Genomic DNA, 576,716 nt, shown 5'->3' on the forward strand with positions numbered 1-576,716 from the left:
GAGGGATGGAAGAAGAGAATGTGACATCTAGAGTGGCATCTGGGATACAGGGCTCAGTACTTCATGGCATGGTCCATGAGGACATTCAGGGAATTCAAAGAATTGTTCTGGTTGAAAAACACCTCTAACAATGTAAAGCTCAGCTACTAACCCCACACTGCCAAGTCCACCACTAACCATGTCCCCAGGTGCCACATTCACTTGTGTTTTTAAGCACTTGCAGCAGCCAAGCAATTCCAGAATTTCTGTCACTACTGGCTCAACAAGGGGCATTACCTACTGTGGTCAGGAGAAACCACAAATTAACCACTTGCTGTTTGGAGCATCTACAACCACCAGTGCCTCAGCTCTGCTACAACAGATGTTTCACTGCACCCCAGCAGAGCTGGAATCTGATGGCAGACTGGACATGAATTTATAAAGGATTTCCTCATCTTATGGAAAAGCTCAATAGATGAGAATAATTTTTTTTTTCTGACACCCCTGCTAAAAGTTATTATAGTTCTTACATCACTGAAAAGATGTTTTTTTAAATCTACACATAATATTCTGTGTTCCATTTCTGGTTTCCATTCTGTTAAATTCTCTATGAGTTTTCCAAATGGAGAAGTACTATTTTATTGATAGCAGTATCAGTGATCTATGATAAAGCTTTAGTAATATTATAGTCATTTGACCTAGCCTACATATATGACACAAAAAACTTAGGCACAAAAACTGTACACTCTTTTCTGTGCTTTTTCTGTCCAAATTTTAAAAAGTTATTTAGCTAGTCATTTCTTTGCTGTGAATTTTTACCTCAGGAAATTATAGAGGCATTAAATTTCTGAGTGAAGTAACAAAAGAAAAAACTCTAGGAACAATTTTCTATTCAATGACTCAAATGATTGCAATTAACAGCTTTCACATTTTCATGAGTTTAAGAAAGAATTTGACCTTCTTAACAAAGAATCAGAAACTGAGTACTCTTTCTCTTAATCGCTCTCTGAAGCTGAGCTAATTTAATTCCTGGATGATGCTGATTTCTTTGCTATAGCAGAAATTTGACCTTATAGCTTATAAAAATTGGTTTTTGGTATAAGTGCATTGGAGATGTTTTTATACAGTATTAATTGATGCTTATTACAAGCTGGATGGCTGATCATTTAAAGCTGTGGTGTCAGGCAGGCCTTGCTTGTGGGTCTTTGCAACATGACAGCAAGTACAAAGACTATTAAAATCTCTTTGTGAAAACACACAAAAATCAATCCTCTTCCAGAAGGAGGTGCCCTCCAGCACAATCAATACAAACTGGTACAACAATATCTTATGGTGCTTGTCAGCTGCTTTAAACCTTTTTGCTCAGCAGAGCTCACAAAGTGCTGCTGCGTTTCATCTCTGCTGGATTGTGCCAAATGAAGATATATTTCTAAATGAGTTTCAGGGGCAAATGCTGCCATCAGTTACCCCTGTGCAGATGGCTTTAAATTTGGCAAGGTTGTAGAAGACTGATCTCAACTTAGATTTCATCCACTAGAGTTAAAGAAGATGAATTTGTTTACTGCCTTGAGACTTTTCTTTCCTCTGCTTTAGTTATATTACTGGTTTTTGATGGAAATTTTTGCTCTACATTTTGATTCTTGCATGCTGGAGAGGCCAGAACACAAAAGAAATCTGAGTCATGACAATCTACAGGTTCTTTCACCTTCCTTCCATTTAATCAATGGTATTAGCTCTAATTACAAGGCAACTGGTGGAAATTAACATCTTCAAGATCTGTGCGCCTTGATCAGGTGGAGATCTACAAACTTCTTTAACTTTGCTTTGTCTCTTTGAGGTTGTGCATTTGTCACACCTCTAACATATGGCTGTGAAAATCCCAGGATTTCTGCAAAGACTTTCTTGCAGTCAAATATTTTCCCCAGATCACTATGAACCCATGGCCTGATAAGTGGAACTGTTTGGTTCCTACTGCCTATCACTTACTTCAATCAGTTTTATCTTCTGATACATATCCCTTGAAAATAAGCACCACGAAAACCAGAGTGATAAAGAGCTCTGGCTTAACATAATGTTGCTAGACACAGTAAAACACTCCATCAGCCCAGGACAACATAGCCTGCACACACATTCAATACAAAAAGGCTTGTGCAGTGAAAAATTCAACAGTATTTTCTGCTCTTGTGCTGTATTTCTTTATGTAATGAGACATCAAACACCACGACTGAAACCAAATCCCCTAAAATCTTGTCCAAACAAGCCCAGTCAAATCAAAATCCCTTTTATGGAAATTAACCTTCTGTGAGAAGAACAGAAAACTCAACCAAATAGGCAGCTGCATGACATTGTGAATTAGTACATTAGCCTTTCAGCCTTGGGAGAACAGAGTTAGTGCATTAGGCACAAAAGCAAACAATTTTTGAGGTCTCATATGAGTCATGCTCATGATGTACTTTTGATAGCTCATGTTCAAAGAAAGGTCACTGTGATTTGAATGGATGGCACAATAGATCTTTAGCCCCTGTTATTATTAGCTACTTATTTAATTTATTAAAAGTAACAGTGAAAAACAAAGAACCATCCTCCTTGATGAATAAAGAATATGGAGATGAAACAGATCCTGGTTTGTGAGTCAGGGAATGGTAGTAAAAATGTTAGTTTTTCAGTATTGCTCTGTCATTCCTTTGACAATGCAAAATTCATTAGGCATAGATGGAATTGCAGGAGGATAGAAAAACCTCCTAGTAAGTCCAGAGTGTAGTTGATACACAAACGCTTTGATTGATCTTTTCTCTCATTGAGATTACAAAAATCTCCAACTTTATTCCATACTTTTCAGTTGAGTGGAGCTGCCATCATGGGTTGTGGTTAGCAGGAGATGCCTGTGCTGACAGCACTCCTGCAGAAATCAGGGATTGGCCCTTGTTTTTTGAAGCTGCTGGGGTCCATCTGTGCTGGGCACATTTTAAACACCACCTCCTAAGGGCACTGGAGCAGGCAATTCGCAAATGGCAGAAGCAGGTGAGGAAAAGGCCGGCTTGGTTGAACAGGGATCTTCTTTGGAAATAGGGCAAAAAAGGAAGGTGCATGTGCAGTGGAAGCAAGGTCAAATGACACGGGAAGAATAGAGAGATGCAGCTTTCTACTTGAGGGAGAAAATTTGTGTGGCCAAAGCTCAGCTGGAGTTCAAGCTGGCCAGAGGACAATCAAAGGAGTCTTTTGAAATATATTGATGGCAATAGGCAGTGTAAAAATAATATCATCCCATTACAGGATGATGGTCACCTCAAAAACAGGAACAGGACAAGGCAGAGCTGTGTAATGCACTCTCTGTGTTTGAAATTGGTCTGTCCATGTTTCAGCAAGGAAGATGTATTTAATACTGTATAATATCCTTCTAGACTAGTGGTCTTATTTTAGTGGGCAATGCTAGAATAGTTCATACTCTAAGACAAAATATTACAGATACTTGCCTTTTTAAATGTTTTTTCTGCCACAGTACTCCCAGTAAGAGATGTCAACCTGTCTGAGTATGTCGTTATGTCTGCCTTAGTTTCCTGAAAATGGGATTTTCACAATGAAGGAGTATGAAACAGAGAAGAACCTAAGCAAATGGAAATGCATGGGATAAAAAGAAAAAAGGATTTTTTCTCATCTGAAGAGGTGAAAAAGCAGATTGCAGTGTTCTAGTGCTGACAGAGATACAGAACAAAAATAAGTAATACTCTGTTATTGCTAAAAAACAGAGGAAGAAAAACTCTTGGATTTGCATGGAGAAGATAGAAAACAACTGGATGCCACAGCCCAATTCTTTACGTTTTTATCTTCATTTGCATTTGTGCTGATTGGTTTGACCTTGCTCAATTCACACCCTCTACACAAGAATAAATGTATAAAGAAGGGGCAGAGGCAGAATGAATCAGTCTTCTCATAGCAGGCATACACAAAAAATCCAATAAGGCATATAAGATTAGCTTCATCCATATGAAAATGAGGTGCAGTAGGGAAATCTTAGGCCCAGCCCTATTGAATTAAACAGACTTCTGAGTTCTTGTTTTAACTAAACTGTACAGAAAAATGCATAGAGCCTCTGGAAATGCCGGAGAACTTACCACACCATTGAGTGGAGCTCTGCTGCCAGAAAATGTTGAAAAAAACCAATGCTTCTGCTTGTGTTTGGCCTTTGAACTCCGTTCCTTCACAGTTTAGAGTTTCACCTGTGCAGAGAATGTTCATGCATTCAGGAAACCATACATCATTTACAGGTATAAAAAAGGCAGAGGGACCTAAAGTCTGTAGACCTCAAGGCAGACTCAGAGAAAACACCTGAACTGTGTACATTAAAACATTGTGACTAAATAGTCTTCTCTTTAACTTATTTTGACAGAGCTGATTAAATTTCAATCCTAAACTCTCTGCTACCAGCTGTAATTATTATACTTAACCTTCAACTCACTAATTATTTTTCTTTTTCTTGAAGTTTTGTGAAGTCATTCTGTTTTACAGTTCTCAGTGGAAGGTGAACATTTTTCTATTGTTATGCAGAAACCTGCAAAAAATAATTGGGTTATCTTATGCCAGTAATAGGAATCTGTTAAATGTCACTCCTCTCAGAACTGCTCAGTCCCTTTCTAATTTCCACAGTTATTTTGAAACTGGACACAGGAAAAACAAAAGTTTAAAAGTTTTCTATTTGTAAACTTTGAATATATATCAGTGCTGTCCTTCCTATAGCCTTTTCTTACAGATCTGACTATATTTTGAGGCCTGAGTATATTTTAAGTCCTCCTTGATCCCCTTCCATATCTTGTCTGGCCATTTCACCAAAAATTGGCCTGTGTGCTTCCTTTCCAGGGCAATTAGACTGGCTACTTTCCTAGGCTTTTATTAGAAGATTTTATGTACTGGTAAGAATTTAATGCAGCATTTTTGTCTTAATTCTGACAGACCAGAATAAATACCTTATGGGGATCACACTAAGTTGTATCTTACAGCTTCAGGATGGCAGAATCATTAATGACATTCCTTAATAGAAGCACTTATATATTAATAATGTATACATTAATTACATGGCTATTATATAAAGTGCCTATAGAGTCTATGTACATGAATAGTATCCATGTAGTAAATCACAAAGCTATATGTCAACTGTAATTATCCATTCATTTTTAACTTCCTTTTTCCTGCTCCATTGGGCAATCTCATATTCCAGCAATCTAGAAAAGTTAGTCTTCCTTTCTTTTATTTTCTGATAAAGTTTTCCTTCCTTTCTCACAAAATCTAAAGTTAGGGCAAAATAGGAAACACCAATTTCTATCTTATAAACATCTGAAATAATTGACAACTTTTGTTGAAAGAAGTGGTTTGAATATGTGTGTGAGCACATAAATATTAGCTATGCTACTTCTCTGAGATGCTCTATTTGGACCTCGCTTTCAAAATTCTTTGTCAGGACTTAAGATTTTCCATGACAGTCATTAACTTTATAAGCAGAAAAATGACGAAACCTGTGCCACTATTTAAAATTTTCTAAACACTTGAAGAATAGTTTTCTCTTTCTCCTTATTTTTTTTTTTTTTTCTTTTTTTTTTTTAGCATATGAGGTTCAGGGGAAAAAATAGCTTGGGATTGTTGCTATAAAAGCTTTCTTTATTTGGGCAGGGGGAAAGCTGTAAAATCTACTTCTGTCTCCAGAAACAAACAGCATGGAAGTAACAAGCAGCTTGGGCACAGTAATACAACTCCTTCATATCCATGTCAATAAAAACCCTATACCACATTGCTCTATGATTATTCTATAATTATGACATAGCAACAGCTGTATTCAGTAGAGTGGGTTAGAGGCTTTAGCTTTAAATCTCAATTTTACCTTTCAACAACAAGGATAAAGGAAAAGAGTAGGAATCTTGATAGCTATTGAGTTTTAAAGGGGAAGCTTATTTTTCCTTCAAAAGCTGGGTCATGAGAAAAGGAAGTTACCCTATACCTGTTTAAACATTTAAACCTGAGGTACTGGAGAGGCTTGCTTTTCTTGGTGTCCTTTTTTGTTATGTATATAGGCTCTTCCAATGGCCTTTTCTTTAACAATAATGTTACCATCCACTAACTGATTCAATTTTTTTTCTCTTGTCAATCTAGAGGTTCATTTTCTTACGTGATGATGTTTTCTTTAGCACATCTTGTTGAACAGTCCGGATTTTTATAAGCAAATTTGAGACCATTTCTTGTAGTTAAAAAATTCATTGGCTTGAGTTACTTACATGTCCTAGGTGTGCAGTCCAACAGAAGCTGAACTCATCTGCTGTCCCAGAATCAAAGGTCTCTTAGCAAGCCATTCTAAGCAAAGTTTTGTTTCTCATTAATTACAGTTTACAGCTTGCAATTGCCAATTTGCACCAGGACTGAAAGTTTTAATCTTTTGTCCTTATAATTAATGGTTTTAGGATTCTTTCCTTGCTCTTCTCTACTGGATACAGCTATGACAGCCTGTTCTCCTAATGTATGGAGCTACTGTCTGTCCCATTTAGGGCTGGTATGAGAATTCAGCTCACACTTGCAATGATATTTTAGACTGATACCATTTTGGGACAATGAGTCAGCAGGTCACACTTCTCTGGCTAAATCCTCTTATATAAATTTTCAGAAATACTGACTTCCCGTTATAGTTTATGCACATGGTCACCCCCAAGTAACACAAATCAGCCAAATAAAACTGCCTTTAGTCTTCCAAAAATATTACTAACTGAAGACATCACATATACAGTATTTCCAGAGTTTTTTTGTATTATTTTACGTGAGAAATTTTGGTCTCTTGCTGTCTGTGTTTGTCATAAGCATCCCATCAAAATCCAAACCTTCTTGTCATGATAAATTTGGTCTTGGATCCACACCTGCTTTCAGAGAGTCAGATGCACTGCTCTGTTGATAAAATTGATATAAATGCATGAAGTCACCTGAGGTTTTAAGGAAGAGTCCAAGTCTGATGAAATTAAAATATGTACTGCTTAATGTTATCTGTGGAGGCTGGAACTCAGAGCATTATGGAATATGGAACTGATAAATTTAGAGGCAATATGAGAATGGAAGGACATTTATAAGCGTGTTTTTCTCTCTTGCCTTACTTTTGGGGGTTATAACTTCTTAGCCCTATTTCAACCCTTTATGTTACTATATAGCCTTAGCTTCCTATATGCAAAAATGTCCTGCAGCGAGCAAATATTATGGTGAAAATTAGGTGTTAGTGGTAGTGATATAAAATGAGTATTACTCACTAATTCGTCAAATTTTATTCTTAATTTTTTTTCATTTCTTCTTTGTTGAAAGACATACAGTTCCCAGCTAAACATAAATGCAGCAATATTTGTCTTTCCCCTTTAAAAAGAACTCCAACCCCAACGTCAGCAGTTTTGTCATCATGCACAGGCCTTTGCAATTTAGCATAAGAAATCCAAACTACTTAAGTGAGTTGTGTTGCCTCCTTTTCAGTTCAGTTAGAGGACCGAAACAAAATGCCATACACAGAACTACCTTGTGCCAATAGAAATTTGTGACTTCATTTCAAATACTCATGTCCAGTTATACCCAAGTCATCTGTAGCCAAAGGTATATTCCTTTGCTGGTCTAGCCTTTCTTGCTAAATCTGCAATATACCTGATTTTCCCTAATATAGAGAATGGCTGGAAGCTTAGTACAGTCCTTAAGACTTAAGTGGTCACAAGGTCTTTGTGACAAGTGGGGCAGGCAGCCTGACCCTGCAGATTCCAGATACCTTTGTAGAGACTAGTGCTGAGCCACTGGGAGCAGAGACTCCAGCACACAGAGTCTGCCAGCATTGGTCAGGAAAGTTAATTGCAAGGATTAGAGGTGTGTATAGAGCTCCATCAGAGAGCTTTATACAAAAGCATAATGACTTGCCTACATCAGTAGAATTCAGAAGACATGTACTTTTGCTTAATTTCATGTTTTATTGTTGGTCTCATGCTACGCCCCAGGTCTTGATCATTTGCATAACTTTCTGAATAATGCAACAAGTAAAAAAGTCCTGTGTATATACTATGCTAGACAGGCATACACATTACCAAATACAGGCTCTGTTAACATAAAGCTACATAGCTGATTTCGAGCAAACCAAACTGAGTTATACCAACCCACAATCTGCCCCATTATCCTGAAAGGTATTCTTCTTTTGTGTTTGTGGGTTTTGTTGGGTTTTTTTAGTATAGTGGGATGAAATAGACATTACATTTACAGCCCCAAACACTCTCTGCATATTCTAGAATCTTGTTTTTAACAACTACCAAATACTATGCAGATGATTTTACTAAATAATCAACAATCACTCCGAAGTCAGAACTGGTATTCCTGTCCTTGGGGATATGCTACCAGGGACATACACATCCCCAGCGCAGCTCTGAGCCTAACACATTTGGCCCACTGACCACAAAGTGCACTGCCTCCAATTACCTTTTCTCTCTTGCTCTTATCTCAGTGTACTGACTCTGCACTTATCTTAGTCCCTTCCTTTTATCTAAAACACTGCAATCTTCCAAGTCCCTTAATGCAGTTCATGGTTTGACTCCTGCTGTTCTCATCTAATATTATCATCCCTTTCTGTGTTTTACTTTCTCTCTTCCTTTTCCTGAAGCACTCCCACAAGCACCAGGGTCTTAAAAAATCACTGCTGTTTACAGAGTTTATTACTTTCCATAATTTCTTATGATTCTCCTGCAGCATGTCATTCAAATAATTATCTTTGTGATTTATTGTATTGGTCATATAACCTCCTTCTTCCTGTACTAATCAGCTCTGGAGTAGCTGTTTGGTAGAGCCAGATTGCCCCTGACAGACTTTTTCCCATCTCTGTGCTTCCTCACTCAGGCATGCTGGGATAGTGCTCTATCTGGTCTTCTACATACACACTGAGTTCCTTGCCAGGGCAGACTCACCCTGGCTGGCCAGGAATAAGCCTAAACTGCAGATTTCAGCAAATGTCTCAAGCTGAGGAGCTGGTGCCTCTGCAAAAAATCTCTCTCTGCCTCTGTTTAGGTGGTGTAGCCATATGGCACTGCCCATGCAAGATTTTTGACTGAAAGCCACCATAGAAAGCCTTTTGCAGTACATCTAAAATACTCAACACCCTGTACCTGAGCTTCTACAAAGTGCCACTGTACTGATGAGCAGCTTGTTCACTAAAATAGGTGAGAGAAGAATTGGCTTGAACTATCTTCAGACAAATCAGCTGGGTCCTGTCACTGAAGGGAGGGGAAAAGAAAATGGCGAAATTTCCTCAACTCTTTCCTTTCTAGAGCAGCAGCAAGGAAATACCATAGCCTCTACTGTAAATTACACAGCAAAAATGCTATTTTGGACACCAATTCTCTACCTGGTTACTTGAAAAGTAACTGTGAAACGTAATACATGTAGACATTCCTTCTGAAACAAAGCCAGTTGTAGATACCCAAAAGCTACCAAACCACCCTCACCCCCCAAATCCAGCCAGTGGCTGTAATTTCCTCTCTACCACAAAACTAAAAAGCATTTATATGGGTATATGTGCCTACAGAGCTTTGTAAGAGCAAAGACAAAGACACAGAGTTATGGCTTACCAGATCCAAATGCTTGATTGTAACCCTGCCTCAGGGTTACCTTCCTGTAACTCATTTAAAAGCTCATTTAAAATGAACAAAATTTCAAGGTACAGTGAGTATTTTTGAGGTCAGCCCAATGAAACTATGTAATAAGGACAATACAGCAGTATTAAAGACATGATACATTGCTAGAGTAAATACTACTATAGCTTTGGAGAGCCTGATGTATGGATAACTTCTTGGAGTTTATTTACCCTTTCTTGCGGTGATGCGTGCTGTGGCATTTTCACACAAAAAAAGTTCTTTGGGAAAATGTCAACAAGATACTTCATAGACATTTTCAGACTATTACATAAGAAGATGGCACAGATATTTCCTTCCCACAGAAATTAAATTGGTGTTCAGGGAGAAAACCAATATTTCAACCTCCTGAAGATTGAAGTTAACTTTACCTACCAATTGTGAAAGCTGGGGGGTAAGGGACAGCACTTGGCTGATGCCTTTTTGGTGTCTCAGACAGACAGATCTGGGTAATTCTGCAGTTTAAAAATGCTACTGCCCCTAGCTTTCCATCCTGCTGCTCTGCCAGAGATTACTGCTCTTGTAGCAGAAGAAACAAAAGACAGTGCACTGTTGTCCCCTCTTCTGTAAGAGCACAGGGAGGGCAGGGCTCAGTGCTGTATTGCAGATACTCTAGTTCTCAGCCTGGTAGCTTAGCAAAATGCAGTGGACTTTGAACTGGGGTTTCTGATGCAGAGGCACCTGCTCTCAGCTGCTACCTCCTTTCCAAGCAGAGTAGGCTCTGATATAAAACCAAACCAAACCAACAAAATCAGGAAAAAAAAAACCAACAAAAAAATAAAACAAAATAAACCACAACAAAAACCAAAACAAAACACCACAAAAAACAACCAAAAACTCAAACACACAACAGAAAAACCCTCAGATAAGCAGAGAACTGAGAAATTAATTTCCTAGGCTCTTATTACTAGATGCTAGGCTCTTATGTTAGAGGAATATTCCAAAGTGATGATTCTTAGAGTATAACATACCATATTAATTAAGACTCCCAAAAAATCTTTGAAGGAGACTATTTAGAAAAGTCCTCAGTACTATTAATGTGAGCACTGAATAGGGCTGTTTATGGGTGCTATTACCTGTAATACATGAACTGAAGCTAATGCTCTTCAGAGGAGAAAGTAGAGCCATTAACAACTCAAAGATTTCCTCATAATACCTTTTGTACACATTGATCTGTTTCCTGCTATTAAAAACCAACCAAACAAAAAAACCACAAAGAAGGCAAAAATATTTAATAGATGATATTGTCCTGTGAAAATGGACTTGAAGCCCTACCCAGTCAGATGTCAAGGGCAATAAAACTCTAAGCATTAATCCCTGGGGAATAGTCCCATGTTGCAGAGAATCCCAAAGATGAAAAGATTCTGAGTAAAGGCCTCTTTCCAGGGAATTTCTGGAGAAAAGCATTTATGTATCTAATTTCCCCTAGTAACCTCACCAGACCACGGTCAGGACAGCAAGCAGATTTGGTCTGAGAAGCAGATGAAATTTGCTCTTTCAGTGAATGTAATGTTAAGGTTGTTAATGTAAGAAAGTTAGACTGCTGTAACCTTGGAGAGAAAAGGGCAGACTCTGCCATGGAAGTTGGATCCCTAAAGAAAAAGAAACTGTCCTAAACTTGTAATGTTAACGCTCTCAAATGGATTCTGAGGGAATCTGCCAAGTCCTTCACTAACTTCACCTGTGTTCAGCTATTGGTGCAGGTGATCTGGGATGGCACATGAAAGCTGAGCCCCTTCAGCTGTTCCACAGTGCTGGGTCTTTCCAGTGATGCCTCCTGACTTCGTTTCACAGCAGCTCTGCCCTGTCTGCCCCACTGCTCTGCCCAGCACAGAGACAGACCAGCAAACAGGGACAAGCTCATTCTATTACAGCTCCCACGAAAAACAGGTGAAAGCTGCATATTCCCTCCACTTGTGGTGCAGCTTGAAAGCAAAACTAAAATACCCCCAAAGCAACCAAAGGAAAACCCAGCCCCCTTACCCCAAACATCCCACATTCAAATCCAGTAAGGTATTAAAATGAAAATGTCTAAGTGTTCTTAGTAGGAATCAATCCCAAAATATACATAGACCATCCTCCTCCCTTTTGTCAGTCAAATACAATGCTTTGGTAATCTAACTCCTGACTATAACTCATATATACATTCATGTGAATTGTACATACACCACCTGTATTTTCCCCGATCTTTTTTTTTTTTTTTTGTGGTTACCCTTTGAAACAAGCCATTCTAGGCAACAGGGACAGACCATCCTCTCCTCTCCCAAAAGAGTAACCTTTCTGTAGGGGCCTCTCCAATCCAAATGGTTAGGAATCCAATACACAACAATCTTGCAGAAATCAGCTGCCAGATTTATTATTCTACCTGATAACCCCCAAACAAAATAAAACAAAAAAAAAAACCCAACCCCAAACAAACAAAAAAGTGGAATAAAAATAGACTTTAAATAAACCTCTTAGGTACATTTTAAAAAGGGTTAATCAGTTCAGTGAAAGACCTTTTTGTCTTCTGCTGAGAGATCATGTAATGTTGGTCTGACTGCTTGTTTTGTTCAGTGAGTCACTACCGTATACAGATATATATATATTTTTTCTTCTTAAATATTACACATTCAGTGCAATTTTAAAATCTTTTTTTTTCCTTTTTTTGTCCAACCCCTTTCCCAAATACCCACATCCTGCCACAGCCAAGAGGCGCTCTGTGCTGACATTAAAGAACCAAAACCAATCCAAGAACTTTTCATCAAAGCATGTTTCATTTGAACCTTATTTCAATGGAAACCACATTTTTTTAAACAATATTACTGAACATTTTCCCTTTCCTTTTTGCTAGTTCTGCAATTTTAGACTTCTTTTTCTCAGCTGATCACCAAGTATTTAAGTGCCATTGAGACCTATGAATGACAGAATTAGGTGGCATATTAAGGCATATATCATAAAATATGTTGTCTCATGGATCTGGGTAAATTAAATACCTGCCCAAATGCTTTTTATGCACCTGTGGTTTCTAGTGACCACTACTTCTTTATTTTGATTAAATGTGTATTAAAATATTCATAACTTAAGTAGTGTCTTAACTGATAAAGGATGGAAGATTAACCCACCACCTAGGACTGTCTTTGAAATCCATCCATTATGATGAAAGTTATTCTTGTCTTTTTATGGTTATGTATTTATTTTTCTCCCACTTCTTGACAATCTAGGAAAACGAGGTACTTCATATAACAACTATTTAAATTTCACTGGGCAAAAAATTACATCCAATTCTTAGCTTCCTCTCTATCCCTCCAACTTATGAATTATTGTATTTCAAAAAAGGTGCTCATAAATATTTTAAACTTTTGGGGTTTTGCCGCTTTTTGTTTTACATACAGAATAGCACGTGTGGTTTGTGTCCAAGGTAACCCCTCTCAAAACATAAAACAATTTGAAAAAATAACAAAACAACCAAAAAACCCCTCAAAATTTAAATTGTCTTCCGAGCATATCCGATCACATTTACATTTAGTGTCCAAAAGAAGTTGATTGGTAACACCAGTGCCAGCACTACAACGTCATACAGCAACTTCATGGTATTCTTTGACAGTTCATCTCTGTTCCACCGAAAATTACAAAAGGTTCTGCAGAGCTTTCCTTAGCAAGCTGAAGCTTACTAGTCATTTGTGGATGCGCATAAAAGCTGCTTATAGCACAGCTATGGCGTAAGCTATTTTCTAAGCAATAAATGGTTCAAGTCATCTATTTTGTCCTGAAATGCTACCTGTAGTTACAGCATTGCTTATAAATGGTCATAGTAAATTCAGCATCAAAGAGAATATTACAGAAAAAGACAGCAGCAGAAGCATTAGCATTATCTAGTATTTATATATGTTATCAACATAACACAGCAGTAAAAGGTTTAAATGCATATTAATGGGTACCGTGTCTAAAAATTACTAAAGTACCTATTTAGTGTATTGGATATTTTTCTCAAGGAGTGCTTGCTGTGTCTAAACAGCATAATTAGATATGTGACTTAGTACAGTTAATTCCTATTGATTAAATAACTTATTTATGTACCAAAGGAAATGGAAGGATACAAAATGTTTTCTCCCTCCTGATCATGATCCTGTATTTAATGCTGACATGATCACCAGAAAGCCTACTCCATGTAATTACTACCCTCAAATGGATTTTGAAAATCAGCGCCATAGCATGGGCCATATATGTATAGCAATGTGGCACCAGATACAGCATGCAGCTTGCAGTCTGAAGTCAGGGATTTCACTGCTTGGTCACTGTACTTATGGCCAGTCTGTCATTAAATAAGATTTTTTTTTTAAGTCATACACAAAAAAAAAAAAAAAAAGAAAAAAACAGAAAAAGAAAGAAAAAGAAAGGAAAAAAAATAGCAAAACTATCTGGTTGTTCACAGAGGCAAGGTACAAGTTCTGCCACTGGAAACTTCAAAATTAAATGCTGTGGTATATGCTTTGCTTCTCTTTTATTACTACAGAAAGACAATTAGGAATGGCAAGAAACAAATGCCCTAGGCATGCTGTGCTGATATCATCATCAAAAGTGGTTATTTTGCACAATGAGAATTAACTGTACTACGGATACCCAGAGAAAATGTACAATATCTTATGCCGATATGAAACAAAACAGACATGATATAGCTTTTTTTGTACTTAAAACCTGTATGTTCCCTTCCCAAACTTAAGTAAAAAGCAAACCCACCCTTTTCCTCCTTTTACACAGAATAACATTTAGGTTCCAACCCTCCCCTTTCAAATAAAGTGCGCTGTCCATGGCAGACCATAGGAGTAATGCAACAGGAAAAGCCCCTTTTTAGTGTACTATTTAAAAAACAAACTGAAGTCGATTCAGCTTTCCTCTGGGTCTTGGGAAAGAGGAGAAGCTTAAGGGAGGGGGAAACACCCCTTCAGTGTCACTGTTGTTAATAGACATAGCCTTCGTTGTAGGGGTGGGTGTTGCAGCAGCCCCCGTCCTGCATGTAGACCATGCTCTCGTCGAAGTGGGACAGAGGCACAGTGTCCTCCTCATTGATGTGGCGCTCCATGTCAGTCTTCAGCAAGGGGCGCTGGTTGTCGGGAAAAGCCATGGAGAAAAGCGCTTCAGGGTCACAAACAAACTTGTAGACGTATCTTTCCCCAGCCACCTTAGGACAACAGAAGGGGAAAAAAAGGTGCAGTGTAAGGCCCTGTGTTTCACAGCTCCAAGTTCAACAGTCTTGCAAAGAACTCACCTTTGTTACACAATTAATAACGAGACAGCAGAACTGGTGAGGTAACAACCTAGCAAAGACAAGTGGGACCTGCCAAAGCAGACTGTGCAGAATGCTCTTGATTTTGCCACTCATGACATCCTGTTGGAAGATGAACTAAGTATTCTGCTTCTAAACATTTGTTTGCAACCGCTTCCTATACTTAACCACAAATGGAACTGTTCTTATTGGAAAATGTAAACAAATTGTCACTACAGTGGCAAAATAAAATTACACACTCTGTGTGCGAAGTGGAAAAAAGAATCACATTGCACTGCAGAGATCTGGATTTCACTTTACACAGATTGATTCATGCTTACGTATAAAAGCACTTTAGTTATAGTGCCTGCTGATTGTACAGGGACAGTGTAAGCAAATACGTAGGCTAATATGTACTTAGCAATTGCTCATGCAAAGCTGGGACATTTGGATTTGCTTATGGAGGGGCAATTTGTCCAAAGATCCTAAAGTTTTCCCTTAATCAGAAACAGCTTTAAATGTCTAGGCTTCAATTTCCTAAAAGCTAGAGAATGATAAAAACAACATAAAATTGCTGTCTTATTACAAGCAACAAACAGAAGTCAATATAGTGTCTTCTCAAGTAGCTTATTTTAAAAATTGTGCTTAAAAATATGCATTAGATTGCATGCTCACAATTTATTAAAATGATTTTAAAATAAAATCATATTGTCTGCTTCTTGCAACTCCAGCTACCATAGCAATGAAGTGAGTTAGTGAAGAGAGAAAAAGTGTTGCAAACTTAACAACTCTCTTCCTATGGGTGCAAAATAGTTTGAAGCACCTCCTTAAACTTTCAGCTTATTTATTCTACAAATAGAATTTGGTACGGACTGTATCTGCAGCAGAATTTTAAAAATCAAATTAATGTCAGCAAGTTTGATAGACTAGAAGTTGCACTCAGAAATCAGGCTTTTGCATAACCTGCTATCATTGTTGATTTAAAAAAAAGGGAGGGAAAATATGCATACAAACTTTGCCATAAAGAAACCTGCTTTGCATCTACTACGCCCATTAGCTTTTAACATAAACGAACTGGCCAGACAGAGTGATCCCAGGAAAAATACAAAGCATTGCTATGTCAGAAAAATAAGCATACAAGCTAGCTTTCAAAACATGTGTTAAACCCATTCTTGTAGATAATAAAGTAGTAGTTTAGGATGTAGCAAGCTAGCTGTCCAAAGCACTTGTAAGCTATACACATTAAATGGATGTGTGGGTTGGGGCAGCATTATCAGCCTTCTGGTATTTCTATCCCCACCTTTTCAACTTGCTTCACTCTGCTACTTTTTTTGCCTCTGCTGCCTTTGAAGTGTGCTGGCAGCACAGTTGCCTATGCTGCTGAGCTGTAACCTGCAACAAGGAACTCCTCTGCCTGAAGCACCAGTCAGCAAAACCAAACACTTCTGGTTCTCTCTGATCAGACCTAGTCTCAAATCCACTTTACAAAGACTCTGTGCACTGTTACATGACACACAAAAATGAATGAGGTGCTGAGCTACTGAAGAACTGTAAGCCAATACTAGCCCAGATTGTTGTACCAGTTGACAACTGGTAGTGAAAAAGGAGTGCACTACAACAATCCTATAATCTAAGAAAGAGAACTTTTCAGACTTCACAAAACCTACCAGAAACGTTGCCCGGTAACCTGAGCTAAGAGCACTGTTTCCATTCATGGAATTGGCATATGACAAGTTTAAACATGTTCATCATCACTGGTCACAAGACCAATATGAAAAGACATGGAATAAGTTTTGCAGTCCAAGGTGTTTATTATGATCTTTGATCACACCTGGCAGTTTTGTAGATACAGCAGACTGGCCTCTCCAATTGATTTCTCAGTCAATCTACACGGTACTGCACAGCAAGATTTAAAAATCAGCAGGCCACAGTAGGAGGATGGCTTGAATACTGTCAGCAAGACTAGCCCGTAATAGATAAATTATTGTTATACATTTCTCTTAATTCAGTCTATTATAAATATTAAAATCCATTCAAAACCACTATTACTACAACACTATTGGTAAAAATATTAAAGTACTTCGTATGTTAATAGGCATAATTATTCTCCCCTATCTTGCACTTACTAAAGTACCCAAGCACTGGGCAGATAATTTAGATCTGCAAAACATTAATCATACTGTACTCTACCATTTGCCTTTTCCAGCTGCCAGGAAGCTCTTTTGGATGTTTTTGAATGTTACTTCTTTCCTTATAATCATGAAATGCATTGTGTGAACTGAAACCACAGATGTTTTTTACATAGAAAAAAAAATCTTAATGCATATGCTGTACATAGTAGGTTCAAAAGCTTAGTGTTTGCCAAAACAGATGAAAAAAACTACCTTAACCATGTAATTACAAGAACTCCTTGTAAACTGACCTATGGATTAACATGCAAGACTCTGGTGAAATGTAATACAAAATTAGCTACTCACCTTTTGCATGATTCCCTTTTCATAATAATAGCGAAGCGATCGGCTAAGTTTATCATAGTTCATAGCTGGCCTGTTTTTCTGAATCCCCCAGCGACGTGCCACCTGCCACAAAAATGGATTAGCAATGATTTGTTACATGCATTTAACAAGCAGATCTTATCATCAGATACTTTATTTGGGGATGCAGGAGGGAAAACCCTGCAGGTGCAACAAATAGGAAAAGGTTGCTATGACCTGAATTTCCCATGTACTGCTATGAATTTTAATTGCATCTGCATCATCATTAAACTTGTAACAGACTTATTGGACAATGTGGTGGATGGTTAGGGTTTTTCTTTGCTTTTTAATAAAGAAAACCAATGAAAAAATAAAGCCATATAAAGAGATGATGGACAAAAAATATTTAGTAAGTTCTACCAGAAAACTTTTACAAAACCTTTCTTCAGTTTGATACTATGGATAATTGTACCATGTCTATCTTTTCCTTGCTGTCAGGAAAAAAAGTAAGTTATTTTAAAAACACATGCATACATACTTAGTTCATGAACTAATACAGACTGTACTTGGAATGACAGCTGTGTTGCAATTATTAGGAGATACAAGTCAAAAGACAACTCCCAGCCATAAACATTACTTCAGTAAAAAAAATTAATTATCTAAGGAGGCAGAATAATCGCTTGGAAGAACTATATGGTGGTATGAAGAATGGAACAGAAATTTCATAGTTTCAGCTCTATAATTTCCCCTTAAAAATAACAATAAAAAGTGAATTGCAAGTAACTCATGAAACGATTCCATAGAGAACAATATACCTTCTGCTCTGACTTATGTTTTCTACTTGACTTTATGCTTCCTGTTTTACTGCTAAAGATAGTTTTGGACAAAGCGACCCTTTGTTTAAAGAGCTTAACTTCTTATTCCTTGCCTGAAATTTAATCGGCTATTGGTGACATTTCAATTACTGTCTGTAAAAATGACTGTAATATCACCTGAGGGAAAAAAAGGCAGAGCTGATGAACTCTTTAAAGCACATTTTATAAAAATGATTGAGAGGTGCATATGCATACAGCTCTGGAAAAAGGACAGAGTAGCCAAGCAGCTTCTCTGCAGACTGCTCTGCGAAACTTCCCATAGGTGTCTGGAGCTTTTTGATGCAAGCCATGGCAACACGCAGCACTAAGAAAAATCTATGATTTTGGTGTCCACCTGGACTATAATTTCTAAAATTTCTTTTGAAAGCATTATTTTCTTTCAGTGGTGCAGCTTTTCAGGGTTATGTAAATTATCACAGTTCTGCTAACTTCAGCTACATTTCAGCTGTACTGAAACACACCTCCAATCACGTACATTTATTCCAGCTGCAGATTTGGCCCAGATGTCTAACTTTGATTCACCTATTCATTTTTGTAACACATGAGCACATCATTCCTTTTTTATCCCTTCCAAGGCTTTTTTCTGCATTAATCGGAGTCCTAAATGTCCCCAACATAACAGGCTTGCAAAATAAATAATTACACAACAAAGATAAACAACAAGTAATGGTGAAGAATATGTTACATTTGTGGTATTTTGAGACTCCTAAACAAGCAGTCAGGTCCAGTTCCCATCCCTGAACTGCACAGCATTTACCTAGTCCTGCTCTGCGGAAGGGATTCCACTCTTCTACCCTACCTTCCTGCTGAAGGTTGTTGTCCCTGTGACAAGCCTGCATAAATAGACCTATGCCCAATTCTCAGGCTCCACAGTTCACAGTCACTTAATTCCTGAATGAACTATGGCACTCCAGGAGCTGATACATATTCATTTTTGTTGTCACTCTCTAAGAGGGCGTAAACCTCCAATAAGGAATGGATGGAAAGGTCATGTCACTGACATCCTAGCTTGCCACAGCAGAACCAACAAGCTCTTTGATTTCCCTTCAATTTATACTAGGCAACCAACAGAATTGTGTAACTTCCCATAGGCTATTCTTATTTTAATTGACTGTTTCTGTCAGATTCATGACATTGATTAAGAAAACAACTTAAAGTCCTTTGTACTTCTAGGAACACACAGAGTGAGGCAACCTTCAAGCCTCCTCCAGATCTTGGATGCAATGCTGCTCAAAAAGCAACTTCTGCATAGCCAGACATGCAGATGATCTGTTTGAGTGAAATTAGAATATCCAATTCTTCAGGGAATTACACAATAAGGAAAACAGGGGTTTGTTACTTTCCTTTCCTTAGCTAATAAATCTATAAAGTTTTTGCACCATCTGCTGGAAACCATTTCTCAATAAAATGCTTCAATCTTTAAAAAAATTGGGCATACCTCAAAGACAAGACAAAACTGAGAGAGTAAAAATATGAGACTAGGGTAGGGGGAAAAAATCATGTGCAACATTCACCAAAACCAAACAAAAAACTTTCCAAAGATTTTGCTCTGTTCTTAGACAGGTTACACAACTAAGGAATCCATGTAGCCGGCTAAGGCTGCAGGCTTGCCCTCAAAGTTTCAGGGTCATATTGACTAGAACTATTCTGAGTTCAAGTCCTCAGATACACAATGCCAGGATCTGCCATGGTAACTATCACTAGAGCAGGGGATGCTCAGACAACGAGAGCCAGCACCTGGGTCCTTGCAGCAACCTGCTCCTCAGCTAGACCACGTCAGGAAGGAAAGGGACATCAGTCCTGAGACCATCCCCAGCTGCTCCAACTTCTCCACAGATTAGCAGACAATGTAAGTAACATGCAAGAAAGCTTTCAGACTCCTAATGCCAGTAGATGGATGGCAAACAGCAGAAATAGCTGGTGGAATGCAGAAGCAGCCATAAACCCCCAAGCCTTCCCACTCAGCTCTAACTCAGAGGGGATCCTGTCAGAAAATTTGATGTAGTCCTCTCTATTAGAAAACCATATTCAAGGGGCAAGAAAAGTAAAGCAGAATGATACTGCCTTTTGACAACCCTAATTAAATCCTCCACTTAAATTTTACAACAAAATTCACATACACCTGATCTTCCAACAATTTCCATGACAGTTTAGAATGCAGGCTATGTTACATAACACTACCTAGTCCAAAACAGTTTACATAATAAAACATTCAATTTATTCCTGTTTATCACACAAGTGAACTAAGACACGCTTCAGCAAATGTTCATGAATATAAGTAATTTTATCTACCCCATGGTACAGAAGAGCCATGCATGTGCATGAGTGTCTGCAAGCCTAGGATCTAAGCCTGTACTAAACAATCTAATGATTCAATCTAATGAATCCAATATTTGGTGTTGAAAGACTAATAAAGGACAAGTTTTCAAAGGATTTTGGGATACAGTTACATCCATAAAGTGATTCTGAAATATGCAGACACCACAATTAATGTGAACTATTTACTAACTCTAGTACTTGCAACACTTTTATTGTTTTGTGGGACCAGGAGTCAAATCTATGCTTAGCCACACCTCTGTCCTAACTGAAGCACTTCTCTTGCCAGTCCTTTCTGTCACCCTTCTAAAGCACTACTGAAGCAAAATCCTGAAGGAAAACAAGGCCTAATTCCAAAGCAGCACAGTTAAGTTTGCAGGATGGGGCAGTGGATGTGAGGGCATGCTGTCTGTCTAACTCACCTCCTCTGGCTCAATCAGCTTGAACTCCATGCCTCGGCCAGTCCATGCTATGAAGTGAGAGTTTGATGGGTCGTCCAGAAGAGCTACCAAGAACTGCCAGAGCTGAAGCGAGCCTCGCCGCTGGTACGTGGGTCCCTCGCGGTACATGCCTGGCTCCTGTTTGACATCTCCTGCACACAACAGCAGCAATGTTAGAGGAGCAATGCCCTGGAACACCATCACTCACTTTGTCAGACACGTTGGCAAAGCAATCATTAGGGGTAACAAAACAAAGGGAAGAATCAGCCACCCTCAAATGCAACATTCCCCTGTTTGCTGGGGACTTACAATAACATATTAATATACTAAAAAGCATTTAAATTCATTCATGATGTATGGAAGTCTCACTAAGTCATGTAGGTCTGATAAATGCAAATCTCTTGCAAACCATTTTGTAATATCTTCTCTTTGAAAGCACATTAACTATTTTTGAGCAGCTCTGAAATGTGCAGAACTGTGTTTGTGTACTATACTTTGCACAGGCCCCAGTTTTGGTAAAGTAATGTAGGCTTCATAAAGGTGCAAAACCCTATTGAGTGAAACTTCTCTTGCATGCAAATGCTTCTAAGGAAATTTTGACATAGTATTTGACTTAGACTTAAACAGCATGTCCTTTATGTATAGGCATGTAAATCCTTCAGATACACGAGTTCCTCTGTGGCATACTGGACTTGCATATGAGCAAAATTACTTTTACTCATATCTACATATTAAATCAGTATTCTCTTTGAAAAGCAACAAGTTAATTTTTCTAAAATTTTAAGTCTAGAAAAACATTTTTAAAAATATCAGTAACATTCGACTAGCTGTTCCACAAATTGCCAATGAGAAAACCATCCTGTTACATCCATACTGTCTTAGTTGTTTTTAAATCATATTTATACTGAACAACTCATGCAAACAACAACAACTGAAAGGTCTGATGCTGAAGCAGACAGTATTTTTTTCTCCACACAATGACTGCAATCCTACATATACTGGTAAATTCCTCATTTCAACTATCAGAACAGCAAAAGCCTCCAACAGTGTGACCTGTTTAATAAGGAAAGTCAGGAATTTAAATTCAGCCACAACATTAGGATGCTTTGACAGCCATTACAGAATGGCTCTGCATAGTGAAAGGCAGAATAATAATATTAAAAATGGAGCACTTCCTTTTGTAATCAGGAAAGAAAATTGACTCAATAGCTGTGGAAAACAAATAAATCAGCACAAGGCTTTTTGGTTTATGTGAGGTTCAAGTTCCAGTCCTGAAAGTCCTTTTTTTTCAAGGGCAGGTTTTTCCCTTGTAATGATAGCTGTGCAATGTGCAAATAGCAAGCACAGTATTACACAGGATCAAATTCTTTCCTTGTGCTGATCTTTGATTTCAAATGAAGCAGCTGAGAATCTACTTCTGAAACATCATGGCTAGTCCTGGGCTTATCCAACTTTTCCTTTACTGGCAAGAATATGATGACACATCTGCTATTTTTCCCTCAAAATATCATGCTGCAAGCATAAACACACCTATTTGCATCAAGAGTTCAATCTTCTAGAGTACAAGGTGTTCTCTCAATGGACAGTAATAGAAACTAGCAGCAGACTGCTTGCTGTGCAGGCACAAAAATACTTCTTAACATTTAATTCTTTTAGTGTACTTGTATTTTTTTTTTAATTTTCATTCTCTTTCCTGTATAATACCCAAATTAACCAAAAGGTTTTTTAAGGAAGACATAGACAAATGCTACTGTTAATGACTCTTAACTTCTTGTAGTACAGGATCTGATCCCATTCCCATAAATGTACATATAAATCTGACACTGGTGCTTAGATCAGATCCACAATCATTTTTGGGGAACAAAAAAAAAATACCTGACACAATGTGCTTTAAAAAGAAATGTTAAAAAAATCCAAACAAGCTCACATTACAAAGCCACAGTATAAAGCAGACTTTCAATAAAACACTCTGTGACTGTGTCAATGCAGTGACAATGCAATACTGCATTGAGCAGCCTTCAGTTAGGTCTAATGTAGTTTAAAACTCTTTTATCTATTTCTTAGCAACATAAAAATACATGTGATACTCTGAAGAATGTGCAGTTCTCTGGGTTACTTTCATTTCAGAGTCTCCAGATTTTCAGCAAATACAACAAATGCTGCTAAACATGCAATAGTTTTGTAATCCATAAGTGAGTCTCAGGACAAAACAAACAAAATAAAGTAGGAGAAAAACACCAATTCGACAGCCCTACTTTTAGCTGTGGTCAAAGATTTGTTCACAAGTTTATCAGGAAATATCTAATCTTTCCTGCTGAAATAAATAAAGCCAGACATACACACACTAACACAAAAGCTATACTAACAACACTACACTAGCATGCATCCACTAATATAATGCCATTCTAGCAAATTTAAGTAATTGGTCTCTAAATTACTTCCCAAAGTTGCAGACTAACAGAGTCACTGGCAAGAAATACAGTGTCCATCTACTTTGCTTCTAATGAAATAAATCTGAAATCAACTGAGTTACACCAGGAAACTGATTTTACATCAGAGTAACTGAGGATAATTTGGACCATTCATTTTAATTGACCTCAGAATTCCTCTTTAAAAATTCTGCTGTAATTGGTAGTTTTGTGAACAGGTCATTGATTTGTTATCAATCCCACTGAAAAATAAGCCACTAGTACATTCAACCTAGTGCAAATACATTGGCATAAACACAATAAATGCCCTATATACTCACTTCTCACTATTCATCACTTTGTAGACAGCAAGACAAGAGGCTTAATCCTCAGTAAAACCAAAGCTGCTGCTTTCTCCACTGTTTTGTTAATTATAAGTACAGCTTTCATTACATCTCAAGCAACAATATGTGATGATCAGTGCAATGGAAATCCTCTTATGACTTCTCAACAGTACAAAACTGAGCTCCTTTGCCACGAGTCTGGATGCAGCATCTTTCACTGGCAAAAGTCAAATGACATCCTCTTGAAGAGGAGACTTTGGTTTCAAGAGACAAAGGTCAGCTTTGGTTGGGTGCACCACAAGTGGTGTGTTAAGGAATCCTAAATTGGAACGTTACTGGGCTTTTTTGATCAGCAACAGAGAAAAGTCCCTCATCTCTTTTTCATCTCCCTGCACAGGAAAAAGAGATGTGTCATACATACCGTCAAACTTCTCTGGAACAACACAAGTGTCATCATAAAACTGCCTAGGTCCCTTTTCATACATACAGCCTGTAAGTTGAAAAGAGAGAGGTATTTATATAAAAGATGCATGGAGAAAAAAAGAGATTGCAGGCTTAATGCCAGAGGGAACGCTAAGTTATACAGGAATCAGATTAATATCCCACATCCTTTAGACACCGCCCAATCCCAACATTTTGGCCTAAGTACAAGGGTGTTTAATTAACATATGCATTCCCAAAAGACTGTTAATCTCCACCTGCTAAAATGAAAAAGCACCCATATTTCTCTATGAATTATTACAAAATGTTTGCTCATTTCCTGTTTGAACTAGCATGGCTTTGACATTTAACCATCAGTTCCTGCAGATCTTCTCCCTGAAAGTCTAAGAAGTACCACTCAGCATTTCCTCCTCACACCCACACAGGTCACCCTCACACGCTGCTCTTGATGTTCCTTCCAATTAAGATGATTTTGTAAAATTTTATTTTGTCATTAAAAGACACTGTCTAGCAGCCTTCCTAGCACACCATTCTGTACACATTCCTGCTATTTCCTATTATGCTCATGTTGTGCCTAACCAGAACTGTATTGCATATCGATATCAGTTTCACCAGTGCTACTGAGTGAGACAAAACATCTCCTCTCCTGCTGCCCTTTGACCCTCCTTTTGACTGCCTAAGCATTGCAGAAGGCTTTTTGCCTTAAGGTTACAGTGCTTGGTTGGGCTGGTTTCCCACTGGGAAGCTGAGGAGGAGGCCCACCTCAAAATCCTTTCTTCCAATATATTGTTTCCCTGTTCCACAGGCCTGATCTACATTCATGTATTAAAAAAACATTTTGTTTAATGTGCCCAGATAACCAAACAATTCAAACTGCTTTGTGACTGCCCTGTTCTGCCCGTTATTTACTGCTCTATCTTTGTGCCATAAAGTTATCTATTAACTTTGTTCCATATCTTTACTGAAAATATTGAATAGCAACACTCCTGATATCAATTCCTACAGAACTATAATCCTTTCAGAGATGATTGCCTGCTGACAGCCTGTTTTAGATCTGTCAGTTGGCCAGGTCTTAATGTATTTAATGTGTACTTTATTGATATTGCTTTGTGCTAACTTCTTAATCAGAATGTAACACAGAGGCAAATTGAATGCCATAAAAAGTCAAACTATACGATACAAGCATCTTTATCAATCAAACTTTTATTTTCAGCAAAGAACAGAATCAGATTTGACATGACCTTTATTCTGTAAAATGATGTTGATTGATTTCCAAATACAGAAAACAAATATTTAGCTAACATCACTGCTTTTTTACGTCATTCATGAAAATTCTGCCACCTCCAACTCCTTATAAGACCATAATATGGATAAGATGGGTTTTCCCCTATCTGTGCTATGATTAAAACTAAAACTCTTTTGCCCTTATCCCTGCAGTTTGTTTATATTTTTCCTGATGTCTCTCACCTCCCTTACCAAACTTCTATACTACATATAATTTCATATAACAAGACTTGAAATTTCCATCTCCTGTTTTACCTTCCTTTTTAAGCACTATCTCTTTTTTTCTGTCTTTATTTCAACCCAGAAGCAGATGGGATTTTAGCCAGATGTGTTATCTTTTTGCTTCTATCTTTACACTAGCAAATGAAGTCTTCCTGGAAGACTTTGATTCATACGTCTATCTGGATTCTCATCAATCTCAAAACCAGATTCCTCATGTTTCTGAAATTTGCCCACTGGAAGAAAAATAAACCCTAAACAAACAAGCAGAAAATAATATATTGCTAAGACAGATAAACTAAAACAGAACAGTCAAGGCTACAACCTCTCTTTCACAGTCATCTTAGTTCTGTTGGACTTCTTATTTCTAGTACATATAAAGTTCTGTTACTCAGAATTCTTAATTTTGACAATTATGTAAGCTCTGTCCTACTGAAATCATTGGGAATTCTGGTACATCTCAATTTGGGCATAAAGTGCATCAAAACATTGCAAAAGTAATAACAAAAGGAAAAACCCAAAACCTTCACTGAATTTGAAGTATAAAATGGATTACTTAACACAGTTAACTGAGCCTGTCATGCTAACAGCCTGGAAAATATCACTTGAGCAGAATGGGTGAAACAGACAAATTTTTAAGTGTGTCCTCCTTTCAACTGCTAGAGGCCTTGAAAAGCAGAATGAGTTAAGTTCATAATATAATTGCTTCTATCCTGATCAACCCATGGCACTAAAAGAAACTACAAAAATTCAGTGCATTAGAAACTCAACACTGAAAAGGGAAAGAAGGATGATGCAAGTCTTCCCAGAACCAGAATTAAACTAGTGAGCCCCAGGTACCCCCAGGCTTTTAATTTTTTTTTACATTTCTGTCATACAAAAGTAATAGATAATAGAAAACTTAACTTCTGTTCTGTTTGGGTGAGCCAGGAAGCCTTCTTGCCTCATGTAAATGGAATGGCAGCTAGGCACTTCTGAAAGGAGAAGATGACAATGCAAGTCAAAAGACTGTCAGGAATTAAAAGTGTGCAGGTTATCAATGGGACAAGCTGCAAGCACAACAGCAACAGAAAAGGATGCAGCTTATAGTGAGAGGGAACCTGTCAACACACAGCATTTCACAGCAGCACACACCACACATGGCCAAGGAGAAAGTCATGAAGTGAGGCTCACAGATCCCACCTACCACAGGCACCTGAACTCCAAACCTCTTGTAATCAACTCTGCTAAAAGCTGACTGCCATGGCAATTACGCTTTGGACCATTCACCAAATAACCCACACCAGTGACCATGAATATTTTAAACCCTCTGCTTGTATATCTATCTTTGTATCTAATTCAACCCAAAGTTTTTAATCAATTGTGCTTAAAGACTGCCAGTCACGCTTATAAACACTACATTTACACAAGGAATGTCAAAGTGAATTTAGAGTAGGATAATGCTTTTTAGACTCTGACTAAGGACTTGAAGGGTTAATGAAATTTTCTGCAGTTGCTAAGCATTTTATCTAGAAATTTAGGTCTATCTATATCACTCTCCACTTCTATGTGTTTAAAACAAAAATGACACCTTAAAAAAATACTGTGCATATTCTAAATAATACTGATATTTATTTGCTATTCTCCACCTCTACTCAAATCTGCAGGAAGAATGAGAAAAGCCAAATAGGACTAATGAAAAACGTATTCTTTAAGCGTCTTTCTTTTTCTTCCCCATGTCTTGCACTGTCCCCAAGTAGTCACATCCTGTGCACAGGGATTTGCAAACAGAAACACACCGTAAATGTTTGCCCTTCTAGACCATGTTTAACCTACTTTTTGGATATCAAAAGTCTTGCTCAACAAAGTCTATTTGATCTTGTGATGAACTCCTACCCTAAGCTATGCAATCTGTTACCAGTAACTTGTAACTCTTTAAGAGATGCAAACAGAGGTCGAAAGAGCAGACATTATTTTTCCAACACCGCCTACAGACTCTTTCAGACTGTGATTCCAAATTTCACTGTTCACTGACTAGTGATGAGTATCAAAGATTTGGCAGGATAAGAAAATGAGGTTTTACACTGACTTCACAAACAAGTGAAACACAGGGCAGTAATAATAATAAGTTTCCTCTAACAGTCCATGGTCCCTCTTGCACATCTGTGCCAAACTCTTCATTACCTCCTCTCTTGATAAAACACTGGGTGCCTGCCTCCTCAGGCCTAGAGAATCTCTAATGTCTCAGGCAGCTATTCTGAGCAGCCACAGGAATCGGTGACTCAATGATCACCCCAGTCAAGTATAGCTCTGCAGGCTAGAAGTCAAGGCTACAAGCAGTGCTTCACCTGCAAGGAATCATTCATGTTAGCAAGTAGATTGAATTCTAAGGAGAATGGAAAAATCTACGTAAAAAAGAGGAAGCTGTAGAACTGAAACAGATGCTATTTTCTATTTTAGGTAAAGCTTCTCTAGTATTGGCAGCAAAGCCCTTTTTGACTCATGAACTCCGCTCCTGCAAAGTGATAGAGCAGAGTATACTGAATAAAGAATTACGCATCCATCCACAAAGTTGTCTTCTTAGCCAAGTTGGGGTTTCATCTCCCATGCTCCTAAGTCAATTATAATTAACATCTGGAGTCTCTTTAAGGCAAGCATTGTTTGTACCAACATTACTTAATCTTCTGGTTAGCTTGTGCTTAAACAGTCCACAGAGGACCAAAAAAATACAGCAACGAAGAGTTTATTTCTCGTAAAGTAACTAGAGTCTTGTTATCCTAAAGTGCTATCAGTTAATTTATGACTATCAGAGTGGGTCAGACTCTAATCAAATTGTAGAAACATTTCCAAAGTGATTATTCAATCAAATGACTAACATGGTTAATTAGGAGCCATAAACATTGCTCTGAAGTTCATCAAAGTAATGACTTGCCCAGAAAAATTACTGCTAATTAAATTGCCTGCTGCTTTCATTTCTACCTTATCTAATAAAAAGTCCAACCAATGAAATTTAGTATTGCAGTTTTAAATTGTACTAAATGCTTGACTAAGACCCAGAAGTATTTTTACATGCTAAGCGGAGCTACTTCAAAAGAAAACATTTTAGTGCAGAAATTACAGAGCAATTATATGTTTCCTTCTTCTTAAACCATTGTTTCAAGACAACAAATAAGACAGAAGCAAGCATGAAATACTTCCAGGGCAAGATCTAAGAGATGACTGATTGATCATCTATTTACAAGTTTTGGTCTTTGAAGAAAAATGTGCCTGGATTTAGACACACAACAAGCTTATTTCAGACTGTTAATGAAGTAATTCACATTGTAAGGTTACATCAGCTCAAGAACAGTAGAGCTCCTTAAAAGAAAATAAAAACAACAAAACAAAAAGCTATCTAAAAATATGGAAATGTAACAAAATTGCTTATCTTTTATTGTTCTTTTGGAAAACTTAGGGGCCATTCTTAATTGCTCTTCTTATTAACAGAAACATAGCAATCATCTTAAAACAATGAATATGGTTTTATATCCTAGACCATGAAACCATTCTTTTCACAATAGGTGCTGTTTCAAACAGTACACATAATCTAGACACTGCAAAAATGCCTTCTCATCCAGGACCGTCACAGAGAAAAATAATGGAAATAAGCTCTGCTATGCCTCCTTCAAAATACATCCAAGCAGAAAAAGCCCAAACAGACTTTCTCAGGACAAGAAAAATCTGCTATTGAACTTAGCAGGCACGGATTCAAAGTTTCATTATCAGGTAAGACACGAGTGGTCCCTTGGTAAGGTAGTTCCTATTAATTATCATGTCAGAATTTAAGGGGTTCGGTTGTCTCAGCCCTGTATAACTCAGAGCAGGTAAAGAATCTTTAAATCCTCTCTTCTGATTGATTTTCAGATATAAGGATGAGATTTTGTTCCCACAATCCCACCCTGCACAGAAAAAAAACCAAAATTTCAGCCTGTGTCCCTAGGCAGAGTAGACACAGGGAAGATGGAGCTCCTGCAGGCAAAGGGATGAAATGACAAAACTCTGTTCTGTATTTTATAGGAGGAAGTGACTGACTGTCTTCTTCTGAATGAAGCAGAGCAAATCAGGAACTGGAAACCTGAACCAGGATTTCTTCTTCAGCTGTTCCTGTTTCTGACTTTGCACAGCCTCTCTAACTGAAGGGCAGGTTGTTATGTTATTACACTCTAACTCCTTTTTTAATTCTTTCTGAATTACTTTTCAGCTCACTTTATCGACATCAGCTGAAGATCTGGAGGCCCAGGGCACAGCCCATGTGCTGGTGACAAAGCACAGTGCCATACAGAGGAGTGGCATTGCACATGTACACGTGCAGAGGGGGAGATGTGGAGATGGAGCCTTAGAAGGCACAGGCCACCTGAAACAGGGTGGGATGAGAAAGGAACTGCCTGCCTGGCCTCACCCTCCATGTGGCAGCTCAGGTGAAAACTGCACTGCACTGGCAGGCAGCTGCCTTAGTCAGGGAGCTTGTTAACAAGTCACCCAAATTCACCAAATACTCAACTCACAGTGAAACATGCCTACTTCCCTAAAGGTTTAAAACCAAGTGATAATAAGACTGTAACCTTCTTAATATTTTCCTGCCCACTTTTCCACTTACAATTTATTACCAAGTAATAGCATATTAACAGCAGATTCCATAAGGAACTGTTTCAAAAGGACCTGGTCCCCAAAACATTGAAGGGACTTCACTGCAAACCTTGCACTTTCGCTTATACCATGTCCTTCTAAATTGTCCTTTTGGTCTGAAAAGTAATTATCTGAATTTTGGCCCCTATTTCATTAATTCAGAGTTTGTGTGTCTATACAGATAGGCTTAAATGTGCCACTTTGCCTTCCCAGAGACAAGAAATGCAGCACCTGCAGATTCTCTCCCATTGTACTACTGGGTACAGGACATGCACAAGTCCTCTGGGTAGCTGGGACAAACCTGGAGTCACTCCCATGTGCCAGCCTGACCCTGTGAACACACCAGCCCTTCTTTTGGTGCCTTTCAGAGCTTCCCTTGCACAGTACAAGCACTTCTCTGCTACATGAGCAGGTGGTTGGTGTACTGGGAGAGATTTTTACCAAGTGCAGAGACAAAAGTAGCCTTTTAAAAATAAAATGTTCAAACTAGAACACATCATACTTTTGGCATTAAACTTAAAACATCCCAATATCACTGCAAATAACTTTTCTGTTCATGGATTTCCAAGAGCACTGACAAACTGTTTACAAAGGAGCACTTCATCCACCACTGAAACACATTCAGCCTCCTGGTGAAAAGCAGCTGTTTACAACATCACTGAGAAAGTTCTGACCAGCTCAAGGGTGAAGATAATAGTGAAATCACCAGAAAAAAGGACCTTTTTAGGTAAGAATGGCAGTTCTTCAAACAAGATCGCAACAAATCACTCAGGTAGCACCAGGAGTCACTAAGAAAAATGCATGATTTGTGTTTTGCAGGGAAAAGTAACAAATTATTCTTTCGGATTTTTAAACCTGCAGAACACATTTATATTCAAACTCATATCTCCCCAAAAGGAGATATTCAGGTAAAAATACTGGAACTAATTACAAGAATTGCTTGAGAAATTGACCCACCACTCAAATGCTGGTGGATCAAGTTTTAGTTCAACCACCTTTAAAAGCTTTATCCCCTCACAAGCTATGTAATGAACAGAGACCTACAAACTGGTAAAGTCCTGGCAATACAAAAGTTAGCACTATTTTTTTCAGTAGCAGATTCAGCATGAAAAAAAATGTAGGTGAAATGCACTGAAATTACATGGGTGAAAACAAATAAAAATTCTCTAAAAATCAATTTAAAAATCAGACAATCTTTTCCCAAATCTTTATGTAATTTAGAAACATTCTGAATGAAGGTTTTATGCATTTTCTCAGTCACCAGCCTTTGTGCCAGCAATCTAGGAAAAAAAACAAACTTACAAGAATGTGCACTCATAGATACGCATACGCTTCCTTCTAAAAATAGCTGATTAAAATTGTTAAAGTTTAATTTCTTACACCTCATTTCACAAAAACTTGTCAGAGAATTATGTTTGGCCTCACCGGCTCATGTCTAAGTGGAAATATTACACAGATACAGAAAAAACCTTAAGCAAACATCTTCCTTTCCACAACTTTGGTTTTTAGATCTATGACAACATCCAATGCATTTTGTGAGACCAGATGTCAACAGCCTGTCTAGGCGATGTGTAACTTTTTGTACAGCAGAACAGGAAAACAAAGGCTCATACATTCAGCTCTGAATTGAAATTCCACATGGAGCTGATCTTTTGAGCATACTTTAAAATCATGTATTTGCTTTTATTAACCTCAGTAACTGTAAAATGTGTCTTAAACATTGCTCTCCTTTGAATTCAACAAAAGACAGCAGTATTTTCTCTCTTCCTCGCTCCTTTTGTTGGTAATCTTGCTGCAAAAATGTCTGTGTTGCTTTTTCTCCCCCGCCCCATTCCCTGCCTGTAAAATCGAAGTTGGACAAACACTGCACGGCTGAAGTGACATATTTGAATGGAATTCAGACCAACCAGTTCCTGTTTATGTTTCTGATTTGAGAATGTAGCCTTCTCATTCACTATACATTAGAAACACACCAAGGCCATAAATGGTGTCAGGTTGCAGGCAGGCAGGGCCAAGAAGCATTAATCATTACTTTAAGGCAACTGGCAAAAGCAGCAGCTGAGGGAACACTACACCCTTCAGCTCCGCATAAATGGACATTCCAGGGTTTGGTGTGTGTGGGTTGGCTTTTTTTTTTTTTTTTCCCTTCAGCATCCATTTTATGAATGAAACTTCAGGCTGCACAGAGTCCATTCATATAAAAGCTATGCTCACAGGGCTCAGTCTCTTGGGATCAATTGGTCTTGAGCAAGGCTGATGTGATTGGTTTAAGGCAGGCTTCAGCCTTCCATTACTGATTTAAAATGCAGCCTGTGTCCATTTGACCTGCCTTAATGCACAAAGAGTAAATCCAGACTGCGCTCTCAATCCTCAAATCAAATCATTAGCCAGTGCCACTTACTGTAACTGTAGATTTAGAGGATATTTATCCATTTCTTTGAAAAACAGGGACTGCAGGACAATTTTTCAGATCGTATTGTCTGCCTTGAAAACAAAAATACATATATGGTCTCCTGCCTATGTACTCACATTAACTTGGTAATCAGGCTTTCCTTTGTTCACAAAAGTAACATTGCAAAATGAAATCATTTCTAACTACAGATTTATTTCAGGCAGAAATAGTGAATAGAGGAAATCAGCTAGATTGACAGCAAGTGAAAAGTTAAATTTCTGCCCTTCACAGCAAACTTCTGAAGTCCAGGTTTCCCAAGTTTCCCTGTCAGATGCTCTTATTTTCTGCCGCCACACAGTCCAACAGCAGATTTGTCTTTTAAAAGCAAGTACAAAGTCCAGTGCAGCTTAACTATTGAACAAAATTCATACTCATTCACTGAAGCAACACAGCAAAGACAAGTTCCCAAAACACAAGGATGAAATATTTTAAACCACAGGGAAAACTGCAAAACCAAAATTGAGGTGGGGAGAGTTCTTAAACTTCCTAACACAAGAGCAAACCCTGTTCCTTCTCTCCTCCTGCATTTATGCCATCTGGACTTTCATTGAGAACAATTGTACTTTTGTGTATAAGAATTTCTTTAAGGCCATAAGGAGATGCAGTTTCGAGATGTGTGTGCTAAGCACCATACCCAGGAAAAGGATGGAGTCAGTTTTGTTTCACAAACCATTTTATAAAAATGTGTTCAAAACAGCCTGATTAAAAAAAAAGAAAAAAACAAAAGAAAAAAGGAAACTTGGAGAGAATTTGAGGAAAAGATGCAGCAGCTGGAAGACTTTTGAAGCAAGATACAAAATCTTGAGTCACACTGACAGAGCACACACACAATCCATCTACAGTGATTTAGAGGTGGTACATTAATACCAATAAATTGTTTTCCATGAAATGTAGCTATGAGCAAGGGAATGCAACCAATCAAAGAGAAAATTTAGGCTTATGATCAAGAAATATTTCTTAACAGTGAAGTCTATTTGTCTGTGAAATAATCTCCCAGGGGGAAAAAATAGAAGTAATAATGCTTAGCAATCACACAGAAATTTATATTTTCAGAGCATGGTACAAAAATTAGCCAATATAATCAAAAACAGTAGTGGAAGCACCATGACTTGTGCCACTTTAAATGCTGCACTGGTCAATGCATTTAATGCAGTACTAGAGAATATCCTGTAAAAAGCAAACCAGCACTGCCTCCAATTGACTTTTTCTCTTCACACTAGCATCTCCAAATATCTAAATTTTTCCTTCAGAAATACAATAGAATAACAAACTGTTTAAAAAAGAAATTGGAGGGAGGTGGGGGGAGGAGGAATCAACCTGCAAATAAATATAACCCGAAGAAATATTTTTCCCCCTTGAAATTTCAATTCAACACTTTCTCTTACGCTATTCTGCAAAATCCCAAATTTAAGAATACATTGGCTGACACCTAGGAAAGAATGTGCTACTAGGGGTCTTTTTCCACCTAAATAACCACTGACTTGCTTTTCAAAAAACACCTCATCAGGTATTTGAGAGAATTCTTGCATTTTAATCCGTTTCCAATCATTAGGTAAATACATTTATAACATGGATGGCAGAACGCTACCAACATTCTATTCCTTCAGAGAGCAAAGTTAGGAGGTTAGTAAACTGTCATAATTAACAACCTCCTGCACAAACTTTATACAATTCCTTTGCTGCAAATATCATACAGCTTTTTGCTCCATCACTCTTGTCTTGAAAGCACAGGTCAAAACTCTTTGTGGGAAGGAGAGCCATGCTGCAAACAGCTTAGCAGGAGGAGCTCCTGCTTCATTTGTTACAGGGGATGGAAGTTGTCTATGTACTGAGGCAGAAGTTTTTGAGAAAAGAAAAGATAATACAGCTGAATGGTCAACTTTAAGTCCCAGTAAAGCCATTCTGGCTCCAACAAGGTTTTTCAAAGTAGCCACATTGCTTCTGCCAGATTTTTGGTATTACGTATTTTTATATTGCTTATACTGAGACCCTTATCTGATGTTCCCATAATTCTTCATCTAGAAACACAAAGAAAGTCCCTAGGAGCTAGGATTTGAACATATGTTGTACATAATGTCATTTTAAAAATCACCCAGTTCTAATTGGGTATCCAAACAAACAGGTTTATGTATCTGATTTGTCTCTCGGCCTCCGTTCATTTCTCTTACCAGAGGGGCAGTTCCCCATCCATTCTCACTTGCAAACACAAAGTATTTGCTTGTGAGGCTTCAGGAATTAAAAGGATGAGCAACTCAGAAAGAAAGACATGGAGGCTAATAATTCTGTCTGGAGAGTTCATTCTTTAAGTGATGTGACTAGTGTCTCGGAAGTGACAGGGAGAGAATCCAAATTTTCTAAAGTCCATTCAAGCGTATTAATTGTAAGGCTACCCTGAAATGAAACTGTGAGAACAGCTCTGCTAATGCCTGTAACACATTCAGGAAGTATGGAATCTATCTAAATTTCAACAGAAAAATTCCTGGCAATCAGTAAGTAGTACATGCAAGCAACAGTTCCTCCTCTATTCATCTCCCTTACCACTCTGTGACAGTTTTCAGACAGAAAATTTCAGTTTCCAAAGACATGATTATAAAAATTTCTCAACCAAAATAACTGTTTCAATTTTGCAAAATAACTATTTTCAATTGGGCAAAACCAAATATGGACAATTGGGCAAAACCAAATACAAGATTTAATAATTGTCGCTTTAAAACTTGATTTTTAGTATTAATTGATATACACACAGCTAGAGTCATACCTTACTATATTTGCAAATACACTACATCATGTAAGAAGGGTTAAACCTGTGAAGGTCCTGCTCAAAAACAAAGCACAGAAGAGACAAGCTATATCAAGTTTGGCCTTTATGTTTAAGTACCTGGATACATTACTGAACTCTAGCAGTGCTAACTGTACAGGAATACCCACTATTAGGCCTTGTAAACAAAGGTCCTAGGAAGCCTTTTGGAGTATATTCATTAATTATGCAAAATCTCAAAGCTCTGTATGTCCCTGGCTGCACATCTGTGACTAAGGTTGCTAGATTTACCATCAAGTACTAAATACATCTGACTGTCAGACATGGGAAAAAAAAAATCCATGACAGAAAATGTCTGATTGAACCAATATGATGCACTGTGACTTCTAGAAGCGTGGATGGATAAGGAAGAGACTCTACTCTGTTGACATTTTTCTTTTTCCATTATCTCAAACATCTCCATTATCTCTATTCTGCAGTAGAAATTGCATACCTGCAATTACAATTACAACTAATTGATCTGCCATTTCCCATGTCATAATTAATGTCATGTTTTAATAGAGTTGTAATCATTCTATAATATGCTTTTCATTCATCAGCTTCCCACAAAGTATAAAAGAATAGTGCACAAAAGCGATGAACTTTTACGAGTCCCTTTCAAAAACATCCCAAAAGGAATATCTCAGTGCATTACAATGAACTTTTTGAATGTGTTTCTATATTCTTATCTGAGCTGCAATAAAATACAATGAAAAAAAAGACTTTTTACTCTGGCATTCCTTCTTCCCTGAACATCCATAGGTGAAAAATGAAATCAATGATTCAGTGACAAATACATTATGTTTCCTAAGGGGTTATTTAATGTACTCTTAGCAAGGATGGAAAATGATGGTTTCTGGAGAACAGATGGTAACAAGACAAAATATCAACAGACCACAGTTGTTGACTGCAATTTATGGAGTGTACAGATGTGTCAACTTAAATGCAGTGATTCTGAGGCCAATAAAAGTACTTCCTGATACCAACAGATTAATTTTTCATGACCACTGGTTACACAGCTATTACATTTTTAAAAACTAATCATTCATCTACAAAAGAAGCAACAATTTTGCTTGGAGATAATTATTATAAAGTGGAATGTTGTTCTTGCTGGCACAAAATAAATAGACATGACAGGACTGGATACAAGTTTGTACATCTTCATTTCAGAATAAAATTTCCTGCTTTCTTCCATACAGAATATTCCAAAGAAAGATGAATGTTAGCAGCCAGTCCAGATTTAAAGCAACAGTATGCAATAAGGAGATCCCACTTCTGAGCCAAATAAGAAGCATATTTACAAAAGGATCCTTTTTTGACCTTTAATTTAGGAAGATGAATAATGGTGCTTGTGAAGGTTTCAAGGGACTGGCAGTGCCTGAAGCTGCAGTCCCCCATTTATTATCCACTGCCACATGAACTACACAGTCTCTCCCATATGCTCTAGGACCAAAGATACATAACTCCACAAAGCCACAGATCTCAGAACCCTCATCAATGAATGGGTTGAGTTCTGGATCTGATCCTTGTAATTCAATTTCACTTTCATCTTGTCTTATGTTTCAGCTTGGAGAAATATTTCACCCCTGGTCCCCTCCCTGTTAAGGGCTAACTCAAATTTTCCTAACTTTGGTTTTTTGCTTGTTAAGAATAAGAAAGGAAAACTTGCCAAATTCCCCCATTCTAACATCAAGATCAACTCTACAACAAGCACTTTACATTAATGAAACCACAAAATACCCCACCAGATAAACAGTGTTAAGTTAGCTACAGAAAGAAAATAAAAAAACTGTTCTGCACTATATCAAATTGCAAGATAGTCTTGCATGAGCTGAAATTTCAAAGGACACTTCAACTCAGCTGTCATATAGCCTTTGGAAAATAAACTGCAAAAGCATCTGGCTACAGACTGAACTAGAAGGAAAGCCCTGGGAGTACAGCAGCATCAAGAAGAAGGGGGAGTCAGACAGAGCCATCCATTCCCCCTGCCCAAGTCATCATGGATGTGTACGAAAGCAATGTACTCTCCTCCAGAAGCACAGCTGGGACATGCTGAAATCCCTCCCTTTCAACAGTGGAGCATGCACAAAGCAGGACCAAGGCAGACACTGAAGAGGAGCTGCAGAAATCACTTACACTAAAACTGAGCAACAATTTGATTGCATTATCTTGGCTCCATACCAATCAACTGTTTAACCCCACCTAGAGCAATCCTTATGTTTTAATCTCAGCTTCTTTTCGTACCACCTTTCCAAAATTTCTTCTTTGTAGCTTCCTTCGCCTTGTTACTTAGTACTCATTACTAAATTTCTTTTTTGACTTCTTAATTTTCTCATTATTTTTCCAAGTATAATAGAAATATTATGTTGAAATTTTGTCAAACATTTACAGTATTATTCCCTTGATTTTTCTATCCTTCCTATTGCTTCTCTTTTCTATTTTGATCAGAAGCTATTGAGAGCACATTCTGCCACCACCTCCTCTGTTTTGTACTGTCTGTAGAACAATAAGGTTCCATTCCAGTTGCCCTATAAGCACAATCATAATAAACATTATTAATAGCAACAGTGTATTCTCTACATCAGCAACCTGGCATCTCAGATTGTGTACCTCCACAAACACAGCAGTATGCACAAACTGAGGAGCTGACACCAATTTGGCCGATTCTTCTCCCTCATCGGTTTTATAGCTGTATAAACCCCACTTCAGTGGAGTTACTCCTGATTTAAAGTAATGCAAGCAAGAGAAGAAAGAGTTCTCTATTTCTGGCACACAAATGGAAGAACTCATAAAATGGAGCACACAAATTCAGAGGTCAAAGATGAGATAGTACAGAACAAGTTCCCTCTTAACAAAGCAAATTTGCACCCATTACTTTCTTCCTCGACTTCTTTAATGTTTCTGGACAGAGATTTCTAGAAAATTAAGCCCTTTAAAGAGCAAGAGCAAGCACGAGCCACACTGTATTATGTAGTAATCTTAATACTTTGTAAGCTGTCTCAGACATAATTTGTGAGATATAAGTGTCAAAAGAGCAAGTTTCAATTCATACAATGAAAACATCAATAGCACTGGCTTGGAGTCACATATTGTTTTGCTCTGCAGAACTAAAGGAGAATCTCACCTACCTGAATCATATGCAAAATCCCTAGGTTCCTGTTTAATCATCAGAGGAGGGGGGAAATTTTGACTGGCTGCGCTGCCAACCATAGCGTTGTGTTCATAAACTGGATCATGGTACTCCTGCTTAAAACCTTGAGGTGGGAAAGGGATGTTTGGTTCAGACATCTGGCGCTGATATATTGGACGTCCTTCCCTTGGCATTGCAGGCAAAGGTGGGAAAGAATTGCAAGGTTCAGAGAGCTGGCGGCGAAATCTAGAACACAAATTAGAGAGGTCATGTAAAGGACTCCAGCTACGTTCCATTTCCCAAAGATCTTCAGAAGTCGTTATTAGTGGCTGTATCACTTTCTCAATAACCAACATTTTGCTTATGATCATGCCAAGTGCTCCCATCAGGGTCACTGTCACTGTACAACAGCGGCAAGCAAAGAAACAAAAATCCCACCTATTACACCTATTAATACCAGCTCTAAGACCTGTCCCCACCACATCCTCTTTGCTTTCAATATCTTCCCTCAACAGAAGAGGCAAACAGGAAATGCACCAGCTCCAAAACAGTAGAAAGACTGACATTCTACCACAGTGACATGAAGGAGGCGTAGTTAGAGTTCTCTGCTCTTTCACAAACGTTAGCAACATCTTGCTCCTACTCTAATATACTCTCACCCATCTTACTGCTACACAGAAATCATTCTGACCACAAGAAACACATTTTTTATAGAGTGTTGTCTGCTCTAACATTTGGAAACATTCCAGGGTAAAAGTCCACTGTTCTGTCCTCTCAGGGGTAGTGTTGTGAGAGATCGATTCACAAGGATGTCACTGCACTCCAGCTGTAACAGGAAGGGAATGTCAGCACCCCCGTAAAAGGAGAGGGTGCAAATTTTTGCTAGGACAATTAATTACCTTCCTGCTTTTATTTTTCCCCGTGGTTATTTCTACATGAAAGTTGTAATCTGTACAAGCCACACTGCCATTTGGTATTCCCAAATGCTCTTCAGTAGGCAAAAAAGAAGAGAATTCATTTCAAATTATCTTGTTTTACATGAAATGCTACTCTCAAGAGCCTATGCTTGTTTTCTCTTAGATAAAACCTATCTAACTGAACTAAAAGGCTTGAATGTAATTACTTGGACATCTGCAGGTTCAGAATCATACAGAAGAATACCAGGATGCTTTTTTCCCACTGGACCCTGATGAACTGCATGATGTCTTCCAGTTATCTCCTGCAGATTACCACAGTAGTAATCACCACAGCAGTAATATTGTGTCCACACTAACCAACAGCAAATGCAATACTCTTGCAACAAACTGTTTACTAGTCCTGTTAGCACTTATTACAAACAAGACACTTAAAAAAAAAAAACCAAAAAATTTGTGCCTTTCTTTGGAAGCTTCTTACTGTCACACAAAAGAAAAATGGAGACCTAATCATTCCTGAGCTTCTTGTACTTCGGGTCTGAACCAGCTTCGGTTCACTCAAGCAAAAGACTTTCTTTTGGAGAAAACTGTGTGAGTGAAGTATACAATGCAGGAGTTTGATTGCACAAGCAATAAACCCTTGACTATCAACTCATAGGTAGTACATATTTCTACAACAATTTAAACTCTATTACCATCTGTCATAATACTGCTGTAACTTGTTCTGACAAATATTTACTATCATAGCATAATTATAAATACTGTGGAAACTACAGCGATAGAAACTATTACCATGCAGTAGTGGAGACAAAATGAATTTTTCCAATGCTGCTGTAAATACTATAATTTTTGCAGTAGAAAGAGTACTGTGCTGTAACATTGGGGTTTGCAATTCCACCTACACCTGCAGAAAATAAACTTAGAAACTCAAATGTATTATGAAACAGTTAGGCTGACTGGCACTGCATTCATTTCCTTTTTTTCCTTTTTTCATTAGCCAAAAAAAGAAGCAGAAATTATCATTAAGAACTGTCAAGGAGTGAATCAGAAAATTGCAACTTGAAGATAAAATAAGAAACAGGCTCACTCACAAAGCCTCAAAGGAAGTTAATAATACTTGTTGTACTGGAAGCTTTGTATGGAATCAAGCCATTTGTTTATACAAGTGGATTTGTTTCCTGTTGGTACTTGTTAGGACCACTTATCGTTCATATACTCATGCCCTGTATGAAGATGTATGGGCTGTATGTACTAGATACTAATGCTATCTTGTGCCACCAATGCATGTTCCAAAAACACTGTGCCTTGAGTTATAAATGCATATATGAACTCACATAGGCAGGTCATTTGTTTAAGTGACATTTTCTGAATACATAGTAGTATCTCACCTTGTAAATCACAAAAATTTGAATTTCAGAAAAATATGAAGTACATGTTTGCTTCATACACAAGATTCAAAATAAATAAGAAAATGGGGAAAAAAATATCTCCCACTACAGTTCCACCTTTCTTTAAAAATGGAGAAAAATGAGATGATTTTTTTTTCTTCCTTGTGTCAGCTATTTTGGACTTTACTAGAACACATGATGTTCTATAACAGAAGGGAAGCATTAGTGCAAAATGCCCTAAAGAACATGGATATCAGAGATGGGGAGGGAGCAGAAATTATGTAAAGAACCTACAAAGCTTGCACAGAGCAAGGACTCCAATAGTTGTGGGTACAGAAACTATACTAGGATGTATGCAAATGTCTATAAATACTGAAGTTAGGGTTGACATACAGGTTCAGTGCTCTCTTTACAAGTAGCTTTATAACAAAATATTTTTTTTCATCTGAAAAATCTTACTACTGTTCTCTGCACATCAGCCATTTAGCTTCAGCTGATTTCAGTCTCCTGGCAGCTTGACTTTGGTGTATGTACAGGAAAACATTTATCCACCCTCCTGTAATCCAAACCACTGCCTGCCTTCACTGGGGGCCTTTGTGGCTAGACCACAGTCCACAGCTGGGGAGGAGATGGGGACTATGACAGGTGAAGGGGACAATTCAGTGTTTCTTGATGGCCAGAAGGGCTTGTAGAGAACCTTGGTGGTATTTAAAGCTATCTCAGCAGAGCACAAAACAGCAATATTAACGTTAGCAACCTCCTTCAAAAGTGATCTGCACAAATCCCTGGAGATAACAGCCTTTATTAGAGCAGAAACATGCAAATCACACTCCCAACAACTGTTTTTCTATTCAGGTCTTTCTTAACTTGATAATGGTTAAGAGGTAAAACAAGTTTCTGAACATATATCTCTTTACACACCATTGGAATTTTAAATGTTTGAGAGCAATGAAAACTCAGCATACAAAAACAGGTTCATGCAATAAAGGCTAGGGTAAATAGAATTCCACAAACAAGTGCTTGGACTGAAAAAACAGGGAAATCCACTGAACATATCTGTTGCAAAACTGAGCTAAGACAGTTGTCTGGGGATTTCTAAGATATCAAAACAAAACAGGGTGACTTAAGGACAGTTTAAGCTTTAATTCTAGTCTCTAACTCTTGTGGCTTTTACTCAGACTAATGTTATTTAAGCACAGTTTATGTTGGCATCTTTTTTTGAAATGCTACATTACAGAAGGGCTTGGAAAAATGATCCACCCTCCTAAAGAATATTCTGAAGAAGGAACACTGTAACATAGCCACTTATCCCTTAGATATGTGAACTGCTTAGCGAGAGGCCAGATATTTATAGTTAGGAACATGCTTGCTAGTGACTTCATCACCTTGAAGGGCTTTCTAGCCTCAAGTGAATCACAGAACTACAGAAGAGCCCAGGTTGGAAGAGACCTTGAAAGACTGTTGGGACCAACCTTTCGTGGGAAAGAGAGGCTAGATGAGATTATCCAGCATACTGTAACCACCCTCACAAGACAGAACCAACATGTAATTTAAATTCTGTCACTGCCAATATGAACTCATACACTAGTGCACCAAGCTGGGTGCCAGCCTTTCATAAGCACACACATTTCTGACACTACCAACCTTGCTGGTTTCCACCTCAATCCCCCAACCTAAAAGGGAAGAGTGGTGGGCAGAAAGCCAGTACTACCCTATATAAGAGCCACAACAGAAACACCTTCTGCATGGATCCTTCCCATGTTTTGTGTTTTACCTGTGATCCATAGGGAAGCTGTTGTCTGGAATGGACTGGGATGGAGGGAGGTGGGTAGGGAAAACGCGGTCAGGTTTAGGAGTCTGAGCGGAGTTTGGGGAGGCATGGTGCAGCGGCGACACGGGAGTGCTGGATGGCGTCGGTGGGTTGGAGGGCCTCATTCCCACTTGTGGTTTCTGATCATAGGCACTATTAGTAAAGCAAGGGAAAAGCAAGGTAGGTTATTTTTTCCAAAGAAAGAAGAAAAACCAAAACCATAGCATCTACATCCAGAAAAAAAGTCACCACAAGTGCCCCATTTAGAAGCTTTTGATAATAGTTAACTTATGAATCAGTTTGGGGCAGAAGAATTCTCAACTTTACACTAGGAAGAGCAATGAAGAAGTCATGTTAGAGGCAAGTGATTCAGCACAGCATTTGCTTCTCTGAGACACAGAAATGTATTTTTAAAGGACTCAGTCTTACAGTCACATTCTAACAGGAGGTATACAAAATACATAAAATTAGAAGCACCTGGACTAGAGCACAAAGAGCTGACAGTGCCTGTCAAGGCTCTTTTTCTTTTGCACAAACCACAAAGTGAGACAGTAAAACAATACAGCCAGAGGGAAGTGATCTGACCCAGAAAAACAATGGTATGCGGGCTTAGCTACCCATACTAGGATGTCAGCAGCCTCTCCTGACAGGTTTTTTTACCCCTCTCTCTCTCTCAAACTGCTGGTCCTACAAATACACAGATGCTATTTTCAAGGGTGTCTCACATCAGGAAAGGACTTGAGAACACTTTGATCATCCCTGTTTCTAACCAGGAGAAATGCAGACATTAGGAATATAGTAAGCACAAGCTTGCATGCTTTTCTACATCAGGTCCCTTAGCACCCATCAAATCCATCAACGGATTCATTTGATTTTTGAAACCAAAATCATTCCTTATAACTGGCAAAATAAAAAAAGCCTTTTCCTTTTTTTACCCCATTCATATCCAAAAAGTTAAATGCTATAATGCTTTAAGTGCTAACAGTTTTCATACTACATTGATGAGAATCAAAGCTAGATGAAAGATTCTAAAATAGACTGAAATGTCAATAAGAAATCCTTCACTGCTGATACTAAAGGAAGGAGTGACATGTAAGTGCAACCAAAAGAAAGTCAATAAGGAAGAGGTATCAAGCCCCTCCACCACCCACAAATAAATAAAGCTTTTATTATCTATGCCTATAAAAGAAGACAACTTGCTTTTGAATGCAACTAATGAAACACTGTTTTAAAAGGTAATCACCCAGGAATATACAGATACAACATCTGCACAATTTGTCAAATACCTAATGTGTTGCTCAGACCTGCCAATCCCTTGCCTGTTACACAGATCTCTCTTTCCTAATGCACATAATGCATTTTGAAAGTACTTTCAACACAGCTCACAGAAAACAAGATATTCCTTTCTTCTATTTCATGCTTGTACCCTGGGTTTTTAAACTCTGGCTAGCTCCCATGGAGGAGGAATAGAGGATGTGCATTTTGATGAAAAACACTGCTTTAAAATTATTATGTAAGTGTTTGACACAACTGTAAACAAATCCATCAGTGTTCATCAGCTAAATGCATTATCTCATCAGTCTCTTATCTGCTGAAGAGGTAACTTTTCTAAGACCTCTCTTATGGTTTTATTACTCTTTCGTCAGTCCTCATTTAAGCCAGCAGTTCTCACTGCAAATATGCTCCTAATTACTTTACCTGACATTGTACAGGCACTTTTCCCCATAACTGAACTTGAATGGTTGCTCTTGACTGCAAGCGGAGCCAAGTTCTGAACATGGGCTATGGGGTTCCTTCTTGATTTTCACAGGGAGACCATGAAAAGCCACTGGAAAGAGAAGGAGAATGCAATTAAAACCCAAGTACAATATCAACAATTAGCTTTCCCAAGTAAGCTCGACACTGCTAATTAAACACATGATTAATTAAACAATTCTAATAATAAAAACAATATAGGAAATAAATATTTCAAATATTTCTTTGAGTGTCAACTGAAAAATAGACACCAGAGATCCTTCACATTGGCTATTATCACTTCTATTGTTTAATAGAATGGTGGCCAGCATCCCATCTCATTAGCAGGAAAATAACAGCCCACTTATATTTGGCTTAACTACTGTAAATGTTGTCAGAGGCAAAATACTTCCCAGGCACCAAATGTTTCTAAGTAATATCAGAGGTTGCTTTTAGTTATAAATGCAATAGTAGTCCACTTCAAAGAGTATCACACAAACAACTCCAAAATAAATTTAAGATATATCAGCCTCAAGTGTATGATCAGTAATGTTTTCATCCCACAGAATGCTTGAAAATTTGCAGTGAAACCCCTTGAAACTGGATGATTATATGCACTTTTAATTATAAATAACATAATTTAAAAATCAGAATAAATGGTTTAAGTAATTTTTCTTAAAAATAAACAAGATAAAATCCTGGCCTGATGAAATTCAATAGTAGATGTGATATAGACACAAACAAAAAAAAAGTCATACTTTTTAAAAGCTAAAAAAAACCCCAGAGGGGGTGTGACAGAAATGCAGTATTAATTAGAAGCACAAGGTGGTCTGTACTAAGGGAAAGGCCAAAAGTAAAGTCAAGGTTAACCAGCAAATTAGTTTACACCAGAGAACTTTCCTTATTTCATATCCAATCTTAACCAAAATTAAAGCAGAAGAAAATTCAAAGTTCACCTGACACTCACAGACCTAAGTAAGTGGCTAGAAGGACAAAGGACTAAAAGACAGGTATGTAACAGCTTGAAAACACACCTTTCAAGTTTTAAATAAAATGAGGTTGTTAATGCATTTTTGAACTCCAAGATGCCTAGAATTCAGAGATAATTTTATCACTTTGATGTTGTCACCAAAACACCATAGTATGAACATCACATTCCAGCCTGACATAGACACTTGTATCTCCATAAAAATCCACGTACATGCAGCAGTTCCTGTTAGGGAATCTCAGCAAAAAGCCAGGCTATCATTGTATACCATCAAGTAGCATCTTACCCCTTCTCTTGCACCTGAACTTGGGAAAGAAGATTTGTTAGACACATATCTTCTGATAATAATGAATCTGCATACACATGCCAGGGTTCAGTGGGGAGATAAATGAAATGCTAAGAAGTGAGCATCAGAACCACATAACTCTGGCATCTGAGAGTAAGGTCTGGATTCCAGACTTTTGCATTGGGTTTTCTCATGGTTAGGCAATGTTCAGAGAACTCTTTCACAAATAGATCCTCTCATACGCTATTACATGACAGCTTCTACTACTGCCTTTCAGTTGAGTCATCTGCAACATAACACTATTCTATTTTGACACGTATTTTCACAAAACTCACAAGAGTTAGCAGAAAACTCCTATTCAGCTATTATATTTTGTGGACAATACCAGTTATGTGGAAAGATTAGAAAGGAGAAGCAGACAATAAAACATATAGAAATGCATATGCACAGCACAACAACTTAGGAAATGGAGATGGAAAATGTGAACATCACAAGAAGAAAAGAATTCTTCCTGAATAAAACTGTTTGAACTTGCACTAAAAAAAAGCCCACATAGACTTCTTGAAAAATGATTCTCAGACTTAATAACATGGCAAAATGCAGCTCAGTCAGTTTTCCAAAGCAATCACAAAGCAGGCTGATATCCAGTAGTTTGTTTCAGGATGCTTCTAGTGAACTTTTACTGCTGACTCTCCTTTGTATGTCTGGTCAAATAATGCATGCATATACATTTAATATATATGATGGGCCCCACAACTCTGGGATGCTGGCTCCAAAGCTAAGGTAGGCAATCACTTTAACTTGAATCAAAAAATTAAAACACAACTGCAACAAGACTCTTTTTTAAAGCCAGTATCACATATTTGCACAAAGGCCACATGCTGCTCTATATTTTTTTTTTTTTTTTTTTACTTTGCTACTTCCTTGGAGTTAATCTGTTATGAAAAATTACTTCCCTTATTTATTTTTAAATAACGGGAGTACAGAGACTCCCACACTACAGCCCTGTGCGGAGAACTGGCTGGGTATTTCATCACAGCGCCGAGAGCCTGAACGTCTGCTAACAGGCAGTTTTCCAGCTCACTGGCACAAGCACAAGTGAAAGCAGCACATTCATTTTGTGCAATTTGCTTTACCTTCCCACATGGAGTTGGTGCATGTAAAAGGCTGTTAAGTACTAAATTATTCCTTATCAAATCACCATCATCTGGAGTCATGATCAACACTAATTAAATTACTTTCACTGAACACGGCTCCAGCCTGCTGCCTCAACTGCGAGGTACATTTTATTTTGCTTACTGTACAGTCCTAGCAAGGTACAGGGCACACTGCTAGAAGGCATCTGTGCTGTAGTTTTAATTAAAGTTTACCTCACCTTCCTACCAGCTTTATAAGCTAGGGTAAAGTGTATCAAATCAAGTAGGTTAACACCTTCACTTCATTTAGAGAAAGCATTACAGACCAAAGTGATTTTATATTAGATCTTTATCTTAACTACAGCCAGAAAGATAATGTAGCTGTAAAATTTAAAGCCTTCCTCGGGCAGTCCCCTGACACAGTCACCATGCTAAGCTTTATCTGTAACTCCACTTTTAGAGGTAGAAAGGAAAAAAGATAGGCTGATAAAAATACTTACTGCTTTTTGGGGGCCTTTCTTGAAGGCTACTTGCTCTTTCAGGACATGTCTTAAGTGTGGCTGAAGATGACAGACTTCTTTTAACAATACAATTTCAAACATTCAAAACAGTTTTCATACCATCACTGAAACCCTCTGCCCGTCACTTCTGATTTTAGTGTGACACTCATTCTATAGTGCACCTATTAAAAGAGAATTTAAACATACCACTCTTTTGCTAAACTGGATTTTATATTATGTTCTCAATCTTCTTTCTTTTGAGGAGAGCAGGGTTGCTTATTTATACAATCTAATTTTAGTGCAGCATACCAGCTACCAACACATTCATATTAACAAAATGACATTTTAAACAACCATCTCCTTACCACTTCTTTCTTCCTGATGGTAAATTCATTTTACTTAACCCAAGAACAAGAGTCTCAACCCTATTAAAGTAAGGGGCTCTCTGCCTTAATAATGGTCTTATTAAACAGTGACCAAGGGCCAAGATTTCATCCCGAGTGATTACTTACAGATAACTACCTCCGAACTTGAAAGGCAAACAATCTTACAGCGTGTATTTAGATGGATGGCTTCAACACCTCATCTCAACTACCACGCAAAGTCAGGCTTATCGGTATCAGAAACAGACCCTTGCCCCACAGACCCTGTCTGGAGCATCTCCAAAGCCAACACAGAGATATAAGACAAGCATGACTGCTGCCATTTGTAGCAAACTGATGAAGGTATAATAAATTACTGTATGCATATTCTCTGTGCATAAACATGTCTATTTATATCTGCAGAGTAAAAGGGCTTGCATATTATACATAATGTGCTGCTGTACAGAACTAGATTTTATACAAAGCCATAATGATTTCCCCACAAAGTAAGCTCACATGTAACATGCAAAAACATGGGGTGGAACCTGCCATCCATCCTTCAGAAGTGCTGCTCTACTTTGCTATCTGTCAACAGCCTAATCCCTGAACATTTTGTTCATAATAACACCCAAAGAATGAAGAACCACACCTCTCAAATGAAGAACAATTTTATCAAGAACTCTGAAGTCAAAGGAGGAATTGGTTTGTCTCAGAGGAGTCTGATATGCACACTTTCTAGCCTGAGAAACAGGAAGTGTACCACCTCTGTACAAACAGAACTGAATCTACTTCTTTTGAGAAGGGCCTGACATGCACAGCATTAAGCAATGGCTTAAAATATTTTTCAATTCAAGAGATGACTATTCAAGATGAAGAAGAAATTAGGAATATGTTATATGAAATGGCAAGTCATTTCTCCTTTGAACAAAAAGTAACATTTTAACTTTCAAACTTCAGATTCCTGCCCAGAACACATGATAAAATCTTGTTTCTGAGAAAGAATGGTTTTAAACATACTTTAAAAAGCCACGAAATATAACTGGCAATTCAGTGATGTTGGCTAATGGCAGGCAATGCTTACACTACTGACCAAAGAGACAAAGATGTCCTATCCACACTTGTGGGTCAAGAACATTTACTATATGGTATAAAATCAATTGACAGCAGTTGATTTTGTACCACACTTGCTCCTGATAGTGAACTCTGATGTCACCTAATTAATACTATATTCACATGTATTATGTTTGAGGACTTTGAGTACCTGAAGAGAAAAGAAAGTAACAGTAAGTCATGGCCTTAACACGCTGTTTCTGAGTTGTTTTTCAAATTTATGCTCTCAAATCATTCTCTAAACACAATTCTGTAAATAAACTCACTAATTTTTATCATCAATTAAGGCAAAATGGTTAATATGCAATATAAGTTTTGAGAGATTTCTTGAACATACTTGAATATAGGAGACTTGACTCAACAGCAAGATGAAAAGACAGAAGACATAAAAATACTTAAGTTGATACCACTACAACTCCAGGTACTAGACTGACTGAGGTGAACCAAGATAATACTTGGTAAAATTTCAAATGCAAGAAGGAAAGGCCCCTGTACTGATAAAGGCAACAGTGTCACACTCTAAATCTATCTCTCGATACATACAGCAATGCAGCAGGCACTTCAGATACATCAGAGTCTCTCCAAGATTCTTTTCCAGTACATTTACTTCTGCCAAGCCCTCCCCTTCCCCCAACACACAAAAATCCATTACTAAAGGGTCTAATCTCAGCTATCAGCACAGAGTGCCTTTTATGGAGCCATTAAACCATTTCTCTTGTTTACAGTGCCTGAAGAAAGATGTGAATTATGTCTGTGACAAAACAGGCGATAACATTTCTAAACTGCTATCAAAATGCAAACTGAAATACACTTAAGGACAGGGACCCTAATTCATGTTTTTGCCATTTTCCTCGCTCACTATAACTTAACAGCACTCACCTGATGATTCAAACAAATTATTTATGCTATAAGTACAACAGGTAGGCATTAGTTAAAAAAAAAAAATCTGCTTTTAAACAGTTTATTGAACAGTTCATCAAAGAGCATAAAATGCTAGTTATGTCTTAGGTGATAGCAGTGACCTAGCTGCTCTTATCAGAAAACATTTTTAAAAAACCCAAGCACAACACTGTGTGTTCACAAGTCCTAAAAATGCCTTATTTTTGTTACAGTCACCTTAACATTTGAATCATACATTCAGTATAGGTATTTGCTTACCTTAAGAATGAGCTATGAAACTAAATACCTTCTCTATAGCTTTCTAGGTGGGAGTGCCAGGCTTTAGATATATTTTCCAAAGAGGTTTCAAAAGTGTGCATTCAACTCATGAAACAACAGCCTTCTGCATTTTGGAAGGCATGTATTGATTATTTATTTCTAGATGATTATGATTTGAGCTTTAGAGCTTTGCAGACAGCTGCACTCTGAATTTCAACAATAAGAATCAGATTAAAGACGTCAGGATGCCAAAGCAGCGTGCTCTTTCAATTTCATTGTACTATATATTTTGATTATTTAGTTTTACTGGTAACTTTGAGATGCTCAGGAGTCATCAGAAGCAGGCACTCGACATAGCTGACCATTCATTCATACTCCAGAGGTTATTGTGCTGCAGCTGGATGAGGTATGCAGCCTCGTATACTAACAGAACCTGAAATAAAAATATCATGTAGGAGAGGTGACACATGAAGAGAGCTGGGACAGTAAAGGCTGGTAATCAAGAATTGCCATCTAAACTGTTCCCAAAGATTTTGAATAAAAAGCCTATAAATACCTACAATTGCTACAGCTGAAGACAGAAGTGACTGCAAGCATGGACGACTGAGGCAAGATCTGCAGTTGTTTTCACGCTAGGTAATCTCTTGCAAAAAAACGTTTTGTTTCTGACCACTGCAAGAGCTGCAGAAATGAGCAAGACTTGAAGGCTGTGGACTGATTTAAAAGTGGCTGAAGAGATTACATCTACACAGACTCCACCAGGTTCTTCAACCATTTATCTATCAAAGTCACCTCTATCAGATCTTAGCTGAGCTCCAGTCAACTGGATTTCATTTAGGTCCTGCTCTCTGCCAGATATTGGAAGAAGTTGGTGACAAATTGGATATCTGACACACAGATATGCATCATCACTGTGGTTTCAGAGACTATCCTGGCAGTTTATAGAAAAGCTGAACATAGACAAGAGACCTGAACTTTCACTACCTTACAAATTTCACTACCTTCCTTTCCTGCTAGCAAGGGAAGGGAGGGTGGGGATGGGAGGAATCTATGCATTCTTGTCAAGTATCTTTTTGAAGAAATACATGATCTTGATATTATTCTCCATTTTACAGTTGCATCTAGAAAACTAGAACGCCTTCAAGATCTAGAATTTAGACCTAAAGAGAGCTGGGCTCCATCTAGACTCACCAAGTAGTGATCGCTCACCTGAAACAGTCTGCATGTGTGTTTGGGTATTGCTGTGTGCACACACAGTCAAATGAAAGTAAGTATACTGAATATGCAAGCATGCCTCTGCAATGATACGTTACATATGGCCAAAATATGTGTAATACTGTAATAAAGAGCAGAAGGATTTTTTCCTCTTCAAATGGATATGTATAACTGGGGAGAAAATGGGTAAGCAGCATGCAGAAGAAAGTAGCAACTTGTAAATGTGTGAAAAAGCATTCAATAAAAAGCTAGTTCTTTCTTATGTAGTAACCTAACTCTAAGTCCAAAAAAGAAAATCTCTGGACAGCCCTTAACACAGAGAATGCTCTGCCACCCCTTGTCTCAGTGCTCTTTCCCAGAAAGTGGGACTTCATCACTGGGCAGCACTTGGCAAAGCCGTTATATATGATTCCATCAATTCAGTCTTCGCCTTGGCTTCAGATCAGATCCTTCCAGCTCCTACCAGCTCAAAAGATAGAAACAGCATGGGACCTCATTTTTTGGAAGCTAGTTCTGAACGATGAGCCCAAGCACCAGCTTTCAAAGCCAACTGGCAAGAATAGAATACGTGGGCAAGATGGATCTATTTGAGAACCTTGTTTAACAAAAAGAAAATACCAGCTTTGAAGTAATCTGTCACCTTTACTGGAAAATATGCAACTACAAATGCACTTTAATAACAGTTAGAACTCATGCTGCAAAATGAAACAAATTGCTTATTTTCTCTTCCAAACTAAAGCCTACAATATTGTACATGTCAATTAATGGTCTACTTGAATCGCATGAATGCTACGCAATAGTATAGCCTTTACAATCCTTAGGGGGTGGGAAAGGATGTGGGGGGAAGGTAAAGAATAAAAGACAGCCCAAAATTGTGGGATTTTTTCCTCAAAGCCTACATGGAATGTTCTCAGATGACATGGTATGAGAATAGAAAAAAAAAATTATTTTGAATTTGACTTAGGAAAAAGTAGCTAGTAGGTGAAAACAAACTGCAGCAAAAGCTGGAATTTATTTTTGTTTACAAACAAGGAGTTGCAAGATGGAAAATAACAGCCCATTTTCCTACAATTGATATTGGAAAATTCTGGACATTAAGATCTACAGTAATGGATCCATCTTAGCCAGCACTGTTTGCTAAAATAACTTGCTCTTGCTTTGGAGTCAGGGTTTTTTATTTCCTAATTTTTTAAGCAAAAAGCATTACAGATTAATGACTAAAAGACAAAAAGAATGCATCGATGAAACTCAATTCTAAATTAATTGAATCACCTGTTCATCTCTAGATTATGTTAATTCTCTATATTCAACATAGTTTTCCCTATCCTGACTATGATCTGGATTTAACATGAAGTCTTTGAGATTAGCACCTGAGGCCAAAAATAGTGTTGAAATAGAAAACAGAGAAGAATTCGCTGCAACTGTAGGGCACCAAGTCTGCATCAGTATCCATCAGGCAGATTTATACAAGGGCATTTATACCCAGGGAAAAGGTGACCAACGAAACATCACGAAAATATAGGCATATGCCATTTCCCTGCAGGACATCTTATTTGACAATTAAACATTATGGTCCTGCCCCTGTTCAGCAAAGAAATTCTTCTAGGACCTTCTTCACAAAGGAAAGTAAGTGTCATTCTTTAACTGGAATTTTCTACAGTTTGTGTGCTAAGACACTAAAAAATTCTGCCAGTGTAGCTATTTCTGGGCAGCTAACCCAAGACCCTCTTGCCATGACAGATGTAGCCTCTCCTGAGAGGTGGAGGGGTTCCCAGTTAGTGTGGGAGAGGAAGCACAATATTAGAGGTTGTACGCATTCTGCTTAATAATTGGTTCACTTCTATAAATCCTCACTTTTAGTGCAAGATATCCCTGATTTGCTTATCTGTGGAGATGCAATTTCTGAAATGCTCATTAGTTACTGAGGGTACACCTGCAGCCTTCTGACACTGGAAGTCCTGAAGGCACCACTGAGATAATTCATATATTTGTAGCCACTTCACTTCTCATTTCAAAGGACCATGTCAGTCAAAAATTTCATAGTATATTCACTGAGTATATTCAGTATAACAGCAAGTAAAAAGCCCACCCAAAAGGGTAAGCCACTGGGCTGGGGAGTAGGGGGAGTAAGTTTCAGAAAATATCAATAAAAGATAACCTACTCGCTAAAATGCAAATGTAGAGCAATTCCAAGGCAAACTTTTCTAGAGGCTTCTAGTAAATACCTAGGTAAGGCACTAATAGGTCCTTTGTCACAAACTGACAGTGTATTTGGGCAGCTGCTACCTGGCTGAACTGCCATACAGTATTAGAAAACTGTCTCTACTCTTCTACCCTCAAGCATGGAACATTTTGGCACAATTGTGGTTAGTTGATCCCTCTTTGCCTCTATCCCCAAAAGATTTTCACTTTCCCATTAAGAATTGTCTGGAAAGTATTTTCAGGCAGCAGGAGCTGCAGTTACCAACACAGTTTCTCAACCTCCAAAAGAAACAATCCCACAGAAATGCTGTCACAGGCACTGTTTTATTCCGATTTATGTCCCCTTCCTGCAGTGCTCTCCTTCCTTTCCAGACAATTTACCTGTCCAGCTGTAGGAGACTCACAGCTGCAGGCAGTCGAGTGGAAAGTGCTGCCAGAGGGTCTCTGCCTCCTAGCAAGTACCTCCAGGGTAAGAGTGAACCTGCTGACAAATACCGGCGGCACTGGATTACTGGGAAGAATACAAGGAAATTTGCAGAACATTGGTGGGAGGGAGAAGGGAAGGATTAAGCTAGGAGGAGTGAACTGGCTCACTTTGATGTCTGAGGAGAGCAGGTGAGGCAGGACTAAGAGCTCTCCCTGCCCCCAAAATAAACAGAGGCTTAGGGCTCTCTGGAGGAGGAAGCGGTAACCTAATAAAATTAAACCAGCTGGGTTCTGTAGCAATTGAACTAAAACACGTGGATAGCTGAAGATGATTATAGGGAGGGAAAAAAAATTCCGAAGACTTTTTAATCCCTCTACATTGCATCTGCTACCTCCACAGAGAAACAGGGCTGCTCTTCACCTGCATTTGCTTTGTTAAAATCCAGGGAGGAGATCAGGGCATTTTTTCCTACCGTTACTGATAATGTATCTGGCTTCAAAGGCTCCCAGGCAGGGTGCAAAAAGAGGCAATCCACCTTTAGAGCTTCTGCTAAAGAGGAAGTTCTTAATGTAAAATCAAGCCTGGGAGAAAACTTAAATTGTATTCCTACCTGGGAATTATCAATAAAGTTAAATGCAAAGAGAAGAGCTGGCCACTATATCAGGGTCTGTGTGCTTTTCTGAGGACAGGATCTCCATTTGCAGCAATTTTCAAAATTTAATTTAAATTGTGAGAGGTAATGGCTAAGCATTGCGTAGTTTCCATTACTAAAATATCCAATAATATACCAGCATTTTACACATACACACACATGCACATTTTCCACTTCAGGTAACTATGCAGTTTGACATTTCAGGTCTGGATTTAAATAGTTTTATAGAAACAAAATTATGAAGAAAACTCTGGAAACTATAACAAGCATTTTTACCAAACATAACAATAAACTCTAAAATGAAAAATTTTGTATTTTCTATTTATTGTTTTAAAGGTATCATCACCTTGATATTTAGGAAAGATGCCCACAGCAGAAAACAAACGGAACTGATTCTGCCTCATTTCGCCTCTTACGGAAAAGTTTCAAGTTACATCAATATAATTATTATCTTTGTTGTTCTTTTCTGATGTATTCATGCAAAGAGCTAACAGCCATCTATAAATGAGAGGGCCACCAATCTTGTTCTTGCAGCTGGACAAAACGTGAAAGAAGCTGGATTTAATAGCTGGTTCTGCCATAATCCAAACAACCAGTGTCAGAAGGTTGATTCTAGTTTGAAGTAGCTCAGCCTCAGGAGCCTACCCTTAGAGACCCATAACCAACGTGTCAGTTTGTGTCCCTATAAAAACAGGAATATCCTCATAATAAAAGATTATCCTCAAGGATAATCATGCCTGTCAGATAGCTACTCAAGTATATGCAAAAGTAAGAGAAAACAATAAATAATGAAATGGACTCCACACTGAGTGCTCTCTAGCATGATTTAAAGGACTAATTTAAAAGATTATTTACAATTTGTTTTTATTTTAGCGGCTCTCAATGTTAGGCACTAACACTGAACAAAACTGTGTTTTGAGATTATTTTTAATTCAATTTTGCCTTTAACAATAAGTATATATTCATAAAACAACACTAAGTCAGGGTAGCTAATGGGATGTTTGTTTACTTCATGTGGAGAAAGGGACTGTCACCACTCTAAATACATGTGTCCTCCATGCTTCAATGTTCAATTTTCACAAATGTTCACCAGTAATAACTCTAACAAGATCACTTTTACAAATCATTCAAGCAAGGCTGAAATCGAATTCTCTACTTCACTACTGCAAAACCTGCAGTCTCCAGTGGAAAAGGTGCGGGCCACTGAAATAAGTCAACAGTAAAATTCAGCTCACAATTTTTATCACTGATTCAACAGGGAAACAAAGAAGCCATTGTCAGAAGTGGTTACGTCTGGGAACATAAAGTCAAGACTATATTTAAGTAGGCCGATTTTCAAAGACTCTTAGCAAAGTGCTCTTTCTGGAGCCAGTGGAAGTGTGACCACCTGCAACCAGGTGCTCATGCTCAGCACAGATATTTAAGGCTTCTGCTGCTACTTAAAGCATTCCTAATGTATGTGAGACTCGCTGAACATACATTACACTTGCTGATGCTTTCTGAAGCCAAGCATTCCTAAAGTTTTATGATTATTTTATAAGTACATACAATCAGTTAGACTGACAATTACATGATGTATTTCCTGTATGCATGTATACATATACATATATTCACACACACACACTGACTATATAGACTTGTATTAATCCAGCTCCCAAATTCTAATGCAAAATGCTTGAAACTTTTTGTCTTTACAGAATACTGACACTTTAAAAAGTCCTTGCTGTCTCCATTTCTCGTATTGCTTTGGCCATGTGAAATTTTTTTAACAGATTGTTAGTAAGGAAACATTGCATTCAGTTACAGCATGAAGACAGAGTATTAAAAAAGAATTAAACTGTTTACCTTTTCTAGGTATACATTATAAGCAGAAAGGAAACAACCTTTGAGCAAAGAGGATCAAATTAGCAAGACTGGGAATTGTTTTTGCACATGTAATTTTTCAAATGTCCTTGATGACGACTCATAATATATAAATTCAAAGACAAAAACCTGGCCAGTCAGTAACCTTCCTATTCGGTGACTGCAGGACTCGGCAGTAAATGTCACTGCTAGAAAATATTTCACTACATTAACTTACTGGCAACCACATTTGCTGAATAAGTTCATAAACAGCCACAGGAAAAAAGACAACCAGAAATAAAGCTGCTAATGATTCACTCTTTTCTAACATGCATAATCCTCAGCTTATAGAAGAAATAGATATGTAAGAATTAAGATATCCTTTACCAAGACAGTTCACTTCTCCATTCACCCCATCAAGGTCATACTAGAATCCAGGAACTGGTAAGAGTAATGTATTGAAGACAAAGAGAATGAAGAATAAGTGAAAGGAAAAGAAAAGAGTCCTTCTCAGGGAAAAGACAAGCACATGCCTTGATAAAATAATCAGTTTTCCATTTACAAGTTTAAACTAGGTTTAGACCATTCCTAAAGAAAAAACACTGATGACTTCTAAATTTCAAAAGAATTAATAAATATAATCATTTTTGCATATTTATCAGCTTATAAATGGCTTCACTGTAACTACTTCCTAGTACTGAAATGCACCAAAACAAAAGGACTTAGAACCTGAAACAAGGGCTATTTTTCCTGTAAGCTTACAGAGGGCTAACTCTGTCCTACATGACACAAATGTGTGTTAAGCATGTCAGTGCTTAACTGACATCTCGAGGAGTTTCACTCTCTCCTCTTTTTTTTAACTGGTATATCCCCTGAAAACTTCACAGCACTCTGTAGGAGAGCCTGATTTCTATCTCCAGTTGCTGAGGCAGCAAGCAGAAATAAAAAGATAAAAAAATTATACAGACTGCAAACACATTTTATGTAAAGAAACATATGTGATATATAGAAGTGGATGAACTCAGCTTGCAGACTGCCTCCTTATTTTAGACCATTCCAGAGCTTATAGATTTTCAAATCAGTATTTACACTGCTCTTGAAATACAAAACTCATTTTGCAAAAACACTGCATGGAAAGGAGCTTTAGGAGAATAAGGGTTTTGTATCAAAGTAGAATCACAAAGACCCTTCAGTCTGCCTTGCTTGGTTTCAGTGTGAAAATACAGCTAAAAGAAGTTTATGCACATTTTAATACAACTGGAAGTGAAAAAATATTCTAATACATACACATACTCCTGATGAAATTAACAACTATCTGGTTTGTAACAGAAACAATGGCAGTGTTAAGAAAATACTGCCGTGACCACAAGTTACAATGTGAGGATCACTTGTATTTCCACAGACGAGACCTCCACAGAAGAAAGGAGGGGAGGCTCCCTCAGAGAGGAAATAGAAGGTTTTTTCAAATCTGAGAATTCAACATTTTGAATAAAATATGTTTAATGTTTTTGTTTTCATGTAAACAGCCGTTAGGAAGTGACCTGACAGCCTTAAGAAATTACCATTTGAAAGGAAAAAGGTCTACATGCTTCATCTTTGATCTAGGAGACAGATTTATCACAGGACAGGATGACTGAAGTTTATTCATTAGCTGATAACCTTCACATGCAACCCAAGCCTTTTATCTGCAATAAAGCAGCAAACAAGGACAGGGCTCTAAGGAAAGGAAACTAACTCAGCTCGGATGAGCAGGGACATGGCAGTGGAAGGGCAGTGGGCAGACAGGGGCACAAAACCCCGCAGGAAGAGCCCTGTCCAGCTGCCTGGGCTCCCCCATGCCCCACACTGCTGGAGACCATCAGCTTCAGATTGGTCCTGAGCAGTTAAACCGGTCTGCATGAGGTGTCTGCTGTCTCTGTGGATGCCCAGAGGTAGCTTTCCATTAGCAATAAAATTCACATCACAGCCTGCTGGGCACTCTGAAAGAAAGCTTCCGCTTTAGAAGTTTTAAAAATCAAAAGCTATGTTCTTGATGGGGGTCTTCTAATTTGTTTCACAGGGCTACTACCACCACAAGTATTTACATAACCTGTGAGACATTACCAGTACTGCAATCCCAGAGAATCTCAAATCTTTGCACCTTCAAAGCTGGAAATTTAGTATAAAAATACAAGCAGATAAGCAAATAAACAGAAATTGCTTATTAAAATCAAAGCAAGCCCACAAATTCTCTACTATTAAGATCACAAATTAAAGGCATTACGGTCCACACTCTCCCTCATGGTAAAACTTTTTCAATAATCAAATCTTGCAATTATGGTCACAACTATATGGCAGATATTTAAATATTTCCAAAAGCCTTCTAGAGGAAAAAGAAGAAAACCAAAACCCTTATTAGCACAGGCTAATGCCCATCAATGAGCTACAAAATGAGTTTTCTGAAAGACACCAAATCCTAATTTCTTTTGAATGTGAATTAAGAAAAAAAAAATAGGAAAAGAAAAAGAAAGTTAACAGGTGGTAACAGTTTCAGTCCGGCTTTAAACAAAGGAAACAAGTGCTCAGGGATACAATGAAAGAAGCAAGGCTATCTAAGGCAACTAGGAAGGGAGATAAGGTGGTCAGCATCGACTCCTCAGTCTGACCTCTCCAGCTCTTACAACAGCAATTGCACTGGACTGTCTTTGTAAAATGCTTTTGAGATCTCCAGATAAGTGATCATTAAGAAAGCTGTGTATCTCACAGCAGAGTGATCCATGCATTTCTGTACCTACTTCAAACCAGAAACAAAGATGTTAAGCAACATGCCCAAGGTCATGCAAAGCTAAAGGCAGGAACAAACCGCAGAGCCTCGACTCTCACAGCCCTTAAGAAAGAATCCATCACAGTCGGGCATGGACTAAAAGAAGTAAGCAAATGTCTCTCTATTTGACAACATCTGACCTATGGAAGGAAGTAGTTTCAAGACAAGTGGCAAGAAACAAAACACAGCTGCAGCAAAAGCCCTACCAGGGAATAGCTCAGCACCAGGAATAAGTAGCACCACCTTGCAGGATATTTGTCACACTGCCTGCTGTAGCACTACACTTGCAGAGCTACACTCAAAGAAAAGGTTATTCCAGACACACAGACTCTAAATAAAGGCATAATAAAATAAAATAAAATAAATCTCAAAAAAGAAACTCTGAAAAGATGCTGGTGTGTGCAACTTGCCACAACCAAAACGCTACCAACTGTAATTTCTAGAACATTGTGCACTACCAAGACATGACTACCAGCTGCCTATGAAGTGAATCATCACATTAAAAAATGACATTTTTTCTAGTCCACAAAAATCTCTTCTAGAAGCTGCAAAATTAAACTATTCTGCATGAAAACCAAAACTAATTCCAGTAAATATACCTCATTTTGACTTCAGTAGACCTTTCACTGTATTCTGTACACTGTATTCTATTCAATACACCTAGTATTCTGGTGTTTTCTACTTTTATTGTGTGGGGTTTCTTCTCCAAAATATGTCAAAAGAAGGGAAAATTAACCTCTGTCAATTTCTCACCAGCTCTTGCCATACTAAAGCAAGCAGAAAATGCTCTTCTAATTCTGAAATTCACTTTTGAAATTTAAATCACAAAAAGAAACAGAATGAAAATAAACCAAAAGAAGCATTTTTAATATGGTAATGTAAAAAATAATTCCTTTGTATGCTGCAAATATATAAATAAGTATTAAAGCTATTCCTCATTTAAACTGCATTTGGAATATCCTACACCATTAGTTAAAATGACAGAAGAATACAGCTACCTGAAGCCTATGTAAAGAATCTCTCTTTAACAGGCTTTTAAAGATGGAAGCAGAGCATCTAAAAAGCACATCCCTGAATAATTTAAGATTCCTGGCATCTACATTGAAAGCGCCCCTTTACTAAACCTGGAGGAACAAAAAAAGAGGTAAGAGAAAGAATAAAGGTCATAAAAGATCAGTGACAAAATCACTGCTAAAAAAAGTACTTTTTCCTATCTTAAAATTTAATCAGACGTGGAGAAGCATGGATTTTTACAGCCAGCCCTTCCCATTTACTGTCAACAGATGTGGTCTAACACTAACATTTACCCCTTGGCAGTGGTAAGGTAAGGCTGTGATGATCTCGGAAACAATACAGGAACAAAATAAACAAGAAGGAAGGAAACTGATCAAGAAGGTGAAGCACAAGACAAATCCTCATTAACTGAAACTCCATAGCAAATAAAAGCCAAAATCTAGAATTTATCATTAATTTTAAATACATAACTAACGCTTCAGGGCAAAAGAAAAAAAAAGAAAACTCTGAAAAAGTAGATCCATGCAAATACATATTACTAAAACAAAATAAACCATTAAGACACCAGGCAATCAAGTTTGGTGCCGAGTAATCCCCATTCATAACCAACTGTACCAAGGTCGCGTTACAATTCAGTGTTTTGTTGACAATACCAAGTTTTCTTTGCCAACTACATCTTTTAAACATCAGCAAATCCTACCTACTTCCTCTTGTGTCTGTCACAGAAACCATCCAAACAATGGGAGCAAGTAATCTTCACCTCAACAGCTATTGACTTCGAGCAAACTCAATACTTTATTCATTTTTGCTCCTGGAGTGGCAAGTCCTTGCTGTTCTACGGTATCTGAAAACCTTGCCACTGATTACAACCAGTTCAGGATCTGGCTCCTCCTCAGTATATGAAAATGGACTTGAAACAATAGGAGACCTTATCTGAGGAAGTTAACACAGGTCACCCTTCTCCAAATGTGAATACTGACTCTACATGGAGGGAAAACCAGCTTAATTAGGTTTTATGAATTGGATAAGAATTAGGAAAAAGTGTCACATGAAGTATGTTGATTAAAAAGCACACCAAAACATTCACCTTTTTAGAGCAAACAGATTTTTACATCTTTGCTTTACACAACTTTTCATGTTATTGTTAAAGAATAGTCATTAGGAAGTTACTTGAATGTTCAGCAAACAAGTGATCCGCATTATAGAAGCAGATTCAGAAAGAGACAAAACCAACCTGCCTAAAACAGAATTTTTGGGAAAAAGCCTGTAGAAGATTCCTCACTCTTTCTCTGTGGAACTTTTATTTCTTGTGAGAATGAAATTGAAAAACTAAGAAAATGACATATTTAATATGCAATTCAATATTTTTCCAGTATAATTTCAAACAAAAAAAAACCTTTTTTATACACATTGTTGCCTCTTAGAACTCAAGAATTTCAGTGCTCAAGAAGTAGAAAGGTACAAGAAACCAAACTGCATTTTGTTTTTCAAATTTCAGCCAAACAAGCTAGTTGTTATCTACTCTAAATTCCACTCACTCTAAATAAAATTACAAAAAGGTTCTTTGTGATAGATATGCCAAGTTAAAAATATTTAATAAAAGAGTAAGAGAAGATGGGACTATGATGACAAAAATTAAGGTTTGAAAGTGCAGTAAATAAGAATTACTAAGATTCTTATGGTAGGAAGGGCCTCTTTCCAGAAGACATAAAGGAGTAACAAAACAAATTTTACTTTTAAACAGCTTAAAGTTTGACATGCTGGATCCTTAGCAAATAGAAATGTGCATAATTCCAATAATGTCAATAATACCACATGAAGTTATGCTGGCTGTTGATCTCACCCATAATATCTAAAGCCCACACCTAACTATAAATACACATATTATGTTTGCTTTTCAAAAACTGATTGAAGTTTAATAGCAAGTCATAATTGAAATATTCATGGTCCCAAGCTAGCTTTGAAGTTAAATCCCTGAGTGGACAAAGTGGACTGTATATCTAATCTAAACTAAATGTTTCCCCTAGTTACTAATACCAGTGCAGTTTCACTAGTTAAAATCATTATTACAGAAAATAAAGGCAAAAGCCAAAGCACTTCAAGGGGCATTTAATCCTGCTCAGTGCTAGGACACAGCACATGATCTTGGCATAGCAGCTCCTCCACTATCTTCCACGTCTTGTTTCAAGAGCTGATTTCTTCAGACCACCAAGCTGGTGATTTCTAGGCAAAAAAATTTTAACCCCACTCTTCCAAAACTGCCACTGTTAGTGAAGCTTCTTAAGTCTCCTTTTAATGTTTCAATTTAACATCACAACTTTAAAGCCGAGACAGATCTGTGCTGTTAAATTGAAAGCCCCTTTCTCAAGCAATGAAGCTATAAATAAAATGTCATTATTTTTTCTACCTGGACTGCAGATTGTAACTGTTTCACTGGAACACTTCAGTTTTCTTTACACACTTATACACACCCCTATCTATATCCAGCTCCATAAATGAAATTTCTGTAGCAAAGCACAGTTTAGTTTAGATGCCTTAACTCATGTGGCTGTGACCCCCTTCATCGGTATACACTTGTGTCCTTCTTCATTTTTGCCTCAATTAAATGTATTAAACACTAAATCTATGACAGCTTGTCCATTCTCTCCCACGTAAAAATAAAATAAATAAAATAAAATAAATTTAAGTAGATTTTTAAAAAAGGAAATCAAGCGCTTCTGCCAGACTGCTGCCAGTAATGGGCTCAGTACTGCACAGTTATAGACTATATAGAGCAAGTCATTATAATGGAGTTTGAAGGCAGGCTTGGATCTAAAGAAAACAGTCACAATTGTGCTACTTCTGCAGCAGTAATTTCCCCATGGCTTTGGTTATGTTGATCTCCGTTCCTGTTTTGCAGAGCCCACAGCTACGTACATTATATCCAAGTATATGTCTGAAACTCCATAACCTTTGCCAGAGTAACTCTCCAGGAAGCTCTCCTGACCTTTACTTAAGATAAAGAAACCAACTGAAATGAAGAAATAAATGTTCCTGTGATAATACTGTGTAAGCTGTGGCTAAGGAACTTTGAAACACAACAGCATTAATAAAATAGCCATATTAGGAGAATTTCTTTATCACCAAAAGCAGTGGCCAGCTTCAATAGGGCTTTTCATAGTCCACAAATTATTTTCCAAGAATCATTGACTTGTTGTGTAACGATAATTGTGGGTTAATAGAAGCCCCAGTTGAACTTTGTACTCTTACACAAAGGCATATGCATGAATGACTATATTTGGACACAGTTCCATATGCAAAGTAACATATCTGATTTTCAATGTATAGATTGTTCTCTCTTTTGTATTATAATTTAATTTAAAAAAAAAAAGTCTTTGAAGACAGAGGTAAAAAAAAAAGACACCTCTCTTATGAAAGGCAATTTTCAAAGTTTAAAAGTGACCACGATTGTTGGTTAGCATATGTACAGGAACTCTGAGAGAAAAACTAATTTAAATTGTTGCTGTGCAGGGATACTATCCTGCACAGCAACAATTCCAGGGGATTAAAAAAAAAGTGTGGGCTTTTTTTTGCCTCACAAAATGCTGTTATGAATACTCTCAATGAATTCTTCTTAAAACAGCTGCTTAATTACTGGAAAAATAATCTAAAAGATTTATAGGAAAATTCAGTAAGTGTGATTTTTTTTTTGGTTTAAAGACAATTTAAATGCAATTCTTCCTAATCTCTCTATATTAATCTTAATATTTCAGTATATGAATGCCGTGTTTAACAGCTATCTGGTTTAGTGAACTGCAGTAATTCACTCCAATAGGATAAACTATTTAAGTTATTTAGCAAAATGGAAAAGCTACCATGTGTTTTGCTACAATCAGCAGACACTTTTTAGAACAGATCTCTGATGATGGGGAGAAGCCTTGCCATGAAGAACAGAACTACAAAAAGAAGCTCCAAGAAGCCTGTGACTGTCAGACGTTTCTCATGCTATGCCCTTGCAATCACCCAATACCACAGAACATCAGGTACAGCAAAATGGAGCCAGCATTTAACAGAATAGGAGCATTTTAATACGTAAAGGCAAGACTTGAGGAGTACAGGCTGATAAAAATAAGTTTAGACTCTTGTTAAGTAAGCAGAAAACAATGCAAAGCACCCAGCTTAACATAACTCCTGTTTTCACCGATTAACTCAAAGGAAAATATTGTTTGAGCAAGAAAATGCCACATGCTAAGACAAATTTAGAATGCTTCAGCTGTGGCTGTATTTGACTGATTACATGGAGAATTTTATTTATTTGTTCATACACAAAATGTGTCGAGCAGCCTGACTTCTGCTCAGCAGAGAGGCATCCTCCGTCCCACAGTATCTGATCTGTACCGGCTAAAAAGCTCCTCTGCACACTCTACAGACAAAGAAACTCCTTCCACCTCCACAACCTAAGTTTTTCCATGCTTCCCTGGGGCTGTGGGTGGAAATGACAGGGAAGGGCCTCAGTGCTAAAGGTTATACCTTCAGCCCAAAGAAGTTCTTTTGGCTGCACATCAAAATGCCACTTGCTTTATCTACTCATCACACTGATGTCATTGATCAGCAAAAGGAGCTATCACATGACCACAGATGACAAAATAAATAACAAGTATGAAGATGCAGATATAAACATACAAATATGTATATTTCAAGAAAGTGATGATTTGTAGTATACTTACAACTTTCAGCCTGATAGTCTGGCACAAACTGCTCATCATTGTCAGGTACCTGAGCTGAAGAAAGGAAAACAAAAACAAAACAAACAAAAACCAAGAATTAAAATAAGCTATTAAAGCATAAATAAAGACTCTTGTGCTTAATTTAAAGCACAGTCAAATTTAAAATTATGATTTTTTGTTTCTTCATTGTTGGGTATGAAAATCAGGCAAGCGCATCATTTTAATATCAGATAAGCCCTGGGGTGAAGCTGTGTGGTGCAGCGTGAGTCCAGAGAAGTCCTGGCACAGAACAATGTGAATGGGAGGATGTGGGGACTCATTGGCCCTGCCTCACTCCCTGTATCAGGATCTGGACCCACCAAGCCACTGGTAAAACTCATCAGTGCTTATTTTCAAAATATCTGCACATCAAGTCCACATAAAACCAAATCCCACTGATTAACACCAATGCTTCTTTAACCTGAAACTACCACACCTTTGGCTTACTTAAAAGTGATTCCAATTGTTCATGGCAGTCAGCCAACACAGTAGGGATTTTCTGTTATTATTTTAAATATTCAAAAAGAACTATTTTACCAGACCACAGAATTCCTGGTTCAATGACAACATTTCAGATATCAAAAAAGATTTACTTAAAACAAAAATCACGATTAACATCCATTTGCCTTTTGTAAGATCGTCTTTGCTTTTAGGAAACTGCCATCACAAACCTGAGCTATTAAATACAATCATTTCACGGTCTGCTGATAGATAATTTTGCTCCTCTGGTACCACATTTCCTTTTCGTTGTATATCTAAGACATTATCCATCTCTCAAACTGTGTGGTAAACTCATTTAAACCATTTAAGCTGAAATAGCACTAAACGTTTATTATAGATGAATACATTCAAATAACTGCAGAACATTACACAGAAGCGGCGTCCTCGGAGCATGACTGTTTCTGGTACACCAAGAGAGATCCCGCTTATCTTCGCTTAACTTTGTCATCTTTTCCTCAGCATCCACACTAACCGGAATCACCGCAGCAAAGCTGCGTAAAATTCCCGTTTAAAAATACTTTCCACAGTTCTTGTCCAAACACAAGCAAATAATTCATACAATCTTAATTAAAAGTTAACATCTGCCATGATCTGGTTACCCAATAAGATTGGAAAGGTAAATGCTGCTTATATAATCTTTTATCGAAACTGTGATTATCAAATGTTCTCAAATACATTAATTGATAAAATGTGACTTTCGTGCCCTTCAGAACATTTTCTAGTATAGGAAATGCATATTCCCCATTATATATGTGCAATTTCTACTAGTTTTTATATAATTTGTTTGAATTAAAAATATATATTTAATTAAAATTACTCACAATTATTTTGAATGTGCATTACAGTGCTCTTCATGGACCAGATCTCCACTCCTTTACTCAGGAAATATTTCTAATGACTTAACTGGAAGTTTTTTTCCTGGGTAAAGAGTTCAGAATCAGGCTCATAATACTGAAAAATTATTTGCTCTGGGTTTTAAAATAAAATTAAAATCCTACTGTCTTAATTGCAGCAAATACCCCTTAAAAACAAATGACCTTGGAAATGTGCAAATACAGATTTGAAAAGAAGTGTGAGATAAATACACTAAGTGTAATTAGCCTTACTTTGAAAAAAAAAAGCATAGCTACTGTTGCTTTGTTGTTCGGGTTTCTAATTAAAAAAAAAAACTGAACAAAATCAAACCTGACAGTAACTCATCCTTTTATAATAAACCAATACCTCTGAGGACATATTGGCTCCTCAAAGTTTGAAGTTGTATAAAACGCTACCAACCCAAATATACCCAGTATTTTGATGTGTTCAATTTCTCTTTCTTCTAGAGAAACCACGCAAGTTTTACCAAGAAAGAACTCAGGGACAGAATGAGCCCAAATACTCACACTCCACAATTTCTGACATTTCATGCAATTCACTACACGTGAATGTTTGGCATTTTCCTTACAAAAATGCTAACTATTTGATTGTCACAGAAATATCTGATTATGAAATCAAGGTCTTCTACTAGAAATTAGTACCTAAGATTTCTAATAAGTCCACTTGTTTTTGAAGCATCTGTGAGTACATTCAGAGTTAAAGTAATTGAATTAAGTAACTTGTTTACAGAAGACACATCCCCCACATTTTTCTTAAGCCACACATCATTTTCAAATGCAGCAGGAAGACTAGCAGAATTAATTTTTTAACATGCACCTGCATTTCATATATACATGTATATGTAGAGATATATATATAAATTTGTGAATCTAGGATATCTTTAAAAGCCTCAAAGAAAACAAAACTGCTTTCTGTTTAAATAAAGAGGCTACATTTAGTGGCTGCAGAACAGGGATAGAAATCTCATATAACTTTCCAGAGAGCATTCTCTGTGCACTGGACAGCTTCACCAGTGCTTCATTCTGGTTTTATCAGTTTAATTTGACTTAGTCCAGAAAAAAATCTGTTGTAGAGATTTATGTATATATCAGTAAGTAAGGTCCTTTTTTTTCTCAGCCATAGTACTCTATGAAAAAAATAAAATATATCTGGTTGAACTGTCCTAGAAACTACTACATTACTGCCATTACCACTGATTTGCTCTTGTTTATGGAGTAAACATGAATAATGTACTTTTTTCATGGATCCCCAAAATTTATGAAGGTGTATTTAAGAGAGATGGAGCACATCATTTTATCGGCACTCTAGAAACAGGTGGAGACTATGCTGTCAAAATTTACTTTAAATGCAATATTAACATAGCCTTAAAAGCCTCTGTAGAGAAAGGAACAATGCAAGTTAAAGAGTATTTAAAACCCTACCAAATATAAACATAACAAATAACAGCAACCAAAACATTCAAACTAGGAACATGCATTTCCAACTGGAATGCAAATTTAGTAGCATCAGTACCTTAGAAATGAACCCAATAAGCCTATATGGAGAAATTAAAAGGACCTGCTAACTGGTGGAAATGAGTACTTATTTCTTTCACTTAATCTGATATTATTCCTAAAGAAGCAAAACTGAAATTGCATATGCTCATACTGCTGAAATGCAAGCACTCATCGTCATACAGAGACTCCTTCCACCAGCATCTCGCTGTGAGATGCTGCATCATTGGGATACACAATCCCATCGCTGAAGCAGAGGAGGGCTTTTGTACCTGGATTTTGGATAATCACAGGTAGATTTTGCAGCAAATTAAATAGGCAGGTAAAGACACCTCAACGTGAATGTCTGAAAGGAAAATGTAACTTGCAGCATCACAACTGTCTACACATTTATATACATGGCCATTCATTTCCTCTTTTATTCATAAATACTGCAACTTAGCAAGGCCACCATAAAAGCTTCTGTTAACATACACAAGTCACAATGCAGAAATCAGCAAAACTTTTTTTTTTACTTTGCCATTTAGAAGGAAATTGAAAAAAGATATGTGAAATGATCACCCATCTGAATGAGAACATTTCCTTGAGCTACTTAATTATGGGGGTCTGAGAAGGCAAGTATATTCCAAAAGACTGATAAAAGGTTTTGAAGGATATTAAGCACGTGGCTTTTACTGCTTATAGCAGAAGCAGCTACATGAGTTCATTCCACATTCAGAGCCATCAAGCCTCAGACTCCTGAAGCAGACAACATCTGCAGCATAAGCTATCCAACTCAGCCTAGAATATTACCACAAGTTTTTTTTTTCCTTCTGACTATAGCTATAACGTCTCAAGAGGATTTGAAAAGCATGCAGAAATTTAAATGACGATCTTGAAGATGTTATCAGTTTAGGTTTTACAGTTTCACTACCTACTGAGATATGCAAACATTCACAGCACAAAAATACTTAATGCTTGTTTGTAGTTTTTAAAGCTTTAAACACTCTTTGAAAGGCTGAACTGACGGCTCATTTTGCAAAGGGAAAGCAATTTGGAGGAAAAAAAAAGTTTAGAACTTGGGCCTGTTAGCTTGCTTTCATCGCAAGTAAACAAAAAGTTCCCATTAACAAGCATCCAGGACAAAAGGAGTTAATATTTAATTAAAACCAGCTCTATCCACTGTAACAATGACCTGGAGCCAAACAAGGCAGAAGATGTATGAGTCATTCTTTCTGCCAGTGAATGAGACAGCTGATCTCCGAAGCAATTCCTCAAGACAAGCAGTCAGAACTGGAGTTCTGCCTCCATTCACAAAAACACAGTCCAGCATGAACCATGTGGCCCCAACCACAAGCTTTTCATGTCACACCCTTCCAGAAAGCTACAGCAAAGTAAACTTGAACTTTAGGCATAAACACAGTGATTTCACTGCTTTGTCTCAAGATGCAGCACAGACCTGCTGAGGAACGTTATTTAATAAATGAAAAGTTAAGCAAACTATAAAGGGTTTAAACTTAACTCTTCCTTCTCCCACTCAAAAACTGCTTCCAAAAGCTCAGCTGCACTCCAGAGAAAGGTGTTCTTGTTTAAAAAAAAAAAAAAACCAAACTGGAAATGGTCCAGAAAAACAAGAAGCTGAAAATGCTTCACTTAAAACTTTATTTTGGGTAGCAGAACACTTCCTGCGGTACTGTGTGCTCTGACCTCATGCTTCACTTTTAGAGCTAAGCGCAATTAGTTTTAAAATATCCATCATTTATTCAAAGTGGCAAAAGAAATTGAAATTGACAGGAAATTCTATATGAGCAGTAGCATTTTGGCCTTAGCTAAAATAAGACTTTGGGCCTCAACAGTAATGGATCTATTGAGTTTTCTTTGATTCATTGTCAGTTCTGAATATCTGAAAGATTGGCTAAATTGTAAGTATTCCTGCAAGAGCTGGGGGGGGGGGGGGGGGGGTGTTGGTGGCTGTACTTTTTCCACGGGAACAACTGTTTCTAACAAAGAAGCATTGGGAAGGTAAAACAGTGATAAATTTCAAGATGGCAAAAAAAAATTATTACCCATAAGCACTGGATTTGCTGTCAAAACAACCCCAAACCCTTTTTACATAACGTGAGATGCTCACACTAATAAACTTAAATGCACTTCAAAACTAGTTCCAGATCTCAAAATTCTTCCTTATGTGAATAAACCCAAGGAATATGAGGATGGGTTTGCAGAATCTGCTCTTCATTTGCTGCTATACTAAAAATGAGAAAAAAAGTTAGTTTTAAAAGGAGTTCTCACATTTAGTATTCTGCTGCATGCCTCATGGTTAGCAAAACCCTGTCCGCATTTAAAAATTATGATTTTGAGTAAAATTATTTACTTTACTAGCAAACAAGAAAAACATGAAAAAGTTTATTACTACACAGACTTTCAGACTTGTAGATTTTTGGTGGGTTTATTTCTTTTGGATTTTTATTTTAGTAACATCCCTTGACTTCCTTTTTGCCTAATCTAACTGTTCTTTTTTTGTGCAGATATTTATGATCACGAGCTGAATTAGAAAATCAAATCTATCAGATCACTAGAGTCCACAAAAAAAAAAAAAAAAAAAAGAGAGAATAAGATATTCTCTGTATTACAAACTGAAAGTGTTTTCACTTCTTTTAAGAGTGTTTGTTCCTGACAGGCAGATTTCAGTCATGGAGGTACTAAATTATAATTTCTTGACTCTTATTGCTCCTATAAAAATGTGGACAGGTCTTGAATGTGGCTACATACCATCTGCCTTACACTGGCTAAATTTTACAACTTTTTGGCAGAAAAAAGCTAGTTAGCCAGATTAAACAAAGCCACTCTAACTAGACTAATATTTGAAGATCCAGTACTTTCCTTTAATAAAAGCAATCCTTCAAGACCTAGAAACTATTTCCTTTCACACCTCCTCATTCAAGAAACAAACTACAAGTCAACACTTGCTTAGACATCACTGCAACACTGGTGGGACCTTCACATTAGGAGAACAGAGGGAAGAAACTTATTTCCTCAAGTTCATTCCAAAGTTGGCCAATAATTATTTGAGAGAAATTACTTACTTTCAGATACTAAGAAGGGGTTTCTGAATACCACTAGCTGAAGAAGCCATCCCCTCAATTTAGCAGAGTTGCGGTAGAGGCACGAACCCGTTACCTGTAGCAGTTATTTCAGACCCCTTTCTGTTTACTTAATCTTCTTGTATATTTTTCAAATCACACAAAGAATGTTATATTTTAGTTTTTAGTATATTGCCATCTGAGAAGCTTATTAGCTTGCTCCAAGAAGCAGATCTAGTACATAAATTTATTATTTGTCTTCGCTTGGGATGCCTTTTATGTATCTTAAACAAGCTGTAGGAGAAATTAGTGTCTAAATAATATTTCAAAAAAATTTGAGTTCTTTGTTAATCTAGTATTCCCCAAAACCAAATGCTTTCAGCATAGAAAGGAGACACTCACTCACTCACTAACAATTTGCTCTCTCTACATTTTGTTCCACAAGTAGGTAGAGCTGCCATGACAAGATAACATTAGATTAATATTTTAACCACTTTTTTTCAAGTCACTGAACAATTGCTACCTGACAGAACCAATCTGATTCCAAACACATGGAATCAATAAAGTCATTTTATAGTATTATCATGTCAAAATGTTGCCACTGAGTTATTTAAATAGACAAGATAAAACCCAAATAATATTTGTCTTGGTTAGCAATAGGCAAGTTTAACTATTTCAAGGTTGAACATTGAAAAAATTATTAAAGGCTTCCCATTTTCAATTTCTAGCATGAGAAAACTTATACTCTATCTTCTGTCTTGCATAACAATTGACACAGGGCAATCTTAGAGTTGTTTTACATCAAAATAATTTAGATTCTTTCTTACATATATAATACAACACAGAATAAGAAGTAAAACTCATTTCCATAAAAATCTACTATGCAGTTAGTGGAATACATTTGTGAGCTCTCTGTAAGTAGTATTCAGCTTGTTAATTATGTAGTAATAAAATATTAAACAGGTTACACAAATTGTTTACATTTGAATTAATTCTTTAATACAAGTGAACCTCCCACCATTTTCAAGAGGAAAAGAATACATATCTTTTCTGTTTACTTGTTTACCACCAACTTGTCACAGGTGATACTAACTGTAAAAATCTTCAGGCTAAAATATGTGATGCAGTAAGGACAGCTTCAAGAAAAGCAAAACAAAGAAAAATCCACAAGCATTATTTTTGTGTGTCATAAAATGCAACTCACTTTCTTCTCCTAACAAATAAGTAGATTTTTGACCTGGTTACACCCCAGTGGGGATCTGAACTTGTGGGAGAAACCTGGTCAGCTGCCACTGCTTTTCTTAAAAAGGGTCAAGATGTTTTAAAATTTCATGGTCATTTCCCTGGCTCCAGAGCATTATGAAAAGAAATATGTAAACAGTACTGATGCTGCCAAATTGGCAGACTTCTAGCCTAGGAAGGTCCAGAAGAACATAAATGGACACATCTAGCAATGGGTAAACAAGTCTGATTTCAAAATCTGTTTCCTGGCTAAGCTCATCCATATAGACACTTGAGCAGAGCTACAATGTCCTCAAACACTACCATATTATAAAGACTAACAGAAGTTGTTAAGGGTGCTTTTTTATTTTTTTCCATAAAACTTTGGGATGAAGCTAACAGTTCAATATTTGATGTTGCCATCTTAACTTTTTATTTCAGTTTTAGTTTAGCCTTATGAAAAGCTGTACAAAGTTTGTTCCATGAAACAGCTCAAACCACGGCATGGCCCGAAACAGAGATTTCTTAAAGTATTTCTAGAACACTGCAAAACCTGTAATATTTAGTTGAAATATAGTGTGGACAAATAGTGTTAGTTAGGTTTATTTCTTTCTGCAATGTAAAAAAAAAAGGAACTTTTTTTTCATTTTTAACTATTTCCCAGATTATTTTATCTGCCTTTATAAAGGTTATTCAACCTAGCTGACATGGGACTAGATACCTTCTCTCTCAAAACCTATCTAAAGTTATTCAGTGAAATACTCTCTGATAAAGAGGTTAAAAGGCTCTCAAACAAACGATTCTAGTCTAAAATAAGCAGTGCCTTCAGAAAAAAAAATTGCCATTACATTAATTTATGTATCTATGGAAATGATCAAATTTCGGTTTTAAATTCTGCATTATTTTTCCAACTTCCATTATTATCTGCACATGCATTATGAATCTGCCTGCATTGTTTCTGACTTAAGATCAAAGAAACTTAATCATTTTTCAGAAACAAAAACATCCATGCCAGTGAAACAATCAAACTGAAAGTTAACCTCTAAATTAAAATATAGTATCTTTTGAGTAGCATTTTAACACGTTTCTGATTGCTGACATGAATGAGATGATACAATGTAAAGAGCTCCTTAGGAAAATCACCACAGGGAGACAGCTACAGCTGACCATTATACTACAAAAATGATCTTAGTTCAGGACAGCCTGTTTTCAATTATTAGGGAAGAATTTTATTTGTTCATAAAAATATATCCTCTGTTCCATTAATTTCAAGAGTGGTTTTTGATTATACACAGAATAACCCCATACTAAAACTAATACTAGCAGAATAAAAATGTCATCAAAATAAACAATATCCCACAACTTACTAACAGGTAAAGAAACCACACAAAAAGCTGTTAAAACAGAATCAGGGTATAAACAAGTAGTCAGCAATATGTCCCTTTTTATGAAGACAAGCAGTAAGCATTTCGCCCCAACATCCCTCCTTTAAAACAAACACAAAACAAAACAAAAAAAAAATCAAAACCCCAAAAAACCCCAACAACAACAACAACAAAAACCAACCAAAAAAAAAAATCAAAAAAAACTAAACACAGACCATCTCTTCTATAAACAGCTGCACAGATAGAGTATAAGTCCTGTACAGGAAAAAACTTAAACATTTGTGAATACTCACATTCATTTAAATCAGGATGAATCTGGAGAGATTATTTTAACTTGCATCAAATTTATGTCTATTTCAGATACAGAAGTTTACATAAAAAATTACCAGAAATATTGAGAAGAGATAATGCACAAAAATCTTTATGCTTCAAATAAACAGTACTGCAAATATCAAAGAAAAAAAATCGGAAAATGTTGCTGAAAACAAATAGACTTGAACAAGCAAAAAGGTACCTTGCAACTTGTTAAAGTTCTAATGCAGCAGCTCATTTTTGTTACTGTTAAATGAATATCTCAACAACTACTCGAAATTCAGATTTGTACATTATTGTTCTTAAATCTTGTCTCTTCACTAGAATGTGCTCTGCAAGATTATTTGAAATACTTAAAAGAGCATGCATGTGTAAAACAGACCGATGTTAGTTTTCTAATCACCCGGTACAGAATCTCACAACTACAAATACAAAGACAAAAATAACATGCAAAATATTTAAAGGTTTCTGAAAAAAAAAAAGAAAGAAAAAGTACTGGTTAAGCATTTCATACACACCTAATGTTCTGTGTTGTGAACAAGGTGGAAAGAAGACACTTGCACTTAAATCTTGAAGCATCCCGTCCCGATGAACCCAGAGAAACTAATTTCTGCCATCAGAAAAGTACTCCACCAGAACACCAAATAATTATATGTGCTGCTGAAAAGGAAACAGCAAGCCCAGTTCTGGCTGTATGTAGTCTCTCGAGGTACAATAATATAAACCTGATCAATTGCAATTAAAATCTGAACAGAGGCTTAGAACTTGAAGTCTTGGTGCATTAGTTCTTGCCAAAAGCAGATGTGATTGTGAGCTGGAAGCAATTTCTCCTGGTAATTTGTGATGACACTGGGTAGAGCAGCCCCAGAGTCCCCAAAGACAAACTCATCAGAGGCTCTAATGTATGCATGACACATGAGGTGGCTCTTTTAGAGCTCAATTAATTGGGCTGAACATTAAGACAGCAAGTTCAGGACTTTTTTTTCCCCTCCAGAGTTGTTTTTCCTCTTTTTACAAGCAGTTTTTTCCCTTACCTTCTGCAAGCCATGTCTCCTGTAATTGGCTCAGATCTTGAAAGAGTTCTGCAAAAAGATAAAGACATGGATAAAATTTTATCTCTTCAAAAGATTAAAATAGGTTCAAAAATATATTTTTCCTTAAGAGCAATATACATTAATTCTGGTTTGGCAGTCAAGTGCACAGAAAAAGCAGGCATTCTGAGGCATCAGTTACTGATTTTTCTACACCTATTAATAAAAACCCAAGCACTTACTGTATTTTCAGCTCCTGAAATAATAACCAGAATCTTAACAGAGCTCTGTAGTATAAAAGGCTCATTCAGCAACACATAGAAAAGTTAAAAATCGTAGTATTTCTTACAGGTGAACAATTTCTTCTTATACAATTCAGGCCTCCTCCTGTAATATCTGCCCCAGATAAAGCTTGCTTGGACCTCCACAGTTCTGCCTGAGCAACAACTGAGAATTTTTAATAGTAGGGTCATAACTATCATATAAAAATTCTGAAGCCGTGACCTGAGATGCTGCAATAGCAAAGAGAAATGGGAAATCTTTTGTACTTCCCCTAATGTTTTACTTCATATGACATGAGAACCACCACTATTTCCTCTATGCTGTACTCACTGTACTTCTTTAAAACTAAAACCTCCTTCTTCATGGACTGAATTTTGCAGCAGCTTATCTTTTGCAATGCACTGAAATCAGTTACTTATAATGGGTGTAAAGCAGAGAAGCATTCAGCTTACTTGCAAGCCTCAGAAACTCAGTTACGAAAATTCTGTTTGCTAAGACTAAGTAGGATATTTGAACTAACAAATGGTTTATTTTTAATTTACTGTATTTTGAGAGAGACTTCCTTTTTTATGAATGCTGACAGATAACTATTTACATATACTTAAATGACAGAGGCTATTCATTTATCCTGTGGACTGATACCCCACATGCACACTGGGAAATGATTTAACTGAAAATCAGAAAGTTGCTTTTTTTTGAATCTACTTTTCCAGGCAAGTATGGACTTTGAAAGTGTGTCAGTGTGTTCTTACCCTGATAAGATTTACATAGGGGTAAGTTATAGGCCTCTACATATCTTCCTGTAGGTCTCATGTACTTTCAGGGCTGCAGGCGTAGCATAATACAGACCTTGTAACCTAAAGAAGTGTTAACAGCTACAGTTCTCAAGCTACAGTCCTGGGTGGCTACTGATGGGACTAAGTTACAAACCTCTGGGCCTCCAAAACTTTCTCCACTGTAGGTTCTCTTAATCGAAATTCCCTGGATTTTTAACCCTGTTAGTGTTATACAACAAGAGAAACAGGCCAGCAGGCACCAGAACCCTGACTATACAGTAAAGCTGGTGAAAATCAAATCTCCACACCCACATTCTCTCACTCCTGCTACCACTAGTGAAGACATACCAGGGAAAAGGACATTAAAAGATGGGAGGGATGAAGAATGCCCTAAATATGAAGAGGCTTGATGGTGAAAACCCAGGTGCCATGACTTGTGTCAGATGCCGCAAAGGCTTGTCCTCAGTGCATGACATCCGTGTGCCACATGTGCACAAAATGCAACAGGGTAAGTCAAGGAAAGACTTTCAACTTTATAAATTTATTGCCTTTGCCAGTTTGTTTTGCATTAGTAAATGTAGTTTTCTTGTCTTGTTTATTCAGATTGATCTAGATATATTTATCTCCAAAATAAATAAATAAAGAGCTCTCAAAAAGCTTCTCTGCATTAGTAAGAAAAGGGGGGGGGGTGGGGGGGAAACAACAAGCCCTCACCTTCTGAATCATGAGCCAGGTCTCTGTTAATGAATTTTCTTTTCCTGACATTTGTCGGTCTCTCATTACAGTTTCTCCCACGCGGATTCTATAAACAGGAAAGATCAGTTACTTTAGAAATCTGAGGTTTGAGATTTGGTTGGGTTTGTTTTGGGCTTTTTTTAATTAATCAGGAATATGCAAACTTGGCATAAATTCTTTATATTTTCAAACAGGGACTTCTTGCCAGCCTTCAATTTCAAACAAAAGATATTGCTGAGCACCTAATATCCTCCCAAAGAGTCCTATATCTAAATGCAACACATTTCTATCTATCTATGTAGACATCTATTTGTACAATACATATATAATGTGCTCAAGCAGCAACACAATGCCAATCGTATTTTTAGCATCTAAAGTATACAAACCTACACAATAGCCCATAAATCCCCATAGCATAAGCTATGCAGGAGAACCCAGACATGAAATTATAATAGACTGCTTTGTTTCCCTGTGTTACTTATAAAATTGTTAGCAAAGTCCTGAAAGAAAAAAAAAAAAAAAAAAACAGAGAGGGGAAAAAAAAGGTTAATGTTTGCCTCAACTTCATTCTTTTGAACGTTGCAGGCAAACGCAGCCAGAAACTTTGAATGCAGCTGCTGCTGCTCTCGCCTCCCTCATCCGCTAATCATGTGCATGATTTTTTAATCATCCCAAAACTGTCTTTAAAAGAACACGATGCTTTATTGCAATAACTAAGAAGATAGGCTCATCTTGCAAGCAAAGCTCCCAGATGAAGAGTCACCCCTACAGCCGTAACAAAGCAGAGACTGTGTCTGTAAAACTCCCCCACAGAAATAAGTCGGAGTCAAGTTTATAAACACCAACTTTGAACTGATCACTCACATTGGTGACCATGTAAGGCACTTGCTGGTCATAAAATCCATCCATTCTGCAGCTCTTCCACGAGTCTTAGCTCAGTGTTTTTTATTTACTGGGCATTTGATCTGGAGATTTCCTCGGGATCTGGACACCAATCAGCCTAGAGGGGAATACAAGATGGCTTTTAGATTTAAAAAAAAAAAAAAAAAAAAAAAAAAAAAAAGAGGCAGCATGAATGAACTGCTTGCATTTGCATACCTAATTAACCTCAAAGAGTCCCATTCATAAAAACAACCCTCCCTTCTCTGCCTTCACCTGGGTTACACGCTCCTGCCAGCAAAACGCGGAGGAGCAAAAGCACTCGGCGGCGGCGGCGGCCGGCGGAGCGAGAGGCAGGGCTTTATTTACACTGCGCGCCGCGCCCGCGGGCGATCCGCGCCGGCGGCAGCCCCGGCTCTCGCAAGCGTGTGCTCAACTCGTAATGGCGAACGCGGGGCTCGCCGCGCACCTCGCGGCGGCGGCGGCGGCGCCCGGCGGCCACGCACTCACCGCCCTCACACACACACACAGACAGACACACAGACACACACAGACACGGCCCCCCCGCCCCGCGCACCAGCCACCTTCTCCCACAGGATCGCTCCCGCAGCCCCACCGCCGCCGCGCAATCCTGCGGGGCGGCGGGCAAAGTTGCGGGGGAAGACCCACCTGAAGGCCACGCGCGGCGATCGGCTGCAAAAAAATTCCCTCCAAATTTAATAAAAACATTAATTATTCCCCGGCACTTCCCCCTTGGAAGCCGCGAGCGCCACTGACAGAGCTCAATCCCGTGGTTTTTCCTCTCCTCCTCCTCCAGGGGCCCCCGAGCCGCGCCGGCGGATCCCCGCCGCCCATTGGCTCCCCGCGCCCCCCGCCGGATCGCCGATCGCCGCGGCCCGCCCGCCCCGGCCCCGGCCCCGGCCCCGGCCCCGCCGCCCCGCCCGGCCCCGCGGGGGGCGACTCCCGCCGCGGCCCCGGCCCGCGGGGCAGCGCCTCGGAAGTGGCGCTCGGGGGCCCGCCGGTAGCCCGGGATCCTGCCGCGGCACGCCGTGTCCCCTACGCCTCCCCGGGGTGGCAGGGCAACCCCTTCCATTCACAAAAATTTAAATTATTTAAAGAAAAAGTTTCGCCTGCCTGACTCCGTAAAGCGAAACGCACCCCCCACGCACACGCGCGCCCTTTCTGGCGGCGCAGCTGCCCCGCAAAGCGCCGCGGGCGCCCGGAGGTGAGCGCGGCCAGAGACACTTGGTACCGTTTTGTCCGGAGCTGGTGGCATCCCGGGGCTCATGGTTGCTCTCGGTTTGGCTTTTTTTGTTGGGCGTTTTTGGTTGGCGGGTTTGGGGTGGGTTTTTTTTGGTTCTTCCTTTTTTTTTTTTTTTTCATTTAATCATAGAAAGCAATTTTTATTTCTACGAGGATGACATAATTTCTAGGTTTTGTGGACAGACTTTGGCAGCACCCATACACCGGACCTAGGGGAATTTTTTGGTGTAGTGGTGCCAGGACCTACCAAGGTCAGGACTTCTGAGAACTTCTCTAAGAAAGCAAGCTTTCTGTTCTTTGGACAGAGTGGCTGTTGGAAGGCTGTGTCCAAAAACTCTTGCCTTTCTGAACAGCCAAGATGCACCAAAGCAGATTTGTCTGGTTTTGTAACAGCTATATTTGTCCTCCCTTTGAGCAGTAAATCCCAGGTATCGCAGCAATCAGGTGGTAAATTTAGGTATTCATGACGCTGTCTTGCTGTGAGATACAAAGTTTCAGGTTTCTATGATCTGATGTAGTTCAGCATTTAACAAGTAAAGCCCCAAAGCCAGCAAGCCCAGCTTCTCCCTCGGCCGTTTCTGAGGGCTCACTTTATAGCTGACAGTGTAAAGCCAACTAAAGAAACCTGCTTTTGCATAATTTCCCTCTGGTGGTTTTAACAATATTCAGGTCACTTCTTCTGTACTACTTTGTTTCAAAAACTATGGCTGTTTCATTACACTCTATTCTGGAGCATATTACTCTCTGCCACAACACTTTGATTGTCCTCCTTTCTGATCTCACCATCTATACTCACCTGTCCAGTCCAGCTGAGGAAGAGAGAGGCACCATGTTCCCACCACTCCTGTCCTTCCCATATGGCCTTCACAGGGAAAACATCCACCACCAGCAGCTTGTTTTTTGTGTTCTTGTTCCTTCTGTTTTCACACACCCATCCCAGCATACCTGCAATTACAAGAGAGTAATGTTATTCTAAATGTAAAAACCTATGATAATTTTATTCTGTTCTTGACCAAGTCTCTCAGTTGTTCCTGTAAGCCACTTTTGTGATACAATAATTGCTAATTCTACCCCCCACCATGGGCAGCTCTCACTACACCAGATTGCTCAAAGACGCATCCAGCCCAGCCTTGAGCACTGCCAGGGATGGGGCGTTCACAGCTTCTCTAACGAGGCCGTCATTTTCTTATTTATACCCACACTCAAACTGGAGCAGCTGCTGGGCTTATGGGAAGGCTGTGGCTACACATACGACCCTGGGAAGCAAGTGACCAATTTAACCCCTGGACCAGCAGAGCCAGTGAAGCGACTGCCTCCAGCTGACCACCCCACCCCACTGGATGGATACCCTGAGCCACTCATCAACCAGCTCCCAAAGCACTGGACTTTACCACATATTCTTCCAAAGCAAAATCAGTAATGGATTTTCTTGTCTTTAAACAGTGCACTAAAAATCGTTGGTGCGTCAGTCGGCCAAGGCAATTAAACCAACATCAAGTGAAGTTTCCAAAGTTACCTCAGAGCCATCACGTATTAGGAATGGCCCATGAAATAATCACCCAAAATCACCCATGAAATTCACATGGGTTGGGTCCCACCTTGTACTTCCCTACACCACAACCTGCACCTTACAAAGTCTGGCACAGCACCGTGGCCACCTTCCAGCACACACGACCACCTCCCCTCCATGTGCACAATTTTGGCATCCTGCTTTACTGAGCTGTAGGAGGTCAACTCTCTGCAAACAGCCGAGCTCTCTGTGGTCCCGGCTGGGCTGTAACTCCGAGAGAAGCTGTGCAATAAATGCATCCTGGCAGGAGAAGCACTGTACTGCTTGCTGTTCCTCCTCATGCCACACATCTCTTCCCTCCTCCCTCTCTCTGGCCCTGTTACACATGCTAGGGAGGAAAGGAAGAGTAAAGCTGTTTTGAAGCCCTCTTTATCCTCATCTTTGTTCATCCACTGTGCTGAGTGGTACTCAGGAAAACTTCATTAACTATTAAGAGGAGGATGCTGTAGACGTAGTTCTATGTGCTGAATTGCAATTTGTATCATCATCAGTCATAACTGTCTCATATGTTAACTGGTGAAGGCATAGTAATTACTTTGTAATTTTACATGCTTGTTCAAAATTCTTGCAACTTCTGGGGTTTTTATAAAGTTTTTGTGTTTTAACTGCTCTTTTTGGAAAGAGTAGTTAAAACATAATTACTTTAAATAGTACTGTATTATTAAATATCTTTTCCTTTTAAATAATCCTTTTAGAAAATGAAAAATTAACTTCAAAATCACTTCCATTTTTAGTTGAAAAGGTGGAACAGTTTTTTACCCAATTGAAAATATCCAAAAAATGTGCTGAATTTATTTTGCTATAAGAAATTATTTTTAAATCAACTTTTCTAATAATACTGCTTTAGAAATAAGATACTAGCTCCCTTTTACAAACAGACATGTTCAAGTAATCTATAAAGCGTCACTATATATTGAAAATTATATATTATTTCCATTTCTTAATGGCAATACATATTTCACACATTTATTTGAAAGTGGACAAGGAAATATATATTTTCTGTTCAATTTGACACACTATGGATTCACAAATAATTGCTGTAATGTAAAACATAGAAGTAAATCAAAACAGAGCAAAGAGAAGATTCGATAAATACTGGTTTCTTCTGGAAAATGTAGAAAGAGCTTAAGCACATTTTCAAATCAAGAAATGAATCATCATAATACAATATGATAAAATCCAAGTTCAATAATAATTTTTAAAAAAGAATAAAAATTAAAGATCATAAATTTACTTGATAAGAAGACAGGGGAATACATTCAAAAATACTTTATGATGAAAAAGAAACCCTTTTGGACACCCTCATCAAATTATGCTTATACTGAAAAAATCCTTCAGAAAAGGGACAGTCACAATTGGAGCATAATATGCAGGTACATTTCAAAGCTACATTTAAAAAACCTAATTTTTTTAAATACTAGGTTTTGGAAATTGTTTTCCTTTATCCATTCCTTCCAGGCATTTCCCAGTAAAACTCTGATGTCACTGATGAGCCTGACAGACAACAAAAAGGATGCCCTCCATCCAAACTGTTGAGCAGCAACTTTTAAAACATAGTATATAGAAGACTCATTAAAATAACAACTGCATATGTGACTGACTACAGCAAATCCATGAAAACCTAATGAGATTTCTGTCTGGTAAATTAACCCTTGACCACATTTTAACCTCTTGACGCTGACTCTTTAAGAAGATTAACAGTGCTTATTTTATCATGATGTGTCATAGTGTCATATAACAAAATAGTATATAACATCAAAATTTAAAAGAAAAAAACAGAGAAATTAATAGGGCAGATACTTGCCCAACATTATGGCTTTCTGTAAAGCCTTTGTTTCAAATGCAGCATCAAGGAGTAAACCTTAAATCAGGAAAAAGGAATGTACCAGTAGGAAGAAATAAAATGGTGATTATATTCATGTGTGAAACTATGAGATGTGGAATTAAAAGTACATGCAAACAAGTATCTTCAATGAAAAAAGAAAACAACAGTGTTGTTTTCTGTTTGACTATATGAATTACCAGCACATTGCATACATCATTGTCATTTAGACCTAGAATTGCAAACCTAGAGGCCTCCATAACCAACTGCATTTCAATGTCTGTTTAACTGATAATGCAGTGTAGGGCAATTTTCAGAAAACATTTATGTACTAGAAAATTATGCTACACAGGAAAACAAAAATTAGAATATTTCACAATGAGTGCAAGAAATTAAAATTCCAGACAAACCTTTTATTGCAATGTGTGCCAACCATACCCTGGGCTTCCAGAAGAAGTGTGACCAGGAGATCAAAGGAGATTCTTCCCCTCTCCTCTCTTCAGGGCAGACCTCACCTGGAATACTGCATCTAGCTCCTAAGCCCCCAAAATAAAAAAGATGTAGACTTGTTGGAGAGGGCCACTAAATTGATCATAGCATTTGGGAACCTGTCATATGAAGACAGACTGAGAGAATTGGGGTTGTTCCACCTGGAGAAGAGAAGGCTCCAGGGAGAGAGACCTTATAGCACCTTCCAGAACATAAAGAGGCCTACAAGAGAGATGGAGAGGAAGCTTTTATGAGGGCATACAGTGACAGCACAAGGTGGGAGCAGTTTTAAACTGAAAGAGGGCTGCTTTAGATTAGATTTCAGGGAGGAACTGCTTACTATGAGGGTGATGAGGCACTAGAACGGTTTTGCAAAGAAGTGATCCTATCCTATCCCTGGAAGTGGCCAAGACCAGGCTGGGTGGAATTCTGAGTAATCTGGTCTAGCGGAAGGTGTCCTTGTCCACGGCAAGGGGGCTGGAACTAGATGACCTTTAAGGCCTGGTCCAAGCCAAACCATTCTGTGATTCCCTGAAAGATGAAAAGTAAGTTAAGTTTAAAAATATTTTCAGCCTTCATCATAACCAAGACTTCAAAGTATAAAAGCTTTAGAGAGGAAAAGGCTTGGCAACTCACTTAGAGCACTGGCCCAGTTGTTGGAGCAGAGTAACCTCAGTATTGTTCTGGATCTCCTAATGGTCTTCTGGGTAATTCCTACACAGCACCCCCTGTCATCTCACTGGGGGTTTTGTCCCTATAAAGCGAGATATTGAGCATTGAGTTCTTGAGAAGTACTGGTGACAATAATAGTCTATTACTATTGATTGTGGAGATACTAGCTGCATCTAGCTTCTTGGATTTTCCTAATCTAGTTCCTTCTGAACCTTTGAGGAGCAAAAATGCTACACATATGTATTAATTTCAATGACAATTACTACACAACAGGAGTGAATAATCTAGAACTGTGAATCCATGATCAGGATAAATTCTCAGCTCTCTATGCCAACACAACCAAAGCATCAGGCAGTGCTCTAGTGCAAAATACTACAGAAAACTCGAAAGAATTCTTCACTGAGTTGTATAAATCTTAATCCCATCACAATAATACTCATTTCCTTACCAACTGAGAAAATCAAAATAAAATAAAAATGATACTAGTCCAGGACCTAATATAGCAGTGTATGAGTCACTGGAAGAACAAACCAAGTTAAAACATTAAATGTAAATTGCAATAGGTTCTTGCAGGGTCAGTGGAGTTTCCAGATTTCTCTCCTTGCAATTAAATTAATTAAATGGCCAGCCATGATAAAGTGATAATCAAGTAGCCTAGAAGTCACTTGAATATCAGGCCAGCAAAAGAATTTGTGCATAATCTCACAGATGGCTTGAATTTGCATGTCCTCCTGTACAGGTACCAAGAGAGAATCATGCAAACACTTCAGAATCCTTCACATACTTTGTGAGATTTCTGCCCCACTGTAGTTCATAGAGTTTGGAGAAAACCGCAAATCTCTTGATGCAATTATAGTCTAAGGCAAACATGAAGCAAGGAACAGGAAGAGAAATGCTTTAAGATTGTGTTTACTAAGTTTGCTGGAAAATCTCTCATTTATAAGTTGTTTAGTGCACATTAAATGGTTTTGGTCATTCTTTAAGCCCTCCTGAAACCCAGAAGACACAAAGATGACACAATGTGCCCTTTCAGAATTACAGACTCTCCCTCAAGATCACTATTAGACATGCTCAGAGCTCGAGCACAGATATTAACAAAGCAGCAAGGGAAAAAGCAATGCCATTTATTAAATGACTGGCTATAATGACAAAAAAATCAAACAAGCTTGTGGATTCAAATAAGGGCCTTAAGCCTATTTCCTCTTTTTCTAGCAACTGCATCACCTGAGTTAGTAAAACATATGACCTCTCTCTACAATTATTAATTTATGAATTTTGATAGTTACAGTAATATTTAAAACTATTACTATTGGCAGGCAATGGCTATATTTATATTATATTGTATATATGTACATTTTAAATAGTAAACATGCATAATCATTAGAACCTTAGGATCTAGCCATCCACTTCCACCTGTGTACCACCCCTAAGCCCAGATAGTTGTGCACAACACCTGAGTATTCCAAGACAAGCAATAGAAGAGTCAAAGAAAAGGGACAAAATCTAAACACAGCTCCATGCACATAAAATGACAAGATACTGAAAGCAGATGTTGATTACTAAGAGAAAAAAAATTAAAAGACAGAGAATAGTATTTCTTAGGGTTTTTTCAGAAGCAAAGACTTAGTAAAATGATAAAAAGACCTAAATAAACCAAGACATTAGTTGAAAAGCACACTGTAAATGTTGTTCCAGAAGCAAACCCTGCCCCAGTCTCCAGTTAATTAGGAAGTGGCTTTGCAATTAAGAGGCTGAGGCATGCATGTGTTGCCACTGGTGTTCAGGAGAGGAATTAAATTTTTTGTGCCCATTTGCAGTAGGGCATGTATTTTGTTGTAGAGTAGATAATGTAAGAGAACAGTCTATGTTAACTTCTAGGAAGATAATGAGATCATATGCATTATGTTCTCACTTTTGCCATATTTAATATGTTCTCTATTTTTAGTTGCTGAAAATGCCAGCCTTCGTAGCCAGGCTTTATTGTTCCTGTGAAGGTGCTGAGCAAAGATGGTGGTCTCTGTCCTAGAGAGCAGAGGTGTTTGCTCATCAAAACAGAAATGAAAATGTGTTCTCCCTCACAGCCAAACCCAGTATCCTTGAGAGGCAGAGGTAACAAAACAGACAGTAGCTATGTTTCACTTCTATCTGTGACTAGCAGATGCATTTTAAATTAGAAGTTTTAAAGCAGCATTTGAAAAAATACAATGTATGAGGTTCTTGAGCTTTCCATGAGAACTTTTCCCATCCAAAGCAAAAAAGCAAAAAGTAAGAAGAAAATGTGGGGCACTGCTGGCTGTCATTACTGTTTTTATGGCTATCACAGCTATTAGAGAGCTACCCAGATCAACCAATCTCACCCTCAGGATAAACTGTATTGCAAAGAGCCAAAGATGGGGTGCATCTATGAAAGGTGGTTGAGGAGAGCATGGAAATCAGGAAAGGACAGCAATAAAGACAAGGAGCTAATCCTTGGCAGCACTACATGGCGCACACAGGCAGAGATGCCAAAAGAGAAAATGAAGTTCAGATAAAAGAAAGCTGTCGGTAGACTGGGAAAAGCCAATGTTTGCAAGGTTTAAACTGAGGACTAAACAGCTATGTTGAGTCATGTGGTAGGGAAATTCTTCCCTGGGAGGAAATGTGAGGTAGGAAAAAAAATAAACAGAAAATGGAGACTAAAACTATATGTACAGCTGTAATAGGATATACAGGAACTATAGATCAGAGTCCCACCAGACAAATTGTGCAAGTCTCTGTCGAAATAATAAATGCCACAAAGGAGATATCATTTGAACCCTTAGAATTATAAAATGCAAAATATTTAGAAGCAGGAAGTGATCTTTTCATTTGGTGAATTTAATGTGCTTAAAAACTTGTATTTGCACATCCCAAAATCTGTTCACAAGATTGGAAACAATAATTATACCTGTTTTTCAAAAAAGGAAAATTAGGCTCTTGTGAGTATACTAAGGAGCAATAATAGGGACAAATATTGCATGCTGGGAGGATTTCAGTAATATTCCAGGACTTTATTTCTTCTTTGACCTAGCTATATTGGGTCACCAAACTCAGCTCTGATGTTAGAGGCTTCTTCCACATAGAGTGCACAAGGTTCCCATTATTCACAATTCTGCAATTCATTAGTTTTCAGTATTTGAAAAAGAGGGGAGAAGGGAAGAACATGCAATCTTTGAATGTTAGGATTTTCATTTTCGAAAGTACTGTATTTTAATAAGGCATGAAGTTACTGGCTCTTATTGGATTTTATTTTGTCGTAAAGATTTTTTTTTTCCTATTTTGAAGAGTAATATTTTAAAAAGTCCCACATTCAATCAATCAGTCAATCAATCAATCAATCAAACAAAAAAGGAATTGAAAGCAGGAGGTGGAATTCAAGCCCTGATATATGTGACAAGGGCCAAATGTGCTCTAATTCCATCTGCAACTGCTGCTATTACTGCTACAGGTTCACCATAGGGAAGCAAGCAAGGTAAAATGACTGCAGGTTAAAGGAAGCTGCCCAGCTCTTGCTCTCTGAAATATATTGCTATGAATTCACACAATTCTAGCCTTTTCAGGACTGTAGAAGCATAGAAGTATGTTGTATGAAAGTTCTCCAGTCACTTTCCATTAATGCATATTAAAAGAAAAATCAGTTCTATAGCTAAAATAAGACATCTTCTGAGAACTGTGTGCTGCCTTAATAAGCAAACAGCACGTGTACTGTCCCAAAGAGCAAGAAGGATTCCTGTAGCATAGTAACATTCTATAGTCTTATCTTCATTTCTAATACACTGCAGGCTGAAAAAAATTATTGCAAATCTGAAAAACACTTTTTACATAAGAAACCCTCATAAACCATTCTGCTCCATCTATTTCCTTGTGCACATCATTCTGCCTAATAATTCTGATCATAAAAGGTGTAATGTAGAGCAGAGATTTTGAAGACAAAGTCTGTACAACATTCTATACTCTTTTAAAGAAGGAGAAGGTGGTAGAGATATTGAAAAATCTTTAACTGATCTTATTTACTCTTCACTGTACCTTTTTAGTTAGTCTCTGTATTCCTTAGGTTTGCATAGTATTAAATTCGGTGGTACTACTCCACATACAAGTTTGGAAACATCACAGACCAAGGTTTAAAAGTAACTGAAGGGTTTTTTGTGAGGGTCAGAGTGTCTTCAGGAAAGAAAGGTACTATTGTGAAAAAGATCCGCAGAAGCAGCTGCTTTTAAAATGTCATGCATAGGCACAGCAAAGGTTGCATAAAGTCCATGACTTTTGCAAAAGAGTGTTAAAATAACGTAAAATAATAATAAAAACAACAACCACCAGTTCAACAAATGCCACTCAGCCTGAATGGAAATTTCCAATCGGGCAGAATTTCAGCAATGGAATGGCAGAACAGAGGCCAAAGGAACTGACATTCATTTGCTTGTGTTTCAAAATCAAATCTAGCTTGAGAAAGAGGGAAGGATAAGAAATAGACGCCTCTAAGAAAACAGCAATATAAAAGCTACAGGTTATGTTTGATAGGACAGAGAGTATTTAATTACATTATACCATAAACCTAAGATATAAATGACAGAAATCATATTTGGCTTTTAAACATAACAGGCTTGACTGACATTCCTTTTTCCAGTTTTGGTTTGGGTTCATCTTTATTTTTTTGTAATTTTAATTTAGGTTTTTATTTATTTTATTTATTGTACTTCTAAGTTTAGGTCTCTTTCAGTATTAAGTGCTATGCTTATTTTTCTTTTTAAATTTAGAGGCCTGTACTACAGTTTGGACTGGAGATTAAGTAAATTCCTGATAAATCATGCTCTAACAGGAAATGTTGGAATCCCATTCTGAACAGGGACAGACTACATTTAAAAAAAAAGAATTAAAAATCTTCTCTTTCACTTAGAGTCCAGTGCAGATACAAACAGAAGCTCAGAATATCATAAAATTCCTCCGATCATAGATTTACCTCAGAAAAATCCAAAAATATAAGGCTCCTTATATCTAAGATTACAATCTCTGCAATCTGGTACTTCATTCAGGATGCTCCTGTTGCAAAATCTGTTGAATCTTTATATTATCATCTCTATGCTTTTGATGATAGCCTAAGGGAGAAAGATGTTTTCCTTCACATTTTTCAAAGGAAAGCTAAAATTTACTAAGCACAGTCCCTTGATTCACTGTGACTTTTTTCCCCCTTCGGACAAGGAAGATACAAATGAAAACATACTTGAGCTATGGAACTTTCTTGCTTGCTTTCTTCTAACGTAGATTTGTTTTACCAACTCTGATTATTAATTTAATTGTGTAAATCCAATTCATTGCACAAAAAATGTACCAAGTTTTTTTGGGGGTAGCACTTTACTACAAGTCAAAGAAAAACCTTCCAAGGAGGGCTTCTAAGTTGATATAATAGGTTTTTTTGTCTTATTGTCTGGCCTGGATGTCATTTTTATCCTCCAGGTCTCCTAACAGGGTGTCAAAATATTAATTTCAAAAACTAAAAGGTACCGGATGAAAATTACCTTTGTCTCCCTGAGAAGTCCATGTCATGACCATAAACATGCCATCTCTGGTACACGTTCCTTGGATAATATAGATGAAAAGGAGAATATACACAAAGAAGCACCTATGCACTCAGCCAGACCTAAAATCACTTAAAAGCTAAATATTCCACTCATAGCTTTACCTTAGGATAGTAAAAGGGGTGTACATTACATATATTGGTTAGTTTGATAGAATATCCTTGAGCAATGTTCAAAAACAAGCAATAAGGAAATTGTTACAGCCATGCATAACACAATTCATACACAAGGATTCTACATTTGTATACATAAAGTCAAATTACTTAAAAATACCATAAACAAATTACAATGGTAAAAAGAGAAAATATTCAAGTATTTTGGCTGAATCACACAGTAAAAATACAGATGTCCATAAAATTCATCTCTATATCCTAGAGTTTAATATTCCATCCATGCCAGCAAATGCAAAAAAGGGAGAAAACTAAACCTCAAAGCTGAGAGCTTGAAAAATTTAAAAAAATGTAATTAGACATGATTTTTTCTAAAAAAGAAGGTGTTACCCTCTAAGGTACTTGCTAAGTAGCAATGTCAGGAATGCTGGCCTAATTTCCAGTAGTAAATAGTGAAGTAACAGAGGATGATTGAACTTGTGCTTCTCTGATTGTTTTAGCTGCCATCCTTACTAGAAAAGAGCAACTGTAGGCTGCACAGATACTTTTTAGAGCTCAGGTCATCAAAAAAAGTGAGTTGGTCTCTGTAAAATTCCTTCAATAGCTTTAGCAAAGTGATGTGATTTCACCATGTATCAACTAATGGTTGCTTCCTAGTGGCTTGTGATTCTCCAGAGGGCTCCTGATGATACAGAAATAGTTTCTGCATAAACTAGCATAGATTCTTCAGTAGTCTTTCCATGCCACTTTGCTGCAACAGTGTAGCAAGTAAAGACTATTAGAGGTAATTTACTGAAACTTCTAAGGGTTTCTAGTTTATCCTATGGCTCTTTCTAGCAATAGTTCTTTTATTGCATGTGATGCTGTCAGCCAAGTGTGACTTAGTGGATTGTGCAGCCTATCAAATTTTGCAAGCTCATTTAGAAAGCCCTTATGGAGCTTAAATTCAGAGTTTTCTCCTGAAAGCACAAGCATGTCCCTAAACAGAGCTAAGAGAGACCAAATACTTCTGGCATTTTCTTTAAAAAGCCCCAAACAAACGAAAACACATCATCTTGTAGGGAACTAAGCACTTCAGGAAAATGCTGGAATGTCAACTCAAAGAAGTACCCACACTGTGCCTTTTAAAAGTAGCAGTTTATAGTATGTTTAATATAGCAGAGAAATCTGTGCTGCCAGTACTGGCTGACAAGCATCCCTCAGCTTTTCCAAGAGGAACATGTCTATGGGAAGAGTGCAGTTGACTCTTGATGAGCATTTGAGCTTGGACTTCTGAGCAAAGACTGTCAACATGAAAAGTATTCTTGCCAACCATAGTGGTGCTTTTGCAAGACCACTAAACACAGTTTCTTTTTTCTGTCTGAATATAGCATTTCTTATATTTTTGCTTGCTTTCCATATGGATATCATCTGGTGTTCTGAATGCTTAATAGTGTAATATAACAGGAGCATGTTCAGAAGACCTCTCTTATCTGTAGCGACATCTCCAGAAGCAACTCTTGTGAAAATATTACCCATCACATTAGAGTGAAACACCAAATATAACTCACCTCATCATGAATACAAAATCACATTCATCCTATTTATCACTGTTAAGATAAATTAGTGAATTAGAAGAAGGAAAAAAAAAAACTTTCCTGCTTACTTAGGCTAATGATGATAGTGTCATATTATACTTATTAATAGCAGGGGTTTTAATAGTGAAATAGTAATCATTATTGTAAAAGAGAAAGCTATCCTAAGTGTTAAACATCAAACAAGCCACATCTAACACCCCTGAAGACGAGATCTGGAACACTGCAAGATCTCATCAACTCACTCAATAGTCATCAGCTGAGTGATTTTTACCATGACAAGGGAGGATGGTCTCAGTTATCTTTTTTTATATGCTTTTTTTTACATAAGAAATAAATTTTAAGAAATTGTTAAGAAATTAAAAATTTAAGGGAATAAAAAGGCTAAGAACCTAGGTCAAATTTTGTGAGTAACTATTGGAGCAGACCACATTTCACTAATTCTAAATCAAAATTTGCCTTGTCAATAAAAATTTGACACAGAAGTTCCCATTGTATTTTATTTATTGATACTAGTCTAACTAGCCTAACTCATATAATTTTTCTTGTTCTGACTAAAATTTCCATAGGGATGGCAATTATGCAGAATGAGCTCAGGAATATCATCTGGTATGGCAACTAAAGTGCTGTCCTGGGTAATGTTTGCTGCGGGTAACACTAGTGGGGTCTAGAGGTCTTTTTATGGCACTAGGAAAGCACATAGTGTTATTTAATTTTGTACCAAAGAACAGAAGGCAAACCTTTACATTATGTACAGCCTTTATGTTCACTGAAACTGGAGAGAGGAAAAACAGAGGGAAGGGGAGATGTTGAATATCGCCTGGGAGGTCTCATCTGCAGGAGTTACACAGAGGTGGGCAAAAAAAAACAAACATGTGCAGTAAAAAATAAAATCATCACATCAACACTAGATAAACAGAAGAAATGGGCACAGGCAAAATAACAGATAATGTGCATTTTTACAGTCTGAAATTTTGTGTAAGACTTTCATATAAGACTTCAGAATATCAGTGAAAAGTTTTGTAAAACGTTGATGGAGATGTCAGGAAAAACTTTATCTCGCATTTTAAGTCAAAGTGAATTTTGCTAGATCTGAATTCACACAGCACACACTATTGATGGGATGGTAGCAACGACTGTATTTAGAGTTCAGCCAGCTTTGGCTTGGTAAGTTGTGTTAATCGTGAGTTCCAGTTCACCTATTTGACACAGTATTTTGAGTAGGTGTATTTGCTTTACTGCAGCCATACAGAATGTGTCTGAAGATACAGAGACAGAAAGCAGCAGAGTACATTGTGTTCTTCTTGACATGGTGCCCAGAGAGGCTACCTGGAACAGAGGCTAGTCAGTGTTAAAGGAATAAAGTAGGTATTTCTTAGAAAGGCCTTCAAAGGATACACCTTGGGCAGTACAAGAGCCTGTCCATAGCTACACCCAAGATGGACCTAAGAGGGACAACTGGTCACGAATTTTGACACTTTTATAAGCTTTGCTCCATTTACATACTGGAGTTAATTGTCCAATTACAGCTTCAGGTTAACTCCCATCCTCCCAGACTGCTCTCCTCAATTTGCTGCTGCTTACAGTGTTTGGGCCTGAAGCTGCACCAGTGTCCTTGGTTGTTGGGCTGGAAAAGGATCTTTTTGTCCAACTAAGCTGTGAAGAGAAGTTGTGACCCCTTTATATGAGGTTCTGAGTTATACTAAAGTAGTACAGAATCTGGAAATTATGAAAGCTTAAACTTAAGGCATCAACCAGACTGCCAGAACTTTTCCATACTTCCCAGAAACAACACCCACACAAGGAACATAACCCAGCACACTAGGGACAGAAGCTGGGACCTCATCCCTGCAAGTAAGAGTCTTCATAGATTCACAGTTTAAGTGCTTCTGAGAACATAGTTTAGCTCTTTGGTGTACCACAAGTATGCAGCCGTTTTGTTAAAAAGTCCCAGCTGTATAGTAATCAGCACACATTTTTAATCCATCCATTCTCTGTTATGAAATGCCAATAGAGCATAATAGAGAATTTTAACAAGCATCTACTGCCTGCAGTTATAATCTTCACTTCAGCCAGTTTCTCATTTCTGTAGGTGGTGAACCAGTACACCACACAGATTCAGCAAGACTGTAAGTTAGAGAGTGATTTACTGGGACAAATGACATAAAAGTAGGAGGATTATAAGAATGTCACTCTTGCCCAGTAAAACCATTCAGAATTACACACTGTCCTTGTTGCATAACATGATAACAATTAGGGTGCTAGGCAGCATACCTTTCCCTGCCCTTCAACATCACAGCCAGGTTCAGCTGTGAGAACAGAGATCAGTCCTTGGTAGCACCACACAGACATTCGGTGTGGAGGGGTTGTTGAGTTTTTTGGTTTTTTTTCAATAGAAAAGCCTGGGAGAAGGCTTCAGCATATTCTATTTTTTTAAAAGAAGCACTTTTAAAAGCACTTCTAAGCCTTTTTACTTTTAAAAAAGTAATATTCTTAAGCAGTAGAACAATTTTTTAACAGCACAGGCAGCTGTAAAATGGAATCTGACAAAATGGTCTGTTATTTATCTGCACAATGTCATTCCAATTTTGCCAATATCTTAAGGCTAACTTCCTGCAACTTTTCAATGAACTGAGTGCTTTTCATTTCTCCTCTTTGAAAATTAAAATCTTTACATTTATAAACATGGAGATGTCTGTAATAAGCAATATTATTTAAATTAGAACCTCGAAATTCTATGCTGAACCCCAGAAGGCTTTGCTAGCCTTATTATATAATTATGCCTGATGACTTGCCTTTGGGGAAGGACAAATCTCTCCTTTCACCTGGAAGGTTTCCCTGCCCAGTATCCAGCAGTCATGCCAAAGCACACGAGTGTCCCTTTTCCAAACTACGTGGCTGTTAATAGTCTGTAACATAGAGGCTACAGAGAAACAAGACAGATAAGAGCCTGCAAGGGAAATTCTCAGTCATGAAATCACACATATGGCTGGTTGTTCTTCTGAAATCTCTGAAGAAACATGCAGTTTTTTAGACATATGGACATGAAATGGATCATTCTGTCTGTACTAGCGACATCACATTATCTGTCTGTAGTGGTTTTGGTTAGGCAATTTAAGATTTGCCCAATTTTGAGCTGTCCTCATTATTCACCTAGATACATTGTGCAACCCATCCTCTGCCAAAAAGATGCAATGTGAAAATAATTATGTATGAAGATATTGACAAAACATTAGAATAATTCATTAATGAAAACTGACCATTGTGACTTCAAACATTTTGTAAGAGAAGTAGCATATTTAATAATAATAATAGTAATTACAATAGTAATCCTAAATTTAGTCCATTTATAGTGCTTTTAGTAATCTGCAAAGCAATTGTCATAATTTTTAAATTCTCATTATTCATAAAAGAAAAATTCCTGAGTAAATTATTCCACTTCAGTCCTGCCTATGCAATTCTAACCAAACCAGATTTAGTTTCTGTGACCAAAAATTACAGCTCACTCTATTTAAAAATATTTTAGGGACCAGATAGTCAACAAAGAAATAGAAAATTATTAAAATATTTCTGAAAGCTAGTACAAACAGAAATTGAAAATTTTAAGTACAATCAGTACTTACACCTCAGTAAGTACACCTCATATATTGGTATATAAATTACGAGTTTTTGAAATTTCATCACAAAACACATAAATTAATATAAGTGTATCTGCCTACAGTCTCTGAATTTTAGTCTAAAAATGAAGCTCAGAAGTATTTGTACATAATTTGAGAAATTTATTTAGATTTGTATTTTTGTAAAATAAGTGTTTTACTTAGAGCATGCATTCTTACAAACTAAAAAATTTATTTAAGCCTTATGTTTTTGAAAGGAAAACTCCTATTCAGAGTTAAAATTTTGATTTTGACAGATATAAAAATGCCTAAAGATGGACAACTGACTCCCAACCCATATTGAAATCAATAGTGGCTATGCATTACCAACATATTCAGAAGTCTAAAGACAAATCGAAAACTCATAATAAATGTCCACAGTTTGAAAGAAAACTATTATCCATTTATGTGAATGAGATTGTGTTCCCTGTTTGGGAAATTTAATCCACATCTGTTCAAGCATGTAAAAATGCCACTACTTCATAGACCCTTCCACATAAAAACCTCATTATACAGGAGCAGTGCTGTATGCTAAGTTCCCTAATGCAAAAAAAACCCCAAAAAAACTAAAAAACCCCACCCCAACTAAACAATAACAACAAAAGTAATTCACAGCATGCCACAGACTAAACACCATTTTCTGTTTTGACATTTGTCTCCATGAATGAATTAAAGGATTTTTCCACCCAAATTTCTAAGGATTTTGAGAAATATTTTTAGAAATAAATTACATGGAAGGAGAAGTACCATTTTTACTTCATGTTGTTATGTCTATCAAGTTTTAAATACTGATGTTTTTAGGGATTGCTAATTATTGCTAAAGCTTTTCAGCTTTTCACTTTTTTCTATTCTTTTGATTTGACTGCACTTCAACTAGAAGAGTACTTCCTTGGGAGTTCATGTGTGACATACAACCATAAATATCTGGCATCTTTTTCAAAGCCTAAGTTGTGGTGCATATTCTAAACTGTACAAGCATATAAGCTTCATCTCAAGAATCTTAAAAGTGCTTAAAAATCAATAATTGAGTGTTTTGTAAGAGCATCATCAACTCTCTAGTGATGACTTAAGAGGACTTTGAAAAAAGGTCATTGTGTAATACTTGAGAAAGTGTAACTCCTCTCACCTTCAGCATTAAAACACCTCTTCATCTTAAAAATAATTGCATAATAATGCACATGAAGCAAATAGTTTACTTCCACGTAAAGATATTGCATACTGAATAGTGTCCATTGTTGGATAACAAAAATTTCATTGCAGACACTAAATACACAGACAAATGGAAACATTTGATGTATTGTTTGTGGAAACAATGTAATCCCCATCTATATCAAGTCTAATTCTCTAAAAGACTACAGTGCTCAAAAATTCAGTGCACTGTAGACAACAAGGGCCTTCAAATACATTAAAGATTTTGCACTTCAGACTACTTCAATTTGTTTTAGCTTTAAGAAGGTTTACTGAACTGCATATCACTTCCATGTCACTGCTTTGGCAGAAAAACATAGCTGATGGACACAAATGAAGCTTTGCTGCAGTCACTGTTCAGCCGCTCTATTCGTTCAATTCAATATATTCACCTGTATCTGTATTAACTTGGTGGAAACATTTCTCTTCATTTCAGGAGGGTTTAATCACATGAAATCCCACTTTTTTACACCCTTCCACTACATCTTCTCTAAAGAATATTTATCCTAATGTCACATATAAAACGGTGTGAATTAATAAGAGTAAAACTTGCCTCCATAACTGAATTTTAAATTTGTAGTATTGGGTAGGTGCTTGTTTTAAGCTTAATTGGAATGGAAGCTATATTTCCCTGGAAATATTTAACATTAATAGTAGGTTAGCAGTTTGGCATAAAGGATTACCTACTTAAGTCTCACATGGTGCTTAATTGTGTTTTTTTCCCTTAACCATAAAATCTAGAAAAGAAACATAAGCCCAAGAAGAGAGCATAAGCATTAGTTTTGCTTATTCAACTATCTTGGCTTGTGTCATATCATAAACATGTTTCCAGAAATTCTTGACAATTCATATAAACCAGTCACAATAAGAAGCTTCGTACTGTTTCACTGGGAAGATGCACACTGTGACAGAGACATTTTTAAGAATCCAATTTACTACTGTTTCCCTGAAGAACAGGGCTAAAATGAAGGGATGCCAGGCAACTTTGAGAAGCTTTCAGATAATCTCAGGGTCTGAGGCACCAGAAGGGTTTGATCATCTCAAGATGCACTCCCTCCAATTGGCTTCAAAGCCTTATGACCCTCTGTTTCACTAGACATGTTCACAGGAAATTGTTGTGGATATGCAGAGGAAAGTGAATCGAGTTCCATTGCAACAATATTGTGGTATCATGAAAAAAGCATAGATGTTGCAGACCTATATATTCTTATCCCAGGTGTGTCTCCCTGTTGCAAACTAATATCACTACACCTTACACCATGTCAATACACTTCATTGAAAATTCCAAGGTCTGTGCTCTCAATGTTCCATTTTCCTGCTTTACAGCAGTTATTCTGAAGAAAGGCTTCATAAAACATGAAATATTGTGGCACACAAGTAAATGGAATGGAGTTGATTTCTGTATAGATAATAGCAATTAATGATAAGAAATGTGCTACAGTAATTTTTAAAGCAAATGTGCTTTATTAGTTAACATTTGAAAGTTCAGTAATTCAATTCAGAAGAATAAGTTTTCCTGGAAGGTAATGTTGTTTTAGAACAATCAAACACCTGTAAAATGCCTGTTTAAGGAAATAGGACTCACCAATTGTAAATGACTGTAAATGACAAATCTACAAGAATTTCTTTGATTCTTTACAGGATCTGCAACAGGATGCACTCAGTTTTCAGGTACGTTACTGTCTGATGGCAATAAGGGCTTCTAAAGTTGCCCCTGCTTGCAAAAATAAAATCTTAACTACTGAAATTTTATTGCTAATGCAAATATTATTAATTATATACTGCTACTGTACACATATGATGCAAGAAATTTCTAGCTCAGGCAAAATCTTAATACACATCTGATTTTCTAATTGGAGAAACACTTAACTCTATATTTCAGGATTAAAAATGTCAGTCTTAGATACTCAAAGTATAAGAGACAAGAATAACAAAGAATGCCAAAATAAAAGAACATCATAAAATACTCAGAAGTTTTTGTTCTATTGTCTTTTAAATTAATGTTTCCCTTTTCAGAACAGAAATTGCTTTGAGCATTTTTCATGTAAAATGCTTATCACAGCATCCATGTATAAAAAATTGATGGTATGAAAGATTCTTAAGAAGTGTTTTTCACATGAATGGTTTATAAAATCTAAAGCTGATTTCAGCTGAGATTTTTCTTCTATTTTCAAGGCCCTGTAGCTAGCTGAGAAAAACTGTTCTTGTCTTTTTACCCCTTTCCAGTTTTCATAGGGTTACTCTACAATACAATACTGCTGAGTTCAAGACATTCATATTAATGCTAGAGAGAACAAATGTCTGTGTGACATATGTCCATGTGAGAAGGACTAAAACTTGTGATATTGTAAGGGCCTCAAGTGCAGCTTAAAGAAAACACTTCCTCTCAGGGGTGGTGGAGGTTATGTAAGTCCTGTCAAGGGTATCTAATGCCAACTGCATGGCACAAGGCTGCTGTAGGGTGAGACTTGAGGGATTACTCAGGACAGCAAAGCTGACTAGACTACTGAAAATGCTGGACAGATTTATCAACATAAAAACTCAGTAAGAATTGCAGAGCCCCTGCCACAGGTGTTGGTTAACTTTTCTTGTTTTCTCTGAACAGAAGATAACTGCTTCCTTTTCTTACCCGGTCAGATTTAAGTAACAAAGGAATCAATATATAAACACTTAGGAGAGACCAGATGGTGAATGATAAATGGCAAGGATCAATTTAATAAAACCTATCAGGCCACAGTAAACCAAGCCATCTCTGAAAAAAATTAAAAGAGATGGTTTGCTGGGTAAAGTGATTGTAATTGTTTTAATAGATTTTTAGTAATGATTTTCATGTAGTCTGTCCTGGAACCTTTACAGAAGAAACCAAAAAACAGGGCAGGAACACACCTCAGGAGTCTGTGTAGTGCATCCTGTATTCCAAGTAACCAGTGGCACAAACCCCGCACCTAACATATTTGTCTAACCAGTTTCTAAAAACCTCTAGCAACAGAGAATCCAGCCTTCCTAGGCAAACTACTCCACTGCTTAACTGTCCCTTAGGGAAAGATTGTTGTTCTTGATGGTCAAATTAATCACATTACTTCTTGCCCTATCCAGAGACGTCTCTCTTTGGGCATTAAGTTTTTATGTATAGAAGCCCTAATATTTCTTCAGAATTTTCTGTTTTCCATAATAAACTACCTCAAATATTTCATCTTTGCACACAACTCATCCTCTGGCCCACAGATTAAAGGCAATTGGATAGAACATGAGGGGAGATACTGCAGATAGAAATACAAAATAATAATTTCTCCAATATTAAAATGAACATTCTACAGTTAGGTTTTGAGAATAATAATGAAAGCACACCATAGTTATATAAGCATAAGTTCTTCCATGAAGGGAAATGCCAACTCACCTAACAATTTTACAACTTCCATCATATTCTCTTGTCATTTCTGCAGGGATCATCTCCTAACTGCAGAAATGGAAGTTCAAAATCAGGTGTAATGACAGTAACTTTTTTCCCACATAGAAGTATTTATACCTCCCTACATTCAAATGAAGATCAGCGTTAGCTGCGTATGGGATTTAAAGTATTACACAGACATAAGGTATGTTCTAAACTCTTTTTTTAGAAGACTTTAGAGCATACAATATTTGAGTTGTTATAATGGCAAGGAATCAGAGGTTATTGCATTTCTTATCTATTTTAAAAAATACAGCTTGAATTCATATTGTGAATATTCCAATCTAATACACTTCCTTTGACTTCTCAACCATTGTGATGTCAATAGAAAAAGCTTACGTGTCATTTGACTACTATAAAAAAAAGGAAAAAGACAACATTTTAGACCCACTCCATGTTTAAAATATAAATGTCTGGTGTATTTATATAGGCTGGTAACAGTCTATAGAACAGTCTATAGAAACAACAGGAATGGAGAAGTTCAGTATGGAAACTCTGTCTTTTCAATGGATTCTGTCAGTTATGAACAGAATATATATATAGCTGGTGCTGACTTTATTCCAAAAAGAGGCAGTGTTTTGCTTCTGTAGTAGAAACTGAGTGGTAGATTGTGATATGTACTACACACACACAAAAGAATTACATGAAGGCAGGAGGTAAGCAAAAACATCCTTCTGCACTCCAAAGCAGCTTCCTACATCTTTGTTAGGACTTTCCAAGAGTAAAGGAAGAGTAAGAGCTTCACAACCTAACTCACCCATCCAATTAGAGTCTGTTTGCTCCCAGGGTATTGCACATAATTCATCTCAGCCAACAGAATTGTTGTACAAAATTTCTGCAAATTATGTCAACTTACTTTGTGCAAAAGAGAAGAAATTCTGCTTAAGGCACAGACACATTCAAGAATTTTACCATGTCAATGACCAAGTTGGCTATAACCAATTTTATGTAAGAATTTCACATTACCTTTGAAATACTGAAATACTGAAATACCATTTAGCAAATTAAGTCTGAAATTCTTCACTTTCCTTAGATTGAGACCTTTAATTCAATTTTACTTCAGGGTGTTTTGGTAGTTAATTAAATGCAATGTGGTGATGCAGAGCTCAATGGAGGTCTTTTCTTCAGATAGAGAATCTGTCTCTCAGATATTAACAGCTTCTTCAATATGCAGAATTTGGGGGTGGTGTGACAACATACATGGAGACAGAGGTATGGCTGCAACCTGAACTTTGGTATAGATCTGTCTGCTTCCTACCTTATCATTAGTTTTCATGTCTCTTCACTGCTTCTTGTATCTCACTTGACTCTTACTTTCTTTAGATTGATGGAGACTTGAAAGCCAAAAACCACTGTGAGGGCAGGAAATGCAAAGTATGGTCGCTCTCTGCATCCTATTATGAAATAAAATTGCTCAGTATCCTTTGTGCAACATGAGGATTCATTTATTGATTCAGAGTACCATCATGATACCAGAAAATTGTGTAATATATTGCTGCCTTTCAACAACAGAAAGCAGGGGGAAGGGAGAAAATGGAGAGAAAGATAAATGATAAACCAAAGGACTTGTTTCGTCAAGCAAACATCATAATCCTGTGGACAGACTCTGAAATTATACAACTAGCAAGTTAATTATTTTTATAATTAGAATCACTGAGTGGTCTGATTTGGAAGGGATCTTAAAGGTAATCTTGTTCCAAGGGACACCTTCCTCTAGACTATGTTGCTCAAATCTCTATCCAGCCTGGCCTTGAATGCTTCCACAACTTTCCTGATCAGTCTGTTCCAGTGCCTCCTCACTTTCCTAGTAAAGAATTTCTTCTAATTATCTAATCTAAATGTACCCTAAATAATTTAAAGCCATTACTCTTTGTCCTATTACTATATGCTCTTGTAAAAAATCCCTCAGCAGCTATCTTCTGGGCTTTCTTCAGGTAGTTAAAGACTGCAATAAAGTCTCTCTTGGAACCTTCTCTTGTCCAGGCTGAACTGTCCAATTCTCTCTGCTTTGAAGATGTTTTCCATGCCTCTAATCAACCTTGTGGCATTCTTCTGGGTCTGCTCCAACAGTTCAATGTCCTTCCTGTGCTGAGGACCCCAGAGCTGGACACAGCTCTCCAGCTGGGTTGTCATGAGAGTGAAGTAGAGGGGCAGAATGCTCTCCCCTCGCCCTGCTGGCCACACTGCTTTTAATGCAGTCCAAGACACCCCTGGCTCTCTGGGCACACACTGCCAGCCTCTCATCCAACAGCCCCCCCAGGACATTTTTGGCAGGACTGTTCTTCATCCATTCATCCCTTGGACTGTGCTGATACTGGGGATTGCCCCTTACTCTTGACTTTTCTGAATTTCATGTGGTTACCTTGGACTCCCCTATCAAGCTGGTCAAGGTCCCTCCTCTTTTTCCCCCAGTCCCATCTTGCAGCCCATTCACTAGAGAGGTGTGGAAAGAGACTGCCATAGAAGACTGAGACAAAACTGCTGCTGAGCATCTCAGCCTTCTCCTCATTTGTTACCAGTCTGCCAGCATTGCTCATCAGGGGGGTGCTGCTCTCTTTAACCTTCCTTTTCTGGCTGACATACCCACAGAAGCACTTCTTGTTATTCTTTACATACCTTGCCAAGTTCAGCTCCAACTCCACCTTGGTTCTGCCTTTTATGTGCTAGAATATGGCCATTTCTGTGTTTCCTAAACTAGTCTTTTGGGTAGGTAAGTTACTTCTGTCTTTGAAAAAAGATCCCTCATATTCAAGAAAATGAACATGAATATCTTTCATTGAACAACCTCTAGGCCCAAGTAAAAAAGATGTACAGAAAAACCTTATCAATAATCATTGACAATGATCTGCAAAACAAAAGCTAACTCATCATAGTCTTCAATGGCCCTTTCCAAATGTTGGAAATACTTTCCTTTTAACACAACAGTTATCATCTGTCTAAATTACCTTTCTCTCAAGGCTTCCCCGCTGCCAAGAGACCCCTGAAGTCCCCTGAGTGTTATGTAAACAGAAAATGGTAATGAATAGGACTCCATTTCTACATATCTAGGAAGACGTCAATAGTTAATGACTAAATGATATTTGGGTATTCTAATTATGTAGGTTCAAGGAATGTTCAGATTTAACACACTCCTTTCCTACTAAAAAAGGGTGAGTTTATGTGCTTTTCCCCACTATTCCCAGGAATGATACCTTGTATCTTAGGGATCCTGTGCCTGAGTCAAATATCATGATAATTTTTAATGAACTAAATAATTATAAAGATACCTACAACATGAGCTTAAGCTATACATTTTACAGGACCTAAATTAAAGTTTTATCTTAGTGCTGGTGTACAAGCAGCTTCCAGGACCTTTCTACACTTGAAAACACTCTTACACAAGTCATTCACACCTCCCTGATGGAACTGTAAAGAGCAGCAGTCAAGGAGGCTGCTCAGGCACAAAACAACACTAACTCATATTCTGCTGTCCAGAACTGGCTGCGAAGGAAGTCAAAACAGGTGAGCAAGAGAGGTTTCTGAAAACATTTCAGAGATGGACTGAAAGACTGTTCTGCACTACATTTGTTATGCTTCTAACTTTCCAGGAAAAACATAAATGAGCTCTAGCAATGTTACATTTAGTACCTATTGCAGACAGAGGATAAATAAAGATTCTTCAATAGTTTTGGCAGACAAATTAAATGGCTGTGAACCCATAAGGAGAGGGAGAAAAATCCAGTGTGTTAATAAAGCTCTCAAGTGTGACCTTCTAACGCAGGGGGACAAATGAGGAATTCTCTTTCTTGCCTAGATTTTCAAACATGTGAAGTTCAGATTTTTTTTTCTTTAGTTGTCTAACTCGCACTCAGATCTACAAAGAAATCGATAATATGCCTGTTAAGTGTCAGAAAAAAAAATCACAAAAAAACCCCCATGTCCAGTACTACAAGTAAAGAAAAAAATTTAAATTCAAACCACAGAAATAGAAAAAAGGAGTTCTATGCGATCTGAAACCACCTCAGAAGATGACTTCTGCTGTTAGCCTGCTTTTGTATTTACCAAGTTCATAATCTGTTAAAGCATGGCTTGGCATGTGTATCTAGTTCTATGGTACCATGTGTAACATTTGGAAGTTTTAAAGAAAATTCCTCTGATGCAAAGTATAACTCACCATAAATGCCTAGCAAACAAACATCTATTTTGCTTTTCAATGGGACTAAATCAAATATTATATGGAACTAAGCAAGAATCTTTAGGACAAGATAATTCTGCTGACATAACTCTTCTTTAGCATTTCTAATAATAAAATCCCACATAACTCTTAGGTTTCCCAAAGGGTAAGAAGATACCTGCTATCCAGTGAACAACTTGGCTCTAATTCCTACAGGATGCTTAAATATTCTCTTTAGCCTTCAGAGTTTTCTGTTGTCTTTTCCTTCAACCTATAAATTTATCCAGACATTCATTGTAGCCTTACCTAATACTCAACCATTATTGACCGTCTGCCTGAGGTTTTATCGATGAGCAATATTTATTCACCAAAAAGTATAGTGATGAAGCAATAGTTACAAACCTCTGCATGTTCTGTTCCTGCATCTAGAAGAGGGAAAATGTACTGGGAAAAACCTCAATCTTTTGTGTTTCTGGAAGAAAGCCTCAATCTTTATTCATTCCCACAGCAGTAATAAGGAAAAAAATAGCTTTGAAAGCAATTGTTCCTGTTTTTAAAGTTACGGAACTTGTCATCATTCACACAGCCTAAAGAGCAACTTCAAGATTATGAGTCCTGAGCTTGTCAATTGGAATTGCACACCTAATTTGCACAGCTTCCTCTCCCCAATGAACAGAGAATGAGAGAAGTACTGCTTTATGCAGATCTGTCCATATTTAAGTATAAATTGTTTATAGGTATTAAAGAAAATTTTGACTGTGTCATATAATGTAAGAAAGACAATAAAGGAACTGATCAGCAAACACAAGAAGTTATTTCCACTTGGTAACACTTGTTAGGTCAGTTGTCTTTTTCTAAGCAGAGGGCATTTGACCCTTCCAGTGAATAGAATTCACTAAATTGCTTCCTGTTTCAGAATCTGTGAAACCACAGGGTGAACATCCTCAGGAAACCCAGGTAGGTTGACTGTGGCCAAAGCAGCTGCTTCAGGAGCTGCTTGTGCTAGCAGAAACTTGATTTGCAACAGGGTAAAGGTTGAAAGCTCAAAGATCATGACATACACACGAAATAACAGCGCAGGCAATGACTCTTCTGCTTTTGCAAAACTCATATGAACAAAAAGGTACCTGAATTCCTCTTCTGTACCACAGTGAAGAAAGAAAGCTCAAGGAGAAAATATTTATCTTTGAACAGAAAAAAAACGTGAAATAGAAAAGCAATCATGCTTGCTTGTTGCTAAATTTCTAAATCAACAGAGTAAATCTCACACAAGTAGTGCACATACAAGTGGCAAGGTTTACAAGATAAAGCAGAAAAAACCCACAGGCTTTTATGAAACAGAAGTTTCATACAGCAGGTATTTCTGAGGTTTAAGCAATTTCTATTTGGTATCAAATGCTGACTATTAGGTAATAATAATCAAAACATACATGGAATTAAAAAAAATGGAGTTCAATTATGTCTCAGTCTGATGGCAAGTAAGTTAAAAGCTTGAGTCTAAGTGATGTCTTCTGATTTCTACTTGGTAAACTCTGTTAGCCACATCCTCCAGTCCTGTACAGGCATCCCACTGCTGAATAGTGCTCAAGCTCACAAAAACATTGCCAACATAAAAAAAGTGTTGTAGACATACCCATGTAGTTCCTGTATTCTTTTTTTTTAAGGTGGGTGTTATTTTTTAAGTGTAAACTTCATATAGAACTTATTTAAATGTTTAGATGCACCAACAACTGAAATATTAGGAGACACCAATACTTCTAAAATGGAATACACACATAGAGGAATTTAGTTTAGTTTTATTTCAGTAATTCCATCAACAGCTATACTATCAAATTTCATATACTATGAAATAAGTACCCATTTTTTCTTTACTCATTTTCTTTCAAATTAATTTTTCTAGCTTATTATGCAGAGGCTATATATGGGACAGTCTCAGTACTGAGGACAAGTACTTAAAAAATATCAAGGAGCAAACGAAAGATATTTTTTAATTCTATTATTTATCTAGTAAGATAGCACAACTTTATTTTATCCATGGATTTAGTGGATTTTTTTGCTTACTTTAAAAGTTTAATTTTTATTACATTTTAATGTCTTCTCTAGCAATAGTAACATGGTGCCTGACAATAGTAGTCAACTATTTGTGGTAGGTTTGTAGCTAAGACTAACAACTTGAACCTTAGTACCAATAACTATTGTGCCTGCTCTAGCAATGAAATTTGCCAAATGTTGTCAAAAACTTTAAAGCAGATTCTGTTACATACATGAAGTTTCTGGGACCATTGCTTTCTTGTGCTATAGGAATAGGAGTTACATTTATGTGGCTCTTATAATCAGAACAACTTTTTTTTAATAAATAGTTTTGTTATGTAAAGTCTGTAAATATTGTCAACTTTGTTGACAATATCACAGTTCAGCTAGAAATCTTGTGCCTGGAATTTTCATTGACATCTATTTGCACTTAAACATACTGCAAGAAAAACCTTAGAAAAACATATTTTCCTTTTAGTAAAAAAAATTGTCTTTCCCTGCATTGCTAGCAACACAAGCTCTTCTCCAAATAATGCCACAGACAAACAAAGCAAGAGATATTCTGGTTTAAGGAACCTTGGCTGCTCTATGTATTACATTTAACCAACACTTGCAACAGATGCACTGATGTAAGAAGTGGAACTGAGCTGTGTGAAAAGGGTGCTTACTGTGCTGAGACACACAGGGATCTTACACCCTCAACCACGCCAGGTCTGTCATATTTTCCTTAACATGAGCAGGCCCACTAGAGCAGGTATCGAAGTCCCCTGCTGTGCTGTCCAAGAGCATGTTCTCACCCTGTCTAAGGAGATCAGTAAAAGACACAATCACATCATCAACTTCTGTTCTTAGAAACACTCATCTGGCTGGCAGAATTCCTGAACTAAAGCAGATCACAAAAGATCTCAGTCCTGTGTGACATACACACAAGGAGTGTGTAAGCTGTGTCTGAGCAGTCCAACAATTTGACTGAAGAGGCCATCTTGATGCACAGAAGAAAATATTAAGTCCTGCACACAGTGCAAATGCCCTACTTTATGCTTGTTTCAAAACAAAGAACCAACCAGATCCAACTCATCCCTAGGTAAAAATGTTTATCTTTCCAGTAACTATATGAAACATTTAATTCTGTGTATTCAGCATAATTAGGATTCAACCACATTAAATAAAAAAGGTATAGTTTGGGAGATCTTTCTTCCTTCTGATCTACAAAGTAGGAGCTATAGTCTCAGAAGGGTTGTTGTTCTCAGCATGATGACAAATCTCACCCTAAATTTAGAGAATCTGTATTTAAAGTCTGAAACCTAAGGAATCTGAAGTTTTCAGTTAGAAGTTCGTTTCTGCATAGCATTTTGCACTCAAATGTACTTGACTCAAACTAAAATAGATGCCACACAGTCAGACAGGAACCCAAAGTCTTCCTTGGTTATCATTTTCACTAAGAAAGGGAAGTAAAAATTAAACTTGACTCATTATTCCATTGATGTAGAAAGCAGGAAGGAAGCCAGTTGATGCCACTGCAAAGTGATAAAAACAGTAAAGTAGTCTGTCAGTCTCTACCAATTAAATGAATAGGTACATTCAGGGTAAATAAACATGTGTGATAAACCTGCTGAGTTGTAAAAGAGCATTCATACATTGTACAAAGCTGCTTTAGAAATTTAAGTATCCAGTGTGTTCTTATAAAAGCTCTAAAATACCAATAATTTTTAATATAGCAAAATCTATTAAAAAAACTCTGAAAAGAGGCATCAGAAATTATCATTAAGATGTGTAACTTTTCTGAATGGTTTAATTCAAAGTTGACATACAACTCTATAAGTTCCATGAGCTTATTTTAACCAGCGATATATGTGCTCAAACTGAAAGCTAATGATGATCATAAGGCTTTTAATTCCTATTTGTAGACAAATCATTTAGTTGGAGACCACAAGGTAACACAGAATTAAGAAAAGTGAGAGGTTTAGTTGGATTGCAAAGCAAATTAACAATGATAAGGGTTCTAAAACAAGTTTAATTGGTATTTCATTCTAATTTCACTTGAAGGTAAAATACTTAAATTCTGTTATCAGTACTGTTATCAACTTATTATCCATCATTAACTCCAGGTTAAAGCTGCTGGATGCATTCTGTTACAATTTCTGAATCTTTTCTTGTCTAAGACAGTAGGTTGCACTATTAGATACCTTGATGCATATACTAGAGTGCAATAAACTCAAATACACATTTCTCTCTCTTTCTCTAGTAAAACCCACAAATTTTTTAAAAAGTTAGAATAACCCAAAAACCCCAACCCCCCAGACCACCCAGTCTGCCAGCAATACAGTATTTGGATTAAAAACCAGTTTCTTGAATGCAAAAAAATGTCAAGGTGGAAACCGTCTACTAGAATTAGAACACTAGAGAATTTTTAAAGAACCAATAATCAATGATCTTTTCCTGAACTGCTGAATGAATATAAACCAGATGAATTTAGATTAGTTGGCTGTTAGGAAAAAACCCTGAAAATATAAATTCCTTTGCACAGATAAGGCTTTGTAATAGATATGAGTCAGCTACAGTAGTTTGCCTCAGTAACAGCAGCCATTATTTCTATATGTGATGTCCACAATCAAGATATCAAAGGAAAGCCTTAAAAATATCCCAAAAATTAAGTCTTTAAGGATACGCAAAAGAATGAGAATCTCTGTTACTGCTTATGAGCTCCTGCTTTATGGATTATCAGAAGACTTTGCTTTCACAGGTTGGTCTAGTTTGTCATTTTTTCACAAGCCCTAAATGCATACACGGAAGAGGATAGAAAACAAACACTACTACAAATTATGAAGTCAATAAAACAAAAAATACCAGTTACAGGCAGATAAAAAACCAAAAAACCCCAAACAGCAAAAAAAAAAAAAAAAAAAAACCAAACCCCCTAAACCAATCAACCAAAAAAAAACCCACAAAGACCAAGCAAAAAAACAAAAATCAAGCAACAAAAAATCAAACAACAGAAAACTAAACAGAAAAACCAAACAAAAAACCAAGCAAAGAAACAAACAAAAACAACTAGAAGGAAAAAAAGAGTACAAAATGTTCTCTGTCTTTTATTTTAATGTTCTCATTTTTCTACGTCTAGGAAAGGAACAAATCAAGATCAAAAGTACACTGTGTTCTAAATTAAGACAGAGATGAGTGAAAATGTGTTTTTATTGTGTGTTAAATGTGTTGAAGGAAAAGTTAGAGAAAGAATGGAGGTCAGATTAGGAAACCGAAAATTCAATAATAGATGTTAGATTAGATTGAGTAACAAAATATCTGAAGCACTGATGTATTAAAAACCCAACCAAGCAACAGAGAAATGTAATGCAAATTTATTTGCTGCTCATAACATAATGTAATTTGAACAGATAAGCCCATTCTGCTGGAATGCCAGAAAATAGGGTACAAACACTACCTGGCTGAGCAAATCTGTGTCTTATCAGAGCCACACTGCAGCTCCCAGCAGCTCTGGGGCCTGTCCTCTCCCCGAGCCCAGGGTGTGACCAGTCAAACTACTCATTATTCACAGAGGGAAAAGCTGCCTTTATGACTGTTCTCCCTGCAAACCCCCCTCACACATGCCACACACCCCCCTCCCAAACAAAAGAGCATGAGCATACACGTATCTCAAGGAACAAACAGTAAATAGAGAAATGCTTCTCTTGTGCTTGCTGCTGAAGGACTCCTGGTTTTGCTCCTGAGCTGACAGAACCTCAAGGCAAACCACAAGTTATTTGTTTTCACAGGTGCTTTTCCTATCCTTCCTGGATTCTCATTGGCTAATAACAAATGCAAGGAAGGCCAAGACCACTGACTATTTATTCCAGAGAGGTAAATCCTCACTGTCTTTTTAGCTTATCCAGGGAAATAGTGCTCGCCTCCCTCAGCAGCTTTCAGTTTGTTACTCCTGTGACAAAAAGCTGGGAAAGGAACAAATGAAGTAAAGAAAAGGAATGACTCTCATGTCACATCTCCCTGCCTTGAGTAGTGGGCCAAGTACATGAGAGAGAAATCTGCTTGTTCAAAGGAGTGATGTAATATTTTCCTTCCACATTGACTGAGGGAGCAGGGAGAAAAATGATGGGTTGCAGCTTGTCTAATTTGTTATGACTTGAGTTGCTTGTCAAAATGCAACTTGTATCAAGAAAAGAAACTGGAAAAAAACCCAAACAACTAAAACCCACTTATACTGAAGAGAATCAAATTCCATTATCTATTTTATGCCAGAGGTCCAAAAGTTCTCTTGGAGCACTGCTCCTTTTTAGGATGTGTGTTTGTGCAGCATGCAGCGTACAGTAGACAAGAGCTTGAGTGAAAAACAAGGCTCAACTCTCACCCAGTGGCCAAAGAAAACTCTCAAAATTCAAGGCAGAAACAATACTGAGTAATATAATAAACAAAAATCAATATATTTCTTGAAAATTTGATTGAGGAGTAATCTGCAGCTGATCCTGGAACAGAATGAATGGAATAAGTAGCAGATAATTCTAAGGATGAATGTTTTTATCAGTAGTGTAATGTTCAATTAAAAAAATAGAGAACATAGAAACCCCTTACTGCTTCCAAAATTATAATACTTTTCTTTTATTGGATTGTTACATTTTAAGAGATACATCTATTGGCTCAAATACTACCCAGAAATCTCCAGGAAGACTTTTTTTCTCATTAAAAATAGATATTTTTTCACTTTCCAATTTTTCTAGATTTATATTCTTAAATCACTGCAACTCCTTTTAAACTGTAAGGCTCCTTATATTAATCAGCAAAATTAAATAATATTTTGAAGAAACACAAAACATAACTTATTTTTCTGGTCCTGTAATCAACTAATACAGCTTTGCATGAAGAAGAGAGGCATCTTTGATGAAAAAAAAATAAAATTAGTTAAATGTTACTACCAATCAGTTGGGGGTGAGAGATGAAATGAACATTTTATATAGGACCAAAATTACTGAGGTGCACTTATTCCAGAAAGATATTCTTAGCCTGAGGAGTGAAGATTCCAGCACCTGGAACTCATTTGCAGTGATTAAATATCTGTATTGTTACACAAAAGTGAAATCCAATTCCATGAACTTATGAAAAATATTCATAAACCCTTATATTTATTTTTTGAAAGACGAGGAAGCAGAGTGCTCAAAGACTTAGAGACTGAAAGTGATGAAAACACGAAAGGTAATCTCTAAGTTTTATTGCCAGATGTTTCTGAATTAAAGGGTTCCAGACAGTATACCAGACAAGCAGCCATAGAAATGAGACCAAGAATAGTTGAGTAGTTTGTTGCTATTCTTACAGATTCTAAGCCTCAATTTTCCCTCTGATTTTTGCCTTATTGCGCTGGTAAATCACTTGTTTAATTTTTTAATGATGTGAGCTTTCAAACGAGTCAGAATTTTCCCCTGAAGACTCTTGTGCACCTTCTGTGGAGCTTTCCTTCTAGTTTTCTCACCATTTTTTTCTTCAGGTTTCAGAAAACTAAATCACCCCTTTGTTATATACTCCAAAATTTGCCTGAATTTCTGATTGAATCAACATGTATTCCAATTCAAAATCAGAAACAGGCTGGAATAACTCACCACTGTCATAAGAGTTAGTAAATAGAAGATGTAGGTCAAAGACAGCATTGAGGTAAAAATATTAAATTAGTCTAATTATAAATTTACATACAGACTTCTGCAGTTGTTCATCAACCTATAAATATCCAGGGTCCCAGCTTCATTTGACTGATGTTAGATGAACAGAGCCCACCTTTCTATATGTGTCTATGAACCCCACTTGATCTGCTTTAATGAAAAATAGTTCCTTTTCTCAGCTGCATAATGTATGGTCCTATTCATCCTAAGTAGCTATCCCATGCAAATGAAGGGGAGAAGAGTAAAAAAGATGTTTTTTTAAATCTTGGTTGAAATGCAAGGAAATTTCTTTCCAGACAAAGCGCTCAGGTGTCTTTTAAACAAAAATAAAATTGAGCAGCAACTCACCAATACATAAGCCCTAGACATTGAAAACTGTTTCAAGGATTGTTAAGAAGACACCATTTGATGATGATGAAATTCATGAGACTTGCTGTCTTGAGTGGACCTCTGAACTTCTGCATGGATGATAACTACTGTCTCATACATAGGAGCAAGCAAATAAAAATAGCTAATTAAGCTATTTCCTACAGAGAAGGGGAGAAAGAATTATTGCTATTTTGTCTGTAGTAGCTGAGTACCTTCTGATCACTTACAAAAATTTGGGTCGTGAAATTTTTCTAAAAAAAAATAACCCCATTACAGAAAAAGACCCCAAAGACACATTGTACTCTCACAATGGGGATAAATCCATTGTCTTTAAAGAAATCATTCACATGCATGTCATCTGTTTAAATCATCTACCAAGCTACTGTCTCCTTTGCTAGCAACCAGCTTGCACAAATTTTAGCAAGCTGAGGATATAGTTAGCATTTTGTTTGAAGTATTTAGGAGAAAAGACAATTCCCAAAGATCTGAGCTGGCTGAAAAAGAACTAGAATTTTCCACTTCAGTGCAGGCAAGTGACAAGGATACTGTCATATAAGGACTTTCCTTTTATGAGTCCAATAATCCTGAGTTCCAATACACGTAAATACCATATATTATATACACCACATATACAAGTTCTGTATGTTTAGAGGCTCACAAGTAGATCTTGCAGTCATTAAGATTTGTGGTCAGCTTTTGCTCTTAAACCACTACTGGTCTATGCGATGTAATTGAGTAACTTTGCCTTTTTGCTACACAAGATCACTCAGATATTTTTTAAGACGTTTAGCAACTTCTTGGTGAAATCTTTGAGCAACAGAATAGGTAAGAGGAAAAAAACACATGATTATTAAACCACCATTTTCTGGTTTCTTCAAAGTTCAGTTATTCTGATGTACATGGCTGTATGAAAGTCTTTTTGTTCCTTCAAGACAGAACAAACATTTTCTCTCATTTTGTGAAACGTAACCTAAAGTAATTCTTTTTCTTTCATTGTGGAGATAAAGAATAAATTTCAGTAAATCAAAACGATGTCTTAACAGCTTATGTTTTCATTATGTAAGAGAGGGTATTATGTCTCAAGATACAGTACAGTCATATGGCTACACATACATACATAAAATACAAAAGCTTTACCTGCATATTACAGTTTGTTGACTGGAACCTCAGATAGTGCAAGCTTGATGCCTTGAGAAGGTTGGCCAAGAACAGAGGCTAGACAGAGCTAAGAGAATAAAGTGGGTATTTCTTCAAAGGCCTCAATGGATACACCTTGGGCAGTACAAGAGCCTGGTCAGGGCTGCACCCAAGGTAAACCCAAAATGGTCACAAAAATGAACAAGCAGTCACAAGGTCTTATACTTTTATAAGTTTTGTTTCATTTGCATATTGGAGTTAATTGTCCAATCATAGCTCTAGGTTATGAAATTCCATCCGACTTGTTTTCCTCTCTTTATTGAGAGATACTATTATTGTTGTTTATATTTTTGGCCTGGAGTTTGTAACAGTTGTCCTTGGACAAGCTGGAAAAGGATTGTTTTGTCTACCTGCTCTCAGAAGAGAGCTTGCTAACACTTAATATGAAGCTCAGAGTTACACACTGAAGCAGCACAAAATCTGAAAAAATATAAAAGCTAAAACTTAGGGCATCAGGCTAAGCTGGAGCAAGTGTCCAACTGCAATGCCACATCTTGGTTTCTGTGTTGTCATTGTCCCCGTGCTCGCTGGGGCACCTAGTGCATCCTCCAAGACAAGACACTATTGTATTATTTCCTGGTCTCGCATTAGTTATGTGTAGGTCCTTTTGGCAGAGAGCTAAAGCTTCACTGGAGAGTTATCAACACTCAGAACATTTAGACTGCATTATACTACAAACTCAGGGCATGCAGACCACAGAAAAACTGTGCTTTAACCTGCATTTCAGACAGCAAAGTTTTGAATATGGGAATGCACAGATGGTTTAAAGCAAGCCCCCAATCTGAGTAAGCTATTTTTCTGAGAAGGTGACAAACATAAACAAACAAACAGCACAAGAATTTGTGCTCTACATTTTAGTGACAAAAAATAAGTTATAGACATGGTTATAATTTCTGACTACATTCACAAGCCCACTTTGACATGATAGAAGCTGACACCATGACTGGAGGGATGCAATGGACAGACAACATACTGTTTGATAGGAAATGGACAAAGCCTTCTTGAAAAACCTGGAAGAAGGCTTGTAGCTGCAAACCCAGTTTGTCAAGGAAAACTTGAATCATAAAGCTTGATATCTGCTGGAGTAGGGAAATTTCAGAACACAAACACACAAAATTTATGGAGTACATCAGGGAAAATTTTTTGTGCAAGCAATGAAGATGCCGGGAGGCTAATTCCTTCTTGGCATAGCTACTACTCAGAAATAAGAACTGGATGGGAATGCAATGGTTAAGGATAACCTTGGCAGAACCGAGAAGGAGACAGAGTTTAAAATCCTGAGAGACATGAGGAAGTCAAATAGTCAAGTAAAACTTCTAGGCAGAATCACATGAGCAACTGACTTGAAGGAGGCCAGGTGAGCTGGTTGACCTTCAGCAACAGAAGAAGAAAAAGAGTTGTCCATTCCAATGTGCCAATAGGTCAAGCACAGGAAGACAGCTTGCCTGAATAGGAAACTTCTGTGTGAGCTCAAATGCTAAAAGGAATTGCACAGAAATTGGAAGCAATGTTGAACTACCCAAAAATATTTCTTGGGCATTCAGTTGTAAAATTAGTAAAACCAAAGCTCAGCTGTCAGGAGGTACAACAGAAGCAGTTAAGAACTTATTCTTATCTCAGAACACTACGTGTAGACCCATTGTTGAATGGGCCAGGGAACTTAATGACAGAAGACAAGAAAAGGATGAGGAACATGATGTCTGCTAAGCTTTGCTGTAACTTGTAAAGGCTTCTTTTCAGTCAGCCCCTAATAGTGGGGAACAACACTGGGCCATGTATTATTTGTGTTAATATGAAGCATGGAAGACACAAAGTAAATTCAACATGCAGATCCATGGAATCAGACTGATCCTCAGAGGCAGCTAAGGGAGCCAGCAAGTCTTGCTGAGACACACTTCTTCAGTCACTGAATAGACTGGCACGTGTGGGAGCTCTCTGAGGAGCACTGACAGGCAGATGTCACGCCTGTTTTCAGGAAGGGCAGATCTGGGTCACTGCAGATTGATCAGTTTAACCAGGAGAGAAGAGAACAGGCAATAGACTGCAGGAAGGGAATTTCCAGTTAGAACTAGGAAGAGATCTTCCCCAGGAATGTGGTCAGATACTGTAGCAGACACAAACCAGAATCTCTACCCTTGGACATACTCAAAACTCAACAAGGCCTTTGTCTAACCTCAGAGGCATTAGGCCTGCAAGACTGGTTTAAGCAAGAGGCTAAGACCTGGTGATCTTGAGAGGTATAAATCTAAATTATATTGTGATTCTAACTTGTGTTTCTGTACAAGAATATTTCAAAAGAATTCACAAGGACTAATTACTAGCTAGTAATAAAATTAAATGAAATACAATAAAAATGAAAATGGAAGTTTCCAGGAGAGTTTAGCAATAAGAAATTTCTTTTTGAGAAGATCATAAATCCTAAAAATGCTAAATGGAAAACCTTTTGAATAAAATTGAAAGATTGAAATACAGTGCTACTACCTCTTAAAAAAAATTGTCTTCCCGATGCTGCAGCAGAATTCCCATGGCATTCTACATGTTGGTGAACTAGAAAACTTAGTAAGAGTAACCCTAGCCTTTCAGAAAGTAAGGACACTTCTGTCCTTAATAAGACAGTAACTGGTGGCTTTCAACAATTTTTGTATCTATGAAAAATAAATGTGGACCTCTCATGCAATGGTACAAAGGAATGTGAGATCTGGATGCTAATTAATTTGGATGCCTTTGAAAATGTCGCCAATTTTTCAAGCTTTTTTTTGTTGTTGTTTTTGTGTTGGTTAGTTGGAGTTTTTTTGCCAGTACCAAAGGGCATTTCACAATGGGGAAAAAAGTATCCCTAATTCTGTTGCCAAACTGTTGCAAGTGACTGCTTCATCTGTCATTTGCTCTATCAGTTGGCATTCCTGCAGATAAAAGAAATCTTGGTGCCAATGAGATGAGTAAGAAATTGGGTCCAATATAGTATGCTAGCAGACTGATTTTTCTCTTTTACACGCCTTCATATTGAGTGGGATGTGACTGCCAAATGAGATCCAGAAGAAATAGTGGATTTGAATGTTAGCAGAGATGGGGAGGCTGGACGGATGGGGGAGGAGAGACAATTAACATTATCATTAAAGCTGCCTGCAGTTGTAACTACATTTCAGTTTCAATATACATCTCAAGGATTTCTGGCATTTTAAACTGTCCCTCTCTCTCATTTGCTTTGCATCCTTAATGCAAATTAAGGCAATATCAATACAATAATGATTAATTTAAATGGAGGAAAATTTGGATTTAAAGACCAAACCAATAGTTCTATTCATTGAAACTGCACCTCTTAATTAGCTGTTACATTTAATTTATAACTACTACACTGATAGCAGTCTCTGGCTCATAAATATGCCTATATATATAGCTATATATTTCTATTTCATAAAAGATTATTCTTTAGCTAAATGGTGTCAGCTGGAACAAGAGTCAATAATCAGCAAGTCTCCTGTGAAATGCTGACAAACAACTCACTAAAAAAGCTGAAGTAACCGTTCCACAAGCAATACTTGCCCACTTCACACACTGCGGTTCCTAAGGCATCATGAAGGACAACGGCATCAAATGCATGTAAGAAATCTATGTATCAACAGCTACATGAAATATACTGCTTAAGAATCTCATCCTATGCACCAGAGGACTTTAACTGAGGCTGAGCACATGCAACCTAAGTGTCTAATGCATCACAGCCAGTTTGCCCCTCTCCTGCATATCTCTGCACTCTTCCTTGACAGTTCTGGAGGAAATGGAGGGTTCTGAGAGTTGGAGGCTTGGTACCAAGCACCTTCTTAGCCTGCCACAAAATCCTTCATTTCTTCAGTTGTCAAATTCAAATTCAGTGAAACCCTTCAATTCAGAGAAAAATCCAAGTCCTTGTCCCTAGGCAGTTATTCCCCATGAAACAGTCTATCTACTCATTCCTTCCCCAAAAATACACCCTGGGCTTGCTCCAAAGTATGTTCAAAGTATACCAGGTACCACAGTAGAGAGAGCTCTTAAAAACTGGAGAGTGAGGGCACGAATCCCTTAATGCAGACATATTTTTAGGCTGGTACCTGCAGTGGAAGTGCCCTTAGCTCCATCTTACTTGTTAGGAGAGTAGCACAGACACCCTGTCCCTACAGCTTCATTTACCAAAAACCTTGGCCTCTTTTTCTTTTTTCTTTCCCCCTCCCTTCGTCTGGTTGAATTCTTCCTCCAAATTTGCAAATCGTTTCAGGCTTCAGAAACGAACCTCTTGCCAAATCACATAGATGTACAAAACAGCCACTCAGGCCCATTGAAAAGGCCCACCCCATTGGTATTCACTGGGAATAGCACATGTCCTTTCACTGAGCTGGGACATTGTTGGTCTAGCCTGGTCTTTCAGCTGGTAATAAATCAACTCCACTGATTCCGAGACAACTGCTCCTATTTACCTCAACCATGAACCTGTCCCCAGTGCCGAAACGTCGATCTGATGAGTTAGTATCTATTTCCCTAAAATTCCTTCCGGGCATTGGTTGATTTTCTCTTCACTCTTTAAACTGCTGTGAGAAGTCTTTAGGTAATGTTAAACATTGGAGACTAATTTTAACTGTGAGTGTAGCAATCCTTTATATCAGCTTTGGTGGGCAAAGGAAACATCGATCATTCAGAAGGAAAAGCTGGTGCATAAATAATGACAAATAATAAATATGTCTGATGGGCCAAGTTTTTCATAAGTGCTAGCAGTACTAAGACTATTCTGTTGTAATAAACTGAATACAGTCAAATGCTTAACATCTTCCCATTCTTTACAACAATTCTGCAGATACTTGAATTTTCTGGTCAATATTGGATACTATAATAAAATTATATAATATTTCAAATATTGGATACAGTTTTCAGATACAGCTCCTTTCTTATTTCATCTTAAAGGAGATGTCCCTTAGAGTGATTTGGTTGGTCTGCAAATGTCAGACAGAACATATATTTATCCTTTTCCAGAAAATGAGGGATAGGAGCTGATCTCCTTCAGCAAATCTTTTAATGAGGTCAGTTATCTTGCGATGTGATAATGATTATACAGATATCAAGTTCAATTTTTAAAAGAGTAAGCTTTTCTTGTTCTGCTTAAGTTTTTGCTTTTTTGCCCCAGCATTAATGGCTGCTTTTTTCTTTTCCTTATTTTTTTTGTCTTGTCAGTAGCATTTGGGATGTTTAGCTTCAAAAAGAACTAGGCATTATAGAGATTTGTATATTTTGGATAAAATACTGGAAGTGTTCAACTACTCAATGCTTCTACAAATTCCTTTAACTTGACTTAGACTATATGACAGTAACAAGAATAGAAAGAATTCTTTAAAATTGATGTGCACAACTGCATATCAGTGACAAGCATTTTGATTTCTGTGGATTTTTTTTTCTTCTAGTATTTGTGATTATGATCTAATTTTGTAAGTCACATGCACTACTTCTACCTATTACAGACAAATCACAGTATGTCCAAATAAAATTAAGTCATTCTCTAGGATTAGCTTTCAGAGTCATTCCCACTGTTAAATTCTTTAAAGCAATAAAACAACCGGCACTTTTGAGATAAGTTTTGCATGCTAAAAGCTTAACCCTGGTGTCTTTTGTCAGGTAAAATTCTCTGCATTTGGAGTTAGAATTTTACCATACTAAGGACTACAAGACTGAAGAACTGATACCTCTCCTTAACCTACTGTTATGAGAGTCCTTTGGAGTTTCTGTGCTAATCTAACATTTCTTTTGTTAAACTATAGAGCAGTGAGAGGGGATTTTATGCTTTGCGTTATATTGTGAAAACATTAGCAAATGAAATAAATGTGAATTTGGCTTTTTGGCACTTAGAATTATTCACTTTGAACTGTAAATTATTTATGGTATTCAAAGAGACACTTTGTAAATAACAGGAAAGCCTCAGAAATCAAATGCAGATTGTGGTATTTAGTCTTGTCTTGCCATCATTAACCATTTCAGTTACACAACATGTTTCAATAAATCAAGCACATCTTTTAGACATCTCTCCTAAAGGAATTAGAAAGCAGCAGAAATAAATGAAGCTGTCTACAAGTGACAGCTACAAAGGGAAACCCAGAGAAGGAGTGGAAAAAAAGGTGCTCCTGTGAGCAGATGATAAAGCAGATGCTGTAAAACAACAGGGGGATTGCACCACTTCTTCTCCAGAACTGATGATGGTTTGATAAACAGCTAGTCATGCTCCTGGAAAACCCTGTCCATCAGTGCATATCAGTACAAATTAATGGTGACATGTCCTGATTAAACTTGCTGTGCTGTGAAATGCAATGCATTATCTGCACGGCAGTAAGTGAACAAATGCTCTCAGGGAGTGAAAGAACAAGCAAAGTCACACATCTCAGGTTAGGTCCCGAGTCATAGCTGCCTGTGGTGAGGTGTTCAATTGACAAAACCAGTCTTGACTTGTGGGGCTTGCAGGCTATAGTTTTTGTTCTGTTCATTGAAAAGAGTTGTCTTTATAATGCCCTTTCTGCAAACTATAAGTGAGTTTTGAAAATCTTCAGTCAAGCTCTTGAATCTCTTCCTCAAGCAGACCTTAAATAGGCTTGCACCCTATGTACATTAACAAGATGTCCCCCTTTGGAATAAATTGAAAACTTCAACTATAGTAGTGGTGAGACCACAATATTGCCCAACATGAACTGATAAGAGCAAAAAAGTTCTCAATTGAGAGAGTTCCCAATGACAATTTGGGAGCTCTCTCAAAAGTTGATTTTCTAGAGTAAAAAGCAAACAATTTTATATTTCTAATGCAAAAAAAAAAAAAAAGGTTTCATTTGGATTTTTCTTGTCTAACAGAGAATGAAAACCTTTTTGTAAGAGCCAGTTATTTATTTATTTATTTTAAAAATGGAAGTCACACATTTAACACCACTTCACTCTCTTTACTAAAGCACTTCTGACATAACTGATAAATACTTCTCTATGGTATTAAGAAAGTTTTGCCTCTTGAAGACAGGTTTGCTGAATTAAAGATCTCTTCCAAAACAGGTAGCTTGTCCTGGGGATGGGAGCCAGACTTTGCAATTCATACTGCTGCTGAAAGGAAGGACCACTCAGGCAGTCAGAACACCATTGTCAGTACAGCTAGCAGAACCTGGAATTTCTTCCCACATCTGTAAAATACATCGATGGCTGTAGAGTCAAACCACATGAGGCAGCCTTAAACACTTCTCTTCAAGAACAATTCCTTATCCTGATACTACTTTAACCAACCTTCCAGGCTGGGTTCTAATCTCATGTGAAATCTAGAACAATTTAGATGATTGTTGTGAATTTGCATTACAATGAATGAGATTCCAGCCCAAATATTGGCATTTCTGCAAAGGAAATGCACAAGGCAGCAATAGAGATAGTTCCTCTGTACTTTCATTCAGGGAACAGACTGCAACAAATAAAAAAAATATATCTTGGGAATCTTGGGAGAACTAAAACATTTAATCCTTTTAGTACTTAGCTTTCTCTGTGCATACTACCTGGTCAGCAAATGGATTGAATGAAAAGCATATCTTCCCTGACCAAAAAAAAAAATATTGTCAAGAAATACTATACAGTAAATTCTTTGACATTTCAGTTCCTATGTTAAGAAGGTCTGAAGATCTAGGAGAATAATTAGCTGTACAGGGAACACAGAAGCAAGGTGTGCAGCTAGAGACAGTGATGAAAACACCCTGAAAAGATTTGTCCAAGAAAGCACAAAATATCAGGAGTAACCTTTTAAGTACTCTTAAATACTTTCCCTAAGTTTTATTAAAAGGTGTCAGGCCAGTGGGCCACACGAGAGAGGGGATGGGGTCACCAATATGATGTGGATTTAAGAGAGTGCTTGCCTCATAAAGGAGACTGGGAAGGCTGCAGAAGCCCAGGCTACTGAAAAGGCAGCTGATCATGGAGGCTGTAGCCAGTGTGTGCCTCTCACCTGCCCACAGGGGCTGTGGCAAAGCCTGGTACAGGGAGTGCCCTCAGCTCACAGGCAGCCTCTAAAACAGAAAAATGAAAGGCAATGCAACTTTTATTCCCCCCTCCTTTCTCTCACCTGGACTTCAACCTACTTATTTTATTTCTGAAACAGAGGTTTTAATTAAAGCTCCCTTCTATACAATGCACTGAACTTCACCTCTGTTGCAAATAACACATTAATTTCCTCTGACTCTGAGTAATCTTACTTTCTCTCTTTTATCCCTGAAAACATCTTGCCTGGGTGAATACCAAGGGGAAATAACAGGTGGGGGGAACAAAACTGAAGTTGCTTACTGGAAGTTATGACAAACTCTGCATTTTGTTATTTCTCTTCATTTTTAATACGTATGCTTCTCTATTCTTGCAACTTCCCCCACTGAAGTTATGGAATGAGCTTTAGCAATGCAGCTTCTCACTGGAGGAATGGAAATGAAACAAGTCACAGAAGGTAGATAGATAAAATAAATAAAGCCTACTGAGAGAGGAGTATGTGATCCATTCCCTCACTACAGTGCCACCTGCCTAGGGAGGCACTTTAGGCCAGGAATCTCTTTGTGACCTCAGGTAGTCAGACTTAGCCTTCAAGCTCTAACCTTGCATGCCCATATCACAATTAGGGTATTTTATCTGAGAATTCAAGTCAAAAATCCAGACTAAATACTTTTGCATCTTTCTTGCTGATCCTGGGTCAGGTCACTGGCAAATCAATCAAATGTTAAAAAATTTCATAAGGCCAGCTTCCCTGGGATAGGCAGGAGAGAAAGGAAGCATGCAACCTTGGTCTATTCATCATCTTCTAAAAAGTCTCCAGTGTTGCTGAGTCTGGGATCACATGTGTCCATCACACCTTTTTTTTTTTTTTTTTTTTTAGGCAGGGGGGCATTTGGGATTTTAAAGAAGCACACCAACAGGGCACTTATGAGACAAAGATTTTACAGTTTCTTCTATTTTTGAGGAGAATGCAGTGGGAAGAAGTGAAATCTGCACATAACCCAGTTATATGGTGATTGTTGGTTTTGACCAACAGAAGAGAGAATGAATGACAAAAGTTTCTGAACAGTAAGCTAAAACTGCAACAGAGTAAATCTTCTAGCTGGGTTCATGTTTCCTGCAGATCATGTACAGATGGGACATGCAATGTAATCATCAGTGGGCTATAAATCCATCTGCCAACATAAAATTGCATAGATATATCTCTGTTGGCCTAGCATTTAAATGATGCAGTAGTGGAGCAGAACTCCTATTGTGAGGGATGCTCTCACACCACAGAACACGGAGTTCCCTTCCCCCATCCCTAAAAGCAAACTTGTAATTTAAAAGCTGTTAAGTACAGATACATCAGAATATGAAAGACAACAGGTTCTCATTTCTGTGGTAATAGTTACAAGGTGGTCTTTTTTGTACATAGTTGGAGGAAGGATTTGAAGGAAGGTAATGGAGTAGGTTTGTAGACATTTCCATAGGAATTTTGATTGTGTATTAAATATGCTAAAATTGCCAAAATATTTGCTTTAAAATCTATAACTACTGGCTGAAGAATATTGCTGTGGTTTGACCAGATGCAGATCATATGAATAAGCATTTGCCTTTCTATCAAAGGAATTTTATGAAATGAGACATCTCAGCATCATTAAAAGTTTTTAGGCATAGACATAAAAATACTTACTCTCAAGGTAGATGTAAGCCAATAAAGGCCTCATAAGTAAAGACAAATAAATAACTTGTGCCTAATGTAACCAGAAAGGAAGGGAAGTGGGGGTAGGGTGTCAGGGAAGAAAACATTCTGAGAATGGTTCCTGACAGAAGATAAGATTGTGAACTGACAGACCAGGAATCCTTTAGAGATGAACTCTGAATGGATCTGAATAGCAAAGAAAATTTACAAGGGCTGTGACTCAGATCAAAATAACAAGTACTTCTAATTAGAAGTGTATGAACAAAGCAAAGGAACTAGCAGATGGAAAACAAAGTGATGGGAAAACAAACAAAAACTTCAAAGATTCAGGAGAATTAAGACAATCAGTTATTATTTTATGACTGAAGATTAAGATAGAACAGTGATGAGCCAGAAGGCAAAGAACTGCTAAGTAGCAGTCCAGCTTAAAGCATGGCAATATCTGAATGCAGCTAAGAAAAAATGGAAATCAAATAAATAAGGACAAGAACCTTGTACCTTCTCTATGTTGAATATTGTCACATGACAATTAAATTATTGCTTCAGATAAGATTCTCAGCCTTTCTTTATCACTAGATTGGAGCAATGAGTTAACTAAAAGTCTTTTTATAGTTCTACATGCAACAATTTCTTAAGGAATAAGACAAGCAGTTTTTAGAAAATTCAATTTTTTTAGTTATGAATAAAAAGTGCCACAAAATGTTTCTATTTGATGTTTTAATATGCTGCTTTATACTGACTGTTGATTAACATTTTAATAACACTGAAAAAATGAGCTATGAGATTGGCTTTATATATAAGACAGAGCAAGCTTGAAGGTGTGCAGTGGGTGCCAAAAAAATTACAAAACATAAGTCAGAGTACACAGACATTAGCTGATACTGCAAACAATAAGCAGTATGTAAATGTACGGGGTTGAAGATGTACTCTTTGCACACTATTTGCATACTTTAGACCTATGACATCCTAATCAAGGTTTACACACATAACCAGCTTCCAGAAAAAAAAAAAATTAAATGTTTTTATATAGCACCTAGCCCTGGCTATTTAAGCACTGGCAAAGGCCTGACTCACTACTGCGTCACTGCTGTTTTAAGCATGAAATACAAGACGCCAAACAGCAGCAGCTACTTTAGGCAGAAATAATTAGGAGTGGGCTGTGTTATGCTGCACATAGACCTGGTTTTTGCAGCGCTGTGTCAGGCCCTCTTAAGGCAACAGCACAGAATTTGTTACCAAGTCAATATTCTGTTGAAGTCCTAAAAGCTGGGTTCAAAGCAACTATTTATTCATTCATACTCAAGTTCGGTATTACATTACCCCAGCAGGGTGATTCAAACATTAAGGGTAGATTTTTAAGGCTCTGAATAGTGAGAAGAGGCACAGTTACACATAGAATCCATAAAATTTACATGTGAATTGGCAGATACAAAATAAAACAGTGATGTGTGAACTCCACCTAGTTGGAGCTTGAAAATTCTCATGCCTTTGGGATTCAGAGGGTGGAGTTTAAGACAGGTCCTTAACTGAGCAGGACTCTCTTATAACACTGCTTATAGCGCTTACAGTGCTTGTTAGAAAACCGGAGTCTGATTTGTTCCTTAACCTGAGAAATTAAAAATTTCCATTTCTCAGCCTAGTGCCTAACCACCAACCTACAGAACTGTGTGGATGAAAACATATTCTAATACAGCATGTTGAAGCTAATGCTTTTGGAGACGGAAATACAGGATTGCTAAGGACGTAGAAAAGTGAGAAAGGAAAACATGAGCACTATGCTGACAGGAAGAGACCTGGTGACCTCATTTCGATGCTAATAGTGTGGGGAAACTTGGCAGGTGCAACCTTCAGTAGGTCTTACAGATGTGTGAATGCACATAACTTCTCAGTCTCTTACTTGAACTTCTTGCAGACATTTTAACTGGGGCAGGAAAGATGTTCCTAGCACTACCACAAGACAGCAGGGATAAAACACAGGCTCTGTGTTTGCAATGGCAAACCAAGAATTTCAGTGGAGTTGGGACTTCACATCCACATCCTTAACTTCAGTTTAAATTGTCTCAACTAAGGCTATATTTCAATCATAATCTCCAAAACAATAACTGAATATCTCATTGACATTAGGACTTTAAATGGTGTTAAATTGGTGTAGCAGAAATAGCATGGTACACGTGTAAGGGGAACCAGATCTGCCAAAATATTCTCAATCCTCCTTTACCAAATTGTGTGCATATATATTCTGATAAGGATCATATCATAGGAACTCTCCAAATTCATTCGTGAACAAACTAGAATGAAACAATATATGACATTGTAATTTGGCTAGAAGTTCTCTGTGTTGCAAACTTCTACTGAGAACAGGTAGAATTAGCATTATGTGATTTTTTTTCTGCAAATCCCTTTACTGTCCTGTGATGTTGGACCAGAAGGTATCTTGGGCTCCTTAAAACTTTTTCTAATTGCACTTATTAAAATCTGCTTTTATGCTGTGCTATTGCACTGTGCTTTGTGGAGGAAACACATAGTAGAAACAGTTAAAAATTACCATTTGTGCTATATCTGAGATAAGAAAACAGCAGAAATATTGCGCAGACATGAGCGTTAGCAGTGGCAAGTTACAGACGTATTTAATACCTACTTGTACTCTTGCATTTTTAGACAGAAGTCACCCTAGAAACGAAGAAAGGGAGTTTAACTCTTTTCTGAACGTTTCAAATGGTGTCTGTGTGAGTCTGACTCCAGGAACAGAGCACTGCTCTCTGTTGTCAGCTCAGCTTTTCTAGTGATATCTGAATGCTTTCACTAGCTCTCCTGGTAACACATATTTCTACATACATACCAAAAAGAAACGATTGGCATCTGCCGTAAGATTTTTTTTTTGCCTAAGATTCAGCAGGCAAGCCAAGGAAAAACTATAAATCATTTCACACAGACTAATATCTCAACTCCTTGACAGAGAAAGTTGTTATATCTTAAAAAGTGACAGGACTCCCATCAGAAGGGAACCTTATCTTGTGCCAAAGAAATGTAACATTTTCTTAAAGCCCCATTAACCTCATGCAAGTCCACTAACACTATTTTATGATCTTGGAACACACTAACCTGGTGTTCCAAGATAATAAAAATACGACTGATGATTGTCACAGCAAGAATTTTAACATAGTATCAATTGGGTTAGACATTGGGTATACAGTACTTAGTGATAAAGGTACAGTGACCAAAAAGAAGATAGCAAAACTTCAGACAGTGTATATGTTTTGGGTAACTTTGATGTAAAAAGAGTTCAGATTGTCCATCACAGAGTAGTAGCTGAGAATTCACCCAAAACACTGAGAGACATTAAAGACTGCAGGATTTTGAGAATTACAGGACATACATATGCCTTATCAATGTGATTGAATGGTTATTTTCAATTAAGTTACAGTGTCTTCTTAGAATAGAAACAAGCATTATACCTGCCTTGTCAATAACTTGTTTTACAATGCCTACTCTAAAATATTCTTCTGTGATTCACTTATTTTATAATAATTAGGATAACTTAATAATGCAATTTCCCTTCTTTGTTCAGTTACCAGCTAGACTTGTTCTGACAAATTAATCTGAAAAAAGAGAAACAATGAAAAAGCAACTCCTTGAATGTAACACTTAGGAGATATGTACCTATTGGAATACCAAAAGTGCAGGTATTTTAACTAAATAATAGAATTTGATGAACAGACTTTTACTCTGCTGTCAACTGTAAAGACACAAAGGTTGAAAATTTCATTGCAGAATCTTGAACAAATACAATAACTAAATTTTTTTCTTAAAGGAAATAATAACTATATTTGTAGTGAATTAAAAAGAGCATCATTTTATTCACATTTTTCTTTTTAAAGTGAAAAGTCAGTTATACTACAATGCTAATCACTACAGTAATGAACCAGAAAGAATGAATCAAACGAAACTCCACATTTCCTTTAAACATTCAAGGACCAAATGTTTTGACATTTAAAAAGTAACTTATTTTGCTCTGAAATATGAATCGAGTGAAAAAGCAGATTGATTAGGGAAGGTAGGTTCCTCCACACAATTGAATGAATTTTGATGAAACAGAGGTTAAGGAATTTTTGACCAGCACTACTGACAAAGTATGAAGGCCTGAATTTGCATCTCAGTCCAAGCTTAGACTTTGTAAATCAGGCAGCTGGACCAAATCTTTCAAAGCTTCTTGTAATCTATATGTATTGAAACATTAAAAGAAAGATTTAGCTAGTTTTCAAGAAAAAAAATAATTCAAATGACACAGCAAAAAAAACAACAAGAAAACCCCATCAGTATTCAGATTATAGTCAAAGAAAACAGTGATCGATATCAATGAGGTAAAAGCTCCTTAATCTATAGGCATATATTGTCATAACAAGGTCATACTACTGATAAGAAAAACCCAACGCACCCATTTCCCCCCTGAAATTCACTAAAGCTACCTAAATTAACAAGTTCTTTCTTTTTTTCCTTGAATAATAGGACTGAATTGAAACATATGGAAGTAAAGTTCAATTTAGATGAAATAGATCTTCCTTCATTTGCTTGCTTACATATGTGCGTATGATAAACATATTTTATATCTGTCTAAGGATGATAGAGTTCTTAGAGTTCAAAGTTTGAGTTCTTATCATTCTGGGATAAAAAGAGAGTTCTAGAACACATTCATATTTACTCAAAAACCCAACAAAAGAAGAAACCATCACACTAACAAATCCTACACCACATCCTTTGCAAAAGCTCATCTCATGGCTGGGCTGAAGTTACAATGACAATGCTCACATTGCAATGTCCACCTCACCAAGGGACAGAGCTATCATCAATCTCTCTCTGCAGGTACAAATAATTTATAGAATAGTTGTTATCCTGTGGTTTGAGTGCCTGAGATTTTTTTTGCATACTTAATCTAAATAGAATGACAGCCCTGAAGATTGACAATCTCTTATTAGCCAGCATAACTTGGCTCATAAAGATGGTTTTCACCAAAAGAGTAAGAAGTGCTCACTTCCCTGTCCAAAAAAGCAGCTCATTAATGCAAATTTCTGTGTTCCTTCACAGCATGCAAGTATTACTCTAGGTAAAAAACAACCAACCAAAAGTTTATTTCAAAGAGATCCATCAGCAGCTAAGTATTTTGGTATCAACACTAGTATAAAAATTGACCCAAAAACTTCAAAATCTTCCTCTCTCGCTCAGACCCAGTACATTATTTTCCATGTTTATTAGAGTGCGTACCTCACATGAATCTGTTTCTTTACCATCTTACTATCTTCTCAACCCCCTTATTATAAATAACAAGGCCCAATGATTATCACTTACTCTTTGTATGAGTCACATTTAAAGAGAGCCCTGAGGTGCTTCTAAGGGAGTCTCTTTGTATCATGAATCAGAAGGGAAAGAAAGCAGCCTCTGAATACCACCATACCCAGACTCTAGATGCCTAGAAGTATCGTTGCCTATTAATAGTTTCAAGCTGTCAGGCAGTTTCACATAATGGAAGTCAATGGTCATAGAGAAGTTTCTCTTCTTCAGAGGTATTTGTAAAATTAAGAGAACCTGAAAATGGAAAAGCTCCATACACATACAGGCAAAACAGAAAAGGTGAAACCCCCTTATTTCAAGGCCAACTGACAATCCATAATCTGAACAAAAACAAGGAGTAGGAGCCATCAGGCTCCTCATGGCACAAGCCTAGGCTGGGCAGACATCAGCAAACCCTGGCAGACTTGAGGACAGTTTCCACCTCAGTCATTGCTGCACAGCACAACCTCAGAGCCTCACATGCCACATATTTTAAGCTATTACTTTATTTCTCATTAACAGCTTCCAGGTCTCGCCCATGTTTTATTCATTTTCCAGCCAGGGCTACAGTAAGGCTTTTACTCACCTCAGCAGGACCACAAGAAGTTTCCTTCCTTCTGGACAGAGAGAAAACAGAATGCTTTCAGACCTGATGGAGTTGGAGACAAGCAGCAATTAGCTGGCAACAGGCTGACACGTTCTTCACCGCTCTTGCATAAAACATTGAGCTGTGCTCCTCTAGCCCACCTCAGCTTTCTAAATTTATTATTTATTTTCAGGCTAACCACTTAGTAGCCTGACAAACTGCTGTTTTGCAAAGGCAAATTTTCTTCATTTTTTTTTTTTTTTTTAGGATATGAAAGAAAAAGATAAAGTTCTGGGAAGTCCTTTACCTCCTTTTGACAATCCTTCAGCTCTCCTTTGCTTGCAAGCCCTTCTCCCTTCCCCTGAAGGGCTTGGTAGTATTGTCTACTTCAGCCCAAATTTCTCAGGGTCCTTCTGCATTCAAAGCAAGGAAATACTACTTCACTCCTTCAGCCATAAATGGAAGAGCTCTTTGGATAAAGGTAATTAACCCATTTATCTAGCTCATTGCTGCTCATTAGCCCTGAGTGCCTTCATCTGGCCTCCCAGGTAACCATTTCTGTGGATGCCACTGCGCTGTGCTTCACTTTGAGCACCTGTTTTTTTGTTCCATAGCAGAGCTCTCTCTGATCTTCTTCTACTTCCTTGTCTAGAGATAATTCTTCCTGGTTTTTTTTTTTTTGTTTTTTTTTTTTTTGTTTTTTTTTTCATTTTGTAGCCATTCTCCCTAGTCACTCCTACAGAGAGGTGAGGGACACCTCTTGGAAGTGTCTGCTTCCCAGAAAGTCTTGGTCTTGCTATGGTCTGCCTCAAAGTTACAAGCCTCAGAAGCCTTTTGGGGTCAAAGGCAGTACAATACCACTAGTACCCTAAATCACTAATAATCACTAAAATGCTGTAATCTTGGCAAACAAAGAGTAACCTAAAGATTTGAAAAAATAAAAAAGGTATTTTTCTGCCTTTCATACCATAGCTGACTATATTCTTTTTTACAGTGATATTCTGGAACATGCTGAAATCTGTAACTTTATTTACCTTAAATAATATTGGATATTAGCTAGTCATTGTTTTGATGTACATGCAATCCTAGAGAAGATTAAGATAAGATAAGAGTGAGCAAATGTACCTACAAGTACTGGAAACAGTAATTCTCTATTGTCTCTGCAAGAAATTCTTCCACTTGTTTTTAACAGGAACTCAAGTGAAATGAGAGAGACTCCAAACAGTATCAGAAGTTGAAATTTTTTCCTGAGACATCATGTTCTTTTGTCAGCACATTGTCCAGTTAACACAATGATCAAAAATTTGCAAATCTAGTGTCACATTTAATACCTATATATTTTAATTGTCACTTACATTGCAAATGTCATTAATGAAGCCTTAAGGAATGCCTCATTGTATGAGTAGGTTTGCAGATACCCTCTTCAGTCGTCCTAAGAACAGTGCTTCTATTTCAGCTGTATGGAAATACACGCACATATTCTTTGTTTCACTTCTTACACCAGTGAATAATTTCACATTAGTTCTGTGCATACTGAAGTGAAGAAAAGAATCTTCACTTTTTAAGTTCTCTTTCATTACATCAACCATTTTCTATTCATATTATGTTTCATGTACTCTTAAGTTTTTCTCTTCACCACCAATTCTTTTGACCTGAGAATGGTTTTAAATTATTAGAGGCCATGCTAAAAAAACCCCAAACAACTAAGATTAATAGAAAGACAGCCTCTGCTGTGAAAACCGTTAATTCAGTATAATGGATGCTCTGTTGTAATTTGTTACAGCAAGAATTTATATACACTGACCAGCAGATCTGATTTACTTTTTATATGTCTATTCAGAATTGTATGTAATTGTATAATTCTGATGGCATGGACTCCTCAATCCCTCTTTATTTATATAAAAAAAGCATGTTGTCACCAACTTGCTGTCACAGACTGACGCATTTAAAATTGCATACATTATTTAGTAATAGCTTATGTATAATTTTATTTGTTTTCAGAGTTACAATGTTCATGAGATAATCATAGAGAACACATTATATATTATTGTTAAACACATTTTTGCCACAAAAAGTTGAGAGCATTGGTAGAAAATCCTATGTCAAGTTATGTGAAAATATTTATCACCTGTAACCATAATTTCATAAAACCAATATACACTTTACGTAATATTATATCAGCAAATTCCTTCATTTTGCAAATAACCTTTGCTCTATACTTATGCATGTTTGTAGTTCAGTGCATCAACTGCTTCTGTGTGTGTGTGTGTCTGCAATGCACAGGAAAAATACTAGTTTACTCCTATGGTAACTGTAAATGTCAACACCACTGGACCCAAGAATGGTGAATACAAGATCTTAATTTTAGCGAATAATCACCTTCATATTTTTCTACCTAATGCTGAACAAAACATTAATTGGCATTTACCTCCTAATGTTTACAGAACATAGACTGTATATTTCAAAGACATAATCCTTACCAACTATATACTGACTTTTATTTTAATGTCTATTATATAAATTAGGACTCTGTTGAATTCTTATACTGAGGAACAAATGATAGTAACTTTATTTAAATACATGCACAGTACCGTGCACTACAGCATGACGAAGTATTATTTTTAAAATGGATGAATGAATCAATAGAAAAATAGATTTAATAAATAATTAACATTTTAAAGTCTGGATAAAAATGGGAAATCATGCATTTCAAGCAAAATTTTATTTTTTCTTGTTTTTTATGAAATCTCTGAGAACTTAAGACATGCAGAGCTGAGAAGCAGCTCACTCTGAACAAAGAACAATGTAAAGACTGCACAAAAAGTTTTGTTTGAGATTGTTTATATGCAAGACTGAAAAAATTTGCCATTCTTCGACTTCCCTTCAACATTAGACAGTGCTGTGCAAACCTCAGACAAATCCCTGTATTATGATTTCTAAGCTGTTAGGAAGTCTCTCAGAGAGCTAAGAAAGTTAAAACCTGAGCAACTGCCTCACCAAAATTTATGACAAGAAATGTCTGGATTTCAGAGAGCAAACTACAAAAGGGTAATAGACAACAGGTCATCATTTCCTTGAGAGATTAACTTAGGGGATGAGTAATTACGGATAGCATAAATTTATAAATTATAATGACAGAAGAAAATATGTTTAATTTTCTAATATTTAGAGTTCGTATCGATGTCTCAATATTTAGCATATGTTACTATGTCAATCAACTCATGAAACAATGAAAAGGGAGTATTTACTTGAAATTAATTTAATGTTTTTCCCTACCCAAACATTTGTCTGGACATTGACAATGCAATCAAAAGAACTGTAAATTTTCAGAAGTGAGTCTACTCCAGTGAGTTTGATTAATTATGCATTAACCCATTTCTCTGAAGCATCCTTCACGAAATCTTTGGTGGGAAATGCACTTTAATTAGGCATGAGCTTTGGTTATTTGTGTGCATATGCACTATGCTATTGGTCTATGTGGAGAATGATTTAAAGTTTGCCATGTTACAGAGATGTATTGCTCATGAAAATAATTCTAGGGTTTCAACAAACACTGATGGCTAGTTTTGCAATTATTATTATCTTCACTCAGCATGATCTTAGTCCCATAGTTTTTGCTCAAACTTTCATCAACTTTTATTCTTAACAAAAGCTTACTCTAACTTACACAAGAACAATCATGATCATTTATACTGTGCATATTGTTAGATGTTTTCAGCAGGTACAGTTACACATGTACATAGGAGTTATCAGAATAACTTACAGGATTTTAATACTTAGTTGAATAAAAATATTCTCAGGGTAGAAAGAAATTATAAACTAAAAATAATGGTTAAGGAGACTTGCTATGATTCTACTCTGAAACAGGTCAGATTGACTATTCAGGTAAAGATGTTTGATTGAAGAGATATTATTGAACTTATGGCATATGGTTATTGTAGTAGAAAAAGCTGAAACAGAAAAGAGAAAAAATCAAATTATCCATGACATTCTCTTCCCATATTCCATGGCAGAATTAGACCACAGATTAGTAAATGGCAATGCATGCAACAAAAAATATGCTGTATCACTGTATGTAAACATCTGCTTTCATCATGCAAAATGCCTACAAAACTGTGACAACATCTTTTTCTAGTAGCACAGTTTTACATCAGCTCAGCTACAGAACAGTTAAACCAAAATCCAAGATTTTGCAAATAGAAGATATTCTAAAATTCTTGAAAGATTTCCAGCATAAATATTCCAAAGCCCAACAAAGCTAATTGGTTTTTTTGTTGTTGTTGTTGGTTTTTTTTATTAACTAAACTACATAGGCTTATTCCTTGCTGTGGTTCCTTGTTCTTTTGATGATAGAAGAGAAAAGACCAGTTTTTGGAGGCGGTCCCATCAACATGGGGGCTTGGTTCTTGTGAGTAATTTTTATCTGAGGAAGAAAGAAGAAAAACAGAGTTATGCCTTGAGCTAGTTCAGTTCCAGCTATCTGAGATGCCTGATTTATCTTTATATATAAACTTCCAGACCTGCATTGTTTAACCAAGCTGAAAGGAAAATACCTGGGTTTTTTATGAATAATGTTCCATATGCAGTAGATCAATCTATGTGTAATAGTTTTTCTGCAAATAATTTAAATTATTTGCAAAAAAATATATTAATAAACACATGCAATAAAATACATGCCAATATACAATCTTACTTTTTGAGTGTGGGATTTATTGCTTGCTGTTGAGGAAGAATTTAAAAGTTGGAAAGAACATACATGCTGACAGACCAAGCTGTTGCCTATTATTAAGATATAAGCTATGTCTTTACATGCTTTATTTATACATCTAATCAAGCTGTACTCTTTTACCACAGGACAGTACTTAATTTCAAAACAGCCATGGTGAACAAAAGTATAAAGTTAATACACATGAAAAGGTCCAAAAAGATGAACTAGCATTCTAATTTGTTAATTAATTGTTAATAGAAAAGACTCAAATATTGAAAAGACTATTTAAAACACTTTGTAATACTGCTCTAAAGCCACCCGTTTTGATTTCTTTGATATAGAACTACGAATCACCTTAAATGAGACAACCTTAAAGTAGATTATGTCTGCAATTTTCTCTAATTCAAGTCTAAATTAGAGAAGACATTTTATGAATGTATGCTATGCTCAAAGCTAATTGAAAGCAATTATCAAAGTGGCATTTTGTCTGTGACTTTAAGATACATTGTAAGATAATAAATGATTCTCATTATGTAATAAAAAGGTCACATCTTGCCTTTGGGCTAGTGACGTTAGGAGTTTTTCAAAAGCAATCCGAGACATTTTCTTTAGTGAACTACGACTAATACAAGAACCATCACTTATTAAATATCAGTTGTCACCTGCATAGTACCCACATCAGAGATGGGTATCTCTTTCAAAAAGAAACACCACCTCATTAAAAACTGGAAAAATATATCTCTTAAAGTGCATACCTGACATTTTCAAGTTAAAATGAATATCCTTCACTTGTCATTCACTAATAGTAAATGAAACAAAAAATGTATGTCACGTGGAGAGGCTCATTAAAACATAGATCAGGACATTTCTTGGGGTGGAAATTTACTTTACAATGTAAGAAGACAGAAACATAAAAATCTCAAAAGACTCTGTGTCTTGGTTTAACTCTATTAGAGCCTTTACTTTACTCTCCAAATGCTCATTTTCATGCCACCTTAGTTCATTAACTTCAAATTTCATGTGGGACCTCTTTTTGTCAAAACTATTCATTAGTATCGAATATAGCATATGGGGGGTTCTTGGCAATGTAGATTACTTTCACAAGGATAATAACTCTGGCTTTCAAAGACTGGCACCAATATATTTTCTCACAATAAATTCTGCTTCAGGCATCACTTGGAAGCCAAATCTGTAGTTGGGGTAAACTGGCATTATTCCATTGATGTCAGTACCAGCTGATGATCTGGTCCTGGAAAATTGCCTATTTTTGTAACTTCCACATGCTTCCTAAGACGTATTTTGGGGATCAGGAGCAGTGATGATATCAACCTGATCCTGAGGATCATGACATGAAATAACCTACAGCTGGTGTGAGTGAATTTTTCAAGTCATAAAGGGTAAAATCTTGCTTATTGCAAGATTTGGCCATGATGTAGCAGTAGGAATGCCTTTAAGTTTCCTTTGTGAGGTAAAACATAGTAATTCCATCCTAAAGTGAATAAAAGAGCAAAGCTCAAAAGATGGCTTTAGTAGGAAGGGGTGAGGTAATCCTGAGACCCCGTACAGATTGCATGTCGGGTTGGGGCTGTTCAGTGCTCCTCAGGATGAATGCAATTACATACTGAGTAAATGTTTATCATTTGTAATGTTCTTTCTTGGCGTGAGCCATCTGTTTCAGAGACCACAACCTCTTCAGTATGTTACTTCCTATCAGCTGAGATCAGCTAACATGCCTGAACATGATTAACCACTACCATGCGTGGGGATCAGTCCTATATGACTCTCTCCAAGAAACATTTTCAGCTGTTATGAATAAGCACAATTCCAATGGTGTAAAATATTTCGCATTCTGAAAATGCCACAATAAAGTGTAAATTTAAAGTATATTTTTTCACTTAGTCATGATAGTGTCTATTAACATCGCATTGGTTAACAATGATAAACATCAATTCCTCACTTTCCTATCCTAAAAAATTAAATAAATGGAAACATCTTATTTTTGGCTGATGAAAAAAGATCAGTATGTTTCTGAACCATTGCAGTACTTTGCCTGAAGAAGGCTAATTTTGTCTTTCTCAATACTCTCAGGCACTGCAATTCTGCCCTGGTCTCTCACTTCTGCTTCTGTTCTCATACTGGCAGCACTGCCAGAGCTGGAGCTGTGAGTTTGGGTGACAAGTGACAGTGCTCACTTCAAGATGGGAATAAGCACTGAGGATCTCAGACAGAGAAATAGTGTTGTAGGTCAAAGTAGGGCCTAACATTGAAATTGCTCTGTGGGAGGACAAAAAGAGAGCAAGAGAAAGAAAGAGAGAGATATCTTTACTTAGAAGCAACAGAGACTTTGTTAAGTTAAAAATTCCTGCTTACAGCTCTATAGAGATTCTGTGTGTGTGTGTGTGTACAGGGAAGGGTCTAAAGACTAATATTTACCTTTCAGTTTCTCTTCCATTCAGCAAGCATCTTCATGTCTTTTTTAGTAGAAACAAAATTATATAAGTTTTAAAAAAGACCCTTCTTTAAAATTTTTAATGTTTCCTAGATTTACCTGTGAGTTACATATACAACATGCACATGAGGAAAAGAGATTGCACAGACAAAAATCCAGAAAGCTAAAATCCTAAACTAATGTATTTTTAGGAGTTGATAATATATACTTATAGAAATTACTACGCAATTCTGGAAAACAATTTTTGAGATCACTTACTCAATTTATTGAAAAGATGTAATAACTTGAGGGTAATATAAAGAACATTTTAAACATTAATTGAGTGCCTGAACTGCTGCTGGAAGAAAAACAAAAAAAACCTAGGCAAACACACAACCACCCCAAAAAATCCTAGCCAACCAAAAAAAACCCTCAAAACAACAATTTCCCCCAAACATCAACAAAACCCCCAAAAAACAACAACAACAAAAAACCACAACAAAAAACCAAACCCGAGCCAAACAAAAAATACCAACAAACCAAAAATACCAACAAAAATACCAACAAACAAACAAAAATCCCCAAACAAACAAGAAATTATTTTACATACTTGGCATAAATTTATATTTAAAAATAGACAAAATCAGAAAATAATAGAATTCCATTTTGGGGGTAAGTCTGTAGACACCTGAATTGCTAGGATACCATGGATTTTTGTTGGAAGCCCGCTCCACAACCTTCTAGGCTAAACTTAAAATGTTGAAGCCAATGACAAACCTCTTATTCACTAACTGAAGCCAAGATTTTATCCCATGAGGGTTGGTATATACAGTAAATATTTATCTAGCAGAAAAATCTTGCATTTGCAGAAATTACCTTTCCAGTATTAGAAAGTATGTCCATTGATTGTATTCGTGGCAATAAACACCAGGTCAAATTGAAAGATCATAATTCTAAAAAGAAGAGATGATAATATCTCCCTATATGTCATAGAAAATTTTGTGATAAGCCTGAATTTTTGATACTAAAAATAATTCAAAATGCATAAACCAGGTCTTTATTTGTTTTAGGAGCAGTCAGAGTTTCAAAATTGCCTTGAAGCCACATAAATATCCACTATATGAAATGCAGTCAGCATAAAAAATTTTAGCATGATAACAGTATCTTTTAGGTCAGTCAGTTTTACTTTCATGTTCCTTTTTCTGCCCTATATGCTGGTTAACTTTATGCTTCAAAGAATGCCTAAACATTTACTATTTACTATTTCAGAAGACATAGTGCTATAAATGCAGGTTTTAAAGTATTGCACTAGCTGACAACAGTAAACTGGAAAGAGCTAATCAGCTCTGCTTATATTTCAATTAAGGTTAAAGAACATATTACTGTATTTTAAAGACAGAGGGAAAAAACTTCCAGAAAAAAACCCAGCCTTATCCAACTGGATCTTTTAGTTTATGGTCACTATTTTACATGTTCTCAGCAGGGTTTAGATGTTGGTTGTTTTGAGGGTAAGTGGGTTTTCTCATAGTCTAGATACCCAAATGCTGCTCCTCTTACAGGAAATGGAGAGATGCAACTCCTCTATATCACAGGAGTGCCAAATAATTTTATCTTCCTTAGGTGATCAAGAGCGTATGGGGAATCGTGTTATGAATCAGAGTGATAGAATGTAGGCACTGCTGAGAAAAATTAACCTGTGACTTGCATCATGTGGCATTTCGGGCAAAATCTCTCAGATCTAGACTAGTTGTTTTAAAAGCGTTATGCAACACATCTTAAATAAATTTCTAAACAATATTATTGTGCAAGGTGCAATCAAATCTAATCAGTTTGGCATTAATTAAGCTCTAATAATATACTCTAGTCTCTCTCCTAAGTAGTGTGATCCGTTTCCCCTTCACACAGGTAGATTGGAAAACGTTACAGTGTCATCATAATTTTTAAACATACTGAGAAAATGACAGAGCTGCAAAATTAAAATAAATGATTAATGGCATTTTTTTCATGTTTTGTACTAATAGGTATCACTGAGGTTTTAAATTAATAAAGCTGTCAGCTCAGGGTTGTTACAAATCCAGTGCAGAACTAAAATGGAAATTATGTATTCCACAGATACCTAAAGATGACACTCTGGAATATTTTAAATTTTAATTAGTAGGTGCAATTGTTTTTCCCCCTCCTCCCTAAAACCACTGCAAATTAATTGGCAATTAGTCACAACTAATTCTTTTCTTAACAATCTGAACTGGAAAGAAAGGTGCACTACATGCTAGAGTATTTGTCTGGGGTGCAGAAAGCACACATGCAGTAAATTGCTTTGTCAATTACAAAAACTACTGTTGTGAAATTAAGAAAAAAAATATGCATACATAAACAAAAATAATTAAAGTGCAGTGTACCTGTGACCACAAAAAATAATGCCCAGCTGCAAAATAAAATGTTAAAAACTCAATAAATCAATCTGGCCTTGGAACAGAATGCACACTGCTACTCAAAAGGGAAAAAAAGTGCAGCATTTTCGTATATCATCAAAAATCTTCTCTAGTGATTTCCATTTTTGGGTTAACTATGTAGCAATTGGCTAACATTCTATTGAAATCAGCCACCATATCTAGGACCCAGCTCCTGTTTGCTCTCAAGTGGCAGATGCAGTAGGTCAAATTCTCTCATTATAAAGGACTGATAAGAAAATACTGGTACAACCAGAGACATGGAAAAAAGATGCTTTACAGACAGAGTCTAGAATATAGCTGCAGCTGCTTCATGTGATGTGTGAGGTATTGGAGACAATGGATCTATATAAAAGCAAATCTGTAACTCTCTTTTAGTTTTCTCACCTAGCTCTGGCACACAGTGATTATTAACAAAAGCTTGGTTGGGTTTGGTTTAAGTTCTTGTTTCTATATTTAACTACAGGAGAGTAGGATCCCTGTGCCCTGGCTCATCACCTCTCTGGGGACTAAAGGAAAAACTAGAGAGAAATCACTCATTCAAAACTAATTTTTAAGGTACATTCAAATGAGAGTGTTTTGAAATACTAATTTTGTGTAACATTATTCCATTACTTAGTGAAAGTATCAGTAAATGATCAGGAAACAATGCTGAAAATACTGTGTCTCAGATACCTGTGAAACTATGTTTCTGGTAATCCATTAGGTGAGCTCTGACTGTGGGTTTTTATTTTTGTTTCTTTATTTAAGCAATATTCTTGCATCTTCTATAGACATTTCTTTCTTCTACTTTTAATCTAGTGTTTCTAGAAGCTTGACACTCTTTCAGATATCATGCCAAGCAAGTCAGGAATAGATGAAAGAACATAAATTGCAGTTATTTCTAATTAGGATGGAACATTGTTATAGATTTTTTCAAAACATTGCTAATAATTTATGTAGCTAAATTGAAAGATTACTTTTCTTAAAAAAACCCTGATGGCTAAAGCTAGAAGTTTATTGAATTAACTTGAGAGTCTTTGAAGTTTCATTACTATTAATGACCTGTTTGGAGATCAGGTGAAACCATAGATATCTTTCATGTTGCTATATTTGTCTGGGAGAGCTCTGATAGAATTTCTTCCTCAGCTAATCAGACAAGATGTTTAACATAATATTAACATTATCATCTTTCCTTCTCCCAAAGAGTCTTCTATAAAAAAACAGTGAAAACAATACAATTTGATGCTCAGATGCTTCATCTTGTAATACCAGAGCAGACTGACATTGTTAGATGCTGCATTCTGCATGTGTTCAACATACTAAATAATTCTGGATGACAGATTTTTACACCGAGCCACTCACACCTCTAAGAATGCACAGAACCTACATGAGTGTGTACCTGCTCTCCTGTATGGATGATAGGTGCATAAGCAATATATCATAAAATATTTAAAAGAAACACACAACTATTTGTTTACTCCTAAAATTGACCACAGAAAGGAAAAATCACAGATCACAGCTTCTGGAGAACTACTGCATTATCTACCACATTCCACAATATTTTCTCAGAGCTCACAGCATCATTTTGGAGGAGCATGGCCTCCATATGCATGAGAAAGGACAGTCTCAGCAACTCATGATGTTTGTGTGAAAGTTTTTTCCCAGTCAGAAAGGAGAAGCCACAAAGAGAAACATATTGATTCCTTCAACAGGAAGTAAACTTCCAAGCCTGCATGTGCAGGCTGTATCCTACACATAATAGGGATTTGAGGCCAAACTTGTTTTCCTAAATGGGCATAATAGAAAAGCAGGAGAATTTTGATAAGGTTGAACTTAATTTCTTGAAAAATCATTTGGAAAATACTCTCATTTATATCAAAACCTGAAGCAATGTAGAAAAGTACTTTTGAGCTTAAGAACTTGCAAGCTGGGTAAGAGTTGTTTCAATACATGCTGATTCTATGAACTTCTTTCTCACTTAGTCTCTATAATATTTATAGATCAGTCCTTAACACTACTGAAATTCCTAAGATACCAAAATAAAGTGTGTTATTTCAACTTCATAAAAGACAGTTGAAGGGGGAAAGATAGCAGGTTTTGTTTTTTGCTGTTTGGTTTTTTTTTTTGTGTTTTTTTTTTTAACAATAGCTTTCTGGCTGGAACACAAAAGAATCAAAACCCGAGGCTCAGCTGCTGTGTCTCACTGATGTGTGCAACCTAACAAGGTGCAGACTTCTCTCTCCTAAAACTAGTGAGATGGTATATCCAAACACAGCTTTTTTTCCTTCAAACAACATAGCTAGTAAACTAATAAGTGCCTTGCCTCAGCATCCTAATGAGAAAAGAGGTAGCCTGGGAATGTCTCCCCATGTCTCTGCACAATGCAGGAACGGCAGCATCTTTATATACAGGCCTCAATTTCTTATAATGACTAGAGAAAGAAACTTCCTAAGAGGCAAAAGGAAAGGAAAGCCAAATTATCACAAGTGTCTAGGGAACTTTATAGAGAGTTTTTTATCTGGCCACGATGATTTATTTTTTCATTTAAAAATGTGTCACTATACATTTTATTTCATTTTGGGAGAAAATGACAGTTTTTTCTCTAAAAAAGACAAACCTAATGATTTTTATATTGGCCTCCTTATTAGTTTTCTGAAATTTGAGCCCTTGCTGGCTCAAATGACTGATTACATAGCTGACTAAGCCTAAAGAATTACTTTTATTTTCTGGAGGTTTGGTATAGACTCTGGTTTGGATACACATCACAGATATCACCCTGGTATTTCCATGATCGCGTACGCTTTTGGCTTCCAAACAAAGATCACTGTGAAGTACAAACTCAGATATCAAATCTTGATCTTTGGTTGAGAGAAACCTAATATCTACCTATGTCTAAGGACATAGGTGGATATTATCTTCCTATTATCTAAGGAAGAATTCCTAGCTACTTTGCAGAGAACTTAAAGAAAAAACTCTACTGTAGTTAGACTTCGTGGGGAGGAAAGAGGTTGGACCATATATGTTTTTTACTTTGTAGGATGTAGGAAACAGAGTGTGGCACATCATACAAAGATGCAAGGAGCTATTACACTAAATACTGAAGCTCCTCAGCACAAAAAAAAAAAACAAAAAAACCAAAAATGAATAAAATAACAAAAATTAATATTTCTATATCTAATTCATGGAAGTGCATTAATATTTCTATATCTAATTCATGGAATGCAAATAGTTCATGTATTTTTTCCTCAAAGACTAAACAAGTACATTCAACAGCATGGTTTTCTTACACAGCACCAAGTATATTTTTAAGCAATGGTAAAGCAAAAGGAATAGGTTCCTCAGAAGAGTATATGCCATTTCTATCCCATTTAAAACTGGACAGCAGTAATTGTCAATAGTAATTTACTGTTTCCTCAGGGCAGTAATTGAAATGTAAGAATTGTCTTTCTTCCCAGGTTTGTTCTCAATTGCACAGGCAGCTTCTGCTAGCATTATCAATCAGATAACAGGGATTCTGCACAGACCAAGCATCAGGACAGAAAAAAAAATAGCACATGTTATTGCCAGCAACCTTCCATAAGTTCTCTTCTGTAATCTGGCAACTGAAAAATTCCATGTCTTTTTCCTGAACAACTGCTGGGTTCAGTACTATTGCTCTGCACTGAGCCATCATTGTAGAAGAGGTAAAGATAATGATATCTCTTAACTCCAAAAGGTTTTCTGCAACAAATCTCATAAAACCCCCACTGTTCTGCCTTCACACAGTATGTGTTTCTATGGTTCTCCTCACATTGCAGAATCTGAGCACTTCCCTAGAGAATGAGACCTCAGCATCCTTCCCTCTGTTCAGCTGTACTCTATGGTGTATCTGGTAAGCATGAACTACCACAACCCTCTTCTGCCATCCTAACCCATATATTGTCAGTTGCACACCTATTAGCACCTTCCTGAACATTGCCACTTTTATTTTTTGTGTATAACTTTTAATTCTACCAGAGACATAAAGCTCATGAAAGGAATTCAGTACCCTTTTCTTGAAAATTGCTCCCATTTGTAGGATGGGATAGTACTGTAACATAGTAGTAGTAGTACTGTAACATAGGATAGAACTGTAACAAGGATTTCTTCCTTGTTACAGTACTATTTTGTTATATTTACAAGCTGCAAGGCTATAGCAATTCATCTACTTAAAAGTACAGGTCCTCTTTAGGTAACCAAAATTAGTAGAACTTAATAAGAAAATATATTAATATGATTACACAGGACAATAAACAACTTTGATTTCATCAGCCTCCTCTCTGAAGGCCTGGTTAGCCTCTATAATTTATTGGAGAGAGATGAAAACAGAGAGTTCTTACAGATACACCTTTTCTTGCATTGTCACTCAAAGAACCTTCTCTGAGAAAGTTCTTATCCTAGCCTAGGCTATCCTAACCTATGCAAATTGATGTTTGTATGCCCTCACTTCCAATGTGTGGGTTCTTGTTTCAATGAAACAAGAAACTAATTAATTTCCTTTATTTACCCCTTAAACTGTAAGGACTTAAAAAAAATATTAGTCCTATTGTATAATTGAAGCAGAACAGTTAAGACTTCAGCTTTATTTAAAACTTTCTTGATATGAACTCTCAAAAACACAATAGAAAAGCTTTCTAAATTTTTAAGACTAACATTAGTTACTCTCTACATTTTAGCATCAAAACAAAGATTGAATTTTCCTCAGCAATAGAGAGCCAAAATCTGATACACCATCATAAATAAATTGCCATATTGGGTAAAGGAATACTGAAACTGCACTCTTCAAGTATTTTCCAAACTTCTGAAATAGATGTCTTTTTATTCCACTCTAACCTGTGTTTGAATTCAGACTGACAAATTGAAAATGCAGGGAGTACTGAAGTATATAAAAACAGTTGGTGAAGGTGTTATTTAAGAAAACTGAGTTAATACTGATGAAAAAAGTTGTCTTCTAAACATAAGAGAAATATTTCTACCATTGAAAAGAAGAGAAAGAAAAATAATCAGTTGCAGTTACCGTGCAAGGAGTTTGCATCCAAGGTTCTCCATCTATCTGCATAGGCAGAGACTTGCTGGTCCTAAAGGTACAAATTTCATAATATAAGAAAAAGAAACTAGAAAAATTGATAAATGTATTTATGAAAAAGGCACATATGTGATGGCATACAGATATAACCCTGATTCACCCTAAACTCCTTTGGAATTTCCATTATGACTCAATATGCTTACAAATGTAACACAGTCAACTTAAAAAGCTTAGTCTGATTTTCAACATACAAAGCAAAAACATGGCAAATATTAATGCATCTTGCTAGTAATACACTACTCTTTCATGGAAGAAGAGTCTGTAATTTGTGAAATAATGAGTGAATGACACAATAACAATAATAGTATATAGTATATATATTATTCTACTATAAAGGAAATGAGAAATAAATTTCAGGTCTGTCATCACCACTTACTACAATCACTGTGTCTGAGTTAGACAGAACACTCACAGAGAATGAAGTTTGCACTATATTCAGAGTCTTTAGCATGCCATGTTATAAATTTAAATTGTTAGCAAAGGGACACTGATTTCAACAGAAAGATACAGACAGTATTCCCTCTCCAGTTCTGGGTGTCACGTTAAGAAAAGTGTAGCAAAATGAGAACAGAAAAAAAAAATTACTACATTTATGGTCATTTCCAACCCTGTATTTTTGTATAATAACAGTTTGCACACAAGATTATTAGCAATAGCATGGAGGGGATAAATCTAATAATGGAAAAATTAGTGACTCATGCTGGTCAATGGAAATTCTGGTTTGGATGTTTTTTGAAAACAAACTAACATTTCATGGAATTATCCCTTATCACCTATGGCCATAAATGAAGGAAGAATTTTTAATGAGCTCTCAGTTTATAGTTCAGGAAGGGTTCCTACTTATTTTTTTATTGTTGCTCTTCTGTTTTAGGCTCATAAGTGCAGAGCTTATGGGTTTAATAAATTTTGGAAAATTCTTACTGAGGAATTCTTGACTGAAAAAGAGATGGTCAATTCCTTTTCAGTCCTTATTTAATCCAAAAGATAGAATAATTACTTTTTCCTTGTGTTCTAATTCAAGTTTACTCTATTGTGAATGTTCTTATCTTAGAAATGATAAAACACAATGAAATTAGAGTATTCTACCATCATCGGCTCACACACACCAACAGATTTAATAATAGTGGCTTGTCAGAATTCAGTAAATAACAAATAAATTAAAAACAGACCACTTTGACTTCCACAGATCAAAAAGTGCTTTACAATTACTAATTACACACTACTATTCCCTGGTGTGGTATGCATTATAAATGGGTTAAAAATGTGACAAAGTAATGCTAAATTACTTTTGGCTTGAAATTGCATGGAGTATATGTCAACAATAAGCCCCAAGATGTTCATGCCTTATTCCTTCTGCTCCAAATGCTTGACAATACTTCTTCATTGGACAAAATGGCGCTTGAATACAACATGTGAAGATTGAATGGAAACAACCTCTTTTTAGTTTTTTGACACATTTAAAGAAAGGAAGATGTATGGGCATAGAATGTAGATGGAATAGATTAATTCCATATACAAAAATGATACTTTCACAAGAAATAATAATTATAATTATGACTGTTAAACTACAAAAGAAAGTCAATACATAAAACTCTTCAGTTTCACTCCAACACTGCAGTGTAAATTAAAGCTGCTGATACCTAATGACAACAGATGAGCACTGGGCAAGCCGTCTTCCAGCACTTTTCAGACCTGTGTATATCTGTCCCATCTCCATGGCTCCTTCCAGACCCACCACTTCCATAAGCTGGTCACTTAGATCTGCAAAAGTTGAAAAAAATCCAGATTTTGGCTTGTCAGCACTTTGAAAGCAGTCATATTGACCAATGAGAACCGTCAGAAGACAAGCTGACAATAAAAGATGTGGAGAACAGAACAGGCAAAATTATTATTCCTAAGGAGAATTACAGCTTTAAGTTGGACACAACTGGGCCCTGCTGTCTCACAATTCTACAATATCCTAACCAAAATTATTCTGAAATAGAATAATTATATCCATGGTTACATGAAGACGAAAGAAATAATTTCATTATATGAGAAAATAGAAGATATTCCTTCATTTTGATTACTTGACACACAAAGAATGAGATGTTTACAGTGCAGAAATTTATGCTTTTTATTTTTTCAACAGATATTTAAAATCTGTAAAGAAAAAGTCAGTGCTCCAGACCCTATTGGATCCTCTTCTATACAGTACTTCCCAGACAATGTGTACAACTCTAATTCAGTCTTTACATGCATGCATCATTATGATGAGATTTTGCATTGGATCAGCGTCTTAATTAGTACAGAGATGCAATGCAAAAAGGCAGAAAAAAACATTAACTATCCACCTAGTCTTCCAAATTTGTCATGCTTGTTTGCACTCAGTTATATGTTGTTTGTTTCACACTTCTTTTTGACTAAACAGTACTCTGGCATTAAACTTCAAAAACTATTTAAATGAAAATTAGTTTACTTGTCTTCAAGGAGTAAGAAAAGTTTTGTGTAGAATTTCAGGTACAAACAGATACCTAAGGAGTAATAAGCAGTCTGCCTTGAGAAGCAACCAAGCAAGGTAATGAAATATTATCCAGAGTCAACTAGGGGGTTTTGCATGAAATCATTTGTATTCTCCTGCATAAATACATGGTGCCATGACCAAAAGGACAAGAAAAAAAACATTTCTTTTCTAGCTGTATAATATGTGTATTTTATAAATTGGCTGTTAACATCAATGTTTCCAAAAGGTACATTGTTCAGTGAAGCAAAGCATTGAGATAAAATGTTAGAGTATATCATCACACTGAAAAAAACAAAGAAAGGAGACCACATTACTCTGTGTATTTTAAACCCCTCAACCCTTAATGAAGGTAAAATTTCATGCTAAAAATCGTATCTATGAGACTATTCCAAAGTTTCAATGGGAGTCTTCTCTGTTCACTTCTTTGGGCTTTCAATGAAGGTAATTAACTGAAAGAAGTACTCTGATGAGGGAAAAAAATCTATTAAAAGCAAATAGGGTTTATGATCTGGATTATTCTGTTTCCAGCAGAAAATCTGATACTATCCAAAGCCTTCATTTTTCTTCTTATACTTTCTTAATATTTTCTGCTTTATTCATTTTTTCATCACAGTGAAATCAGTTCCATATACTACTAATGAAGAAAAAAATAAACAATGTTCTTTCCATTAAGGGAAAACAATAAGACAGTCAAAAGTTTAAAATGTACAATACCATTAATTCTAGCTATATATTTTTATAGCTTGCATCCACGTAACACATGTAAGCCTAATTTTGTATGTCTGGCTTTCCATTGCATTTTTTTTTCTTAAAACGTTTCCCATAAGTAACATTTAAACTTAAGTGAGATTTAAATAAATGCTGCTTTTCTTGGTAGACACAGAGACTTAACTGGGAAAGAACTACTCATTTTCAAAAATTTATATATTATAAAGGCACATAGAACTTTTTAGATGTAGTAAATCATTAAAATGTTTAGCCAAAGAAAACATCAAATTCCTATTCACTCGGCCATTAGAAAATTATTATTTTTTAAAATGGAAGAATAATTAAGAACAGATTTTTATTTCTGACAGCTCCGGCAATATGTGCAATATTCAGAATAGTGACATTTTCAGGGATATATATTTGATTCATAATTTTTCAGGACCTGTGAGATTAGTGCCAGTAGCAGCAGGGTAACTAAGGGCCAAATCCTGCCCTGTGATCTATACTGTACTTCTCATTAAATGTGGTATATTAAACATTGGAAGACGGAACTGAACAATACTCTCATCTACCAAAAAAGTGAAGCCGTTCAAAAACTTCACATGTGCAGCGGCACATTCCCAAAGTGGAGTTATTTTAGGCCAAATATGAATATTTTTAGAATCAAGCTTAAATTAGACATTACTTTCCTTAAGAAGCAGTAAAAACTAAAGCAAATATAACATGCAATTATTGACTGCATTAGTTCACACTCCTGCCCTTGCTGATATATTTGACCTGATGCTTTTGCACAGTCATATCCATTTCAGCAAATCCTTGAGATATATTGGCTTTGATAAGAACTCGAGTGAAAAGTGGAAAAGGGAGTGTATCTATTTTAGTCCCACTCTTCAAGGATGTTACATGGCTATTGGTGCACTGGTTGAATATAAAGAGTCAAGACATAAACAACGGGATGATATTTCTTCTTAAAGGTCTCCACCAAAGACTTAGAAAGAGACTAAGTAAGCTCTGTTAAAGGAGATCTGATCTTCTATTAAATTAACAGATAGGAAAAGGGAAGTCATTCTTCACTCTGGTGGAAGTTTATCACTGATTTTTCAGAAAGATCAATGCAGGCCTCTGTACTGTGCAACATACACCCCAAAATAATCTGGAAATAGAAGTAGACAGTGAGTAATGAAGATTCAATGAAGGAAAAACAAAACCCAATTATAAAAAAAGTTTAGGAATTTTACAGTTCTGAGTAATGGGGTTTTACAAAGGCAGAAAGTTCAATACATGTTCAATATATGTGACTTAATGTCCATGAGGAGAAAGAGCACTCACTACAGATATGTAGACTGTTATATACATATATATATAACATTTGGAAATAAATATGGTGTGTATGTCTCCATGTGTATATGCTTATTTTGCTGGACTATAATTGATACTGTCATACTGGAATGAACATTGTGGAGTTACTGTGGCAAGTTCTATGAAAATATCAGCTCATGCTCAATTTATGATCACCAAATACTGCAACTGGTACATCCATAAGATATGGAATTTGTAGTTCCAGTTCACTCAGCAATTCAGAGGAAGAAAAATAACTGGAAATGACAGAGGAACAAATGTGGTAACAAATATGGAGCAACTTCTGTATGAAAATAAATACTTCAGGAAGTGAGGAGATGAATGGAGGAAAGATGACAAAATACCAAGTGCACTGGAGTAGGTGAAGACAGTAATGTAATTCAGTATTTCACAAATGCAAGAACTGAGTTTTATAGTACTTCTAAAAAAGCAGGAAATCCTTTTTACATAATACCTTGTTATGCCATGAGGCCACACTAAACTGAAATTACTTAAATCAAAAATGATACATATTCGGTAGGATAGCTTGACAAAAAAAAATCACAGTAAGTTTGCTCTCTCATGCTTTATTTCTAATACAGGTTGGTGTTAGAGGTAAGATACTGAGCTACACCAACTTGTGGCTTGATCTAGTATCACTATTCTTGCTGACTTCTTATGCATCTTATAAAGCGTAGCAGAGAATAATGAATGCAGCCACTCACTAAACATCACTTGTCACTTAAAACAGTTTATAATGTGTACTTTTCTGTGACATGTATCCCTATTGTGTTGGAGAGCTCACTGTGAAAGTCACTCCTTTTGATCCTCAAATTATATTCTTGTGTCTCCGTGTCTCTAACAACTATAAAGCAAAATATGTTTTTCTTTTAAGGGATGCATGTCTTGTGTTTTTTCTGCATTCTACTGATTTTATTTCAAAGAGAAATTGATTTATTAAAAATATGGATATTGATCTAGTACCGATATCCAACTGTGACGGACAAAGACTCTCTAACAGTTTAAAGTTAGAAAGTCTATGTTTATTGCAATGCTGGGCAGCATGAGGGATAGCTCCCAAATACACACCGTGATTTACAGGGGATTACAGAGTCCTTTTATCCATACAAGTATTGAATGCCCAAAATACAAATACGTATTCACAACTTTGGTACATCCCATTCCCCAGCTTCGTATGGTAATTAGTCCAAAAGCTATTAAGCATCCATAGTTTGTTCCTTGAAATGGGTTGGTGGTCCCTTTCATGGGGAGAGATCCCATCATGAGGAAGTAAATTAGGTCTTCCTCGTTCTGACCTTTCTACCTTCTCAATGCAACTATGACAAATGAACCCTTGGTAGAACTCCCAGTCCCCGTCTTCAATTGGTTTCAGAACAGAGGAGGCCTACAATTGTCTTATGTTCCTAAAAGCTATTTATCAGTTTCTATATTCTTCATTATAAAGCCAGCTAACCAAACATTATGTTGACAAGAGATCAATTACTAGTTAATTACTAACTCTTAACTTCATCAAGGCCTACCCATTCATTTTAATTAACTCCAACAAAGCTTATCTCTAACAAAAATCTTAGCTCCTCTAAAATCTCTGAATTCCTTAAAGTTTATGTCTCAAAATAATTGGTGATTTAAGTGATAAAGTTCTTAAATTCTTCAATATGTTTCACCTATTATAATTAGTCTTAGTTTAGGTTTAGGAAACGAAATGTTAGATTTTCAAGATGAATTTCACAGCTAAGAGTGAACAAAAGCAACTATCAGATACTGCACAGTTTTTCCTTCTAACCAGTTCATTTAGTTGCCTAAGGGAGAGCTGAGGTCTCATAGGTAAGCTATCCCAGAGAGCATCTCAGTCCATTAGGAAAGTGTTTTCTGGCTGGTGCCTTGGGGTTCCCCAGGCCGTTTGTTCTACTTTGAGCCCTGTGAAAGAGCTGAAGACTCTCGCTTGTTTTCTATGTGAATGCGCCATTAGAGTGTGTGGGAATGTTTTCACAGCACCATGTCTCTCCTGTCTCTTCCACAAACCAAAGTACTTCACGTGTCTCCTCCTATTAGCCCTGTCAGTAAACAAAGCCAGCTCTCCCAGGGGAGCAGTGCTGTCAGCAGACGGTGATGAGCATGCAGAGGGGCAGCTGACCCCTTGCACTCATTCCTGATGGGGAGATAAAGTCACCAGGGAGCTGACTGCCCATTTCTTCCCACAAGGCAGCAGGAGAAGAGAAGTTCAAACAGAAACTTGCACAAGTGGCAGACAAAACATTGTATGTGACTGTAAGCCCTTTACAGCCCTTCCCAAGGCCCAGAGAAACACACTTGGAGACTTTAAAGTTTCCTAATGAGTTTACGTTATCCATTATCTTGGCATTAGCTGAATGCTTCAATATTCAGAGTGAACACACAAGAGAAAAACACATTTGGAATTCATCTATGAAGATAAAGCAAGGAAAACAAAATGGGGTAGGGGGTGGGTGGGAAGAAACATGGTGTGATTAGAAAAACTGATTTACATAGAGAAGTTTCCCTCTGTAATGGAACTGGTTCTGATATCCAATCTATCTTTGCAATATATAAATATTGCTGTCCTGGCAAGAGATTGAATGACTCTATTATAACTTGGGGTTACTGCACTCACTCAGGCACATTTGCATAAAAACACTGTTGGTCAGTGGTAAATCTGTCTCTGGCAGCAGTTTGTCTTCGAAGAGAAGGGGCTCCATAGCTTACTAAATGTAATCAAACCCTAGTAATCATCACTCTGGAAATTTTTTGGTTCCAGTTAAAATACTGGATAAGAATTCGAAAGCTGGTATGATGCCAGAGGATCCTTGAAAAACTCCCAAGCTCAGTGCTCTGCACCACATGAATGCTTCAGTATCTTCCTAGAACACAGCATGTATTAAATCTCCAGTTACCCATTATGCAGGAATGTGAGGTTGCTTCCATATGCAGTGATAGGGACTGTTGTAAAAAAATGCTAGAAATGTGTTTACTGTCATAATATTTTCCTGATTTCAAATGAACACCTTTTTCTAAATTCCTGGTTACAAAAAATTAGTAAATCTTGTGCAATCTGTACATCCTGGGTTTTGTTATGTCTTCCTTTAGAGAAGCTACCTGAAGTAACATTTGCCTCAACATTTGTAATTGTTTATATCAGAGTTGTATCCCAAGGCCCAGATGATGTCAATGCTCTGTTTTGTTACTGATTCACAGACATATACAAAAGACAGCTTTCCTCTCCAAGAATTTATAGACAAATAAAACAGACAAAGCATTGGGGAAAAATAATATTATTATGTCCATTTTACAAAGTGAAAATTGTACACAGACATGTTTAGGTCCTGGAAAATATTTGTTTGCATATTCAGCTGAATATATTGTGTGTAGACCCAGAAGAGTCATAATATTATTTCTACCACATAAAGTTAAGCACAAGAGACTTCAGAACTGACCTGGCCAAGATCACATGTGAAGCTTGGAGCAGACACAGGAAATAAATCAGCAAATCCTGAATTTTAACATTCTGTTATCAGAAGTCTGTTCTCTCACTTAATGTTGACTTCAAGGATATATATCAAGTCCTATACCTATGGTAAGTGACCCTGTTTTGAGTATTTCATGTTGCTGAGTTTGCTTCTAAACATTAAAATCTCAGGTGGATCTATACATCCATTTCATGCCAGTATTGATTCTCTAGCTTTTATTCTTGTCTTCATATTTTGTTTTCCTAATATTAAAACAAAACAAGCTAAACCTTCCTCTTAGTTTGAAGGAAGATATATCACTGATGTAATTCTCACCCTGGAGAGATACTCAGATGTGGTGATAATAAATTAGGCATATATTTTATGTACATAAAAACACACAAAAATGCAAACACATTTTATACCTCTGTGGACACACACAAATGATATATATTACCTACATTTAAACGTATGTGAGAAATTCAGTAGAATTTTGCTCCACCATCAGAATTGATGGTGCACTTAATAGCCCTAACGGGATAATGGGGTAAGATGCAAAAGTGCTAGTTTTGTCACTTAAAATGAATGCAATCAATAAAATCCTCTCTCTGCTGAATTTAGTGGCATAATTCTTACTCAGTAAGTTTCAGTGGAACTCGAATTTCACCCAGTATCTTATCTTGCACCAGTCTAGCACACAGGCTCTATCCTCAGATGGAATCATTTAACAGACACAGCTCAGCCTACTACTGTGTAATGGATTTTTTTCTGTGTACACAATCATCTCCCAATTCTCATTAATCACAGAATGATGAGTTTCTCCCCAAAAAACAGAAGGATAAACAAGGAAGAATCAGTCCTTACAATTAAATATTTTATGAAACTTTTTAATGTGCACAGAAGACCTTTGTAAAACTTTTCCTAAAGTGAACTTTTTTCCCCCAGCTTAGTAAGGGAAAGGAGAGTTCTTCATAAGAACTTTTCTGATTAATGGTAAAAGAAGGAAAAAAAATCCAGCAACCAAAACCAACCCACCCCAGAGCATTCAAATAAAATCACTTCCACTCAGAAACTATTCCCAAATATCAGTGTTAAGATGTTCAAAATTTGAAACAAGAGATCTCATCTTCCAGTTTGGGAGATTTTTATGTATAAGTATTTTATGGTAAAGGTTGGCAGACAAAATGTATTCTTTTTTATTGGATTTATGTTTTTAATAGTTTGAGGTACAATTGCACTGAACATGCTTCCACACCAAAAAGCTCCCCATTATTTTAATCTGTATTCTTTTAAAAGTTATTTGTTCAAAAGGATTTCACTGTGTTACTCTTATACCCCCTTCATCCAAGAGAACAAAAGCCATTCTATGAAAGGAGTCTAAACTTGGACAAACCGTAAAAAAAAAAGAAAAAAGCAAAGTTCCTCTCTGTTTTTATCAAATTTGATTGCTGCAGCTGTTCCCAGTTTCTGTATTTTAAAAATAGCCTTATTCAGTGCCTTGTTGGCTAAAGGCCAGAGTACCATTAGAACATGCTGTACGGAAAACCTCTATTCAGTTACAGATACAGAAATATACTTAAGATCAGTGGGGGTCATCTGCAGCAAACACTTGTATGGGGGAAAATGGAATTTTAATGTGCTTGGACTGCTCACCACTTTTAACAGATATTTAAGAACTTCAAACCGGATATCTTCCTATTTGTACTGGTGCTATCATATTACTGAGCACCAGGTATGATACAATATGAGCAAGATCATTTCAACTAACAAAAATAGATCTAATTCTCAAATTACTCCTTAGTAGTTCTGGCATTCACTTTAAATGGCTCCTAGTAATACTGGATATTTGATTAGCCTATAAAAATGCCACAGACTAGAAAAGAAAAATACAGTAATATTTATGGAAATGTAGAAATCTGATCAATGAAAACCAGCTTTGAATTGTACATTTCTAGGAGAACTAGTACTAACATGGGATAAATGTTTCCTTTTTGCAGGGTTACAAACTGTATTAACAGCATTATCCCTATATTTGTCGACCAGAGTTTTTTTGTCATCTGCCAGAAAGAAATGTTCACTCCATTTCATGAGTATTAAAACTATTTTTGATTAAGATGGTAGAGTCTTAGTTCCAGGAGTTCAGAAAACCCCAAAGATGATCTTCATTTTTCTTGTTCTTTATGCGAACCAATTCCATTTTCTTCCTCTATTATGATTGTATTCCACGGTGTTTGGAGATGACACTATGCAGAGTGGATACCAGTTTTAGCAAAAGCGTTATTTACTTATTAACCAAGAACCTAACTCAGGAAAGTATTCTGAACATCAATAAGATGTCTCATAGATTACTTCTCATCATTTATGATGGGGTAAAATGCCTGCCTTAAAACATTTAAAGTTATGTATTTCTACTGCACCTGGGGAAGAGCCTTCAACATGGTAAAGATATCCAAGGTGGTTGCTTGGATAGGTACTAACAGGAAAGAAATCAGTGAAGGCATCAATAAAGTCTATTGAGCTTGCTGAGACTCCAACTTTTTCGTGGTGGGTTTGCCTTTTAACTTTCTTTGCCCTCACTCTCAATACCTGGGTTATTTTAATTGAATAAATACCACAATCATACTTTGGATTGCAGTTTCAATTACATTGTTCAGACCCCCTCTTTGTACAGAAGGAGCATTGGACAACTGAAGTCGAATCCAGTGAACCCTGGGGCAGGCATTTGTAACACTTTTGTCAATCAGACAATCTTCCTAAACCTCCTGCAACCTGCAAAGTTAAAGAAGCTTTGATTTAGTTTCCCACCAAACTAAAAGTATTTGGTGCTGTCTGAGGTGGCCTAGGATCTCTAGGACAAGCCTGACAAAGCTTGACAAGCCTGACAAAGGAGCAACAGAAGAAGCAGATGAAAGGATGGTATCTTGAGAGGAACTGTAATGGTGTGAAGAAGTTATATATGGAGAATTGAAGAAAGGCTTAGTTTTCTCCTGACAGGTATTCAGAGAGAGAGTTTAAGAGGTCTGATTTTCTGGAGAAGCATATTTTTCTCTCTTGCACCAAGAGAATTTTGGGAGACAAGTTAGCACACTTGGACAACTTAGGAGTTCTGCTAAATCTACCACTCAAAATTACCATGTGTTGGCTTCTTTGTAGAGGTTAAGGCCTGAAGAAGTGATGTAACTTCTGCTTACTCATTGTTTGATGTGCAACAAGTTTGCTTGATAGCTCTAGGACTAAGCTCCAAGTATGTGAGCAGATTTTCCCAGGGCTTTTTCTTGCATTTCTTCTGTTCTTATTAATTGTCATTGCAGGATCTGGTCTCTGCTATCTAACCTAGCTACATACAGAGAATTGCTGTTATTTTTCTTCCTATCTGAACTACATACATTGCTAAATATTCAGTATTTTTTATACTGTTACTGGTTTACAAGAAGACATATCTGGGATACACTGAAACCTTTGCTATTGCAGAAAGCAAATGGGAAAGTTACCTCTAATAGTGATGCAAGAAAATGTCTTCGATGTGCTTTACATGGAATGAAAATTCAAAGGACCACAAAGAAAGCAAATATAAATTTCTTATTACACCTTTCAGTATTTTAAATATTAATGGCTGACATATAGCTATTTTTCAATATCTTTTCTCAACAGTTATTTACAACACATGCAGGAAGAAAAGGTGTTTCCATAACCATGATCAAGTACAGAACAGTTCCAAATTTCTTCTCAAGCACAAAAAGACCAAAGTCAGCCACAAGTATCACAGCAATAAGACCCAAGTTATTTTTAGTGATCTAGTCCTGAACAGTGTCTCTCAGAAAAAAACCCAACTTTATTTCATTCTGAACAAAAGAAGACTACTTACAAACAAAATTTGGCCTGGGTAATTTTTTTAAAAAAACTTATTCTGTCACAAACTGAAACCACAATGTTTCACTAAAAAATTATCACAATGTATCACTAAAAAAATAGCACACACTATTCAGTTGTAGCACCATTCATGATGCTTCAGGTATCTGAGAAATACAGAAGCAAAGTTCTTGTCCAGAGCTAACTCCTCCCTCAATCCTGTACTGAAAAGGTCTACTGAAATGTAGAGCCTAACTGAATTTGTCTTTAGAGGGATTAGAAATGGTAAGAAAGATCCATTTTCAAGGACTGTAATGCAAAATAGAAGACCTATAAAATGAACAAAATTATTCTCATCTAATTTTGATTGGGTTTTTTTCGCTCTTGTGTTTTTTTTTTTTTTCTGATGAGAAGAGAAGTACATGAGAAACAAATGAGATCAGTGTTGTCTCTGAGACACATTTTTAAAGGACCTTAACACTGGTGTCTGCCCAACAAACTATTTGAGCATTAATACTCAGTACCATCCAAAGGACAACATGCATGTTTCAAGCATGACTGTTAGGTGCTCTGTTTATACAGACCTATTGCTATGGTAACTACTTTATGGTACATGCTTTCAGAATACTAATTATAAAGCATTATAAATAAGGTTGTGTACAACAAGCAAGTTTACATTTACATATTTCCAGCATCTGAAAATTCAGCCTTACATGTATAATATGATGAAAAATTTTTTTCAAAAGCAATCACACATTATTATAATTCGTGCATTGTGATGTTAGCTTCAGCTTCTTTTCCATAACACTACTTTGCACTAGGATCAGCAGCACAAGGGGAATGCAGTATACTGAGGGAATTAAAGAAAGCTGGAGATGCAGGTGCACTAATAAATGGGTGGCCTTTGGAGCACAGTATTTATGTCAAGCTAAACAGAAACCTAAATGTTACACATAAGAAGTGGTACAACAAGAACATCTGTGTTGGGGAACTGAACTGGCATGGCTAACACCTCCAGTGCCAGGTGCAAAGGACATTTCAGTACAGCTTGAGTGATTTTGACTGTTAGCATCTGTATTTATGAGATTATCTCTTTTTTTCCCCTCCATATTCCACTGGAGTATTTGTATTATACATCTGGCTTTAGATTCTAGCATAGCAAAAGACAGGTTTCAGTTCTTCAATTTCTGGATCTTAGCCACAGATTTATTTTTTTTTTCAGTCTTGCTTTTCATAGAACGCCAGAGTCACTAGCAATTTCTAAATGTATGGTTGAGGAAAATGAGAATTTTTCCCCAGGAAAGAAGGACACATTAAAGGAAAAAACTGTATATTTGATCTATTCAAAGTTGATGAAAAAATGCCTGTAGAAAAAGCTTTTCCTTTCTGAAGTACTAAAGCTGGATTGCAATTTCTCATTTTAATGTCTATTCTTCTGGGAAATTCTAGATTTTCATGTAAAGTCACTTTTTAAAGCCAATCCTCACAATAGTATGAAAATTTTTATTTCAAGTGACATAGCTGATTCATAGAAATATTGGTAATATTTGGTAGAAGACTTAAAACTAAGAAACAAGACAGCTGATTGAAATGATTGGTAGGAAATGCAAAACTAGTTACTTGTGATGTATTAATTGAAGTCCAAATCTAATAATCTTTGAAATATTTGAGATTCCAACAGAGTCCATTGAGATCATGACCTACTGTATTAAGTGGCTCAGGCTTAATCTTTTATTTCTTAATTAGGCAAAGATTTCAGGAATCAATTGTTTAAACCTGAAAACCTATAAAACCAGCAGTGGTAATGTTAGTTCAGGTGGAAGTTGATGGCCCATTCACCATTACCATGACACCAACAAAATCTGAAACTCTTCCCAAGAACGGACTGTAAAAGGCGGGGCGGGGGGGAGGGGAGGGGGAAAGGGGGAAAAAAAAGGAAATATTAGAATAGTGCTTGTGTTCTGAAGAATATACTCATGTTGGTGCACTGTTAGTGAGTCTGAACCACAGCTCTCCATGTTTCACTTGTCCAGCATAACAATCCCTACATTCCCATTCAAGACAGGAGCAAAACATCGTCAATAGTAAAAGAGGACATAATGAGCTTTGAAGGAATTTCTTCAAAAAACTGTTTCTTTCTCCTGGCAATTTCAAATCACCTCTTTCCATCCTCAGCCACTTTTAAAACCCCTTAAACATGTCTAATAAATAATATAAAAAGGGAAAGGACAAATTATTTAAGTCTACACTTCCCTGGGAATTGGGAGTTTGTTTCAACACATTGTAAATTATCTTTCCTAACTTTTAATAAAGTGTGACAAAAATGCAATAAATACAAATAAATCCACAGGGAAGAGAAGCAAAAAAAATTACAAAAGCTTGATGGGAAAAAAAAAACCCAAAACCAAAAAGCTATAACGAATTTGCAATCCCTAGTCACTCATCTTTTCTTGTTACTTCAGTTCTAATGCCAAATTCCCTCATTATATTTTTGACCTGATACGAAACACCATCTGGCAAAAGCATGTTGCAATTCTAAATAAATGAAATAATTGGATGGTTGCTTTAAAATATCTTTCATAAATAAGTACTATTATACATTAGCAAAACTCACTTTATTGCCTTTCTGAGCTCTGATGCTGTGCTGTGACTTTGTGTCTGCCTAGAGGACCTGCAGTTCCCGAGCAGTCTCGCATTTAGTGTTAGACTGTCATGAGCCTGATGAGCTTCCACAGTCACAAAGTATCAGATGCATATGTCCATATGTTTGATTTGTATTTCTTGTATACATTATTACCATTATTATTGCTACTACTGTTAGACAAGGGTAACACCACAGACTCATCAGAATCATTGCCCTGAGGATGAGATCACAGCCTGAGGGTCCTGATGGATCTGCAGCAGCAGATTACAAACCATATGGCTGACGTGGTTATCTTATAATAAACCAAATGGCTGCGGGTATTTAGGAGCCATTTCAAAAGTGGATCAGATGTCACTGTCATAAGATATCTCAATCACACATCAAAATGTCTTCAGAATAATTTTGGTCAGTGAATTACTTTCAATCTACCACCATAAATGTTTTAAGGTCTGAAGAGATCATCCTATTGAGTCCTACAGATGCATTTCTGCATCCACACAGACCCTTTTGCTAGTCTGGGGGATCTTCTGCAGAGTACACACCTTCCTAGGCATACATCATGGGAGGAATCAGGTCAGAAGAGACAGAGAAGTCATTGATTAATTGAATATATGTTACTACATTGCTCCTCGGCAAGTTATGATAAGCATGGAGTGACAGTGAAAAATAAAATATTTGTTAGTGATGAAAAGTGGTGTACAAAACAGCAGTTGGTCATGAGCAAACATTTTGCAGCTATAAAGACCCAGCTGCTTTGGCTGACTAAAATGAAAAGAATAATGCTTTAGGGGTTGTGAAAGATGATCTCACAACTGATGGATTATATAGAAAAAAGAGAATTCTGTTTAAAGTGTTTGTACTCATAGTCCTTTTTTTCTTAACAAATCTAATTTCTTTGAGTCAAGAATCCTAGGTAAGTATGGCATGAACTAAATGAAAACATGTTCACAGCTGTTGAAACCAGTTTATTCTGTATGCCTGCTTTGTCTTTCATTAAATATTCATTTATTGATATTAGACTTATGAAAAATTTAGCATAATTTTAATCCTCCCCAAATGAATAGGAGAAAATAAAGGAAAAGTGAGTTCATCCAGGTTTATAGGTATGTGTGATACAAATTGTGAGATTTCCAGAAAATGACAACAAAATCAGGAATCCAGGAGAAAAAAAAAATGTCGTATGCATCACCTAAATATTTAACTACAATATCAGCTTATGTTAATCATATTTCAGGGGTTGGGTTAAACATGCTGTAATTGTGCCATCAATCCACATGAATCAAACCTTTATTTAATAAGTGTAAAAGCTGCCATTTGCTACTTTTAAGGTATCTAATTTCTCACGGCCTTTACCCAATAATGGTCACTAGAGTTACAAAATGCTAAAAATAACTATGCTTTTGAAAATCTTGTTTGAGTTTTTACTGCAGAAGCTGAAACATCTGTAACGGTATGGCAGTTATCAGCTTCTTGTAAATTCTGGCAATGTTCATTTGAAAAGGCTTTAAAAGTACAAGTAAAAACATTAGTGTTTTGACTACTTGCAGGAAACTGGTACATATACAATTAATATAAAGGGAACTGCCAAGTCAATCTGAGCTTAAAAATCAGGAACTTGTGTTATTTTTATTTGATTTATTTTTGAATTTGTAAAAATTCCCAAGCTGTCGCAAAACCTAATACCAATTGAACATTCCAGGTACTCTATTTTAATTAATAGAAACATATTGTAAAATTCAACAGATATACAAAATAATAAACAAGCAGAAGCAGAAACATCCTTATCCAGTTTATCATATGAAAAAAACCCATTCCTCATCCTGATTTATGCAAGGAAAAAATCAAACAAAACCAAACTCTAAAAACAAGTGTTCTCTCAATAGCAAGCACAGAGAAAGTTCAACAAAAGTTTGACTCAACCCATATTCAGATATAACGAGAACTGGACCCGGTCCTAAATCTATTGAATAAAGGGAGAAGTATCCTCTCAGAATGAAATGAAATTAATCAATGCTCTTTTGGCTATAGCATGAAAAACAAACAAAAACAACAAGGAAGATAAAAGGAAAGCAGTGAGGGACAACCGAGTTAATGGCTAAGTTTTGAGTTATTTTTTCTCCGTCATATGTTTTCTTCCAAAATATCCCAGAAAATTATATTGCCAATGCTAATTCCCAGTGCTTAAACAGTTCTTTATTTCATCAAAGCACATCATACACACTGAAGTTCATGGCACTTATCATGGAAAATAAAATGTACAACACTACATGAAGTCCAGAAAACTATGGCCTTTGCAAGAGGTTTGAATTAAGTTCGACTGTCTGAATATTGACCTTTTCTATATTTTGCATTCTAACTCAAAAACTAACTACCCTTTGTTGCTCTTTTAACTTTTTATGTTAAAAAATGTTTTATGTGTACATAAAACATAAAACCAGAGTAAATTTAGAGAATTTTCCACATGCATGTACAATAAACTTTTAATAGAAGTTTTATGTTTATCTAATCCTGCTACCTTAATTTCTTTTTAATTAAATTTTCAATCTTTCAATTGGAAAAAGCTGTTTAAAAATTTAAGTAAAGCTTTATCAAACTGAGAGTACATTTTGCTGAACCCTCACTACGCTCATTTTGCTGTTGCAGTATTTCATCTGTAAAGGCTAAGATAGATTGCCTATTGCTTTTTGTATGTCACAAACTAGGACCACATTTTGACATTGTATCACAGGAGTCATGACTACTGCTAATATTATGAAGTACAGATCTTTATTTGGGATCTGCTCCAAAGCCTGCCAGTTCTGGGGGAATAAAATAACCACCATGTGTTTGGTATCTTAACTTCCTAAATGGATGCAATATCAGATGAGTTGTGTAAGAAATTACTGCTTAAACACTTTCATTTTATTTTTATCTATATATTAATCACAGAGTGACAAAGACACAGGGAGAAAAGTCAGGGAGTTTGAATTTCATTCAGCTCACCCACGTAACTGCTATGTATGAAAGTCACCGCATCTCATTTACAGCCCTGGTCCAATTGTACCTCTCGAATCAAAAGAACTATTTAGAGTTATTATATCTCTGGATTCTTCTGGATGATGGGAATGGGAAAACCTTAATTTATATACATTCTCACAAAACTTTTCATACTCTGGTTTCATATGTGAAATCAAAGATCAGTCATGATCACCAACAAAACACTGAGCATACTGTGAGCTCTCCAGGGCATGCACTGTTTTTTTTGTGTGTTTGTTCCCTGTAACTCCACTATCTGATTAGGCTCCTTAGGAGGTACTGGAATATACATAAATAATAAGCAGGAGGAGACAATTAAAAAAAAAAGAAATAATTGCTACTATTAATCTATGAGATTAAGATGTAAACTACCCACTTTGCATTGCACTGCTGACTCCCAGGGGAGGTCTGGCAAAGAGAGTATGCAATTCGCCCCCATCACTGAGCAGTGCTGCCTCCCCAGTGCAGCAGAAATTCCACCCCAGCACAGACTGATGATTCACTTGGTGTTTTCCTTGGCTAACTTGAGAAGTGTTCCTCTCTTCAGGTCAGTCACTCAGCCCTCTTGCAAATGTCAGCTTACTGCTCACAACTATTTTTCCATTCACGGGGGTTTTAATACGCATGAATGAGGACAGTTATGAAGGAAATTCACAGTGAAACGGAAAGCCCTGAAACGCAGTTACTAATTGGGCATCCAGGCTTCACATCTTTTTCAAGCCGACCAGCTCTTGCTCATTTGAACAATGCCAATGATCTCTTTCTAGGCTGACCATCATAAAGCCACTTGTACACAGTAGCATGGCTTTTCTCTGAGCTTGTGAGTGTGCCTGCAGCTCAATGGGACTATTCACATGAACAGATGTTACTCAATGTGAACACTGGTTGCAGAATTAAGCCTGTCCTTGCTCTTCCTCTTGCTACAAACATCAGCTGCTCAGACATCTAGGCTGTTTTTTTAAAATGGCTTTTTGCCATACAAAATGGCAACTTTTTAAACTAAAAAATCAGAAATAAAGAAAACCTCTATATTCCATTAGCACTCATATTGACTAACGTTTATATATTTCTCCATATAGTTTCTTGTATGGATGATGATAAGAAAAAGTCCATTTAGTTGTTCATCACAATATTTTTTGGCTTTCACAGATAAACAAAAATGTCTGTCTTCCACTTGAAAAGATATACTTGAATAGAGATGAAAGGATGTCAGACCAATATTGAATTTTTATTTTCATACCATGCAACAAAAGCTGATGAGTCTACAGATTGTGTTTGGCTTGATAAAATTTTTTTCATCCCAACACAATTTTTCTCTATACCGAATTGTCTATTTCAACAGCATATAGAACAGTCTTAGCCATGGGGAATAAACCTCTAAGAATTATTAGACAGACACATCACTTAATGTTTACAAAACTTTAACATTAAATATCTTGTAATATTTCTTTATCTAATTATGCTTCTCAGTTATAACTAAATTGTGACTATTACAACCTAAATTCACTTTTGGTGTAAGAAAGATACTCCAACTTAAAACCTGAAATTATGGGTGTTAACATTTGCTTGTGGAAATAAATTACAAATTTGAAAACTGACAATAATAGTAATAATAATGCTTTCCATACTTTTGATTTAAAAATCGAAGGCATTTAGCTTTTTTACTTTTGGGTGATGGCCAAAAGTGATCCTTGATATTAGTACCCTTTCAAACATTTATATTTTTAAATCTCTCCAAATTGATTCTGTGCTGAAAGCACAGCTGAGGCTCACAAATAAGTTAGAAAAGGTATAAAAAGATCCTTTGAAAGTGAGAAAGAAAAATACCTGAAAAGCACAAGCTTCACAAATAGCAACTATACAACCAGGTTTAAAGACCAAATGAGGCTTGTGGGGCTTGTTTTTGTTTGTGTAGTCTTTCCTTTTCTGTGTTAAATAAAAACCTTCCGTTATTTTTCTTTGTTGCAAACTGTGAACCCAGTAGCCTAGGAATAAAGATCTGGGAGGAAAACTTCATGGGAAGTACATTTCAGATACAGCTGGACCAGGTGGTCCAATCTGCCAGTTTACAACTAATTGGCAAACCATTTGCTCTTCTTCAGACCCCTGGTACATCACCTGTTCTAATGCCTTGTCAGAATTATGGCAAGTGGATCCACAATCTATTCTGACAGTTATTTAAGAACCCTTGACTGAACATCATCTGTGCCTGCTGATTTATGTATATATTTAGGGGTCTTTAGGTATTCCCTTATTTCAATATTGCTCATTTTAAATTATACTCATTAAGTGTTAACTCACTTTCTTCTATCTTCTCATACTGAAAAAGAAAACACCCTGAAGACAGAGTGAAGAAGGAGAAAAAATCCCTGCCAACCCCTCAAAACAAATAATGATTAATATTTCCAAAAAACTGCAGGTTCTCTGCTTCTTCTTATTGAGTACCAAAACATGCTAAATGGATGCAGATACCTGGTTATCCCACCTAACAGAGAAAAGTGATATTCCTGTTTAGCAAGTACAGCCACATTTATCAACAAATGAAGGAATTTGGAGCACTTGCTCTCCTGTTCCCTTCTCCCTTCACGCCCACAAATTACTCTCAAGGGAAACAAACCAAAGAGTACCACTATGTTCTGAAGTACCAGACACGCAACTGCAGCCACAAATTCACACAGCAAAAAAACAGGCTAAAAAGATTCGGAAAGTAAAATAAATTTCTCCCAATCCAAACACTTAATACCAATGACCACCTCCTATGGTACAGGACACATCATCTCTGTTTTTAAGCCTATTAGTTAGCTTAGATTCCTTATATCATCACCTTTCACTGCTGGAAAGTGTATTTTCTGGCCAAGTATCTTCCATTAGCAAAATCCATAGTGTATATTTACTAGTCTTTTCCTTTATTTCTTATTCCTTAATTCCTTCATTCTCTCAGTTTATGGAGAACCACACTGGTACTCCTAGTACCAGAACTACCATCTGTTATGACTTTATTATTGTATCACTCATTCTATGCCATCTTCCATGTCCTGCCACCTCTTACTAACACTGCTTACTAGATACTGGCATGATGATTCTCTTAATGTCACGGTATCTCCTTTTAAAATGCAGCATATTTTAATTTTTTACTGGTTTATTCACTATGGTCACAGGTTGCAATCCACTGAATCTAAGTGCCAGCACCTCTGTTCAGAGGACACTGAAGGAGGAAGGAGCTGAGCATATCCAACCCTTCTATAGACACACCAATTCCCAGTCTCATCAAGAAAGAGGCTTACTCCCTTAAGTCTCTCTTCATTGACTATATAAGGAAGAAGCAAGTGTCAAAGACTCCCTTCCACTTGGGACCTGATTCTTTAACCATATTACAAGGTTAACAATATTACAACTGATGGACCAAGGTTGTCTTTTATTAGGAAAGAAATTATCTTTCTGAATAAAAGACAACCTTGGTCCATAGCCACAGCAGCAGTAGTGACTGCTTAGCTCCCAGTAGCAGGATAGCCTTAGGGTTTAAGCCTACAGAAGAGTGCCTAACAGTTTTCACAGCACATCAGAGGCCCATAAATGTGTAAGAAGAACAAAAATTTTCATGGGATTATGAGGAAAGCAAGAAAAAGGATTCCTGAGAACAGGAAACATGTATTCAGCATGTGAGAGTGAAGCATCCAGTTATCTTTCCTGGATGAGGCCCCTAACTAGCAGTCCATAGTGAAAAGGCAAAGGACCAGGAAGTTATCTGTACTCCTGACTAGCATGGCACCTGGGTATCTCCCTGTCTGAACTGAGTCACAACAAAGCCTGAGCTAGGAAATACACTTCTGTCACAGACATCTTTTATGAAAAAATCCTTTCCTTAGGATTTTTTCTCCTGAGAAGCTGAGAGGCCTCAGGAACAATATGTAAACAATGGTTATCTGCTGTTGTGGAATGCAACAGGCGGATCTTTGATTGGCCCATGTTGGTTGTTTCTAATTAATGGCCAATCACAGCCCAGCTGGCTCGGACAGAGAGTCCAAGCCACAAGCCTTTGTTATCATTTTTCCTTATTCTATTCTTAGCTAGCCTTCTGATGAAATAATTTCTTCTATTCTTTCAGTATAGTTTTAATGTAATATATATCATAAAATAAAAAATCAAGCCTTCTGAAACATGGAGTCAAATCCTCATCTCTTGCCTCAACCTGAGACCCCTGTGAACACCATCACACACTTCCATCTCCCCAGACCAATGCTTGAAGTCACAGCTGTTACCAGTATCCAACCAAGCAGGAAGCTAGTGTCAGACAACTGAGCAGTGCCTAATGCATTTCGTTGCCTGCAAGGTTTACACAGCACTAGAATTTAAAAGTACTGGGCCTTTCTCTGTGGTGTAGCTGTATTTCAGGCACTTCAATCACAGGTTAAGCTGTATTTAGATTCATGGGATCCCATCTATTCATTAATACTAATATTTTGATATTAAAATTGATTCCACAGAACTGATTGGACTACTTTCTCCTGCTGATCTTACCAACTGCTATGATGCACAGAGAAGTGTTATGCCTAACTTCTTGAAAACCAAAATTTATCTTGAAAATGAAACCATTATTAAATTAAATGCAATTAAATTATCAAAGTTTACATTTTTACTAAGTGAGCAGTAAGATGTGATTTTAAATATGTCGTTTGTCCTTGAAACTCCTGAATGTCATGTTTTGGCCTAAGGAATTTCTGTAGCTAGATCATGAACTTGTGGTAGAGTGATGAAAACACTGAATTGTTCTGTAACAGTATAATAGTCTACTGATCTGAAGGAACACTGCATCTCAAGCTGGAAACAAGCCCACACCTTCAGCAAATACTGAATGAAAACAATAAATTATATTGATTCAAGGGAGACAAAGGATCCTGCTGGAAAATAGTATCTAATGGTAGTAGGAAGCAAACCATTTTTTATGTAATTTCAAACTAGTAACATAGAAATGACAAGTTTTATCCTGCTCCTGTGTGTAATATGTACTGTTTTCTAATACTGTGCTTTGGGCCCGCCCAATAAGAGCTAAAGTTCTATCTCAATACATGCTATGATAGCATCAAATTCTTTTCTCTCCAAATTGACCTGCATCATGTGCTAAAGACAAAAAACCCATGTGTAAATCCATACTTAAAATACCTATCATAATAAATAAATAAATAAAATCACTAAGACCCACAGCAATACATTCCAAGCTACAGCATACAGACCTCTCCTTTTGGAGAACAGACATTTTACAGGGATAGCAACCTGGTTGAAGGAAGCTTTTGCAATAAATAGTTTCACAGGGGAAAAAACTGGAGAAATTTTCCCCTCAAAGAAAAGTGATGTAAAAGAGGGGAGAGACAAGTAAAAGCATAAATACTTATGCTTTGCTTGCATCAAGAAAACCATTTGAGAAAAAGAAATAAACAAGCTCTGATCTCTTGACTGATCTGGGGAAACAATTCAATTAAAATAATCAACATGCCAGATCTCCCTTCCTGATTTGCTTAAGTAAGCTTGCATTTGCAATTGTAGAATTAGATTGTGCATATATTTGTGAGTGCTTCCCCCCCTCCCCTCCTTCCCCAGGGAAAAATCAAACTTACAAGGGGTTGTTTAACAAATGTTACAGGGGATTAAAAGACCTTGGGTTCTCAGAATTTCGGCTACACTAGGTGTAGGATTTGTATATATTAAAAGAGGGATCTGGCTCAGATTTAACTTGGTTATTGCTTTGTAAGCTCAACTAACCAAACTTTACCTGGGTCATATGTCGTTTTGGTCTGGAACTGTGCATTTGCTCCACAGCAGCAATAATTTTTATTAGTTTCTATTCTACCCAAAATAAAAAGATGAAACACCCATTTTTATGGTATCACTTTTTGAAATGTCTGCACAAATTAGATGCATTTAACTCAACTAACAAACAAAAAAATCCCCTCCAAACAACAAGAATGACATATGGCATTGTTGTTATCTTTACCACTCTAAAATCTTCAACATTAGTTACATTCCAAAAGAGTGATAAAGTGTTACAGATAAAGATCTGTAACATAAATGAAGATTATACTCGAGGTAAACGACACATTTCCAGTTTGGAAATAGGAAAAGAACCTGTTTCTTAGTGCTGCAACAGACCAAGTAACAGGAAAATCAGTGATGGATTCAGTGAAGCACTCTGAAAACGATGACAGCATCTCTGTTGCTCTCTAAGACTATTCCCACACAGAACACAGCACTTGGCTGAAAAGACCTACAGTCCATGGACTCAGCAGGAATAAGGTACCTGTAATATTTTTATAGTATGCTATGTTAAATTTCACCTACAATAAATTCTTAAGTTAGTGTAACGGTATTTCTCAAGGAATAATAGAAGGCTAAAAAGAAGGCTAAAAGAGCTTAGATACTGATAACCACACAAGTGAAAGTAACACTCAAATTTCTGGAATAGGAATTCACAGGATTCACACTGCTTGTATTTATACCTTTGCTACACAAAACATATTTTTAGTAGTTCGTATTTCTGGAAAATGTTATGAAAACTTTTCTTCTTGACATTTATTGAAACTTAATACTTGAAATAATTTCCCTTACTGCTCTAGTTCTCATATTATAACATTATAATTTCTATAAAATTATCAATAAATTATTTTATAATCATTACTTTATAATGATTTTTCATTCCTCCTATGCACCCAAAGAAAGAGATCTTTTCCTGACAACTTATTTATATTAAGGGAACACAATCAAATAAAAAAAAAAGAACAGTAGCTAATTAAAAACATTTTCCTAAGTAATTTTTCACACAACACTAACATTCAGAACTATTTGGCCTTTATATTGAGGATTTCGAACTTCAGTATTTGAATTAAGATTAACTGAATCATTGGTGAATAAAATCACAAACCTTCACATAGTATCAGATTTTAGATTGCTTTCTAACATATGAAACCATGCTGCAGTGAGAACAAGCAAAGATTTCAGCAAAGAATAAAGCACTAAAACTCAGTATGAACAATATCAGTCAAAAATAAACTCACAGTTTAAAAATGTATTGCAACAGTCCTTGGCAATAACAGTTGTGAATACTGTTAGATGTTAATGGGAAAAAAAGTGACTGTATTTACACTTCCAGATGTCTGAAAATAATTTTCAAGAAGAGATGAATATTGCCATTTCATCTCCTATCTCTGTAATTATGAATAAATATCTATCTTCTCAATAAAAATCCAGAAAACACCAGAGTTCGTGTGGTAAACTTTGTACAGGCACTGGGGGGATTCATGGCTTCCCACCTGGTGCAGATCTGAGTTTCCTGAGCACTGCTACAGAGCACTGCCAGGAGACAGGAGTGCATTCAGAGGGGCTACTTTAGCACAGATTTCACTGATCTCTGTCAGAGAAGCATGTAATAAATGATCATAAAAGCTGTTCTGTGAGATCGGGTAGAGAAACAATAAGGCATTCTATTCGGATTTCTTGGATTTGGGAATGCTATTGATGTCTTCTTTAAAATACTACCCTAATTATGGATCAAATTTTTAATTTTTTGAAGGCAAAATTAAGACTGAATTGATTTTAGAAACAAATTTAATGGAAGAAAATTTATATTTTCTTTACATATTATATGTGCTCATCCCATTGCTCATATGGGATGAGCACATTCCCTCTCATGAAACTATTTTAATGAAGACATATAAGCCATCAATTTACTTCTCCTTCAGTTTGCTGAACTTAACCACACCTTAACAGCTAGGGAATCCTGGCTTACTCTTTGCCTCTTCTACAGGTTCTGGGAACCTCCATAAAAACCTGTTCCTGTATTACCTTTAGTATTATAACCAGGAAGCAGACCTTTTTATGAATATGCTCATAAGTATAATGTTTCAAATTCCAGGTGAGCAGCACAACACTAGAAGGAAAAAACGAAACAAACCCCAAGTCTCAAAAATTCAGTTGAATGTATTAAAAGAAAGGAAGTGTTCCCAGGTTAACATATTTACTAGTGAGGGTATAGAACTTGGCACTTAGAACTATTTGTATCTGACCAGAACAGGTGGATAAGTATATCTGTGTGCATTTACAGTTTATTTCAGTGACTTCATTCTAGAACAGTCCAACACACAAATCCTGTCATGCAACTCTGCTTCGGAAGTTTTCATTTGGAAGTCCAATATCCAAATGTTTCCCCTTTAAACATCAGCTACACCCGCAGATATCTTTTTGAAGTTTCAAAAAATGAAACAAACAAGAAACAATAAAAGAAAACATAAAAATCCACCCAAACAAGCTTTCAAATATGATGTACATTAGTCTGATAGAGCAAAAACATGTAGATATGGGTATGTGTATTTCTGTAAGTGTATTTGCATGAAGGGAGAAAGAAGGCAGAGAGGCAAAAGGACTTACCTAGCTCTCACTGCAGAATTTCTAGTTTTAAAAGCTTAGAGTCTGTATTATGTCATAAGTCTCTGGGCTTCACTAATTCCATGACTGCAGGCTTCTTTGTGATTTTGATTTTGCAATTGAAACTGATTGGCTGGCAGACAAAGGGACAGAAACAGCTGCAGCTGGTATTATTGATTATTTCCTCAATTTAAAGGAAGCAAATGAGGAGGCTAACAACATTGAAAGACAAAGGCAAAGTTGTTGCTCTAGAGCTCTGGCAAAGCCAGTCACTGTCCCCTGCCACATGAGCTGAATTAATTCACAAAATGCAACTATTATCATTTTAATACCACAGATTGTTGTAGAAGTGATAAGAACCTGCCTGTTATGATAGTGAATTTTTAAATCTCATTATTTTTTTAGTAAAAACTGAAATCTCTAATATGGAAAGACACTAAATTTAATATAAACATTCTGGAAACTGCTTTTGGGCTATGATCAGTAACACAAATGACTTCCTAGAAATACACTGAGATTATAATAGTTAATGCCTGTTCTGAGAGGTCCTGCCCTCTGAATGAGAATTGTGACTTCCTAAAGAAAACAGAAAATAACCCTTAAAAACCAGAAGATACATCAGTGATCCACAATAGAAAAAAAAATTATAATTGAATTAGGGCAGGAAATGTGTAAATGTAGAAAACAAATGACACAAATTTTGTTTTGCTCCTCTTCTCTGCCCTTGTCAATGCATTGACTTGACATTAGCCACTCTTCTTATGCAGGGCTTCAGCTTGAGGGAAGTAAAGCAGAATTGAAGAAAAACTATTAAAGAAATCACAGAATCACAGAATAATTGAGGTAGAAGGACCCACAAAGGTCTTTGAGTGCAGCTCCCAGCCCTCAGGAGTACAGGATACCCCCAAAAGTCCCACACTGTGTCCAAGAGCATTGTCCAAACACTTCCTGGACTCTGTCAGGCTTGGTGCAGTGATCACTTCCCTGGGGAGCCTGTTCCAGTGCCCAAACACCATCTGGATGAAGAACCTTTTTCCAATATCCAACCCAAACATCCTCTGACACAACTCCAGGCCATTCCCTTTGGTCCTGTCACTGTCACCACATAGGAGAGATCCGTGTCTGCCCCTCCTCTTCCCCTCAAAGGAAGTTGTAACTGCAATGAGGTCTTCCCTCAGCCTCCTCTTCTCCAGAACAGACCAAGTGACCTCAGCCCCTCCTCATGTGGCTTCCCCTCCAGACACTTCATCATCTTCATTTCCCTCCTTTGGACACTCTCTAACAGTTTAATGCCTTTTTTTATGTTGTGGCACCCAAAACTGCCCCCAGCACTTAAGGTGAGGCCGCCCCAGTGCAGAGCAGGACAATCCCCTCCCTTGCCTGGCTGTGATGCTGTCCCTGATGCCCCTCAGGATACAGGTGGCCCTCCTGGCTGCCAGGGCTCTGCTGACTCATGTTCAACTCACCATTGACAAAGATTTCCAGATCCCTTTCCACAGCGCTGCTTTCCAGCATCTCATTTCCAGTCTGTCTGCACATCCAGGGCTGCCCCAAGACAGGTGCAGAATCCAGCACTTTCCCTTGTTGAACTTTATAAGGTTGGTGACTGACAAGCCCTATAATTGCTGAGGTCTCTCTGCAGGGCCTCCTTGCCCTCTAGGGTCATCCCAGTTTTGTATTGTCTGTGAATTTGCTTAGCATCCCTTCCAGTCCCACATCCAAGTCATTTAAATAGATGTTGAAAAGCTCAGGGCCTAAAATGGAGCACTGTGGTATAAAGAGCAGCTTGGATATACACTCCAGGTGTAAAATTAGATTTTTCCTCACACAGCTCTGGATGGTGAGGTTACTGAATGGAGGTTTCTCAGCCTACAGAGCCTTACCTTAGGAAGCAGGCTCTGCACTGTTCAGATGCAGTTTTCAAGCAACAACAGCAGGAGCAATTTGATGCTCCCTTGCAATCAACATTTTTATAACAAATCTTAAAAATTACTGCTATAGATGTTTGTAAAGACCCACAGACAAAAAAAACCCCAAACCAACAAAACAGACTTGCAGGAGCCCCTATGTCACTCATTCTCACAGCTTTACTGTATCAAATCCTCCCTCACCTCCCTGAGCAGCCTATTCTAACTTCTTGCTCTCATTAAGATTACAAAGATTTTCTAGTCTAGCTGAATTTCTTGACAGAATTTAAGCCCCTTACTCGTTGTTCTGTTCTCTGTGTACACATAAAACAGATGATCCCCTTCTGCTTTAAGGAGCTGAAAGCCATCCTCGTGTTCTCAGGCTTTCCAAACCAAGCAAGGATCTTTTAAAGAAATGCCCTCTAGGATCTGAGACCATGCTTAAGTTATCATAAGGACTGGATCTGTGCATTACTGGATCATCTAAGTAGAAATATAATCTGCACGTGTAGATCTCAACCCTTCTGTTGAGAACATACAGTATGATGCCTCCTGCTACACCCATGGATCAACTGCGTTCTCTGCATTTTGTCTTACCCTCCTCTTGCCTTCCACTCAAAGTATTCTGTCTAATGCTAAACTAAACAAGGTCAGGTTTTGTGGCCCTGGGGCTAACTGGCACAAAATGGCTTCCTCCCATACAGTTATATCTCTCTTCTCAGATAACAGTATAGCTTTGTCAGTACTGCCTATTGGGAACAGTCCCTGGCCTGCACCCAGACATTACCATGGAAAGTTAGTTTCCATCAGGCAGCAGTCTTGGTAATAAGCATGTGCCAGGACTTGATGTTTTTCCCTGTTTAATTTACAGCCATAAGTGTAGCTAAGGATGTTGACTCTATCATGTTAGAGGAGAAGTTTATGGCCAATAACACTTTGGGATATGGTGTTCACTTCCTGAGATTAACTAGTACCTTAGAAAAAGCCTCCAGAAAAAGTCCTTATGCCACTTCCAGGCTCACAGCTTTACTTTGTAAATTCTGTAACACCAAGCTATTTACATCTCCCCACTTCCTAGGTATCATTTTTAAGGTAGTCTAAGTAGAAACCTCTATATGGGTCTATAGCCATGCAAAGTCCCCTTGTTAGACACACCATGAGAGAACGCGCACCCTTTGTTCAAATACTGAGAAGTCTTCATAAACCATGGCCAAAATTACCTGCTGAAATTCATCAGAGCAAAGTACATAGTCCTGCACTTGGGAAGGAACAACCCCAGGCACCAGTACACGTGGGGCCCACCCAGCTGAAAGCAGCTTGTCAGAAAAGCACCTGGGAGTCCTCATGGACTCCAAGTTAAATATGAGCCAGGAATGTGGCCTTGCTGCAAAGATGGCCAGTGCTATCCTGGACTCCCTTAGGCATAACAACACCAGCAGATGCAGAGAGGTGATCCAGCCCCCGTACTCAGCACTGGTGAGGCTGTGCCTGGAGTGCTGGGTCCAGTTCTGGGCTCCTCGTTGCAAGAGAGACATGAGAGAGGAGAGGATCCAGTGCTGGAGAGGATCCAGTGCAGGGCCATCCAGGTGATTAAGCTACTAGAACATCTCTCCTATGAGGAAAGGCTGAGAGACTCTGGCCTGGGGATGAGATAGCACCAGGGGCTCTTGTTATGCGTACAAATACTTGAAAGGAGGGAGCAAGGAAGATTGAGCCAGGCTCTTTCCAGACACTGGATATGTGTCTTTGTGCAAATTTCTTTTCCAATGTACAGGATGAATCATACTGTCAAATGGTGTGTCCAGGAATTGCTAATTACTTAACTACTATGAACAGACTCATTTGCCATACATTTTTTTTCCTCATACTAGGGTAATAGTTTAAGAAATATATTAAAAACTTGAGAATGCAGACCTTTTTTTCTTTCAAATAGAAAAATTCTTTAAGCGAGATCACAAAGCCAAATTCTGAATACAGTATCCCTTGCCTGTCTCCGCACAGTTAAAATTGTGACAGTACTTTCCTTTTCTTTTTCATTCCACAATGTTTCAGAATATTTATGCCACTGTAAAAGAGCTGTATAATTTCCATAATAAGAAAAGTTGTTATAATTACCAGAAAATATTAAGAAAGCATCAGACACCTGGGGAATTTCTGATTCAGATTTTGCACTTTCTTTATAATCACAAAAGATACTTTTTGTGCTTAAGAAAAATAATCAAAGGAAAGCCACTGACTAAAAGAGAACACATACCTGCTGATCAGTAATCAGGAAAGGAAATAAACTACAAAACTCACCCCTGTAGAAAACCAGTGGATGTTGGGTAGCTGAAGTTCTACTGCTCCATTCTAATGCCTCTGAATTGGCAGCATGCTCTAACTGGAATAGGAAGCAGGATGTGTGCTCAAAAACTTCCATACTGTCCCATTAAGAAAGCTGAAGAAAATTACTGAAATTGGCAACTTAGTCATTGTATTGATGGACAGACCCAAGATAATAAAAATCAGCATGCCTAAAAACAGATTTGCTATTAGCCTGCTTAATTTATCCAAGTTCTGTCAATCTCCAGGGTATAAATGTCAAAACCTGCAGACAGCACAAGGCTGAGATTACCTATGCTCTGTTAATCTGAGGGTTTATATGATCACACAGGAGTCAAGCACCTGGGCTAAGCTAAGTCAGCTACCAAGCCAAGTTCTACTAATTTTTTTTTGTGGAGAAAACAGTGATCCCAAAAGCAATGTGTTCCAAAATCCTTGAGAAAATTTGTGAAGATTCACGAGGGTTGTGCCATGCAAGTAGCAAGGGATATGCAATGATAGCACAGAATGACCAGGCAAATTGAAGGAAAAGGCAGAGAGATTGTTGCAAAGATGCAAACAGATGGAGAACTTCAAAGAGGTACCAAGAGATACCCACCAGCAATTGACAGCCTGGCTATTGCAAAACCCACTCCTCAAATGAGCAAGTTTCACATTCAAAGAGTAGAAAGATTTTTATAAATTCTTTTGTTGAATTAAGCAGCCACAGGAAAAACTGTGTCCTTGCATTTCTGTTTACATAAGTACATACTGTGTTCATGCAAATCTGCAAATGGCCGTAACTGGCCCTCTGAAACACAGGAAACAAGCCAGGTTTATGAAAATGCCTTTTGGTCATCTGCCAAGTAGAAATGGTCTGAGATAATGGTGTTTGAAAATGCCACAAAGCTCTGTATATCTCATGCCATCCTGTGTAGGAATCTGTTACTATGAGCAGTAAATTGAAAGGCACACAAGTAATATTCCTGCCATAAGTTCTCAAAAGTGTGTATAACCTCTTTGAAAGCACATGTAATGGTGAAATAGGAAAGACCACAGAGGATTTTTTCCTAGCTCATACAGAGACTAAAAGAGAGGCCAGAAGACCTAGAGGTTTCCTGTGATCAGCTGACTACATGTGTTTTCCTGCTGCTCTCTCTATGCCATCTGGAAGTACTGGGAGAGCCCAGTCCAGCACTGACCCATATCCTCAGCCTTCACAGACATCTTGCCTTCTTGTATTCTTCTTAAAAGTAAGAAGGTCCATAACAAGATAAAACTGAATGACTGAAGTAATTATCTAGATTGTAGTTCTGGTTTAGCACCTTCTTCATGCAACAGCAAAATCTCCAACGGTTAAACTGGAACAGAATGGGATATGTGCATGTGTGAGTGTACATTCCTTTGTCTAACGCTGCTTTCACCTCTCCTGAAAAGACCTAATCTATTCTTGCATATTTAAAGAGGTATTTATTAATTTTCAGCTTCCTGCAGATAATTTGACTTCCCTATGCAGCCATAAAATTTTATGACAGTAAACATAAGAGATGTGCCTAAATTGCACAGAAATGTTTCTAGACTGCCTGTATTATTTTTCTTTTATAGTGTCAGTCCCATTAAATTTACACTGGTGCTAATTTTACAAAAACTTGGTGTCAATATTATTAAGGTGTCCAATATGCTGAGTCGATTAATTTTAGTGATGGTCCTGAATGAGTGTGCTCTGCACTTTTCAGTCTGAAATGTACATATGTGGAAAACTACAGCAAGTGCTGCTATGCTTTTCCAATTCTAATTATGACAGTAAGGGATCATTAAAATGTGATTTTAATTGTTCAGGTCTCAATGTGCCCATCAAAACACAATTCCTTAAAAAAGAAGAGTTTATTTCTTAACATGGTGAAAAATCTACTCTGAGTAAAAGATAAATACACATTTAATAAATATTATGCTTTATTAAAAAAATAGCTGAATATGATATTGCTGAGGGTAGATTTATCAATCAGCTTCTAGACCTTCCCGGTGCAAAAGCAGAGTACTCTACTCATGAGATTTACAGAAAGAGCTACAAACTATTCCAGAATTAGCATGGCACAGGTTTCTATAAACTAGAGAGAAGATGAAGTTTATGAAAACCAGATACACAATACAATAGTATATCTCTTGATGAGGGAATATTTCTGCAGTCATGCTTTGTGCCTACTTAGATGAACTTTCCCTGCCTGGAAGTCCTTAGCTGAAAGAAACAACATAAGGCTTAACAGTTTGAGCACTTCAATCCACATTTTCCTTACACTGAAATGACTTAAAGCAAGATATTTCTTCTTGCTCCTTGTGTTAGGGGTTAGTGTGACTTTCAATCCCCTCTGCCTGAGACAGTCACAGAATGGTATGCAGGTACACAGCTTAAGCTCTCCTGAACCCTACAGAACTCAAAGCACTGCAAGTGAGCCCTATCAGTTTGTTTAAATTCAACGTTACAAAACTAACATGGTAGAAATAACACACACCTCAGTTCTTCAATGCCAGAGTGTTATTTTTCTGCATATTTTCTGTGTGTTTTTCCTTTGCCTGCCTTTTCTTTCTGTGTCTTCCCTTTGTTTTCCTTCATGTTTTGGTGATGGTACTAAATTGGAATTAAGCGATGCTTTACTTATTAAAACATAAGATAATGGTTTTTACTTTGACTACAGACATGATTCTTGTAAGATATTTTTCTTTGTCTGAAGAGAATATTTTTATTTGTCAGAGTTCACAAAGCAGAACCTTGTTTGGTCTAGTAATAACATAGGACTACATATCTGATGAATGGCTAATTTTGAACCCTGACCAAAAAAGTTCAGTAACTGCATAAGTAGATTCATATGTAGATTTCATAATTTTTTTTCCAAATTTTTGCCCAAAGCAGAAAGGTCCTTCTGAAATTCGGATTATACCACAGTGAAGAGAGATGTGCCATGTCACTGGCACAGTATTTTCTCAGAAAAATTACTAAATATTCCCAAATATTATTTTCCTATCTTTTATCCTGCTTGTCCTTATTCATTTTGCATTCATTTTTGGCTTGCATCTGTTTACATACTAGTCTATTATTCATCTACAGTGTAAATGGTGCAGCAGCCACTGCATACTTTTCATATAGCACTTGTAGCTTCTGTTTCCAACTTGCTGAGTTCTTTTAAACTTATGTAAGCAATCAAGCCAAGAGTATGAGAGCACAAAATAAAGTGGAACTGTGGAGCTTGAACCCCAAGCTTTTTAGGTTTAGGCAAGGTTATTGCTAATGCCAGAGAAGAGTAATGCTCAAAACTGTTAGCCAGAAAGTTTTAGGCTCAAAAGTATGATAAATGAGAAATGCCTGGGATCCAAGACATAGAAATCATAACAGATTTCTGATATCAAAGAATATAAAATACCTTACAGGCTATCTGGCTTTTCTCTATAAAGGCAACAAATCAGAGATCCTCCAAACAGGACAACAAATTTTTTGAGCATCACATTATAGATGCTGTCCTTTTTTACCTTTTTACCTGCAATGTTTCATGTAAAAAGATGATTTTAGGGAAGTTTATGTAAATGTCACAAAGTTCAAAAGAGATGCTTCAGCCTCTCTGTTGTAAATCTTTTTCATAAGAACATCAGCATAATTTTGTCCTACTTTCTCTATCATCATCAGTTCTTATCTTAGCTTTTCCTCCAAATACAGGACTTCCTAACTAGGCTGATACACTGTTTTATAATGCAAGAAAATGGGAACATTCAATGATAACTAAAAGAAGACAAAATAATTTTAAAAAGTATCAGCTTCCTTTTGAAATAAATTTATGAAATAAACTTTTGAACCTACAGCAGAAAATGCTACCAGAGGAGTAAGTAAAGGAGGATTCTGAAACAAACTCAAATAAGTAAGATAAACAGATATATTAATGGAGCTATGATTACAGTTTCAGGGCGAATAGAAACTTTGTAACTCAAGGCATATCAGGCACCCATAATTTGCCTGATGTAAGGAAGTAAACCCCTTTCAGGTACTGACACTTATCTTGTGGGAATTCTTGCCATCTCTGTTAGGCAGCCAGCAAAGGTGTTCAGAGGAAGAAGAATTGGATCAAGGAGTAAGTAACACAGTTTGATTACATAGCAGTTATTCTTCTACTTTTCATCTAAAAAAAAATCCCTATTGTGCTAAAATGCTCTTAGAAAAAAAATTGAGCTGAGTGTGCATATATTTATTTATTAAATTGGACACCCTATTGCATAAGCCACTTCTCTAGTCTCAGAAAATGTTAAAGGAAAAATAAACTTGCTAATTGTCTGAGAAAACGACCACATGGCAGCACATACACAAAACTCACAAAGGATGAGAAATCATAACCATATATTCGAGAAAGAGTATCAAATGCTCTTCTTCATGAGCAATATAAAATAAGGAAAGAAAGGAAATAAAAATAAAATGCTGTGTGCCACAATATTGTAGTAACAACAGCTGTAAAATAACTAGACAGAAAAATATAACAAATTGCAGTGGATTATTGAACATTTGTAATTTGTACATTTCCACACACATTTTCCTAGAAGTCTAAGTATGAGGTAAATCTACATTCTTCAATTCAGAGTAGGCAAGAAACTAAATAGATTTTGTTTAATTCAGTCAATGACCTGCCTGCAGGCTGACATAATTTTCCTTCACTATTACTAGTCTCTGGTGGATACAAATTTTGACTTCATCTTCTACAAAATGATATTTCTGCAAATTACCAAGCAATCTAGATTCGGATATTAGGCTAAATAAATCCTCTAAGCCAAAACAATTGCAAGAAATGGTTCTTATGCTGCAGTGGTCTCTAGACTATGTTAGAGAAGAGAGAATTCAGGCTACATGCTTATCCTTCCACAATACAGGTTATTGGCTGCAATGTCTGACTGCATTTGAAGAGTTGGATTCTGTCCTCACAGGACCAACGTTCAAATCTGCAGCATCCAAGATTTCTGTTTAAGCGTGGATTATTTTTTCAAAATAGGCAGAAACCTACCAAGCTTTCATTCTATGCAATATAAGCCAGGCTTTCACCAGAACTCCAGATCCACTGATATCTTAAAATGTGAAATAAACTTCTAAGAAATAACTTATTCATAACTTACTAACAGAATGGAGGAAAACTACTCTCCATAAAATGAAGTTGGTGACCTCAGAAGAATGCTAATACCTAAAATATAACTACTCCTATTATGACTTCCCAAATCAATAATAATAATATTTGAATATGAAGTTAGACCATCTAAATTCAATAGAAATGTCATAGACAGTAAATTTTAAGGAGACCTCATACCCAAAGAAATGAAAGCTCTTCAATAAACAGAAGAAAAAGAAAAACTCTTCTGGCTCCATCCCAAGAACACCTAATCTATCTCCAGTGCAGAACACACATCCTCAGTTGTTCAAGAAATCATCTGTCTGCCCCCTCATATGAATGAGAGTTTCTTAAAAACACAAACATACAGCTTGGACGAAGAGTCCTTTTATTCAGGTTTAGGTGCTGATGAAAGAAGTGTTTCCAAGCATTTCTTTGTGCTCAAAAAGGTTAAAAATATTCTTTCATGTTTCAGGGCTTCTTTTTTTGGGTTTTTTTTTTTTGTTTTTTTTGTTCCACCCCCCCCTCTTTTTTTTTTTTTAATAAAATGAAAGATATTTTTACTGTGTCACATGATTCCATGATTTGGGGACTGAAGAAAAACACCAAATGTCTTGAGAGCTGGCAGCTCTGAGAGTGTTACAAAACAAGCCTCTGAGCCAAGCAGACTGAGAGATGTTGGCCTCACACAGTTGCTATAGTGTAACGATAAATGTTTAAGTTAAATGCCTATAGCACTGGGAAGCTGCCTCTGCCTTTATGTTTATGTAGAAACTCGATTAGGATAATAGCAGATGCCACTGTATGCAGAGCTCTCAGGAGAAAACACTGCTGGCTCCCCCAGGGCGGCCACGGCGCGGCTCCGGCTCTGCTGGCCCCCAGCAGCATCTCTGGGCAAGCAGAGAGGTGAAGGCAGAAGGCATGTGTTATTCTGACAAATATGCACCAGTGCCAGCAGAGCTCAGAGCTGTCTCAGGAGAGCAGGCTCACACTCAGTGGGGCAGAGGGAGCGGCTCTCTTCCCTTCTGAACGATGAATTGTACGGAGACCATGCAACCGTGCGGCGCGTTACGCTCAGTTTTGTTCCAGTGGTTCCCACATATATGATATGGAATGATTCCTTAACATTCAAATTGCAAATGCCTTTCCCCACTAACTTTGTTTCTCCTCCAGAGGAAAGGGCAGGAGAATGAAATAACAAAGAAAATGGATTAAATAAAAGCTATTTACTTCCTGAGCTTGCTGGCTTTTCTTTGTTACTTACTGAACAATTGTACTGAAATAAGTAAAACTACTCAAGCCCATTAACAGAAGAGAATTTGGGTAATTCCCTCATTTGTTTGATCTAAAAGATTGCTCTGCTGTGCAAATGAGGTCTCAAAGCATGTTAGCAAAGATAAAAACCACAAAAATGTCAGCTAAAAAAATGCAAAGGTGACCTGTGTTGGGTCCAAATCCAAAGTGAGACGAGACTGAAAACCTAGTAGTCAACTTACAGTTCCAATATGTAGGCAAGAATGTTCCCAGTGTTTTTGAAAAAAAAATAAAAACCACTGAAATTTTCTTATAATTCTTACAAAACATGTTCTCAACAAATCGATATATTTTGCTTTAATAACATTGAAACAATTTATTTTGATTCTTGCAAGTCTATTGCATTATATAAATAATAAATTCCATCAATTATATGTTTTGGGTTTTTTAAAATTTCATTGTAAGTACCATAAATAGATTTCAACATTATTAAAACACAGTAAGAGAATAAAAATTATTACATTTATTTTTAAAATTGAAAATCTTATTTAAATGGTTTTCATAATACATATTGAAATTTTCATGTTTTATGACAATAATGGATCTCTAACTACAAAGTTTATTCAACATTTAAATTACATTAACTAACTGATGAGGTCGTACACCTGAGAAACTGATGCAAGTAGTTATGAGAATGTTTAGTACCTATGCAAATCCAGTGAACATAAATTGAAAATAATACAGCAGGGGACTGTTCTTAAAGCTATGGACACAGACAACTATTTAACCCAATCAAGATCTATATAGGGTGGAATCTGGTTAAAAATTGAAATTATACTAACACTGGCTTTTATTTTAACAAATGTATCTGGTTGGAAAAAAAATTTTGAAAGTACTTTAAGAACTTAGAAAACAGCAGCTCAGAGTTATTATCTAAAAATATACACACAATTTCAGGGAACAAAACCTGTTGAAGTAGAGGGGGTGGAGAGGGGGCAGGTGGGCAAGAGCAAGTTCACCTTCATTTTAGTTTCTTTTAGGCATTTAACAGGTATGACAGAATGGTAGGTAACAGTTTACTCCAGGTCCTCTCTCTAACAAAGGGAGAGAATGGGTAGTCCCAGATGGTGATTCTGTATGAGTCTCAAAGTGCTTAAATACTTATGAGTTCTTACTTCCCAAGTTTCCCCTAAGTGAACCTGAAATCACAACACACACATAGGAAACTCATCCCACCCAATGAGAAAATATGCAATCAGTAAAAGGTACTGCTCATTACACCTCAAATCAACTTTTATACAAAACAGGTAAGAAATGAGAATCCTGGCATTAATTTAAAGAGGATTTTTGAAGAAAGCACAGCTGAAGGGCACATAGATTTTGAAAGTCGGCCATGAAGTTGCACACATTTCCAGTCCAAAATGAATTTTTACTTATCTATGTTTTCAGCAAAATCCCTCATCCCTTTGCATGCTGTAATTGACAGCAGTGACAGAAACATCTATGGGATAACAAATGCTACACATTAATCTAGTAAAAGAACAGAAAAATATGAGCAATAGAGAGACTGACTTTAGTAAAGACAGGAAATGGCTGGAGACTGAGCCACTGAATGACAGGTACAAAGCTCTAATGGAAATAAGATGTGCAATAAGGATGGTTTTTAAAGCAGTTAAATGACTGCCTGTTAGCACCCATAGTGCTGTGAAAAAACTGGTTAATGTTCCATGGTGTGGTCATCGGTAGTGCCAAACAAGGCTCTACAGGTTGCATTGCAATAAATGTCAATTCTAGCAAGCAGGGTTTTTTTGGAAAAGAAAAGAAAGACAAGGCTAACATACTATTTGTTCACAGCATCAAGGAACAGTGGGATATCAAATAGAGAAAATGTTTGTTGATTCATGATTCAAAGACAAAATTGAAACTATGCAGATGGAGGTCACTGGGAATTGTTCTAATTAGCAAAGTGCAACAAGATAGATCATCTGTTTCTGCTTCCTCTCCCGAGTGTCCAAATATATCTCATCAAGAACAGCTGCCAGAAAATAAATAAATAAACCATGTGAGATGAAAGTGTCATAAAACTAGCAAGTGCAAGCCACAGCTTCTTTAGGATCTGGAGCTCCACTTTGCGCTGAATTTCTACCAAAAAAAGTCATCAACATACCTCTGTTTCAATACAGATGCTTATTGGAATATTCCTACATTTTTTCTCCAGCTCTTGTTAAATTAATCATCAAATCTACACAGATATATGCTCTCATTTAGCTTGTAGAGATTTATGAAAGCAACATACCTCTCCAAGGAATTGTGATAATTGTGATACACCTACAATAGCAACTCCACCACTGCCTTACTCTTTACCTGACATTGATGCTACTTGAAACCAAAAATAACTGTTAAAAACACTTTAACGTGCTGCACACTATTCTCTACTACCTTTATGATGCAATCATAATTCAAAACATTTCACATTGTATATGTCACCATTATGAATGCATTGATTTTGAAACATCTCATAACATAGAAACATGGTTTATTATGGAAGACAGAGTTAAAAAAAAGAAAACCTAGAGTTTACTTAGGGAAAAAATCCTAAATAAATAATTCATACTTGGATGAACTGAATTCCAGTCTTTTAGAAGGTGCCAACAGATGGTTTACATTTATAGAAAGTGCATTTGCTGACTTTTAAAACAGAAATTAAAATTCATAAACTATATCATTAGTTCCCTTTTGAAGCACCATTATGTTTATGGTGAAGATCTGAATCTTCCCAGGTGAAGAGTCTTTGAATCATAATTTTGTTACAGAAAAAGTGCAACATGTTACTTTTTAGCTACTGCTTTACGTTTGTATGTTCAAAGTTAAACTAATCTAATGATCAGTGAAAGGGCAAACAAAAACGTGGAATCTGAACTAGACTGATGTTTTCAGCTATTACAAATTTCAAAGCAGTTTTTAGAATTTTCCTATTCCTTAGGAACTGTATTGTCAGTCCTCATGTTGGAAGTCCTCATAAAAATCTGAATTCAGTTTATAATACCTTGTTTACAAATAACACCATATCCAACACAAAAAGCAGTGAGTTTGCAGCTGATGTAAGAGGAGGCATGGAGTTCTTGGTTAATTTTAGTAATTCCATAGTGTAAGCACAACCAATATAATAGCCTGGTATTATTGAAGCACTTAATTTTTGTTAGACAAAAAGCTAGCACCTAGCAGGGTTATGATTAAGGCTTACTTTATACCTATAAAGTATACAGTGATTAGCTTTCATTAAGTATTTTCATACATCTTTTTCTTTCTTCCAGAGTTGATTTACAGTTTAATATCTTTTTTTTTTTTTTTTTTTTTTTTTTTTTAATGAAGGAAAGTAACACTAACAGGTATGGAAGAATCCTACTAGATGAGAGGGGTTTCTTCCTTACTGTTACAGGGTCAGGCCTAGGACAAAGGAACCTTCTTTTTCAGTAGGAGGCTGTTGAATTTTAAAATAATTGAATAAATCAGTCATTTCAAAAGAAAGATTGCAAAGGAAGAAGTATTAAGACAATATTGTCTGCATATCTAGTCCACAACTCAAAGGCCTTTATACATCTGGTAGCATTATATATCAAATCACAGTGATGCACCAGAACAGCCAACCAGGAGCTGTGGGCAGGTATGAAAAGGCATCCGACATTTACATTTACACCTAAACAAAGTATCTCAATGAGGAGATGAGCATCCCTACAACCACCATTTCCAAAATGTAATTACCAGGAGGAGGCAATAAACAGTGCACAGCAGACTAACACCAGTACCTAATTTAGGGCAGTGGACATTCCCCTTGTTCCTAGAAACCATCTCCTAAAATTCCCCTTGTTCCTAGAAACTATCTCCTAAAATACCTACAATCTAATGTTTTGCATAACACTTAGTTACCTCTTAATTCTACCCTCAGGTGAACAAAGTTCAATATTCTTTACACCAAAGTTTTGAAAGAAGATTAACTGTGGTTATTTCTCACCTGAATTATCATGGCCACAAAACACTATTCAACACCTGGCCTGGGGGTGTGCTGGGCACTATATAAATAGGAATAAATGCTTGGTCTGGTCACTTCCTCATGTGGTCAGATTGTGTTTTTCTGTTTCATGCATGTGCACCTTGCTGACAGAGAAAACTCTAATGGGCAGGTGGTGTTTTTCATAGTCCTTCTCACTGGTGATCCTGACCTAGCCAACCTAATGAAAGCATTTCTCAGGCAATGCAAAAACTGAAAATTCTTGAAATTCTTAACTAAACAGATTCATGTTTTAAGCAATTTTTACATAACAAATCATACCATATCACTTATAAAATTGAGTGGATTCACATTCAAATGCTCACAGGTATGGATCAATTCCCAAATGTTGCTCATTTTCTGCACAAGACAAAGGTGAAGCTAGTGCCAACAAGAACAACAATAAAACCCAAACAAAAACTCTGAGAACAAAATAAAAAAACCCAACCCAAACACTAAGAACCTGAAATTTGTTAGTTTTAGCTTTTTCCATTGGGCACCAGATCTATCAAAAATTCACATCCCTATAGATCTTTACAGCTTTTTTTTTTTTTACACAGTAGCACTGGCAAACTGGGGTAACCAGTAAATTGACCTAAAATCAAACATTGCAAAAATCTAAATATTTTATCTATTCACTTCACTACATATTTGATACTGAAATAAGGACAGTAGAAAAGCCAAAGTGATTGATATTAAGGCAAGTTTCTTCCTGATACCTAACAAAACCACATTACTTTCCTAAAAAAATTCTTTACCAAAATGGAAGACTACTGGAATGCAAAAATTAGGAAATAATCTCTCTAAATGGTTGGTGAATGGACAAAAGAATCAGGTCCTATCTTGGGGAGAAGGGGGCTTGTCTTCCAAATTTCCTGAAATTTATCTTCTACACATTTAGTGCTCCCTCCCCACCTCTTCCCCAGTCCCCCATGTCTATAAAATGTTCCATCATATTAAATCAGATGGAAAATGTAGTCTGAAGATGAAAAGCAAGGGAGATTCCTGAGCAGTACTCCAACAAAAACAAGGAAATGTCACTACCTCTAGATCACTGAATGTTATGTATATAAGAGAAATCCAACAAGACTCTGGGCTACAATTCTGTGAATTATTTAGATTTTTTGGATATACAGAGAATCATTCTAGTTACTGCAGAACTTGAGGCAGTTAAATCAGACTGATATGGAGGTACAATATGAAATACAGACTAAAAAGGTAAATAGATCAGCAGTGTCTTATGAATTAATTTGAATTGGAGGGGTGATCCGTGCTTTGTGACAGAAGATTTTCCTCTGAGAGTATGAAACATGACTGATTCTGTCAAAATGTGACCTGAATTTCGATAGTTCTTATAATCATGCTATATTTACCTTCAGTAAGAAGCCCCAGGAGTCCATGGGGCCATGTAAAACCCACGTACTGCACTTGGGTTTGGATGGAGTCCTTCACTCTCCATCCTTCCACACAATATTCAAACAAACACATTTTCCTCAGCTTTCATTTTATTGTGGAGAGGGAATACAGTTTTTATATCCTGAGAATTAGGGGTCTATCATTTAATCAACAATAACAGACCAAAATAATCATTGCTGTTACTTTAAATTGCTATGATGTGAAAGAAAGCTAATTTTTATGACCAGCTTAGAGACTGGTGAAAGTATAGCCTGTAGGAAAAGAGTTTTCTTAAGACTTGTTTTGGTACTTAAAGCCAAAGGCAATGTATTCAATTACTGGAAATAGTTATTTCCAGTATATTTCATAGCTACTACTATTGCATATGGTTTATACACTGGAGTCTTTGTAAACTAATAAAAATGAGATGCTATCATGAAAATGGGAATAGACTGTAGCCCTTGATAGAAAATAATGGAGAGGCTTGCAGTTCAAATACTCGGATACAAAAGTTCATTCACAAGGCCTTCAGAAAACCATAGTTTTTAGTTTTAGTCTATAAATATCTTCCAGGATTAATAACATATACAAAACTAACAGTGTATAATGTACTGTTTCAGTAATCTGTTCATTTTAGGTGGTTCTCAAGTATATGTTTTGCACAGAAAGAGTACTTTCCACTTGTCCTTCCTCTCAAGACACACTGGTCTGAAAACATCTGGAAAGTTAAGTCAGATATGGAAGGAATTTATATTGGGGTACACCTGAAATGTTAGGCTACCATGTGCAGGCTGTTCTGTACATAAATGACTTAGCTGGCTTGCTTTCATGGTGGCATAAGCTGTTTTTCTTCTATTCAGGTCAGAATGTGAATGCTTCCAAAGCTCTGGAGTATTTCACTGGGTTAGATTCAGGTCCATTATTAATATCTAATTTCCTGACTGATATTAGGAGCCTCATTAATAGTCTGAAATTTGACCATTAATATCACATGCTAGTTGTTAAAGAACTGAAAGTTTCTAAACCTTAAGATATTCTTACTCCTTAAAATACAAGATGTGTAGTTATATATCTAGCATCTAAGTTTCCCGGGACTCAAGAAAAAAAATAGGTAAACTAAAGAAAACAGCCTATTCATTGTTTGCTCCAACAGAGGCTTATTCAAAAGAAGAGATAATACTTTGATTATGTTTATTGAAAAACACCTGTAAATCACCGTGTTGGAAACCTGCTTGTTGCTAAAAAGGTTATGAATAGCATAAATAATTTCATGTAGGATCTGCCTTATGTAGCTGCTTATTATGTTTTATACTTTTTCACTTAATAAGAGGACAAAACAATGAATGCTGTAGAATGATTCAATTTGCTAGCACTCAAATGCAAGCTCTTAGTTTCCCCTACTCCAAACATTTTAGGGCTTATGGCCTCTTGAAAAAGGTGAGTCTAGACTTCCAGATGCAGACAAATAACCTTCCAAATATTTTATTTTCCTTCTATTAATCATATTGAAAAACGTATCTCTACTGAATAAATAAATAGTCACTTATTTAATTTTATTTCTACTTGAACTCATTTGGAATGTTGAATGCTTCACAAGTATATTGAGTCTTATGTTTTTAAATATTTCACATGCTATTTTGCACAAATTATTTATTAACATTGATGTAGACAAGAGAGGAGGAAACTCATGTTCACTTCCACCTTCACATAATGCTTTTCTCGCTATCACAATTGAGCCTAAAACATATTTCTTTTCCCAAGTCATACTAGCATTTCTACATCTATATATCCATACCTGTAGGAACAAAAATCCCAGTGACTTCGACTAGATATACCTTGGAGATACTTGCCTTTTTCTGTTACAAAAAGAAAAATCTTTACAAAGGATCACAGACATTCCCTGCTTTTGGAAACAGAAGACAATCTCTTGATCTTTCTGCAGGAGAAACATATCTTTAAAAACAGAGCCATCAAAACCTCTCAGTCATTACCAAGGGGCTCTGTGGCATATTGATCCCCAGAAGAGTGAAGGTGTGAGCTCATGTTCCACCTTGGAACATGAGCTACTGAAGCTACTGCTGCTTCAGTACCCCCCTGCTCCTTGTGGCCTGTCTTCAGTGTAGGGGGGGGTACAAACAGTTGTGAGGGCAGAAATTTCTGGGACAGCTGCTGGAGAGCTCTGCATCTGTCATGCCCTGATTCAACCAAGTCTCTCACCTGGCTTGCATCATATTGACTCCCACACACAGAAATAACTCAGAACGATTTTAGCATCTGGAGGCTTTATTGGCATTCCTGTCACAGAATGGTCACAGAAATGTAAATGAAATATTGACACATTAAGGAAACCATTAGACAGTAGGAAGAAGGATTACCACAGAAAAGCCCTTCAGGTTTACCTTATGCCCCTTTTAGACTGTCCTGTCACAGCTGCATTGGTGAGTGGGCTATTGGGACATCTTTTTTTTCATCAACTACACCTTAGCAAATATTTCTGAAGGCAATATTCCTGTGAATAATTAGCTTCAGTTATTCATGACCATGACTGAGTCTGAATAACAGACATGACTACAATCTGATTCATCTGATCTACTTCAAATACCTACTTCAGAGCACAAAAGGAACCATGCCCTGGTTAGGCAGACAGCTATGGTGCAGCTACTGCTGAAAGGCAAATGTGATGAACAGCAGAACTGATTTCTAGGTCAAGATTTGCAAGACCTAGACAACTGGGCAATTAAGACAGTCTACTTGCCTTCTTTAGTTTCAACTTCTACTTTTTTTGGGAGGGTGTCTTTATCTACCTAGGTCTTACCCAGAATATGAAAAGTAATTAGGAAGAGACCTTTGCTTGTTCTTGAAGGCAGGTGGTAGGAAAGAACTGTGAATCACATACAACAGAAAAGTCTAGGTATTTTCTACTTGCTTTCTAAAAGAACTACATGGCATTCCCTATAAAAATGAATGGAAATAAATGGGTTTGGATTTATTTCTAATAATAAGGCATGCAGTAATAAGGCATACCATCAGTGCAAATTAGGAGCTATTCCTTTTATGACGGATCTTTAGAAACAGGGATAAATCTATTTACTTTTTATTTCCTCAGTCATTTATTTAATATTTTGATTCATACACATTTAAGTATACATATACAGTGAATGCTCCATCTTCAAACATTAGGATCTATTTCTGTGCAAAGAGGGGATAACTTCTGAGAAATTCACAGTTAAGATATTGAAAAAATTTTGTAAGAGTTAAGCATAAACCTGAATTTGTATCCTAATTTTGGGTCAAATTCTCAAATATATCTTGATTTTGAACTTGATTCAAAGTTCATCGACAAACTAATTTTAAGTGGACTGTGCAGGTTTTTAATCATAAAGTAGTCAGTAATCCAAGAAATTAAGAAGACTACAAAAGGTTGAACAATTCTTTAGACTTATTATGGCTAAATTAAATTTAGAACAGAAGATAATTTGAAAACGTATTTAAAATCTCATGGAAGATTATCCTTATGTTTCTCTGAAGAAGATATGATACACACAGCAGAATTTTGCCTATAGAAACAGCTGTACTGTTGTTCTACATGCTATTGGAAAGAAAAGTCTGTGTTAAGACTGCTTCTAAAACATCTTAGAAACTTTGGGTAGATCTTTCTAACAAAAAAAAAAAAGACAGTTTGGGGTTTTTTAAAGCATTTTCTGTAAGCAGTTTGCAGATATTTTATGCTGAGTTTTCTGAGGAAGCTGTGTGCGTTTTCAAACAGTTGTTCAGAGACCTCTCTGCAGTTACCAGCAGGATTGGCTCTTACCACTGTCATTCCCTTAACAATGTCTACTGACATTCCACTTTTGTCTTCAAACCAGATGTCATCCATTACGGAGAACATTCTCTCTACAGGTGCATTAGTGTCTCTGCATGCCAAAACAAATTCAGCAAGGAGCAGGAGATTCTAGAATGTATGGTATTTTTTCTAAATTATTTACAATTTTCACCCATCTTTCAGTGAGCTTTCTGCACCCAAAACCCCGTGACTGAGGGAAGAGGAGAAACCTCCATTTGAAGGCAGACTTTCATTTCAGAATGCATAAAGACTCCATTATTTAAAAATAAAATAAAAATGAATTTACCCTCCCTGTGGTTTTGGGACTATGTTCTGCATGCTATTAAGAAGATGGAGGAATTTGGTTTAAGAAGAAACTCAGATTTGAATACCAGTGACCTAGTAAACAAAAGTTTTAGAGACATGTCTAGCACTGAAGGGGAAAAATACTCTTTTGATGAATAGGCTTCCATAAATCTGTGTAACTAAGTTAGTCCAAGTAAATTGTGGTACTCAATTTGCAATTCTGAAACCTAGAGGATTTAAGCCTCCATTACATTAACTGAGGCTGCACTGCAAGTCAGAAGTGAGTCCACTGAAATACTCTTTTATCAGTGCCTTAACACTGGACTGTCTTAACGAGCATAGCTACAGTCATAACTGCATGAAAGGCAATGGGACTGGGACCTAAATTTTCATGTCAAATGAGATTTGCTCCTGTATTATACTGTTCATGTTTCTCACCTAACATCTTCCACTTACTCTGGTCTTATCTTGGGGAGGTTAGTGCAGAGTAAGCTGGGATCTAGACTTAAACTGCAATTCCTTTTTAGACATTTGTAGTTTATACTAAAAATGCTATTGTGTGGGATAATGTAGGAGCACTTCCAGTGCTGTTAAATCATACATTCAGCAATTCTTCCTGAGTAGAGGCCTATATATTCGGTGCTAATTACTGCTGACACTGCATGGATGCAGTTGCTGATGGCTGTGATATTAGTGTAAACAGAGTCTGTAATTAAAAGACCATGACTCTTCCTATACAAACATTTCTTCCTGAGTATCTCAAGCAGTGACGCATATTTCAAAACCTACTCAGTATGTCAGGGAAAAATTGAAGGAACACCTCAGGTGAAAGCACACAGTTTTTAGATGCTCCTAACTTACAAATGACAACAGTATTTCTAACTTGAGTTTATGAAATTTTAGAGTAAATAATGTATTGTCTCTCTTACAAATCCCTAACCTCTTTCCTTTTGCTATTCTTCCTTGTAATGGGTGGCAAAAATTGATAAGGCCACTACTATCAGGCAGTTAGAACCTATGTGTAATATCCCATATCCTTGAGATTTTTTTTCTCCAAAGAAACATAATTCTTTTTTTTTCTCTTTTTTTAATCTGCAAGTTTACATCATGTAATTTTCTGTGACTGAAAGAGCCAAAAAGTAGACCCTCCTTATTGAAACCCAAGCTTTTCAAAAGACCTTGAAAATTTCATATAGACTACATGTGGGCCAAAATAAATGAGGCTTTCTGTGAAGCAGGGAAGTGGGACAGCAAGTACTTTACTAAATTCCAGATACTACTGAACCATCACATCACTCTTCCTTATGGTAGGAAAGAATTCTCATTTTTTTATTCTTTCTTGCAGGAGACTGAGGTGGCTTGCAATGTTTTATTATTGTAGGGGAAAGTGATACTATTCTTTATAATAAGTACAAATTAATCTCCTCTCATAAGGGGATTTATTCTATGCCATTCAGATGTATAACTTCTATCTCTGGACTAGGAAAAATCATGCAAGAAGTTGCAGGAATGTACATGGTTCTCAGTGAGGGGAAAAGGTGAGAGTGCTCTGGGAGCCTTTCCTGCTCACAGCCTGTTAGGTTGGAAGGTTATTATTATTCTCAGAACCAGGGGATGTGGACATCTGTCAGCTTTTTTCCCTCACATGTGCAGCAACTGTGTGTGGTCCTCTAAATGAAACTATTAGCTATGCAGTTCTCTATTCATGTACCAATTCTGAGCGTGCTGAATTTGTGCCAATTAGAAAGTATTGTCTCATGGGTGGGTGAAATGGGGATACACAAATATCATATTAAAGTAAACAATTGCTTTAAAATAACTTTTTCTTAACTTTCTCTCCAAATTTTAAATCTATTCAGTTAAAATGATAATATATACTAAATTAACAGGTTTGTTTTTAAAAAGCAAGCTTGTTTTACAGCAGCATGCTGAACCGGATGATAATCACTGTAAGAACAGCTGCTGGGGGAGACCAGGGAAGTCAAAGAACAGAAAAAGTAACCACTGCCATAAGAAGCTGGGTGATCTCTAGATGCAGTTGGTTTAATTCACAATGTCTACATTACTAAGAAGATTGCATTAATAAAGACTGCTGGGAACCAAGGTTTACATTCAAATTTGTTGCACACATAAGGATGGGCTACTATATTCATTAGTAAGTATCCTGTGATTGCACAGGTGTTTACTAAATACTTGGGAAATGTTCAGCTGATGCACAACAAACACCCATATGCTTCATAACACTGAATTAAGAGATTTACTTTGTTTACTGGGTTAATTAACTTTTCAGATTAGGGCAGCCTTCAAGATTACATTGAAAACAGAGCCACTGTAAACACACATACTTTACAGCATAAATCCTACAGCAGGACTATCCTCATGGAAAGCCATCACAACAACCATGTCTAGGCTGTATGTAATGCCTTTCTGGGGTCTCAACATACAGTATGAACCATTTTCTATTAAGGGGAAGGAAGACACACTGATCTGACTTCCCTGCCAAAATAACTCAGGTAGGCCACTTCACATCCTCTGCCATTTTTTGTTGCTAGAGATGTAACAGTGTCATCTACCATGCTGTACAAGTAATATATGTTAGTTAAATGGATTTTTCTTTTTCAATTATCTAGCAACATTTTGTCAATTATCTAGCTGCTCACATTGGCAAGACTTGTCATAAACTTCATAGATCTGTCAGATTCCTATAATGATGGAACATATGTTAAGAAGAGCCCCAAATCCCTTAAAAAAAAAAAAAAAAAGGAAAATCAAACATGTGGCCTAGACCAAAAGATATTTAATGCATGTACAATGAAAGGAATCTAGTGATTTTTGAATTCACTGGTCACAATGTCACTCTCTCTTTCATGTTCTTGCAAGTAGTTCCTCTACTTTTAAAGCTAAAAGGCCATCTTCTCTCCTATTAGCTTTTGTTTTAACACAGTCCTTTCATTTCCCCAGCAGAACACATCTTTTTCCATGATCCAACTGCCAAGAGAAATTTTCTTTAACTACCTGTCTCTCAAGGCCACCCCAAACCTTGATATTATCCTCAAGAGATGTCTGACAATCTGGGGATTTTTTTCAGATTTTGATAAGACATACTATTCGACACAGTTTTCAAGATATTCAAAATAGATTTTATAAAATCTTCTAGTTAACCTGTAAAAAAATAACTTCTGAATGCTAAAGCACTAAATAGACATTACCAATTTGGCAGAGGTAGTCTTAACACAGTTTTGGAGGAAGAGAATATGCCATTAAGAATACTAGTTTCCTCATAAGTTTTATAAAATAGCTCTTCTTCTATTTGTTCACTAATAAAAAGACTCATACTTAGAAATGTGAGCTACCAGAAGGCAGAAAACCTCATAAATATAGTAATAATTTTATACTGGTGATATCCTTTGACTCTGGCTGAATCAAAGCAATGTGAAAATGAACTTTTATATTACCTTTAATCATTCAAACAACCAATTGCCATCTCACCTAAAAAACCTCTACCATACAAAATGAAATGAAACTAGATAAATATGGTCAAAGCCCTCGTCATCTCTGTCTTTTCTGGTACTGACAACAAATTACCATGAATTTTCTGGCATATGACTACTTCATAATTCAATGTAGAATACAAGACACAACATGTTAAAATAATTTAGCAAAGCAGACAATACTTCATGAACTCATGAGTAAGAAGTGATAAAAAAATTGTAACTGTACCAATGCAGTTAGGTAGATGATGTCAAATGCTCATACTCAGACAGAATACGTCTGAGGTAGCAAGAACACGTCTGAAAAGAGACATTCTGTTCATCACACAGATCTTGGCAACCAGCCTCAGCAGCTCAAAACAGAGGGTCAATAGAAGCTGCTTTAGACTCCTTTCCCAAGGAGATACAGCATGGTCAAAGAGAGATGCTCAGGTGAGAAAGCCCTGTCAGTCATCCACCTGCATTCACTCTTTTCCACAGGATAATTTTAACTATGAGGTAAATAAAATGAAAAGAAATACAACAATTTATCTAGCTGGGATAAAAAATGTGGCCTTTTCATATGTTGTACTGCAATATTTTTTGCTTGTTCGTTTTTATTAAATTGACTTTTTAATATATACCAAAATCATAACTCTGAGACAATCCTATTGTAAGAGAATGAAATGCATTAGTAGGGGTCACCACTCAACACAAAAATTAGCAGATGATCTTAGTTTTGCATACTCTAAATACACATGTTTTAAAATTTTTATCACAACAAGCAATGTTAGAATTTATGTTCAGTGTTATTTCTTTCAAGAAGGAGAAGTTATTTCATAGAGGTCTGATCAAAGTGACCTCTTCATTCTTTATATTCAAACAATTCTTTTGGTACAACATAACCAGGAAATTAACACTTTGGAAAATTGAAAAACATATCTATTGCAGCCACATATCATGATTTCTTCCCTCCAGTAGATGTCTGTAATGAAGAAATTTTTCTTTGCTTTTTATGTTAATACTGGTCTGACACTTACTTTAAAATACAGGTTATTGCAAAGTAATTGAAGAGTGCGCTGTCTTACTTTGTTAGCATTTACACCCAGTTAGAGCTTGGTGCTCATCAGACAAAGTTTTACAAACCTGGACACATCTATAAATAAACAGCGACATCATCACAGTGATATTTGAAGTAAGTCTTTGTGTCTCACTATAGAAAAGGCTCCATAGGCTGAAAATATTAAAAGTAAGCATGTATCACCTCATGAACGGATATCTAAATAACTATCCCTGTATATTTTGGCAATTCTACAGCTGAAAAGCATTGTCAGTATATATGAGACTAACCATAAAGATTTTTACCTGTAGAAAATGATAGTTTAATAAATTGTTTCAGACAGAGCTAGATTAATCAACTCCATCACCCCAATTAATTATACAGCAATTATTTTCTGATGTTTTAAATGTCTTCTGATTACGTCTTGCTCAGTAATTCTCAAGGTGCCTACATCTTAATATTATTTCCGATGTTATAACAGAAATTGCTGATTGTTTCTTACTAGCATAACTTTTTCAAGCTCTAAAGACTTAATCATCCATTTTATCTGTTCTTAGGTAATGGTTCTAAACATCTCCTAAGCTGGCAAAGAATATTTTTAATGGAATAAATATAAAAACTCGAGTCATGAATAATTTTTTTCCACATAGCCTAGAGAAAATGGCCACCTATGAGAAATGTTTTACTATCATATAAAGGTTATATAAATACAAGGCCACTCTATAAAGCTTTTTGCCATTATTTCTACAGCTCTGTGAGCCATTTGGGATCCAGAAGTCCTAAATTTTCAACTAATTTTTCATATGAAAATAGAGTTGAAATAAAAAAAATTATGAAGTAGGAGGTCAATAAGGAGAAACCAAAAACTTTAGAAGGATAATAGAAAAATAACATCCCCAACTATATCTAGAGTCCAGATAAATTGTGGGGGGTGGGGTGGGGGGGGCAGGGCTTTCTAGAAGATACTATTGCCTCTATTTGGTTTTCAGCACGAACTTACAATTTAACATGGGCCTCCTTGTTGACCATCAAGGGGTTAAGCAGGTCTGTAAAGAAGAGATGCACATAGTAGGACTCCACCTGAAGCAGCCAAAAAGGATCATTTACAAACTTTCGAGGAAAAGGCAGGGAATGGTGATCAAAAATAATTCCAGTGTACTCTTTTCCAGTAGGGGCGAGAGTTCCTCTGTGTTTTCACTTGACAGTGCTGATTTTGCCCATGGGTGGTTATTCTGAGGCCCTTTCCAAAAGTAAGTCCCCAGTAGACAACTCTTATTTCTGAGACTGAACAAGGAGCCTCTAGGATAGGACTACAGGGTCAGCTAAGCCTATGACTGAGTGAATAAGACAGATGAAAATAAAACTAATTACATACTGACTGCCAGATACATACAGTATAAAATTGTACTTCTTAACCTTGCATTCAGCAACCAAGCCCTTAGATTTTAGCAAATGAACTTTAGATCATAAATTCTTAGATTTTTTAGAGTGCAAGGTCTAGACAAGCCCCTGAGCAACCTGATCCAATTAGACCTGCTTTGAGCAGAGAGGGTTGGTCTAGATGACCTTTGGAGGTCTCTTCCAACCTAAATTATCTTTGGGCCTCTGATTCTTCAAGCAGGAAATGTCCATTTGATCTGTGTTTATAAAGCACCTAGTGTCCAAGACCTTTGGGTGTTACCACAGAAAAAATAAATAATAATCACTAACTGCCAATTTGCTCATACACTTGATATAAAGTATTACAAGGAATGGTTTGGTCAGCTTCAGATTATTTACTGGATTCTGAAATTACTGGGGTTTTTGTAAGGATATCACTTTTTTCCCTAACTATAATAGACACAAAAGAAAGAAAAACATAGAAGATACAAAAATATCATCTGAAATCCATTGCAAATCCATCGCTGCTCTAGTTCATGTTTTGAAAAAAGGTTTCTTACTGGTTGGCAGCTGAATCCCCTGAAAACCATAAGCCAGCCATTCTGGTAAGATGAAGTTATTTAATTAGTGTCCAGAGTTTTCTTTATATAGTAACACACATAGAAAGTATTTACAAGTTCCACTGAGGATGTGCAAACCAGAATAAGAAAATTCAGCTCAAGCCCATAATTTTACTATTTCTACAGTGCTAACAACTATTGAAAGTTATTCTAAGTGTAAAGATGTGTCTGAATACTGACAAGGAGGATGATGGGACAATGCCTGAGCCCCGCACAGTGGATCTTTAAAATTGTTCAATTAGCCTCATGCAGATTTCTACAGCATGGAAAGCAATGCCAAGGGGAAAACAAAGCCAACATGGGGACTTTAAGCTATGCCTTCTCAATATCAGGGAAAGAAGCACAGCCAGAAAATGTATTACCTGCAGGAACCACCCACTGGGGCTATAGATAGGTAGCACAATTTAGTGCTATCAAAAATCACAACATATACAATAAGTGGTGAAATTTGTACCTACTTGGATTTTGCAATTAAGTATATACCTCTGCTTCACTGCTATTTTTCTGATGTCAGATTTCAAGGACTTTTGATGGTAATAAAAACCCTCCCACTGACACATATGAAAGATAAGCAGTGTGTTTGTAACCCTGTCACCTGGAAATAGTAGGTCCAGAAATAGTTGGCGCTAAACTTTAAATAAAATGATAGAACTCTTTCAACCTTTCTACTCTCACTGTGTAAATGCGAAAGCAGTGTAAATCTTGTTGACAGTTATTGCCATATCTATTGGCACACACTCAGCAGCAGTTTGAGAAGTGTTGTGCAGCATGGCTAGTGCCCATTACCTGTCTCCCCATATTTTCTTACAATTTATTTTCACCCCAGCAGGCAGCACCTCACAATGCCATTAATTTGTTGGGCAGCTCATTCTTTCCAACACAAACTATTTTACAATGTGCTCTTATAAACAACCTGGTGGTTCACTGGCAATGCTCAACAGTGTCAGGAGGGAGGTTATGATTTAAAGGCAGCAGGTAAAAAATTGAGCAGGTCACAGAGATGACATTGTTTGACCAAACCTCCTCTCCTCTAATTTTAGTATCGTCAGCACAAGTGCACAGAATCACCATATTCACACTTGGTTTCCACACTATGTGACTGAAACAATGCCACTATCAAACAGCTCTTTTTGTTGGTGCTTTTCCTGTACAGCATTCTGCTAATAGTATATTTGCTAGATGACTAGTTACAAGAAAACAAATGGAAAAAGAAGGAGAAAGAGGAAATCTTTAAATTGATTTTAACAGCAAGTATGGAAAACCCCACCCAAAGCCCTATCTCCTTGCAGAGTAATTAAGCACTAGTAAAATACTTGCGTGACTCCAATATATATTTATAGGTACTTGTATTTGACTGCTTTGGTTAATACAAGCCTTTGCAGAGTGAAGGAGAAAACCCCACCACTAAGAGAAAAAATTCAGTCTTTTTAATATAGCAAACTGAATCTCACACTTCTGTCATATTACACTCTAAACACTAATTTCCTCTTGTAAATTCTACTTCTACCTCTAGTAAGTAATGCAAGTGTACATACACACAACCTGAGACCTTACCAGGTTCTTAATATCAATATTTTTAAAATATTTTACATATATTTTTATCAGTAATATTAATGTGTGCATTAACTGAAGCTGTCTCTCCTGTTGTTACTCAAAATAAAATTGCTGTCAATCTGACACCTTTTGCAGACACTCAAGGAACTTGAAATTTTCTATTAACAAGTAATAGAAAACTAAAACGGATCAGAGGATATGATTATGTGTTACAGCAGCCAAAAACGATCTGCTAGGCTATTCTATTTTTATTTCTGTATCTTTAATCTAAAAGATTCCGGCACCTGGGGCAGGGTTAAATGAGCAAACAATCTGAGTAATATGCTATCAGTATTCCTAGGGAATGCTTGTCTGCCATTACACAAATTGAGTACTGCAAAATATTGAAGCTTTTCATACAAAGGTCACAATATAAAAACAGATCTTTGGCATCAAAAATTTCCTACTGTTAATCTAAGGCATAAATGCAACTATGCAAGTATCAATCACAAGTAAAGAGAGCCTGAAGGGGTTAAGCCTGTGTAGGTCTTAAATTCATGGAACCTTTCTACTTAATTTTAAACATTTTCCATGTGCTTGCAATGTTTTCTAATAACAGGCCAATTCCTTCACTCACACAGGAATCTAAATTACAATAATCATATGCATTCCTCCCCCCAAGAAAGGAAACACCTGTTGTAGTTGGTTAATTGCTGACTTTTTGTAAGCTTTCAAAAGAAAACTAACATATACAAATAATTTATACCTGAAAAACCTCAGAAGCAGAGAAGCACATGAATTTTAAAACTGATATGAAACTCATGTGTTGAGGTAGTAACAGATGTTTTCACTTTGTTAATTAAAGAAAAACTCTGTATCATAGTATCATAATAGAATATGGTTATTTTATAACTAAGATGGGGCTACTTTCTGTTCCCTTTCACTTCTGCAATAATTGTTATTCATGACAATATACAGCATGAGAAAATAAAAATTAAGCCCTAATAAGAATGACATTTAAAAAAAGAGTATGTGTACCTAAATCAATATACAATGTAGAAGATATATTTAATGAGGATTTTAAGACATTCATTCACTTGTTTCTATGGAATTCTTGGTGAATTTGAAAAAAAGGCACATATTTACACTACTACAAACCTCAAAGGGTCATTTAAATCTATCTTTTTTAAAAATACCTACACATGCAGCCATATTAGTAGTGCTAGCTTTAATCAGAGACTTGCTAATTATTTCCAGCCTTATTCTAATATACAAAAAAATGTGAAATTCTGCCCTAAGCTATGGTACTTTATTTTCATTCACATAAATCCAGTCATTTCAGTGGAATTACACTCAAAAGGAGCAAAAGGAGTTATGCCTTGTGCTAATGCTTTTATATAAATATCTAAATTTGAGGCATGACATAGTACTTTTAAATAAAAACTACTCATCTGCTATATCTGCTGTTATGCCACTAAGCTGGACAGGTTGGTTGAAACATGGTAGCAAAAGTATAGTCAGAGCAAGATCAACATGGAGGAAAGACTACAAGAAAAAGTTCAGGAAAAACAAACTTATACTTCTCCTGCCACATACAAATGAGATAGTTAGAGCTTCACATCCTGCAAGGTGTATTTTCAAATGACAGCCAAGTCTTTCCAGAGATAAATAGCAGGATAACCACTGCCTTCTGTATTAGAAATGGAAAAACAACTATAAAAAGGAAAAAAACCTGGGTAAGCTGATCAGGTTTTGCTAAAATAAGAAATGGTGTGTATTACTAAGTCTGCAACAGATAAGGGGAAAAAACTCCAACAAAATATCTTGATATTGCGTTCATGTCCCTTATCATTTATGTCTTAACTAATGGCTGTCATACAGGTAAGTGTTCATTTACCCAGGTTAATGAGGTGCAAGGCTTAGGAAGGGCTCCCAGCAAAGCCAAGTTAAGCACTGGGAATACTGTGGAACAGGTCATCTGAACCTTCCACAGACACCTGTGCCACAGCCCCTGCAGAAGGAGCACATTAGGGCACATCCTTCGTTCCAGGTCAGCCGGACCCGGGCCAAATTCACCTTGAATGCTGCAGGGGAGCCTGAGCTGCTCTAAGCAGCTGGCCCAGTATGAGAATGCACATCAGCAAGGTGATGTTTCCCCTCTAGCAGCTGAAGTGAGCCCCAGCAGAATAATGTAGTAATGCTGATAGCAGAGAACTTGGTTTGATTATTTGGATGCCACATTATTGGTGTATCCTGAAACAATAAGTAACTTCCTACTTCTTGTTGCTACTTAACATGCCATCCCTCCCACCCTCACCTTTTTTTTGTCTGTAGGAACCAATTTACTGTGATTTTTTTTTTTACAATAGCTAATTTCACCTACTGCATTTAATGTCATAGGAGTTATACATGTAAAGCCCTGTACTTAGAGATAAGATAGTCCTTTATGCCATTTTAATCAATCTTTGTCATGGGTATGTTACTTAATAGCTCTGTCTTCCTATAGAAAATGAGCAACTTAAGGGAAATGAAACTTTTCAAAGATACATTTTCCTTCTGGCAGACTGTGAAATACACCATAATTATCCTCTTTCGATGAATAACGTTTGAAAGAAAATGAACATTCTGTGCACCAAAAAGTATAATACAATGACAATCTCAACTGTCTTGTAAATAAAAGGAAATTGTTTTTCTACTATGATCTATACTGCACAGAAATATATATACATGCTTGATAAATATAAAAACAAATCAGACTATCAAGCTATTTTTTAAGGTCCTATTAATTTCTAATAACAATAAACTCAGTATTTCACAGCCAAAAGGCATTGTATGTATATTTCTGAAAGATTAAAACTGTGTTATGAATTATGGGCTCCATCTGCACACTGATGGAACTACTTGTATGAGTAAAGCTTGGACAGAGCACAGCCTCTTTCAAACAGAAGAGAGAGAAAGATAATGGCCCCCTAAAGCTTAATTGCTGGCGTTGGGGGTATAGGGGTTAGTGGGGGTGGAAGAGAAAACAGGAAAAGGCCTTTTCAATAGCATAATAAAATCATGACATGCCAGCCCACATTCCATTCAATAGCATAATAAAGTCATGACATTCCAGCCCCTATTTTCATATTAGGAAAACTGTACTATCCTTAACAGCTTGGTAAATGCTTGAACAGAGACCTTACAAACTAATCGTGCTATGCACAATTTAACTGAACAGTTAAACAAAATGCCATTTAGCCCTTTTTGATATCTGAATATGTCATTCCAGAGTATGAAGCAAAAATAAGAAGCCAAGGTCACACAATTTTCACATTAGCTAATATGAAGCAAAAAAATTTCAATACTAACATTTCCCTCAGTCAGCCAAAATCCAAGTTTTGAGTTAGGAAAATTACAGCTAAATTTGTTACTTTAGGAAAACTGTGATGTCTATGTCTTACATTCTTTGGTTTTTAATTTTTTTTTCCTTCTCTCTTTCCCTCTCTCCCCCCCCTCCCCAATCTCCTCCCCAAAGCACTGCCTCCAGAGATTAGATGCTACTTCTTAGTGGTAACACATCACAGTTCAAGTATTTGATGAACTGTCACCACAAGCGGAACATACAGAAATTCATCTCACCATCTAGTTGGCAGGAAGGAAGGGGTCCAACCCAACCTATTCCTTAGGTTCCTACTTAACTGGAAAGAGAGTCACCTGCAGTGAGCATTTTATTCTGCCTACCTGAGATACTTACTTGAATGCAGGATAAACACTCTTTGCCTGAGGTGACTCTACCTACTGGCTATAGGGTTGGTATTTTAGACACTGAAGTTAATGCCACACTAACTTTACTAGCCTCCACAATTATTTCATTTACTGTAAACAACACACACTCCCAAAATAGTTACAAAAAATTCGACACAGAAATATGTTTCCTTTAGTTAAGTTTCAGAATAGATGTGGAACATGAGTGGACAAGAAAAAGAAATGCTGTTTGAATAAATTTATAATTTTTTTCTAATGCTTAGACTAATGTTTAAAGTTGAATATCTTAATATAGACTAGCTATGAAATAGCTCTAATTAGCTTTTTTTTCTCTGTGGTAAGGTGCTAATGTCTATGTTGTAAAAAGCTGTCTAAACAAGATACCAAGTAAGGGCTATTACCTTATGTAGCCATGACATTGTCAATAACATTTAATAAAAATATTATTATAGAGAGTTCATTATGCATGCCTTACCACGTCAAAAATCCCTAAATGTCTACCAATAATGAGTATACACTGTGTATATTTAGTGTGTATATTACACAGACTGTGTATATAGTATACAGTTTCAACTTTTTCAACAAGGAAAGGTCACCTAGCCAGAGTACAGGTTATGGAAGATCTCCATAAATTAAATTAGGCAGCTAGCTCATGAAGTTATAAGCTGTTTAGGGAACATGTCAGGAATCCCCTATCTATAGGGAAGAGTCTCTCTCCCTGTAGAGTGGAATTTGACACCTAATAAGAAAGGTATTTTCTATTCTCTTAATATTTATGGATATTTTGAAGTGTTTTAAGGCCTTCACAGTCTCTGCATGTCTTGAACTGCTTTTAACTGCAGTGAAGTGCCTGCATACACATTATTCCATTTCCAAAGCTTCTGCATTTCCATTCAGAAAGTCATAATGCAGTTATTAAAAGAGATTTCCACACAGAGTTATTGAATCATATTGGTAAGCTCGGTTTATGCCTAGGTGCTGTGATATGAATGCACATTGTCTTGAATTCATCTAATAGTCTGTGGAGTGACAGCTCCTTGTAGCTCTTAACAAGGTGCACAGATCAACTTGGTAAGGACTTGGTTAAGTATCAGTGCCTGGTGATGTACAAAATAAATATGAAAAAATATTTCACTGAAATATTTATAGTCTAAAGGTTTCATAATATGTATTGTCTTCAAGCATGAGTCCACTGAGCTGAGTGGAACCACTCGTGCAAAAACAAGTTACATATATTTCTGCCATTAAATCTGAAGAGACTTTAAAAGAGATTTCATTTTGGAATAGGGCTCTAACAGAACTTCAACAATGAAATCAAAGCATAACAACTTCCACCCCAAGGGAAACTTGACTTAACAAAAAGTTTACTGGAGAGATTAAAAAAAACCCCAAACCCTCCTTTTTGTCACAAAAGGTTTCAAAATTTTATTTAGAATTTCTGTGAGGAAGAAAACAGTTTAACACTTGACATAAGGGGTATATATTTTTCATGCAAGACATGTTGTCATAATTTAACTTGTTTTAGATGCAATTTGCAACCAAGTAGTGTACTTATTTGCATTTATGTTTCTCAACTCATAGTTTTGTTTCTATGCAATATGTTAATCTTTTCAAACTACTGACTTTTGGCATTTATCAATATCTGTGAATATCCAAAAAGAAGTCCTACCTAAATAATGGGTAGTTCACAGTAATATCTAAAATCTGTAAATGGCCTCTGGATAGATGCATCACAGATATGTACATACTAGAAGATTTTTAATAAAACAACATTTGGAAACATTGCTAGTGTGAGATTCATAATGTCAAAACACTAAGTCATCTACTTTCACAAACTGTCACATATACCTGTAGTTGTATTTTTTCCAAATGCATTAACATTTTACAATAGAAATTGTACTGATAAATTAGAAATTAAAATTAAATTAAATCATAAAACTCACATGAGTTTTACCCTAATAAAATGTGATGAAAGACCCTCTCTACTTCTGCATAGGAGCTGAAATGAAATCTGTAGTACTTTTTCCACTAACAGGGATTATGATAGTACTTAATATGCTACAGCTAAATATGTTTGTTTTTTTCCAATTAGTAATAAGCTAATCAGACAAATACATTTTCATACATGTTTTATATTAAAATATTACTAGTTAGAAATGCAATACACAGGCACACATATGCTATGACTGCTGAATGTTTTTCTTTAGCATACATGCACAAACCCCTAATAAGATAAGCAGGGAATGTTTTTTAAGTAGTGCATATTTTAAACCACTCAATTTCAATACATGGTTTTTCAGACAACATGCACATAATCACATTGTTTCCTAAGCAGACACCCATTTGATTACTTAAAGTGCAAATTGTGGTCTGGCTATGGTGTGTGCAGAGGAGGATAATGGGAAGGGCAAGGAAAAGACAAGCCTTTTTACATCAACAGGTGGCAACGCTAAGCAGGAAAGAAAAGAAAGAGGGGAGTGGGCTCAGAGAAATATACCTTCCCTGCATTGTGCAGATACCTAAGAAAGAAAAAAGATTTGGCAGAAATTTGACCCTCTTTCTTGCAGTGATGATCATGTTGTATGTACATGGCTTGCACACAAGAGCATGGGAAGATAGCAGCAGGACCTCATGGAGGTTTCTTGGGCAGTTTGAGAAGTTCTCCTTGGGACTGCTCAACATGCTCCAGGGCAACAAACTACCCTGAGTGAGGAGACAGCTTCCAATCATCCATGCAAGTACCCCACCTAAGCGTTCAGAGTCCTAACCTTCAATTCATGTATTTATGGTCAAGTTATCAAACGAGAAAAGCAGAGACAAGAATACAGATTGATACACAGTTGTACTGTAATTGAAAAAGTCTAAAAGTAAATGTGCATACTATTTAGAAGCCCCATAAAAAAACTTAGATGTAAAAAAACCAAATAAAATTCAAAACCAAAATCTGATATATATATATTTATACATACACATATATAGGTATCCATAGAAAAACATGAGGATTGATTGCTCTCTCCTAGGAAGTGCAGTGCTTAGTTGTCAAGTGATTAGATGCTTTATTTGGACATAAAAATAACTACAAGGATGTTTATTCAGAATAAGTTAATAAACAGAAGTTAACAAGCAAGTATGTATTTATCATGGTTCTCAACACAGCCATACCTATCTCTGCACCAGGTATTAATAGCTTACAAAATGTTTTTTTCAAACTAAAGAGTACAATGTGCCAAAAATACACAGAGCCTAAGAAAATAATTAGCTAGTGAAAAAATCGTAACGTTTTCAAGTGAAAGTCAGTTCTTTCCCCAGTGAGTAGATTCAGATTTATCAAAACTATTTGAGAAGCGTAGACATAAAATTGATTGAATTCCATTATTCAGCAATAATCTTGAATTCTGAGTTGAAGAAGCACATTCAGACTAAAAATCTATCTTAGCTAGTAGAAATTAGTGACTGTTCTTCGCAGTTTAAGATAGGAGTGGGCCCATTAAGCTAATCAGTTGGTTCTGACATGTTCACCTTCATTTCTGAGTTTTCACTACCTTCATTTTTGAGTTTTACTTTGGGTTGTTTTAACCTGGTTTCATGGACTAAATATGCACTTGCTGTAGAGCATGTAGCTCTATCCATCCCCACACACCTCACACCTTTAAAAGGAATCCACTTTACATGCTCAAGACTGCTCAGTGTTGCAAATTGGAACTAAATAAATATGGACCACTCTGAAAGCCAAGAAGGATTTCACTCCTGCTCAGCACTGGAATGCTAGTGAAGCTGCAAACAATAATACTATCTCATAGTACTCAGTGATGTGAGAGGTGATCTAGTTTTGGATATTGAGAAGTCAACCTCTGCTTTAAAACTGCCTTTGGATAAAGCTACTTCCATCCACAGTGCAAACAAAGTGATTAGGAACTAAGAATGAGAACAGTTTTTTTAAAGTAAGGTGCTTAATGTCTGCATTATGAACACTTCCACAGATAACATGGGAAATTCTATTCGGTCTTTAATATTTTTATTGTAATTTTATTTTATCCTGTCCAGGAAAATGGAAATTGAGTGTTGCAATGCCCTTTTAATACATCAATTATAGTCAGTAGATTGAAATCACTGTTAAATATATATCAAAGATGCACATAATTTGAATAATTAAAGGAAGTGATAATGTCTGTTTCAGTACTATCAAGAGGATAAATGTCCTGTCTCCTTGTGTTCAGGAGCAAAACAAAAGGAAAAAATTTGGTGAGCCCTTTACCCAGCAGCCTCCATCTCTTTCTTGAACATCAGGGCATAACACAGAATTGTAGCACACTAAGCAGAAGCTTAGTGCCTGGTGAGACTTTGGCTGACAAGAGTGTATCACTAAGTCATACTGAGATACTGAGAGCATACGTAAAATTGCTAGAGCTCACAGAAATTGAATGCTAGTACTTACTGCAGTCTCTAAGTCATAAAAAACTACTTTATTCCTAAACTTTTGTCATCCAGATAATTTAGCAGAATTAAAACTAATAATGAACAATGTTATAATAGTGACTTAAAAATTACTGCTGATGAAATATAAAAATAGGATATTCAAAACTAGGAAAGGGATCCCAACAGAATAAGACAGTTAAGTCCTGATCTTTATAAAGTCTGAATAATGAGAAGCAAGAAGCTACTCTGAAGCAAAAGATAATCCTTTTTGTAGGATAAAAAGAGAAAAACAAACAAACACAACCCAAACTGTTCATTCCTTTGGTATCAAGAGAATGATGGCTTATAATCAGGCTTGTGACGTGCAGTCAAGTGTTACAATGCATAGTATTCAGATTCTCAGAGAAGAACAGCAATTGTTATTTATTATTGGTTTTGTCAAGAGTTATGTTTAATAGTAAAATTTATTGAGTAAGTGCATCTAATGACCGGGAAAGTATACGAACCCTGAAAAAAATGATCATGCCTGTGCAAGCCAACTACAGCATATGTATTCAAGGATTCATACAGCATTACAACGTAGTAACATAAAATGTATAGATAGCTTGCTCTTTTTACTCTGAAGTGATTTCCCTCGCCCCTGCTGAAAGCTTGTTAGAATCAGGGCACAACTATCCACAGGTAACTTAATGTCAGTTTCTTAACTGACATTAAGAAATACTGTAAATGCTCGGGAAGCACCTTCCAACTCCAAAATCTCCAACTACTCCTAGACTGAATGTCCCAGTAGCCAGCAGTGCCACATGGTGCGATTAGTCTACTTAACAGGTAGTATCTGAGGCAGGTTTGCAAGTATACAGACTGCAATTGGCAGTACATCTTTGTTTGTGCCCTTCTGGCGGTGTTTCCCACCAGAAAAGCTAAATGCACAGGAAAGGAAATACCTAAGAACTGTCTGTCCTTTTCCTTGACAAGGTCAATTATATAACCAAGTTGACATTATGGAGCCAGATAGCCTATATCAATCTGTAAGCTTACCTTGGCACACAAACTTCAATTCCTTGGCATCTATAACGGTGGTTCTTTTATCTGACCTCTTCTTTTCTGTCCGACGGTGGCTTCGTCTTTTCTTTGTCTCTCCCCAAAGATTCGATCCACCATGCATGCTTGGGATGTTTAGAATGGCAATTCCTTCCAGAGAGATATTGATTAAGTCCAGCTGAATTCCATCACACTGATTAGAAAGGAAGGGAAAAAAAGGAAAAAAGGAAAAAAAGAGAAAGCAGGAAGAGAGAAAGAAAAATCTGAATGCTCTTTTTCTCAGATATTTTTCTTCAGCACTTTATCATTCTTAACACTGCTAATAGTTTATTCAATGTTTACACCTAAGAGATATACTTGTATCTGAAAAGGAGGTATGAGATAAGAACAGATCATTAATCAGAAGGTAAAATAAGATTGCTGTTCAGCTTTTGATTGCCTAAGTGTGGGACCATTTGGTACTGTCTTGTTATCTGATACCTATTCACTGACCCAAGTGAAATATATTTCTAGCTTCACTACAGATATTAGCAGAAAAACATTTATACTACCAAAATTTCTTTATCAATAACTGAAATTTTTCTTGCCTTTTCCGCCTAAATTTTCTGCCTTATGATTTTGCAGGGATACTTGTAATTCTTGCAACTGAGTTCCTTCCCCAACAGATGGAATACAAAGTCCCTGCAGGCAGAGAATACACAGACTTATGGAAAAGGGTCTAAGAAAGCCCCAGGAGCACAGAACAGCACACAGGTATTCGTTTCAATCCAAAGGCACAACAAGCATATCAGCATAGGGCTATGGCAGACTAGTGGCTCCTAGCAATAACCAAAATTCAGTAGAAATGGGTACAACAATTCCTGATGCAGCTGCAGCAATCCTTACCCCAGAACCTTCACGAACCAGTTCTCTAAAATATGCATCACTACTAAGGGAAAACACAGGATGTGGAGCTAAAGAAGAGGCATCAGTGATCTGAAACCTTTCCAAGGCTTACTGGACACACAGAAGTAATCTTAGTCTATGGGATAGTCCCTTCAGCAATGGAATTATACCCACCTTGTGACACTAGTGTGTATTTCTCATGCTTCCTATAGCAAACCTGGACTTTAAGACGTTTTATACAAGTATATTTCTATGCTAAATCTGGCTTCCAATTATAAAGGGACCATATTTTTCACTTCTGGAGAATGGCTCAGGGATCTTAACATATCAGCCTGCCCAGCATTAAACTGCAGTATTTTCTCAGGTGGTTGAACCCCAACATTTGCAAATACAGTTCACCTGAGATACACTGGATGAGATGAACCTAGCTTGATAGACCTAGCCTTCACTGGCTATAATTTACTCAAGCTTAGTCCTCCTCTCTGCCAACATTAGGAAGTTCTTAACTCATATAAAATGTAGCAAAATACTGAAGAACCTCCACAGGAGAAAATAAACCACAACTTCACATTACTACAGTGGAACCTGCAGGTGGAAAGCAAAGCACCCAGTTCTACTCATTAGTTCATTGAACCAGCCAGAGTTGCCCAGGATTCATGTACTGGCACCCTGGCTAGAGATGGATTAGCTTCATTCCTCACAACACAGATAGAGCATATAGATATCCTGACAAGTCACATGGACCACAGCGTAGAGCAGCATATTTTTAAAACATTTGATCCTACTCCTGCAATGTTCTGCAGGCTTGTAGAGGATTCAGTCATCCATTTCAAATTCATTAAGGGTATTATTTTGCAATTCCAACACACAATAATAAAAAAAATCAGGGAGAAAACGGGAAAAATAATTAAGCATGCCTCAGTAGTAGTCCACTGACATCTTGCAGCTTGCTGCTCTGTGGGTCACTGGCACTTCTTCCTCTCTGCCTAAAACTTTATTGCAGCTTTGAAGAAGAAAAGCCAAGTACAACGCAAGAATAACTGCGAATAATTGTTTATTCTGAAACTTTCTGAGATCATAAAACAGAACTGTATTATAATGCACACACATCTTAATTCTTCTAAGAAGAGCACAAATCTGGAGAGAGAACAATTTCAATACTTAGATTTCCATTTCATATTTGCTCTTCAAGAATCAAATTTTAAACCTGTGGATTACATTTATACAGGGAAAACGTTAAAGTCAAAAGGCATATCTGAAAGTGAATTGGCAGTTGTGGCAACTACTATAATTCAAAGTATAACTTTTTAATAACACTTTTCTTACAAGAATAAAGGCCTAGGCTTTCACTGTTATTTTTGGAAGCAAATTTGTGGTTTTCCCCAGTATTTTATATGTATTAAATACTAAGATGATTTATTTTGCTAAAAATTCTGCTCATGTGTATGCTCACTTACTGCTATACATTCTAGATAAACAGATATTAATTTCATAATTAAAAGTAATCTTGTGTAAATACCCTGCAGGCCTCAATGAATCAAACACATACTGTGTGTCAGGCCTCCCACTGTCTTCAAGTGGAATGTACTGGCTGGATAATTAGATAGTACATATTTTTTAACCTTATTTGCATGCATATTATATCTTTTGCACACTGACAAGCAGCAGTAACAACAAAAGTCAGATTACCACAGGGAATTCCCACAAAGAAGTCTTCATTTCTTATAATTTGCAGCCTAAATTAAAATAATTTGATCTTTGACAAGGATGAAATGTCAAGCAGAAGGGGGTCCTCTACAAGCCACGGCCTGTGGCTTCTGAAATCTGCCTAATTTATGTCAGTCACTTCTTAATACATATTTAAGTATTACACGAGAAAGATGATAAATATGCAATCTGACACCTTTGGTATTTCCCTGCTGTTAATTTATAAAGGTCTGGCGTCCCCCAAACTGACTGGAATTATTTAAATAAAAGAAGAATTGTGAAATAGGATGGTGCGGAGTCTAGCTTCCATTTTCACTCAATATTGAGCACAGCAGGTAGTACACTAAGACAATTATGTGATGAGGCCTCAGAGTCCCCCAGTGATGAGCAACTTTCTGAATTAGGAAAGAAGCATTTCTTTTGTTCATAAACAGAAAAAAAGTTTGCCCTACAGGTAGCTCTGCATAGTTCTAACACATTCATATACTACAAAAACAAAACACACGTGTTCTGCTCCTTTTCTTTTTCCTCTTTGTTTCAAATAATGTAATGATGCTGTTAAAAACAAAAGCCTACTTTTAAAATGTGGAGTATGCCTACCTAGACAAAAAAGAAACACTAGCTCTTCTAACTCTTTTTTGCCTTCTTTTCTGGCCTCATTCACTTCTTAGGTATTATTGTTTATATCTTATTTTTCGTATTGATTATTTTCAGATCATCTATCTTTTGAGAAAATACATATCTATGCCTGAAAAGAACTGATATTAAGGCTTTGCTGTGAAACTAAGAGCATTATCAGGCAAGTGTACAGGAATGTTTTAAACTCCTTTCTATTACCCATTAACACCAGGTGGTATAGAAGGCTTACACTGCTCCCACTATGCTTTTACAGCATTGCAGGTATGGTCCATGCCACTTTTACACCACATCTATACCTACTCTCATTAAGTATCTTTCACAGAGCTTTCTTTTTTTTTTTCTGAAGTGGAAATGAACTGCAAGTTCTCTAAATTGTAAAATCTTCAGCCTTGTTGACTGACACATTATTACTGAAAATGAATACTTAATTTTGTCCTAGTTTTTGTTTGTTTGTTTCATTTTGGTTTCTTTCCCTTTAGAACCTCTCCTCAACTTCTTACATCTGATTTTGAAAACAAAAATACATCTTATTCTGGATAACATAAGAATGTGGTGTCCAACTTTGTTCTGCATCTCACACAGAAAAAAACATACAGAACATGAGTAAAGAATGTATGTCAGAAAAACCAAGCTTAATTAGGTTAGAAATCAAATACAAGGCTAAACAAATATTTGCCCAGAGAACATTGAATCACTGTCTAACAACTCAGAGATACAGATCCTTAATCTTCTCAGGCTTTGTTCATTCAAAATTTGGCTGTAGAGCAAGCACATTCTTTGTGCATTTCATGTGGAGTGAAATGTGGTCTCATGCACCAACCTCCCATTTACAATGACATCCCCAAGGGGCATCAGGTTAAAAATCAAACTAAAATGCTGAAATATTCAAACAAGAAACATTAGATACAAGCATACGAGCAAGCATTGTAATTTAGTCATTGTAAATAAATACACAAATAGCCACCTCCTAATAGTTCTTGTAAACCTTGGAAACTATGCTTTTTGTTTCTAATTGTATGACTAATGGTAATGACTAGGGTAGATGAAGTGAGTATTAACAAAAGTGCCTCATACTGGCAATGTAACACTTTTTTGGTAATAATAGTTATTGACACGAATACGTAATAATTTCACAACTGACAGCAGCACCACCACAAACTTGTATACCTACTTGTTTGCTTTGTGATGTTAACATCTAATCATTCTTTGAATGGTTAAAATAAAAAAGTTCACATGTTAATATGTATCAGGATACATATGACTTTCTCTAGATATCAGTATTTTATTGGGAAAGCCTGCTCTTCAACTTGTATTTAATCAAAAGGTACATTTAACTTGCAGTTTATTCAAATCTAATCAAACCAGGTAAGCATTTCTTCCAGTAACTAAGAAAATATTTTTCATGCTGCATTTCCTTAAACTCACGCATGTGAAGCACTCTCTTGGGAAGCAAGGGTGATTTTTTTGTTCAGTTTTTTTTCTTTAGGCTTTTGGTGGAGTTTTGTTTTATTTTTATTATATTTTAATCCAACACGTGAGGAGCAGGTTTTCACTTCAAAGAGAAACGTAACAGCATAACAGGCAAGTGTGGCACTGCTGGTCTTACAGTTTCAGTCTCAGTATTCTCTACTACTGTTCTGCTATCAGGTACATGGTTCCTTCAGATCATTTTAGAATTCACCCTTCAGGAGGCTTTGACTGGACACTCATAGCTCCCACCAGACCTCTCTGAGTGCCTCATGCTACTATACAAATACCCCCCAACACATGCAGTTTCTCATTACTACTGGAAAGGAAAAGCACCATAATCCTCTTGAGAAATTATTTCATTATTTAACCTAAATTCTCAGGTTTTTATCTTCACTCATTTCTCATTTTTCATGTACTTATTCATAAACATCAGATGCCCAAACAGTTTACGTAATTCAGCCACTTATTCTAGCAGCCATCAAAGTGGCAGTGGCACATTATTTTAAATTCCCATTTTGTCTGTAAGTATCCTGTATCTTTTTAGTTAATGTTCAATGTATAATGGAAAGATGACCCCTTGTGCAGAGAGAAAAGCTATTTAATGAAGGGGAATAATTCAAAAAATACATATATTCTTTAACCTTTATTCAGGAAAGTACGTACAATTTTAGGGAATTGAGTTTTAAAGGTTATAAAACCTTGAGACCTAGAAATAATAAGATTATTTTTTTTTATTTTAATCCTGCAGCAGCTCTCACTCCCTCCAACAGTCTTTCATTTTTCCACCTGACCTAGCCACACTCCCTATTGATTTCTAATGTTATACTTCACCTCTTGACCTTGTCTACTGTATTAAGACTTCACTAATCATCAAACTGAACTTTGTTCCAGTGTGCAGGGCTGCACTACAAATAGACATGATAAAAATAATATTTTGGAATATAGGGTCGAAAGGATGTGCACTGCTTTGCCTTGTTGGATTCAGGCACTCTGCGCCCTTGCTCCCTGCATTTCAGCCAAACTAGTGACATTTCAAGGATAAAGGCAACAATTAGTTTCTTACTTCTATTTCTACAGATTCATGCAGCTTCTTACAGGTGGCTGAGAAAGTTTCCGAAGTGCCAAATTCAAAATACCAAAATTTGTTCTTCATTCTGAAACAAGAAAAAAAAAAAGAAAAGAAAAAAAGAAAGATCTTATTCACTATCAATATGTGACAAAAGTGATCATCCTGTCTTCCACTATAAGTAATGGCAAAGGCTTGGGAACATGTGACATCCCATTTGAAATAGATGAGCTCATAATTTTCAAAGCTTAAATGTTGGTGTCAAGTTGTATGATATCCCCTAAAGGGATAACAGGAATATGTTGAACTGACAGGTTCAAATGTACCTTTGACTTTTCTTTTTCAGTGACTATCAGAATATTTTTTGTCACTTAACCAGTGACATGCCTCAGAAAAAGGTATCGATTTTTATCTCATGTCTTACACCTACTATATGAGTTCTGATTCCCAGTTAACATCTTTATCCTGCAGAGTAGTAGAATGTGCAAGCAGGGCAATCCCATCATGAACAAGAGCCAAGAAAAAATGTAGTTTGCCTTAAGCTAGTTAAAAGTAAAGGCAAATGCCTATTGTAGATGACGACAGATGAAATACTAGAAGGAAATAAAAATTCCAGATCTAACAATCTTTAGATATTTTGCAGAAGGAGAGCTGTATTACCAGGTAATTCACTCATAGACACATTTAAAATGGGCAATGAGACCTGCATCTTGAAGTTCATTAAGAGGTTCCAGAGGAAAATAAAACTGGATTAAATGCCAGTAAATTGCTTAGTTTATCATGACAGCAGGCACAATTTACACTCTTTTCTTTTTAAATACATAAAGACTGAACTTCTGTTTTAGCAGATTTATTGCATACTGTTAAATACAATCAGGACGCCAACAGCACCATTTCAAACAAGCATGTGTACTTTTTGTGAACTCCCATGAGTAATTATTATTCTGTAACAAAAAAAAAGAAGCTAAACAACCACAACAAAAGATACTGAATTAGAATTCATTATTCCCACTTATGAATCAGATATGAACACAGTTTCTCCACTTGTATAAACTGTTCTCTGACACAGGCACAGTATATTGTGCTTCTAACTTGAAAACAAGAGTCTGCATGAGCTAGAAGAATGAAACAAAAATGTAGATGACTGTAAAACATGTAAAAAGTACAAATCCTACTTTTAATTACTTCAAATTACATGTAAGAGACTACTTAATTGCTGTTAAAATCTACTTAATGACTCTTAAAATCATGAAGTAAGCAGAGGTATTGCAGTACTGGCCATTTCCAAAAACCTGTTTGTATAAGAGCCAGCAACTCCTGGGTGCAGCATCAGAAGGATGTAAAGATGTCCAACCTGGCAGCCTACACAGAGTTGGGAAGAGAAGAGAGCAATAAGGAAATGACATGCTTCCGATGGAAAAAATTACAGGAATTTCCAAAGGTTTTTACACAGACAATCTGAAAATATTTGGAAACTATTTTTGAGAACTTTCTCTCAGATAAATGGCATCTTCTCAAAGGAGCTCTAACAACCAGAAGGGCTCTGGCCTGATTCAGGTCCAGATTTCTCAAGTCTATGAATGGAAGTGATCCAACTATGTTCCTCCTTTACCTGCATTTAGCTAGCACACTGCCATACCAACCTGGGATCAAGTGATTTATTTATACCAACATATATGAAGAAATTTAGAAACCTTTTGTTTCCAAAGAAATGTGAACTAAGTCTTGAATTTCCATTGGGTGCCTTTGGAAAATATGGATGCCTCTATTTTCCCACTACTTTCTACATAGGGATGATCAATAACAAAAACAAACAAACAAAAAACCTGCAACCAACCAACCAAAAAATAAACAACCCCCTCATACCAAACTAAAAGCCCAAACCAAACAAACAAGCCACCAAAAAAAACCTCACCAAAATCCCCAAACAAAAAACCTCAAAAAACCAAGACCAACAAAACCTTGATGTAAATATTCATAACATTACTTTGTAATGTCTTTTGATCCTATTATTAAGATAAAAAAGCCTATATATCTTCTCTTTATAATCTTTCTTTTTCCTATTCAGTTACTTTTACCCCAAATGAAGAATCTTTTCTTCTTCCTTATTTAAAAGACTGCTTTAAATTGACTCACTTATTAGCACTCTATATAAAAAACTCTTTGACTTACACAAAGTTAAAAGAGACATATATTTTTTGAGTCATTCAGAACATACTGTGCAAATTCAGGTATTTTGAGCTCAGCCACACAAAAACCCAGCACTGTCAATGCACTCAAGGATTACTAGAAAATTTACATCTATAAATCTAAATTTTGTAGAATCTTATAACTGAAGATTAAGTAAATATTTCAGATGAGATTTTGATTTCTGGTAATTTAAATATAACCTATAAGAGTCTATCAAGCCAAAAACTGTTTGGTGAGCCTGTTCTCCATTCTCTAGTCGACTGTCTGTTTTTAAGCATAGAGAGATAACTTACTTGACAGCTTTTCAAATGCAAAGATAGATGTAGATACAAATAATTTTGTGCTTCATTTTCAAATAATGTACCAATTTCCTTTACAAGCCATGAAATAGATTAAATTTTGTGGTTTTATTCAAATGCACTGTATCTTTTATTGAACAGAGGATTGTATTACTTTTCATAGAGATACAAAATGGAGTTAAACAAAGAACTCCAGAGAAATTATACTGAATTTTTTTTAGCAAGACAAGTCTTATTATTCTAGTAAATATTACAATTTTTCTAATAATTAAAAACCCCCAACCTCTAGTTCATATCTTCCACTTGCATTCCTCTTTCAAAGAGGTAAAGCTCATCTGCTTATCAATATAGCAGCAAAAAGAAGATTAATGAACTATTCTCATGGTCACTCTAATTTCTTCCACAATTAAAGTAAATTTTAGATTGCTAAACAAATACATATTTAATGACAATTTTGCCACATTAAAACTGTATGAAACTGAATCACAGGCTGCTGTCATGTATATTTTCTCTCTCCCAGAGGAAATGATTTAGATTTTCCTCAGCTTTTAAAAGGAGATAACCAAAAATAAGTTCGAAGTCTGCTCCTTCTTTCCAACACTGGTTTTGCTGGAATAGGAAAGGGAATAGATTATTCTACAAGAAAGAATTTGGTTTTTTGGGGTTTTTTCACATGCTTTGATCTAAACTTTGAAAGACTTTAAATTTAAATAAAACGTCAATCATGATTAAAGCCTGACCTATCTTGCTATTGTATTACAGTATGTCAAAATATACAGCCTACAGGTGTAGGAAGGACAAAACAAAACTGTACTTCAAGAACCTAAACACCTTCTATGCTGCCAGTGTTCCACATTTTCAAGTATTGGTCAATGTTCTGATAAGTGGAATGATCATTAACAGTGATGAAATAAATTTGCACAACAGCTGTGGGAGACTGAAATGTTAATGGTTAATGACTCATGCAATTGGCCATTTGCAAAAGCAGCAGGTGCTTTGCTGAGGCCAGGTTTGCATCCCCCAACCAAAGGGCAGGAGGAGAGGTTTTGGGTGTGTAGTGGTGAAACCTAAGAACAGCACAGGTGCAGAGGGGGTGAGCACTAGAGGAGGACCACAACAAACCCTTCTGTTTAGCAACAAGCTGGGGTTTGAGCCAAGTAAGGGAAGAGGCTGGTAAGAAGATCTTGCTGTATGGGATAATGCTTTTTATCATGCCCATGTCCTCAGTTACATAACTTGCTCAGACATAAAACTCTGGTCATGGTGAAGTACCAGGACAGTCCTGAAGGTATTTGTTCCTTCTGGAATAACTGGCTAAACCAAGTGGATGTGAGAAGGAGCTGTAATGTCTTAGAAGATATCATAAACCATCAAATATCCCCAAAGTGCCCCCAGACTCCTTTCTTGGGCCTTCCACCAGAGGACTGAACATGATCCACAGTGTTTCCACAGACAGTGTCAAACTCCCACCCCAGGAGAGGTACCTTATGTTCCTACCTGAAACTGAGCATGTATCAACCCACTGAACTATAAGTTTCAGGGGCTTCCTCACCCCTGACAGATCAAGACTGTGGACATCACTTCAATAAAGCAACAATCAAATCTCATCACTGGATCCATGGGTGGTAGTATCCATGAATACATAAACAATGGTCATTCCATGTCATTTCACTCTGATCTAACCAAGGGATCTGTTAACAAGAACCTCAGTTATTCTCACCTTCAGGGGTAGGTCCTAATAACATTATAAAAGGGCTAATACTGCCATTCCTTACAGTATTTCTATGCTGTGGATAAATATCAGACTTAGAAACTTAGATATGTTTCTTGGGAAAGTTCAGACTAATATTTGGTAATCAAGGCAAAATAATCAAAATAGTCTGTGATATGGGTTTGCTCCATTATCAGTTAATCAGAAACCCCCCCTACTGCTAAAACTATTTTATATAACCTTTCTGATTAAGCAATTACAAGGCATGTCATTGAAAAATTGTCCTGTATCTAAATATGGAAATAGTAAATACTTTATTCAACACCTGAAGAGCATCTATACTTCACTGCAGTATGAACACTCTGTCAGAACATGTGGAACAATAGATCAGTTATGGGCTGCTAATAAAAGGTCACAATAAAAGGAGTACCTTTAACTTCAGTAACAAATTCTTATTCTGGCATTTACGGTCTTCACTTGGGGCAAGGGCTTATTGCTACATTTGCAAGTTTGTCACGCTTTCTACCACATCCTATTTACACTTCTTATATTTACTGTTTATATTTATTTTATTTATTTGCACTTTATGCAGTGTCAAGCTTCAATGACTTCAGCTAAAATTTCTGCATCAGAAAATTTCTTTTATTTTTGTAAAATGTCAGCTGAAATACTTTGACCATTTTTGAAAACAACTGGATTAAAAACATGTATAATTGCTTATATTAGGAGTGTTTGATAACGAAACACTTTGAACTGTTTTAATAGAGCTACACTTTCTGAGCAGAGATTTAAAACTTAGCATGAGAACGGCCTTGCATCAAGAATATCCCTCTAGCCATCTGCATGAAAATAAATACAGAATTTAATCATATTATGACCACTTGGAAATAGACTCTGGGAAGGCTTATTTTGCTATATTCTTTGGCAGAGAAACAACTAATTTTTGTCTCCAGTTCTGTCAACTTTTATCCTTTAATCTATACTAGAGATTTTTTTACCCAGGAAAGTACTAGAATTCTTCAGTCTTCCAAGGTAAATTCCTTGAAAAGTCCACTGCCAGGAAGTAACCTCTAATACAAATCTGTGTAAGAATGTCTGCTCATGGACAAGCAAAACTTTAATTCCTCCAGAAAGTATATTTTTCCTCAAAATATAATCTCTTAGCTCGGCTTTCCAAAAATACCTTTTTAAAGACTATTCCACCTTTGTTGCAAAAGTACTGTTTCTTTGTCAGTGAGTGTCAAGAGTTGATTCTCAATCTCTATCATAAACTCATAGAATTTTCAGCATAAAGCTCCCATTCTAAGAGCAGCATTCATGAACAACAATGTACAGAATGTAATGAATTTAAAAAAGAAAATTCTATGGCAGAAAAAAAAAAGTAGCAAAGAAACCATAAAGAGTAGATGCTTATCATCTCATCCACCACAAGTTTCGAAGGTGCTCAGAGACACAGACTCATGTTATGTATTTAAAAGGAACAGGTCTCTTTACCTTCCTTTTCTCCCTTGTTCACTCTTTTGTTCCAAGCAAATGTGGAATAATGTGTAGAACCACCTCTGCAGGGAACCAAAAATACCAGAAAAGTGTGCTGAAATGGAGGTATATTTCCACAGAGGAGAAACTGTGAGCAGTACAAAGGGAAAAAAGGAGAGGAATGAGGAAAAGATAGGAACTTAATTTTGAAATGCAGCACTGAAAAAGGTATGATGATAAAGTACAGAAGAGAAGAAAAAAAATAATCCTAAAGGAGACCTACATAAAAACACATATTTCTTAAGGTTGACAATACAGATAATAAGGTCTAAAAATGAAACTAGGAGTATAAGAAACGTCATGATGGACAGAAAAGCTGAACATCTCTTCCAATATTTTGTCACTGACATTGGTTATTACTACCAGACACGACAGAGGATAGTATAAATTCCATGTAGTATACAGCTGGGAATAATCTAGCTCTATTATTATTTATAATTCTATCAAATTGAAAACCACTACATTCAGATTAGACACAAAGAAGTATTCTTTTATGATGAGGGTGGTGAGACACTATAACAGGATGCACAGAGAAGCTGTGGATCCCCCATTCCTGGCAGTGTTCAAGGCCTGGTTGGATGGGGCTTTGAGCAACTGGTCTAGTAGAAGGTGTCCCTGCCCATGGCAGTGGGGTCAGAACAAGAAGATCTTTAAAGGTCCCTTCCAACCCAAAACATTCTATGATTTTCATTCAATTTGTGAATACTTACACCAGAAAGAAAACTGAAAGTGATTCCCAATGTATGGGGGGAAAAAAAGTCTCTTTGGGAAAAACAAGCTCACTAAAGTGTGTCTGAAGTTGCTGATGTTGGTTTAATGAGTCCCAGCCTGCAAGACATACATCCAAGAACAAGTGACAGACTCACTCTTCTCTGAGCTGAGCTGGCTGAATGGCAGGGCCCAGACACTGATGGTGAATGGTGCCACATTCAGCCAACATCCCATCATTAGTGATGTTCCCCAGGGATCAGTGTTGGGCCTAGTCCCACCTATTACCTTTATTGATTTGGATGAGAGGCTTGAGAATACCATTAGCAAATCAGCAGACAACACCAAGCTGGGTTGCTGTTCTGATCTGCTGGAGTGCAGGAAGGCTCTACAGAGGGACCTGGACAGACTGGACTGATGGGCCAAGACCAACAGTGTGAGGCTCAACAAGACCAAGAGCCAGGTCCTTCACTTTGGCCACAACAACCCCATGCAGTGCAACAGCCTGGGGGCAGAATTGCCAGAAAATGGCCCAGCAGAAAAGGACCTGGGGCTGCTGGTCAACAGTTGCTGAACAAGTGTGGCTGAATGCAGCCGCTGAATGCAGTGTGCCCAGGTGGCCAAGAAGGCCAAAGGCATCTTGCCTGTATCAGGAACAACGTGGCCAACAGGAGCAGGGATGAAATTCTTGCCCTGTACTCAGTACTGGTGAGACCACACCTCAGATGCTGTGTCCAGCTCTGGGCCCCTCAAGTCAGGAAGGACATTGAGGAGCAAGTCCAGGGAAAGGCAACAAAGCTATGAAGGGTTTGGAACACAAGTTGTGAGAGGAGTAGCTGAGGGAGCTGGGGTTGTTTAGCGTGGAGCAAAGAAGGCTTAGGGGAGACCTTATTGCTTTCCACACTGCCTGAAAGGAGGGTGTAGCTGGGGGGTGGGGGAAAGGGGGTTCAGTGTCTTTTCCCAGGCAACAAGTAACAGGACAAGAGGACCTCTGTCAAGCTGTTGGACATTAGGGAGAATTTCTTCACAGAATGGGTGATTAAGGAATGACTGGACATGGCATTTAGTACCATGTCCTAGCTTGGTCATAAGTTGGACTTGATAATCTGATTATCTCAGAGGTATTTTACAAACTAATTCATTCTGTGAAGTAAAAATTTATGGCATATTATATATCATAGAGATTGCACTTTGTATTTCTGGTGATAGAAATATCTGTATACATTGGATATTATTGAATTACATACTCAATACAATGAGTATGTATAAAATGAATAAAATTTCAGTTGCTAAAAGATATTCAATGTTTTCTAAAATTCAATATAATATTTTTACCAGGTCTCTCACAGTAGTTTTAAACAGACAACATATTTTCCATCTTTTCTCACAGTTCATAAATCTATTATCTAGGTAATTTTATACTTAGGTAAAAATGATTTCATTGCAGCACATAATATATATTAATAAGAATGTATGACTTTTTCTAATGTTCTTTTCTTTCTACTTCTGTCTTAACAATCATATAATTCCTGTTCTTCTTTATAATGAATCATACGCAAAGGTAAGGAAATAGCCAGTGGAGATGCACATCCATAAGAGATTTATGTGTGACTGGCATGATTTTAATAGAGACATCTTTGTCAATTTTTTTCCTTTTTCCATTATCAACTGTACTTCTGGCAAATCTAAGTGTTAATCTCCTATGGCACAGAGCATAAGCAGAGGCCATACAGATAACTGTAGAAAAGCTAAAATCATCATAGACCAGTTCTAGTTTTACACAATAAATAACATTTTCACATATCATAAAATTATACTACCCATGGTTGAAAAGCTACCCCATAAGTACTTATACCACTAAGTAATACTGTGAGATCATTTTCCCTAACATTTGTCAGTTCTACTGCTGCAAAGCTGAATTTGACTCCTTTTTCTGTTATGCTTTATAACAGTTTTGCACTGTATAACAGTTTTGTCCATGCAGCTGGGCTGCAACCTCCACTGCCCACCTGCCTGTCCCCATTTTTCCAGTTCTTTGCCCAATTTTCTCAAAACTCTCTGCAGCTCCTTCCAGCTGTAATTTCATCCCTTGCCCTTGTCTATTCAGTTCTGGTCCTGTCTTCAACTCTGCTCTCATATCTGGCCAAGAAACCATTCCTGGACACCTTGCTCTGACCATTTTCAGTAGTAAACTAATTCATGAAAAGTTGCAAAAGGGTCTTGCAATACTTAGTGATTGGGGTATAAAAATGTAATGACATTTAATGTGGATAAATTTCAAGGGATGCATAGAGAAAAATAGCAAAATAATTCTAATTTTATGAACAGGAATTAATTCTCAGTGATAAAGTCTAGGTTTACAAATAGCTGAATTAAACTTTCATCTCCACAGGGGCATTAATGGAGGGGGAGAAAGGAAACCACTTCTTGTCTTGGGCTACAACTATCCATTTGGATTGAAATATTTGTACAGACACTTCTGAATACCAGTCAATTCACACACTTCAGACAGGTACTGATGTTCCCAAATATCATCTGTTTTCTGTATATTTGCAGACAAAATGTGCAATGAATTCACTGGAGGCCTGTGCACTGTTTCCTGATTTTGTTGAGCTTCAGATCAGAATGTAATTTGTTCAGGTTTCTGAGAGAAACAGTAGACCAACCAGAAGTGCTCACTCTGCTAGGGTTACCACAAAAAACCAAAAAAACCAAACCAAAACAAAACAAAAAACCACAAGAGCAACACCAGGTTGATAATCATACACACAAGCCCCAATCTTAAGTGCTATGAAACCTGTTGTTGTTTTATTATGATGCCTTTCTTGCATACTCTCCTTACACTTTAGACTCCAGCAGAGAACCTTATATTAACATCCATATGAAGGAATATTTTATCCTAAAATACAAGTAAAAATTTCTATATTGAAATATAAACAACACACCCTAAAAATTTTAAGATCTTTGGAGCGTGTGCTAGGTGCTATAATACAGGAGGAACTTTTGAGTTGTGCCTTAGGTTGCTTTGTGGCAATATGCAACAAGAGGTTAATGAGGAAAATAAAAAGTATTCTCTCCAGAGACACAGAAAAGTGGCTTACTCAACTGAGACTAATTACTGGAAGTTAACCTACAGCAACTGTTATGAAACCTAGATATTATAAAAAATTGTGATACCTGACTGACATAGTTTACAAGATATTTCTTCATGAAAGATGGTACTGTTTCTGGTCTGTGACAGTAATATCTGTTTTAAATACGGATTTCTGATGCTTGTTTTTGAATATATTGTTTTAACAAACTGATTGGTATACCCAAAATATAATCAAGTTTCTCAAAATATTCACCTAAAAAAATGTCTATAATGTCTCCATTATAGCTGTGATTTAATCTGTCATTTTGCTCCCCTAAATAAACATTTCTTTTACATTTCTTAAATCCTTCATGTCCATTCACCATCATGAAGATTTCTGCTCTTAACATTTTACGTATTTTTATGCTTATATTTCTCTTCAGTTTCTTTCCCATATTCTTCAGTCTTGGGAGCAGATGCTGAGGCACCAATGACTCATTAATCTCAAGAGGTTTTTTATCATGAACAAAAATAAAGTCTATGAACATTTCCACATTTACCAGCCTTGGTCATACTAGAGAATCAACAAAGCTCATTGAACAAAAGTAAAAAAAAAGGCAAAAAACCCCACAAAAAAAGCCCTCTCTGTATGTATTACACTATCTCAGAGCAAGAACACAGACCTCCACATTTTATCTTTTTATTACATCAGAGGAAAAAAACAATATTCCTTTCCCTCGCCCACTCATATGGATATGTAAAAACAGACATGACACTAGGTACACTAAGTAGTGCATGTAAGATATTTCAGAGGTTCAGGGACAGGTTTGAAGGAGGAACTCCTCATTGGGTGCTTCATATGCAAGATGGTAATTTTGTTTTAGAAAACTAGCAAACTAATAATCATACAAACCAGTGCTGTTTCCCTGTAAAGCAGAGGATGGTATGTAATTAAATAATCTTTTTCTCTAGCCGATACTTTAACTCACTGAAAAACTAAAGTATCTCAATACTTCCTATTTGATTCCTGCCAAAAAAAATCCTTCCATTACCATAAAACACTTGAAGCACCATGCTTTATACCATTCCCAAGTAGGACACAATGAGAAGACTAGGTAAAAAGAAAAAGAAGTAAACCATCAAATGTGGTAAGGCAAACAATGAGCACCTCTTCTGTGACCACACAGGAGAAAGACTGTGTAGTTCTTTTTCTCCTTATTATTCCTCCAGAAATATTTAAACCTTACAGGTTTAAACCTTTACAGATCGAACTCTGCCTCTCTGACTGAGATTCAGAGGAGTTAAAAATTTATTTTTCTACTAAAGAGCTGGTTTATGAGTTTAGGAAGCCTTACCCATTTCAAGTATCATCTGATTCCACCCCTATGAGAACTTCACCTCTAAGGAGGAGGTGGCTTGCCTGGGATTTAGTTTAACACCACACTTCAGCATGTCAATGCATTTGTCTGCCTGTGAAGTAGGAAGAAACTATTTCCCTCCAAGACAAGACATCTACTCAATGAAACTGAAGTTGTGATTTACCAGGCCTAAGTCAGCAGAATTTCTCTCCAGGCTTCCATGAGAGAAATAACTGCTTCTCCACTGACTATAGTGAAAGCACTGACATCTAGTTCATATGTGGGTAGACACTTCTGAGTCCTAGATTAAGGTCTCTAATCTGAAACTGAAAACCTATCTTGTTTCAAAACACTAAATCTAGATAAAGACAGGCCTCCCAAGCCCTTCAACATAAAGGAAGTCTCATTATTTCTCACTTTACTTGCTGAAAGAGAATTTACCCAACATATCCTTGCAAGTATTTAGATGCATCTAAGTACTCTTATAGCTATGGATTTTCCTAGCTAAGCACAGAGGAATCCAAGATCTGAACCCAACCCACCTGTGTTCCCTGTAGCATATTCAATTAAAAAACTAACACAAGCTGTGCCTTATCTCTAGTCTTACCTTCAAGGAATTTTAAAATAGGCATAGAACCTGTCTTTCTTTTGGGGAAATGCATGGACACTCTGCTACCTGCTTTGCTGGATCTCAGGTGCAAGAGACAACAGGCAGGTGAAACATGTGGAACAAGCTTCATTCTCTTTGTGGAAAAAAAAGTTCATAGTTGTTAAATAACTGTACATTACTTTCTATTTTGTAGAGTAGGATGGAATGAGTTTTGCTTTTAAAAGGCCACTGATATTTTAAAAACCTGAAAATATTATGATTAATGCTATATTTGTGAGTCTATATTTTTAGGCAACTTTTTTCCCCTAAAGATTGAACGCAGTCATCAGCTGTGGTTAAAAATGCTGTTCTGTAAATGTGCAGAGACTTCAGAATGCATTTTTAGTGTGACAGAAGGTCTTTACTTAGTAGAAATCAGGACTTAGCATTGAAAATGCACATGGTAGCTGTATAAATAATAAATTCTACTACTATAATTACTTACCATCTTATCCTTCACAATAAAAATTTAGAAAACTTTCTACATTGAACAGCACCTTAAAGGACAAGGCAGGTTGCCAGGCAGAGAGTAAAGCTGAAAGAGTATAGTGGTTTTGTTCCTCTGTACAAAGCAGTGTAACCAAGGATTGTTCCTCCAAAAACTCTTTTGGATTATCAGCAAATAACATTTCCATACCCAGCATGTAATCATTTCATCTATTTTATGTTCATGGTAAGACCACTTATTCTTTACTCCTATGCTCTACTAAAATTCAAAATACATGTAAACAAGCAGAAATCAATTAATTTTTCTAAAGCATATTTAAAATAAATCTGTAAAATATTTCTTTATATGCTTGTCATGGAATGTCCTTGTGATTATATACATTTCACTTTGAAGAAGTCTATACAGACCCTTTTGACAGGAATATACACAAAGCTCACTTTGAAAATCTGCCTTTCTAATTTCTTATAGTCATATGCTACAAGAGTCATAAATTTAGCGCCAAGGTCTACTAGGATTCTTTTCTGCACTAAGAGAATTGGTGAGGAATCAACCTTTATGGGTGATAATTCTAAGCTCTCAAGCCTAGTAATTAGACCTGTGCTTCTGCCTAAATTATATTTGTCTAGTTCAGTGCCTTTGATTTTACTTTTTACACTACAGCTCCATATTGCATTTCTAATCATTACTTCACCCCAGCTTTTAAAAATCTCTCACAGCTCCATGCTACCAGCTGTTGTTTTCTTTCCTAATGCACTTCACTTGCAAAGAAGAAAAAAAAATCTAAACCCAACAAAAACCTCCCAGATTTAGATATCTTTGAACCTCATCCTTACTCACTGCTTTTCATCTTCTGAAAAAAATGGAAGTAATAATTTTGTGCTTTAAATTCAGTAATACTTTAGGACTTAAACTTGTTAAGGAAATTGAATACAGGGAATGACAATACTGTCATTTGGGGGCATTGATCTGATTTCTTCAAATTTGCATAATTTGGAGTCTATTTCAGTATAAAATTTCATAATTTTAGGTGAGATATACTTTTCTAGCTAACTAGGTAAGCCAGATCAACTGACTCTTAAATGAAAGTTAAAATATATCTAATCTATAATTCATTCTAGTTCAATCATTCTATAGATTTAATTCAAAAAGTTAACAACAAAAACCAACTGCCAATGACAAAATAAACAGAAAAGCTTATATTAAATAGGCATATTTTTTAAATCATTTCATGTTATTTGACATACAGAAAACATCAGCTGCACAGCTTTTTTTGAACCATAAATACTCAATAACTAATTTCATATTATCAGCACACAAAATGCTGTAAAAATCACAGTTTGCTGTAGTTACAGGAGAACTGTAGCTAAAACTTTCACTGACACTTGTATAAAGTCACAGAAGCTAGCTTGGAGGCTTGTCTTTCTTTCAAAAAAATGAATTTTAAGAGTGCATTAAAGCCTAAAAGCCTAGTATCTCAGGTCTGCAAAATGTATTCTGCCATAAACTTTTTAAGGCTGAGGAAAAGTAAAGGGCAAGTGAAATTTTTCAAATCTTAACAAACAAAAAAGCCTAAAGAAATCATATATGAAGAAGCCTGTAAAATTTTCTGCTTAGGACTTCACAAAACCATGTACTAAATTCTTACATTAGAGCTTAGTGTGCTGACTACAAAACACATACTTAAAATAAAAAATAAGTTCTATCAAACTTTTTTGGTTTTTCAACAGGGAACACACATTAATCCACCATTTTTCATTTTTGTGTATATTGCAGAACTAGGATGAAGTACACACTGAAATTCTTAGCTTTTCCATAGTTCCTGGGCATCAGTTCACAAGCTCAGAGGCAGTAAAAATTATTATCTTGGTGCGAAGTCCTAATGACCTTTACCTCACAATAATGCTATTTTTCTGTTGCTCAGGGATTTTCCCAGAGAATGGGAAGATACTTGAATATTTCTTCCCCTCAGTTTTCAGCTGTGTAGCACGGTGTGAAGGCTGGATCAGATGTCTCAGCATAGAGTTAAGGACTTAGCTGGTAGGAGACGTGGCATAAAACTCATGTAGCATTTGAAATGTAACTTCCAGATTTAAAAGATGCCTATTTCCACATTTCTGTGAGATGCCTAGAGCTGACTGTAATTCTAGTTTTCAAGTAACAGGAACATGTTTCTGTGTTACAATATAAGCAGCCTATTAACCAAGTCTAACTCCCTTCAGAGAAGGGGAAGGAGGAGGAAAAAAGCCAAGCCTATTTAGTTATAACAGTACTGTTTCCAATAAACAGAGACTATTCTGTTAAAGCAGAACCAAGCAATGCTTTCTAAGGAAAGGTCTTATCTTTGCAAGTGGACTTCAAAAAGATGTCCCTGCACAATTTTACTAAGTAGTAGCTATAAACCGATTGTTTGGAATTAATATAAAATTGTGGCTTTACCTCTAAACAGGAGTATTATCAACATACCAGCTCTGCTCTTGTAAGTTGCATGAGAACATTTCAAAGAATGTTTTTGGCAAGACATTTTGTACAATTACAGCCCTAATACACTTGACAAACATCTGTATAAACCTATGACTTTTTCCAGACAGGTAAATAGGAAATAAAAATCATATAATTTTCTTTAGATGTGTCTCTATATGTGGCAGTATGCTCAGGAGCATTTTTTAAGCTTTCCTGACTTTGAAAATACTTAATCCCAGCATCCTAGCTTGCTTTTTCTCTGAGTTGTTTCTTAGAGCTAGAGCTCAATTTGCTCTGAGTATGAAGTATCATGGGCAATTGTCACATGATAAATTACTGTTTTCATCCATCAAATATTAAAGCTGCTCACACTGACCTTGAGCACCACTTACACTGCCAGAGCCATGGCCCTTTTCTAAGTCAGCAGGGTACAGCTGGCACAAATTCAGCCAAGCAATCAGATTCATACCCCTTCACAAAAGTTAAGTCTTTTAAAAATGCTGTGTCTCACACAGCACAACCAGAGGCTTGACCACGCTTGAGAAAGGTGCCCAACACCTGACTGCTCCTATCAAGGAGTATTACCTGCTCACATTGATTTGCAGCAAAGTATTTCTCAGTAAGCATTTCCACTTAACATTTACTCTCATGGAACCTGTGTAGTGGGAGATATTTACGAGTTGCTTTCAGCTTAAAAATAAATCACCTATAATTCCTCTAAGCGAAATCAATCAAAAGTCTTTAAAAAATGGACTGGTTGTTTGGTCGATTCTGGCAGAAAAGTAAACAGCACTTCAGCTTTTCTCCACCATTAAGGTCTAAATGGCCTAGAAAGTAAATCAATATCTCCAGTCAGCCCTCTGGCTATTGTTTAGCCAGTAGATATGGATTTTCTCTAGCTTACTGCACTCCTTTGGGACTAACCTGTAATCCTCAGAGAGTAATAATAAGTTCATTATCTAGTTCAGCTCTCTGTTGTACATTTAAATGGACCACATCCATCAGCAGCACTTGTTAAAGGACAATGACATCCCATTCACCCTATTTCACAATGAAATACTTGCAATACCTGATGGAGAAAATTATTATAAAAAACCTGATTTGTTGTCAGGTTATTAAAAATGAAATATCACAAAGGAGTTAAACAGTAAATAAGGATTTTTCCCTATGTAACACTGTTTCTTTGTTAATGAGTTAAATTGTGGTAAAGTTTATTTGTGTCATACATCATGCAATCTTTCATTATTCATATCAATCTGTTTCAAATATTTCTGGTTAAATACCACTACAAAGCAGGCAGCTGTCAGAACCAATCAGTACTTTTTTATCATTCTTGAGCTACCAGATGTTTGCTGGACTAAAAGGATTTTCCCTCCCTCTACCTAGAAGTGCACAAGAAATCTCTCTCATTTTTAAACACTGAAGTTTTAAAAGGCTCCACTCTCTGATCACAGGACCACACTCTGCTCTCAGCCAGAAAGAGTTACAGCCTCAGATCCTAGCACTCTATTTTACTGTGTATGCACATTTTGTCTGATAAACATATACATTCCATCACAGCATGACAAATATAACATTAATTTTACAGCTTCTACATGGAAAATTAAAAAAAAAAAAAGCTAGCAACTATGCTGTAGATTATCTGAGTATTAAAAAACCCACTTACTACCTACTAGCTTCTATGACTAGTTCTGTACTGTAAATTATGCACATGAAGAGTGTTATCTGCTGGGGAATGTGCTGCTTTTTATCTAAGGCCTCATACTCAGGAATATTTGTAAAAATCACAGCCTCAACAGTCACAAGTTCTTTTCTCTAATTCAAGAATTATTAGGAAGAATGCAACAAAAAAAAAGGATGGGAACTACTGTTCAGTCAAGGGGTTTGAAGAGCAATAGCTTCTATAACACTTTTTATACCATGCTTTTTTTCTTTCAGAATTGCCTATCTGGATTTCAACCTCATTTAGGTGAGTGACAGTCTTCAAATCAAAAGGAGAGCTGACAGAGTCCTAAATAAAGATTAAGGAATTGATCTTTAAAATGGATCTTCTAAATTTGGAGGTTAAGTTCAAACAGCAGTGCTATACAGAAGGACAAATGAAACTTTATGACTTTGGAAATTCCCAAGATGCAGCTTTAGTTTTCAGTGAGCTGCTGTTGGTACTGGGATCACCACTAGGTGACAGCTGGGGAGCACCCAGAGTTCCCAAGCTCTGGGGACAGCTCTGCTCTGTTCTAAAGCAATTCACTTGGTTTGGTGAAATTTTTAAACCACTCCACACAGCACTATAGTGAAAATCAATAGAACTTAAGTTCGTAAGTACACGTTACTTTGAAAATATCTGTTAATATCGTGTGAAATAATGCTTATACACTGTAAAAATGGAGCTTTAAGGTCTTCTGAATGTCACTAATCTTTGGCAGAGAAAAAGGTCTGGTGGAAAGACAAGTCAGAGATCAAAGCCATAGAATGGAGTAGCCTGCAAAAGCATCCCAGAAGATGTCCTTCCAGAATTCTTCACAAATGTTGGTTCTTGTACTCACTCTTTTAGTATGCAAGTAATAAATCATAAAGAAATATCTCTATTTTTCATAGGACTTGGGGATTATCCTCAAGTGATGCAACTGATATTCTAGGAGCATTTATTTGTTTGCACTTGGTATTGTTAGTGTGGGATTCTGTTCCCCTCGTTCTGTTTGTTCTCATGGAACTGTAATGGCATTGACTTGTGAGACAATGCTTTCACCAGCTCATTATGTTGACTGATAAGCATTTGTGTTCTTCATTCTTAGATCAGATCTACCTACTTGCAGCTTCTGTACCTTTGAATACCTTCATCTACTAAAACAAACAAAACTTAAAATTTTTACAAATGAGTAAGATCTCATGCAGATACTTGCTATGGTCATCTCATAATTTCATCTTCTTTTTATGATGGATGACTAGTATTCAACTGTTTTGTGTGTTTTCCTTTAACAATTTCTTTCTTTAAGTAATTTTGCAGCTTTTTCAGAAACCTTTACAATTTCAATAGTCTTTTAAAGACTGGGCATTAGGATTGCATAAAACAGCACTATTCTCATGAACACCACATGAATTTTAAAGAATCACCTTCCTACATCTCACTGCCCTGTTCATAAAGCCAAAGCCCTTATCTCATCTTCAAATTACAGAATCACTCTCAAAAGCTCCTGTTCAGCTCATTATCAGGCATGACTGTCTAGTACTTTGCTAAGTCATTGTTCTCTAAAATAAAAGTTCATCATTCTCCATATGACCTACCTCTGTGTTTTCTAGATATTTGACCCTCCATTTAGCTATTTTTAAAACAATTTACCCACACAACTGCTGACATTTCTCCAGTATTACTTAACATTCTCTTTTCATGTTTTCTTACAGCTTTCTCACAAAGACATTATGCTCCACTGTAAGAAATAACTAAAATCTGAATAAACTGGGTATAAAATTATGTAATAGCAATTATTTCTATGAATTAGCTTGTGTAGACTTGTACTGAATAACACACCTATAAGAAAGTATTGGAAACAAAATAAAATTAATTTTGTCTTTCATCTAGCATATTACAGACTCCTTCCAGTCAATATACTTTTAATCTCCTGTTATGTTAAAAACTGAAACATAAATCCTGTTTAAGAAACTAAAACCTTTAAGATATCTCTTAGATATAGTATCTTCTGTGTTCAGTTCTATATCCTTATCTCACACTTATTTAATGCTCTACAAAAAATCTAAATCCTCTACAAAATCTGCATTATTTTGTTCAATTTTAATACTTTCATATCCTAATAACTAGTATGCGAACTTACACCCTAACATCTTGTATCTGGAATGAAATCGGACCTTGCTAATTCAAAAATCAAATTTGCGCGTTTCAATGAGGTCAGGGTCTCAGACTTGATCTTTCATGGCACTAGCATAATGCACTCTTGAATCTGATTTTAGCATTCTTCTTCCCTTTGTATAATGCATATTTGTAAAACCCTTTTTTCCTTTGGATTTAGCCAGAGAGCAAATGAAAAAATAAATTAATTTGGTTATTTTTAAATGTTAAGAAAATGATCTCTGTATAAACATTCTCTTAGTTCTTCACTTACCTGTTCCAGCAGTCATTCAGGTCTACAGCAGAATGTTTTACCCAAATTCCAAGACTCCGGAATGCAACATCTTTTCAAAACTTCACTGGTGAGGTGTCACAAGACACCCAAAATTACCCATAGTTAAAAGTTCAAATAAAGGATTGACTGTTCAGAGCTGATCAGCATTTTCAGTTGATCAACATATGAATGGAAATTTTGTGTTACAGATAAAAGAGAAAATCACGACTCTCACCAATGAACAGAAAGCACCATGGCATCAATAGAACAGGAGCATTACGAGAGCTAAAAGTTTTCAGAAGCAGTGACAACAAATCATCCTGATGGAAATTGTTTAAAAGTAGACATTTTTCCTACTGCAAAGACTCAAGGTAGCCCAACTTCAAGATGCACCTGTTTTTCTTTGCTGCACATAGAGAATTTGAGAGAGTGGCATTTATTCTATGAGACCAGCAGTGTGCTCCTAGGGGGCTGGCTAGAGCTGCACAGCCAATCCTGACAGCCTTAAAGCACTGAGGGACATGTAGCCAAGAGAGGTGATTTTAACATGGGGGAAAATGGGAAGCATGCTATTTATCTTGACAGACTTCCTAATTTGCTAACATTGCTCCTCTGAAACAATTTCTCAATTACATGACATGGCCTTGGAATAAGGTGCTTGTGCAGGTCATGTGGCAGGCTTTTGCTTTCAAGTGACTAAAGTTTTCATAGCTGGGAACATGACTTTCTTTTGGCATTAAAGGCTCTGCTGAATGCAATGCAGTGTCCTGGCCACATACTCCCCCTGGGACGCTGTGTGTCAAAATTTGAGTAGCCATGGGCTCCCGACACAAGGAGTTCTGCTTTATGTTACCTGAATGAAGGCCAATCAAATAAACATAAAGAGCTGGTAAGGAGCAATGAGAGGAGAGGATCCAAGTAACCTCATTGGTGAAGAAGAGAGCACAGGCAGTCCTGCTATCAAAGGAGAAAAAGTTCAGAGTGTCCAGCAGAAGCCATCAAGCTGGCTGGGGCTGGTGTATTTGTTCTTTGTGAACAGATATAGAAGGTGCTGGGCTTGGTTCAGCCTGGAGAAGAGGCAGGGAAACAAACAACAGCCTGCTGGTGCCCACAGAACTGATCCAGGCTCCTCACAATGGTGTAGGACGCAAAGAAAAAGAGGGCATAAATTGAAAGAAGATCTGATAGGACACACGATTTTTTTTTCAATAGACAGGCATAAGAACAGTTTGCCTACAAAGGTTGTACAGCCTCCATCCTCTTAGATTTTCAAGGCCAGACTGCAAAAACCTGAGAAAACTGGTTGCCTTGCAGCTGACTTGTCCTGTGCCCCTAGGATCTGGGCACAGACATGGGAGAGACCTGAAGTCCAGGATATTTAACAGCTCTGTCACTATGAGCAGAATTGGGAATCAAGACAGCAAGGCCCTTTGTATATCTAAAAAACTACACACATGCCTAAGAGAATCCATCAGTGTTAGACAAGAGTAGAATCAGCCACTTGGGGAAAACAGAATTACCAGGAGGTATCAATGACCTTCAACCTCTACAGGTCGTACAACAGGAAAAACTAACAACACGATAACCATCCAATATTACAGAAAACAATCTGCTAATCAACGTGTTATTGATCCCTTGTTTTTGTCAAGGTCATTTAACGTTCTAAAAAATGATCTCACACTAAATCTTTATAGAAAAAGTGGGCTAATTTGATTTACAAAGTAAAGTGCTATTAATTATGGAAGACAGTCAATAAAAAAGCTGATTCCTCTAAACACAAGGCAGATCTTATGGCCTATGATTTATGATGATGATTATAATGGCAAAATATTTGCAGTTCTCACTATCATCTAACTTGGATTAGCTGCAAACAAAAGACTCAGATAAGATATAATCAAGCACCAATACAAAGAGCAGAAGGAAAAGAACAACCCTTAGAGCAGGAAAAGCAAACATTTGGATTAAGAGCAGTATGAATAAAACTATAAAGTGACCTACTGTTCCTTTTCCAACATAGGCACACAAACCTCTGCTTTTTTACTATCAGAGCCAGACTTCTGTCTTGCTGCTGCTGTTTCCTTTGAATTACAGTCCCTAAATGTCTATGTTACGTAACCAGACATCTCAAGGGTGCGCAGCATTCATCTAAAAGGACGTACTCATTGCAAATTTTCCCATTCTGGATTATTAGTATGTCAATAAAACCTGGCAGCTTCTCTGACAACTAAGACAGGCCTTAGATTTTCCTAAAAATGCCTAATGGGACATAAAAATATTCCAAGGCCTGATTCCTTTTTAACAAAGGCATATTATTTAAACCTTAATTTAAAGATTAGAAACAGAGATTTTAATTTATAATATTTAACACTAATATGTTATAAAACAGAAATAAAAATATAAAAGGTAAACCTAGAAAGAAGAACAAGAAAAAAAAATGATTTACAGAAGAAAGTCAATTTTAGATTAAAGAGTAGAAAAATGAAGAACTTGGAAAATTCATATGCAGGTATCGCCATGTATGGCAGTTTTCCTTCCTCATGGTTTTTAGTTTGTGAAGTGAAAATGGGATAATTCACACTTCAAATAATTGTTTCAAGCTGCCAATAGACAATGAGATAAATAGTATTGCTTATACCAGGCCAGGTTTTCAAACTTTTTCTCATAGCCACAAGATTTAAAGTATATTTCGGTTATTGACATAATCAAAGGGCTTCAAAAGTCAACATCCATAGCTCGCTCTTTTAATATATGTGTCTTAATTCAGCCTGGATTTTACAGCCATTTCTTTAATAAAGCTATTTATCCTGCAGGGTTTAGAGAAAAGAAAAGCACATTTTGAAAGAACTTGTTGAACGCTGGAAAAATAGTCTGAACTAAACCTATGCCTATCGCTAAAAGCTTTCTTCATGTTTGCTTTGTTTTCATGTGAAGAACATGGCACTTAATTTTGACAATCTGTCATTTTTCTAGCACGTTCAGAAAGGTTGGACAGAGCAGTACTTTTATGTTTTCCATCAAAAACCTTACAATGCAGAACTGCTTGTGTTCTATTAGAGTCCTTGTCAAGCTCAGTGAGCTGTCTAGGCTGAGGGAGGACTATGTCATATTGTTCCAAGCTCACGTGTCAGCAAAGAGAGATATAGATCTAGCGGTTTCTATCAGCATTAATGCTTGCTTGTGCATTCCTATACAGCAGACATCTCTGTTTGCAAGCTGCAGCTGGATAGTGCTGTAGTGCCAGTATGAACTATCTATAAAAGCCTCCATGTTCAAGGCAAGGAGGGCCTACCTGGCATATTCTCCACCAGCCTGCTCTCCTGGAGCAGCTGTTTGTGCCTGCAAAAGCACAGGGACAAACATGGGGTACAATACTGAAAAGTCCAAACACTGTAAATTGACAGAGAGTTGTGAAATCACTTGTGGAATGTTATTCATCAGCTCTAATTTTTAAGTCAAACAGAAAACAGTATTTTTCCATAGATTCAATTTTCTTTTGGTTCTTCAGTAGTTACGAATGTCAGATAATTTCTGAAGATTTCCCAATACATGTATCTGCAGTTTGTTTGAAACTTTATAAAGTTTTAAAGTTGCAAAGCGTCTCCTTTGGGAAATTACTTTCTAAGTCTCTCTCAAGGTCTGAAAATTACTTAAAAAAAGCAAAATAAACAAAGAAAAACAAAATACACTTTACTGTTTCATTAAAAAAAAAGTTTAAAAATCACTCATTATAGACAGCACAAGAGGGACCTAGGACATCCAAAGATATTCCTCTATTATTAGCAAGAAACCTGAAAGTATGTAATGATTTTGCATTATATATCTAAATAAATACGAGAAGTTATTTTCTGGCAAATATGTAACCTCTTTTGGCTTCCTACCAGAAATAACATTAATTTGAAATTCATGCATCATTCTTTCGGGTGTTAAACCTCTGCACAAATGATACTTTAAGCAAACTTAAAAACAGAAAGATGACACAACTTCCCAATTTAAATCTTTGTGAACTAGTGCTCTGAAGTTACCTACCATTCTTTGATGTCTTCTTGAAGTGCAAAATAATCAGTTCAAATTAATTATACAAAATTACAGAAGATATAATGTTAAAGATGAATTGATGTAACTTACATCAATCAAACTGCCATATGTTCCTAAGATCTAAGTGACTTCTAACTGCACAATAGTCTGTTTTTACATCAATAGCATCTCTTACATGCGAGCTCAATCCCAAACTCAAGCCCAGACCTGCCTTGTTTCCAAACTGTTGCACAAAGACTTCTGTGGGAGAGCTCAAGGGAAAACTGTGGCCGTTTCCTGTTTCTGAACTCACAAATAACTCACCCAGATGCCTCCCCAGAAGGGCTGAGATTTGACTAAACTTATAGGAGCACAGAGTAATAGAAGAATGTGTAGAGGAAAAGTACAGACTAGCTCATGGCAGAGTAGAATGTGTATACAGTATAGTCCAAGATGGCAAACTAGCACTGCTAGTGCACATCAGCTCCCCAGGGCTGCGTGGCAAAGCTGTGCACACATCAGGGTTGCCTGATACATCATTTAGTCTGTTGTTACTTCCTCAAAGCATACCAGAAGTTTGAAGTCCCTCTCAAATCGGAGCAGTACTCAGCCATGCTCTGCATCCCATAGGCTGGAAACAATTTCATAACTACCTAGGTATACACCTTCAAACAAATGCAGTGACTTTGAGCATAATTTATGAGCATAATTTTAAGAATGCATTTTCCAAATTCGAAGTGCAACTGACTAGATAGTCACATCAGCAAAAAATTTTTCATTTTTATAGGAACATTCTTGTTGTCATTATTATTATTTCTACAGCAATGCGAAACCCCTGTCATGGAACAAGACACCATTGTGCCAGAAACACAAAACAAAAAGATCATCTATGAATCAGAAATGCCTTACATTTAATGGAAATGTAGGGTTTGGTTATCTTCCACATTATTGATCAGATAAGAGGTTTCTATTCTCTGGAAGGATAAAAGATTTTTTGAGAGAATACCAATTTTATTATTTCTTATTTAATAGTGCATACCAATTTGAAACAGCAGTACTGCCAACTTTAATATTAAAAAAAAACATGCACTGGGGCTCAAAAAGCATGAGATTGGAAAAAAAATGCATTTGGGTGTTTTATATTTGTCCTTCACTACTTTGCCTAAGGGAACATTCAAACCATAACATTAAAAATTCTCTACCACAAAAAGACAAAACCTTCACATTTGAAACTGAAAGTAAACTTTTCTGATAAGGAATTTAGGATTGAGAGCAGAAATTCAAACATACCAACATTTTAAATGAAAAAAGTAATACTATTTGCCAATGCCATAATCAAAAAGCCTGTGTTCAATGAGTCACTTTTAACTCAAGGACAGTCTTGTAAAGTCCTTGGGTAAGATTTCCTATTTGAATAGGGAGCTTTTGCAAGGAGCAGGTCAAGGTTCATACTAAAAAAAAAAGGGGAAGAACACCAAGGACTAAGGATGAAAACAATATTTTGTGGTACTTGAGAGGATAGCACTCTCCTCCAATCTGCATTTATTTCTCTGTTTATTTTTAAATGGTTGGACATGACTGTCTAATGGAAAATGCTGTTTAGAAAAGAGATTTAGGAAGTCAAGGTGAAGGAAGCAGAGGAAGATTAGAAAAGAAGATACAGCATCTGGACAGATTCAAACCACACCTGCAAGGATAAAATGCCAGTCAGGTACTATTTTGATAAAAACAAAGGAAAGAGGTGGTATTTCTTTTCACAATCAAAGATTAGGTAGAGACATAGCCAGTCAAGACAAAAAGCCAATATTAGTTTTCTGTGCCTCATGTCTAGGAACACAGTGCAATGTGTTTCATTATTTGCCTAAATTATCCATGAAAAACAACCTACAGTTTTTTAACATCAATGCCAAACATCCCAGAGAGGGAACACACCTTGGATATCAGCCAAAAACCCAGAATTTTAGCCAAAAATTATCTATAGTGACCATCATCCATGTTTGAAGCTCCATTCACTGCAGTGGAGGGAGGGAGGAAGGGAAAGAGGGACAGAAGGAAGGCAAGAAGGAAGGCAGGAAGGTGGCAAAGAAGGAAAGATATTCTGAGGCCTTTTGCTATACCTAACCTCAAGATTATTTTTCTTTCTTTTTAACATGAGTTTTATGAGTAAAATTATTGTTTTGTAGATAAGGTTCATTCACTAGCAATGATATATTGCTAAAAAGGTAGAATAAAGGAGAGAATTTTGACTAGTTGAAACAGCTTCAAAAACCAGTCAGCTTTTGAAATTTCCTGAGATTCTGCCCCATTAGATATTCCTAAAATGTTATGATTTGCCGTACAGTTCCTGTATGTCAAAAAAAGGGAAAAAAGCATCATCAGATTACAGCAGGGACTTACACCAAGGATCTGTGGATGAAAATAAGGAGACACCCAACAGCTCAACAGCAAACAAAATCAGAAGCATGCTATGATGTTATGCTGCATGCACTGCCTGGCATTCATTCAGCTCACTGTAGCCGAAAAATAGCTGTGAGCATCTATGTTCCATTAACACTATGTTAATTATTATCATTGTCTCATCAGTAGTTTGTTTACGACAGCTCTGGGTGACAAGGATACTGAGATGCTCTGTTAAAGCCATCACCTGATGAGATTTTTATTGGCATAAGATCTTTCTTTCCCTTAGTCAGCTACATACAAAAATCACTGTTTCATTAAATGTAAATACTATTGCCTGCCTTTGGCTTTTTATAATAACCCTGATCTGGCACTGCATTAACTCATTTCTTCACTAAGTGAGGATAAGCTAATCTGTATCTTTTCTGAAGAAATTCATGTTACAATAGTAAACCATCAAATGGACATGTTGAAGCTTGCTTAATAGATCTTTTGATTCTGATTCTCCCATATATGAATGATATAAAATGAAACACTATGATCTAAGTAAAAGCAAATTACATAGGAAGGTTAGTAGTAAAAGAGAAAGGGAGCAAATGCTTAATTATTCTTCAGTTGCATTACTGAATACTTAGGCGTTCAGTTTAGATTATTAGTTTTAAGTCTTTGCTTATGAAAATAATCTGGAACTTTTCCTACTTTCCTTCCTTAATTGTCCATTCTAACATCCCATCCAAAACAGAGTATGTTCTAGCAAGGTAAATGATCCAGAGCCAATGTATAAAGGGGACTAATTCTTTTGTTTTCCTGATGTTTCAGTAAGTGCCATGGATTTTACTGAGACCTTTTATACTTCACTAAAATCTGTTTAAACAGATCTTAGACACACTAATTTTAGAAGGGTGAAGGCCACCTCACACGAGTTACTGGGCACAATATACTTCAGCATTGAGACAAATGTACTATAGTAGATATCATGAATCAATCTATTCTATCTTTAGTTTCAATCTTCCTCTTTGACAGACACAATACATGATGGATTTAAAATAATTGGTCCTTCTTCTCCCAACTATTTTTTGAAGTTGAAAACTTGATACCTTTAGAAAAAAATTAATTCAATTAGTATTTGAGGTTGTGAATAACAACATGAACAAATGCTGCTTTATTAAATTGTATTGTACTAACTGCTGGGCTATTTCCATACTTCATCTTATTATCTTTCACATTTATCTAACAGTTTTTCTTCTGGCAATTTTAATTATCTTTGTTATTAAAGAGTTACATTATGTTATGCCAAACTGGGAACTGGCATAACTGTGGGAAAAACATCATGTAACTCTACTTAAGAAAAAATTCTTTTATGAAATATTCTTCCAACCTGATTTTTATTTCTCATTTTGTAATGTCTGTCTTCATAGAACCATTTAGGTTGAGAAAGAACTTTAAGTTTGTTGAGTCCAGTTGTTAACCCAGCACTGCCAAGCCACCACATGTTTTACCTACTTCCAGTGATGGTGACTGCCCCAGTTCCCTGGGCAGCCTGTTCCAATATTTGACATCCCTTTCCATGAAGAATTTTTTCCTAATCCAATCAAAACCTTCCCTGACACATCTTGAAGCCATTTCCTATTGTCCTTTGCCTTGCAATTTGAGAGAAGAAATTGACCCCAACTGGGTCACAACCTCCTTACATGTAGTTTTAGAGAGCAATGAGGTTCCTTCTGAGCCTCCTTTTCTCCAGACTAAAGAATCCCATATCCCTCAGCCACTCCTCTTTAGTGTTGTGTTCCAGACCCATCACCAACTTTGCCCTTCTCTGGACATGCTCTGGCACCTCATTGTCTTTTGTGAAGTGGCCCAAAACAGCAGAGACAGCACCCAAGGTGTGGCCTCACCAGTGCTGAGCACAGGGTGACAATCACTGCCCTGGTCCTGCTGGCCTCACTGCTGCTGATACAGACCAGGATACTATCGGCCTTCTTGGCCACCTGGGCATACTGACAGCTCATGTTCAGCTGGCAGTGATCCAAACCCCCCAGTCCTTTTCCCTCTGGGCAGCTTTTCAGCCACTTCTCCCTATTCCTGAGGCATTACATGGGGTTTTTGTGATCCAAGTGCAGGACCCAGCACCTGGCCTTGGTGAACCTCATACAATCAGCCTCAGCCTATCAATCCAGCCTGTCCAGACCCCTCTGCAGAGGCTTCCTACCCTCCAGCAGATCAACACTTCCACTCAACTTGGTGCTGTCTGCAAAGTGACTGAGGGTGCACTTGATCCCCTACTCCAGAGCACTGTCATTCTGCTACATTACTAACATTACTAACTTACTCTGATATGAACTTCATTTTATTAGTGCTTGGCTATTAAGTGAAATCATCCTGGGTCATCATTCAGCCCAACATGTATTTTCCTTCATATCTCTTGGGCTAGCATTTCAAATGTACATAATGTCAAGCCAGTCTATCTGCAGCTGATAGTGTTACTTACCATCATTCAAAAGTTGACCTCAACAAGTCTTTCCATAGTGGAACAGCTTGACAAGCTATGTATGAGATTAAACAATAATATTTTTGCATCACACAGTTGTTTACCTTTCCAGTGTTTACCATTCTAATGATCATACTTGATTCACATTAGAAGAAATTCTCATATTAATTACTGAAGGAGCCTTATTTTTTGAAAATATACTGTAAATATCAGATCAGTCCTTACCATATAGTCACATAATATAGTCATAAACACAAAGATCATAAAAAAGAAGTCTGAAAGTACCAGAGTTTGTTTAATGCAACAGATTTTAATATGCCTTAATTGCAGCATATCCTTTAAATGGTTGTGGACCATTAGCATGGAAGTTAGTAAGAAACAATGAGTAAATAAACAAAAGATTCAGAGTAAAAATGTTCAAAATATTAAGCTTTAAAATGGTGAATAAAGATAAGGACTAATTACATCCAAAGGGGAAAAAAAAAAAAAAAGAGACATTACAGTGGAGCTGAATGTATAATAGAATTACTTGCCTTCTCCACATGCATATTTCCAGATACTGGACTTTGAGACTAACAGTACTCAGGTCAACCATTTTCAAAGGAGGAGACAGATATGCACCTAATTTCATATATTACTGGTTTTGCTCACATTAGTGATGCTTCAAATTTTGTCTTTTCTTTAGCTCTAAGAGATTTGTTTATGATCCAAGTAGTTTGTCAACTAATCTAAAAAAATATATTTCACACCATGGCCTCAAGGATTTTTGTCACAATTTGCTTGGCTAAAATTAATTTAATTATCAAGTAGCTACTTCAGTGAAGGCAAGACCACACCTAAGGAAAACAGTTCATGTAAAAATAGCCAATAATTTCCAAAAAGAATTCCCAAGTGCTTGAAATGATTTTTCACCTTTGCATCCAGAATAAAAACAAACAAGGAGAAATATTTTTTTTCATACTGATAGTCCAGGGGATGTGCCTATGTCACCATTTGGTACATAACAAAGCTTATCACCATAAATTTTCTCAACTAGGATACAAGGCTTTGCTGTTACGAATATGTATTTTTATTTAGTTTACTTTTGCAAATAAAAAAGTAGATACCAACACTAGATTTCAATGGAATGCATACAACCATGACTTCTAATGAGACAGAGCTAGGAAGGAGGCAAGGAAATGAAAGAAGCAAGAAAGGTCTGAAGATGCATTGGACCAACAACTTGGCCTAGAACTGATTAAGTTCTGGGACAGATCTTAGGATCTCCAGGGTCCCTCCGCTGATGGAGCCAGAACTTCATGGCTCACTCCCCATGAATTTTCTCTCTTTGGATGGAATTGGAAAAGTATCTACTGAATCTAAACATACACTTCAAAAAGGGGAAAGTCTGCTTAGCTTTGAACTATGATTAAAGGGTACAAGTCAATCGGACAACAGAGTAAGATTTTGTGTGTCTTTTGGTATGCTTGTAATAAAAACATACCTTTCTATCATCCTTTAATCCATTTATTACTTACCCAGAGGACTTTCCTAGCCTTTTATGATGTCAAGTTTCAGTAAAGAATGACTTTTTATGACCCTATTATAAACCCATAAAAATGAAGTTTTACAATGGAAAAACTAACAGATGTTTATTTCTAGCTTTAAAAGAAGAAGTTTTGGACTCCAGAGTGAACATTGTTTTTATTTAAAAATAGTCAGTCTTCCCAGCTCTTTGGCATTTTGTCCTGGAACTCTGTATTCTGTTTCCTACAGTTTCTGCAGCTAGATCTATTACTCTTACAGCAGCATTATTTGTCCAGGTACACTGCAGTCTGCCTTTCCTTTATCAATAAATTCTTTCTCTTAGCTCTTCAAAATATGTTCTACATTTAAACTCGGCATTAAAAATTGGGCTAGGAATAAAATTGATTACAGAATTTAATAATGAAAAATATGTATTTATATTTGAGTTTTAAATGCAAATGCAGGAATGAATGACTTAAAGCTTAAAAATTGATTTTTAAATGGGTTCTGAGAGGCAAAGAATTTTTAAACTGTATTAATTGATTTGTTATTTTGTGAAAAAAAATGAAACAGGACAAATCCATTGTTAAAAATAGGTCAGTGTTTTCAATGACAATTGCATAAAATCATCTGAAGGGATACTAACCCCTCATTGCATTACTGTGTTAGTGCCTATAGAAAAAAAGATTGAGCGATCACCTAATTTTGAAATTTAGCAACATCATTAATATCTAAGAAATCCAAAACTAAGCATCAACTTCTACATATTACATCATTATTAATTCTTAAATAAATCTCTGATTTGGCTGAATTTGCAGGAATTTGAAAGACATATTTTCACCACAGTAAACAATAAGGTTGGGCTCTAAACAGTTATGAAGTAAACATACATAGACCTATAAAGCTGGTACTTTGCCTGTCAAATCACGTTCAAAACCCTGCCTTGAATTCTGTATAATGCTGAGATGTCTGGGAATAGATGAGCACCTATAAGACTTAAAACACAGACAAATCCAACAGGGTAGCATATCTGGTGCATACAGTACAAGGAAAATTGATGGTGTACTACAGCACAAGCCCAGCATTACTCATTTGCAGATGTATTTTAAACAGTCATTTCCTATAATCTCTCTGTATTTCCTCCCTTGTTTTGCTGACTTTCTCTATAATGACGAGATTAAAAGGAATGCACTTTGTCAACAGCAAAGAAAATGGGCCTAACTCATTCTCTACAAATGCAAAAACTTCTTACAATTTTGAAAAATCCTTTTTCCATAGGTTTTTTTTTTTGATACACTGTAAAATGCCTCTATAACAGAAGTCTGAAATTATCTATCTGCTTAAAACAGATTGATTAGGTCTAATCACAATTGTGAAAGTTTACACAGAAAACATTTATAGTTTTACTATTATACAACCCTGATGTACAGTGTCTGATCTGTCTATTCTGTTAAATTACTATTATTTATAAGGTTTCTCAGAATTGAATCTACCCAATTTTGGTGATGCTCTCTTGAAAATTTGAAGGGTGATTCGAAACATACCAAGTTGCAGGCAAGGAGGAAAACAGGGGGCACTGCAAAACTACACAGAATTCTTAGTTTGATAAACAGATCCTATCCATACCTATCTACTCAACTGTATTAAAAGAACACTATACATAGGAGTATATAGGAGTATATGAGGAGAACAAAATATTACAGAATAGATTACATGAAGTACAACCCAAACTTTTTTGATAATCACTATCATTTTCATCAGAACTTTCCTGAAAGCCATGAATATTTGAATCTTCAAGTATGAAACAGAATTGCACTCACTCCATTGATGCATGTACTTATAATCTTTTATATATATATATATATTTATATATATATATACACACATATATACACATATATACATATATATATGTATAATTGATATGCATTTCTATAGATCACTTAAATATTATAAAAAGAATATCACTGAAACAGGTATTTTTCAGACCAGCCACACAATTTATTTGGTTTGATTCTATCAAAGTAGATGATGATCTGGGGCATCAAAGGATATCCTTTGATCAAAGGATAAAAGAATACAAATTCCTTATGATGACAAATGTCAAAGGAAACAAGGAGTAACTTAGGAAATCACTGAAATCTTTCAGTTAGGACATTAAACATATTTAGGAGGAAAAGAGTTATGTTGTAAGATAGTGTCTTATAAAATGGTTAGTAAATTAAATTAGAACTAAACTAAATCAAATTGAGAAAATTCTATTTTATATCATAGGATGTTAGGATTATTTCTTCCTTCTCTTTCATGCAATGTTATTTCCTTTTTAATGTACCCATGGATCTACTTATTTTATAAAAGTTTTAGGTGCCCCCCCATTCAGAAAGGTACTTCAGGTTAAATGCACACTATAGACAGGCTCATGTGCCCATGTGAGAGGTTCCATAGGTATGCCTGGAACAAAAGAAGCCCTCCAAGGAACACCCAGTGCACACACTGATGTACACCTATCTAGACATGAAGGACGATAGGCCCAGGCACAAATGAAGGCTTAACAAGATAAAAAAAATTAAGAAGGAGGAAATGTTGCCATGTTTTTTATTAATCAATTATGACCCACACTAGGTGAATGATTAATTGATGAAGTTTACTCCTTCAAATGATATTAAAATCTAACAAAATTTATAGATTAACTTAAATGGCATAACATCAAATATTTCCTATAGGGGCTTTGGAAATAACCTGCATTGTGCTCTTTCCATCCTAAGGTTATCCTGAGGGCATTTTTATATGACAGTTACTAGAAAGGAACACAAACAGCTGCATCCTAGGTTGTGCTGAGAGGAAAGGAGAGCCAGCAGAACTTTAATAGGTGAGATAATGGGGAGCATGGCCAAAAAATTTAGAAATACTGAAAATGGTCACTCCTGAGTAGGCATGCACGACAATGGAGCTCAGTGAGAGGGATAAGTTAGGAGTCAGAGACCAGACAACATCAGGATAGATGTCATGCACGTTAAGAGAAAGAGATCTGAAGCATTAACATCCTGATTTTTTTTCTATACAATTATCAGTTGCAATTACACATCAAAAGAAACAAATCTACCCCCAGTTGCGATGGATGAACATCTGCACTTTCCAGACGTTCTTTTCCACAGGATTTCTTTGCAATAGCATAGAACAACCAATCAGTCATTTAATGACAGCATTATAACCCATTATGTTCAAGAGTCAATTACTCTAAAACCTTACAGTTTTATCACATACAATATGTCTAAATTGGATGCAATACTTTGGATCAATCAAACTCAAAATTTTACTTGAATCTGACTGTAAAAGGCTACAAATGATTTATACTGGGGAGTGGGGACAAGGAAGAACAGTCAAAATTACCAAACACCAAATAGTTGATGAGCCCTTAAAGAATTAACTGCTTCTTTCATTGATACATGACCTGTACACAAACAAGATAATTGCAGTTTAAAGAAAGTGTCTGGCACTTTTTCCATTTGTAACAAAGCCCAGAAATCAGCAAATACTGATTGGATAATCGCAAACACAGAGCTCAGAGCAGCATGTGGAACTAAGACCATATGTGAAAATGGGATTGTCACAGCAAGGACACTGAGGGTCACAGGACATACATCTGTAGGAAATCAGTCTTCATTAGTGTGGCTGCTCATGGAACAGTTTGTTAGTATTTTGGTAATGTATGGATGTGCAATCATTAATAATATAGAACTATAAGTTATTTTTCAGAAGTGGAATACAATATATGTTTAGTCTGCCCAAGGGATGAAGAAATGCACATCAGATGTATTATTTACAAATGTTATATTTTGCAGCATCTTGACATTTGCCTGTTAGTAAAGGCTAGAGCTGATATATCTTGGTGGAAAATAAAAAAAAATAAATCCTGGGCTACTGGAAAAGAGGCTATGCTCCATCTGACAGTCAAAACAGTTACAAATTCATTACTGGAAAATAAGATCTTCACTTAAGAGAGCATTACTCCATCAAAATCAATAGTGTTGATTGACTGCAACAGGGGAAGTGTCAGAAACATACATCAAAACATCTTTATCATTTTTTTTTTTTTTAATTTTTGTTAAGTAATAATCCATATATCAAATCAGTTCCACAAATAGTTCTGTGTGTCTTTAATGGAAAAACCTGAATTTCAGTCAAATTACATGTAAGGAGGCATTTCTTAAAGCATGGGCCAAAAGATGGGCCAAAGTACAAACATTTAGGTTTTCAGCAGCAGTAGGCAGGTGCTGTAAGCAGCACCAGAGGATGGGAAAGGACACTTGGATATTGAAACAGCATGAAAGAAGCTGGGTTTATGAACACGTGATCAAATATGAAAAGCCATCTGTTTCAGACAAGTTAAGAGTACAATATAAAATACATGGCAAAATATTCTACAAATTCAGAAAGCACAGGTGATGTTCTATCATTAGGCTAGCTTGGATTCTAGAAAATTGAAACTGACAATATTTTAAGACATTAAATTAAATTCAGTTATGGTTCTGTTTAATAGCATTTAATAAAATCATGCTGCCTTTCTCATCATGAAAAGTTTTCCACTGCCTTCAGTTTTGAGCGTGTCATCACTTAACAAAATAAAAAGCTTCAATAAAAGACTCTTTCAAATTTCTTCAAGAAAACTCAACTTCTACCGTAAGACTGAAACATTTGCATAAATTCTAAGTAACAATATAGATGGAACCTTGATTTAACTACTTTAAAAATTAAAAAGATATTTTTGAACATAGTAATCTGAGATATAAGGACATTATTTTTAAGATATGTTTATAACAAACAAAGAGGTTTCTTCTTTTATGAAAATTGTTTTGTCTCCTTGAGACACTTGTAACCCTGCTCAGATGAAGAGTTGCTTCTTCTCTCTCTTTTTTAACTATGGATTGGCCATAAATCAATAAATAGATTAGATATTTGCCAGCACTCCAGATACCACTAAGTTACCTGAAGCACCACTCTTGTTCACATAATCAAGACAGTTACCAATGTGGGAAATTTTATTCTACACCAGCTGGGATTTTCTTACTACCTTAGTCCAGGGTCTGCCTTGTGGGTTCACTTGGAATTGTTTGGATTTTTTATCCTCAGTTTTCTGTTGTGTGTTTTTTTTTAAATTCCTCATATTGCAGGTATGTAGGGGCTGCTGGTGTCTTTGATCATATCTCTATTCTTTCCCTTACACAATATGATTTTATGTTTATCATTATTTTATCATTAATTTCTGGTAGCAGGTAGACAAGTATACAAGGGTATGGGGATCTGATGATCCATGTTCATTTTGGAGTAATTTTAATGCACCATCATCTTTGACAGCAAAAACTTCAATTTCGTGTCCCAGATGCTTACTTGAGTTCTTATCTTCACAGAGAAGAAAAATACAGGGCAAAACTTCCCTTCTAGATTTTTACCTCTGCTTTCTGTACTAGAAGGTGCCACCAGACTATAATGCTTAATAGCTCTTCATCTCCATCTTAAATCCCTTTGCTTAAATGCTATGTCATTCCGTGGATTGGCAATTCAAAGTCAGGAGGGTTTGAACTACTCCCTCAGGTTATTCTTTCTGTCTATTTTATTAAAAAATATGTTTTTGTTACTAGAGTAAAAAGAAATTGAAAGTTAATAGAGTTGACTCTTCTATCCACAATAAAGCTCTGGATGGATAGTTAATGAGAATGTGTATATCTGGGATAATCAAACAAAGCAGATCCCTAACCAACATAGGTTAGTGAGACAGGAAATCCTACATTTCTTACTCAGACACAATTTCCATAAAAGCAGAAATTTTTGTTATATTGTAATGTAGTCAATTCACATTCTGTGTCAAAGGTTACAAGATGCACATTCCTTCTGGCTCTGTATGATCAACTCTCTCCTGTCACTTTCAGTATCAAAGCTCACATTGCAGCTTCAGTGTCTTCATTAGGATTCCTACTCTATGTTTACAAGGAATTAGCTTTCTCTAGTCAAATAAGTATTAAATTCTCTTAATAACATGAATAAATTCTGTTAATAATGTTAATGGCTATAGGAAAGATGGGCAACCCAGATGAAAGATTTGTCTGACACCAAAATAGTGCACATGGTAAATTGTCATTTATACTAAATGGGATAAGATGGTCAGTAAGAGTATTTAAAAAACCACACTCAAAAATCAAGTCACAAAGTACCATATTAAAAAAAAAAAAAGAAAAAATAAAAGAAGGAAAAAAATACCCCTCAAAGCTGGTCCTACAACAAAATATTTACTGCATTTACATGGCTTTTCTGGTACAGCTTAAAATTTTTGTTGATAAATACATTACAAATTTAATTCATTATATCTTCATTATATTTTCAAATTCCTTTATGACTCTCTGCAAGGCATAAAGGAACATACTGATCCCATATAAAAAGCAGAGTTGTGGCATCACTACTACACACTGTGCAAATCCAAAGGGATGCTCTTGTCCCTGTGACTGCCTGGCAGTCTTTGCTTGCTTTAGCATCATCTGAAGGTGAACTGCTGTGGCATTAATTGCAATAAATATGCACTTTCTCCTGCTCTAAGAAACATTTACTCTGCATTTCAGACTGGGGATTGTGAAGGATAAAGTTGAGCCCGTGCATCTGCTGTTTGCTGAGTGCTCACTCAATACCCCAATCCTGCTGTCCCATATAATTATTCTGTGGTATGTGAGTGAGGAGAAAGACCTGATATTATGCATTGCTGGTTTTCTTCTCCAGACAAGTAATTCTTACCATTTCTGGAATTGTTGTCTGTTTATCTCCTACTTTGCCATGAAAACAAAAGAAACGCTTTTACAACAGCATAAAATTGAAACTATGTACAACTTGAATTAAAAATTGCACTAAACAAAACTTGTCAAATTTCTTATTAGGAAATATTTTTTTATTTACCAAATGTGATTGCACATACAAGCTTTATTTAACTAGTTTATTATTTTGATTGCATATCTCCAAAATATGTTTTCAACTAACATAATTGTGTTAATTTGCATTTTGAAAGGGCACCTTTGCAAAACTGAGCATTTTATCAGGGTTATTCCTGCTGAATCAAATGAAATTCACACACAGAGTTGTAATAATTACCTGCAATATTTAGCATTTACTAGGGAAAGAGAAAAACCAAAATGTTCAAATATCCTTACCATAATACAGTTTTTAAAATTGGATATAAAATGGATTTTCATTGAAATAAACATAAGAAGAAATGATTTCTGGTTGTCAGAAAATTCTTAAAAGCAAGATCTGAACAAACATAATGTGATAGAGACAGAACCCTTTCCTTTATTCTACAGATAGCAACAAATCAAGTGTCTAGTTAACAGCTGATCAAGCAGTGGCTGTTCAACAGAAAGTTTAACAGTGCTTTGCAGAGCCCTTGCCTTGATTTTACTCACAGGTGATCTTGTACCCTTTTACTTAAATCAGTGGCCAAGCCTATATTTGTTGCATTTTTTTCCAGGAGGGCTTTTTTTGCAGGTGAGTACATAAAGGCTTCCTTTCTTTCAATGGAAATGCATTTAATGCAATTTTTTTTTTCTTTTTCAAATTAGGAAGGCAAGGCAAACATCAAGGCAAGCTGATTTTTCACCAGTAAAATTCAGATTTTAGATTATATAACTTTCAATTACGAGAAAATAGAATAAACAGTTAAATTGAAGTGGCTTTTGAACATACCCAACTGTCCTAGGGTGACAACAACTCTGAAAGACTTCTTATGAGTGACTGCAGCCAGCTAACCCACTATCCACAATCTTGTTCCCCCTGAGCTTCAGGCACTCATGAAAAGAGCAAACATCACATTGTGTGTATGATCTCTTCTTATGTCTTGTTCATACATATGCCTCTGTGTAAGAGAACCACATCACTTACTCTCCTTATTGGGTCTCTAGACTACAGAACTGAGGCAGGAGAAGAATGCGGTATAGGGGGTAATATTGGTATATCTCCTCATTTGTTAGCCTCTACAAAAGAGAGAAGGGGCATGCTTAAACTAGAAATAATATTGCAGGCACTCATCCAATAATATGCAGATTATTTAATCTGTTATACACAAAAATGGAATGAAATATCCAGATTAACAGCACCGAAAGATCCCTTTGGATATATTCACAGGTGACTAGTTTAATTATGTGGAATCTCATAAATTAATTACATTATTCCAAACCTGATGAGTTGTGTCACAGTAATGCTGATATAGTCAAGATTAAAAAAATGAGGATGTAACAGCCTGCCTTGTTATCACTGTGTGTGTTGTCACAGCTTCGCAGTGAACTGTGACTGAGATGTATTAGCAGGTCAAAAGGGCAAAGCTTTTCAATTTTTAAAAATTCTAGAAAATGGATGACATTCAAAGAAAAGCTTAGTCTTAGTGGGGAACCAAACAAAGTGGTGTTTTTTAAAATGTATTTTTAAAGAGGGGTAAAAGCAAACAAAAAAAATTGCAGATGCTGTTATTAAAAGGCTCTACTCCGTGCCAGGCTTCTTCTATATGTTTATTGTGTACAATTTACCGGTTAAATCCCCTATAAAGCTCACACAATGACTTGGATAAAACCAGAAAGAAACTGTTATGTTTCTTTCTTCCTAGAGTGGCAGAGTTTGGGCCACAAAGGTGAGATTTCAATGAATTACATTCGTAAGTGCCTATCAATTATTGATAACAGTATAGTTAGATGCATTATTTTATCTCAAATTATAGCCTTGCAATTGAGTATTCACAGGAGCTCTCTCCAGCAGCTTTATGCAAGTGTTGGCAGCTGAATGAGGTTGGACCTGACTACACCTTCTTTAAAGAAACAGATAATTAAGTGTCTCCCAATCACTCATCCTCTCCTTTTTTCCTCCCCTCTCCTTTTCAAAAGTTTAACACTTGAATGTTTTAAAAATCTGAGTAATAAGAAAAAGAGTGTGATGACCTGCTAAATTTTCTAACCTTTATAACTCTCACAGACATTTTTAGCATTAAATGTCCCACAATAATTTTGCTAATGTTCAATATTTTTCCATTTAGGAAAGTCCAGTCTGCTTGCCCCCTGCGGCAATATGAAGACTTGGGTTAGTAATGTAATCAATAAACACTGCAATAATTAGTCAGATTTTTTTTAGTCACTCAAATAATCAGTCATTTTCTTGCAAAGGGCAAAAGGGACAAAGCTCACTACATATTTCTGCTTCATAAAATCTTTCTTCGAATTACATCCCATTTTTGCTAATGCAAATGTTTCTAGCATACATAAAAAAGATGACATATCCTTTGACAGTTAATGCCTTGGGCTGAATTCCAGGGGATATCACTTTGGTCCTAGGCTCCCTGGAAAATCTTTATGTATCTTTACACACCTGTTTCGCTATCCTTGAAGGCTTCATCTGAGCTCTTATCTATTCATGGACTCTGAGAGAGCAATTATAAACACATACAGAGCTAATGATGTAGATATAATTGAAATTTAAATTCTCTTCCTTAATTTTCCAATTATTTCTAGGGTGTTAAAGTACAAATTATTATTTTAAAGACAAACCCAGGCCTCTTAAGTCAACATTAAAACAAGAGATCAGGCAGGACATCATGGATCTGTAAGCACTTCCTCTTTTAATTTGGAGTTGAAGCTGGGTACTTTATAAGCCATCTACTTTCAACATGGCAATATTTCCTATGTAAGGAAGGCCAGTACACAGAGCTGTAACAAGATTTCTACATTTACTCCCACCTATAGGTCCTTTTTCAAACAGTGAAAATCTTGCCATATATAGAGAAGCTTTCAGCCTGTAAACTGATGAGAGACCATCATAATTCTTCATTAACATTTCAGTTATGGCATTTTACAGGTGGCCTTGTGTTAAGAATCCATTGGAGAGAATTTGACGTGATAAACCTGCTGTCTTTAGGCTGTTTGCTTACCTATAAAAGGCAAAAGTCTTAAAAGTTTGCCATTCACCTCACCAGGCTATGGATTCTGGAAACCAAGGATAAAACATATGCTCAGAACATCCCACCTACATCACCTTTTCCTTTACCACCATGTAAAACAAAGGGATTATACCTAATAACTGCTACCTTGAAGACCTGCATAGTTCTATGACTTTTAAAAAATTTAATTTTTTTTGGGATGCCTTATGAGCATGCCTTTTTCTACCAAAAATATCTAGAACTGTTATGTAAAATGTTATTCGAAGTAGCTATTTACCATGATGATTGTTGGGAATTATCTATTTAGAAAGGGAGAAGTAGGGTCAGTTGTTTGTAAATTGTTGGTCTATAGGCCTATAGAGCTGATCTTGATCAACTTCTGGGTAAGAGTACTGGTTAATCTTTGTCATATGATTTACTTTACATGGTAAGAAAATTTTGTTAATTTCCAACAATGATAAAAAAATACATAATAATATTAAAAATATATTTTATAAATCCCTTCATTATTGAGTCTACAATATTAATCTACTGCTGTTAAATCAGTCAGTATTGCATCCCTTTTTGTAAATGACTGAATATTTTTCCTTTTTTGTATGTATATTTAGCACTACAAAAAAATATTCTTTCACTTCTTTCATAATGGTAATAAAAAGAACCTGATTACTTTTTACTTGTCCATAAAACATGTCCCCACAACAACCTGAAGTTGATTAGGTCAGTATATCAAATATACATATGGAACTGTGCACACAAAGTAAGGCTTATTGGAATGTATGTACAAATTAGATGGTTGCAATATTTAATAATGTAACACTACTTTCTACATTCAGTTGTTTGAAATGGAAGTGATTTCTAGCCAGAACATGCTGGGTTTTTAGTGTTTAAATCAGCCCTCCTTTATCAACACACTGATCATAACTGCTGTAATGAAACATCTTGGACCTTGAAAGTTTGCACCCACTGATGAAATACTAAGAAAACAGTTTTTATTCTTTAGCATAGGATTAATTTCAAGGCTGTTGCCAACAAAAACAAAACATACACTTTCCCTTCTTCCCTAGAATAAGACTTCATTGAACTACAGGAAAAAAAATCTTAATCTTACTAAAAGTATAGGAATTGGAACACTTAAAGACACTTAAATGATCTTAGGCCGTGCACTTTTCACCTTGGGCTTAGGCCAGGAAGTTAGTTTTAAGAAGTACTGAATACTACACAAATCCTAAGCAAAGGAAATTGGCTTCAATGTTTTAAAACATAAGGTCAGTGAATATTACACTGATTCAATGTGATAGACACAAGACCTGATTGTTTAGATGTGAACCACTCATTTCACGTTCATTGCTATTTCTCCACTGCCTTTATTGGAGTCTAGAATCACCAAAAAAATCACTCGGAGAGCACCCTACCTCAACAGCAACTGCATTTAGTTTTGCTTAAAATAGAGAATTAATCACTGCCAGTGTATTTTTTTTTCTCTGACAGTGCTTAAAGTTTGCAGTGAAATTAGAAAAGGATTGTTAATTTACACATACAAGATAATTTTATGTGACTTAAGAAAGATTAAATGGAACAATCAGGAGTGACAGTGGAAGAAATTAAATCAGGATATGAATGAGCACTGTTTTATACTGTAGGTGTTCCTGCAAAACCTAATGCTAGTACTTAAACTCACCAGTTAATCACTTCCCATACTCTTTTTCAAATACTAACCTTTTAAAAAGTTGAATTAGCTTAAGAATAACTTGATATATTATTAGGACTCATTTAAAAAGTCCATACTGAAAAAGAATGGCTCTCTTTTTAAACAGTTTTTAATTATTATGAGGCTTATATGAAGAGGAAAATATATTTTAACAAGCATCCACACAAGTGGTCTGATTATGTTATTCTAATCTGCAAACCTAATTATCACCTTCTTATGGAGTACAAGGAACAGCTTTAGAAGAAAATTAATGTATCCTATCAGTGGGACAGTTTGTCACTTTATTAAATAATCATCTTCTTCGCAAATAAAATTGTTAGAAGCTTCATTGTATTAAGGAAAAAAATAAAACCCCTCACACCATTACATATTAAAATTAACTTCCCACCGTTTCTTTAATGGTCTATTAAGCCTTCACTGTGGTGGATTATGAAGTACAAATGAGGGTAGCAACTGTTTCTAAAATGGTAAGAAACAAATATATTCTACGTGCATTTTTTATCAAGGTGAGCTATTATATCTTAGCAAACATTTAAACTATTTTCACTAGTTTCCAACATAGAAAGTGTATATTAAACCCAAAGTAGATAATGTAATTTATTTTTTCTCTTTTTGATCTTGATCATAGGCAGTGGGACAAAACTAATATCTCTCTATGTCTAGCTCTTTTTCTGTAAAACTGAAAATTAATATTCTATATTGCAAGCCAGAAGATAAAACCAAGACAAACAAAATCTGAAGGGCTACCAAAGATGCCCCTGGAATAAATCTTTAGACTGACCTATGCCAAAAAAATAGAAATTTTGACAGAAATACTTAATACATCATTATTTAAAATATCAATCTACCTAAGACTGAAATTTGACCTCCATATAATCAAAGAATTTCTATGAAGTAGTTGCAGAACGTCACAGCTTGTAAATACATACAGGAAACCATCTTGTAAACCAATACAGGGTCATATTGTTGGCCCTATATGAAGAAATCCTATCGGGCTCCCCAGTAAATAATGACTTTATTTCACTGGCCATTGCAGTAAAAAAATATAGTGCAGGTTGTTACCTTTGGGTTTTTCCCCTCTGAGGATACATATAATGACTTCCATGTAGAGCTAAACTAGATTATTTTTAGCTATTTTTGATTAGGCTGTATTATGCAGTGAAACCAAAAAAAGACCCTACACATAATGAAGCCAATTTTAATGGAATTTTCATCTAGAAAGAGTTGTTAGCTAACAGATGGAATATCAGCTTAAAGCTACATATTAAAGCATACTTAACTACCCTTTATTAATTGTCTCTGGTGAGTCAACGTACATCACCTGTGACTTAGGAGACACAGTCTGTGTATACCATATTTGCATTGAAGGCATAAATTAATAACCAACATCTCAGGTAACTGCTCTTACCTCTGCAATTCTAGCCACAGTTTTCATTGTTACCTGCTGGAGTTGTCACCCTGGTAGCAGGACAGCACAATCATCGTCCAAGTCCCTCGGATGAGCCTATACTGTTCAGGTGCTCTGCTTCCTTTAAATAAACATTCACCATTTAACAAACAGAGAAGCAAAACCCCAAGCTGTCTGGCACAAGGCAACTTGTACTTTACTTAAGCAGCACAGAGGGAGAAGGTGAGTCTTAATCAGGGGTTATGGCTGGGACTGTCCCATTTAAGCAAGCACTGTAGCTCTCAGTGTAGCAGCAACTGCAAGAGAGGCAAAGCTCTCTTTCTGTCATGAAGGAAAGTTCTTATTTTTTTCACATCAGGGAAACTACTTCCTGCTCATCACTATCTCCCAGGAATATTTACTAATTCCATGCTTTTTCTTCTTTCCAGAAAGCAGGATACTTTGCTCTCATGGGCAATCTAGAATTTCATAAGATTAAGAATATAAAGATACTGATTTTCCTTAAGTATTATCTGATACAGTTAAAAGTTCACATCCTGTGGCTTGTGGGTAAGATATGTCCAGCCCTAAAAATTGTTCAATATTCTGTGATATTACACATGGGACATTATCATTAGTCTGTAAAATAAGACAATCAGTCTGAAATAGTGGAGGTTACTTAATTTTAATGTACAAGACAGTACCTCATTTAATGAAACAAATCTGAAGTCATTGTTTTTATAGTAAACTCTGTCTCTCTGCATTTTTTAGCTTACAACTGTGAAGACCAAAAGCATGTCTTTGGACAAAAGATGAAAAATATAAAAACTCAGATCAGGATTTCAGTGATACAGTCTGACATTGCCAGGCAACAAGTCTCTCCTTATTTCCAAATCTAAATTCTTGGATAACAGAACAAGATAATATTCAGAGTTAGATATGTCAGAGTGCTTTCAAAAAAAACTAAAACCATAAAAGTAAGTAATTCTAGAAAAGCTGGATAGCAGTTAGTCTGCAGTGGCATTGATACTTTGCTTCATGCTTCTGAACAGACTTCCATGAAGAAAATTCCTTCTCTATATGCTTTCAAAAGGGATTGTGCTTCCAGAAGCTCTCACAGACTTCTCACTGTGCATCAAAATCTTGGCACAGAAACTGAATATATCCTTTTCCAAGCTACAGATTTTAGTGTGGTACTAGTTCAGAGCATTAAATGGCCATACTTATGGTTTTATTGCTTAAATTTACATTGTCGAAGAGTTTTCTGGTAGAAGCGTACACCACATGTAACTTTATACCTTACTTCACAAAGAACAAAAGTGTTACAAAGAAGATGGACAACATACTATACAGGTCTCAGAAAAGACTAATACACAAAACAAAGCAGCATTTAAGACTTCAGGTAAGAGGCATGGCTGAAAAGCACTTTCCTCTTGTTCTATCAGCTTCTCCCTTTCCCTTTTTATTAAAATACTAAACCATGAGCATTAAGTAGCTCTTAATTTAGCTTTATAATAAAAATGGAAATCCTTCTTAACCAAGAGTACAGTTTTGCTGTACTTGATTATTTTATAAGGTGAAGGAACAAAGTTAAGTCAAGAAAGGCAAGGAAAAAAAGGAGTCAAATCAGAAAGAGAAACAAGAGAAGTCTTAAGACACCAGAGGAAGGAAAAGATGAGTGTGCCTTATAGCAAGAACAAATTTCTAAGTTAAAACTTAATCTCAAAGACTTTCTTCACTAGAGACAGCTAAAATACATTTTTAAAGGAGTAAGAAGCTGGTATAACAGGGAACCAGGCAACACTAGCTTATGATCCAGTGTACTCAACCAGTGCATACATTTTATCCAATACTTCTCACATCTCCATTTCGTAATGGAGCATCCTTCCAGAATGGCAGAGCTAGTGCCAACTCAGATGGCTCTGGAAGCACAAGCAAAACAGCCATAGTGATATTGCCTTGTTCTTTAGCAGTTTAAATCCACCCTAAACATCAGGAGAACAAGTGGTCTTGTGCTTCATGCAGACCTTGCAGTGCCATCCAGATTAGAAGTTCATTACACAGGTCAACTGTGACTGTCATTTTGAGAAATTGTCAGAATTAGTGAAGGTTCAGAGTAGCCCTGAAAGGCATCTTCTTTCTGTATCTCTAAGCAGTTCTGTCTTTGGTAGTGTTTGCTGTGTCTAATATGTCTCTCTGACAGAGACTGTTCTGCACCATGCCTATATTCCCTCATTCTACAGTTTTAGTGTCATTGCACGTTGTAGGTTGTCAAGCAAACTACCCAGTCTGACCATTCATGAATCTCCCTGGCAGTCACATTCCCAACACCAGATACTGCCACTGCTGGGACCAAAGCCCCTTCAGAGAGGGTAAATCCAGTAGGCTGACAGGTTCCTACTTCTCTCCATACCCCACACACACGTGGTCAGACCAGGTTTCCTCACCAGTTCAGCTCTAGGTTTCTCACAGCAGAAACTCAGATGTCTTATTCTATAATGCAATTTATTTACAGTGCTGTAACAGAGAGACAACTCAGGCAGGTTCCCCCGAGGAGGGACCCCCAACAAAGGACCCCCAGGCTTTTATACCCTCTCAATTCAAGCACATGCAAATCTCTTCTTTCTGAATCTCTGTTTACTACTGTCTACTGCTTTGTCTGTCTCCAAGTGTCCACTCACCTAGCTAGCACCACAGCTCTTCATGGCAGTTCATGGCTTACTGTCTCCTGCTGCTGCTCTCCTATTCTAGATTTAACAAATGCACTTAGGAATCCCTCATTCTGCCATGCAGATGCTGGTATATAACACATAAACCATCACCTTTGCAGCAGAGGTGTCCAGGTTCCAGGATACTTATTTTGCTTATGTGACTAAAGTAGTGGATAAATATTTCAAGTAATTTGAGCAATATAGTAAAAACTCAGAATTTCACCAGACTTTAAATAATACAACACTGCATCTTCACGTGGCAACCTCATGACAGAGTCAAATTCCCAACTGTTTGCTTGTTATCTGTGTTTCTGTTGTAGTTGAGAACTACGGACTTCGAATTTTTGTTGTCGTCCTGCTCCTATTTTGTTGTTTAGTCACTAAAACACTTTCTGAGTGAGTGTATCTGATTATTCCTTGTCAGAAGGGGGATTTGAGTCCCAGCTCCCTCTGCCTGGCTGACTGCCTTATGATGCCAGTGGAAAAACAGCCCCATGGCTGCAGTGTCCTGGCTGCTGTGCAGCTCTCCTGCTGCAAGGCTTTTTTGGATAAGCCAGACTTAGGTCAATCCTCTCAGGTTTCATTTGAAAAGCCCAGAAAAACTTAGCAATTAAATTTACGTTCCTGAATCACTTTCAGTGAAGATTTACACTACAATTCTCTAAGAAATGAAAGCAGCTAAACATATTGAAGATTTCATTCAGTGTGAATAGTCAGCTGGCCCATATCAGCAAGAAGAACATATTTCTTTGATTAACACTTTTTTCTTTCTTTGAACATCAACAAAATCTTGATAAAAACCCTAGATTGACAACTTAACACAGCCTTCAGGGCTCTGCTATCAAAATCCAAAACACTTAGGAAACTTCTGCTACTTCTGCTGTTACTATAGTTATTAATATATCACCATAACTATAGTTATTAATATATCACCATAACTATAAGGAAAAATCCAAGAAGAATTTTAGCTCATAAAAAAAAAATCAATTCTGCCCTTGTTTTTTATATATTGTGAGCACAGATATGCTAACTACAGAGAAAGTTCTCCAGCTGGCCATTATACTCCCAAATCACAAAGTTACTGTTCCAAAGAGCATTCGATGCCTTTAGACATCTTCATAATTGGCTCAGAAATAGCATGCTGCAAGAAAGGTTAGCAGACCTTGCTGTCCCTCATATGGACAAATCTTTATTAAAAACAGTGTAACTGAAAGGTTCTCAAGAATCAGGAAACCACATTACTTGCAGCTGCTCCCTAAGTCTAATTTAAACCAAAAAAAAAAAAAAAAGGCAAAACTAACAACTTCTTCCTCTTACTATTAAATTAAAATTCTAGATAGCTTTTACCACATCTACCTATGTCATGTGGATTTAAATGATACTCTGGTCCTGAATTTTAGCTCATCGGGGAAAAAATAACCTAAGTTCAATGTTAGTTTTTAAATTAATATTAATTTCTCAACCTAAGGAACAGTATTAATTTTTGCCATAACTAAGCTGACTTACAGGGATTGAAACTGGATTTAACTCAAAACTTTCCAATCCTAATGAATTCCTAGTATCTACTAGACAACAGCTTTTATGTCCAATGATTTTCTCCTTTTCCTATTGTGGTCCATTTTATGCCATGGCATGCAAACACAGCATCATCACAGAAACATCAAGATCATTCTCACAATTCCTGATCAGTAAAGAATTCAGAATTTTGTAACTCCTGATCTTTAAAACTTTGAGAAACAATACCAAAATGACACTGTTCCCTACATATTTCTTTGCCCATCTTGTATCCTGTCTTGGCAGTTTCCCCATAAAGTACTCCTTTAAAAATAGTCCATCAAGTACTGGAAGGAGGCAGGGGTATAGTGATCCCTTAGCCAACAATCTGCAACATGCCTTGTTGATCTGGACTCTTTCCCCCAAACCAGAACTAAACATAAGAAAGCTCAAGGCAGGTAATATATATACAATGTGGATTTCCTGAAGGGAAAATAGAGGGCTAATTGAACATGAACTATTTCAGTTTTAGCAATCTGGCAAAATTTTTTAAATTCCCACAATTTCTCTGTGTGACAAAGGGAAGAGTTGAGAGTAGGATCCTAGTGTCAATGTCGACAATGAGAGAGAAAATGACCATCCATTAATATTCTGCTTCAGAAGCAGCTGTAGATCAATAGTTGCCAATCGTTCAGCAACAGAATTGTAAGAGAAGCCAGACAGGAATTCCTTCAGTGACCTGACAGCACACAGAAATATCCTAATACGAGTAAGACTGTCTTAGGAATGGCAAGAACAGAAGAAATGATATTATTTAATTTCAAAGACATACATGACCAAAATAGTATTCCCAAAACACATCAGAACTTAGGCAGTCTATGAAGTATCATGAGGGAAAGACAGACAATAGAACTTAAAACCACATTTATCTCTTAGATATACTTGGCTTCAATAGCAGTAGTGTCAAAAATCAGAAAAAGCAACAGCCATTCCCTTTAAATCACCAAATAAGCCAATACATTTTCTCAGGTGTTTTTTGGTTTGTACTTTTTTTCTAAAAATGTATTTAAAAATTTGTGTCACAAAGACACACATACATAGACAAAGATATTGAAAAAAATTAATATTTTGGCTATCATTACATAACCAAAAATATAAAAAAAGAAAATGCAAATATGAAAGAATAGAAAATATAAGTTAGGTTATATCAATGCTAAAGACGTCTTCAATATTAAGACAAATACCTCTCAATTTTGATTGTATAATTGTGTCATTATCAGGGGAAATAAAAAGAAGCAGTAGTCGGTATTATTTTACAAGTAAAACCAAACTCCAAAATGATTCTGAAGGCAATGATAGCAACAATGCAGTTATAACAAAGACACTATTGTACAGTTGCATCCATCATTCAATTTTCACAGAAATGCATTACATGAATTGCTCTATGATATATAAACCAAATATTTTCAAAATATTTTCTTTGAAAAAATATATCCTATGTTAATAAAATGAAGATATAAATCAGAAGAGAATAAGAACATTAACTGAGAGAGATCTACTTGACTATCTTATTTTCCAAGATACACAAACTATATTTTACTTCATATTATAAACTGGAAATACCTCTAGCTTTGCACATTTCTTAGAAAGGGCTATGCAACTTATTACAATAAAAATAAGGCACTTGGACTTAGATCAGAAAACAGACAGATTACTTAAATGAAAACACAAAGACATGGGCCAGGAAAACTACATTCAAATGGGATAAAGAGGGTAATGGAAAATGTTATCTCAAGTGATGGAGATGTTGACAGAGGTTCTTTATTTGATACACTAAGTACTTAAAATCACTTCAGTTATACAATCAATGAAGATAAGAACCTTGGTTACTTAATCAGGAACTGACATATTGGTTGAAAGCATTACTTTTAAGGTAATTAAAAATGAATTTTGAACAGTAGTACTAAGATAGGGTTAGGAGGACTGGCTAAATTACTCAAAATTTTCTTTCCTATTACCTAAGTTTATCTAATATGATATAAACCAACTCACAATTGCAGAGTGTAGAGTTGAAACCTGGAGTATATCAGTCACAAGATCCAGGATCTGAAGCAAATCTAGGACCCATTTTCTTGTGAGTTTAAGAACAAGAGAAGTAAAAGCACATGCCGTATATTGTGTCAGTCTGTGGTGAACTAAAGGAGTATTTGGGTTCTCCTCATTATGTACGGGAACTGTAGTAGGGGCTTAATTACCAGAATTAAAGGATTAAAAAAAGCACCATAAAGCACCCACAGTTCAATCTAAATGTTTTCATTTTTCTGATTAAATTTTAATTTCTTTGTACTAAAGAGTAATGTATTTATGTTTAATAAATAGGGAGTGTAAAAATTATCCCTTAACAATTCATTTTGTTGCTTTTAATGGACTGGATATTGTCAATCATATTATATGTAATTGCATTGTGGCCACTTAGCAATCTTAACTGAATTTTGAAAGGAGGTTTTGTTGGGTTTGTGACATATATTAGAAAGGGCTGCTGCTCAACTCTTTATAAAACCCAGCATCTGTTGTAAACATGAATTATAGCCACATCAAACTTATGTAAAGATTAGCGATTTACTTCTGTGATTTGAAAATTAATTCATTCAAAATGAAGCTTGAAGCTGCAAATCCATGTTAGTGTTCATTAGTTCTGATTATAAGCCTCTCAAAAAAAACCCCCAAAAAAGCAGTATTTGATAAAACCCAATTTTATTACAAAGTAATATTTTTTGTTAAATTATTTAGTGTGTTCATGAAAAAACAAGAACAATAACCTTATTGATTGGTATAGAATTACTTGACCATACTTCATCAACACTTTTACTTGTACTGTGTGAACAAACAGCAAGCAGTAGCTTAGCAGTTTTGTTACAGTTTTTGCATATCTACTATAGACTTCTCTCACATCTGAATTTACAATTTAAGGAAGTTAGAAAAATTTTTCTACCACTGTGTTTTTCACTCTTATTTCAAATGGCATGACTATACTGTGGAAGAGACCAAGAATTAATTCCTACAGAGTTATATTTGCCTTTAAGACATTGTAATAAAAGGCTATCACTTTAATTAATTAAGGAATGTGTAAAACATCCACTGGGCACTTCAATACATAGAAAAGGTTCAATGACCTGCACTCAGTAAGGAAACATCATCTGCAATAAATTTCTTAACTAGACTGATGCAAGTTGAAGAAAATTAGATTTTATTGACCTTGGACTGTAGTATATGTATAGACATTTTGTGAATCAACAGTTTGTTACTTCCACAATGCATGCTGGGCCAATCCCTCTGTATGATTCTGTTCCATAAACAGTCCTGTCTCCTAAAAATGCTATGATTTTAACCCTTTAACATTAACCCTGATACACTTAACAATTTCTAAAGAAACTGTTTTTTAAAAAGCTGGATATCACTACCTATTTCATAAACATATAACTTTCTTTGAAGAAAAAAAAAGACAACGTTCCCATATCTTGTAAGAGTATATATGCCAGACATTTGTTTTTAAAAGTGCAGAATGGTGATGCCCTCAAATGGAAGTGCCCAACAAAGCCTGAACCCAGTTTAGTCCTGCAGTAGTGAATTTGATAGCTGCAGACCCTGAGAATACAAAAATTAATTCATTGCTCTGCTTATGTTCTGATACAGCACACTGCTTTCAGAGATGTACTTTGAAATCCCAGGGGATGCCTAGGACATACGGATTCCTGCTTAACATACATTTTATACATCTCACTGCCTCTAGTCATTATAAGTCTGAACCTAAGGTTCCCCAACACCACCAGCCTCCCAGACAGCTGCTAGAGAAAAATGTTTAACAGAGTAAGAAGTCTCTCAAGCAGAGGGCCTTAGCCCATTAGAACTTTCTAGAGAAATGATAAAAACATGAAATCTTGTATCAGAGAGAGGTACAGATACTGCAGATGCAAACTTCTGTGATTTTGCTCTATAGACAGCAGACATAGATAGGCTAAACCAGCTTTATGCTCCAACTGTCTTCCTTTGTCACAACTCAAGCACACATTACATGTTTCTGGTATTATTACTAAAGGTAGGCTACTACATGTTTGAAGTCTGACAAAAGAACAAGCCAGTTGTTTTTTTATTTCTTTCTCTGTTATAAGCATTATAACCAAGAGCTAGGCAGAGTATGTTGCCTAACTATGAGACATCTCTCGCCTGTGGGAAAATACTTTTTGCTCTCTTGCAAATATTTTCACCTTGCTTTGCTTCTGATGAATACAATTGCAGTAATGCTGCCTGAGTTCAGAGGTACTGTTCCCTGGAGCCTTATCCTTTTTTGAAAAGGAACCCGTGGGTTGAATGGGACAGGTAACAGATGTCTGCAATCTGGTCTCTCCATGGGGCCAAGGACTTCTTTCTAAACACTTTCATATCAGTCACAACCAGGAAGGGGAGAGAGGTTGAAGGAGAGGCTGAAATGTCTGCAATTAAAGTTAGGAATTTTGTGTTGATGCTTAGTATATTCACTGAAAAGATGTGGTTGTTACTCAATCTAAGAGACTCCATCACCCAAAATGAAAAACTGGACGAATAATGAAAATATCAAAACAGTTTTTTTCTATCCAAAATGCAACAGTTTGCTCAATTCTAAGCTAAAATAAGACAACTTAAACCAAAGTGGAGTACAACTGAGCATAGATCATTTAATTTACCCCATCATAATTGATTTTGCTGTTTCTTTAAACTGATTTTTTCACTTTCAGTCACAAAACTTGAACTTGCCTTCAATTCCAGTACTAAAGTGGAATAATCTAAAGTGGAATAATTCTGTTCTTTTTTTTTTTTTTTTTGCTGTCAGGAAGGACTAGACATTCCTTACAATAAAGCCTTTGAATACAGTAACAGTGTAGGCATGACAGAATTTTTTTTCCTTTTTTCTTTGGATGTAACTAAAGATATGATGCTATAAGTACTTTGTATAGTGCAGTACCCAAGTCAGGACACCCAAAATAATGCTAAAGATTCAATGATCTGCCATTTCTCCTACCTTTTCTTACTGTGGCCTTTCCTTATTCTCGTGGAGAACACTTGCACAATGTAAATCAGTACTTCTATTACTTAAAAACTTTCTTAGAGATTAAATGTATAGGTATCAGCACAAATGAAAAGCATAATTAAAAAGTTGAAAGGGAGTCTCAGAAGTATATTGTCAGGAATATGATATAAATGAAGTTATTAGGAGCTTTTTCTGCTTTAGGTTTTCTTCATAAAAGATAGAAATTGATATTTGGAAACTTCAAAGACAATGTACTTAAACTGCAAATATAATTTATAAATCCAACTTTAGTTTACTGAGACTAAGAAATATCTTTAATGCTATGGGATGCCAAATCATCAAATTAGTGCACCTAATTGAACTAAATATGATTTTAGAAACGCTAACATCAACCTGAATTATTTTTTTGTTGAAAGTATTCTTTGTTTCCTTGTGTATATTCCAGTCACATAACTCATACATCTGTTATTCCCAGCATCGAGCCTATGATGTTTACACAGATCTCCCTGTAGGGCATTTTGGCCTAACTGAATCATTATTTCAACAGAATGTCCTAGTTTAACGATACTTTTACTTGAAATACTGCCTTTTGCAAGTTTTATCCCCACTGGCACTAACTCAGGCCTTCCACACTTACATTGGAAAATCTGACCCTACTCCTAAGCAGAAGATGCTGGGAAGCAAACTGATTTCTCCAGCACAAGGTTGTGAGCACGTCAGACCTGTAGAGTGGGTTAACGTGACCGATTTTGGGGTTTAGGAACCTTATAAACACCTTTATGGTTTATAAATCTTAATGCAACATCAGTCCTGGTTTCTGATAAAGTGCCTTTATGATCAAAATATATAACTAAAATGGCATATTAAGATCCATTATTTTGATAGAGCTCAGGATGCTACTACTCATTTCCATTCTTTACTATTTGACCACCACCAGAATTCTTCTCTTCCAGACCTGGGTTTAGGAACAAGTAATGTGTTTTTTAAAATCACTGGTAGACATTTATGCTGAGCCTTATTTGGAAAACTATATGGAGCCATTCCATATCACAGCTTACAAGTATAACGTTTTCAAGATATTAAGGCATGTATAAATTAATTTTTCATTTAAAATTAAGCTTCTGAAAACAGAAGGTCTTTTTCACAAAGGAACTTGATTTAAATTTTTTGAGAAACTCAAATAACCAGGTGCTTCATTACAAAGAAAATCATTGATAATGTGGATTTTTAGTACAGGAATATTTATACGTACTTAAACTTAGATTTTCCAAAGACTTATGTCTTACTATATCTAGACAATTTAGAAATCTAAAAATAAATTTATTACTTTTTATTTTTACTAAGTCAGTAATACTAAGTGCTGGTGTACAAAATCTGTGAACACTGTGGAATTCCAAAATATGACACAGTTCCCAAGAACTAATGATCTAGTTCCAAAGAAAGCCACAACATTGGCTAGTAGTCATTAAAAAAAGCCTTTCTAAGTCTTGAAATATTCTTTCATCTTCATTTTGAGAAGATAAACAAGTAGAAGAAGATTTTGCTTCTACACAAGTAGAATGTGTCAGGAGTTTTCCTATTAGTTCACCCTATTTACGCATAAAACTTGAGATCAGAGTGGCAAGGAATATCCTCAGGAATTTGAGGATCATTAACAGGATTAAATGTGAAAGATTCCCTAACTCCAAAGTTTATCTAACTTACTTCACTAAAGCAAATACAACAGCTGTGTATTTCAAAAGACTTCTGCACACAATATAAACTTAAAGTTTCTCTTCAGTAAGGAAAATTTTTAAATTTTTGCATGTTCATTTTTCAGAGTAGAACCTCAGTGGAAGGACCTGCTCTGAATAATAGCTGTGAAAGTTAAAATGCTGGAAAATTAGGCAAGAGGAAACTAACATAAAAGCAAAAAGAATTATTTTTTAAAATCACAAGAGATATGCCCATGTGACTGTAGGATTTTCAAATGAGTAATGTAGGGTTTTCAAAGGAGCAGGTGCTGTTAACTATGGAGTCCACTATGAATCAGACTTGAGTTGGACTTGCTGAGCCTAAATAATTTAGATTGCATAGAAAATTCTACATTCTGATGAATTAAGATCTGAGGCTTAGCAGACAACTAAAAAAGGGGTTTCTTTTCATATCCCCCAGGAAAATTCTGCTGCAACATGCTATCGACTTATTTCAACACGCAAATAAGTGGTAATGAAAAAAGTGTTTGTGAACAAACATCATCTGGAACACTCTATTGAACAAACATAGAAAACCCCTTTTTTCCCTCACTATAAAAAAGAAAACACATTTTAAAGTATCAGTTTCTATTATACTTTGCTCAAGTTTTTGTACTGTTTTTTAGAAAGGTATAACCTTTCTGAATAATTTTTATATATCTAGAGAATCTTCGCTTTTTTCAAGCTCTTTCATTATCTCCGTACCAAAGTACGTAGGGACTGGGACTATATATTTTTGTAACTAATTTCCTTAAGATAATGTTAGAAATATCAGGTTCCTTAAAATATAGATGAATTTCAAGGTGAGTCTGCTAGCAGATGTTATTAATGGCATATGATTTATTGTGACATGAAATCTGATCTGAAACTCATGTTATTAGCTGAGCTTTTTATAAATTATAATTGCCAGCTGCTGAAAATATGCAGAAAGACCACTGATAAACTAGCTTCATCTTCAGGGCCTAGAATATCATCATTTGCTAAAAGTCCAATATCTCTAGTCCTGCTGGGAGGGTACAGTACATTGGGATGCATAGATTAGGCTTGAGTTCAGATCTTATCATAGTGTAATTCTTTCAGAATGAGAAGCACCAGAGCTAGGAAAAGGAGGTCATAGAAAACAAATATGTACTACTATGTGACTTAAAAAGAAACAGACACCTGGGTTCACAGTATGCCATTGTACAGATGCTAAGCAAATTGAGTATTTGCGAAAAAGAAACCCCCATTCTCACTATTAGCTATAAAATACATACTTTGAACAAAAAAAACAGTAAGCAAGATAATTTGAAAACATATTTAAACATAATTCTATACAGCTCTTAGATGAGAAAACAAACAGCGTATTTTATCATCTACGGTCTAGGAAGATTTGCATCTACAGGAGACTTTCCAGGTCACCCTCATGGAAAACTAAACACTCTATGGTTAGGTTCACAGTGACAAAACATTTGTGTTAATAATTATTTCTAGACATTCTCTGTTTATTCCAAATAATATTGTATCTTACTTTTCTCTCCCCATGTGTCCTTAAATGTTAATTAAAGTTTCTGAAATGTTGCTTTTACCCACCAAAACTTATTTGCTAAATTACCTAAATAAGAAGAAATAAACATAAACATTGCATTATGAATGTTATCTACTCAACAAACCAAATATTGAATTTACAGTAAACATAATGCATTTTTAATCTCCAGAAAAGCTCTGCAACAGCACTCAAGATTCAGAGAGCAACACAAGAAACAGATGCAAAGTCTCATTCCTGCCTTTTTTTAGAGAAGCAAGTTGTTTAGTGATAAAAGCAGTTCTGTGTAAAATGGCATTCACTTGCCCTTACTAAGAGTATACATGGAAGAGCCCTCTGTCAATGTACCAGTGCGAGTGTGGGAATGAAACATAAGGATCACCATCTGCAGCTGCCTAAGAAGTGTTCTTCAGTGCCTAATGGCAAAGTGTCAGCTCAGGGATCCTCACAAACACGTTTCATCTTGTCCATGCTAGCCTTACAAGACAAACATTTCAGCTGTGAGAAGAGTTTACTTATAATGCTATTCATTTCAGTTGAAATACCAGATATCAAAAAAGTTACATTACAAGTAGTCTGGAAGCATATGCTTAATATAAAATGAACCAATTTCCTCTCTTTTATAAGCATCAGTATTTTAAAAGATGTGCAAAACTTAACCCCTCAAAGAACAAAATATTTTTCTATGCATATATTTTCAGATTCTTACCTACTGTTGAACTTCTCTGGATGTTTTTCTCTCATGATATGGAATCTGTGGGCAATTGAAGCATCCTAACAGGACAAAAAAAAAAGAATCATAAATCCTTTGGAAAATTGCAAAACAGAAGACCCAACCTGTACACAATGCACATCGCTTGTAAGGTGTTTTGTGAACTGTCATTTTCAACAACAGCAATACTCTTATCACTTAGAAAGCTTACAGGTACATTGTTCCCAGAATGGGATGTATCTGAACTTAATAATTTATTATTCTTGTTGCAGTCTCCATTACTTCTTTTTACAGATCAGACATGATAGTTTTGTGTAGGGAAAGTGTCTTCAAATTTTATACAGCGAAGAATATCCAGATACGGTAAAGGTTTACTGTAAGACCACTGATACAGTTCTGTCTTCCAAAAAGACCAAATAAACTATTTGAAATCTATTTCTTTAGCAAAATTGAGTGACAGATTCACCAAAGTTACTTTACATGCTATACAAGTTGATATTTCATATGGAATTCAATAGCTTTCTCTAAAACTGGGTAGCAAATAGGAATAATTGCTAGAAGACTCTCCATTTGCTGTATGACGGGATGTGAAATCCTGTGGGGAAATACTGCTTAGTATAAAAAAGATATTTTTAAATTCAATATTTTTATCAATATTCTAAAATTAACTAAATTATGCTAATAATATATTCAAATAACATGTATGTCAAATGAAATAGCCAAATTATATATTTATATGTGTATAACATTTAGAAGAGGATCAATCCATTGTGCTGGTGGGAGTTGTTGAAAATAGAATATTTGTAACTGATGCATTAGATTGGTTTTCAAAGCATTTTTTAATCTCCTTTGTACGTATGAAGAGAATTTTTTCATCAATTCAGATCATGTAATTTTTATTTCTCATACTAATTGTTAAAACTTTACAAACTGGGAATTAATCATTTACTTTTCAACGTTTGTATTAAATTAATTGTGAGAGTATGAAATCTACCAATTCTTGAGTCTTGCAGCAGATAGTAAACAGAGAAATCCATTTGGATCATGTCTTTGTAGTTATGTCTTAAAATTCTGGGTGCATATGAATATAAATATAAGAAGAGTTAATCCGGTTAGTAAGAAATTTCAATGGATTCCAGTTTCCATGCAAATAACATTTGAGGAAAACTACAAATAAAACTGTCACTATAACCAACTATCATCCATATATGAACTTCCCCACCTTTTATTTACCAACTTAAAAGATTATGGAACTATAAAGACTAAAAATTTGAGAGAAATACTAAATTCAATATAATCCTACATCTAGCAACATTTTAAATTATTTTCAAACAATGGGAATTAGAACTTGGAGGAAAAGCCCCTCAAATTAAATATTTAAATTATTTTCTAACTATTCTAAACATGACTAAAACTTTTGTTCAAAATAATTTTTTATTTAAACAAATCAGTGTTAATCTAATTCACAAATAAGGAAGGATTTAATGCAGATATAAAGGTACCCACTAATATAAACCATGGCTTCAACATTTTGTGTTTTAATAAGTTTTGTATTTACTAGAATCTTAAGCAGGGCATGCACCAGAGAACTGACTGGTCATCATCTTCAATGTTTGGTTTACTAACTTATGAGTGCTTTGAAAAGATAAATGTTGAACTTTACTACCATTACCTTCAAAGGTAAAATTGTTTAGATAGATTGACAACATATAAATAAACTTTTACAATTATGAATAAAAAGCAATGCATAATTTATAAAATTTTACATACACTATCTACTTAAGGGTGTACCACAGTATAGAATTTTTAGGCAAAACTTGTGATCACTGATCAAATTACATCAGTTAGAAGCAACATTAAATGTATTGACTCCATCAAAGTACTCAATTTTTTTAATGAACTTGTTATGTGGTTTCTAAAGATGTACATAGTTTGCTGCTGTATGCACATTGCATAATTATTAATGTATTTTTCTATTTAAGAATGGAATTGTCATTCAACATTTCACAGTTCTGCAAGGAAATGACAGGAAAATTCCCAAGTGAATGGTGTTAGTCAACGCCTTATAGTTGTCAATGCCTTATTGTTCTGTCCTGTTATCCAAGCTGTCATCTGAAACTTACAGTGCTGTATTCTCAAACTGCACTCATTTTTAATTTAAATTTATTTTTATGTGCAATTTTATAAGGCAAATATCCACAAGTATCCAGGTGATCCCACAGTTCTTGGAGACGGATGAAATAAAGCTGGCAGTAAACCCTGAGACAGCACACTTCTAAACAATGGCTGCTAGCTGCACTAAAATAATAACTCTGTTAACTTTAGAAAGACCCATCATTCATACACTATCCTGCATTAGATGCACCAGCATTAGAAAAGTATATTTGTACAGAAAAATATATTTGTTAGCTAGTTTCATATGAAAAAGAAATGAAAGGACTATTGTAGTTAACTGTTCGTTTTCTACACACTGAAGCATAAGACAGACCCAAGACAAAATGAATAAAGGAGTAGAAGCATTTTTGAGAGAAACTAGGAAACACTAATCAAGGAGTAACTGTCTAATGAATGAAATGAAAAGGCTAATGTGCTTACTCACGCAGAAGAAACGCAAGGCACAAACAAGCTAGGGATCAATGCCCACTGCAGATGGCAAACAGGCAGTTGTTTCCATGCAAGGTTGATTTGATCAAAATTTTCCCTTCCCTGAACATTGTCTGACTACAAAATGAATCAACTGACTTAATGAACAGAGAGGTAAAAAAATAATACACCCAGCTAATTTTGACAGGCAAAGCACAAGACAGGAACACATCAGGTCAATTTCACTAAAAGAAATTGCTGAAGAGCTGCTTTTGTTGATGGAAACTGTAAACCAGAAAAGTAACTACACACAGATAAGCTCAAAAGTAGGGGAGCTGCTACAGCTTCCTTCAGCTTATACTGTCCAACTGTTCTTTCGAATCCAAAGTAGAGTCCTTAGATTCCCCAGCACCAAGGACCTCTTCTCAATCATAACTCCCCACTATAAAAACCAGCCCATGCTGGCTCTGCATTAGGACAACAAACCTCTGCTTTAGGGGAAAAAAAGATAAGAGAGGAAAAAAACTAAACCAAAACAAAGAAAAAGCACCACTCAAGAAACTACACTGACTTTTCTGTTTTTCAGGTGTCTGTATTCTTGTACTTGTTAAGAAAGTACCACATTGACTGGTGTAAGTAAATTAAAAGCAATGGGAAGAATTGAAAGTAACAGGAACTTGATAGTGAGTAGGAATGTAAGTACTGACTCCTAAGAGCTGCTGGAATTATCAGATACCATCCCTGAATCTTGAGGAACAACCATTAGAAATTTCCTGGCTGAGGAGAGCAAAGAACCCTTAGTTGTGAGATTTTGACTACATTTGTAGCACAATTGATTTTAGCAGACTTTGTTCATCTATTTCAAGTAGGGGAACCAGCCCAACTTGTTTATACACACAACTGTTCTTGGACCAATGGAAAAATGATTTATTTTTTGTGTCAAAAGCTATACTAAAATCATCTAATTAACTAGACAGAAACAGAGTAATGGTAACCCAAATATAGTTTGCAAAATATGCCGACCTTTCCTGGTACCTAATATTGCGAATGGCCAGAAATACATGAGAAATTATTTTTGTATTTTACTGTAAAACTGATATGAAAAGAAAACCCAGGATTCAGTAAAGCAAACTCCCATGCTTCATGATATTACCTAGCAAAGAGAATAGGATTTTTAAAGAACAATCATTTGACAGTCAGATATTGGTATATAATTTATATAATCTCTCAGATTTACATTTTAATTTTTATTAGTAAACTGATTTGCATTCTGGCCTGAATTACAATTTTCCAGCATTACTATATCTGAACCAGTTTTACAAGTAACACACCATAAGTAAATGCAAACACACCCAAATATGGCAAAAAAAATATTATTAATAATAATAATCTGAAGAGAAGCAATATTGTCAAGCCTTTTGCAAGAAGAAAGGAGGAGTAAGGTCTTATGGCATAACTTGAAAATGAAACAATCTCCTTTCACCCACATTTCACTCACAGAGCTTATTTTATACCTCTAATTATAATATTTTTCACCAAACCATCCAAGAATTAGGATTTTTTTTCCAGGAGCAGTTTTGCATCAGAATCATTCTTGGGCACAAGGTAATGCTGAACACAGGGCATCTACAGCAGAACTAAGCAGCCAATTAGGTAATTTTGTGTTTCTGAGACTATTATATGAATACTTGAGTTGTACAGTACTATTCTAAAATTCTGCATTTCTTTTTTAATATATACAATATTTTTAGTCATTCAAATGTCACATGACAATAGCCTACATGATAATTTTTCTTAACTAAATTCATAGTACCAATCAAATCTGAATGAAACTGCCACATTGTGTGCACTTTTATATTCCTTTCTTGTTTAGATGGTTTCCTACTACTGTAGCATTTAGAAACAAGATGAAAGAATGGTTATTTGAAGAACAGAAAATGCAGTTTATCTCAGTTTAAATTCTACAAAAGTGAACAGACTCTTAAAAAATGTATCTTTACATCATACAAGTATTCAACCAGGACATTTATGTGGTGAACACGCAGACATATACACATATATATGCACCCTTACATTTGAACCTGTTCAGGCTCTGAAGCAGCTGGGCTATCCTTATACCTCACTCAGGTTTGTTTTAAATCCTGACAGTGAAGATAAGATAGAGAACAGACAGAGCATATCTGAATCTACTCCTAGGAAATGGAAAAAATATTTTAATTGAACTAGGACATTTCTCAAAGTGACCTGCCAAGAAGAAAAGAAGCTTAAGTTGCTACACCTCTTTAATACCTTATGATTGACTTACACACATATATATTCATCTTTTTAATGGGTATTAGCATTACCGGAAAGCAATCTGAAGCAGTCTTTTCAGAGGAGTAACCTTATACATTGTGAATAACCTTATAGAAAGATTAATGCATTTAATATATGTCTGTCTATAAGTTTGCTGTGATTAAAATTTCCATTAAATAATAATTTTTATGCTGCTGAACAAACAAATGACCAGTGTGCATCTTCTTTGGATACAAATGGTCTGATTATTTTTTTTTTCCTAAGATGCTTCTTTAATTAAGGCTTAATGGATCCACAAGGCTAGGAAGCTTAAGGGATAATTCAGCAACCTGTAATCTTTGGATCAGAATGCAAATCTAACCTGAACAACCAGTTAGCTCACATCAGTTATTAATATGGTATAGTACAGATGTACAAAAAATATCACTGAAAATAGATGAAAGTTTTCTGTGATGGCTTAAAATTAATTTCTAGATAACTATTTACTAGAAATTATTTTCTAGATAAACAAACATCCTCACAATTCTGCATTCTACTTTCTGTACATATATATAAAATACAAAAAACAGAGGTACACCCTTCATTTTAGTATTTCCTAACCCATAATAAAAATCTTAGATAAACAAATCATATTGAACCATTGAATGACCAAGTCTAGAAAAACGCAGTCAAGAAGCTTAAGGTTTTGCCTTGTTTGAAACAAGCTGTCAGTTCACATTTGACTCCCAGGTTTTAGACTAAATTACATTAATTAACCTGAGAAGGAAAAGGGATTAAAAAAATTCATTAATACATTAGTTTTTGGTGAAAAATTAGTTACTATAATTGTATTTCTACTGATATTTTGAGCCTGTATAGATGAGAAAGATGGTAGTTTGAAAACATCAGAGCAAGAAGAGATTACAAGTAGTTCTTAAAACAGCTTTACTAAAGGATACCGGTAAATCACTTTGTTAAGAAAAAAACCTGAGAACAAAAATCTGAGAAATTTGTGTTCCTGGCTTTTCAAAAAGAGCACAGAAACTGTGAAGATAATGCTATTTATTTTGTCTGTGATATACTCTAATGGTCAAGTTTAAATATATTTCAGCAGTACATGTATTGCTAAGGCAAGTGACAGTTCACACTATAAATACTCATTCAAACAGGCAGTATCTCAAAACCCAAGACATCAGAACCAGAGTATTTATAAATGATAGACAAAAGAACAGAGGATGGTCTATCTGGAAATAGTAATGAAAAATTTGAAACAGGCCTACAAAGATAAGCATATTTCATCTTTTCATTTGAAGTCAGAATTCTGTGAAGTTTCTGATGATTCTACATAGACACAAAATGGAATCCATTTTGCCAAAAAACCCCGTGTTTGTGCAAAAAACCTCAGCCACTCTTATGTTCTGTCTGTGCATAAATCTATAAACTGTGGGCATGTACAGCCATTGACGCCTTTGGTATTTACTATCGATCAGTTTATATGGGGTGACCACACGTTCCAGCCGTGCAGGGACCAGCCCTGTAAGATAACCCTCTGCACCAGTATCTCAAGGAATTTCTTTGAGGAGCTATTTTGAGTTTTAGAAACTGACAATACATTCCTATGTACCTATATTTTTAAGTCATTAATCAAGTGCAAGACTGGGAGGCAAGACAAGCTATTACCTGACCAGATGTATCATGAGCCCCACGACTCAATGCAATGCAGAGGACATGTACCCTGTAAGATGATCTCTGCTGAGGATACACTGTGCTACATCTTCCCTTCTTTATATTTGGTCACCCTAAATTTACTGTAACTAGAGAAGGGTTCTTCTAGGTCCATGCTAAGTGTTTATGTGGTCACTAAAAAGAGAAGGAGAAAAGTGATCACATGGCAATTAGCCAACATAGCCATATAGACAGTGTATTAAGTATCTTGTATATTAAAAAGATCTCTGTGGTAAACCTTTAGTAGCATTTCTGATAACTGCTGATCGAGAACTATGTTGAAATAGTCCCAAATTATCCTGCAAAATGAGTTTGAGCAGAACACAATGAAGGACACAGCTTAGGCTGAAAGTCAATACAGGCAACACTGTGCAATGCAATTGGTCCTTACTTTAGATGTTCTTCAGAGAAACACAGAAATGGCTCACAGGTGTCTTCAATAAAAAGCACAGAAACAAAGTTTACATTAAAAGCCCATCTATCTTGAAACAAACACAAACTTTCCTGCCCAGCACTTCTGCAGTTCTTAGGAGAGAGAAGTGAATAATTAGCTCAATTACTAAGCTTTTTTTGGATGAAATACTAATAAGCGTCATCATATTAAAAGTTAGAGAAAAAAGCAAATTTGGGATAAAGATTAACTGCTTGTGTAGTGTCTTGAAAAATTATACTCTAATATGATTTTTCAAACACTCTCATAATTTAAAAAAACCCAAACCACCCCCCCAAAATCTCTCCAAAACCCCCAAACAAAAATAAATCCCTTTGAGTATTTTAATTCTGAACACTGATTATGTTTGCATTAGAGTAGTATCCCCAGGGGCTGAATGTACGCCCTTAATCTCAGTGCCTAAACTGTCAGGGTGATTTCCCTATCCTCCCAGTACGCTTAAGAGTTAGAAGAAAGCTCTTTGGAAAGACTCTCCAAAAAGGCATGTGGACATGTTTCTGCTCTGAACTGTTATTTCAAGATCTTTTGTTATTGATCACACATGAAACTGAGCACACCTAGCTTCTCACATTTAAGAAGGTATGCCTGAAATGCAACAGTTTGAGCAGTCCTCTGAAATCCTCGATGGGGTTCAAGCCAAAGCTTGTATCACCACCCATTTTATACACTCATTTGCTTGATAGGGATCAAATAATAAATGTTCACCTGACTTCTCCCTAGCGACTTCCCATAACATGTTAGTCAAAGCCTTGGCAACAGAGTCTTATAATTTTAATACATATTTATGCTATTCATTTGTTTCCATAGCAGATATTTATTTTTATAAGAAATATGCAAACCACTAAAACATCTCTCATTGATTTACACTCTGAAAGAATATTTTTCTCTTAATTGAAAAAGGTCACTGTTTTCCTCATTCATTATGTTTTCTATTTGAAATTTAAATTTTTGCATTACAATATTATTTATTATCTTTCCTATTGGACAAACAAATATTAATTTATAAAAAACACCTCTAACATACTCATAAATTAGGGCTCGATGTTGGATTATTTATCTACAGACATTCACTTTCTCTCTCTGCTGATTTACGACACACTTTTTAAGATCCTCTCCCTTACATCTTTCATATAGCCTGTTTGTTCTGTCTCAAAGGTCCAGAAGTAACTTTCTTAACTTTTGTTTAATATCTGCATTTGCTCCTGTGTGGCATCAATCAAAATAATTTCTGAATCCTTCTCTTTTATTTTCTTGCTAAGGTGTACACGGTTTCTAAGTCCTCCCTCTGTGGAGGCTCGAGCTTACTCCCTCCTTTCTCCTCTAACAATACAGGTCTTGAACCTGTAAGCACCCGAGATCCAGTTCAGACCCTAAGGATTTGTCAGTGTGATGTAGCTGTGGGAAGGCAACAGTACCGAAATGGCAGAAGAGTTATATATCAAACTGAGACAATATTTAACAGTAAGTCTGAAAATAACTGGCCAACTAAGAAGCTTCCAAGAAAGAGCTAGATTCACATGAGCTACTTATGCCAAGTTTACTCCCACCACAGTGGTTTCTTTGAAAAGGTACTGCAGAAATAAAATTAAATTGAATTAAATTGCTTGTAACAACATTAGACGGAAGAGATTACACCCTAGGAGATCATCTTGATGACATACTGGTTTTACTGCTAATGTTAATCAAATTTTTAACTTAAAAGGTGAATGTGTATTTGTTTCCATACACAGTGTAAGTGGTCAGATTCTTTTTTGAAGTGCAAAACCCAACCACATGCTACATGTAAATGACCAATATTTTCATTAAAAAGGGGTTAATAATCTCTGAAATATATCAATCCAATGACAATATAAGTAGTTAATATGAACAGTTTTATTTTACTTGCTCCCAGGTTAAATAAAACTTAGGCTTTGGAGAAAGAGCAATCTAAAACATGAAATAAGACTAAAAAATGGAACTATATGCCATTTTACTGAGCATTCAAGGACTCAAAAAGTTATTCTCTATTAATAACAGGAACCTGCCCTAAAAAACAACCTAAACATGCTACAGCTTAGAGAACGAAAAACCTTTTCTGGACTTAATATTTGGATATATGGAAAAGCGTTAAAATATGTCAAAATACAAACATGTGTTGTAGAAGATGAATTCAAATTTCAAAAAAAATTAATTCACATATATTTTCCTTCCAAAACAAATCAAGCTCTTTGTACAGCTGCTTTAAATAAGTAATTTAGATATGCAAAATATTTTACAGTGATGATCTACCCAGAGCACAACATACAAAGGTTATGCAGTAACTATTTTTGTAGACTCTGGGCATTAAAAGGCTTTGAGGTTAAATATATTTATTTACTCCATAGTAAATAAAGAGGTAATAAATAGAGAGGTTCTGTTATGTGCAATAAAGGGAATAAGTTACAGACTCTTATCAGAATACTGATACTTAGGGACAACAAAAACCTTGTTCTTTCTTGTAATAAAGAAACTAATAATTGAAAATGGTAAACTTTTTTTTCAACAAAATAAACATGGAGTTGTTGAAAATGGTAGACCAAAAATGGTTTCTGCTGAAAAGGGAAAAACAACCCACCAACACCCAACAACCCAGCACCCAAAACTACAAATTATGCATTTCACTCTTGGTTTATGTAAAACTGTTTACTATTAAGCAATCCTACAGCAAAATAAAAAAATACCATTCTTGATATGGTCAGAAACCCAGGAAAGTGCACTAAAGCCCTTTGCCATAATTTATCATGTACAGAATTTTGAACCCAAGAAATAGTAATGTCCAAACTGCTTTCAAAGTACTGAAGTAATCCTTCACAGAGGGTCAAAGAAATGCTTTTTCTGCCTTTTCACATTCCAAGGATTCAAATGTGCAGAAGACTAGTGAAAATGTCTAGAGTAGCATAGTGAAACTGAGAAATTCCTTAAATTTTTCTATCAAAAAAATTCCCCCAAGAGTACACTTGCATAATGCTTTTTGCCTAACCATCTGGACAGACTCAGTGCGTCATGGTTGTTTAGCAACTTAGGGCTTTCATGGTGGCTTTGAATATATTATACCAGTATCCTATTCTCAGCCTCAAATTGTTTGGGAGGATTCTGTATCTGCATAAAAACTCTTTGCATAAGACCCATTTACTCAGGATTTCCAACATATAGGAGGTTTTCTAGAAGGCTAAGTTATTTACACTAAATACTAGGGTATAATTCCCCAAATTAATGATCTACTGTGCAAAGTTGATCAAACTAAGGGTGCAGACACCTGCAGTGCAGAGGCAGGATGAGCAAGAGTAAGTTCAGGAGACAACTAAAGCATACAAAGTTAGGTCCACAAATTTTCACTGCAAACAACATGAATGGGGCAGTTTCTCTGAACTTTAGGGCAGACAGTTATGCTATGAATAGATTTTACAGATGGAGAACCCCATCGTTTTTTGACAATAAATCAATTTGCTTCATGAGAAAGAAAATGCAAAAAAAAAAAAAAAAATCTTTGGTCTCATGAAAGCATAGTCAATCACCTTTCCATTTTTTTACCTTAAAAAACAACAATGCAGTAGGCTGAAAGCTGCTCCTAGATTTTTATAAATTTGCAAATCAAAGAGCACCTGTTTGTAAAGTGCTGCTTTGCTCAACTACTTAAATAATGTAATCAATACTAAATGACAAGCTAGAATTCCCAAATTTGCAGCACAGTAAGCAGACACTTGTCTTGCTGATATTTGTAACAAGTAATCCTTATAGTGTTAGCCAAGACAAATGTTGTTAATATTAACTTTTACTCAAGCATAAATATCACATCCATATGACATCAGCTATTTTCTCAGAGTAAGATTATCTTAATGTTTGCAACTATTTTGTATAATAATAACATTAATAAGGGCAATGTAAACCAGTTAAATCCTACTTTTACTATTGGGTATTTTTTTGCTAATGAACAATCAAAACCTATAATAAACATATGCAATTTAAAGATCAGTGCAAACAATATGTTTCCAAACATTTGCATTACTTTTAGTTTCAGTTATGTGCATTGTATTCAAAGGCACTTCCTAGCCAGAAGAAATGTACTATTGAGACACTGTTTTAAGGATGACAGATGTAACACACATTTCAGAATCACAATCACAGACTACTCTGAATTTGCAGGGATCTACAAGGATCATCAAGTCCAGCTCTTAAGTGAATGACCTATTCAGGAATAGAACCACAACAACCTTGGCATTATTAGCACCATGCTCTAAGCAACTGAGCTAATCCCAGTTTCCTTCTGATAAAATGAAAACTGCCATTCAAACTGCCATTACTTTCCAAATAAATTAATCTATGTCAATGTTCCTCAAAGAGGCACTTCATAATGGCCTTTATGTATACATTATCTATGACAACAATTCTGTTTCTGGAATAAAAAGCATTTTTTTCCTTAGCTTTCTTTTAGTAAAAATACTTACACTGTTCAAAATTATTGAAGTATCATCTACATCAATTCAGTGTTATTGCACAAATTGTAAATTATGCTTTCAGAATTATGGATGGAATTTTAAAAGGCTTCAATTTTTATAGTCTTTTGAAAGGACAAAGAAATGTATAAAAAACCCAAGATTACAATTTCAGCATTTAAAATCTACACAAAATAATTCAAACAAATGTTATGACATTTAAGATAATGAAACCCTTCATTTATGCCAATGTGTCCTATTTCACATGTAAGGAGTCAGAACAGATGTCCAAATATTGTAACGCCAGAGAAAAGTTAGGGCATATCTTGATTAACACTCTCAGAACAGTCCGTGGTGTCTCTTTAAAACTGGCATGAGTTACTTGAAAATATCTATTCAAAATCCATTCTAGGAAACACAGCTAGACAAAGTGTTCCCAAGACAAAAGGAAAACAATAAAGCTCTGTATAAGCCTTTTAGCAATGTAAGCTGCATATTATCGACAGACCATTCATTGCAATCAACAAATGATTAATTGCAAATTTGTTGCTAAATTGACCACGAAAAAGACAAGCTTCAGGGTACTGTTAAAGAGGAAAAACTTATGTTAAAAATGATTGGAGACTTTTTGTAGTGAATTAATTCTAATCAATACTCTTGTTGACTGCACAGTGGAATAATGACTTCCTTAAATAGCATATGTACCCATTATTGTAGACATTCAAATTAATATTTAACCTAATGCCTTCCTTTTTTTTCCCTCCTTTTGAAACAGCATTTTCTAATTTCACCTGTAAGAACAAGAGTCTACGATAAACAAATTTTTTGCAAAGTCTAATATCATCATCTTGGGAGGCATAATACACAGGCAAAAGAATTTAGAATACAAAAGTAATTATGTTTATTTAGAGTATTTACATGAAAGCCTTTTTAACTACAACTGGCATGGATGAAATAATAGGTGCCTTTAAGCATATCAACTTTACAAACTTCTGAACAACTATGCAATGATTTTGTTCGGTGCAAAAGTATTATTTCAGTGTTTACTGGATGTCCCTTTTTCCTCCTTTTGTGGATGCAATCATATACCTGAAACTTAAACCTTTAACGATAATTTCATTCCTGTGATGGTCAATGTATTATCACAAAATAGGTATGAGGTACTGGGAGGGGTACTTTTGTTATACCAATAGTATTTTGAAAAGTGGTTTTTGTTCTTGCATTTGACCAAAAGTCTGGTTTCAAATTTTTCTTCAAGACAACAAATTTCCATGAATTTACAAGCACTGCAATTGACAAAGTAATACTTTAATTATTTAAATGCATTCACAGCTAATGACCAAATTACAGTTTTGACAATGAATGGATTGAATCATATGTTTAAATGTATCTCATTAATGAAAATCTTTTGGAAATAAAGTTTCTTATAAATGTGGTTTCAATTGAACTGCACAGCTGAACTATTATATTCTTTTATATTCTTGGGGCATTGGTTGTTTTTTTGTTTGTTTGGGCTTTTGGTTGGTTGGTTGGTCATGTTTTTGTATGATGGGAGAAGACCATATCAGGCACTAGAAATCTTCTAATCTTCAACTACCCCTGTAGTTTATATTAAAAAAAAATCCAAACAAAACATGTATATCTATATATTTATAACTATCTATATCAAGGAAGCTAACCTGAAAATATGGAAATTCCTCTGACTCCAAAGGAAATGATAAGATTATCCAAAAAGCACAAATGGACTATCCAAGGATACAGTTCAGAGCTGAAAGTGAAGCTGTTGACCAACTGAAACAATTTTTTAAATGTCTAGTAGGCCTCATTAAGTTTTCTGCTTTAAATATCTCTGTAATTTTGTCTTCTTTGAGGCACTTAAATGACATAAGGAATCCACAATAACTAGCTTTCATAGTCTTAGACACAGAGTAGAACCCAAATCCCAAATCTCTACCCAAACCTCAATATAGTAAGTTACTTCCAGACTAGCCTCAAAATCCCATGATTCAAGTATATCTGGCCATACCACTATGTCCTCTTCACTGGAGCACTCAGGAAAGTTCCTCCACTGGCTTGGCAGCCGGAGACCTGCAAGGAGGTACTTGCATCTATCCTTAAGAAACCTTAGCAGAGCTTATACAATAACTCCACCTAGTCCAGTTGGGCTTAAAAGTGGATTCTTAATGCAAAATTTAGGAAGGTAAGAGTGAAGTGGTACTCACCTAGTGTACTCTCTCAGGCCCCCCAAATTTCTTTCTGCTAAAAAGCTGGGCTGATAGGAAACTCCTGAATTTCAACAAAAGCAAATGCAAAGATTTGCATCTGAGTGGAATAAGGCTGCCATACAAGGTGGCGCTGAGTATCAAGAAGATCTGCAGAAAAGGACACAGCAAAGAAAGCAAACAGTATCCTCTGCTCCATCAGAAAGACTGTATCCACCATCCATGCCACAGCAGTGGTCCTTCCTCTCTGTTCACCACTTGGGACGCCACATTTGGAACACTCTTTAGGTCTTGGGCTTCCCAATACTGCTAAGACATGGAGAGACCATATCTGTAAAGATCTGAAGGGAAGGTGTAAAGAGGATGGATCTAGGCTCTTCCTCGTGGTGCCAAGCAATAGGACAAGAGGCACCGGGCAGAAAGTGATGCACAGGAAGTTCCACCTGAGTATGAGGAAGAACTTCTTTACTGTGAAGGTAAGCTTCTTTACTGTGACCTTGCACTGCATGTAAGCACCCAAATAATCTTCTTAAATCATGGGGCCCAAAACTGCATACAGTACTCAAGTGAATCTGCATCTATCTAAAAGCAGGTCTGTAGTTTCACAGGTCTTCCTTCATTCCCTTCTTGTAAACTACCATTTGCTTGCCTTGTATTTTTGGCTTTTCTTTTCTTTTTTTTTAGCAGAAGATAATTGTGTGCTGTATGTACAAGCCAGTTTTAAGGCTTTTGTATCATTCTGTGCTGAAAAAAAATATCCACAGTCAGCAGTAGAAAGATTCCTCAGTGATATTGTCTCTAGCAGCTAAATACTATTAATTATAACAGGTTTTGAGGTTTTGGGTGTTTTTCACAAACCTGTATTGTCCCAGAGTAGCAGACTTTATTCACTGCTAACAATAAGTGAAGCTAATAATGTGTTCTCAAAACATTAATACAAAAGACAACAAAATGTTGTTTTCTTAACTAAGAAATGAGGAATTATAGGATAGATCTGTGTTTATAGCCAAAAGTGCAAATGTTCTGTCTAGTTTTCATTAATGAGATACACGAGATACCATAAAACGGCACGAAAAACCCCAACATCTGTATGACAAAATAGCCTCCACTTGGTATAATAATGCTAATAATGCTTTTAAACTTTGACTTACACTGTGTCTTCATAAAGAATATTTTTTGCAGGTTTTTTTTTTTTTTTTTTGGTGTCAACTTGGTGGTTTTGGTCATTTGTAATTCTGATACGTTAACCAAAAAAACTGACATGCTATGCGAATTGAGTAGCCTCTTTGGATTCCAGCTGGCTTGGCTGTATGCCTTTCTAATGGTAATGAAGTCACACAGCTGCTAGGACAATCAGCTGGAGTTCAGATCAGTAGCTAAATGGATATCCAGACTGGCTTCTTATCAGGACTCATTAAAGTGCAGTGTTAACAAACTGTAGGGTTACATAGGTTTACATGGTTACAGCAAAGTGCCTTTTAAAAATGAACTTGTTGGAGCTGAAAAAAAATCTCTCCTTTTTCTGCTTATAAATGTTACTTTGTACTGGTCAACTCAAGAAAGGTTCAACCCTACTCCCGGTGAAGTGAAAGGAAAATTCCCATTCATTTGCATGGAAGTAAAACAAATCAGTTCTCAATGTTTCAGCGATTTTTGAAGAATACTGCTATTCAAATTCCTTCAGAATGCCTCAGCTAAAGGGTCATTCGGTATTCAGCTATGTCCAATTTTCAACTTAGAATGCAGTGCACACTAGACCTGTGAGAATTTATCAGCTTTTACTTTGCCCATCAAATTGCTAGCATTTTTATGCCACATGAAAGTGTGAAGTTCCACCATTCTCACAAGAAAACAATGAAAAACCAAGGAGATGTAAAATCTTACTTTTTAGACTAATGGTACTGCTGTAGTATACAGGTATCTCCTGCCAGTTCTGTAGCTTATTCTGGGATCACAGTGCAGCCAGTGCAGGCTGGGGGGATGGTTGTACCACCACAAAGCTTCAGTGTGAACCAATAGATTTCAGTATTAACATCTTTCCTACAGATAAATGGGAAAGTACCAAATGTGTCAACTCTTACAAAATCATTACTGGTATCTTTCTCACCTCTACAGTTTTTGTCATCCGTTTTTATTGAACAAAATTTGAATTAAAAACCCTTTTTAGAACATGGAACACACAATGCTTGCTTGACATACTAAAATGGGATAAAAGGCTGCATCAATGTACTGTGAATGTGCAGTAACAGATCTTCTAAAGCATTCTCTACATTCTTCAAAACTGATACAGTCCTTAGACAACATTTCAGCTGTTATGAGTAATGGAACCAAATGGTTTGAATCATGGCAACAAATATCAATTGCTCTACGAGTGAAAATTTCAGTGAGAAATAACAGCAGTCAAAAAACAACCTCTTTTAAATTAATGAGAAAAGAAATTTTTTTACAGATACTCAGGTGATTAGGATTCTGGTCATCAGCTTTATGCATCACCTCACAACACATGAGCTGCATAATATAAAATTTGTAATGAACTTGAAAGTACCTTGTAAGTTCTTCTAAATAAGGACTTTATCTTATCTTTATAGTGGTTTGTGCAAACAAGAAAATACCCATCCAAATTACAAGCAAACTACATCCTGCACTCCAAACAGTTCTGACTTTTGATCTCTTTGCTTTCCTTTTTGAGGTTTACCCAGCCCCTTCCCATTGGGTTTTCTCCAGGAATCAAAACCTAGTCAGTATTACTTATGTGAAACTAGGATGAAGGGCTTTGGCAACATTTCCAGATTATAATCAGCAAAATATCATATCTCCCACTAACCAATATATGGAAACTCACCCACATAAATGATATCATCCTGATTCAACTAAGCATGCTCAAACTGAGCAGTGACATTCATGCACAGGGAGAAGTCCACAGAAGGAAAAAAAACAATACTCCTACAGTTAATTACACTCAAGACAAACAGGCAAATAATTGCTTTACACTTGCACATACTCTGAATTCTACATTGTATGTCTTGTTAGAAACAAAAATATTATTCTAGTTTTCATTTTAAAATTATTTTAGTGGCTATGAAAACTGGCAGGATGACAGCATTTTTTACATAAAGTCCTATATTTATCCACTGAGCTTAGGTTTTCTTGCCAATATCCTTTGGCTTTTACCTACAGGAGCTGCTTCTGCTGGCAAGCAGTAAGTTCACTTCCATGGTTCACAGTTGAGGCTGTCAACAAATGTGCCAATTGTATAACATGGATATCTATTCAATAGAGAGGACTCAGCAGAATTATTCTATAGGTTATATAAATGTCACTTGATGATAACTTTTAGTTATTTAATCCTGTAATTTGTTAGTCCTCTCAGAAACTTATTCCACAAATCAACCAACTGACTACAAGTAGCCACTGTCAGATGACTTGCCTTGGCCCACTAGCAAGCAAACTTAAATATAATATACAACTCTATACTTATATCAGTGCAAATATTCCTATTAACTTCTGTCAGTTTTTGATTACCTCTTTCCAACTTGTAATGAATGAATATTTTTCAGATGGAAAACAAAGAGAAACATTAAATTCAATTCACATGTACTTTGCTTTCCCTTCTGAGGAAAGTGTTTAGAAAAGGTAGCTTCAGCAGTAAAAATAGTTAGGAGGAGCATATAATCTTTTTCTGTTTCTAATCACTGCAGTATACAGGTATGTCCACAGGATATAACAAAGTGCTAAAGTGGTGTCCAAAAGAGAGAGACTTCGTAGAAAATAGGAACTACTTGCAGTGTTTTGCAGTGTAACCATCTAGAGCAATTGTTCTTGGCACAGGTCTAACCAATTTGTGAGCAGGCAAAATGCCATCTGAACAGATGGCATGAGGTACACAGCCAAATAGCCATGTATGTGCATCGGCTGTGGGTAGCAATGGCATGATTCCCAGCCATGAAGGTCTAAACAGTTGTCCATCCTGATCTTAAAACCTCATGTTTATAGAGAATTGTCATCAATAATCCAGCTTTGTACTAAATTATCCTTGAAATAAAAAATGTTCCTGGAGATGAAAATGACAGATAGTTGAGTTTCAGGAGAACTCTATTAATTTCTTTATTGCTTCATTTAGCAACTTTTAAAAAAGAAAACAAATGCACAGTGATGAAAACGGGCTCCAGTTTCCCAGACCCTTTTTACTTGTTGCTTGCTGCTGTGGTAATAGTGTGCAGTAAAGTTCTTGATCTGAGAAGCAGAAAATTAGCTTTGGGTGAGAGAATTTGGGTACGGGAATGCCTGTGCTGCGAAACTGCACATGGATTGTATCAGCATCGTACTCCTTTTTCTTGTTCCTAGATTATATAACTGCCCCAAAAAATAAAATAACAAAATATTTTTCTGCTGTGGAGGTTCTCAGGACATACTCAAAGCATCATGAACACCCCTGTGGCTAGGAACACTCAACTGTGCCTGGAGCTTTACAAACCTCATCTTTCCATAATCATGGAACTACAAAACAGCTCTAATTCCACTTTGTCTGGAATTTTTACAAACAGTGTACCTCAGCTATTTCTGAAGAACCAAAGCAAATTTCAGTTCAGTTCTTCAGTCCTTTAGTGCAGCTAATAATTATTAACCAGCTATTTTTATCCAACAGAATTATTTAATTTTCTGCTTACAAACTGCCCAAGAAAGATTAGGTTATCTTTGTGATCATTAGTTACTTGAAATGATTTTACATGTCCTTTCAGTGCTTGGCTCTCATCTTTAAATCTCCACAGATTTTCATTATGTATGTTTAGCATAGGGCTCAGTACACAAAGGTTAAAATGTTTCTGTCTCTGTCAGGATGAACTGAAATTCTACAATTCAGATTTTGATACAAACAACTGCATTTTCAAGTTCAAAATGAAAATTCTGTCAAATAAATTCTGCTTTTCTTAAAAATGTTCCCTGCTAGTAAACGTACCTCCATTATATAAACATTATAATATAAACATTACCTTGTTATTTCATTCATCATTTTTATCTTTCTAAATTTTGGGGGGAAAAAACTCACAAGAGACAGACTCAGTTCTGTAAGCAGAACTGACCATCTGAAAAAAAATAAAACATGCTTACTTATTTTTTTAAATATGATCCATACTAAACTTTAATCCTATGATACATATTGAATGTTATATTCAAACAACAATATTTGATTCTATATTAGCATCAATCCAATTGTCCAAGATTTTTTTGCTCACTTACCATGCAATAGTATCAATTTTTAGAGAAAATGTTGCCAGATGCAATTTAATTAGTTTTACTAAATGATCCATCCTTACAAATTCACTGGTACAGAGAAGTGGATTCTCTGTGGTAACTTGGGCTGATTCAATAGTCCACCTACCAGTGCTCGATAAAATGCACAAAAGACTATCAGCTATAGTCTTTTAGGACATGTCTTGATGGATGCCTTTTGCATATGCCAAATAATCTGGCAGGTAAGAAGACGAATTTGGTGCTTTGAAACAAAACAAAGAACAACAACAAAAGGCCTACTACAGATTTCAATAGGTTCAGGAAATAGACTATAAACATATTACAGATTCCAGATTATCAAGATTTATATATAAGGAATCACAGAGAATTGTAGGAATATTTGAGGTGGAAAAGCTGTGTTACTTTTAGCAGTTTCTTATCGTTAGACTTGCACAAGGAACTGACCAAAAGAGAGCAGTTTGCTTGAAATGGAAAACAAAATTCAGGGGGAAAAAAAGGAGCATGTAATCAGAAACAAAGCTGTGATCGTCAAGGACCTGCTAAAATAGCTCTTTGCTTTTGCAGTATGTCTTGAACATATTGAACATTTCAACCTTACAGAGAGAACCTGTCAAATCTTAGAAGGATCTAGCAGTACAACTATATGTAAAATAGGCTAGCAGAGAAGAAGTTTACATGAGCAAAACATATTTTTGACTCAAGAGCTGAAAGTTTTCAGTAGTTTTCAGTAAATGATAAATATATGGTTTGTTAAACCTCTTCTTCACATTGTATCTTGAAAAAAGGTTTGGCTCAGCAGGTGGCATCAAAACCACAAATATTGCCTGCATTGTTAAACTGATCAGTCACACAAAGGAGAATAAATTCCATATCCATGCAGATGACAGGGATGTTGCGTGTTAAGCAGAGGGATAAATATTTGGTGATGGCATCCATCTGCCCTCTATAATACTTACCATAGCTGGGCAAGTAAAAGCCTTTCACATTTCCTGTTTGTCTAGGGCATCTGTAACAACAGCAGATAAAGTAAATGGTTCAGGAATCCAAAAGAAGGCCCATTTCTCCTAAACTCGCCCTATTTAGACATGGAAGCCATGATGGATTTGACATTATGAGATGACAGTGGAATGTTCTGTATAGGAGGATACTGAAAACCAGATTCATGAATGACATCCATCTTTTCAGGCTAACCAAGCTGCAAACAGCACTGATTAAAATGGGAAAGAAAAAAATTCAGAATGAGGACCCACAAGAAACCTCCAAATGACAGCTACTTAAAAATGTTGGTCAAAATGCTAGGACTATTCAAAAAGACATAGACATTTTGGAGATCAACTGGTGAAGAAAAGGAACTATGAAGATGTCAAGAAAGAACTTAAACAGTCATTCCTCAAGATGGCAAGAGCTGGAAGGTTGAACACATTAAAATAAAAATCAAAAGCACTAATTATCAGAGATTATTATGCCAGTGAGGTACTCAACAAAACAGATTAAAAATGGTGTGGATGACTGAATATTAATAAAGTGTTTTTCAAGCAGCAGAACTTACGACGACTTTTTTTACTGATATGTCTGTCTCTTATGTTTACAAACCAACCTGTTATATTTACATATCTCTAACAACCAAGACAACTTTGATGGACAAGAAACTGTGCCATCTTCTAGCTTTCAAAACTAAATGCATAATAGTTAATGCACTATTTCTATGAATTAGACTGACAGCTCAATTCTGTCTCTACTTTTCCTTCAAAAGCAGCCTCTCTCCTACAACAGCTACCAATTTTCATAAATTATGGGGAACTTCATGTGTCTTTCACTTCTCTTAGAAATCAGCCTGATGCTGACATAGATCCACAATATGTTCATGGTACATTTTATTTCATTGGGATCATGTCTAAAATTAATGAAGCGACAAAGATGGCTGAGGACAAAAAAAGAAGGAAGAAGTTCAGGAGTTGTTTCTCAGAGTATCTCTTGAGCTTATCCACAGGTAGAGAATGATGTATGGCACTATTCTTTTCCAGTGGTGAAACTCAATGTGGATAAAAATATAAGGAATTGGAAACGAAAACCCAAAAAAGAAATCCAGTCTTCCTGTAATAATAAGGAACCTTTCTAACCTTTGCGTTTCAGTATGGCACTGGGCAAAACCACATTCATACCAAGCCTTAAAACCAAACCAGTAGCTTCTACAAGAAGTGGATGATAAATTTCTATGCTGAAATCCAGATGTGTTTACATTGAAGGGCAGGGTGTTTTATGGTCATTTAGCACATTCTGGGAGTTAGAAAGTACTAGTGTGTCTTTGTGACCTTGCTCAAGTCACTTACAGGGAAACTGTCAACTAAAAAAAGTAATTCATACACTTCTCCCTCAAAATGACTTAGCTCCTGTTATTACGATTTGTCTGGTACTAGTATGCATAAATCTACTACCATTAGGACATAAATGAAAAATAATGTTCTCCATTTTCCATTTTGCTAATATAGTGAACTTCAGAAGTCTTTTCCTGCATCTTAGTATTTACACGTGTAATTTCTGTTCTTAAGCGTGAGTGTGTTAAGACAGCAATGGAGGATAGTAACATGAATAAATACATTAAAAAATGAAAAGCATTTATCTTGCATAATCCTTAAAATTACAGTAGGAGATTTAAGTAGAGGCATAATGATTGAGACCACATTAACATCAGTATTTCAAATTGCCCAGATTTGGATTTAACTGCACACTCTTTCTCTTCTGAATCTAACTGAATCTAACAAGGGAACAATTACATACCTCAAAGAGGTATAATAGGACAATGTTAAATGATTTAACATCACAGAGGGAAAAGTAAGAAAAATACTATTCTGCTAGAATCCCTACATAAAGACAATAAGGTTTAGGTAGTCTGAAGAGCAGGACATCATCTCATCTTTATTACAAAGTGACTTACTTTATTTATGCCAACTGGGAAATTTTACAACATTTAATGTTTGGTTCACATCAAGAAAGCAGTGTATGAACTTCAGTTCACTGATGGAAAATGTGACAGTACATTGCAACTTCAATTTTCAAGTGATTAAAAAAATAATAATAATTGAAAAAAAGGATATCTTGCAGGACTGTAAATCACACCTTTCTAGGGACTTTGGCAAATACTAGGCAAAAAATGTGCTTGTGAAATAGATCCAAATTGGAATCTAGTATTTGAATCAGCCTAAAATATAGTCAGAGATATCCTCTACACCACAGCCAGGCATAATTTGGTTTTTATAATTTTCTTCACTGACACTGCTCAGACTCACTTTGGAAACACATGTGCAAAGCATGGCAATAAAAGGGTTATTCAAGTACCTTAAGCATCTGCTTTTGTGATTAGTATTTGAAAGGAGATGAGTGCTTCACTTGCAAGGCACAAAATGACATGGATTATAACAGGTACTGTTAATGACAGTATATGAATGTTTAATAATGCAGAGTGATTAAGACTGGGTCTGTACTTTATTATTCTATCTTCTACATATGTCAGAATGGCTTGAATACCTTTTGGCATGATATTTAATTAAAGTAAAAGTTAATTTTTCTCATTCACTTCAGGTATAAGAGTTATTACTTATTATTATGCTGGGTTTCCTACGATGACTTTCTTTCTTTAATTGAATGGTTACAGTGGGAAGTAATACAACCTTGAGTTCTTTGTTTTGTCTACAAAAATGTAAAATATCATATTAATTGACTGAACATTGTTTAATATATCTATTTTAGAGGAGCGCTTCAACCCCCCCAGTGTTGCAAAGAACTAGATTTGCAAAAGCTCACAAGTGAGACATGCATTTTCAATGGATGTGGCCCTCATAAAATGACTTAAAGACCTTTCATCCTGTACCTCTTTCTTTCAGCTTCTTTGAAAAATCACAGAAGATGCATTTAATCCCTTTAATAAAAAACAAAAAAAAAAACAAACAAAAAAAACAAACAAAAAAAAAAAAAAAACCAAAAAAAAAACAAAACATAAACCACTCCAAAAAAAATCTGGAAGCAAGTATTTTGTCCATGTCATGCCTAACGCAAGTGACAGTAGCAAAGCTGCAAAAGGGACCATCTTAATACACAGTAAATCAATTCTCCTTCTAATCCCATCTTGTCATGTTCACACAACAATAGTGTTGCTAAAAACCCAAATATATAAGCAGAGAGAAAAAAACCAATTTGATTTGAAGTCACTCTTTGAACTGAGGAAGGCTGACACAGATTGGTGCATCTGCCTTCTGTACTTCTAGAAGTCCCTAGCAGAACAGCACTTTCTAGAGACAGTAAAATTAGATACATAACCTTAAATAGAAAGCACTTCTGCAGGAAGCCAACATAACAACTCAAAGAAACAAAGTTTTTGTAGACCATCACCTCATGTTACCTGTTTTTCTTCAAACAAATTCACTATAGAACATGATTTCCTGGAGATTTAGGTACTTTCAAGTACTTGTTCTCAGGCCCTGCGTTCTGTAAAATGGGAGTACAATTTTCTTATATTAAACCTCACTGTAAAATTATATTAATTTGCAACCATTTCTACTGCAAAGAGAGTGATATAAAAGTCTATAAATAAACAACAGTGTAAATCCCATTTATTCAGTGAATACTTGCCCACACTAGATTGCAACTCTGCTTCAAAAAATATGTTTGGAGGCTTCGAGAATAAAAGTCCATATGTTTATCTCCTGTATAAGAATGTGAAGAGAGGGATAAATTAGTTTAATAAATTCAAAGTGGTCCAAAAGACTGATTTAAATGATGTATAGTCCCCTGGTCTATGTAGTTGAAGGTGATGCAGCATGGGTAGATTCAAGTAAGGAAGAAACAAATCCTTGCCAGGTAATGTATATAATTTTAATCTTAAATGTATCTGTAACTTATCACCTGCTATTTTGGAGGCTTAAGCAAGATGTCTTTCCTAGGTATTGTGACATCCCATATCCGCACTTTTGTTTTTATATTTTTTTAAAGAAACCTTCTTTTGCTTCTGATACTCTCTGCTCCCAACTACTCACTTGCTCCTGCTGTCTCCTCAAGCTCTCCCCCTGCACCCAGGTTTCTCAGAGTGATGATATAAGCAAGGCGGTCAATTCAGCTTTTAGGAACACTGTGCAGAAATAACAGGAGTGAAAAATTATGGAGAAGGACCAACAAAGCAAGAAAACTGAGGGAAGGTTCATTTGCTTTCCACCATTCATGACATTTTTGATTTTGTAGGTCTGTTTCTAGCACTGAGTCAAATTTCACATGGCTGAACAGAGATTATAAACCTTTGCTGAAAGTCACCTTGCCTAGCTGAGTAGTGCTACTGCATTTAAAAGAAATTGCTACTGACTTATATTAATCTGCTGTTCAAATAAACACAGCATCTTCAGGAAGATGCTATTTCTTAGCACTTTTATTTTTCTGTAAAAATAAATTTACAATACCAATAGATTTGCACATAGAGTTTCAGCAAGGCTATATTTATACTTTTCAAGCAAAAGGAAAAGAAATGAAGATGAGTTGAAGTTCTTACAGTCCTTGGACCTTTTACATATGTGACTTATTATTTTACAGATCCACTAGCAATTCATCTTCAGTTGAAATTTTAATGCAACACAACATAGTACTATAAAGAAATGGAAACCTCCTACATTCCTGTTTTCATAAAGAAATCAGTTGCTAAAGTTATAATTTTTGTTACAGTTTAATGTTTTTTCATTTGCCCACAAGAGACAAACCAGATTCTGATACTTGACCTCATGCACAGCAATACAAGTAAAACATATCTTGTCAACACTTCTATATTTTAAGTAATTATATGCATCTCTACCTGTAATGATATTTCTATAAAATTCACAATAATGAAGACAGAAATATGAACTTCAAAGAGGAGAAGAAAGATATGTAGCTAAATTTCTTAAAAGCTTCATAATACAAGAAAAGGTTTGTTTTTACCAGAATGTTTCCGTTCTACTTTAAAATCTGAAGCAGATGAAAAAATCCAGATCAAGAAGGTTAGAATAATAATACTTAATAGAAAGCAGTCCCCAGACAGCCCCCAGGGACATAGATCACTTTTCTTTCAACACTGTGTCTCTAGACATGGCTAAACTCTTCTAGTAGACCTATGAAAAATCAAATATTGATATAGACTTTCTATCTGAGCTGGTTCACTACTATTTCTTTCCGCCATCTACTCAGTCCCACAAAGGGAAAAAAAACCAAAAAAAACCCAAACAAAAACCCTGCACCAAATACTGCCTGCCACCAATCTGAGAAGTCTCTAGAAGCCAATTTATTTTGAATTTTAATAGTATATCTTTTAATTTAGATGTTATTTCATTTGCTCCCTGTAGGAAATGAAGGCATGAATGAAATAAGGAAGTGGACACAGTCGCATATTTGTTGTCTTGTATTTTTAATCTGTTAACTTTTTAAGCAGCTGATTTACAAAAGTAAAGGTTTAATTCCTATGTCATCTGCTGAAAAGGATGGTGCTTTATAAAGACTTTTTTGATAAACCCAAAAAACCCAACACACACCCCCCACTTTTCCTAAGTGCTAAACCCTTCACAAAATATATAGGACAGATGAATAAACAGGCATTAAACATAAATTTCAACTGAAAAATCAGGTCTAATGATAGTAAGTATAATTGTGCCAAAAAACCAAAAACTGCAGGCACATGAGCACTACAGTCCTATGAAGTTTATGCTTTTGTAGGCATCCTTCAGACTACAACTACAGAGAATGAAAGTACTTACTTGGCTTTGCTCCTACTGTCTATAACTCACATCCACCCCAGTTCTCAAGGCATCCTTGTCTTGTGGAACCTGAATTATGCAGCTCTAAGCAGATAGTTATGCATTCAACTATTTTACCCAATCGGAACATTCTAATTTCCAAAAGCATTTTATAACCAGATTAAACCATGCTGACATTTATTTACAAATTATAGTGTTTCCATGTATCATAACCCTTATAATCATGAACAGCTTTAGAAGAATTCTCTGTGGAAGACAGCTTTGATAGAAAATCGTTTCTGTACTCCCAGTTAATTACTGATTTTTTTCCACCAATTACAAATTTGAACTCAATCCCACAGATTTATAATTTACAATCAGTAGCCAATGCATACAAATTACTCTTGCTTCTCTTTTAAACATGACTAAAAGTTCAATTTATTAAATGCTAAATCATATGAATTATCCACCGTAAAATGCTGTGTAGTTAAACCTTCTCTGGCTACTGGACATCACAGAATAGTTATTTATTTTAACTAATCAATCTTAAAAGCTACTAAAGGCTTTTCTACACTCAGCATATGTGTTTGCACTCTAACCTACTAGATTAGTATTGCCAATTTAGCCTCTTAATCAATTTAAATATATATATATATTTAAAAGCACTAGGATAAATAATAGAAGTAAAACAAAATTTGTAGCTTGAAAATGAATGATTAACCTGCTAAAAAATCCCCTCAGCCAGCAAGGCAGAGAGAAACATTAATTTCAACTTCCTGCTCTAGTAATTCAGTCACTGACTCATAGTAGACTGAGGTTTCAAAATTTACCTCAGTTACAAGGAAACTGCACTTCTCTGCAATTTATTTCACTCCTTTACTCCCTTTCCCACCTGACCCATCAGGTATATGGGAGAAGGCTCCATACTGAATTATTTGAAAATAAGTAAATAGGGACAAAGCATCATTTCTTGCAGCTATGCTCACAGAGACAGAGCACACACAGAAGAATGTGCCCCAAGTTCAACAGTGCCAATGAGTCCAGAATTCATGTATTTTCCCGAAAGCCTCTTCAGCAGAGGTTATGAAAGCTTACATCAGCAGATGTTAGAAACATTATCAATGGAATCTCTTTTCTGATGAATACATCAGTGAATGAAGCTTTAACATAAAGAAATAATGACCAGGGAAAACTAAATTCATAACATCCAGCTTAGGACAACTACATATACAGCATTTTGATAGTTTGCTTTTTTGCCAACTAATGCACAAGAGGATATAATGAATGAAAAAATTAAAAAACTTTTGATTAGGTTTGGTAGAGTGCTTTCAGGCAATTGCAAAGGGAAGAAGCATGAGACATCATATAGACGAAGCATCTTTACATGTCACCAAAAAAGTACTGCAAGAGATGACAAGAATAAAATTAACTTTAGCTCTGCATACTACAGATTTGCCCTCTAAGCTATCAACAAATAGATGGCTACCTAATCTATACGATAATAACAAGCATCCAGTTCTGTAACTTTAAACTGTGTGACTTAGATTAAAATGGGCTACTGATTAAAGGAGAACTTTAACAAACATAAATTCTTCTTTATCTGCATTCTTTTTATAATGAAGACTGTCCGAAAAATATCTGAGGAACAAATTCAGATTGGCAATCCTTTCAAGAATTATCTTACTGCAATGCTTTCCTTACCCTTTCTGGAGAAGAGCTGTTCACTTTTCAGTTCAGGCTATCATCAGTGGTATGGTAGAAGGTGCTGTTGAGGAGCTGCTGCTGCTACTCAAAACATTCATATCCAATTGGTAACTTGATCAATTTTTCTGATCCTTACAAAGGAATTTCCTCTACTTAGTTTTCTGCTTTCAATTACACTAGATTGTGTTTGCAACAAAAGATACAAACACTTTGCAGTCTAGTTTATCATAAGAACAACTTTAAGGAGACAATTCTTTGACTTCTGAAGTAAAACAATAGATTGTAAAAGCTTTCACAGAGATAACAAAAGTTATCAGAACAAAAGTATACTCTGAACAAAAGCATCCATACATTTTATTAAATATAAAGCAAATGTGAAGCTACTGTAGTGAAAAAAACTTTATACATGTTAGGTATATGTCTGATATGTATTTCCAGAAGAATTCTTTTACTCCAAAATATAAGCATGCAACCCTTAACAAAAAAAACCCAAACCAAACAAAAAAGAGTAAAACAAACCAAATAAAAACCCCAAAACAAACAAACAAAAAACCCAAACCAAAACAGTAATGTTGTAACATTTGAAAAACCTCTCAAAAGCATTTTCCAATGATTTTGCTGTATCTTTTTGACTACACAATCCCCGTATGCATTAAGTGAACAGCACTTTTATCCCTACAATCATACCAAAAATAAATCTTCATTTTAGTGAAATTCTGGTTTTGACATGAATTAGGTATACAATGCATCGCTTATCATATATTCATACTTTTTTTTCCTTAAACATCCTTGAAATAAATGTTTCTCAACTCATCATTACAAAACAGAGGTTTAATCCTGAGATTGCACTGAATAAACAAACACATTTTGGTCTAGATAGCCTTAAATTAACATGCCTAATGGTAAGAATTCAGGAAAGTAATTTTGTACATACAAACAAATAATCAAGACTGTAAAATATGCATTATTGCTAAAAAGAGATACAGAATCTCCTGAAAAACTGGTAAATTTGTTACTGCTGTTTCCTTTAAATCTTTATACCACTTGGTTTCCCCCCTGCCTCCTCTATCAGGATTTCATTGCCACAGGAAACCACCAGAAATATAAATGAGTCTGTAAGTAGTCAAAATGCTACCTCAGATGTTTGTACTAAATGGTGTTTGTTGTTTCTCTTTGATTTTTTTTATTTTTATTTTTAATAAAACAATAATAATGGTTATGGGAGCACTAATGGATTCCTTGACCAATCCTTTTACCTAAAATCTCAAAGGCTCTGTGTGGACTCTTATTGAAGTCTACAGGAACATTCTCTTTCACTTTAATAGGGCTAAAGTGCATTATAGCATTTAGCAAGTATTAGACTCTTTGTCTCACAAGGGGACTCGGTACACTGAACAGTGTCTTAAGTTTTCCTAGTGTTTTTTTAATCATCACTCTGCTACATTTTGCTCAGCTTCATCTCCACTCACCCAATGTGATTATTTCTATTTTAGCCTCCTCCTATCACCAAATCTCCAAAACACTGGAATAAAACTCCTTCATACTAATGTTTGTGAATTTCAGGAGGCAAACTAGGGGCTGGCTTGAGTTTGAAGCCTCCTCTATAACCATGACACAAAACTGGCTTCACCAGTTCAGTCCCAGTCTGCTAAAAATATCCCCAGTAACTGGACAGATGGCTCTGCAGTTTTATTCTCTTACACCTATGATTATTCTCAAGCTATCTGATGTCACCTCACTGAAAAAATGGAATCTGCAAGGTACAAGTATGTCAAAGAGAGGAAGTTACATCCATAGCAAACCTGAAGATCTGTACAGCTGAAGCTGAAGGGATCCACACCTGAGGCAGACAGCGTGGAACAGGGGGCAGGGGAGGGGCCTCCCGCTCACACTGGCAGCACCACCAACAGAAATGTACTTCCTGAGAGCCAAGCACAGCTAACAAGAATCTTGAACAGGAATGTACCTCCTGAGAGCCAAGCACAGCTAACAAGAGTACCTCAGACTCAACTCACAGCCAAGTGGAGACCCTACAGGACAGTATTTTCTTTTTGTTCTCTGGGGGATGGAAATCACAGTTTCACAAATCAAACAAGACAAGATACCTTAACTGGATAAAATTATACAAAAACAACAAAACCAAATCAAGCCCCAAACCTTTCTATCACACAAGTAACACATCTTTCTTCAGTGAAACAGAACTTCTACTTCTTGAGCTGTGGAAAACTGGAACTGGAGAGAGAGCACAGCCAAACCAAGAACAGGCAGAAGAAATGCTTCTTACTGACAGTGTAGAAGAAACTTTAAGGGAAAGATAAGTTTAAAATCAGTTTTGTATTGTTAGTCTGTTATTTTCTTCTTTGCTTTGTAGAAGAAGTCAGCACTAAAATTGCTGATTGTTGCTGATACTTGTGGGTTTAGACTAAAACAACAAATTCTTTCTCCTATCATCACACCAATTTTTAAATTTGATCTTCTAAAACACTGATGTAAAGCTCTTATATTTCCTCTTGAAACTAGCCAGAGCTCAGTTACCAACAGAGAATTATACAAGTCAAATTCAGTAGTTCAGCATCCCTGATCACAGATCTCAACTACTTCTAATATCCAGATTTCAACATTAAACAGTTCTCTTTAAAACAACTATCTTCAGTTTACTAACCATTATTAGTGTCAGCCTCATACACAGCCATTTTCTCATTGACATCATAATATCTTGCTGCCATGGTTTGCAAACAGCAATGGTTTAGCTGGTAAATGACAGAACTATGAATTTTGCAGGTATATGTTGTTCCAAATGCAAACCCCTGAGTTAAGCAGTTTGACATGGACCCTCTAGAGTCCCCAGGCTCCTGAACCTACCTGCATAGAGATTAATTCTAAAAGATTAGTTCTATTTGGTTTAAAATGTTGGTGCGAACAGAGAAAGCAGTATTACTTGACCTACAAAAATTCTGCCTTTAGCAGCCAAAAATACTGATTGCCTCCCAAAAGTTGTTCCTGTTTCCCTGTGCCAGGCCACAGTTATTTATTATTTGTATTAACACAGCATTTAAGAATTGTTGTCATGAACCCAAGGACAAAGAAGAGCTATACAAATACAGAATAAAAGGTCACTTCTTGTCATGAGTGTCCTGAATTGGAGGCATGAAAAGCTTTATCTAAAACATCACTTCCTTTGGATTTATCAGCTCTGTTAAATCTGACATTTGATATTTATTTACATCATAGTTCACACTAAATTCTACGTCAGCTTAAATATGAAAGAGTATTCTAGAAAAAAGGAGCAAGTTCTTGATTTAAAAATTCAGAAGTCATTCAAGTATGAAACATAACATAAAAAATAACAATAAAACACATTTCAATACTATCTTTAGTAATAAAGATCTCTCCCAACTTCTGTACCATCTTGTCTGACTAAAGAAACTATTCCACCCCTAATCCCCATAAATGAGTAAGCCTTGAGGGGTTTACTTGCTACATTTACCTTCCTTATTCCTTTGTTAGAGTCACACACCCATTTTCCTCTCAGTCTGGCTCATATTACTATTCAATGTAGATGTGTCAAGAAAGGTATATTTCACTTGCATCCTCTGACTATTTCTTCTGGCTTAAATAACATTCCAGCTCACTACAATATTTTCAAGAGTGTTACAAGTCACAGAGCACAGGTCTACCACAGACATATAAATCATGGACTCTAAAAAGTTATCATTGCTAATACATCTTCTCAAATTCACAATATTTAGTTTATCTTCAATAGAGACCAGAGACAGCTTATTAATTACAGAGTTCCAAACTTGGCATTTAGAGTGCTCTCACCCTTTCCTCACAGCACTTGTCAGTTTTGGGCTCTTGCCATCACCACTATACTATAGAAAATCAGTAAATCAGAATTCATTATATGATTCAATCAGTTTTCCAAGTACCTAATTTACCCAAGAAGAATTTCATGGCCTCTGAAATTATTTTCATAATCCTTTTTAGCCCATGTTTCCCTTTCTACTCCTTGTGTAATAAAACACAACCTTTTGAGATGTAAAAAAAAAAAAGTAAACCTAGAGATGTAGCTCAGGTACATAAGGTGTTACCCAATCCTGCCAGAGACATATAAAACTTCTAATTTTACACATGAAACCCTCAGGAAAACATATGGGCAGTGTATTACGTGAGATCAGCTGTGATTATTATGTCCTCTCCTTCAGCATGAATTGCTAAAAAAATTACTGAGGATATGATTTCAATTTCATAAGATGGATGGATATTTCTTTATATTTCATAACTTTAATTTTTATATTCTTCCCTTTACATCAACAAATGCACTCCATGATCACAGTTAATCACATGCAGATTCACTAAGCTGATGATCAGTGCCCTTAATAAATAAACAAATGCTTATTTAACACAAGGGTTGTGTTGCATTTGGTGGCTGTCTTTTTTACTTTTCTTCCTAAAACCAGCAAATACACACCAATTCTACACTGATGTGTACCAGTGAGGCACCAGCTCTGCACTTTGATAATTATCCTTTTCTACTTTTCAATTGCTATGCATGTCCTTACTACTGAAGTTCAAGTTGGTGTCAAACCACTGTACATGGTGCTTAAGGGATACAGCCAAATCAGAAAAACGTGGAGATTTCTTGATCATTTGGCCTCTGAGTTGTTGTATTCCGACATCAGTAGCTACAGAAATCCATTAATGTTAGCCTGAAATGTTAAATATACACACACACACACACATATTTCTTATAAAGTCTAGTCCTATGAGCTTTCATGCATATGGCTGAGCCTTTTTTCTTCCCATTATTTGAATCTCCTGAGGTTATGGGAACTAACCTGACAATGTTTAAAAGCAGCTCATGTCAGTCAATCAGTTTATCTCGAGAGACAGCTGTGAAACTTGATTTGGATTCAACAAATATTGTATGCCATGTGGATAGATGCCTAAAAATCAGCTAGAATAGGCTACTTAATTAAAGCCATATGTTCCCATCAGTTACGCACCGCACACGGAAGCAGCTGGTCACAAGTTATACAACTTACATGCAAAGTGCTAGTAAACCCTTTATGTGGGAGATTAATGTCTAGATGGCATTCTGACAGCGCTGGCTAGTACCCTTTCATACTTGGATGTACTTCATTCAGGTTCAGTGTTGTTCTGTACTTAGATGCTTGCCAAAACATTATTTAAAACTTGATCCAGTGCAAGAATAAAACAGTCTCAAAATTTTGGTGGGCTTATTTTGAAATGCAATATGGAAAACCCACAAATTAATGTTAAATTAGCCCCAACAGCTAGAATTACCTGCAGAGGTTTACTCAGTAGAGACTGATGACCAGAACAACTGGAATTTAAACATGTGATTCTTCAAGGATTCTATGGGACTGTGTGTTTTTATCAGACCTATGAAATCAGAAAGACCTTGATAATGGGTCTCAAAATTTCACAATTAAATCCCTATATAGAGAGAAAAACCACTGACTGAGGACTATGGTAGTGATTTATACCTTGGTAGTGACTGCTAATTAGTTAATGCCATAATTCTTACTGGCAGGCACTTGCCAATGGTAATGGTGATGAAAAAAAAGTACAGTTTTACTTGCAGTGAGACTCTTTAATCCAGTCAGTATATAAGATGTCTTATGTCACTGCAAATTTAAAAGCACAGTTAAAAAGAACCCGGCCAGGTAAAGGGACAAGACTTTAGTTCATTAGAAAGTCTGGATGGAGTAAACATTCCCCTTGCTTTTCTAGGAAATATTGACTTCATCTGGCTAGCTTTGCAAGAGCAAATATAGGTACATAGAAAGCAGAACTGTGCTAATACAGGTTTTGAGTTTGTTTTCCCTTTTAACAAAATATGTACAATCTGGCTCAAACAAAGTATTGTGAAAAACCCTTACAAACCAAAGGAAGTCCTGCATGATTCCCCAAAGGAATGTGTTTGGAAGCAGTAGCTTATAAAGAGTTCAACAGTGCAAATCCACAGGCAAATTTCATGATGAAATTATAAGCTATTTTACCCCTTGTGGCATCAAAACACCACTTTCCAGAAGGGCTGGAGTTTGACCCATACTTAGAAAACAAACCCTGGTTCTCATTTCTATCATATTTTGGGCCTCTCACTTCCAGGAATGGTAATAGCTGCACAAAGCAGAACATAAGATTTCAACCACCTGGCTAGAAAAGCAGTCTAGGGAGGAATGTATTGACTCTCTCTGATGGGACCATAAGCTGAAGACATTCCAGTCCTTTAGCCCACGTATGGTATAAATAATACTGCATAATGATGCTATTCTGGGCACATGTGATAATGATGCTATGTATTTATCTAAGAGAAGATAAACTTTCATTCCTGTTCTAAACCATGACAAACTAAGGTACAACTTCATCATCAGCTTTTACACATATGAAGACTGTGCCTTCATAGCCAAATGTTTGTGATATTAAATTTCCTGAATCCCAGAAAGGTTAAGATATGTATTGCTTTGGGCACAGCACTGGGAATAAAAGGGCTATTAACCATTAACCCCATTAACCATTTCACTAAATATGCACTGAAATGAGACATCTTTATATAGTGACTGAATTACAAAGAGCCTCATTGCAAGTAAACTTTAGTCTGCTTTTATTTTTTCATTGTAATTACCATGCATTCTGCATCCATTTGAGACACTAGCTACCAGTTTGACCTTGCAGTCTGGTAGCTGTTAAGTACTTCAACTAATAATACCCATTTTTGCTTCTGCTACTGAGAGCTAAATCAAGAATGGAAAGATAAGACTCCTATATCCACTTGGTGTTTGTAACTGGTCAGCTGTTCAATATACATGTTTTATATATCCAAGTTAGCAGAAAACACAGATTTTTGTAGCCATCTAGAGGGGTTTTACATCCCACCCCTCAGGAGTACATGTCTATATATTTTCAAGAAGAATATAAGGCCCAGTATGCAATCTTCTAGCTTGACCTGACCAGCAAAGCTATGTAATACATTCTGGAGCTAGAGATTACTCAGTAGCACTTTCATAACTGTTTGCAGTCTGCATATGAAATTTTATGCAAATTAATGGTAGGCAGGGGCTTCCAGAAAGTCACATCTTGAGGAATTATGTATTAATTTACCAGTTTTCTTCTATCACCCAAATAGAAGAATTTACTGTTATTTTACATGGTTTAGATTTAGAAACCTTATTTTTTTAGTCTAACTTGAAAAAACATCTTTAACTGCAAGGCTTAGTTGTTCTTGGCAGCTGACCATAAATTATCAGAACAAGCAACCAATAAATATACATGTTAAGACTCAATGACTGCAGCCATGAAAACACTCATTGGAATATTTATACTCTGTGAAACAAGGGAATTATAGAAGCTGTCACTCTTTTTGACAGAAAAAAGACACCATTCATGCTGTTTAACTTCAAATATAGTTAAAAAGGAATGGTACACAAAATGATAGAGATCCACACAGTTTAAGCAATGAGCCAAGGGTGAGGAAGACCTTATAATTATTCTATGCTGCTTTTCAGCTGTACTTCACATATGTACATGCTCTTTTTCTGCACCATTTTCAATTATTTTTTTCTGTGAACTACAAAATTATTCTTGCCATTAACCCCACTTCTAAATTGTCATATGAATCAATTGGGTCTTTTAAATTCAGTAGCCTTTAAATAGCTTCAGTGAAGCCTCATATGGCACATATCAACTGCAATCACTTTTTGAGATTTTAAACAGAAGAGGGAGTAAAGGCTGAGGAGATTGACTGAAATGATGTGATGAAGGAAGACATTTAAAGAACAGAATGTTTTTTAGCGAAGTATTTGCGTTGACAATACTTTGGGAACATTATGAACCATTCTACGAAGAAATATTTAATATGGTTCAAATCAAGCAGGCCAGCTTGTTAAACATGAAACTGTTATATATTTTAGTTTTGAAAGAAATGGGAAATTTGCCCACTACTTTTCCACACATTTTCCTTTACATAAAATATTCTTCCTCATGATAACAGGCAGATAAGAAGTCCACAGTATTACATATCAAATGAAAGCTTATTTAATAAGTACTGTGGTCATTGAGACACTATAGTCTGATACCCTTAAATTTTATTATTATGCTCTTTGCATTACTTTGCTACTCTGCTGCTTTCAAAAAATCATGCTTATTTTCATTTCAATATTTACTCTGTTGAAATTTCTTTTGCTACACGTGTGCAGCACTATACCATTACGTACATTAGAGCAGCAAATGACTGTGGACAGGAAAAGGAAGCAAGAAGTCAAGAGGAGCTCTCGCAAGCTGGAATGGGAAGAACTAACTCCAGCACACCCAGCAACAGCCTCCCTGTGTGCTGCTGCTTCCCTTTCTTCTTTCCTTTGGAACTGGAATTCCTGGTATAATTACAGTTATGTGGGAAATGTCCCACTGACCAAGGATTCCCTGCATATATAGAGTTTATTATGATTCCTGTCTAAATAGGAAATAACATTGAACACTACCATTCCTAAACACTGTCTTCCTGAGCTATAATTTTTTTTTTCCCAGAACTGGTACCATCCTGAGCTGAAAATTCAAGTGATGAAAGCAAGCAGATTATTATGTCCCTGACTAATCTCCTTCAGTTCTAAGTTTCAGTGGCTCATGTCCAACCTTGGTTTGTCTAGTTTCAGCTTATATCTTGAGGAACTTCACTATCTTAATAGATTGCTGACTACCATGTATTTTTTTCCCATTAAGGTACATTTAGACTGATCAAGCTGTCTCTTCCCTGTCTTTTGCAATAAAGCTCTTAAACCTTCTGAACCACTCTTGTCACACTTTTCTGAAATTCCTTGAATCTTTCAATAGCCTTTTTGAAATATGGATGTCACAGCTGCACAAATTTACCAAGACTGCATCCAAGGCATGTTATGTTTACTCAGTCTTCCCCTCAGAAGAAATTCAAGGATCATATTTGTCCTTCTAGCAAGAACTTATATTTAAGTGATTACTAAACATTGAAAATTAGTGTTTCTGTGTTGCTGCTCTGTGGTATGCAATCTTCTGCCTGTAAGTCCTGTGCTTCACAGCTAGCTATCTGAAAGGGTTAAAAAATCCCCTAGGACTGGTTAACAAGATTAGCTATTATCACCTAGGAATGAGAAGAAAGACTGAGGTTGATCCAGATAACATGCTTGTTAAATAATTTATTCCTGAAATGTGCCCTTGCTATTTCCAATATTTGGTATCTGAGAAGCCCTGCTAACCTTTCTGATAGGCTGAAATGTACACTAATCAATGACAGTGAATTTGATCTCCAAGAATGTATTCTGTACCCTAGCATTAAGTTAATCACAGTGTTGTGCAATGAAACAGAGTTTGTCTGAAACCATTATTTCTGTTCTAAGATTTTGTATTTTGCAGTCTGATAATCTGAAACAATTTTCAGAGGTATTCCAGAATCAGCCTGGTCTGAAAATTAGAGTACTGGATCAAAAAGAAAATGTGTGGGACTCTGTGATCTGGTGATAAAGAATTTGAAAAGAGATACTAAGGGATTACAGATGTGAAATCTGATGATTTGTCTAAATTAATTTAGACAAAATTGATGCACTCATTTGTGTGGTTGCTTTTAAAGTGGTTAAAGAGTGGTCAAAATTGATTTAGTTTAATTGGGTTAAGCTAAAACTGTTTCAGCCACTTTTAAACTGCTTCAATGTCCACACAAAGCAGTTGAACCTACTTAGCTAAATGGAATTAGAAACTGATTTTGTTACACAGGAACAATTCCTATCACACAGATAAGTAACAGAGTTAAAAAGAGAGTGGTGAAGATGAGGTTGTAATAAGTGGGCATTACAGGATAAATGAATCAACCTTAAAGAGGGAAAAAAAGTGTGATGGGGTGAATACAAATGAAGATATGAGTAAACAGATAGATGGAGGAAGTAGAAAAGAAGGCCAAACACATATTGGGGAAAGAAGAGCAGTTTGACTTTAAACTTACTAGAGAACAAACAAGAACAGAAATAGTTAAGATAAAATAAAGATTTTATAAACCATAGTGGTAAGAGCAGCCACCTATATCTTGGTCTGGCAAAGCTGCTATTGATTTTTGCCTGAGTAGAGACTCAGCTTCTTATTTGGCTCTAAAAGTGAAATTTGTTAATTCTTGCTATGTACCCTCTCAATGAACTATTGTAAGAAAACATGGTTATTATGATCTTTTGCTAAGATGCCAGGTGGTAGCACTTAAAACCTCTTGCTATGGGAGTAGAAAGGGGATTTATTTTCATTATTCATGAGAGCCATTTTTAAGGGATAACTAGTAACATGAATATAGTTGCAAATCAAGTGATAACAAGTGTACTTACTTCTGGGGTTGCAAAATAAAATGAGGTGAGGTAGTTACTTAAAATTTTGACAATTTGTTATGAAATGTAGGTATAATGTGGCAACAAAAAGGTACAAGAACCCAATTTCATTAGCCCCATGACTTTCTAACATTTTGTTTGCATAAACACATGTTGGTGCCATATAAGTAAAGCTGTTATCTAATATTGTGCACACAAAGATTAAGTGCTGCTTTACATTGTAAGCTTCATTTTATATCTGATCTGAAAATTCAGAAATATTGATCCTCATGATTATTTGCTATTCATGTAATTTTCTGGTATGAATTTTCCCTTGAAATTCTGGAAAACAGAAGAAAAAAAACCCAAAACAAATCAACCAAAAAAAAGAAAATAAAACCAAACCAAAAATACAAACCACAAAAAACCCCAACCAAAAAAACCCCACAAACAAAAAATAAACACAAACCCTAAGAAAACAAAAAACAATAATGCACAACAACATGAAAAAAATTTGGCAGCAGTATAATGAAATTAGAAATTTTCACAATTAAATATTAAAATTAGATAGATAAATCTCACTAGACAGAAATGACCCAAAGCTTTTCAGAATTCTTGAAAATAAAAATTTCCTCTTGAGACAGTGGTAGCCTATCTCAAACAGATAAATCTAGACTAAGTAACAATATGGCTGAAAACAGTATTTTAAAAATACAACCACAACTAATTTACTATCTTTTCATTTCACCTCCAAAACCTTTATAACCTAGAAAATTAGAAATCCCAAGTATAATATTCCTTCTTTACTCATCAAGAAATAATTTAAGGAATTTATTTTCATCAGGTTGTGAAGATACTGTGAGAGTAGAAGGATTACATAGGTGTACATTATGTAACGAAGTAATTTAAGCTTTAGGTCAAAATTTATAATTATAAGGCATTTTCAAATATCTGGACTTGGCATAACGTAAGGAAGAACCATATTAAGCATTATGTCAGTTAATCTATAAACACAGGGAAAAAAAAAGGTGCAACAAAGGAAAAAAGTGGTGCTGTAAGTGAGCATCCCAAGCTACCTCTGACCCGATCTGGTGTGTGCACACAGAACAGCATTACATGAAGAAGGCTGCTCTGATTCTGGGCTCACACTCAGGCAGCACTCACAATCTGTATCCTTACCCATGTAATGGACAATCCACAGAACAGATTTCTTGAAGATGAACAAAAGTACACAAAAGTACAAGAATAGCATTACTATTTTATCTGTGCTTTATAGTGTAAATTTAAAACATACAAAGAAAGTTATGGGATGCCCCATGAACACCCTATCCCTGGAAGTGTTCAAGGTCAATTTGGATGGACCTTGGGAAACTTGATTTTTTTCATAGGCTTTTGCCCTCTGAAGCTACAACAAAATGTAGTAGACTAGGATTTTGGCTAGTAAAACAATTGAAAAAATAAAGGTATGAAACAGGAATTTTAAGGATCTGTCTACTTGTCTGCACATTTCTTTGGCAGCTAACATACAGATTACATAAATGCTACCTTTTTCACATGAGTATAGAAATCACCATAAACTCAAATGTTAAAGAGATCATATGTTAAGCAAGGGAGAAAATTTCAGTCTTTTCCCATGCATTTTCTCTGGGTGATGAATTAAGTTATATTGCAAGATTAAGCTTCAAACATTAACTCACACAATTAGTCAGAAATAATTAGACAATCAGGTGAGAGTATTAGATGTCATTCACGGAGCTTTTTCATCTTATGACCTGTACAGATTTTCATAAGGTGAAGGCCAAAATGGGCTACAGCATTTTTATTTGACTAGCATTTATGAATTCATGTATCATTATATAAATATTACCTTTGATTGAGATCTCATTAAAGGTCTCTCTGTCTCATATCAAAATGTCAATAACACTCCTAAGAAGGGAAATGTCATTTAACTAAGGCTGTGCTTATTAATAAGTTCAAAAATTATCATGGAAAATTACTTTTTTCTTATTAGACTCCCATTTTAATTTTTTTAATTCATATTTTTTTTCAGAGTTATTTTGCTAAGAAAGCAGAAAACAGTCAGTATTTAAACAGATACTTATCTTCCTGAGGAACTATCACAGAACCCTCCCACCACAGTGATTCTTTTTGGCTTAACACAGCATTTTTTTCTAGACACTGGCACAGCCTTTATTCCTATCAGTTTCACAACATAATCAGTGCAGAACAGAATAAATATCATCACCATACCAAAACTATCACTGAAATCAAGAGAGGAAAGTAGAAACCCAGAGTGAAAAGGCATTTTCATTATTACCCAACTTCTACCTCAGCATCAATGCTTATGACAGTGCTTATATTCCCCTCCTTTAAGATTCTTCAGCCACTGCTGTTTCAAAAGTAAGCACACTTCCTTCCTTGTAATCCTAGCAGAAGGCAATGTGGTTGGATATTTCAGCTAGGTGATAAATCAGTTTTGTGTGTTGGGTTACAGACAATGTTTTCAAACAAGGAGACACATCAGTGAACAGCTGACATCACCCCCCTTGACATGGAGTTTCCTCAAAGGGGAAGAATGGCAAGAGAAATTCTTTTCCTCACCAACTATGGGATTTTACAAATGCAAGGCAGCGGATCTTTTCCCTGCCACTCTCTGTGGGAATCAAAATGCTGCAGTAATTTGGACAAGCCCTCTATGCATCAGAATTGCATTCCCAGACTATGTGCTTTACACAGTTTGGTTTTTTTTTTCTCCATTTGGCCAAGATTGGCAGGGCTGCATTCATTTAATCTGTGCATCTTGCTATTCCTAGGTACTAGCTGCATAAAAGTCCAGAAAATCCCAATTTACATCTGCTTCTCCAGATAATATTAAGACTTGTCCCATTTATTTTCTTTAACATTCTGGATTACCAGATCTGAATGCAAAAATAATTCTAAGAAAGAAGCAATGCAATACTATGCAATACAGATTAATTATTTTTTTAAATATGGGATAAACATGGCAAAGATGTTAAGACAACAGCTCTAGACAGAAACTGTGAATGGCTAATACCATGAGCAGCTCTGAAGTGACTGGTGCCAATTGATGCTTCTTTCATACCACAGAATCATCTAAGAGGGAAAAGACCTCTAAGATCATAAAGTCCAATCCACTGCCATAATCACTCCTAAATCACATCCCTAAAAGTGTCACAACCACACTTTTTTTACCACTTCCAGGCACGGTGATTCCACCATTTCCCTGGGCAGCCTGTTTCAATGCCTGCCTATAGCTCACTTAACTGAGTGAAGAAATTTTTCCTAATATCTGATCTAAACCTACCCTGGTGCAACATGAAGTATAAAATATAACATCATGTGTTACAGAGCACAGTGAAAAGGGAAACATGAAAAGCCAGGGCAGAAAAGTGAGGAGTGCATATGTGAACACCCAAGACAATTCAGCAGCTGAGGAGCCCTTCCTTTGTCGGTGTAGGGACTGCAATGGCTGCATGAACAGTCTTTCCACTGCAGGAGTACTGAATGTAACGCCAAGGACAGCCCTGCACACAGAAACCTCATTACCTGGATGGTACCACAAGCTGCCCTGGACAGGTGCTCTGTCTACTAGACACAGTTATTGGAGAGTGCGCATGTGGCATGGTGGTGCTGAAGTAAGGTGCAGCTGCAAGGGGGTGCACACTGTACCACAGCACACTGTGGTGTCCATGTGCCTCCAGGGACCTAGGTGGGAATCACTGCCTGGTGAGACTGCTTGGCAGGATGCTCTGGAAAGCTCTTGCTCCTGAGTGCCACATCAGTCCATTCAGCCTTGGTGACATCACCAGTAACTTAAAATGACAGCATAAGAGCAACAATTTTGACCCATTTTTTGGCATTTTATAAGCTTAAGTAGTCTTGGGATCGTCACAGAAATAAAGAATATGCTATGTTAGACCCTCAGAGTTCCAGTTTAAGTGAAGAAACTGTAAAATCACAAATAGTGAATAGAGAGTTCCTTTTGTGCTGTGTCTGTAGAGGCTCTTTAGTACAAATTGTTCCAGTAAGGACATGGAATAACTTATGTTCAGCAATTTGCTTCTAGTTCCACCTGGTTCAGATGGCAACACAAGACTAAGTGTTTCTTGGCTAAATCCACCCACTTTCAGTTTAGTTAAATCATGTTTCTTTTGGGATTTTGCCATCAAAATGTAGAAAACATGCAGATCTGGAGATATAAAGAATATTTTTGTACCACAGTTATATCAATTAAGCTACCAACTCTCTAGATATGTAAATAATGCTAAATGACAAACAACTCTAGGTCTCTGAGATTTTCATATATTTCCTCCCTGGATAACCTATATCATAAATTCAACAGTGCATATAATTTAAATTTATGATACACTATTGCTATTTTAACATATTTTGGGGCATGAGGTCTGCTCATATACATATGTATATATGCAAGTCTCCCCAAACCATAAACTGCTTCCTAAACAGCATTTGTTGAGTATCTTAAAAAAGAATCTCTATCTGGCCTCAACACTGACTGCAGTTATATACTATACATATGATTGTATGGTGGATGACGAAGTAACAATTCCCTGTGCCTATTTAACATCCACTTCACACATCAAATTCCTCCTTTAAATCTACAGAAGTGCCCACAGTAAATCAAAGATTTCTGTAGTTAATTTGTTCTCTTTATCCCTCTGTCAGTGTCCAAAATACTTTTCTTACTGATCTTTCTAACTCATAGCATCAAGAACACAGCAGTTATGACTACATAAAACACACCAAATAGCAACATATCCTATTCATTATGCACCCAAAGGATCAGTATCTCTGATGGATTTCTAGTGCTAACAGCAATTTTGCATGTAATCAACAGGTGGACTGTTCTTTTAAACTAAGACAATCAGAATTATGAGACAGAGAGAAAAAACTTCCAATGGCCAATCACACTCCTAATTTCCTAATCAATAAGTAATTCTAAGCAATTATTAAGAATTTATTTCTTAAATGTATATAATTAAATACCTATAAATTTAACTTGATCTAAAATGCTTATAAATTGGATTTCCCTCTTGGTTACCTGTAATAGATTGGGTTTTATATTGTGTTCTCAGAAATAACAGTACTTCACATCCTCAATGGCCACTTGAGTCAGCATGATTATGATTTCTTTGGTCCCTCTCAGCTACACACGCACAGTCTGAAAAGACTCTGTAGGGATCTGGCAGACCTGTGAAAGTAAAGTTCTGGGACAGGATCTTTAATGGCATGGCAAAGAGGTAAATGATGTTGTCAGGGAGAAGTTGGTAAAGCAACTAATTTACATAAACTTGTTTACATCTATCAGGATTAACTCTCACATGAAAACAGAATGATTACAATTTAAATCTGAGCTATTTTTCACATGGCTCTACCTGTGTACACAGAGACGTATGTCTTGCAACTTGGCCAGGTGAAGATATCAGGGTACACATAGCCCACCTTAAGTTCTGTACAGATTGCATATCTCATAAACCTTTCCCAGATTCAACTTAGTTCCATCAGCTAGCATCACATGTCTTAAAAATCTTTGCCTTTTTAATTCAAGCCATTTCCTCAGTTCTTCTTCCTACTTTAAGCTCTGAATTAGCCTTATGACCAACTTTAAAGTTTATTCACCTTACTCCTGACTTCAACATTAAGTCTTGTTGGCTTCTACCTTTCCTTGATACACTCCTGTCATCACTAATAAGCAGAATTACAAAATCTAGACAAGAACTAAAATTTCAATGTTATTTGAATATAGATGCTTCTTAGTGAAAAAAATCCCACATCATATTTTCCTGACATTTTCCTTGACATTTCTTTTAAGAACAAGTAGGAATAACAGCATTAATAAGATGAACATACATCACAATTATATTATGATAATATGAACAAAATACTATAATGAACTCTTAATCATTACTTAGTATATTACAAATTTCATATGGAGAAAATAATAACTTACATATATAATGAATAATATTGTAGTAGCACTAATACAGTTATGAGTTAATTACACACTGTGTAGCTGATTTAGTTACATTTAGCTAAGGAGCTGTTCCAAGCTCACTGCAGATTAATTATGTCTTTAGGTACATACTCTCATTTAAAACTGTCACTTGTAACCATAGCTGTTGATGAGGCTGCTCTGTAGACCCTTCCTTTATGAAAACAAATGCATCACACTTCCAAAACAAAAAAGCAACAAAAAACCCCCAGCAAAATCTGTGAACGAGACTCAAAATCTCCACTAGCTAGGGTACGCAATGACAGAAGACCTGAGGACTGTAAGTTTCATTTTACTGCATTTCTTCCCGAAAAATATCTCTTGTAGTATCTCCTTAGTAAGGTTATGCCTCATTGCAGTTTACTTAATAACTAGCTTTCACAAATTTGACAGATGAAATTTAACATCTCAATTCTAGAAATTGTTCTATTTTACCAATCCTATATATATTAAAAAGAAGGATATAGGCAACTGCCAAAGACTCTCCCTATGATTTTTCTCAAAGGTTTTACTGACTAAGGAAACAAGTCACTTTCTGGGCCTTTGATTCCATGCCAGAAGAATAATTTTCTGACAGGAATGGGTAGTAAGTATTAGCAAGTGCATGAGATACTCATAAATCTAAAACAAGAGAGCCTTTCTTAGTTCTAAGTTTTCAGCCTAGTTCTCACCACATCATGAAAAGTTAAATGAATCTCAAATACCTAAAATGACAGAAGAAAAAACAATCTACATGGGAAACTAGAAGGGGAGGATGATAAATCAAAGTTAGACACACTGTATACCTGTTTGACTCTTCCAGGTTCACTGGGAAAGTGTAGAGAAGCAATTACATTTATTAGCAAAACATTGCTACTTCCTGTGATTCTCTCTGAAACAAGGACTGGTGCATGTCAGCCAGATATCTTTGAAAGATAACATATTTAGTGTGGCCAGCATGGTCCTTCCATATTATGAGGACACAGCAGCTAAACCAATGACCAGTCATTTAGGTCACTTTAGGACAAGCATGTTTAGGACAGTTCATAGCAGGGGAACAGACTATATCCAGTTTGAATTAAGATTCCCAAACTACATGTTTTGCAGACAGAAGGGACTCAGCATCAATTGCTACACTCCTACTGAGCAAAATTACTTGCTACTTTAAATATAGCTCACAGAACTGTATTTTCACTGAACCTGACAAAATCCACAGTGAATTCAGCACAAACCTAGGCATTCTTACTGCACTGTAATGGAAATCACACACACAAGTCTAAATAAACTTTTTTGATATATGTAAATATTTTCAGAAAGTTACAGCATATGCTGGCATAAAATTACACTTTAGCATTAAAATAAAAATAAAAAAATGACCAACCAAATAGGAAGAACAATTTCAATTCTTGGAATTTCTTTGCACTTAAAAGAAATGGTATACCTCAGGCAATCATTCTTCTTTTGTAGTAGTAAGACTCATAACACATTAGTGTAAGCTACTAAACTTTAGTTCTCTGCACAGAAGTACCTCCCATATCCAGTGCAGTGCAGTAAAACGCTCAGCTAGGGTGCCCCAATGTACGTTATGAATGGTAGAATAATATGATGGCAGGGATTTAGAAGGTAAAATAAATCCACCCTGGCAGAAAGAAACTACCTAACAGGGAACACTACCAGCAATGTTGCAGTAAGACTTAAGACTAAGATAAACTTAAGACTAAGTGTATCTCAGTTATGGAATTTGCATTCTCCATGTCCAGGGAAATACTGCAGCACATTAGTGAGATGAAACCTGCAAAGAGCCTCCTATAGCTTCTTATTTTTGAATTATTCTACAGATCCAGCTTTCCACGGCATGCAGTATAGGCTTTCTGCCATATGCAAAAACCAACCACCTGCAACAAAAAACCCTGCATCATCATATTTGCCATATATTATATCCAAAAATTTCTGCAGAAGAATTCCAATATTTCAGCAATAAAGCTGAAAAGAGTAAAGAAGATTCAAACATGCAAGTAGCAAAACCTGTAAGAATAAATAATTTGCAATAATTAGCAATGTGAGGAAATTAAGTTAATAGACTGAACTATCAATGATTCCAATATAACAGTATTTCAAATCTGGGATTAAAGTGTTCTGAACATGCTCCTTCTGAATAAGAGCAGGGTTCTCCCCACAGATTCAGCAAGCATTTTTATAGATTTGGCTATGTGACTGAGACTATGAGAAGCCCAGTATCAATTAGGGATCTTGTAATATTACATTTGAATCCACACATGGGTGAATTATTCATTTTCTTAACCCTTTTTGCAGGAAAAAAAGTGTTTTGGATTACAAAGTGTTTTGGAATACTGTTTACTACGAAGTGTTCTTTCCCTCCTAGGTACAGAAATAATGCAATATATCACAGCATTCCATTAGCACATTCAAAGTGACGATTAGGATTCACAAAATCACTTAGGCATGTGTTTATGTTCATATTAGTTCAGCAAACCACTAAACATCATTTTCAGTTATGTATATCTAAAAATCCCACCTGAATAATTAATCAGTTTACACCAAATGCCCAGAATTCAATATATGCATTTGTCCAGTCATATTAGCAAAAATGCAAAAAATGCTTAAAAAATTACCCAAGTATTTAACTGCTTCATTAGATCAGGAAAGTTTAAACACATACTTAAATGTCACATTGCATCAGTGTTAAGATGTGCATGCACTTAAATTCTGCACTGAATCAGCAAATGTCCTCAGGATATTTTCCTATGCAGAAAATTAATTCCTATTTACCACCATGAATAGCAAAATGCTAAGAGGCTTTAAAATTTCAAAATATGGGGCCAACATAAAACTTAAAATCATTCACAGCAGTAAATATTATATATGATAATAAACACCTTTTTTTTTGTAATAAACTCTAAAATACTTTTTTTGTAAATACTCTAAAATAACATAAATAATAAAATAACATGAAAAAAAAAAGATTATGTGATCCCATATTCAGTTAGAGGTGCCTAAGACTCTGATATTTGAGACTTAAAATTCTGGTAGTCAACGTTTCTGTTGATGCTAATGAATGTCCTTTCTTGAGAAAACAAAAACTACGGCTTCTGTGTAAGATATTTCTTACTTTTTTTCCCCAGTCTTGCAAAAAAAAAAAAAAAAGAAGGTATAATGGAAGTCTAGGTTGATGACTTAGACTATAGTGATGGGGAAGCAGATTCATAACAAGCTCAAATTTATGATTATGAGAATTAAGAAGTCATATTTTTCCCTACTGGCAGAATTAGAGGCTCTTAGTGACAGGTTAAGGTTGAAAAATATTAAATCATGAGCCCCCAAATATCTATTTGATAGTGCATTTGGATAGTAACATACTAGGTGTCATAAAAGTCCACTTGTCTTTGTCATAGACCTTTACTACTTTATGATAATAATTCTTCAGAGAACACATCTTGATCGGAGTATTACTTACTAGTGTTAGTGAAATTTCCCTTCTATGTGATAATTGCTATTTTTTTATTAATCCAGCGTATAATACTGCCTTGTTTCTCAAAGAACTTACAGAACATTTCCAGGCACATTCAACTATCTTTACTGCCTTAACTTAAACACTTGCAAAAAATATTTTTGCTGTAGATCATCCAAGTGAGAATATCACCATATTGCAATGAAATCAATTACCACATGTTGTAAAGACTGAATGAAAGACTGAGGTGTTCTACTTCCCTAAGTTCTGTTTTAGCCATAAAAAATTTTACCTATTGATTTTAGAAAAGAGTAATGTAAGTTTCTGAATTTCCATGTACAAGTTAATCAAATGGACAAAAACAACAGATGGAACAGGAATCTGGATATCCCAGTTCTCTTCCAGGTTACTGTCTTAATTGCTGTCCTAGAGCATTTTTTTTCCTCCAATATGTTCTTGTGTATGTGTTTGCACATGTAGTCAAAATTTCAGCTGAAGGGAAGCTGGAAGATCCTTATTTAAATCCTTATTTAAATCAGTCCGTAACTAGACAGATAAGATGTTTTCCATATCCTAAATACCTCGTGCAAATGAAATAATCTGAATAAGATCAGCTGTAGCTTTAAGCTTCCTAAGGAACTTGATTCTGCTGACAACTACTCTTCAGGGTATGTAGATAAAAGAGCACTAACAGCAAAGATCCTAAGTAGGCTTACCCTAAAGCATGTATTCAGGTGATCAGTGTAGATAAGGGAGAAGCAATTCTGGATCTACAAAGAATGTAAGCCTCTAAGGGACTGCTGGTTTCCTAAAGGGCAGCAACCCTTGCAGTCCTCCTAGCCAGAACACTAGGCAATCACTTAAGTGTGAACAGAGACTGTATGTATGTTCTTTACATATGTAACATACCTACAACTTGGTCAAAAACAAAAGTTCAAAAATTTTAATGGAATCTGGCCCAAGAGGAAGAAAGTAGAGATGAATATCAGAGAGTTACTTAATCAGTCATTCATACAGAACACTTCAAGTTGAACACAAGGATATATAATTGCTAATATAATCTTCAGAATTGTCTTTTTTAAGTACCAATAAGTACCATATCATTTGGTTTATTCTTACACCTTGAATACTACCCCAAACACCAGTGAGAACTGTTTTCATTTTAGAATGATATTCACTGCTTTGACATAGGAAAGGCTGCACTGTGCCACACTTTATCTAGTATAATTTTCCTTGAAGTCTAGCTCAGTAATATTTCTTTATATACAAACTTGTACTAAAAGACAATGCAGATGTTTGGAAGTTCAGTTTATGATGCTCCAACAGTCTACCTACAGAACCGCAACAGGCTTAGCTGCATATGCTCTGCAATAGTCTATGCAATTACAAAAATTCAACAGTGATAGTTCAACAGCATTGGTAACATTTTATCTCCTATTAACATCAGACAAATTTATGATTTATTTAAAAGGTAAAAAGAAGAAAGAAAACAGAAGGAAAACGTTTATGGTTAAAGATCTTCAGTACTGATTCATGCTGACCTAATTATGGCTCCATAAAGTCTAAACTCTCAGCTAATTCAGTGGCAGAACAGTAAATTCAAAATTATGCTTGCTTTTGGAAAACCTACTTTAGGACTCACATCCTAACATCTATTCATAATTTCTTTCAGCATTATTACCCACAAAATGGAAAACAATAAAAAGAGCTATTAGTAACTAACAAGAAAGTCAATGGGAAATAGATGAGTTGTTTAGTTTAAAAATTGTTACCTTTTTTGAGATAAGCCATTGTCTGAATCCAATAATTGTTTTTTATTTAATATTTTCAAGTAGTTTACATAAAAAGGTAAAAAATCAGGGTCCAGCAATGCTGGTTCTCAGGTGACTATGATTATGCCTTTAGTTTGGCCTACAGCTATTTGCTTCAATCAAGAGAAGCCTCTGAAAAGCTCATCCATCTTTAAGAATAAGAATTATTAATTGTGAGATATCAAAAAGCAATGAGATGCTTTTTAAAAGAATTTCACCATAGATTTTGCATGATTTCATGTCTCTTGAATACCCACCTGGAAGAGAAAGCACAGAAAGGAGAGATATTGTGCTCTCTCACACACATTCCTACCCCTAAGTATGTAAGATGTCTTCTTCCCCCTTCCACGTGCTCCTTTCAACAAAGCATTTAGTGGAAGCCAAGATTTCTAATGTTTAATCAAAATGGAACATTTAATGATGCATTTCTTCCATTATCAAAACATCTATTTTGTCTCACTTTGAGACAATCATTTGAGAAGCACTAAAAATAAGCAATATAGCTTCCCTACATATTTGACATTCTTCACAAACTTCCCAATAAAAGATAAACAGCCTTGACAGTCACTCCCTTTTCAGTGACTAGTATCAACAATACAGTATTGCTTGACAACTAAGCTACTTATCCCTAAGTTTAAAAGAACTCTTTCTTCACACCTTAGCACTATGTAAAGTTCCTGGCCATGCCATTATGGAGTTTCCTAACAGCGCACATGGAAGTCCTTCTCAAGGTAACAATGTTCTCAAGTTGCTTTCCTGTTTTGGTTTTATGAGAGAGTCTGCCTCATTGTCTGTTGGCCACTCATCTTCCATGGCCGCTGCCCAGGTCTCAATCAGCACATGATTATTTCACCATCTTCCATGTTTATTTTGTTTTGTGTGTACTTCAATTGAGTATATTTATTGTGAAAAGAATATAGGCCCATCCATTTCATAATTAACAATGTGCACTTATGCTTTACTATGACTGCATCACTGAAGAAAATGGCTCAATCTAGGCACAACCTGAGAGTAGACTTCAGAAAAATCGTTTGCAAAGAGAGGGTTTACTTTTTAGGGTATCATTATCCACTTTTTTCTTCTTGTTCTTTGAGTAATGCATAGAGTTATGAGTATATGGTGATTCAGTTTGAGGATTATTTTGTTTGCTTGGGTGTTGTTTTGAGGCTTTTTTGGAGGGGGTAATTTCAAGCATTGAACTGAAGAATTACTACTGATTTTGTGAAAATACTTCCCTGTTCTAAGACAGGATTAGATTAGGGAAGTGTCGGCTTTTTGGTTTTTTGCTTTTGTTTTTTTTTTTTTTACAGGCTTGAGATACAGATACAAAAAATAGCTCAGATAAAATAAACGAGGTGTGTTACAAACACAAGCTTGATCTGAAGCACCTGTCCACATATATATGTTGAGCCACCATTAATGGTATGCAGCTGCATGCTTGAAGAAAGCAGCGAAAGTTAAACTGTTTTATCCACAGGAAAAGGTTAACTGTGACAAATAATATGTCCAATGAAATACTCTGTCTACACACACACACACACACACACACACACTCCCTCTGATTATAGCAACAGCAAGTTGGCAAAATGAAGTGACAAGACTGAAATTCCAGTACTGCAGCAACTGCAGAAATGCATTGCAAGCCCAAGAATAGAGTATGTGATAACAAAACAATACTGACATTACTGAACTCTGATGATCACTGGGATATCAACCTAGTGTATGAATGTATGACTATTAAAACTGGTTGGGTAGATTACAGGGGAAATAACTTTTATTTTCTCTAAAGTACATCAGTAAGTGAACTTTCCACTGTTGCACAGTTGGCCTGATGTTTCCCATCTCTGTCATGCCTCCTCATTTGTCCTCTAATACTACCAGCTATGTTTTTCCAGCTCCCCAAAACTGTGACTTTCCAAGGCAAGCTTTCATTTTCAGATTACTCTACTATATTCTTGACCAGATTTTTTTGGTTTGGTTTTCCTTGGGGTGATGGTATCTTTAGTTTTTTTTAAATAAATATGATTTGACTATAATGCACGTTTTTCTTGGATATTTAGCTCATATCAGTGACTCCAGTATTATTAGGAAGCAGATGGAACTTCTCTTCTGGTATCTTGCCATCCTGACAGAATGATGGATGTGAGCAATTGAAAAATCTTTATCTTATTCTACATTGCTCTTAGATGTTTTCTAGCTCCTGCTTTGAAACTGACACATGGCTTGGCGTCCGCTTTTTATGGTCCTTCCGTGCTTTGTGTTTCCATCAGGTTGAACATTACCCACATTCATTCACAGCTGGTTACACATAAATCTCTGTTTCTTACCTTTTTCTCTGTACTTAGACATAGTACAGTACTTATGTACATATCAGAACTTTGAGATTGCCACAGGAAAAAAAGGGCTTGTTTGGCTTGAACATACTAATCAAACCTTTCACATACACATGCTACAGTCTCCAGCATTCCTATCAAGTTAGTGTATCATTTTCCTTCCAAGGGGTAAATTGCTTTTGGACTGGAACCTATGATAAAACAACTAGATTTGGAGATGAGGAGAGAGCAAGGGATGTTATGCTCAACTTCAACAAAGTTTTGAACACTAGCTACCCCAGCATTCTTTTATCTAGCTTGGGATATTATGGTCTTGATTGCTGGAGAGATTTAAAAAAAAAAGACTGACTAGATAAGGTAATTAACAGGTAAGAGGGCAGCTCCAGAGAGGTCTAATAGGAGACTGCAAGTACCTATGAGGAGGTATCAAGAGGACAAAGCCAGACTCTTCACAGTGGCACATATGACAGGAGGATGGGCGACAGATAATTTATGTCAAAATGAGAGATTCAGACAGGATGTAGGGAAAAAAAAAAAACAAAAAAACCAAACCATTTTCATCATAAGAACAGTCAAGCACCACAACAAGTTGCCCAAAGAGATTGTGCCATTCTTGGGGGCATTTAAAATCTAAATGGATAATGCCCCAAGCAATATGATCTGCTCTACAGCTGACCCTGTTTAGAACTAATAACTTCCTGCAATCCCTTCCAACCTGAATTATGGTTCTAAAACATCAAGAGTTCCATGTCAAGCACAATTTTATTCAGTTTTACTTTCCCTTCCTTTCTATGCATACATTTAGATTGTTTGTTATTAACCACAATTTCTGCCATACCATTACAAAGTTCATACAGCAAGTTCCATTCATGTTGGATTAGAGACTGTTCTTATTATTTGGCAAGAATCTATGAGGCAATGTGCAATATGTTGTAGGTCACCATTAGTTTTCAAAGTGCCTTGGAAAAACAGTAAAAATTAAGAGAGTGTAATTCAATCAAGTGTAGGTTTCTGCATGTAGGGAGGAAGAATCACCCAGGATAAACCCAAATGAGATATAAAGTAATGACTCTTCAGAATAGTATCAGAAATTAACAACAAATCACAAATCAAAAACAAATAAAGAAATTCTGCTAATATTAAGAAGTATCGATACTACATAGAAAACTACAGAGAAACGCAAACCAGAGATGCAGTTCCTCAGACATGAAGAGCTGCTTAAAATCCTTTTCCTTCTAATTCATTCAAACTGTGAATTTGAAGTGAACTTCACTTCCCTACAAGGCAGAACCAAGAAGACACCAAGAAGAGGCTTTCTTTTTTGTATTATTGTTTTATTATTTAAAACCGCCCTGAAGAAATAAAGAATGCAACAGTTCCTTTAAGCAGTTTTGACTATGTAAATTCTAATGGAAAATATTACTTAAGAGGTCTTATTAAGTGATTTGTTTTTCCTTTATATTTTTATAGGACCTTCAAACTGACAATATAAATTTAGTATTATAGCTGCTCATAAACCATTACTAACAACACAAATATCTTCTTTATAAATGGGAAGGTAGAAGGTCCTGAAAAATAATTCAGGTTTGAATGTGAGGAAGTAAATTTATGCAAATTGCTGTCAGTCATCTATGTATTCATTTCACTAGCAAAACAACATTATAAATGATCTCTAGCCAACAGTTCTTCATTTGAAGGCATGTGATGCAAATATTTATTCAAAACAGAAAAAGAAAATCACTTAAGGATAAGCATAAGTCTTACCACGCCAATAGAAAAGTAGTTATTGATGATGTTGTAAGGCACTGGGTCTCCCTTCTCATCTTTATCATTGGGTATTACTTCGAATTTCCACCTGTCCAGTAAAATCTCTGAGCTGTTCTCAATGTCTTTTAAGATCTTCATCAAATTCTCACCTTCATACCCTAGCAAAACATAAAAACAGTTATTTAATCAAGCATAATAAACTTTCATTGCTTTTTTTTCTCTTTCTAGATGATTGAACAGGATTCTGCGCAAACTGATCTAATTGAAGATGCCCCTGCTCATTGCAGGGAGGGTTGGACTAGTTAACTAACCTTTAAAGATCCCTTCCAACCCACAATAGTCTATGATTCTGTGACTGGAAAAATGAAAGCAATTCATACAAGACCTTAAAAGCAGGATTGTGCATGAAGTATTGACAATTTTCCAGCACTTGTCATTAAAAGAAGCACAAATACAAAGCTAATTAAGCATGTAAATTTAGAGTAATTCTACAGATTTCAGTGGACATCAAATTTGTGACGAAGAAAACAATTAGATCTTCAAAATTTGCGAATCTCTTGAACTTTCCAAATGATCCATAAAGCTAAGGTTGTACTTTGCAAAATGTTCTTGATGAGAAATTAATCTTAATATTGAAATTCCTTTGATTTCAAAATTTTTGGAAAAGAGACATGTTGCTATTTTGCCTGGCAAGACACTGAAAGGTTAAAAGCTATCTACTAATTTTCATTGATTGTTTCAATCCTGTTTAGCATAACAAATCCAGAATTTCAAATCCATATCTGATAGCTTTATAAGCAAAAGTAACATTTTTGATTATCTCAACAACTTCTTCATGAGCCTCATCCTGCTTTGTAGAGAGAACTTACTCTTAGTTGCAAGTAAGCATTCACATGTGATTCACTAAAATGAGTAGAAAATTGGTTTATGCCCTCATGAGTATATACAACACACACATGTGTGCATGAAGAAAAACTGTGTGAGTTTTACTAAGTGACATTATCAAGTCTGAATATTATTCAAAACAAACAACTTAGGAATAGATAGCTAAGATCTGGGGATTCAAAGCTGAAAAAACAAGATTTCCTATTCAAGCAGTATATACTGCCGGTGTTATTAACAGCTTTAGCAGGGCAAGCCACTCAAAGCCTTCTTGCTCAAAACCCATTGCTGATGTATTTGTTTATGGCTGCCTAGCACACTTTTGCTAGTTACTGCTAACCACCACATGACAGCAGCATGTACAATTCTGTTTCTCTGCATCTTTGACATCATTCACCAGCAATTTAGTTTCTGGAATCCCTGTCTCCTCTCCCATCTATGGAAATTCCAGAAAATCTGTACTATGGTATTGTTCACCACAAAGCAACTTGGCAAAGAATGATGAATCACAGAATATTTCCCTATTGTTTTTCCTACTTTAGTCCAAATAGAATCACTTAAGTTACAGAACAAAAATAAAAGTGAAGGTAGGGACAGGTCCCAGCTAATGTAATTAAATGTTCTCATGGTTGACCCTACTTAAACAGCAGACTGCACTAGTGACTTCCTATGACCTCTTTCAGTTATTCTATGGATCTATGAACAATTCAGTAATTAAGCAAGGCTGATTTGAATAGGTTTTGTCTCATTTGTTCTCCATTTTTCCCCTAACACTATGAGAATGCAAACAATCAACAGTTGTGACAGATAAAATAAAGGAGGTTTTCAAATGATTTGACAGAACATTATGGTTAACAAAGTGCTATAGCATGAAAACTACTGAGAATTTGCTAAAGACTATCTGGCAACAAAGCAGACATTTGGAAAGGGAACTGATGAGACAGGAGAAGTAAGATATCTGCGAAGGCTGAGAAGCTCCAAATAAAACAACCAAGTTCCAAATGCAAAACATCTCAACTGAAACAACCAAGACCTGAAATAGACCTGGCTATGAGCCCATAAAATGAGGTGTTTTCACCACAGACTGAATCTTTTCTAAGATTTTCTTCCTTGTGTCTCTTTCAAGTTATCCTGTAATATGGATTCTGAATGGAGTTTTTCAGAGGAGCTGAGAGTAAGTCTCCATACATCCAGGAAAGGATGCAAAGGGTATTAAAGGTTAGATTTCTAAATATTCTTCTTTCAGCATTCTTTGCCTTCTCATTTTCTGATAAATAGTACCACAGCACATTGTCTGGAATCCTCTGTAGGAAAACAGAAAGGGAGTGGATCAAAGGAACTAGTCCGAGGCTAAGACATGCTTTTCATTTAATATTTTTAAAGATTAAAAAAGATTAAACTACTCCTAACCCATTATTAGGTATTTTCAGTAACCCTTTCAGAACAGTCCCAATTAAACCCGTTTAAGACTGCTCCCTTTATAAGTTACTGATCAAAGCAATAACTTGAATCCAGACGGTAAAAAGCCAACCAAACAGCTATACACTATTCTCATTACACCTTGGAACGTTTTTGGTGTCAGCAGAAGCTACAAACAAGGTATGAAGTGTGATTGCAACCTTTAATATCTTACATATGTATACAACAATTACAAACAGATCATTCCAAAAATAGAGAAAGTGATAATGGCTCTTTATGAAAACAAATCCAAATGTAAATGTTGATATAATTTTTTTTTAAATTTTAATTCAATAACAAATTGCATTTTGATTTGTGTTTACCTCCTCCCCATCTCAGACACCTTGCTAAATCATTGCCAGTCCCAAGAGGCAGGATAGCAACAGGAGGATGCTTAATCAAGTTGGCTTTCTCTGTGAATAAAGAAGGAAAAAAACATAACTAAGGAACAAAAATTATCTAATTGCATGGTATTATATAACTGTGTTAGGTTTTGTTTCAGTGAAAGACTTGCTTTGCATATGAAATTATGCTGCCTGCTCCACAATGGGGATTTCACCAAGTCAGTCCACTTTGTAGTCCCTTCTCCACTGGATATTCAACTCTTAATCCTAATTTACTAATTTATTATCATAAAGATTTTGTAATCCTAATTGACTCCTTTGTTATCATTAGGACTTTGTAAATCATAGATATGACAAACATTCATGAACAATGATACTCAAGATCTTTCCAAGAGTGAATATGGTGTTCTTGTTCTAGTTCTCAGCTCTGCCATTCCCAGCTGTGAATACAGAAGAGTGATAGTTAAGGGCATCAATAATGAGGTGAACCTTCTACTTTGTCACCTGGGTGACCAAATTTGTACGAAACTGTGTATTCACGCGGATTTGGGTCTATACCTGAGCTCCACTACCAAGAAGTCATTGGAACTAACACAAGACTTTAGATGGGTTTGCCCATCAGGAAATTAAACCTCCAAAGAGAGCACTGAAGTGTGTGATCAAGTCTTTAGGTAGCAATTTTCTATTTATTAAACAATGCTTTGAAATGAATGAATTTATAGCATCTTTTCAGTCTTTACTGGTACTTTTGTAGCATTGTAAGCCCAAGGATCTTTTCAAAATCCGATGAGAAAACCCTTGTCAAGAAACACAGCCTCTCTGAAAGCTGGAACATATATATTTCAAATATATAATTTGTCAAATTTCCCATTTAATGTGCATGAATAGCATGTCTATTTTAAAAGTTATATTTAATTAATCAATTATTTTGTTTATAGAATTATACACAATTATCAGCAATGATCAGCAGGAGTTTATCTATACAATGGATGTAGCAGGGAAATCAATATTTATCAATATTTTAGAAAGATTTACCATTCACATAACCAGTTTAATGGAAATCTTTCAGAGAATGTAATACTTAATAGAGTGATTAAAGAAAAATTTTTAAAGTTTCAAATTGATGAGAATTATTTTTTTCCTTTTATTTATTTTTTCTTTCTTTTCTTTTTTTTAACTTTCTTTTTTCTTGCTGTGTTCTCAGCTAAAGCTCTTTGTATATCAGGAGATCAGGGAAGACCAAATTAGAAAGTGTTGAGAAACAGGTGTACCCTTACACTTTATATGCTAAAGTGCTTTTGCCTCCTAAAAGGCAGCATTGAAAATATATTTTCTGCACCTATGAAAAAAGATGGTTCCTGGATTCCTGAAGTAATTTCTTAGTTCTATACCACAAAAATGGTGCAGAACATAGTATGTTACTGGAAGAGAAAATAACTGCATGACATTTTATACCTCATGAAAAAGGTGACGACACAATAAACAGCTGCAAAACTTTGTTGCATCCAAGTTTAGGCAATGCACTTGATGTTTCTGTACATTAATTTATGACTCTGAAAGCTATTTGAGAGCTACTTGCAGTAGCTTGCATTTGCAAAAGACTTTTTCCAACCAAGATTGGAAATATTCCTTTGCTATCATTCCTTCATGACATCAAGTTTACTTTTCAATGAACTTTTCTGCTCCCCCACAAAGCACACACTTTTAAACACTTTAGTTAAAACTTGAGTCTTTTGACCTCTCTTGATCCACTTCCTAATTTCCAGTGTAACACATGCCCACTATTTTTCTCTGCAGCCTAACACCAAATAAATGATCATGTGATGTGGAAGACATTCTCAAAGACATAATCTTTGAGAAGATTAAGTATATTAAGTCTGTAATAACTAGACTTGTGGGCCTTCCTTATGATTTTTAAAGAGGACTTTGCAGACAACTGAATGAAAGAACTCCAAAACTGAATTAGCTTTTAATACATTATCTTCATTTTGGGATAATACAGTAAAAACAAAAATTTGGTAACCAAAAAAAGCAAGTGACCTAAATTAAATTTTCTTAAAATTAGCAAATTAGGTTTGATTCAGTTGGGGAATAGTCTTTAAACTGAAACTGAAATAGATTAATTCAGATTTCTTGCTTACAGGAAATCCAGAAACGCTGAACTTGTCTAGAGATTTTAAATAACTTTCGTTATTTGAGTACCCTTAAAAATAATCATGTCCCAAACTAACACATTCAAAAAATTTAAATGAACAAGCTGTTGTTTGAAATAGCTGAATCCATGCATTGGTACATAAGGAAGACCATTAAAATGAAATCCATGAGGCAAACAAAACTGTGTGAAGGCTACAGATTACCTATGCAATCCAAAATCCAGCCCACTGTTCCATCTCCACCACATGCTAGTACTCTGAACTCAGCAACATCTCGGAAAAAATTTAACCTAAAAAGAGTAAATGAAGATACCTAATTATGATCAATATAATCGTGCATTATGTAAACATGTTATGGCTTAAGACATTTTGTTTAATAGAAAATAGCAAATGATCACTTTAAATAAAAGTCACTTCTGCTTATGTATTCATTTTTAGACAGACAAAATCCAACATTATTATTAATTATTCTCAGTATTATCTGAAAAACTTCAAAGAAAATTACTGATTCAAGGGTTAATATGGTACACTAACACTAGAAAAAGTTTGGACCCGATGGTTGGGCCAATCTTTGTCTGACTTCAAATCTTGTTTGAAACTATTGTCAAAAAGCATTCTCTGTTCACTTAGTTGCAAATGTACTAGGTTTCTCAAAACAGAAAAGTCTGAATTCTAAATGTATTAGCCGTAACATTTATTTGTGAAGTTCTTTCTATAAAGCTATATGAAAACTTCATACTTCTGGTAGAACACTGGTACATATTAAGCTGAACATTCAGTGGCTGGTAAAAACAACTTCGCCTCATGGTTTAATACAAAATGAGAAAGCATCAGATTGAAGATCCTCATTCCATCATCCTAAAAACTGTATTTTAAAAGTAAAATATCTTTGGCAATATTTGCCTGGCTATTTCTGCTTCCATATCCATCAAGTGAGTACCACCACCTCCTCACCCATTTCCTTCTATAACAACGTTGCATAATGTTGGAAAGTGAGGATATTTAAAACAACACTAAGGTTCAGTATTTTATATTGAAAGCATCACTTCATGACAGCTTTTGACACATGCTGAAATCAGTCCTTACACATAAACAGTCACTAGACAAAAAAGTTCCAGTAATGTTGTCATATTACTAGGTATGCATGTGTATGTTCATTCACATAAATGATATTCATTAGTGTTATAGATATCTTAATGGATATTCTATATTCCAGTCACCAGAACTGATATCCAGTTTGCAATCTCCTAATAAATGCACAACTAATATATTTTAAACAAATTCCGGAATACAAATAAATATAGACAATAGCTTGCAGGTGTTTAATTCCAACTGTTTCCCATATGAAATTGTAATGCTGCAGGGAGAATTAGTTTCTGTCCTTAGGAAGTTTTATAATTCTTTTAGACCTCTTGATAAAATCAAGAACACATGAAAAATTACAGAGTAAAAAAGCAAGAATGGGAGAAGGAAATGAAAAACACAATGCACAAAGAAGTTATGTAATATGTAGAATAATAGAAAGGACAACTTCTTGTTTTATTAGTTTTTGACCAGAATTTCAATTTTAGCCAAGTTGCATAGAATTAAGCTCATCACATGTCCCACCCCCTGTAATTTTCTTTGCTCAGAAGAGCTCTTAAGCAATTTCAAGTGGAAATATAACGCCTGAAGGATGCCTACTTGCCCTGTATTAAAGGCTGCCTTGCCCTTCTCACCCCTTTTATGTTCTTCTTCACACATCTGCAGGAGAAGTGCTGTAGGATCTCCTGTGACCCAAAACATCATGTGCCAGATCTGACTGGGCTCACGTGGGGAACACATCTAATAAGAGCATGTGCTGAAAGATCCTCTGCTGGGAGTCCTCTCCCAGCACTGCAAGGGCAGGCATTGAGATGTGCCCTGGCCCACAGGTGTGCATGCCCATCCCGGCCCATGGCCTGGCACAGAGACAAACACCTCCTGCCACCAGTATTCCCACTGCAAGCCAATGTGCTGGGTTGGCAGAGAGTCACCAGGTGTAATTACATTCCTTCCTACACTGAGAGTGTTCCAGCTTAATTTAAAGTCAAATTATAGCCCAGAGGTGATGGCAGGGTACTCATTGCTAAGTATTTAAGCATTTCTACTTCACAGAAAAGAAAGTCTGGAAAGAACCAACCAAACAACTAAAACAGCACCAAAAGCACAGGGTTGATTTTAGCATTGCTCCAGACTGGGAGAATATAGACTTAAACCTCTGTCTCTTTTTATAAACAAGCTTCTTCACCATATGGATATCAAAGATCCTTTTGTTTTGACTGTATAGCTAATCTTCATCCAAAAAGTGTAACTTCTAAAAAAGTGGGGGACTGAAAAATCTGGTGAAACCATATTGTCAAAAACCTTTTCAATAAGCTGCATTTGTATTTCTCTTGGGACTTTTTATATTCACAGACAGTGAATTTTCCAAGAAAAGTGTAGCACTAAATTCACATAACCTTTTCTTTATATAATTTAAAATATAAAAATTATACACACATTATATAAAAATCTATCACACAAAATACATAAAAATAATGCATGTTACAGTGTATATTTGCATGCATAAATGCAGCGTATATAAATATACTATAGCAGATATAAATATTTATAAAATCAAATTAATTTATAAAATTAAATATAGTTATATAATTATATATGTAAATAAATCTTATTCATTGAATTAGAATGTGCAGCCTACATTAGGAGTTGGGAAGGGAACACAGTTTTCTGTTTTATAAGGTATCATTTAGACTCAGCAAGTGATACAATTGTACAAAAATAATTTGACACATTTCTTTAGAGATCTTTAGGGAGAAAGTCAGTAGTGCTTACCAAGAAAATGGTACTCAATTAGTGTTTTAATATCACCTGTTAATTTTTATCTACCGTTTTTCTCATGGTTTGTAAAGAATTTTAAAAAAAACTGCTGGAGAAGAAGTTAGTAACTAAGTGATTTAAAGTGAAACTAAAAAAAAATTGAAGTCGTTGTAAAGATTTTGTGCAATGTCAGACTAAGTTAAAAAACCAGAATAGAAAATTTTATCCTATTTTGTCAGAAAAATTTGAAACACTGAGAGTGATCACCACCAGTCTAATTTTATTTTATTTTGCAAGAAACAAGGATTCAAAGGCAATTACTGAGTTTCTGCTGATAAATTAGTAATTTCCACCTGAAAGAGGGCAACTATTTCAGCTACCTAAATTACTCTAATTCAGTTTTTCATCATTACCTCATCAAGTCCATAGGAATGCAGGGGATCTACTTATGAATAAAACACCAATGCTAGAGGATGTCACTATTTGATTTTGAATCATGCAGTTAATTGATTTATGCACAGGTGGCAAACACATACACATTCTTATAGAACTGTTCAGATAAAAATCTAAAGTATTTATTTTTATCTAATTAATTTAGTTTATAAGAGTAAAACTGAAGTTTTACTCACAGTAATGAAAAGATAAATTGCAGTATTTTCCATTTAGTTACCTGTACATGACTACTGCTCTTATACCCAAAATCTGTACTCAGCCATACAAGGTGGCATAACAATGCATGAAATCATTCAGCATTCTTCATTCACAGTGGAAGCAAAATTTAAGATTGCCTACAGCACAAAAAAATAATCCACTAGTGGATCCCAGCAGAGGTTTCAGGTGCCAACACCACAGATGTCATGGAAGCAAAAATATTGTTAAACAGCTGCTTAAAATATATCTCGAAATTCAGGATTTAAGTATCATATGTGAATTCTAAGTACTACTGGTTTGTGGTGTACAAAAATAATTTTTATCATTAGATTACAACCAACCCACCATTGCTAGCTTTGCCATTCTTTGGCAAAAATGTAAATCTTCCAAGAAAATATGGACCAGATCCAATATTTGGTTTGAAAGAAAATAACTATGCGGTTATTATCTTCTAAAAAATTCTTGGTGTATACACCTTCCTCTGGGTATTCCAAATATCCAACAAAGAAATGCTCGAGCAATCAATTCAAATAATTAAGGAAAATAGTGTAATTTTCAAAACAGGCCTACTGCCTTGTGAAGGTAAAAAAGCCCAGATGCTGTAGATTCCCAACTGAATTACCGTGTAAGTTGCAGGGATTCTGCTTTGGTGTCTTGGGCATCTTTTAAGTGGGCAGAATTTAAGATTTAGTAAGGCCTGTTGAAGCAAACTTGTAGCTAGAATTCAAAAAATAGATGTTCTCCAAATTAAATGCTTATGGAAGTTAAAAAGAAATACAACTTTTGTGGATATAATTTCTATAATAGAGTATAAAAATAGTATAAATTAGACATTTTAAATAATAGAACTTTAGGGAACAGAGGCCTTTTCAGAGAGACAAAGACTTTGTGAAACACTGACCTCTCTACAGAGTCCTGTGGCTCTGTGGCTCGACTGCTATTCATCCTGCTATTATTTACCTCTCTGTGAGGTGAACAATAACTGAATTTCAGATTCTTCAAGATCATTAAATCCACAATAACAGTTGTTGTCAAAAGTAGAAGACTCCTACAGAGATGTAACAACCAAACAGGGAAACTCCTTTCATGGCAAAAAACACAGGTGCCAGGCACAAATTACACAATGCATCAGCCCAGCAATTTTCTCGTCACTGTGTTAACTGTGGCAGTCTGTAACTGTGGAGTACCTTTTATGCCTGTGTTCAGCTGCAGAGCTTACAAGGTTTTTCCAGCTCACCCATATCCCTCTACTGCCAATTAAAGAATGTCTAAACCATTAATTATTGTACCCATGTTTAAAGTGTGCTTTTGCCCTTTGGCTTAGAGCTTCTTGATTTTCAGGCCTCGCAGCAGGTCTCCATTGCTGGAAAGGAATCAGTGCAAGAGTCGCTGCCATGAGGTTTATTTGCATCATGAACATCTTTTTATACAGACTATGTACATCACGTATTTTGACATAAACTGCTCCAAAAACCCTAGCTCAGACAGGAAAAGAAGCTGCAAGAGATGTCATTGCTGCTGTTCCTGCACTTCCCCATGTACCACCCCATCTATTATGAAAGTAGGCAACACATGTACTTCAGTAATTGTACATTGAGGTTGTGCTACTAAAATTTGTTGTCATTTGCTCAAAATATTTTTCTGTTGTCCTGCTGTATGCCAGCATAGTTATAGAAAAATATAGAATAAATGGTATTAAGAAAGGTGGAGCTTTTTTGTTGTTTTAGGGGGTTGTGTTTTGGTTTGGGGGTGTTTTTGTTGCTATTTTGAACTCCTTTCTTCCAAAACATTTCGCTGCAAGAACATGATTATCCCACTAAAGAGGTAGAACAATAGACATAGCAATTGAGCTGCTGACCATTTAAAAAAACCCAAACCAGTTTCAGCACCCCTAAGATTTGCAATTTTCTTACTCTCCTAGTTCATTTTTCCCTCTCTCTGCCCATTGAAAAGGGAATACATAGATTTTTAGAAATTTATGTACTCCCTTTAAAAATAACTGGAAATAACAATTCATGTCAGCCACAGATGTTTGGAACACAAGTTACAAAACTTGTGAATGTTATCTTCTTGCTTGATGATGGCAACCCATGAGAAAAATACCATCAAAAATTAACAAGATTAACTTATGGATTAAAGCAGACAGGTTGGCTTTAACAAAAAAAAAAGGCAAATTCTCAGTTAATACTACAGATATTCTCTAGGTTAAGTAAACATGGCTGAAAATAGTAATCAAAAGAAAAAAAAAACCACATCTCAAAATAGGCTCAACTAAAATGTACCAAAGTAATCATAAATGCTTTAAAATAAATATACAGTATGCTTATCCCTTTCTACTAAATAACTTACTGGGATGAAAAAATACATTTCTGCTTTTCTCTGCACTGTACAGTACCCAAATCTGTTCCATTTTGACCTAAATTTCACATGTATTATGAGAAAATCAAATAAACATAAAATTTGGATTGAAAATCCAGTATAACTGGCATTACAGAGATGGATGAATGAGTGGACAGATGGATGAATGGGCAGGTTTTATTAGGCAACTCAGCCCTCACAGAAAACAAGTAATGGTAAATGAAACACCAGAGTTTATTCAACTTCTCACTTAAGGGCCAAATTATATGCAGCCTACAAAGTATTTCCAGGGGCAAGAAGTGATGGCAGGAGACAAACTGGAAATTTAGGATTATCATTTCAGTGAAATGAATTTAAAATATACCAAAACAAGCAGCGCCTGTTTGAAAATTAATTAGAATTTTCTTCAAAGTGATTCTGAGCTAAAACGACTTCGGTTACTAATAGAAAGTGAAATTGAAAACATTTTCTGAAAAACACTGTCCTGGTTCAAAAGACAAATGTTTAAATTGCTTCACTGCTCGGTTTCAGCTTGAACTTAACACTGCCCTCTTGTGCCTCTGCCTTAAAATGCATTTTCCTTTACAGCAAGATCCATGAAAACTAAGTCACTCATGCACAGAAATGGAGCCAGATTTTTTTTTTTTATTTCAAAGAAATGACAATGAACAAAAATATTTCAGGGTTTTTTTTTTAATCATCCTCTCAATTTCTAGCATGGCCTTTCTATTACACAGTGTGTAAAGCAATATTAGTTACTAGTTTTGTCTCAGTTAATTCTTCTAGTCTACTTATTCTTTGAACTAAGAGTACTTACATTTTTCATACATGCTAAAAATAGTATAAAAACAAATTTCATTCGAGTACTAAAAACAGCACTAGCATTCAGATACAAGACACATGCATGAAAGAAATCATGCATGTCATTATCTCCATTTTTTGGGCTGGTTTTGCACCATTCAGCAGGTTAACATTAGCTATATTGCAGTGCACGATATCTTAACTTCTGAAAGCCTTGAGCCCAATATGCTTTTCACTTTTATCAATGTTGCATTTCACTTTCATCAATGTTACACACATGTAAAGGTCTAAACAAATAAAAAATGCAAAGATTTAAAAGAAAAGTATTCAAACAACAGTGTAAACTTAATGTCAGTGAACATATGCCTCCTTCTGCAACTCTTTTCACTGATGTAAAATTTCATGTATCAGTGACAAAAGTAAATAGCTCCATTACATACAAAAAAACACACAGAGCAGATATTTAGTGTTGCTCTAATTTTCTTATACCAAAGCAACCACTACTTAAAAAGGAGAGAATATCAGGTGGCAGAGGTTGGTGTTTGATACACTGTAATTCTCCCATCCTCACAGGAATGCAAATTAAGAAGAATCACGGAGGAAGCACACTAAGCAAAGGACTGCAATGCCAGCTGGTTCAGAGAGCACTTTGGCCCATGTTACAAGTCACTGCCAGCACAATCCAGCCTGGCCAGTCCTTTTCCAGCCACTACATTTCCAAGATCATGTAACTGGTAAGAAGCATGCAGTCACCAATACACATTACAGACACCCATGCATGTGCACATGTGTGTTTAGGTATGTAAAAGAAATGGATGTCTTGCTGGTCAGTCTTGGAGGCTGCTGACATCTGCAACACAAGTAACCCCCAAGAACTCAGGTTGCTGAAATAGCAGTTAAAGCTGCAAATAGAATTAGGTTTATCCCACAGTTCTTACAGAATAATACATGGTTTTCAGCAAAATATCTGAGATATAGCTTTACTTGTAGAGGTAAGCAAATAATACCTATACATTTCTGCAGCCATTCAGAGAACTGCAGTGTTGATACGTTCCAAACATGCTATATGTACTTCAGTCTGTTCATTTGATTATACAGTATTTTATTAAATGAGTTCCTGGTAATAATATTAACTGTAGACTTACCCTGGCATTGGTCCATTTCCAGAAAGACTATAAACTTGACGAGGATTTAAAAGGTACTGAAATTTTCTATAAATTCTGAAGAGGTAAAAGAGACAAGGAGAAAATATTTACTTACATGTTTGTAATTTTTAAAAAACCTTTCATATGGAAGAATCAAAGAAGAGCATATTACAACTATTTGAACTGCAGGATCTCATTTATATAAAAAATCAAATACTTGAACACAGCAATTATAATTCATACATAGAGTGTATTGTGGGATATAAAGTTGAGACAGAAGTACTACAAGCTATTTACATTCCAAATGCTGTGTATAGACAGAAACAAAATATGATAAAAAGCTATAATTACACAACAAAAGGTGAATCAAAAAAGCATTTCGGAAAGCATATTGATTTGTATTAAAGTAACTCCATGGCAAAGGAGAGATTTCTTCCTGAAATTTATTGCAAACACAGAACTACAAATATAATTAATTGCAAAAGCTAATTGGCTTTGCCACCCACCAAAAATGTCCACATAGACTGGAAAACATTCTGATAAAGAAAACCTGTGGTCAACTACATTTCCTCAGGATTACATTTGAATGGGAAGAAAATGAAAAAGACTGAAGCAGTTTTACTAAATTACAGTTATTTTTAAATTATCTGAATAATAGGAAGCAATTTATTGATACAGCATGACAAACATTGCCCTGTCCCACATGGGACCCCATTTGCTGTCCTACCCTGAGCAATTATTTCTTCTGAAGTTTAAATTCAGAAATTTGAGTTTACTTGCCCTGAAAGTATGACAGAGATTTTGTTTCTTCATTATAAGTATTAGAAATGTAATTTCCTAAGTTGACTGGAATGCAGTAGTGATTCTTTTCTCACACAGAACCAAGCAAGCACACAAAAGAGTTGGAGCTCACAATAAATAAATATACATGTGGGATGTTGGCATTAGTTTAAATTATAAACCCCTGTTTCTTGGTTTTAATTTTAATGTTTCTGTCCTTAAGCTAATTAATATTTTAATGTTTTTAAGAAAGCATTTATTTTTTCATTGAAATATTGCTTCTTTTCTTTATAATCTCTTAAGTAAAATAGAAACATAATAAGAGCTGAATTCTAGGTTAAAATGTCCACATTTTCAAATACAGCACAATAAAACTGTCTAGACACAATCTATGCACACATTCAGGGATTTTTTTTTTCTTCTTTTTTTTCTTAATAGAAATGCATAATTTATCAGGGTAGCTAGAAAGCAAGTGTGTAAAAAATACTGAATACAAACAAATTCATAATTATCTGTAAAATTGCCCAATTGGAGTATTTTCTTAACTTCACAATTATTTATTGATGTCAGTTTTTATCAAGCATTTTATTCAAGCACACTCACACAATATATTCCTGATGCTATTCCTGACAGAAAAATTCATTATGAAATGACTAGTTTCATTTCACAAGTATGCAAACATCATTGTTGATGGCTGTGATGATGATTAAATTAGACGTTTGACAATGGATTTACACCACAATATACATATTCCCATTTCACAAATGTAAAAAGGAGTTTTTTAGTTAGTATGTGTGATTTGCTTCTCAGAGATGTGTAGAATTTAATCTGGTCAAAGGTGATGCTAATTTCACTTGTGTAGCTGACCATAAGCAGTCAATGGACAGTATTTCTATGAAGTCCCAAAGGTCTAAGAGTTATTTTTCTAGATTTTGGTGCTACAAAACACACTAGCCATTACCTACACTCACAGTGCTGCTCTCAGGTAACAGTGAAATGCTATAAAAGCCTTCTTAATAAAGAGGAGGTCTGGTTTTTCTGCTTAGAACCCTGAAGTCCAACTGCAACAATGAAGAGATGATGCTGAATTGTACTTGACTCAGTGCATACCATTCATGGCTACCAGCTGAACATCAATACCTGCTAATCACTCCATGACTCACTGCAACTGACACATCAAGCTTTAAGTTGTTAAACACATTTATGCATTCTAGTCTGTGTAAAATTCATAAATTGATGGCTCATTTCTATTCATACATTCTCAAAAAAAAAATTAAAAACTGTTTATAAATGTTTCTCTCACACTGAGCTGTACACAGACCTAACAGGGTGACACAGGGAAGCCAAAGAAAAGGGGCAGTAACTCAACTTTCCAGGTTTACATCTAGAGTACCAAACAGTGACACTGACTTGGCTCTGAATGCCTTGCTTCCACATGTGGGGAAGGAAGTGGATGTGGTTTCCTTGTGACTGAAGATTTGTGCTGAGAAGGCCATGAGGTGGTGTGGTGGGAAATGCCCCAAAAGACATTTTTGTGATGAAATGCAATTTCATGAATGAAGCCAGTTTATGAAATTATCACTTGTCAACAAACAGCTATGTTTCTGTAACTACTTTTGGGGTTATTCTGTGATCCAGAAACTAAAAAAGGTTCAATTTAAAACAGAAATGCACAAAGAAGTTTCTTCATTATAATTTTTCTTTATATTTAAATCATGCCCATGATCTCATATAAACCTCAAAATACTTGCTATAATAACTGAGGAGGAAGAAAATTATCTCAGGAGTGGCCAAAGGAGCTGGCATCATCTTTAAACAGCTCAGCTGCTGAAGAAAATACTTCTGAGTGCACCTAGAGCTGGGATTAGATTAAGCTGTCTTCTGGAGAAGAGAGAAAATAAATGGCCAGAAACTAGCTGGCAATGCAAAACTGGCAATAAAGTTGACTACACTGTGGAAAAGAAGCTGGCCATGGCAATGCCTTCTGCCACAACTGGGGATGCAAATTCAGTCCTCTAGGGGCTATTAAAGATGTGGTTAATATGGGCTTCATTTAACCCTGATGTCAGACAAGGAAGAACCCTCCAAAAAGACTCCTCTCCAAAATTAAAAAAAAAATGCTAGTTATCCTCTTTTCCAGACATACCATATTTGAAAAAGAACATTTGAAACTGCTTTTACATTTTGTCTCAATGCTACATAAAAGCTCAGAAAGGCAGATTAGTTGGAAAGAAGGAGGGAAGAACTACTATGAACCCAAGTTATTTGAAAACAGCAAAGGTTAAAAATACCATCAACCTGTATTGCACAGACACTGAACGTGGAGTCAGCAGGAAACATGAGTGTACGGAAGCTGATCTCCAGTGCATCCAACAGCACATTTGTCAAGGAAACAATTGTGTAAACTCACCCTCTGGTCAGGCAAATAAACTGGAAAATGGGGAAGTGAAAATCAAAGTAATGAGTATGGCAAAACAACAGCATGATTTAGAAGGACTCTTATGTGAGAAACATTACCCTTAACAACAGCCTTTAAAAGCACTACATGCTTGTATATTCTTTCTGTTGAAATAAACTATTTTGTGAATGGTGTACTATATATACACATTTTATACACAGATTATTGAAAACTGTTGCCTTGACTAGTCCAATCAGAAACGCAGACATCCCAAACCAATACCCCTAGAATGAAATGGATGTTCTGCCTTTTTTTTTTTTTTTGGATGAAATTAACTGCACCTGCCCATTTCCTGCACAACACTGAAAATATGTTATGGTGTGATATGGCCTGAGGAATTCACTTGCCTGGGTTTGATGAACGCCTATTCAGTCTCATGCTCAGTTAGAATCAGTTTCTAGTATAGGAAAGCCTTAAATTAATCAACTTTAATTCTATTTTTCTACTTTCTCCTTAATAAAAATTGACTCATATTTTTATTCTATTATAAACATATGTATTGTCTATTAAAAAAAATAATTCAAGTCCAAATAACTGCAAATACACTGGAGTGTCACATGATGGGCCATTATTAAGCTCCTAATTGAGAAGAAAATATAACAGGGCTATTGTCATAATTCTTTATTTTGCAATTATATCTGAAAGTCATTGCCCTGATCCTTAAAACAGAAACCTATTCAGAAAGAATACATTTATCACTACACATTCTGAAAAACTGAATTTCTAACATAATGAAAGTTTCAAAATGTATCGATAAGGTATAGTTGCAGAGAACATATTTTTGTGTTCTGAATGCACTTTTTCTACATATCTGTTTGTTTCTCCCCCCCCACCATTTGAACATTTAAAAACTAAAACTAAACAACCAAACATCTTTCACCTTTAAGTGATCTTCAGTTTTGCATTTGAGAGATTTGAGAAAAATTACAAAATAGAAGAGGAAATGACCATGTACTACTGGGGGTGTGCATATATTCAACTGGTTTTCAGCTGTATGCATAAACTCTCTCCAAGAATAACACAATAAAATGGGCTGGGTTACCATATGGTAAGGCATAAAATCTTGTATGGGGAACCGTGGGAATGCAGGAGTCTTGACAATCTGCAATAATCTTTCCATGTTCAATGAAAATCTATCAGAAATCTTGTCTTCATTCACTGTTACCTCTCAAATACAGAGAATCCTAAGTAAAGACTGAGGCATAGTTTTCAGTAGAAGATTTTATTAATCTGAATGAATCAAGATAATGAAATTCCGTTCTACAAAAATGAAGGTTGTAAGTTTGCTTTGCTTTTTTTTTTTTTTTTTTCCCTCACTGCTGGGGAAAACCTTACTTTGTTACAGGTATCCTCTAGTCCCGCCCTCTAAGCACCTGACCAGATAAAAAAGTTGCAATAATCAAAAATCCTGACTTGAATGCCATTTACTTTAAAGTTGGACTTGATGATCCTTGTGGGTCCCTTCCAACTGTGATGAAATCTGTCAATCACCATAACTGTGTATTTTGCAAAGTAATTTGTGTCTTGAAATGTCCTGTGATTTTACTTTCCACAAAATATAACTGCCACAAAATTGGAGGGTAGGGAATATATGGGCATTTCTTTATGGTTAGTGACTGTAAAGCAGACAGATAAAACCCAGGAAAACAAAAAAATTCAATAATATTTCTCCTGAGAATGTTTTCATCACTTAGATTGAATATTCAAACTAATAGGCACTCTTAGCATCCTTATTTTATACTTCTGCTCCTAGCATTGATATGAAACATTGACACCTCAAAAATGGACTGCAAACCTCTTCTCAACAAATAGTCCATATGTGGACTTTCTTCAACCTTTTTAATCTGGCTTTAGATCTAACTGTGAGATATTATCTCCTAATGGTGAATGACTTGAGACATGTTTACATGACTAGACAGTTGACCTTTTGATGTGCTTCTCTTAGAAGAGCTATACTGAGTGCAACCTTGACACATTAGTATGTAATTTAACATTTTGTGTACATATGGTATCAAAGCCAATCTAAGAGGTTCTAAAAATTCACTATACTCAGCTGCTGGTGCTTGCCCCCATCCTATACACTTAATTGTGTAATGACACTTGTGGATAATGGTGCTAGTGAATGAAGTGTGTATAGGGCATCCATTTTTAAAATTCAAATAATTCCTGTGATCTGTTTGGCCCCAGTAACAGTTTCATTGACATAAACTGAGAAGTGTTAGACTGTAATACATGAAGGGGAATAGGAGCTTGAGATGGGGATCAGATTTTAAACTTGCTTCTACCCTGGTGAGTAACATTAAATGACATCCCTGCTGCATTAAGCCCATTCAAATAATAACACTTGAGACCAATTATGAGCTGGGAACTGAAAACTGTGAAACAGCATTTCATTAAATTGTTTCTAGGCTATAACTAACTGTGTGAGTGCAGCTCTCTAACCTGCCTCTCACCTACATAATTGCAGACCGGATAGCTGATCTACTCACTTCATATTGGTACTATAAAAAGTCAAGCTGAGTGCTAGTGCAGATTACCTTCCACCAGACCCCTGACTGCACAGCAGACCAGGGCTGCCTCACACTGCTACCATGGCTGAAACATGAAAACTCAGCTCACACTGGTTTGTTCAAATTACAAAGTCATGTTCTTGAAACTGCTTAGAACTAATCTTTTAGATCATTAACTGCCTTTGACACACCTACCTAATATCTAGGTATACCAGTCTAGGGATTACATAATCAGCTCTCCAGTGATAGCCAGTTCTCTCAGAGGCCTTCAAACACAGTTTTGGTTAATGCTCCTTAGCTTTACGAATTACCCTAACAACTACTCTGCAGGATTTTGTCCCCTTTGACAGTTTACTTTTAGGGGCACAGGAAGAGGTGATCTAAGGGTGGAGAAAGTAGGGAAAGCTGACCCATTGGAGTTTACTTGCTTGGTTCCAGGCTTTAGAATCACACAGCATCCCTCCTTTTTTGCTTCCCGTTACCATATCACCAGTATCCACAGGTGTCACCTCCAGCTGGATCCTCGCCAAAAGACGATAATCTTTTTCAAGATGTGAAGTTACAGCACTGACATGGTGAACTAGGCTATAAGAATTTAGGGATTCATGGGATGGTTAAAAATGGCCACGTTGTTAGCATATGGAATCCTGAAACATGCTCTGAAAAGTCTGTATAGGAGGCACCTAATTTAGCATTCCTGCCTGAGTAGGAGGAGAATGCTCCTTACTACTTTATCAGGCCTCTGATACATTAACACTTAAACTAATAAACTCAGACATTTTAATTTAAATCAGTGTAATTACTGACATATGTAAAATTAATATGTCTCTAATTTGTGTGATTGGACTGTAATAATTCAACTGGATTTTTAGAATGCTTCCTATTTACAGAAATCAAAAGGTTTCTTTGAAGAAAATCTTATGAAGAGGCTTGAGAGCCTGTACTACTAAGTCTATAAAAAGCAAATCATACATTAAAAAAATGGAATACTGCTTCTAATTTAAACTACTGACCTGCCTGTATAATCATTACACAGATTAAAAGAAAACTGTTAGCACTTTAAAGTTTTAATACCAGATATGGCAACTCACATATTCACACAAATCACAACAAACCCATGCACTGAATATAGCTACTTTTTTTTGATTGAAAACAACACTATCATATAGAATTAACTCTTGTTTTTAACTGGAGAATTTATAGGTACAGAGATATAGGATGTTCAACTGTGAGGAATAACAACATAAAAGGTTGAATTTTTTCCACATAGACAAACTTCTAAAATTCATTTTAAAACATTTCACAGACCAGAATCAAGAAAGAGAGAAAAAAAAAGAAAAAGAAAAAAACCCTTACCTTTCTCCTTGTTTCCCACCACTTTTAGGATTGACAAAAACTAAAAGTGGATGAGTGCCTGGAACTGGAGTGATCTAAAAGAAGGGAATAACACAGCCACTCATTAATGCTGTGTGTTGCATTCATTTTTTCCTATAGTAGACAGAAAACAAAAAGCTTAATGCAAACTCTATGTTATGCTATGTAATCCAACTGGAAGCAATACCATAATTTGCAATAATCCTCATTTCATTAATTTGCCAGAAATTGCAAGTGACTTCTCTTTTAACGCTGTCTTTTTAACAGCTGTGTTGCCATTTTAACAATAATGCCACTGAAATATTAAGGTATATACACACATAACCTATCTTTCTATATATAGATATATACTTGTTAGTGTATATATATATATACACACATACATCCATCAGTAGAGAAGAAAAGTTTAAATGCAAATAATGCATTAATAACTCTGACAGTAAGTTCCTTTAATAAAAGGAAAAGAAAAAAGCTAAACCTGTATTTTGGAGTGAGAAATGACACTATATTATATACTATGAAGGTCAACCATAGCTATAATGGAAAATTGAATTTAACAGATTTTTTTTTAAATTATGACAATGAATATCTACAATGTTTGATATATCATGAAATCACACACTTTTTAAAACATGGCAACCATAACATTAAGGAATTCCTTTAAACACCTGAGAAAGCTGAAAAACTTAAGAAGGTAGAGGAGGAACCATAAGGAAGAAAGGCAAGTCTGAGGAAAAGAATGCTGATGAGAAGGAAGGAAACAATGACTTATAGCATTATTGTTTTTTTTACATTATTTTGTGTACGGAAAATTTTATACATTCATATTAATATTTAGCTTTACAAATTAACACCATCATTCTAAGTAATAGGGTTAGTCTGTATTTTCAGATACTCTGAGATGTGTGTGTTCATTGCCTTTACTCCAAAGACTTGAACATAAAAAAACTACATCAGAAGATCTCTAATACAGGTCTTTAAACCATGAAGCTAGACTATTCATATTTAGAAGCATTGCTTTTATACATATATAAATTCCAAAATGTTTGTAAGTATATTTAGAGTTCAAAGTCAACATCTCCAAAGTCATACAACTTCCGAGATGAAGCTTGGACCATCTGCATTTCAAAATGATGCATTGAAAGGCCTTGCTCAAAGTCCTTATTCATAATTCCTGAAATAACAAAATTTGAAAATTTCATAAAGTGTAATTTAAGGCAGAACCTGAGAACCTTCATAGCTAAGGAGTTTTATAGACATACTAGAGATATAGGCATATAATCCTACAACGCATCTAAAAGCACTTTTCTTTTAGTAGGAAATGTTAGGCAGTAGTGTGTCAACTCTATTCATGATTTCACAAAAAAAAGAATCAAATCTGTTCCAATACATACAAAAAATAATGGAAAAGTCCACAAATTCAGTGATATTAAGCTTATCATGAAACCAACTCAGTACCACCTGGCACAGTAAAGTGCTGTGTATTGAAACATACATCAAATTGCAGAATACAGTGAAGTTTGTCATATATTTAATTTTTACCTACTGTTTTAATCAATTTTAGTTATTTAGCCAATTCCCATGGTGTTTATTCCGGTGAACTAAGTGTAAACCAATGGTGCCCATTGTGACAGAGATGGAATACCTACTGAAATCCCTTAGGACGCAGGTTAATTAATGAGACTCATCCTAAGGTTATACATGATCTATTACTTCCTCTAATTAGAAATAATAATCCTGATCATTATGCTGGTTAGCTAGAAAGAAGCAAGATGAATGTGCTTAACTATGATTAATTGTCTTTAAGTTGTACGGACCTCCACTGCCACTAAGTTATCTGCTCCCTCTGTCTGATGGAAGGAAGGTTTGGGCTTGATCTTTTTCTCAACAAAAGCTAAGTGATGGAATTTTCTATTTTAAACCTTTTCTTTCAAGACTCAATGAGATTATTTCAAGTAGAAGTGTTTGGCTCATGAAAAAAAAAAAATCTAATAACTAATAACTAGTCTGTATCCCACTTGGTTCCAAAATAAATTTTAATTAAATTTTTACAGCTTTTCCAAATTACTTTTCCAGACAACACACGGTATTTTTATATAATGAAATGCAACTAAAGACTTAGACTAAATTAGTGAACATTTTCAAGCCCTAATCTAGTATGACTTAAAGGCAATCTTTATGATGTTATAGTACAAGTAACTTAAAGTAAAAAGAAAAAACAAAAAGAAAAAAGTGGTGGAGCACTTATATATAGTTTCTCCCATATTGAAAACAGAGGTCTAACAGCAGTAGTATCAAGCTCTTTGCTTTTTTACCTTGTATCTTTAATCATAAACAAATGCAATAATAATTAACACTGATTAAGTTTTCTGAAATAAAACCCTTGCTCACTGAAGACTTTGTTAAAATGAGACCATGCCAGCAGAATCAGAGTATTAGACACAGAGTAGCTTGCCAGATATGGGAGAATTAGAGTAGTATACTTTGATCAGATACAGAATGTTTTCTCCAGACCATCTTTGGGCAAAATACTAATATTAATTGCCAGTTATATTTATAGCATCTTACATATTTGTGAGAAGAGCTGGAATATTACACAATCTGTGAGGAAAAAAAGCCCTAACATTCTCATTGATCCCATCATTTCAGTAGGATAGCCCTAAAGGTCCACTCAGGCTTTACAATAATTACATTCACAAGAAGTTATCATTTTTAATGCCAATCAAAAATTAAATATTTTATGCTAAGGTGGATTCCTGCCACTAAAAACCAATTAAATCCATCTGTGAAAACAAAGACCACAGTATAATCAGCAAATTAGGGCCATAACTGCAGAATTATTTCTAATGCTATCACCATGGTATCATGTCATGGACTACCTTACAAATGTGTCATTACGGAACACCGAGCACTTCAAAAAACACCTCAAATGTATTCAGTAATAATGCTATCATCTTTTGTCCCCACTCTCTTTTTCTCAATCTCTAGCAGTCATAAAGAAAAGCAAGGATGAAATGCAGGCTTTTGATTCATCTTGGAAAGACAAGAGAGAACACAAGTTTTGGAACACACTTCGGGGAAAAAAAAACTTCGGGGAAATCTTATGACCTGAAAGCAGAACATAAAATAATTTAAAGTTTTGTGTTGAAGAGCCAATGGTGCTAAAAGCTGCTGTTTTGAGTAGACCAAGTATTATATCCGAGGCACAGTATCACATGAGTGGGAAATAGAGACAAAAACCAGCAGAAAATAAACTATGAGCATAAGTAATCTAATGCTCAGAGTAAACCAAAAATTCATGATACACGGTGCTGCAATCAAAAGGAGATGCCAAAGATGCTCCTCTAGAACACTTTTTCTCACTGGAATTGCAGGGATATCACTCAGAAGTTAGAAAATACTGTGTGCACAAACTTATTAATCACACTGTGACTGATTAGACAGAACTTGAGCTTTCTTTCAATTAAGACTCCAGCATTTTTTGCTTCATATTTTGTCACAGATGACCTGGACAGCAATGACTTGTGAAAATGATAAGTACAGGAAGAGATTCTTGAAAGCAATGGATAATGACTGCTCTACTATCAACTATACCATCAATGGAGCATCCAAGTAACTGGATAGGTTTTAGGTTTTTCAGGTTTTGTTTGGATTTTTTTCCCTTCTTTGGATTGTCATAACAAGAATGTTTGACTAACCTAAAACACAAAACAATACAATAAACCTCCCTATCCTGACACAAGAAGATGAAATAATTATGAGGCATAAAGTAATTGATAAGTGGTAATGGAATATTTTTACTGAAGCCCAACTGCAACATATCAAAAGATAGAACAGATAACTATGCATATTAAATGATTATCACATTGTTATCATGATGATAATTTAACTCCTGAGGACATAAAGCAGCATATGGACATTGATTTCACTCAAACTATTCATATCTCAAGGGAAACAAGTCGGCAGTTCAGGCATGCCTCTAAGTTACCACCCTTAAATAACACTAGCTCATCACACACATGAGTTTTTCTTTCAAGCAGAAAAACTTCCATTTTTATTATAGATACTGCTAGTAATGAAAACACATTGATTCTCACCACTGTTAATGTTGATATGCCAAATACCCTACTTAGAAAAACCTGGATAAATAACACCCTTGAAGTTTACTCCATCCATTAATTAACAGGTCAAAATGAGAACAGTTAACAATTATCAGAACAGACTTAGATTAATAATGTAAATTTACACAACACTGCATGATGTATAAACAGATACCAAAATAAACTATTCACCCCATGACAGAAGGGTTTTAGAGATAGTCTTCTCTCCCCCTTATTGTCTAAGGAAATCCTAACAATCACATGAGAAGCAGATGTGTATCACCGGATTCCTGAACCAATGGAAGACTTTACCTATTGACTTTTTTATCATATAAAAGTGAAATATTAGAAGAGTGAATGTATATTTCACTTTAAACATATTTCACTCTTCATGCCTAAAATTATCTGCTTAATATTAAAATAATGATAATCACACCTGAAGGCCTTGTCCATCTACAGTGACAGAATTTGCTCTTTGCATTTTGTTCCGTTCTCCCAGTTTGTTCATTTGCTGTGGGCAGCTCTTTTCTTTTTTCACTGTTGATTGTCTTTCCTTGAAAAGAGAAAAGGGAACATTTTAACACATTATATAATGCTATACAACTGTAACTGAGACTGTACCTCCACAAAGTTGTTTTTTTGACTAGCAAGTAATGTCAGACTCTGCTTTAATGAAAATGAGATCTCAATCAAGTTAATACACAATGTCTGGCCACTTCACATAACATCTATCTATGTGCCTGGACATTCCATAATGACTAGGCAATAGATGGATGAAAAGTGTGCAGTCACAACACAAATTAATGCAATGATGTGAAAAGATAATCTGACATTACCAGGGTGCCATTCTGAAACTTGAAAGCGATTATACAATATACTTGATTGTTTAACAAGCATATTGATAAGAGATCAGTAATTTTTCAAAATTTTATCCTGACTGCTAGCAAAAGTTGGATGCTTCAGAGCGCTTTGACAAAATACACCCAGTCTAAATAAACCATAATCAATTAGCTGAGTAGCTTTTTATAAAACATATTTTGTATCAGAAGGAAACCAGAATCCACATCAGATTCTAAGCTGTTGGCAACTTTTGATGCTGATACACAGCACAGTGAGATGGTTATTTGAAAGAGAAAAACTCAGTATTATATTGCTGCAATTGTATTTTCAACTGTCATCAGGCCATTTCAGATAACTCTGCATGGAAAAAAGTACTCTCATTTTTTGTATCTCATTTATTCTATTTATGAACTGCACCCAGCATGTCTTTTAGGTAGTCCAAAAAATGCACCATAAATTAAGATAGCAGATATTTATCAAACAGAATCAGTGTCTCCAATCCCAACTGCATCCCAGCCGCTTTCCATACTTCACTAGTACAAGGAGGCTTTAAACTAGCCCTGGGAATGGGCTGGCACAAAGCTGCTGCACTAGAAAAGGAGCATGAAGGACATCGTTGCACCCCCTGCAACTCCATCCAGTAACAAGTTCATTAAATGTTACCATTTACATTTCATACCAGGCCAAACCCATCTCTGTGCTACCTCCCACAAAGCCTTAGGGATCATAGTAGCAATTAATCCGTGAAACTCCTTCAAGAGCAGTTTTTACTGCTAAGAAGCACTGACACAGATTCTGCCAGGAAGGGAATAACTCCCAGCTTAATGCAGTGCCTTCTAACATGAATGTGGACCCTGACTGTTTTTATACCATCTTCAGTTTCTTTAAGTGAGACTGACAGTCTCAGTCCAGATATGATGCAAAGAGTGGTCGAGGTCATCCTAAGCTATTTTGGGGAAGCCAAGTGCTTGGGGGAACTGTGACAGTCTTTTATACACATTTTGTATAAAAGAATGGAAAAACCTACACCACTGAGGAAAAATAAAAAAAGCAACACAAAAACAAGCAAAACAAAAACAGGGGAATCTATATTATTTTCTGTATGCAGTGAGATTCCTACGAGGTTAGTTAACAGAGCTCTTGGAGCTTTGAGTAACTTGATTGGTGCAAGATGAGATCCAAGACTCCAGACTGCACTATCACTGCTTTAAGAGTAAACAGCAGAAGCAATTGGAACGATTCACCTCCTCCTTAACCTTAGAAACAAAAACACTGTATGTATCACTGCCTAAGAAATCACCAGCTCTGCACTTACTTATTTGATTATTTTTTCAGAAAGTAGAACCAGGATGAGGCACTCAAAGAAAATAAAATTTTTGAACTAACACAAAACATTCTGCACAATGGATTGGTTAGTCCCAAGCAAGTAAGATACCTCCATACAAAGGAAGCTTCACACTTCATTACAAATTTCTTAAGTTGCTTTGAGGTTTTAAACAACTTTGTGAATAATTATCCTTAAAAGTCACTACTTTTTATAAAAAGAAAGCACATCCTGTTAAATAGGATTTTATATTGTAGCCAAATCTGACTCATGAATACTGCAACATCTTCAAAAACCAAATCAGGAGTCGGCAAAGCAGAGAAAAAGCTAGTAAAATTGTAATTTCTAACAAAAATCAGAGACTGAGAGAAAATTTGAAAAGGTCCAGGAAAATCTCGAGCTAAAGGACACATTTGTGACAATTCAAAGAAAAATTAACCAAAAGTAACAGACTCAGCACACTGAGTTTGCACATTTAGAGAAATTTAAAAAAATGTTCAAAAGAGGCCTACTTATAAAGTGTGGAACTAAAAATCTTCTTGCATATATCATGCTACTATTTAGAGGAAAAGTATTTATACACTGCTGAGACCCATGCCTAAACCCACTGTTACTAATGACTCAAGTAAAAACAGTAAAGTTTACCCAGAGCAAAGTTTTCAATATTGTGGTGATACAAACAGCAGCATGACACAAATAGCAGTAAATAACCTCAGCTGGCATCAGTCCTATGACTGCTGCATTACCATTCCTTCTCCAGTTTATATTTCGTATCCCATAAGTAAAACCACTGCTTGATTCACAAAGACAATACAAGATCAGGTCACGTATCTCAGGTAACATGCAGGAAAAAAGAATATTCATGATACAGAAGTGTCTAGAGTGTTAATATGATCAAAGATGGATACCTGGTCTCATTAACATTGAAACTCTGCTTTCTTTACTGATAATTTTTGAAGAAAGTACAAATAAAGTATTTCATACCACCCATCTTATATAAGACCACAATACACATCACCAGGTCTATCAATAGTGCTCTGTAAAACCTTTCTGAAGAAGCTGACAAGAGATTCTAGATTTCCTAGAGTTATATATATATAATTTTTAGATATAATTTTTAGATATGTGTCCTACTAGTGAGGATTTGACTTAGTTTGTATGACAAAATTATTAGAATTATTATTATTATTAGAATTATTATGAATTGCGTAATAATTCTAATGAATAAATCTGTTAATGGAACACACAAAAATTTACCACTTCTTTCTTTTTTTTTTTTAATATCTTGTGCAGACCTTTTCTTTTATATATGAAATACCAGTTGTGCCTGACCTAAAGTATCTTTCTTTTGGGAACTAAAACATTACTAAAATATCAGAGAGTGTCAAGAAGCAAACAATTTAAAGTAGATAAAAACAGAAGAAGATAAAAATGGATAACAGCCTAAAATTTCTAATAACGTTAAGAAAAATTTCACATGCCTTGAAGAAATGGTTTTATAAAAGGCAAAAATTTGTCTTTCAATTTAAGAATTATGTCTATAACAGTTGTGCTATTTTTAATATCTTGCTAAATAAAGCATACAAAATGATCAATGCATCTGTGAAATATTTTGTTTAGTGAACATGCATGAGGTTGACAGAGATACTGAATACAGAAGTTGTACATTTTGATGGCTTAAAGAATTAAGCTTTAAGGGAGGCATGTGCCAGAGCACATACCTTCCAAAAGAGAACTTACCACAACAGTTTTTTCCACCCCTTTTTGCACTTCTCATGCCTTACTTTCCCCTTGAAGTCCCACTTTGAAGTCAAGTTGGAGTATCTACCATTCAGGCCAGCTCCAGAGAGACCATTGCCGGGTGAGAACTACTCAATTGCAACTGTTCCATATTCCAAATCAGAGAATAATTGACAAATAAGACAGGACTTTCCAAATAACAACCCAGAATATCATCTCCAGATTTTTTTTTCAGCCCCAAAATGCACTTCATAGCAGAAAGAATGTACAATATCATGAACTGTTAGTACTCGAGCATTCTTGGATGCCTCCTGCTACGCACCTCAGGGAGCAAACCTCCTAAAGTGGGAAGCGTCTGTTGGAAAAAGAGAATGTTAGGCTGCAGCACCAAACAGCTGGGATGGCAAAGGGCATGGACAGGGTGTGCACGAGGAATGTTACCTTGCAGAATTACACTTAACAACAACACATCCATGATACTTTGTTACAATTTTGCACGAGTGGACTTGACCGATGTTCTGGCTGTCGTATTACATAATTTACACTCTAGAAAGTACGCGTGGGATCATTTTGGCACCAGCTAACAATCTCAGAAAACCTGAGGACTTCATTCTTTTGAATAGCAAAAGAGAGACCTGATACCTGGAGGGCTATTTTGATTTTATCTTCAAAGTCTTCGAATTCTAATCCAAATCAAAGAATCCTGTTTAAAAAGCCTTGTTCTAATTGTTTAGCTACAATTAACAAGCTATACATCATTATTCCTCAAAAGTTGTTTATACTCTTTCTTTATATAGAGGTCGAATCTTTTCCTATACACAAAACACTCACATTTAAAAATATCATACTCTATCATAGCTGCTAGAGTGAAAACAGACGAAAAGTTACTAAAGAGCTGCCTCTTTATAATTTAACTGCTGACACAGGAATCCACGGCAAATACACCAACAACTGCCTTTTCTCACCTCACTTTAGTCAATAACTGCAAATATATTTCTTCTGGATTATATCCTACACAAGATTATTTCAATCAATGTATTTCATAACATGAAAGAACAATTGACTTATACATTACGTAGGATTGCAAATTCAATAACAAATGCTTAATACCATTACATAGTTTGACAGCTTAAAACCTAAGATTACTTCTGTATGATAATTTCTTCTTTTATCATATATATTTTGAAATGAAACATATAACCTATTTGGGCATGGAGTTGTATAACAAAAGAAGTATTTTTAGGTTATTATGCAGAAAATAAAATAGCTTTAAAAAGTTTAAAAAGTCTTATTCTAGACCTCCAAAACTTCATAGAGGATCAGATGGAATGCATACAATACCACGTAAAGATATCCTCAAATGTTTGCAAGGTGAAATTTAAATATGTGACTTGAATACCAAACTTTGGGGTTTTAGGTGCTTTGGGGTTCTTTTTAAGGATCTTGAAGGAAGGCTGTTACATGATTCCTTAGAGTTGTTTTGTTTAATGACATAGGAATCTTTAAGGACATAATAATATCAGGTACTCCTAGACTATAATTTTGTAAACCTATATGGCATTCAAGACCCTGCTTACAAAACTCTCATTCCAGGAAATTTCTGTCCATAATTATACAATGACCAAAGAAAATTAAGATTCAAAAATCCTGAAAACTAAAAACAAAACCTTATCACCACTATGCCAAAACTCGGCGTGCAATCTATCTGTAGTATCTACTAGATATCACATCCAAGTAACAGTGATTCAGATGACCTAAAACATTTTGATAATTTATTTTATAAATTCTCCACATTTCCAGCTCTGATTGCATGCTAATCAAAAGAGCCTATATTAGAAGACCACATCATGCTGTCTTGAAAGCTCATAGAGCTGTAGCACAATACCCAGCTCTAAATCCCTAGGCAGAAGCTAAAAGTCATCCTGTGGACAAGATTATTAACCAATTCTCAGCAAAAATACCGTCCAGTGAGCTGCACATGCCCATACTATAAAGTAAAGTTAAGGCTTCTAATTAATCTGAGAGCTGTCTTAAGAAACGCATTTGCAGCTCAGGGGAAAAGAAAAAAGGAAAAAATCACATCACGCCATTGAGAAGGAAGCATTTTGTCACCCATAATACTGGTAGCCAAAATACCTGTAACAAGAAAGGCTCGAATGGAGAAAATGTGTTTAAGAATAACTTCTAAAACTGCTGATTGCTCCTTCTTCTGAACAAGGAATCACTATGTGGTAACTTTATAAATATACTTTGTGCTCCGTTTTTAGTTTGTCTAAATAAAAAGGTAAAGAATTACACACCAAAACACAATAAAGTCTCTCATTTAGCATGTTGGCCTTAGCTTATTCAGTTTTCTGCAGACAACATGTCTTGCATCTTGTACCCATTCAATACATACATCAATATATGGCCCAAGACCTTCAACTGGATTTGCAACTCCAGCTTGGCCTATAGCAGCTGATTATATACAATCTCCAAAAAATACTAAAGTATTGGAAAAGAATTTTGAAAATAAAATCATATTAAAGTCCAGTGGGAGAGGATATAAGGAATAAACTTAGAAACAGACAGTAGTGATGAGCTGTGGGCAGGCAACTAGATATAACTTACAATGATTGAATGGCTGCCATTTCAGTTTATCAGCATCTTATTATTTCAACATTGAACTGTGTTTGTCGAACAGCTAATTAGTTAGGAAGATACATTTTCCTCCAGGGCAATTATTCATTTCCTTCTGACTTCAAAGAAATGAAAAAGCTCTTAGCGTAGATAAGGACACCATTATATTTCAAGTCTGATTTAGATTCTCAGAGAACTGAAGCTGCAATATGAAACACAATAGAGAAGCAAAAAAGTTGTTTTGTTTTTTAAATCTCTTTCAGTAGCTATGTCATTACTTAATATTCAACAACCAGATCTAAATTCAACCCCCCCCAAGCATATATATTCAAATAGTTACTTTTTTAATAGTATCTTTGTTCAGAAACTCACAATAAGGCTAGTACTCAACTTCAAAGGATTGAGGAGCTCATAAAATGCTTACACACTGCACTGACTTTCTGTGCTCCATGTTGAGCTTGGATTCAACTGAGCTAAAACTGATCTCTACTATTATAAAAACAGAAGAATCATTTTAGGATTAATAAGTGGAAAGGGGATTAAGAAAACTCATTCTTCAACCAGGCACTGCCCATTCTCTCTCTCTACAACTCTGCTTTCCTACATGAATAATGTCTACATACCTCACAGGAAAATAGCATTAGTAAAACATATTACCAGACATGGAAAAAATATCTATTGAATCATGTTGCAATTATAGCCAATAGCTATTCTATGTGGTCTAAATACTAATAGTGAAAGAAAATTCCTAAATAGTATTTTCAATTTTAATTCTGTGTTACTTTTTGTCAAAATGTCAATACACCTGCCATATTTACACAAAAGTTTGAAACTACTGGCCATAATGCATATTTAGTAAGTTAAATAAGGCACATTTCCTATCTCAAACCTGCAATCTGCTGTGTATATTGTTCTACATGTGTAATAGAACTTAAAAAAAAAGATTTTTGAACATTCATGGTTTTGTATAACATAATACCAAAGGTATCAGATATATCTGTTGTCTTCCCCCAACTGTACAGCCATCTATATTTTAAAATAAGAGGTCAAGTGAATTTGACTTATGAGGGTATTTTATATTGGGTTTATAAAGAGATGCACACTATGATCTATAAAAAGTCTACGTATTTTATATACACCAATTTAGGTCTGCATATATAGTCCATATCTACATAAATTTTACTTACACTTAGATGACTTTGTCCTAAAATGTTATAACATCTTCACTACCCAAAACAAAAGTCAAATTCATTCACAAGACAAAAGAAACAAAAGGGAAACTGTTTCAAACTTTTTATCATGATGATCCATTTTTCACAGAATGCAAAACAATGAATTTGGACACCAAAACACAAAGAAATGAACCCTGTTTTATATTTTTTTTCATTCTTTACATTCAGTATTATACCAGAGCCTCCACCTTTGAAATAAACTGACTACTATGGGGACAGTGATACTTGTCATATAATAACGCTCACATTGTAAGCAGGGTACCTTATGTTTTTCAATTTATTCCTTAATTTTATTTTTATTCCACAATTAAATGTTTTAATTAAAAGTTTAAAAAATAATGCTAGAAATTAATTTTTAAAAATTCATTGAAAAACTCATATATACAACAGGAGAATCAAAATCATCATGCATTATGAAATAAATACACATTCTTATTTATTAAATAGTAATCTTTTATTGGTTGGTTTGTCACCATCCAGGGCTATATCTATTTTGGTGGGAAATTGAAAATCCAATTACTTTTCCACAGCCATAAATAAAAATTAGAACATCCTATATGTTAATCAGTAAATGGGGTGAAGTAAAGGAAGGCATGAAATAAAGACAAATGTATGCAAGCATTCTTCCCTTTCTGCCTTATAAAAGGATAGGGTGAGGGAAACTATCTCATAAGCAGAGACCAATCTTGCTTTCTTCACTACTCACTCATCTCATTCCAATACCCAGTTTTAAACCTGGTTATGATCTAATTCTGTACTCCTGGTAGGCTAGGATTCAATTGAGTTAAAGATTTTTAAACTCACTGCCAGTCAACCTTATCATGAACTTTCATTATGTGCATGTAATTAATTGGGTCCAATGAACAATATCAGTACTGAGTTATAGACTTTTTCCCCCCCACCATATAATTAGAATATAATTACCCACAGGATATCAGAATGATGCAAAACCTTTCCTCTAAATGTGCCCTCATTAGGAAACAAGTCTCAATGTACATTTATTCAATCAGTATGAATTAATTAAAATGTTACTGAAATAAAAGAGAGTAACATTAAAGTGTATCTGACATCTATTAAAAGACTATCACTTGAGATCTGCACACCGTTTATAACAAAACTCATTTAACTTGAATAAAAAACTTCACCATACAACAAGCCTTATATACAGTAAACAGAAAAGTAAAAAGGACGAAAGTCAACAGACTACATTTTACTAAACCATTTAGAATTGATGCAGTGAGATATGAAACATCCTTAAAAGACACTGAATCTAGACAGATGTGATGTTTTCACGATGTACACAGTACCAACTACATGAGTTTCCCCATCTTTTTTTTTCAGCTGACAACGTAGCTTATCATATTTAAGCATTTGGAAAGCTCTATTTTTGTGCAGTTTTTAAGATGGAAGGACCTTTATTTAACTTAGACCAGCCATCTAACTTTCACATGACAAGGCATTTTGGTTCTCTCTCCAGCCACTAAGAGGCACTCAGCGGAGATCATTTTGGTAGCACTGGTATACTATACAGTGCTGTGAAATGCAATGCGTGAAAAAGTCCTTTAACTGTGTAGAAATTGTTGAGGCTGGACTTCACAAGAACTGAAGAAATGAGACATGAGAAATGTTGGATGAAAAAGGAAAAAAAATATGAACATCCCTGGCTCTGCAAAAGAGAAAAGATGAGAAGGGATTTAGCCTGTACCCTTGAAGAAAAACTTAGGAGAGGGCATCTTGTTCTGAGATTATTTCTGCAGTTTTCTGAAAGAAATCTTCCAAAGTTAGAGGTGGAAAGGAGGGCCAACATTTTTAGGAGATCAAGATACAAGATTTTTCATCTTGCTATTTTCCTTATATCCTATGGGAGAAGAAAATACATTCTTCTCTGACACCTCAAAATACTCAAGGTTATGCTTGGTACAGCAAGCATTACGGTTATCTTCTTTTATTTACCTTACACACACACACACACACACACACATTGCAAGAATATTAATGCTCAGCAGATCATTGAAATTAAATGTGTGACCTGGGTGAAGGACCCTTCCACGGTCAGATTTGTATGTCAGAACACACAATTTTTATTAATATACACACTTGCATGGTCAGATGGCTTTCACAAGAACATATTCACTGTTTTTGCTGTCCTTATTGAGAATGCTGGTCTCACATGCACTGAAGTATTATGTTTCTCAAAAGGAATCCCCATAACAGGAAATGGGAGACACTAATTAAAAAATTACTAACACAAATCATATGTACACTATAACCAATCACTTTCAGAAGAAATTACTATTAGCTAGGTTAGTGAGGTAGTATTTGTAACATAACTAAACTCAGGACTTTAATGCATTTTTGGAAGAAACTACTAGATGAAAAAATATACTACAAAATTATAAAGTCCCCCTTAAATCACAGCAAAGTATATTTTCCATTCCAAACAATATAAATTGTGCTGAAATACATGTCTTGTGTTGCATTGTTAGTAACACGATTCCAAAACAGGAAAACATATTTAATTCTGCTTATGCCTTAAAAATTTGGAGATAAAACAAACCTATTCAAGGGTGATTTGACTCTAGAGTGGTTCTACATATCCTCTAAACAACTTAACTAACTCCAACTGTGGAATAAAAATCTTAATTCCTCTATTCCTCTTCCTCTCCTGAAAAGAAAATGTAGTTATACCAATATAACTGAAGATAAAATTTCATGCTGAAGATTTATTCTGTTAATACCAAGGACAAATGATAAATAACATTAATTTGCAAACAATAGTCCAATAACAGAATCATAATTTCCAGATGTAAACTTTTAAAGTATGACCTCAAATCCTGAAAATTAAATACGGTAATACAGAATATAATCATCCAACAAACTTTAAATAATATTTTATAACTGTTTATCAAAACTTGTCCAGATAATACAAAAATGCCATAGAGACAAACTAAAAAGCCACTTTTGTGATTTAAAAAATATTTAAAATATTTAATAAATATTAAAGGCAGGTTTCCATTGGATTGTTTCATTGAGAGCAATGAAATAATCCCACTTTACACAGGAAGAGGGCCAAAGTCTAACATCTTTACCTTAACAGATTTATAAACAAAACAGCCAAAAGGATTAATTAGAAAACAAGTAATTTACAATAGACACAAATATTATTCCTAATGATCAGCAAGTGGTTTAAGATTAGGATGCATATTTTCTTTTTTGCCTCCCTTCAATAAATTACACTTTCTCAGTTCAAGCAATTTTTACATTTATTATGAAATATATTTGAAGAAGATCACTCATTTGTTCTCTTATGAATATGATGATGCTGTGACTTTCATCAGCATAAAAAATAAATATCCAATTTAATATGTGAAAACATAAGTTAATTCTCAAGCTCTTTTTTTAAATGATAAAATGGTCAGCTCTTTTCTATACAACCTACACATAGCATGCATTTTTATTTTCATTGAATTGAGTTATTGTTTTTGTGGATAGAGAAATTTACTGTCCACGACTGCAGAATAAAATATACTATAATGTTGATGCATAGCTTACTGCAAGACCAGTGTCATCATTCTAGGTAACCTCCGGCTTAGATCAGAGACCTCAGCATTGCAGATATACAATATGCATCCCAAGCAAAAACTGCCCATAAGAATAACTTCATTATTCTGGGAAGTTGGATCTATAAAAGATGTAAAATGTAGAAGTGTTCTGCCTATACAGTTTCTGGTAAGTACAGTCTGAATAAGTGATAAAACCTGAGTCAGCTTCAGTTATAATATGCCCTACAGAAGGTTCATTCTCACATGAAGGAAAATGCAATATGTAGAGGGTAAAACACACTTACACCTATAAACCCATCAGCCAGGATTTCACACTGTGTTTAAGGTTCACACAGTCCTGTGAACTTAGATATCTGGCAGCCAGTCCCAGCAGCATTTTAACATTGCATGGAGAGAGGATTACATCTGAAATTAACATACAAACAACTCACCAACACTACTGGGCAGATTGATGTGGGTGGCAAAATATGGTCCTTCAAAGGTCCACAGTCACATTCAGGTTTCAGATGTGAAGCACACTTGTTATGTAACTATATGAAGACAGAAAATGAAGATTCAATTTAGACATTTTTCTACTAGCATAATAAAATGGGCATTCTAGAGGGGATGAGTTTCATTAACTTAATTATTACTGAAGCTCTGGAAGGAAAACAAAACACACTGCAGTAGAAAGCTCCCTAGGATGGACAAAACTAACATATTTGTATTAAAGTGAAGAATGATGAATTAAAGTATTTTTCAGTTTGGAAATTGTACGTGTGGATCAGCACATAATATAACATCGCACCGCAACGCATTTACAGCAGCACACTGTTACTGGTGACCAAAAGCTTCATTTCAGGAGAGAGCTTCTTGCATTGAGCCAGGAACTTCTGTTCTACTACTAGTGAGTAATTCAAGGCAGCTTTTGGCAGTACTGGTGTAACTCTGCTCCCTTCTTGAAGCTGATAGCCACTAGGGATTCAAATAAAAGAAAAGAACACAGGAATATCCTACATTAAACTTCACTGAGTAAATTTTGGTCTTGATTGGATCAGTTTTCAGGCTTCCATTGACTTCTGAGGAACTAGAACTACTCTACTTTTCATAATTCATGCTTAGAATTCATCCAGTTTTCTCGAAAGCAATGACAATAGTTCTACTCTGAAAACATCAAAAGAATATCCTCAGGTCTGCTGACAGGAGGAGCATTGGCTGACTTCCATTTTTTTACAGAGGCTGAATGGACAAATGTGCGTATAACAGGAACATAAAACGTTAACAAGTAAGGACAAATGTTGAAGTATTTTGCACTAGCAATCAAGAGTTCCTGTTCATAATTTAGAATTTAACTCAATTCAAATTACTCTAAATATTCAGCCACACGGTACAAAGGCACAGTTGCGTGCTTGGATCATGCAAAGCATTCACATTTAACTAGTATAGTTCACCATATCATTAGAGATAGACTAAAATAAAATTAATATTGTAAAATTTTGTGAAAGGTTACTTTTTCTGGACTTGGTGATCATAAAGGTCTTTTCCAACCTAAATTATTCTGTATTTTTATCTCTTTATAGATTCAATAAAATGCATTAAGGTGCTCAGATAGCATCCGTTTTCCTTAGAGATGGACATTTTTGAAAAAGTGTATATTTACAGTAAAGAAAAATAATCAGGCTAATAAATATCAGGGGTTGTGAGGTAAAAAATCTTACTAACAACTGATTTATCTAGTATAACAGGTAGCATACAGTACTAGTTCAACAGGTTGAAAAGCTGTTACAAAACCTGTAGTTCAATGCCTGCATCTGTAAATCACATTTTTTCAATGACTGACTCATTTTCCCTTAAATGGTGTAACTCATAGAACTCTATCAAAGTTACAGTAATATTGTACCAACTGCTCATATATATAAACTTTATTGGTAATATGGTCTTCATAAAATTATCTGGTACAGTTAATTTTGACATGACATTTCTGAATTTTGAACTGAACCTAATATTAGCCTTGTCCATATTCATTTATACTGCAAAGTTACCTTTTTAGCCAGTTACTTAGCAACAGAAAATAAAAGTCTAAGAGTTTTGATTTACTCTGAGTATTAAAGCCTTATTGTGAGGGTATTTTGGTAGCCCTGTAATCTAAATCATTTGTCATGCTAATTCTCTGCCTCAGTGGTAAGGCTACTTGTACCATAATTAATGCACACCAGGCCATGTTACATCAAATAAAAGTATCTTCACACATTCAGTGGTAATTAGCAGCTTTGCTACTCAGTGGCATGCAAACTTATCTAGGAAAAAATAGCTTAATCTTCTTATTAGTCTCTGCTGATCTCTGACAACAGAATTGGCACATAGCAAATAACAAAAGGCAGAAGAAACGTAGCTTTAATGAAAATAACAATTTGACACAAAGAAATAAAATAATACGCATGCATCTCAAAAAAACCCATATTTTAGCAGCTTTTATATACATTTCCCCAAAAATCCCTTATCCTAAACCTATCTCTTGTAGAATATTACCTCACTCACAAACCCTCAAAGCAGGAAAAAGTGTATTTGCTGGAAAGAAGATGACGGGAAAAAAAACTACATTACCATGGTGGAGAACCACAAATTATATGGAAGAGGGATCATGGATTTGGCTGAGAAGTCAGTATAACAAGGCTCCTTAGTGAAAAACATCTCTGAATTTTGGGACTTTAGTCAGTTATTTGACATCAGAAGTGACCTTATTAAGTTGTAAGGATAGATATATTTAAAAAGCATGAAAGAGGCTCAGAATTAGCTCCATAATAAAGAGCATCCCCTTCGATTATAAGCTGTGAATGTGCAGTACAAAAAATTGAAAAACACATGAAGGATGTGATCATAATTATATAACCTCAGAATATCCATTCAAAAATCATAGATCTGTTAGAAATTCAAAATACTTTTTCTATAATAGAGTTATTACTATTAAAAAATGAAGCTATTGCAATAGAATATACCAAGTGAAGAGAATTGCAAGTGAATAGGAGTTTGAGGTATAATTTGCAGTATTTAAAAATACTCATTCTGTACTTGTGTCTAATTCACATCTGAATCCATAAAAAAACCAAAATATGAGTAAATTTATTTGAAAAAAGAAATTGCTTTAAGAAAAGGCCTTTAAATTACTGACAGAAATAAACTGAAAAACTGTAACCCTTAGTGCCAACATTTTCAACTTCAGCTGTCAAAAAACATGCACCCATTTTTAATTGGAACCTTGACAGTTATTTAGGCATTTAAATAAGCACACAAGCACCCAAGACATTTTCAAAAGAATTTAGCATTTTTCTTTAGAGTGATTTCAATCATGAATAATTCCTCAGTACTTCTTCAGTGAATAACAGATATTATGAAAATCCTTTGAATCTTGTTGTACAACTCTGAGGAGTGAAAGACCTTTACAAACCTTGTCCAGATCCACATGAACTGATGGGAAAATATTTTCTACTGAAGAAAGATGGAATTTGCAACTTCCTTTGACTTTAGAAGTCAACATATGTTACACAATATATACTTCTTGAATGATATAGACATATTATATAGGTATAAACACTTGCATAGCTACAGTAGAACACCCTTATTTTTGTTGCTAAACACATATAGCCATTGCCTAAGTTTAATTATCTACATGCAAAGCATTTTGGATTGGGTGTTTTACTCTTTACATAAATTATCCAAATTTTGACAGCAATCTGGAGTACATATTTGCTTTCTTCTAAAATATTGTTTTTAAGTAATCCTAACAGCTTATCACTGAAAGCATCCTGGATCTATTTTCTTTGATGATGTTTCATATTTTGTATTCTTGTGTTAAGAAAATATGTCATAAAACATCCAAACTTTTACGTTTAAAACAAACATTCACTAATGCCTCAGTCTCATATTATTATTTAAAGCACTGAACAAACAACTGCTGTTCCGTAACAATAATAATAATGATATCAGCAAAACCAGCAAATACACGCGAAGAAGGCTGAAATCTCTCCCCATTTAGATTTAAATCCTGCCCTGGCTAGAAACAGAAATACTGGCATTGCTCCTTCTAGCATGAAGATCTCACTTATAAGGGCAGTGTTCCCTGAATGTCATTAGTTCCAGTTACTGGTTCCTGCTGAATAAGGAGTGCACAAAAGTTGTATATATTTGACTTGGTGCACAGATTAGTATATTATCAACTTGTCTCTGCTATTATTCCCAGACACTTGGAATCACTGTATCCTACCAGACGTCCTCAAATTCATTTGCCTGTCAGTAATTAGACCTAATGCCACAGTGACCTTGATTTTTCCTGGTACTGAAAACTTTCTTAATCTTTCTGTAGTGTAGATTGGGAATCCTGCTCTTTAGTGGCACACATTATTTTCATATGGATATTGTTGTGAAGCAAATTTGCTTCATGATATATTGAAGTAAGCATTTCATGACATGAAATAAGCATATTTACTTGCCACAAGAAGTCCTAAGAATACTCTGCATACACCATTCCTTAAACACACACTAGTCACTGCTGATGACTAAACCAAATGATACATTCCAGATTACGAGGCGACAGAAAGACATTCAATGATTTTTATCTCTCGAGCCTGTGTGAAAGGTTTTACTGTAGTATACTCACTGTAATCTGACACCAAACACAGTGAAGTCCAGTCAAGCCTTGGTAACACTTTATAGTTTTGTGACACTTATCACATTTTGTTGGACAGTTTCCTTCTACCCAAAAATGGTGCATTACCTGCAAAAGAAAAATGTGGATATACACAGAGTTACTAAATTAACAGGTACATGGCAGAGCTAATGCTACTCCAAACTTACATCGGTATTCTTTTTAGACTTCACATATGTTTTGATGCAAGATGCAGGAGCTCTGGATACGCAGCGTTCATGGACTGTATACTTGCAAACTGAAAAAAAGAAAGACGTTATTCGATGTTGAGGCAATGGCGTTTCTCACTACATTTCTATGAAACAAATAACATTACCAGCATGTCATCTCTAAGTAATCAATCCAATCAGTCAATGAAAACTCAAACTAGACTGCTTTTTCCATGGCATACAAAAGGCCAATTAGAACAGGAAATATTATGCAAGTGAGAAATCCAAGAACGCACTATCATTGCATAACAGGAAATGCTTAATTAAATCAAATCTTACTAAATTTTTTCACAATAATTCCCAAATGACAAAAATATTAAAGACAAATTGGTGTCTGCCAAGTGGTTTGTGTCATTTGCTAGTCGGAAAAAACATATACTTTACCAACTATAGGCATGAGAGCAGCTGGCAAGCACAAAAATAAAAGCCAATGAATTTACGTTGTTCCTACCATTGATTTATAAATCAGAAATGGCTGATTAGTCCATCTTTTAATAGCAATTGTTTTCATGCATTCCATGTTATCACTATAACTTTGACTCCTGTTTTACAAAATACCAACTCCTGAGAAGCTTTTTTTTTTCCCTAAGCCCTCCAACACCAGTTTTAGGTAATTGCTATTGCTGACCAAGTCTTTAAAGATCATACTAGCTGCATTTGGAAAACCTACAATGCAGCATACAATGCAAAGCTCTCCTGACTTCAATGATACAACTGTGCCAAGATGAGGAAATAATGCTACAGCTTATGCCTGCATTCAGTAGAGTCAACTATTAAAAACTGAGAATGAATTTCTCCCTGCATGGTATATGTCTCAGGCTTTTGACCTCGAGAGCAATTAAGCACAAAGTACTTCTAAACACCTTGCTTGCACCTATTACACAAACCCAGTGGGAGGTGCAGCCATTAATCAGACAAACTGCAGGGAGTAACATTGTTGATTGGACCATGGAGGGATGGTGAGGACCCCTGTGGTTCCCCCCCTTTTTTTTTTTTCCTCCCACACAATCCAAAATGCAAATAATGAAATCTATAGCAATGCTTTGAAAATATACTGCAGAAAAAGCTTAGCTAAATAAGGAAATAGTGGAATAGTTTTGCAAGTAGACTCAGGCCTCTTGCTGCATGAACTAATTGAAAGGAGCATGTTCTTCAGACACTCTGAGACCACTGTTCTCACAAAATAAATGCCTAGCACAATAATAAATACATTCTCAAAAGACACTGCAGCAGAAAAAAATTACAAGCCTTGCAAGGCTGGTCCTTTTGGGACAGTTAAGGTAACTGGTCTACCCATGTCTGGTAACTACTGAAGGTGCTCTACATTATTTTCTCAATAGAACTCTCTTTCCAACATATATGAGTCTTAGTTCTTCACAATATCAGTCTGACAAAAAAGAATATTAAAGCATGTAACATTCCAAAATCTAATAGTCAAATCAGTATTTGATATATATATTCCGTTACTGTTATCAGCATTTAACAATCTCAAGTTGTGCAATTCCTATTTATTTGAATTTTAATAAATGTATCTTTCCCATTTCATAGTAAGGTGAATGAAATTATATGACATGAAAATGCATACAAGGATTTACATCCAAATTATATTTCAGAGACGTCTGTGGCCCCCAGTTGAGAGAAATGGTCAATTCAAACCCCTCATTCATTCAGACTAATCTCAAATTAAATCAATAGAACTGTATAGGCAGAAAGGTTCTCATCAGCAGTGAGGGGCTATCTTTTATACCAAAAATGGTGAAAGTCGGTTGCAGTAAGAAATTAGATTATTTTACCAAAAAGAAAAATAAAAAGTGACTTGGTACCATCATGAGAAGAATGCAGCTGTGTACTGAAGTTCTCATTAATCTAATGGAGCAGGGCATAACATGAACCAATCACTGGAATTATGCACAACACTTAGTCAAATCAGAAAATAGGTCTTAAAAAAAGATCAATCATTGGAACACAACACAAAAGAAAGATATGGATCTTCTATTTCTGGAAACTTTCAAATGGAGATAAGGTATCTTTCAGCAAGCCTTGGTTTCTCAAGAGACATGTTAAGAGGTGGTGAAACACAGATGATTAGGAAATGCATAGATATAGCTCAAGGAACTGAAATGTAGTAATGGCATCTAATAGCCTAATGAAAGTCAAATTAAATGCAGTAGCTTTTCTGTGCTCCTTTTCTTAAAATATATAATCAGTGAAATACATGGATTGAGATTTATGACTACAAAACAAGTAACTATACAAAACTTTAGAACTGTTACAGAAACTTGATTTCTGGGCAACTGGGATTTTCACCTTCATCATTAACAAAATTCTGTGCAAAATTTGAATCAAAAAACATGGGACTTAGATGTTTGTCAAGTTGATGCTATTGTACAAAAATTAGTAAAAACAAAAGAGGAGTAACGAAAGTATTAAGTTAAAACCTAAGTCTGATACTCTCTAATAAAAAATAAAAATGTAATAGCAATAGCAATGAAGAAAAAAAGAGCAATAGACTCCAAAGGGATCTAACAGTGATAACCCTTTGAAAGCAGAAAACTCCCTCAAACAACACATTTTAAAGCCAAATCTCTTGAAAAATTAAGAAAAGAACTATGGGCACTTAAGCAGAGAAGAGGAGGGGGAGACACTACTGTGGTGGCAATGGCTTTGTAAGGGGAAGCTATTAGTTCTTTGTTATGCAGCAAGAGCAACGTTTCTAGGAACGGACATGTAAGCAAACAGACAAACGGACACCGAAATGCTCATACTCACAAGAACAGCAGAGACCTTGCTTGCCTACTCCAATCAGCATGTTCAAACAAAGATTACAGTAGGCAGGCTTGTTGAAGTGTTTCAATCTCCATACATGCTGCCCATCATCTTTCACATTCTGCACAGGACATAAGAGAAACAGGTTTCACTTAATAAAATAAACCGTGAAATATATAAGTGCCAATAAAAATTGGTGATTTACTCAAGAACATAAAAGACAAGCTGTTACTTCATTTAAGACTCGGCACCAGATCATAGCATAATTATTCTAAATACACAGGCAATGATATAATAAAAAAAATTCTTCAGAAGCTCACGGACATCCATGTGTTTCGAAAACAACTCAGAAAAAATCCAAAAGGCTGCTGTCACCACTGCAACACAATGATATCAATGTAACTAGGCTGATATTAAGTTACAACTAGTACTAATTTTTTTTTCCTAGAATAATCCTAAAAATAATGGTGCTGCAGATCAGAAGATAAAACTCCCCAAAACAAATAACAGAAATGGTTTTCTAAAACCACACAAATATTCTTAATGACTGTCAGAATTAGTTACATATATCATATAAGTGATACAGGAAAACCAACCACACCACAATGACTATTCCCAGCTTTAAATTAAGTTAATCTATACTGCCAATTATCTATCAAAACCCATGTATTTAAGGGTAAGATTTACATCTTAGACCACTTCTCCAAAAATGAAATTCTTACATTTAAGGCTAATTTCTTCAGTCAGCTATTGCACTATACTCAAACCTTTCATGAATAAACTGATCAACTCACTGGCACTTACTACTTAGAGGCCCACTGTAATTTACATTAATCTCTAAAATATTATCAAATCATTCATTTTATGAAACTAAGCTTTCTGTTGGATGATTCTCCTCTTCCTTCTTCATGGAATCTTTCTGAGGCCTTTCTGTTTTTTGAAGGTTTAAAAAATTATGTGCAGTTGGTACAGACGCTAAATTAATTTTCTAAATTCCTGGCATCTTGGCAATACTGGCCATGAGGCTTTTTCCTTTCTAAAATCATCAGAGGTTTTGATTCTAAAAAAAAACTAGATTAACCTAATGTAATACCACTAGATTTTCTTAAAGAAACCCTTATTTCTTTTTTACCATATATAACATCCAATGGAACACAGACAGTTAATGTCCATCAGCTGTTTCCTTGCGTATTGATGAAACTGTATAGTCTTCTTGGTCATGTCATTGCCAAAAAGAAATTGTCATACAGCTAAAGCAAGTCACACCAACCTCTGTTTCTCAGAAACCACATCAACAGCTGGTTCTTACCCAGTTTCTGATTTCTCACATCAAACTACTATTACTTGTCATCATGTATACACATGATTGCTGACTAGATTTTCAATAATATTATAGTTTTCACTGACGAGAACAGTCAATGTACATTGGTGAGCATAAATTTTAATAAAAATTTAGCTTTGTCCTAAATTAGCATAAACTGTATAAGTTATGTCCTTCAAGAATCAGTATTTCTCTGTTCTAGAATTAGAAGTTGATACAAATCAAATACAATGAAGACTTCATCATCCTTGTGGGCAAACAAGAAAAATCCTGAAGCAAAATCAGCACTCTAAGAGATTAAGAATGTTTGGCTCAAAGCTAGGTCTAAGCCAGAACATAACTTTGAAAATTTCCTACAAGTTACCTAGGAACAAAAAAAACTGAAGTCCATTAAAATGTATTTTTTTTTCTCTAGTATATCAGGATCAGACCATAAGTAATAGCTGCCCCAATATTACCAGTAGGAGTTCAAATGCCACCTCTGACAGCTGGGCAATGTCAGGGTCCCCTTTCTGCATAAAAGCACAGCAGATGCCTAATGTGGGATTCTCAGGCTGGCAAAGAGTGTGGAAGTTTTCCAATTTCCCCTGAAGAAGCAGAAATAGATTCTGCAGCTGTGAAGCACTAGAAGCCTGTCAAGCACCTTCATGACTGGCAGCTGAAGAGGATGTATTCCATTAAACAGAGCTCTCTAACTTCTATTTTTCTTCCCATCTTACTATCATATTCCATATATTTTTGAAGTATTGTTAAACTACAATACAGTATGTGAATTTCAAGCCTTCTGAAAGTAGGCAATTATTCATTAGACAACAAAGACCAGTGTAAATCCTTCTGAGGAAAAAACAGCAGACAATGTACACTTCAATTTTAACATCACTCAGGTCATCAACACATAAATCATAAACCACAAGCACTTAAAATGCAAGCTGACCAGCCTTACTTAGCAAAATGCTTGCTGTTTAGGAAAATTAACAGAAATTCAAACTTATGCATAAACTTCCCTCTCTTCCACATTAATTTTGTAGTACTTTTTCATTTTAATTTCATTTTTAAAGAATGACCATTATATGTGAATATGTCGCTTCTTATTTGAACAGAACATATGGTCTAACTTAGCTGGCATTTTCCTTATCAGAAAAACAAACAAGTCTTGATGTGGGTGTTCTGCCAATTAAAACACTTAGCTGTGTTACAGACTGCAACTGATGCAAATCCATTACATAAACACAATGCACTTTTGGAAAAGAGCAAATTAAATTTTTGCTCTTGTGCACTGCCAAAAATAAGCAATAAAGTCCTGCATATGATTATGCATGCACATAACTTTTTAAAACACTGCCAAGAGAAAAAAAAAGACATTATATGAAACAAAGCCACCTCAATGTAAGTCTTTAAGTATGAATAAAATCCACAATTCTGACACATCAGTGCATTAACTGACATTAACTCATTTTGCTTCCATATCCTGAGAAAGAGTTTAAAAACAGACATTAAGAAGATCACAAAGCAGGGCAGGTACAGTAAAAATCTCTTCCTCACTTCATTATACACATCACTGAAAATCAAGCCTCCATATGTCATACCCAGACTTTTAAACATAATGACAATAATAACATTTATTTTGTTAACAATGGTTCTCTTATCTCATGGTCCTGACCCTGCTACCATGGATTTGATTGCCAAAGCTACCTGACCTTTAAAAGCAAGTCAACCATAAAAGAGCCAACCTTAGAACTAGTGGAAAATTTTATGCTATCACAGACTTCAGCTACACATCCCTAACCTGGTTTAATACTAACTTATGTCAGCTTTTTAGACATTTGTGTATAAGGTAAACAAAGAGATCTTCAAAATTCTAAGACTTAAAAAAAGTAATGTAATACCTGATAAATTTTGATCCCAGTAAACATATCATCTTAAAATAGCTACAGAGCGTCTAAAATACCAGAATATTCAGTTTTTTTCTATGAGAAGAGTTAGGAACAAGCATCCAAGTGAGAAGGATGTTATGGAGTAGCTGTTATTTCTTTCACTGATTTGTTTCCATTTATTTTAAAAATATTTACTTGACTTGTTCAAGACAATTTTATTACTGATTTTTAGGTATTGTTCCATCAGTGAGAAGGTGAGAAGAGCTTCCATTAAACTATGCAGCAAACACAGATGAAAACAAATATCATTACATTCTATATTCCTTTGCTTGGCTCTTAGCAAAGAACTCATCACATTTTGTTTTGTTCAATTTGCTTTGGGAAGATAGGATTTTAAGTCTGTTTTTGGTCAAGTGGAGAGGGAATAACCTGACTCAAGGGACACACTGTTTGTGAGGTTCACTCCTAATTTCTGAGATACTGTGTATGTGTTTGAGAAATCAAAACAAAATCTTCTACAGCCTTCGTCCACACACTCATCCAGAAACAGAAAAGGGAGCACAGGAGGGAAAATTAAATGGTTTTAAAAAGCTTCATAAATAGCCACAATATAGAGTTTCCCTATCCAAAATCTGTAACCATCTGTCATCTGCAGAGACTTTGACGCTGCAGAAATCAAATCGTAAATAATGGTAAATCTGTATACCTGCGTGAAACACCATTTATTTTACACCTTATACACAGAAGAATTTAGTTACTCCTGACTTTTCCTCGGCTTTTTCCAACCTGGACGGAAAACAAAAGGGAAAGCAGGGCTCTACTAAGGAAAGGCATTTGCGAAGTTGCCGCAGGGCAGCGCGGCCGGGGCCGGGCCGAGCAGTGACTCGGCTCCCGCCAGCGCGGCCTCCTCAGCGGGGACACCGCGCCCTCATCGGAGACACCGCGCCCTCTGCGGGGACATCGTGCCCTCATCAGCGGGCACACCGCGCCCTCATCAGCGGGGACACCGCGCCCTCATCGGCGGGGACACCGTGCCCTCCTCAGCGGGCACACCGCGCCCTCATCGGAGACACCGCGCCCTCTGCGGGGACATCGTGCCCTCATCAGCGGGCACACCGCGCCCTCATCAGCGGGGACACCGCGCCCTCATCGGCGGGGACACCGTGCCCTCCTCAGCGGGCACACCGCGCCCTCTGCGGGGACATCGTGCCCTCATCAGCGGGCACACCGTGCCCTCCTCAGCGGGGACACCGCGCCCTCATCAGCGGGCACACCGCGCCCTCATCGGCGGGGACACCGCGCCCTCATCAGCGGGCACACCGCGCCCTCATCGGCGGGGACACCGTGCCCTCATCAGCGGGCACACCGCGCCCTCATCGGCGGGGACACCGCGCCCTCTGCGGGACACCGCGCCCTCTGCGGGGACATCGTGCCCTCATCAGCGGGACACCGCGCCCTCCGTGGGCCCTGCCACCACAGCAGAGCGGCACAACAGCTCCTTCATCCCTCACGGAGAGTCTGCTTCCAGCTGGGAACGAGCTGGCACGAAGGGAGCGAGCTACATCTCAGGGGGCTCGAGTGTACCCTCCGCCCGTATGGAAATAGCGCACGGTGCATCAGGACTTCGGCCTTCCAGAAAACTCACGCTTCGGAAAAGACTTACAGAAATGTCACTCAGGACAATGAAAGGCTTGACTGTCTTTCTTCCTCGCTGAACAAAAGAAATAGAAGTCTATGAAACTGCCCAGGTGTTGAGCAGTCATTTCAAGCTCCGGCCTGAAGGAATTACTCACGGTGTAACAAATGTTTGCAGGTCTCTAGTTTGGTTCCATTTTAACATACAACTCAAAAAGCATAGAAACAAAAATGAAATATACACTGTAAGAAGCACTATTCCCAAGTGTGGACTCCCACTGAAGCATTCTATCCCACATTAAATCAAAAGAGTTTAAAAGTTCTTTTTTATTATTTGAGTACAATTGCATAGTATTTGCTGTTTGAGGATCCAAAGGAAAATTTTAGGAGTATATCCTTATGATTTAATTGAAATATAGTCTCAATTCAACACAAATGTTTGTCCCACCAAAATTTACCTTGATTTAAAAGGTGAACTGGGTTGGAAGTTACAATTAGTGATTTAAAAGAAAGGTATATTTGCTTTAATTCAAATTATTGCTGACTTTATGCAGAATTTGCGGGTTTTAAACGTCTCTCTCACTTTAGGGCAGCTGTGTTCAGCAACTCTACAGTACCAGGTTCAGTGCAACCTGTGACATCTAGTGGCCAGTGGAGAGGGAATAAAATACTTCCCTAAAATACAGCATTTCTTTAAACACTAACACTTCTGAACTTACAGTTTCTTCTTCCTTTTTGTGCTATCACTGACAGCAGTAATCATTTGTTACAGGAAAAGTTGAGACCAAATATCTGGCATGCTATTACTCTAAAAGAGAAATCAAGTGCTTCTATCAAATCATGGTGGAATAATATTGTACAACACCTACCAAAGGGCAGAGTACAATGCTTATGGCTGACAAAACCCATCGTTAAGAAGCCTTTTGTGCACAGATTACAAAAGAAATTTTAAGAGATGCTAGGACAGTCAATTAGCTAACTCTTTACTTTCTCTTACAATGTTCATCCATTTAAATTAATGCAGAAGCAAATAAAAATGTCAGAAACTTCAAAGGTTTCTACCGTGGAGAAGTAGAATAAATAGCCCAGTGTTCACTAATGTCCAAAAGACCACTTCCAAATCTGGAGTACTGCAGGGGATGTCTCTGTCCAATTTGTGTTTGGGTGAGAGACTAACTATTGCCTTAAGATGTAGAAATAAATTTGGAAGGTTGATGAGACTGTGAAAACTCCAGACTGAAGTGTGACACTCAGCAAAAAAATACCTCATATATTTGTTACTAAAAATTAAACCACATAAGTAACAATTTCCTACATAGATTACATTTTATTTTTCTTCACGAAATTCTCACTTTACATGAGAATTTATAAGAATTGAAAAAACTAAACATCAGAGTAAGAATTACTTTGTCTTACCAACAAAGGGTTCCAGTAGATGCCACATAGAATGCATTTAGAGAGTGCTAATGGGAAAAGGATAGTCACTGCATTACAAATGTATTCTACATGTATAATACATCCAAGAGCTTTTCTTCTGAAACAAATTGCCAAGTAGTACATGTATCTATCTCAGAACCCCTACAGAAAAAGAACCAATTAAGTACTTATTTAAGTTCCTTATCTTGTACCCAAATTGTTCATTTAGAATATCAACTGCCTTCAAAGGCACCAAAAATCAAAGATGTCATTTCTATCCTGGAACATTCTCAGACACAGAATTCTGTATTTCTAAAGTCTACCTTCATAACAACTCCAAAATCAAATCTTAGGAGGAAACAGAACATAAAGCCCAGCAAACTAAAACAAACTGGATATTAAGGTTGATTTCCTAGGGAAATTAGACTTTTTAATGTTCTTTGTCCCATTATCTTCATCACTCTAAACTGCACCAGCAACTTTTAAATTAGTTTAGTAATCTCAAATAAATTTGAAGGGCACTAGAAATTTCATGGAAGTCTATGAAAGAAAATGGGGGGGGGGGGGGGAAGCAGAGAGAGAGAGAGAGCAAAACGGAAATCAGGCAGATTTCCTGGTTACTTCTCTGACTTGGTAACAGGTGGCTGGTTAATGCTTGTGGTTACAGCCTGACACTCTTGTCTCCCTCTGAAGGGGATTACTGATGAGGTCAGGGGGCAAAGGCCACAAAACTGTGACAGGTTAGGCTATCTCAACCCCACTGCTCATAAACACTGACTTGTTTATTCTTTTATTTTGAAGTCATATAGTTCCATACTTCACTTAAATGCTCCTTCTTTTTAAATTATTCTGACTAAATCATCTAATACAGTATGTAATAAAAACTGATTGAAAGGCTGTAAATGTAATATACAACTTTTACACAATATTTGACCTTTCTATATGGCTATTACAGGAAACTAAGGATTAAGTACAAACAATGTAGCTGAATTCTGAAAGTACTATGACAAATCTGCAACTGAACTAAATTATCATAGTTTCACTGATATTAGCATATCAAATGAGACCAGCTGAAAATCATCTTCATACAAGCTCTATAAAACAGTTAAGTACATTACAGTGTTAATGGACCCCAACCCAAAACAAATTAAATAATCCACTCATATCATAATTTATTTAAATAAACTATAATGACAGTTCTTTGTCACTGTCATACTAGACAAGCTCTGAACTTGATCTCTTAGATTTAAAATTTTGTCATTGCGAGTTCAGTACAGAACCAATACTTACAAGAAGGTGACAGAATAGTTTGGTTGTAGGTTCTTTGTGAGTGTGGGTTTAGTTAGGGGTTTTTCGTGGTTTTGCTTTGGGGTTGGGGGGGGGCAGGTTTTTTTGTTGCTTTTTTCCCTCTGATTTACAACATATGAAGATTACTTGGACATGTCTAAACAGCATAATCCAGTAGGTTATGTCCCTTATTTTCACATACTAATCAGTTTGAGGAAAACCTTAAGATTTTAGCACTTTTTTATTTTATTCGTGAGTCCAAAAGATTCTTATCTTATTTTTCATTACCATAACTTAAAAGGAGGTAGATAGACACTCAGAAAGCAGAGTCCTGGGAAGCTAGGTTTGCAAAATCTAACAATGGCATGCAAAAAGAAATAAGAGCATCCCATTAATGGAATTGATGCAATGGAACGAAGAGCTTGGATAATACATTAGATGCTGCAAAACCATCAAAATCATGCTATCAGTTTACACTAAATAACAGACAGGCATTAGTACTGATTTCACTTTTCAATGTCCTAAAATACAATTTTATTTAACTATGAACAAATGGAAGTAGTGTATTATTGCTGGTTTAATGAAAAATTTAAAAATTTTGCTTTTCTCTACATATAATGTGATGGTTTAAAAAAATAAGCAGTTTTAAACATAAAAAGAAAAATCGGAGCCCTTTTAAAAGGCAGCATCTTGTCCTAGTGAATCATTAGAAACTTACTAGCAAATCAGCTCATATGTAGGTAATGGAGCTTACATTAAACTATGCTTATTGATAATAAGACATTTTGCATGCTATTATAGTAGTTCTTCCACAACTGTACATTTCTGTCTTTTAAATGCATCAAATACTAGGAATACTCTTGATGACAGAAACACTGACCCATGCTAATAACAGGCTGTAGAATTTTTATCACTATTTATGCATTTTTAGTATTTCCATAGTAAAGCTATGCTCAGCATGATAAATACCTAGAAACTAGTAAAAATAGTCAAAAGGATAAAATGTTTGATAACACAACTTCTTTCTAACAGCTTTTGCTTTAATATGAAAATAAACTCTACAGAATGATCTGCATTAATTTATGCCATAATTTAGGAGTTCCAAATTATGAAATGTAGATACCGAAAAATACTCCGAGAACACCTATAGTACCTCTCATAAAAGAAAAATCTGTACTGAAAATCACTATCAGTTATCTGCTATAATGCTTGCTTGAGAATATTTCCATGCCTTTGTTTACAGTAATTCTGTGGAAATAATGGAATTCAGCCTGATAAAGATCTGCTTTTTGATTACAGTAATTTAACATTTTTCTTACTCTGTCTCACATATAGAATTAAGGAATTAGTACTACAGTGATCCAGACACATTGAAAGTTGTCTTCAATTCAGATATTTTACTTGTAATTTAATTAATTAGATTTTTCAAGACATATATCTTTCATTCAATAAACTCATTTGTTACATATTCCCCTACACAAAGTATCAATCTGAGCATTCTTCATGCAAATAAAATAGCATAGAGCAACTAGAGCAGTCTAGATTGCACTAAATGGGGAAAATAAATATTATTTATTATTTTCAATATGTGAAAATTACTTAAGAAAATAGATTAAAAAGAGATTAAAAGGCTTTCTTTCGAATAGCAGAAATGCAGTTGAAACCCATGCTTCAATAGATGAGTTCAAAATTAGCTCAAGTATAGGACAGCAGGTGGCACTGACAACATGCCAACCTTAAAACAGCTGCAATGAACTGGTAGAAAATTGATCATACTACATCTGTATTAGCTTTAATGTGAGGTTGTAAATGCAGACAACATAAGCTCATCTTTCACAATACTCTCTCCATTGGTGTAAGTGTCTCCCTTCATATTGCTTCTTACTATACTTTACTAATGTAGTTACAGAGACAGAAGATCTTCATAGGGATGTATTATGACAGAAGAAGAGCCAGCAATAATTGCTGTGGAATAAATTCCATCTGCACACATGAACAAAAACTCTTTCCCTTGAGAACAATTAACACAGGGAAAGTTTGCCCACAGTACTGGTAGAATCCACCTCACTGGAACTATCCAGGCTTGACAGGGCTCTGATCTTAGTAGGTGGTACTTTAAACTTGCCAGTGGTTCTGTGGTGTTGAAGACACTTTGTTCTTTGCATGTCATTCAGCCATAGTAAAGAGGAGTAAAGCAAAGTCATTCTTTATACAGGCCACAGAGAAACTAACCTGAAGGCCACAGTCAACATGCAAGCAGAAATTTGATGCTACTATTTAATACCTACATTTTCTAACCCAAGAAGGACCAAGAGCGGGATTGTTGTCATTCCTCCTTGGATCCACTCTTCCAGGGAAACAGTGCCATCGTGATCATAGTCAATTTCTTCCATCATTTCATGAAGAATCTACAATTTAATGAAAAATCTCATAAGTTCTAATTTATTATTACTATATGCTAATACAGGAACCTGCTAGGACACGTGCAGATCTCCAATTCTCTCATACAAAAAATAAGAAAAATATTACTTGCATGGTAGCTGTAGTCAAACGAGCATGGACAGTTCAGAACATAAAGTGCCATACTCACATTTACATTTTATGGACAGTTCAGAACATAAAGTGCCATACTCACCTTTACATTTTATTAACACCCAAATGTCCCAAAGCAACTTGTGTCCTTTGTGCACTCACTCTTAAGAAATTTTCAGAGACAAACCAGTTATGTTACGGAAGTTAATTATTACATTCATTGAACATTTCATAGATCAGATTTAAACAGCAAAATACCGGTAAAAGTGCTAATTCACAATGCTAATTCATAGTGGAACACAGGTTTTTCTTATTTCTACCATACTCACACATGGAAAGCCACATGGATATGAAATATCACAAAATTATGATAGCTGTTTCTAGCAACATTAAAAAATTGTGATAACTGGATACTTACCGGGCTTAATTCAGTAATATCCCATTCAAGGTATTCTGCAACATGCATCATTTGAGCAATGATATTTTCCAGCTCCTAGAGATGAATGAAAATGCATGATACTTAATGCAAGTTTAAAAGAAAAGTTCTACTGCAAGAAACTAGTTAGCTAACCATATTGCATTCAGTGACACTATTTCATCAACATCCCTGAAGAAATGCTCTTTTCACCGGAAGCTGTATTCTCAAGGGAATTTGCTTACTAGCAAAAGATTCTGCACAGACTACAAAGCATTCAGGGAGGCAAAATACAGCCCCCCACAATCAGAGTAATTGAAAGTAGTCAGAGATTCTCCCTTCCTAGTTATCTTTCAAGCACCCATGTTTTCATGATCCAATTTCCACCCTGTGATAAGATCATGTAATGATATTTAAATTCCATCACTCTAATCTGAGTGATGGAAAAACCACTCAAAAAACAATTAAAATTATTAAAATTATTTTTTACAGTAATTGTATAAATCAAAAATTTCTAATAGAAATAAGGCATAAAGTGGATTCTGTAAACTACTACAGATTTATTTTCTTACCACTATAGTATTGCAATTTCCCTTGATCATGTATCACTAGGGCTCCTCTATAATTATATATATACTTTTGCTTTGTAAACATGCTCAAAAGCTTATCTAGGACCATTCTAAATTCTCATTTGTATCCAGGCATCTAACTCAATGTTATGGTGCCATATTTACTTTACATCTGTATATAATTTTGCTTCCCTATTTCCCTGCAACTTATGGGAATCACCTCCTCTTCCTTACCAATCCATTCTATGTTGTCTTCCTTCCAGAATATCCAAAAGAACGTGGGAAAAAAACCCAAAGAAAAAAAGAACACTGCTAATAAAACACCTGTTTCTGTTAGGTATCAGAAAAAATAGTTACATCTTTTAAAATTATTTCCATATCTCTGACTTTTCTTCAAACATTTGGTTGGCCTACTCCTCAAAACTTTGCCCTTACTATTGTTCCTCCATTCTTCATAATAACATGGAAGTTGTGAAATCTCTCCACATAAATCCACTGTGTGACTCTCACATTTCACCTTTTTAATGAAATCTTTAAAAATAGTGCTTTCATACACATCTCCCAGCAGCATACCAGAACTACTGGAATCATATTAATGTGTCCCCTACAGTAGTATCATTAAAACTCAGAAGACTATAGAAGAGAACTCCATGACAGCAGTGTCAGGAACTGAAAATTTATATGGTTGTAGAAGCAGCATTTCTCATTGGAAAAGAAAACTCAAGCATTAATTTTCAAATGAATTAATTTTTATTGACTATTATTTTATACTGCTTCTAATAATTCAGGATAAATATAAACTTGATTAGAATTAATGTAGTTTTGTATAGTTTTGCAATGTTTGACATACTCTTACAATGCAGTACATAAAAAACGTTACCGAACTATCCAGGTATCCATTCCCATCTGTATCATACAAGCGAAACATAACTGAAAAGAAAACAAAGAGAGAAGGAAGCTCAATTAGAAAACACAACAAATACATCTCTTTTTCATTAAAAAACCAACTCCAAACACAACAAAAAACAACTAAGCCTGAGTTTCAAAGAAAGGACAAGTATTAACATTTTTGTTTAATGACCAGATTAGCTATAGACCCTCCAAACAAGCTGCATTATGTGAAAGGTTCACTTAGCAAGTACCCTGCCACAGTGCCTCCAATGAGACCTCTTAGCCAGAGAGTACAACTGCACCTTTCCAAACCATCACCCTGACAGCTAATTTGGTGTGTGAATTTGATTTTGCATCCCTATAGAGAGGATCTGTCTTCATGAGAACCAAAAGGCCCTTCTCTGTAATCTCACCAAACACAGGGTAACACACAATTGGTCACAAATGTTTATAAGCCTGCCTAAGGTACAATGCTACTCTGCCTTGGCTTCAGCTATCCTTATTCAACAGTGGTTGCTTTAGAAACTATTTTCTGACCACTTAAATGAATCACAGGATTAATATTTTAAATATCTAATCATCCAAATCCAACAATAAACATTCATCACAAACTGCCGGCATGAATTCTTCCAGGACTACACTTGCTTCATCAGCTTCAAAATGTACTCCCAACATTCTGGGGAACCACACACACAAAAAAATATATGCTTTCAAGATTGTATCATGACTTGATGCCAGCCAAAAGAAGGGGTACATGTGCCATTACCAAGATATTTGGAACCAGCAAACCATAAAGCTTTCAAAGGAATATTGATGGAAAACTAAAAAGGAAATCCAGAAGCCTACAAATACCCCACTCTTTGTCCCTACTTTCAGGGACAGTTTGTCAGAGCTCTGAAATCCAAATACTCACCATGCTCTTCAAAAGCACAATTTTTTTTACCCCTACACCTATTTTTTAGGGATGAAGAAGTCAGCCCATGTAGTGGTGGTTCCAGAACAATGTAATGCTTTCATCAACAGCGGAACACAAGTTATCTGTTGTCTAATCAGATGTCTCTGGAAATGTAACATACAACCTATTTAACACTGAGGAATCCCACCACACTGGATCCACAGCAGATGCTGCTACAGTCCAAAAAATTGAACAAACAAAGCTTACCATAATCTCCAGGAAAAAAATATAATGACAAGTAAGAAGAAAGTATTAGCAATTAGAGAGCAAAGTTCAGAAAGAATTTCATCATTTTTGGACTTACAGCAATACTGTTATATGTATTGGTTTGTTTCGCTTACATCCTCCATCTTGGGAATGAGTTGATCATCTAACTGTGTGGAAAAAAGGTAAGCTCTATACCTCTCTACCACTTCAGCAATTTTTGCCACTACCTTGCACTGCTCTTCAGAGCTGTAATACAAGATTGATTATATTTACAGCAGTACACTATTTCACGCCACAAAGGCCCATGATTCATTAGTTACAGGTTAGGAAAACCTATAAAAATATCCTTCTTTCCCTAGAGTTACCACAGCAAAATTGTTTCAGTGTAAAACAAGTTAATGCCAAAAGCCACCAGAGAGTGGTACTGCCCCTGCTAGTACACCTTCCACCAAAGCTTCTCAGAGCTTGACAGCCAATAGTGTCTGGCAAAGGTATCATTAGGCATTCACAGTTTCCACAGGGATGAATCACTGAATCACTCAACAATAAAGATAAAATCATTTGGCTCTCCTTCCTCCTCCTCTGTGATTCTTAGAGAGTAGTTGAGAGAATGCTTTACAGCAAGTTTTAGCATCTCTGTGACCTTTACCCACTCCAAAGCAGTAGTGCTTACAACTTTTTTTCCTTTAAAATGAATCAGTAGCTCTAATCAGTCGTTTAAAACCAGACATTAGTGTAATTATAACTGTTTCACCTTTGTCGAAAAAAAGTCTTTCCAATTACATGGGTATAGGGTAGCAAAAAGGCTCAATCTGTGCTCTTGGCTAGATTCTGAAAACTATGCTACTGGTGGGGCATGAAATATCTTTTCTATTCATACACTGTTAAATATTCATGTTCTTATTTACACACACTAGGAAAAAAAAACAAAAACAAAACCAAACCAACAGCAAAATGATAAAAACAACCAAGCAGAAGTTCTGATGCAAACTACAGAGCCCAAGTCAAATTTTTCTATTTCTTTTCCCATCCCCTTACCTGATTTGACTGACTGTGCACTCAATTTCTACTTCTAGATGGCAATTTAACCTTAAAACATAAGATATGTTCTCTTAATGTATCTCTGTGAGGAATGCTTGGGATTTCCTTTATATTCAGGTCATATATAGATTATGAATAATAGATATGCTGAGCATGCCAAACAGGTGAGGTTCACAGTATGCAAGACCTCTCTACACTTTTAATAGGTTAGAAAATCCATTTATCTTCTGGAATATTTATAAATCTCTGAAAATCTGTAGATCATATAGATCCAAAGATGAAACTCTTAGTGCAGTTTATCCTCCAGCCTACATCAAATTTTAATTGAAAGCACCACTTTCATGTTCTGCATGTCCTGAATTAAATTTTCAAACACTCAGCTATGACTTGTTTTTTCCAAGTTTTGTTATCTGGAAAAAAAAAGAAAACTGCTTTTTTCCCTTCATTGCTACAAACTTATAATTTACATTGCAGCCATCAGACCTACTGCTTTCATATTCGGAGAAAGAGTTAAATTATACCATTAATTTATAACGAGAATTCAACTGAAATCAACAGAAAAGTCTGCATACAATGGAGCAGTATAACCTGAAATTTAGATACTGAAAAGGAAAAATACATGGTATATTTCAACTCCATATGACAAAGAGGAAAACAAACCCATTAAACAACTATGTCCAGAATTATATGTAGCTAATACAACTGACCTTGAATACACAAAATATTTAAATACCATACACATATTAGGTCATGCTCTCTTGCTCTTAAATCACATATAACATGCAGCTTTTGCCCATGCAGCTCCTATTGCAGGAAGTTCATGGAAAATCTCCGTACTGTAATTATCATTGCTCCTCTGTCTCTCCTCCTTTCCACTGTACCAGCTCCTGACACCAGGGGAGGCAAGTGATCTCTATTTCATGCCGTGGTTTATGCATCGAGCTCCTCAGAGCTCCGGTAAGGCTTGCATAACTTGATACCATGCAGCAGTTATTACACTGTAAGTTAAATTCAGTCCTTGGATCTGTTTTTCTGTGTCTGTGTTCTGAATGTGCATTCACACTTACATTCTCATATTTTACTCATATAATACCAAAACACTATTAACAAATCTGGGGGATTTGCTGTGACCTTGCAGTACAAAGTTGCCACTGTAAGCTAGCTACAGGTTAACAAAACATCAAGATACTTCAGCAACCTGTAACCTTGTAATGAATTTATTATTTTGGCAGAAGCAGATTACTGTTTCTACAACCTAACATATGGAACAATTACTTTGCATATGAGAGCCTAGTTCCACAGATTTTTTATAAACAGACCAGTTATGTATATTGAAGTATATTTCTCCTCAATAAGGACTATATGATTGGTCTGACTATTTAGCCACATGAGAAACTGACTTCTAAAATTCCACAATAAGGAAACAAGATTTCTTCTTTTTCCCTCCAATTTATAGATCAAACTCACAGGGTTGTTTCTTTGATTTTTTAATAGGTAGTGGTGTTGCATTTTAATGACCCAGACCCCTAATTAAAAAACAAACAAACAAGCAAAACAACCAACCAAGAATTTCTGACTTCCTGTGTCAAACACTCCTTCCCAATAGTGATGCAGACTTGAATCATTCTTGGCTTTTCAGCATTCAATAACATTATAGAGCCCACAGGCTATATCAGCAACTATTCTTTGTTTAAATTAGGATGTTTAGTACAGGTTATTCACCCCACCTATACATCTCTAAGTATACTCAGTATAGTTTGTCTGGTTTTCTCAGATCTGATACTAAACAAGACATGACAGTATAGAGAGCATTATTATAACTACAGAATGCACAATCCTTACTCCCCATTTCAGCAAATGCTAGATAGAACAAATTTCATCTAAAATCTCACCATTATCAACAATAAAAGATCATTTCTGCAATAAGGGTCACCTAGAGCCATATTTCTATAATCCACCTGCTCAAAACTGGTTCTTAAACTCAGAAACAAATTATTTAATGACTTACAGAAATAAATATTTAAAATTAAAAAAGAACATACATTCTAGCTTGTCTTCAGGTCTTCCTCTTTCTAGCAGTGACAAATAGCAAACAATATCTTTCAGCTGGATCATGTCTGGTAAATGTGAGTTGGCAGGAGTAGGAGGTCTGGATGTAGAGGTACCCTTGTTAAGTCTCAGACCTGGAAACAACCCATAGCCTTTGTTAGTCTGAACATACCATACAAGTAAAAAACGAAAATGTAACTTTTGCATGCGTTCATCTTTGTTTTATCTGAATCTCAGATTATTTCTTAATTTAAATATAAAGCTTTAAACAATTCATGTTCATAGTTTATCCAGCAAAGGCAGAATTAAAATAAACTATCCAAAAACCCCTCCCACCCAACTATGGGAATGGCATAAAGTTTTTTTTTCATTTGTGCTGATCTGATTTCATTTGACTACAAAACAATTAGGTGAATATTTTTGTTATACCATTCTACATGCTAAGTATTAAAAACAATCCCTGCCCAAGTCTGCATCCACTTTCTTGTGCTTGTAAAAGCTTCATCTAATTTATAGATTAACAACAACTACACTAATTGAAGATGTTTTAGTGTCAATGAAAACTCTACTAAAACCCAAGTGAACTGTTATCCCAAAAACACAGCCAGATGTGTGTCAGTGCAGCACATATTTAAAACACAGAAGTCTCAATGACAGACTACTGAGAAAATAAATTTAGAATTTAAATAATAGTCACAGTAATTGCTCAGACACTGTGATTAATAGCAGTTCCAGTGTACCACTCAGAATTAAAGTTTCAAAATTGCCAAACTTTTTATTTCAGTACAACATTAGTATCTGCAGGACCAAAATGGGGAAAAATGGAAAGGACAGCAGAACACAGAGAAAGGAGAAAGAAAACTTTCTTTACAAGGTTGTTACATTTCTCACTGACTGAGAGTTGTCCCTCTCTCCCTAAATTTAGCTTGAAAAACTTCATTGCAATCCAGATACATCTTCAAAAGCCTACATTTTAAAAGGTATGCCTGCATGTTATGAGATACACATGTTAAAACAATAAAATAGGGTAAAAAAGAGCAAATTGGCATGCAACAATGTATTTTGGAATTAATTTCATTTTCATGCTTTCAGCAAATAATAAACACTAAAAGTAAATATTAAAGGAACAAAAATATTTAATAAGTCAATGTTTTATTTGATGAGCTTTCATATCAGTTAAATGTCATTAAAATTAAGACATTGCAATATTTTATTCAGTTAAATGCTAACTTCAATCACACAACTTACACAAATAGTTTATATTCCAGTCTTACGTAAATCATATTCACAGAATAAAAAGGATTATAAAACCTGAGATAACTCTTCTCAACAATAAACAGTGCTGAAATCCAAATAAAAATAAATACAAATTTTAAGGTACCTTTTAACCTATCAGCTGCAAGAGACAGGTTAAATTATTACTTCCTAATCAGAGGTGGGAAGGGTTGGCTGCAATGTCCTGCTGCTTACCTGGCATCTGTTTCCATCTCTCTTCAGACACCTTAACTGAAAATACAGTTTAAAAAGAGACATGAGTGGACCTAAAGAGACTAAGAGTAAAACAAGCACACACCTGACAGACTGATGAACCCTGCTACTCTCCTTGTCATTTCTCTAGCTCTCACTTACCCCTCCATTTTACAGAAGAATGTCTAATATTTCAGACAAAGTTACTTTCCAGTACAGTCAAGCTTTTTTTTTTCACTATTGGTAACATTTAAAAATTAATAGGTACCCAAAACCAAGTGTTTCCATAGTTTCCATTTGCACATCAAAATGTACCAATGCACAGTTTTTTTTCCCCTTAAAACTTACGAATTATCAGGATCTAACATTTCATTTAAACCATGAAATTGAATTACAACATAAACCCAGTATATTTTCAAGCTCAAACAATTCTTGCACAAGGTGAACTGGACTGCCTCTCTGAATATGTTTTGGATGTAACAATTTATCAAACGGTCCTTCTGGCATTATGCTAAAAACATGGAAGCTTCCTAAACTGGTATTACATTATATTATCTCTAAAGTACTTAGTAACAGAAAAAAATAAAAAACTCTTGACAAACTTGGAAAAGCTAGTGTAGGAGAAAAATATTTTAGGAGGCAACATCACAGTAAGAAACAACATACAGTTGAAACAACAAGAGTAACAGCACTATGCTTAATAATGATGTTATAATAACTATCATTATTATAATTTTACCACACATAGGAATCAAATATGTCAAAGAGAACTACAGTGAAAGTGAAGAAAGCTGAGTACAGCCTATACAGGGCAGAATTTAGCTGTGTCCTCTGAAGTCAAAATCACTTTTAGTGATATACTAACACTACCCAACATTCAACATATTGGCAGCTGCTAAGTCTGTAGGATTAATAACAACAGAATCACACCTAGACAGTTAAGAATAACAGCAGCAACTGGCACAGAAGTGACTGAGCACCAGCAGGAGCCTCCTGCATGAAGCTTGAAGATTTTTAAGTGTTTGTACAGGAGAGTAGGCAACAAGAACATGTTACCATAGCAATCTGATTAGCATTAACATGACAAAGAATGTCCACTTGGTGTCTCAGCTGCATCATTATTGTGAGTTAAAAAGATGAAACCATTTAATTTCCATTCCTTTTCACAGTATTTCCTATTATGGTTGAGCTAGTTTTTCTAATTTCACAAATACCAGAAAAAAAATCCCTCAACATGTAGTTAAGAATTCTACATATTTACAGCTATTAGAAGTAAAACAGCAGGGTGAGGGAACCTTTAGCTCTTTAAGTACTGATTTTATTACTTACCCCCAGAAAGGTGCTGTGGTTTGTTTTTAATTAATGGGCTGCAGTGAGAGATTTTGTTCCTAAATGATGTAAAAAGGTGTTCAATGAAATCATCTGGTAACTCTGCCTCCAGAAAAGTCTTCATGAACAGCTTGAACCCCTCTAAATCAATTGTCTGCAGTGAAGGGGAAGTAAAAAAGAAAAAAAAACTTTGTAAAAAAAACAAATCACATTAATTCATCAAATAATATTCTGATGATAAAAGCTTTGGACTGTATTTGAATATACTGATTTCTGAAGATACAGACTGGTATATCTATTCTTGAAAGTGATTATTGAATTAAGTATTACTTTGAAAATTCACAGTATTGCTATAATACCTCAGAGCACTGTGCAAAACAGCCCTGAGTAAATTCAGAGCACTTCTATCGCGACCCTGAAATCAAGTTCCATGCTCTCAAATGTCTTGATTAGCATCAAGGCGCCTACAGAGCTCCTAGGGATGTACTTAGCATGTCTTTAGCTTTTCCTATAATTAGGCAGACAAAAAGCAGGGGATTTGTTGATGCCTAATTCAGGGAATTGAAGGCCTCCTGTCTTTTCCTATGTGGCAACATGCTTTGCTGGTGTTTGTCAAAGAGATACTAATCATCCTGTCTCAAATAGGTTCAAATGAGAGAGCTCAGAAACGCAGTATTACTGAGAGGGGAAAAAACAAAAGTTGCCGATCCAGAACATTTGTCATTTACCTTAATTTGGTTTTGCTTTTGCCAGCAAGGTAAGAGCTAATCAATAAAACTCATATGATGATTTTTTCTGTTAAAACAGCATTGTCTGTTTTCAGTAATAAAATGAGTCATAGATTTTCTCAAGTTGGAAGGAATACATAAGGAGCATTGAGTTCAACTCCCTGCTCCTCACAGGACTACATGAAACTAAACCATATGACTAAGAGCATCATCCAGATGCTCCTTGACCTCTGATGGGTTGGGTGCCATGATCAAAACATGCTCTGGAAAGCCTCTTCCACTGACAAACCAGCCTCCCAGTGAAGAGCCTTTTCCTGATGCCTGATCTGAACTTCCTCTGATGCAAATTCCTTCTATTTTTTCATGTCCTGTTGCTGGTCACCAGGGAGATACCAGCACCTCCCCCTCAAGGAAGGTGTAGGATGCAATGGGATCACAGCAAAGCAAAGCATTATGATCCCATTTTATCCTGCTAATAGAGAATGAAGATAAAGGTATCCTGAAACATATTGACACAACTGCATATTTAGCATTACCTTTGTGATTGTAAAACAGCTTATCAATTATTAATCTGATAAAACATAGTGTTACTTTATAGATCAAACAGAACAGCAACTTGTAATTGTTAAATAATTAAGGGATAAATCCACATGATAACACAAAACTGACTTTGAGAAATTTCCCTATTCTTCAGGAATACTCCATATCTCCATAAAAAAAGTCTAGTGCAACTCCTTTAGTTCATCACAGTGAATGTGGAAGGAGGGAAAAGACTACCAAGAATCAGCTTGAAACCATGCCAGAAAAAAGAAAATAGAAACTGAACTTTCAAAGAACTCCCTGAATTTGGAATCTGAGTCACAGTGTAAACAATTTTAGCTATTATTTTAATATAATTTTAAGACTTAGGAGCAGAAACTTCCCCCGATTTCTTTGAGTTTTACTTTTTTAATGTATTTATGAGATATTGAAATTTTATGTGCATGCTAAATAAGGTGTTTCCCATTAAGATAAACACCTAACTACCGAAGGGTAATGCTTTAAATGTGTATCATCATTTTTATGAGGGACCAACAACACAAATTGCAAAATCTGACTCCTCTTGTGCAAGTCATAATTATTAGGAATGGAAGATTGGCAAGAGGGTATCTCTGCTGAGCTTCCAATACAGAACACTTCATTTGAGAAAGAAGTGCAGTGGAACCATTAAAACTCTCACCTTCTGAAGACAAAAATAGCAGAGACTGAAAAAATTTTTTCACAATGCTGATGGGTATAAAACAGAAATAATCACCTTGGACATGGACCCACTATCTTTATCTCATCAGACAGCTTCAGCCACACTCTTTTACCTCGGCAAATCATACACTGTTGCATTCATGCTACAAACTTTACATTTTTTCTCTCTAATAAAGCCACTGACATTTAATTCACTGTTTATAAACTATGAATCACAATAACAAAAGGATTTGTATCAGCATCCAAGTAAATCAGAAATTAGTTACACTAATATACACTATATGAATGCATTTTTTATCTGCAAGCATAACAAATACGTTAATCACTAAATCAACTGACTTTAACAATGTGAAATTGTTTTGTTAAATTGTGCATTAATGAAATGTGTCTTAGCTATCTCACTGAATCATACACACAAAAAAACAGCTAAGTGAAAATGGAAAGTAAACCAAAATTATAATCCCATCTAAATTAAGGTTTATGGATGGCCATGTAAATATCTTTACACTACATTAATTTTTTCTTCATTTACCTTGTCTGTGGATTTTACGTTTATATTGCAAAAAGTCTTCCCTGAGTTTAGAGGCACCTTAGATTTTTTAACTGTTGCCTGAGTGGCATTGGTTCTCCAAGATGCCAGCAGTAAGTAAATCCCTAATGCTATGGTTTTTTGTTTTGTTTTTTTTTTAACTGAATGGGTTCAGAATTATACCAGTGTAGAGAACTGGTAAAATAAGCAAGTTTGTACTTCCTTCTTTCTGAAGACCCTTTCTCAAAGATGTTCAAACTTTTCAATATTTTGTAAAGATGGTCTGACTATCATTTAAGCCAATATCGTCCAACACATGTTCCAAACTGCTAGAAAAGACAAGAGATACTAATGTAACACAAGACTCGCCCATTTATTACATTTGACATCCCGAGTTCCAGCAACCAGCGTGGCTCTGTAAAGGACAAAAGACAGAGTGTGGTTGTTCTAAAGGTTGTTTTACAGCCAGGTTTCTTCAGCTGACAGTGCTTTATCCTCTGTTCTAACATGCTTTGCAACCTGTATTCCCCCAGGGAAGCAGCACTATTCATACAACCAGAGTTTGGATGCTGCACATCCAAAAGCTTTCAAATGATAATGGAAGTTCGTCAGGAGCTGGCAAATTACTTGAATACACATCAGAAATGTTTAGAACGGCCAAAAATGCAGGTGTAAAATCACATGCTGTATGTAAAGAATGTATAAAACCAATCCTGCCTAAGGGAGATCTTTGTGTAGGGCCCTGTGATTAGGTTCTTGCCTAAAACCTCGAAATCTGGGATTGTAATTATAAATATAATTATATATATTATACTGCATAGCTGAAAAACGTTCTAGAAGACCTAACATAATTGGTGTAGATTATCATATTAGAAATGAGCTCTAAAATGGTATAGTAATTACTGGATATTTATTTTTGCAAATGTATATCAAGTAAATAAGAGAACTAAGCTAGTGTACAGCAGACCTAGGAGTAGTTTGGATCATCCATAAAGCCATTTCTCTATTCTGTAATTGTAGACTATTTTTCTTTTTCCTCATGGAACTTTCCCTTCTGAAATAGGGAAATGCTGCAGCAAGTAAGTACCCTTCCTTTAATTACCAACACTTCCCCCCAGCCCCAGCCACTTTTCAAATGTATTGCACACTGTTTTGGTAAGCAAAAAGACAAAAAAAAGAAGGAAAGCAGAGAACAATAATCTTCCACCTCAACATGTACCATGCTTGATCTTACTTTTAAATTTCACTGTCATTATCAGAATTTCTCAGATGAAAAGTTCAGAGAATTTTGGGATGGTTTGAAAATAATTTATTTATGCTAATGAATTTACAAAAAATAATTAAACAGTTCAGATCAATAACATCAGAGTCATATATAAACCATAATGGTGGATGTGGTTTTCTTAAGCATGCAGGCTAATTGCTTAATTTTCAACAGTTGCTTGCATTCCAGAAGCTCCAGCTGAATTTAAATTAATTTGAGAAAGAAGGATTTAGCATTTTCCATGATGTTTCAAAAGTGAGGGGATGAGAGGATGTACCAAACTTACAACAATTAGCATGGCAACATTAATTAATTAATTAATTAATTAATTCCACTGCACAAGAGACTATCAGGGCATAGTAAGATTATGATCACAAGTTTAGGGATTTCAGGAAAATTTTCAACATAACAGAGAGAAAATAGGACATAGTTGAATCAGAAAAACATTAAAGAACTTTCAAATAATTTGGCCTAAATCTTCTGAGAGAGTCTAAAAGAAAAAAATCTGTGCAGTTTTAGCTTTGATTCTAATAAAATCCTTGCCTGCAGGTCACAGAAAAATAAAGGGGTTTATACTAATCATATAAAATGGAATTTCTATTTTTATATAGCAAACTTATTCTCCAAGTTTCTTGGAGGTCCTTTTCTTTTACAAAAAGAAACTTCACAAAATAGGACTTCTGTATTACTGGGTAATAAAATTTCATTTGGTAATGAAAAATTTTGGTATAACTCCAGAGAAGTGCACATTCAAAACCACCTGATTTTTAGCTAATTTAAACAATACAATTCATATAAAATTAATTTTATTATATTTTTAGAAGTAGTTAGTTCCTACTTATCGATTTTATCAATATTTTCAAACACCTGAATATAAGGAAAAAACCCTAAAAATTAAATATTCACCTCAGAGAACAGAAAAGGAGAAGGAATGTAAGACATGGGCAACACTGCATAAATTTAAGTTTAATAATTATTTTTAGCAAATAAAATCTGTAAACCGTTAAACAATTATCATCTTTTCTGAATGTAAACATGGAACTGGACTCACTATGACTCAATGCATAGAGAAATTAAAAATGTGCATCTTTTCCTACACCATAAATTGTTGCTGAAAATCAGTAACATTTCATTAACCAGCCACAAAATTTCAAAATTAATCCTAGTCCTAAACTTCCAAAAAGCATTTAATCCATAAGTATTGCATTTTGTTTGGTTTTTTTTTTTTTCTAAGCTCCTTCCAAATATATAAAGAAGAAACAGACCAAAGTTTATAATGAGGTCTAAGTCACTGACTGGCCACAGGAAAGAAGGTTCTCACTAGATATGTTCACAGAAAAATAAAATCATCCTCAAAAAACCAAAATATGTGCTATGCCCCAAGTACAACTGAGACCATCACTTCCTTCTGAAAGCAGAGAAAAAGTGACAGATTTTTTCCTCTCGTAGGGAAAAAAAATAATCTCCTGGTAAAGACAACTTGCCAGTGGGAATCAGCTTGGCCGATTTCCCATTTGCCTGAGGAAACTCAAAGCCGTGTCTCAAAAGAGCATCCAAATATCAGAAAAGAGCTGAAGAAACACTGAAGGAAAAAATAAGGTTTCTGTACATCTACAAAATTATTAAATATTTATTTGTAAAAATGTGACTGAACAAATTACTGATAAACTCCTATGAATGAGGTGATCCCAACATTTACTCACAGAGATGTATCAAAAAAGAGGCCAAAATGTTTCAGCTGTTAAGGCAGTACTTCTGGACATATGGAAAAATTTAAGATGTTTAGATAGATTTTAGAGAAAATAGATGATACAAGATTTTATTTATTTTCTTTTTTAAATTGCCATACCAGAGTTGGATGCTATCTTTACTCAGAGAGGAAATAATCCATTCAAGAGCTACACCTATGCTAGAAGAAACAGAACAAATATATGTATTGCATATACATAAATAAATATTCATCCATACACACCATCACATACTAATGCTAAATGAAGCAGCAAACAGCAATTATAGATTGCTCAGTGAGGCACCTCAGTGCCTCTGGGACTGTAACATGTAATCTCACATCTTGCTTATATTTTACTATTAAATTTTTGGATGTATGCATTAGTCCAAAACATCTAACAGTTGTGGGGTTTTTAATGTAAATTCCATGAAAAGATTACCCACAAAAAATTCCATCAGTGCAAAAAACTCACTATTACTTTCTTACGATTAAAAACAGAAGAAGCGGTTTTCATGACAGTGAAATAAAGCCAATTAATCTGTCTTTATTTCCACATCCTGTGAGAACATTCCTGCCATGATGTCTGACTAAGCAAATAAAGAGAGATTTGCCCAGATCTGGAACTTCAACTGAATTTTTCTTGGTAAAGAACCCATACCAAATCAGTGTGTTGTGGTGGAAATTTTTCTGAAGATTAAGGCTTATGGCATCCTTCACTGTAGAAGGAAGTTACGAACAATCAGGATTTGCTCTGTCAACTCCAATTACTTTGGAGAAAATTCTTTCGTTCAAATAGCCCTTTGAGACCAGGACGAAACAGCAATTATTAGAAGAATTAGAAATTATTAGAAGAATTATCCTCATAATACTATTCTTAGAATAATATAATACAATGAAAGTTTATCACCAAATTCTGTTATGCCTTAAACATTTTTTTAAATATGAATAAATAAAGTTTAAGCAACACTAGCTATACGGATAAAAAGTGGCAACTGTAAAAGGTAATACCATATAGCACCTATTTTTTCTTAAAATAGAAGTCTGTAAAGAGAGAGACAATGCCATTTATGTACAGACTGAGTATCTGAGGAGTGACATCTGGGCCAAGCAAGCAGAGGTGGAAATTATCGGTCTTTCTCCCAGACTTGTTTACAGCTCTATCTCTATTGCATCTCGGCTAATCAAGGAGGCATCACTCGGTAACTGTGTATGAGGTAGGGGAAAGGCTGGAAATGAGCTGCAGACCCAGATTTGGAATCAGAAGTTTCAACCACATCTGTAGGCAATCTACTTGGAGCAGCTGCCTGACACTCTTAAGGAAAATGATGATGGAGAAGACAAAAGGAGGTTTTTTTGAGCTATAAAAAATAATCTGCATTCAGTGGAAGAACTGAGGTAAGATCTAAAAGTACATCCTCAGAACACTGTAGTTCCTTCTACCTCAGCAGATAAAAGTTCCCAGCAAACTATTTAACAGCTCACCAAGCATTCTGATACATTTACCTGTTTGTCTATAAAAATACATTTAAAAGCCAATTACTTAGAAAATTCTTTAGCTTGGCTTTTTGTTGTCCTTCTGTAACTCAGAAAAACTCTCCTATGAAGACAGGCTGAGAGTTGGGGTTGTTCAGGAGAACAGAAGGCTCTGGGGAGACCTTATAGCCCCTTTCAGTCCCTAAAGGGGGCTGATGAGAAAGCTGTTGAGGGACTTCTGTAAGGGCAGGTAAGATAGGACAAGGTGTCATGGCTTTAAACTGAACAAGGGTAGTTTTAGGATAGGTATTAGGAAGTTCTTTCTAGTGAGGATGGTGAACTGGAACACGTTGCCCACAGAAGATGTGGATGCCCCATCCCTGGCAGTTTTCAAGGGAAACTGAGCTCTGAGCAACCTGGTCTAATAGAAGGTGTCTGTGCCCATGGCAGGGGTCTTGAAATTAGATGATCTTCCTGCCCAAACTATTAGCTGATACTGTTTTCCCCTAAATCTGAACACTGGTTTATCCTTCTTAAGATACCCCACAAAATCACATGAAAGAACGTCAAGCACACATAAAAAGACACATTTGAACAAATGGCAATAATTGAACTAGAAAAAAAACTAGAAAAAAAGATTACTAAAGAGCCTTATTTTTAAAGAAGTGGAAGTCACAAAGAAACTAAAGACCTGGCAACTGATTAAATACAGTTTTCAGGAAAAAATACATATTTCAAGAGAGTTTCCAGGATGACACTGATTACTTTGACTAAAGAATTCACATCTATGAAGAAACAAAACCATTAAAAATAGTTTGAGGTTTTTAGGCACACTGAAAATCTCATTTTATTCATAGATTAAAAATTAGTCTGGAATTTTAGACTTCTATTACTGCACAAAATACTACAAACCTGACATTAAAGCAACCACTATTTTCCATAATATCATGACCATATGTGGATTTCTTTGCAATGTATCCAATATATCTCATAGATATGTGATAAGATTCTTTTTACCTTACTAACATCATTAAAGATTGCATGTATCTTACTTCTCTGTCTACTCCACACCAATGGCATAAAGCAAAGCTCTTGCTTCCCACACTTCAATTTCTTTTGAATCCCAGATAAGCAGAATATGAGGGACTCCAAGGAAAAACAAATGTGCATCAGTCTATCTTAAAATGCTTTAAAACACCTCCAATTACTATGATAAGAGTTCTGTTTCTTCTCAAGCACTCCCTGATAAGTACATTACACTAATTTAGTGCTACTTCATAGAGGGTGAGTCTCAGTGTCAGGAAGAACAGGAATTGAAGGCCTGGTTTCCAAACAGCAGTTATAATTTTGCTTGGCAAAATAGCAAAAAAAATCAGGTTTCTTCTAGCTTTGTATCACACATATATAGACCAACACCCAGCTAATGCCACAGGTCGTTATCTCCTGATTATGGCTACAACATGCTGTGGAGGTGCCTTAAAATGCCTGATTCTGTCCCAAGCAGCAGAATGCCTCCTAACACACTGAGCAACAGAGAGGAAGAGGCTGAACTCCATCTACAAACACTGTTTGTATTTGATTTTGTCCTTATTCCTAGAGCAGTTAAGCTGCTCAATTTTGTAATTTGCTTTTCTGCTTTACTGATAGTTAACACAGATATGTAAGATTAAGAAAGATCCAAGTATTTATATTGAAGATTTATGCATTTATATGTATGTTCTGTGCCAACACACAGAACTCTACACGGTATAGACATCAAACGTCAGTATATGCCAATATGGAGAACACAGAAAACACGGTTCCTCAGTGAAAAACAAGATATATACAAGGAAAATTTTGCATCCTTTTACATAGAAGTTTTTTAACTTTGCTATGTAGTATTTTAACTCCTACCACATTAACACATTTGAAGTGAACCAATAATTTATTAAGAAAATGGAAGCTTTTGACTCAAGATCTATCCTAAACACTGCAATAGAAGAGGTCTAACTGTCTCCTATATTTTCCTAGCTAGCATAAATACAAAAACCAGTTCTTCTGGATGATATGTTGAAGAAGGGGGAGAAGCTGTATCACTACTTTCTTTCTTTCTCCTCACAAGACACCAAAAAATTAATAGTCTCTTGACAAAAGAGTTGCCATTGTGGATGGAGCAGGGCAGGGAGGGGTAGAATAATATTCCTTTTATTCCTCCCCACCACACTGGCCACATAAATGGGAACAAGACATGATCTAGTGTTTGAAATTAATCTCCACCCAAAAATTCTTTTAAAATACCACATTCTTTTTGGTCTTCTATTCTTTTAGATTTGTACAAAATATTTCAGCATAAGCCACTATTTTCAGCATCCTGAAAAACAGAATGTAAGAGAGAAAAGGAAAAAAAAGAGAAATCATTGATTTCAAGAGACTTCCATGACATATGGTTTTCATTTATTAAAAACAACATTTCACACATAACAGAAAAAGAATCATGTTGAAATGTAGTTTTCAATTGATTACTTTTAAAACTCTGTTGTCTGATTTCCAAATGGTGCCAAAAACATAATCAGCTTTCATCTACTGACAGTAATTGCTCTGGGTTATTTTTTGGGACTGGGCAAGTTCCTTTAACTGATTATTTCTTTTTAAACTACTTATATTGACCCAATATGTGAAAAATGAACTGTTGACTAAGAGGAGATATTACAGGGCCTTGATTCACACATTGTGCTTTGACAACACTGGGAAACACTGATGTGAGTGCATTAGTGACAATGATGTGATTAGCTGTGAATATCAGTGCTAAAGCATTCCCACAAAAGTCAGAGTCTTGAAGATTCATTGATTATCACATGTCAAAACCTGACATTGCCAAAAGATGTGGAAAAAAAGTGGAGAGACTATATACAGAGGATTAACAAGCTAAAACCCATGAGTCACATGAGAATGAATACGTTCTTGGTGTTGAAAATGTATTTTAAATATTCATTCAAATTAAATTTCCAATTTCTCATGAAGACTTGCTTTGGGCATCAGGGTAAAATTCAGTTTAAATTCAAAGCCCTTATCTTTTTCTGATCTAAGCATTCAATTTAATACAGTTTTTACATAATTCATTTTGAAAATTCTGCTAATCAAATAAAACTATTTCTTAGCTATATCAGCATTCAAATTCATATGTACATGTATGAATGCTTGAAAAAAAATATAAAAACCCACATGCTCTCACAGCCTGCTCCTACCAAATACTCCATATGGACAAATAATATTTGGATATTACCAATACACAGACATAATCTACTGCCAAAATTTTTCCCCAGCTCTTCAGAGAAATAAGCTTAACAAAACATCTAAAATGGAAATGGGAAAACTCCATTTTTATGCAATAATTAGACTTTTAAGCGTAACAGTCTCCCGTTATTAAAATAAATTGATACTAATTACCAAAATAAGTCTGAAATGTATTCACCAGCTACTGCAGTCTCATCTCAATCTTACATGCAGGTAAAAGAAAATCCAAACACTTTTTTATCAGCAGCTTTTCCTTAATACATAAGGAAATACATATTTGCATAAGTTTGTATATCCTTAAGTACTACATACATAAGTACTTGTATTTAATACCTAACTCTTACTGAATATGCTACATTTACTATACAAAGGTGAGATTCTTTTTTTTCAAGAAGAGTGATGAATCACATACTTTTAGAAGGCTCTTGTAGAAGATTATCATTCAAAAACTACCTGAAATTTTTTCATATCAAACAAAGTTACAAGCAGAAAGTTTGCATCCTATCCTAGAAGAACTGGTCAGGAAAAATGGGGTAGGTAGCATAGTTGAGACAAATAAAATAGCAAAATTAGGGAATCCCTGAAAAACATCAGTTATAACAAAAAGTTCTGGTTGAAACAAACACTTTATCTGCATGTGCAGATTGTGTAAAAACCTACTCATGGACAAACATGTCTGAATTGGAATTTTCATAAGGTACTGAGGATTAAGAAAAATCATTTTTCTCTGCATGTTCTATGGCGGTGGTATTCTCATATATTTTACCTGTAATGATCCTGTCTGTACATTGCAAGTTTTTGTGGAGGTTATTTCAGCTGCATTTTTAAAAAATACTTGCTACAACACTTTTAGTAAGAAAAGTAATATGTGACAATGTCATGTTACCTGTCATTGCTCATTCCTCCCTCTTTAAAGTTTTAAAGATACAAATTAATAAACTTTCACTCAATGAATGAACACAAAATCTCTGTTTGCTGAGATTTAACACAATCTGAGCCTAACTGGCACCTTCACTGGGAATAATAACATACACCAACAGAAAAAGGTTTAAAATGTCCTGTTCCATTTGTCAACAAGTTACATCCATTTTATTCAGTAAATGTACAGACTTTAGTAAAAGTGGAACTATACTTATTGACCTAAGTTTGACTTTCTCCTCACCAGTATTTAAAAGTATAGCTTAGAAAGAATTAAAAGGACATGAGGAGTGGCATCTGCTCAATTATACATGTATACATTTGTATCTATCAGTATCTCTACTGCAAAGAAAACTTCAAGACGTTTCCATTTGTCGATGAATTCCTGCAATAAATTATGACTGAAAGTATTTTTGCTATATTTTGTCTTTCTTTGCAGTTTCATAAACATTATCTAGCTGCCACAATGCAGGTCAATAAAGCTCAAGTCATCACAATAAAAAAAACCCAAAACAACATATTGTTCTTCATAATGAAAACAAACAAATAACACCCCCCCCCATCGTAATTAAATAGGCTGTCTAAAGCTGTTTGTCTTTTTTAACATGTGATATGTAAATGAAAGTTATAATAGGCTGATTAAGTTTAAACAAAAGCTACTGTACAACACAATAATGTAAAGGAAATAAAGGATAAAACTAAGTTCTTAAAGCAGAGAAGTGTATCAAAAGGAAAGAATGCCAAAGGAGGAGATTATCACTGGTAGCACCGACTGACTAAAGGAGATAGAGAGAGACCAGTAAAGATAATTTAAATTGTTCAAAACTGAACAGCAGAAATTGACTATCTGAAATATTTTACACCTCAATGCCCTCAACACGCTCCACAGAAAGCAGGCTCCTAGCCAGACTGCCAGCATCTCTGCCTGGCAGGCTTCCCAACTCTCTAGGTATCCAGAAAGCTTTCCCTAGAAATTTTGCCCATGGAGCCAGAAAAACAGAGTATCCAGTGTCTGAAACCTAGAGGTTTCTGCTGGTGATGCACACAAGATGTTACATTCTTTTCTTCTGCAGCTAGAGAAAGATACAACTTCAGCTTCTTACATGTGAGGGACAGGCTTCTCCTACATTATATATGCTATAATTCTGCACATCCTACTAACCTTCTGTAAATTAGTTCCAATTTGAGTTCACTTCATCCCATCATTTGGACAAAAGTAGGAAGATCTGACTTCTGCAGTACCTTTTTTATAGAAAATTAAATCTTCCTATTTGTAGTGGAAATACTTCACTTAATACATTATAACATGGCAAGATCTTTACAGGAATTTAATATCTTCTGTCACATCAAAGAACATAGCTGAGGCAAAGAACACAAAATATCCTTCCAAACCATATTACTGTGTGCTTGAAATTTTAACTACTTTTCCACTAATGTCAATGGGCCTAAGACACTACCTCATCTTACAAGTTTTGTCTTCTTTCCAGACTGCCATGGCCACAGCAACACTATTACAACATCCCAGTAACATCCTTCTCCTCTTCATGACTAAACCACAATACTTTGCATTCATCTTGTGATCAGCTACATACATGTCAATTTATCTGACAATGCCAGCTGGACCAGGGTACACCACACTCTACCCTGTACATGTGCATCTCATTCCATTTATTATAGCCCATTACCTCATCAAGCATTTCCAGTGTGATATTAACTCCCAAATTTCATTTAGTTTGTTGATTCTATTATTATTCACCTACTCACTTTACAAAGTAATTAGCTAAATACTGATGAGATTACACTCAACATTAGTCACAGACACGCTGCTTTAGTGCTGAAACCTTCTCTTTCAGGACCCTCTGAAGTCACTCAGTTAGCTTATTAAAAAAAAATAAAAAAGTAAAGTCAGTCATCTGAAGAAAGCCCTGTTGCCAATGGAGAGTTCTGCTCTTAACACATCTCCAGAAGTTCAATTGGCCTCTGACCCCTGAAAGTTAGGGGTTCCTACAAAACTACCCCTTTCTCTCTCTTGACTTTCTCATTGCTCTCATGTTCTGGCTGCCTCTTCCGAGAACAGCAGAGGTGAAGCTTTTTAACACCTCTGTGTTACCAAGAAAGGATAACTAGGTCACTTAAAATAAAATAGTCCATTTGATTAGTCCTTCTTCCTTTCCTTCTTTTTTCCATTCTACCTTTATGCCTTGTTTGAGGCTACTGATGTTCCTCAGGTGCAGCTTCTAGGGTTGATGATCAGCATTTTAACCATTTCTCTTGCAATTGCTGTAAAGTCACAATTGCTCAAAGCACAGCATAAGCTTTATTCAAATTACTAAATCTGCAATTTTAAGCCTGCTACATATAAACTGTATTATATGGTTATAGAAATCAGTATTTAATATTTTTTCCTGAGATAGGTTCTTGTCATTTCAGAATAATACAGACCATTATGAGATTTCACAGTAAAGAGAAATTTCCGTGACAAGTATGGAATAAGTCAATTACTTGCTCTTAACTTATTTCTCATATTAAACTCAATTAATGTTAGTAAAATTATGTACTGTGAATGACAAAAATGAAATTCACTCTGAAAAATTCTGCCAGCAGAAAAGGAATGCATTCTGGTTTCAGATTTAAATATTACTCTATCATCTGCAAAAATAGCCACATGCAGTATTTATTAATAAGTACATCTCAATGGAAGCCTACAAAATAAAATATACTGCAACTATGCATAAAGAAAGGAAAAAATCAAATTAGCATTACTTACTTGATTAAGTATATCTTGTTTCTGTAACACATGCAAGGAAAGAAAGAACATACATACATTAGTGCAGTGTCATAACACCCAAGCTCTGTTTTTATAATAGAAATATTTTTAGTGAAAGGTTAGTGATTTAGATGAGCAGGTTTAAGACATTAGATGGACTATCCCATTTTCTTGTGTTAGCTCGTAAGTCAAGAAAATGCTTCTAAGTCAGCTCTCTAGTCTTTATTAGACAGTGCAAGCAATTTATTTCTAAACATGCAATGACAACCAAGATAGAGAAATAAATATAATGTTAGTATTTCTTCCACGTGTACTTTAATAAAAGCATTAAATTTTTTTAACAAGAAGAGCTGTAAATGAAACTGAATTCAGTTATCAGAACCGAATATTCTAAAATCCAAGCAGAAAAATCATGGAGATGATCCTCAGTGCCACTACATGATGCATACAGGAGCACCAGGGGATCAGGCCAGGCCAGCAGGAGTTTCATAAAGGCAGATCCCGCTTGACTCCTGGGTCCTTGACACCTAAACCCCTTCTACGACAAGGTGACCTGCTTAGTAGATGAGGACATTGTCTACCTGGACTTCTGTAGAATCGTTATCATCAAGGTTGGAAAAGACCTCTGAGGTTTTTAGTATGTCCTTTAACACTGGATTCTCCTGGAGAAACTGTCTGCTCATGGCTTAGACAGGTGCACCTTCGCTGGGTAATAAACTGGCCAGGTGGCTGGGCCTAGGGAGTGGTGCTCAGTGGAGTTATATCCAGCCAGAAGCTGTGTTTCCCAGCACTCACCAAGTCCTGTAATATATCTTTATCAATAATCTGGACAAATACAGACTTGCACCTTAGTCAGTCTGAAGATGATGCCCTGTTGGGCAAGAGCTTTGATTTCCTACTGAGGCTAGGAAGGCTCTGCATAGAGATCAGGACAGGCTGGATCAATGGGCTAAGCCAGGGACATGAGGTTCAACAAGGCCGAGCACCGGTGCTGCACTTGGGTCACAGCGAGCCCGGGCAGCTCCACAGGATGGGGGAAAATTGTCTGGAAAGCTGTCCAGCAGAAAAGCAGCTGGGGATGCTGCTTGACAGCCTGTTGAACATGGGCTAGTGTGTGCCCAGGTGGCCAAGAAAGTCAATGGACTCCTCAAAATCAGGATGCACTCAAAAAGGATGACAACACTAGGTCTACAAGCACACAATGCTGCGTACTTACTGCCCATTTAGACACTGTCTTTAGCTCTGTCTGCTTTCCTAATTCTTGTAAACCTATTCAATGCTCTCCTCAAAGTGAAATGGATGAAATTAATATAAACAGATCTCGAATGATGAAAAGAACATTTATCAATCACAGCTTCCCAAGAGGCTGGTCTTAGACAATGTGTCTTATACCATGTATAAAATCTGTTCTTAATTGTATCTCTGATATTGACTTAGAGAAGAACATGAAAGGGCAGCTGTTCAGTAGTAGAAATTTTAGGCATTTCCCTTACACTGAAAGCAGAGAGTAAAAGTTCCATAAATAAACTCCCTATAGTAGATAAACTTCTGATAATTATACACACCACTTCCCATAAATCCTAAAATCCACTCACTCAATAAATGATACATCAACAAGATATAAAATAATGTAAAATAAACCAGATTATTTCAGGTATCAAGTTTTGAATACCAATTCTTTTGCTATTTGCATTCCATTAGATCAGCCTGTGACAAAACACTGCACTGTAGGACCAATGCAGTGAAAAAAATTCCTGAACCCTTTAAATATGTAAGTAAATATATAAGTATATATTTAATTAAATATATCCCTCTGATGAATTTGTCATAGGTCTAGGACCCATGTTTATTGGTAAAAAACTGACATCATCTTTTGGTAGAACAAGACTTAAACCATTTGGAGTATTTATAAGATAATTATCTAGTAAAGAGAGACGTAAAAAGAAAATATGATGGTATCCTCTACAAAACAAAACAACAAGGCAGAACTGCTGGAAACAAATAGCTGCACTAAGACTGATGCCAGCTGGATCAGTTAATTTTTGTCATCTCATTTACATATAATAGTTAATTACTTATAACCAATCCACAGAGTCCTCATCCAACCTCATAAAATCAACTTGAAGATCATTCCACACAGCAGGCTGAATGCATGACAAAAATGTAGACACACCTGTGCAAAGGCAGTTTGCTTGTCAGAATAGAATATTCACCCAGTGCCAGAGGAAATTTCAGCCTCTTTGCTTTCAGTTCAGCTATGGCATGAACCTTGAGCTAACAGACCTTCTTAGATCCAAAGCAGCTTTGTTGCTAGCTATGTTTTCTTTATGTTGCACTCCTTGAAGTCTAAGTGCTAAGCAGCAAAGTACAGAAATTTCCAGGGTTAGCCTGGGTCCAGTACTGACCCAGGAGTTAGTGAATAGCTTGATTCCTGCTGAAGACATTGAAGTCATCACAGGATGCCTGTCTTGAATTCCTTCTTCCCCTACCCTCCTCCTGTCCTGCTCCCTGCCCTGGGTACTCTGCTGCTCTGGATGTTTCAGTACACTGGCAGAATTTTTGCAAATGAAGAGCTGTGAAATGAAGAACAGGGAGACACCATGCAGAGTCACAGACTCATCTCAAGACCAACTGTGCTTATTAATTCCAGCTTTGTACAGATTTTGCCAATTCACCTGGCTTCAGTCAGAGCAGTTTTCCTGGGCACCCATCTTGCCATGACTCAACTTCCATGTAGCCCCAAATGGGAAGAATGGCTTTGTTAAAAGAGACTAATCACACCACTTTAGGTAATCATGTTTATATACAATTGACAATTTGAAAATATGTTACCTGTATGCCAATGTATTATTTAAATACACATAGCATGCATAGTTATATTTTACTTTAACAGGTTATTCTTCACAAAACTGAGCATGTATAATGACTGAAAATATGTGAAGAATTAGAAGAAAAAACATATAATAGATTAAGACCATTTTACCAGGTCACATTTTTCCTAAAACAAAGAAGAACAAAACCAAAAGTATGTCTATATTCTAAGAAAAAGAAGGTAAAGGAGGTCCTACAGCCTGTGGATGATCACAGCTTTCCATCCATTTATATTCTATTAATGTACTTAAGTGGAATCCTGGAAATCTAAGATGATCACTTACAGGATCAACTCACACTATTTTACTGAATTACTAATTTTTTTTCCTCAGAAACTGACTAAAATGACTAGCATTATGCCCAGCCAAGCTCAAAGCATCAAATGATTTTTCAATACTTAATAAGCTATAACTCATTAGTTGACAATAACTGTATTACTGCAAATATATTTTCAATAATTTTTTGCATTTTACATCCTGAAATGTAAGATCTAGTAATTTTCATCATGGTTAGCACATATTTCTATCCTGAACTTCATATAATGTGAGCACAGTCAGAAACATTACTAATAGAAACATTACTGAAACAGGTTTTTTATTTAGCTACATTCTGAATCACACTATTAGGATGTGCTAAGCAAATGCATATTTCAATTGAGGATAAGAAAAGAAAACAATCTGCCTTTTTCTTCCAGCCAAATCAGAATACCTTGTCTAGTGGTGAATCTGTAGTGACAATATGCACACATAGCTTTTTTTTCAGCTGAATTCTTTGTTTCATAACATCAGAAAATCCCACAAACAGAAGCAACACAAGGGAAACAGAATTTATAAAGCAATCTTAATGGACTTTACTTTTATAGTTTTTCAAACTATGCTTAACATTTCCCATCTTCAGACACTTGGAAATCCTATTAATCTTATCATAAGGTTGTGGAGGTGTTTTGGGTGTTTGTTTTTTATTTGGAGGGGTGGGGGGGAGAAGGGAAACAGAATCTATGTGCTGATTTTGGCTGGCATAGAGTTAATTTCCTTCACAGTAGCTTGCATGGAGCTGTGTTTTGGATTTGTGTTGAGACCAGTGTTGATAACAGAAGGATGTTTTAGTTATTTACACAGTGTCATGGCCTTTTCTCACCAGCCCTCCAGCAAGGCAGCTGAAGGTACATAAGAATTTCAGAAGGGGCACAGCTGGGATAACTGACCCCAACTGACTACAGGGATATTCCAGATCATATGGCATCCTGTTTCTTTGCTTCCCAAACACTTTCAAATACTCCAAACACCTGATTTATAAATAATCTTCTAGTTAAAATGCTAAGAATGATGCTATATATAATGCTATATAATTTACAAACTGTCCCCGTCATTTCTGATCATTAAGAAACAAGAGAAATTACCCCTTCAGGATTATATTTTGCTAACACGCCACTGCCATGGAATTCTTCTAAGACATCCTTAATTTTCTTGGTGGAATCTGGATAAAAAAAATAAAGAGAGAGAAATTGAAAATAAAGAACACTGATTTACATAATATGAACTGTAATTAAAAAAACAACCATCAAAACTGCTAATAGCTTTTCACAATGCACATTAGTAATTTTCTGTAGCTGTACGAGAGCTGTGGGCACAAAGAAAATGAGAACATATTTTACCTTCTTAAAAACTATTGTAAAAACCAGCAAGTAAACATAAAGTGCTCAGAAAAAAACACTGTTTGAGCTAATCCTTAACTGTTAAATAGCATATTTCTGAAGGAGTTTTTTCAGGACTATTTCAAGTCACTTTTCTTGTCCTCGAGTCAACCACAAAACATCGTCATTTCCACCAGCACTACAAAATCTCCTTTGGCAGAGCTGCCAGTGAGTACAGGAGCTGGACAATATCAAGATAAATGGGAACCTTCCAGAAAAAAACTCTTCAGTGATCACATCACAGAATACAAATGTTGTTCTCAAAACCTCAATTTTTGCAGAACTCTCAGGTATTCTAAAAACTATAAGCTTCAGTAACTTTTGTTAAACAGAACTGTGTAAAGTTAAACAGAACTGTGTAGTTCGGAATCAGGTAGATGATTTTTTTCCAATTTTTTTAACTATGTGCAGAATAACAAAGCACTTACTCAGTAAGCTGCCATTACACTAAACCCTTGAATTCAGATTCACTTAGAACTCATCATGCACACAACCATTTTTTCCTCATTAAACATCTCAGCAATACAAGAAAAATAACTGTAACTCATTTGTTTCTTTAAAATGCAGTAGTACAATGGCCAAATGTGCATAATGGCCACAAGACCATGAACTAGTAATGAGTACCAAAGCAGTGAATAAGAGAAAAGGTGAACTTTGCATCTGCAATTTTATTTCTACAACAAAACCTGGAAGTAAAGTAGAGAAGCAAAGAGTACACCAAGAACAGGACTCTCTAGAGCAATTCAGGCACTTAATACTACAAACATTAGGACCTAATATGGCTTCTCTTAATTAAATCAACAAAATTGTAATAGTTCTTAGACATTAAAGAAATTCAGCATCTTACACGTGACTCTAAAACTTAAGTTTAGCAAATTATGTGACCTGTAAGGAGAAAATGTAGCAGCCAAGGATTTGAACAATAGTTATGTAACAGTTCTGTAACAGTTCATAGCAGTTATAAACAGGATACAACACTAAAATTCAGTTTTAAGAGGTGTTGTGAGGAGGTGTTTCTCTCCCACTCTCATACACAGTTCACACAGTAATAGGAATGGCCTTTCCCAACGTTTTTCATTTACCAAATTTTCCTAAACAAAAACATCTGAGACTATGTGTGGCCCTATGTAAAATAATTTATTTTCACTAAATGGATGTATTTCAATGTTACTGTCAACTATAGGGAACAGCGTTTAGCAGGTCTCATGAGCAGTCACTTACTTGATAAAATCATCTATAATCTTATTGCTGTGTCATTTGAATTGCAACAAAAAATCACAACTTTATGAAAAAAACAATAAAATAAAAAAATAAATAAATATGTTAAGCAACAAATTTTTATTATTAGCTGTAAATTAGAAGTTGGTGGGTTAGACACTTACTGACCAGGACAAGGACACAAACTGATGACTGACAAAAATTTATTTTTATTTGGTTTCTATCATTTAATATGTTTTTCAGTATTCATATACATGGTTGTATATAAAAAAATCATTGCATCTTATGACAATCATGGCAGTAACTACAAAAGTAGCAGTGTGAGATGAGCAGATGTACGACAGAGGTGATTGAGCCTCATCCTAAAAAAGTATTTTTCTGAACTTTGGAGTAAAGTTTAAACATAAACATCAAATAGAAAAACAGCAAGGTCTCCTCACATATCTTTTATTATCCAAATTAAAAAATGCATAAATAAAATAGAAATGGAGTGCTTTCTAGTGATTTTAAAACAGTGTCTTGAGGTTTTCTTTCAGCAATGATTATACTTTCATTCCCTATTTTGCCAGGTAGTCTATTCATGTTTAAATCGGTATTATACCTATGCAACTGTAATTAAAAGCAAAACCTATGTTATGTTACTTACTTGAATTAAATTAAATTCTTGCTTTCCATTTTTTTCACATTTTCTTAGTCAAGTATCAAGAAAGAAAATATGCTCTACCTCAACAACAAAACCATTCACCTTTTTCTTGCATGAGTTTAAAACAGAAACATCCAAAAAGCATTGCCTTCATGTTTGAAATTACTGTCAAGAAAATAAAGGTCTGCAGATGTAAATTCTGCTTTAGTTGACCAGCAAAACTTTTGAAAAGATTTCCACATTCAGGTCAGGAGCTGTAATTATTTTGAGTACTATAGCCAAGGCAGAATCATTTTTTACAATCTTTTGTTCACAGTCATTCAATCACTTTTCTCAGTTCATGTGACAGTATCCAAGCCAGAATAGAGATCTTTCAAACTGTTCAAAATGAAATATCGATATTTTAAGAAGAATGCCAACACACCATCCTCTGCCTGCATACTCCTCAACAGTGCTGACAACCCTCAGAAAAAACTAATTCTTCTTCCTCAGCCTTGAGTAGGCAAACTAATATTGGGAACATGTTCCAGCTTTAATAAGTTGTCCTAAAGGGATATGAAGAATAGGATCATTTTCTACTCTTTTTCAGGAATCACATTAAAAAAGCAAAAACCAAAAAGCCAACAAAAAGCTGTCCTAGAAAGCTGTATGGAATAGAAACTCCAATAATATGTTATCAACTCCATTTAAAAATAGTTAAGTACATGCTCTTCGTCAAAAAATAAGCAAAAAAATTCCAGAAAATATATACAAAAGTATCTAGAAATTTTTCCTAAGACTGTTTTTTCTAAAAATAGGAAATAAATAGGAAGTAAAAACAATGGTATGGATTTATTTACAGTTTGTCTGATCCAAGTCATCTAAATAATCACTGTAAAATGCTGGTGTGAACACAAACATCAGAACAGAACCTGTATTCTCTCTATTTCCTAAAAGTACAGATGTTCTGCATGCCTTAGAATCTTAGCACTTCAAAGCAATTTCAGTAAATTCATAAGCACCACTCATGTTAAAACACAAATATGGTTTTAAACTCTTAGCTGTTTTTAAGATCAAGGACAATTTCCTTCTTTGTCAAAGTCTCTGCATTCCAAGGTCTCCTCAAGAGAGATGGTTTCCAAATATGTGTATATATAGTATATAGCCTGTCATGGCAGTGCTTAAATCCCATGTTATCTGCAAAGTTATAGCTGGCACAGTACAAATTTAATGTAGCTTGAATTATAATGTTTGTTTTATGAAAAATCTATCATTTCTTCGCTTTCACAATTATGTTATTTTTATTACCCACTAGGTGAGAAAGTTGGGTATTCAGTCAAAATACAGAAGACCTTCAATTCTGTCCCCTGCCTGAACTGATTTCAACTCTCACTGTTCAACCCATCTTCTGTTGCAATTTGCATTTAGTCAAGAGGGTAAAGGAGAAAACGGGAAAGTTTGGCCCAGGATTCAGAGTTTGCCTTGGATGAGGTGAGATGCCATTTCCTACCTCACACCCCAGTGAGTTTGGGGCAGAATAAATGGGCAAGGCATGGTGTGAAAGACTGCTAACTGAAAAGCCATTACAAGTACAGGGGAGAAAAGCAGCTGGGTTCTACACTGGATGCTGAAGAAATTCTGGTTTAAATTAAGGCTCCAAAATGATAACGATGTAACTTGGGTTAAAAAGTAAAGGCAAAACAATTAAAATAATGACACCGAAAATATGAAACCTGCATATATAAAAGCAAAAGTATCAAAGTGTCTTGTTTTTTTCTTAACTATCTCTCAGCCCTGACAAAGGTACTTTTTATAACTGAAGACAAATTTACATACCAAGTTCAAAACTGTTTGAGGTTTAGCCCACATTAAAAATTATTATTCACTTTCTAAAGTGACTCAACTTCAGATGAAGAAAATTGAGCACTCAGTTGAGACTGGAATTTTGTGTACCATTTCTCCTATAATCAGAATACACAAAACATAAGGAAAACTTGCCCAGATCACACACTTTTCCTACATTTTCTCATCATCTTCATCCTCTTACTTCAAAATATTTTTTTCCTTAAAAAAACTCATAAGACAAGTTACGTGAAACTCATATGCTATATACACAGAAATGCTTTTCAATTTAAAAGGAAACAAACATTAGAAAAAAATTATTCTGAATTATAATTCTCAACAGAAAGTCATAACAACCTGCATATTTATTGGGTCATAACTAATTTCAACACCTACAATAACACGTAGAGTAATAACCACTTCTATGTCCATTTGCCTTTTGTAAACCTAACACGATATAGAACACATCACAGGCATACAAAATATAAAAGCTTTACAGAGGTTTTCTATACATCTTATTATGACTTAGAAAAGCAAAAGGTCCAGCCACACATATACAATTTCCTGAATGCCAACAAAGCCTTGCACAAACTCAAAAGCTCTTCTTGACAGATAAACCAAAGAGAAGCACTGAGAGAAATCCAGCAATCAGTTTGCATTACAATTTTTATACAGCCTCTTATTCTATGGACTTTCTTTTGTAGATACAACAATACGTTAACACGTGTATCTAAATTTACGTGCACAACTTTTTTTTTCTTTTTGCCTAGTTCATTTTATTCAGAGAACTGGACAATGCTTTTACTCAATTTACTCAAGCTATAGCTGTGCTTAATCTAAAGCTTTATTGGTCTAGAAATTCCAGCAATAAAAAGGCCAAGCCCACCAACAAACCTGTATGCAGCACCATCAAGTAAAACTGTAAAACAGTAAAAACTGTTCACCTTTCTACAAATTGGTTGTTTCACTAAGGATGTGGCTCATGAAGCATTACTCAGGGCTGCAGCATGTCTGAGTTGGTAAGAGATACCTGATGGTTGTTACTGAACCGGCGGAAGGCAGAGATTTACGGGTCCTCTGCTGCCCATATATACAGCTCACTGCCAATATAGGTCCTCTTTCATAACTTTTAAGTGGTCTTTTGATGCAAATTTCACAAAGGAAACAAACATTTAAAACCTTTAATAGGATAATCACTTGATTTTAGCTTTCTTATATTTGAGAATTTAAAACTTATTGTGGCCTTGCAAAGAGTGGCCAAGAAGAGAAAGTAATCATTGCTCACTGATCTAAAGGAGACCTCCCCAAACCTTCTGCTACCAATGGTTTGGGTAAGACTGTCATCAGAATTCAACTTCACCCTCCAAATTACAGCCTCATTGAATTCCATGACAATTACGAAAAAAATGCTTCTTAGAAACTCAGTCAGAATTGAATGATGCTGCCTAAATAAACACAGCGATAAGTGATTTCTGCAACAGGGAATGGAGGAGGTACAACAAGAGAGAGATACGAGCAGCAGCTCCTGCTGCAGAGGAAAACCTCCTCCTGACACCCAAAATGGGAGCTACCTCTTCCACCCATCCTCCCTGCTGGGGCTCAGCAACACAAGGAGCAAGACAGATTCATTTTACACATTGCTATGAACTAAATGATACTTGGACCTTCACAAAGGACTTCTTTGTGAAAAAAGCGATACTGACTGCATGTGCCAACACATCTTTAGTCCACATTAATAAAAAATGTCCACCAAATCCCTCTTCCCTTAGCAGATGTTCAAACAACAGGGAGTCGGGGAGGCTTAATTTTAGTCTGCTGGTGGGATGAGCTTTTAAAGGAAGAAATAAGTAAAGGATGAAAACAGACTCCAGATCCTGAGCAGAACTACAGCTAAGTCCTGACTTAAAAAACTGTTAAAAATGTTAAATAAGAAAAAGAATGCATCAGATGTTTACATTTTAAAATTACTCCAGCTAACTTTCTCAGTGTCTTTGGACTCCTTTATTTCCTGACATTCTGAAATTTACATCTTCAACAGTCTGAAAGCTCCTCAGAGTGCATCTCTGAGAGGAAGACTCAGGATATCAGGCTGCTGTGAATATTTGGGCTCTGTGAGACCAAGACCCCATGGATCCTCTGGGTCAGCAGGGCAGGTCCTGACCACCAGGGTCTGTCCCATCACCACAGCTGGCAGTGGGCAGCCCCAGGGCATCTCCCTGGGGTCAGGGCAAGTAAGAGCCTGTCAGTCTGTTAAAAAACACCTTGCACTGAGAGCAGGAAGGAGGAGAAGGCCTGGGAGCTTCTCCAGTCCTCAGATTCCATCATTACAATTGTGTTTGAAAGCTCATACAAACCTTTTCTCATTTCCCTTTTCTCATTTCCTTTTTACTTTTTGATGGTCATAGCACCTGATAGAGGCTCTCACCTCAACAGTTTTTCAGTTAGAATGATGATGAAACAACTGTCTATTAAATTAAGGAAGGAATGTTGTTGACACATATTTCATGCCAAACACTAAACCTAAGCAGTAACTAATAATGAAGAGTCAAATTGGTTTAGTTAGAAATTCAGTGGGTATTATTTCTGATTTTAAGTGGGAACAGGGAAATAGCATTGTAAGTTTGAGAATAATTTCTACAGGGTTTGAAATACACATTTTAAAAAATACACTAATTCACTTGTTTCTGTTTTCCCCAAAATGCCACACCTCAAATCCTGTGTTCACAATAAGAAGGACATTGAGGTGCTAGAGTACATCCAGAGAAGGGCAATGGAGCTGGGGAAGGGTCTCTCTCCAATCCTACAAGGAACATCTGAGGGTACCAGGATTGTTCCGCTTGGAGGAAAGGAGGCTCAGGGGAGACCTTATCACTCTTTACAACTCCTTGAAAAGAGGCTGTAGGCAGATGTAGGTTGGCCTCTTCTCCCAGGCAACCAGCAACAGAACAAGGGGAAATAGTCTCACGTTGCACCAGGGGAGGTTGCCCAGAAGGAAAAATTTATTCACTGAAATCATGGTTAAGCATTGAAACAGGCTCCTCAGAGAAGTGGAGGACTGACCATCCCCACACATGTCCAAAAAAGTGACAAGGTACTTCATGATATGTTTTAATGGGCATGGTGGCATTCAGTCAAAGTGATGATCTTGGAGGTCTTTTCCAACCATACTGATTCTGTGATTCTTTGAATTTTCATATTAGTATACTTTGACCTCATAACCTTTTTATCCTAAAGCTGAAGTTTATTTAACCCAAACTTCAATTATGGCTTCAAATATTATTAAATAGGATGTATTGCAAGACAAAATTTTACAAATCCACCTGGTCCTTCCATTCTTCCATACAGCATGGACAGTTCTTGAAATTTTTTCTTCCTCTTCTTGAGCACAAATTTTTTTCCCCATTTTGCTTTATCATGTTTCTTGTTTCCAAAGTATCAAGTTAATTTTACCCTTCCTCTTACAAAGTTTTAAATGTTTATACAGTGACGATTCTTGACATCACAAAAATCTGTTTCTTGCAATCACAATTCTCTATTAGAGTTTCTCATGGGAGCAAAGCCTTTAAGTCAAATGCATACCTAGGCCATAAAAACTGAGAGCATTAGCAACACAAGTACACATGAATCCGGATCTTGAACTACAAATGATGAAGGCTCCTGCACTTGCTGTGAATATGTACCAGTATAAACTGGATTGCCCTTTTTCTGTCCTAAGTACTATTCCTAAGCTTTTGTTCTTAGTGATCTCATGCTTGGTGCAGGGAGGAAGAGCAGCTAAAAAAGAGGTCACTAGAGCCTGTTCTCCGCAGGACTCATAGAAAACAAGCCTTGACAATGCTATCAAAGCTTTTCAACATTTAGTGGCTATCAAAACTACCAGAAAATCTATCAAGCAGAGTAGCACTGCCACTGGTATTTTGGCATGTACAAAATTCTCTATTGCCTGACTACATTTGCATGTGGAGACTTCACACGATGCAGACATATAGACCCTGTAGACACACATAAAATGCTGCCAAGCCCTTGCATTTTAGTTTATATATAAATAAACACATAGACATTATATGCACCATTTGGTGAATTCAGATGAGTTTTTCCAATCACCAAGACATTACCTGATCTAATCTATCAAATCTCTATGAAAATTAGTGGAAGGTGGCCATATACAATCTGGGAAAGGGAAACAGAACACTTCTCCTTTACATTCCACACCTCTTTCAATAGAATAAGCAGATTTGACCTCTTGGGGCAAGTATTTAGTATTTGAAATTGTTCTCCAGTTTACATAATAGGAAGTTGCCTAAAGGTTCATGACTCAATACTCCTGGCTAAAAATAATGTAAAAAAAATCATTATTGCTTTTATAAAATTTCACCAATTTCTATTTCCTTTGTAGAATATTTTTAAGTTTGCATGTATTGAAAGTGTTGACAACAGTTCTCATTTATCACCACTGTGGGTGAGAATCTTGCCATATAAATTTTAGAATCAATCTTTGAGTACTTATAGCATTACGTATGTTGAGCGTGTGGAAACATTAATATCATAAAAATTTTAAAGTTAGTCACTGAAAAAGTAACAGCTTTATTGTCCATAGGAATGGGCAGCTAGCAAACATCTGCTTACAAGTCACAGCTTTCCAACCACTGCTTAATTACAAAGGCATGGTATGATGCAGAGATTGTTTCCACTGCAGTATTTACACATTCAGCTACCTTGTAAGGCTACTGAAAAAGTTTACTGCTAAATAGATAGAATTAAAATATAAAAGTCAAAGTAAAAATGCTACAGACTGAATCAGTTCCAGTTCAAGACCTAACTTTTGGGATAATACTGTTCTCCTAACTGCTGTAACTTGATATTTAATGAAATAAACAACTGGTAAGAAACTACAACTATGCCTTAACTGTATGCCAGGAAGTTTTTGAGTTTTCCTATTTTCATTACTGAAACAAAGCAGCTCAGTATTTATATTATACTTCCACACATTAAATATTAATATATGCTCATTTATCTTAACAATTGTTATTTTAAATCTATCCTGGGAAATGTGTTTTATGTTCATTGCTCTGATAAATGAATGGTTCATGTACTACTTCCGTAAATCTTCTAGATGCAGACTTTCCAATTAAAAAAAAATCTGTTTCCATCTAAGCCAGCTGTTTTCAAGTTTGGTATAGTTAAACAGCATTTTTAGTGATTTGCTATATATTTTTTTTCATCATTAAATAATTTCTTCAGATAATTAACTGCTTTATCTCACTAATTTCTTATGTGCCTTTATGGACAATATGGACCATAACAGATAATACTTGAAATACAGAGTGTGCAGAAGAGTACATGTAAGAGTATCATGCAAGAACATCAAGGAAAGGAAAGCCCTTAAGATCAGTTCACACTCCTGGAGATCTGTTTTCTACTGATCTTTGCTTGATGCATCTCAAATCTTTTCCCTTTCTCTACAAAAACATTAGACCTGAATTTTCTATCTGCTTTAGTGCAAAGAGATTTCATCTTCTGCCTTTCCAATTTAATATCAAAGCTGGAACTGGGTAATTCTTTGTCATTCCAGGATTCTAAGGAAACAGCAAGCAAGAATAAACCTTATAATATAGTACATTGACAAAGGCAGCATTAAACTCTACTACCAGGATTATCTGTAACTTTATCAAATGACATTTTGTGTCAAGAATATTAGGGAGAGACACTCTAAGGAAGACTGCATTTTCACAGAAACTCACTTGGCAAGGTAATAACATTATTCAGATAAATAGCTCCCACAAGGAAGATTATAGAGATCTCTAATCATCCTAAACAATATCTGCTTGACTATTTAATTTAAGCAGTTTAATACACTTGGGTTACTTGTTCTCTACAGGCTTAGAAGCCAGAGCCCATTGCTCTCTTAAGCTTTATTTCTTACTTTCTTATCACTTCCTGCAATTCCCTACTCACCTAATAAAACAAGTGAACAAGAACACAAATTCTCAGCCATCTCTGTTCAAGTATTCAGAAATAGTTTCAATCCTAAAATTATCCTATAATCTGTTTTCTATGGTTTTATCCCATCAATCTGTTCTTCATTTGTATTTTCTCGCACTTACTTCATTTTTCTCTGAGCTTATTCCCCAGGATAGATGGTTGCTCTTTTGTGTGCTACCACCAATTACCAGTTTTTGTGTGACACACACAATAATACACAGCTTTCTACATTTTAGAACTCGTCTGTCCCGTTCTATAGGTTACCCCCTGGCCTTTCTAAGAATCACTGTGCTTGACTCCAAGGAAATACAAAATGGATTGTTTTCAGCAAATCTGAGTCATAGGGAGCCTGAAGACAGGGAATGAAATGAGAAGTACTACCCATCTAGACTGATTTTTACCTTAAAACAATAATGATGAACTGTTGGATAAATATCCTTGACTGAATATCTAAGTAACTCTAGATAGGAGGAGGCAGGAGGGTTGGACTAGACAATCTTCAGAGGTTCCTTCCAACCTGAAGTATTCCATGATTGTGTGAATGAGCTAAGACATAATTGTGAAGGCATTGTGTGAAAAGGATGGAAGCCAAGTGACTCCTACTTACTACGAAAGTTTAGTCACTGAGCATACATGACAGATCTACACAATGATATCATGAAATAAATCTACCACCCCACAAACCAAAGACCTCATCAAATAAACTGTGAAAAATGCAGCTTGTACTATAAAAGCATACAATTTAACAGAAAGATGGTAAAACAGAGTTCTATGAAATGATAACAGTGCTTCTTGCCCACAAAAATGCCAAGAACTGTGACAAGTAAGATAAAGGACTGCTTAAACAATAACAAATCTTCAGAATTAAGTTGCATTAGCTTGGGGTTCATTCCTAATACTTCCAAGACAGTAAGTCACCTTAAATGCATTTCTAACATACACAAGGGTTTTTTAAATCCATCAAATAGTGATCTATGGAATTTATTTGGATATTTAGCTAACAGTTGGGAAGAGGAGAGGAATCAGTACCTGTGTCAAAAATTGACTTCTGAGGTATAAAAGGTAGTTAAATAAAGCCAGTTTTTTTAAAGTTGTGTAAGACACACACACTTTTTGACTGCAATGTCAGCATACCCTATGTTATTTTTACATCTGCTTACTTGTATCATCCAACTTAGTATCTTCTTCCTCTATGGAAACTTGTAGCCCTATGAAAGGTCTACTATAAAATTACATGATACATTTAAAAATAGTTTAAAGAGCATAGATTGTACCAATTTATTCAATTTATTCCAGGGCCTCCTCAGAGGCCAGAACCCACTATGGACAGTTGCTGTAAGTACCATACTGATCAAATCACTACATTTCATAAAGTAATTTTGCCATTTACCTGTTATTATGGTCACAATATCTTTTAGCAATTTCTGGCAAGTTTACAACTGATTTCCTCAACAAACTGTTTCCAAATAAAAATGTGTTCCCCATCTTTGAGTGGGTCCTTCCTTAAATCATTCCTGCCACAAATCCTGACAACAATCAATAACTTTTACAGCAAACATCTACCTGGTCCATCCATAATTTTATCCCACATTTTAGGGGGGAAAAATAGAAATAAGATAAACAAATCGATTTAGTAAAGTATCTTTTCTGTCACCTATGCTTCAAACTACAAAGATTCACTCCTAAACTAAACTAATGTTATTTAAAAGAAGAAGATAAAAGCCTATTTATTGTAAGCTTAACATAAACTTAACACATATGTATTCAAATGTTTTATGAATGTGTAACCCTAAAATACAGGTATTATAACAACATTAAATTCTCTAACCTAGTAGCAAAACTAGTAATGTGACACCAGTATTCATCAACTTACTGTTGCCACTGACAAAAGACAACATAATAGTCATGAGCTAACAGACTAGCTGTGAGGGAGCTCCATTCCAATCCCAACAGAGTTACATTTCAAGAAAATGGAAGAGTAAACCATCTGTGAACTTTCTGACTCACCTGCTTGTGGAGATCAGGCTTAATAGACATACCTTGTTTTGGTTGAGGAAAAATGAGAAAAAGGAAAGTTGGCTAATACAGTAAAAAACCTCCATATGTGCAAAGGAAAACAAAACTTGACTTCAGAACTTTGTCCAAGGGTGATACAGGATACAATTTAGACTTTTCCTTTGCTTTTGAAGATGGGCTTTCCCTTTGCTCTTTTATTCATGTTCCAGAATTAGACAAAGGAAAGCATTTGAATAACTATGTTGTAAATATACTGTTCTAAAACATTGTAACCCAAGGAATCTGTTCTTGCTAAAAAGACATTTGAAGTCCTGGAACTTGCCAGGCATGCAGCAAGTGAAATAAACAGTATTTCTCTTAAAACTTTTCATAAAATTTTAAGACATTTCACCTCAAGGAAAGATAAACTCTAATGTCCATAGGGAGTATGACTTTTCTTAAGCAATGGTACCACACTTTATTGGAGCCTATTACATGTTTTAAATACCACTGTATAGACAAACATAAAACAACTATAAAATCAGAATTCACTGACTGCTCTTTAGCAGGTAACAGGCTTCCCTAACAAACACAATGAACAATGACGATAGGAGGTGCAATTTTCACTTGGTGCCTAGGGATGACCAAAGCTGGTCTCTCCCATTCCTTCTGCAGCCCCATATATTCTTCATTCTCTTATAAAGTAAATTTTCTTACAAGTTAATTTTTTAATCTTGGATGTGGTACATAACTAGACATGTAAGAAAACTGTCACTAAATTTATGCTCAAGCTTCTCACAAAGACCTGTTTTTGTTCTAATGCTTTCCAAACAGTGTGTACCATCAGTAAAATAAAGCTTATCTCAGAATGTGCACTAAAAAAACCTTAGAAAATAAATGGCTTACTAAGTTTCAATATGTATGAGATCATGGCTTCAAGATAAGTTATGAAATAAAGACCCAGTCTCCTGAAAGTAGTGACGCACAACCCTCCGCATCATTAAGATATATGCCAGACCCTTGTCAAAATATCTCAATCTTAGTGTCACTCACAAAGAGTAAAGAAGAGGTTATACTCAGAGAAGTCATCTAAAATAATCAACAATTTATCCCTCCTTTCTAAATCTGAAAAAAACCCCAACACCCAAGATATGAATACAAATAAAATGGCTATCATAAGAATAACTTGGTTTAGACAACAGAGTAAATATTGTTGAGGCTGCCTTCAGAGATCTGATTGCCCAAACCAAAATTTCAAGACAATACAGAAATCTCTACATATTTATTTTACTTTAAGTAATTTTTACATTTAATATAAAGCTGTGCAAATTATTTGCTTTTTTCCCATCAAAATGATAAACTTTTAGTTGAAATTTCGTCTTTTGAAAAGAAGGAGAAATGCTTGAGTAGATAACATATTCCAATAAACCTGATATTAATAGTCATGGAATCCAAGAATGGCTGTTTTGGAAGGGACCTTAAAGATCCTCTAGTTATCCCCCTGCTGTGGGTAAGGGACACCTTTAACCAGACCAGGTTGCTCAGAGTTCCATTCAACCTGGTCTTGAACACTTTCTGAGATGGGGCCTCCACAACTTCTCTGGGCAACTTGTTCCAGTGCCTCACCACTCCCATAGTAAAGCATTTCATTCTAATATCTAATTCAAACCTTCTCTCTTTCAGTTTGATGCTATTCCCTCTTGTCCTGTCACTACACACTCTTGCAAAGTCTCTCTTCGTCTTTCCTGTATGCTCCCTTCAGGTACTGGAACGCTGTGATTAGGTCAACCCAAAACCTTTTCCAGTTCCTGTTCCAGAAACCAAATTCCGTCAGCCTTTCCTCAGAGGAAAGGTGCTCCATGCCTCTAAACAACTTGGTGGCCCTCCTTTAGACTTTTTCCAGCAGGTCAATGTCCTACCTGTGCTGGGGACCCCAGAGCTGGATGCAGCACTGCAGGTGGGGTCCCACAACAACAAAGCAGAGGAGCAAAATCACCTCCCTTGACCTGCTGGCCATGCTTTTCATGCAGCCCAGGACATGTTCTTTAACCACTGCATTTAACCTTCCTTTTTTGTATTCCCCCAAATAAAATACTGAAATATTCAATTCCGTATGCATCCAAATGTTTCAAAAGGAACACCGCAGTGTTTTGTTTCAAAAAAACATGTTGTTTTGTGTGCCTACAAATGGCACTATTATGTAAAGAGACTGATTAGCTTGAATCAGGCAGTGGAGGAATTCTAGAGCTCCTGAAATAAGCTGAAAATAGACTCCAGCTGTGCTGCTGCACCACTTTACTGCTCATTTCTAGCTTGGGAATCTTTACACTACACTGCAAAGCGCAGCACAAAGCACGTTGCTTCTTTGGGAAATTCCCAAATGTAACAGGCTTTTATTCTTCTCAGACAGTCCAAGTCAGTGTCCCCAACGCAGGTACACACACAGAGCCCCTCCCAGCTCTGTGGTTCTACACAAAGCCCCTATACAGGTTCTCAGTTCACCTGTGAGCATTCATTCCCTTGCCAAACAAAGGATGGCCTCGAGCAGAAGCTGAGAGCTGCTTGTGTGGCCCTGGACATGGCGCTGCTTCAAGAGGATGAAGAGGGAAGGACACAAACCCTGTGAGGGAAGGGGGTGGGAATGGGGACACCCACCCAAGGAGGGCAGGAGGCTGGCTGCTGACTGCTCCTGGGAGGGTGAGGAAGGAGGAAGAGAGCCTGCAGGCCACCAGAGCTTCCCAAAAGCTCAGCAAAGCAACGTGGCTGCCCGTGCTGCACTGACACTGCACACAGAAAATGCACCACTACTCCTGCTACCAGAATTGAAGTCACTCCTTGGAAACTTCAGTCACTAAGACAACAGTGGGGATCATATGGAGTTAATTGTAGCCATATAAAAGCTGAAAAATCAGAATGAAGGCTTCTCATTCAGCCTGCTGTGTGTCCTGTGAAGGCATTGAGCACTTTACAAAGATCAGGAATTGACTTCTGTCCAATTTGAAAGAGAACAGCTAGAATTCAAGTTTTTTAACAGCCTGCATACAATTCAGTAGATAAACTGAATACAGAAAAACAAAAAATATTTTTTATATTTAATTTTAACATCCCAACCTTGCCAAAAAAACAATGGAATTCTTCCACTGAAGAATTACTATATACTTGTTTATCCCCACCTGGCTTTATTCCTGGTTCTGTAGCTTCTGTCCTTATTTCAACCCTTACATTAAACCCTTGATTATTTTATGCATACTACCATGCTTGCCATTAAGATTTCTTTCCTCTTTATTTTTATTTGATTTTATCCAAAATTTCTCTGATGATAATTGCCACATTTTTCACCACTGCCTCCTAACTGCTTATCCTTTATTTCTGATGGCTATGTACTCACAATAAAAATAATGCATATTTATTATTTATTCAAAATAACTTTAAAAAAAATCTTATCTGCCTCCTTGTTCATTCTCTCCATGTTTATACTTGATCTGCCTAATCTTTTAAGGCAAAGGTTTAATGTAATTTTAAAAATCTACTATGTTCTCATTATGGTTAAAAACAGACAAAGCTTGATGAAATTAAATGTAAAGGTCTTTTTATAAGAAATGCTGATAATGGATTAATTTCATAGAAAACAGTGATGCATAAACTGCACAAATTAACATTGTTAAAACAAAATGTAATTTTTGTGGTCAGGAAGATTTAAAATTGATTTTCTCACTTTTTTCATAACTCAAAAAGCAGGCTCCTAAAAATTGCTTACAAGCTTTAAGATGCCATTTGAATTTTGAGACCTGCAAGAGGAAAACATAGCAGAACACTCTACCTTCCCCTAAAATGACTATTAAGAGTTACTAGTTCAACAATATTAATGAATAAAATTTCAAAATGCAACTGAATGCCAATCAAAAAAGCAGTTTGAAAAATCTCAGTTCTGATAGCAAGCTCCAAAGCTACCTAGTCATGGTCATTTGGCAAGGGCTGGCCAAATTCTGGCAACCTTTACAAAGCTCATCAGTCACTAAAGCTGTGCAACATAAGCTACTAGACTTTCATCTAAGACTATATATGATAAATGGGGGAGAAAACAAAACACAACTCTAGAATACATATGCAAAGAAAATATTTTTTTCTGAATTATATGGAGACTACTATTTATATTAAGTCTATCAATGAAAGTGGGAATCTCTCCTGTCAAGTGTTCGCAAAAGATTAGGACAAGACTGATTTCCTGCGTAATTTTAACACTAAGAAACTATTACAAAAATAAACCCATAGTGGAAACAAACATCTGCTATGATAATGGACTTTATTCTCCTTTTGTAAAAGGGAGGAAACAATTTTCTATTTCTTCCACCTGTTTAGTCAATATAAGCCAATAATTACTGTGAATAAATGAAACAGATGGAAGAAATGGGAAACAATTTCATTCCCTTTCAGAAAAGGAGAAAGAAAATGAGGTGTAATCTCCACTTCATAAAACAGAAAAGGGCATTGAGAGAGTCCTTCTGAGAAAGGACTGCACAGTTTAACATAGACATTTAGTAAAACAATGCAGAAATTAAATCCCCAGAGATGCTTCACAGTCTCTAAAAGAAAGCAGATGATCAATTCTTTCAAACTAAACCTGACAACTGTGGTATATGGGTTTCTTTTCACTATTATCATTCTCTTTTTTGAAAGATAGTTGTATGAGTAGGAGGTCTGTAAGAGGCTTGATATAAAAATATTAGAATGCTATTAGAAATAAGTTCATAGTTATGCATTATTGGCCTGAATAAGAGAAGAACTTACAACACTCATCTGCTGCTATATACAGGATTAATCACAATTAAAAACTCTAACAATTTTTCCCAAGAACACCTCTACTCTTTAGCACTACATGTGTAGCATACAGCAGCAAGAGAACACAACTTTTCTATCACTGGGAGCATGAAGAGCAAATCCATATGAAAAGAGCTCTTGCATATGCCTGGGTATTGTAACTCCCGGATGGAAAAACAGGACATGAAAATCCTTTCAAAAACAGGACATGACAAATTCTTTCTGCACAGGACAGAACAACTTGCTGAACATACAGGTGGGCATTCCCATCCAAGTAAATGATGCCATTTCTTACCCTAAATAACAATTTCCAGCACAAAACCTGAAGTGCAACCAGCAAATTTAACATAACAAAAATGCAGTTACATGACATATTCCTTACTCATTAACCCAAGCTATTCAGAGCAGTTTACACAGCTTTTTTATTCACTAGATACACACTTGATGAGGTCTACCTCAGTTTCAAGCCGAAGACTTACTGTAGTGCAGAGACCATATTTATCACTAGTTTCCCCTAAAATAACTAAATGGAGATGTGATTAAAACCCACTCAGCATAATTATACAAGATTTAGATTTACTTTTTATGTCCAGATATACCCTGAATAAAGACTGACACATTTGTGCCTGGAACACTTACAAAATTTTAGAGATGCATGCCTCCCAGGGATAGGATGCTAAACTGTAGAGATGCCAAGCTGTAGAGGTAGATTTGCTTGGGTTTTTTTTCTTTGTTTTGTTTAAGCGTTTGAGAAGGTGCTGCTAGCTAAACATGCTACACAGGCTGTGCGGATAGATAAAGTAGGGATAAAAAAAAAAAAAAAGAAGGGGAAACAGAAAAAAAAAAGAAAACCAAGCTCTTCTGAAATGTGTTACTGGTAGAAAAACCCTGAGATTCAATGTAAACTTACTCAGGTTTTTTTAAAAATGTAAAACTGGATAACTTTAAGCTGCAACATCTACACAGAGCTACAAAGTACTTATCTTAAGAGTACAGTCTGCCTTGAAGAGTTTGTAGTTTGAAGAAGAGTACAGTCTGCCTTGAAGAGTTTGTAGTTTGAAGAGCAGTTCAGTAGTCCTCATACAGTGTCAGTCATTACATCTCAAGATTGCTATTAGAAGGAACAGCTACTCTGACACTTGTTCTTGAAACTAATCCAGACGAACTGCAGTGCATGCTGTGATTTAAGCACATACACTGGGAAGCACTTCAGAATCTGCTTTTGTACCATTTGGGACAACTTAATTGACACTCCTTCTGTGAATCCCTTAAACTCCCAGAGCTCAAAGTCCAGAGCATTTAAATTTACATCATAATGTCATGTATCTTTAACAGCATGATCTTCTTTGAAGGTATCACATGTTAGACCATAGATAAAACAGCGAGCCTGGACTTGACAAACAAGGTGACAATGTTCAGTGTGTCTGAAACAAAATACAGAAATGTGGTTCCATACTTAAAGCATATGAAATGAGTCATTACTTCTCTAAGTATTAGCCAGTTCCTAAACTAACTTCTTATCTACTAAAACAAATCTGAATGAACAGCCATTTCTGATTTATTCCATAATAAGAGAACCTCCAAAGGGACTGTAAGTGGCTTTTTTCAAATTCCAGAGTGAGTACTTGCTTGGATTCAGCCTCACCCAAAATTAGCTAAATAAGTACTCAAGCTATCAAATCAAAAATAATAGTGTCTGTATACATCTTCACAGATTTTAATAATGAAGAATTTATGTTGAAAAACTTATAGAGGGCCTTCTACAGAATAAAAAATAATTATCATAAAGTAATTTAAATCATTTTTACAAGATAAACTCTGGCTAGCCACCAAGGTTTGGTGTGAATTCTTTTCCTTCTCCTGCAGCTATTTTCTCTCAATTTCATGATTATGTTTGTTCAGTAGTATTATTATTTTTCATAATCAAACAGCAAATGTAAATCAAAATTTTCCAAACATTCAGTTTTAGGTACTAAGTTCTATTTGGGCTCCTGTCTGCTGCTCGGTTTCTCTAAAAGCCAACTTGATTTGTCCTAACAAGCTATTCCTAACATTTGTTCTCTGTTTTCTTACATCGCTCATAGCACTACCTATGGCTGTAAAAATGGCACAGATACACAAATTTTGGTCTAACAAAACTTGGTAGACTCCAACTTTATTTGAAGCCATTTGTTTTGCTTTGTTTTCCACGTCTTCTTTTTTACATTTTAAAATAATTTTTACCTTTCAGACTTTTATATTTTTTTATCCCATGAACACTTGTCACTTACTCATTTTCTTCATATCTCTTCAATGTGCTTTCACCATCTCTAGTATAATTTCAGCAATTTATCAAACTCTTAAAGCCTGTCCAGTACTGAAGTGCCACTATTCAACAAAGAATTCAGACATATACTTAGTACATGAACCATCTCTCCATCTTATAAACTTCTATAAAATTTTCACTATTTCCTTCCATTCATTTCAACTAGGACTATCTATAGGCACTTAACAAATACACAGCCTATGCATTCTTTCAAAGCAGTTACAAGGATTGCCAAAGTGTTTATGTTGATACAGGCAAGGATATTGGAGTCTGTTCCATCTCTGTAGTGAATTTCAAACTATGAAGAACATACTAAAAGTAGAAACAGCATTCTACTTAAACAAAAACTAACAAAGAGAAATCAAAACACAAACAACACAACCAGAACTAACAACAAAGAAACAACAGTTAACAAAGCATTTTAAAGCTCTTCAGTATGCCTTCATGAATGAAAACATGTATTTACTAGGCAACTTAATTCTAGGAAATACATTCTTCAAAACAAACTCTTTATCTCTATTATTACTGCTACCATTAATTCGAGTGTCTCAATATCAGAATCACAGAATTGTTAGGGTTGGAAGGATCTCTCCAGACTATCTAGCAGAACCCCTGTTCCAAGGCAGGATCATCTGCAATTACAAAACCTATTTGTAACTTCTATGTTTAAAATAAAATCAAGCATTCCTATTTTCAGAATTAATACAAAAGCAATTCACATTGGAATTTAATCACAAATTCTTTTGTCCATATTCTGTACTGGTTTTAATAAAATTATGACCCACACAAAATCTGGACAGTTCTAAAGACAAATTTAGCAATATGTAATGTCCTCAAAAAGCCATTCAGTTCTGCAATGCAGCCAACAAAACTATGCAGTGACACTGCATGGCATCCACTAAAAATGTTCCAGAGCCACACAAAAAGCAATATATTTTTAGTGCCTAAAAACACAATGAAAACATATGTAATTATGGGCACATTTTAATTTTTTGTTTCTTTTAACTGGTAGAAAACAACAGAGAGGAAGGCAATCCAGGGCCCTTCACCCCAATTAATGGCAGATGGAGGAAAGTCTCCTGACACTATCTGACAGCCCAAAGTCCCCTCTTCTTCAGACACCTCTGACTCTCGATTTGAGCCATCAAGACCCACCTATTTTCTGTTTTCAAGAGGAACAAGAAAGGCAGGTCTGGCTCTCCTTTCCTCAGAAAGCCAGGAGAGGCAGAACAGCAGAAGTGGTAAAGCTAATAGCAAAGTACATTTTTTCAGTGGATAAGCTGGACAAGCAGCTTTCCCCTTCTCTCTTCAAGCATATGAGGCTTTGCTGCGCTTAAGGGACCTACCATGTGTTACTGGTTTATTGAGTGTGAATCTGATGAAGGTGAAGTGGGATCATCCTTTCTCTCAGAGCTCTGTTTTTTTCAGTTTGTCTGATGAGTCATGGATTGTCACCATTTGAATTACTTTCCAGCTCTTCTATAGAAACACAGTGACTAAAAATACATGCTTTTAATAAGAGCTGAGATTCTGCTACAGTCACATGGCTCTCCAATTAGCCCATTCTTCCTTCATTTTGTTTCTTAAAGGCTTGGTGAACTGTAACTCTCTGTTTGTGACATCAGGCTCATTTCCACAGCAACCAATTGAATTATCCCCCAAATCTTTATAATAAGAATTAGCAACAGGAACAGATGAACTCGTAAGAAACAAAAGCTTCTTACTGCTTACATGCAAATGTCCATAGAAACAACCAAACAACAAAGCAAAAGGAATATGGAAGATACATAGAAACACAGGAAATATAACAAAGGCATAATCAATGTTTACATATTTTACAGTGTATAAATAGACATTCAGTAATTTGATGACCAGATGTCAGATCTGTAATAGATGCAATATACGTTCAACACCAGTAACAGCTGATGCTGCAACACCAGGTGTTACTGACTGGCACCATGTACCTAAGCAGCTTCAATTCCAGAAAATGCCATTATTTTTAACCAAGAAAATAAGGAGCAAGCTGAGATGACACTATTTGCCTTTCAGAACTCAACGACCAGCTACTAGCTACCGCACATCACAAAACCCTTAGCCACAGAAACCTGAAAACACTTTTTACAAGATTAAGGGACCCAGCCCTGTTCAGCCTTATTTATCCATTCTGTGATTCTGTTAACAAGTGTTTCTGTTTTGGACTTTGTTAGAATTCTTTACACTTGCTTCTTGCAATGATACCTTGAAAATGGAAATGCAAAGTCATTAACTTTTACCCTGAAGACTTTCTCATAATTTTCTTCTATTAAAACTGTATTATTTAAGAACCATTAAATAATAATCTGTATGTCTAAGAGTGAACACAGGCCCTGATCCTATTGGCAGTGCTAGAGTTCTGACAAACTTAATCTTCCTCAGGTACTGAAACAGCCACTGTGCCCTCAGCAGAAACACCGGAAACTTAGCAGCATAATCTAGAAAATAATATGATTTTCCTGAAAATAAAGGCCTAACCATGTCCAGTCTCAGCACAATAAATTCAACATCTGTATCGAACTACTGTGTTTCACGACTCAGCAAGACTGAGCAAACCTTGCAGTCTTCTCCAGATGCTGCAATTGCTGTTCCTTCCTCACTCCCAGATGAAGCCAGTGTGAAGAAGGTTGCAGGTAAATTATCATCTTGTAGTGAGACCACCAAATGCTTTTGATGATGGGACAGTGTCCTATTCATCAGCCAGAAAGCATCTCCAGTGCCTCTCCATGCACAAATGATGTTTGTAATAATGACAGCCTTTTCTAACAGAACTTCCTCTCTGGATTCTGTGATCAATGCAACTTGGTACTATCGAACAGCCTGAATCAACTTTTTTCCTTCTTCAATTCCTTTAACATTTCTTCCATATGAGACCCAAACAGATATACAGCTTTGACACTTCCACTAACTTTCCTAAAATAGACCTATCAAGCGTGTTAGCCTTAGCACAACTGAGACCATTTGCTTCCTAATACTTTCATTACCCCTAAATGAAAGTTACAATTTTTGGAGCCATCATAATTTTGATCCTACCAATCAATTATTCAGGAACCAGAGGCAGCTCTTTAGGAAGGAAATTGATGCTAAAAACAGCTGGTACTGCATTGAGCTGATCCAACTCTGGACCAATTCGTCATCCTTTTTCAAAATCTTTGAAATACAGGTTTACACTAAGAGCCTACTGCCTTCTCTGCTTTTGTTAAATTAAGTCTCTTCATGTTATGATATACGATCTCTTGTTAGCAGTCTCCAGTCAACAGCACACAGAAGCAACACTAGTTTTGAATTTTGCTGACTATAATCCCTTTAATTGCAACTCTTGAACAAATCAGATACTCCAAGAGCATCTTCTGTTCTGCAGAGGAAGAGAGTCTTTTCCAGCCTTTACAATTCTATGATTCTGGGGGATTTATAAACAGGAGATTTGTCCCGGTTTTGCCAGCTGATAGTAACAATTATAAATTCACTATTTCCTGCTCTTAAAACATGTCTCCCTGCTGCTGACATATGAAGTTTCTTACCGTTAAAAGACAGGAGAGGATCCCTGTAATTAGCTAAGACATGAACATAATACTGTAATAAGATACTCCAAGTCACTCATTGTGATACTTTGTGCTGTTACTATGTATCATTTAAGGTTCTACAAAAGCCAGTATTTCCTAAAAGAATACTTCAAACTAGAACATATAGCAGCCTGAGAGGGAGAAAAATGCACTTAAGTGCATCTTTGTCACAAAATAAAAGAAACTCCTGAAGAATTTCATAGTCCCTTTAACCAAAGCAAAGCATTCAGAACCCTTCTACGTTGTTCCTTTCCCTAAATAGTTTTTCCTTTCCCTAAATAGTTCATACCTGAAACAAGTTGGATGCCCTTCTTCAGTGGAAGCAGTGGAACACAAGAAAAAAGCTCTGCATACACGAGTGTCCCACCTGACAGACATAAACAGGCTCCTCCTTACTCACAATCATGAACAGAGTCAGTACAATACTGTTACCACTGACAGGCTAACTGGAGAATTGATCAGCTTCTGTTTGGTTAAAAACACAACTGCTAGTCACCACTAGGCATTTATCATGGCAGAAATACTAAGCATTTTATCTAATTAGAACGCCCACCTCAAAGATCCAGACCATATTGTATTATTGCATGTTTATCAGCTTTTTTTTCTTCAGAAATGCTCAACTCATCATTCCTATCTTACATTCTCTTTAAAAGAGAAATCCTCGTTAGAGAAAGGAAAGAAATCCACTAATATTTCTGCAGATTATATTGGTGCCCAGCTTTCAATCTCCCACAACAATTTTATCTATGGTATCACCTTCAGAGGTTAAGTCTCAATTATGAATGGTTAAATGAAAAAGAAATTCATAACTTTGTACCTTCTGTATTCTGGATTTCAGTCTAACACAAGTCAAAGTTGGATCTAATATCCTCATTAGTGAAGACTGTATGTAACAGCCTTCCTTTGGACAGAGTTCAGGGCTTTTTAAGAGTAAATCTAACTAGAGATTAAATAAATAATATGTAACACTCCTAATCCATTTTCTCTAAATTGGTGCAACACAGGAATGTGTACAAAGGATTTAAATTCACAGATCTGAAAAAAAAAACAACTTACAGTGTTATATCCATCTGCATAGTTCTCCTCTCAGGAGAAAAAAAAACAACAACTTACAGTGTTATATCCATCTGCATAGCTCACCTCTCAGGAGAACTAAAGTAAGTGTCCCACCAAACCACTGAGTAGTTTTCTCCACTCCATTTTCTCCTACTTAGATTTTTAGATCCAAATCAAAGATTTAGGGAAAGGATTCAGACTCTACAAATTATCAACTGGTCCCTTTTTCTGGCCATTCTACCCCCAACAGCCCTTGCATGCCAAGGCTGGATCTCTTACTAGACCCATTATCCTTCTCCATGAAGCTCTCCCAAGCGCATGGGATACTGTACAGGCAGACCTGGCAGACTCCACCTTTCATCCAGTCTAACAGATTCTGTCAAAACTTTTTGAGAACCTCCATCTTTACTAATAGCAGCAGAAACACTATAATCCTAAAATCCGATACTTGGGGTAAAACTGTTTTCAGTAATCACCAGTGACATTCTCTCTCCATTTGCCACACAGTCAAAAATAGCTGGTTTTGTCAAATTGTATTTGATGAGGTCCTTTCCCTCATTAGAATTAGCCCAATTCCATGTGGCACTAGAAGCCTGGAATCCTCTGTGGGATTGTGTAATGGCCCATAGCTGCTGGTAACCAGCCACCACATATATGAAGTTCCCTGCATGTTATCATTTATACCCGTTGTAAAAGATAATCCTTCCCTCTGTGAGGAACACAGAGTCAAACCCACTAAAGAGTCTCTGACAACTTAACTGTGAACCTAAACTTTTGCTGACCTTCCCATTTTTCTTCAGTGATCTTTTTCACAAATTCCTCCTTCCTGTTCCCCTACAAAATTGTTTCACTGTCTAGTTCTTGCAGTAGCTATTGATGCTACATCAAAAGATGCTGCAGCTGCTGATGCTGTTTCTGTTCTCACAGTCATTTCAGTAGCACTCCAACATCTATTTCTATCTTCAGTCTGTGACAGTCTGCTCAAGACTCCACCAGCCTGGGAAAAAATCACTGCCAAAAGTTTTGCAAAAAAGTTTTTTCTTCAGGCTTTTCCTCAGGGCACATTTTGTTGACAAACTCAAAAGCACGACACAAAACCAAGCTATTTCCCCAGAGTGCATTTGCTGCCAGAGCTCAGAGGTCTTTTTCTCCACCTACTGAGGGAAGAACTTCCTTCTTTTTTTCCTTTTTTTTTTTCCTTTTTTAATGCTTAGCTGACTCATGAAATAGTCTTAACTGTTTCAAATCCGTTCAATATTTCCACTTTTGCTTTTGGAGAAGGATCCTCTAAGCTCCTTTTAATATATAATTTGGACTACAACAGCCATAAAACTTTGTTTAATAAAAAGGAGATACAAAATTCATTTAATAAAAAGGATTAAAAAAAACCTTGTCCAAACTAATCCAATTTACCATACAGATAATAATCACAATGAAGCTATGTATATTGCTTCTCTCTACTGCCCTTACAATTCAGGTTCCTGTTTGGAGTAGTACAGAATGGCAAATATCAGTGAATCACAGAATCATTTAGGTTGAAAAAGATCTCAAGATCATCAAGTCCCTTCTTTGACTCATCACCACCATGTCAACCAGACCATGGCACATCCGTTCATTCCTTGAACACTTCCAGTTATGGATGCACATATGACTCAACTCTGGATATACTTGTTATTCCACTACTGCCCGGGGGAGTCTGTTCCAGTGTTTAACAACCCTTCCCTGGAGGAAAACCTGATGTCCAACCTGAACCTTCCCTGGTGCAGCTTGAGACTTGTAAGCTTTTGTCCTATTGACTCTGTTGCTGATTGCCTGGGAGAAAAGGGCAACCCTCACCTGACTACGATCTCCTTTCAAGAAGCTGAAGGGAGTGATAAAGTCACCTCTGGGCCTCCTTTCCTCCAGGCTAAACCACCCCAGCTCCCTCAGCTGCTCCCCATACAACTTACAAACACATATCTGGTACCATATCATTTAGAAGAAACTATTTCTGCCTGAAATATCTTGTACCTACCTTACTCTATGCAATGACAGTGTTTTGCAGAAAAATCCCTATATTTTTTCACCTTCCCTTCTCACAACCAGCATTGATTATGAAATCTAAAGGAGAAAAAAACTTTCTTCTCTCAAGTGCATTTATTTCCCTAGAATCTTCAGGATTTAGTGTGGGCTACCTTATTGTATATCACTATTATATAACAACCACACCAGTTACCCCTGTTTTTTATTTTTTTTTATTTTCACCTATTCTTCAGAGGCAATTTAAAACCAGGCAAAGATGTAATGCAAAATATGTTCTACTGTTCTATCTTCAGAACAGGAGGAGAGGAGATTTTTAATTTGACTGGGAAGAAGGACATAGAGGAACTGTCTTTGGAAATAATTATTCTTCCAAAACCACATATATGCATATTAACTGCAAAGTGCCAAGTATTAGGTAATATACTCTTTAGACTTCAGAAATATTTTTTGTTGTTGTTAAGTAATATTTAAACTTCAATGAATTCCAAAAATTCATTGAAGCCCCAAATTACTATGCAGTCAGACTAAGAAGGGTCCTGCATTGAAAGCATAAAATTCCCTTGACTTGAGCTCAAAAATATTTTAGTAAGAAAAAGTTACAGATACTCCTTGGAGTATTAATTCACAGGAAGATATTCACTTACTATGAAGTTCTGAGTGCTGCTTAGATGGAAATATTTTTGATTAGGAACAAATGATGGAGAACTCATTCTCCTTTGCTGTTCAGTTATATTTATGGAAATTGAGAAAAGCTATTACATATTCAAGAAAGAAATTTTGCATTCAGGGTTTGGGTTCACCAAACAGTACAGTTGGATAAAGCACTGAATATAACTACGTGAAGAAGAAAACAGGCAGACAAAACGTGGTAGGAACTTCTCAAAGTGATTACAAGGTCAGTAGCTGCACACAGAGCTAGGAGCAGACCTTGCTTAATAGTACTTGTCAGAGTAGACAGACTATCATCAAGCTCACAGAAGATTAATAAAAAGAAGAACTACACTGAACTAGAGCAAAGTGTCTTTCAGTCAGAAAGTGAAGAGCACTAGAATCCACAGGAGTAGTTTAAAGGGCTTTATACAGTGAAAGATCCACACAGCTACTTTGGTGACTAAAAAGGGAATTTATGCTCTAAGTCCAAGACAGCTGGATCTATAATGTCCAGAGTTACACGAGTAATATATGCACATATGACTCAACTCTGGATGTACTTATTATCTGTGCAGTCTCTATCTAAATATAGTTTGAAATTTTCTTTGCATGACTGAAGTCAACTGATGCCAAAAGAAGCAGCTCATCTAGGTGCCACCTGAGCTCCATTTCTTCTTAAAGATAAGAAGAGTCACCTAATGTCTCTTAAAACCTGTGCAGACCCATTCCTCCGTTCTTGGAAACTGTAACATTTACAGATGTGACTGATTTCAGGAAAGTTTGGCAGGAAGTTTTCTTCATAAAACAGGTAGAGGTAAGACAGGCTTGCTTTCCAGATAGGGGAAAGACCAAGGACATAGTTTCAGACTGAGCTTCCACCTCAAAAGACTCAAACCCAAATCCCTCACTCCTCCAAGTGTGCATTGCTGTGCAGCAGAACAGTGTCACTCTTCCTACACTGGATCCAAACAAAGGCTTGCAGACTTGTGAGGTGGTCTGTGCCTGTGCCCTCAGCAGAGGCTGTCACATAAGTTAAATACTGTCTCACTCTGCAGCCAGCTTAGGCTGAGGAGATTCAGCTCAAACAGGGAATTGTACAACGAGTTCTCTCCTGATCAAAAAGTCAATATGCAAAACACCAGCAAATGCCTTTTAAAGAGAATATATGAATAGGCAGATGAAGTGCCTAAAATGGGTGAGCAGACTTTCTTAACCAAATTTACTTAGGCTCCGAAGAAAAGCAGAAACAGAATTGCCCCTGTACTTAAGAACTTCCTACAGGTTCTAGCACAAGGCAGCTCAGCACACCGCCTGACCCCATTCACCAGCTAACCATATCTGTTCTGAATCAACAAAGAACTGCACCCAGGGGAAAGAACAGTTTGGGGAGCAACTGGCATCCTGCCACAATCAACCCACCACAGCTGTATAAAAGTAATACTGATTTCCAGTGATCTTATTAGGCAGAAGTGACTAGCACCCTCTAAGAGTATGATCCAAGGCAGATGGGTTTTTGGTAGACTATACCCTTTGTACTAATACTCTAGTACTACAGCTTGATGCAAACAAGAAAATAATATATAAATACTGTATTTTTAAAATTCAAGAAAGTTAAAAACTTAAATAGTTAAAGTAATATTGCAATTTAGGTAAGATTAATTAAAATCTCTACACCAATCACAAAGGCAGAGCAAATGACAAACCTGCACATCAGAGAGTAAATGCAAATGACCTCTCTATGAATTCCCTACTTCTTCCAAAGTCCTGCAGTGAAACCCACTCCGTAGCACAAGGCACAGCTGGGTGCTCATCACCATCACTTGTTGGCAGACACCTGCCACAAAGTCAAACCTCCTCACAGTGTCACCTTCTGACACCCAGATCAGCCCTCTGTCCTGCAGGAGAGCCACTGGTACTTCCAAAGTTCCATGCTGGAGAAAAATGAGCAATGCATTTTTTTTTTAACTGAGGACTTTTGTTGTTTAGGGTTTTTATTAATACTATTTTTTTAACTGAATCAAACTCTACCAAGTCACCAAATGAAATTTGGTTATTTTCAGTTCATTGCCTTTCCAAGTTCAATAAAGACAATGAAACAGCAAAGCAATTATATATTCAAGCTTTACAAAATTCCATAAAATTTAATTATTATTTAGTAATAAGTAAAGATATCTGTTGTCACAACCTTTTGTATCTTACCATGTTACATAAAAATATATCAAATTCAAAAATATTGGTACGATTTTATTTTTAATTGCATTTTAAAGTCTTAGATCATGCACTTAAAGATACTGTTATTTAGTCCTTTAGTTAAATTAAACTGGATAGCCCAGAAATTCAAATTAAAGTCCATACCCAGGGTTTATTCCTTTAGCATTATACACGAAAAGTTATATATTATTAACATTTTTTCCTAACTGCCTCAGAAATTGAACCATTTACACAAAAATGTATCATATTTCCCAAAAACTAGCATCTCTTCATTACAGAGGAGCAGAGGAAGCTTAAAAGACAACATATTTTTCTTTAATGTACACAGAAACCTGAACACAAACATATTCAAGCTATTTCCCTGACACCAACAGTTCTACTAAAATAATGGCTCTGAACTATTGTGTGTGCAAGAAGTGCTGGAGAAGCAAAGGGAAGCCAAAAGTAAAGAAATATCTTAAATGCTTTTTTCCACCCACAAGGAAGGCAAACGTTGCACTGAGGCCTAAGTTATAAGAATACATAGAAAAAAAACCCCACAAAACTTTCTATGTCTATTAGAAATCTTCAAATTCAGATACTGGAAAAAATTAAAGAAAAATAACTTCAAAATATTTTCCCAGGAAGCACTAAATGTTTTCAGGAGTTAAAAAAATAACTGCTCTATTACGTTTACTATTTATTTGGTGATGTAATTTCAAACAAACAAGATTATTCATATAAAAATGAGAAATAGAGAGTTTTCTTCACAATGGTCTCTGAAAGTAATGAATCATCAATGTAAAACCTGGGTTTGTTCTTTCTAAGCTGTGAATAGTATCAATAACACAAAAATTTTATATTCCACATTCAAAATACTCTTAGTTTTTATTTAGCCATAAAATGAAATATTTTTAAAATTACTTACATTCTGCATATTTCTGAAGTTGAGAGAACTCTCCAGGGCTAAGGTTAACCCACTTCTCCTGGCTCGTCATAGTGGCAGGAAGGGTCCTCCTGGTGTATCAGAAGAATATTCCTTTTGACCCAGGTGTTATAAACTCCATAAAGATTTTTAACTTCAGCTCACAGTGTCTGGAGAGTGCTGAAATGGGACCAGTCGACGTGGATGAAGTTTTTGATGCTATGAACTGTTCCAAATGTGTTGGTTCAGTGGCAAGTTACAGCACTGTTAAAAGAGCAAATATTAAATACAGCATAAATACCAAATATACCAGAATAAGATATAAAATATTAAATACCAGGATATACCAGCTTTCCTGTGGGAATACTTGTAACTAATAAATATTTTCTCCTATACAGTTTTGCTCAAAATATTTCCATACTGTATTTGTCTGCAAATAGTTTTATATGTATTTCCAAACTATTTTTTTTCAATTCCAAGTGCTTATGTTCAGAATTCATTAAAAATTATCAACTGTTTATGATCAAATGTATCTGGACACACTTTATGGAGATGTTCCCGATTTAGCAACAACCACTGAAACAGCAGATATTATCTTATCAGTAAACTTAGTTCCTTATGATTTTAAAATTGAATTGCTGTAACTGGATTTTTACCCAGTTATGTTGTAATTCAGCACTTCATGGCCTTGTCAGAAATGCTATGAAGCTTCTAACTGTCCATGCCAAAATAAAATAGATTCTGCAGTTTGCTGAGAAGTTCATGTAAGAGCTATATAAATATTAACTATTCCAACAAAATAGTAGGGGCTTGATTTCCAGAACATCACAGCATTGCTGGTCACTAGTGAAAATCAAATATAACTGTTGGCACCATCACAAATCAGTTCAGGGGGGGAAAAAAAAATCAAATTGTGGGTGCCTTCTCATCCCAATTTTACGCAGTTTCTACCCCTGTAGTACAGACCCTCTGCCCTCTGACAGCAATGCATTACCAACACCACTCCTGGAACATCAGGTAGGCTGCTTTTCCTCTAATTTTAGCTATCTGAGAGCCAGGTACTTCATCTGAGATTGTCATCTCAGGCGCTCCCTTTAATCATCACAAAGAGACAGGTGGCCCAGGCAGCAATTAATCCTTCCAGTTTCAACATAAGCTTAAAATGTGATGAATTGCCTTCTGTGGTATTTATCTTTTATTGATTACAGAGGTTGCCGAGAAGACCAGTTTAGACTAGAAAGCTAATTTTAGACTGCAAGTGGAATCTCTTCCTATGTCTAGCAATGTATCATTTATAAGGGTTAAATTACAAAAAAAAAAAAAAAAAAAAAATTCAGACCGAAAGAGACCAACACAGCAATGGAATGAGTGCTAAGGAGGGAGATGTTGGTAGCTAGGAAAGAATAGAAAAAGGAGTCATGAGAGACAAGAAAGGAAAAACAAAACAATTACGAGGAACAGAAGCATGGGTTAAAAAAACCCCACATTAACCTAATCAGACAACAGGTTTTTTTTTTCCTCCTGTTATATATATACAAGTCTCATCACTGGACAAAGAAACTCATGCAGACACTAAGGACGACACCTCAGTCCCAGAGCTTTCATTGCTCTCAGACCTTTCATTGTGAATAATTTGAATGCATGGACTATACCATGAGCAATGTCTAAGTACAATAATAGCTGTCTTGCCTTTAAAAAATTTGTACCAGAAGAAATTCCTCTGGTCTTCATCTCCTCTGTTAGAAAAAAACTAGGATGAGTTGGAAGATCTAGAATCTGATCAAATACATCACATAATTGTATAATATAACTGAAAAAATAATGAAAATTAACAGGAGCATTGAGATTGGGATGAAAAATGAAACATTAATGTGAATAAAACTGGTCAAGTACAAGGCACATCAGCCCTCAAATCTCTGAATCAATGTCAGTGCCTGAAAAAGGTCAGAAAATACAAATGCTAAATGCGCTATTTATATCAATCTGCCTTGTGAACCTCAATACTTTTACTGATCTCAAGAAAAAAACAACAATGGTCAATTGGCTCATTTTAATCAAATTAGAGATGTTTCTGGCAGTTGATTAGATTGTGTTGAAGACAGTTTTGTATCTTCAAGCAGGCATATATTTTTTATAATCTTGGCAACTGATTTGATTTTACTGATTTTTTAAAATTGTATTTGCATAACTGATTTAACATAACCAAAATTTTCTACCACAATTTCATCCAGTTTTACTATTTGCATCATCCTTAACTTCATTAGCTTCATTACCTACAAAAACTAACATTGCTGAACACCGTAAAGTTAGAGATGATCTTGATTATTGAATATGCATATTTGTGATAAACAGCTTACCACCAGAATTACTACAGCTAGCAAGGTAATGATGCTGTACACTCTGGTCCTATGAATCCATCCATATGGAATACGTTTAGTTGACCACTGTCTACAAAGTTTGTTGCCTACACAGTTCATCAGCAGGGAAAACAGATATAAATTACCAATTCTGATATACTTTCCCCACAACAGACACCCAGGCTCTACAGCCTAGAACCAGAGTTGTAACAAAACATACATGTCCTGAATGAGATGGCAGCAATGGAAAAAATGTAGTATGGACATGGCAGGCTCACAGGAAAGAAGATGTGGTTTGTGCCTAAGACAGCAGCTATCATGGAACATACAACAGAATTTAAGGTTACATTTTTATTCTGGACAACTCTCAAATGCAAGTTCTGTCCTTAGAAAGGGAAGCCAGTGGGGGGACATAGTGGATCTAATTAACATAATTAATCCCTGTGTAATTTGGGAACAGGAAAGGAGAGTTAGGCAGTGCTCTAAGGGTGGCTCACTGGTCTTTGGACTGCAGCCAGGTCGTGACTCCACCTCAGTATATGTGATGCAGAAATACATAGACACATACGGGGGAAGATTTCACCAAAAGGAAAAATAACCTTCCAGGTACTTCCTTTCTTCAGTTTCCTGTTCTGCTGCAGAGTCCCAAACAAGGAAAGATCCCTGCATCACTTAGTTTTTCACAGTTGTACTTTTTACAGTGACATTTTCCCATTTTATGTAGATAATATCATGGTTATAAGAAAACAAACAGTATACAGATGTTGATGACAAAGGTCATCAATGTATATTTGTGTTATTTGTTAAGGCATACACTGGAAGATCACCTATATACTATTCAAATATCCAAATTTCTGTAAAAGAAAATACTAGCTGTTTTGTATTATCTTTTTCAGAAGTGTTTAATATAAATTCACTTCCTTACACATTATTTTAGTGCTCTTTAAGTACTTCAGGAAGGCTATGCAGTGAGAAACTTATAGATAAGTATATGAAGAGGAAAGTAGTATCAACAATAATACTATCACATAGGAAAAAAAGAATCTTGAACTACAACAAAAATCAAATGTGATTTTGGTAGGCAAAATAAAGATCAGCAGCTCTAAACAGATCACACACAGTGATCTGACCTGTTCATGCAGAGATAAATTTCTTTGAAGAATACAATACAGGATACAGTTAAAATACATACAACGTCAGGTAGGAACTTTCCAGCAATCCTCTAAGAGTTCAACCTATTCTGGGCAACTCAGATTTGTGCATACATTTTGTTAATATACACTTAGGCAAGATTCACAGCCCTCTCAGCCAGACACAAAGCAGGCCTTACAAATAAGAGAAACTAGAAACATGACATTAACAAACCATTCATTTAATCACAAAAAGAATTAGAAAAAAAATCTTCCTCCTCTAGCCACTGACTATAATAAGTCTTAGAACTTCACTCTCCTTTTTATAACATGTTTTCCTTTATGGATTTGAGAGTTTATTAAGTGTTCTGTCAGGATTCCTACCAGGCCACATATCCAAACTAGGAAGCAAAGCTTTGTTAAAAACTATACAAATCAAATTACTTAGCATTCAGCCAACATTGCTAACCAACTTAGATTTCCAGGAATTCCCCATGCCACCGAAATCCTCAGCTGCTCTTCAGAAGCCTGGCTGACAAAAGAAAAATGAATATCTTATGGAGGAAAAAAACCACAGAAGCAAATTCCCCATATGCCAACCTCACGACTCAATCTCATTCCACCTCATCCAGTCCTCCCCGTAAGGAAAGATGAGTTTTTGGAGAGCATTCAGGGCAAAATAAATTATATCAGTCCCACAAAACTGATCAACAACACCAATTTCAGCTTCGAACTTCGGCCATGGAGACACATCCAGGTTCTCAACCAACCCAACACAACTCCTTGGAAGGCAGGAGAGCTTCCTCTGAGGTCCAACCTCACTGCTGTGTCTGAAAGCACAACACTCGTCTTAATGCATGCCTTAAGGGACTTATTTCTGTTTACCATAACAGGAACACTTAGAACAGCCTAGAAACTGGCTCTTGGACTTGCTCAGCCATCTTCTGCTTTCCACCTGCCCTTCCATAATGTCCACCCCACACACAAGTCCAACAGCTGCCAGTTACTCTGTGAAGGGGCCCAGGGTAAAGCTATAGCAAGTTTCCTTCCACAGAAACTCCAGCATTCCATAACAGAACTGATTAATTAATTTTGCCTGAACCATAGGAATAAATAACATAGAATATTTTATACCTTAATTGCTATGGAGGCTGCAGCAATTATGCCTATCAAGAACTCTTCTGTATAGAATGTGCTTGGTATTTCCTTTAGTGGGGGTCCTACATTTTCACCATGGTTAGTTAGATCCTGTGATTTTCAGTGTGGGTGACATAATGGATTTTCCAGAGGAGAATTTTTACATGTCAGATAACACACATTTACGAGTCTGCCTGAACATTTTTTCTGTTCTTCCAAAAAACCCAAAACATGTTAACAGTAATTAATTTCTTGCCTGGAAATGTAGGTATTATGTACAGGTATACAAGACATATCTAAGTGTTCCTGCAATTGATTTTACACTTTGTAGAGAACAATGGCTCTACTGCCAGAAATACTCCAAATTTGCATGGTTTAAAGTTCAGTATGAAGAGCCTGATGGGCAAGAAATTCTACCAAAATATCTGCTAATCACCATTCTGGTTTCTTTACTTTCAAATACAGAAGTAATGTAATTACTTATAATTGCTGCCGGATTAATGGCACGAATGAAAAAAATGAAGCCACATAACAAAACACAACAGTTTTTTCCTACTGTACACTGCATATTTTACATAAAAACATCCCTTGTTTTGCACTGAATTTAGTATAGAGTCTTTTTAGTGGTACACTTTTTTTTCTTCAATTTAGTAAGAGATGTTTACTGATGTAAATTAATACAATTCTGAAATATAAACTATAAACATTGACACACTGAAATCAGTGATAGTTTCTGTACCAAGCTGAAAATATCTCCCTTTAAAGAAATGACTAGCACAACTCAAAAGCACATTTGTTCTACTGACTACTTTATTCCCAGGTGTACTAGTCTGGGACATGTAAAGGCATCCATTTAAATTTTAATACAAAAGATATGGACTGTATTCCTCAGAGAAGCAATTACTCAAATTCTCTTTCTTGAATTATTTATATGGAATATATCAGTAAACACTAAGAAAACACGCAGCACAAACCCTATTGTGGCATGCTAAGCAGAATACTTGAATCTTTTTGAAAACATTACACCAATACTACAGTTTGTGACAGGGAAAAATATTAGCAACAAAAATGGAGCACTGACAAAAACCAATCAGAATGCAAGATAGCAACATCCCTGAGTACAGTTAGGACTCATTTAAGAGCAGTTTAATACTTGAAGCAAAGTTGTTAAGAAAAATAATGTTAAAAAAAGGGAGATACCAAAAGGAGAGTATGGAATAAAACCTAAGAGAAACAAGTGATGCACAATACAGCTGCTCACCTAAGAAGCAATCAGCCTCTCCTGAGCAGCAATCAGCCAATTCCTCCCAGTTTATACCCTCAGCATGACATTCCATGATATGGAATATCCCTCTGGCTAGCTGCCCTGGCTATGCTCCCTCCCTGCTCCTTGTGCAGCTCCTCACTGGCAGAGCATGGGAAACTGAAAAGTCCTTGACTTAGGGTAAGCACTACTTAGCAACAACTACACACTCTGTTATCAGCATAATTCTCATAGTAAATCCAAAACACAGCTCTGTACCAGCTACTAAGTTTAAAACTAACCCTATCCTAGCCAAAACCAGGACACTCTTTTAAGGTACTCCAAGTACCTTAACTTCATCATATGAATTCATTTAAAGCAATTTCTGATTGATCCTAAATTTTGCAAATGTTAGGCTTGCTATTTCTAGGTTGTTACACTAATTACCTACCATGTCAGAAGAACAATATTCAAATTTCTCAGCATTTTCTTCACTTAAGTAAATATTGAAATAAATGAAACCTGAGGAGAATCTGGGACAAGGAAATACCACAACATACTTTTGCTGATTCATCAGAAGTATATAAAGGCTTTTTTCTTTCTTTAAATAATACAGCTGAACAAACTAAAAAATAAAAAAACACACTACTGGAATTTATTTTATGCTTATGAAAGAAGTACTACATAATTCAAAAATCTCCTCCAAGTGAGAGTCATAGAACTGTTCCCAATGTTAAAAACGTCTCAGTAACAATTTTACAAAATCAGATTTAAAAAGTGAAAATTGGAAAAGTTGAGGAGTTACTCATCCTTCTTAATATTTTATATCTATGACTAAACAAGAACATTTTTCCATAGGCTACTAAAATTTGAAACCCTTTTTTATGACTAAATGATCACATTGAATAATATTATGATTTTGTAAGTGACTAATTAAAAACATAATAAAACGAGGAGGGGTAAAAGAAAAAAAGAGAGAAAATAAATTGACCCAGACAGAAGTACAAAATAAATTGTTCAGACAAAAAGATTTCTAGACAGCTGGTAGGATTTTGAAATTGGTGAATTTAAAAAAACATACTATTTCAATATTAAAAGTTTTAAAAGAAGGCTGAATCACTAAAGCTTAGACTGATACTCTTTAATAAATAGAGAAAAGCAATCTGGAACAGAAAGCACTGGATTTTATAGATATATCTATGTAATCTATAATAAATTCTCTGGAACACAGCACATTAGGCTGTCTACTAGATAAATCTCTCTGATGAGAGGATGAATCAGTCTCTCAAACAATTCTTTCCACATCACCTGCCACTACTTCTATAAATCCACTGAAACTCCTCCAAAATCCTGGATTAAACATCCTGAGGACAGCCTCTGCCTTCCAGACTATGCATCTGCCATCTTCCCCAGGAAAGCTAGCTCCAGAAGTGCCTCCCTTGATATGAGCTCTACACAGACCTCCCCACAAGCAGCATCACAAGTATTTGAGCACATATAAACAGAGATTAAGGTCTTTGACTATTATCTGCCACAGGTTCTTCCTCTTTTCTCTAATTCCCTCTCATGGCGCAACCTCTAAATTCTGCCTAACAATTAACTTTTGTTGTCAGTAAACTACAGGGATGTTTTTTTGTTTAACTGTTGGATTTAATTAATCTCTCCATATTTAGGTGCTCTAGGGGTGATTTCATTACAGAAGAGCAAAGCTGAAAAGCGTAATTTATAACTGGGAAAGAATTCAGATGATCCATAATTTCCTGGGGCAGAAATTCCTATTTCATGCTCGGAAATAAGCCTCTGAAGAGATGTTCTTTAGTCTTGTGACAAAAATGTTCCACAGCACTAGAGGAAAAGATTTGTTAACTGCTATCCTCATTCAAACACTTTGTGTAATTTTAAAATAAACTGGGAACAGGGCAATGGAATTCCTCATAAAAAACTTGTGAAAATACAAATCTGATTTAATCAATAGGAAATCTGTATAGAGAATAAAGACAAGTTAGCAGGCAGGTTAAAGAATTTCACAGGAGAAGTTCATGCTAGGTTGTTTTCTATTATGTGGCATGTTTATTTTTTTCCCCTGGGGAGAGGGCTGTATGGAGAAGTTGATTAAATTATTGCAGTCCTGGGATATGAATAGCTGGCACTGCCACTCTCCACTGGGATAGCGTGGAGCCTTCTAGACAACTACAAATGGCTTTGTATGCCTTCATTAGCTTTACTATACAAAAGTTCAGTGACAGTGAGATACCAAATGGGTTATCAAAGGACATCTATTAAGAGTTGTCTACAAGGACACGTATCTGCATCTGAAGTAAACGATGTGGTGGCAGCAGTATCTCAAAATACAATTCCCTATTCACCCAGAAAACTCCTGACACATTCAAATTCAGCTCTAAGAGGACAATAATACCTAGGTTTGTGAAGGATCAGTGAGCATTGCCATTTGCATGTTCTAGAATTTGCTCTGATGATGTGTCCATACTGACACTAGACGTGGGGATGCACAAGAGCATGAGTGAAGCATGAGTGAGAGCAGTTTTACTGAAACAAAGCAAGAAGGGAAAATCCAAGTTGGTTTAGCACCACAAGCATCAGAGCAAATTCTGGACCTCTGTCTGACTTCTTGTGCACATGTCCAAGGGATGCAAAAGTCCAGGCTGCCACAGGTCCACAGTTCTCAATACCAGGAACCATTACTTAGAGGCAGCTTGGCCTCACATCCTTCTACAGCATAAACACACCTTGAGTCTCTTTTTATATCCTCAATGGTTTCCCTGCAGTTCATATACTGCCATTCAGTAAAGTGAGACAGAGACTGGCATTTGCAGAACTACACACTAAGATCTGGTCAGAGAGGGAAGTGCATTTTATGACTGAGGGTCCTTCATTTGTTTGTCTGACTGTCCTTCCCACCCAGACAGACTTACAAATGTAGAGACTTCAACACATTGCTCCATCTTTCAGATAGGAAAACCCTACATCTTCATGGTTAACTGTTCTGATTTTTTTTCAGAGGTGTATGAGAAAGCAACAGTGAAATTTATGTCCTCCACCTACTGACTTCAGTGTACTACTTACCTCAGAATCCTTGGTAGTTAAGGAGTGATAATATTCCCATGGAATTTTTAACAAATAAAAATTGGTATCTGATTTCACTTTTAATTGACAAAGGTACATAATTACAGTTTTATACAATTTAAGTTCGTGTTCTTTTTCCATGATATTCAGTTTTCAATATGAAAGCTTACTTTTGTCAATTTGAGTTTCTCAGTGCTTTTCCCATCTTAAAGGGAAGAAGGAAAAAAGTTGATCCTCTCTCCTTTTTCCCTTGGGAATCCTTAGTCTGAACTAGCTTACATTAGGCTTGCATTTTAAATATATTTTTTCTCTTGAGAGAGTCTCTGCATTTCTGTTATCTTTTTCTAGCATGTTTTTCTCTGGAATTCTACCTAATTATTTTCTCTCTTTAAGTGTTGTAATTAATTCTCCTTAGATTTAGCTTATGTTTTTACACATTTGTCCTTGACACTGAAATTACTGGAACTTCATGTACAATTCTCTACAGATAGGAGAAGAATGGGATGGGCAGTAAGAAGTATTTTCTAATACATGAAGCTTTCAGAAAAAAAAAAACTTTGCTCAGGTCTCAGAACAGATGCGGGAAACTTCAAGCTAAGTGAATGTAAAGATCAGTTTAACTTATGGCACATTATTAGAGAGAAAAGGGTAGCTGATATCCTCTTGCAGGTCTGGAACACAGACACATAGCCCTTCAGAATCTGGCTGGAGTTTTGCTTCCTTTGTCTATAGACTGCTAAATACATGCTGGGAGGACACTGGTGGGACTTTGCCCCTCCTGACATCTTGAGGGCAACAGCATAGCCTGTCTTCACCAGCCTGGGAAGACAAATGCCCAGTTTTGCCACATTCCACTTCCTTTTTCCTACAGGACTGATAAACTTGGGAGCAACCTGCTTAGAAGCAGTAATAAACCACACCTATATAGATCTGAAAAGAGACACAGGATAAACACGTGGGAAGTATCGTTTTACTCCAGTGAGCTACTCCCCTTAACAGGGCAGATGTTGGATAAAAAAAATCTGAACCTGCTTAGTAAGACTTCAGCTTGAAATCTGAAACTATTTCCCCTGACTTTGCTGAATGTTGATGCTTGTGTTTCCTCATCATCCGCAATTCCCCTGGGGACCCACACAATTTTGCCCCAGGGAGTTTTAATCCTATCCACAAACTGTAGTCAAGAGTCAAACAGTTACTAAATATTCTTCATGCTGGAACACTTTTATAGTGCAGGTCTGCCTTTTTTTGCTATTACTATATTTGCCATAAACTAAAAATCATCTATATGTTTACTTCTGAATCATAAACATCATCATGTAAACCATTAATCATTTTTGTGCAATTCATTTTTAACAGAGTTTTAAAAAGCAAAACATAAACAATGTTTTATACATTTCCTTTTCTTTTCTTTCAAAGTAAATAAATAAATGCATCTACTGAGGAATGAAACATTTAGCCTATTTTGAATATATTTTTAGGCTTTACATCAAAACAGCTTATATATTAGAATATTATAACTAATGAAAAGCCAGATATCAAAAAGGGTAATAAAGTGAGGAAAGTAGAATAAATACACAAACACATATCTGCATCTGAAAAGAAACAAAAAGACACTCAATGATTCATTGCTGTTTCTGTGCTTAAATTGTTGAAAAATTCCTTTTCAACGACAAAGAAAAAAGCATAATAAAATGGATGGCAACTGGATAACACTGCATTTTTGCTTCTATATGAGGAATAATTACATGATTAAATCTCTTGGATTCCACTCCCACACAGAACAGAAGTATCAGGTAAGAGCACTACCATTCCTGGTAATACTAACTAGAGATGTACTACCTCCATGAATTTATAGCCTTAACTTGAATTGAAGCAGCACTAATTGTAAACAATTGCAAACCTGTATCTATTGCACTATTTCAATCTATTTCTGCCGTCAACCTGCAATCACTTCTGCTGGTTTTGTTGATTTCTCAGCCGAAACACTGGGATGAACACACCACAATTGGTGCCTTGCAAGTCAGGTGTTCAAGTCCTTCTTAGTTGTTTCCCTTGCTTCCAAATTTATGATCCTAAAACTTAACTTTTAGAACATACCTGTGTAACTACCTTAAGTCAACTGAAGGTCTACTCACTAAAACAAAGGTGGCTCAAGCAGAAATGTTTAAAATTTGTTTTGCACTGAACATAAAAGAGTTTAGCAAATGGTCCCGTAGAACTTCAATATGATTCTGAATATAGCAGAATTACCTACAATATTTATGCTCAGCTTTATATTACTAAAGAGAAACTACAAAGAAAAAACTTGTAAGTTATGAATAGGCACAAGCTTTTTAAGTCACATTTCATCTTGATTTGGTTTTCAACATCTTCACCTTACATTTCCTTTATATAGCTCAGTATGTACTTCGCAACTATTGTAACAGTTCTTCCATCTACTCCTACAAAGTCATCACTAAAGGTCTGAATGCTTTATGAGAAGGTTGCATATGAAATATTTATATTAAAGAGCTTGAATTCAATTGAAATCTTGCAAGACAGGAATATAAAAAATTTTTTTTTTAAAAAGCAGATTTTTTTAGGGGTAAGAAATATTCTCTTTCCTACCTTTCTGATTCGATCCATGGAAGTTTTCAAACAAAGAAATTTTCCAAAGTTCCTTGTGTTGTCTACTCTTACCAACAGGCATGTAAAACTCACTGCCATCAACTGGAGAATGTGTGAACTTTAAAAACAGCTATGTTCATAGAAATCAGAGTCATAGAATGGTTTGGGTTGGAAGGGGCCTTAAAGATCCAGTTCCAACACCCCTGCCAAGGGCAGGGACACCTTTCACTAGACCAGGTTTCATAGAGCCCCATCCAACCTGCCCTTGAACACCTCCACAGATGGGGTATCCACAACTTTTCTGGGCAGCCTCCAGAGCCACACCAGTTCCACTGCCTCACCAGCCTCACAGTAGAATATTTGTTTATTAAGTGATTTGTTATTTATGAGTCATTCTATTCACATGCCCTGTATTGAAATATACACAATTGAATCCTTCTACATATGAAATAAGCCTAAGAGAGTTTGCTCTACTTATACCCTCTTTTTATCACAAGAATATCACAGCTATGTAATCTGTAAGTCGCTCAGTTTACTAATGTCATACCATTTTGGTACAGCTCAAGTCACTTAAAAAAAAAAAGAGAAAAAGATTCTATTTAAATTTGCTATTTAAAAATCAATTCATAAGAAGTTACTTTTCCAAAGGCTGTATTTTAAATGATAAAGTTATATTTCCTCACGAAACAGAAGTTTTATCTTCTGAGAACCTTTACCAAATATCATCTAAAGCCTCATAAACCCTCCATCCTCAAAAATATAGGATAAACTTGCTTATATGTTCCAATGGATATTCACAGAACTGATTTTGCTGTACCCAAGTAACTTTTATAATGAAGAGGTTTTGCTTATACTTGCCGTAGATTAAGACAACCCCTTTGTTTTCTCATTTGAGGCATACAGGGGGTGTTTTACTCAAGAAAAAATTGCTACCAGCTGCAAGAAGAAAAAGCAAAGAAATGAAAATTACCACCGAGAAAGGCGATCCACTCTCAGGTGATAAGCATCCATACAAATCTGTGATTCAGAATTTGAGGTACTATTGTTTACACTTAGCTGCTTAGACTGCAGACAGAAATCCCAGAGTTAAAATGAACTGGGCAAGTGAAATTATGCAGCCTGGGGAACCTCTTGCTTTTTTGACCCAAACGACAGTGTCTTCACTCTGTAATTACAGCAACATAACTAAAAGTTCTGTGCTTCATTATCAAAGCAGAAACTGAGATAAGATTTACTCACTGGAGGGGGGGAAATGACATCCAGGGGGACTTTGAAAGGCTTATGCGGGGAGTCCATGCAAACCTCATAAAGTTCAACAAGACCAAGTACAAGGTCCCAAACCTAGGTCAGGGCAGTTCCAAGCACAAATACAGGCTGGGCAGAGAATGGATTGAGAGCAGCCATGGGGAGAAAGACTTAGGATATTCAAGGACAAGCAGCACAACATGACCCAACAATGTGCACCTGCAGCCCAGAAAGCCAACTGTATCCTGAGCTGCATCCAAAGTAGCGTGGCCAGCATGGCAAGGGAGGGGATTCTGCCCCTCTGCTCTGCTCTGGTGAGACCCCACCTGCTGTGCCACATCCTGATGTGACTCCCCAAAAATGCACATGGACCTACAGGAGTGAGTCCAGAGAAGCGACACTAAGATGATCAGAGGGCTAGAGTCCCTCCCCTATGAAGACAAAGTTGGGGTTGTTGGTGAAGAAGGCTCCAGGGAAACTATGCAGCAGCATTTCAGTAACTAAAGGGGTCCTACAAGAAAGATTACTTTTTCCAAGTGCAGGTTGTTGTAGTGTGTTTTTATATTTTGTAATACTTTGAAGTAGTTTTGTTTTGTATTCCCATATTTTTCCCAAATGGTTTATCCCAGACTGTACTCCCCTCCCTTTACCTGTGTTATCCCTCTCCCGGGATGAGATCATCCCCAAACCCCCACCCTGGCTCTCTGTCAATTACTCAGCCTCTCCTCCCCTCCATCCAGAAGTTTCTGTCCAAGTCATCGAGTGATGAGCCAGAGGCCAGGGGTCAGCCCCCCAAGCCTTGCCCCATACGCTGTCCTATATGTCTATCCCCCAGTACCCATCCCTTAGAGTTACTTATTGGTTGGTAAAATGTTATCTACTTTTGGTTTCCACCTCCCTTTAAATGTGACCTTGGCACATCTCCCGGGGCTCTCGGCAGGAGGCCCCTGAGATGCAGGAGCTCCTTTGGGACTCCGAATAAAACCTTGGATTAACCCCTGCTCAGAGTCGGCCCTTTCTCTTCTACCGATGTCTCTGGTGTCTCTTGTGCTGCACAGGCGCCCAGCCCAGGTGCCCTCAGCACCCTCGGGGCACAGAGAGTGTCTCCCTGCTGTCAGCCCAGGTGCCCTCAGCACCCTCGGGGCACACACAGAGAGTGTCTCCCTGCTGTCAGCCCAGGTGCCCTCAGCACCCTCGGGGCACACACAGAGAGTGTCTCCCTGCTGTCAGCCCAGGTGCCCTCAGCACCCTCGGGGCACACACAGAGAGTGTCTCCCTGCCAGCCCAGGTGCCCTCAGTACCCACGGGGCACAGAGAGTGTCTCCCTGCCAGCCCAGGTGCCCTCAGCACCCTCGGGGCACAGAGAGTGTCTCCCTGTCAGCCCAGGTGCCCTCAGTACCCTCGGGGCACACACAGAGAGTGTCTCCCTGCTGTCAGCCCAGGTGCCCTCAGCACCCTCGGGGCACACACAGAGAGTGTCTCCCTGCTGTCAGCCCAGGTGCCCTCAGCACCCTCGGGGCACACACAGAGAGTGTCTCCCTGCTGTCAGCCCAGGTGCCCTCAGCACCCTCGGGGCACACACAGAGAGTGTCTCCCTGCTGTCAGCCCAGGTGCCCTCAGTACCCTCGGGGCACACACAGAGAGTGTCTCCCTGCTGTCAGCCCAGGTGCCCTCAGCACCCTCGGGGCACACACAGAGAGTGTCTCCCTGCCAGCCCAGGTGCCCTCAGCACCCTCGGGGCACAGAGAGTGTCTCCCTGCTGTCAGCCCAGGTGCCCTCAGCACCCTCGGGGCACACACAGAGAGTGTCTCCCTGCTGTCAGCCCAGGTGCCCTCAGCACCCTCGGGGCACACACAGAGAGTGTCTCCCTGCTGTCAGCCCAGGTGCCCTCAGCACCCTCGGGGCACAGACAGTGTCTCCCTGCCAGCCCAGGTGCCCTCAGCACCCTCGGGGCACACACAGAGAGTGTCTCCCTGCCAGCCCAGGTGCCCTCAGCACCCTCGGGGCACACACAGAGAGTGTCTCCCTGCCAGCCCAGGTGCCCTCAGTACCCTCGGGGCACACACAGAGAGTGTCTCCCTGCTGTCAGCCCAGGTGCCCTCAGCACCCTCGGGGCACACACAGAGAGTGTCTCCCCCCAGCCCAGGTGCCCTCAGCACCCTCGGGGCACACACAGAGAGTGTCTCCCTGCTGTCAGCCCAGGTGCCCTCAGCACCCTCGGGGCACACACAGACAGTGTCTCCCTGCCAGCCCAGCTGCCCTCAGCACCCTCGGGGCACACACAGACAGTGTCTCCCCGCTGTGGCCGTGTCGGGGCTGCCCTCCCCGGTGTCTACCGACTCGGGACTGGCCCAGGGTTCCTGAGAGGCTCGCAGAGGGACCGAGACAGCAGGTAGCGATAGGGGAACTTTAAACTGACAGAGGGGGGGTTTAGGTTAGATATTAGAAAGAAATTTCTCACAGTGAGTGGTGAAGCACTGGAACATGTTTCCCAGAGAGGTGATGGATGCCTCATTCCTAGAAAAATTTAGGGTCAGGTCAGATTGGGTTTGAGCAACTTGGTCTGGTAGAAGGTGTCCTTAACAATGGCTGGGGAGCTGGGGGTTGGAGGTTTGAAACTACATGGCCTATAGGATCCTTTCCACCCAAACCATTGACTATAGCACAAACAGAACAATGGTACAGCCCAACTTTCTTTTAAGAGCAAGGAATAGAAAATAAAAAAAGGAGAGAAATACTCCAATTTGCAGAAATAAAGTTAAGAACTGAAATTTCTAAAATTTTGCTTTTTAACAAATTACGAGATCTCAGCTGGCATTACTTATTGAATTTCAAAGTCACTAGGAACACTGAATGAAGCATTTGTTCTTAAATAATTTGCTTGCTATCACAAAGGAAGCATGTGCAGAAAAGTCAGGAACTGAACTGAGATTTGTAACTGAATATATTTGAATGCATACATCATGCTAGTTTATGCAAGTCAATAGAACAGTTGTACTTCTTAACAGCTTTATTTTTGTCTATCATACCAAGTTGGAACTGGTAAATTTAAGTCTAAATGCATAAAAAATGTATTTAATAACTTAAAATAGAGCTGTATATTATAAAAATGATCATGGATATTTAATTAACCAAGCCTCAGAATTTTAATTAAAATTCCCTGTCTCTCACGTACGGTTAGCTTTAGTTAATACACCATTAATTAACACATGAAGTGTTCAAAGGAAGTAGATACTTTTGATGAAACCTTGTCATTTACAGATTTAACTACATATACACAACAATAGCACCACTCCAAGAAAACTGGGGCTCTTTTTAGATTACTTGAGGTTTATACTGTGGTTTGCTTCAGGGTCCTGGTTTTGCAGTCACCCATGCTGGGGACCTGGTTAGAAAACGTCACAGCTCCCATCCAGGTCCAGCAGCTCCATCCCTTAGAGCAAAATGGTGCTGGGGGAGGTGCCCAGGGCTGAGCCTACACCCCAAGGACCAGAAACTCTCCTAATGTATCCACTTGTTCATCCCAGTAAAAGCACCCTAAAAAAAAAGGAAGATGGAGATTCTGAACCATGTGCCAAAACCAAATACAGATCACTTTGTTTTGAATCTCAACTGCTGTTCTGTGTTCCCCGTGAGGGAAGAATAGGTTTGTACCTGAAGAACAGTAAACAGAAATTATGAAAGCTGTTGATGCTTGGAATACAAAACTGCAAAACCCAAATCCTCTGCTTTTAGAAGCAAAGGAGTACTCAGTGTATTCAGCCTTTTTCAGATTTTGGCCTTCTTAGATACACAAAACAAAAGATTATTCAAGAGATTATTACAGATGTCTAATGTTTGCTAGCAGTTTCCAGTTCTCAAGGTTCCCAGGCACAAACTGCATCACTAGATTTAGTTTACATTTCTTAAATTGGCACAACTAAAATAAGAAAGTTATTTCTTTTGGCATCTTAGAAGAATTAAAAACATTGATCTAGTATACCTAAAAATTCACTGTAAAATAGACTGTTGTAAATACATATACATTATATTTTTATGTTTCCTATTTTCACTTTTATTCAAGGTAACTTTATTGAACATAACTGTTATCCTGTCACTATTAGTGTTTAGAAATCTACCTATGCTACAAGCGAAATTATGAAAATAAATATTTCTATATGGACACATCAGAATATTCTGATGAAAATAAATATAATTTCATGAACTTTTGCATATTTCATCCCTACTTTAATTATTCACAAAATTTATCTAGCCTTTTTAATAACAAGTATCAAAAATAAAAGCAGCAGATCTCCTTTGTAGCAGTTGCTTAATTAATTACTAAATCCAAGCACAGATAGTAGATGAGATAAATCCACTGATTATTTTTGAATCAGAAAGATTATTCTATTGTATTGCTATTTTGTTATCTATGCAGTATTCCTTGGCTTTATAGTCTTAAAATCTATCCATATGAAATAAAATGTTCAAGTAAACTGTATTAACAAAAAATGTATATTCTTTTTCTACTAAAAATTCTAGGGAAGAAAGGTCAAACATGTCTTCTTGACAGTCACAATTTCAAATAATACTGTATTTATTGATGCTTAAAATTTTGGTTGTACTAAATATTCCTGAATAGTCAGAACAGTTACTGTACCAGCATTTTCAAAATACTCCAAAAGCCCCAAAATATTTTTCTGAAAATAGCAGGCTTGCTTGCTTGGCAGAGTTATGCATACTTTTCAGATCTATCAAATGTTGCAAAAACACATCTTCTCTTTTACGGGACATCACAATTGCTCCATTTGTGGTAAATTTGCCCTGAGACATAGAATTTTCCAAAGAAAATTGCATTACAATGGCCCACATCATGTCATCTCTTGTAAAAACTCTCCAGTGACTTCTGTGGAGGATAGTCTTAAAAAATAAATGGAACAACATGTCCCAAAGTACTTTTTCTACCTAGCTTAAATACTTTTCATGAAAAATATTCTGAAAAATTTAGAAAGCTGTAACATTACCACTAAGTTATGCCCTTAATTTTCATCTATTCCCAAATGGCTGAGAAGAGTTCATGGACTGACTGTAACATAAGGGAAAGAGCTTCCTGGCTGCAGAGCAGGAAATGATCCCCACGATGCAGGGGCTGCAGTGGGAGCCCCAGCTTTCCCAGGAGATGAGTCCTGCTGGCTCCCTTCCCTTCCACTCACCCCCCCATCAGTAACACCCTGTGATGCTGTGGCAGCAGCAGAGCAGCCAACAGCATCATGCATGTCACAAAAAGTAAGCAGCCATGGAGCCACAGTCCTGGAGAGGCACAAAGGCCATGAGCAAAGAGTTTGGGATCTGACAGTCTAATACTACCCCCACATTTCACCAGTGCCATCTAGTTCTTAGACAAGAAACAAAGCAAATAGTGCAGATGACACAGCGACACAAAGGCCCATGGACTGGGGGAAGGAGTGGGACAATTTATTTTAGCCTGTCTCAATACTGTGAACAAATTTCACCATGCCAAATATCTTAAATGCACTTCACCTGCTCTACAGAACATCAAGAAAGGAAAACATTATCACGTCTTGATATTGTCTACTCTCTTTTAAGACTATTTCTCTGACACAAAGTACAACTATAAATTTTAATGCTGCAAGAAGACTATGACTTTGCTTCTTTGGTTACTTTTGAAAATGAGATCTCTGTAAAACACCAAAGTATGCATAAAGCTTAGATTTCTGATTATATAAACAAATACTTTATATAAAGAAGCATACTATCCTTATTTACACTGTACCAGATCTGTTACTTTGTAATACATACACAGAGAAACATGCCCAGAAATTCCCTGATGAAGTCATCTGAAACCCCTTTCAAAAGAACAATAACCTTCTGCATCACTACAGCTTCATATTATCTCATGTCTGATTTACAAAAAGAACAAAAGTTCTAATGAACTTCATTAAATGGCTGTTATCTAATAATTCCAATCTTTTCATAGCACAGCCAATGTTCTTAGATTATTAGTAGTTGTTAGGCAAATTTTATAGATATAAATAGTAATTCTAAAATACCCCACATGCATATTGAATCTACCTCCCATCCTCCTAGCCTTGCAACAACACTTCACAGAGGTGATCTGGGTTTGGGACTGGCCTGGTTTGGTTTTGTTTGAATATGAATGATGTAAGGCAGCATTTCTTTTTCATATTTAGAATGGCTTTAGTCATGCAGATGATATGCCTGTCAAAATAGGTCCAAACTGGGATACTAGCAATAAAAAAAAAAAGACGTGCAAAACATAATAAAAAATTTCAAACAATTTGATATGAAATCCCAGTAATTGCAACATCAACATGAAGACACATCTTTCTTTCCCTTGCCAAAGAACCTTTTATGCCCTTGACACCTTCCAGACATGAGAGCCTCTAATTTATCCTTGATCCCACTATGCTTCTTCCTTCTGAGCATCACTTCACATCTCTCTAACTGGATGTTGCTCCCTCACCACAAGAGTTTGTTTGCTCCTCTTGGGCTCTGGAATTTCCTAGGGATTGAGTTTATGCCCTCAAAGATTCCTTGCTCTACCCATTCTAAAGCCACAGCACATCAGCTCAGTGGTCCTGGCTCCTTTCACCCTTCAGGAGGAGTGTGACCTTCTTGAATATTCCTCCTCCTATTCTTTCATTCTTGTGATTCAAAAGGACCCATCAGCAGATGCAGTGCTCCTTCTCTGATGAGCAAAGCGTGATCACTACGTTTCCTCTCACGTCAACAGGCTTTTGAAAAACCCAACAGCATTTCCAGAGTATCTCCCAAACACACAACAATTTATCACTGTGTTTTAACCCATCAAGAAAGCAGCTCTAAACATCTCTCTCACACATACACACAGAAATGGAGGGAAAAATTACAGAACATATTTGACTGTGCCTGGTTGTTCATGCAAACTTTTACTTCTGCTTTGCTCTGGCAGTCAATCTGTTATCCTCTCTCACAACCACCCTTAGCAGTAGCACTTCAGGTGTCTAAAGAGGCAATCCTCAGAGTGCAATGTACACAAATAATACAGTCCATTCCTTCATTTGAAAAGCAAAAACTCATTCAACTCTAAGCATCTTTGACTAGGAGCTGCTCACTTTTACACACTGCTAAGTTTTAGCCACAGCACTCAGAAAACAGGAAAGGAGAATGACTCTTCACATATCACTAATTGTTGTAATCATCCCAAGTAGAAAAGTAAATATTTTGTTATGGAAATACAGCCAATCCACACTGAAAGAAAATGTAAATCAAGTGTGACAGTGTCTTATGAGACAATTTGGGCAGTGACTGTCCACTGGTAAAAGGATACCAGCAAGCTCACTATCCCCTAAATCCAGTCTGTACTAACCAAAGTAGATGTAGAAATTCAAAAATGAAACAATTAAGTCAAACAGAGGAAAGCATTCTCCAATTTTACTGGAATTTCATTTCAGAAGAGTGGGGGAGCGGGGAAGCTCCCACCTACTCTGCAAGGCAATAATTATTCATGAAAAAAATATTGTAATGCTTTCTTTTTTTCCCCTTCATGTCCTAAACATGGCAGCTTCCCCCAGTCTTGGGACACACACACTCTCACAGCTAAATAAACTAACTTCATCAAAACCAAAAAACAATGACAGAAACAAAAAAAAACCAACACACACATTAAAAAGAAACAAACAAAAAACCCAAAAAAACCTCACAAAACAAAAACCACCAAAAAACCACACAAAATAGCTGACATGTAGAGTAGAAATTCAGTTTCTCTCAACTGTAGTTGCCTCCTCCATAGTCACCAAATGGTGATAAGGAACTGCTAGTGAAGTGAGCCCAAGCAGGTCCCACTTTCACAGTTCCTAATCCCCTGAGTGCATTATCAACATCCAGTGGAAAAGAAAAGCAGGAACAGCTCAAGGAGATGTAAATGGAAGAGGCGGCAGCAGAGATGTAAAAACCAGGGCTGCAGGGGCAGTCAGAGGATGTAAGATGGACCATAGGACAGACACAGCTACAACTTTCTTCAGCTGCTCTTCTGGTGGTCTGTTTGAGGAAATGTCACAAGTATTTCTTACAAAATATTACAAAAAAGAATGAACAATAAGGGAAGTTGAATAAGCTCAACTCTGAGCTGAGCTCATCTGATGCACATTTCACTGACTATGATTCTATGGTGTAGGAAGAAAAGGCTTGCACATAGAGACTGAGATTTTTATTTTGAAGACCTAGTTCTATGTATGACTGAATATGGATTTTAATGCAGCATGAGAACTATATAATTGTTACTAAAGAATTCTCTAGAATATTATATTCTCTAGAATATAGCATCTATATAACAGAAAAATAACTATCATATAATGCACAGCTAATTAGCAATGTAGAACAGTATACAGAAACAACAGTGGTCTAGGACAGAGGGCTGCATCTGAAACTGATAACTGAAATTTTAGTTCTCTAAGAATTAATGCATATATTCACAAATTTCTAGAAAACAGAATTGTAAGCAGTTTCAATATAGCAAGGTCAGACAAACAGAAGAATAATTTAAAAGTTCTAGCTCCAGAGGCAGGTAATCTAACTCCCTCAAAGTATGAGCTTGATAGAAGCTATCTGCATATGTCTTCAATGCATCTGCTGCAAGGGAAATGACACAAATACAGCTCAGAGAAACACACAGAAAATAAACTCACAACGCCAGAGGTCACACCTCAATAGTAAGAATTATGGTGCACTGATTTTAAACCATACATCATTTTTTCATCAAAACTTCAAAAGTTTTTAATCAAAACTTGATCATATCTCAGTATAATTTAGAATAAGTAAACTTTAAAAGAAGTAGGAAAAGGCATCTAACAGCATCAGCCTTCCTCATTTACCATTGCCTTGCTTTATCATAGATACCTCTTAAATTCAGATTCACAGACTAATACAGTCATCTGAGAGCATTCAGTATTCATTAATTTTACTAGTCCAGAAACTTTTCAATAGTTTTTACTAAAGACATATGTTCCTGAGCTAAAATTGCCTTGATTTCTTTGTAATGTAAATTCTTTTACTGTACACCTAACAAGGGGCACAGGTCTATCTCATTAGTTCAGACTATGAAATACCAGACAATATTTCTCTTAGATTTATATAACATGTCACGGAACAGTAACTTTTACTAAAAGGATTAAAAAAATGATGTCATTCCAAGCTACATACTTTATAAGTATTATTATTTACAAGCATTATAAATAATGATGAGTAGTTCATACAGAATAATTTGTGTGAAATATATTGTTTTCAATTAAGTGTGATCATCAAATTCACAGAAGTACAATCCTTGGAAACAGCCTCCCAGTGGGAATAGTCACACTTAAAAATTAAGATGTAATGTTGTTTATACCTTCTTTGGTATTTAAAATATGAGACCTTAAAAAATTATGACAGTAACAGCTTTGCTTAAGTATCTTCACAGACGAGCACAGAAAGCAGACAGACTCAGTATTAGATTTTATCCTAAACTAAAATTATCTGAGAATTTGGTCCTCTCTTCTTGTAACATTATTTTTTTAATGACCTAGTCTTGTATTATAAATCTTAGGTTATGTTTTAGACTCCACAGACACATTCTGTGGCTTCTGATAAGGGTGTGTAAAACTGAGGCTCAGTGAACCCAATCTGCATGAGGCATCTAATGTCATGTTTCCTCAGGCTGTAAATGACCAGGCACAATGGTCCATGTGACCAATACCAACTCCACGTTCCCACTGCTATATAAAAAGAGGATGACCATGGTGATGTTGATTTTTGTAAAAATAATCACAGAACTATTGCCATATAATGCCAAATATTTAGTAGCAATGCATACACACGTAGCCCCAGTTACAGAGCTGATTTCTGTTGGGCATATGAGGGAAATAAAAACATTTTTCTTGTACTGGACTTCATTCAGATCTAATGTGACCCCAGCCAGGGTTAATCACTTGGGTCAGAACTGTTTCTCCAGCTACCACTTCAAAGTGCAATTCCTGTAAGTAACTAAACTGTCAGATGGATTCTGACAGCTACAAATTTAATCATGTTCACAACTGCAATATTTGCTGCCATATTCAGCATGTAGTCAATAGAAATTTATATAGAAGGCATGCATACTTATATAAACACACCCATGTTCCAAATTAACAAAGTCCAAGTATTTATGGACTAGGCAGCAGAATATTTTGTATTATCTTAAGATTAGAAAATTGAAAAACACAGAAAAACAAAAAAAAAAGTAAACCTTCAAAAATATTTTAAAAATATTTTTGTTTTTAATAATTCTTTAAATGAGTAAATTTATGGAAGAGGTGTGACACATTATATTGTTGCATAGGGTATCTTCTAAAAAATTTTAAGTTCGCCACATATTATTCATAAAGAAACACAGCCCTTTTCCAATGGATTTATTCTAGTTGTTTATTATATCCATACCAATAAAATATTTAACACAGGCACCAAAATGTTTCTAAGGACAGGTACAGGAAAAGATTTAGAGAGTTGAGACAGAATTTAGGTCTGATACCGGTACCAAATCCTCTAATAGCTTGATTGTCTTTTCTCTCTAATGCTATCCTTCACTTCCCTCTGGAATAGATTTATATACCTCAGCATTGATAAATCTAAAGTAATATACATTAAAAAAATCGTAGCAATACACTTAAAGTGATGACCAGTGAGCTCATCACTGATGAGTTACCACTTAGAAACATATTAAAAATTTGAATTATAATCAGAAAATATCAGCTCAGTGCTTGACAGCATGCAAAAATAAAAGTATTCTGAAAAAAATTCAGAATAAAGCAATGTATTTCGTTGTGTAGATCCCTGGTATACTTGCATTCTCAATAACATGCAGAGCTTTTTTGGATTTGCAAATTGATTACAACAGAAGTGGAAAAAGAGGACAAAAAAGATGGAACATAAAAAATAAGAGCACACTAGAATTCTTCCATCTTCAAAATGAAACAGGCCTATCTCAGATAGCTGTAAAATAATAAATGTGTAGAGAGTGTTGGAACCTGAAGGAACACTCTGGATATCCTCAGCCTATTCTTCTATTCTTTTCTTGATAATCACTGGGGACATCATACTAGCCCAGACAGCCTTTCATCCAGTAAAGCTATCCTTATGCTTTTAAGAAGGATGAAGAACGATCCCTTTCACCTGCCCCACTAATAGTACCTTGATAAGGATATATATAAACCACAGCGAACTTTCAGTACTGAAAGTGTGCTGAAAAAAAACAACAAAAACCCCAAGCAAATAACCACCCCACCCAAACAAATTAACTAACAAAACCAGACAAACTGATGAAGAGAAATTCTTTTTTTCTGGAAAAAATAACTAAATGCTACAATGTTTACCACACTATGTAATGTGGGTGTTCACTTGCCACATACACAACACATACCTCCCACAAAAACAGAGAAACAGCATACAAAGTATTTTACTGGCAGCATATAGTTTTCAAAAAATATCTAAATAATAACCAATGAAAACATCCCTTTTAGTTGTAATTGTGCTCACCATCATTTATAGAATCCAACTTCAACTATACTGAGGAATGTAATCTGCATTATCAACTCTTCAGAAGAATCCATCTACAAAACACAAGATTCTTCTCCATGATAAGCTTAATGATCATATGTAAGGTCTTCATCATGCTATTTACAACCATTTTAAGGTGTTTAATAGTACTATAAGTCTTTTAAAGTATTAAGTTAGAATGGTTATGCCGTCATGAACTACCCTTCCCTCCTCTTCTTCCATTCTCTTAGGCTATTTTAAAAAAATATTCAGTGGAGCACGTGTTAAATCTGAAGAATCAATGACAACATTGTTGAAGACAAGGTAAGACTTAGTATTATCTTCTTTTCTTCAACACCCACAGGTTGAAAATCATTACCACAGCTGTTCTGCCTTCAGCTGCTTGATTTTTAACAGTTTAAAATCTCTCCAAACTTTGTGCTTTGCACAAGGAACTTTCCTTTAAACAGCCACACTATTTCCTGTAAATCCCTAAAACATTTAAATGGCTGTAGAAGACACTGGTTTAAGGTGTTTGAGACATTCAGGTTATATAAAGAAAGTAAACACACAGGTTAAATGCATCTCTGTGCACTGTCCACATGTCCCTCAAACAGAGATGGATGAAAATAAATTTTGATATTAACATGCAATAATTATCTACACATGTGATTTATGTTCATTTGTTATTATGAAGCATAGTTATGAACATACATGCTCATACATGATATGAAAAGCACAAGGCTCAGAAACAAGATCTCATACTGGAATATGGGCATCAAGTTCCCTGAAGAGGAACAGCATTTCATTCCTTTATGGGTTAATAATTTGCTTTCAGCTTAAAAGAGATGGCACCTGCTCTGTCAAATACATATTTGCATTTCCAAAGAATGAGAGCAGCAAACAAGACCAGGGGAGGAGTAATGAAACTTTTCCTGAATAAATTTAAAAACTCTATATGGGGAAGGGATGAAGCATTTGAATCTGAATGAAAACTGCAAAACGGGACAACAAATATGTACAAGAACTGGAAAACCTTTCCTGCTTGAGATGCTCCCCAGTGAAAACTGGCCAAGAATGTAAATAATGCAAGACAAACTGGAGCTTGACTGAATAGCAAATCCAAAGAGTTGTAACTTGTCAGGATACACAGATTTTGACCTGATTTTAGTACAAATAAACAAAGCTGGAATGTCTAAATTCTACGACTGCTGTCATTAAGTCCATGTTCCACAGCAGTTTATTTTTGGATTTAGAAAATAATGCTTTTATTTCATTTTACTTTGAGATGGTAGATGAATTGTGGATGAATTACAGAAGCTCCCAAGGTTTCTAGATGATGAAAGCATTCTTCCACCCCCATAGGAGTCATTATCCTTTTAGTCAGGGTCCTGGACTGATCATGTAGAACTCACTGTCTCCATATATTATCACATTAGGGTACTGAAAGGGTCATCTCTTCCTTTAGATGGACAGCATTTTGAGTCACAAATGTAAGATCCAAAATGAAAAAGCTTCATGGAGTGACACAGTTATCAGGCATGTGCCCTGAACTGAGATAAGGTCAGAGGGAATAAGGCCTAAACCCTTTAGGAGTGCTCTTCAAAATATACAATCTTTTCTATAGCTCACATATTCTTATTAGAGTCCTTTGCAGTTACCTGCCTGTTAAAGTCCACTGAAATATGACTGAATATGTTCCTGTTAGGCAGAAAACTGTAAGATTCTACAAATTCTTCTGTCATTGACAGATGACCTACCCGACTTCATCAGCTCATCAGACCAAAATAAGAACACACAAAAATTTTTAGAAGAGACTTGAACAAGTTCTTGTTCACTAACTAGGCAACTAGATATAAGTACTGGAGCTTCATCAAGACTCTTTCTCAACACCAACAGAGATATGTAAAAATCACCACCCTGGTGTACTGTGCAATACAGGGTAGAAAAATATATTCAACACTCATACAAGCTGGTTTTGTAGTTTCTGGGTGAATATTTATAGGAAAAAGTCTGAGACAGAATATAAAGCTTTCTTACGAGTAACTATTTTGAATTTACAAAAGCAAAACATTTCATAACTGAACATGATATTTTACAATATGAGGAAAAGAAAATAACCACTTGACATTTTAAATTTAAAGAGGAAGTAAAAAAAGAACACTCTTATCAGAGTACTATACTGTTTTTAATAACATCTAATATTCAAAGCTGGGAGTTTTCCCAGGATTCCTCCAGTCATAGCCATTCTACTTCTAATAAATAAGTTGTGCCAACAGCACTAAGCCTAACAAAGGGCAGTGCAAATTTTTATATCTCTAAGAGATCATCTATTGCTTAGAAGGTTGGAATTCTTTGACATAGAAGTTGTCAAGCAGTTTAAACACAAACATCTTCATTGATGCTTTTAAAGTAAAAACAGACAAAATGACCCGCTGTACTTCCCGAGCAGAAGAAGCTGCAGTACTACACAATTTTAAATTTACAATAGCATATGAAGGCAAACCTTTTCACAGATCCAGCAGTTTTTCAATGTGTATGATATGTAGAACAAAGTAAACTGAAATGCATAAGGCTTCAGATTTTCAAAGTAAATCCAGAATTTCTAGAGAGGTCTGTAATTTTATTTTTCACTAAAAAGCATTGCTGGAATATTGTGTATCAACAATGAATTAAGACAGACTTTTTGGTTAAAGCATGCCATTTTTATGTTTTTGGGACATGAAGAAAAATAGAAATGCTCCAGACTACTTGTTTATTTAGATATGTTTAAAAATAGGTCCTTTGATATTTAAGTTCTGGTACATGGCCCATTCTAATGAACTACTGTTTTAAGGCTATTTTACTTTTTTGTTTGTATTCAGTAATGTATGGAGAAGACTTGACACTTTTCTTAGGAGTTCAATTCTTCCTTACCTTCCTAGCTGAGAAAATATCCAAGGGTATAATTTATCTCACACAAAGATGGATGTCTCAAAATTGTATTTTAAACTGTGAACAAGTCACACCAGCCAGGCACCCTTTATAATGAATTGAGAGACCTGGATACATTCAGAATGTGCTTCAACTGACCTATAAAGGATGCTCATCTTAAAATTAAAATTTCCCCCAGCAGGTGCTTTTGACTTTCCATTCGTAATAATAGGAGAGACAGAAGGTAGCCAGATGGTATTCAGATATTCAACAGAAGATAGAATAGACACACTAATATATATTTTTAATATTTTAAACACTTTATTTCTAAATTATGACCAAGCTATCAAAATCTAAAGAAATAGGCAAAGTAGAGCTATTGAGTAAAATATTCTAGGGGTGTACAAAAGCAGCATTGTGGTTCTAGAAAGGAGATTAAATCAATTTCACATATCTAAACCTAAACCTTTTCAAGGAATTTTAGATTTTAGAAAAAGGTTTTCATTGATGACTAAGTAGAAAAAAAATTTGAAAAAATAAAAAAAAAGGTAAGAATTATATTTCCTTTTGCTTGCTTAATTCATTCCTGCTTGTAACCACAAATCTTTCAGTTTTCATCTACTTCAGTATCAATTGTTTTGGCTATAAATGTTATCTCTTTTTTTTTTCTTTATTCTCATTTTTCTTTCTTCCCTACTTAAAACTTATTTCTGGCATAACATTGTCTCCCATTCACTTGATTAATTCATAAATTCATCCAGGAAGCAGGAGAAAATCCACAATTAAAGAGACAAAACCAGCAACAGATCCTTGAGTCTAGGGACACACTGGTTCATACTCTTATGTCTAGGCCATAGCCTCTAGATTTAGAAAAAAACACTTTTTTTCCTTTCAGAAGACAAGACAGCAAAATTTGCCAATTTCACACCACCTAAGATTTTCTCCTAGGCTGATTCAGCTGCCTTACTATTTGCCATTCCTCTAATTCACTTAAATTTAGCTTCTCAATTCTCTAAGACCACCATCATACAAATATGTCACTGCATGGAAAAGCCACATACACTTCAAGAGCATCCAGGATTGATTTCAGGTTATTTCCAAACTCAAACTGTATAAATCAGAAGTGTCCGCCTGGGGAAAATTTAGACCAAAGAGAATGAATTTGACTCATTGCTTTTACTTTACACAACATGCTCTAAGGACAAAAGAGAAAAGAAATTTCTATTAACTGTGTGAGTTTTCCCCATTGCCCAACTAAACCAACACCACATGGGAATGCTTCATAATAACCACAAGGCAACCCAAAAGGCAAGCAAAGCAGCATATCACAGCAGAAAGCTCACAGATTTGGATGCACCAACATAAACTTTTGTGAAAATTTCCATCACATCTCTTTAGATTGCTACTACTGCTAGGAATAGAGAGTGAGCTTCTTATTACAGCTACTGAGCACTAGACATCTCATTGAATGTCTAATGAAAAAAAAAATTCAAATTGTTTTGTTACAAAATTTTTGTAACAATTTCAAACCAAGTAATCAAAATGTGGCTGAAAATCAACCTAAGGTAACTAAGTAATTAATGGCATTTGTACAACTAAATATTTCTCCCACCATTAGAAAAGTCATTCCTAAAATCCTTAAGAAAGAAGAAAGAAGTATCTAGAGTTCATTTTAGTCATGATTTACTACAGTACACAACAAACATCTAAAAATAAAAAGCTAATCGGTCCCCAGAATTGGAAGTCTAATTAGCAACACTGAACTGACAAACATGTCTACAACTCTGCTTCTTTTTGTTTTATTTACTTTTAAAAAAACTGTTTAGGGCAAAACAATAGTGCCAGAGTTGTACACTTACATTCCAAACATGTATTAAGGGACAGGACAAGAAATAATTTAACAGCCTCCAAATACTTACATTTGTTAAGCTTTTAAACTTGTGGCAAACTAACTATATCCCTTCAGGGCTATACTGCTGCAAACATTATTCAGAGAAGTCTTATTTTCTTCAGAAACAATTAAAAAAGAAAATGTGTTCTACATTGCATAAAGCTGTTTTACAGGGTGTTTGGGGACAGCTACTCGTCTCAATTTCAACTAAATAAATATTTATTTCCCAACTTCCTGAATTAGCCTAAATACTTTACCTGCATCAGATCATTTTTATCCATAGTAAGAGCATTATTAGTGTACTGAAAACTAGGTCAGGTTGACAAAATCAAGATATCAGTTTCAAAGCCCAAATCTTTAACTTTTTTTCACTCTTTTAGGCAAGGTATTAAAAATAACTACAAACATCAAACTCTTCTCAGTGGGACCCAGCATGTCACTTCTTCAGCTTTCCAGTACTGTGAATTTGCTGGTTTAGCTATAAAAGAAGTCTCTGAAGAGAAAATTATTAATGAAGTACTGTTATGAAAACTGAAATTACGGACAAGTAATTGTTTTAAGTCTTCTATTACTGTTACTAATTATTTTGTAAGTGCTACAGGAAACAAAAAACTGACTGAAGAAACTCACAACTGAAGGTCAAGAGGGTCTTTACATGGAATTCTTTTCATAAAATGTTTGTTTCTAACCTTTTATACCAACTTCTATTGATTAACCTGGCTGTGGCATGCTATAATTCCTTCAGAGTAACTAACACCTGGAACCTAATCTACACAAGTGTAAAAGCAATTGGGAATTACATCCAGAGCAAGGTGTAGTCCATATTCTTGATATCTTTTTCACTTTAGACAGTAATGCAAAGCTCAGGTGGGAATTCCTGAAGCAGGCTGCAAACTTTACTTGAAAGGAACGAGCTGTAGGGAGCTTTCAGGAGGCCAGCATCCTTTTCTTCCACAGCATTTCATGGTATTGATGTCTCTCAGATTTGACTGGGAGGACTTTATCATAACTTAAAAATAAACATAAACATCTTTCACGAGTAGCTTCTCCTTTCCACAGGTAGAATTCTGGCTGAAATCCTCTTGATCCAGCACACCAAACCACAGAACAAAACCAATTGTTTCTGTAACTCACTCCTAATTGTCACCACTCTTCCATAATTCCACATATAGATGAAAATGTTTCATCATCCACATCTCATCGAGGCCTTAAAAAGACTTGTTAAAATTGTATGCAGAAGGCTTATGTTCTAAAATAAAGGTCCTAACAATTCAAAGAGAATGAAACATCATGTATTATCTATACTCAAGGAGCATCTGCACGATGCTCTTAGTCACACAGTTTAGTTTTAGTTAGTTCTATGAGGAGCAGGGAGGTGGAATCAATGATCTTTATAGATCACTTAAAACTTGAGATATTCCATGATTCTATGCTATATGCTGTTAGTTTTTATTACACTAAATATAATGCATGACTTCAAGCTATTATCATTCATTCTCTATGTGCCACTCACAAGAACTCAGTGCTGCTGACATGCACACACAAAACACAAGAAGCCCACTCCATCTCTCCAGCCAGTGACTGAAGTTTCCAGTATTAACCTATTACTACCTTTACTCCCAAATGTGCTATTTACACTCTGCTTTATCAAAACGCTGGTCTAACAGGTTTCCTACAACTCTCTTATCATTCTCTTCATTCCTGTTCCAGTGATCTCATTCCACAGGCAAAAGGTACCTAGACCCATCCTATAGTGACACCTGAATGACAGTTCCAGAGCAGAAACAGTGCAGAACCTCCTTGTAAGTAAAAACCTAATATCTAGTGCTCTTTGAAACAATTAACTTTATTACTTTCGTACTGCATGAAGTCTTAAAAAATATCTGTTCATTCATACATTGCTACTAAATATTGTTCAAGACACCTATAGGTGTTTAGAAAAGATGATTTCAGCTGTCATGTAACCATTCATATATACTTCTTCCTTAAAATGTATAAGAAACGAGGTTTTTCCTAAACCTGCCTAAGAACAGCAAGATCTGATATTCGCAGGCCTGTAAATTAGATTAACAATTGTACCCAAATATTTCAAATTCACAGTGTAAAACATATCGCTCCACAAACATTTCAGACTGCTGGATAATTGTTCCAGTCTTCCCTGCCATGCTAAACAACAAAGTCCTTCTACCTTGACAAACGAACAAGAGACAAGAGAAGCCCCTGGAGGAAAGTGCTGCTTTGTGATGCCCCATGTTTCTTGATGCTTGTTTTCCTTCTGTACTAGATAGACATTTCAGGCTCTGAGTAATACTGGATTACCACTTTGGGGAGATGCAAGGGACTTATTTCCTGTCATGTTATCCATAAAGCATAGCACAAGTCCAGTCATTTGGGAATGCATATTAGGTTCTTGCTATGGATTTTTTTTCCCGGACGCATAATGACTTTCTAAATATGTGCATCATACCATTCAAGTGCAAAGAAAAACTATTACCTTGCTACATTAGGTCATTTAACCTAAATGGGAGTAGGAAACGTTGAGTAGCTTTTATAAAAACTTAAAAGACTGTGTCTCCTGCTACAATTACTGGTTTTCCCCATCCTGTTCCATCGCCTTTTTTATTTTATGATAGGGTTTTATAAGTTTTCCTTTTTTTTTCTCTAACCTTATATCAACCAGACAAAACTGCTTTTGAAAATTAATAAAGTTCTACCCAAATTTGCAGAAAAACAGTCAAACAATGAAGAACTGAAGACCCTACAATCTGCTTGTTTACCAGAAAAACAATACCTATGATATAGTAATCTGATGAGAAAACCTTTAATCCATCTCCAAAACAGGACACTCACAATGAAAAATGTAATTACATTCACCTCTGATAAATAAAACTGTTCTTGGAGAAGAATCAGAACAACACTGGGCCACAAAACAAACAAACAAAAAACACCAAAACAAAACAAACCCAAAACACAACAACGAGCTCGTAACATCAACACGTAAAGTTTAAGAAGAGCAGCCTTTAAAGCCTAAGTTTGTATCTGCATCTTTTGTTTCCTGCCCTCGCTGTGTTCGCATCTACCCTGGATGCCTCAGCACTTCACAGCTGTGAACCCGGGCTATCAGGGGCAGCATCAGGACACTGACTGAGGTTGAGCAAAGTGATATAGGTCGACGAGGCAAATTGGCTGTAACTAGAAACCAAAGCGACGCGTCGTGACAAATTCAACACACCGCGGTAAGCTACAACTTTCACCTTAGCCCCTCCACTACGCCCAGACACCCAGCCGCGCATCGCGGCCCCCCCCAGTTCCGCGGTTCCCACCGCTCCGGCCGCCCAGCGACTCGCGAACTTACTGCAGTGCGATGCGGGCGGAGGGAACGCTCGGCCCCGGGATGCGAGAGAGCCCGGCGCCCTGGGCAGCCGCGGGACCGGCCATCCAGCCGGGCCACCGCCAGCGACGGCGGCGACACCGCCGCCCTCAGCCCCCCGCCCCGCCGCGCCGCCGGCTGCCGCAGCCCAGCGCGCCCGGCCCGGCCCCGCGGGGTCACCGCCGCCCTCGGCCCCGCTTCTCGCCGCTCTCCGCGGCACAGCGCGGAACCGGCAGCCGCCCTCCTCTCGGGAACGGGCAGGCGCCTCCGGGCGGCGCGGTTTTAAGCGGCGGTGCGCCAGCACATCTCCCACCCCCTTCCCGGCCGGGCGGCAGGGGGAGGGGAGAAGCGACACACACACACACACTCACGCACACATACATACACACACACATACAAACACACACACACACACACAGACGCCCCTCCGCAGCCCCTCCCGCCCCCGCGCAGCTGCCCGTACCTGTTGTCCAGCGCCCGCATCCCCCGGGCGCCGCCCGCCGACTCCGCGCCCGCTCCGCGCTGGAGCAGCGGTGCGGCAAGACCCGCGCAGCGCTCCGCAAAGCCCCGCTCCCCTTTCTCCACCCGCTGCCCTGCGCCGAGAGGCGCTGAGCCCGTGCAACACTTACCCAAAGTTTACAGGCTCTCCCCGCCGATGGCGACCGCCCAGGGCTGCCGGTCGCCCTCCCCGCTGCGAGCTGGCGGGGCTGTGGCAGCGGGCACGGAGGGCCGAGCGCGGCCCGCCCCGCTCCTACCTGCCCGGCCGGAGCTGCCGCGGGGCGCCGGGAAAAGGCGGCGGCCGTGGAGCGGCTCCCACGCAGGTGCGCGGGCACTGCGCCGCCGGAGCCCGCGGCTCAAGGAGCTGGGAGAGACTGCGCCCTCCCTGCCACGGCACCGTCCGGTCCTCGGCAGCCGCCGTGCCCCGGCAAGGCCGGCCCAGTGCCCGGCCCGGCGCCCGGCAGCCGCCTCAGCAGCAGCCCCTGTGCCCGGCTCGCCAGGCTCCGTACGGCCGAGGGACCTTCGCTTAGCCCGCTCCGCGGAACGCTGCCCTGGGCCCCTGCTTTCCTCCAGCACCTGTTTCGGAACCTCTCTGAGGGTAGCAACAACCCAGCTAGGGCCTGTAAGAATTTGCAGATTTACTCAGAAAGAAAAAAAAAAAAGAGGGACCAGAATACCAATAGCATGGAAATTAATGTCTTTGTGCCAGTGCCTACCATTTAGCAAGACAGAACTAGGGAGCTGATCAAACTTTCACTGACAGGTTCCCAGTGTGTTTAATGAGAGATTGCTATGCACTACCAACTTCCATCTTCACCAAGTCTTGAGTGATCAGATAAGCCTCAGAACTTAACCTGGGAGCCTGATTCTATGTTTAATTATAATGACATTAATTTCTATTTATATTCACTTTGATGATATATGGCACTAAAAGACTAGCTTTGAAAATTTTTTAGGCAATGTAGATGAAATTTAGTATATTGCTAATTATTTTATATAATAAATCCACTGAAGTTTGAAAATAAAAAATATTTACCAGCATTTTTTGGTTACTTTTGTACATGGATCCATTCTTCCTTTCCAAAATGTGCATTTAAAGAGTTTAATTTTCATAAGACACAAGTGCTAGAAATTATTGGAATCCTCTTTATTTTAGGAACCATGCAAAACCATGCCAGCCTGATTTTGTTTATAGAGAGGTTTCTTAAAGAATTCCTTAATTCACCTAGTACACTGAACATGGTTTCCTCAGCATAAATGGTACCTGCTCTCTATAAATTAGCTTCTCCACACTACCGTTAAAGATATTTAAGTGTTTTGAATTAGCATATTTCCAAAACTCATTAACACTCCAACTTTTTGTTTAACAAAAGAGTTCAAAAATTTAGATGAGCTTCCTATGTATAAGTAAAATGTAACTTTGTTATATAATGCCATAAGTACGTATTTATACCATATACTCAGTGATACAAAGGCATAACTAAAATTTCATTTTTATGTAGCTTTGATTGTCTTAAATAAACTCTGATTGTATTCTAAATAATCCATTTAATTCTCTTCATATTCTCACAAAACCAAAAGAAACAACAACTTTTCTGTAACTTTGGAAAAATATGTTCTCAAATGCATAGCATCATACCTATTAGCCTTTAAATTGACATCCAGTGGACAACCTTATAAATATCTTTCCAAATGCCAGCTTCACAATTGCACATGCCAAGTACTTGCCTTTAGTTCCCCCTATCTAATCTATTGCTTTCCCTTTAAAACACTGATTTGGAGAGATTATTTTTCTCCCAGGGGAGGAATTCAGTCCCAGTATATTTGAGCCTCAAGTTACTAAATATGGATCAAAACACTGAAATACAGTGAGTAGTTACTTAATTGTAACAAATCATTCCAGTACAACACAAAATTTTTATAGGTCTTGCAATAAAATGTTACATCTCATGGTAGGGGGCAGAGGGCAGCTTTTGAATCATGATATTGCCTTAAAAATTGCTTTGAAGCACTCTCAGTTACACATGGTCATATAAAAAATAAAAATTGCTGCAAAAAATGTGATCCTAATTAAAAATACATTTTCTTATATTGTGCAGAATTTCCATATATTCACTTAACTTAGGCCTTTACTGTTCTCTTCTGCTGTGTATTAAAACAGAGTCCAACTTCAGTTCCTATTGAAATGGCAAAGGTCCCACAAGTTCATTTGCAGTTTGGAATGACAACTCCATTGACCCTTGTAGCTTTAAAACTCCAAAGAAAAATTTGGAGGTCTTATGACACAGGAAGAAAACTTAACTCCTTCATTCAACATTTCATTTGCCCTAGGAAAGCAACAACCTTCACACAGGTGCAAGCCAACTCAGTACAGCTGAGCTGTGAAAGATCAATGAAAGATGTGAAACTGAAGGACTCTAACTTTGATTCATTTTTCTACTGGAAAATATTTAGGAGATTACTATCCACATGCCTACTTTTAGAAGCATTGCTGTATTATGTGCTGTTTTGAGAACAGGTAGAGGATGGGGATAGATGGGTTATGGTTTGTGGCTAAGGGCTTCCTCAGCACAGAGCTCAGTGGCAGCCTTTGTGCATAGCACATTTGCATAGGCATCTTTGTGCTGGTTTCAATACAGAGCTCCATCCTCCTGTTCCAGAAGCAGGATGCTGCCCAAACTGTATATCCTCCTGTCCTCCCCTCCTTTAATCAAGCTCCTACCATAAGCAGATTAAAATATGCGAAGAGTTTGTCTGTTAACAGCTCACTCCCTCACAGCAAAGAAAATAACAGATGTCTAGAACCCACAGCCAGAATTTTAAATATTAAATTTATTATACTATATACAAAGATCTGTGTTTGGATATTTAAATGAATTTTGTTGCTAAGCGTGACTTTAAGTTGCTCATTTAATAAAATTATGATGAACTTGGAGCCCTACATTTTTATATGATTCATGAAAGAATAAAGCACCTAACTTGAGAATCCTAACAGAAAAATTATTTTCAGCTTCCAATATGTTTTATTTGTTTTTCATATATTGCAAAAGTCATCTGCAGTTAGAGTATGTTAGTAGTTTTGAAATAAATAGGGTTCACACTTATAAATCTGACTTCAGTAGTGGCATTACTCTACATCACAGGTGCAAACTAATGAAAAGTAGTCTGACTCCATGTCAGCTAAGGTAACAGCAAGCTATATATAAAGAAAGTATTTTTCACAATATATGGTTTTAAGAAACAACTGTAGTTCACCAAATTTGTTAAAGAAAAAATTAACCTTATCAAAATTTGATTCATCTACCTTAGAACATTTTTACACTATATGAAGAGTTTTGTGGAGAAAATGGAATTAAGTGAAAAAAAGAAACAACTTTCTTCACAGTAATTCTATACTTCATGTATTTTCATCAGAAAATGTCAATATGGAGTAGACTACATTACTCCCTCCCAGAAACAGCAAATTTACAAGCAATGAGTAATAGGGATCCAAAGGAATCAGACCATTTCATCAGAAACAAGACCTTTTATAGATTATGCTGATATCACTTTACATTAGTTATTGTAGTGATAATGATATACCATAGAATAGTATATATAGTCCACTTGACCCATATACATGTTTACACAGTAATATACCTATACCTATTGACACAGTTGGGATGGGAAAAATTCTTGTGAAATACTCAAAATACCCAGAGGCATTTGTAGGTCTACTATGACTCATATTACTGATATTCTACATGTGTATATATATTCACATATATGTGTGTGTGTGTGTGTGTATAAAAGCTAGGGTAGCTGAAAGAAAATAAGCCACAGAACATACATTTATACTTGAGAAAATCAAGGACTGTTGAGAAACTAGAGGAAATTACATTAATCTGCTGAACTATTTTTCTGGGCTTGTTATCTAGTATACCAGATACTCTAACAGAACCTTTAGCTATTCTTTCATTAATGTAATTATGATTTAAGACTGAAAGCATCTAAATTCAGACCTGGTGAATTAACACTGGCACACAAGATTATTTGCTTGATCCAAGTGCTACAGATCAGTCTTACTTCTGCCCTGGGAGAATCCTAGGCTGACTCCTCTTGGAATACATTCTGAGTCATATGAAGGACAGCAGGATGTGTGGGAGCAATCTACATGAATTTACTAAGGGTATATCTAGCCTGATCAATTTGACTGTCCTCTGTGATGAACTGACTGAATATATGGATGAGAGAAAAAGGGAAGTACCAGTGGATGGTACTTATCTTGGCTTTTGCAAGGTTTTCTATGCTTATTCTCACAACAGTCTCCTGTCCAAGCTGGGACATAACAGACTGGATTGGTGGAAACTAGATACATGTGCAACTGGTCGGATGGCTGGGCTCAGAGGATATTGGTTAATGGGCTGTACTCTATCTAAATGTCAATAGGAAGTGTCATTACCTAGGAATATATCTTTATATCTTTAAGGATAAAGGATATGTCCTTACATCTTTATCAGTGACCTGAAGGACACACAGGACTACTTGTTCTTATAGTCTGCAGGTGAGAAGACTAACCCCTGCCAAAGGAGGACTGCCATCCAGAGGGACTGAGACATGCTGGAGGAAAGGTCTGAGAGAAACCTTGTGAAATGCAAAGCCCTGCACTTGGAAAATAAAAACACTCAGTGATGAGGCCTAGCTGGAGACCAACTCTTTTGAAAAAGCCCCAAGAGTTTTGTCAGACAGCAAGCTGAGCATAAGCGTTGAGTCCTGGCAGAGAAGAAAGCCAGTGCCATCCTGGGCAGTAACTAGGGGTGTTATTAGCCCCCTCCAACGAGTATGTCATAGATCACACCTTGAACAATGTGTCATGGGATAATTCTGGCTGAAAAGACTCTTAGGACATCTCTAGTTAGGATGGAATCAGATCAGGCTAAGGGGCTGAATTCAAAAGATGGAGACATCATAACTTCTGTGGGCAATGTGATTAGTGCTGGAGCATCCTCATGGTGAAGTTGGTTTTCCATATATCAAGCCTGAACCTCTCATTTCCACTTATGCCCATAACCCCATGTCTTCCCCCCACGCCTAACTATGAAGAGCACATCCCTTCCTTCCTGTTAGATGCCTCATTCATTTAATTCCATGGGCTACTGTTACTTGTCCCCAAATCCTTTACAGGCTGGACAACCCTAGTGGTTATACAGATTGACATATAGGTGTAACAATGCTCAAGTTACTAATGGGTTTGTCTGAGCTCTGGTTTCATAATATTATCTCTAGTGCATTAAAGGAAGAAATGACAAGTACAAAAGAAGTAAGGACAAAGGCAGTATAGTAGAGTACCTTTCAGTGAATTTAAACCTTTTTTTCCCCTCACAACTTACTCTCATCTTTACCTTCCATGTACAGTTGTTTTTTTTTCCCTCTGTTGTTCCTACTTCAAAGAGGGACCTTGGCCAACCTTAGGTCAGTGGGAGTATTTTCAGAGATATAATGGAGCAATGGGTTGACAAGCTTCTAAAATCCACATGAAACATACTGTTTGTTTTAACTGGATGCAGGAATGAGCCCTTAGCCATATTAAATGAGAGATGTTTGCTCAGTCTGACAAGATATTATTTAGTTAAAGATTACTTAAGATGCAGATGTCTAACACCTCACTCATTCTGAAACACTAAAATGTAAAGACTACAGAGCTCTATACAAATATAGTACCTAACCAGGCCAGGAGGTAAGGGGCAAAACGTGCTTACTGTCTGCTTCTGGATGTAGCATTAGAAGAGTAATATGCATATTTTTTCACTACATTTAATTCTATATGTATGCAGGATATAAAAAAGAAGCATATGGCTAGCAGACATCAAAAAAGATATATTTATTTATATATCACAAATATGCATTTAATTTTAAATTATGGTTTTAAGATTAATTACCATATGTATGTTTACTGAACTGTCTTAACTGTGTGAAAAGATAGAACATATCCTTAAACATTTGTTGAATTTTAACACATGGTAGAATCTCTATTTAACATTCAATGACCAATGTAATTGTTACAGGAAGGCTTTTTGTTATAGTTTAAACTTAGTTCAAGAACAATTGAGGCATAATATAATCCCTGTAATTTTTAAAAGAACTGATGGACAGAATTATTAAACTTAGATGCTTTTAGTTCATTCACAGTAATCATCTAGTGCAGAGGTCATTTCTGTCAGTAAAATACAAAATGAAAGATATTGAGGGACTCCTGAGTGTAGAGTCTTTCTTCCTCTGTTTTATAAATTTCCTCTACATTTTGCTTTGCTCACGTTGGTTATGTTAAATATCATGCCTGCACATGTGCTTCGCACAGGTGGATTAATGAAAGGCCAACAGTGGGATGTCATGTCTTTAAATATGCAGGAGAAATTTACAACAATCATCTCCCTGCATTATTTCTGATGAGAAAGACAGAAGTTAGCATAGCTACTGTTACCTAGATGGATTGACAGAGGTAACATAGAATGTATGTCTGCCACAGAGGCAGTATAGAACTTTTGTGGATTATAATTAAATAAGTATCAGTACAGACATAGCTGACTAAAGAACTAATGAATCAATAAGGAAGAGAAAAATAGGTTTAATTCAATCTAGAAAGTTCCATGAAAATGAAAAGCATTTAGTGTAAACCAGAAAAGAAAATGGCAACATTTTCCTGGTTGACGCAGCATAAAGAAAGAGCAGAAAGGAAAAGGAACATATAGCAAACTAATGGTATTACAATTTTCCTCAGCTTGAAAAAGCAACCTATAAAAATTCAGCATCAGAAAAAGAAAAGAATTATAATAAATTATTTTAAAGTAGGGTTGAAATTAAAAAGTACACATATGCCTGTCATTCACAATATTTGAGCATAACTTGTCATAAAACCATCAAGTGAACTAAAAGAATTCAAAATTTGCATTTCTAACTAGTTAGACCTAATTAATTAGCCCTACTTCATCTGCATTTTCATTAAATGTGTTTAGAAGAAAATTTTTTTTGGAAAAACAACAGATAAGAGATATACTATGGAGGTATATTAAGCTAGAGTTACATATCAAACTATATTAGCATGAGTGTACCTAACTGGTGAGAACAATTAACAACAGAATCAGCATCAAGACTTAGGGTTTGGGTAATATTATTCTACATATTCAAGAGGTATTATGGCTGAAAATGAGCAGAACTTGAAAGCTGAAATAAATTAGAAATAGCTAAGAAGAATTATCTCTAAAAGGAAATTGAAAAAAAAAAATAGTAAGAGATGATAGAACTAATTACATTTAATTACTTTAAAAGAAAGGTTTCCCAGAGGGCTGATGGAATGAATGTGGAAGAGTATCTCCAAAAATGGCTTGTATCAGTGAAATTTAAGTAAGGGAAGCAGGAAAGGTGGGCTGAACAGTGAAAAAAATTAAGAGTACTTTTTCTTCAAGATTTAAAAAATGCAGTCTTAAATCACAGTGCTGATTTTACCAGTATAGATCTTGGATGTCAATATCAAATAATGAGCCAATAGCAGAACCAGAGTAGACAGCAAGTAACAAGGAAGCCACCAGCAGCTTCAAAAATAAACTTTTGTTGGATTCAAGGCAATCAGAAAAAGACGAGAAAACAATAGTGGCAAGTAGGCTAGTTGGCACCTACTCTACATATAGGCCTTAAATCTCAGGTTCTTGTATAGTTTGTGGTGGAATTTAGGATTTTCCTTTTTCTTCATCTGAGTTTTGTTTTGCTGAAATGTCAGAGATCTATTTAAATCAGTTGAACAACATATTTTATAACAAAGTAATAAAGGATATTTTGCTACATCTAAAATAAAGTAGATCCCTAAAGAATTTTACTTTTATGTACTTGATGCTGCTGCCTTTTCTTACTGATATATTTTAAAGTATATAAATGTACTATACAAATCAGTGTTACAGATACTTCAAGTAAGTCGGTTTTATATTTGTTTTGTTAAAATTTAATAAAATTTCTATTATCATTACTTTTTTCTATCATTAAAATGCTTGTGTCTTTTAGTATTTTGAACATGTATGTAACAAAAAACTCTGAGAACGGATTCACATATGGCTTCCAGTGAAAATTTTAGAAGTTTATCAATGTGTTTTTGCCTTTGTATTTTGCTAAGTTCTCTTCTAGTTGTACTGTCACAGACATCTACATAGATTATTCTAGATTTACAGCATGTAAATAGGACAAAAACAAGGGAACTGGCTTTTAAGAGCAGCAGGATCCTGTGAGTAAAGCACTCAGTAGCGAGCTTAGGTAATTTTGCTGTCTACTCTGGTTCTGCTATTGGCTCATTATTTGATATTGACATCCAAGATCTACACTTGTAAAATCAGCACTGTGATTTAAGACTGCATTTTTTAAATCTTCCTTTAACGTAACAAACCTCATATATTCAGTCAGAAAGAAAAAAAAAAAACCATGTAACTAAATTTCTACTTTCAAAGATATCCACAAATTTCTTATTTTTGTTGATACTTCATAGATCAATGCCTAGGCCACCAGTAGGCCATTTTCTTTCATATCCCCTTCAGGAGACTAAATATAATACACATTTCAATCATTCCCACTGTAAATACTCAATCAAAGTCTATACAAACCACAGGGAAATTGATTTTTCACTCAGAAATAATGCCAGAAGTCAAAGAGGTAATGTTTCAAAAACTTAGCAGAATCTCAGAATGGCTGAGGTTGGAAGGGAGCTTTGGAGGTCATCTGGTTGTACCCTCCTGCCTCAATCAGCGTCACCAAGAGCAGATTGTCCAGGGTTGCCCAGTGGTTAGGTACATGACCTGAGTGGCCTAGTTCAGATTTCTCTTTCTGAAACCTCACAAATCTGCAAATCTTCCTTCACAGGAAGATAATTCATCATCCTAGCTACCTGTGAATGCCAACCAATACAGAAAAGGTGACTCAGACAAAGCACAAGAATGGTACTGTACTGATACGCCTACTGAGGGCCAAGAACTTGATTCCACCTTCTGCTTCTTCGGGATTCCAGGATGCTTTTCCACCTAGGTGGTCTATAAAGCCATGTGATGAACTGAATTTTGATACAATAAAATTTCTTTAATTTTTTTATAATTTTCTTTAATTAACATATTCCACCAAGAACAGACTGTTAAAATTCTGTCAGTGTGGAGGAGAGGACTTTGAACCCCTTCAGAAAATGTTTGAAACAGCTTCCTCTGGTTTTGAGGTTGTTGCTTTCTCATTCTCCTGACAAATTTGAAAAAATAAATGATGGCACTTTTAAGATGATGTGGATACCTGTTGGAGATGCCCTGAAATGTCTATTAGATCAATGACTATGCTTTGAATTTGCTTTTGACGCTGGTTCAGCTTTTCCATAAATTACCATGATGTCTCAACCATGAAGACTAGAGCCATTTTTGGATATATGGATATGTGCTACACCAGTTTCTAAGCTTTAAAGAATAAGTGACATATTGAATTTAGCATTAAACAGCAAGATGCAAGAACCACATATGTGGAACTTGATATTAAGTGTTTGCCTAGATAATCTAATCAGTCATTTATACTATTTTACAGCAAGCCTTTTAACCACTTATATATGTTTTACTTCTCTAGACTGAAATTATCTGGAGCAAGGAGTTTCTTTGATGTGAATATTTCTGCAGTGCCAGAACAATGGAGTAGCAAATTTGGTTTGATCTCTAACATAAAATGAGTCCATGGGACTGTCTATATTCACCTGGCTCATATGAACTACAGCCTTATAGCTGTATGGCATAGGAAATGTTTGCTTCTAATACCTAAATGAAACCAAAATCAGGAAACCAAACAATAAATACAATGCATTCATTTGCTACTTCCTTAGTTAAACTTCTTAGGCTAATTTTTTTGCACTCAGATTTTGAGTATACCAACTAATTTAATGTTTCTTCTGTTTTCTTTAATTGCTTTAAGAGTTTTTATAATATTTTAGTTTCAATAGCTTTGCAATGCTGAGTCTGTTTCAATGTATAACAAACACTTTGATTAGCCCTTATTTTCAAAACTGTCTTGAATGGAATTACTTCTGTCTGTCTGCTAATTTGAATAAACATGTACAGCCCCTTTCAGAACAAAACCCAATCCTGATGCTGAAAATTGTGCTAATTTCTATCACTTATATATTCAGGCTTATTATCTGGAAGCTATCTCCTTGATATTGTGCATTTGCATATGCATGAATAGTCATCCACCTGCATACAGTTATTCTTGGTGCAGTGTTTTAGCACTTGTGAGTTGGAATTTCAGACATTATGCACCACTTCTACTCTTTATTGATTGATCCCTGATTCTTCTGTAGGAGGCTCCACCTGACATAGATACTGAGGGAAGTAGGACTGGTGGAAGGGAAAGGAGGGAAAGGGAGAAATCATCTTGTTCAACAATTCCAAATAGTGCTGCAAACATCAGAATTGCTATGATATATGGAGTTCTGGAGTAAGATATACAGGGACTTCTCCAGCTCCTTACTACCCTCACAAAATAGACACACATCTTGCAATTGTCAAAGTTCAACAATCTCCTGTTTTATTGTATTTGGTTTGTTGGTTTTGGTTTGGTTTTTAATTCTGTGATGGTCATCATAAAGCTAAAACTCAATTTATTTTTTGAGATGACTGTAAATTCAGGTCTTACCCAAATAGTACTCTGCTTTTAAAACAACTTTCAGCTTTTAACAAAGATGATGGAATATTTAATGGCAAAGCTGATTTTACTGCTAGAAAACTAAGACATATTTCAGGCTGAGAAAGCTGGACTGTTCAGCCTGGAGAAGAGAAGATTGCATGGATACCTCCTATCAACTTTCCAGAATCCTTATGGAGCCTACAGGGAAGATACAGAGGGACTTCTAGTCAGGAACTGCACTGATGGAACAAGGAAAAATGGGCAAAAATTGAAAGAGGGGAAATTTAGATTAGATACAAGGAAGAAATTTGTTAATGTGAGGGTGATGAGGCACTGGAATGGGTTGCCCAGAAAGGTATGGGTGTCCCAGCCCTGGCTGTGTTCAAGGCCAGGCTGGATGGTGCTTTGAGCAACCTGGCCTAGTGAGAAGTATCCCTGCCTAAAGCAGAGGGCCTTGGAACTAGAAAATCTTTAAGGTCTCTTCCAATCCCTTACCTTTCTATAATTTTATGATACAACAGCATTTTAAATAATCCCCATTTGATTTTCGTAGAAAAGCTTAAAATATCTGGTGTTGTTACAAATGCATCTATGCTCCTTCATAATACTTCCCTAGGATGGGGAGGAATCTCCAGGATGACAAATTCTTGTAAACTTTATGAAAGCCAGTGGCCAAGCAGATAAGAGACACTTAGTTTAGCAACTTGGCTGGGAAAAAGGTTTCAGCATAAGTGAAGCAGTTACCTATTCTGCTTGGTCTGTCAGCTGACTCACATGCACACAGTGGGAAGCAGGGACAATTTGGGTCACTTCTACAAAAGAATAAGGATTGCAATTTACAAAGAGCCAGTGCAAGGTCTCTTTGAGACTGAAAGCACTAAGAGAGGTAATACTTGGCATGAAGCACTTGAAAAGAGACAGGAGAGAAGAATTTGAGAAGAATACAGCTTATGCTGTACACTCTGTCCCTGTAAGGATCCAGTATAGTATTGTACAGTTACAGTACAGCCCCTTCCAGAGACTCAGGTCTTTACAGGTTTTTCAAGATACCAAAGGACTTGTGACAAAGTTGGCCATGCAATGACACATTTCCATTTTAAATAGAAATGTTTTCAGCAAAACAATTTTAGTATGCAGATACAGCCACTAAATGCTCAAAGTTATTTCTTAAATAACTGAGCTACTTCCTCAGAATGAGGGATCAGTCTATTCCCAGAACGGTCAAATTTGCAAATTATATCAGAAGCAAAAGTACACAAGAGCTGCTTCTCTCCTTTCTAAGGAAAAAAGTGTCCTGAATTCAGGACAAAATGCTGAGCTTTAACTGGACTGACAACCACAGCAAATGAAAGTACCTCAATTACAGTTTTAAAATCCTTCACTTCACATTATTTTAAATTTTTAATTAGATGTCACAACTGTAGTCAATTAGAAGTTATTAAATTACTCCATTCAGGATACACTGGGAGGAATTAGTCCATATTAGTGAATATTCATGAAAAGGTGGTGAGATTTTCTTTTTCCAACATTAGAGGCTACAGATGGGATCCTAGATATATGAAAACTAAGAGATCTTTCTTAGTTACTATTATATAAAAGTACATTATTCTTGCTTTAAGAAAAAAAAAATTAAACCAATGAACTATATGCAAAGAGTAGAAAGATAACCTTAAATAAAGAGGTCAGAGAAAAACTGATGGATGCATACAGGTAAAATAATAGATCACAGAAAGGCTTGGGTTGGAAGGGACCTTAAAGATCAACTCTTTCCAACCCCCTGCCATGGGCAGGGACATCTTCCACAAGACCAGGCTGCTCAAAGCCCCATCCAGCCTGACCTTGGACACTTCCAAATATTAACTCACACTAACTTGCAATATTTTCAAGAAATTAATAATGACAAAGAGAAAAGAGAAAAATGTTCTGGAAACACAACAGAAATAGAAAGTTTGTTTAATGAGCTATAAATTAAATTGAATTTGTACTATGGAAGATAAGAACAAAGAGAAATTCCCCACATTATAATGCTCTAAGTCTCTAATAATTTTTCCTACTAATCCCATCTCAGCTAGGAAAAAATATTAAATGGCTTAGATTCTCTATGTAAGGCCCATAGAGCAGTTTTGCTATTTTTGTAATATTTGGCATTAAATACAGCAAAACAACTAAAAAAGTGATGATACTCAGTTTTCAGAAAGCAGACAGCAAGATTTTAGTGATCCTTAGATAAACAGTGCTGAAAAGTAAACTATAGTAACTTGTCAAAATCATAGATACTACATCTGCATAAAAATTATGCACCTGAATAAGTGTTTAATATTAATTCCTAAGAAAAATGTATTTGAGGAACACCTTCTTACTAAAAGGCATTCAGAATAATTGTCAAGCCTAGTAAAGAGTAAGTGATGCTACAGTTAGAAACCTTCCAATTCTCCCAGCTGAACTGACTGAATAAATTCAAGAAAGTTGCATAATTCACAAAAAAAAGAACAAAATCATTAGCACTCACTGCAAAATCTGTTGCAAAGATGCAACACTTTGGTTTGCTGATGCCCTAGGACCGCATTACTTTTTAATGGCACAATGAGCTGTAAATTGAGATTAAGTTCCTTGAAAAGGTCTTTTCATTGAATTAAGCTTCTTAATAAAAGTAATTGCTTTTCTAATTCCCCACTGGGCTACTGGAGCATAATCCAGTACCTACTACATAAAAAGTAGAGTCTCAATCACTTCAATTGATATTTGGACTGGAACCATAGCATCAAAACCAAAGCTATGGCCTTGGCAAAATAATATATAAGCAAGAATGGGACTGAATATGTTGCAAAAACTAGGGAGATATGCTTAATAATTTTAATGTAGAAAAAAATTCAATGCTTAGTTATATTTAGGCTTCCTTTAATTGATGTATTTTCAAATGCAAAGAAAACACAGGAATAGAAAGAGCAACAGCTTTTCCTTGCAATAGATAGATCAGATAGCTAAGGGAAATTGTATTCTACCAACCCAGCTAAGAGGAAAGCATATGAAAGGAAGTTTAATGAATAGTCGTACTGAAATGTTGAGATTTTTGTTCATGTAATCGCCATCCCTTTCTGAAATTTACACTTTGTAAAAGAGATGATGTCTTGGCAAAGACTACTCTGAATTGATCCAGATTTTATGGATCTATCTCCACTTGCAAATTTGGTGATGTGTAATTTAAAAAATGGGGTTTTGTTGTTTTTTGTGGGTTTTTTAATTGGTTTTATGGAACTAGCATGTGGAACTAGTTGGTCTGCACAGCAGAGAACCAAATGATTTCTGTTGAGAAAACATATCCTTGGAAAAGCACAATGTAAAGTGATTCATGCTGCACAGCTATGGAATATTTGTTTCTTTTCCCAAATAGTCCAAGCTGATCAAAGGAATGTAGATACTGAGATCCTGTGCAACAATCAGCTACTGCATTAAAATGAAAAATAGATATATTGCAAAGCAAATGAAACCTTTCAGGGTGCTTCTTTAACTAAACTAGTTATTAGTTTTTATTAAGAATTACAAAGATTTTGTTACCTAAAACCCACCATATTTCAGTGAGAATCAAGAGAGCCTTTGTCTTCCTGGTCCTGATGCTGACTAGCAGGATAACTCCAAGATTCCTCTTTCTTTAACTTGAGGTCTGCTTTTCCACTCATTTCTCTTGTCTAAATGTGAAAAAAACCAGAACTGCTTTTTGTATAGGACCTAGTATAGCTGCAGTACAATTCCCTATAGCCTGTCCCTATGACATTTTAGTGAGACAATGGAGAGATATCTTGGAAATAGCAGTTAAAAAACTAAAAATCAGTCTTTTGGATGTGTATACCTCCACAGAAACCAGAGAGATTGGTCTCTAAGTTTTTTCTGGCTTTCTCTTTACAAATGCAGAAACACTGAAAATAGTGAGTATGAAATTAAACATTAATTAGATTTCCATCTATACCTATTAACTAAATCTGCATTAGATTATAGTGAAATTTCCTTCCACAGAACAATTACAAAGAGTTAATTGAACAAACTGGTCAAAAAACGCAGTAAGGTTTTTGTCTATTTACAGTTTGTTTGGTTTTTTAAATTTTATTTTTTAGCAGGCTGCCCTAAATATTTCTATTTTGCCCCAATTTTTATAATTAGAAACCATATCTGTTTCAGTATAGTGCAGAAGTAATGAGTAGATTTTCTGCATTAAGCTGATCATCTCTCAGAACCGAGGACAGAGAAAAAGTGAAGCATACTTAAATAGAGTAACAGACCCTTTCTTCCTTGGACCACGTAAAGAATGCTCTCTTTAGTTGTCCTAGCTGTTAGTAAGTTTTTAGTTGTAAACAACACAGAAGAATATTAAGCACAATGCAGAGGTTTAACTAGAGACTTATAATGAAAGATTTTCAGTGGGCTGACTGTAAGGCTGCTCAGAATTCAAGCAAGAAAATTGCTTTGGGGAAGTGAACATAAAGTTCAACCTGTGTTGTATATTAGATGATTACATCACAGGACATTCCATAACCAGCTTCACCTTATTATCCCATGATAGCTGTGTCAAAATAATTTTTATCTTGCACAATTAATCCTCAACCTTGAAAAAATAAAGTCCGCCTTTATTATTAATGAATTAAAAATAAAAAATAGTTTGTAGCTATGGGAAACAACGTCCTTAATTAAAAAGTAATTTCAGACATTGATTTTAAATGTGATTGTTATATATAAATTGTCTGTTATGCCAAACGGTTCATACATCAGAAGGGCTACACATGGTATGAGCAGAAACAGGCAAGCACCTATGAGACACAAAGTTCTCCTACTTAACTATATGTACAGCCTGATCTTAAAGAAACACTTTCTGCATTGCTAGTAGTTAACATTCTTCTGAATACCAGTCATTATAGTTTTTTATTATTTTTAACATATTTCTAAACAGGGAGATACTTATTGAAGGATACTTTTAGCAGTCTTTTATGGATTTCATTCCATTTCTGTATATTTTCACTGGAGCTTGACTGACAATAAGTATTTTGCATTTTACATATATACAAATATATCCATTTGGACTGCTGTAATCTGTGAAGTTACATTAATTAGAGACATTAAGACAATTGTGCACTGTTCAAGAACTACCTCCTGTTCAAAAGATACCCATTTACTCCTAAAACTCTGAGCAGATGCTTTTCCTTCTTTAAAGTGTACTGTTCATCCCCTCAAAATTAAATAAAATACGGAACATCACCATCACACACCAAATTAAGGGAAAGCTCACGAACACACAATAGTATTATTCTGTCAAAATAATTTATAACATCTAATTCTAGATGCTCTTGCAAAAAGACCCCTTTTAAAAAAAACAGTAAGAAAAGCCGAACTAAAAAATATAATGAATTTTATAAAAAATGTTTCTCCAAATAGATATGGTCTTTAAAGATCATTTAAAGTTAAAATACATCATCAGCCAAATGGACCAAAAATTAGTGAAAAAAAACCTCCATCTTTCTTATATTAATTTATCTCAAATTCTTGGATATACATAGTAATTTCTGGATCCGGCACTGAAGCTGAAAAACAAGTTTGCTCACGCCACACAATATCATAGAAAGTTGGTTTAGAAACCCACAACAAGCTTATAATAGAAACCCTAAGGGTTCTTTAAGCAAGTGTTAGCTCACAGTTTAAGATGACTGGTTGGCATTGCTAGCAGTGAAAATCCAACCAACGCAGTTTATGGAACCTAGAGATGCTCAGCAGCCCCAGTGCGAGTGTCCATGTGGAAGTGAGCTGTCAGGGCTGTTATCTGTCTAGGCTGCACCAAACAGCTGCACAGGCTGAGCATTTTTTTCCACGTAGACACCCATACATGGGCATTTCAACTCCAGTGTCACAGTCTTCTAACTGAATTTTGCTGCTGTCACTGAGCACTTCTTTAAAGTAGTGCTTAAGATACTGGAAAATAAGATTTCTATTTTTTTTTTAAAGACTGTTTGGCTTGCATTTTTAAAATAATATTCAGAGTTCACTTAATTAAAATAGAGTATGCAGCCTTGACCTCCCCGTAATTAACTCTTCTTTTTTGCAAATCAGTAGCAGTTCCTTTTAAATCAATGGGGTTGTTCTGTCTCCGTGGAAACACTGCTAAATTTCCAGCTTAAAAACCTGTACCAGGACAATGGTACTTTTGCCAGACCAGCTCTGACAAACAAGATGTGTTTTTTAGATGCCATGGCTACACAGTTCTCTGCATTTCTCTGACCTGATAGATCTCAGTTGGGATCTGAAGCTTTGGTGTCTCATGGAGTTGGTATTTCATATCCACATTTTTCTTACACCCAAGCAAGTCCAGTCTGACTTCAGAACAGCTATTGAGGCCAATACCTTTGGGACAGGCAACAGGGCCCTTGAAGGATCACTTCTGATCTCCTCTGCTCTTAGGTGAACCCCAAGAGCTGCAGGCATGATGAGTCACAGTCAGATGGGAAAAGCTTGGAGTGCCTATGGCATGGGCTGAAACATGAGACTCTCATAAGGCCATGAGAAATACTCACTGCATTGTTTCACAGATGCTATGAAGAATTTTCCAGAAGATAAATATTTTGAGTTGGCAGAAAATGTACCCTTTATAGCCTTGTCAGGAGCTGGCTCCTACACAGCAGTATAGAGACAACAGCTTGCCTCCTCCTGAGCAGCATCAGTTATGGAATAAGTTGGTATAAATTTATTATATTAAAAGAGAAAATAAAAGGAAAGTATATTCCCATAAAATTTACATTAAAAATAGATAGTCTTACGAAGAGAATTATCAATTTCATTGTTTTGTGAAGTACTTGATTTACCATGTGTTCTGATTTAACATGATTTAACATGGCTGTTTGAACAAGAGCACTGAGCAGCAAGGATAGCACCAGGAGCTACTGTTTGTTCCAAAACCTGAGGCTCTGCATATCTTCTATTCATTTATACAAATGTGGATCAGGAGAAGAACAGAACAATTTGATTACCTGACAAGATTGAGCTGGTAGCAAAAAGTTCCAGAACCTGTCCTTGTTTTGGGTTCAGTTTCCATTGATTGGAAAGTTAAAGGATTTGAAATGCATTTACACATGGAGTATAACACTGAATAGCAGTAAAGCAATTCTTACCTTATTAAAAAATCCCACTTTTAGTAATATTGTGATTCCATTGAAATCAAGGTGTCTGCATCATTTAATGACTGTGTCTTCATCAACCAAGTCATTTTGCTTCTTAGGTCTGCATTTTTGGGAGCAGTTATAAGAAAGAAAATAAATCAGCCTTGCATTATCATAACCAAGATTGATGGACTTAGTACTCTAGGCTGACTATAAAAAAGACAGAAATGTGTAAAATACAGCAAACTGAACTTCTGTGAATTTACAGTAACCTAAACCAGTTGGTATAGCGTGGAAAAGTGTAGAAGTGAAAACATGCAGTAGAAAAGTCAGAAATGACATTTTCCCTAATGCTATCCCACATATCTCTTGATATTCCTGCTGAACTCCATCTTTGCAAATCAGGCATACTTGCAAATAAATTTGGTAGGACCATGATTCATGTATGCTTGGTGTCTGAACACATATTGTACCCTGAGGAATGGCACACAATTTATGTTATTCTACCAATAACACTTTTGTAGCATACACAGCTGAAAATGGCTTTGTCTGCATCTTCAATAACATGTACTACCTTAGATCAGCCGTTTTCCATTCAAGCTTCTATCAAAACAATGCTGAGCTTTCACATGGGGCAGTAGATAAGCCTTTTGCTAGAAGCTGGCTCAGAATCTGCCCATTCATTCAAATGTGACTGGAAAGTTCATTTTAACTAAATGTATACATTTTTGCTGCCCAGTGAGAAAGTTTATTCTCTGAAGGGAGACTTGCTGCAAGAGTGCAAAGCTTTGTTTAAATAGCTAACTGAAGCAGAAAAAAAGCATGGCAATATCAGAAGTTATATTTCTTTTGAGGTAAGTCTAAGTTACTGATGTTACTAAAACTTATTTCCTTATGATTCACATGCAATTTATTTCCTTCTACTTTACACTTCTTTGGTCAAGAGACTTCAAATGCTGAACTAAAGACCAGTTTTTGTTAACATAGAAACTAATAAATGTTACTCTTATAAGGACAATCTGTAGGTCTTCATCATTTTACATGCTATTAGTAAGCATTTAACAGGGTTTTTTTTACAAAATGTTTCAGGCTGTCAGTGGAATGGAAAATTATTTGACTTCCATGCACTACATGAATAAAAAAAATACATACTCTTGGTATCAGCATTGCCATTATAAAACACCATGTAGAGCAGTTTTAAGATTGTATTATTGATAGTATTTAAGAACTATAGCTTGATTATAAAAAAAAATAAAAGGGCAAGAGCAAAATATCTTACATTTTTACCAAAAATAGTCATATTCTTTGGAATTGAGAAAATTCAGGCTTGTGCATGGAAAACCCTCTTATTAGCAAACTCTTTTATGATTTTCACAGTAAAAAAAAAAAAGCAAATTATACCCTGTGTGCCAGGCTAAAACTGTCTATCTGCAGTTACAATTTTGACAATGGCTATTGAAATGGTATATAATAAATACTAATTTTTTTTGCAGAAAAAAGATCTAACCATATTAAATAAAAGGAGTGCAAACTGATGTTCTATGCGGCATGGATTAGCAGTATTTCTCTTTGTCTTGTTTTCCTAGTACTTTGAATAAAGAGGAATATTTGCTTACAGGGCAGAAGAGAAGGTTGTCAACCATTAGAAACTTCAGACAGGAATTACAGCTATGATAAATTATTGTTCTTTCTTTTTTTTTTCAACAGGTTGAGGGTTCTTTATTCAGTTAAAAAAAAAACCAAAGAAACAGCTATAATTTAAAGTAGTGAAATAATATCCCTTTCTACCATTATAATTATATTTCTCCCCAGCTGTAAATTTGCAAGATCAATGAGATGAAAGATAACAGCATCTCAAAAAAGGTCATGAATTATGTTCTTCCCAGCTACTTAAAATAGAAAAGTTAACATATATTTCAACAAGAAAATCAAACCTTGGATTGCAGAAAGGGCAGTCTGAATCTCAGAACAATAATTATATTAGGACATGGTGTTGAATAAAGTGTCTAAAGCTCTACTACAGCAAATAAATTCCAAAATTATTGCTCAAATTATCTGTGCTATGCATGTACAGGTTCTGCATCTTCACTGATTTAGGCACGTGCTCAGCACTGGCACAAATGCTTACAGATACATCTACTGTGACTTAACACTCTTAAAGCTCCATATGGTGAAGTAGGTGGCAGGATAAATTTCTTGAGCAGAAGTCTGTATGATGAGAAAGTTATTCTTATATGAATCTTTGCATAATGGAGTAAAACACTTTCTGCTGCGTTGTTATTTCAGAAGACTTTTTACTTACACACAGGTACACAGAAGCTATTTCTTAATTTATTCTTAAAATGAAACTAACATGCTTAATAAATTGATGACAGATTAGAAAATGAAATAACAAAAGCATTGAAAAGGGTAAGGGGACATGGAAACACACAACAAAAAATTTAGGATTCTAATTTTGTTCCTTAGAACAAGCTCCAATGAAAATTCACTTTCAACAAGATTCATAGGATCTGATCTTTGGAGAATAAATAAGCCTCAGGGTAATGAAAGTAGGATCAGTTCAAGGTTTACCTTCCACCCTTTCATTTATTCCTTTTTTTCCTCCCACATTCCCTCTCAACCTTGCCTCAGCTCCCCAGAATTTCAATTGGAAGAACAGGGCTGCCAAAGTTGAGCTGAGGCTGCACAGAATCTGTTGTCTATACACACATAATGCAATAAACCCACAAATGGAAAAATCTGCAAATGCATGATTGCCAACCACCTAATTTCTGGATGAAGTGTAAATAATGTATTCAAAATCCAATTACTAATATTTCACATGTTAAAAGAAGCTGTCCTGTGTTTAGCTCCTCAGTCTTACAAATCTTGATTCATAGATGTTGTACAAATCTCTCCTTAGTGTAACCCACTTAAGCTCAGCATAACCCATTTAAGGACAGATCTAGATGCTCAAGGCCTTCTGGGACTTCAGTTTGCAGCTCAAAAAGGAATACAAAATTGACAGTATAAAATAAGAAAAGAACACTTAGACAATACACTTGTCTGTAAATAGATTTTTCTATGGTGCTATTTGATTTCTATTTGGAGGACAAACACCACAATACTGGCTACAATACCAGTTCTCCATACATAAATATTGGCTTCAGAAGCTAGGTATCATTTTTTTTTTTTATGGCCCAGAACTAAATACAACAGCTGCTATTTAGCAAACATAAAATCATCACATGTCTGATAAAAATAACATACTTATTAATGCTGCATTGCAATAGATTTGTTGATGTTGTTGTTTGTTTCGAATGACTATGCAGTGCTTGAAAATGGAAAAATGATGAAAAGCTGGAATAAAATTTTCCCCAAGAGGAAAACCCAGGGGTTTTCAGTTTCCCACTGTAGACAGGCAAAGCCTCATGCTCCAAGGCTGCACATGCCGAGTTATAAAACCAGAGCTCCTGGGAATCAGAGCAAGCAGTTCCAGAGGCATTGGAAAATGGCCTCTGTATGGCTCACTTTTGGGGTGCAGACAGCAGTGTCAAGGGCTGAGCAAGACATTTGGTGCATTCCCAAGTGAAGGGATAGAAGTATTTTTTGCACTAGTCAAGTCTATCTTGTGAATAGTTTGGATGTACAAATTATCATAAATAAATTCAGAGATGTGCTGAGAATCTTAATTTTAATTTTATACAAACATGGATCCTGTGTTCTTGCATATTTTCCATGAATATAATCAAATAGTAGCCTGGAAACTACTTCTAAAAATGAGAACTGGAAACTAGTTTGCATGAACTTGTTAAGCTAGGTTGCACTAAGACTAACTGTAATAAAATTTTAAATTAGGGTCTTGCCACTAAAGATTTGCTTTCCCTTGCTTTTCCAGCTGATGCTACCACACCCAAGAAAGCTTTTGAAATGTTAACATGAAATATATAGCCAAAGAAATATATAAACAACCCCTTAAGATCAATCTTCCACCCCAGAGAAAGATAGATTAAAAAAAGGAATGTAAAATAATTCCCTGTAGGTTTGCGAAGAATTTTTGCTACAAGAATAAGGCTGAGAATGACATATTTGCCCTTCCCTAATGGTAGCCCTATGTGACATTGTTCTGCACAGCAATTTTGGACATATTTTGAGACTTAAAGTTATTTTTAAAACTTGAATATGTGGAAATTAATAAGAAAATACTATCTTCAGTGAAGGCAGCTTCATCAACTGAACTACAATTTTTTGTAACCTTATTTACTGAAAAACTATTAGATTGTATGCATTACTACTCAGAGTGTATATTCTGCTTAAAAGAATTTTGATGGGTATCATTTCACACCATTTCCATAGCTAAAGCTGAACTTGAAAGCAGTGGAACAGATTTTGGAATTACTATAACGCATTTGTAAATGAGGAGTCTGCCAAAGTAATTGGAGTTTTATTTTCATGGATGACTCATTACTTAGCTGAAAGCAGCTTGGGTAGCAAACATGTTGTCCAAAATTTCATCTGAGAATATCAGAGATGAATTTTTTCAAGCATCTTTAGAATTATTTATTCTGACAACTACTTTTGTGATTGATTTTAACTTGTTAAATCAGATGGTATAATTCTACTCATTTTAACAATTCCTGAACTACTTCAGACTTCCTAAAAGGCTTAGGATGACAGTTATTGTGAGATGCCAAACATCATAAAAATTATGTGTCAGAGCTAGAAAATTTAAGAGACTTCTAATGTTTTTTTTATAACTGTTTTAGATGCATTTCTGAATACTCTTATAAATTAAAAAAGCTAAGATGAAGGTAGAGGATTTTATCTATAATAATTTATTTCATACTTATCTTGTGCCTTCATGATGGTTGCAGCTATATTTCTTTAATTTGAATCAAAAGTAAAATAAAGCAAAAGAAAGTAGCAGCTGTCCATCTGTGAAAAAACCTTTGCCTCCAGCAAGACCCAAGTATAATAATTTACTCCTCCTGAGGCTAAAGTTAAGATAAAACAGCTTCTAACTGAAGTGCAATTTAATGCTTCTAATCATGCAAGTTCAAAAACCTATCTTTTTATTTAACCAAAAGCCCTGTTTCATAGATTTTGCCTAAAAAAATCAGGTTCCATTTATGCCAACTTTCAAAATGAGAAGATATCTTTGGATAACCAAGACATCGTACATCATCTCAGGTCCTTCCCTCTTCTTATTAAACTTGATTTGGTAAACTACCGTAAAACTGAAGTATTTCTTACCCTTCCAATAATTAATTTCATCACATTCTCTTTCAACATCAACATTTTGTTCTATCAGAAATTGCTGTATCATATGCCAGTGAAATAAAAACTTTTTGAGAATGCTTATCAAGAAATCTCTCTTGAGATTTTCTTGGACTGTTTTGCACTAGCCTGAAGACCAGTGTCTAATGTTTAAGGAAATGCCATTCCAGTGTACTTTTACAAGCTCTAAACTTAGCCTCAAGGAGGTGTTTTTGTTGTTTTATTCCCATTCTTTGATATATTTTGTACAGACAGTAAAGTTTTCAAAATTACTGCAATTGTTTTAATCAAGATCTGTCACTTAATGGCTGAAGATAAGAGCTCTTAATTCAAATTTTATTTCCTGTTCTCTGAATGATGAAAACAAAATATAATTTGTAAATGCATTTCTTAATATATACTTTGGCACTCAAAATTATTTAATTTTGTTCCCACTAAAATTCATGCAGGTTTTTCCATCTTCTAGACCAGGAACAGATTTTGGTAGATTCTTACTGCATATTCTTCCCTTATGTTTTACAGGGTACCATGAAGGCATGCTCCATGGCCCTGCTGAGGCTGTGCCAGGAATGCCTCAAATACTTCACAGCCAGATAACTCTGAACCTGAAGTCTTTTATGTATAACACAACCACTGGTCTTCTCAGAACTTGTGGGCATATCACTAGAATAGAATACTATTTTTATTTTAATAAAAGAGGAGAGAAGTCTTAAAAGCTTCTTAAAAAATATCATGGAATCATAGAATGCTTTTAGTTGGAAGGGACCTTAAAGATCATTTCATCTCAAATCCTCTGCCATGGGCAGAGACACCTTTCCCTAGACCAGGTTGCCTAAAGCCCTGCCCATCCTGGCCTTGAACACTGCCAGGGATGAGGCATCCACAACTCTGGGCAAAACTCCTGTTCCAGTGCCTCACCACCCTCAGAGAAAAGAATTTCCATCTAATATCTAATCAATACCTAACCTAAACCTACTTTCCTTCATCTCAAGGCCATTCCCCCTGGTTCTGTTGCTATATGCCCTTTTGAAATCCCTCTCCATCAGGAGAGTAATTTTTCATGTACTGTGAGGATGTTCCAAGGTCTTCCTGGAACCTTCTCTTCTCCAGGCTGAAGAACCCAAACTCTCTCAGGCTGAATCATAGGAGAGGTGCTCCAGCCCTCCAGTCATTAAAGATGAAAGAATAACCTGAACAATATGAACAATTTAAAAACACCCTCAAATTAAGAGGTATGGTGGGGTTGGGTAAATAAAACACAGTCAAAAATTTAAGGAGTTTTACAAAGAGTGAGATCTAATTCATACAAGTAAAACTGAGAATTGGGGAACATCCCAAATGTGTGGATACACTATTTAAGTGACACTATTCTAAAAAGTCATGGAGAGGTTGCCAGCAGAAGTCCACAGAGATACTGTTGACCATTCTCATAAAAGGCTCAGTAGTAAGATGATAATGTGGTTGGTGATAATAAATTAGTCGTGCTTGTAAAGAGAAAAACTTATTGCAAGGAATTGCAAAAGTACCCAAAAAATAATGAATGAATTAGCAAAACAAAAAAATGAAAAAATACACATACAAAAAATGAGAGATTTTACAGTTAAACATTAGGATGCATGCTGAGAACTTCATTGTAGAAAACATACAGTATAATAAGAATTTGTCAAAACCTGATTAGGAAAAAAGAGAAGCTATCAACTTATTACTGGAAATTTCTGTTTGATTTTTCATTCAAAAAGGATGGCTCAACTGAGTAATTACCAAGTTACAGGCTACTGGAACCAATTCAGGAATGAAGTAAGGTTAGCATTTATCTTTCCTCTGAGAATAGGGAGGACAGCAGGATCAAAAGACGTAAACAGCTGTACTTAAATTTGAAAAAATAGAATAGAAGGATCCAGAGAATACCAATCAATCTAATTCCAGTTCTCACGGAAATTATGCAATAGTTGTCTTTGGGTAAAGAATACAGACAATCTAGAACGGATATCCACTTGGCAAGAGAAAACATCTACCATCTACTTCCTCACAGTGACCAGGCTCTTACTGATAGGTGGAAGGAGTAGATATAATACATGTTAATTGCCTTAAAGCATTTGCCAGTTTTATGTACCATATTCAGAAATAAATTAAGAATTAAATAATCTGGATTATGCTATTGTAACTGCAGTGCACCATGATTGTGAAGCTATAATTAGAGCAGTTACTGCCTGTCAGGCTGGAAGTAAATACTGAGTGGGATTTCACAAGGCCTGTCCTGGATCCAGTATTATTCAATATTTTCATTAAGGATCTGGATGATGGAATAGAGAGTACATTTATTAAATTTGCTGACAATACTAAGCTGAAAGCATCTGCAAGCACTTTACTGAATAGGATTTGAATTGAAAGTAACCTTGACAAATTGAAAAAGTAATCTAAAATTAAAAAAAAAAAAAGAGAGAGAGAAAAAGATTCAATTCAATAAAGTACAAAGTATCACACATAGGAATAATCTCCAGCTGGGAAAAATACAAGAGGAGGAACAAATGACTATGCATCAGATTTAAAGAGGGTAATGTACCATAGAGACACTAAGAGTCAAGAACATTTACTATCTATGCAGAGCCATTTGATATAGGAAATGTGGACTAATCTTATTTCACACGAGTGCATCTCAGTCTCAACAATTGCCATGGTCAAAGCAGCCTGTTTAGATAAAGTGCTGCATGAATTTTAGCTACATCAGAAATTTTAATGGGAAAAAACAAAGGACATCATCTTGCCTTTTGGACTGCTGGAAAAATTAGAACTAGTATTTGGCTCACAGAGTGTAGAATTTCAAAGCATGGCATTCTTTGCAATGTTTTGTGACAATTGATTTGAGACTTGCAGCACTGTTATATCTTCAGGTGGGAGAAGTATACAAACAGAATTGAAGGAGCTGAACAATACCTACAAAATTGTTGACCAAAAATATTACAGTTTTTGATTAAGCACCCTGGGGAATTCTGTACCAAGTAAAGCTATACACAAAAGACATATTTAAATAATGGAAGTTATCTTCCAATTTTTTTAGGATGGTGGGGGTTTTCCTTTATTTTCCCATATGAGAGTCTGCATCCATAATATGCGTTTTTAATGCTATGTGTCTTATACAGCTAATTCATACAAATCCCATATACTGTTAATATTTATGGATTCATAGACACAATAGCTTTCCTTTTCTATTATCCTTTTTATAATACAGCTTCAGCATATCTACTTCATCTACAGGATGGGGAATAAATAGCTGCATTCAAAGATTTGGAGAGCATAATGAATTTGGAAGAGGAATTAAAAACAGCATACTGTAACATATGTAAGCAGAATCTATGTAGGACACATGCAGTAATTATCCTATGCAATGTTCACCAACATTTTTTACAGTTATCACTGTGCCTATTTTCACAAGTCTATTAAATGCACTCATGAAAGATAGGATAGTCATGTTTCCAGTCTTTGGGATCTGACTGACCAGAAATTATATTCACTGACAAAAATAATTAGACACAACAAAATTAATAAGTTTTCAGAATATTTCTAGAAGATTTGTTATTTTTATGCATCATCTAAGGAGCTGTTGAAATAATTAGAACAAATAAAAGTTCCTTGCATCCCTATCATTAGGAATTTTAAAATATCCTTTATTTATTTCCACTTAATCCTGCTTGGGGAATAAAATTAGAAAAAATAAATACACACTTAACAATCAGTGATTTTTGATGTACAGCCTCTGGTGTGGAATGTGAGGAAGCCTAGAGTTCAGTCCATCAATTACATGTATTATCATGTGTAGTGAGTAATGGAAGGCAGGTTCCAGTGAGTGGTTATAGGCATTGGCACTGGATGAAGCTGCTATTTTACTCCAGTTGATTTGGGAGCCATTATAGTCATAATTTGAAATTAATTACACCATCCATGTTTGTATGACTATGAAGTCTTTTCCTTCCTTCTTGCTCCTTATGGAGTTATGGATTCAGTCAGAAGGCAACAGAAAAGTGTGGAGCAAATACTCTGTTCTCAAAACCAGCAAACAGCAAAGCATGCATAGTACTGAATAAATAATGTCAGCCACCTTTAGACAAATGTCGTGCTTTTAATGCAATGAGTCTAGGCCGACTCCGTATGGAAATATCTGAATTCAATTTTAATGATAATCATATTAATTGGAAAGGAAGTTGAGGAAGTGACTTTTATTCTAAAAAGCTCCTGCTGATTTTAATTGTGATAGTAAATCAGAAATTTCATGACTTTCTGATGCTACCCCAAAAAAGAAAGAGAAAATAGTTCAGAGACAAGAATTTCTTGTCTAGTAGAAAATGCAGTGAGAGATAGAAATCTTTCCAGAGCACTTAACTGTTGTCATTTATTAATTAGGGAAAATAATTTCATTATTTAAATTACTTTATTTAACCATGCTAGTTAAAATATTATATATTTGGTATATTTGCATTTTTATAAAAGTAAACACATATCACCTGCTACAGAGAGGCATTGCTGCAAATTCTATTATTCATGCTCATTTAATGAAGTAAATTAAAGAAAATTAGTGGAACATGCTTTGAAGTACTGCTTTAAGCTTCTAAATTTGTTTTCAGGATGAGGCATGGTTAAAATTAATAATTATATATTCTAAGAATGACAGTAAAGGTCATCAGGCTCTGCTCACGGCAAAAAAAACAGTTTTGTTTCTGCTCTTTTCTTTAGATTCAGACTGAAATTAAAAGAGAAGATATGAGACAATCAGGTCTTTTTGACAATTATTCATACAGGTATGTGAAATTTGTCTTCAGCTTTTATACCATACCAGACTTTAGACACATGTAATTTTTAATTGTTACAAGTAAGATACAAATAAGAGTTACAACAAATTGCCTCAGAAATAGATAAATATAGGGAAGGCATCATAAGCCAGCATATACCAGACATTTAATGTATCATCAGAGTGGAAGAAGTTGCTTTCTAAAGCAGAAGAACTAATACTAATGATTTTTTTAAGGAAGTGCCATTCTCCACTAGCATTTGATATTCTTCCAGAATATTTTATTCAAAGAATGCACAGCAAAGGACACTGGTTAAAAAAAGAACCTCAGAACTTTTACAAGTCCTGTAAAAGAACTCAGATGCAGGATAACAGATATTCCTGTTTCAGTTACTTTCTGAATGACACTGATTATGAAGTCTTCCTACATAGAAGAGAGAGAAAGAGAAACCAAGAGGGATAAAATGTTGACATTTCCTTGGGGCTCTATCTAAAAATAGATAGAAATCTCTCTTTTTGGAATAATCTAACTTTGGCTTTGTTGTTCTTCCATGACCTTTTGCCCTCAAGCCATTCCAGGATGGAGGATTACCTGGAATACAAGATATTTCTAATGTGAGGGATTAGCATACTCTAATAGCTGACCTTTACCTATCAGTTCATTAAATTTCTCTTAATCATCACAGTGCCTACCATAAAAATTAATCTTCTGTATGTAAATGAACTGAAGAAACAGCAGCTCCTGCCTTTCTGCCCAGATGTTAACATGATAAAATCTTTCATTTATTCATGGCAACAGTTATTCTTAGAATAGGCAAATAAGTTTGCAATGATTCCAAGTCACGATCAAATTCTCATATTTCTTTTTTTTAACTTTTTAAAAGTTACAATTGATACAACCCACTCACTGCCATTTACCTTCATTAATGATTCCAGCAACAGTGAATAACTAAAAATTATCTCCAAGCCAAAAGCAGCTGCCAAGGTTCAAAAGCACTAAAAATTATTTCACTGGAACTTTTACGCCTAAACGTGGATTTAGAAGTTTGCCAAGTGTGAGCATCTTGCTGTCTGCCAAACTGTCTGTATCGGTCGAAATGGATTGCTATTTGATATGCTAGTACACATGGGAACTAGAAACACACTTCAGAGAATTTATTAATATCTTTACTGCCTATGCCTTGCCATAAGTATAGGCTTCACAAAGGAACATGCCATTTTCCACATTGTAGAGTATGGTGTGGTCAGATTTAATGTTTCCCCCAAACCCCAGCAACAATATAACCTCTGGAAACTGCCTCTTGGAAATGATGATATAAAAAAATTTACAAGTCCTAACAGGAAAAGAAGAATGAAGCTGAAATAAGTCTGGGTATCATTTCCTTCCAGCAAAATTGTACTTCTCTAAAGCCATTGAAGCTGGCGTCATCAAAAGAAAATGTCACAGACTCTCAAAAGCAAAGGACAGAGAATTCTACAGATTATTGGATCATGTCCTATTTATAGAAATCTAACCTTTTCAGCCCCAAAGAAAAGCAAACAGAAAATCGGAGTCGTGTCATAGATCCAAGTCCCAAATTACAGTAATTTTGTACTGTTATTGTATTTTGTTAATCACAGAGACTCAGCAAAACACTAAGTGAGTCACCATTAGTATGAGCAGCCTTTCATAGCTGGTAAATACAACCACCAGACTTAAATATTCCTAAAAAATAGAAAATGTGAATAAAAAAATTCTGAAAGGTTTTTTGCATTGTATGTACTTTTTTATCTTTGTACATCAACAATATAATTTTTCAAATTAATTGTTTAAATTACAAGTGAGACTTTGGATAATAAGGGGGGGGAAGGGGAGGGGAAAATTAGTAAATTGTGCAATTTCATAATCAACCAATTATAACAGCAAATTCATGCTCTAATTTCCAACTGATCTAGAAAAAAAAATATCACAGACAAGGCATGAAGTGCAAGATAAATAGCTGTAGGTCCAGGTACATAGTCAATCTGAATTCCATATTAATGAAAATGGAACCAGGTTATGCAGAAGAATAAAAAAAATCCAGGAGGTGTAAACTTTTGCATAACCTAATTGCAACTGGCAGCAAAAACTCTGAAAACCTTTCCATACTTGGACCTAGCATCAGCTGAAAGAGAAGTAAACTGATTTTGGTTCTGAATTCTTTCCAAGGCTTCAAAAGATAAATTAGACTAGAAGATCTCTTTTTAATCGCCCAGCCAAAGTATGGAAAGAGATCTTCCGTACCTCAGAACAAGAATCTCCTCAAAAATAAAAAATAACCTTTAATAGTTCTTCTCTATTGTCTTCCTAATCTGCAGCATAGTTCTCTAAATAAGCATTACATCTGTCTTAAAATAAAGAAGTGGGAAGATTTGATGTCTCCCTCCCACCCCAAAACTGAGTGCAGATTGCCACATGTCTGCAATTGCAAATAAATCACCACTATTTCAAACACTGAGAACTGGTTTTGAAATTCAGCCACTCCTACATTCCACCATATTATTGAAATTATCATCATATTCCATGGGCTCACAGCTGTAGCCCTTTCATAGCAAAAAGAAGTGTCTTTAAATGAGTGCCTAAGACTCACCCCATATATTGAATTGAACCACTCTAAGGATAGTGCAAATCACCCCTAAATTTTAGGTGGAAAAGGGTTAGCTGTATGAAATGATCAAATCATGGCATAAGATTCTTCACAATAGTCTTACTAAGCTAAATCTGTGATGAGTCAAGGAAAACATGCTTCTGTTCTCAGTTCAGAACAGAGAAATTGCTGAAATAGAAAGTAATATATATATATATATATATATATATTCTCCATTTCTCATAATTCAGTGGTGTCATCTCCATATAAAGAATACATTTATTGGTTTGCTGAACCAAGATCTTCCCACCTGATAGTAGGACAGTGTTATGATTTCCAACACTGCCTGCTTGGCAGTAAGGATAGCATATGTGAGATAGAGCAGCAGGTGTTGTAGGTGTTATGACACTGGGATTCTAGCCCTGGTCTTGTAAGAAAAGCAACAATATAAAACATATAAAATAATTTTCAAGAAACTTGTAATCTTCAAATATTAAGAGTGGAACAGCTAGGATATAAAAGACTGTCCTGGCACGGTCTGATTTCAAAACTATTTTGTGTGGGGTTACTTACATGAGTCAACACTCTATGCAAAAAGAAAAATATATGGATTTTGATCTCCACACTATCTACATTAAGAATATATCAGAAGCTAATTACAGTCTAGAGGAATTTATATTACCATCATCAAATTGCCAAGAATTCATGCATACACTTCACTAAATCAACCTGGTTTCTCAAAGACTGGAGAACAACATTTTTCACATGGTGGAAGATGTTCGTGTGAGGAATTCCGGTGACACGAGTGAAACAGCTCATGTGAGAAAGTTCTCACCAAAAAATAAGTTTTGCATAAAGTAGACTTAGGCAAATTTGTAACCCTTGAATTTGTTATTACAAACCAATGAAAAAGTGTTTGATACTGGCATGAGAAAACCTCACAATAGGGCCATCACATTTTAAGCATTGTATAAACAGCCAGTTTAAAAAAATACTGTATCAACGTAACTATTAGAAATTGTTTCCATCACTTGTCTGCATGATCTGAAGTTCATTCACTTGTAATTTTCCTCACAGTCCAAACTGCTTATTTAACCTAATCGTTCAGTCCTTTAGATTCATATGCACTGGAATAGCATTTAATGCATTTGAAATAAACGACACTACCACGTGTAAATTTGTATTGGTGATAAGAATCTTCAAAATCTGTCTGCAAACCTTCTTCCACAGTTAATGGTAGGATATAAACAACAGCAGAGGCTCAGTCATCTGGCCTTTCCAGGCTGGAATGAGTTGTCTTCATGGGTTGCATTTTTGTCTCAGTTGAGTACAGGGGAGGCTTTGGTAGCATGTTATAAACACCCAAAGTTTTAACATGTGATATAACTCATGGGAATTTGCCTACAGAGGAAGGAGAGGAAGGACCTCGAACAGCCATTAAAACTCCTGCAACTATTCCTTACAAGAATTCATCAAGACATATGACCTTAACTTATAACAACACAATATCCTGCAAATGCTTACAGAAGTCAGGAAATTTAGAGTTTAAGCCTGATGTTGAACTTAACAATACAAGAAAAGTATTAGCATTTGCATATGAAAATAGTTTCAGTTAAAAAAAAATCAAAGTGAAAGGAAATTATTCTATTCTGCTCTGGTTTTAAGCAATAAATAAAATTTTACTGCATTTATAAGAAGTTTAGGTTCCAAAACAAGGCATATCATCGAACTTTATGTAGTATTTAGGTCTGTCTGTGCCCTGAAATCTTCAGCAATTATTAATATGACATGAGAAACAAGTGTATCAGGTTATTTTTTCTGAATTCCTACTGTTCTCCCATTCCTACCTGTAATCAAAAATTTTTCTTACAGAAGTGGAAAGTACCTATATAGCAGGATTAATCTGATGAGTCATATACTATGCCATTATTTATAGACAATTGTTTCTGTAATTACAAGGGATATGGTAGTAAATATGCTGAAATCACTTTCTGTAACCCATTATCATTAATTAACTACATAAATAAATTAGAATATGAATATGTCCTTTAGTTTAATTTAAAAATATACTCAGTGTGAGCAAATGCTTATATATATTTGCTCAATGTGAGCAAATATATATAAAGTATATATTCCAGCAACTATCAAATCCACAGTTTTGTTTTTGTTTTGTTTTTTGCAATCACTGCTGTAATGTTGGTTAAGAATAATTTTCAAAATAAATGAAATTATTTTGATTTGACCAATTAATCCAAATTTTCTGATGAGAGACAACTCACTGGAGTCTTCTCCACTGCTCTGTCTTGAAATCTCATTTAAATATTAGATCTATACCATGGAATGATGCAGCTCATTCATACTTCACACAATACTCTCAGTCAAACTCCTGTTAAAAGCCTCTATCATTTTGACAGAAAGGAAGAAGCCATGTAGAAAGAATGTTTCTATAATTGCACCGAACAACCAATCTGACTCTACTGTTTGTCAGACAGGACAAAACTGGCATTCATTTTTCACCTTGTAGAGTTTCTAGCCTTCTCTGATACTTAGCAAATAATGTGCATAGCTGTATAAACATATTTCATAAAATGGATGTGCAGAAGTTTCCAAAATAATTGGAGCCAAAGTCAGTGTAGTATTGACGCATAATTTACTTTCCTTCCTCCTCTAATTTTGTGCTTCTCTACACACACTGTAGTTACAGTGCTGATGGAAAATAGTCTACATAATACTGTAAAAAATGCTGGGAAGAATAGCTTGTGCAATTACTTAAAAAAAAAAAAAAACAAAAACAACTTTTTCAAAACCGAGAATAAATAAAGAAATACATCCATAATGTTCCGAAGGTGAAGCAATTAAATACCACAATTTAATACCTCAATTAAAGTTTGTCAGGAGTGAAATAATCTTTTTTCTTATGTCTACCAATCCTTGGTGAAGTTTATAAACAGTTAGCTAACATTTAACCCATTTTTTCTAGAAGAGCATCAAAACAATTTTTAACTAGAAGGTGCTACCAAATGAGTTTTTGTTAGCTCTTTGGAATAACATTTTGGCACAAAAGTAGAAACAGCTTTGGAAGCTTTATCTTGCATCTGAACAAGTTTTTGATGCTATCAATCACCATCAATCTATTTTTTATAAAGTCTAACATCCTTCAGTGAGATAAGAAGAGAGAAATATTTAGTTGCTGATATGAATACTACTGGACACTGAATAGCAAACTGCCACATAATTTCACAACTATTAAGGAAATGTGAACTTCATGTAGGCAAAGAAAACATTAGCATTCCGTTGATAGTGTTTTCCTCCATTTCAGTGGTTTTGTCTGACAAGGTTGCAGACAGAATGCAATGTCTCTCAAACCTGTCAACCCTGAAAAACAATTCCAGTGACAGGAATCATCAAGAATTGATTTTTCTATTATATGAAGGCCTTATTTTCTCACTTTGACTGAAGTGGTTTTATACCTGTAAAATTTTAAACAGAATTCATTATCCAACTTGCTATTTGTGCTATTCAGAATATACAATTCAGCCTTTTCTTTTACAAGGTATACCTCTTGAATAAAAATACACATTCCTTACTGGGCGAGTATAGACTAAGACAGAGAACCTGACAGCACTAAGACCAAGGTGCTGTGATGCTCTTTTTTTGGCCTTTGAGCTGTTCTCCAGTGCTTTGTTCCTCTTTTTGCTGTCTCTCCAGTTTTATAATCTCTTTTGGCCCACACATTTTAACCACTACTATTTCCCACACTGAAGTTAACATCAAGGATGAAACACACAGTATCAGCAGGAAGATTAAAGCTCTTAAAGCATAAAGCAAGAGAGAACTGTTTCTGTATTCTGAGACCCAGAGGCAAGAGCCAGCTGAAGAAAATAGGCTGACTTTAGAAAACATAATGCTACACTTGTTTTGAACATTTCTTCGTCTCCACAAAACCCATAAAATTTACAGCTTTTCCCTGTTTCTTCTTGCAGTAGTGTCCAGGAGTCTCATTTTCCAATGCCAGCAGCATCAACACTGCAGAGAGTATGCTCACTGTGTCCATCACTCCAGTTGGTGCTAAGATCTGGGAAAAGGCAATTTTATCCTCCTGCCTGCTGTCTGAACTACAAGTACTGGCTGATACAATCCTTTTTCTGAAATGGCCCTTGGTATGCAGAGGTCATAGTTTGTGGAGAAACATGATAAACTTACCTGAAAAGCAGCCCTGTTTGGTGAGCAGCAATCCTCTATCCTACATCTGAAGCACTCATGCAGTACAAAAAGTGGGATAAACAGTACATCTTCATTTTTGCTTTTTTGACACAAAACCTTTTAGCAAGTCTCTTTTTTGGACTCTGCTTATACTTAAAAGGACATGTAGCTGTTATAAACAGCCAAATTATTTTGAGCATCGATTTAGTTTCTACAATAAAAATTTTAATGTAAAGATTTTCTCACTGCAAGACTGATTTAGATTTTTTTTCACTTTTAAGGGATACTTCTTTGGAATGTTTAACATTTTTTTCAGGGAGTTCTTCCTTTGATTCAGAGAATTACACACTATACCAAAATGCACAACTAGAAAAATATCTGGTTTTACCACAATACAATCAGCAACAGACATCTTAAATTCCATAGACTGAGACTCTAAGTCTTCATTTTCCCTGTTAAATAACAGGAAATCTAAAAGAAGGTAATCTAAAAGAAGAGAAACATTTTTTACTTTACAATATCTATTTAGTGCTGACTACATCCAAGCTCCTCTGTATGTCAGAAGCACTGATGTCATCTTTCTTTATTTGAAGTATGCATGCATCCAAATAAATGTTTAACTTAAAAAAGCCACAGACATGTTCAGGGCAAACCATTAACTGCTGCCTGGGAATAGCATAAAAACATGTTTGTGGAGGGCAGAAAATCCTGTTCATTGATTATACCATTTTATCCCTCAGATGCTCATGGAGTACAGGACTATAGAGCTGATATTACTGTGGCAAACACACAGTATTTAGATTTAGAGCCCTTTAATTTTCTCTCATCAATATTTGGAGAAAAGTGGATTGCAGTTCTATGCAATGACAAATAGTGAATCTAATTTCAGTTTGTTTTTCACAGCTCGTTGTGTTTAATGAAATAATTCACTTGTTAAAGCTACTGATGCACAAACACTATTGAAAATCTATCTCTTTTGTTTGCTCTGTTTGGGGAAAAAACCCTACAACCTAAGGGAGTATTCAAGAATCTTGTATATTTACCTGGCCTAGGTAGGATTGCGCGATAAAAATATTGAATTTGTTCCAATTCCTAAAAATATCCATTCTGGAAATGAACACACTTTTAAAATAACATTACTGCATCCTGCATTTTTGAGGATAAATTTTCAGTATGTTCCTAGACTTTTTTTAAATTGAAATCCTGAACAAAACTTCTATAGATAATGTTTTTGATTAAATGTTTTAAGGTACCATTACCTCCATGCCTTGAAAAAGAATAAAACATTTAAACTAAGCTCTAAATATTGCAGAGGTTCTATGGTCTTTCTTCTTGTACCCTTCTTTTCTCTTTTCTAATTTCCACAATTTCTCTCTGAAGAAATATCTTGATTTAAATGTCTGAAGTATGTGATTGATTCACCTTTAATGCCACCTTTCATTGCACTGTGTGAGATCTGAAATTCTTGCCAGAAAGTTTTTCTTACTCTTTCCTCTATACATGGTTAAATTTTGTCTTCTCTAGGAGCATAGCACAACATAAAACCCAGAAGAGCAGGCTGGCTGAGACAGGGAGGCACCCATGGAGATCATCTAGCCCAACATCCTGCTCAAACAGGATTGCTAAAGCTGTGATAGGTTACTGAAAACTGTGTCCATCTCTGAAGATGGAGATACCCCAAACTCCCTAGTCAAGCCATACCAATGTTTGACAACCCTCAGAGGAAAGAATCTTACACAGAATTTCTGCTATTTCAGTTGTGTCCTTTGCACCTTGACTTTGGAGGGTTATGTCCCTAAGCACTGTAGCTGCCCTTTTTTGAGCTTTTTATCTCCACTGGAATGAGCCTAAAGCTGTTTGGTATTTAAACACTATGCAGTTAAGCCCCTTAGAGATGTACCCAGCATGTTCTGGGCTTGGTGAAGTTACTTTACAACACTCAGCTAAGAAAATACAAAAGGAGGGTTAACTTCAATCTTTCAAAGAAGCTTAGCACTAAGAGAACTATGTTACCTGAGAGAAAAATCTAAAAACCACCTAGGCTCAAGGCAGTCTTCCCACAGTGCCACCCTATTCTGTGCAAAAGACTACTTTTTCCTTGCTTGGAATGGATCACAGTGCCACCAAAAATAAGTATTTTCAGTTCCTTTGCAACCATCAGATGCACTGAGGATCACCACATATATTCACACTTGTCCTTGCTTAAAACTTGGTGTGTGTTTCTTTTTTTACATTTTGTACTGCTGGACATTTACGATTATATCAAGGTTGCATGCTGGTTGAGCTTCTAGCTATCAGGCCTAGAGCATCAGCAAGGTTTACAAACTGAACACAGTAAAAATTCCAGGCTGTTTACATCAATCCACATATTTTATCATAATGAAATTATTATCAATGCAAAACATATGAGGAAAACAACTGACTGGATCTGACAACGGTGCCTATGGTAAACACTGTTTTCTCCAGATCACTCAAGTTTTGCTTACTTTAATTTTTCTATGCTTCATGGTTTAAGCTGTCAAGATGTTAACTATTCATGTTGGCAGACAGCAACACCTGAAGATATTCCAAAACCAACTGTGAAGGAGGATATTGTATGTTTTTCCTTCTCTGTGAATTGAAGGGGTTTCTATAGGTTTATTTTTACTACTACATTTCATCTCAATGGCTATTTTATCAATATAAACTCCTAAATCAAAATAAAATAAAACAAACATGCGCTCTTCCTTTTATAAATTTTATGAACCAAAGAACACTCAAAACTTTAAGCATGGTTAAAATATAACCTAATGAATATCAATCAGATTTATTTTACTTTTCTTTGTAGATGCCTGACATTTTGACAATGTTGTGGTTTTATCATTGTCTTTAAGATCCTCTGTTTATTTAAGAGCCCATATATAGCCCATATCAAGCTATCGTAATTTTTTGCATATGTTTTAAAATCGGAATTCATCATAGTAAAGGCTCTATGTATTTCACAGATTGTATAGCCCGTATTTAAATCATATGCTTCTAATTCCTTAAATTTCAAAGATTCTTCCAACATTCCTTGATCACCATCATTTCTGTAGAAAAATAAAGATTTCTTTAAGTATAATAAAAGCACACAGTTTTTTTTTTTATATCTGGGTCAATGCCACCTCATCATTCTCATTCTCAAATACCTGAATAAGTGTATTTTTGAGTGATACTTTTACCTTTTTTTCTTTTATGGTCTTCCACCTGATACTACTTCTACCCTTTTATTTTTCTCTTACCAATACATTTTGAAGTTCATCAATTTCTTCGAGCAAGAGATTGCCAGAAGAAACAGCACAACCAAAAGTTGTATACATTTATCTCAATTTTCTTTAGCCTTCATTTCTGAGCCATTAACAAGAAACACCATGAAGTTTTTGCATCTCAGAACATCAGGCAAGCCTTAGGTCTTACTTTTATGAAGCAAAAATGAAAGCAACGTCAAAGTGATCATGTGTGCCATGTCTTATTCTGTACCTTATCTTTGTGGGTTCTTACAAAGTCAGTTTCTTTCTGTGTGAGCTGTGGTTCAAACCTTCTACTTGTATTTTCACTTTGTGACTGGGACTTTTGTCTAATATTGAACAACTCTCATAACTATTTTAGAGAAGATATATTGCCCATGTAATGGTAGAGCCAACCTTTATGAGATTTAGTTTTCCATTTTCTAACTGAAAGGATACTTAGTCATGCATATACAAGAATAATTTCTACTTTAAAACTCCCATCAAAATTTTATTGACTACATCATATTTTTGAGGTACTTTAAAGCTTTTCAATTTGAAGTCAAGATTATTTATCTGGTGCTTTTGCAGTGTATTTTTCTTTTTCAAAGGTGAAAACTACTTTATTACTGACCAGAGGTTCTTTCCTAATTAGTTTATTTAATCCAGCCACATCCCTTCACCCAATTTTTAGTATTTTATTTAATCTCTAAATATTGTCATTCTTCTGTCTACATACAAAGAATGTATTAGATGCCACATTAATACACATTCAACCCACTATTATTCTCTCTGCTTTTGTAGCAGAAGAGGGAAGCTCTGAACCCTCTAAAAGACACCTGTCAATTCAGGTAAGTCATACTCCAATCAAAACTCCCATCTCAAAACAAATTTTCCTACAAACTTATTTCTGGATTTCACTGAAATTTCATGAAATAATGTTGTCAAAAGACAGCAAGAAAGAGAGAGCACTGTAATCCCACAACCTTGTCATTTCCAAGACACTTTTGCAGAGGCCTGCTTGGAAGAAGCTCTGTCTGTGCACGAGTTAAGTGCCACAAAGCCACCCCAATGCAGCCCACACTGGAGCTGCTACAGCCCTTTCTTCAGCCAGGCAGCAGAGGAGGGCAACACAGCTAACATCTGCAAGGACTGGATGCTTCCTTGATAAAGTACAGCTCTCCAAGGAGGCTACTCTGTGTGATACCAGCTCAGAGGATCAGGCAACCTTCAGCAGTAATTCCCGTGGGAAGCAGGAGAGATGCAGAACCAGATCAGAGGTTGCCAGTATTTACCTGTTTCACATAAAGACTTTAATGTGCTTCACTGCATTTTACAGCTTCTTTGCCCACAGATTATATACAGGATAAAATTACACCATTCTGTCATAGGAGTTGCTGTGATGAATGACTTTGTTACAACGAACAGAGACTGGCCCATGACATAATGCAAGTCTTAGGGGAAAATGGCAAAACTTGACTTTTGTCAGTAATTTCATTCACCAACTGTAACTAAACACAGGAAAACCTGGAAACACTGAGCATGTAATTCCTAGACACCTGCATTAAGAATTAAGGTGTTTATTTAACATGACGCTTAAAATATACTAACATTAAATTAACGTACTTAAATGTGTAAGATAACTGAATGCATTGTAACATTGTTTTCACGTGTACATATAAACAGCATAAGTTACAGAAAATATCTATATAGTTAAATAGTTAAGGGACTTAGAACTGTTCCCACCATGTAGCTGTGGTATGGGTGGGGAAGACTGGAGTATTGTTCTCCTGTGAGAGGGAAAGATGGAGCACAGGCAAGGCATGTGCAACCTGATGGATCACAAACTGGGGCATCCATCCTTGACCACAGTTTGGATACCCCTAGTTCATGATATAGTTTTTCAATACAGAAATCAAAGAAAATGTGTTCACAATGGGTCTCTTGTTAGCAATAAGATAATTTAATAATTTACTTGTACACTGTTCAGTAATTTCCAGATTTTTGGTGTTAGACAAGCAAGCTGAAATATAGTGCAGTATAAAGGTACCCTAAGTAGTAAAATTTTAGAGAACGGACAAACAAACAACCCAAACAAAAAAAGAAAAAAAAAGGAAATTCAATTCAAAGAGGCTTTCCTTTGAAAAAAATAATTAAATTATGGCTTATTTCTACAACAACTCTGTGAATATATTTTCACAGATGAAAAAATTGCATGTAGCTAAAGTGATAAAAAAGCTTCCTTAACAATTCACAGAAATCAATAAAGCTGACTGAACATGGAAAAAGATCTAGCAGCCTACCTGGCTAGCAAGCTCACATTAAAACAGAAATCCCTAAAAGTTTATTCATTAAATCAATGATAAATTCAACTCACATTTACAGCAATTAGACCATCCAAAGGCCTTTATATCTACTTGGGAAAAAAATCCTGAAAGATAGTACACCAAACACAGTCATTCTTATTATTTATTTATTATCAAATGATGCCACTGATTAAACTGATGAAATGATACTATTTCAATAATCAGAAAAAAAAATACTCAAAAACCGCAAACCACAGAAATAAACAACCCATGTAGCTCACAACACAGAATACATAGTAAGTGTTTCCCTACAACTAACAATTCCTAGCAGGAATGCTAAATGTTTTATACCATTTCTGCTTTAGTTCCTTTATAGCAAGACTACAGTCAAAACTGTAATCTTAGAATCAGTGCATCCTGTATGGCTGGTGATAGCTTTGGGAACACATTTCCTAAACTCTTATCTGGAACGTTTCACTACATTGTTAATTTTTGCTCTCCCACTTTTTTGCTTTCCCACTTATCATAAAATTGTTTAGGTCTATTGTTTAGCTACAAGCTAGAAGTGGAAAACAAATTAGTACTTCCACAGTGCTTTAAACATATAAGACACCATATAAATTTTAAGTTATCAGAGATTTTCAAAACACAATCTACTTACAAATACATTTTTCATTGCTATTATTTAAAAATTATATTAATCTCACCATTTTTTAAAGTGGGATATATACTGGATTTAAGTAATGTTAACAAGTACATATCTCTCAAAAGGCAATAATGTCAAGAGGCCAGTGTTGGCAGGACTGAGTTATGGGAAGGCTCTTAATGATCTCTGTCATGTGTGAATACATCTGGCCGGTTTTGCACTGATTCATCAGTAGCAACATAGCTTACATCAATCATTAGTTTTCAGATTTGGAAGAGACATAAATATTTGGGAAAAATTGCTGCTTATATGCACTGAGACAAGAGGAATCAGAAAACTATTCAAAAAGTAAAAGGACTTATTTTTTTTCCTGGTTTTATTTATGGATGCCTTTATATCTACTGTCAGTATTACTGATGTTACCTGGATATTTTCTCTGGGGAAAGGGAGAGTGTGTGATGTGATTTATACCACAAAATAACTGTGCTGCAGAAATAATTATTCAAATCTGACTAGGAAACCTTCTCAGTCTCTTCACAAGCAGTCTGGCAAGACAAAACATCAAGGGACCCACATTCTGGATGAGGGCTGTAAACAGGCACACACTACCACACCAAAGGGCTGAGGAGCAGATGCACAGTGAGTGTCAACATTATCTCAGACCTCAACTACTCCTTGCAATGACATTTCAAGACAGCACAAGCTTCACAGGCTTTGAGACCGAAGTAATAGAAAAAGGGACTGTACAAAGCAGAGAAGCAGTGGTTCATCAATATAGCTATGGCCCTGATTGTCCCATAATTACTAACCCATCAATACCTAGAATAACTATTCTTCCTTCTAGGGAAAAATTGCCTAACAATACTACGTATCCACACTCTGATTAAGTGCAAAGTTCACTGGGATCTTTCATCTGATCTCTCCTACGTGTACTTCCCAGCATGCAGCAACTGTCTCAGTATTCCTGCAGCACACAAAGCATACAACATTTGTGTCACAAAGGCCCTTGTTGGTAACCAGAACAACAGATAATTTATCCCTTATTTCTGATTTTTCAGATTTTCCATTACACATTGCACATGTTTTATAAATGCTCAGTTTCGCTTGCCTCCATCTCATCATGGAGGAGATGTCAGATCAAAAAAAGAATATAGTAACACAAGGAAAAAGACTTTCTCTTTTAGCCACTTAGTTATTTTAGAAGATAAGAACACTAGAAGCAAATCTGCCATCTGTAAAAGAAATGTGGAGACATGCCTTTCTCAAATACTTCTCTTAAAAAGTGCAGATTTGTGTGAAGTATCCACCATGTTAAAAGAAGCTACTCCAGGGCTGAGTGGGAAATTGAAATAGAGGATCATCTTCCCATTTGTTTTTGAAGAGGCAATCATGGAAGAGTATTAAAAGCAATCTAAAAGGGAACTTGCAATTTTCCCTTTGTGGATGATTGTTATGTGAGGATTGATCTGAGCTAAAGCCAAGACGCGATTAATTTAAAATTGAAGTTGCCACTGTAAAAAAATTAAATTCCAAATAAAGCTGTTATTCTAAAAAATCCCTCAGCAGCAAAAAGTATAAAAATACGTAAATACATAATTCATAATCAGCAAGACATATTACATGAATGTTTATATCATCTAAATTCCTTGACAAAAAACAACGAAAAAGAAACAAAAAACTACCAGCATCTAAAAAGAAAAATAAACCCACCAAAAAAGCACAGTGCAAAAAACTCCAGCACATATTAACTATTCATAGAAAGAAAAGTCCCACAGAATAAGTTCCTAGTCATGTAAATAATGAGGCTGATTGTATAGAAGCATAATTCTAAATGCAAAAAAAATCTGTTCTTATTCCATCTTTATAACTATCAAACCAAGGTTTTTATTTGTGTAATTAATGTATTTTGGTTCCTCCTCTTTGATTGGTGTTTTTATTTCTTGTTTGTTTTTGTTGCGGGTATTTTTAATTTTTTTTATTTTTATGCACGATGTTTACCTATAGGTAACTGAGGCTCAGACTGATTTCTTCACAAACTGTGTATCACAGCTTGCAGCACTATCTACAGAATCTGTACGATGTCCTTGCTTAAAACTTTGCTATTTAGTGGTTTGCATATATTTAGGGATTCACTAATTCCCCTGAAGTGTTAAAGAAATAAGAGAATCAGCTTCATTCCCTCAGGTGTGGTCACGTACATGATTAAAAGGAGTAAATCATCTTTTCTGAGAGGAACATAAACTACCATTTAGAGTATACTCAGCAGGTGAAAATGCCTACTAAAAAGGCGCCAGTCTTACAGTGGTGCTGTTCAGAATGCTGTTTTAAAGATTTATACCTCCTAATATGATCTTGAAAATATGCAACTGAGGAAATGGAATATAACTTTATTCAAAACAATGCAAAATCAGCTTATTTTGAAACACTAATGAAGGAATTAGCTTCACATTTGTGTTATATTCTAAAAGCACATTGTTAATATTAATTAATCTGAATATTAATCCTTTCTGAATTGTTTACAAAATACTTTCATTAATAGAATATACAATATAACCATAAAACCATAAAAGCATCAGAGTCAGTGCTGACTACAACTTATTCTTTCTATTTTCCTAAACATATTACTGCTTGCACTACTATAAATTGATAGGTATAGTTACTTAAATCTGGGTTTGAAAATGCTGGCCTGTTCTATATATTTTGGCACATACTTATTATTTTCTAAAGTACTGAAGGTTTCAATATCAAATTCATGAAAATATTATAAGCTCTACCAGAATTCAAAACATAAACAGAATCTGATATTGCACAGTTGTATAATGCGGTCATTCCACTAATGTAATTATTTTTCAAAAATCAAAATTTATATTTGCACATGAAATATATTATTTTCTATTTTATACTGATCTAATAAATTAGAGCTAATAAATTATCTTTTTAGTGGTGAGATAACAAAGCAAGTTTTTAAAAGGATTTAAATTTTAATAAGGCCTCAATCCTACTGCCTGTCAGTAGCAACCAGATATGATTTGTCAAACTTTCTATCACAAAATATCATCAGAGTTAAACTAACCTCTCTCAGAAGTAAAAAAATGCAGTGATAGAACAGGTCTGGGTTTTTCAACAACATGGCCAAAACTAAATTTTCTTTTCCAAAGGACACAAGGCTTGAACACAGCTGAAATGGAACATGCTTCACCAAGGATGGACCCCAAGGAAATTTGGCTTGGAAACTTCTGAAGCCAGCAGTAGAAGATGGCAACTTGTTCTGTGAGAGGGAGCAGTCTCTCTGCCCTTGCCAATGTACCCCCTCAGCCTCTGCTGGCTGCAGAAGGGTTTTTTACAGAAACATAGAATCATATATGTTGGAAAAGACCTCTAAGACCATTGAGTCCAACCTGCAACCGATCACCATCTTGTCAGCTAGACCGTGGCACAAAGTGCCACATCCGATAGTTTCTTGAACACTTCCAGGGATGGTGACTCCCCCACCTCCCTGAGGAGCCCGTTCCAATATTTAGCAATCCTTTATATGAAGAAATTTTTCCTGATATTCAACCTGAACCTCCTCTTTGCAGCTTGAGTCTGTGTCCTCGTATCCTGTCCATGATTGCCAAGGAGAAGAAAGCAACCCTCACCTTGCAACAGCTTCCTTTCAGGTGGTTGTAGAGAGTGATTTGGGCCCCCCCGAGCCTCCTTTCCTCCAGGCTAAACACCACCAGCTCCTTCAGCTGTTCCTCACAGGGCTTGTGCTCCAGACCCATCACTAGCTCCACTGCCCTTCTCTAGATATGATAGCATCTCAATATTTTGCTTGAAGTGAAGGGCCCAGAACTGGATACAGGATTCGAGGTGTGGCATCACCAATACTCATTACAGTGTGTCCTGGCCCTGCTGGCCACGCTATTTTTGATACAAGCCAGGATGCCATTGGCCTTCTTGGCCACCTGGGAACAGGGAGAGCTCATGTTCAGCTGGCTGTCCACCAGTAATCCCATGTTATTTTCTACTAATATCTGGAAATCTTTCCAGACACTCTTCTCTGAGCCTGTAGGACTGCCCGGGGTTCTTGTGACCCAGCTGCAGGACCTGCACTTGGCCTTCTTGAACCTCATACAACCAGCCTCAGACCATCAATCCAGCCTGTCCAGACCCCTCTTCAGAGCCTTCCTGCTCTCCAGCAGATCAACATTCCCAGCCAACACAGTGTCATTCACAATCTTACTGAGGGTGCACTCAATCCCCTCGTCCAGACCATCAGTAAAGGTATTAAACAAGACTGGGCCCAGTGCTGAGCCCCTAAGCAAGCCCACTAGAGACCATCTGCTGGCTGGATGTGGCACCTTTCACCATCACTCTGGGCCCTGCCATCCAGCCTGCTTGTAACTCAGGTTCTTCATGGGAAAAGCCAGCTCCTGAAGTCTCCTGCCCTGGTGCCTTCCCACCTCACTTTTGCCTAGAATCCATCCACAGAGCAAATACCCATCCTCTGCTTTTATGGTACTAGGATAAGATCTTTCAGCTAAAGCCGAGCCTTAAGTGCATTTGGGATGAGGAGAAGTTTTCTTATAACTCACTGCTAGATAGACACAAGGCATTTTAGCGTGATCGGACATGGCACAGAGTGAAAGAGAGCCAAAGGACCACACCATCTCCCTTGTTTTTTGCTGCTTGATCCCTTTATGCAAAAGGTTTATGTTCATATGACTTAATTGCACTGCACTGTTAAATAAAATTATGGTGTGAAAATTTACAGCTCTTCAACATGCATTTTTCAACAGAAATTTCACCCAATCTGAAAATGCTTTTAAGGTAAGTAATCTAACACATTGCAGTCAAGAAAACCTTGAACTTATATGACTTGGAAGAGACCAGCTAACTTGCTCAAGACCTTAGGACAATTGTTTTAAAAGCAGATGACCTATTCCCTTCTTTGATGGATGTAGAGGAGGAAAGTTTCTATTTGTTTATTTGAGTTTTTTGGTTTGTTTTTTTCAGAAGATAATGTGTATTGGGCTCCCCAGTATTACAGAAACTTTTCAAGCCTGTATTTAGAGGAGACAGAACTCACTCTGATTTTTTTTTTATCTCAGTATAATAAGCACTGAGGGTGTAGTGACTACTGCTGTTAACCTGATAGCTTTTCCCCTCATATGGGATTGCTTTTTAACTCCTGAATATATATGCCTGCCTTGAAATTTGATATACAAAATCTTCTCTCAATATTGCATTTTTTAGTAATGTCCCAGGAATACATATGAGGTAAATTATAACTTTTTGCTTTATCCAGTTTTCCAATTAAATTAGTCTCATTTGATGAACAGTTGAAAAGCAGAACAATTATTAATGAAAAAAGGAAACTTATAAAGTTGTCATTGTTCTTATTAATGAATATTGTATTTGATAAATGACTAAAATTTTATTTTGAAGTAATAACCATTTTAAGATAAGTATGTTAGTCTTAAATTGTATCTTATCAATGTTGCTTAGAAATCAACAAGAGCTAATTGTTTTAACTGAAATCAAGATCAAGAGAGCCAGACTTAATAATAAATCATCTCACTTAGGCTTACATAGTTAGATGATATCAAAGCAAACATGAGAACTTCCAATACACTTTTATGATCTGCGCAGGAATTACTAGGAATTCAAATACCTCTGGGAAAAATTTATCTAGGTGTTTTTCTGTGTTGATATCATGTTGGCAACCTCTGTTTTAAAACAGCTAATATAAAATACATATGAAAAAAGCACTATGGTTGATGAACATATTTGCAAAAAAAAGTAACACATAGATTCTTAATATTGTAGTATTTCCAGAGAGTGCAATTTTCTCAAGTTATGCTGACACAAAGTAGTACCTCTGATGTGGGAAAACACAAACATTTAAATCAATGAGAAAGTAGAGATCACACAAATACACAATGAGAAAATAAACTATATCTGTGGGTGATAAAATAGTTTAAAAAAAGGAAAGAAAAAGTGCCGCATATCACAGATTCTATGGTTTCATTAAAATAACACAGAACCAGAATTACATAAAGTTGGAGAGATTGTTATAAATTAAAAGAGCAGAAAGAATCACATGTAGAAAAAGAAAACCATCCTTTTTTAAGTTACATTACAAACACTACTTCCAAATGTTTCTTACATTCTTGGCTATAAAATCGTGCCATACTTTTGAGAAATACATCAAAACATCAGTTTTCTGCATACAAGTGTTTCTATTTGAGAGAATTTTTTTTCTTCTTTTTACTAGTTGAAAAGTAAAAGCCTGTTATATTTGAATATGTTGTTCTTACCTGTGTTGAAAAGCCAGCTCATCACTTGTTCAGGAATACCTTGATCCTATGCCTGTAACAATTCATCTAACCTTAAATGAAACCCTGTGGTAGGGGAGAGGCTCTCATTTCTATTACTTTTTATAAAAAAAAATATAGATGACTGATCCTTTCTACAAGGTAGCCTAGAGTGTCTAGTTCTTGTCACAATGTTGTCATAGTGACAGTGACATCAATATACTTCATGACAATCAGTACAGCAATTTTTCTGGAGACAACACCAGCGTTGATTCCTGAGTGTATTTTGTGTTGACTTGCTTTTCAAGTCTCATCAGATAATTTATTTTTTGCACTATTCTTTAATTCAAATGAGACTGCACTAATTATTTTGGTTGTAAGCAGCCTGGTTTAAAAAAAAGCAAACAAACAAAAAATACTGAAACTAAAATATTACAAAACTGAAAGAACACAAAACAAATAAGTTTGACCACAAAATTTCTTTCTACAAATTAAAGTCTCTGTTATTTTTTAGTATAACAGAGACCTTCTAGATCTGATTCTGTGACTCTATACTCATAATATTTTTTTCAAATAAGGGTTATTTACAGTGTAAAGTACTATACATACAGCAAAAGGAGAAGAAAATGGTTCCCTTAAAAAAGGTGATATATTCTCAGTCTCAAGTAAATTTTTCTGGGAAAATACTGTATGTCCACTAAAATCCTGGTGTTTCATGATCATTCTTCACATCATTATAGCATCTATTTTCAATGCACAACTTGTCACCCTCCTGAAACTTTTCACATTTTCTGTCAGTAATTGCTACATGACATACAATCATATAGCACTTTATGTCCCAAGACATAAAGCGTATATTCCACTTTTTTTTGCACTAAAAGTAGGAAAAAGCTGCAGCTCACCTCTTACCAATCTAATCTGTCAAGGCTACTCCTAATTGTTGTGTTGATAATATAAATAGTTTTCAGACAAAGAATGACAAATTTTGCTGTTAATTTCAAATTCTTCCTTCAAGTTGCATTACGGAAAAAAAAAGTTTTCTGATGTTACCACTCACAAATAGCTTGAATTCTGAACCACACCACCTGTTTTTTCCTTTTTATTCAACATGTTAAGTGGGAATTAATCCAATACATCTCTCCAGTTTCTAAACAAAAAGGAAATAATATACTACTACTAAATAAATCCAGTATGTTCCTATATCTTGAACATTTAATGGATTTGTAATTGTAAACATTTGAAATAAAAGCCACAATCGAAAAAAGATAAATAAGAAAACTGGGATAACTTTTAGAAAAAAAGCTACATTTTCTATCATTTAATATTAGCCACACTAGGTCTGTAGTTCAGGTTAGTCAGCTGTACTCCACACAGCCTGAAAAGGCAATTCACTCTGCCATATGAACATCTTTGTTAACTGGGATTACTCATCCTCCAAAGGTGCCTCTCTCTACCCATTAGCTATCATCTACATTATTTATTTCTACCATGACCTATATTTATCTCAAACAGACGAATAATTTTGCCTGGGTCTCTTTAAAAGCTCATCCTGTCATAAATGAATATGGATTCATATATTCATATATGGATTCATATACACACCCACTCAAACGTTATGGTAGTGGATTTAGATGAGAAAAGTTAGTACAATCTATAATTTGCCAAATACCTCTAATCAAAGACTTCATAAGCAATAAATGCCTTTAAAAGTCAGAATATATGTGTTCACAAAGGAACAGTAGCTATTCTCAAGTGGTCAAACTACAGCCTTTTTCTTAGGATGTCCCTAAATAAAGCCGCACAGAAGTTCAAGTTTCAGTGCTTACATTGCCACATTTAATTTTAAGGGTATACTCAGCAGAAAGGCTACCTTCTATTCTGAAATGCAATTACTGCACTACCTGATAAACAAGACTTAGGCTCTTTGCTATCAGCAGCAGTTAATGGGAGGCCTGACTGCCTCAGGCCTTTTATTACTATCCCTAAATGATTATATTATAGGCTTTGAAAAATTTGACCAGAGCTATATCATAAAGGATGAGTAATAGATCAGAGTCTTGTCCTGTGAGTTGGTACTTGGCACAAAGTCAGGTGTATTTGTATCATAGTGTTTATATGTTTAAGTAGAAAACCAGCTGCACTGATTTAACCATGCAAATTGTAAATAAGCAGTCTAAGTAGTTCATTAAGGATTCAAAACAATAAAATGCTTTATTTCCTTATAAAGTAAACTTAAAGGACAAATATTATTTAAATTTTTAATTACTAAATTGCAAGATATTGTTGATAGCATTATAAATATTGGAATATTTTAGTAGTTATTTTTAAAGTTGTTCTTCAAAGCTGATACCTTTCTTTGCCAATTACTCATCCAGAAGGCCAACATAGAAACAGCATCTACCAGCTGCTCCTCTTAATCATCTGACACTGTGTACTTCATTGTTACCATTATGTAACATGCCAATCCTTTACAGAACAATACAAGACAGAGGCTCAGTACTGACCTGAAATTATTCTCTGATTGACTGCTTTAAAAGTCAAATGATCTCATTTAAACACCATGGTGAAATTAGAAACAATTTTTCATCAAAGTAATAAGAACAACTCTGGAAATAATAGGAAACCTAAATATACAGGACAACTGAAGCCATAAGTTCCCTGAGTCTTCACTCACACTTTAATGCTTAAATCTTTAGCATGTCTTCCTTGCTGATACCACTTACTTTCCATGTAACAAGCACATCTAAATGGACTTGTTCAGAACAAATCACATTAGTGAAAACACAAGTCAATTTTATTTCAAGAGTACATAGTAGGATCAGACAGCAAGCCTCCTAGCTGACCAATGTAGGAAAAAACCCCAACAGTTTAAAAAGAATTGTTACAACTTTGCCTGGCATTCAAGTTAGTTAAACCAGGTGCTAAAGCAACAAAATGCAACAGCTCAGAAATAGTTGTGGCATCTTTTATTATATTAAAACCACAAGGGCCTAAGTTTTCTTTCATCACTTTCTGTCCATATGGTTAGTTTGGGTACCACTACTGTAAATGAAGATCATTATCAAGTTTTAATACAAAACCAAGTGTGATGGAACAGACCTTCTGTTCTCAATCACAGAGCAGTCCTTCTACCAGTCCTGTTTTGTGATACTCTTTATTATCTTTTGGGAAAAAGAAAAGGTATTTGTCACAGGTTCAAGAACTCTAATTATAAACCATTAGCAATATCTGAAAAGAAGTAAAACTAAAACAACAGAACCCTTGAGGATCGTTAATGTACTGAAATTTCCCAAGAAACAAATGTGGGATGATCATATACATCTTTTTATAAAACAAAAGAAACTTGAATGTGCTTTTTAATGCAAAGATCTACTTTCTTTTTCCTTTTTTAACTCAAGTAAGCTTTATATGCAGTTTTGCAAGCAGATATTTGTGAATGGGTATATATTTTGGTTATACAAAAAGTGTCTATTTTCAAATAATAAAGTTAGAATATTTCTTAAGCTGTACAAGAACTTTTAAAAAGAGCTTAATAAGAAAATAAGAACTTAAGTAATAGATTTTGTAATATGGAATAATGAATCAGAGCAGAGAAGGTACCTGCTCTCCTAGATATTCATAATCTCTATAATTAAAGAACTGACAGAGAACATGAAGCGTTTTCTTCGTGGCCTTTTATTGAGTCATAACCCCTTCATGACCTTATAATTTTTATGTAATCATAATAATAAAATAGAATATAAGAACGTCTTACAAAAGACCTGATATTGGTAAAGATTGTAAATCTAAAATAAATTAATCAAAACAAGTCCAGTTAAGAAATCTCATTGTCAGAAATAAATTGCATAGGAAAAAAATTAAGAAATTACAGTAAAAGTCAGTTCTATTTCATTGAAAATTCCCCATCAATCTCATATCATTGTATATCACTGATCCCTAAGAAAGCCACTGAATTTACAGTCACCCAATACTGGAAACTGATACTGCACATCAGTTTGAATCCATAGACTTTAAATACTTTTTATTTTTATTATCTTACACAATAGCTCCAAACCCACTGTGCTACACTGGGGTCAGTATGCTGAAGAAGAGACTCTATCTGCTTGGTGTTTATAATAGCTATCAGAGACCAGATTTTTAGTTTTCAAAAGGTGAAATTGCACTTTTCGTCTTGCTCACTGCAAAACACCTCAATAGAGAAATAAAATGCTTACTCTACCATGTTTATTTCAACAATCAGGGCATATACAGGATGGCCAGAATTATTTTAGAGAAATTCCTTATTAGTCCATGGCAAAACAGTTCACATATGACAGCGTGCACAGCCGTTGTTGATAAGGGTGCTGAACAGCATCTCCCTGAAATTGCTCAAGATACCATACCATAGCACATACTTACAGGGCCCATGTAGCTTCTTTAAAATTCACAGCTAATGCACTATATTTTTAGTAGTTTAATACTACTAAATTTAATTACATTTAATACTACTATATTTTTATATGTGTGGTATATAACCTGATTTAGACTGTTCCTTGCAGAAAATTGCTATTTACAACATTGTATCATAGATATATGAATGACTTACACTTAGTTTTTAAAACACATTATTTCTTCCTCAAGCTCAGTGAAGATATGCAGGTGTCTTCAAATCCCTGCCTTATGTTCCAGAGGCCTCTGACACCAGCCAGCTAAACTGTACTTGAATGCAACCTCTCTCCTATACATTTGAGTTTGTACACAATAAGAGGGAATTCTCTAGTCAGATATTGGACTAGAGGTAACTACAGAGAAAATAGATAGTAGATAAAAAAACTTGTAGGGCAAAGATGAATTTATGGGAACATTACATTAAGGTAGATCCAGCTGGTTCTGGTAATGATGGGTTTAAAGCAGACTATTCCAGGTCTCTTAAAATGACTAAGTATTCCTGTGCATCCAGCAGAGTGTTTCCATTACTGATGTTGCTGCTTAGTAACAGGATTACTAGACTTTTTCCACTCTTTATGTTTAATTTAATACCCATATCTGAAGAGAGGAATTTATTCTAAATGAACATATTTTCAGTTGTGATTAAAGTTAAATGTTAATCCAGACATAACATGATGAAGCTTGTCAGGTTTTTGTTGCTGGGATGCAAGAAAACAACACTGACAAACACTGGTTCCTTGCAGTCCTAGTACATTTAGGCTGGTTTTATTTGTGCTATACTGCCTTTAGTTGCCATTTCTAGAGCAAACATAAGATCTGAGTAACTAAGTCCACAAAGACAAACTGCTTTTGAGTCTGGGACCAGTTCTTTAACTGTGATGATGGTTCCTTTCCTTCATGAGTCAATGGATACACTGCCAAGAACACATGCAAGGCAACACCAGAGTTCAGAATAGGTATCTCAGACTGTAAAGATCAGCCTGTCAGCAGCTCACACTCACAAAACACGCTGTGTGGGGGAAGCTTGAGAAACAGGAAGGAGACGGAGCTGACAAGCAGCATATGACAAGAGAGTAACCTAAAGAAACATCTAAATGGAGGACTGAAAGCAAGATCCTTTTGTTCAGTCTTCTCTGCTAGCATTCAGAAGGACAATCAAGCATGTATTTCTATTAAAAATATGTATGCAGCATACTTGAGAACACCTAAGGTGTTTCCTTACTGTTTTATTAAAGCTTGAAGCATGAACACATGCACACATCAGATAGCTGATGCTTTTCCTGCTGTAACCACTGATTCTAACCCACCACTCAATCCTTTCAATTATACTCTACTGCATCACACACAACATCCAACTCCAGCTTTAACCACGCTCATTGTGATGCACACAATAACAAAGAACGTTAAACGAAATTTAAACTCTGGTCCTTTATTGTTTTGACAGTCATGACCTTCTATGGTTTTGGGTATCTCAGGAGATGTTTTCTTTGCTACGTTATGTAGTTTATTTATTTATTTTAGTAAACTCAAACCTAACATGTGGATTTAAATAGTTTTTGTCCTTTTAAGGCTTCCATTCCTAGTGCTTGTTTTAGTCATGTTCATGTGAAAAGACATTTAGGTTATGATTTCTCCCTTCCAATGCATTTCACAACAGAGCTTTTATACTCTTTTAGCCTACTAGTGGCAGGGACAAAAGTGATATTTCTGACAATATGGAAGTTGGGGAAGTAGAATATAAAGGAACTGGAGAAAGTGGCTCATCTAAAAAGTAACCCTACCCACTGCTGCAATCAGAAACAGAAGTTTTGGCTGTGTAAAATAACAGTGAGTCATTATATATTAATATTCTCTATTAATATAATTAGAAGAGCTAAGGTGTCCTATTTGTCTCAAGGACACAGGGGTTTTTTGCCCTTCTAATTAATTAGAAGTTTCAGAATGCAGAAACAGATGAGCATTAGGAAATTCATCTAATCACTATACAGTTACACTATAAGCCAACAGAAAGACAAGTAGCCAATTAAAAAACCCAAACAAAATCAAGGAGCTGTAGACACCCTTAGTCTAACTAGGTAATCAGACAGAATGATAGTAAATAGGTCTTGGGACAGTATATTCACAAACTCAGAGGAGTTGGAAAGGGACCTTCCAGGATCACTGAGCCCAGCTCCCAGCCTGGCAACAGAACCATCCCCAGCAGTCGCACCATGAGCCTGAGAGCATTGTCTAAATGTTTCTTCAACTCTCAGGCTTGGTGCTGTGACCACTTCTCTGGGGAGGCTGTGCCAGTGCCCAACCAGCCTCTGGGTGAGGAGCCTCTTCCTAATATCCAGCCTTAAACTCTCCTGACACAATGTCAGGCTATTCCCTCAGTGTCTGTCCCTCTTCTTCCCCTCAAATGAAGTTGTAACTGCAGTGAGGTCTCCTCTCAGTCTGCTCCAGGCTGAACAGACCAAGGTGCTCCTCACAAGGCTTCCCCTCAAGGCCCGTCACTATCTTTGTTGCCCTCCTTTGGACACTCTCTAACAGTTCAATGTCTTTTTTATGTTGTGGTACCCAAAACTGCCCCCAAGCACTCAAGATGAGGCTACTCCAGCTCAGAGCACAAGGGGCAATCCCCTCCCCTGCCCAGCTGGCCATGCTGTGCCTGATGCCCCCAGGACAGGATTGGCCCTCCTGGCTGCCAGGGCACTGCTGGCTCGTGTTCAACTCATGACATCAACCAGGACCCCCAGGACCCTTTCCTGGCACAGCTCTCCAGCCTCTCACTCCCCAGTCTGTCTGTACATCCAGGGTTGCCCCATGCCAGGTGCAGAATCTGGAATTTCCCCCCGTTGAACCTAATATGGTTGGTGATTGCCCAGTCCTCTTTGAAGTCAAGCATGCAGGACCAGGGCTAAGTATCTTAAACAACCCTACAACTGTGAGTGATGTAGCTATTTAGACTCAAAACTCAGTAATCAACTGAGAATGTGACAAGCTAGATATTAAGATGTAAAATGAAGAATAGTGAATAAAACTGAGGTTAGTATAATGTTATTCAAAGGTATAATATTCAGTCCACCTGTAAACTAATATCCAAAAAACATATTCCATCTAGACTAAAATTATTTGATAAAAGTAGGAAAATATTTTCACATCAGGAGAGCACTAAGTGTATTCGGATTTTACTGTAGAAAGACAAGGCAAAACAGAATAGAAGATACATAAAAATGTACAAAGATTGAAAGCTGTATTTTACTGTTGTATAAAAGAGAAATATGTGCTTAAAAGAACAAAAAGGAGAAATACTCATTCCCCCTTGCCTAAATTTGGAAGTGGAATGCATTGCTTCAGTATATCAGGGAAGAACTTATGACAGAAAAAAAAGAAAGCAAATAGGCTGATATATACAATAAGGAAAAGACTATATAAAAATTTAGAAGGAAACTGAAGTGTCATGTTTCAATTGTTAGTTACTTGAAGCAATTTTCTATTTTGGAGTATCTTGTGGCTGTTTTTAAGTAGCTGGTATGGCCAATAATGAAATGCATTTGTCTTTGGGCTTCTCGAGTATGACAAAGCTTCAGCTACTTTAGCTGCTCAGTTAACAAGCAGGGTTACAAACTGTATTAGGCTGCACTGTAGCAAACCCCATGGAGCTTGCAAGAGCTCCATGGAGGATGGAGACTTGACAATAGGAACTGCTGAGTCAGGATGAGACAGGAAAAGAAGTTCCTGTCTCTCTGACCCCCCGCCCCAAAGCTCATCCTTGTAACCCTATAGGCCATTTTACCAAACCCTTACTATTGGTCAAGTTTGGATCCCCCTAAACCCTATAAAAAGGGCCTGTTTTAGCCCATTTGACAGAAGAAGAGCTGTTGCTGGACCCTTCACAGTCTCTCCCACAATAAATCATCACTGTGGAACACCGGAGCACTCCTTCTCCTCTCTCACCATCTGCTGCAGCCTCAGCCAAGGGGTCTCTACCTAGCAAGCAAAGAGCTGATATCCTGAGAGAGCTGATATCACTAAAGAGCTGGCGATCACCAAGCTTGCTAAGGGGGTAGCCTGCAGCGATGGCCACGAGCTAGCTGAGCTTTCGGGCACTCTGTCTCTCTGAGGGACTGGGCTCCTGGACCATCTTGCACTGCTCGATAATAAGGCCAAGATCAAGGCTTTATTATATTGCACTAACTCAACAAGAGCACAATCCAGACAGAGGAATTTAACTAAGGACTCCCTCAGAATGCAGCTTGTAAACTCAGGTTATCGGTTTGCTTTCAAGAGCTTATATGTTTGTTTGAAGACTGCCTCATTTTGTATTCCTCCCTATGCTGATAAAACCACCACAGTAGAGATATTAGAGGATAAAGAGCTATAATTAGCTATTTTTCTTTTCCAAACAATGAATATGCAAAGAGAATACTCCTGCTGAGAAGCCAGTATACTCAATTCTGTTTGAAGGAGGATATTTGAGGTTGGTTGAGGAAGCATTTTAAAACTCAGAACAGAGAGATCAACAGGCTTTCATAGCTGAAGAATCTAGTTTAACTCAATGGTCACTTTAGCCAAAGTTAAAGAAGGATGACTAGATGGAAAAGTAAGCAAGCCATATACTGGAATGCACACTACTCCTGAAAACCCCCAAATGGTGAGTGGATTACTACTACTCCTAGAACCTTTACAAGGCAGCATTCCTAAGGATACACAGCCATCTAGTGAGTGCTGAAGAATGCTGGTGGAATGGAGCAGATGGCCAGAAGAGTCTAATGCTGTTCTGCTGGAGGTAACAACCCTGAGATACTGGAAAGTTTAAAAAAAGTCAACAACTGTAAGCACCTTTGTGTGCTTTCTTATGTATGGAACAACTTCATAATTTGGGACATTTTTAGGTGCAAAACTACTATATGGAAGGACAAGCATTTTGAGGAGAGAAAATGTAATCAAATGTAATTCCTGAAGACTGTTCTTGATATCAAAGTAACACTTCTGATGACAGCACGCACGTTCATGCAGAGATTGTGACACTAGCACACTTGAGAAGAAAAAAATAGAGTTTTCACTATATGCCTGTAAGTCAGACATGTGGTTTGTGAGCAGCTGAAACACCAACACAAACATTTCTGTCATGCAAGCGCCCTTTAAAATGAGTGAACTTGCAAATGTTTTTCAACCATGCTTGTTAAATAGGAGATAAGAGCAAAATTCAACAGGGCTGAACATAACAGTATTCAAAAAAAATTTGTAGTAGCACTGAAGGTTCAGAAACACAATTTCTGACTGCCTACATGTGCTACACTGCCTATAAAACTACTCATTTACAGCAGGAGATGTCAGGCTCATAGCCTATACACATAACAAATTACTACAGCTCAATTAGTGATCTACTTAATAAGCTGTGCTTAATCATTGAGATTCCTGGGAACTTTCCTCTGCTTTGCTCATTGTGTATTTGAATTGGTTAAAATCACTGTTTTGAATAAGTATCTAAGTGTTTAGGAATATATCATGTAGTCTGGATGAATTTAATTTATAATAACTCATTGAGAAACTAATCTTGGTAGTTATCAGATTCATTTTTAATATGAAAAGCTTCATTGAATCAAAGTTCTAACAGATATGTCCTGACTCTCATTCTGCTCCATATTTCTACAGACAATATTCAATAGTGACAAGAATTTTGGCATTACTCAATGTTTTGGTCAACAAAGTAGAAAAGTGCCTTTTCTCTGCAGATAGCACCTTACTAGGAGAAGTCTAAGACTTGCTGTAGAATGATTTTAAGACAGAAAGAGAGTCACAAGGAAACCTGAACAAGCTGTCTAAAAGGACATAATCAGCTTAAGACCCCATATGCATATATTTCTGCCCAGGCAGAAGAAATAACTAATGAAGTAATTCTGTGTATTTTCAATGTCTGTGGTACTGACAGGGTAAACAAGGGGCATTGAGCTACAAATGAGGAGCTACATTGAGCTACAGAGCATCAATGTGAAATACTCTAGGCACTAGACCTACAAGCTACAGCTTCAGGTGAGTATGCTTACCTTGTTGCATTCAACTTTGATTTTTATAAAGTTTATCTTCTTTTAGCCACACTCAGAAACATTCACTACAATGAATTTTTCTTTTTTAAATTAATCTCTACCCAGACAATGGAAGAAATGTTGAAACTATCCCTAACAGTATAAAAACTGTCTCATCAAAGTCTTTGGCTCCTCTGAAAAGCAGATGCTTAACTGGAATGTTCCTGTGAAGGTATACTTTCCTCAACTAAGCAGCCAAAAAGTTAATCTAGAGAACAGCTAATTTCATTCAGCAAAAGGCACTGTGACCTTTAATTGCATATTAACACCTCTGATTTGAGCTGATGACCATTTCCTGGATATGCTTCTGAGACACAGTGCTAGCAGTGAGTAATTCCTGACCTTTAGCCATTGAATTAACACCTCTAATTGTAAATGAGAGAGCATTTAAACCAAAACTCTTTCTAATCAAGTAGCTTGTAAGACTATTATTTGGCTGGTCTGCTACAGAGTATCAAAACCCTCAGACATTGTCAAGGCAATTTTTTTCCCTGAGGCTTTCCTAATTTATATCCCACAGCAGTTGCTCTTACTGTTTGTGCTTTACAAAGCTGTAGTGGGGAAGGGTATTTCTTACCTGCTGAAAGAGTGGTTATATGTCAGTGCTACTTGAATTTTTTGCTACTTATCACATTTCTTTGTGTACCTCTGGATGCAATGTCTCAGCCTGTAACCAAACCACAGTGGGCTGCGGTCTTATCCACTCTCATAGAAGAAGCAAGTCTAGGCTGGAAAATTTGCATATGGCAGAGATGGGAGACATTAGTATTACACAGATATAATTTTTTACTTTTTTATTTTTTTCCTGCTTTTCACTCATGTAGATCTATAAGTTTAATCTTGAAGCTACACAGGAAAGATGTAAACCACAATCTCTATGCCCTAAGACTACTGTTGTCTTATTCAAAGTACAAATGGAATGTCCATGGGCATTGTCCATGAAAGACTTGTGTCTCTATGGTATCATGATATGGTAGTAGAATTGCCTGGGAATGCACAGTTAATGGAACTGGAAATGTCAAAATCTTTACTCCCAAGACCAAGTAGAAAAAGGTGTTGCAACATTTTTCATTTTCAGTTTAACAGAAATTTCTACTACGTTTCCTAGAAATGCCAACTATTTTTGTGATAGTGTCTCTCTTCCTATCTGCCATAGGCCTCTACAGGATGTTCAGTACAGGCTAAATCCTATTAGTCTCCTCTTCCAGAAACTCTTTCTAGGCTTGTTGAACTACTCTTAGCTTTTTCCTCCCTTCCTCATTGAAAGGCAAACCTTGAGGCAAATCCATTTTCCCTGCAGGAATGCTACCAGATTCATTAGATGAGTCCACGTTTTACAAGCTTATGTTACAGTAATAAACTCATAATATATTTGAAAGAAACTGCAAATTCATAAATGTTAGGGGATTTCTTATAAAAAAACTAGAATGCACTTTTGGAGTTTGAGTAATAGTTGTGTTCTGTTGCAGCCTCTGAGAGAATCCGAACAGAAAAAATAATTTCTTCTAACATATTAATCTACCTATATATTAATTAATATACTTAATATAATTAAAATTATCAAAACCTGTGAGGGTGTTCACAGGGGTTTTCAGGTGAGGGAAGAGACAAGAATGTTGACTCCATGTTCAGAAGGCTTGATTTATTACTTTATGATATACATTACATTGAAACTATACTAAAAAGAATAGAAGAAAAGGTTTCATCTCAGAAGGCTAGCTAAGCTAAGGATAGAAAGGAAAAGAATGATAACTCAGACTCTCTGTCCGAGTCAGCTCTGCTGTGATTGGCCATTAGTTACAAACAAGCAGACGAGACCAATCACAGATGCACCTGTTGCTTTCCACAGCAGCAGATAACCATTGTTGACATTTTCTTCCTGAAGCCTCTCAGCTTCTCAGGAGGAAAAAACGTCAAGGAAAGATTTTTAATGAAAAGATGTCTGCAACAAAAACCCATTGGTTTTGAAAGAGAAAAATAAATATATATGAACTGGTAAAGTCCCAAAAGGAAGTGTTTGTCCCTGCTTTCCCCCTGCAGCCCTTTGCTCCAGGCTATCCACACCTCTGGACTACTGAACCAGTAGGCTGAGCCTACTAGCATAGGAAAAGAAATAGCTGCTATCTAATCTGCCTAACATAATTGTGGGTTTGCTACCTTAACTCCACTACAAGAGCTTGCTGCCTTTAAAATTTTTTTTTAATTTTCTTTCCCAGGACAGGGAAAAGGATAGGGTGAGGTTTTCAGACCTGTTTATTTTAAAATTATCATTTTAGGTAATCAGTTTTGCTAACTATTTTTAGCCCAGATATGCTAATGAAATGAGGCACTTCCAGCTGCACTTCTACTATATTATTTTATGCTGGAATCTCCAAGTAAGAAAACAAATGGGCAATGCCAAATTAATATTTTCATTAGGGGAACTGAATCACCTAGAGGCTGAAAGAAGGTATTAGTAAGTTATTTTTGGTCATATACTGGAATATAAAGATGAAATAAATAGTTATTAGGAATTGGTACAATTCTGACATTCTTCAAAAATATAAACCAGGTTTTTTTTTCAAAACCAATACCTTCTGTATGTTCTGTTGAACAAATATTCTATTCAAAGCAGTTTAATTGTGTTAACAATAGAAGACATCTATTAGAAGTGTAGAAAGCTGAAATATAGAGGAGATGAATGGAAAACAAAGGCTCACAAGACTTGATGCAAGTCATAATATTTTATACATCACTCAAAAATCACAGCAAGAAACAGTGTATAAAACCTAGACACACTAAAGGTTTTCTCAGCTAAGAACTGAAATATTAAGGTCTAGCTGCGTACCAAAGTAGCTAAAGCTCTACATTATAGAATATGAATAATCTCAAAGAAATTCACATGAAGACCAAAAATTACCCACATGAATAAGGCTTCAAACTCAGAGAGTATGAACTTAAATGGCTTCTATTTTGAGCACAAAAAAAAATCTGCAGCTGTTAATGACTAGTGATTTTTGTTTGCTTTATTTGTGATGTATATATAGAAATGTGTGTGTGTCAGAAATTGCAATTGAAACACTCAATTCAGTGGTCTCTCAGCCTAGATAAAGACACTTGAGTCAAACCAGGTGTTATGTGTGCAGGCAACCTAAGTTGCTTTGAGGACTTGTTAATGACTTACCCACAGAGAACACGACACAAAGTCTTTGCTTCTCAAAGACTGGACTGGGTGCTAGCACTAGATCTCCCTGCTTTTTCATTAGCAAGTGAAGCACAGAGGTATTCACACTATGGAAATCATCCTTCTCACATCAAAATATACTGATAATCTACATAGACAAAAGAGATAACAGCATTGTTCAAGACAGTTATAGCATAATTTAATTCTGAAAACTATCATATAACAAACTTCATTTTCAGCCCTTTTATTCAAAAAAGCTAGGATCTTAGAGCTTATTAAAATGACACAGAATAAAACAGGCCTGGTTTATGCTGCCTTCCCATCCTATTTTCTCAATGTCAGCACAACTTACAAATGTTTTCTGTCAGCTTTTTCTCTTCATGCCTGTTTTCCACTGTCATCATGCACTTTGTTTTCATCAGTCTCTCTGCCCTTCTCTGACTGTGGTAACTAGATTTCTCCAGCTCCAACATTCTATTAACTACGTGTCCAAAATACTTATGATGTTTGTTTGCCTGCACTCGTGAAGCACTGGCAGGGCACTTGTTTAAAGCCTGGATCACCCGCTGAAGATTTTCCAGGCACTTTCTCAGCTTCCTCGCTAAAAAACTTCAATACCCTGTTTCTGGCTATAAAAAAAGGAAGGTAAATAATGTAGTTTTTGAAGCCATTCCTTAACTGCAGTTACTCAAACTCCAAAGCCTTTAGAAAAATTAGGGCAAAGAGTTTATTTCATCTTTCTGCCTTCAATAAGCTTAGTCCAGGAGCTGCTTGTATGTATATACTCAGCAAGGCTCCATGGTGTTAATCTTGTTGAAGCGTTAAAACCTCATGAGCAGCTACAGAAACAGAGCTGGGGGGATTGAAACCTTCCTTTGTGCTCTATCAGTGGAACCTTGCCTGCATGCTGAATCCTTTTCTTTCCCTCCTCAACACCCCCAATGATGTCAATAGCAGTGAAATATCTTTGCTTTCAGTCAGTTAATTCCAAAAAAGCACTGATAAAATAAGGGGATATTACAGAACTGGAAAAAGCCCTCAGCTGGACTCCTCACCAGGTCTGAGGAGTATGACAGTAACCTCAAAGCAGAACCAGTTTATATCTGAAAAGTGTCAGACAATTTGTCAATAGGGGAAGAATGGCTATAGCTCCCTGCAGACAGAAGAATGTAGCTGAGGATCTTTTATTAAAGCTGTGGCCTCTATTCACTTCATTCATTTTGTCTACAGCTCAGCCCACAGCTTGCAGTTGGCAGCATGTTGCTGCCTGACCTCTCTAGTGCACAAATTTTAGCATCAAAATACCCTGACAAAAACAGTTTTAGGCCAGGTTCCTAGGAAATTGAGTTTGTGCAGTAAGACATAAATATACATAGGTTTTTCTTGAACTCGCAGCTGAATATATAGGTTAGTTTACACCAAAGAATTACAAACTCTAATAATACTATATGCATAAAAAGTTTGTGAAATTCATGGTTAATTAGAGGAAACATTCCTTAATGTCTCCCACTGAGCTCAACTCCCAAAAGAAAACAGAAAGACAGAAAGAATATGAAAACTCCAACCATGGGGCAGGGGGAGGAACAGACACAGTCACCCTTTAACGATAGTTTTCACTATATTAAGTGTGAGATAATTCAACCAAGAGACAGGTTTTTATGAAACCATGCTTAATTCATTTTGCTGCCAACAGAACTCCTGTTGACGTCTCTGTGCTGTGTCACCCAGCACTGAAAAATGCTTCTGTCACACTGAAGGGCACTTTAGCACATCTCAGGCTTTCTGACAAACATTGTTCTCACAAAGCAAATACTCCATCCTTTCTTATGCAGCTCTTTGAAATCAAATTTCAGGGCAAGAATCACTCAAGAGGAAAGAGAAAGTTGAATGCAAGAACTTTGTGAATGGAAATAGGAAGATAAAAACAAGCAATAAGCAAAGAAAACTTAGCCAATTGCAATTCAAAATTATTTGCTTCACTTTAGAAAACTTAATGTGAAGAAAACCTTTTGAGACTATTAAAATGAAAGTATAATCAATAAAGCCTTCTGTGCATTATTAAATTAATTATAAAAGCCTCAGTGTTACTATTTCTTGCTGACATATTCTTCTTGCATACTTGTTGGATCTGACCTTATAGCCTAACCAAAAATATGTAAAACAAATTATCTTCCAGGAAAGTTCAGAAATTCAGTTAAGTGCAGGGGATTTAATAAATAAAGTAGCATTCTACTTCTGTAACAGTTTGTACTTGAAGATTTGCATGGATTTCCATTTCCAAAAAGAATAGGGATTAAATTTTAATCTCATTAAATTCACCATGTAAGTGATTCCAATGTATACTGTAAGTTTTACCCTGAAATTCTATTTCTGTGCATGTCTTGTTTTCCTCATGTTTTTGTGGTTGCCTCCTTATTTATCTGACTAAGTCTGAATCACTTTAATATATATATATATTTTTAATACTTTAGAGTTTATGAAGCATTTGCCTGTGCAGATGTCTGAACATATTGCTGTACAAGTGCAAATATCAATATGGTACAGGGTTCTTCAGAATTTTTAAATTAATAGGTTTCTGTTAAGGATATTATGTAACAGATAGAAATTATTTATACTTAGTTATGAAATACAAAAATAAATCTCTGACTATACTATGACTCCAACAATATGTGATTACTATTACTTACATTGAATAGATCTGTAAATTCATACTGGTTAAGGTAATAGGAGGAAAAGCAAGATAAAGAAAGAAGCAAAAAGAGAAGAATGTTAAATAAGCAATAGCAATGAAGGAAAAGGAAAAAATGGAAAAGGGGACAGAAAAGGAAAAGAAACACAGTCAGGGAAATGGAACATTTAATATATATGTCTATATAAACATGCAAAAATTCATTACCTGCCCTTTTTCAACTGCTGTTCCCTACTAGATGGCTATGCATGCTTCCCCTCCTGGAGATCAAAGTAATTTTCCAGCAGTTTTTTTGTTGGTTTGGTTATTCTGTTTTTGTTTGTTTGCCTTTTTGATTGTTTTGCCTTTTTGTTTTTTTTGGGGGGTGGGGGGGTTTCCTTTTTTCAGGGGCAGGGGGAATGGGGATTTTTTTTGTTGTTGTGTGGCAGCAGGAACATGCAACCTATTTCTGACATCTGAACACCTCTCTCCATTCCTCCACAATGAATCTATTTTCTTAATTTCAGTTCACAGTCTACAAGGCTATTCAATCCACTTAATCCTTGCTCAGCTGTAAGAATGACTGCTGTTAAATCTGCAACATTTCCTTTGCCCAGTTGATCAGGGAAGACCATTAGGGGAATCGGACACACCTCACTTTAGCCAAAAGGCACTATCTATCAGTTCCTAAACTATACTTATTTGATCTGTTTTTCTTTCTTTTGAAGTTTGTCCCCTGAACAATCTTAGTTTTAAGTCAGATTGGTAAGCATAGTTGTGTGGATGGCATTTTTGGATTTCTGAAATTAATGGATTACGGATCACAGAATGGGTAAGGCTGGAAGGGACCACAACTGGTCATCTGGTCCAACCTTCCTGCTCAAGCAAAGGCCATGCTAGAGCACATGGCACAGGATTGTATCCAGACAGTTCTTGAATATCTCCAGTGAGGGAGATTCCACAGTCTCTCTGGAAAATGGGTTTATTTATATATTTTACCTCTCAAATTATTACATACTACTTTCTTCCACATTCTAGAGAGATCTTCAAGTAAGGGAGCCAGTTGAACAAAAAATTCCTGGGTCTTCTAGGTTCTATGCCCCCAGTCTCATCCACAATCACCAGCCCACCTGCACCTCTGGGCTCAAAATTGTCCTCCTTAACTGAATTCTGACTGAAGCAAGGCAATTGAACACAGTGAGGTGGTTTGACATGCACGTTTGCTCACTTTGATAAAAACAAAACAGAGGTTTTTGTCAGTCATGGCTATTTTAATATACTAATTGCATCAGTAGTCACTCAAGATTAAAAATTTAATAGCTAAAACAATTATTGAAGATAAAGTAACAAAAAAACCTCACAGAATTTGCCAAAGAATAGTTGTCTCTTCTTTCATGCATTTTAATTTGAGGCTTCAGTGCCAAAACATATTAGAAGTACTGAGCCACCTGCTTTATTTTCTCCTTTTCATTAGGCTTACTTTGAATATTCATAGTTCTCAACAGACAGATTAATCCTAATGTTATCTTGCATCAGTGATCTCTCTCTGAAATAAAGGAAAACAGACTATCTAGCACTTCCCAGATTATAGTCTTCTGGCCTGTAAATTTAATATTAAACCTAAAGTTCATTTTGAATACTGTATATTAACCGAATAATTTTTTTTTGGCTTTCAAAAATGACATTTCTGTGGTAGCTATGAAATAAATCCTGCATAAGTTTAAAGTTTCTTTTAAACAGTAAAACAGCTTCAGTTAGATCAGGCAGTTTTTGGGACAAGCTAGCCCAAATCAAAACTATAATACTGCAGTTCAGGGATCAAAATAAAAGATTCAAAACAAAAATTGACAGTATTTATATTTTTTTAGTGCCCTGAAAATGGCCCCACGTGGGGCTATAACACAATTAGCCACCCATGAATAAAAAGAATAAGTCATAAAGCAACAACACAAAAAGTCAGATTCAGTGAGAAAGATTTACACTGTCCTATCTTGAATTAAGTTATATTGCTTGTATATATTTTGAAAAAGTAGTCAGCATGCAATTGTCTGACGAGTTTCTTAATATTCAGTATTTGCAAAGAAATTCTGCACACCTTTTTTCAACTATCTAAAAAGTTTTGGGAAGTTGAGAACCTGCGGGTCTGCTTGACTAATATCTTTCTCTGTACTGAATTCTCCAGAAACGTCTAGCACTGCAGTTCATAGGTGTCCCAGTAGCTGAAGGAAACCAAAAGCTGAAGGGTCACAGAAAGTCACATAGGCAGTCTGAGAGATCATTGAAGATTTCCATAAAACTGTAAATGTATAGACCTTTATTTCTGTTATAAATTCACATTTTCTGACCTGTTACCATCTTCCTAAGACTCTAGACAAAGGCCTGCCACACTCCCTTTATGGTAGTATTCACCGAGGGAAAAGCTACTTTTTTCATGGGAATGGATGTGAGAAGTAACAACATTTCTTGTTCTTTTTACATTTATTAAAGTACTTTAGCATTTAGGAGTTTGTATTTTTTTTTATACTGCTTGCTAAACTGGAACCCTAAACCTCCTGCTTGGGCACCTAGCTTGTAAATAATTGATTCCAAGTGCTATTTAAAGATAGCCAGTAAGAAATACTGAGGAAAATTGCACACAAAAACCTATAACCTCTTTGGATCCTATATGCTCTATTAACTGCAAAGGCATATTGTCTTCCAGGAATAACATAAATGGAGAAGCCAGAGGAAAATAAAACCTTATGTTTGGGAACTGCAAAGAAATCATTATTTAGTCGGGAGATACATCCATGCTGAGAAAGAGGTAGATAGATTATGAAATTGGTAGATAATTTCAATGAAGAATAAAATATATAGTCAAAACCAACAAAAAAATCTTTAAGCAAACACTTAATTACTTGTTAACACATTAACCCATTAACATTAGGGAACAGATGAGCCAAACCTATTGATCAACTGGAAAGATAAATCAAAATGTGTTAGTGGTTTTAATACATGGATTCCTACTCTTCACTTTAAAAAAAAAAAAACAACAATACTGACTGATTTGAATTTAAGTTTCCAGGACAGAGAAAGTTCCCTTTCTCTGAAAAGAGCATTACCTATATACTAACAAGACTAATAAATGGTCCCCTGCAGCATTAGAGTGAGTCCTCTTTTGGAAACAGAATTAGAGAAATATTTAGACAGTACTACCACTGAAACATTTTAATCTAATGACAGTGAAGGTGGACTGGCTGCAGCAGGAGCAACAATTTGTTTTGGTTGGTGGTTTAGAGCCTATTGAGAAAATTTGCAAACTGAATTAAGAGATAAAAGCCTTTGGGAGCAGTTTTGTAACCACTCTAAAAGAAAAGTGAGTTTTATTGCCAAAGAAGAAAGTAATTTTAAATGAAAAAGAATCCCACAGAATTTCATTGTCCCACGAATAAAGACTAAAAATATAACCCTTGTCTCCTTTCTTGTAAGTAAAAAAAAACATTTATCTGTTGTTTTAACAACTTTAATACATTAAAATTATTCTAGTTTGGTTGCATCAGAAACAAATGGTATCAAAGATAGAAAAGTGAAGGAATTTTTCTGGCTGCACTTTGGCTTGGGCTTGATAGATAGATTTCCAGTCAAGTGAAATAATTTAATTCTTATGACGGAGAATTTTTAATAAGGAGTTACCCTGAGTCTTTGGCAGGTCATGAAACAGTAGGGGAAAAAAAAGTCTTACAATCTACTCTCTTTTTTATGGGAGCCAAGACTCAATTACAGATATATCATAGAGAAACATCCTTGACATTTTATTCTTAATTGCTTTAGTGTATGAGTCACCATTATTTTTAAATTATAAGGAATTTTAAAGAACACATGACTATGTGCACATATGAATAAATTATGCCTTTGAAGTTTATACTTCACAAGAAGTTGTGGCTTAATATAACATTTAAGATATGTTATAGTATCCATCATTGTTGGCTAAGACAAATATCACAGCAGTCAAAAAGCAGAGTTCCTATAACAGTCAGTGGAAGCTGCTTATCAAATTATGTATCCTACATAGACCAAATAATAGTATTCTCCCCACTATATAAGTGGAAATTTTAGTAAATCCAAAGATGAAGCAATTAATTACTACATTTAAGTAGTATTTATTTCCCTCAATAAATACTATTCCTTCTCACAAAAAAAAGATGCCAGTTCCTTTCATTTTTTTAACAACAGTTACACCAATGATGAAATAAGACATTTAGCCTGTGTTAGCATTGGAAAAAAAATATCCCAAACATCTTACTTTTTATGTATTCTTTTCCTGTTTCAGATCAGAACTTTCTATAATTATGCTGCATAATAAGCTGGATAACATCACAAGGAGAATTATTTTTAATTGTCATTTCCTTCCATCAAAGGACATGGAAAGAATCAAACCTGAATTAAACAAAAGAACAGGCAGCTGAGGAGTGCAAGAAGTGTCAGCAAAGTTTCTCTTCATTGGGATTCCATAGCAACTACAGCTAGCTTATACAACAAATTACTGTGAATTTTAAAGCTGTTTATTTCTACATCAAAACCCTAAACTTCAGCTCACAAGAAGTGTGCAGGGGATCCATCAGTAGCAATGCAAGATGAAAAATGCTCATGCTCATGGTGCTGGGAAGGCATCTCAAATGGCACACAGCCCAGAAATTCAACCACGTTTCCTTTGGATTGCGCCTTCATACGCCTGGCAAGCAGGATCAGTGAAGCATCCAACCACCTCAGGCAGACCAAGCAAGAGAACCTATGCAGCTTTTAAACTCCATGGCTGGGGTTCTTTCCCCCTCCTCAGATTCTGCCATATAAATTCTCATTGAACGTAAAAGCTTTTTTCATAAAGGCTTAGCCCCATATTTTGACATTACAAAGCAGCTGTGATTAGCCATGGTGCATACACATGTGGGAAAGTCACAGGCCTTTCTTTGAGTTTGAGCAAAGGCCAAGGTAGCTGCTGCCACATACTGCAATCCAGAATGCCTCATGCCTTTACTGCCCGTTATAAGAAGACACAGAAATGCTGATTTTCCACATCATACCCAGAATTTTATTTTGGTCTTCTGTGATCCCATAAGGTTTTCAAAATAACACTAAAAATGACACTAACTTGTCTGTACTTCAAATTAATTCTCCTGGCCGACCATCAAGAAATGGAGCTCTTTTCTGGTGAGCCTAATGGCAATATTTTGTGAAACTAATCAAGGAAGTAATTAGACTAAAGTTAATTTGTTATCTTCACCTGATGCCACAAAGGTTTACAGAGAAGGAAAATTTTATATATTGTTTATATATTTGTACTATTGAATTTAACCCAGTTAGATTTGTCTGATTGATTTGAACTCTGTAACAACTGTACAGTGAACTACCTGGAACCTATGAGTTACTGCATTCATAAAGGAGAAATGAGTGTTTTCACTTGGTGATTCATAATTCTTTCATATCTTCTATTCTTTCTAGCATGAAGTAGACTGTTTTCAGCATAAATTACTTCAACATTCTGCTTCAGCACAGTAAGATATTTGCCCTGTATTACAATAGCTTATATGAGCACATTGCTTATATAGCAAAACTTCCTTAAATAACTGTCAGTCTGCAGTTATTTGGCATTCAGAAACACTCTGAGGAAAAGATGCTGGTATTTAGCAACATTTTCTTATTAAAAGAATTTAAAAAACCCTTCTCTTTCATGGATATTTTTCCTTGTTTTCTAATGTAATTTTCTAAAGAATTTCCAGCATCCATAGCAATCAAGAGACCAGTTATACCATGCACTCCATAGGTCAGGGCCTTAAGGGAAGTTCAGGTGTAACTCCTACTGATATTTCAGGTAGAGGGAGAAGAAAAATAAAGCACATTTGGATAGCTTACTCTTCTCCTTTTAGGTAATTTAGGGGATAATTAGACATAGTCTCTTTAAAATCTAAAATCTCTGGAATACAAAAACAGTGCCTGCTTCATCTCTTATTAACTGTGATTATGACCTATTTAATAGCATAAAAACTTATCCCGTTTAAACTGATAAAATGGTTACTCTTTTGCCTACAGTCTATTTTAAGATTCATCTTCATGGACCCCCTGGCACTCAAAGTGCTTTGAATGTTTCACGCAGTTTTGCAAATCAAGTATTTAAGCAAACTAAATTTAACATAAGTAGTATTTATTTTTCATTCTTCTTTGCACCATGTAATGTCTGCTACATAGAATTCTCCCTTCCACTATGTTTCCTCTCAGAGAAGTCATTGGTCATGTACATTGAAGGATAACAAATTCTTACTTTTTCTATTTTGTGCAATCAGCTGAGCTCACCCAGCAGAAATCAAGCCTCAAGCTAAAATTGTACTACTGGACCAGTAAAAATGAAGTGTTATTTGAACTGCAGTTGCTGGAAAATACCAGTGCTATTTCTTCAGAGAGATTTGTAATCTAATGAATTAAAGTAATTTCATTATCTGCAGCTACACATGCAATTTGTGTGCTCCAGAATGATAGCCTCCAATAGCAACCCCAGTAAAGACAAACTAATAAAAAACCTCTGCTTTATGCTTTCCAGAAAGCAGACACTACATTGACATCAAAACAGCAAGTTTAAAACTAGAGGGCAAAGGGTTTATTGTGTAATCTGCCATCAAGCTAAACACTGTCTGGGCACACCATATGATTTTTCTCCATCAAGACTGTTGTCATTTTGCTGTGCTTTCTACTACTTTCCTCTTTAAAGTGATTAATTTCATTACACTCCAGAAGTAAGGGTTAGGGAGTAGGAGTTTGAGGAGGTGGCATGAAGATAATTTTAAAACCAACAAAAAACATTTCTAGTGAAAGATTTTGGCAGCAAAAATTAAGAAACCAGATTCACTTGTGACAAGTTGACCCCATTTTCCAACTCAAATATGACTTTATGTTAACCTCAAAATAGAGTCATAAGGAAAAAAAACCCCATAATTACTTCTCCATAGCAAAAGCCAGAAACATCAAAACCCTTGTAAATTTACTCCTTTTAGAAATAAGAATTACTCACTAAGGGCTGGGAAAGGGCACAAAAGTTGTTAGAATTTCTGCTGCAAGTAATTTGCTGTACTTGGGTGATAACAGAGGTTTGCATGTTTAGGAAATTATGTTTATAGCAGTTTCACCAGACAAAAAATCATAAATTCTAATTGGCAGCCTATTTGCACTCACTTGCAGCTTTTTATATGGACAAAAAGACCTGGAAAAGAAGATTTTTAGGGTCAAGATAGCGTACCTGAACATCAATTCTCTTAGTAAATAACTTATTCCCGAGGTGCTACTCCTATTTAAAAATACAAAAATAATGTTCAGGTTTCTTTCAAGGCTTTGTTGCCACATCTGTCACTCTTTCCCATCAAGTCCAACACTGACTCTGCTTTTGTTGTTATCATCTGTTTCCTGATAGAGGAGAACTCGGGGGGGAAAAAATCCAGAAACACTTTACAGAACCCAAAAGCCCAAACTCCCCATAAAACTCCAACATCCCATTTGTTTAAATATTGATTGAAATGAAAAAAACCTAATAATTCTCTTTTTTATTGTGCAAGTATGGTCCATGCAACTTCTTCTTTAGCTTCAGTGAAGCCTGTCTGGTATGATAACTTCGTGTTTATTAATAATGCCTGTGGATTGTGCATATTTGGTGAGATGTTAAGAATGACAGCCTATGACAAAACCTGTAGGCAAGACACTGTTTTTGTAAAATGTTGCTTTTATATTTCCTTAAGAATTTCTGCTCCCTGCTAAACTTTATTTGCTTTTTTTTTTTGCATTTCTCTATCTTATATACCCAGAAAAACAAGAGAATCTTTTCTGTTATCAGCATTTCTACTGATGTACTTTAAGAAATTCAGTGTTTCTAGTATTTAGTGCATAAAAAAATCCCAAACATTTAATGATTTAGAGTCCTTAAGCAGGGAAAAATACTCAGTGCTTTGCCCTATAGCTCATCATCCTCCACTACTTTTCCTTTCAGCCAGTTTACTGGGGACTTAAGAGAAAAGAAGTTGCCAATAATGGAGGAAGCCATAAACCCCTACCAAACAAGAGCCAAACCTGAACCACACTTCAAATCAAGCATTTCTCTAGGCCTTTACAAAGAATGTGAAGTTTCGGTTACCAGCAAGTGATCAAGTATCCTGTAAAACAAGGAGTAAAATAGATTCAATCTTAAATCTCCTTTGAGTAATCCCTGCAGAAAATAGTGACCTCTAAGTTTAAGACTTTGACTTTTAAAGCTTTTTATATAATTCCAGTAAAATTTAAGTTTACACACTTAGAATGCTAGTGTATTGCTAAGAATCTTGGTGACCCCAACAGAGTCTCAAACTGGTAGATAATAAAATTAACCAACTTCTAGTGTATTTCAATAGCACTCATCTGATTTCATTAGTCTTGCATCAAAATCTGTCTTCCACTCTAACAGTCACAACTTGGGCTGCTAAGCACTACAAAAGACACTGCCTCACTTTAAAAAAGTCAACAATCAACATTATGTATTTCTAACCACATATATGTGCATATATACATATATGCACAATGCTGAAGATCACTGGTAGCTTAGAAATATGCTGTAGGTCTCACCCTGAGGAACTATCCATAAATTTTCAAGTATTGCTAAACTGAGGTTATACAGATACATAAAGAAGCCACAGAATACAAGATATTAGCTGTCCTAACCGCACTTAATGTGTTACATTATTTCTGCTGTCTAATATTTTGCAGTGCCAAAGCCTTGAAAATTTCAAGTAAGTTAACTTTAACATCTTCACCCTGCCCAGCAAGCCACTGAATTTTATGAGCATTTTCAGCATGTACTCTCAGCATGAAATTCCTTTTAAAAAGCAGACAGACATATGCACCAGTTTAAAACAACAGAAGGATACACTTCCTTGTTTCATGAGAAAGTTCAGCTGCTGACAAACAAGGTGACAGGGATAAGGTCTTAATTTGAGCAAGACAGTGTCTTTCCCATATCCTTCCCCTCAGGCTGGAAATGTGAGTAACCTGTAACAATCAGTAGCACCTCCACAGAAAGTTTGTGTTGAGTTCCAACTGCACTTTGCAGTTACAGAAAGAAATATGAGACAGGTTATTAATTTATCTAAAGGAGATTAAGACAAGTCTGAGCTTCAGACAGATAATATTCAGTAATATTCCCTCTCTGCTGGACACCATGTTATTGATTCCTGGGGAGCATGAGAGCCATGGTGTCAAGTCAGGAGAAAATGACTAGAATGCTATTTTTGCACTAGAAACACAGACTTGTGTCCTTTGACAGCCCTAAATAGTTTAAATAGGCAAAATACCCAGAGAGAATATTGTTCTTTTTGTGATAATTATATTTGTGACACACAAGCTATACTCCTCACATATGCTCCCTGTATGTAAATTCCTTCATTTTTCACGCTTATCTCATTAAAAACACTTCTATTGAAGCCATATCTGGAAGCTTCTTCAATCCAAAACTACATCATATTTTTCCCCTGTTTTTTTCTTAGTTTTTTTTTTTTCCCTGTTTGCCATCTGGAGATCACAGACACCTGGGCTAAAATACTTATTATACATATTGAGCCAAACATGCAATATTTCTGTCTTCAACAGGCTGTTGTAACTACCTCAGTAATGACATTGCTTAGCACATGACAGTACATATTCCCTCTGTAGCCTCTCACCAGTGGAGGAGCTATGGCCTACACTACAGACCAAGAATACCATGGAAACCTTGACTAGTAAGTGACTGTGGAGGGATACTTGCAGCACTTCCATGTTATTACAATTGCAAACATGAATATTTATTTGAACTTTTGCAAGTGCACCAACAAAGATTCAAGTGACCCATTTCACCTGAGACCTCCACCCACTTGGAGGAGGAGTTCACACCGATTCCTCGATTGGAAGAAACAAAAACCAAAACAAAACCAACCAAACCAAGAAAGCCAAGGAAGAAACCCCAAACCACAGTGGAAAGTCACGACAGCTGTCTGAGCAGTTACATGTGCACCATTTACCAGGAGGTACTAATTAAGCAAAGAAATGCAAATTCTTCTGTGACAAACGTACTCAAGAATAACTACATTGAAATCAATCTTCCAGAAAGTTGAGTTTTAGGAAGAAAACAAAACAACTTGTGACAGCTTTTATCTAAAATGTGTTTGACCTCTAGAGTATGATTCAAATCATAGAAAATTTGAAGCATACAACTATAAAGAAACAATTCTGTGACACACAGGATAAGAGAAACAAACAGACTTGACAAAGAAAAGCTATAAGAAAGGTGCCAAGGATAGAAAAGAGGCAGGTACAAACAGGGCAATAAGCAATTTTCACAGCATATGCCTATTTTTCTGCTAGTACATAACTTAATTACTTCAAAATTATTGTAACAATGGAAAAGAAAAGCTCCGTGAGGCTCTCCTCCTAAGCCTTCTTTTAGTCCTCCTGTAGCCATCCTCTCTTCAAAGGGGTTTTTCTCAGGGGTTTAGCTAAACAATGCAAACACTTTGGTGCAGTTTATTTTACCTGATGGAGTTTTTACAGATAACTAGAAATAAGAGTCTAGTAGGATTCTGAAGCACTGCTAAGCCTCTAACTAACAACCTCAAGTGTTCAAGTCCTTTAAATTCTAGCCCAGGAACAGAGACTTAAACTTGAACTGGACTAAATTATCTAGAGTGATATTTAGCATATCAAATGACTGGATGGTCCTTCACCCACAGATTCTACTGCCCTCATTTTCCAAGCTCAAAATTTGTCTCCATTTTTGTTTACCTCTAGTAATTTTACCTCTAAGAAACCTAAAGCAATGTTCCACAGGTTACACAACATATATATATATGTATATATATAAAGTCTTTAAACTTCAACTATCTTCAAGACAATTTTGAAACTAACAAGACATCAGTAAAAGATGAGTTATTAAGTGCTTAAGAAATACTACTATGTTGAAGTATTTATTAAAGCAATATAGCCAGGAATTTAGTTTCAACTATTTTTAGTGCAACATTGTAGATTTTTACATACTGAAGTTTAAGTTAAATGGCTTATATTTTTTTCTCTATGTTTTAAAAGAAGAAATAACCACTTAACACCCTGCCCCAAATAAAAACAACAAAAAAAGACAATTTAGACAGCAGTAAGCTGTGAAAAAGCTCTTCCAACTCTGGTATGCGGTCAGAAAAGGACAGTCAGTACCCACAGCACTTCTGCACTGCTCAGTTCGTGTCAGTAGATCTTTTTTATTTACCATGGTTAAACTATAGCAATAGTACCTGATTTTTGCAGAAGATGCACCATATATCTTCTTGAGATCTGCAGCTGCTGGTCATATCCAAAAGCATCAGATAGGTATAAGTCCAGAATTCCAACAGTAAGAGACTCTGTACCCTGGTTTGAAGAATATCTGGGAATATCAGTATCTGAAGGAGACACAGTGGTCCCTAGGCCACCACTAGCATAGTGCTTTGAATAACTCTTCTGTCCCAGAGAGGCAGGAAATTACCACCACTGGCATAGTGCTTTGAATAACTCTTCTGTCCCAGAGAGGCAGGTAATTCTAGGTTATACAGAAATTTAAGATGCCTTAAGTCCTGGCATCCTTGCTACTGCTTGCCTTCAGAAGTAATCTGAACCAGCCCACATACTTCCTCTCTCTGAAAGAGGACCAAAATCTGAACTAGACACTAGCAACCACTCTTTCCTCCTCCCTATGACCTTCCTAAGTCATCTGCCTGCCCTGCAAAAATACCTTCCATGACTTCTCCACAAATGCTCCTCAGCTGGTACCAGAACATCTCCTTTTACAGCAGCTGCTTCCTGGGCTCCATCACAGCAGGAGATCATTAAGCTCTTCATTAATCCTGTTATCTTATCCTTCTGAAAGACAGAGTCCAATGGCTTAGGAACACAATATACAGCTTTTTGCAGATCCTGATATATCAAACTTAATTTCTCATTGGTTCATGTGAAAAGCACTTTTTTTAAAGTTAATTTATGCTTTCATCAGAGTGATTTATGTTTCATCTCCTAAATAAACGCTTTTTGAGACCACAAAATAATTCTTTCAATTGTTGGAGGATTAGACTTTGTTTCCATTTTCTTAGAGGATGTGCAGCCAGATAACCTATGAAATGTAAACAGATTTTCTGACCTTAACTGCTGTTAAAGGGATTTACATATTTCTAAGTAATTAAAGAAAACATTTATGCAATGGAAAAAAAGGCAGAATTTTTAAAGGCATTTAAAATTATTTACAACTACATGACATGAAAAGATGTGAAACATTTATTATAACTTCACACAAAAAGTATTTCCCTGACATGAATGACAGTGAGTTAAGCAACAAAAGGACACACAGATATACCTCACATCAAAAGTAGTTTGTCTTCTAGAAATTCAGTTTCACATCCTTGAAACATTTACCTTTAATTTTACAGTTGCTGCCATACAGAGAATAAAGTTTTGATGATAGATTTTCCAATTAAAATTTGTAAAGGTACAAACACAGTAACAATCAGAGCATTCAGCTGGGGTTTTCTGTAGCTGTAAATTGCTTTACTATGGCCTATTTTTTTATATTTCTTTTCATATAATCACATCAGAGAACTGAACTGATAGACTGCTAAGTTTTTGTCACTTCTGATATAACATTCTGGAAGTAATCACAAATCTTTGTGCTCCATCTTTCTTCAGCGTTCCTCTTCACATGTTCATGGCTTTTTTCTTCCCCTGAAGCAGTCTAAACAGACATGAAATCATGAAACATACAAAGGCAATTGTTATTCATAAACATTCATTAGCTAATTAATTCCAGATATTTCATGATTGTTCATCAACAAATAATGAACTGAAGTGAAATGAATTATTCACAATTGGTTTATGTCTTCAGCATCTTGCATTAATTATTAAAGTGTTGGTTCCTTTTGAGTCACTTTGGTTAGTCTCTGTCACGGTTAACACAGATGGCAGGCACTGTTACACAAATCACAGAGCTCCAGAGAGCAAGACACAGAAATAACTTTAAATTGCTTATTTTATCCTTAATCACTTAAGTATCATTATTTATAAGCTGAAAGTTCACCTGTATGAGAATGGTAGGAACTATTTCCCATACTAAAATTAAAACAAGTAAAAACCATAAAAATATGGTAGGAAATTTAGGTTTTAGTTCTACCTCTCTTTCTTAAAGAAGAATTAAAATGATGTTTGAGGGTTTTCTTTACAAGCATTTAAGTAAAAAATACATATGCCTAAATATAGCTGTATTTTTCTTTCTGAAAATACAGCTCAGCAGTTGATGTCTTGTATTTACATGGAATATAAAGAAGAAAATGGAATAAAGTATAAATTTTTTCTAATTACATTCAAACTCAGCTATTCTGTTATTTGGTTTGGGGGTTTTGAGGGTTTTTTTTTGTTGTTGTTGTTTTTGGGGTTTTTTGTTGTTTTTGTTTTTTTCGTCAGAAAATATGTCCATTATAAGTTACTTCCTATGTACTTACAGAAAAGCAGGTGGATTATACAAGGAAATAGAATCTCATATGCACTATAAAGATCCACCTGAAAAAGTGTGACCAGACTTAAAAGAAAGTCACTTTTTTGTTTTAAATATATATTAAATATCTTTTCTGATAAGAGTTTGGGGACAGTGTTGAAATTTATGTATCTAAAATTGTGAATCTATTTCCTCTGTTTTATATTATTAACAAGGTTCTCTTCAATACAATGATCTGTCCCTTCCACACATAGAGGAAAAAATGACCTTTTGTTGTATCCCTATTTTCATTTATTTACCTTATTCACATATGCCAAACTGGGAATGGCTAAAATCCTCTTTTATGACCCTAAATATCCTCATATTAAAATTTCCTAGAAATATTTTTTTTCCTCACAAAGTATCTTTTTTTTTTTTTTTCTGACTATACTATATGTTATTTCTTCTTGTAATTTTAAAGGACTTAAACAAAATATTTACTTTTCTCCCTTACAAGCTGCAATTGTCTTTTCTGGGCACTACCTGGAAATATTTTATTTTGCACATTTAAAGCAATTTCTGGCCAGATTCCTTCCTTGGTTAGTGTAGTTTTTTAATTTTATATGACTTAAGGCACTTAAAGGCTTCCAAGGCAGAAGTGGGAAAGGCAGAACATCTCACCATGTAGTAAGTGTCAAGGAATCCCTGTGAGTTGAATCCCTGCTGCCTGAATTGTTGCCTTTTCTTGACAGCTTATTGAAGCAGAGGTGGGTGTGAAGCACTGCTGGGTGCATGCTGCTTTCACTGGGAGGAAAGCCAGAATGGAATGGAAAATACACCAGGGCATGTTCTGTATATTGCAATACCAGGGGATCAGGACTCTGATGTACATCATGGAAGGCATCACTCCACTTGAGAAAGCACTTAACAGAAACCTCTCCTGTGCTTCTTATAGAAACAACACATAAATTTAAGATTGGAAATATATATTGGATCTTTCCAGAGATTCAACAAAGCACATTTTGACATGGAGTTTTCATGGAATTGCTGTGTAATAAAGAAATTATAGATATTGTTCTCAGATAAATGACAAATTTTATAATACAAGTATTATAAAAATACTTGTAATTGCTACAACCAGAGAATTACTATTAATAGTCACTAAATGCCAATAGCATTGGAGAGCAGGGGCTTCAGCATGCAACAAACTTTAATTATTGGAAAAGACATGGAAAGAGTTCCTATTGACATGCCCAACTTAAAGCAAAAGTGAGGTAATTTGGCTTGTTATGAATACCTTGCACCAAAGGGAAAACTAAGAAAAATTACTTTGCTGTGGACTATGGTTTCCTGCTTACTGTTTCATAATCTGGTTTTCTATTAGTCAGGCTTTAAAGATATCCACAAGTTTGCCTCTGTTATAAATTCACAACTCCAATTATTCTTGCTTCTGTTATGAACCCTTAAACTTTTCCTCTGGCACCTTTTATTGTACTGAAATTTTAAAGAAAATATGTGTGAAACTCATGTAAGGGGAAATGTAATTTTCTAACCAGACAAGTGAGCAGTGTTGCTACAGTACTTACAAATAAGCATACATACAGAGGCAAGTGGCACAGATGATGAAAACCCTAAAATCAAGAATTCTATGTGTCACCTAGATAAATTTTTTGACCTTATGAAATCACATGCACACAAAAAAATCAATGAAGGATGAGCTAGAAGAGAGCATAGTTTAATCCTAAACACCCAGTTTACACTTATTACATCAATAATTTAATTATCAAAAATAGATATATGTGTAAAAAATAGCCTTGCATTCTGTTGGCTTCATCTACACAGATGCAACTTGGTATTTTTACCATTTTTTTGCAATTCTATTCCATAGGTATTTTATTTATAATATCTGCAGTGCTTTAAGAATTCCACATCATGGCTTCTTTAAATAAGAATAGTCTAGGGGAAAATAGGAGATTGTTCTAACACCTTTGTGTCACAGTGAAACCTCAATAATCTCAAATTAGGAGAGACAAAATCTTCTAGACTTAAGGCAGAGTCCTGACCTGCTGAGACAGGGAGTAGAATCTACATGTCTTCATGAAAAAACCACCAAAGTGGGCTGCACATCATTGGAAATACACCCTACCCAGAATGCTGCCAACAGACAAGGCCAGGAGACTGGGCAGAAATCAAAGGAGCATTCCATGTTTTCTGTGCATCCCATGTTTTCTGAAGCAATGCTTGGTGAGAATAATCCTACACTTCTGTGACAATCTTGATTCTGGTAGGCTTACAGATAAAACATTTATGTGCTGAATTGTGCACTTCTGAGATAAGGAAAAATACATAGGTTATAAGGACAGGTTAAACAGAATCAGAAGTTATCTGTAGGCTAAAGAGGATCCCTTGATTTGCTTAAAATCTGACATTTTCAGGTCTTCAAGTGTTTATAGTTTACTGATAGCTTTGTTTTTTACATATGCATGTTCGGTTATGAAATATTTATGATATCATTTTGCTTATAATTCCTAGTAGAAAAGCAGGATCCCCTTAGATATTGTACATAGACATGAAAAAAAACCTCAAAGAATTTACATGCCAACCATAAGAGAAAACAGATGGGCAGAGACAGGTGGAAGAAGGAAATAATGAGACTTTTATGATGGATATAAGAAATGTAATTAGGCTGATCATTTCCCCATGCATTATAAAGTTTGTCATGACACCACAGACAGATTTTTAAGAGAAGTTCTGCATTACAGACCTTTTCTGTCTCCTGCTGTAACAAGGGCACTTCTGCCACTCAAAGCAGCACAGTTCAGGAGAAGTAACTTGCTCAGTAATTGCTTACTCATGTACACTTTGCTTAAGTGTCTCTTGGAAATTAGCCAGCTTCTAAGCCCTTTCACAGTGGGAAGATAAGGCAGAGATAGTGTTTAAAGCTTTTCCTTTTCTGTTTTGTTAATGAAGCATCATCAGTTTGATAACATTCTGATGACCGTGCTTCCTAATAAGGGATAGAGAGATAATAAAAGCATATTATTTATATATAAATATATTATTATTATTTCATAAGTACTTTTCTTCTCCCTACATTGTTACTTTGGTTGCAGAAGGCTGAAATTAGCTCCTGACTGAAATAAATTTACAGGTCTTCTGTTGTTCACTTATATCTAGTTATGTTTGCAAAATTTTTCTTTACTAGAAACTGAAGATCTAATGATTTTGTGGTGTGTTGAAGAAAATACATGAAGAATGGTTAGGTCACCTTTGGTTTTGAGCATGAATCAAACTTAATCTCCACAGAAGAAACAATGATTAAGTTAAACATGACAAAATACATTTGTCTTGTTTGTTTCATGCCCAGGACATCTGCTCAGCTAGAAAAAGGACTGTATTTTTTAAGGTTAACAAAAATGCCATAAAGTATCCAAATTAATCTATTGTGTTTTATTGCAAGGAGGAATACATTTTTCTTGTCAAACATAGACATCTGGGCCTGTACTATGAATATGGTAAATCAAATAAATGGTTAAGTGTACTTTCCCTCTAGAATTCAGATGTATCTTGCACCTTAAAACATATATATAAAACACTCATTGCCTTCCAGAAATGCTGAAACCAACACACACGTGCAAATATAAATCAATAAATATTAAAGATTATTGATCATTCAATTAAAGAGGCACTTTGCAGTAAGCATCTTCATAATCTTGCACTAACATGTGATATTTGAGGAATAATAAAATTTTCTGATCCTTTAATTCTGAACATGGAGCAATTCACATTTAAATGAGAACTTTCTTAATTATGTTAAGTTATGATTGAAATGCAAGGTAGGTCTGACAGTAATTGTGTATCTGCCCATGTGCTGTTATGAGAGGCAACATTAAAGCACAGCAGAGCACAAGTTCACTCTGGATAAAACAGGACAATACACTGGAAAGAAGACAAAGAGTCTTCAGTTACACAATCAGATCATGTACAATCACAACAGTTTTTGATGGTCAGCAACTACCAATTCCCATGGAAAGGAATATAGGAATGGGATAATGACACTCAAACTTCACATAAAACTCCTTTTATGTTTTTTGTTCTAGTATTCACCAAAGTACCTGGAATTCTTCACGTGAGTTACATGAACTAGTGAATTTTTCTTTTCATGCACAAACCCCCAGTTTTGCTTCTCTTTACACCAACTAAGAAAAAGGGTCAATTCACATTTGGCTGCACTGAATTAAATGTAAAACTACTGGTGCCTTCAGTGTGAAGGGGTTTCACTTGAAAATGTATTTTCTTCTTTCTTTTTTTTTTTCCCCTCACAGAAGAGCTGTCAAGTGTCTGAGAATAAAAATAATCCATGTATTTCATGTGAAGGAGCTGGAGCTAAGGTGGGGCAAATCAGGTAGCACCTTAAGTGCAATAGCAACTGGAGAAAACATTCCTCTTGAAACATGCATTCAAGCCACATTCAGTTTTTCTTCAGCTTCAGTTATAATTCCAGATTTGAACTACATAGGTACACAAAAGGCTTCTGACAGTTATTGTTAAAACTGATGTTCCTTTAGAATAGCCATAAATTACAGCCCAGACAGATTTTTAGTCTATTCTTATTATTTTCAGCAATTTCCCATCTCCCTTTTCTTCCCAGATTTTTCTTCTTTTCTTCTCTGATGGTACCCAGATGTGGGCTGATCAAATTCACTTTTGCTGTGATATTCCTCTTGCACTGAAATGCCTGGCTAGTCTGCAAACATGTTTTGGCAAGGGCAGCTTCATCAAGCTAGATAACTAGGAATCTGATGATTTCAACCTCACTGCAGGCTGCTTTATCCAGATTCAAACAGCATTTTTGATTATTCTTTTACCATTTTTGATGCTCTTCACAGTTTTGCTTGTCACCTCTTAACCCATCCTTCTCATTGTCAGAGACAGAATCAAAACACAGTACTGCAGTTATGTCTTCTGGAAACACTTGGTAAGTGAGTGACCTCTGTGTGGGTTGAATTCTGGATAATGAAAAAAATGTAGTTATTTCCACTAGATCAACAAATAACCTTGGGAAAGAAAAAGGTGTAAGAACTTGGTCCTTAATAATATAGCCACTTTGCTGAGTTGCAGCTAACTTTATGTCTTTGTAGATAAGTAACTGTTCTGACAAGAAAGTGGTAAGGCTTTCAAGCATTTCTTTAGGATTTATACAAAATGCTTCCAAATTCTGTTTTCTTGTGAAGAATGGAGGTAAACTCCACAATGTCTTAGCTTTCTCATACACATTTTTGTCATGACATTTTCTGCTTCCTCTGGTGCTGTCAAATGTGTTAAGTGTGTCTGTCTTTTGAATGTCTCACAAGACTGTAAAATGCTTTACACATAGCTTTCTTTTTTTTTGTTTCAAGCCTTGACTTCGATACTTAGGAAAATGGCCATAACTCAGAACTGGGTACCATCTGGGCTACCTAACCTCAAAAACCTGTGTTTGGCAGCTTTCTTGTTTAATTAAGAGTTTTGGAAGGCTAAATGGAAGCAAAACAGAGCTTTTGTTTCTATAATGAGAACCTCTGAGACTGAACACTGCAAAACAAAATGGACAATACAGTAACAAATTTTATTACTGCCACACTTCATGGCTTGAAACATGTCCCAATTAAACAGTGTACAATGCAATACAGTCCAATGGAGCACAAAGTGTCCAGAAATTCTGAAATATTCTGCTCTCACAAAATACAAACTATACATTTTCTTGCATTTTACAAGTATTTAAATCAGTAATATACAGAAACATTCAAAAAGAATCCAAAACTGGTGTGATTTCAGGGATAATTTTAACTCTGGTTTCCAGTAAGGAATGGTGGAAATATATTTTTCAATAATACATGGTTTTCAAACATGCTACATGTCCTTGTAGATACTTGAAAGCTCACAAGATTTTAATAATTTGATTTTAAAGAGATCAATTTTATATCAGAATGTATTTAGAAATATTTGGAACCAGTTCTATTTATCTTCTGATTTTATAGGTACTACCCAGCTGTGTTATGTAGGGCTCAAATGGCTTCAAGTGCTTAATAAAAATTGAGCCATTTCAAAGGAAAAATAGACCTTACAAATGTGTCATGTACCTAACCTTAAGCCTCTAAATGTTTCACATTCTGAATTGTTTGCTTCTAAAAACCTAAAAGAGAACATAATGCCATCAAGATTTGCATCTAAAAGACATAAACCATAAAACTAGGCTAGTGGGAAAAAGAAGTAAGCTGTTGTTGATTGTTATCATTGATATAAGACAGTGAGGATCACAAAGGGTATAAAACTGGCTTTCAGCCATCAAATCAGTAAGATATATTTCAAGAATTCAAAGGGAAATAATGACAAATTTTAGAAAGAAAAATGTACACATGAGTAATCTCCAACAGTCATGAACTGAACTTGTCTGTAGGCTGGAAAAACCAGCACAAGCTTGTACTGCAGTCTCATTATCTGACTGAATTTGGGAAAGTCCCTGAGCTAAAAGGTTTGGTCTCTTTCTAAGAGTGTTAGAAGGAATTCAGAAGAAACTTACTGTAATTGCCATGTGGAAAAAAACCAGATGGGCAGCATGAAATCATTCCCAAGAGCACTATATATGAGGTTCTTTGGACAATATATCAATTTCACTCTGTGTTTTCTGAACATGATCTCTCATCTGTTTCATCAATGTGAGCATGGTGACTGGTGTAACCAACACACCCAAACTCAGTGAAAGTCCAGTGTTTGCATATATCTCCACCTTTGCCACAGACCAAGAAGTCCTGATGAAGAGTTAACCTGTCCTAGGGAAATAGATGGTAGAAAGGACTAGGAAGAAAATTTAAAAGGACAGAAGGATCAAGGATGCCACAGAGAGGTAGTGCTGACAGGTGATAGGAGTGAAGAAATATTGAGATTGGTGCTACTGAAAAAATAAAATAGAAAAAACCAGAACTAGCAGAACCTGGTACTTAGGCAGAGGAGTGCACTATTCTTGTTTTCTTTATTTTCCTAGAATTTCATTACTCTGTTGCCATCTCTTGATTTTAGCTTCTGTCTCCTTTTCCTCTCATCTTTATGCTTTCTCCTGTTTGTACCTCCCTCTTTTCAGTCTCCATTTACTTAACACCCTTCCAAACACCCATGGTTCCACCACTTCTTGGCTTCTCCTTGTTCAGAGGAGATAAAATATGTTTTCCAAAGGAAATTACAGACATTAAATGTCAATAAAGACATTTAATTAGATTCATAGATTTGTGTTTAATAGTTACCCTTAAGAGCCTTTGAGTTGAAAACTTAGACACTTTTATAAAGAATCAATGTTTTGAATATAGAGAAATCAAAGCAGTATCTGGCAGTATGTTTGACACAAAAAAAGATTTAAAAGGAAGGGAATGACATACTATGATGGGAATATATTATTTATTTGAAGATTGTAGTCATAATATATTAATGAAAATAAGAATGACTGTTCTTAACAGCCATGATTCCCATCCTCCTGGTTAACAACGTGTTCAGACGCTGTCCAACAGCACCATGGACAGTGACAAACAAGCTCCTGTGCCAAAGTTCAGCTGTGGCCACAGTTCATCACTTCAAGCTCTTGAGAGGAGGCTGGATGACTCAAGACATACTGAGCCTTTCACTTCTGTCATCGTCTATCCTCCAGTATTTAATATATGAAACTTTTGATTTGCACCAGAAGAGTATTTTAAATTTATTCTTGGATCAGGTTTACCTTCTGCTTGTAAAAATGCAGTATTTTTCTGCCTTCTCACAGTAACTCTTGAAGTCCTCTCTTAAATCTGTCTAGTTATCTTCAGCTCACATTAATATCCTATCCCCTGATGAACCTCAGATTTCACTAGGAAAATGTTTCTCAATGAGAATTACTTTGTTTTACAGAAACCGGAGCCTTCCTAACAGTTTTCAATCATGTAAAAGAGGTTTCTTAAAACATCATTCTTTCAGACCTTGACCGGTAAGTCAATTGTGAAACAAGACTTCAGAATATATTTTAAAAGAAATGTTATGAGATGGAAGAAATCTGTTTAAAATTAAATTTCTTTAAAAACCACAGATGGATCCTGTATGGAATGCTCAAAATGACATTGAAATGACATTCCAATCACATATTCAAACTGCCATTCTATCTGTGCTATTGTTTTTGAAGGCAATTGCAAAAGATCCTCTCCAATGCATGACTCTGACACTCAGACTATTAGACAGTTCTAAAGCTGCCAGTTCAGGATCTCACATTATAAAGTGAAGCCACCTGAGTTTCATTCCATCAGTTCAACCTACACCATTAAAAAAATGTTCAAGGTTCTTCTATCTTACCCTTGAAGAATTTTCAGCAAAGGCTTATATTACTGTTTATGAACTGACTTAATATAAGGACAAAAACTCATTATAGTGAAAATAAAATCCTTATATTTAGCTCTTTAGGAATAAAAGCAGCACTGACATATACGATATTGCTATGTTCTCCAAAAGACTTGTGAATTTAAAATCACTGTGTCATCCCACAAAATGGGCAAATGTTTTCTGTAACTCTTTTTTAATCTTACATTTTAGAATACAGGATAAGTCACTAAAGTGCTTTCCCCACATTACTTTGCCTGTATACTGCTGTTCATTGAAAGATTAAGAACAAGTGGAATATCAAGAAGAGCAATCAAGAGTTGATTTTGTATGCTTGCAGCTAGCATGAAAACAAAAAGCCTTTAAACAATCATCAGTGATTTTCCTGCAGTTTGACTTACACAGCCTGGGAATGCAAATCAATATAGCGCATCTTCAATGCTGCATATTTTACTCTAAAATTTGATGCTTGTCATATTTGATTGTCTATAGATTTGTAGACCATTACTCCACAGAATTTATAATTGTTATATCTGTGCTTTGAATTTTTAGTGTTTACTTGTCAAATTAAAGCTTTAGATTTAACTGCAGTTCTATTTGTTAAGGATATGACCATAATCTTGGATATAACCACCTAAATCAGGATTAAAAAACCAGAAGCCAATTCACTTTTGCTGGTTAGAAACAGAGTGAATTCAGCATGAATTTATCTTCTCCCAGGGGAAAAGGGCATCCTTAATGTCTATGAGTTTTCAGTAACATTAAGCCATCATTTAAAAAACACTTTTCCATTTCAATTTGAAAAGACTTAGTTTTAAAGCTTAGTTTTAGAGCTTAATTTCATAACATAGACTGAGAACAAGTGGGAGAAAACCCAACCAAAACAGATAATCTGATAGGCTTCTGATGTAATTGACCCAAACAAATTCCTGCCCTGTAAACTATCATTCTTGTTTTAAGTTGTTTTCGGAGCAGTATTTGTTTATTTGTTTGACAAAAGGACCAACATCCTTATGTAAAAAAGCACTTCTGTATCAGATCAATTTTTTTGCTTTTTTTATTGCACCAGATTGGACCCTTACAAATTCTTACTCACAGAATGAAAACACACACACATATTATTTCTGAAAACAGGCTTCTGAGGATCTACTCTAAATCCACAGATGCTTAAGTGTTCCTGGACCACGTCTGAAAGCCTTAAACCTGCACTTACATTGTTCCCATGAGCAACTAGATACATGAAATACTATTTTGAGGTATTTCATGGAAACAAACGTTCACATCCATAACCCTTTGCTGCTTTATCCATGGCATCCCTCTCTGGGACACTGTATCCCTATTTCAGATGTACTGGTGACTTTTTCTCAGGGAAATTCTGCAGAAAAAGAAGAGTTTGCACTTTTGAGACTAGAGTGCGTGGGAGACAAACTGGTCACGTGCAACAGCTGCAGCAAAGTTATTTGTGGTCTAAAATAGGCCAGACAGGCTTAGGAAAGAAATGTGCAAAGAAAAAAGTGTTTGCTGAGGTGTTACCACAGCAGTAAAATTGCTATATATAGCTTGCACAGCCTGTGAATGAACACTTGCAAAAAACTCACTCCCTAAAATGGAAAAAAAAAAAAAGAAATATTCACAGAAAATATCTGAGGATTTCTTTTATGTTTTCTCAGGGGAACAGTGTCTCCTTATTTGCTATTATTGATCTTTTTATGAAACCTTGCATTTTTGGTTTACTGTAATTGAGAAAGTGAGTGAATCATGCTCTGAAACCGTAAAGTTTCATATACTGTGAGTGGAAAATAATTAACTAATTAAAAATGGTTCATATAGTACCTCATGAGTCACAGCTTGTGCGTAATATGATGCCAAGTCATCATGTGCACTATTTAGCTCTTGAACTCCATTTGTCTCCAATTTGTAAAAAAAAAAGTGAGCTTTATGCCAGATTCCCAAATCATGCAGAAATTTGAGAGCACAACCTTATTTCTTTCCCCCAAATCCATTGGGCAACATTGCCTATTTTTGGTGCTATCCTCCCCAGTTTGCTAAATTATGTTAAATAACATTCCTGTGGTTAAAGAACACTGGAACTTCTTTAAATCACCCTTTTCCAGCCCGGAGGATAGCAAGTTTCTTAATTATGGTAAGTATCATGTTTTACTCACTGACTCCAAAAGGCTGCAATTCTAAAGTGGAAAGAAATGTGACAAACCCCATATTTATTGGCAGAACCAATTTTAGTACCTGTCTTTCAAAGCTATCATAATTTCAGACAAAAATGTCTCACCTAAATTTTTTTTCATCACGAGATGCTTCATTTCCAAATGAAGATCTGTTCTGTCTTCCCTGAAAGCCAGAAATTGTACAATATACAAGTTTAGTCATAGAGTGAGCTGAACAGGTTACATTTTTGTAAGCTTCATGTTAAAACATTAGCAAGCTATCATTATATATATTATCTGAGGTGTTATTATCTTTTATGACCTTTTCAGTGTATTCCTGTTATATTTTTTAATACAGAACAATTACTGTTAATTAGTGGCTGCTGATGAAACAGACGAGCCATGTTAGATTGCAAGTATCAATGCAAGGAGCCTTGTTACTTTAAGCACAGATCCAGATGAGTCATTAAAAAGTTCTAATGAATAAAAAGGCAATAAGCAGGAATTTTGATATAGAATGGTATAGTACTCAGGAAGCTACACTACTAATACCATGTTATCCTTAAATTCTCTGACTGCATGAATCATTTTACTCAGAAACAGCGAGGGAAAAATTGCACTTCACTTTTGTGAAATGGCTCTATGGCAACTGAGCATAGAAGTATTTGTGTTAATTCTTCTACTGAATTTACTATTGAGAAGCACAAGAGTTATTTCATCATCCTTTCAATGTTCTTAATCTCATTAGAATTGCCTAAGAAGCTGCATCATGGAACAGTTTTAAAGTGAATTTGTTCTCCCTATACAGAACATACGTGACTGAGGTACATTATTTTATTTTGTAAAAGAAAACCAGTAATTTGGAGGTAAAAACAGCAGTATTCTCTCTGCTTAAGCATCTCAGAGCAACAGCAATACAATTCTTACTGTGAATTCTGTATACACTCTGCTATTTTGAGATTCAAAGAGTTGCAGTACATTTTTTTTTTGTGACAGCTTAGCTCACAGCATTATATTTTGCCACAGAAATTTAGGACCTGAGCCAAAATGGAGTCAGTGGAAACGTTCCCATTGACGTCAGCGAGCCTTGGATAAGGCCCCAGACGGCTAAGGACTAGGATTGTCAACTTACAATTAATGTAATTAATGCATCTACACTGGCCCTAGAGCAGTCCAGGCATAAAATTCCTCTTTTGCTGTTAGAATTTAGCATCTTTTACTAGGAACTTTGAGAAAACACAAATTAAAATAGGAAGAAGAAAAAGCAGGGGGGCGGAGGGGGGGCAGAAGAGAAAGGAGGAAAACATCTACAGCTTTTTGAGGATAAACCAGAACCTTATAGTCAAGCCCCGTATAAGCTGTTAATTGTTGATCTCAAATATAACAGAATAATAATATTCACCAATGCAATGCCAGTAGATACAAAGGTAGTTTCCATTCACAGTTCAAGGCTGTTGCCTTTATGGGTCTGAAACCTTTCTCAATTAAACTAAGGTGTCTAAAAAGAAAGGAGGAGTCTGAATCTAGAAACTGAGTTACAGTGATAACAGTAAAATAAACATTTCAGTTTGTAGGAGAGCTGCTTCTGATGTTTTAATGCGCTTACTGCAAGTATTTTTGAAGGGTTGATAAAGGTAACTAATTCAGTGTGTCTTATAGAGGATCACTAGCTAATATTGAAGGCAACAGCTTCAGTAAAACTAACAAAGTGAACAGACAAAACTTATTATACTATTTCCTTATTGCTTTTATATTCTAAGCCTTTTTCTTCTAACATAATAACATGAATTTGAGCTTCCACTTATTTCTTTTTCTAATGTTTTATGTCACTTATGTTTAATTCTGTAAAATAATGCACTTACTTTTTAGTTAATTAGATATTATATCTTTGTGGGAAAGACACATTGTTTCAATTGGTTGCAACTCATAAGTACCTAGTACTCATACTGAGATCAATCACAGTTACATGTCACTATAATGTTATGTATGATTAATGCTGAATGATTAGTTCATAGGTTCATTTCAGTGAATTTTTCCAAATATTAATGATAGAGTCTCATATTCTAGTACTTCCTCAGACACTTATGAAATTTAAAAACCACAACTCATTAGTAAATATCAAAGCCATAGTAGGAAGGTTGATGTGACGAAAGCATTTAATCAGATGTTCATGTAAACAAGCTAATGGACATCTGAGCCATTTTTATGATTGTAACATAACATTCAGTTTGAAGGAATAAATGTCTTCTGTACATTAATTACTCATTTCATATAGAAGATAGTTTTATTTTACTGTATTGTACAGAAAATCATACTGGTAGTAGTACCCATTTCAAAGAAATAGTTGTTTTTGTAAAGTTTTTACTTACCCTGTGGAGAGTAGCAACACTTTCAGGAAATGTTTTGGGCTCCTGAAGAATCTGAGAAACCTCTGCTTCAATGAAAACATTTTCCTTCTGAAATGCTGAACATTTAGCACTTACTCATAGGCTTTTCATAGCTGTGAGAGTGGATGACAAAAATCAGTCGGAACTTGGGAAAAAAAGTTTGACTTATTGTTCTTGACTACAGAAAATTACAGTGCAAATGTAGGGAGAAAAGCACATGTTTCAAAATGGGATGATGTGAGAATTAGGGTATTTAGGAGTGCATCACTGTATACCCATTTTGGTAGTACAGGATATTATGGATGTCACTAAATTAATCCACAATGTCTTTGACAACGTAATGGAGGAAATAGAGTCACTTTCGTCATTTCATCTGTGGGTGAATCAGCCAACTATCTTCCAACACCACAAGCAAAACCAGTTGGAATTAATAACTTTTCTAAGAAAAGTCATTTCCTGAATTTGGGTATAGTTTCAGCAAATTCAAAGTTAAAAAAGAAAGACAGAGGGAAAGGAAAAAAATAAGCCAAGTAGGTAGGTGAGTTTAAAATAGTATTTTTTTCATTTGACATTTTCGAAAGAAAATATTTCAACTTTAATATCTTAAAGTTATTCTTCTACTGAATTTAACACAGTTTTTAACTTCTGAAGTATATTATAAATTATCCAAATAAATGAAATATTTCCACTCTATCTGAAAAAGATGCCCAGCTACAACTGTAATCTTTTCCTTTTTCACCATGCAACATTTCTGGACCAGCCACTGAACCAAAACAGCTGCTATTTGAAAAGATCTTCCCTTCAGTTTCTCAAGGGACTATTAGCTGGCAGTGGTATGATCATGCCCCCACTATCTGAACTAGGCTGAAATACCAAGGTAGGGACTGGTGGGATACAGCCACATATAAAACAAGGAATTGTCTATCTGGTAAGGAAAATATCTGGATGCCTCTCTGAAGTGTTTATAATAGCACAAGTGAAGATAGAGAGTGTGTTCATCCTTGACCATCCTTGAACATCCTTGTGTTTGTTGTGTTCATCCTTCTCATTGTCTCTCAGTTTTGTCTCTCTACAGAGCTGGAATCTGATTTTGCAATGTGAAAGGCATAATACCTTTCAAATATGATGGAAAATATAAAAAAAACCACCAAAACAACCAAAAAATCCCCCAAACCCACAGAATTTCTAGAAGCAGGTTTATCAAGAATCAAGTGTGCTCTATTACTGTCTGATATCCAGCTGAAAATCCAAAAGCTGCTGAAAAACCTCTATATGTGAGTTTATAAAAGCTTGAATATAGGGACACATTTAGTCTAAAAGCTGGAAGCTTTGAGAAAAGTTGGAATCCATGTAGAAAAGAGCAAATTAGTTTTAAATTTCTAAGGGACACAAACAATAAATTTTCCATGATGATGAGTGCACTGACACCTTAGAGCAATTTAGAAAATTACTGTCTATTTAATTATATTGAAAGAGCTTTTAAATTTTTTTTTGTAATGTTGAGTTCATCCTATGAAATATTATTTATGTATATAAAAAATGACTAAATGAATCACAAAAGAAAATGAGTGGTTCACCACTTCCAGGGGGAGATACAATACAGATACAATAGAGTAAAGATTGTGTTGAAGAAAATGCATTAAATACATTAACAATGAGATCTTAAGCTCCTTAAAGAAAGGAAAAAGAGAGAGAAAACTGCAGCTGAAAAATGGGAATACCAACAGCTCTCTTCCAACTAATATTACTGAATCAGTCAGAAAAGATAAGGGATCTCCTCTCACATACAAGAATTAGGAAACCTGAAAAACATGTCCCCAAGCAGACGCTGAAGCACTGAAGTATTTCTCAGCAATAATAAGTATTCAATAATCTGGGACAGGATTTCTAAAGGTCCTGTTTCCCACCTGAACAATGAATTTGGTGAAGAGAAATATGTTCAATCAAATGTCTTGTTTTGGGCTACTAGCCACTGACTCAGCCCCTGTTCATATGAATGCAGTAGTTAGATATCTCAGAAATATTCTGTGTTCCATAGCCAGAGTGCAAATTCAGTAAAAGAAGAGTAATTAACAAGCTTTTACAAACATGGGTCATGTCAATTTATTTAGAATCTTTGTCTTGCTTTCATTACTTTTTTTCAAATAGAATTTTAATTTCCTCCATTAAAAACAAAACAAAAAGAATGGGTCCTCCTAAACTTCTCAAGACCAAAATATCAGGTTATTAATAGGTATTTTTAACATACAGAATAGGCCTTTTGCTGATTATTTTTAGATCTCCTCAGTATATTTTTTGCTGGAGACATGACTGACTTCAGCATTTATTGTCTGATTGCACTGGTTTTCAGAGTGAAACTGCTGTTTAGCAGCTCTAAATTCCCTTAAAAAAGGGATACAGAAAAGATTTCCATAAAGCTACTTTAATTCCATTCACTCTCATTTCTAGACATTTCCAGTACATCTATCTGACAGTGTCCTTGCATTCTGTTACCATTCTTAACAGGTGAAAGCATCATAAATCCTGGATGTTTAAACTGATCTGAACCCTGTTGTTAAGGTCAGCTGACAACAGAGGAAATCAATAAAAAACAAATTAAGAAGACATGGATTTCGTCTAATTGGCTCATGTTTCTACAGTATGTGATAGCATGTTCTTGAAAATGCAAAACTCAAACACTGTTATAAGTCTGCTCTTGTGAATGATTTATTTTTTCTGGTGTAAAAAAAAATAATTATACTTGGAATAACTGGCTCCATTGTAACTATAAAAAAACAAGGATAGATCTTAAGGAGATTAGGCAGCAGAAAACATATGTATTTTCTTGAAAAAGAAGTTACTATATTGTATTTGATATTTTCATCCTCAGTTGAAAGAGTGATTGCAGTCACTTCAGAGTTAAATTAACTGAGCTCTGTGAACTGACAGCTACAGATGAGTGAATCTGCCAAATACAAATATATGAAATGGGAGTAGTCATTAAGAGCATAAAGATGTGAGTCCAGCACTCCAGGAGAAGAAACAATAGGAGTACATCACACCTCAGTCAATGACTTAGAACCTGTTTTGTGATATTGTGCTTTAGTTTCTGTAGCAAAGGGCACTAAAGCCCTGAGAGGCAATAAATTCTTATACACTTAATAATTATGTGGGATTTTGCAGATTTTATTATTATTATTATTCATGCATAAAGTGGGGAAACCCACTTATATTGTCAAACCTTCAACACCTTTAGAGACTTCACTTGGCTCCCTACTAAGCCTTGAATGCTTGAACTGAGTTTGTTGCCTTTTCTCCTTTGCTCTCCTGCACTACATTATGACATCACTGACCAAAAATTTGGACCCATCTGCAAAAAGGACATTGAATAAAATTAAAATGAACTAATTGAAGGTGCAAACTGAGCTGCATCATCCAATTCTTACACTGCTGTTTATTTCACACAAAGGTTTACTTGACTAAAATAACTCAAGACCATGCTTCTGACAAGGAATGTCCATTCAGATCTAATAGACTGCAGTCTAACTTCACACCTTTGGCTAATTCTTCCTAATTTCCCCAGTGTCTCTGTTTGGAAAAATATCCTGGAGGCACACCAATCCTTGAAGCAGCTACACAATCTTTGTAATACAAAATTGGCTACATGCCTGGAACTTCTGGTCTCTGATTTTCTCTTTCATGCAGCATTTTTTCTTTTAATATTCCAGACAAGTATAGTCCAGATGTTTTCTGCTGTTTAAGAAAGCAAACACAGGACACCCTTAGGCATTCAGTCATTTACTTACAAAAGTCCCATTAAATTTGGTTTATTTCATTTGACAATCATAGATACTGTTTGTCTTTGAATTGATTTTCAAATAGTAAATATTGCTTAGTACTTTATGACTTGCATTCCTTTAAGTGGAATAGGACACTGAATTACCATGTTCTCCATCACTGATTTCTATTTCTAGAGCATGCAGGGCTTGAAAGAGTTAAACTTCTTACCGAGCTAGTCAAACTGACTATTTGTTCTACAAATACAGGTAAAGATCTCTATTACAACAAATAATGGGTTCAAGTAATTATTTTTTCTAAACGTTACTGCTCCCAATAATAATTTATCAATTACATATTTCAAAACAAGAAACTCAGGGAAAAAAAAAAGATAAAAACAGACTTTAATTCTTGTACAGCATTATATTCATTTCTTAATTCTCCTTACCAGCCATCTTTATATATCTCTGGCTGCATCTAAATTTCTTGAGACGTTTCTTGAATAAATAATTTTATCTATCACTCCTAGTTATTTATAACCCAGCCCTATATTTCCCAGTAAAACCAGTAGCTTTTTTGATCCTACAGGGCATATTTATTAAAAAGGAAGAAAGAAATTCCACTACCAAGTATGCCAATGCCACCATTTAATGCATCCTTTTTCTACACAGTTTTTCTCCTTGCCCATCTATGTATTAGCAAACAACACTTAGTGAAACCAGTTTATTGTCAAGATTTTTTACTTTTTCTTTAAAGTAATTTTGTTTCACACCTAATTACATTTGAACTACATCTTAATTTTTTTATACATTATATCACAGTGCAGTAAGGGAGTAATTTGGTGGATTTCTGAATTAGGACAATAATCAGGAAGAAGTATACACTGGTAATATTGCCTGTGATCCAGAGAGCTGGGCAAGACATGGTTCCCAAGACAGTGGGAAGCAATAGGTCCCTCCCTCCATCCCTTCCTCCCTTCTCCTCAAGAAGTCCAGATGGCCTCCCACTGTAAAGCAGACATTTACAGAGGGTGGGAGAGCTACACTATGTCACCAACTCCACCCTGTCCTGCTGCCATGGAGCCCTGAGCAGCAGCCTTACCCTGTTCTAAGCCTGCTGCCCTGAGCAGGGTTCCCTCCCAGCTCCTTCGGGCACAGTTCTGAACAGACAGCACAGTCATCAATAACAACAATAACAACAGCATTGATAACTTTGGTATGGCACTTCCTTGCTCCATTTTAGACTGCTCCAAAATTTCTGTCTCTACTTTTATGCCACCATTCTGGCTTGATATAAGTACAAATGTCTGCACAGGAGAAAAGAAAGGGTCCCTTGTTTCTAGGAAGTAAGAGACTTATAACACATACATTACTACCTTGGTGACATTGCTTCTTATGTACTTATTTCACATATTCTGATAACTTTCTCTCTCAGCAGAATACCAGAAAACAATCATAGCCGTTTTCATTGTTTAATGTCCCTTAATTTTTTGAGTAATTTTCTTAGTGCCTTGTTGCTATAGTGTTTTATAACCACAGGTCATGTTGTAATTGGTTGAAAACTGAAGCAGGAATGAGCAGAGAAAAAAATTAATTAGAAATATTTTCTTTATAAATTTTTAGACAGCATTTAGCCATCCTATATCTGAAAATATTACTTCACATCACAATTTTTAATTCTTACAGTCAAATAAGTGTGTGTCAGTCAGATCCTTTGTGCTTAAGTATACAAGTTCCACCAACATGATCTCTGAAAATCCTCATGTTCCACAGAGTCCAGCTATCAAAAAGTCACTTGCATTAGCTTTAGATATTTGAATAATATTACAGAAGCCTGAGAACAGTCATGTAAATATGTTCTCAAGAACATGTAAGGAAAAACCTCAGTATATCTCTTACTATTATATTGACAATACATTGAAATTAAGCAGATAAAAATGGTTCACGAGAAATGCTCAGTTTCCCCTGGATTGCGAAAGGTACTGAATTATTGACAGCAAAAGGGGCTTCAAAGACTAGAAAAATTTACAAAACCTGAAGGCTGAAACTTGAACTTTTCAACAGTTTAACCAAGAGGATAAATAAAATTTTGTTATAGATTGAGCTTCTGAAACATTACCTTACCACTTATGGATCAGGTGAGAATAATAGACTCTTTAAATTATTTCTGTATTTTCTTTCTTTTGATTTTTTACCAACTTTTAATAATAATTGTAACAAGTGCATTTCTAATCACAACCAAATGTTACAGTTTAAACCACAAGATATGCAGTTTCCTCTTTTGTATTAACAACAAGAACAAAACAGAAATTCCTATCTTAGAATCCTCTTGCTCTTTTCTTCTATTCTGGTGTCCCTAATAAAGTACTGTTGCCTTTCCTGTAGCATCACCACAGCAAACTATCTCTTGCAATTGCTTTGGTGATGCATGTGAAAATGTAATGTTCAGGACAGATGATGCTTTGGTGACCTTACTGCTGAAAGGGAGCAGATTCAGCTAAAGCCACGTGGACCTGATTTCATTTGAAAGAGATAGGGTTGGTATCAGGTCACTTTATGGGGAAGAAATACTTGAGAGGAATCTTTCATCTTTTAGGACTGTCTATGTTATCCTGAGCAAATCAACCATCCAAGGAAATCTGAAGCTAGGCAGGCACTAAAGGAAATAAAAGTAAACATGTCTTTCCCTTTTAACATTTTCCTTCCCTTGTATATTGCCTTCATAAATTCTACTTGATGTTTCAAGACTGAAAACACACCCCATTCTCTAAAAGCACAGGTATGTTTTCTTTGAATGCAATTATTTCTGTTTGAGTAAAATTTTCTGACTTACTGATCTTACCACAGAGGTTTTTCCCCCTTCAGGGTAACCACTGGACCTGCAAGCTTCTATCTGCAACTCTCTAGGGAATGAAGAGTGGCATGAAATAAATGCTAATAAAATCCCCAGTATAAAAAAACCCCGAACTTCTAAGATTTCTAATTTGATACATTCAAGCATCAGTAAATCAGTGTCAAGTGATTTTATCTATTCCTGCAGCAAAGGAATTGAAAGAGCATAAAAGACCTCAGTAAGACATAGAAACAAAATTGTACAGCAGTCCACTATTCCTCAAGAGTTTATTTTTTCCCCCTTCTTACCATCCAGTTTTTAAAGCCACCATCTGGGGTAGACACTTGTGTGAAACTTCTGTAGAAGATGGAAACTGGGAACGTGTTGATGGAAAGCACTGGGGAGTTCTACTGTCAATAAACAAAATAGAAAAGGAGCTTTCTTTCTTTGGCCTCTAGAGAAACCAAAGGATCATTTGTACAAATTGGTTTAAAGCTGGTATGTTTTCCCCTTTTTCCTCATTGAGTATTGCTGAAGTGATGTATGGTTTCCTCCCAAACATTCTGAAACCTCAGCTGGGGATTTGCAAGGATGGATTCTGCCCATGTGTGTGCAGGCTTGCCTACATCCATTTGGGCTTCAGAGGATAATTGCTCATTTTTACAAATGTTTTAAATTCCAGTCAAAATAATAATGGAAAATAATTTTTGATTCTGTAATAATTTTAAGGTTAGTGTTGTTTTTGCAGCTGAATTTGTTTTATTTATATGTCCCATTAAAAGAAAAAACCTTCTGCCTCTTCTAAGAAAACATCATTAGCTCAGTGACACACCCATATATCACCAGCTAGGGAAGAAAGGATGAAATATGGCATTGCATGAGCAAGTCATGAGTTAGAAAACAGATTTTACTTCTGGTTGGGAATCATGTACAGGCTATTTTTTCAGTGCCTTAGTATCATATGTATTTAGGACAAAGACATTGCAACATAATTTTTTTCACTGAATTTTCTGTGATTTTTCACTGACATATTTGACTTAATTCTATGGATTTTTTTTCTCTTCTGCCAGTTAGTTTCCAATTTTAAGCACTTTTTTCTTAATTTCATCCTGAAAGAATTGTGCAGCAATGTTGACCAAGCCTTACATTACACCTATATAGTACAATGATACTCTGAAAGCATTTTGCAAGTAGGGAAAGCTAGCTAACCTACTTTTGGCATGCAACAGCTATTCTGCACCAAATTGCTACTGTAAATTCCCCATCCTTCAATTTTTTGGTAGGGAAACCATGTCATCTTACTCTATTTTTTAAAAATGAAGCTGTATATCTACTATATATTCATGTTACTATAGGGGCTACACGTTCCAGCTGAAAAAGACTGGAACCAAACTGTTACAATCTCTTAGACTTTGGCAGGTGGTGTTATATGTTGGATATAGTTATAATTATAATGTTCTTGGAAATATCAAACTGCAAAAAAATTACTTTGTGTCTTTGTCAAAGGCAAAAAATTAGAATTAGCCTTTAAACACCAAGCAAACAAATGTTATCTGCACCATAACAGTTGTGTATATATATATTTAATTCCATGACACTGAAAATTCTCAATTATATCACATTTCATAAGTAACTTCTGATTAAGAAGATTTTCCTCAAACTATACTTGCTGCTTAAAAGGAAAAAAAAGTTATCTTCTCTTAAGTTTACCTTTTTCTCTCTTCTTATGCTAAAGGGTCACATTAATTTTTGAAAAATAAATGGGAAACAAACAACAACAACAACAACAACAACAAAACCCAATGAAAAGCACCCTAGAAGTCTAGCCAGTCCAACCTTCTGTTCCATGACAGAATTAATTATTTGTAAATCCTTCACAGTATGTTTGACCCATTGGTTTAAACTAGCAGTTAAACTTTTGGGTTCTTCCCATTCTTCACAGTCCTTACAGTTATATTTGATGCTTATCTAAACTGCTTGAATCTGCTTTACTTTAGGATTGTGCTGCCTATTGTTTATTCCTCCTCAGAACTAGAATTGAGAAAAAATGTTGTGGTCCTTTCCTATTTGTAGATAACACTATGATGTTGGAAGACTTCTATTACTCCACAGTTTTTTCATCTCCAAATCGATTAAACATTTCTTTCAACTTTTCATTTAAGGTCACATTTTCAAAGTTTCCAACACATTTTGCTGCTCTCATCCATAAAATTTCCAATGGCATTTCTGCAATGTGATACCCAAAAGGGGATAAAATACTCCAGGTGCTACTTATGCTGCAGTACTAGGTAAAATAGACATGTTACACTGAATGTGCTACTTTATCCAGTTCCCAAAATGCTTGGTTTATCAGCCGTCTCAAATTTTGGTTCATGCTCAATTAGAATTCACAGTAAGCAGGATTTTCTTCTCAGGAACTAGTAGTATTTAGGAGTAATTCCCCAACCTGTGTTTTCACATTTGATAATTTCTGCCAAAGACAGAACTTTGCATATTTTAAAAGACAAAAAACCCCAGAAAAAATAGTGATCATTATACTGGGACTATTATGAATAATATACCAACTATTACTATTTCTCCAATTTACTAAGATACTTTTTGAATTTACAAATCTGTCTTCTGAAAAAGTTGTAGCTACACTTCACTTGCAACTGCTGAACAGTTCATTGAACATATGATTGATTCTAATTGTCCTTGTTGAAATACAGAACAGTACCAGAATCAAAGATCAATGAAGACTTCCAATGAACACATCCTTTTCGTGAGACAGATAGCAACTGATCCCTACTCTCGATACAGGTACCCCACCAGCTTTGCACCCACCTTAAAGCATGTTTCCCTGATTTACTTGGAAGGTCCTTAAACAAAAAGAGGTATAAAGGAAGACACTGTCTGAAATAATGTATTCATTGACGTCATCTTGTTTAAATTCACTCTTAGTGCTAATTCTCTCACTGGGACATAAAATTAAGTTTCATTTGAAACAGCATAGCGCATCTGACTAGTTGGCAAATAAGTTGAAAGGCCATAAAACCTTTTTCTAAATTGATACTTAATTTGAAAGGGATAGAGGCCTATGCTACCTAGCAGTCAGATATCATCATCATTATAACAGAGTCCAGAATAGCATAAAGAAAATACACGAGTGAGAGAACATGGTGCAGAAAAAGTATTCCAAGTTAGAGCTATGTCAGCAGGCTGTATAATAGAATTTTCCTGTACTAAAGCTTAGAATATAACTTGAAAGAAACAGTAAAGACTATCAGATATATTTCTAAAAAGTGTAAAGATCAAGTCTAGTTTTCAATGGCTATTTCTTCACACAGAAATAGCACAGCTGACACTAAGGTTTTAAGTAAAGATAGAAGCAGTCAGCTGAAATAAAGGTCAAGAAATAGCTCTGGAAAAAGCACAGATTATTTTTATCCTCTGTTTTGAGATTGAAGACAAGTTCACTGCCTTCCTTAGTGCACCACCATTGGATAATTGAGACTACTCAGACTGAAGCAAAGATTCATGACATAGTATGGACAGGGACACCCTGTGGGTTCTCTGAAAGCACAGTAGCAATATCAAAACAATCTGCCTATGTCCATTGGCCTTTAAAACCTCAGTACTGTGGTACTTTAAAACCAGAAGTACTGTGATCCCGTTATATTCAAATAAATTTAATTTTGTCAGAGGGGCTCTTTTGCTAATTTATAAATTTAATTATCTTTTAAGAGGTTCACCTCCTGTAATTAAGAAATTGCATGGAAGAATAATTACATACAGAACAGTATTCACAAGATCTCGAAATATGCAGAGGCATACTTACAAGGAAGCAGAATTTCATACTGGCAATTAGTTTTGACTGAGTTTGAAATGCATTGCTTGTGTCTTTAGACACCATCTTGTGTGTAACAGAGCTGGCGCACCCTGATTGTGCTATGATACTATGTTTCAGGACAGTTCAAAAATGTAATAAATTAGATTTTTAAACATAAAGTAAATTGTAAATTGAGAGATATCTTTCTTCAAGTCCTGCAATGCAGAAAATACATTACCAATAACTCTGCTTTTTAAGCACCCTTTGCTCAGGAACCCAACCATCAAAGCAGCATGGCTTGGAACAGCTAGAAGTGCTTTTCTCTGCTGGAGAGCTGAAAGTGTAATCACGGCCTTGGCACATACAGGCACTGGAAAAGAACTCCCCACAAAGGTTTGAAAAGTCCCTTCTCTCTTCTTCTGCAAGCCAGCCTGCAAAACCTAACCTCTGATGTGAAAACCCTGAACATGTGCACAGAGAGATCTCTGACTGTCATGTCTAACATCACTTTTCTTTTCATTCCATTCCATCAGTCTCTACCCATCTCATGTCTCTCTTTTTCCTACTCTGTGCATCAGTGCAGTCAGGCAGAGACCTTTTTATTCTGTAATTGTATGCTCTGTAGCATCAAGGAATCTCAGGCTTGATTATGGCTCCAAGGTGCTGCTGTAGCAGAAATAATTATGTAGTAGAAAAGGAGAATGGGATGATCTTCAAGGTTTATCTCTGCCTAGGGCTATGGACCCAAATTGGAAAAAGCAATTCATTATGTCTGCTGACTTATCAATTGCCAAGTCTTCTGCAGAAGGCTGGTAATCCCAACAATTCTTATTTTATGTAGGGAGGCAAAAGGACAGAGAGTAAGACCAGAAAGGTATGTTGTGGAGGATTTTTGCTTTGCTTAGTTTTTTGTGGGTGTGGGTTATAATTGGGGCATGTAGTTCTAATTAACTACACGTTAGTAAAACAGAATACAATAATTCCTTTGACTGTATTTTTGAACACAGAAGTCTAGCAATGTCAGTGCTATCTCAAGTTCTATTCTTGACACACAGAAAAGATGGTAACCAAGCCTCATTACATATTTACTGAAATCTTAGTGAAGTGCTTTTGAGGAACTTTCCTGGCAAGGAATTTTTGCTAGCTAATTTAAAAGCTTTTCTGATAAATTTAAGTAAATCCTACTGTTACATATTTCCTACAGTAAACCCCATTTATTATTAGTGAGATTACAGCTGGCATGTTGTAAGCTCATAATGCAGAATCAAAAAATCAAATAGGACTTGCAATAGACATCTCTTGCAAAATTGTGTCCTAAGTACCTCAGATGAGGTTTTTGGAATGAGTAACATCACTTCTCTGCAGTCATTTCAATCCTCATAGAGCTTTAAAACCTTATGTGCTTTGTAAGAATCCTAGATATAGCAGAAAAGAAAAATCTCTATAAAACTTGCAGGTAAAATGTTACCTGTAAAGAACTTACTCTACCTATGCTCATTAGCATAGGAAGAAAATGCTCAAAATTTGGAGTGAATCTTCAACTTTTAAACAACAGTTAGTTTTCACATGAAGTATAGGTGAGTCTACAGAAATATCTTGCAATTCACATTAAGTAAAGTATACTTTTTACACTACTATTAATACAGAGCAAAATTTCTATTCAGTGCTTCAAATTATTTACATGCAGTAGATGCAAAAGCAATTAATCCACTTCATGACATAAAACCTGAGTTGGTAACCTAATGAAAACACAAGGTTAAGGAAGATTAGGCTAAATTATAAAAATTCACACATGGGCAAATTAGACTTCCAGGAAATGAGAGAAAGCAGAGGAAAGAGCATGAGTTTCAAGAGCTGTCTTCAGGGAATTAACAACAAAATTTTAAAAATTTACCTACAGTTTTATAGGAGATCTCTGATAAGTAATATTTTCCAGTTGCCCATGTCTGACATTGCATAACTCAAAAAAAGGGAACAAGGTTTCCCACATACACACACTTTACCTGAATAGAAGAGAACTAAATCAATGAACCTAGAAAAGGTATTCAAGTTAAAATTAAAAGGAAAGCCTGAAATTTTGGATTTAACAAATACTAATAAAAAAGATATTTCAGAGTAACATGGGATACATAAACTTGTACTATTAATATTGTACTACTTTTGCTGTCCATTGCTAAGAGATTGCTTAAATGGATGAAGAACATAAGATGGACCAAAATTCTTGTATAAATCTCACACTAAATGACTCCAGTTCTTTTGTAAGACTTTCTTATATTATCCTCTTTATGTAGCTATTATTAGGTAATGTTTAATATAATAAAATGTTATCCAAAGGTTTATGTAAGGACTGTAGTATAGATGTTCATGTTTCTCATTTGTTGACTCAGAATTGTAATTTCTGCAATACTGAACTTATGAAATTCATTTATTTATTTGTTAATAAAAAGCCCAGAGCCTGATCCATACTAAAACTGAAATGACCAATTCCCATATTTGGCACAAAATCTGGAATTCCAGCCAAATGTAAGGAAGAGCTTTTCTGAAATGGAGCTTGATTTCAATCATATGTGAGTGAATGATGTGGTAAGGTGCTTGTTTCAAGGCTGTCCCCAGGTCATAAGAAAAGCATTTGGAGTTTTATGGAGATATCTCATCATTATCTCTTTCAAAGCCTCATCAACTCTGCAGGACAAATCTGTCTCAGCCAAACTGGCGCTAAAAAGAAGATGTTCATCTAGTCTATCTTTTTTTTTCTTCTCAACATAGGGCAGAAGGGCTTTTGTTTCCATAGTTACTAGAGTATTTCCTTTGAACTTCTTCCAGAATACTTTTATCTTTTCCACATGCACTGACAGACAATCCTATGAAGTATGTATGTATTTGTGAAACATTCTGTGCTTCATTACCAATTCTTTGCTGGATATAACACAGGAAATTGAGCCCATTGTTAAAGCCAAATTTCTGACTTGCTGATTTAGGTGTTTTAATATTCAGTAATGTATAAATAGACTTCAGAATATTACAAGTGAAAGATAAAATCAAGAACACTAATTCTGAGAGTTATTCAAAGTTATTATTGTGCAAAGCTGATTTGTTGTTATTAGCTATTCTGAGTCAATATAGTTGCATGCTTTCTAAATTGAAGTGAGCAGGTTTTTTTTAAATTAAAGTATGTGCTTCTTAAAAACAGTTGTATCAGTATCTGTTTATGAGCAGTAAGAACCTCATGAAAGAGATTGTTGGTTGAGGAATTCTGAGGGGTTTTTTTTGATGGCTTTTTGTTTGTTTTGTAAGACAGAAAAATCTGAACTTTAATTGAATGTATCTAGTTTTTACCCTTGAAAACATTTGTATCACTTTAAAAAATATTTCCGTTGTGGTCTTCAGGCTGGAACCATTTCAGCATTTCCTTCAAAACCCTTCCTTTGTCATTCAAAGACCAAGTCTTCAGCAAAAGAGAAACCTCTATTCTGTACCTAGATACTCAATCCATTCTAAACTGATATCAAACGCCCATGAAAAAAAAGGCATACCCAACTTCAAATTTTCTTTTCTTACAAGATTATTTAAAAATATTTTACACAGAAATACATACAAACAGTTCCATAGAAAGATATAAAACCAGTTCTATGGACTATATCGGTGGTTCTCAAAGTAGAATTCTCTGAAATAATAGATTTTTAAAGCAGTAAGAAGTGAGCTGCCTTTGCAGTACAAACCACTGCTCAAACCTTGCCTTTTTACTCTGAGGGCTTGTGCTTCACATGCAGCTTGCAGTGCAACTCCTTTCACTTCTCCCTGGGTAGCTCACTAAAAAGCCTGGAATCGTTGGCTATATTGGGGCTCTCCAACACCGGACACCAGCAGTGGGATGAAAGCTACGCCAAAGTGGTTCCAGTTGGACTGCCATCTTCTGTCAAAGGGAAGGAGACAACGAGTGGACTGCTTGTTAAGCAGTCAAAGAATTGACACCCCAAATTAAAAAAGGACATCATGCTGGATTGGGCCTCCTTCCTTGCATGAATGTGGTAGATGAAAAGATAGAAATTTCTTGTACTGATCCAATTACACTACTGTACAAATAAATTTCTATGAGAAACTAAAAACTTAACAGAACCAAAAAAATAGGTTCTCGCTAAGACAAAAGTTATTCCAAATTTTGTCTGTTTATTTTTAGGGGGAAACACATAACATAAATGCTAGCCTATTTTGACAAATGATTAAGGCTACACAGTGTCCACAAAATGTCACAGAAGACTGGAGAGAAGCATAGACTACATTACAGATCTCCCCTAACTTTAAGATACAAAAGTCCAACCACCTTAACTATAATTAGCAGCCTCATTTATATTATTTTATATTTATAGTCAGAAAACTCATGAATTCAAGACTCCCTATCACATGTTCTGCTACCATTAAAGATTGTTAGCAATCAATAAACTACTAGGAATGACAGGTATTCTTCTAATGAAACATTTAATAAAAATAATTGGGTTGAAGCTTTCTATTAGCAATTGTCTAAAGACAGTTAAATAATATTGGCTTAATATCACAATGGGTTGATCTTCCACTCAGGGAATGTGAATCTCGTAAACAAAAGTTTCACTGACAGCTCAAGAAATAAATACACATTGCTAGGGCTCTTCCTGATAGGAAAGATGATTTAAGGGAAGTGCTTTACTTCTCTTAGAAAGTAAAGTGGTTTCAATAAAGACTTGTCTAAAATTATACTTGAATGAATTATGTGCCTTGTATCCCTAATTATCTGATAGCCCTTGCTAAACATTGTGGGAGTGGTCATTACAGGGACAGAGGTCTAGATATGTTATTCCTGAATCTACTGACTCAAGAATCGTAGTGACCATTGAGCCTAGTTTCCTCCTGATTCATCTGTTACAGCAGCTATATGAATTTGGATGAAGTCCACATAATTCATCTTGACATAAGTAAGATTTTTTTTTTTACAGTGAGAACAATCCATAACTAGAAGAAGCTACTCAGGGTTGTGATTGAGTCCCTGTCACTGGGAGTTTTCAAGGTGCAATTCGACAGGCTGCTACATATCTCATGTAGAGTCTGTTTCCTATGACAGATTGGACCAAGTGATCTTTCAGGGTCCCTTCCAATCTGGGCTGTTCAATGATGCTATGTTTGTGTTAGCAAGGGATCTGGTACAAAATTTGATAGAAGTTTCTTTGCTGCATGTTATTTAACTTTAGTTAACTATCTATACCAATGAAATATGTGGAGAAGGCATAAAACAAATATAGTGACAGTGGGGTCTTCTCCAGATGCTTCATTGCTCTGAAGTGTCATTTCACTCACATGTGCAATGTATCTGCATTGGCCCCAGTGGACTTCAAAACTGGATCAAAAATACTCTTTGCAGCCAAGTTATAAGTCCATTAGACCATTAAAAAAGATCCTAGTATATCTCATTTATTAAAAGGGCGGTGATGTTTGTGAAAAATAGCTCCTTATTCCCAGATGGAGTAAGAGCTGCTCTCTGCAGTCACAGAGACATTTGGTAGTTACCACATGATGTTGACACAGCTGCAGGCCCTGGTTGCTGCACCAGTTTCACATGGCTCTGCTCTTTCCTTCCTCCCTCCTAAAATCTACAGAAAAGGATTGGACAGCTTCTCATGTAGTTGTTTTGTGCTTGAGTTGTTACAAGACTCTACCACTGTCTCTCTTGATGTAGGCATGTTTGGCTTTTGTATTTTCAGTAGGGCTATGAAGTCAGATCAATGCCTGTCTTTGAATACAAAATTGGTTGTTGGAACATGACTGGGTCAAGAGTTAAATGGGGACAGACCAACAAAGACAAAACACAGATGAATTAACCCACAGGGGTGGGAGTGAAACACAAAAAATAAATTCATATTGTCTGTGTTTAGTTAGGTGTCTTACTGGATCCTTTGGCTTTCTTAAATGTGAAAAACTTTTGTGTCTAACTTATTATACAACCCAAAAAAACTCAGAAGAGAAGCAGAAAGGAAAAAGCTATTAATATTTTAACATTATGACCCACTGGGATTGTGAAATGTTTCTGCTTTAAATCACTGAATAGCGATCCACTGCTACAATTTTTGCCTGGAAAATACTAGATGAAATGTAGACAACACAGCACAGATTTCTAGACACAAGTCTCTACCTTCCTTTCCCTTTCTTTTGATTGATGAGTAACTGTTTTTTATGACAAGCTCATGCTGTTAAGTTACATAAAGAGCCTCTGATACAGTCAGATTTGTCCCTAATGTGAAGTTTAGTGTTCACACACTCCACTTTTTTAAACTCCTCCAAACATTTAATATTCTTTTGGCAACTGTTTCTCTTGGAAGAGTTTATAGACGCTCCTTCAGAAAACACTTTCTTTGTCATTATATGGGGAAAAGGGCAGAGAAAAGGGAGTTTTATTCTTGCACCTTTTCAAGTTTTAAGCTGGTCCTAAATAGGAGATACTGTGAGAGATACATTATAAATAAAAGTAAGAACATCTTTTTCTTTATTCTGAGAACTGGATGATCAAGTATCCATCTGTGAGCTACTAGGGGAAAAAAACCCATGCTTTCTATGATTTATTTTAGTGTATTTTTTTTTCTGTAGAGAGCCAGGTGTTAGAAATAAATAAAATGGGTTTTAGAACTACTCTCTGTGTGTACCTATTAGTAACTTTTTGCATCAAAGTATATGGACTGCCATTTTTAAATCAGATTATTTGAAATATTTTTTCTTCCATCCCACTAGATTCAACTAATTTTTGCATTCTGTATTGGTACTAAATTATTTGCTTCATATTCTTTGACAAATCCTTGGCCAATTCCATTCAATTTAGCAAGAATGACTACAGATTCTAAAGTTTAACTGGTGACCTGTCAGGTTATTTTTTATATTCCAGTTATATAATATTAATTTTATATATTTTAGATGCTATTACATAAGCTTCTTATTGTATAGTACTCCATTATAAAGCAACTTTTGCCACCAAAAAAAAAAAATCACCAGTTCTCCATTGGCTTTTAAACTATTCTACACAAAAACATTCCACATATACTGCATTACCAAAAGCAAATGGATTACACTTCCTCAGTACTCAGCAACACTGGAAATCCTGGAAGTTGAATATTAAAGGAGGAGAAATGCAAAAGTGCCTTCTGGGATCAAGACAATCGGCCTGTCTGGTACACCCAATGTTTTATATGCAGTCACTGAGAGTTAAATGTCATTGACAACCTTTGAAGCAAAGTCCTGTATGAGTAAATTAGATGTGTCCTTCCTCCACTGACGGGCACAGAACTGAACCTTGCCAGGCAGTTTGCTGTAAATCACTCTGGGGCTCAGGTACGTCAGTGTGGCTCACTGAATGTAACATAACTACTCCCTCAGGCTCCTCCAACAGGCAGCAACATGGGGGTTGGTACCCTCTAAGATGAGGGTAGAACAGATGGAATTGCTCGCTTCAAACATTGACATTAGTTAGATAAAAGAACAGTACTTCCACTTTCCAACAGTGCCCTCTAATCTAGTTTTTGCAATCCCATCAGAATAAAAAAAAATTAGATTAGCAGGAGGAAGATCACCGTCTTCTTTCCAATGACCAACTGAAGCCCTAAAATGTTGACATTTTCTAAGAAATTGAAATGTAATAACAATATCTTTCTGTTCAACTTTGGATCAGAACAGGCTTGCACGTCTCTCTCTCTCTAAACATGCAATAAAAAAAATACCCCAAAACTCAAACAGAAAAAAAAAAATCCCAGAACAGCTGAAGTTGAATACCTGGGGAATTTGCATCCTCTATAGTGCCTAATGACTTTATATACAAAAGATTAACTATCTGGATTTTTGCCTGGTATTTATGCTCCATACTTGCAATTATTCATAGTGCCCAACTGGGATTTGGATAGGCAGGATCACAAAATACTTGGCTCTTGATTTAAGCAATATATCAACATTCTGAAGTTAATGGGAAGTCATTGTACTTCACAGAAACAAAAACAAAACAAAATTTAAATAATGAGTGAGAGAGAATATGCACTCCACGACAATTTTTTGAGCTTTTGGAAGATGGAGAACATACCTGATTTTAATTTAATAGATGGGCTCAAAAAGTCCTAAACAATAATAATAATAATAATAAAAAGTTGCTTTTTGTAACTAGGTTTATTTTTGGAAGAATTGCTGTGTTTTGTCCCATGAGAACTGTAGCTCTGATGCTTCCTGAATAGTTCTTGACCTTCTCAAGTGCTCTTTGCTAAAGAAGTTACAATACAGATTACACACCCTAAAAATAGTAATTCAAAGGATACTTATGAATTTTAATCCCTTTTTCATTCCTTCTCAAGGCTGTTAGCAGGCAAGAGGCCTCTCCTCTCCTCAGAGTTATGTGAAGCTACCCCTAAAAAAGCTTGCAGCAGAATAGAATGATAATCCTACAATTATTTGCTGTATCTAATGAACTGGATATAGCTTTTGTCATGCTTTAAGTCAGAACTGAAGCTTCAGTTAAGACTTGTGTAAACCCTCAATTCCATCTGTCAAAATATCTTGCTGCTTCTTTGGTAGCAGCCTGAATGCTTGGCATAAGACATGAACTACCTTCAGAGATATCAATAATGATCTGTACTATGGATCAAATATGGTCCCTAAAATTGCAAAAAAAATCTGAAATTAGAAATTTCATGCATCATTTTCCAGATTTATATTTTAATCAAAGAACTAATCCCTCAGAACAATAGTTATTACTAAGGTTAGCTAATAGGACAGACTCCTTTATTCAAAAGTCTGAGGAACAAACAATATTCAAATAGATTTAAACTATTCCATTCTCTTTTGTCCATACTTGCTTTTTACACAATACAGAATCTATTCCTCTCTCTGCATCTTCAGACAGGAGCTCAGATGATGAGACATTTTTCTTTGGCTTTGTTTTGTTTGATTTTGAGGACTTGAGGTTTGATTTTATCTTATACCCATACTTTCTGTATTTCTAACATATATAGCAGTCTTCTAGCTGCCCTTTGGTAGCTGTAAGCCTAAGATGACAGATCCAAGACATATGAAGACAACTGCATGTTGAGGAACTGCTGTGTCTAGAGATATACCCCTCACCACAGTGAGACACATATATCTGTGGATCAGAAACACCAGAGCCTGAAAAGGTACTAATTCATAGAGATCATCTGAAGTTTTGTCTGGTGGCTTCCAAATGCTTTTTGAAGCAGGGTTTGATACCTAAATATGAAGTAATTAATCTGTCAAAGCTGGTGATGAAACCACAGTGTCCTGGAAAATGCAGTTCTTGGAAAGGATGCTCCATTTTGGTTACTTCTTGCCTCTTGGGTCTGGTTTTTCCGATGTCTGCAGCAAACATGTCAACAATTCCACCACTACCAATCCACTACCGTGAATGAATTAGAGGAAAAACTGTTCCTGGACCAATCACTGACCATATTTGTTCAGCTGTCCTTAGGGTTCTGCCTTTAGCCGGTGGGTTCCTTCTTTAGACAACATGACAAAGAATAAGAATAGCCCTATGCACTGGGTCCAAACACCACATGGAACTACCTCTCCTGCAGCTTGAATAAAAAATATCAAAGCCATGGCTCTACTTCATAACACAGGGAATCATGCTGACTGGTTTTCTACTGGATGTAATCAGGCAACTATTAAGACTTTAGAACTGACTTCTCTGCTTTACCTATGTGCTAAATACAGTGTCATTCTAGTCTTTTATCAGAACCACATGGTCTGTTTATGACATGTCTTCAAATGTTATTTTTGGATCTTTTCCAGTCTAACTGTCTTGATTTTACAATTACACTGTTGCTTTATATAGATCTCATTTAGCCCTTGATGGACTACAGACATCCTGTTTGCTGGCCTATTATCCAACCTCTTATCAGTTCCACTCTAAACCATTATTTCAGAGAGTATCTGTTGTAGTTCTGCAACTTTCTCAAACTACAGTGTTTTAATCTACCATTTCTAAAAAACTTTTGCTAACTAAAGAAAAAAAAGCACATTTTAAGACAACCACACAAGAAAAGGCAAATAGATAAAGACATAATGATATTATTACTTTTATCACACAAAACAGAAATAACTTTTGCATAAGTCCAATGCCAGCACAAATTATCACACTTCAAGCAAACAAACCAACAAATTAAGTCTTCCTTTTGAAGATTTCTGAGGCACTGGAATTTATTTTCAGCTTGTCACCAGGGTTTCAAGAGGGATCTGACCGATAACCTGAGACTAGAAAAAAAAACCTCCTGAAAATGTGCTCCTTCAAGCAAAAGACAGGTTAGAATTTTTATTTATTTTCTTGAAATGTTTTCTCAGGTTGAAGCAAATGGTCTGTTTGCAGGCATTGTGCTCTCTATGCTGCATGACAGGAGAAAGCAGATATAACATATATACCTCTGGGATTACATTTAATGTTAAAGGGATAACTAAGTATGTTGTTTTTCAGTTTTTTTGGTTTTTTTTTTTAATATCCCATTGTTCCAAAATGCCAAGGTTTAGCACCAGCTATTTGGGGAGCTGATCATAAGAATCATCATTAATACATTACATCACATGTAACCTCAGGCCAGACACAATTGGTTGATGTCAACTGCTCACTGAGAAGTATTCCACTTGGGAAAGGAACATTCGTAAATATGCTGCTCCCTCCAACAAAGTTACCCTGTCATCCTCATCAGAACACTTTCATCACCTTAATGACATGTATTTTGCTGACAGAATTACACCAAGGGGTGTGATTCCCATTAAATAAGGAGGATGTGAGGAATGAGGGTTAAAGATGGCCCCATTTAATGACCACTCATTATAGAGCAATAGCTACTTCCAAACCAGCACATAGTAGAATATTTTTTCCTGACAAAATTCTTATTGCGAGGGCCATGGAGAAATTTTGGAGTCCAGGATGGTTGGCACTTTCAGCTTCTAGGTACAATTAGATAAAAAGATTCTTTTTTTGAATATTTATTAAAAGTACCTAAAGGATTTGTATAATAATAAGAATAATAAAAATAAAAATAAGAGTACCACCAATACCTCAATCACTGCATTTCTAAAAGCAGTCAGCAAAAAGATTGTTTTGCAATTTTACCAGAGAAAGTAGAGAAGGAACTGGAGAATTACTCCTTGATGGTGAAAAGTATTTGTAATGAAAATCTTCAAGAACATAATCTTGAATGATGACCTATTTCTCACAGAACCATCACAAGAGAACTAACCCTCCATTTATGTTAACCCCCCAAAAATATAAACAAGGCACTTCATAGCTGTGATTGCTAATTTTGCAAACGTGTGCCAATTTTCCAAGGAGTGAATGAAATAAGCAAAACAGTCTCCAAAGTTTTGTAACTTCTTTCACACTAAAAATACTGAATTGGGATTTCAGTAGCTGAGAATTAGAATCAGCTTCTACCTCAGAGCTCCCAAGAGCTAGGTAGACCAAAAGCCCAAATTAATCAGTTTTCTGACTAAGCACTTTGTTTTCTAGTTGTTTTAAGAGGTTTGGAAGCATCTCCCAGTGTTTGTCAGAGCTTTTCTGAATGGCTTGAAGGCTGTGATGCACGGCTGTTCTGACAATGCCGTGGCTGATGAGTGTAGTGCCTCAGAGGTCTACAAACAATGCAATGAATCTCTGGATCTCCTCCATGAAAAACAAACAGTATCAAGTTCACAATTTTTCTCCTCTTCACTAAGAAGGTCTTTCTAGAAATTTCTGTATTTCTATCCTTTTTCCAGCACAAAACCAATTGTACATTAACTAACATGAGTGAAATGAGACAAATTAGTAGTACCGCATTATTGTTTTTCAAAGTAAAAATTTAAGCTATCAGCTTCCACAGCACTGCATATGGACTGATCTTTGAGTGCTACAGTAGATGGTTCACTAGTCTATGTTACTGTTGTATTTCTCAAATATCAGCTCCTATCTTCTGCTATTATGAACCCAGATCTTATTTGTACCAATGCAGTTTTGAAATACTTCATTTGGTTATGCTATGCTGTTCCTGCTGTTTTAATTAGCTACAAATAATCTATGAGACTAGTAAGCAAGTCTAGGTTAAATTAAGTGCAAGAAGTGTCCAGAATTCATGGCTTTTATGAATGGTCCATCCCAAGACTGGAAATGGGCATCATGAAAAAATATACAGAGCATTTTCTAAGCAGGAGGTGCTAATATCAAGTGTAAATGTACAAGAAATGAAATCTTAGAACTTATTTTTCTCCTCTTCTTTAGGATTTACACTTTTTTTTTCTTCCATAGTGACCTAAAAATGTTGTGTTGATAAAAATGTAAGATTCATCATCTGTGTATCACCTAACTTAATAGAATTGTGTCTCTACCTAATAATTGGGGAACAGTGAAAGCAGAGTTGCACTTTTCCACCTCTTTTGATTTGAGACTGAACCTAAAAGAGATACACTTTCACACCCTTGGGGGAAAGAAATAGAAAATTAATCTTCCATTGCTGTTCTGCCTCTGTTAGCAGCAGGGTATGAGGTCACACTGTTGCCTCAATAAAGATTGCTCAACCTCCTACGCCAAGTGATGTGGTTCCTGCAGAGTATGAACAGCTTGTCTATGAAAGAATCTCTGGATGCAGTGGCTCTATAAATACCTAGCCTTTGCTGTTAATAAGGTATATCAGCTGGTGAAATGTCTTGCAGATGACTAAAGGCAATTGAACAGTAGTTTGCCAGCCCTGTAAAATTGCTCTCCCACATCTTCTCCGTAGAGTTCACCCACACACAGGCATAAATCCGGACAGAACTGTAAGTTCCCAAGGTGCAAGGTGCAAGATATAAAACTGGGGATTTAATTCCCACTTTCTCCCCATGCCATATTCCTCCAAGACGGAGAATACAAAAGAAGGGGTGGGTTGTGTGGTGGTGGTTCCTGAAAAGCAAATACTGCAGCTACTGGCTCCCTAAAAAGGCTGGGAAATGCCTGGATCACATTGTTAGCACCACCCTCAACATTACCTGTGTTTTCCTTTTTCTGTGTTAACTCTATTGAGACGCATTTGCAAAAGAATCGTAGATTAACCTGAGCTGGAAGGGACTCTGAGGGATCATAAAGTCCTACTCCTGGCCTGGCACAGGGTAATCCCAAGAATTACATCATGTGTCCAAGAATGCTGTCCAAATGCTTTTTGAACTCTGTCAGGCTTGGTGCTGTGACCACTTCCCTGGGGAGCCTGTTCCAGTGCCCAATCACCCTCTGGGTGAAGAACCTTTTCCTAATATCCATCCTAAACCTCCCCTGATACAACTTCAGGCCATTCCCTCAGATCCCACCACTTGTCACCAGAGAAATCATTGCCTGCCCCTCCTCTTCCCTTCATGAGGAAGTTGTAGCTGCAGTGAGGTCTCACCTCAGTCTCCTCTGCTCCAGGCTGAACAGACCAAGCGACCTCAGCCCCGCCTTGTACAGCTTCCTCTCCAGAGTCTTTGCCATCTGTGTTGCCCTCCTTTGGATGTTCTCTAGTACCTTTATAGCCTTCTTAAATTGTGGTGTCTAGAACTGCACACCAGTCCTTGAGGTAAAAGACTAGTACAGGGAAAGGCTAGGAAAGGCCTACAGGGAAATGTACGATATCAGCTCCAACTATTTGAAATACATGCAGTTCTAGTTCCTTCTCCCTTTAAAGGGTTTCTACTTACCAACCTCATCACAGAAGAATTTAGAAGATTACAGCTAATGAACCTCATC

The 576,716-nt window shown here is 36.0% G+C and overlaps 2 protein-coding genes across 10 annotated transcripts; both read right to left on the reverse strand.

Annotated features, from left to right (window-relative positions):
• Window positions 1-12,381: 12,381 nt before the first annotated feature.
• On the reverse strand, window positions 12,382-78,829 carry ETV1 (ETS variant transcription factor 1). Of its 5 annotated transcripts, none has more exons than XM_036402855.2 (13): window positions 78,808-78,829; window positions 77,541-77,676; window positions 76,656-76,743; window positions 74,887-74,934; window positions 64,964-65,017; window positions 44,527-44,656; window positions 42,793-42,981; window positions 38,715-38,962; window positions 26,599-26,667; window positions 24,171-24,239; window positions 20,980-21,149; window positions 17,370-17,471; window positions 12,382-14,808 (listed from the first exon to the last, which is right to left on the reverse strand). In XM_036402855.2, exons 2-13 carry the CDS (start codon window positions 77,583-77,585, stop codon window positions 14,587-14,589), a joined length of 1,434 nt encoding a protein of 477 aa, XP_036258748.1. In that variant the 5' UTR covers window positions 77,586-77,676; window positions 78,808-78,829; the 3' UTR covers window positions 12,382-14,586. The 5 variants fall into 5 exon arrangements, with proteins under 5 accessions (XP_036258748.1, XP_036258738.1, XP_036258757.1 ...); XM_036402845.2 differs by lacking the exon at window positions 78,808-78,829 and adding an exon at window positions 78,225-78,382; XM_036402864.2 differs by lacking the exons at window positions 26,599-26,667; window positions 78,808-78,829 and adding an exon at window positions 78,225-78,382.
• A 51,075-nt stretch (window positions 78,830-129,904) lies between these two features.
• DGKB (diacylglycerol kinase beta) lies at window positions 129,905-462,935 on the reverse strand. Of its 5 annotated transcripts, none has more exons than XM_036402463.2 (27): window positions 462,822-462,935; window positions 429,672-429,932; window positions 400,153-400,229; window positions 395,883-395,903; window positions 381,963-382,116; window positions 380,637-380,672; window positions 379,160-379,300; window positions 374,904-374,953; window positions 373,458-373,532; window positions 372,796-372,915; window positions 362,978-363,095; window positions 360,149-360,237; window positions 359,952-360,068; window positions 355,750-355,848; window positions 348,227-348,259; window positions 344,437-344,553; window positions 339,883-339,956; window positions 332,779-332,853; window positions 325,187-325,272; window positions 322,809-322,898; window positions 320,143-320,303; window positions 267,010-267,074; window positions 211,765-211,855; window positions 205,998-206,193; window positions 144,257-144,377; window positions 142,548-142,608; window positions 129,905-132,367 (listed from the first exon to the last, which is right to left on the reverse strand). In XM_036402463.2, the coding sequence occupies exons 2-27, from the start codon at window positions 429,739-429,741 to the stop codon at window positions 132,260-132,262; spliced, it is 2,445 nt and encodes an 814-aa protein (XP_036258356.1). In that variant the 5' UTR covers window positions 429,742-429,932; window positions 462,822-462,935; the 3' UTR covers window positions 129,905-132,259. The 5 variants fall into 5 exon arrangements, with proteins under 5 accessions (XP_036258356.1, XP_036258350.1, XP_036258364.1 ...); XM_036402457.2 differs by lacking the exon at window positions 462,822-462,935 and adding an exon at window positions 462,178-462,443; XM_036402471.2 differs by lacking the exons at window positions 395,883-395,903; window positions 462,822-462,935 and adding an exon at window positions 462,178-462,444.
• Between the last annotated feature and the right edge of the window lie 113,781 nt (window positions 462,936-576,716).

The sequence above is a fragment of the Molothrus ater genome, chromosome 1, assembly GCF_012460135.2.
Source record: "Molothrus ater isolate BHLD 08-10-18 breed brown headed cowbird chromosome 1, BPBGC_Mater_1.1, whole genome shotgun sequence".
Taxonomy (NCBI): domain Eukaryota; kingdom Metazoa; phylum Chordata; class Aves; order Passeriformes; family Icteridae; genus Molothrus; species Molothrus ater.

What these genes read in the sequence shown, in the direction of transcription:
- ETV1 (XM_036402855.2), bottom strand. Translation starts at nt 77,585, where the DNA reads ATGGATGGATTTTATGACCAGCAAGTGCCTTACATGGTCACCAAT. An exon ending in CCTGGCTCATGATTCAGAAG is followed by an intron (nt 74,935 to 76,655) that starts GTGAGGGCTTGT and finishes ATCTTTTTGCAG; the next exon opens with AACTCTTTCAAGATCTGAGC. An exon ending in TGTTCCAGAGAAGTTTGACG is followed by an intron (nt 21,150 to 24,170) that starts GTATGTATGACA and finishes TGTTGTGTGCAG; the next exon opens with GAGATGTCAAACAGGAGCCA.
- DGKB (XM_036402463.2), bottom strand. Translation starts at nt 429,741, where the DNA reads ATGACGAGCCAGGAGAAGTGGGTTAACCTTAGCCCTGGAGAGTTCTCT. An exon ending in ACCACAGCACCTTTCTGGGG is followed by an intron (nt 380,673 to 381,962) that starts GTAAGTAATAAA and finishes CTGTATTTTCAG; the next exon opens with TTAAGGTGTCTGAAGAGAGA. An exon ending in GAGATGGAAACAGATGCCAG is followed by an intron (nt 379,301 to 380,636) that starts GTAAGCAGCAGG and finishes GGTTGTTTCCAG; the next exon opens with GTCTGAGACTTAACAAGGGT.